The sequence below is a fragment of the Pleurodeles waltl genome, chromosome 12, assembly GCF_031143425.1.
Source record: "Pleurodeles waltl isolate 20211129_DDA chromosome 12, aPleWal1.hap1.20221129, whole genome shotgun sequence".
Lineage (NCBI taxonomy): Eukaryota > Metazoa > Chordata > Amphibia > Caudata > Salamandridae > Pleurodeles > Pleurodeles waltl.
The window spans coordinates 616,459,671-616,977,569 of record NC_090451.1 but is presented as its reverse complement, the minus strand read 5'-3'; the positions used below and the strand labels follow the sequence as shown (position 1 = coordinate 616,977,569).

The 517,899-nt window shown below is 45.6% G+C and overlaps 2 protein-coding genes and 1 long non-coding RNA gene across 4 annotated transcripts; 2 read left to right on the top strand and 1 right to left on the bottom strand.

Moving 5' to 3' along the window:
• Nucleotides 1-31,188: 31,188 nt before the first annotated feature.
• COPA (COPI coat complex subunit alpha) lies at nt 31,189-277,056 on the bottom strand. The gene is made up of 33 exons (XM_069217919.1): nt 276,829-277,056; nt 238,350-238,463; nt 238,156-238,229; nt 237,969-238,049; nt 234,678-234,754; nt 234,367-234,476; nt 229,439-229,548; nt 228,541-228,640; nt 226,532-226,667; nt 218,973-219,055; nt 217,669-217,819; nt 206,038-206,104; nt 182,430-182,505; nt 181,786-181,868; nt 170,604-170,743; nt 170,168-170,253; nt 169,917-170,055; nt 168,631-168,793; nt 167,729-167,875; nt 164,352-164,541; nt 164,144-164,239; nt 163,072-163,160; nt 159,917-160,040; nt 157,190-157,279; nt 146,351-146,460; nt 126,704-126,781; nt 125,321-125,389; nt 123,593-123,729; nt 79,957-80,143; nt 78,710-78,820; nt 77,969-78,130; nt 32,901-33,095; nt 31,189-32,322 (listed from the first exon to the last, which is right to left on the bottom strand). Exons 1-33 carry the CDS (start codon nt 276,866-276,868, stop codon nt 32,263-32,265), a joined length of 3,675 nt encoding a protein of 1,224 aa, XP_069074020.1. The 5' UTR covers nt 276,869-277,056; the 3' UTR covers nt 31,189-32,262.
• A 317-nt stretch (nt 277,057-277,373) lies between these two features.
• LOC138267611 (uncharacterized) lies at nt 277,374-283,298 on the top strand. The gene is made up of 3 exons (XR_011199834.1): nt 277,374-277,429; nt 280,477-280,561; nt 283,158-283,298. It is a non-coding gene; the product is annotated as an uncharacterized lncRNA (long non-coding RNA).
• Nucleotides 283,299-329,273: 45,975 nt separating this feature from the next.
• NCSTN (nicastrin) lies at nt 329,274-513,573 on the top strand. Of its 2 annotated transcripts, none has more exons than XM_069217917.1 (17): nt 329,274-329,480; nt 352,517-352,621; nt 361,387-361,510; nt 366,951-367,069; nt 370,867-371,012; nt 371,647-371,797; nt 384,625-384,731; nt 387,942-388,094; nt 408,647-408,751; nt 409,283-409,360; nt 420,744-420,913; nt 425,183-425,285; nt 450,083-450,178; nt 452,274-452,370; nt 461,150-461,304; nt 504,059-504,268; nt 510,183-513,573. In XM_069217917.1, the coding sequence occupies exons 1-17, from the start codon at nt 329,378-329,380 to the stop codon at nt 510,303-510,305; spliced, it is 2,145 nt and encodes a 714-aa protein (XP_069074018.1). In that variant the 5' UTR covers nt 329,274-329,377; the 3' UTR covers nt 510,306-513,573. The 2 variants fall into 2 exon arrangements, with proteins under 2 accessions (XP_069074018.1, XP_069074017.1); XM_069217916.1 differs by having other exon boundaries at nt 384,622-384,731.
• The last annotated feature ends 4,326 nt before the right edge of the window (nt 513,574-517,899 follow it).

Here is a 517,899-nt window from a genome sequence, read left to right as displayed (position 1 = left end):
GGCTCCATTGCGCATGGGCATCGACTCCCACTTAGATTGTTTTCTTTCCACCATCGGGTTTGGACGTGTTTCTCTTCACTACGGTTGTTCGAGTTGGAAAAAACCTATAATCCATCGAAAATCGTCGGTATTGTTCTCGTTCGCGCCCAATCTAGCATCAACACCTCGGTACCGATGGACACACTTCTTCGGTTGCCCTTCGGGGCTCCCATGCCCAACTTGGGCCTGGTCGGCCCGACCGCAAGTATCGTCAAGCCTCATGGACCGGACCCCGTTCAGATTCTGCCCTTGGTGCTACGCCAAGTATCCCTACACAGATCAACATCTGGTTTGTAATCTGTGTTTGTCTCCAGATCATTGAGAGGATACTTGTGAAGCCTGTAGATCCTTCCTTTCCAAAAAGACCTTACGATACCGAAGAGCGAGAAGATTGCAGATGGCGTCCAAAAGCAATGAACGCCTCGACGCGGTAGAGGAGGAGATTTTTCACACTGCCATCTCCGTTCAGGGATCCGATTCCGAAGAGTCCGATACCGACCGACCACTGACAGTGGGCCAGCATGTGAGTACGCTTGCCCCGACCCAGACCAAGACCAAACATAATGCCTCGGGGATCTATCCGAAAAGGGGGTAGTATAGGGCAATTGGCGCTCTATATCCCACAATTAGATCCGAATCTCAAGCTGCTATACAAGAGCTATACCCCCGCAACAGCCCAACACGATAACCACAGTTATCCAAAATATTAAATCATAGCAGCCTTAATTAATCTTCTAAGACACTAATATACACCATAAATTGTTGGTATTGTATGTAAAAATCCTCTTCCAAGAAGTTCCGTTAGCACTTTCAAACTTTAATATTGCATTACGTAAATTCCAATTCCATCAACAGTCTTTCATAATGTTCCACTTCACATTATAAGATCATCAAAAAACCTTTCCAGTTTTCCATTAGTTCAAGTCTTTCATTAATGATCAGTTAATCACGCCATCCATTAAGCCAAGCCAACACGTGTTTCGTCATGGGAGTGCCCATTGACTTCCTCAGGACTTCCTAAATGGTATATTACATAAAGTAAATGTTATTATTTATACATAATAGCTACAATGACTTTCCACACTCCCTTGCGTGAGTACTTCAATCGCATGCTCTTCATGTGGAAACCAGAATTCAAACAAAATAATAAAATCCAATTTCCCAAAGTGAAAGTGCCCAAACAGTATTTTCTAATAAAGTACAATTTTAAATAATTCATTTTTATAAATGTTCTGTGTCCTACTAATTCCCAGTATTTTCATGAAACCCATGTATTCATGCCAAGATTATTGTTAAGATTATATATTGTGAGCACACCCGCAGTGAAATGTACAGAAATCCATGCTTACACCATAACATCTGAAAACATACTTATTTATCTGTTTCATAAACTCATTGCTGCTTCATATTTTGCGCTGATTCCTCTGTTTTCCAGTTGATAGTACAATTTTAATGCATCTGCGAATAGTGGAGAAATTCGTTGGTGACAAAACACACACTTTAAACTATTTGAAATTCGTTAGCCATATAACCCACTCTTTCTTTCCTTACCTCAAATTATATGCTGTAACTTAACTCTGAATACATGTTACTGCCGCAAACAGATGCCATAATTCTCGTCGGCGTTAAATAACGCAAATCATGGAAATGGGCAACGGACTACCCAATCCATGAAAATAAAAATAGTGAATAGTGATTTCCAAAAATGCATTAAAGATATGGGATGGAGATTTATCAATAGAGGTTATTCACAGGATGTAGTAATGAGGTTACAACGTAAAGCTTCTAAAATATCTAGATCAAAGACACTGGGGCACCATAGCCTTACAGAGAAAGGGAACAAGAATATGGACGCCCGTAAAGTTAGAATAGTTCTGGATTATACAGATAACTCACAAAAATTACTGAGGATTATGAAGAGACATTGGGCTATATTGACACAAGATCGAGTTCTTCATAAAAAGACTTCTTCGAAGAAAAACAACTTGTAACACTCCGAGCCTAACACTAGATGGCAGGATAATGCACAGCATGTGTATCTGCAGCTACACATGCCATCGAACATATATGGAAAATGTCACTTACCCAGTGTACATCTGTTCGTGGCATGAGACGCTGCAGATTCACATGCTGTGCATTATCCTGCCATCTAGTGTTGGGCTCAGAGTGTTACAAGTTGTTTTTCTTCGAAGAAGTCTTTTCGAGTCACGAGACTGAGGGACTCCTCTCTGTTCGGCTCCATTGCGCATGGGCGTCGACTCCATCTTAGATTCTTTTTCCCGCAGAGGGTGAGGTAGGAGTTGTGTATATAGTAAAGGTGCCCATGCAATGGAGTATGTATGTACATAATGTGTCTAAAAGTGATATATATTTACAAATTCACAAATGTACAAGTTTTATCAACATATGATATACAATTTTCATCAACTTATAACTGGTACAGGCTTTCGGGGAGGCGGAAGGGCGCATGTGAATCTGCAGCGTATCATGCCACGAACAGATGTACACTGGGTAAGTGACATTTTCCATTCGATGGCATGTGTAGCTGCAGATACACATGCTGTGCATAGACTAGTAAGCAGTTATCTCCCCAAAAGCGGTGGTTTAGCCTGTAGGAGTTGAAGTTGTTTGAAATAATGTTTGTAATACTGCCTGTCCTACTGTGGCTTGTTGTGTTGTTTACACATCTACACAGTAATGTTTTGTGAATATATAAGGCGTAGACCATGTGGCTGCCTTACAGATTTCTGTCATAGGTATATTTCCTAGAAAGGCCATTGTGGCGCCTTTCTTTCTAGTGGAGTGTGCCTTTGGCGTAATAGGCAGGTCTCTCTTTGCTTTAACATAGCAAGTTTGAATACATTTCACTATCCAGCTGGCAATGCCTTGTTTGGATATTGGATTTCCTGCATGAGGTTTTTGGAAGGCTACAAACAATTGTTTTGTCTTGCGAAATTCTTTTGTCCTATCAATGTAATATATTAGTGCCCTTTTGATGTCTAATCTATGTAAGGCTCTTTCGGCTACCGAGTCTGGTTGTGGAAAAAAGACTGGGAGTTCCACTGTTTGGTTTAGGTGGAACAGTGATATAACTTTTGGTAAGAATTTGGGATTTGTTCGTAGAACCACTTTATGTTTGTGTATTTGTATAAAGGGTTCTTGTATAGTAAATGCTTGTATTTCACTTACTCTTCTAAGAGATCTGATAGCCATTAGGAAGGCTACTTTCCAGGTTAAGTATTGCATCTCACAAGAGTGCATGGGTTCAAATGGTGGACCCATGAGTCGTGTTAATACAATATTGAGGTTCCATGAGGGAACTGGTGGTGTTCTCGGGGTATGATTCTCTTTAGACCCTCCATAAATGCTTTGATGACTGGGATTCTAAACAGTGATGTTGAATGTGTAATCTGCAGATAGGCAGATATTGCTGTGAGATGTATTTTAATGGAGGAAAAAGCTAGCTTCGATTTTTTTAAGTGTAATAAGTAGCTTACAATGTTTTTTGTGGACGCATGTAGTGATTGAATTTGATTATTATGGCAGTAATAAACAAATCTTTTCCATTTATTTGCGTAACAATGTCTTGTAGTAGGTTTCCTAGCTTGTTTAATGACCTCCATACATTCTTGAGTAAGGTCTAAATGTCCAAATTCTAAGACTTCAGGAGCCAGAATGCTAGATTGAGCGATGCTGGATTTGGGTGTCTGATCTGTTGTTTGTGTTGAGTTAACAGATCTGGTCTGTTTGGTAGTTTGATAAGAGGTACTACGGACAGATCTAGTAGTGTTGTGTACCATGGTTGGCGAGAACAAGTTGGTGCTACTAGTATTAGTTTGAGTTTGTTTTGACTCAATTTGTTTACTAGATACGGAAGGAGTGGGGGAGGGGGAAAAGCGTAAGCAAATATCCCTGACCAACTCATCCATAACACATTGCCCTTGGAGTGAGGGTGTGGATACCTGGACGCAAAGTTTTGGCATTTTGCGTTTTCTTTTGTTGCGAATAGGTCCATTTGTGGTGTTCCCCAGCTTCGAAAGTAAGTTTGTAGTATCTGGGGATGAATTTCCCATTCGTAGGTTTGTTGATGATCTCGACTGAGATTGTCGGCTAACTGGTTTTGAATTCCTGGAATGTACTGTGCTATTAGGCGATTGTGAATCGCCCAATGCCAAATCTTTTGTGCTAAGACACAGCTGTGATGAGTGTGTCCCTCCCTGTTTGTTTAGGTAATACATTGTCGTCATGTTGTCTGTTTTGACAAGAATGTGTTTGTGGGCTATTAACGGTTGAAATGCTTTCAATGCTAGAAACACTGCTAGCAGTTCTAGATGATTTATATGAAGTTGGCTTTGTTGAGCGTCCCATTGTCCCTGTATGCTGTGCTGGTTGAGGTGTGCTCCCCACCCTACCATTGAAGCATCTGTTGTGATCATGGATTGAGGCACAGGGTCTTGGAATGGCCGCCCATGGTTCACATTTATAGGATTCCACCATTGAAGCGAGGATTGTGTTTGGCGGTCTATCAACACTAGATCTTGACGTTGACCCTATACTTGTGTCCATTGTGTTGCTAGGCACTGTTGTAAGGGCCGCATGTGTAGTCTTGCGTTTGGGACAATGGCTATGCATGAAGACATCATGCCTAGAAGTTTCATCACAAACCTCTCTTGATAGTGTTGGTTTGGGTGCATGTTTAGTATTACGTTTTGGAATGCTTGTACCCTTTGTGGACTTGGAGTGGCAATCCCTTTTTGTGTGTTGATTGTTGCTCCTAAGTATTGTTGTATTTGACACGGTTGTAGATGTGATTTTTGGTAGTTTATAGAGAACCCTAGCTTGTGAAGGGTTTCTAGGACGTATTTTGTGTGTTGAAGACACTGTTTCTGAGAGCTGGTTTTTATTAGCCAATCGTCTAGGTAAGGGAATACGTGTATGTGCTGTCTCCTGATATGTGTAGCTACTACCGCAAGGCATTTTGTGAATACTCTTGGTGCTGTTGTTATCCCGAACGGTAACACTTTGAACTGGTAATGTACTCCTTGGACTACAAACGTTAAGTATTTCCTGTGGGAAGGATGTATGGGTATGTGGAAGTAAGCATCCTTGAGATCTAATGTTGACATGTAGTCCTGTTGTTTGAGCAAGGGAATCACATCTTGAAGTGTCACCATGTGAAAGTGATCTGATTTGATGTAAAGATTTAGGGGGTCATTACAACGTTGGCGGTAAAAGCTGCTTACCGCCGTGCAGAAGACCGCCAATACACCGCTGCGGCCGCGGAATTCCGCCAGAGCTATGACACACCTCTCGGAATCCGCCGAAATTCAGACACCCACACAACTCCGCTACACCAAAGGTCAGTGTTAAACTGGCGAAAACAAAACCTCCACCTCCACGTCAACAGAAACACGCCCATGCTATTACGACCCACGAATCCACACAGCGGTCTTTCAACCGCGGTATTCCATTGGCGGTACAGACCGCCGCGCTCAAAATACACACACATCTCCAAAACACCGCCACATTGGACAATTCAAAATGCACACACCTGATACACATACAAACACCACTCCCACACACCCAATACAATATAAAACACACACCCACATCACCCACAAACCCCTACGACAAAAAATGAGTCACGAAGGCCAGAGAGACAGCAGTGATTAGACAATCCCACCACACAGAGGCACACAACACCATCACCCACACAACATCCACGCACAAAACACCACACACCACTACACTCATCACCACATACACCACCCCACACATCACCTACACCACCCCATGGCACGACAAAGACACCCCCACTTTTCCGAGGAGGAGCTCAGTGTCATGGTGGAGGAAATTGTATGGGTAGAGCCACAGCTATTTGGCTCACAGGTGCAGCACACATCCATAGCCAGGAAGATGGAGCTATGGCGCAGAATAGTGGACAGGGTCAACGCTGTGGGACAGCACCCAAGAAATCTGGAGGACATCAGGAAGAGGTGGAACGACCTACGGGGGAAGGTGCGTTCAACGGTCTCCAGGCACAACATCGCGGTACAGCGGACTGACGGCGGACCCCCACCTCCTTCCCCACAACTAACAACATGGGAGGAGCAAGTCTTGACCATCATGCATCCTGAGGGCCTCGGAGGAGTCGGTGGAGGAATGGACACTGGTAAGTCAAATCTTAACTATCATATCCCCCACCCTACCTGCATGCGTTCACACACCCCCACTCTCACACCCTCCCCTATCACTCCAACTCCTCACTATTGTACTAAGAACACAAACCACCCATACCAACACCAAGCCCTGCATGACACAACTAAGCATGGTCACCCCTCACCAAAGCATGCTCACTGCACATACGCAGAACAACCCCCTAACCATCATCACACAAGCCCCCACACAGGAATGCTAGCACTGGGGTACACGCTCACCCACCCATTGCACACCATGACACATACACATGCAATAATCATGCTCTTATGCCCCGAAGGATCACGAAGGACCGTCACCACACCGGAGGTTCCAGACATCTCCACTCCACCCACAGAAGTGGCCCACAGTGACGATAGCAGCTCTGCCCTACTGGAGCCTGATGACGAGCCCGGACCATCGTGAGCCTCAGGACAGTCGGTTCCCCTTGCACAGGCACAGCCCAACACTGACCTTCCAACCTCTGGTAACACCAGTACAGCACCCACCCAGCGGGCCCAAACCGCTGTACCCAGGACAGGTCAATCAGCTGTGTGTCCACCACTACAGGGAACCCAGGATAACCCACCACCCCAACAACAACAGGGACCTGGGGGCAGTGGCAGTGGGCACACGGTCCAGGGGAACTGGGAGGGCTGCTGTGCGACAGGGGGCGGACAGGCCAAGGAAACCCACTCTCCACGAGGCCCTCTCCTCCATCATGGGAGCATACCACCACTCCCAGGAGACGATGGCAACGGTACTGGACAAGTTTCAGGAGATCCAGCGCCTGCAGGAGGAACAGTATTTGGGCTTCATGGAGGAGCTCAGGACCATCAGCTCTGCCTTGGGCACCATCGTAGGGGTGGTGAAGGACATACAGCAGACCATGAGGGACACCATGGCACTCCAAGGGGCCCCTGACACTAGCATGGACGATGAACTGCCCACCACCTCCGCCAGCGCTAGTGGACAGGACGCCCCACCACAGGACCACCACACCAGCACCCCACCCCCTGCAGACGGACAACCACCACGCAAGCGGTCCCCGAGATCCAGGAACAGGACAGAGCAAGATGGCAAGACCCCTGCCAGGAAATGAGACCACCCTGATTGTCCCCCCCACCGTCCCACTTTGTTACCCTGTCCATACTTTAACTGCCCCAGCGCCACTTCCTATGCCCATATGGGCAGTGCACCTGTGAGACTAATAGACTGGACTCTGCCATGGACATTCCTCCACCATCACCCATCACCATTTTACAACCCCCCTCCATTTTTGAGCACTGAAATAAACATCCTTGAACCACAAAACAATCTGGAGTCAGTCTATGATTTGGTAAAATGTATTATCAATGACAGTGTCAAAATGCGTTTATAGTTGTTAAGGCAACATACCAAGGTCACACATCACAAGTCCTTGAAGGATGCATGCAGATGACACACGTTGGTAACCACACCTGTGAAACCGTAATGGAAAGGAACAACTCAGTTACCAAATAATCCCATTAAATTACACACAGGATAGAGTAATACGTGTGACAGTGAATGTAATGGTAAAAATGAAAATGTTCTCACCTGTGTGTCACTGGAAATATTGCTGTATGAATGACTCCCTGTTGTCGTTGTCTTCTTCCTCAGCTTCCTCTTCATCACTGTCCACAGGCTCCACAGCTGGCACAACACCGTCATCTGGACCATCCTCCTGCAGAAAACGCATCTGGCGTCGCAAAGCAAGATTGTGAAGCATCGAGCAGGCGATGATGATCTGGCACACCTTCTTTGGTGAGTAGAATAGGGAACCACCTGTCATATGGAGGCACCTGAACCTGGCCTTAAGGAGGCCGAAGGTGCGTTTGATCACCCTCCTAGTCCACCCATGGGCCTCATTGTGGCGTTCCTCTGCCCTGGTCCTGGGATTTCTCACTGGGGTCAATAACCAGGACAGGTTGGGGTAACCAGAGTCCCCTAATAGCCACACACGGTGCTTCTGGAGTTGACCCATCATATCAGGGATGTTGCTATTCCGCAGGATGTAGGCGTCATACACTGAGCCAGGGAACATAGCATTTACCTGGGAGATGTACTGGTCTGCCAAACAGACCATCTGTACATTCACCGAATGATAACTTTTCCGGTTTCTGTACACCTGTTCACTCCTGTGGGGGGGAGGGGGGGGACCAGAGCTACATGGGTCCCATCAATAGCACCTATGAAGTAGGGGATATGTCCAAGGGCATAGAATGTCACCTTTCACTGTAGCCAAATCTTCCACCTCAGGGAAAATTATGTATCTCCTTACGTGTTTCAGCAGGGCAGCCAACACTCTGGACAACACGTCGGAAAACATAGGCTGGGACATCCCTGATGCCATGGCCACTGTTGTCTGAAACGATCCACTTGCAAGGAAATGGAGCACTGACAGCACCTGCACGTCAGGGGGGATTCCAGTGGGATGGCGGATTGGTGACATCAGGTCTGGCTCCAACTGTGTACATAGTTCCAGGATTGTGGCAAGGTCAAACCTGTAGGTGACGATTAAATGTCGCTCCTCCATTGTCAACAGGTCCACCAGCGGTCGGTACACCAGAGGATTCCGCCATCTTCTCAAATGTCCCAGCTGACGGCGCCTAGGAAGGACAACAGCGACAATCGAGTCAACTTTTTTCCAGGTATGTACCCACAGTTACGCAGAAGACGACACCAAACACAAAACCCTTCCTGTATGTGTGTTGAGTGTAGGCCTAGCTATGTGTGACGCAGAAGTAAATGAAGCCATGTGGGACCCTGAAATGGCGGCTGCCTGACCTCTAAACTGGGACAATGGGATTGTGGGGTAACTGCGTTGCCGTTGCACACCGTCGCGGTAGGCGGTCGTAGACCGCGGCGCAATGCTGCATTGGTTAACATTGGACCCTATGGGTCCCAGGAGCCAATGAGGAAGTGCGCCGGCGGTGATGATACGCACCGCCGTGGACGTCACCGCCATTTTCTATCTGTTCAATCACTGGATACCTGATTTTCGACAGGAGAGGACCTACACTGCAAGTGCTGCTGTGACCCCCGGTCTGGAAGCGACGATGGCTGCTGCGTCTGGGGAAAGGGCCCCTGCCTTCACTGCTCAGGAGTTGGAGAAACTAGTAGACAGGTTCCTCCCCAGTACACGCTACTCTACGGTCCTCCAGACCAACAGGTTAGTACACAGGTAGCACGTTGTATGGGCTAGGCCTGGGTGGAGAGGGCTGGTTGTAAGAGGGAAGGGGGCAGAGTTCAGGGAACATTAATGCATGTGAATGAATGTGCCACATGGCTAGGGTAGGGAGAGGGGCCACGCACAGACGGTGCTGTTGTTAATGACTTTGCTTCTTCCCTTGTGCATGTCATGTAGGTCAGCGCCCACCAGAAGGAGGACATTTGGTGTGCCATCGCCAAGGACATCCGGACCCTGGGGGTCCACCAGAGACGGGGCATCCACTGCCGAAAAAGATGGGAGGACATTCGCCGCTGGAGCAAGAAGACAGCGGAGGCTCAGCTGGGGCTGGCCTCTCAGCGTGGGAGGGGTGCCCGTCACCCCATGACCCCCCTGATGTTCAGGATCCTGGCGGTGGCCTACCCTGAGTTGGATAGGCGCTTGAGAGCATCACAGCAGACTCAAGGGGGTGAGTATTCTCTCATTCTGCAGACTTTGCGCGCAGTGGAGGGGTCTGGGTGGGGGAGGAGGCCTGTGGGTTTACCTAGGCCAGGCAAAAATAGGTAGACTAGGCCCCTCCGTAATGCAGGCCAATTGGCACTCTACCCCACCGCAGTAGAGTGCCAAGTACAGGTATAGATGCCCCTGTGGCATCCATGTGTGCAGATGTCCACCATAGCCATGTAGGCCATATCCCAAAAATTGCATCTGCAGAGGGCAGGAGCACGGCTTAGTGCAGGGGGCTGCTGTGTCTGTATTGTCCGCCAACGGTAGCGGTATGCCATGCACTCAACCTGTCTTTCTTCTGTTTCCCCCACCCCCTTTTTGTGCTCTCCCTCTTCTTTTGTGCATCAGCATCATCAAGCGGAGGTACAGTGGCACCGGAGCACGAGGGAGCTGCATCCCACATGGCCATGAAGGGCCACACCACGGACTCAGAATGCACCAGTGGGACAGAGGGAAAGGGGAGCTTCACGTCGGCCACCGGATCACCAACCAGCGACACGGACTCGTCCGCCGATGGGAGCTCCCTTGTGATGGCGGCACCATCTGTGCGCCCCACTTCTACAGGTACAGCCGCCACCGCCCCTACCAACACCGCCCTCCCAGCAGCCCCTCAGCGTTCGCCCCGTGCCCGCTCACCCAGGAGGGTGGGCATCACCTTCGCCCCAGGCACCTCAGGCCCTGCCCCAGTCACCCCTGCTGCCCTCAGTGAGGAGGCCATTGACCGCCTCAGGTCACTCACTGTTGGGCAGTCTACCTTTGTGAATGCCATCCAGGGTGTAGAAAGGGAGTTGCAACACGGTAATGCATTCCTGGAGGGCATTCATTCTGGTCAGGCTGTCCTTCAGCGAACCCTGCAATCTCTGGCCTCAGCACTGATGGCAGCCATTGTCCCTGTGTCTAGCCTCCCCCTCCAACCTCCTCCACCCAGACCCAATCCCCTGTACCCCAGCCCATCCCAAGCACACCTACAGACCAGCATGCACACACGTCAACACACAAGGGAAGCTCAGGCAAACATAGGCACCACACAACCCACAGGCACACACAAGCATCACCCACGTGCAGACACAGCAACATCCACTGCCTCCACTGTGTCCCCCCTCCTCCTCGTCTCCCTCCTCCCTCCCAGTCTCGTCTACACTCTCACCTGCATGCACTACATCTACAGGCACCAGGAGTCGCACCAGAACACCCAGCACCACACCCCGCTCACCTGCAATCACCACCTCCACTCCCATTTACACGTCCCCTGTATCCTCTCCCAGTGTGTCTGTGACGCCCCCTCCCAAAGTACACAAACGCGGGCACACATACACCCAACATCCATCCACCTCACGACAGCCTCCAGTACCTGCACCTGCACCCAAAACACCTAAAGTGACACCTCCTACAACCACCTCCTCTTCCTCCACTCCCAGACCCCCTCCAACTACCCATCCCAGTGTTCGTCAGAAACTGTCCCTCTGTAAAGTTGACCTTTTTGCCCCCCCCCACCCCCAATTCATCAGTCCCGTCGTAGCGCCTCAGCCAAAAAGCCTCCAATACCAATGGTGCCTGTTCAAGGTGTGTGGAGTGCACCGGCCACCAGGGCAGGCAGTGTGACCCGGAGCCAAGGCACTGGCAGCCCACCCCCTGTAAAGGCTCTGAAATTGGAAAGTGGCCGACGGGACCCTGTGAAGACTCCTGGAGGGAAAACAACTCACAGGGGTTCCAGGGGGATTGCAGAGTCAGCTGTGACTCCTCCAAAGGTGGGGAAGGACCAGAGGAAGTCTGCACAGCCTGGTGTGAGCAGCACAGCAGAGAAGGGCGGCATCCTTCCCGGCGGTCGGGACGCCACCGCCAGCACCGTCGTCACTGGTGAGGAGACCACCGCCAGAGTCAGTGCCCAGGAGGGCCCAAGTATCGTCACTAGTCAGGAGACGACCGCCAGAGTCAGTGCCCAGGAGGGCCCAAGTATCGTCACTGGTCAGGAGACCACCGCCAGAGTCAGTGCCCAGGAGGGCCCAAGTATTGTCACTGGTGAGGAGACCACCGCCGGAGTCAGTGCCCAGGAGGGCCCAAGTATTGTCACTGGTCAGGAGACCACCGCCAGAGTCAGTGCCCAGGAGGGCCCAAGTATCGTCACTGGTCAGGAGATCCCTGTCAGAGTCAGTGCCCAGGAGGGCCCCGGCTGCCACAGCCCCGCTGGGCAATGAGGGACCATCATGCCACACACCAATGCACAGTCCAGAGAACGTCATGCCACACACCAATGCACAGTCAAGAGAACGTCATGCCGCACAACAATGCCCAGTCCAGAACCGCCATGGCAAAGCACCGCTGAACAGTCCAGAGACCGCCTTGGCAAAGCACCGCTGAACAGTCCAGAACCGCCATGGCAAAGCACCGCTGAACAGTCCAGAATCGCCATGGCAAAGCACCGCTGAACAGTCCATTACCGCCATGGCAAAGCACCGCTGAACAGTCCGGAACTGCCATGGCAAAGCACCGCTGAACAGTCCAGAGACCGCCATGGCAAAGCACCGCTGAACAGTCCAGAACCGCCGTGGCAAAGCACCGCTGAACAGGGCATGCACCGGGGAAGAATGAAAAGCCCGCCACATCAAGCATCATTATCCCATGTGCAGGTGGGACAGTGACGGACAGGAACTTCCACGGGGAGACTAATCCAGTCTGGGCACCAGTCCCCCTCCAGAACCAGTGGAGGCTGTTATCGACTTGAGAGACTGTGGCTTTGCACTCCCCAGGATGGTACAGTGGGCAACCCACCCACTGTTTAGACTTGAGACTGTGGCTTTGCACTCCCCAGGATGGAACAGTGGGCAAACCACCCACTTTAGAGACTTGAGAGACTGTGGCTTTGCACTCCCCAGGATTCATCAATGGGCATGGAGCCCCGTCATGGATCTGGCTTTGCACCCATCCGGCTGAGGTGCCCCCTCTTCCCTTCCCCCTGAGGTGCCTGTAGTATTTCGATCCGATGCCCCGGCAGTGTTCTCTCCGTTTGTGGACAGGTATCTTTTGTGGGCCTCGCCCATGCATTTTTGGACTAGTGGTGCACGGACATTGATATGTGCATATCGGCACTACTTCTCGTAATGTATATACTTTTGTATGATTTTATAATATATCTGTATATTTTTGAGACATGTCTATTGATGCATTACAATGTTTGAACTGATTTAGTTTTGTCTTTGCATTCTTCCGGGGGGGTTATGGGTTGTTACTGTGATGTTTGTAGATGCATTGGTGTGTGTTTTGTAATATGCGGGGGTGGGGGTGTTTCGTGTGTGTCCCCCTAACTTTTGCCTGCCCCCTCCCCTATGTCGTAGGTGCAGTACTCACCATGGTCTTCATCGGCGCCGGCGTTGCTCTTCGTAGATGAGTAGGAATACAAGGGCCGGTTGGATTTGGAGTTTCGGCTCCATGGAGTCCTCCTTCCTCGTGGGATGTGTTCAGGTGAGTGTTTTCCCATTGCAGTAACTGTTTCCGCCGTGTTTTTATCCACGGTGAATCCGCCCCGGAAAAGTTGGCGGATTGGTAGGTTGTGATACTATGGGCGGTACATTGTCTTCCGCCTGTCTGTTGGCGGTGACCGCCACGCTGCTTGTCTGTAGCGCCGTGGCGGGCGGTGTGTTAAAGTGGCTGTCTTTGTTGGCGGTTTCCGCCAGGGTCATGATTCCCTTTTTTTTGTCCGCCGGCCTGTTTGCGGTATTACCGCACCTTTAACACCGTCCGCCAGGGTTGTAATGACCCCTTTAGTGTTCTGAGATCTAAGATGGGTCTCAGTGTTTTGTCCTTTTTTGGTATTAGGCAATACAGGGAGTAAACACCTGTTCCTTTCTGATGGTTGGGTACTAGTTCTATTGCTTCTTTTTGTAACAACTCTTGGACTTCTAGTTGTAATAGATCCAAGTGCTGTTTGGACATGTTGTGTGCTTTTGGAGGCACATTTGGTGGTAATTGTAGGAATTCTATGCAATAACCATGTGGGATAATGGCTAGGACCCACAAGTCCGTAGTTATGTCTTGCCAATTTTGCTAATAATCTAGGAGTCTCCCCCCCCACTGGTGTTATGTGTTGGGTATTTGTGACGTTGGAGTCATTGTTAAGTTTGTGGGGTTTTTGGGCTTTGGAATTTCCCTCTTGTTTTAGGGAACTGTCCACCCCTATATTGTCCCTGAAAGCCTCCTCTTTGGTATTGGCCCTGGTATGTGGGTCTGGCCTGTGAGGTAGAAGGCTATGTGCTTTGGGCCCGAAACCCCCTCTAAAGTGTGGCTTCCTAAAGGTGCCTCTGCTGTGTGGGGAGTAGAGCGCGCCCATGGCTTTGGCAGTGTCAGTGTCTTTCTTTAGCTTTTCTATAGCTGAATCCACCTCCGGCCCAAACAATTGTTGTCCATTAAAAGGCATATTCAGCACAACCTGCTGGATCTCTGGCTTAAATCCGGAGGTGCGTAGCCATGCTTGTCTCCGAATGGTGACCGCCGTGTTTACTGTTCTGGCGGCTGTGTCTGCTGAGACCATAGCCGATCTTATTTGGTTGTTGGAGATACTTTGGCCCTCCTCCACAACCTGTTGGGCACGCTTCTGAAACTCTTTGGGAAGGTGTTCAATGAAATGTTACATTTCGTCCCAATGTGCCCTGTCGTATCTTGCCAATAAAGCCTGTGAATTGGCAATTCGCCATTGATTGGCTGCCTGTACTGCCACCCTTTTCCCCGCAGCATCGAACTTTCGACTTTCTTTTCCGGGCTGCTCCTACTACGACTGAGTCAGGAGTTAGCTGTTGCGTAATATACACAGGGTCCGTGGGGGGGGGGGTTTGTACTTCTCCACCCTAGGTGTGATGGCTCTGCCTTTGACTGGTTCTTGAAACACCTGTTTAGCGTGTTTTAACATGCCTGGTAACATTGGCAAACTTTGGAATTGGCTATGTGTTGATGACAGGGTATTGAATGAGAAGTCATCCTCTATAGGTTCAGAATGCAGTGCTACGTTATGAGAAGTAGCTGCCCTGGAAACCACCTGCATGTAAGCAGTACTGTCTTCTGGTGGTGATGATTTTGCCGGGTAGCAATCCGGACTATTATCAGATACTGTTGCATCATACAGATCCCATGCATCTGGGTCATCTTGGCTCATCCCTGTGTGCGTTGGTGACTGCATCATTGGGGGTGTTGCAATTGGGGCCAGTTGTGGGGAGTGCGGTGGCGATGGCTGTGGTGAAAAACGTGGTGGTGTTTTTTCTTTAGCCACCTTTGCTTTTGGCTGCGTTTCCGTTTCATGTAAAGCGAGTTTCCGCTTCATTGTAATTGGGGTAAGAGTTCTAATTTTCCCTGTGTCCTTCAGTATATGGAGCCTCCTCTGGGTATAGTCTGGCTCTCCCATCTCTAGTTCTTGTCCAAACTTGTGGCCTTGTAGTTGTGAGGAAAGGCCTTGTTCGTCTGTATAGGAGCTTTGTTTCGGCTCAGAGGCTGGATGTTTCGTTACCGAAACCTTCTCAGCAGTCTTTTTCGGCTCTGAAGCAACTTTTTTAGTTTTCAGGGTGCCGATCTCTCAGTGCCGAGTTTGGTCAGAGCCGGTATCTCGGTGCAGAGTTTGGTCGGAGCCGGTATCTCAGTGCAGAGTATACTCTGTGCCGGTATCTCGACCGGAGTCGGATGTCTTCGGCTGGTGTATGCCCTTTTTCGGTGCCGATGCTTGGTCACCGTGCTTATGGGTAAAGCCATGGCCTGTTGGCAGTGGCGTCCCCTGGGCTTTCATAATTTTTGAGTGAGTTTTGGCCGGGGCCGTTTTACTCACGGTTTGTTGCCTCGCCGGCTGCTCACTCTCAGGCTCATCCGAGTCCGAATCAGGAATGGAGAATGTCTCCTCTTCTTCGACGTTGGGGTGTCCAGCCGGCGTCGACGCCATTTGAAGCCTTCGAGCTCCCCGGTCCCGTAGCGTCTTCTTCGACCGAAATGCCCGACAGGCCTCGCAGGTATCCTCTGTGTTCGGGGGACAAACCCAAATTACAGACCAAATGCTGGTCTGTATAAGGATACTTAGCGTGGCATTCGGGGCAGAAGCGGAATGGGGTCCGTTCCATGAGCCTTGAAGACGCACGAGGTCGGGCCGACCAGGCCCCGCCGGGGAGTGGAAGCCCCAAAGGGCTGCCGGAGCTCTTCTTTTCTTCGGTGTCGATGTGCTATTACTAAACAGATACAGAGCGCAAACAATACCGTCGAATTTTCCGATTGTTAACTAACTTTTCCGAACCGAAACATGGAGCGAAGCGGAACACGTCCGAACCCAATGGTGGAAAGAAAACACTGTAAGATGGAGTCGACGCCCATGCACAATGGAGCCAAAAGGGGAGGAGTCCCTCAGTCTCGTGACTCGAAAAGACTTCTTCGAAGAAAAACAACTTGTAACACTCCGAGGCCAACACTAGATGGGAGGATAATGCACAGCATGTGTATCTGCAGCTACACATGCCATCGAACATATATATATATATATATATATATATATATATATATATATATATGGAAAATGTCACTTACCCAGTGTACATCTGTTCGTGGCATTAGTCGCTGCAGATTCACATGCTGTGCACAGTCCGCCATCTGGTGTTGGGCTCGGAGTGTTACAAGTTGTTTTTCTTCGAAGAAGTCTTTTCGAGTCACGAGACCGAGGGACTCCTTCCATTTCGACTCCATTGCGCATGGGCGTCGACTCCATCTTAGATTGTTTTGCCGGCAGAGGGTGAGGTAGGAGTTGTGTATGCTAGTAATAGTGCCCATGCAATGGAGTGAATGCGTATGTACATAATAAAAGTTTTAAATAATATATTTACAAATGTACAAATGTTTAAGATCTACTTCTAAACGGCTACAGGCTCCCGGGGAGGCGGGTGGGCGCATGTGAATCTGCAGCGACTAATGCCACAAACAGATGCACACTGGGTAAGTGACATTTTCCGTTCAATGGCATGTGTAGCTGCAGATACACATGCTGTGCATAGACTAGTAAGCAGTTATCTCCCCAAAAGCGGTGGTTCAGCCTGTAGGAGTTGAAGTAGTTTGAAATAATGTTCTTAATACAGCTTGACCTACTGTTGCTTGTTGTGCAGTTAGCACATCTACACAGTAGTGCTTGGTAAATGTATGAGGCGTAGACCATGTTGCTGCCTTACATATTTCGTTCATTGGAATATTTCCTAGAAAGGCCATGGTAGCACCTTTCTTTCTGGTTGAGTGTGCTTTTGGTGTAATAGGCAGTTCTCTTTTAGCTTTAAGATAGCAGGTTTGAATGCACTTAACTATCCATCTAGCAATGCCTTGTTTTGAAATTGGATTTCCTGTATGAGGTTTTTGAAAGGCGATAAATAGTTGTTTTGTCTTTCGAATTAGTTTTGTTCTGTCAATGTAGTACATTAGTGCTCTTTTGATGTCTAATGTATGTAGTGCTCTTTCGGCTACCGAATCTGGCTGTGGGAAGAACACTGGTAATTCTACCGTTTGATTTAAGTGGAACGGTGAGATTACTTTTGGTAAAAATTTAGGATTGGTCCGTAGAACAACTTTATTTTTGTGTATTTGAATAAATGGTTCTTGAATGGTAAATGCTTGAATTTCACTCACTCTTCTTAGAGATGTGATGGCAATTAAAAATGCAACTTTCCACGTTAAGTATTGCATTTCACAAGAGTGCATGGGCTCAAAAGGTGGACCCATGAGTCGTGTTAGGACAATGTTGAGGTTCCATGAAGGAACTGGTGGTGTTCTTGGTGGTATAATTCTCTTTAGGCCTTCCATAAACGCCTTTATGACTGGTATCCTAAACAATTAAATTGAGTGCGTAATTTGTAGGTAAGCAGAAATTGCCGTAAGATGTATTTTAATGGAAGAGAAAGCTAGGTTAGATTTTTGCAAATGTAGTAAGTATCCTACTATTTCTTTTGCAGATGCGTGTAAAGGTTGAATTTGATTATTATGGCAGTAATAAACAAATCTTTTCCACTTATTTGCATAGCAGTGTCTAGTGGTAGGTTTTCTAGCTTGTTTTATGACCTCCATACATTCCTGTGTGAGGTCTAAGTGCCCGAATTCTAGGATTTCAGGAGCCAAATTGCTAGATTCAACGATGCTGGATTTGGATGTCTGATCTGTTGTTTGTGTTGTGTTAACAGATCTGGTCTGTTGGGTAGTTTGACATGAGGTACTACTGAAAGGTCTAGTAGTGTTGTGTACCAAGGTTGCCTTGCCCATGTTGGTGCTATTAGTATGAGTTTGAGTTTGTTTTGACTCAACCTGTTTACTAGATATGGAAGGAGAGGGAGAGGGGGAAAAGCGTACGCAAATATCCCTGACCAGTTCATCTATAGAGCATTGCCTTGGGATTGATCTTGTGGGTACCTGGAGGCGAAGTTTTGGCATTTTGAGTTTTCCTTTGTTGCAAATAGATCTATTTGAGGTGTTCCCCAAATTTGAAAGTAATTGTTTAGTATTTGGGGGTGAATTTCCCATTCGTGGGTTTGTTGGTGATCTCGAGAGAGATTGTCTGCTAACTGGTTCTGAATCCCTGGAATAAATTGTGCTATTAGGCGAATGTGGTTGTGAATCGCCCAATGCCATATTTTTTGTGTTAGGAGGCACAACTGTGTCGAGTGTGTCCCTCCTTGTTTGTTTAGATAATACATTGTTGTCATGTTGTCTGTTTTGACAAGAATGTATTTTTGGGTTATTATGGGTTGAAATGCTTTCAGCGCTAGAAATACTGCTAACAGTTCTAAGTGATTTATGTGAAACTGCCTCTGATGTATGTCCCATTGTCCTTGGATGCTGTGTTGATTGAGGTGTGCTCCCCACCCTGTCATGGAAGCATCCGTCGTTATGACGTATTGTGGCACTGGGTCTTGGAAAGGCCGCCCTCGGTTTAAATTTGTACTGTTCCACCATAGAAGCGAGATGTATGTTTGGCGGTCTATCAACACCAGATCTAGAAGTTGACCCTGTGCTTGTGACCATTGTGATGCTAGGCACTGTTGTAAGGGCCACATGTGCAATCTTGCGTTTGGGACAATGGCTATGCATGAAGACATCATGCCTAGAAGTTTCATTACCATTTTGACTTGTATCTTTTGTGTTGGATACATGGCCTGTATTACCTTGTGAAATGTTTGAACCCTTTGTGGACTTGGAGTGGCAATCCCTTTTGCTGTGTTGATTGTCGCTCCTAAGTATTGCTGTGTTTGACACGGCAAAAGGTGTGACTTCGCGTAGTTGATGGAGAAACCTAGCCTGTGAAGGGTCTGTATGACATATTTTGTGTGCTGTGAACACTGTCTTAGCGTGTTGGTTTTGATTAACCAGTCGTCTAAGTACGGGAACACATGTATTTGCTGCCTTCTGATATGTGCAGCTACTACTGCCAGGCATTTTGTAAAAACTCTTGGCGCAGTTGTTATTCCGAATGGCAACACTTTGAATTGGTAATGTATTCCTTGGAATACGAACCTTAGGTATTTCCTGTGTGAAGGATGTATTGGTATATGGAAATACGCATTTTTTTTGGTCTAATGTTGTCATGTAATCTTGCTGTTTGAGCAGTGGGATTACGTCTTGTAACGTAACCATGTGAAAGTGGTCTGATTTGATGTAGGTATTTAGTGTTCTGAGATCTAGTATTGGTCTCAGAGTTTTGTCCTTTTTGGGTATTAGAAAGTGCAGTGAGTAAACTCCTGTGTTTTTTTGTAGATTTGGTACTAATTCTATTGCGTCCTTTTGTAGCAATGCTTGAACTCCTAGTCCTAGAAGATCTATATGTTGTTTGGACATATTGTGTGTTTTCGGTGGGACGTTTGGAGGGAATTGGAGAAATTCTATGCAATAACCATGCTGGATAATTGCTAAGACCCGAGTGTCTGTTGTTATTTCCTCCCAAAGTTTGTAAAATTGGCTTAGTCTTCACCCCACAGGTGTTATGTGATGGGGTTGTGTGACTTGTGAGTCACTGTTTATTTTGAGGAGTTTTGGGGCCTTGCAATTTTCCTCGATTTCTTGGGAATTGGCCCCCTCTATATTGCCCCCAAAAACCTCCCCTCTGATATTAACCCTGGTAAGTAGGCCTTGTTTGTGAGGTTGTGGTTTCTGTGGGTTGACCTCGAAACCCTCCCCTAAAAGGTGTTTTTCGAAATGTGCCTCTGCTCTGCGGGGAGTAGAGTGCGCCCATGGCTTTGGCTGTATCGGGGTCTTTTTTGAGTTTCTCAATGGCAGTGTCTACCTCCGGCCCAAACAATTGCTGTTCATTAAATGGCATATTGAGCACAGCTTGTTGGATTTCCGTCTTGAACCCTGAAGTGCGCAGTCATGCATGCCTTCGTATCGTGATTGCAGTGTTTATTGTCTTTGCAGCTGTATCTGCTGCATCCATGGAAGACCGTATCTGATTATTTGAGATACTTTGTCCCTCTTCTACCACCTGTTGCGCTCTTTTTTGGAACTCCGTGGGTAAGTGTTCGATGAAATGTTGCATTTCATCCCAATGAGCTCTGTCGTATCTTGCCAAAAGTGCTTGTGAATTGGCAATACGCCATTGATTTGCTGCTTGTGCTGCAACCCTTTTTCCCGCAGCATCAAATTTGCGGCTCTCTTTGTCTGGAGGTGGTGAGACTCCTGAGGTATGAGAGTTGGCTCTCTTACGAGCTGCCCCGACAACTACTGAGTCTGGTGTTAGTTGTGTTGTAATATAGATTGGATCTGTTGGCGGTGGCTTGTACTTTTTCTCCACCCTTGGAGTTATGGCTCTGCCTTTAACTGGATCCTGAAATATTTGTTTTGAATGTCTTAGCATTCCTGGGAGCATGGGAAGGCTTTGGTACTGGCTAAGGGTGGAGGATAGGGTGTTAAACAGAAAGTCATCCTTAATTGGTTCAGAATGTAAGGTGACGTTGTGAAATTCGGCTGCCCTTGCGACCACCTGTGTGTAGGATGTACTGTCCTCAGGTGGTGACGGTTTTGTGGGATATGAGTCTGGGCTGTTGTCAGACACTGGAGCATCGTAAAGGTCCCATGCATCGGGATCATCCTGACTCATTGTAGTATGAGCTGGTGAGTGCATCAGTGGTGGAGTTGTTGCTGGTGATGCATGTATTGATGGTGGTGGAGACGGTGGTGGGGTTGTTTTCCTTGCCACTTTTGCCTGTGGTTGCTTGTCCTTTTGTTGAAAGGCAAGTTTCCTTTTTATTTTGATTGGGGGAAGAGTGGTGATCTTCCCTGTGTCCTCATGAATATGAAGCCTTCTTTGCGTGTAGTCAGGCTCTACAGCTTGAAGCTCCTCACCAAATCTATGTAATTGGGAGGTTAATCCTTGTTCCTCTGTATAGGAACTAGTTTTCGGCTCCGAGGCTGGATGTTTCGGAACCGAAACCTTTTCGGAAGTCTTTTTAGGCTCCGAAGAAACCTTCTTTGTTTTCGGCGTGGTGTCGGTGCCGAAATTCTTCGGTGCCGCTGTCTCTGTGCCGAAGTTTCTCGGAGCCGCTGTCTCGGCTCCGAGGTTGCTGTGTGGCGGTATCTCGACCGGAGTCGGATGACTTCGACACCAGCATGCCCTTTTTCGGTGCCTTGGATCGGTCACCTAGTTTTCGGGTTAAGCCATGGCCTGTTGGCGGTGGCGTCCCCTGGGCTTTTGTGGACTTCTCGTGAGTCTTGATTTTCGACGTCTTACTCACGGTTTGGGGTGTTTCTTCGGCGTTGAGTTCTTCAGAATCCGACTCGTGGATGGAGAAAGCTTCTTCTTCCTCCTCGAAACGTTCTTGACCTGTCGGCGTGGACGCCATTTGTAGTATCCTGGCTCTTCGTTCTCTCAGCGTCTTCCTCGACCGAAACGCTCGACAGGCTTCACAAGTATCCTCCTTGTGCTCGGGGGACAAGCACAAGTTACAGACCAGATGCTGATCCGTATACGGATACTTGTTATGGCATTTTGGGCAGAAGCGGAATGGGGTCCGTTCCATCAGCCTTGAAGTCGCACGTGGCCGGGCCAACCAGGCCCCGATGGGGGATCGAAAAAACCCCGAAGGGCCACCGGAGCTCTTCAAAATTCGGTGTCGATTTGTTCTAACTAACCCGATACCGAACGCAAACAATACAGGCGATTTTTTCTGAGATTCTAACTAACTTTCCGACCCGAAACACGGAGCGAAAAGGAACACGTCCGAACCCGATGGCGGAAAAAAAACAATCTAAGATGGAGTCGACGCCCATGCGCAATGGAGTCGAAATGGGAGGAGTCCCTCGGTCTTGTGACTCGAAAAGACTTCTTTGAAGAAAAACAACTTGTAACACTCCGAGCCCAACACCAGATGGCGGACTGTGCACAGCATGTGTATCTGCAGCTACACATGCCATCTAACACACACATATGGAAAATGTCACTTACCCAGTGTACATCTGTTCGTGGCATGAGACGCTGCAGATTCACATGCTGTGCATATCCCGCCATCTAGTGTTGGGCTCGGAGTGTTACGAGTTGTTTTTCTTCGAAGAAGTCTTTTCGAGTCACGAGATCGAGGGACTCCTCCCATTACGGCTCCATTGCGCATGGGCGTCGACTCCATAGATTGTTTTCCCCGCAGAGGGTGAGGTAGGAGTTGTGTATATAGTAATAGTGCCCATGCAATGGAGTAAGTATGTATGTACATAATGTGACTAAAAATGTTATATTTACAAATTTACAAGTTTACTTTTAATCAACTTATAACGGCTACAGGCTCCCGGGGAGGTGGGAGGGCACATGTGAATCTGCAGCGTCTCATGCCACGAACAGATGTACACTGGGTAAGTGACATTTTCCGTTCGATGGCATGTGTAGCTGCAGATACACATGCTGTGCATAGACTAGTAAGCAGTTATCTCCGCCAAAAGCGGTGGTTTAGCCTGTAGGAGTTGAAGTTGTTTGAAATAATGTTCTTAGTACTGCTTGTACTACAGTGGCTTGTTGTGTTGTTAACACATCCACACAGTAATGTTTAGTGAATGTATGAGGCGTAGACCATGTGGCTGCCTTACAGATTTCTGTCATTGGTATATTTCCTAGAAAGGCCATTGTGGCGCCTTTCTTTCTAGTTGAGTGTGCCTTTGGTGTAATAGGCAGTTCTCTCTTTGCTTTAATATAACAGGTTTGAAAACATTTAACTATCCATCTGGCAATGCCTTGTTTGGATATTGGATTCCCTGAATGGGTTTTTGGTAAGCTACAAAATTGTTTTGCGAAAGTGTTTGGTTCTATCAATGTAGGACATTAGAGCTCTTTTTATGTCTAATGTATGTAACGCTCTTTCAGCTACAGAGTCTGGTTGTGGAAAAAACACTGGGAGTTCCACAGTTTGATTTAAGTGGAACGGTGATATAACTTTTGGCAAAAATGTGGGATTTGTGCGTAGAACCACTTTATGTTTGTGTATTTCTATAAAGGGTTCCTGTAAAGAAATGGCTCCCTGTTGCAGTTACCCCCCACTTTTTGCCTGATACTGATGCTGACTTGACTGAGAAGTGTGCTGGGACCCTGCTAACCAGGCCCCAGCACCAGTGTTCTTTCACCTAAAATGTACCATTGTCTCCACAATTGGCACAACCCTGGCACCCAGGTAAGTCCCTTGTAACTGGTACCCCTGGTACCAAAGGCCCTGATGCCAGGGAAGGTCTCTAAGGGCTGCAGCATGACTTATGCCACCCTAGGGACCCCTCACTCAGCACAGACACACTGCTTGCCAGCTTGTGTGTGCTGGTGGGGAGAAAATGACTAAGTCGACATGGCACTCCCCTCAGGGTGCCATGCCAACCTCACACTGCCTGTGGCATAGGTAAGTCACCCCTCTAGCAGGCCTTACAGCCCTAAGGCAGGGTGCACTATACCACAGGTGAGGGCATATGTGCATGAGCACTATGCCCCTACAGTGTCTAAGAAAAACCATAGACATTGTAAGTGCAGGGTGGCCAGAAGAGTATATGGTCTGGAAGTCTGTCAAAAACGAACTCCACAGCTCCATAATGGCTACACTGAATACTGGGAAGTTTAGTATCAAACTTCTCAGAATAATAAACCCACACTGATGCCAGTGTTGGATTTATTAAAAAATGCACACAGAGGGCATCTTAGAGATGCCCCCTGTATTTTACCCAATTGTTCAGTGCAGGACTGACTGGTCTCTGCCAGCCTGCTGCTGAGAGACGAGTTTCTGACCCCATGCGGTGAGAGCCTTTGTGCTCTCTGAGGACAGAAACAAAGCCTGCTCTGGGTGGAGGTGCTTCACACCTCCCCCCTGCAGGAACTGTAACACCTAGCAGTGAGCTTCAAAGGCTCAAGCTTCGTGTTACAATGCCCCAGGGCACTCCAGCTAGTGTAGATGCCCACCCCCTGGACACAGCCCCCACTTTTGTCGGCAAGTCCAGGAGAGATAATGAGAATAACAAGGAGGAGTCACTGGCCAGTCAGGACAGCCCCTAAGGTGTCCTGAGCTGAGGTGACTCTGACTTTTAGAAATCCTCCATCTTGTAGAAGGAGGATTCCCCCAATAGGAATAGGGATGTGCCCCCCTCCCCTCAGGGAGGAGGCACAAGGAGGGTGTAGCCACCCTCAAGGACAGTAGCCATTGGCTACTGCCCTCCCAGACCTAAACACACCCCTAAATTCAGTATTTAGGGGCTCCCCAGAACCAAGGAACTCAGATTCCTGCAACTTACGAAGAAGACGACTGCTGAGCTGAAAAACCCCTGTAGAGAAGACGGAGACACCAACTGCTTTGGCCCCAGCCCTACCGGCCTGTCTCCCTCCTTCAGAAGAAAACTGCTCCAGCGACGCTTTCCCCAGGACCAGCGACCTCTAAATCCTCAGAGGACTGCCCTGCTTCCAAAAGACCAAGAAACTCCCGAGAACAGCGGCCCTGTTCAACAAAGACTGCAACTTTGTTTCCAGAGGAGCAGATTTAAAGAGCCCTGCAATCCCCGCAAGAAGTGTGAGACTTGCAACACTGCACCCGGCGACCCCGACTCGACTGGTGGAGAAACAACGCTACAGGGAGGACTCCCCGGCGACTCCGAGACTGTGAGTAACCAAAGTTGTCCCCCCTGAGCCCCCACAGCGACGCCTGCAGAGGGAATCCCGAGGCTCCCCCTGACCGCGACTGTCTGAATCCAAAATCCCGACGCCTGGAAAAGACCCTGCACCCGCAGCCCCCAGGACCTGAAGGATCGGAACTCCAGTGCAGGAGTGACCCCCAGGATGCCCTCTCCCTTGCCCAGGTGGTTACCCCGAGGAGCCCCCCCCTTGCCTGCCTGCACTGCTGAAGAGACCCCTTGGTCTCCCATTGATTCCTATTACAAACCTGACGCTTGTTTGCACACTGCACCCGGCCGCCCCCGCGCTGCTGAGGGTGTACTTTCTGTGTGGACTTGTGTCCCCCCCGGTGCCCTACAAAACCCCACTGGTCTGCCCTCCGAAGACGCGGGTACTTACCTGCTGGCAGACTGGAACCGGGGCACCCCCTTCTCCATTGAAGCCTATGCGTTTTGGGCACCACTTTGAACTCTGCACCTGACCGGCCCTGAGCTGCTGGTGTGGTGACTTTGGGGTTGCTCTGAACCCCCAACAGTGGGCTACCTTGGACCCCAATTTGAACCCCGTAGGTGGTTTACTTACCTGCAAGAACTAACAATAACTTACCTCCCCTAGGAACTGTGAAAATTGCACTGTGTCCACTTTTGAAACAACTATATGTGTTTTATGTAAAAAGTATATATGCTATTGTGATTATTCAAAGTTCCTAAAGTACTTACCTGCAATACCTTTCATGCAAAGTATTACATGTAGAATTTGAACCTGTGGTTCTTAAAATAAACTAAGAAAATATATTTTTCTATATAAAAACCTATTGGCCTGGAATTGTCTCTGAGTGTGTGTTCCTCATTTATTGCCTGTGGGTGTAGAACAAATGCTTAACACTACTCCTTTGATAAGCCTACTGCTCGACCACACTACCACAAAATAGAGCATTAGTATTATCTCTTTTTGCCACTATCTTACCTCTAAGGGGAACCCTTGGACTCTGTGCATACTATTCCTTACTTTGAAATAGTGCATACAGAGCCAACTTCCTACAGTTCCTGTATGGTAAAGGCTTGTATTTCACTTACTCTTTTAAGAGATGTGATAGCTATTAGGAAGGCTACTTTCCAAGTTAAGTATTGCATTTCACAAGAGTGCATGGGTTCGAATGGTGGACCCATGAGTCGTGTTAATACAATATTGAGGTTCCACGAAGGGACTGGTGGTGTTCTTGGTGGAATTATCCTTTTTAGACCCTCCATAAATGCTTTTATGACTGGGATTCTAAATAGTGAAGTTGAATGTGTAATTTGCAGATAAGCTGAAATTGCTGTGAGATGTATTTTAATGGATGAAAAAGCTAAGTTAGATTTTTGTAAGTGTAGTAAGTAGCTTACAATGTCTCTAGAGGACGCGTGTAATGGTTGAATTTGATATAGAACAGTAATAAACAAATTGTTTGCTTTTATTTGCGTAGCAATGTCTTGTAGTAGGTTTTCTAGCCTGTTTGATGACCTCCATACATTCTTGTGTAAGGTCTAGGTGTCCGAATTCTAAGACTTCAGGAGCCAGATCGTTAGATTGAGCGATGCTGGATTCGGGTGTCTGATCTGCTGTTTGTGTTGAGTTAACAGATCTTGTCTGTTTGGTAGTTTGATATGAGGTACTACTGACAGGTCTAGTAGTGTTGTGTACCAAGGTTGTCGTGCCCAAGTTGGTGCTATTAGTATTAGTTTGAGTTTGTTTTGACTCAATTTGTTTACTAGATATGGAAGGAGTGGGAGAGGGGGAAAAGCGTAAGAAAATATCCTTGACCAACTCATCCATAACGCATTGCCTTTGGAGTGAGGCCGTGGGTACCTGGATGCAAAGTTTTGGCATTTTGCGTTTTCTTTTGTTGCGAATAGGTCTATTTGCGGTGTTCCCCAGTTTTGGAAGTAGGTTTGTAGTATCTGGGGATTAATCTCCCATTCGTGGATCTGTTGGTGATCTCGACTGAGATTGTCGGCTAACTGGTTTTGAATTCCTGGGATGTATTGCGCTATTAGGCGAATGTGATTGTGAATCGCCCAATGCCAAATCTTCTGTGCTAAGAGACACAGTTGTGATGAGTGTGTGCCTCCCTGTTTGTTTAAGTAATACATTGTTGTCATGTTGTCTGTTTTGACAAGAGTGTGTTTGTGGGTTATTAGCGGTTGAAATGCTTTCAACACTAGAAACACTGCTAGTAGTTCTAGCTGATTTATGTGAAGTTGTTTCTGCTGAGTGTCCCATTGTCCCTGGATGCTGTGTTGGTTGAGGTGTGCTCCCCACCCTACCATGGAAGCATCTGTTGTGATCAAGTATTGAGGCACTGGGTCCTGGAAAGGCCCCCCTTGATTTAAATTTAAATGATTCCACCATTGTAGCGAGGTGTGTGTTTGGCGGTCTATCAACACTAGATCTTGTAGTTGACCCTGTGCTTGTGTCCATTGTGTTGCTAGGCACTGTTGCAAGGGCCGCATGTGTAATCTTGCGTTTGGGACAACAGCTATGCATGAGGACATCATGCCTAGTAGTTTCATCACTAATTTTACCTGATATTTCTAGTTTGGGTGCATGCTTTGTATTACGTTTTGGAATGCTTGTACCCTTTGTGGACTTGAAGTGGCAATCCCTTTTTTGTGTTGATTGTTGCTCCTAAGTATTGTATTTGACACGGCTGTAGGTGTGATTTCTGGTAGTTTAGTGAGAAACCCAGTTTGTGAAGGGTTTCTATGACATATTTTGTGTGTTGAAAACACTGTTCTTGAGTGTTGGTTTTGATTAAACAATCGTCCAGATACGGGAATACGTGTACGTGCTGTCTTCTGATATGTGCTGCTACTACTACTGCAATGCATTTTGTAAATACCCTTGGTGCTGTTGTTATCCCGAATGGCAACACTTTGAACTGGTAATGTATTCCTTGGATTACCAACCTTAAGTATTTCCTGTGTGAAGGATGTATGGGTATATGGAAGTACGCATCCTTGAGATCTAAAGTTGACATGTAGTCTTGTTGTTTGAGCAAGGGGATTACATCTTGAAGTGTCCCCATGTGAAAGTGATCTGATTTGATGTAAAGATTTAGTGTTCTGAGATCTAAGATGGGTCTCAGAGTTTTGTCCCTTTTGGGTATTAGAAAATACAGGGAATGAACACCTGTTCCTTTTTGATGGTTGGGTACAAGTTCTATTGCGTCTTTTTGTAACAACGCTTGAACTTCTATTTGTAATAGATCTAAGCGCTGTTTGGACAAGTTGTGTGTTCTTGGAGGCACATTTGGTGGTAATTGTAGGAATTCTATGCAATAACCATTTGGATAATGGCTAGGACCCACGAGTCTGTTGTTATTTCCTCCCAATTCTGGTAATAATCTCTGAGTCTCCCCCCCACTGGTGTTGTGTTGGGGATTTGTGACAGTGAAGTCACTGTTTAGTTTGACGGGTCTTTGGGCTTTGGAACTTTCCCCTAGTTTTAGGGAACTGTCCACTTCTGTATTGTCCCCGAAAGCCTCCTCTTTGATACTGGCCCTGGTATGTGGGTCTGGTTTGTGAGGTTGAGGGTTCTGTGCTTTGGGCCTGAAACCCCCCTCTAAATTGTGTCTTCCTAAATGTGCATCTGCTCTGTGGGGAGTATAGCGCGTCCATGGCCTTGGCCGTATCAGTGTCCTTCTTCAGCTTCTCTATAGCTGTGTCCACCTCCGGCCCAAACAACTGCTGTCCATTAAAAGGCATATTAAGCACAGCCTGTTGGATCTCTGGTTTAAACCCGGAGGTGCGTAGCCATGCGTGTCTCCGAATAGTGACCGCTGTATTCACAGTTCTTGCGGCTGTGTCCACTGCATCCATTGCCGATTGTATCTGGTTGTTTGAGATACTTTGTCCCTCTTCCACCACTTGTTGTGCACGCTTTTGGAACTCCTTGGGCAGATGTTCTATGAAGTGCTGCATTTCATCCCAATGAGCTCTGTCATATCTTGACAACAAAGCTTGTGAATTGGCAATGCGCCATTGATTGGCCGCCTGTGCTGCAACTCTCTTTCCCGCTGCATCAAACTTTCGACTTTCTTTGTCGGGTGGTGGTGCATCTCCAGAGGTGTGTGAATTAGCCCTTTTTCGTGCTGCGCCCACTACTACTGAGTCAGGTGTCAGGTGTTGTGTGATGTGCACAGGGTCTGTAGGGGGAGTCTTTTACTTTTTCTCCACCCTAGGTGTGATGGCTCTGCCTTTGACGGGTTCTTGAAATACTTGTTTTGCGTGTTTCAGCATCCCTGGTAACATCGGAAGACTTGGGTACTGACTGTGTGTCGACGACAAAGTATTAAATAAAAAGTCATCCTCAATGGGTTCAGCGTGCAGTGTCACATTGTGAAAAGCCGCAGCTCTGGACACCACCTGCGTGTAGGCAGTACTGTCTTCAGGTGGTGATGGCCTTGCTGGGTAGCAGTCAGGACTATTGTCTGATACAGGCGCATCATAGAGATCCCATGCATCTGGGTCATCCTGGCTCATCCCTGTGTGCGTTGGAGATTGCATCATAGGGGGTGTCGCAATTGGTGACAGTTGTGTGGTGATGGTTGTGGCGAAGAGTGAGGTGGAGTTACTGCTTTTGCCACTTTTGCTTGTGGTTGTTTTTCTTTGTCTTTGAAAATAAGTTTTCTTTTCATCCTTATAGGAGGGAGAGTTCTTATTTTCCCTGTATCCTTTTGAATATGGAGCCTTCTTTGCGTATAATATGGCTCCCCTGCTTCTAGCTCTTGTCCAAATTTATGGCCTTGCAGTTGTGCTGAAAGGCCTTGTTCCTCGGAGTAGGAGCTTGTTTTCGGCTCCGAAGCTGGATGTTTCTGTACCAAAATGTTTTCTATAGTCTTTTTCGGCTACAAAGCCACTTTTTTCAGTTTTGGTGTTCCGATTTCTCGGTGCCGACTTATCTCGGTGCCGGTATCTCGATGTTGAGTTTGGTCGGAACCAGCGTCTCGGTGTTGAGTATGTTCTTCGATACGTGTGTGCCCTTTTTCTGTGCCGATGGACGGTCACCGATTTTACAGGTTAAGCCATGGCCTACCGGCAGTCGCGTCCCCTGGACCTTCATGATTTTTGCGTGAGTTTTGGCCGGGGCTGTTTTACTCATGGTTTTCGGCGCCTGCTCTGTTTCGGACAAGGAGAAAGTCTCTTCTTCCTCGATGTCGTGGTGTCTTGATGGCGCCAACGCCATTTGAAGCCTTCGTGCCCTCCGGTCCTGTAGCGTTTTCTTCTACCAAAATGCCCGACAGGCCTCGCAAGTATCCTCTTTGTGTTCGGGGGACAAACACAAATTACAGACCAGATGTTGATCTGTGTATGGATACTTGTTATGGCATTCGGGGCAGAAGCGGAATGGGGTCCGTTCCATGAGCCTTGAAGACGCACGCGGTCGGGCCGACCAGGCCCCGTCGGGGGGTAGAAGCCCCGAAGGGCAACCGGAGCTCTTCTTGAATTCGGTGTCGATCTGCGTTAACTAACCCGATACCGAACGCAAACAATACCGTCGAATTTTCAGAGATTTAACTAACTTTCCGAACCGAAACACAGAGCGAAGAGGAAACGTCCGAACCCGATGGCGGAAAGAAAACAATCTAAGATGGAGTCGACGTCCATGCGCAAAGGAGCCGAAATGGGAGGAGTCCCTCCATCTCGTGACTCGAAAAGACTTCTTCAAAGAAAAACAACTCGTAACACTCCGAGCCCAACACTAGATGGCGGGATATGCACAGCATGTAAGTACGATGGAGCTATTGCTCCTTCTCAGGAGACATAGTGGTGGGAACGGGCAGAATTCCGATTGGGCTGCTTGTGTATTTTCTTATTTAGGCTAATCAAGGGTTCAATCTCTCTTCAATCCACCCAAGTGCGAATATGAGTGCACCTCTAAATGACTCAAATACTTTACAGACAATGAATACAGTGTTACAGCACAAAGAAATTCAACACTTCATTGATGAAAACAATTTATAGGCTGCATAAATCGACTTTTAAATTTGTAATTGCAGTAGTAATATACATTTGTTTAAATATGTTTTATTATGGTGGGTCACTTTATGATAAAGACATAGTTTAAACAGTCTACAGTTTAAAAAAAAAAAAAACGTTTAAATGTTTTTCGGAAACATTTCTCAGAGCAACCAATTGCCATTCAGCACAGCCTACAAAGGATAAAGCAACAAAGGGTCTCCATGTTGTTAGATGAATAGAGCAGAACATGTTAGCTGTGTTCCGTACAGCCTGATATATTCACAGGGAATAACTATGGAAAAAGATAAGGGGCTCTCTAGTTCTTAAATATTATAATCTCCACTCTGAAGTACTTTAAAAACGTTCAACTTGGACAGAGATCGTTTAGCTAGGAAGAGAGTCTGCCCTTGTGTTATCTGTCGCTACATAAACGTGAGAAAGTCTTGCCATAAGAATATCTAAATCATGTTATGAGCAACTTCTTGGCGACACCATCACACCTTCCATTTTTTTGGTTCTGGGGCTGGAATTACCCTATTATTCTCTGGTTTAAAAGGTCAATTTGACATTACATGTGGTTATCACAGACTGTGCCTAAAGGGGATACCTTTGCGGATATGCTGCATACAATAACATGTCAGATTAAACTTTACTTTAGCAAAGCATATACAACAGCCTTGGCATTATCATAGAAATCCTACCAATATCAACAGAAAGCAACTGAAAGTGCACCACTGCACAATTGTTACCAGCTCCAAGACAGGGGATCAAGCATATCCATATGTTGTAATGCTCAATATGTCAACATCACATTTGACAAAATGAGAACACTAACTGAAAGCTGGATCTGTATTGTTAGGGGATGCTAGGATGAAACAAGGGTTATCCAAATCTAGAGTTCTATGTGTTGGTTCTTAAGTCATTTTTAGCTTGTTTTGGTAATGATACTTAGATTTTGTTACGCAGGTCTTGGAAAGTCCTTCATTCTAAACCTTAAAATCATTTAAAAAAAAGCACATTAACACATGGAAAATGGGCAACCCAACTGATCCTCCAAGTAATGGCAATATATGACCAACTCCTGTGTTATATTGCCATTTAAGAGAGACTCCAGAAAAGAAAGAAAGTAGTTAGTCAGAAATATTTTCACTTTCTTGTGAGATTAAAGATGATTTCTCTACAGATAAAATGACATTGGAGGAATGATTATTTTCTCTTCCCATAATACATTAACGGAACTGGAGCGGGCTGATCCTTAAGCCGATAACATCCTTGCCAATCTCTGTTGCCTAGGAAAGAAAAAAACATGAAATCATGAGTCAAAGACTAACACGTCCAATATAAATAGTATGTTTTTGAAAGACAACTACACATGCAGTGCAGTCTCAACTATTTGAGCAGACGACACTGAACACACAATCACACAATTATGTGAAACAGTGATTCCAATGCTGTAAATAAAGCTTATATCCCAATAAATGACTGAGAATCATGCCTCTGCTCTGCTAAGAGAATAAGGGGACACAGGCAATCTCTATATATTAGCAATTTCAATTCAGTTGCAAGGCAACTGGCAAAGCAAACCCACTCCTAATTACACTGTCCAGTCTATACCTTAAGTAAGCAATGCATGGAGATTATGGTCCGGTGAAACAAGCCCTATCTAAACGTACAGAGCCCCCAGCCTGCTGACAAACTATAATACTTTTATATCTCTCCAGAATAATACATTTTGTGAAAATTCACACTATATGTCAAATTAGAAAATTAAAGTTATATTCCTGATCATTAAGCAGCCAGTTTTCTCCTAATGGTACTGCTAATTTCATATGTGCAACAAACACAACGATCAGAAAAGAAATCTTACTGTTGTGACTCTGCAGACTTGCCCCTTGAACTCTGGGCTGTAGCAGGCACCACTTAGCGGGCACTTCTCCACAGGCTTACCGCGGTAGATAGGGCGATAAGAAGCAGCACATATATCAAAAGGGTTGTGCATATCGTAGTTTAGTTGATATGCATCAGTTGGATTCTTCTCACATGCGGAAAGGATCTTGCGTGTCTAGGAAGAAAACAATTCAAGTAATATTAGAAATATTTATGAGAGAAGGCACAGCACAAATGGTAAAGTAAGGGGCCAAAGGCCTACCTTTGTTATGACATGCTGAGGCACATTTACCTTAATTTTTCTGCCATGCAACCTTCAACTTTCTTAAATGCAATATATGGAGAGACCCTGCTAGATTACTGTAAAGATGCCTAAGGGCTGCAGGTTTTTGTTTGCGAGTTTGCTCAAAAGCTGTAAAATAGCATTCAGATATTTCTTTAATCATTTGTTTGCAAATGGCAATACAAAAATATAATCTACAAAGATATTAATAAGGACAGCTACTTGTATTCAATGCAACACTGTGTTGGAGTTGATAATGTATGAGAAGGCCAAAACCAGAGAAATGAAATACATGAAAGTACAAAATATATCTGTCGAAACGTAACTTCTTTGAAGAAAGCCAAAAAGAAATATCTGAGGTAGTATCTCCTGAACGCTCTGCTTGAGTAGTCAGATTACAATAGATATATATTTCTATATTCTGTAGGTTTCGGATTTCCCTATTATGGGTCCCTAATTGCTTAAAGAATTAGGTACGTGTCAAGGTCCTGACGAATCGCACTAGATCATTTATTGACTAAACAGCGAGAAACATGATGACCTACTATATAGAGTAACACAGGGGATCCTGTGTTTACCCACACTATTCCCCCATTGTGAGATTTAGTGATTACATTCATTTTTGTCATTTGGGGAGTGTAGACATTATTTTACTATATCCCCGTATGTTGTTTTTAATCATGTCAGAGGTATTAGTATCAGAATAATTAGTATTTTTTACCTCTAGGCATTTTTAACTACCCTTATACCAATCCTTACAATACTTTTGACCGGTTGTTCATTATTATCAAAAGATCTCCGGCAAAGAGCTCCCTCTGAGGGGCCCATCAGGCATTGCAGCGCCGGCCTGACAAGGAGCATAGCCCTATGATGAAGCATGTCACCGGCAGGTGAGTGAGGGCTTTTTGCTTCGAATAAATTGATTCCTATCCAATACAGAACCTTTAGTTTGAAAGAAACCCTCTTGCATTTTGGAACTGTGTGTATACTGTTTTGATGTGTTAACTACTGGGAGCCATACACACAGGACCAGGAGTTTTTTCCTCCGAATCTCCCATTTATGCCCCTCCTTGTTGTTTGAAGATTACAATAGTACCTTCAGAAACATGCACTTCCAAAAGTATTGCATTTGCAGGGGATATTTTGTAAAAAAAAAAAAATAATAATGTTTAGAACAAGGTAAGCAACTATTATATATATATATATATATATATATATATATATATATATATATATACACACACATATATATATACATATATATATATACATATACACACACGTACATTCAGGCAACATTGACTAAATAAAGGATTACAATCCAGTGCAGACAAGGGGAACCTTAAAATGACCAATTCCTCCCACCTGTTATTGCCAAAGGCCATAAGGGTTTGAACGACTCATACAAATCAGAAATAACTTCCAGAAAATGTCAGACCTTTTTTGGTACAACTTCAGTTCTGAAATATAGATAGTTGTTAAGAGTAATTTGTACTAGTCCCACAATACTTGACAAAGCAGAACATGCACAAAGGTTAAGGAAACAAAATTTGCCAGTGCTGCAACAATATCAAGATCAACCAGAAAACTGGAACGGGATTAATTCCTTCACTTCCAGTCACACTCCGAGCGCGAATAAGTGAGGCACTCATAGTAAACAACTCTACACTGAAATAAATAGTGACAAGGAATCCGAACTAAGCTACTGTTTAAAAAAGATTCTAAATCATCATTTTCAGCACAAAGATTTAGAGATTTACCCATTTACATATTCATCAATGGCCAGGGGCTTAGCTACCAGTGGTGCAGCCGGTGCAATGCATAGAGGCCCAGAGTTGGAAGGGGTCCAAATTACAACTGCCCCTTCAGGCCTGAGAGGGCACTTAAATAACCATGTTGTGTGAGTTCATAAAGTGAACTAGCATTAAAGATGGCTTTAAGTTTTGTTTTATTTGTCACGTTTGCTGTGCTTTCTAAAACAAAAGTCAAATGTCTGTCTAGTCTCCTGAGAAATTGCTCTTTTTTTAAATTAATTTTTTTAACATGAAAATAGTTTTTTTTGCCTTTTTTCACTTACTGCTAAGTGTGGGGATTTTGTAAAGAGAACTTTGTGAAAATCTTTCTGGTGTGAAAGGAAAAGCCCTAGGATGTTATTCTCTTTTAACACACAACACAATTTAAATATCTATAAAGAAACAGTACTGTAAGGAAATGCCTCCTTGGCATGGTTACCCCATGACGTTTTCCCTTTGCTGATGCTATGTTTTGATTTGAAAGTGTGCTGAGGACTGCTAACCAGGCCCCAGCACCAGTGTTCTTTCCCTAACCTGTACTTTTGTTTTCACAATTGGCACACCCTGGCATCCAGGTAAGTCCCTTGTAACTGGTACCTCTGGTACCAAGGGCCCTGATGCCAGGGAAGGTCTCTAAGGGCTGCAGCATAACTTATGCCACCCTGGGGACCCCTCACTCAGCACAGACACACTGCTTGCCAGCTTGTGTCTGCTAGTGAGGACAAAACGAGTAAGTCGACATGACACTCCCCTCAGGGTGCCATGCCAACCTCACACTGCCTATGCAGTATAGCTAAGTCACCCCTCTAGCAGGCCTTACAGCCCTAAGGCCGGGTGCACTATACCATAGGTGAGGGCACCAGTGCATGAGCACTGTGCCCCTACAGTGTCTAAGCCAAACCTTAGACATTGTAAGTGCAGGGTAGCCATAAGAGTATATGGTCTGGGAGTCTGTCAAACACGAACTCCACAGCACCATAATGGCTACACTGAAAACTGGGAAGTTTGGTATCAAACTTCTTAGCACAATAAATGCACACTGATGCCAGTGTACATTTTATTTTATTGTAACATACACCCCAGAGGGCACCTTAGAGGTGCCCCCTGAAACCTTAACCAACTACCCATGTAGGCTGACTGGATTTAGCAGCCTGCCACACTCGAGACATGTTGCTGGCCACCTGGAGAGAGTGCCTTTGTCACTCTGTGGCTAGTAAAGCCTGCACAGGGTGGAGATGCTTATCACCTCCCCCAGGCAGGAGCTGTAACACCTGGCGGTGAGCCTCAAAGGCTCACCCCCTTTGTTACCGCACCACAGGGCATTCCAGCTAGTGGAGTTGCCCACCCCCTCCGGCCACGGCCCCACTTTTGGCGGCAAGGCTGGAGGAGATAATGAGAAAAACAAGGAGGAGTCACTGACCAGTCAGGACAGCCCCTAAGGCAACCTGAGCTGAAGTGACTGACTTTTAGGAATCCTCCATCTTGCAGATGGAGGTTTGTAGGAAGTTGGCTCTGTATGTGCTATTTCAAAGTAAGGAATAGCATGCACAGAGTCCAAGGGTTCCCCTTAGAGGTAAAATAGTGGTAAAAATAGATAATACTAATGCTCTATTTTGTGGTAGTGTGGTCGAGCAGTAGGCTTATCCAAGGAGTAGTGTTAAGCATTTGTTGTACATACACATAGACAATAAATGAGGTACACACACTCAGAGACAAATCCAGCCAATAGGTTTTTATATAGAAAAATATCTTTTCTTAGTTTATTTTAGGAACCACAGGTTCAAATTCTACATGTAATATCTCATTCGAAAGGTATTGCAGGTAAGTACTTTAGGAACTTCAAACCATCAAAATTGCATGTATACTTTTCAAGTTATTCGCAAATAGCTGTTTTAAAAGTGGACACTTAGTGCAATTTTCACAGTTCCTAGGGGAGGTAAGTATTTGTTAGGTTAACCAGGTAAGTAAGACACTTACAGGGCTTAGTTCTTGGTCCAAGGTAGCCCACCGTTGGGGGTTCAGAGCAACCCCAAAGTCACCACACCAGCAGCTCAGGGCCGGTCAGGTGCAGAGTTCAAAGTGGTGCCCAAAACACATAGGCTAGAATGGAGAGAAGGGGGTGCCCCGGTTCCGGTCTGCTTGCAGGTAAGTACCCGCGTTTTCGGAGGGCAGACCAGGGGGGTTTTGTAGGGCACCGGGGGGGACACAAGTCCACACAGAGATTTCACCCTCAGCAGCGCGGGGGCGGCCGGGTGCAGTGTAGGAACAGGCGTCGGGTTCGCAATGTTAGTCTATGAGAGATCTCGGGATCTCTTCAGCGCTGCAGGCAGGCAAGGGGGGGATTCCTCGGGGAAACCTCCACTTGGGCAAGGGAGAGGGACTCCTGGGGGTCACTTCTCCAGTGAAAGTCCGGTCCTTCAGGTCCTGGGGGCTGCGGGTGCAGGGTCTCTCCCAGGCGTCGGGACTTTAGGTTCAAAGAGTCGCGGTCAGGGGAAGCCTCGGGATTCCCTCTGCAGGCGGCGCTGTGGGGGCTCAGGGGGGACAGGTTTTGGTACTCACAGTATCAGAGTAGTCCTGGGGTCCCTCCTGAGGTGTCGGTTCTCCACCAGCCGAGTCGGGGTCGCCGGGTGCAGTGTTGCAAGTCTCACGCTTCTTGCGGGGAGCTTGCAGGGTTCTTTAAAGCTGCTGGAAACAAAGTTGCAGCTTTTCTTGGAGCAGGTCCGCTGTCCTCGGGAGTTTCTTGTCTTTTCGAAGCAGGGGCAGTCCTCAGAGGATGTCGAGGTCGCTGGTCCCTTTGGAAGGCGTCGCTGGAGCAGGATCTTTGGAAGGCAGGAGACAGGCCGGTGAGTTTCTGGAGCCAAGGCAGTTGTCGTCTTCTGGTCTTCCTCTGCAGGGGTTTTCAGCTAGGCAGTCCTTCTTCTTGTAGTTGCAGGAATCTAATTTTCTAGGGTTCAGGGTAGCCCTTAAATACTAAATTTAAGGGCGTGTTTAGGTCTGGGGGGTTAGTAGCCAATGGCTACTAGCCCTGAGGGTGGGTACACCCTCGTTGTGCCTCCTCCCAAGGGGAGGGGGTCACAATCCTAACCCTATTGGGGGAATCCTCCATCTGCAAGATGGAGGATTTCTAAAAGTTAGAGTCACCTCAGCTCAGGACACCTTAGGGGCTGTCCTGACTGGCCAGTGACTCCTCCTTGTTATTCTCATTATTTTCTCCGGCCTTGCCGCCAAAAGTGGGGGCCGGGCCGGAGGGGGCGGGCAACTCCACTAGCTGGAGTGTCCTGCTGGGTTGGCACAAAGGAGGTGAGCCTTTGAGGCTCACCGCCAGGTGTGACAATTCCTGCCTGGGGGAGGTGTTAGCATCTCCACCCAGTGCAGGCTTTGTTACTGGCCTCAGAGTGACAAAGGCACTCTCCCCATGGGGCCAGCAACATGTCTCGGTTTGTGGCAGGCTGCTAAAACTAGTCAGCCTACACAGATAGTCGGTTAAGTTTCAGGGGGCACCTCTAAGGTGCCCTCTGGGGTGTATTTTACAATAAAATGCACACTGGCATCAGTGTGCATTTATTGTGCTGAGAAGTTTGATACCAAACTTCCCAGTTTTCAGTGTAGCCATTATGGTGCTGTGGAGTTCGTGTTTGACAAACTCCCAGACCATATACTCTTATGGCTACCCTGCACTTACAATGTCTAAGGTTTTGTTTAGACACTGTAGGGGTACCATGCTCATGCACTGGTACCCTCACCTATGGTATAGTGCACCCTGCCTTAGGGCTGTAAGGCCTGATAGAGGGGTGTCTTACCTATACTGCATAGGCAGTGAGAGGCTGGCATGGCACCCTGAGGGGAGTGCCATGTCGACTTACTCGGTTTGTCCTCACTAGCACACACAAGCTGGCAAGCAGTGTGTCTGTGCTGAGTGAGAGGTCTCCAGGGTGGCATAAGACATGCTGCAGCCCTTAGAGACCTTCCTTGGCATCAGGGCCCTTGGTACTAGAAGTACCAGTTACAAGGGACTTATCTGGATGCCAGGGTCTGCCAATTGTGGATACAAAAGTACAGGTTAGGGAAAGAACACTGGTGCTGGGGCCTGGTTAGCAGGCCTCAGCACACTTTCAATTGTAAACATAGCATCAGCAAAGGCAAAAAGTCAGGGGGCAACCATGCCAAGGAGGCATTTCCTTACACAACCCCCCCCCCAAACGAAAGAGGATGAGACTAACCTTTCCCAAGAGAGTCTTCATTTTCTAAGTGGAAGAACCTGGAAAGGCCATCTGCATTGGCATGGGCAGTCCCAGGTCTGTGTTCCACTATAAAGTCCATTCCCTGTAGGGAGATGGACCACCTCAACAGTTTAGGATTTTCACCTTTCATTTGCATCAGCCATTTGAGAGGTCTGTGGTCAGTTTGAACTAGGAAGTGAGTCCCAAAGAGGTATGGTCTCAGCTTCTTCAGGGACCAAACCACAGCAAAGGCCTCCCTCTCAATGGCACTCCAACGCTGCTCCCTGGGGAGTAACCTCCTGCTAATGAAAGCAACAGGCTGGTCAAGGCCATCATCATTTGTTTGGGACAAAACTGCCCCTATCCCATGTTCAGAGGCATCAGTCTGCACAATGAACTGCTTAGAATAATCTGGAGCTTTGAGAACTGGTGCTGAGCACATTGCCTGTTTCAGGGTGTCAAAGGCCTGTTGGCATTCCACAGTCCAGTTTACTTTCTTGGGCATTTTCTTGGAGGTGAGTTCAGTGAGGGCTGTCACAATGGATCCATATCCCTTCACAAACCTCCTGTAGTACCCAGTCAAGCCAAGGAATGCCCTGACTTGAGTCTGGGTTTTTGGAGCTACCCAGTCCAGAATAGTCTGGATCTTGGGTTGGAGTGGCTGAACTTGGCCTCCACCTACAAGGTGTCCCAAGTAAACCACAGTTCCCTGCCCTATCTGGCATTTGGATGCCTTGATAGAGAGGCCTGCAGATTGCAGAGCCTTCGAAACCTTCCTCAGGTGGACCAGGTGATCCTGCCAGGTGGAGCTAAAGACAGCAATATCATCAAGATAAGCTGTGCTAAAGGACTCCAAGCCAGCAAGGACTTGATTCACCAACCTTTGGAAGGTGGCAGGGGCATTCTTTAAACCAAAGGGCATAACAGTAAACTGATAATGCCCATCAGGTGTGGAGAATGCTGTCTTTTCTTTTGCTCCAGGTGCCATTTTTATTTGCCAGTACCCTGCTGTCAAGTCAAAGGTACTTAGAAATTTGGCAGCACCTAATTTATCAATGAGCTCATCAGCTCTTGGAATTGGATGAGCATCTGTCTTGGTGACAGAATTGAGCCCTCTGTAGTCCACACAAAACCTCATCTCTTTCTTTCCATCTTTGGTGTGAGGTTTGGGGACTAAGACCACTGGGCTAGCCCAGGGGCTGTCAGAGCGCTCAATTACTCCCAATTCCAGCATCTTGTGGACTTCCACCTTGATGCTTTCCTTAACATGGTCAGATTGTCTAAAGATTTTGTTCTTGACAGGCATGCTGTCTCCTGTGTCCACATCATGGGTACACAGGTGTGTCTGACCAGGGGTTAAGGAGAAGAGTTCAGGAAACTGTTGTAGGACTCTCCTACAATCAGCTTGCTGTTGGCCAGAGAGGGTGTCTGAGTAGATCACTCCATCTACTGTGCCATCTTTTGGGTCTGATGACAGAAGATCAGGGAGAGGTTCACTCTCTGCCTCCTGATCCTCATCTGTTACCATCAACAGATTGACATCAGCCCTGTCGTGGAAGAGCTTAAGGCGGTTTACATGGATCACCCTCTTGGGGCTCCTGCTTGTGCCCAGGTCCACCAGGTAGGTGACCTGACTCTTCCTTTCTAGTACTGGGTAAGGGCCACTCCATTTGTCCTGGAGTGCCCTGGGAGCCACAGGCTCCAGAACCCAGACTTTCTGCCCCGGTTGGAACTCAACCAGTGCAGCCTTTTGGTCATACCAAAACTTCTGGAGCTGTTGGCTGGCCTCAAGGTTTTTGGTTGCCTTTTCCATGTACTCTGCCATTCTAGAGCGAAGGCCAAGTACATAGTCCACTATGTCCTGTTTAGGCTCATGGAGAGGTCTCTCCCAGCCTTCTTTAACCAGGGCAAGTGGTCCCCTTACAGGATGACCAAACAGAAGTTCAAAGGGTGAGAATCCTACTCCCTTCTGTGGCACCTCTCTGTAAGCGAAAAGCAGACATGGCAAGAGGACATCCCATCTCCTTTTGAGTTTTTCTGGGAGCCCCATGATCATGCCCTTTAATGTCTTGTTGAATCTCTCAACTAAGCCATTAGTTTGTGGATGGTATGGTGTAGTGAATTTATAAGTCACCCCACACTCATTCCACATGTGCTTTAGGTATGCTGACATGAAGTTGGTACCTCTGTCAGACACCACCTCCTTAGGGAAACCCACTCTGGTAAAGATACCAATGAGGGCCTTGGCTACTGCAGGGGCAGTAGTCGACCTAAGGGGAATAGCTTCAGGATACCTGGTAGCATGATCCACTACTACCAGGATATACATATTTCCTGAGGCTGTGGGAGGTTCTAGTGGACCAACTATGTCCACACCCACTCTTTCAAAGGGAACCCCCACCACTGGAAGTGGAATGAGGGGGGCCTTTGGATGCCCACCTGTCTTACCACTGGCTTGACAGGTGGGGCAGGAGAGGCAAAACTCCTTAACCATGTTGGACATATTGGGCCAGTAGAAGTGGTTGACTAACCTCTCCCACGTCTTGGTTTGTCCCAAATGTCCAGCAAGGGGAATGTCATGGGCCAATGTTAGGATGAACTTCCTGAACAGCTGAGGCACTACCACTCTCCTAGTGGCACCAGGTTTGGGGTCTCTGGCCTCAGTGTACAGGAGTCCATCTTCCCAATAGACCCTATGCGTTCCATTTTTCTTGCCTTTGGACTCTTCAGCAGCTTGCTGCCTAAGGCCTTCAAGAGAGGGACAGGTTTCTTGTCCCTTACACAGCTCCTCCCTTGAGGGTCCCCCTGGGCCTAAGAGCTCAACCTGATAAGGCTCAAGCTCCAAAGGCTCAGTTCCCTCAGAGGGCAGAACTTCTTCCTGAGAAGAGAGGTTCCCTTTCTTTTGCTGTGTTGCAGTTGGTTTCCCAACTGACTTTCCTTTCCTCTTGGTAGGCTGGGCCATTCTTCCAGACTCCAGCTCTACTTGTTCACCCTGTGCCTTGCACTGTGCTCTTGTTTTCACACACACCAGTTCAGGGATACCCAGCATTGCTGCATGGGTTTTTAGTTCTACCTCAGCCCATGCTGAGGACTCCAGGTCATTTCCAAGCAGACAGTCCACTGGGATGTTTGAGGAGACCACCACCTGTTTCAGGCCATTGACCCCTCCCCATTCTAAAGTAACCATTGCCATGGGATGTACTTTTCTCTGATTGTCAGCATTGGTGACTGTGTAAGTTTTTCCAGTCAGGTATTGGCCACGGGAAACCAGTTTCTCTGTCACCATGGTGACACTGGCACCTGTATCCCTCAGGCCCTCTACACTTGTCCCATTAATAAAGAGCTGCTGCCTGTATTTTTGCATGTTAGGGGGCCAGGCAGCTAGTGTGGCTAAATCCACCCCACCCTCAGAGACTAGAGTAGCTTCAGTGTGGACCCTGATTTGCTCTGGGCACACTGTTGATCCCACTTGGAGACTAGCCATTCCAGTGTTACCTGGATTGGAGTTTGGAGTGGAACCTTTCTTGGGACAGGCCTTGTCTCCAGTTTGGTGTCCAGACTGACTACAGTTTCGACACCAGGCCTTTTTGGGATCAAAGTTTTTACCCTTGTACCCATTGTTTTGTGAAGAGGCTCTGGGCCCACCCTCCTGTGCAGGTTTTTGGGGGCCTGTAGAAGACTCTTTACTATTTTTAGTTTTGGTTGTCTCATCACCCTTCCCCTGGGGAGTCTTTGTGACCCCTTTCTTTTGGTCACCCCCTGTTGAAGTCTTGGACACCCTTGTCTTGACCCAATGGTCCGCCTTCTTTCCCAATTCTTGGGGAGAAATTGGTCCTAGGTCTACCAGATGCTGATGCAGTTTATCATTGAAACAATTACTTAACAGGTGTTCTTTCACAAATAAATTGTACAGCCCATCATAATTATTTACACCACTGCCTTGAATCCAACCATCTAGTGTTTTCACTGAGTAGTCTACAAAGTCAACCCAGGTCTGGCTCGAGGATTTTTGAGCCCCCCTGAATCTAATCCTATACTCCTCAGTGGAGAATCCAAAGCCCTCAATCAGGGTACCCTTCATGAGGTCATAAGATTCTGCATCTTGTCCAGAGAGTGTGAGGAGTCTATCCCTACACTTTCCTGTGAACATTTCCCAAAGGAGAGCACACCAGTGAGATCTGTTCACTTTTCTGGTTACACAAGCCCTCTCAAAAGCTGTGAACCATTTGGTGATGTCATCACCATCTTCATATTTAGTTACAATCCCTTTAGGGATTTTCAACATGTCAGGAGAATCTCTGACCCTATTTATGTTGCTGCCACCATTGATGGGTCCTAGGCCCATCTCTTGTCTTTCCCTCTCTATGGCTAGGATCTGTCTTTCCAAAGCCAATCTTTTGGCCATCCTGGCTAACTGGATGTCCTCTTCACTGGGGTTATCCTCAGTGATTTCAGAGGTGTTGGTCTCTCCTGTGAGGGAACCAGCATCTCTGACTATTATTTTTGGAGTCAGGGTTTGAGGGACCCTGTTCTCCCTAGATAGGACTGGTAGGGGGGAATTGTCCTCCAAGTCACTATCCTCTTCCTCTGAGTTGCCACCCTCAGAGGGGTTGGCCTTTTCAAACTCTGCCAAAAGCTCCTGGAGCTGTATTTTGGTAGGTTTGGGGCCCATTGTTATTTTCTTTATTTTACAGAGTGACCTTAGCTCCCTCATCTTAAGATGGAGGTAAGGTGTGGTGTCGAGTTCCACCACAGTCACATCTGTGCTAGACATTTTGCTTCTAAAAGTTGGAATACTTTTTAAGAATCTACAACTGGTTCTAGAATCTAATTCAAACTTTTACAAACTTTTAAACTCTAAAAGAAATGCTAAACAGGATCTAACACAAGGCCCTAGCAGGTCTTTTAAGAATTTAGAAAACTTTTCAAATTGCAAAAATCAATTTCTAATGACAATTTTGGAATTTGTCGTGTGATCAGGTATTGGCTGAGTAGTCCAGCAAATGCAAAGTCTTGTACCCCACCGCTGATCCACCAATGTAGGAAGTTGGCTCTGTATGTGCTATTTCAAAGTAAGGAATAGCATGCACAGAGTCCAAGGGTTCCCCTTAGAGGTAAAATAGTGGTAAAAATAGATAATACTAATGCTCTATTTTGTGGTAGTGTGGTCGAGCAGTAGGCTTATCCAAGGAGTAGTGTTAAGCATTTGTTGTACATACACATAGACAATAAATGAGGTACACACACTCAGAGACAAATCCAGCCAATAGGTTTTTATATAGAAAAATATCTTTTCTTAGTTTATTTTAGGAACCACAGGTTCAAATTCTACATGTAATATCTCATTCGAAAGGTATTGCAGGTAAGTACTTTAGGAACTTCAAACCATCAAAATTGCATGTATACTTTTCAAGTTATTCGCAAATAGCTGTTTTAAAAGTGGACACTTAGTGCAATTTTCACAGTTCCTAGGGGAGGTAAGTATGTGTTAGGTTAACCAGGTAAGTAAGACACTTACAGGGCTTAGTTCTTGGTCCAAGGTAGCCCACCTTTGGGGGTTCAGAGCAACCCCAAAGTCACCACACCAGCAGCTCAGGGCCGGTCAGGTGCAGAGTTCAAAGTGGTGCCCAAAACACATAGGCTAGAATGGAGAGAAGGGGGTGCCCCGGTTCCGGTCTGCTTGCAGGTAAGTACCCGCGTTTTCGGAGGGCAGACCAGGGGGGTTTTGTAGGGCACCGGGGGGGACACAAGTCCACACAGAGATTTCACCCTCAGCAGCGCGGGGGCGGCCGGGTGCAGTGTAGGAACAGGCGTCGGGTTCGCAATGTTAGTCTATGAGAGATCTCGGGATCTCTTCAGCGCTGCAGGCAGGCAAGGGGGGGATTCCTCGGGGAAACCTCCACTTGGGCAAGGGAGAGGGACTCCTGGGGGTCACTTCTCCAGTGAAAGTCCGGTCCTTCAGGTCCTGGGGGCTGCGGGTGCAGGGTCTCTCCCAGGCGTCGGGACTTTAGGTTCAAAGAGTCGCGGTCAGGGGAAGCCTCGGGATTCCCTCTGCAGGCGGCGCTGTGGGGGCTCAGGGGGGACAGGTTTTGGTACTCACAGTATCAGAGTAGTCCTGGGGTCCCTCCTGAGGTGTCGGTTCTCCACCAGCCGAGTCGGGGTCGCCGGGTGCAGTGTTGCAAGTCTCACGCTTCTTGCGGGGAGCTTGCAGGGTTCTTTAAAGCTGCTGGAAACAAAGTTGCAGCTTTTCTTGGAGCAGGTCCGCTGTCCTCTGGAGTTTCTTGTCTTTTCGAAGCAGGGGCAGTCCTCAGAGGATGTCGAGGTCGCTGGTCCCTTTGGAAGGCGTCGCTGGAGCAGGATCTTTGGAAGGCAGGAGACAGGCCGGTGAGTTTCTGGAGCCAAGGCAGTTGTCGTCTTCTGGTCTTCCTCTGCAGGGGTTTTCAGCTAGGCAGTCCTTCTTCTTGTAGTTGCAGGAATCTAATTTTCTAGGGTTCAGGGTAGCCCTTAAATACTAAATTTAAGGGCGTGTTTAGGTCTGGGGGGTTAGTAGCCAATGGCTACTAGCCCTGAGGGTGGGTACACCCTCGTTGTGCCTCCTCCCAAGGGGAGGGGGTCACAATCCTAACCCTATTGGGGGAATCCTCCATCTGCAAGATGGAGGATTTCTAAAAGTTAGAGTCACCTCAGCTCAGGACACCTTAGGGCTGTCCTGACTGGCCAGTGACTCCTCCTTGTTATTCTCATTATTTTCTCCGGCCTTGCCGCCAAAAGTGGGGGCCGGGCCGGAGGGGGCGGGCAACTCCACTAGCTGGAGTGTCCTGCTGGGTTGGCACAAAGGAGGTGAGCCTTTGAGGCTCACCGCCAGGTGTGACAATTCCTGCCTGGGGGAGGTGTTAGCATCTCCACCCAGTGCAGGCTTTGTTACTGGCCTCAGAGTGACAAAGGCACTCTCCCCATGGGGCCAGCAACATGTCTCGGTTTGTGGCAGGCTGCTAAAACTAGTCAGCCTACACAGATAGTCGGTTAAGTTTCAGGGGGCACCTCTAAGGTGCCCTCTGGGGTGTATTTTACAATAAAATGCACACTGGCATCAGTGTGCATTTATTGTGCTGAGAAGTTTGATACCAAACTTCCCAGTTTTCAGTGTAGCCATTATGGTGCTGTGGAGTTCGTGTTTGACAAACTCCCAGACCATATACTCTTATGGCTACCCTGCACTTACAATGTCTAAGGTTTTGTTTAGACACTGTAGGGGTACCATGCTCATGCACTGGTACCCTCACCTATGGTATAGTGCACCCTGCCTTAGGGCTGTAAGGCCTGCTAGAGGGGTGTCTTACCTATACTGCATAGGCAGTGAGAGGCTGGCATGGCACCCTGAGGGGAGTGCCATGTCGACTTACTCGGTTTGTCCTCACTAGCACACACAAGCTGGCAAGCAGTGTGTCTGTGCTGAGTGAGAGGTCTCCAGGGTGGCATAAGACATGCTGCAGCCCTTAGAGACCTTCCTTGGCATCAGGGCCCTTGGTACTAGAAGTACCAGTTACAAGGGACTTATCTGGATGCCAGGGTCTGCCAATTGTGGATACAAAAGTACAGGTTAGGGAAAGAACACTGGTGCTGGGGCCTGGTTAGCAGGCCTCATGACACTTTCAATTGTAAACATAGCATCAGCAAAGGCAAAAAGTCAGGGGGCAACCATGCCAAGGAGGCATTTCCTTACAAGGTTCCCCCCAATAGGGATAGGAATGTGACCCCCTCCCCTTGGGAGGAGGCACAAAGAGGGTGTAGCCACCCTCAGGGCTAGTAGCCATTGGCTACTGCCCTCCCGGACCTAAACACACCCCTAAATTCTGTATTTAGGGGCTCCCCTGAACCTAGGAACTCAGATTCCTGCAACCTAAGAAGAAGAGGACTGCTGAGCTGAAAAACCCTGCAGAGAAGACAGAGACACCAACTGCTTTGGCCCCAGCTCTACCGGCCTGTCTCCCCCCCCCCTTCTGAAGAAACTGCTCCAGCGACGCTTTCCCCAGGACCAGCGACCTCTGAATCCTCAGAGGACTGCCTTGCTCTAGAAGGACCAAGAAACTCCAGAGAACAGCGGCCCTGTTCACCAAAGACTGCAACTTTGTTTCCAAAGAAGCCACTTCAAGACAACTGCGTTTCCCGCCAGAAGCGTGAGACTTGCAACGACTACAAGACCGTGAGTAGCCAGAGTTGCCTCTCCTGAGCCCCCACAGCGACGCCTGCAGAGGGAATCCAGAGGCTCCCCCTGACCGCGACTGCCTGACTCCCAGATCCCGACGCCTGGAAAAGACACTGCACCCGCAGCCCCCAGGACCTGAAAGATCGGAACTCCAGTGCAGGAGTGACCCCCAGGAGGCCCTCTCCCTTGCCCAGGTGGTGGCTACCCCGAGGAGCCCCCCCCTTGCCTGCATCGCTGAAGAGACCCCTTGGTCTCCCATTGATTCCAATTGAAAACCCGACGTGTGTTGGCACACTGCACCCGGCCGCCCCGTGCTGCTGAGGGTGTACTTTCTGTGCTAACTTGTGTCCCCCCGGTGCCCTACAAAACCCCCCCTGGTCTGCCCTCCGAAGACACGGGTACTTACCTGCTGGCAGACTGGAACCGGGGCACCCCCTTCTCCATTGAAGCCTATGCGTTTTGGGCACCACTTTGAACTCTGCACCTGACCGGCCCTGAGCTGCTGGTGTGGTAACTTTGGGGTTGCTCTGAACCCCCAACGGTGGGCTACCTTGGACCCAAACTTGAACCCCGTAGGTGGTTTACTTACCTGCAAGCACTAACAATTACTTACCTCCCCTAGGAACTCTGACAATTGCACTGTCTAGTTTTAAAATAGCTATATGTAATTTATTTGAAAAGTATATATGCTATTGTGATTATTCAAAGTTCCTAAAGTACTTACCTGCAATACCTTTCATTTGAAGTATTACATGTACAATTTGAACCTGTGGTTCTTAAAATAAACTAAGAAAATATATTTTTCTACACAAAAACCTATTGGCCTGGAATTGTCTTTGAGTGTGTGTTCCTCATTTATTGCTTATGTATGTACAACAAATGCTTAACACTACTCCTTTGATAAGCCTACTGCTCGACCACACTACCACAAAATAGAGCATTAGTATTATCTCTTTTTGCCACTATCTTACCTCTTTGGGGAACCCTTGGACTCTGTGCATACTATTCCTTACTTTGAAATAGTGCATAGAGCCAACTTCCTACATTGGTGGCAGCGGTGGGATACAAGACTTTGCATTTGCTGGACTACTCAGCCAATACCTGATCACACGACAAATTCCCAAACTTCTCATTAGAAATTGATTTTTGCAATTTGAACTATTTTTCTAAATTCTTAAAAGTCCTGCTAGGGCCTTGTGTTAGTCCCTGTTTAGCATTTCTTTTAGAGTTTAAAAGTTTTGTGAAAGTTTGAATTAGATTCTAGAACTAGTTTTAGATTCTTAAAAAGTATTCCAACTTTTAGAAACATAATGCCTGGTGCAGATGAGAATGTGGTGGAACTCGACCTCACACCTTACCTCCATCTTAAGATGAGGGAGCTAAGGTCTCTCTGCAAATGAAAGAAAATCACAGTTGGCTTAAGACCCTCCAAACAACAGCTCCAGGAGCTTTTGGCAGAGTTTGAAAAAGCCAACCCCTCGGAGGATGACAACCCAGAGGATGATGATAGTGACTTGGAGGAGACTTCCTCCCCCTCCAGTCCTACATAGGGAGAACAGGGCCCCTCAAGCCCTGTCTCCAAATATACTAGTCAGAGATGCTGCTTCCCTCACAGGAGGGGCCAGCACCTCTGAAATCACTGAGGATAGCCTCAGTGAAGAGGACATCCAGTTAGCCAGGATGGCCAAAAGATTGGCTTTGGAAAAACAGATCCTAGCCATAAAAAGGGAAAGACAAGAGATGGGCCTAGGTCCCATCAATGGTGGTGGCAGCAACATAAATAGGGTCAGAGATTCTCCCGACATATTGAAAATCCCTAAAGGGATTGTAACTAAATATGAAGATGGGGATGACATCACCAAATGGTTCACAGCTTTTGAGAGGGCTTGTGTAACCAGAAAAGTAAGCAGATCTCACTGGGGTGCTCTCCTTTGGGAAATGTTCACTGGAAAGTGTAGGGATAGACTCCTCACACTCTCTGGAAAAGATAGAATCTGATGACCTCATGAAGGGAACCCTGATTGAGGGCTTTGGATTCTACACTGAGCAGTATAGAATTAGATTCAGGGGGGCTCAAAAAACCTCGAGCCAGACCTGGGTTGATTTTGTGGACTACTCAGTGAAAACACGGGATGGTTGGATTCAAGGCAGTGGTGTTAATGATTATGATGGGCTGTACAATTTATTTGTGAAAGAACACCTGTTAAGTAATTGTTCAAATGATAAACTGCATCAGCATCTGGTAGACCTAGGACCAATTTCTCCCCAAGAATTGGGAAAGTAGGCGGACCATTGGGTCAAGACTAGGGTGACCAAGACTTCCACAGGGGGTGACCAAAAGAAAGGGGTCACAAAGCCTCCCCAGGGGAAGAGTGTTGAGACATCCAAAAACAAAAATAGTAAAGAGTCTTCTTCAGGCCCCTAAAAACCTGCACAGGAGGGTGGGCCCAGAGCCTCTTCACAAAACAATTTTGGGTACAAGGGTAAAAACTTTGATCCCAAAAAGGCCTGGTGTCGTAGCTGTAATCAGCCTGGACACCAAACTGGAGACAAGGCCAGTCCCAAGAAAAGTACCACTTCACACTCCACTCCAGCTAACACTGGAATGGCTAGTCTCCAAGTGGGATCAACAGTGTGCCCAGAGCAAATCAGGTGTCACACTGAAGCTACATTAGTCTCTGAGGGTGGGGTGGATTTAGCCACACTAGCTGCCTGGCCTCCTAACATGCAGAAATACAGGCAGCAACTCTTAATTAATGGGACAAGTGTAGAAGGCCTGAGGGATACAGGTGCCAGTGTCCCCATGGTGACAGAGAAACTGTTTTCCCCTGGTCAATACCTGGCTGGACAAACTTATCCAGTCACCAATGCTGACAACCAGACTAAAGTACATCCCATCGCTATGGTAACTTTAGAGTGGGGAGGGGTCAATGGCCTGAAACAGGTGGTGGTCTCCTCAAATATCCCAGTAGACTGTTTGCTTGGAAATGACCTGGAGTCCTCAGCATGGGCTGAGGTAGAACTGAAAACCCATGCAGCCATGCTGGGTATCCCTGAACTGGTGTGTGTCAAGACAAGGGCACAGTGCAAGGCTCAGGGTGAAAAAGTAGAGCTGGAGCCTGGAAAAAGGGCCCAGCCTACCAAGAGAAAAGGAAAGTCAACTGGGAAACCAGCTGCAACACAACAAAAAGAGAACCTCTCTTCCCAGGAAGAAGTTCTGCCCTCTGAGGGAACTGAGCCTATGGAGTTAGAACCTTATCAGGTTGAACTCTTAGGCCCAGGGGGACCCTCAAGTGAGCAGTTGTGTAAGGGGCAAGAAACCTGTCCCTCTCTTGAAGGCCTTAGGCAGCAAGCTGCTGAAGAGTCCAATGGCAAGAAAACTGGAACACATAGGGTCTATTGGGAAGACGGACTCCTGTACACTGAGGCAAGGGATCCCAAACCTGGTGCCACTAGGAGAGTGGTAGTGCCTCAGGAGTTCAGAGAGTTCATACTGACCTTAGCCCATGATATTCCTCTTGCTGGGCATTTGGGACAAACCAAGACATGGGAGAGACTAGTCAACCAGGCCCTCAGGGGGTCTGACCATCTGGATCAAAACATCACTTAGCTGCCACATATCACAGCTACCTACCGTCTCTCCCGACCTGTTAGGCCTTCGTCTATCCTTTGGGCCCGACTCTGTGGTGAACATCTTTAATATCTACACTCGAGGGGTCAGGGGGGGGGTCAAGTTTCCAAAACCCTCTGCGCCCTCGTAGCCCTCTTACAAAATTATCCCCGCCACCACAAAACCATCGTGGCTGGGGACTTCAATGTCACATTCGAACCCCTTGACTGGGACGATCTCAGGTCCACCCGCGAGGAAGATCAAGCCTGGTCTATCCCCGCTCTGTCAATTCCACCCATCAAGAGGTGGACGTCGGTTGCTATTCAGGTCAAATCACTGACCATGGAGTTTGGACTCAGGGCGCTAAATGGCAGAACCAATTCAGACACCAACGGCAGTCACACGTACAACAAAACAAACCACACCAGCAGAATCGATTATTGCCTATTCGATATAAGATTATGGCTTCTAGTCATCGATATGACAATCATCGAAAGGACCGAAAGTGATCACAACCCTCTCTCTGTCCACACATTAGCCCTAGGTAACCTCCCAGCCACGTCTAACCCCGCAGCAGTAGCACCTGATGGTATTAGCCTGGCCAACAACAAAAGACACCTAAAATGGGTCAATATTGCGGCCCGGCCCGCACTCATCAATGCTGCCAACAACACCCTAAAATCCACACTAATGGACCTAGAGGCAGGTCCTGCAACTCCCCACCAGGAAATAAGCTCAATCCACACATCCTGCTTTAGGGATATCGCAGCCCACTTCTCAGCACCCCCAGCCCACATCGACAAACGACCCAAAACCAGGCACCGCTGGTTCAACAAAACGTGTCGGTCCCTAAACAAGCGCCTAGTTCAAGCCATTAAATCCAAGGACCCCATCGCCATCCGCGCAGCTAGGAAGTCCTATAAATCTGCAATATGCATAGCCAAGCGTGATCAAGATAGCAAATGGTGGACAGCACTCAGCGATGCTGTGAGTGAGAGAAATTATAGTCTGTTCTGGTCCCTGGCAGCGCGAGGCCCAGAAACCAGTGGTTTGGACATCTCAACCAATATTGCCCCAGGAGACTGGATAGTCCACTTTAGTAGTCTGTACTCCCCTGATCACGACAGCCCCACCCCTGTTTGTATGGGCCCCCTCCCACTTCACCCATTAGCACCCACCACCACAGCACCCCTGTTGTTCTCTCAAAGTGATATAACCTATTCTCTAAGCACTCTAAAACGCGGCAGGGCCCCTGGTTCAGACTGCGTCCCAGCAGACCTATTCTCAACAGACCTAGCATCCTGGTCAAGATACCTCACCATTCTAGCTAACGCAATAGCATCTGGGGCACCAATTCCCGACTCATGGAAAGCGGCCATTGTTATCCCAATCTTTAAAAAGGGCGACAGATCTCTTCCCTGTAACTATAGACCTATTAGCCTAATTGACTGTGTCCAAAAAGTCTTCTGCCACTGCCTCCTAGGGAAGATCGAAGAATGGATAATTGACCATGATATCCTTAGCCCCCTCCAAGCCGGTTTCCGGAAGAAGATTTCCACCACTGATCAAGCCCTCAGATTCCTATTATTATATTGGAAAACAGTGTTCATTGGCAAAGGCAGCCTTTATGTAGCTTTTGTGGACCTCAAATCTGCTTTTGACCTAGTACCTCGCAACCAACTGTGGGTCACTCTCTCTCGGATGGGAATACCGGAACACATCCTTGCCATTTTGATACGACTCCACGAGGACAACTATGCTCAAGTCAGGTGGGGCAACAGGGGCCAACTAACCGATAGAATCCACGTCTCCCGGGGTGTGCGGCAAGGCTGCGTACTTGCCCCGACCCTCTTCTCGTTGTACATCAACGAAATTGTCCCCTCCCTTCTCAGACTACAGGCAGACGCACCTTCACTTGGCACACAAAAAATCCCAGTCTTACTTTTTGCCGATGACACTCTTTTGATTTCTAAGACCCCCAGTGGTCTAAGGAAACTCCTTGCGTGCTTCGAGCATTTCTGTTCATCTCAGGAACTCGAAATCAACGCCTCAAAAACCAAACTAATGACCCTTAACCCCCACAGATCTTTCAAAGGGAAATTTACTCTAGAGGGCTCCTCTCTTGAGAAGGTGGGCATTTTCAGCTACCTGGGCATAACACTCACCGACAACATGTCCTGGAAGCCACACATAGGAAAACAAGCCCTTAAATTAAGACAAACAACTGGGGCTCTACTAAAAAATGTCCACCTCTCACATACAAAACCAATTCGCCCAGCATTACAGCTATACGAAGCCCAGGCAGTTTCCTCAGCGCTCTACGGGGCTGAACTTTGGGGTTATACCAAAACCCAAGACCTAACCACCGCTGAAAACAACTTCCTAAGAAACCTTGTGTCCCTTCCACAAAGCACCCCACTGTTCCCTCTTTGCAAGGATCTCGGCATCAAACGCATTGGTCACAAAGCCCGCCTGCGACCTCTGCTGTACTGGCAGCGTCTCTGGACCACTCCGGAACTTGACATCTTCACTGAAGCTCTACAGGTCATCCTAAAAGCCGACCACCTGCACAGAATCCCCTGGCTACGATCCATCAAGGATTTACTTCACTCTATCGGGCTCGATGATCTCTGGAACTCACCAGCCACGTCAGTCTTTCCCTCGAAAAGGGAACTAAAGAAACTATACTGGCAAAGGGCCAACCACGAAGACACTCGGGCTGCACTCCACACTACATTATCCTGTGACTTTGCCAACCTAAAAGATTCATGCAAGTACGAAACTTTTTGGGACCTAATCACGGCCCCAAGGGAAAGGAAACTGTACTTCCAGCTCCGTATTGGAACACTCCCATTAAGAACTTTCACCAGCAGCTGGTCACACAGTGAATCCACCGCATGCCCTGCTTGCAAAGCCCCCGTCGAGAATCTCCCTCACCTCCTTTTTGCATGCCCCGCGTATACCGCCCCCCGTAGGAAATGGCTGGCCCCGGCATGCAGACTACTGGGAGTACGCTGCTCTGTGCTAGCCCTGCGAATCCTTAGATCAGACACCAGGCCAACGCTAGTGATCGCTATCGCCAAATTCCTCGGAGCCAGTTGGCTTACCAGAGGGAAAACTCTTCTGGACAAAGACTCCTAATAAGACTGTCCTAACATCCTGCACAGCGCTTTTCATTTCATTTCATTTTATTCTATCTCACTTTTATTCCATTTTTATTTCTTTTATTACTTACTTTTTTTACTTCCTTTTTATCTACCTACAATTTTATTTTATTACGTGTATTTATTTGTATTTATTACTGCTCGCGCTTTTTTGGCTCTTGTAGCCGCAATAAAGCTTCTTTGAATTGAATTGACTAGTCAACCACTTCTACTGGCCCAACATGTCCCAGAAAGGTAAGGAGTTTTGTGTCTCCTGTACCACCTGTCAACCCAGTGGTAAGACATGTGGACATCCAAAGGCCCCCCTCATTCCACTTCCAGTGGTGGGGGTCCCCTTTGAAAGAGTGGGTGTTGACATAGTGGGTCCACTTGAACCTCCCACAGCCTCAGGGAATATGTACATACTAGTAGTAGTGGATCATGCTACTAGATACCCTGAAGCTATTCCCCTTAGGTCGACTACTGCCCCTGCAGTAGCCAAGGCCCTCATTGGTATCTTTACCAGAGTGGGTTTCCCTAAGGAGGTGGTGTCTGACAGAGGTACCAACTTCATGTCAACATACCTGAAACACATGTGGAATGAGTGTGGAGTGACTTATAAATTCACTACACCTTATCATCCACAAACTAATGGCCTTGTTGAGAGATTCAACAAGACATTAAAAGGCATGATCATGGGGCTCCCTGAAAAACTCAAAAGGAGATGGGATGTCCTCTTGCCATGTCTGCTTTTCGCTTACAGAGAGGTGCCTCAGAAGGGAGTAGGATTCTCACCCTTTGAACTTCTGTTTGGCCACTCTGTAAGGGGACCACTAGCTCGTGTGAAAGAAGACTGGGAGAGACCTCTTCATGAGCCTAAACAAGACAGTGGACTATGTACTTGGCCTACGTTCAAGGATGGCAGAGTACATGGAAAAGGCAAGTAAAAACCTTGAGGCCAGCCAACAGCTCCAGAAGTTTTGGTATGACCAAAAGGCTGCAATGGTTGAATTTCAACCAGGGCAGGAAGTCTGGGTTTTGGAGCCTGTTGCTCCCAGGGCACTTCAGGACAAATGGAGTGGCCCTTACCCAGTGCTAGAGAAGAAGAGTCAGGTCACCTACCTGGTGGACCTAGGCACTAGCAGGAGCCCCAAGAGGGTGATCCATGTGAACCGCCTTAAGCTCTTCCATGATAGGGCTGATGTGAATCTGTTGATGGTAACAGATGAGGACCAGGAAGCTGAGAGTGAACGTCTCACTGATCTCCTCTCATCAAACCCTAAAGATGGCTCAGTTGATGGAGTGATCTATTCAGACACCCTCTCTAGCCAACAGCAATCCGACTGTAGGAAGGCCCTGCAACAGTTTGCTGAGCTCTTTTCCCTAACCCCTGGTCAGACACACCTGTGTACCCATGATGTGGACACAGGAGACAGCATGCCTGTCAAAAACAAAATATTCAGACAGTCTGATCAAGTTAAGGAAAGCATTAAAGTGGAGGTCCACAAGATGCGGGAATTGGGAGTAATTGAGCACTCTGACAGCCCCTGGGCTAGCCCAGTGGTCTTAGTCCCCAAACCTCACACCAAAGATGGAAAGAGAGAGATGAGGTTTTGTGTGGACTACAGAGGACTTAATTCTATCACAAAGACAGATGCCCATCCCATTCCAAGGGCTGATGAACTGATTGATAAATTAGCTGCTGCCAAATTCTTAAGTACCTTTGACTTAACAGCAGGGTACTGGCAAATCAAAATGGCACCTGGAGCAAAAGAAAAGACAGCATTCTCCACACCTGATGGGCATTATCAGTTTACTGTTATGCCCTTTGGTTTAAAGAATGCCCCTGCCACCTTCCAAAGGTTGGTGAATCAAGTCCTTGCTGGTTTGGAGTCCTTTAGTGCAGCTTATCTTGACGATATTGCTGTCTTTAGCTCCAAATGGCAGGATCACCTGGTCCACCTGAAGAAGGTTTTGAAGGCTCTGCAATCAGCAGGCCTCTCTATCAATGCATCCAAATGCCAGATAGGGCAGGGAACTGTGGTTTACTTGGGACACCTTGTAGGTGGAGGACAAGTTCAGCCACTCCAGCCTAAGATCCAGACTATTCTGGACTGGGCAGCTCCAAAAACCCAGACTCAAGTCAGGGCATTCCTTGGCTTGACTGGGTATTACAGGAGGTTTGTGAAGGGATATGGATCCATAGTGACAGCCCTCACAGAACTCACCTCCAAGAAAATGCCCAAGAAGGTAAACTGGACTGTAGAATGCCAACAGGCCTTTGACACCCTGAAACAAGCAATGTGCACAGCACCAGTTCTAAAAGCTCCAGATTACTCCAAGCAGTTCATTGTGCAGACAGATGCCTCTGAACATGGGATAGGGGCAGTTTTGTCCCAAACAAATGATGATGGCCTTGACCAGCCTGTTGCTTTCATTAGCAGGAGGTTACTCCCCAGGAGCAGCGTTGGAGTGCCATTGAGAGGGAGGCCTTTGATGTGGTTTGGTCCCTGAAGAAGCTGAGACCATACCTCTTTGGTACTCACTTTGTAGTTCAAACTAACCACAGACCTCTCAGATGGCTGATTCAAATGAAAGGTGAAAATCCAGAACTGTTGAGGTGGTCCATCTCCCTACAGGGAACGGACTTTATAGTGGAACACAGACCTGGGACTGCCCATGCCAATGCAGATGGCCTTTCCAGGTTCTTCCACTTAGAAAATGAAGACTGTCTTGGGAAAGGTTAGTCTCATCCTCTTTCGTTTGGGGGGGGGGGGGGGGGGGGGGGGGGGGGGGGTTGTGTCAGGAAATGCCTCCTTGGCATGGTTACCCCCTCAAGTACAAAATTGGAGTCAAGCTAGGCACCACCAGCTACGGAGTCTGTCTGCCTGGAGAGCGATGCCTCAGACCTCTAAGGTCTGTATTGCCTGCCAGATTTCAATTCTCTCATTTATGACACCCCTCTATTAATGCGTGGTCCGTACTATTTAAAATAAACACCCAAACTGGGGACTGTATCATATTACATAAGCCGTGCTGGCTGACTGGGACACTCACAGACAGAAACCCCTTAAATTACAGATATTTTATGTACCAGGGGGTGAGGTGTCCAAGGCAAAGACCCTGTAATAGTGCGGCTTGACCTCTACATATTCAAGCAGCTCTCCATTTTAAAGGGTTTGTCCATGTATAATATAGGGATATACCTTACCCTTTGGCACATGTTGCCTTCCTGTTTAAAAATGTAAATAAATGAGGATGACGAGTTCTCTGAAACTGTGAATGCATCAGTATATCAAGCAGTATCGGAGGCTATGGTCCCCCTTGAAAAGCGACTCTCACAACAAATTGCGCTTTAGTGAGCGAAACTTGCAACTTCTTCCCCAGTTCCAGATAATTCCCAGCTTCCCTCAGATGACACTGTTGCGACGCAGGAGTTGATCATGAAGCTTTTGCCCGCATGAAACAATCTTTCCAGTCCCATGCCACCTTTCCACTTCTTGGGATCCCTTTGGTTTATTGCCAGAACACCATCTCCCAGCTTCCACAGAGCATTACAGTTCTGACTCCCACAACAATCCTGATGATGCTGGTCTTTCGAGGCCTTGGCTCCCTTCGTGTCTTCCTCCTCCTTCTGATTCTGTCGCTGATGAGTCCAACATGCTCAACCGGATAACTTAGTTTATCCTAGTTCTTCCAAATGGGCCCCGTCTGACAAGGTGACAAACTATGTAGTGGGTTGCAATCAGAAACTGATGGGGACGGAATCTCGTTACTGTTTAAGAGCCGAGTGCCCTAGACCCTCCATTCCTGATAAAGTTGCTTGCACTCCTGAGCTGGACTCTAGAATGACAACTTTCCTCCAAAAATTCATGAAGGACCCTAAAAAGCGTATTGATAGATCTTGGAGGGCATGCCACGACAAACTTTTGGACGTCCTTGGTCTATTAACCAAGATCCTAGATATTGCAGAGGATACCAAGACCACAGGTTCTTTAAGGTTAGGCGGAATGCGCCATCATTTCTCTGGGCAATGCCAAATGTGCGTTATCGACCGACCATCGCCGCTCTTTGTAAATAAAAAAGGACACAAAATTAACTTTAGCAACCCAGACCTGTGACTGGAGGTGAGGGTTGAAAAGTTTCAGCACTCCGTCCATCATCCTTTTGTGTTGATAAAGTTGCCCTAAGTGGGAAGGGCATGCCCAGATGTGGGACCCTTGCTCACTGTGCCACTGGATTCAAGCTAGCCTGGCTGATGAAGGGTGATACCCTGAAACTGGTCCCAGGATGCTTGTTTCCGGTCCAGGAAGGACCTGGCCTGGCAGTTCAGGTTGGACTGTTCCCATAAGGAACAGAGTCAAGACTGATTTGCATTTGGCTGGGTCCACACTGGAGAGGCATGGTGAGCAAAAGAACGATGGATTAAAGCAAGATCTGTGACTGGGGTGAGTAGTTGAAAAGATTCAGCACTCCGTTCATCATCCTTTTGTGTTGCTGAAGTTGCCTTAAGTGTGAAGGGTATGCCCAGATGTGGGTCCCTTGCTCTCTGTGCCAAAGGATTCAAGCTAGCCTGGCTGATGAAGGGTGATACCCTTAAACCAGTCCAAGGATGCTTTTTTCTGTTTTAATTGAAGCATTTGCCCTCCACATTTAGTTACCATATTTTGGTTTTCTTTAATTCTTTCTTTATTTTGGCATATGCTTGCACTATAAAGAAAACTCATCAACTTGTTCTTAGAAGGTAAGTAGGACTTTTTTTGATACAAAGACTATTCCCCGCAAAAACAGACTTGCTTGATCTGCTGTGCTGATCCAAGTGCGGCTTACTGGAGATAAGATAACCTCCGTAGACAATCAGGCTGCAGTGTAGCTTACTTCAAGTGCTCTGATTAACACTAGTGGAGCGATGCACCAGACACTCAAGCTGTGTCTCCTACGTCGCCATGTGTCTAAACTCTGCTCCTTCCTAATAAGTTAAAGAAGTAGTAATGTTTATTTGATAAAAAGCATTACAAAATAACACCAAATAAAGACTGCAATTTGCCCATGAGATATTCACTATGAGCAAATTTAACATAACAAAAATCATTAGCTTATGCTAATTAAAAACAGACAAATTAATCAATTGTATAAAACTAATGGCTTAGAAACATAACTATACTAAACCGGATTAGGAACAGAAACTTCCTATAATCACAGGGATTGAAAGACTATACACCTTAATGCCAGAGATGTTAAACTAAACCAATTTCTGGAGTGATGGTCTAGCATACTCTAGATCCTATGAAGAAACCATTAAGACACATTATACATATGAATACCAAAATGCTTCAGTGCCCGTACAAGGCCATTGCCAATCCTTTTGGTAGGATTGTAAGGTATCATATCAGGCTTTCTTAAGTATCATTAAAACCAGAAAAACAATGAGAGGATATAACCGTGCAAAAAAATTAGGGTAGAGACGTAAACATTCTTTCTACCAAAGCCAGAAACTTAAACCAGCAAATCACTGGAATTGATTTGACCAATAAGCAGAGCTTAATAGTTTGTCGGCATGATCTCACTCCTGCTTTTAAAAACAGTGGCTTTAGAAAACTATGACGTGCCTCAAGGAGATAAGGACAAACACAAAGAAAGTGCAATGAAGTGTCTTTTGTACATCCACAAAGTCTGCAGCAATTAGATGTCTTATTGTTGTATCTATTTTGGGACACCGTCCTTGGTTGGATATCTGCCAAAACGTAATTTTAAAAAGGTATCCCTCATGCATGACATATATGCAGACATATAGGGCTGAACTTCCAATTCATCACACTGTCTAATCAGTGACCAAGCATGCTTCTTGGCTTCCAAAGAATCCTTATCCGCTATAAGGGAAAGTATGTCTGTTTTCCGGATCAGTAAAGGTTTAATGGAGGCTCTAGTCATTTCTTGAATCACGGGCTGCAGTTCCTAACTCTGGATGCAGATGGACAAATACGATCTCCAGGCACTGGCATAGATCATATAGTTTATTTCCTGCCAACACAAATTCGCTAAACAGCCTGGGTCAGAGAGGGGTAAAGAGTGCATACATTTCAGAAAAGCTGCCTTCCTTGCTAAAACTTGAGTTTGGAGACCAAACTCCAGACGAACTTCAGCTCGTCCAATGTCCTTTGGGATCTTAAAAACTGCTTTGCATGCCTTGATCTGAAGTAAGTCCACTAATTTGGCGTCTTTCTCTTTAAATATAACTGATCCGTAAGCTAAGGTTTGTTTCAACTAGGCTCCCATAATTTTCAAAAGCTTCTCATACGACTGGCATCTGAGTTTGTTTTGTAATAACTGAAAAGCAAAGATGGAAGACAATGTCTTGGTTCTTAAAACATTGAAATTACCTTTACAGAATACCTTGTCATGAGTACTTATAGCTCCAAACCACTTCTATTTTCTTTCCTCTAGCATACTATGTTGGAGTTTTAGCATACGTCGCCCCTACCAACACTGTTTTAGTTTTCTTGGTATTCAGCTAAAAGCAATACACAGATGTATATTCTTCAAAAGAAGTGATTAGACACTGTAAGCCTATGGGGGTCTGACTGATAAGGATCATATCATCCACATACTGTATTTTATTTGACAATTTACAAATTTGAATGGGTGGGCATTGATCTTTTCCAAATGCTGATACAAAACTTCCACAAAGATATTGAACAAACACGGAGCAAGTACACATCCTTATTTTAGCCCATTAAAAGTTCTGATTCATCGAGTCAGACAGAGCCCATCCCCTAGTTTAACCTGGAACCAGATGTTTGTATGTAAGAGAGTAATTGCGTCCAGTAATTTTCAAAGAATGCCCATCCTAATAATTTTTTCCATAACATAGCTTGAGGAACAGAGTCAAATGTTGCTTTTAAATCAACAAAGCAGACAGAGATGTTGTTTGTTAAGGACTGTCCTCTCAGCCAGCAAAGTTAGGATCAGAAGATTAATAACTGTGGCTAGGCCTTTAAGAATCCTGATTGACTGACTGGAATAAAATGCTGGGGAAATTACCATTCATCCAGGTACTCCAATAATCCAGTAGCAAAGACCTTTGCCTCAATATCTGTTAGAGCTATTAGTCGATAATTGGTTAGATTTTCAGGTGGACAAATTGTTAATAGACTGCAGAATACTTCCTTGCCATGATTTGGGATCCACATTCATTATTAAAACCTAATTATATACTGAGGTCAAGACGTCTGACCAAAGATCTGAATTTGCTCTAAAAATAACATTTGGAAAGCCATGTGAGCCCGGGGCCCCATTTGCTCCGATCTGTGGTAGTGAGGTGGACATTTCTTCTTTCTGAAAAGGAGAAGAGATTAGTAATGCTGGTGAGTCAGATTGGCTACTTAACTTCACTTTAGATTGTGAATTTTCATAAACTCCTTTTACCCTTGATTCCTTAAATAGATATGGCGTACTGTTATTCTCAGAGGGACATTGATCTGAAGCTGCCATAACAGTAGCGCAAGGACCAAACAAGGTAGCAATAAAATCCGCCCTGTAATTTTCTGTAATATTGGCACTGCAAGCCCAGTTCTCTCCATTTTCAAGGTCATTAATTATCTCCCCCAAAAGCCTTGTAGTTGTTAGCAATACTAGGAATCTGTTCCAAAATTCCTCCAGGTAGGCCATGTTAGTCTTCCACATTTCTTGAATATAGGCTTTCCTTAGCCTCCTCAGTTCCTAATGAGTGGTGTACCTGTGTGAGTGAAGGATAGCTACCATGTTTTGTGAAGGATGTGCCTGTGTAAATGGAGGACTAACCCTATTTTTTTTTTTTTAGTGCAGAAAGACAATGTTAATCCTGTAAAAGGTCTACAGGTTGAAAGCTGCGTCTTTGTGAGTACATAGTGAGGCATATGTCTGTGTGAGTGCAGCGTGAGGGATGTAAAGGCAGCAGTTTGAGTGTGGGGTCCCTGCATTGTATGTCTTTGTGCTCGTGCACTTTATAAGGGCCAAATCGATTGGCCACGGCTTTGACTTGCAGTGCAGGTAGGGGAGAGAGAGAGAGAGAAGTTGGGGGGAAGAGAGAGACGGAAAGAACGAGAGAGGGAGAAAGGGAGAAGGTTGAGGAGTGTAGGTGTCAGCTGACAGTCTGAGAGGTCACCCTAATGACGTGGTCCGTTACTTTGCTTGCATTAGGGCCTGTCGCAAACTAGCTATGCCACTGTCAATGGCTGTAACAGAAGGTCTTAACGGGACTAGGTGTAAAGGCTCCCTCTGAGCCAATGGCCACCCAGAAGCATTACTGAAGACATACATACAATTTTGGGTATCCTGACTGACTTATTTATTTATTACACTCCCTTCCTGTAACTACGCAGCTGCAGGAATCTTGAAAAGATCAGCCTTACACATGCTCGTCTACAAAGGAAATTGAGCCACCCGACTCAAATTATCACCATTGTTAAATATTGATGCCAAAATATACACAAGGTTAATAAAATATATTGAGATGGGATCTCTGATAATATTATTATTCCTTGTTCGCAGTGTTATGTAGACCAATTTTGGCCCAAAAGCATCAGTGAGTACTTTACATTAGCACCAAATTACATTACACAAGTTCCAAAATTGGCAACATTTCTGCCTTACTATCAGATCAGTTCAGATCCCACTACAAAAATATGGACGACAAAACATATACTGAAAAGCAGCTATATGCCTGTTTTGTATATAACAGCACAATACTTGGCGGGGTTGTGCGCTATTTACTGTGGGAAAATTTAAAGGTTCAGATACACCCAACTGTATACTCAGCCACTGAAATACTTTATACAGATATCTAGGTTACAGCTAAATTAGTAAAAGGCTCAGACAAGTCATAAAAACAGAAATAGATAACTGGCTCATGTTTTTTTTAGTTAAAGATGATTTAGGTAAAACCATGGAAATGTTACAGCCTTCCCTTCTCCTACAATGAGGGTGACGGTACTACAGGTTCCACAGAATGTTGTTAATCTTAATTCCAGAGCGAACCTAAATTGCCCTTCTTCGTTCTGTTCATCTCTCAGCCGTGGGTATGTCAGAGCTTAAAACTGAGGCGCCTAGATCACAGACTATCAGTGACACTCCCGCTCATCATGATGGGGAGGTCCTCAAGGTGCTTTGCTGGACTGAGGAGGTCACACCCACTGGGCTGTGACGTCTTCAGCCTGACAAACTTGAGCTAAGGCAGCCGGAAGCCTGCACATTTAGGGCATGTCTAGTTCCTGCCTGCCTGACCTGAAAATATAGAGTTTGTCAGGCTGACCTTTGCTCAGCCTGACAGATCCTCCTTACGTAGGCCAAAGGTTGAGGAGGTAGAGAGTAGGGGGGAGAGGGGGGGGGGGGGGGGGGTTGGGATCATGACTCCTCCACCCTCAAGAATAGGATGCTGCTGGGACAAAGATAAACAAACGTGAAGAGTGGAATGCTTGTATTAATATCAGCCACCTGTAATTATTCCAGCGGCATTCTGGTTCACCACTGATTTTTAAGATTTGTCCACTCTAAATACAGAGCAGACATATATAAACCAGCCGCATTCATAGGCACAGTCCAGCGCGAACCCAGACTAGTTTCTGCCTATTTAGGCTTCACCTGTGAGGTAGAGATTTATTCCAATGGCACAGTAAGAACGTTAAAAAAAAAAAAAAGGGACAGGAATGCAGTCCTGAATTATCACTAGTGCCCAAGAACAATTCAAGTATTCCATCCATCACTTTGGTGCACATAAAAGGTTTAGAATTTGAAACAGATATTTAGAGACAAATGGTCACAAAAGCTTAACTATTTTAGCAAAAGTAATTCAAGTAATCTTTACCTAAGATTATTTAAACAATTATAGGCAATATCAAGAAGTGTAGTCGTAAGCTGAGGCACATGAAAAATCAGACTAAAGTGCAATGTTTTCACAGATAACACAAATTTGACTAAAACGGCTGATAAAAGTTCAGGATAATTGACTAAAAAGCCCCTAACTACTATCACGAGTCAGAAAATTGAAAAACACTAACTTCAAGACAGGACGATTTACTTATAGCTTTGCTGCAGACCAATCATTTGACAGCTATGTTTGTCAGGACTCATGCAGCAGATTGAAGAGGCCTTCAAAACGTAAGGAAGAAATGAAGGAGATAAAAAGGTAAAGAATGCAGTGGAACAAGGGGTCTGTCAAACTGAAGTGGAAGCCTTGTGGAAGGAAAAGTGCAAATGATAAGGTGATTCTAGAGTCTGACACAAACAACAGACCAAAGTATTTTGAGCAAATTACATTTCAAGAATGTTAAAACCCCAAACAGCCAAAGCTCATATCTAAACTCAAAATTAAGTACCAGCCAGTTATTTTCCTGGCAAGGGTATCTCAGGAAAAAATAACAATGCAATACATTTCAAAAAATTAAATGTCATGGAGGTCTTAAGAGTGGTCAACTGCCTTAATCCTGAAAACATTTCCTACTTATAATGCCCCAGTAGTCACAGGAAGCTACACAATTCTCGTTTTATTAGCGGTTACACCTTCAACTCTGTGGAATCAATAGCTATCCATGAAGTTCATAAATTGTGCCTTCAAACACGTATCCGAGTGAAAATAATGAGGAGGTTGGCATTGGGAGGTGGGTAGGTATTAGCCAAGGTATTTGGATAAGCCAAATATAAAGGCTCTATAAGTATGCTTTCGTTTTCAAACCCACAATATACTGTTTCCTTTTTATTGCAAGAGCCTGTAAAGGTTTACCACGCAAATAGAATAATTAGAAAGTGCACTATAAAATACGAATGCCACCCAACCCTAGTGGTCCTATTTTATAGGGCGACAGCCTAAGCCACGCAAAATAGTTGTAATTACAAATACAAACGTAAAAATACACTCTGAATCTAAGAGAAGCCTAAACAATGTAATGAAAATGTCACTTACCCAGTGTACATCTGTTCGTGGCATCAGTCGCAGTAGATTCGCATGTTCTGCAATAGCTCGCCATCTGGTGTTGGGCCGGAGTGTTACAAGTTGTTTTTCTTCGAAGAAGTCTTTCGAGTCACGGGACCGAGTGACTCCTCCTTTTGTCTCCATTGCGCATGGGCGTCGACTCCATCTTCGATTGTTTTTCCCCGCAGAGGGTGAGGTAGGAGTTGAATTGTAGTAATAGTGCCCATGCAATGGAGTGACTAGGTATGCACCTATTTAAGGTTGAGATGATACATATATAAATAATTGAAGGTAACTTCCAAACTGCTACAGGCTCCCGGGGAGGCGGGTGGGCACATGCGAATCTACTGCGACTGATGCCACGAACAGATGTACACTGGGTAAGTGACATTTTCAGTTCGATGGCATCTGTCGCTGTAGATACGCATGTTCTGCAATAGACTAGTAAGCAGTTATTTCCCCAAAAGCGGTGGATCAGCCTGTAGGAGTGGAAGTAGTCTGAAATAATGTCCTTAATACAGCTTGACCTACTGTGGCTTGTTGTGCGGATAACACGTCTACACAGTAGTGCTTGGTGAATGTGTGAGGCGTAGACCATGTGGCTGCCTTACATATTTCTTGCATTGGGATGTTTCCTAGAAAGGCCATGGTAGCACCTTTCTTTCTGGTTGAGTGTGCCCTTGGTGTAATGGGCAGCTGTCGTTTAGCTTTAAGGTAGCAGATTTGGATGCATTTAACTATCCATCTGGCGATACCTTGTTTTGAAATTGGGTTTCCTGCATGAGGTTTTTGAAATGCAATAAAGAGCTGTTTAGTCTTTCTGATGTTCTTTGTTCTGTCAATGTAATACATTAATGCTCTTTTGACATCTAATGTATGTAGTGCCCTTTCAGCTACAGTATCTGGCTGTGGAAAGAACACCGGAAGTTCCACTGTTTGATTTAGATGGAACGGTGAAATAACCTTTGGCAAAAATTTAGGATTGGTCCTTAGGACGACCTTATTTTTGTGTAGTTGTATAAAAGGTTCCTGTATAGTAAACGCCTGAATCTCGCTTACTCTTCTCAGGGAAGTAATGGCGATGAGAAATGCCACCTTCCAGGTTAGGAACTGTATGTCGCAGGAGTGCATGGGTTCAAAAGGTGGACCCATAAGTCTAGTTAGGACAACATTTAGGTTCCATGAAGGAACAGGTAGTGTTCTTGGTGGTATAATTCTCCTAAGGCCCTCCATGAATGCTTTAATGACTGGTATTTTATATAGGGAAGTTGAATAGGTAGTCTGCAGGTATGCAGATATTGCTGCAAGGTGAATCTTAATGGAAGAGAAAGCTAGGTTAGATTTTTGTAAGTGAAGCAAGTAACCCACTACATGTTCTGGAGTTGTGTGTAATGGTTGTATTTGATTAATATGGCAGTAGCAAACAAACCTCTTCCATTTACTTGCATAGCAGTGCCTGGTGGATGGCCTTCTTGCTTGTTTTATGACTTCCATACATTCTTGGGTAAGTTGTAAGTGCCCGAATTCTAGGATTTCAGGAGCCAGATTGCTAGATTCAGCGATGCTGGATCTGGGTGTCTGATATTTTGGTTGTGCTGTGTCAACAGATCTGGCCTGTTGGGCAATTTGATGCAGGGTACCACTGATAGGTCTAGCAGCGTTGTGTACCAGGGTTGCCTTGCCCAAGTTGGTGCTATCAATATGAGTTTGAGTTTGTTTTGACTGAGTTTGTTTACCAGGTAAGGAAGGAGAGGGAGAGGAGGAAAAGCGTAAGCAAATATCCCTGACCAGTTCATCCATAGGGCATTGCCTTGGGATTGTTTGTGTGGGTATCTGGATGCGAAGTTTTGGCATTTTGCGTTCTCCCTTGTCGCAAACAAGTCTATCTGAGGTGTTCCCCCGAGTTTGAAATAAGTGTTCAGTATTTGGGGGTGAATTTCCCATTCGTGGACCTGTTGGTGATTTCGAGAGAGATTGTCTGCGAGTTGATTTTGTATCCCTGGTATAAACTGTGCAATTAGGCGAATCTGGTTGTGAATTGCCCAATGCCAAATTTTTTGTGCTAACAGGCTTAACTGCGTGGAGTGCGTCCCTCCCTGCTTGTTTAGATAATACATTGTTGTCATGTTGTCTGTTTTGACGAGAATGTATTTGTGAACTATTATTGGTTGGAAAGCTTTTAGTGCTTGAAAAACTGCAAGAAGTTCTAGGTGATTGATATGCAGTTTTGTTTGATGTACGTTCCATTGTCCTTGTATGCTGTGTTGATCGAGGTGTGCTCCCCACCCTGTCATGGAAGCATCTGTTGTTATTACGTATTGTGGCACTGGGTCTTGGAAAGGCCGCCCCTTGTTTAAATTTATGTTGTTCCACCACAGAAGCGAGAGGTAAGTTTGGCGGTCTATTAACACCAGATCTAGAAGGTGACCCTGTGCTTGAGACCACTGTGATGCTAGGCATTGTTGTAAGGGCCTCATGTGCAGTCTTGCGTTTGGGACAATGGCTATGCATGATGACATCATGCCTAGGAGTTGTAATACCATCTTTGCTTGTATCTTTTGTGTTGGATACATGCGTTGTATGATGGTGTTGAAATTTTGAATTCTTTGTGGACTTGGAGTGGCTACTCCTTTTGATGTGTCTATTATGGCTCCCAGGTATTGTTGTACCTTGCGTGGCAGAATTTTGGATTTTGTGAAATTGACGGTGAACCCTAGTTTGAAGAGGGTTTGTATGATATGATTTGTGTGATTTGAGCACTCTATTAACGAATGGGCCTTGATTAGCCAGTCGTCTAGATATGGGAACACATGTATTTGCTGCCTTCTGATGTGTGCAGCGACTACCGCTAGACATTTGGTAAAGACCCTTGGTGCGGTTGTTAATCCGAAAGGCAGTACCTTGAATTGGTAATGTATTCCTTTGAATACAAACCTTAGGTATTTCCTGTGCGATGGGTGTATTGGTATATGGAAATAAGCATCCTTGAGGTCTAAAGTTGCCATGTAGTCGTGCAGCTTTAGCAATGGCAATACTTCTTGTAGTGTGACCATGTGGAAGTGGTCTGATTTGATGAAAGTGTTGACTACTCTGAGGTCTAAGATTGGTCTTAGTGTTTTGTCCTTCTTTGGTATCAGAAAGTACAGTGAGTAAACTCCTGTGTTTATTTGTGTGTTTGGCACTAATTCGATTGCATTCTTTTGCAATAGTGCCTGCACTTCTATCTCTAGGAGATTGGAATGGTGTGTTGTTAAATTTTGTGCTTTTGGTGGTATGTTTGGAGGGAACTGTAGAAATTCTATGCAGTAACCATGTTGGATAATTGCTAGAACCCAAGTGTCTGTAGTGATTTTCTCCCATGCTCTGTAATAATGACCGATTCGTCCCCCCACTGGTGTTGTGTGGAGGGGGTGAGTGACATGTGAGTCACTGTTTAGTAGTAGGGGTTTTGGGGCTTTGGAATCTTCCTCTATTTCTAGGGAATTGCCCTCCTCTATATTGTCCCCGAAAACCTCCTCTATACTGTCCTTGGTAACTGGACGGTGTGGCTTGTGAGGTGCTGGCTTGTGTGCTTTGACCCCGAAACCCCCCTCGAAAGGGCGTTTTACGGAATGAGCTGTAATTCCCTCTGCTCTGCGGGGAGTAGAGTGCGCCCATGGCTTTGGCAGTGTCCGTATCTTTTTTGAGTTTCTCAATCGCTGTGTCCACTTCTGGACCGAACAGTTCTTTTTCATTAAAAGGCATATTGAGAACTGCTTGTTGAATCTCTGGTTTAAATCCAGACGTTCGGAGCCATGCATGCCTTCTGATAGTTACAGATGTATTAATTGTCCGTGCAGCTGTATCTGCAGCGTCCATGGAGGAGCGGATCTGGTTGTTGGAGATGGCCTGTCCCTCCTCAACCACTTGTTTTGCCCTATTTTGGAAGTCTTTGGGCAGATGTTCAATGAGATGTTGCATCTCGTCCCAGTGGGCTCTGTCATAGCGCGCAAGTAGTGCCTGGGAGTTCGCGATGCGCCACTGGTTTGCAGCTTGTGCTGCGACTCTCTTACCAGCTGCATCAAACTTGCGGCTTTCTTTATCTGGGGGTGGTGCATCTCCAGATGTGTGAGAGTTGGCCCTTTTCCTAGCTGCTCCTACAACAACAGAGTCTGGTGGCAGCTGTGTTGTGATGAAAGCCGGGTCCGTAGGAGGCGGCTTATACTTTTTTTCCACCCTTGGTGTGATTGCCCTACTTTTGACCGGGTCCTTAAATATGTCTTTTGCGTGCCGGAGCATACCAGGGAGCATAGGCAGGCTTTGGTAGGAGCTGTGGGTGGAGGAGAGTGTGTTGAACAAGAAATCATCCTCGACCTGTTCTGAGTGGAGGCTTACGTTGTGAAATTGTGCTGCTCTAGCCACCACCTGAGAGTACGCGGTGCTGTCTTCTGGTGGAGATGGTTTTGTAGGGTATGCCTCTGGGCTGTTATCTGACACTGGGGCGTCGTATAGGTCCCATGCGTCCTGGTCTTGGTCACCCTGGCTCATGGTGGTGTGAGCTGGGGAGTGTGATGGCGTTTGTGCTGGTGAAACGTTAATCACGGGCGGAGGAGAGGGTGGTGGTGTAACTCTTTTCACCACTTTTGGTTGTGGTGCTTGTTCCGTCTGGAACTCCAACCTTCTCTTTCTCCTAATGGGGGGAAGGGTGCTTATTTTTCCTGTCCCCTGCTGAATGAAGATACGCTTTTGCGTATGGTCCGCATCAGTTGCTTGTAGCTCTTCCTCAAACCTATGCTTCTGCATTTGGGAGGTTAGCGAGTGCTCTTCTGTATAAGAGCCTGAAGCTGGGTCGTTTGCAGTTTGTTTCGGCATGGAAACTTTGTCTGCGTGTTTTTTCGGCTCCGAGGTGACTTTTTTTCTTTTCGGGGCCGAAACCTCTCGGCGTCGATCTGTTTCGGTGCCGCTGTCTCGGCGTCGAGCCGTGTCCACACCGGCATCTCGGTGTCGAGGCTTGTCTCCAGCACTTTCTCGGTCCCGAGAAGGCTGCGTGCCGGTGTCTCGACCGGAGTCGGACGATCTCGGCACTGTTTGGGCCTTTTTCGGTGCCGACGGTCGGTCACCGATTTTATGGGTTGAGCCATGGCCTGGTGGCAGTGGCGTCCCCTGGGCCTTGTAAATGTTTCTTTGTGTGGTTTTCGACGTCTTACTCACGGTTTGTGTATCGTCGAATCCTTCGGAGTCTGAGTCTTGGATCGAGAAGGTACCTTCCTCTTCCTGTTCCTCGAACTCCCGTCGGGCTGTCGGTGCGGACGCCATTTGAAGTCTTCTGGCTCGACGGTCTCGGAGTGTTTTTCGGGACCGGAACGCACGACAGGCCTCGCAGGTGTCTTCGCTGTGCTCAGGTGACAGGCACAGGTTGCAGACCAAGTGTTGGTCTGTGTAGGGGTATTTATTGTGGCATTTGGGGCAGAAACGGAAAGGGGTCCGTTCCATCGGCGTTCCTCAGCACGCGGTCGGGCCGACCAGGCCCCGACGGAGGATCGAAAAACTACCCCGAAGGGCACCGGAGCTCTTCGATGCGGTGTTGAATCTAAGTACGCCGATCCCGAACGCAACAATACCGACGAAAATCTTCCGAAATTAACTATGTTTTCTGTTCCGAAACTCGGAGCGACAGGAACACGTCCGAACCCGATGGCGGAAAAAAAACAATCGAAGATGGAGTCGACGCCCATGCGCAATGGAGACAAAAGGAGGAGTCACTCGGTCCCGTGACTCGAAAGACTTCTTCGAAGAAAAACAACTTGTAACACTCCGGCCCAACACCAGATGGCGAGCTATTGCAGAACATGCGTATCTACAGCGACAGATGCCATCGAACATATAATTATCCCCAGATTACCGATCATCGCACTGTACCATGGAAGACATAAAACACCACCTATACATCTCCCCCGTTCACACTGTATTGTATGCTCCAATCACACCTTCCCTGTATTTAAGCTGCATCTGCAGAGTTTTCACTGCAACTTTCTTCTCAAGCATGGTTTTCAGTTTCGAATTTGGTACATGAAGTTACATGCATGCAGGTTTCAAATAGCAGGAAGTGTGGTTTAGAGCTGAAACTTAGTAGAATCCAACATTACAGAAATGTTGACAGTGTGGAGTGACTTGCAAAGGTCACAAAATGACTCCTGCCAAATACTTAAATTCGAAGGTCAGAGAGACTTTTAACACAATATTGAAATTATCTAAAGACGACAAGCTCAAGGGAAACTTATTACACTCACTATCACCAATGTGGGGTGTGTGTGTGTTTAAAAAAAAACAGGATTCACTCCCCCCCCCCTAAATATCTAGCAAGGTACTGTGGTCGCTTGATGCAATAATACATAGGCCTTGGTGACATTTCTGTGCTTGTACAATAAACTAGTCCTGCCCTGGAAACTTGACTGTGATCTGTGGCACAGATGGGTACTTGAGAATTGCGAAGAGAGACACGCACCCAAACCAGACAGCGGAGCTAAAACAACCTAACAAAGGAGTTGATGCCCATGCGCAGTATCACCAAGGAGTCAATCGATCCTGTGACTCAAAAATACTTCAAGGAAAAACAACTTGCAACACTCCAAACCCAAAACTAGATGGCAGGAGCATGCAGAGTGTGTGTATCTACAACCACACATGCCATCAAACCTGTATATTCGACATCAATACCTTAAAGTTGCATAAAAGGGAAAACTAAACTCAAAATGAAGGGTGTAAACTGTTCACAACTCTACCAAAAGTTGCCTACAATTTGTTCACATAGGATAATGAAAATGTCACTTACCCAGTGTACATCTGTTCGTGGCATCAGTCGCAGTAGATTCGCATGTTTTGCAATAGCTCGCCATCTGGTGTTGGGCCGGAGTGTTACAAGTTGTTTTTCTTCGAAGAAGTCTTTCGAGTCACGGGACCGAGTGACTCCTCCTTTTGTCTCCATTGCGCATGGGCGTCGACTCCAACTTCGATTGTTTTTCCCCGCAGAGGGTGAGGTAGGAGTTGAATTGTAGTAATAGTGCCCATGCAATGGAGTGACTAAGTATGCACCTATTTAAGGTTGAGATGATACATATATAAATAATTGAAGGTAACTTCCAAACTGCTACAGGCTCCCGGGGAGGCGGGTGGGCACATGCGAATCTACTGCGACTGATGCCACGAACAGATGTACACTGGGTAAGTGACATTTTCAGTTCGATGGCATCTGTCGCTGTAGATACGCATGTTTTGCATAGACTAGTAAGCAGTTATCTCCCCAAAAGCGGTGGATCAGCCTGTAGGAGTGGAAGTAGTCTGAAATAATGTTCTTAATACGGCTTGACCTACTGTGGCTTGTTGTGCGGATAACACGTCTACACAGTAGTGCTTGGTGAATGTGTGAGGCGTAGACCATGTGGCTGCCTTACATATTTCTTGCATTGGGATGTTTCCTAGAAAGGCCATGGTAGCACCTTTCTTTCTGGTTGAGTGTGCCCTTGGTGTAATGGGCAGCTGTCGTTTAGCTTTAAGGTAGCAGATTTGGATGCATTTAACTATCCATCTGGCTATACCTTGTTTTGATATTGGGTTTCCTGCATGAGGTTTTTGAAATGCAATAAATAGTTGTTTAGTCTTTCTGATGTTTTTTGTTCTGTCAATGTAATACATCAATGCTCTTTTGACATCTAATGTATGTAGTGCCCTTTCAGCTACGGTATCTGGCTGTGGAAAGAACACTGGAAGTTCCACTGTTTGATTTAGATGGAACGGTGAAATAACCTTTGGCAAAAATTTTGGATTGGTCCTTAGGACGACCTTATTCTTGTGTAGTTGTATAAAAGGTTCCTGTATTGTAAACGCCTGAATCTCGCTTACTCTTCTTAGGGAAGTAATGGTGATGAGAAATGCCACCTTCCAGGTTAGGAACTGTATGTCGCAGGAGTGCATGGGTTCAAAAGGTGGACCCATAAGTCTAGTTAGGACAACATTTAGGTTCCATGAAGGAACAGGTGGTGTTCTTGGTGGTATAATTCTCCTAAGGCCCTCCATGAATGCTTTAATGACTGGTATCTTATATAGGGAAGTTGAATAGGTAGTCTGCAGGTATGCAGATATTGCTGCAAGGTGTATTTTAATGGAAGAGAAAGCCAGGTTAGATTTTTGTAAGTGAAGCAAGTAACCCACTACATGTTCTGGAGTTGTGTGTAATGGTTGTATTTGATTAATATGGCAGTAGCAAACAAACCTCTTCCATTTACTTGCATAGCAGTGCCTGGTGGATGGCCTTCTGGCTTGTTTTATGACTTCCATACATTCTTGGGTAAGTTGTAAGTGCCCGAATTCTAGGATTTCAGGAGCCAGATTGCTAGATTCAGCGATGCTGGATCTGGGTGTCTGATCTTTTGGTTGTGCTGTGTCAACAGATCTGGCCTGTTGGGCAATTTGATGCAGGGTACTACTGATAGGTCTAGCAGCGTTGTGTACCAGGGTTGCCTTGCCCAAGTTGGTGCTATCAATATGAGTTTGAGTTTGCTTTGACTGAGTTTGTTTACCAGGTAAGGAAGGAGAGGGAGAGGAGGAAAAGCGTAAGCAAATATCCCTGACCAGTTCATCCATAGGGCATTGCCTTGGGATTGTTCGTGTGGGTATCTGTATGCGAAGTTTTGGCATTTTGCGTTCTCCCTTGTCGCAAACAAGTCTATCTGAGGTGTTCCCCAGAGTTTGAAATAAGTGTTCAGAATTTGGGGGTGAATTTCCCATTCGTGGACCTGTTGGTGATCTCGAGAGAGATTGTCTGCGAGTTGATTTTGGATCCCTGGTATAAATTGTGCTATTAGGCGAATTTGGTTGTGAATTGCCCAACGCCAAATCTTTTGTGCTAGCAGGCTTAACTGCATGGAGTGCGTCCCCCCCTGCTTGTTTAGATAATACATTGTTGTCATGTTGTCTGTTTTGACGAGAATGTATTTGTGAACTATTATTGGTTGGAAAGCTTTTAGTGCTTGAAAAACTGCTAGAAGTTCTAGGTGATTTATATGCAGTTTTGTTTGATGTACGTTCCATTGTCCTTGTATGCTGTGTTGATCGAGGTGTGCTCCCCACCCTGTCATGGAAGCATCTGTTGTTATTACGTATTGTGGCACTGGGTCTTGGAAAGGCCGCCCTTTGTTTAAATTTATGTTGTTCCACCATAGAAGCGAGAGGTAAGTTTGGCGGTCTATTAACACCAGATCTAGAAGGTGACCCTGTGCTTGTGACCATTGTGATGCTAGGCACTGTTGTAAGGGCCTCATGTGCAGTCTTGCGTTTGGGACAATGGCTATGCATGAAGACATCATGCCTAGGAGTTGTAGTACCATCTTTGCGTGTATCCTTTGTGTTGGATACATGCGTTGTATGATGGTGTTGAAATTTCGAATTCTTTGTGGACTTGGAGTGGCTACTCCTTTTGATGTGTCTATTATGGCTCCCAGGTATTGTTGTACCTTGCGCGGCAGAATTTTGGATTTTGTGAAATTGACGGTGAACCCTAGTTTGAAGAGGGTTTGTATGATATGATTTGTGTGATTTGAGCACTGTATTAACGAATGGGCCTTGATTAGCCAGTCGTCTAGATATGGGAACACATGTATTTGCTGCCTTCTTATGTGTGCAGCGACTACCGCTAGGCATTTGGTAAAGACTCTTGGTGCAGTTGTTAATCCGAAAGGCAGTACCTTGAATTGGTAATGTATTCCTTTGAATACAAACCTTAGGTATTTCCTGTGCGATGGGTGTATTGGTATATGGAAATAAGCATCCTTGAGGTCTAAAGTTGCCATGTAGTCATGTAGTTTTAGCAATGGCAATACTTCTTGTAGTGTGACCATGTGAAAGTGGTCTGATTTGATGAAAGTGTTCACTACTCCGAGGTCTAGGATTGGTCTCAGCGTTTTGTCCTTCTTTGGTATCAGAAAGTACAGTGAGTAAACTCCTGTGTTTATTTGTGTGTTTGGCACTAATTCGATTGCATTCTTTTGCAATAGTGCCTGCACTTCTATCTCCAGGAGATTGGAATGGTGTGTTGTTAAATTTTGTGCTTTTGGTGGTATGTTTGGAGGGAATTGTAGAAATTCTATGCAATAACCATGTTGGATAATTGCTAGAACCCAAGTGTCTGTAGTGATTTCCTCCCATGCTTTGTAATAATGACTTATTCTTCCCCCCACTGGTGTTGTGTGGAGGGGGTGAGTGACATGTGAGTCACTGTTTAGTAGTAGGGGTTTTGGGGCTCTGAAATCTTCCTCTATTTCTAGGGAATTGCCCTCCTCTATATTGTCCCCGAAAACCTCCTCTATACTGTCCCTGGTAACTGGACGGTGTTGCTTGTGAGGTGCTGGCTTGTGTGCTCTGACCCCGAAACCCCCCTCGAAAGGGCGTTTTACGGAATGTGCTGTAATTCCCTCTGCTCTGCGGGGAGTAGAGTGCGCCCATGGCTTTGGCAGTGTCCGTATCTTTTTTGAGTTTCTCAATCGCTGTGTCCACTTCTGGACCGAACAGTTCTTTTTCATTAAAAGGCATATTGAGAACTGCTTGTTGAATCTCTGGTTTAAATCCAGACGTTCGGAGCCATGCATGCCTTCTGATAGTTACAGATGTATTAATTGTCCGTGCAGCTGTATCTGCAGCGTCCATGGAGGAGCGGATCTGGTTGTTGGAAATGGTCTGTCCCTCCTCAACCACTTGTTTTGCCCTATTTTGTAAGTCCTTGGGCAGATGTTCAATGAGATGTTGCATCTCGTCCCAGTGGGCTCTGTCATAGCGCGCAAGTAGTGCCTGGGAGTTCGCGATGCGCCACTGGTTTGCAGCTTGTGCTGCGACTCTTTTACCAGCTGCATCGAACTTGCGGCTTTCTTTATCTGGGGGTGGTGCATCTCCAGATGTGTGAGAGTTGGCCCTTTTCCTAGCTGCTCCTACAACGACAGAGTCTGGTGGCAGCTGTGTAGTGATGAAAACCGGGTCTGTAGGAGGCGCCTTATACTTTTTTTCCACCCTTGGTGTGATTGCCCTACTTTTGACCGGCTCCTTAAAGATTTTTCGCGTGCCGGAGCATACCAGGGAGCATAGGCAGGCTTTGGTATGAGCTGTGGGTGGAGGAGAGTGTGTTGAATAAAAAATCATCCTCGACCTGTTCTGAGTGGAGGCTTAAGTTGTGAAATTGTGCTGCTCTAGCCACCACTTGAGAATACGCGGTGCTGTCTTCTGGTGGAGATGGCTTCGTAGGGTATGCCTCCTGACTGTTATCTGACACTGGGGCGTCGTATAGGTCCCATGCGTCTTGATCTTGGTCACCCTGGCTTATGGTGGTGTGAGCTGGGGAGTGTGATGGAGTTCGTGCTGGTGAGACGTTAATCACGGGCGGAGGAGAGGGTGGTGGGGTAACTCTTTTCACCACTTTTGGTTGTGGTGTCTGTTCAGTCTGGAACTCCAACCTTCTCTTTCTCCTAATGGGGGGGAAGGGTGCTTATTTTTCCTGTCCCCTGCTGTATGAAGATACGCTTTTGCGTATGGTCCACATCAGTTGCTTGTAGCTCTTCCTCAAACCTATGCTTTTGCATTTGGGAGGTTAGCGAGTGCTCTTCTGTATAAGAGCCTAAAGCTGGGTCGCTTGCAGTTTGTTTCGGCATCGAAACCCTGTCTGCGTGTTTTTTCGGCTCCGAGGTGACTTTTTTCTTTTTCGGGGCCGAAACCTCTCGGCGTCGATCTTCTTCGGTGCCGCTGTCTCGGCGTCGAGCCGTGTCCACACCGGCATCTCGGTGTCGAGGCTTGTCTCCAGCACTTTCTCGGTCCCGAGAAGGCTGCGTGCCGGTGTCTCGACCGGAGTCGGACGACCTCGGCACTGTTTGGGCCTTTTTCGGTGCCGACGGTCGGTCACCGAATTTATGGGTGGAGCCATGGCCGGATGGCAGTGGCGTCCCCTGGGCCTTGTAAATCTTTCTCTGTGTGGTTTTCGACGTCTTACTCACGGTTTGTGTATCGTCGAATCCTTCGGAGTCCGATTCTTGGATCGAGAAGGTACCTTCCTCTTCCTGCTCCTCGAACTCTCGGTGGGCTGTCGGCGCGGACGCCATATGAAGTCTTCTGGCTCAACGGTCTCGGAGTGTCTTTCGGGACCGGAACGCACGACAGGCCTCACAGGTGTCTTCACTGTGCTCAGGTGACAGGCACAGGTTACAGACCAAGTGTTGGTCTGTATAGGGGTATTTATTGTGGCATTTGGGGCAGAAACGGAATGGGGTCCGTTCCATCGGCGTTCTTCAGCACGCGGTCGGGCCGACCAGGCCCCGACGGGGGATCGAAAAACTACCCCGAAGGGCACCGGAGCTCTTCGATGCGGTGTGGAATCTAAGTACGCCGATCCCGAACGCAACAATACCGACGAAAATCTTCCGAAATTAGCTAATTTTCCGTTCCGAAACTCGGAGCGACAGGAACACGTCCGAACCCGATGGCGGAAAAAAAACAATCGAAGATGGAGTCGACGCCCATGCGCAATGGAGACAAAAGGAGGAGTCACTCGGTCCCGTGACTCGAAAGACTTCTTCGAAGAAAAACAACTTGTAACACTCCGGCCCAACACCAGATGGCGAGCTATTGCAAAACATGCGTATCTACAGCGACAGATGCCATCGAACATGCCAGTATCAAAAAAATTTCAGACCTTTTGTGTGTGTGGCAGACACCTAATCACATCCTTTCCCTATTATAAGGACTGCATAAAGAAAGACAGTTACGATTGATGTCTCTTGCATTCTGTTCGCATTAAAATCCATGTACACTGTGGTTACCTTATGCTTAAGACGTACCTGCTGTGCCACATCTGGCTTTGGACCAAGTTCCAAGAGTCTACGTGCAAAGGTTGCCGCTGTCTTGAAGTTCTTGAGCTTGAAGAAGAGATTAAGTGCAGTACGGAGTACCAGGATCATGTGCACAGGCTGCAGATTGGAGTGCGTGAAATAAGCTGCCATCTAACGAAAGAAACAGTATAGCATTATTTTAACATGGAAAAAATAGTTGAGGAATAAAACGTTATTGTTCATCTATTACTGTGCTTAAATCCCAAAACCTACAAGCGGCCAGGAGTAATTAAAAAAAAAAAAAAAAAAAAAAAAAAAAAAAAAAAAATCGCAGTCCCACAAATATGCCTATAGATAATTAAGGAGAAATACAACCCCTTTGCCTTTGAGTGAGGTTTGTAAATTACCTCTGACTGTTAAATTTAAAAAAAGTGTAAACAAAGTCCGATGTAAAGGCCACCACCCAGAACAAGAAGTCAAGAGCACTAGCTACCCAGATAAGCCGGGACTGTTGGTAGCAGTGAGCTCTAAAAAGGCTTGTGCCAGACAATTTAGATGACTTCACGCAAACAGCAACAAGTAAATAACCTAAGCAAACCTTTCATTCAGACAATATTTGGAAGTTTCTGCACAATACGTCCTCAGTGGAGTGGTATTTAGCCGCCATGTTCTACACCATTCTAATAAGTGGAATTAAGAAAGATGACTGGAGCATGTAACTGAGGGCTTGATGTTCATGTTCTATCTTACCTCACAGATTCGCTTCTGCTGCTCAAGGGTATCTTTGGGGAGCTTTTTACGCTCAATTTCCATTGATAGTCCAACAATGTATTCTCTGCAGATTGCGATGAGCTGCTGGGCCTGAAAAAATATAACGAAGGGGTAAGTTCATGATGCTTCACATTGTTCCTGTCAGCACCTGTGTAACATTTAGATGTAAGAGGGAAATTTAGGAAATCCAGATGATATTATGACATAAAATTGACAAGAAGAATAAGGTGGGGAACAGCAGACTGGAAAGTGGTAGCAGGTAGTCACTGGCATGAATGCATTAGAAAATACTGGAGGGTACACATAGCCAAAGGAAATGCAAAATCTTTATGAGCAATGTGTATGAGAATGCATGTCATTTCACAAAACAAGGGTATTAATTTGTAACCGACAATCCGTAACATCAATGAATGAAGGATGTTTTCAGGTTAAAAGATGGTAGAGTAATGCTCACAAATACTATGAAAGTGTGCCCAAGAAACCGCCAATGTGGAGAGGGTTTACAAATACTCCAAAACCTGATGCCCCAGCCTTCACCACAAAACAGAAAGCAAGCTTGCACAAGATGCAGAACAAACACAATAAAAATAAGTTATGAGGCATCTTCTGAATATTTTTGTGGAAACAGCTGTCACAGCCGAGTTGATTTCTACTCTAAAGGAATATACTCTTGAGTGATGCGGATTGGGTTCTGGTGGTCTTCAGAGCCCCATACGAGTCAACCGATATGTTTTATATGGAGAGTACAAGGGCTGCACTCAGTGTGACACATCAAATAGCTGAAAGGAGTGTGATGCCTCTGAATGCAATTCGGCATTTGTCAGTTATTTATGCCAAAGGAAGTACACCTGGCTTTGAGGTTGCATTACAGTCTGGCATATCATATGTGGAAAATCATCAGCCAGAGACCTTATTGCTACTATCCAGGCTTGCATTTTTTTGGCATAGATAACACAAGCACATTTTATTTCTGCCAAGATTTGTCTTAAAAATTATATTCTCCTTTACACTATTACTGGAACCTGCACCCTACTTAATGGCAGTGAGGAAACGCACACCCATTTTAAAATAAGTTGAATTTGCCCATTTTGTAGTACTTGATTCACACTTACAGCTGCCACAAAGCAACAGGCATGTGAGTTAGCAGAGCATCTTACCAAATGCTAGACCAACTGTTATTGTTCCATAACAAGCTTCTAAAAATCTTCTCCCACAAGTAAAGTTACCTCCGAAATCTCCTGTTTATTATCCACCACAAGCAGTGGAACACTCAGCAGAATCTGTCGGAACTTCTCCACTGCCTCTTCAAACTTGCCAGATGTGGTGAGCTGGTAGCATTGTTGCAGGCGTTGGATGAGGTCAGCAAGTTTCAAGCCAACTGATGGAACTGCATTTTTCAGCCCTGCATCCTTCCTAGTTTTTGGAAACAGAAGCCCAGGATAAGTGAACCAGCAGAAAAAGTTACCTTTATCTACAATGTAGTTGATAAATCTTAACTATTTTAGGAATCAGATCAAACAAAAACAACTTTCCCCTTCGCTAAGTCATTATAAACGTTTACACAGTTGCACTCACTTTACAAATTGCAAAGCAGAAGCACAGAAGTATACGTAGCAAGTACAAAATAATTTATGCAATCTTCCCTACACAATCCACAGAGGCATAGCGGCATGAATTTGTTAATAGGAGGAACTCCTCTGACAAGTATCTGCTCAGAATTTGGCTGCAACAGTTGGAATTCGGCAGCTTTTACATGTTTAACTGCTGCTTATAGACATGTTGTAATGTAAGAGGAGGCAAGGACAGTGGCCAATAAGCAGTTTATATGATGAAATGTGGATTCAGCCACACAGTCCACTGCTCTCGAAGCTCGCCATCAAGTATGTACATCACAACATTTTCACAGCTGTGGGAGGGAAATCAGTAGGACATTGACAGTGGCAGAGATTATGTTAAAAAGGTAAAAAAAACTTTATTTTGGGGGCCCAAATTAAATATCCAATTAGAAAAACTTGCTGAACTGAAACACAAACCTTCAGAATATTACTGGCCTTAGAAAACAACCTAATTAATACACTCTATTCCTTCACAGCATAAACGACCTATTGCAATTTGTCTTTATCCCAAGACTACCCTATTAACACACATTCACTGAAAAAATACAAAGGTCAAAGAGTTGTTATAATTAGGTGAAAATGTCGTGGGCCCGCCATGTAGTGTTGTGGTCAAGGAATTCCATTTAGTTGTCATCAGAGCTGTTATCAATGTTACAGGCCATTCCATGTGTGTTGTGATATGTGAGGAAATAAGCAGTGCAAGGCGAAGACATGAGCTATAGTTACTTTGATTTACAGTTATTTGAGATAACTATAACCGGTTCATTTCAGGGGTTTTGTTAGTTTAAAACGGTATTGTAACAGTATTTGTATAGCGCTTACTGTAGGAAGTTGGCTCTGTATGCACTATTTCAAAGTAAGGAATAGTATGCACTGAGTCCAAGGGTTCCCCTTCGAGGTAAGATAGTGGCAAAAAGAGATAATACTAATGCTCTATTTTGTGGTAGTGTGGTCGAGCAGTAGGCTTATCAAAGGAGTAGTGTTAAGCATTTGTTGTACATACACACAGGCAATAAATGAGGAACACACACTCAGACAATTCCAGGCCAATAGGTTTTTGTATAGAAAATTATCTTTTCTTAGTTTATTTTAAGAACCACAGGTTCAAATTCTACATGTAATATCTCATTTGAAAGGTATTGCAGGTAAGTACTTTAGGAACTTTGAATAATCACAATAGCATATATACTTTTCACATAAAACACATATAGCTATTTTAAAAGTGGACAGTGCAATTTTCACAGTTCCTGGCGGAGGTAAGTTATTGTTAGTTCTTGCAGGTAAGTAAACCACCTACGGGGTTCAAATTGGGGTCCAAGGTAGCCCACCGTTGGGGGTTCAGAGTAACCCCAAAGTTACCACACCAGCAGCTCAGGGCCGGTCAGGTGCAGAGTTCAAAGTGGTGCCCAAAACACATAGGCTTCAATGGAGAAGGGGGTGCCCCGGTTCCAGTCTGCCAGCAGGTAAGTACCTGCGTCTTCGGAGGGCAGACCAGGGGGGTTTTGTAAGGCACCGGGGAGGACACAAGTCAGCACAGAAAGTACACCCTCAGCAGCACGGGGGCGGCCGGGTGCAGTGTGCAAACACGCGTCGGGTTTTCAATAGGTTTCAATGGGAGATCAAGGGGTCTCTTCAGCGATGCAGGCAGGCAAGGGGGGGGGTTCCTCGGGGTAACCACCACCTGGGCAAGGGAGAGGGGCCTCCTGGGGGTCACTCCTGCACTGGAGTTCCGGTCCTTCAGGTCCTGGGGGCTGCGGGTGCAGGGTCTTTTCCAGGCGTCTGGATTTTGGATTCAGACAGTCGCGGTCAGGGGGAGCCTCGGGGATTCCCTCTGCAGGCGTCGCTGTGGGGGCTCAGGGGGGACAACTTTGGTTACTCACAGTCTTGGAGTCGCCAGAGGGTCCTCCCTATAGCGTTGTTTCTCCACCAGTCGAGTCGGGGTCGCCGGGTGCAGTGTTGCAAGTCTCACGCTTCTGGCGGGGATTGCAGGGATCTTTAAAGCTGCTCCTCTGGAAACAAAGTTGCAGTCTTTGTTGAACAGGGCCGCTGTTCTCGGGAGTTTCTTGGTCTTTTTGAAGCAGGGCAGTCCTCTGAGGATTCAGAGGTCGCTGGTCCTGGGGAAAGCGTCGCTGGAGCAGTTTTCTTCCGAAGGAGGGAGACAGGCCGGTAGGGCTGGGGCCAAAGCAGTTGGTGTCTCAGTCTTCTCTGGGTTTTTCAGCTCAGCAGTCCTCTTCTTCTTAAGTTGCAGGACTCTGTTTTCCTAGGTTCAGGGGAGCCCCTAAATACAGAATTTAGGGGTGTGTTTAGGTCAGGGAGGCCAGTAGCCAATGGCTACTAGCCCGGAGGGTGGCTACACCCTCTTTGTGCCTCCTCCCAAGGGGAGGGGGTCACATTCCTATCCCTATTGGGGGGATCCTCCATCTGCAAGATGGGGGATTCCTAAAAGTCAGAGTCACTTCAGCTCAGGTTGCCTCAGGGGCTGTCCTGACTGGTCAGTGACTCCTCCTTGTTTTTCTCATTATCTCCTCCGGCCTTGCCGCCAAAAGTGGGGCTGTGGTCGGAGGGGGCGGGCAACTCCACTAGCTGGAATGCCCTGTGGCGCTGGAATGAAGGGGGTGAGCCTTTGAGGCTCACAGCCAGGTGTTACAGCTCCTGCAAGGGGGAGGTGATAGCATCTCCACCCAGTGCAGGCTTTGTTACTAGCCACAGAGTGACAAAGGCACTCTCCCCATGTGGCCAGCAACATGTCTCGAGTGTGGCAGGCTGCTAAAACCAGTCAGCCTACACAGGTAGTTGGTTAAGGTTTCAGGGGGCACCTCTAAGGTGCCCTCTGGGGTGTATGTTACAATAAAATGTACACTGGCATCAGTGTGCATTTATTGTGCTGAGAAGTTTGATACCAAACTTCCCAGTTTTCAGTGTAGCCATTATGGTGCTGTGGAGTTCGTGTTTGACAGACTCCCAGACCATATACTCTTATGGCTACCCTGCACTTACAATGTCTAAGGTTTGACTTAGACACTGTAGGGGCACAGTACTCATGCACTGGTGCCCTCACCTATGGTATAGTGCACCCTGCCTTAGGGCTGTAAGGCCTGCTAGAGGGGTGACTTATCTATACTGCATAGGCAGTGAGAGGCTGGCATGGCACCCTGAGGGGAGTGCCATGTCGACTTACTCGTTTTGTCCTCACCAGCACACACAAGCTGGCAAGCAGTGTGTCTGTGCTGAGTGAGGGGTCCCCAGGGTGGCATAAGATATGCTGCAGCCCTTAGAGACCTTGCCTGGCATCAGGGCCCTTGGTACCAGGGGTACCAATTACAAGGGACTTACCTGGATGCCAGGGGGTGACAATTGTGGATACAAAAGTACAGGTTAGGGAAAGAACACTGGTGCAGGAGGCTGGTTAGCAGGCCTCAGCACACTTTCAATTCAAAACATAGCATCAGCAAAGGCAAAAAGTCAGGGGGTAACCATGCCAAGGAGGCATTTCCTTACACTTACTAACCCAGACAAGGCATTGAAGCGCTTTTCGGCGAGTAGCACAGCACTCCGGAACCCAAAAAGAATTAGTGGTGGATTAGGATAGGGTAATATGAGTACAGTTTTAGTATTATTATGAGTTCATTTGAGCCACGGATATGAGAGTTTGTTAGTTAGATTGACTGGAGAAATGGAGAGGCGGAGGAGGGAAGAATCCAGAAGTGTTAATTGGGAGCTTATGGTAATAGGATCTAGGCTTGGGATGAGTAAAGGGAGGACGAAGGAAGGAAGAGTCTGTGGAAGGGGTTAGGGAGATCATAGTAGCAGGGTGAGATAAATGAGGGAGAATATAGTAGGGTTGTTTGGGAGATCATGGTAGTAAAGTGAGGTATGGGTGAGTTAGATGTGGAAGCGGAGGGAAAAGCTTAGGCAGAGTTATTTAGGAGATGAAATTAGTAGAATGGATTTGGAATGAGTCTGAGTGGGAATGGAGGATAGATTGAAAGAGACATGACATATGGTGATGGGTAGATAAGTGAGATATGAGAGCAAGGATTCATAAGTATCTAGGATAACAACTTATCTAGGAGTTATGCTATGACCTATGAACATGTTAAGTATAGAATAACATACACACATATGTGTATATATATATATATATATATATATATATATATATATATACACACACACACACATATATATATATATATATATATAAAAACACACACACACGCACACGAATACACACATATGCACATACATATACATATTTAAACCATGAGTAAAAATTGTTAAACAGGTTTGAAGAGTGTGTGTAGTTTATTGTTATGACATAGTAGCGATATATATTTTCTAAAGAATTATACATAACTAGAAATATACACATAATCAGAAAAAAATATTTATCAACATAGGCATATGCAGTCCATAGTTGTTTGAATATGGTGGTTATGAAGGAAAGAGCCAACTCTTGAGTAGTTTTCTGAAGACAAGATACTTATCTGTGGCTCTTATAGTTGGGGGTAATGAATTCCATAGTTTGGCTGCTTGAACGGAGAAGGATGTACCACCTATAGTCTTTTTCTTGTATGGTGGTGTTCAAAGGCGGGGTGCCAATCTTGAGCAGAGGTTTCTTTGTTGAATGTATTTGGTTATTTTGTTTCTGATAAAAAGCGGTCCTGTTCCATGTATAGCTTTGTGGGTGATACAAAGCAGCTTGAAAGTGCATCTTCTGGCAACGGGTAACCAGTGTAGTGCTCTCAAGGCAGGGGAGATGTGGGCTTGCGGCTTCACATGTAATAGTAGCCTGGCTGCGGAGTTCTGAATACATTGTAGTTTTTTCATAATAGAGATGATCCATGGTAGAGGCCATTGGCATAATCCAGTTTGGATAGTACAAGCGAGATAGTAGCTTGCACCTTGTGTGGAAATCCGAGGTGGGGGAAGATGCGTCGTAGAGTCTTCAAGGTGATGAAGCTTGTTCATGCTAATTTGTCCACTTGGGCATTCATAGTTAACTTGGAGTCCATGGTGAGTCCAAAGTTTTTAACTTCCTTGGATAACTGAGGAGGTGGTCAGAGATCGTCAGGCCAGGCGCACAGTGGGTCATAACTTTTCCAGTCACCACATATGAGTATTTCTGTTTCGGAGGCATATAGTTTGAGATGGCTCCAGGTCATCCAATGATCAATGGCTTGGAGGCAACTGAAGATTTCTGAGTTTTCAAGGTTTTTGGGGCATACTAATTTAATTAGTATTTGTATGTCATCTGCATAGTTGTAGCATGTGAGATGAAAATCACTGATCAGTTCTGGTAATGATATTATGTGGCTGTTGAAAAGCAAAAGTTAAGATGATTGATCCTTGGGGACCCCTGCTTTTGTGAGGTAGGGTTTGGACGAGAAGGGGGGAGAATAGATGATATAAGATCTTTTTTGAAGGTATGATGTAATCCAGTCGAGAGCAGTCCCTTCTATGCCAGGTTCGTGGAGTCTTTGAATTAGGGTGTCATGGTCAACCGTATCAAAGGGAGCCGAGAGGTCCAAGAGAAGTAGTGCAGCAACTCCATTGCGGTCGACTGTGTTTTTAAGATCATCCCAGATTGCTAGGAGTGCCGATTCAGTGCCTCTTCCTGGGTGGAATCCAGTTTGGAAGTCTGAAAGTATAGAATTGTCTTCAATGAATTGTGACATCTGGTCGAATGCTGCTCTTTTTATCAGTTTGCCCAGAAAAGGTCCCTTTGTGATTGGTCTGTAGTTGTTGGGGTCTTGCGGGTCTAGGTTTGTTTTCTTTAATAACGGTCGTATGTATGCCTTTTTTCAGGTCTACAGGAAACGTTCCTGTAGTTAAAGGAGTTGTTGATGATGATTCTTCTTACAGGTGTGGCAGCAGAAGTAGATAAAAGAATGTTCTTAAACATTTGTGGTGGACAAGGGTCAGAAGGGCAACCGGAAGGTCTGCTTGCTTTGACCAAATCCATAAATTCACCTTGGGATATTTGTTTGAAGGTCTGTAGAGGCTGGGTTGGTTTATTCTTAGAGGGTATTTTAGGAAAGGGGTTGGTGCTGATGGTTTTCTTCTGGTTTAAATAGGAGTCCAATGTGACTGCCTTGGTTGTGAAATGAGTTGCCAGTTTGTTTGTGAAATCTTGAGTAGTGGGATGACTTCCTTCCATGCATGTAGGTTCTAGAAATTCATTGAGAATTTTATAACATTCTTTGGTAGTAGATTTAGCATTTTGAATTCTGTCTGAGTAGTACCTTTTTTAGCTTTTTGATTGATGATTTGTATATTTGGTTAAGTTTGTGTAGCTAGAGTTTGTCTTGACTGTTTGTTTTGAGCCAGGTCCGCTGCAACTTTTTGATTTGTTGCTTTATTTTTTTAAGTTCTGTGTTTCTCCAAGGTGTGGGTTTTCTTTTGTCGTCTTTAGTTTTTCTGAATGGTATTAGGATATCAAAAGCTTCCTGTAGCCACTCAAAGTTTTGGAACAGAATTAATTGTATCTAGATCTGTGTTGGCTGTTAGTTGCGTTTTTAAGTCATAAAAATTCAGTTTGCTCCATGGTCGATAGGAGCATGTATGTAAGTAGTAGTGGGGTGTGCGGATTTGTGGAGTTTTATGTAGGAAAGTTATCAAATGGAGGTCTGACCATGTGATTGGCATGATGCTATGAACGGTAACTAGTTCAGGCTTAGCAAAAATGACATCTACAATGTGTCCAGCGATGTGTGTGGGATTGTGTATAATCTGATGTAGGTTCAATGCGACTAGGCTAGTGGCGATAGCTTTTGGATGGGGCATATTTGGTTTGTCAAACCAAATGTTTAGGTCTCCAAGAATGCATAGGTTAGAGTATAATGTAATAAGGTTTGAGAATGTATCTAGAAAAGCATCTGGGAATGTTGAGTTGCTAGGTGGAGGTCTGTAAAGGAGGAGAAAGTTACAGGAGGAAGTTGGAGTAGGGTGGCATCTGGCGAGGAATGCTTCACAACCTTGTATGGAAATGTTGTCTGTTTTACTGAGATGAATTGCCTGTTTGAATATAATAGCTAGTCCACCTCCTCTCTTGCCTATACGGTTTTGTGTGATGGTTTGATAGCCAGGAGGAAGGGCTTCGTGCAACACTGTGGCCCTGTCATCTCTCAACCATGATTCTGTTATAAATAGTAAGTCAGGTTGTGTGTCTGTGAGCAGGTCGTAGATGTGGTGCTTGTTTTTTGAGAGTGCCAGAGCATTTATGAGCTGGCAGTTTAGAAAAAGTACGTTAGTGGCAGTGTTGTTTTGCTTAGGAGAAGGGTAAGCAGTATAATTTGAGCTTGAAGCAGGTGTGTTGTTAGTTGTGATAGCTGTGTGAGGGTCACAATAGTCTTGTTTTTCAATATGGAGTTCCTCTTCCAACAGGTTTAAGAGGCATTTTGTTTGGTCTGTGTGTGTGTGGGTGGTGGACTTGGTGGCTGAGAGAGACATGAAGAGTGTACTGTTTTTTGTAGGGTAGCCTTATTATGTAATAGACAAAGGGATGCAGAGTTGTTAAGAGTGGCATGTTTATTTTGTTTGTGTCTGTTTAGGGTGGATGGAGTATGGGTTAGGGGTGGTGGAGGAGCATGTGGATCATGATGTAAGGCTCTAAATTGTGCAATGGAGGAGAGGCGAGTGAATGAAGGTTGCTGGTTTGGGGTGCTTGTGGTAGGTGTTTGTGAAGAGTGAGAATGTAGGGGTAAAGATTGGATGGGACTTGTATTCTTTGTGTAGTCATGAGCGTGGGAGTGGGTGTGACGATAAGTATAACGAAGGTTTGTGTTGATTTGATGTGCTGATGTGTGTGGTCTGTATTGTTTTTGTGGAATAGTGAGAGGGGATATTGATGTAGTTTTTGATGAGGGATTTGTATGTGAGTTAGTGCTGGTGAGTGGAATTAGAGTATTACAGGGGGTGTTGATGTGTTTTGGAGATTGATGTATGAGGTGTGTAAGAGGGGATGTATGTGTGTCAGGGGAGTTTGTGTTAGTTGTGATGACTGGAAGAGGTAATATATGTGGTGGAGTGGAGTGTGAGGGTTGTATGGCTGTGATTAATTGGTGAAGAGAGGGGACAGGTGTTTGTAGATGGTGTGTTGGAAGGGTGGGTTTGGGAACTGTTATGATGAAAGGTTGTCTGTGTGGACCAAACAGAGGATAATGTTGTTGGTTTGTATCAACAGGGAGTGTGTATTTGGAAGGCTGAAAGTAATGTATAGTTTGGTTTTGTGTTGTGTAGGTGATGGCAGGTTGTGTTAGTGGGAGTGGACAGAGTAGTGCTTGCTGTGAGAATGCAGGGGTGTGACTGTTGTGGTGGATATGTGTTGTCTAAGGTGTATTGTGTTGGATGATGGGACATTGCAATCTGTCGGCGGTCAGTTTGTGATGCATGAGTTGGATGTCTTTGCAGATAATGTGTTTGCATGTTGATGGATGTGTAGGGAATAAAGTCATTTCTGGCCAGTAGAGAATTGGGTAGCAATTCTGGCCCTAGGCCCTACCAGGCCCTTCCAGGCCCTACCAGGCCCAAACAGGCAACTGCCCTTGTCGTCTCCGCCCTTAGACATCCTGAGTCCTAGGCTTAAATAGCCCTACTGGATAATAGAAACATAGTCCTAACCCTAACTAATCAGATTTGTAAACCCTGATTCTAACAATCAATGGGAGGACCAGCCCTATTCACCAATCATACCCATTAACCTGCCAACCGATCACAAAGCCCTAGAAACCAGGAACCAATCAGATTCTCATCCCTATCCACCAATCACAAGCCCAGCCCTAGAAACCAGGCACCAATCAGAATCTCAGCCGTATCCACCAATCACAAGCTCAGCCCTAGAAACCAGGAACTAATCAGAATCTCAGTCCTTTCCACCAATCACAAGCCCAGCCCTAGAAACCAGGCACCAATCAGAATCTCAGCCCTATCCACCAATCACAAGCCCAACTCTAATCCCTAAACCAATAGAAAGACCAGCCCCGACCAGCCCCGAACAACCTATCACAACACCATATGCAACAACCAATAGGAACTTATATAAGGGGCAAGTTCACTGAAGTCCAGTCCCTGTGGGCAGGGAGGAGGCAGCTGCTGCTCTATTCAGAATCTCCTTGGATATAGACAGGCTGAATCCTCAATTCCAAGCTAGCAGAGTCTACTTTCCAGGTAAGGGAGAGATTGTTTAAAAAAAAAAAAAAATTTTTTTTAAAAAAAACACTACTGCTTGTCGCGCACTCTGAAAAGTGGCTTTTTTAAGGCAAAAAGAACGAGTTACTTACCTTCGGTAACGACTTTTCTGGTGGATACATTAGCTACCTGTGGATTCCTCACCTAATGAATACTCCCATGGCGCCAGCATTCGACGGAAATCTTCTTCCTAGTCTCTGCACGTCGACGAGGACGTCACTCCAGCCCACGCGACACCGTCTGACGTAATACAGGCAATAAGAGGTCCTCGACGACGTGCCGACGTCAGTACCAACATTTTTTACGTGCATGATGTAGGAAGTTGGCTCTGTATGTGCTATTTCAAAGTAAGAAATAGCATGCACAGAGTCCAAGGGTTCCCCTTAGAGGTAAGATAGTGGCAAAAAGAGATAATACTAATGCTCTATTTTGTGGTAGTGTGGTCGAGCAGTAGGCTTATCCAAGGAGTAGTGTTAAGCATTTGTTGTACATACACATAGACAATAAATGAGGTACACACACTCAGAGACAAATCCAGCCAATAGGTTTTTGTATAGAAAAATATCTTTTCTTAGTTTATTTTAAGAACCACAGGTTCAAATTCTACATGTAATATCTCATTCGAAAGGTATTGCAGGTAAGTACTTTAGGAACTTCAAATCATCAAAATTGCATGTATACTTTTCAAGTTATTCACAAATAGCTGTTTTAAAAGTGGACACTTAGTGCAATTTTCACAGTTCCTAGGGGAGGTAAGTATTTGTTAGGTTTACCAGGTAAGTAAGACACTTACAGGGTTCAGTTCTTGGTCCAAGGTATCCCACCGTTGGGGGTTCAGAGCAACCCCAAAGTCACCACACCAGCAGCTCAGGGCCGGTCAGGTGCAGAGTTCAAAGTGGTGCCCAAAACACATAGGCTAGAATGGAGAGAAGGGGGTGCCCCGGTTCCGGTCTGCTTGCAGGTAAGTACCCGCGTCTTCGGAGGGCAGACCAGGGGGGTTTTGTAGGGCACCGGGGGGGACACAAGCCCACACAGAAATTTCACCCTCAGCAGCGCGGGGGCGGCCGGGTGCAGTGTGGAAACAGGCGTCGGGTTCGCAATGTTAGTCTATGAGAGATCTCGGGATCTCTTCAGCGCTGCAGGCAGGCAAGGGGGGGGTTCCTCGGGGAAACCTCCACTTGGGCAAGGGAGAGGGACTCCTGGGGGTCACTTCTCCAGTGAAAGTCCGGTCCTTCAGGTCCTGGGGGCTGCGGGTGCAGGGTCTCTCCCAGGCGTCGGGACTTTAGGTTCAAAGAGTCGCGGTCAGGGGAAGCCTCGGGATTCCCTCTGCAGGCGGCGCTGTGGGGGCTCAGGGGGGACAGGTTTTGGTACTCACAGTATCAGAGTAGTCCTGGGGTCCCTCCTGAGGTGTTGGATCTCCACCAGCCGAGTCGGGGTCGCCGGGTGCAGTGTTGCAAGTCTCACGCTTCTTGCGGGGAGCTTGCAGGGTTCTTCCAAGGCTGCTGGAAACAAAGTTGCAGCCTTTCTTGGAGCAGGTCCGCTGTCCTCGGGAGTTTCTTGTCTTTTCGAAGCAGGGGCAGTCCTCAGAGGATGTCGAGGTCGCTGGTCCCTTTGGAAGGCGTCGCTGGAGCAGGATCTTTGGAAGGCAGGAGACAGGCCGGTGAGTTTCTGGAGCCAAGGCAGTTGTCGTCTTCTGGTCTTCCGCTGCAGGGGTTTTCAGCTAGGCAGTCCTTCTTCTTGTAGTTGCAGGAATCTAATTTTCTAGGGTTCAGGGTAGCCCTTAAATACTAAATTTAAGGGCGTGTTTAGGTCTGGGGGGTTAGTAGCCAATGGCTACTAGCCCTGAGGGTGGGTACACCCTCTTTGTGCCTCCTCCCAAGGGGAGGGGGTCACAATCCTAACCCTATTGGGGGAATCCTCCATCTGCAAGATGGAGGATTTCTAAAAGTTAGAGTCACTTCAGCTCAGGACACCTTAGGGGCTGTCCTGACTGGCCAGTGACTCCTCCTTGTTTTTCTCATTATTTTCTCCGGCCTTGCCGCCAAAAGTGGGGCCTGGCCGGAGGGGGCGGGCAACTCCACTAGCTGGAGTGTCCTGCTGGGTTGGCACAAAGGAGGTGAGCCTTTGAGGCTCACCGCCAGGTGTGACAATTCCTGCCTGGGGGAGGGATTAGCATCTCCACCCAGTGCAGGCTTTGTTACTGGCCTCAGAGTGACAAAGGCACTCTCCCCATGGGGCCAGCAACATGTCTCGGTTTGTGGCAGGCTGCTAAAACTAGTCAGCCTACACAGATAGTCGGTTAAGTTTCAGGGGGCACCTCTAAGGTGCCCTCTGGGGTGTATTTTACAATAAAATGTACACTGGCATCAGTGTGCATTTATTGTGCTGAGAAGTTTGATACCAAACTTCCCAGTTTTCAGTGTAGCCATTATGGTGCTGTGGAGCTCGTGTTTGACAAATTCCCAGACCATATACTCTTATGGCTACCCTGCACTTACAATGTCTAAGGTTTTGTTTAGACACTGTAGGGGTACCATGCTCATGCACTGGTACCCTCACCTATGGTATAGTGCACCCTGCCTTAGGGCTGTAAGGCCTGCTAGAGGGGTGTCTTACCTATACTGCATAGGCAGTGAGAGGCTGGCATGGCACCCTGAGGGGAGTACCATGTCGACTTACTCGTTTTGTCCTCACTAGCACACACAAACTGGCAAGCAGTGTGTCTGTGCTGAGTGAGGGGTCTCCAGGGTGGCATAAGACATGCTGCAGCCCTTAGAGACCTTCCTTGGCATCAGGGCCCTTGGTACTAGAAGTACCAGTTACAAGGGACTTATCTGGATGCCAGGGTCTGCCAATTGTGGATACAAAAGTACAGGTTAGGGAAAGAACACTGGTGCTGGGGCCTGGTTAGCAGGCCTCAGCACACTTTCAATTGTAAACATAGCATCAGCAAAGGCAAAAAGTCAGGGGGCAACCATGCCAAGGAGGCATTTCCTTACACAACCCCCCCCCAAACGAAAGAGGATGAGACTAACCTTTCCCAAGAGAGTCTTCATTTTCTAAGTGGAAGAACCTGGAAAGGCCATCTGCATTGGCATGGGCAGTCCCAGGTCTGTGTTCCACTATAAAGTCCATTCCCTGTAGGGAGATGGACCACCTCAACAGTTTAGGATTTTCACCTTTCATTTGCATCAGCCATTTGAGAGGTCTGTGGTCAGTTTGAACTAGGAAGTGAGTCCCAAAGAGGTATGGTCTCAGCTTCTTCAGGGACCAAACCACAGCAAAGGCCTCCCTCTCAATGGCACTCCAACGCTGCTCCCTGGGGAGTAGCCTCCTACTAATGAAAGCAACAGGCTGGTCAAGGCCATCATCATTTGTTTGGGACAAAACTGCCCCTATCCCATGTTCAGAGGCATCAGTCTGCACAATGAACTGCTTAGAATAATCTGGAGCTTTTAGAACTGGTGCTGAGCACATTGCTTGTTTCAGGGTGTCAAAGGCCTGTTGGCATTCCACAGTCCAGTTCACTTTCTTGGGCATTTTCTTGGAGGTGAGTTCAGTGAGGGCTGTCACAATGGATCCATATCCCTTCACAAACCTCCTGTAATACCCAGTCAAGCCAAGGAATGCCCTGACTTGAGTCTGGGTTTTTGGAGCTACCCAGTCCAGAATAGTCTGGATCTTAGGTTGGAGTGGCTGAACTTGGCCTCCACCTACAAGGTGTCCCAAGTAAACCACAGTTCCCTGCCCTATCTGGCATTTGGATGCCTTGATAGAGAGGCCTGCAGATTGCAGAGCCTTCAAAACCTTCTTCAGGTGGACCAGGTGATCCTGCCAGGTGGAGCTAAAGACAGCAATATCATCAAGATAAGCTGTGCTAAAGGACTCCAAGCCAGCAAGGACTTGATTCACCAACCTTTGGAAGGTGGCAGGGGCATTCTTTAAACCAAAGGGCATAACAGTAAACTGATAATGCCCATCAGGTGTGGAGAATGCTGTTTTCTCTTTTGCTCCAGGTGCCATTTTTATTTGCCAGTACCCTGCTGTCAAGTCAAAGGTACTTAAGAATTTGGCAGCACCTAATTTGTCTATGAGCTCATCAGCTCTTGGAATTGGATGAGCATCTGTCTTGGTGACAGAATTGAGCCCTCTGTAGTCCACACAAAACCTCATCTCTTTCTTTCCATCTTTGGTGTGAGGTTTGGGGACTAAGACCACTGGGCTAGCCCAGGGGCTGTCAGAGCGCTCAATTACTCCCAATTCCAGCATCTTGTGGACTTCCACCTTGATGCTTTCTTTAACATGGTCAGATTGTCTAAAGATTTTGTTCTTGACAGGCATGCTGTCTCCTGTGTCCACATCATGGGTACACAGGTGTGTCTGACCAGGGGTTAAGGAGAAGAGTTCAGGAAACTGTTGTAGGACTCTCCTACAATCAGCTTGCTGTTGGCCAGAGAGGGTGTCTGAGTAGATCACTCCATCTACTGTACCATCTTTTGGGTCTGATGACAGAAGATCAGGGAGAGGCTCACACTCTGCCTCCTGATCCTCATCTGTTACCATCAACAGATTGACATCAGCCCTGTCGTGGAAGAGCTTAAGGCGGTTTACATGGATCACCCTCTTGGGGCTCCTGCTTGTGCCCAGGTCCACCAAGTAGGTGACCTGACTCTTCCTCTCTAGTACTGGGTAAGGGCCACTCCATTTGTCCTGGAGTGCCCTGGGAGCCACAGGCTCCAGAACCCAGACTTTCTGCCCTGGTTGGAACTCAACCAGTGCAGCCTTTTGGTCATACCAAAACTTCTGGAGCTGTTGGCTGGCCTCAAGGTTTTTGGTTGCCTTTTCCATGTACTCTGCCATTCTAGAGCGAAGGCCAAGTACATAGTCCACTATGTCCTGTTTAGGCTCATGGAGAGGTCTCTCCCAGCCTTCTTTAACAAGGGCAAGTGGTCCCCTTACAGGATGACCAAACAGAAGTTCAAAGGGTGAGAATCCTACTCCCTTCTGTGGTACCTCTCTGTAAGCGAAAAGCAGGCATGGCAAGAGGACATCCCATCTCCTTTTGAGTTTTTCTGGGAGCCCCATGATCATGCCTTTTAATGTCTTGTTGAATCTCTCAACCAAGCCATTAGTTTGTGGATGGTATGGTGTAGTGAATTTATAAGTCACTCCACACTCATTCCACATGTGCTTTAGGTATGCTGACATGAAGTTGGTACCTCTGTCAGACACCACCTCCTTAGGGAAACCCACTCTGGTAAAGATACCAATGAGGGCCTTGGCTACTGCAGGGGCAGTAGTCGACCTAAGGGGAATAGCTTCAGGATACCTGGTAGCATGATCCACTACTACCAGGATATACATATTTCCTGAGGCTGTGGGAGGTTCTAGTGGACCAACTATGTCCACACCCACTCTTTCAAAGGGAACCCCCACCACTGGAAGTGGAATGAGGGGGGCCTTTGGATGCCCACCTGTCTTACCACTGGCTTGACAGGTGGGGCAGGAGAGGCAAAACTCCTTAACCATGTTGGACATATTGGGCCAGTAGAAGTGGTTGACTAACCTCTCCCACGTCTTGGTTTGTCCTAAATGTCCAGCAAGGGGAATGTCATGGGCCAATGTTAGGATGAACTCTCTGAACAGCTGAGGCACTACCACTCTCCTAGTGGCACCAGGTTTGGGGTCTCTGGCCTCAGTGTACAGGAGTCCATCTTCCCAATAGACCCTATGGGTTCCAGTTTTCTTGCCCTTGGACTCTTCAGCAGCTTGCTGCCTAAGGCCTTCAAGAGAGGGACAGGTTTCTTGTCCCTTACACAGCTCCTCCCTTGAGGGTCCCCCTGGGCCTAAGAGCTCAACCTGATAAGGTTCAAGCTCCAAAGGCTCAGTTCCCTCAGAGGGCAGAACTTCTTCCTGAGAAGAGAGGTTCCCTTTCTTTTGCTGTGTTGCAGTTGGTTTCCCAACTGACTTTCCTGTTCTCTTGGTAGGCTGGGCCATTTTTCCAGACTCCAGCTCTACTTGTTCACCCTGTGCCTTGCATTGTGCTCTTGTTTTCACACACACCAGTTCAGGGATACCCAGCATTGCTGCATGGGTTTTTAGTTCTACCTCAGCCCATGCTGAGGACTCCAGGTCATTTCCAAGCAGACAGTCCACTGGGATATTTGAGGAGACCACCGCCTGTTTCAGGCCATTGACCCCTCCCCATTCTAAAGTAACCATTGCCATGGGATGTACTTTTCTCTGATTGTCAGCGTTGGTGACTGTGTAAGTTTTTCCAGTCAGGTATTGGCCAGGGGAAACCAGTTTCTCTGTCACCATGGTGACACTGGCACCTGTATCCCTAAGGCCCTCTATTCTAGTCCCATTAATTAAGCGTTGCTGTCTGTATTTTTGCATGTTAGGCGGCCAGACAGCTAGTGTGGCTAAATCCACCCCACCCTCAGAAACTAGAATAGCTTCAGTGTGGACCCTGATTTGCTCTGGGCACACTGTTGATCCCACTTGGAGACTAGCCATACCAGTGTTACCTGGATGGGAGTTTGGAGTGGAACCTTTCTTGGGACAGGCCTTGTCTCCAGTTTGGTGTCCATGCTGTTTACAGCTATGACACCAGGCCTTTTTGGGATCAAAGTTTTTACCCTTGTACCCATTGTTTTGTGAAGAGGCTATGGGCCCACCCTCCTGTGCAGGTTTTTGGGGGCCTGTAGAAGACTCTTTACTATTTTTAGTTTTGGTTGTCTCATCACCCTTCCCCTGGGGAGTCTTTGTGACCCCTTTCTTTTGGTCACCCCCTGTTGAAGTCTTGGACACCCTTGTCTTGACCCAATGGTCCGCCTTCTTTCCCAATTCTTGGGGAGAAATTGGTCCTAGGTCTACCAGATGCTGATGCAGTTTATCATTGAAACAATTATTTAACAGGTGTTCTTTCACAAATAAATTGTACAGCCCATCATAATTACTTACACCACTGCCTTGAATCCAACCATCTAGTGTTTTCACTGAGTAGTCAACAAAGTCAACCCAGGTCTGGCTCGAGGATTTTTGAGCCCCCCTGAACCTAATCCTGTACTCCTCAGTGGAGAATCCAAAGCCCTCAATCAGGGTACCCTTCATGAGGTCATAAGATTCTGCATCTTTTCCAGAGAGTGTGAGGAGTCTATCCCTACACTTTCCAGTGAACATTTCCCAAAGGAGAGCACCCCAGTGAGATCTGTTCACTTTTCTGGTTACACAAGCCCTCTCAAAAGCTGTGAACCACTTGGTGATGTCATCACCATCTTCAAATTTTGTCACAATCCCTTTGGGGATTTTTAACATGTAAGGAGAATCTCTGACCCTATTTATATTGCTGCCACCATTGATGGGTCCTAGGCCCATCTCTTGTCTTTCCCTTTCTATGGCTAGGAGCTGTCTCTCTAAAGCCAATCTTTTGGCCATCCTGGCTAACAGGAGGTCATCTTCACTGAGAGCATCCTCAGTGATTTCAGAAATGTGGGACCCTCCTGTGAGGGACTCACTATTTCTGACTAACACAGTTGGAGACAGGACTTGAGGGGTCCTGTTCTCCCTATTTAGGACTGGAGGAGGGACATTGGCCTCCAAGTCACTAATTTCTTCCTCTGTGAGGTCATCATCAGAGGGGTTGGCTTTTTCAAACTCTGCCAACAGCTCCTGGAGCTGAATTTTGGTAGGTCTGGAGCCAATGGTTATTTTTTTGATATTACAGAGAGACCTTAGCTCCCTCATCTTAAGATGGAGGTAAGGTGTGGTGTCGAGTTCCACCACATTCATCTCTGTATCAGACATTATTTTGCTAAAAGTTGGAAGACTTTTTAAAGAATCTAACACTGTTTCTAGAATCTAATTTCAAACCTTTAACAAACTTTTAAACTCTAAAAGACAATGCTAAACAGGGACTTAACACACAAGGCCCTAGCAGGACTTTTAAGAATTTGGAAAAATTTCAAATTGCAAAAATGAATTTCTAATGACAATTTTGGAATTTGTCGTGTGATCAGGTATTGGCTGAGTAGTCCAGCAAATGCAAAGTCTTGTACCCCACTGCTGATCCACCAATGTAGGAAGTTGGCTCTGTATGTGCTATTTCAAAGTAAGAAATAGCATGCACAGAGTCCAAGGGTTCCCCTTAGAGGTAAGATAGTGGCAAAAAGAGATAATACTAATGCTCTATTTTGTGGTAGTGTGGTCGAGCAGTAGGCTTATCCAAGGAGTAGTGTTAAGCATTTGTTGTACATACACATAGACAATAAATGAGGTACACACACTCAGAGACAAATCCAGCCAATAGGTTTTTGTATAGAAAAATATCTTTTCTTAGTTTATTTTAAGAACCACAGGTTCAAATTCTACATGTAATATCTCATTCGAAAGGTATTGCAGGTAAGTACTTTAGGAACTTCAAATCATCAAAATTGCATGTATACTTTTCAAGTTATTCACAAATAGCTGTTTTAAAAGTGGACACTTAGTGCAATTTTCACAGTTCCTAGGGGAGGTAAGTATTTGTTAGGTTTACCAGGTAAGTAAGACACTTACAGGGTTCAGTTCTTGGTCCAAGGTAGCCCACCGTTGGGGGTTCAGAGCAACCCCAAAGTCACCACACCAGCAGCTCAGGGCCGGTCAGGTGCAGAGTTCAAAGTGGTGCCCAAAACACATAGGCTAGAATGGAGAGAAGGGGGTGCCCCGGTTCCGGTCTGCTTGCAGGTAAGTACCCGCGTCTTCGGAGGGCAGACCAGGGGGGTTTTGTAGGGCACCGGGGGGGACACAAGCCCACACAGAAATTTCACCCTCAGCAGCGCGGGGGCGGCCGGGTGCAGTGTGGAAACAGGCGTCGGGTTCGCAATGTTAGTCTATGAGAGATCTCGGGATCTCTTCAGCGCTGCAGGCAGGCAAGGGGGGGGTTCCTCGGGGAAACCTCCACTTGGGCAAGGGAGAGGGACTCCTGGGGGTCACTTCTCCAGTGAAAGTCCGGTCCTTCAGGTCCTGGGGGCTGCGGGTGCAGGGTCTCTCCCAGGCGTCGGGACTTTAGGTTCAAAGAGTCGCGGTCAGGGGAAGCCTCGGGATTCCCTCTGCAGGCGGCGCTGTGGGGGCTCAGGGGGGACAGGTTTTGGTACTCACAGTATCAGAGTAGTCCTGGGGTCCCTCCTGAGGTGTTGGATCTCCACCAGCCGAGTCGGGGTCGCCGGGTGCAGTGTTGCAAGTCTCACGCTTCTTGCGGGGAGCTTGCAGGGTTCTTCCAAGGCTGCTGGAAACAAAGTTGCAGCCTTTCTTGGAGCAGGTCCGCTGTCCTCGGGAGTTTCTTGTCTTTTCGAAGCAGGGGCAGTCCTCAGAGGATGTCGAGGTCGCTGGTCCCTTTGGAAGGCGTCGCTGGAGCAGGATCTTTGGAAGGCAGGAGACAGGCCGGTGAGTTTCTGGAGCCAAGGCAGTTGTCGTCTTCTGGTCTTCCGCTGCAGGGGTTTTCAGCTAGGCAGTCCTTCTTCTTGTAGTTGCAGGAATCTAATTTTCTAGGGTTCAGGGTAGCCCTTAAATACTAAATTTAAGGGCGTGTTTAGGTCTGGGGGGTTAGTAGCCAATGGCTACTAGCCCTGAGGGTGGGTACACCCTCTTTGTGCCTCCTCCCAAGGGGAGGGGGTCACAATCCTAACCCTATTGGGGGAATCCTCCATCTGCAAGATGGAGGATTTCTAAAAGTTAGAGTCACTTCAGCTCAGGACACCTTAGGGGCTGTCCTGACTGGCCAGTGACTCCTCCTTGTTTTTCTCATTATTTTCTCCGGCCTTGCCGCCAAAAGTGGGGCCTGGCCGGAGGGGGCGGGCAACTCCACTAGCTGGAGTGTCCTGCTGGGTTGGCACAAAGGAGGTGAGCCTTTGAGGCTCACCGCCAGGTGTGACAATTCCTGCCTGGGGGAGGGGTTAGCATCTCCACCCAGTGCAGGCTTTGTTACTGGCCTCAGAGTGACAAAGGCACTCTCCCCATGGGGCCAGCAACATGTCTCGGTTTGTGGCAGGCTGCTAAAACTAGTCAGCCTACACAGATAGTCGGTTAAGTTTCAGGGGGCACCTCTAAGGTGCCCTCTGGGGTGTATTTTACAATAAAATGTACACTGGCATCAGTGTGCATTTATTGTGCTGAGAAGTTTGATACCAAACTTCCCAGTTTTCAGTGTAGCCATTATGGTGCTGTGGAGCTCGTGTTTGACAAATTCCCAGACCATATACTCTTATGGCTACCCTACACTTACAATGTCTAAGGTTTTGTTTAGACACTGTAGGGGTACCATGCTCATGCACTGGTACCCTCACCTATGGTATAGTGCACCCTGCCTTAGGGCTGTAAGGCCTGCTAGAGGGGTGTCTTACCTATACTGCATAGGCAGTGAGAGGCTGGCATGGCACCCTGAGGGGAGTACCATGTCGACTTACTCGTTTTGTCCTCACTAGCACACACAAACTGGCAAGCAGTGTGTCTGTGCTGAGTGAGGGGTCTCCAGGGTGGCATAAGACATGCTGCAGCCCTTAGAGACCTTCCTTGGCATCAGGGCCCTTGGTACTAGAAGTACCAGTTACAAGGGACTTATCTGGATGCCAGGGTCTGCCAATTGTGGATACAAAAGTACAGGTTAGGGAAAGAACACTGGTGCTGGGGCCTGGTTAGCAGGCCTCAGCACACTTTCAATTGTAAACATAGCATCAGCAAAGGCAAAAAGTCAGGGGGCAACCATGCCAAGGAGGCATTTCCTTACACATGAGAACAACAACCAATGCAATGAAAGAGCAAGGTAACATCCCATAACATTGTAAAATACACAACATTGCAATGAATAGCTGTAAATTTAATATAACTTTTTTTTTTTTTTTTTTTTTTTAAACAAACAAATATACGCAAATCATGTATATACACAAAGATATATATATATATATATATATATATATACATATATATATATATATATATACACATATATACAGATAAATATACACAAATATCCATATATACAACATCTATTGCAACCTTGAAAACCAAGAGGAGCGCACTCAAGGATTACTTGGTAAGACCAGAAAGGCAACGGGGAGGCGGGTGGGACCGTGAGGAATCCACAGGTAGCTAATGTATCCACCAGAAAAGTCGTTACCGAAGGTAAGTAACTCGTTCTTCTGATGGATACAACTACCTGTGGATTCCTCACCTAATGAATAGAGTCCCAAAGCAGTACCACGCCCGGTGGCGGGTGCCTAAATGGTCAAACCAAGAAATCCTGCAGCACCGACCGTGCAAAATGGCCGTCCCTTCTAACCTCAGAATCCAAACAGTAATGTTTCGCAAAAGTGTGAAGGGACGACCAAGTTGCGGCCTTGCAGATGTCGACCACAGGAACACCTCTGGCCAAGGCCGAAGTGGCTGACTTAGCTCTGGTGGAATGAGCTCTAATGCCCTCAGGAGAATCCTTCTTTGCCAAAGAGTAACAGATTTTAATGCAAAGAACAACCCACCTGGATAGTGTTCTCTTGTGGACTGCCTTTCCTCTCCTCTTGCCCACGTATCCAATGAACAGCTGATCCACCAGCCTGAAATCCTTTGTTCTATCAATAAAGAAGCTCAACGCCCTCTTTGGGTCCAGCCGGTGCAGTCTTTCTTCCTCTTTGGAAGGATGAGGCGGAGGATAGAACGTGGACAAAGTAATTGTCTGAGCCAAATGGAAAGGTGAAACAACCTTCGGGAGGAAAGCAGCCTTGGTCCTCAACACCACCTTATCCCCATAAAAAGTTGTATAAGGGGGCTTTACCGATAAGGCCTGCAACTCACTCACTCTCCTTGCAGATGTTATAGCTACCAGGAAGACTGTTTTGATAACCAAATACCTTAAGGGGCAAGAATGCATATGTTCAAAAGGGGACCCCATAAGGAAAGTCAGGACCAGGGACAAATCCCATTGCGGAATAACAAATGGTTTTGGAGGATATTTATTTAGAAGACCTTTCAAGAATCTGATAACAATAGGGGATTTAAATAACGATGGTTGGTCTGGAAGACATATGAAGGCTGACAAAGCCGATAAATAACCCTTAATGGTAGCCACTGCACAGCCTTCCTGCGCTAGATACAGAGCAAAAGACAAAACGTCCGATAGATGAGCTTGTAAGGGATTAATCTGCCTCTCTCCACGCCACAAATTTAGACCACCTATTAGCGTAGATAGATTTAGTGGAGTGTCGCCTGCCCGCTAATATAACATCCACTACATCAGGCGGGAGAGAGAAGGAACTCAGGGTGCCCCGTTCAATCTCCAGGCATGTAGGTGCAGACTCTGAAGGTTGGGGTGTAAAACCTGCCCCTGCGACTGCGAGAGGAGGTCTGCCCTGATAGGGAGACGGAGCGGAGGGCACATTGAGAGTTGGAGAAGGTCGGAGTACCACACCCTCCTTGGCCAATCCGGAGCTATTAAGATGACTTGGGCCCGGTCTTGGCGAATCTTCCTCAATACTCGAGGAATCAAGGGTATGGGAGGAAACGCGTAAAGCAACTGGCCGCACCAGGTTATTTGAAACGCGTCCCCCAACGCTCCCTGCATCGGATACTGGAGGCTGCAGAATAACGGACAATGCGCGTTCTCCAGAGTGGCAAACCGATCTACCCGAGGAAACCCCCACCTTTGGAAGATTAAACGGACTTGATCTGGATGGAGACGCCACTCGTGGTCTGCCGAGAATTGTCGACTGAGACTGTCCGCACGTACATTCAAGACCCCGGCCAGATGATTTGCTACCAAGCAAATCTGATGGTCCTTTGCCCAGGACCATAGTCGAAGAGCTTCTCTGCAGAGAAGGTACGACCCTACTCCTCCCTGTTTGTTTATGTACCACATCGTGGTAGTATTGTCCGTCAGGACCTGTACCGACTGACCACGAAGGGAAGGGAGGAAGGCCTTGAGAGCCAGACGTACAGCCCGTAACTCTAACAGATTGATATGAAACATCTGTTCCTCTGGAGACCAAAGACCTTTGATCTCCAGATCCCCCAGATGAGCTCCCCACCCTAGAGTGGAAGCATCCGTTATGACCGTGGCCACTGGTGGCGACTGCGCGAACAGCTTTCCTTGTGAAAGATTGTTGCCCGCAATCCACCACCTCAATTCCACAGCAGCATCTCTGGAGATCTTGACAGCACCTTCTAGATCCCCTTTGTGTTGAGACCACTGCCTTCGGAGGCACCACTGAAGAGCCCTCATGTGCCAGCGAGCATGCGTGACCAACAGAATGCAGGAGGCAAACAGACCGAGCAGACGAAGGACCTTGAGGACTGGAACTACCGCTCCATTTCGAAACATTGGAACCAATTCCTGAATATCTTGAATCCGCCGAGGCGGAGGAAAGGCTCGACCCAATGTTGTATCCAGTACTGCCCCTATGAACAGGAGGCGCTGAGAGGGCTCCAGGTGAGATTTGGGCTCGTTCACCGAAAAACCCAGGTCGAACAACAACTGAGTTGTTGACTGCAGATGATGCGACACAAGCTCTGGAGACTTGGCTTTGATCAACCAGTCGTCCAAGTAAGGGAATACTGCTATCCCCTTCCTTCTGAGCTCTGCCGCAACCACCGACATCACCTTCGTGAAGACTCGAGGTGCTGAAGTAAGACCAAACGGAAGGACCGCAAACTGATAGTGCTGCGATCCCACCACAAACCGGAGATACTTCCTGTGTGACTTGAGTATCGGGATATGAAAGTAAGCATCCTGCAAGTCGACAGACACCATCCAATCTTCCTTGTTCAACGCCAAAAGCACCTGAGCTAGGGTCAGCATCTTGAACTTTTCCTGTTTGAGGAACCAATTCAAGATCCTCAGGTCCAGGATTGGTCTCAACCGACCATCCTTCTTGGGAATCAGGAAATACCTTGAGTAACAACCTCAACCCCTTTCCTGCTCTGGGACCAACTCTACTGCGCCCTTTGAAAGTAGGACTTGTACCTCCTGTTCTAGCAACAGGAGGTGTTCTGCTGAACAATAAGATGGGCAGGGCGGGAACTCCCGAAAGGGAAGGGTGTAGCCTTTTCCCAAAATACTGAGAACCCAAGTGTCCGTTGTAATAGTCTTCCACTTGCGGAGAAAATGCTGTAATCTTCCCCCTACAGGAGAGGAGTGAGTGGGAAACGGTGGAAGCCTAAGGCTGCTTTCCCTGCTGCACCCCTCCAGAGGACGAGGAAGAGGCAGAGTGCTGCTGAGAGGCTCCTCTGGTGCGGGCCCTACCTCTCCCTCTAAAAGATCTATAGGGATGGGAAGAGGCAGGTTGCTGGAATCTCCCCCGAAAGGAAGAGGAGGAAGAGCCACGCCCAAATCCACGAAACCTCCTGAAAAATCTGGAAGAGGCAGAGGAAGAAGGAGCTTGGAGTCCTAACGATTTGGCTGTGGCCCTGCTCTCCTTAAAACGTTCCAAGGCCGAATCTGCCTTGGCCCCAAACAGCTTGTCCCCATCAAAAGGGAGATCCAATAGGGTTGACTGCACATCCGCAGAAAACCCAGAATTACGGAGCCAGGCCTGTCTCCTTGCCACCACAGTCGTGCCCATTGCTCTGGCCACCGAGTCGGTCGTGTCCAGCCCAGTCTGAATAATCTGGGTCGCGGCAGCCTGGGCATCTGAAACAACATCCAAAAGACCCTGGGGAAGCTCCGTAAATGATGAGGAAATGTCATCCATAAGAGCATGAATATATCTCCCCAGGATACAAGTTGCGTTGGTGGCCTTCAACGCCAGACTGCAGGACGAAAAACATTTCTTGGACTGCGCATCCAATTTCTTCGAGTCCCTGTCCCCAGGCACCGTCGGGAAAGAACCAGGCGCTGACTTGGATGAACAGGAGGCCTGCACCACCAAGCTCTCCGGTGTCGGGTGCCTAGAAAGAAAGCCAGGGTCAGTTGGTGCAGCTCGATACCTCCTGGCTACGGCTCTATGAAACGCTGGGGAAGATACTGGTCTCTTCCACACCTCTAGCACCGGATCCAGCAAAGCGTCATTAAACGGCAAGAGAGGCTCCCCCGCAGCTGAGGCTGGATGTAGCACCTCTGTCAGAAGGTTCTGTTTTGCCTCTGTCACCGGCAAAGGCAGGTCCAGAAAACTAGCTGCCTTCCGTACCACTGCGTGAAAAGAAGCAGCCTCCTCCGTGTATTCCCCTGGAGACGAAAGATCCCACTCAGGGGAAGTGTCCAGCCCACTGGCTGTATCTAGACCATGCAGTCCATCACCCGAGTCCTCTAGTTCTCCTTCTTCCAGGACTCTTTGGTACTCCTGCTCCTCTAATAAACGGAGAGCACGTCTCCTCGAATGAAGCCTCTGTTCGATACGCGGAGTCGACAATGCCTCCGCCGAATTTGAAGATCGGCGCCGATCTTCGGAAGCCACCGACGCCGTGTCCGGCGCCACAGGTAACTTCAGCGCCGATGAAAGAGCACTCGGAGCGGATGGACCCACCGGAGTCACAGGACGAAATCCCGACGTCGACGGGATGGAAATCTCCGGGGCCAATCCCTCTGAAGCCACCGGAGCGGCCACCGGCGCCGACACCGGCGCCGAGCCCACATTCCCAAAAGGGAGAAAGGGCATAAAGGGTGCCGGCCGAAGAGGCGCAGGATCACCCAATGAAAAGGCCAAAGGGCCAGCCGGAGCACCCCCTGGAGCCATCTGTTGGAAGATGGTATACATCGCATTTAGGAATGCGGTACTATCGGCTCCAGGGGTGGGAAAAGCCAGATACTGGGGTGCCTGTATCGAAGGCGACCCCGACGCCGGCCTCGACGCCGGAGACAACACCAGAGGCTGCAACACTTCAATCACCGACGCCTGTCCAGGTGAAGTCGGTGACGCCGGAGAGGGCAACGGCGTCGATGGATGCGGCGTGACCATGGGACTGACCTCCCAAGCCCTCCGGTGCCGATCCGAAGACCTGGAACGAGTCTCCTTACTTGAATGGCGCCGTGATTCTCTACGGTGCCGGGAGTCTCGATGACGCCGATGCCTTGGCGAAGAAGACTTCTTATAATGTTTTTCTTTCTTCGACTTCGCCATAAACAACTTCGCCTCACGTTCCTTGAGGGACTTTGGATTCATGTGCTGGCATGAATCGCAGGTCGAGACGTCGTGGTCAGAGCTCAAACACCAAAGGCAGTCAGAGTGAGGATCCGTAACTGACATCTTGCCCCCACACTCACGACAAGGCTTAAAACCCGACTTTCTCTGCGACATTATTACTGCAGCGAAGGACTACGCAGCAAAAAATACACTGTAACCACGAAAGTAACAGTTGCTCCCTCGAAGATAACCGTTTCGAATGCACGGAAAAAAGGGAACTGACGTCGGCACGTCGTCGAGGACCTCTTATTGCCTGTATGACGTCAGACGGCGTCGCGTGGGCTGGAGTGACTAGGAAGAAGATTTCCGTCGAATGCTGCCGCCATGGGGGTATTCATTAGGTGAGGAATCCACAGGTAGTTGTATCCATCAGAAACAGGAGATGCAGACAGTTTCTAAACACATTTTAAATCATTGAAACAGATTAAGCAGTCTCCTAAACACAGGGGGTGGGGGGACTTTTATGCAGTCTTGTGCCACAAACTAGAAGGGAAATTCACAGTCACGGCTAAAAAAAAAAAAAAAAAAAAAAAAAAAAAAACACTATGAAAAGGTCACGCTGCCTGAAACACAGAGTCCACAGTTAAACAGGTACGGGTAGCAGTAAAAAACACTTTTAAACAAATAATAGTATTTCCCAGAAAAGTCTGGGGCTCCTTACCTAGGTATTTTAGGAATCCTTGAACACTGGGCTGTATTAGGGCACAGGGAAAATGCTGGGCTCACAAAATGGAGGTATGTTTAAACAGTCATTTTCACCTATCTATAACATCACTTCAATCTTTGTTTTTTCAGTGAATTTCTTAGGTTTTCTTTCAATTTAAAGTGACATATATTTACAATTCCTGAATATAACACCACTTTAACTTTTCCTTTTTCAGTGCATTTCTGTGTTTTTTTTTTTTTTTTTAACATAAAGTAAGATGTCCACCATCATGCACATTGTGTGGCTGGGAACAGGACAGAGCAGTCGGCCAGGCCCTGCACACAAGCCCACACTGCACATGGCCGAAGGATGTGCACGATAGGGAGTTGGCAGGCCAAACCCCTGCAGGAGTGCACGGCTGACTGTGTGACGCAACACTATACAGGGTGGCATTTTAAATAAGGCAGGCCAATTGGTTTTAACAAAGGGTAAGATGCCCGGTTGGCTTTAAAAATGGTCAGCCCATCAATAAATTTAAATCAAATCTAAAGTCAATAAGAAATCTGCAGCTAGTCCATGTCTCAACCAGATAAGGCGTTACTGAAGGTAAGCAACTTGTCCATCTGATAGAGACACCTAGCAGCAGATTCCTTATCTTAGATTTAGATACCCAAGCAATCCCAACCCGTGGCGGAGGGATGCTAATGGATCAACACAGTCTTGCAAAGAACAACCCAGTAACACAGAGGAACGACCAGGCACGAAACAGAGAGTGTGAGAGAATTAATATTAGTGACTCATACGAGAAAGGGAACTGCAATCCCACCGGGGAAAAGATAAATCATGGCTAGTAAGGAAAAGCCTCCACCGGAGACTACACAGCAACCAACTCATTTGGGAAGGGAAATCTGCAAAAAGCCCAAGAGGATGATGAAATTGAACCCTGTAAAGAGGCGCCAGAAAAGACAGACACACATGTGATAGAACACATGGAAAAGAGGCAAAGAAGAAAGCCCAACAGAACTGTGACAAACAACAATCTCAGTCAGAATGAGGGAGTACTACAGTCAGAGAAGCGAATGAAGTACTGAAAGAGTACAGACTGACTGGATGGTAGGCTCAGAAGGAGCGGAGAAACCACTCCAGGCACAAAAGGAATGACAAAATGTGAAAGACCAGAAAGGCCTTATACACACAATAGACACACAATAGGCAGGAATGATAGAAGGGAAAAAAAAAAGAGCACTGAAGAAGAACCCGGAACGACAAGGTAAAAGGAGCAGACATTCCAGTGTGAACTCAGGGCAAAAATGAATGCCAGTAAACAAACTGACAGGGGAACTGGAGGTGAAATTATTAACCGCATACCAAGGCAGCCAAAGAACTGTTCAACAGAAAACAAAGAGAATAACGGAAGGTGCCTGCTAATATTTAAGAGCGATGGTGATAGTCGAACCCCTGTAGAGGAGTAGCCGACGGCACTAAACAAAATGGACCCAGCCACCAAGCCAGAGCTCCTTGAAATTACAAAGAAACCAAAGTAATACACCCTGCAAGGAATATGTGGGGAGAACGAACATGGAACCCGAGACCTGAGAAGAGACAAAAGTCTTAAAGAGTGAGGGTCTGTGAGTAGGTCTCAAAGGACGTAAAACAATGCTGAAAGACAACCATTGCTCAGGCCAAGGAAGAAAAAGAGGAAACAAGCAAGGTGTCAACAACACCAGCAGGAAGAAAAAACACAGAACCAACCCAGAGGCAGGAGGATAGGGGTCCGGGAGGGATCCGACAGAAGCAATGTCAACTAACAACACCTAAGTAGACAAGAAACACCAGGGAATGAACCCTAGAGGCATGCCCAGTTGGTGCAAGGAACTACTTTCCTTGTTTATTTGGATAAAGGCTCTTGGCGAGTTAAAGCTTGAAGCTCACTTACACGCCTAAGTGAAGTGATAGCAACTAGAAATGCCACTTTCCACAATAAGAACTGAAGTGGTGTGCTTGTAAGGCCTCAAAAGGTGGACCCATGAGTCTTGTGAGAACAATATTAAGATTCCAAGGAGGCACTCATGGAGTCCTTGGTGGAATCACTTGCTTACATCCTTCCATGAAGGCTTTGATTACTGGGAGTCTGAAAAGGGAAAGCATCAGTCTGTTTTCAAAGTAAGCAGTTAAGGCTGTCAGCTGCAGCATTATAGAGGTGTACGTTAAATCTGCATTTTCCAAGTGGAGAAGGTATGAAAGAATACCCTGAATGGTGACTGTAGGAAGTTGGCTCTGTATGTGCTATTTCAAAGTAAGGAATAGCATGCACAGAGTCCAAGGGTTCCCCTTAGAGGTAAAATAGTGGTAAAAATAGATAATACTAATGCTCTATTTTGTGGTAGTGTGGTCGAGCAGTAGGCTTATCCAAGGAGTAGTGTTAAGCATTTGTTGTACATACACATAGACAATAAATGAGGTACACACACTCAGAGACAAATCCAGCCAATAGGTTTTGTTATAGAAAAATATCTTTTCTTAGTTTATTTTAAGAACCACAGGTTCAAATTCTACATGTAATATCTCATTCGAAAGGTATTGCAGGTAAGTACTTTAGGAGCTTTAAATCATAAAAATTGCATGTATACTTTACAAGTTATTGACAAATAGCTGTTTTAAAAGTGGACACTTAGTGCAATTTTCACAGTTCCTGTGGGAGGTAAGTTTTTGTTAGTTTTACCAGGTAAGTAAGACACTTACAGGGTTCAGTTCTTGGTCCAAGGTAGCCCACCGTTGGGGGTTCAGAGCAACCCCAAAGTCACCACACCAGCAGCTCAGGGCCGGTCAGGTGCAGAGTTCAAAGTGGTGCCCAAAACACATAGGCTAGAATGGAGAGAAGGGGGTGCCCCGGTTCCGGTCTGCTTGCAGGTAAGTACCCGCGTCTTCGGAGGGCAGACCAGGGGGGTTTTGTAGGGCACCGGGGGGGGACACAAGCCCACACAGGAATTTCACCCTCAGCAGCGCGGGGGCGGCCGGGTGCAGTGTAGAAACAAGCGTCGGGTTTGTAGTGTTAGTCTATGGGAGATCTCGGGATCTCTTCAGCGCTGCAGGCAGGCAAGGGGGGGGTTCCTCGGGGAAACCTCCACTTGGGCAAGGGAGAGGGACTCCTGGGGGTCACTTCTCCAACGAAAGTCCGGTCCTTCAGGTCCTGGGGGCTGCGGGTGCAGGGTCTCTCCCAGGCGTCGGGACTTTGGATTCAAAGAGTCGCGGTCAGGGGAAGCCTCGGGATTCCCTCTGCAGGCGGCGCTGTGGGGGCTCAGGGGGGACAGGTTTTTGTACTCACAGTATCAGAGTAGTCCTGGGGTCCCTCCTGAGGGGTTGGATCTCCACCAGCCGAGTCGGGGTCGCCGGGTGCAGTGTTGCAAGTCTCACGCTTCTTGCGGGGAGCTTGCAGGGTTCTTTCAAGGCTGCTGGAAACAAAGTTGCAGCCTTTCTTGGAGCAGGTCCGCTGTCCTCGGGAGTTTCTTGTCTTTTCGAAGCAGGGGCAGTCCTCAGAGGATGTCGAGGTCGCTGGTCCCCTTGGAAGGCGTCGCTGGAGCAGGATCTTTGGAAGGCAGGAGACAGGCCGGTGAGTTTCTGGAGCCAAGGCAGTAGTCGTCTTCTGGTCTTCCTCTGCAGGGGTTTTCAGCTAGGCAGTCCTTCTTCTTGTAGTTGCAGGAATCTAAATTTCTAGGGTTCAGGGTAGCCCTTAAATACTAAATTTAAGGGCGTGTTTAGGTCTGGGGGGTTAGTAGCCAATGGCTACTAGCCCTGAGGGTGGGTACACCCTCTTTGTGTCTCCTCCCAAGGGGAGGGGGTCACAATCCTAACCCTATTGGGGGAATCCTCCATCTGCAAGATGGAGGATTTCTAAAAGTTAGAGTCACCTCAGCTCAGGACACCTTAGGGGCTGTCCTGACTGGCCAGTGACTCCTCCTTGTTATTCTCATTATTTTCTCCGGCCTTGCCGCCAAAAGTGGGGGCCGGGCCGGAGGGGGCGGGCAACTCCACTAGCTGGAGTGTCCTGCGGTGCTGTGACAAAGGGGTGAGCCTTTGAGGCTCACCGCCAGGTGTTACAGCTCCTGCCTGGGGGAGGTGTTAGCATCTCCACCCAGTGCAGGCTTTGTTACTGGCCTCAGAGTGACAAAGGCACTCTCCCCATGGGGCCAGCAACATGTCTCTAGTGTGGCAGGCTGCTGGAACTAGTCAGCCTACACAGATAGTCGGTTAAGTTTCAGGGGGCACCTCTAAGGTGCCCTCTGGGGTGTATTTTGCAATAAAATGTACACTGGCATCAGTGTGCATTTATTGTGCTGAGAAGTTTGATACCAAACTTCCCAGTTTTCAGTGTAGCCATTATGGTGCTGTGGAGTTCGTGGTTGACCGACTCCCAGACCATATACTCTTATGGCTACCCTGCACTTACAATGTCTAAGGTTTTGTTTAGACACTGTAGGGGTACCATGCTCATGCACTGGTACCCTCACCTATGGTATAGTGCACCCTGCCTTAGGGCTGTAAGGCCTGCTAGAGGGGTGTCTTACCTATACTGCATAGGCAGTGAGAGGCTGGCATGGCACCCTGAGGGGAGTGCCATGTCGACTTACTCGTTTTGTCCTCACTAGCACACACAAGCTGGCAAGCAGTGTGTCTGTGCTGAGTGAGAGGTCCCCAGGGTGGCATAAGACATGCTGCAGCCCTTAGAGACCTTCCTTGGCATCAGGGCCCTTGGTACCAGAAGTACCAGTTACAAGGGACTTATCTGGATGCCAGGGTCTGCCAATTGTGGATACAAAAGTACAGGTTAGGGAAAGAACACTGGTGCTGGGGCCTGGTTAGCAGGCCTCAGCACACTTTCAATTGTAAACATAGCATCAGCAAAGGCAAAAAGTCAGGGGGCAACCATGCCAAGGAGGCATTTCCTTACAGTGACCTTGAATGGGTCCCATTGTTTGGATAGACAGAAGCAAAAAGTTAAGACAGAGGGAGCCCTGTAATGGCCGTGCAACATTTCTTTTCATGTTGCGATCAGTCAGAGTGTGGGCTCCTGTGGGAGCCCTCACAATGGGAGCAAGGCGGCCGATGGGAGCGGAAATAAATCCCTTTAGCCAATCAAATTGCTCTTTTTTTTTTTTTTTTACGTTGTATGATCGCAGGACACAGAGTCTGCAAACCCAACCGTCTAGATACACGAAGGTTTTGAAATTAATTTCTCAAAAACTAGTCAACGGATTAACACCAAATCACAAAAAAAGCATGCTTTCTGGACTCAGAAGTAGCTTTCAGCCAAATTTAGTGTAATTGGGTGCAGCCTTTTTTGCAGTATCGCTGTTCAATTTTTCCAATGGAAAAGTACATGGGGAAATAGCATGCTGGGTGTAGGAATTTAACTTTTAAGAAATGACATATTCATGGATGAAGACAGTCATTTTGCTACAGGCCCTACAGCTAGAGTGCTTCACTGTAGGCATAACCATGAGCACAAAGCATGACAGAAACCTATGCAATGACGGCAACAATTCCAAATGTCACTTAGTGCCAGCTTTAGGGCAGGGCGACTGGTTCCATCAAACCAGGCGCCAAACTTGTGGGGTGCCATTTACAGTGTTTTTTTAATTAGCGCCATTGCACATCTTTCCTTTCCATGTCATAGGACCCCTGTAAATGACAGACTTAGAACAGTCCTCACGGTCGTAGATGCCTCATGTATAGATTTTGTGCTATGACAGAGATCGTTTTATGGAAGTGGATGGCCAGCAAGCTAAATCATATGCAAAGCAAGCAGGGTCTCAGTGCTACTCTTGCTTTGCTCACTCTCCCTCCTTCCTGCAGAGACCCCCAAGCAAGCCGAGGAACTCAGCTCTATACTACATAGAGTTTCCATCCCCTCCCTTTCTGCATCGGATCACAGGTGAGCATAGCAGCACCAGGACCTATCGTAGCACAGCAGAGAGAACAGCACAGGCAATAATCCACATATGCAGAGCCCGCACTGGAAGATCATGACCAGTACCAAGCACAATGCTGCTTGGACAATTCCTTTTGTGGATATTCCCCAGGCAGTATTGGAGAAACAAAATGAAATGCCACAGTGTGTTTGTAGTGAGCAGCACTCAGCATGGTGCTGGCAGACTGAAAAAAATCGAGCACACCACCACACCAATGCAATGCCCATTCATGTACAGGGCAGCTCTTTGTGCATGGTGGTACTTATTGGGGGCTGCAATTTCTACATACAGCACAGAGCACAGTGGCTGCACTTGCTCCAAGTTTGACTGACATTGGCACCTGTAAAGAAATGGCTCCCTGTTGCAGTTACCCCCCCACTTTTTGACTGATACTGATGCTGACTTGACTGAGAAGTGTGCTGGGACCCGTCTAACCATGCCCCAGCACCAGTGTTCTTTCACCTAAAATGTACCATTGTCTCCACAATTGGCACAACCCTGGCACCCAGGTAAGTCCCTTGTAACTGGTACTCCTGGTACCAAGGGCCCTGATGCCAGGGAAGGTCTCTAAGGGCTGCAGCATGTCTTATGCCACCCTAGGGACCCCTCACTCAGCACAGACACACTGCTTGCCAGCTTGTGTGTACTGGTGGGGAGACAATGGCTAAGTCGACATGGCACTCCCCTCAGGGTGCCATGCCAACCTCACACTGCCTGTGGCATAGGTAAGTCACCCCTCTAGCAGGCCTTACAGCCCTAAGGCAGGGTGCACTATACCACAGGTGAGGGCATATGTGCATGAGCACTATGCCCCTACCGTGTCTAAGCAAAACCTTAGACATTGTAAGTGCAGGGTAGCCATAAGAGTATATGGGCTGGGAGTCTGTCAAAAACGAACTCCACAGCTCCATAATGGCTACACTGAATACTGGGAAGTTTGGTACCAAACTTCTCAGAATAATAAACCCACACTGATGCCAGTGTTGGATTTATTAAAAAATGCACACAGAGGGCATCTTAGAGATGCCCCCTGTATTTTACCCAATTGTTCAGTGCAGGACTGACTGGTCTGTGCCAGCCTGCTGCTGAGAGACGAGTTTCTGACCCCATGCAGTGAGAGCCTTTGTGCTCTCTGAGGACAGAAACAAAGCCTGCTCTGGGTGGAGGTGCTTCACACCTCCCCCCTGCAGGAACTAACACCTAGCAGTGAGCTTCAAAGGCTCAAGCTTCGTGTTACAATGCCCCAGGGCACTCCAGCTAGTGGAGATGCCCGCCCCCTGGGACACAGCCCCCACTTTTGGCGGCAAGTCCAGGAGAGATAATGAGAAAAACAAGGAGGAGTCACTGGCCAGTCAGGACAGCCCCTAAGGTGTCCTGAGCTGAGGTGACTGACTTTTAGAAATCCTCCATCTTGCAGATGGAGGATTCCCCCAATAGGATTAGGGATGTGCCCCCCTCCCCTTGGGAGGAGGCACAAAGAGGGTGTACCCACCTTCAGGGCTAGTAGCCATTGGCTACTAACCCCCCAGACCTAAACACGCCCTTAAATTTAGTATTTAAGGGCTCCCCTGAACCTAAGAATTTAGATTCCTGAAACTACAAGAAGAAGACTGCTGAGCTGAAAAACCCCTGCAGAGGAAGAACAGAAGACACCAACTGCTTTGGCCCCAGTCCTACCGGCCTGTCTCCTGCCTTCCAAAGAAACCTGCTCCAGCGACGCTTTCCAAAGGACCAGCGACCTCTGAATCCTCAGAGGACTGCCCTGCTTCAAGAAAGACCAGAAACTCCCGAGGACAGCGGCCCTGCTCCAAAAAGACTGCAACTTTGTTTCAAAGGAGCAGATTTAAAGACCCCTGCAACTCCCCGCAAGAAGCGTGAGACTTGCAACACTGCACCCGGCGACCCCGACTCGACTGGTGGAGAACCAACACCTCAGGGAGGACCCCCCCGGCGACTCCAAGACCGTGAGTAACCAAAGTTGTCCCCCCTGAGCCCCCACAGCGACGCCTGCAGAGGGAATCCCGAGGCTCCCCCTGACCGCGACTGCCTGAACTCTAAATTCCCGACGGCTGGAAAAGACCCTGCACCCGCAGCCCCCACCACCTGAAGGATCGGAACTCCAGTGCAGGAGTGACCCCCAGGAGGCCCTCTCCCTTGCCCAGGTGGTGGCTACCCCGAGGAGCCCCCCCCTTGCCTGCATCGCTGAAGAGACCCCTTGGTCTCTCATAGGAAACTATTGAAAACCCGACGCGTGTTTACACACTGCACCCGACCGCCCCCGCGCTGCTGAGGGTGTACTTTTTGTGCTGACTCGTGTCCCCCCCCCGGTGCCCTACAAAACCCCCCTGGTCTGCCCTCCGAAGACGCGGGTACCTACCTGCTGGCAGACTGGAACCAGGGCACCCCCTTCTCTCCATTGAAGCCTATGTGTTTTGGGCACCCCTTTGACCTTTGCACCTGACCGGCCCTGAGCTGCTGGTGTGATAACTTTGGGGTTGCTCTGAACCCCCAACGGTGGGCTACTTTGGACCCCAATCTCAAACCTGTAGGTGATTTACGTACCTGCTAAAACTAACATTACTTTACCTCCCCCAGGAACTGTGAAAATTGCACTAAGTGTCCACTTTTAAAACAGCTAAATGTGTTTTATGTGAAAAGTATATATGCTATTGGCTGGATTTGTCTCTGAGTGTGTGTTCCTCATTTATTGCCTGTGTGTATGTACAACAAATGCTTAACACTACTCCTTTGATAAGCCTACTGCTCGACCACACTACCACAAAATAGAGCATTAGTATTATCTCTTTTTGCCACTATCTTACCTCTAAGGGGAACCCTTGGACTCTGTGCATGCTATTCCTTACCTTGAAATAGCACATACAGAGCCAACTTCCTACAGCACCTTTGTTTTTTTATTCTACCCTAGCCCATCCCAACCTGTCCAGAGAGAGAGAGAGAGAGAGAGAGAGAGAGAGAGAGAGAGACAGAGAGAGAGAGAGAGACACACACATACATGAGTCTGTATGTAGAGACTACGGCCCTCATTACGAGCCTGGCGGTCACTCGAAAGCCAGAGTCTCGAAGGCAGTCAGGACTGCTGCTGCGGCATCCATCCACCACATTATGACCTTGGCGGTCAGACCGCCAGTGTACCACCCCGTCTCCACCAGGATCTGTGATCCCAACAGGTTGATGATGGGTGCAGGTTGCAATCAGCCAGGGCAGCACTGCCCTGCTGCTTATGACCTGGTTCTCTGCCAGACTTTTCATGGCGGTTTTACTGCCATGTAAAGTCTGGTGGAGAGCAGGTGCAGGGGGCTACAGGGGGGCCCCCACCACTGCCCATGCACTTGCCATGAGCAGTGCAGGGAGTCGCCCTGCCCAGCACCCCTGCAATGCTCAATGTTTGCACTATGTGTCTGTAAATCGGTTTGACAAGTACATTTGTTCAGAGGCTTAGAAAACACAAGAGTTGATGGTATTCATAAAAATGATGCTCTTGATTGTTTTTAACAGCCTTTGTTACTCTGCAGCGGTTGAATGCTCGTTTTGAGGCTTCTGCACTACGTATGCTTACGGCTGATGGCGCTGTATGTAACACAAATAGGCCTGATTTAAAGATTGTGGCCTGCGTGTATGACTATACATTTGTGTGTGAGAGCATACCTCTGGGTGAGATTGCCGACATGAGTGTTTGCATGAGATCGACTTCCACTGCAGTTTAACGTGAGCACACACATACCTATCCTTTTTGCTGGATACACAATGAGTAGAGAATTTTCCCAGACTACTATCTTTACATTTGTTCATGCAAGCAGTATGAGAATAGAGTGTATTGGATTTTCACAGCTGTGCTTGTAATTGTCTCTGTATATATGTGTGATGTAAAACGCTCCAACACCTTACATTATGGTGAGTAGCACTGTAAAATAAATGAAATAAATGTATGGAGGGGCTAGGAGATACAATGGGCACCTCTGCAGAGTGGCAGTGAAGGATTACATGGCAAAAGAGGTGGTGAGGCAGCAGCCAAAAATATTGTCGCAGCAGCCACCACCAATGTTAACGCCAGCCCTGATGTCACTTTTCCTATTGCATAAAAAATTCACCTAAAACCTGCAATTAGGAAGCATGATGTCCAAGACTCATGCTACTTCCAGAACGATCTAGGGCCTGGCCTTTGAGGGGCTGAAACAAGAAGCCACCTTTTCCCCAAAGTGCCACTCCATGTGAGAAATTGACACATTCGAGAACTGCGCCAAAAGAACATTACACTACTAAATTGCAGCCAAACAAGTACTTCAAGATGAATGGTGCAGACATGCCCTATGTAATATTAGAACAGAATGGCTGTGTACAGAAAACCTCACTGTCTAGGAAGCTTTTGGACATTACGGTGGAAATAAAGGAAGGTGGAAAAAGTTTAGTGAGTTTGGAACGCAAAGTATCCCTTTTGGAATTATTTGGATGGTTGGCGAAGGAACATTCTGCTAAAATTAATATGGGTCAGTTGTTCAGCCTGCACATGTCTGCCTTTCCTGAAAATCACTGACTGGTCTTAAACACCTTTTGTGGGATTATTGTATTAACAAGAAATCTGTTCAGCTAAAAACCAAAGCCTGTAAAACGTCCAACACTACAGGCCTGCAGAAAACATTTTAGCTTTTGGCTGGGGCGAAAACAAATAGCAAACAGCTATATTGAAACTGCAACATATTTGTCACAACTTTACAGATGATACTGGGGACCACAGTACAGGAGAGAATGTTACTGATGGTTAAATAGAGGAGATGAACCTATTAGGAAATTTGCATATTATCTTTTATCCAAGCTCTGGCATTTACTTGCTTTTAGACCAGTGTCAAAACTGACTTTCGGTATTTGGAAAGCTTTGGGGGAGTAGCGTGAGTAGTGATTAACAAAATTAGTATAATTAGTCAGGGAATAAGCCTCCCTGGCACCTGTCCGAATTTCGCCAATTCTCATTCACAAGTACTGAGATTTTCTCTCATTAAATGCAGGACACACTGACATCTTATTTCGTAATAGTAGCCATGCCTCTTTTTATGTCACAGTTCTCCAAAGTACAAGGTGCTGCCTGCAGTCCTCAACACCGACGCACAGCACATAATAAATTCCTCAATTAAAGGAAGGCGATGTTTGCATCGACTATACAAAAAGGAAATGTGGCTGACAAAGTGGTCTTCTTGAATATCTGTGCATGATAGCATAATTAATCCAACAGGTTGTTTCTTAGGTTAACTTTCCTACATTTCAGCTATATTGCTGAAAGAACATAGTATAACTCCTATTCAAACGCCTGCATAACATAATGAGCTACATAAAGGTGAGTCGATCTCATTGACAAAGTTGACCAGATAAATGCACTGGAATGAAAATGTCACTTACCCAGTGTACATCTGTTCGTTGCATCAGTCGCTGTAGATTCGCATGTTTTGCAATAGCTCGCCATCTGGTGTTGGGCCGGAGTGTTACAAGTTGTTTTTCTTCGAAGAAGTCTTTCGAGTCACGGGACCGAGTGACTCCTCCTTTTGTCTCCATTGCGCATGGGCGTCGACTCCATCTTCGATTGTTTTTCCCCGCAGAGGGTGAGGTAGGAGTTGAATTGTAGTAATAGTGCCTATGCAATGGAGTGACTAAGTATGTACCTATTTAAGGTTGAGATGATACATATACAAATAGTTGAAGGTAACTTCCAAACTGCTACAGGCTCCCGGGGAGGCGGGTGGGCACATGCGAATCTACAGCGACTGATGCCACGAACAGATGTACACTGGGTAAGTGACATTTTCAGTTCGATGGCATCTGTCGCTGTAGATACGCATGTTTTGCATAGACTAGTAAGCAGTTATCTCCCCAAAAACGGTGGCTCAGCCTGTAGGAGTGGAAGTAGTTTGAAATAATGTTCTTAATACGGCTTGACCTACTGTGGCTTGTTGTGCGGATAACACATCTACACAGTAGTGCTTGGTGAATGTGTGAGGCGTAGACCATGTGGCTGCCTTACATATTTCTTGCATTGGGATGTTTCCTAGAAAGGCCATGGTAGCACCCTTCTTTCTGGTTGAGTGTGCCCTTGGTGTAATGGGCAGCTGTCGTTTAGCTTTAAGGTAGCAGATTTGGATGCATTTAACTATCCATCTGGCTATACCTTGTTTTGATATTGGGTTTCCTGCATGAGGATTTTGAAATGCAATAAATAGTTGTTTAGTCTTTCGGATGTTCTTTGTTCTGTCAATGTAATACATTAATGCTCTTTTGACATCTAATGTATGTAGAGCCCTTTCAGCTACGGTATCTGGCTGTGGAAAGAACACTGGAAGTTCCACTGTTTGATTTAGATGGAACGGTGAAATAACCTTTGGCAAAAATTTAGGATTAGTCCTTAGGACGACCTTATTCTTGTGTAGTTGTATAAAAGGTTCTTGTATTGTAAACGCCTGAATCTCGCTTACTCTTCTTAGGGAAGTAATGGAGATGAGAAATGCAACCTTCCAGGTTAGGAACTGTATTTCGCAGGAGTGCATGGGTTCAAAAGGTGGACCCATAAGTCTAGTTAGGACAACATTTAGGTTCCATGAAGGAACAGGTGGTGTTCTTGGTGGTATAATTCTCCTAAGGCCCTCCATGAATGCTTTAATGACTGGTATCTTATATAGGGAAGTTGAATAGGTAGTCTGCAGGTATGCAGATATTGCTGCAAGGTGTATTTTAATGGAAGAGAAAGCCAGGTTAGATTTTTGTAAGTGAAGCAAGTAGCCCACTACATGTTCTGGAGTTGTGTGTAAAGGTTGTATTTGATTAATATGGCAGTAGCAAACAAACCTCTTCCATTTACTTGCATAACAGTGCCTGGTGGATGGCCTTCTGGCTTGCTTTATGACTTCCATACATTCTTGGGTAAGTTGTAAGTGCCCGAATTCTAGGATCTCAGGAGCCAGATTGCTAGATTCAGCGATGCTGGATCTGGGTGTCTGATCTTTTGGTTGTGTTGTGTCAACAGATCTGGCCTGTTGGGCAATTTGATGTAGGGTACTACTGATAGGTCTAGCAGCGTTGTGTACCAGGGTTGCCTTGCCCAAGTTGGTGCTATCAATATGAGTTTGAGTTTTTTTGACTGAGCTTGTTTACCAGGTAAGGAAGGAGAGGGAGAGGAGGAAAAGCGTAAGCAAATATCCCTGACCAGTTCATCCATAGGGCATTGCCTAGGGACTGTTTGTGTGGGTATCTGGATGCGAAGTTTTGGCATTTTGCGTTCTCCAAGTCTATTTGAGGTGTTCCCCAGAGTTTGAAATAGGTGTTCAGAATTTGGGGGTGAATTTCCCATTCGTGGACCTGTTGGTGATCTCGAGAGAGGTTGTCTGCGAGTTGATTTTGGATCCCTGGTATAAATTGTGCTATTAGGCGAATTTGGTTGTGAATTGCCCAACGCCAAATTTTTTGTGCTAGCAGGCTTAACTGCGTGGAGTGTGTCCCCCCCTTGCTTGTTTAGATAATACATTGTTGTCATGTTGTCTGTCTTGACGAGAATGTATTTGTGAACTATTATTGGTTGGAAAGCTTTTAGTGCTTGAAAAACTGCTAGTAGTTCTAGGTGATTTATATGCAGTTTTGTTTGATGTACGTTCCATTGTCCTTGTATGCTGTGTTGATCGAGGTGTGCTCCCCACCCTGTCATGGAAGCATCTGTTGTTATTACGTATTGTGGCACTGGGTCTTGGAAAGGCCGCCCCTTGTTTAAATTTATGTTGTTCCACCACAGAAGCGAGAGGTAAGTTTGGCGGTCTATTAACACCAGATCTAGAAGATGACCCTGTGCTTGAGACCACTGTGATGCTAGGCACTGTTGTAAGGGCCTCATGTGCAGTCTTGCGTTTGGGACAATGGCTATGCATGAAGACATCATGCCTAGGAGTTGTAATATCATCTTTGCTTGTATCTTTTGTGTTGGATACATGCGTTGTATGATGGTGTTGAAATTTTGAATTCTTTGTGGACTTGGAGTGGCTACTCCTTTTGTTGTGTCTATTATGGCTCCTAGGTATTGTTGTACCTTGCACGGCAGAATGTTGGATTTCGTGAAGTTGACGGTGAACCCTAGTTTGAAGAGGGTTTGTATGATCTGATTTGTGCGATTTGAGCACTCTATTAACGAATGGGCCTTGATTAGCCAGTCGTCTAGATATGGGAACACATGTATTTGCTGCCTTCTGATGTGTGCAGCGACTACCGCTAAACATTTGGTAAAGACTCTTGGTGCGGTTGTTAATCCGAAAGGCAGTACCTTGAATTGGTAATGTATTCCTTTGAATACAAACCTTAGGTATTTCCTGTGCGATGGGTGTATTGGTATATGGAAATACGCGTCCTTGAGGTCTAAAGTTGACATGTAGTCGTGTAGTTTTAGCAATGGTAATACTTCTTGTAGTGTGACCATGTGAAAGTGGTCTGATTTGATGAATGTGTTCACTATTCTGAGGTCTAGGATTGGTCTCAGCGTTTTGTCCTTCTTTGGTATCAGAAAGTACAGTGAGTAAACTCCTGTGTTTATTTGTGTGTTTGGCACTAATTCGATTGCATTCTTTTGCAATAGTGCCTGCACTTCTATCTCCAGGAGATTGGAATGATGTTTTGTCAAATTTTGTGCTTTTGGTGGTATGTTTGGAGGGAATTGTAGAAATTCTATGCAATAACCATGTTGGATAATTGCTAGAACCCAAGTGTCTGTAGTGATTTCCTCCCATGCTTTGTAATAATGACTTATTCTTCCCCCACTGGTGTTGTGTGGAGGGGGTGAGTGACATGTGAGTCACTGCTTAGTAGTAGGGGTTTTGGTGCTTTGAAATTTTCCTCTATTCCTAGGGAATTGCCCTCCTCTATATTGTCCACGAAAACCTCCTCTGTACTGTCCCTTGTAACTGGACGGTGTTGCCTGTGAGGTGCTGGCTTGTGTGCTTTGACCCCGAAACCCCCCTCTAAAGGGTGTTTTACGGAATGTGCTGTAATTCCCTCTGCTCTGCGGGGAGTAGAGTGCGCCCATGGCTTTAGCAGTGTCCGTGTCTTTTTTGAGTTTCTCAATCGCTGTGTCCACTTCTGGACCGAACAGTTCTTTTTCGTTAAAAGGCATATTGAGAACTGCTTGCTGAATCTCTGGTTTAAATCTAGACGTTCGGAGCCATGCATGCCTTCTGATAGTTACAGATGTATTAATTGTCCGTGCAGCTGTATCTGCAGCGTCCATGGAGGAGCGGATTTGGTTGTTGGAAATGGTCTGTCCCTCCTCAACCACTTGTTTTGCCCTATTTTGTAGGTCCTTGGGCAGATGGTCAATGAGATGTTGCATCTCATCCCAATGGGCTCTGTCATAGCGCGCAAGTAGTGCCTGGGAGTTAGCGATGCGCCACTGGTTTGCAGCTTGTGCTGCGACTCTTTTACCAGCTGCATCGAACTTGCGGCTTTCTTTATCTGGGGGTGGTGCATCTCCAGATGTGTGGGAGTTGGCCCTTTTCCTAGCTGCTCCTACAACGACAGAGTCTGGTGGCAGCTGTGTAGTGATGAAAGCCGGGTCTGTAGGAGGCGCCTTATACTTTTTTTCCACTCTTGGTGTGATTGCCCTACTTTTGACCGGCTCCTTAAAGATTTCTTTTGCGTGCCGGAGCATACCAGGGAGCATAGGCAGGCTTTGGTAGGAGCTGTGGGTGGAGGAGAGTGTTGAATAAAAAGTCATCCTCGACCTGTTCTGAGTGGAGGCTTACATTGTGAAATTGTGCTGCTCTAGCCACCACTTGAGAATACGCAGTGCTGTCCTCTGGTGGAGATGGCTTCGTAGGGTATGCCTCCGGACTGTTATCTGACACTGGGGCGTCGTATAAGTCCCATGCGTCTTGATCTTGGTCACCCTGGCTCATGGTGGTGTGAGCTGGGGAATGTGATGGAGTTTGTGCTGGTGAGACGTTAATCACAGGTGGAGGAGAGGGTGGTGGGGTCACTTTTTTCACCACTTTTGTTTGTGGTGTTTGTTCAGTTTGGAACTCCAATCTTTTCTTTCTTCTAATAGGGGGAAGGGTGCTTATTTTTCCTGTCCCCTGCTGTATGAAAATACGCTTTTGCGTATGGTCTACATCCGTTGAGTGTAGTTCTTCCTCAAACCTATGCTTTTGCATTTGGGAGGTTAGCGAGTGCTCTTCTGTATAAGAGCCTGAAACTGGGTCGGTTGCAGTTTGTTTCGGCACCGAAACCCTGTCTGCATCTTTTTTCGGCTCCGAGGTGACTTTTTTCTTTTTCGGGGCCGAAACCTCTCGGCGTCGATCTTCTTCGGTGCCGCTGTCTCGGCGTCGAGCCGTATCTACACCGGTATCTCGGTGTCGATGCTTGTCTCCAGCACTTTCTCGGTCCCGAGAAGGCTGCGTGCCGGTGTCTCGACCGGAGTCGGACGATCTCGGCACAGTTTGGCCCTTTTTCGGTGCCGACGGTCGGTCACCGAATTTATGGGTCGAGCCATGGCCTGATGGCAGTGGCGTCCCCTGGGCCTTGTAAATCTTCTTTTGAGTGGTTTTCGACGTCCTACTCACGGTTTGTGTATTGTCGAATCCTTCGGAGTCCAATTCTTGGATCGAAAAGGATCCCTCCTCTTCTTGTTCCTCGAACTCCCGGTGGGCTGTCGGCGCGGACGCCATCTGAAGTCTTCTGGCTCGACGGTCTCGGAGAGTTTTTCGGGACCGGAACGCACGACAGGCCTCGCAGGTGTCTTCGCTGTGCTCAGGTGACAGGCACAGGTTGCAGACCAAGTGTTGGTCTGTATAGGGGTATTTATTGTGGCATTTGGGACAGAAACGGAACGGGGTCCGTTCCATCGGCGTTCTTCTGCACGCGGTCGGGCCGACCAGGCCCCGACGGGGGATCGAAAAAATTACCCCGAAGGGCACCGGAGCTCTTCGATCTTAGACGCGGTGTTGAATCTAACTACGCCGACCCCGAACGCAACAATACCGATGAAAATCTTCTGAAATTAGCTATTTTTCCGTTCCGAAACTCGGAGCGACAGGAACACGTCCGAACCCGATGGCGGAAAAAAAACAATCGAAGATGGAGTCGACGCCCATGCGCAATGGAGACAAAAGGAGGAGTCACTCGGTCCCGTGACTCGAAAGACTTCTTCGAAGAAAAACAACTTGTAACACTCCGGCCCAACACCAGATGGCGAGCTATTGCAAAACATGCGTATCTACAGCGACAGATGCCATCGAACATACAATTTTGAGTTTTTACTTTCTTACCAGTTGCGATGTGGATATCCATACATTGAAGGTAGACCAGGCAGAGCTTGGTAGGAGGTGCGTCCTCTAGAGAAGGTTTGCAAAAAGTGCTGTTTGTAGGCAGTGAAGTCGGTCACCCCGACCTGGTCATGAAGGAGCTAAAAAAATGTATAAGAAAATAACTCACTATTGAAATAGGAAAATGCAACAGAACAATTTACACATAAATTTGCTTCACCAAAAGGTTTTTTCTCTTTTTAGTCTCCTGCCAGCATTAAACCAGACCGCTGAAGGATCTGAAAGTCACAGTATAAGAAAAATGTACTTTAATACCTGGCAAACATCTCGTGCCTGAACAATAGTAAAAGTTCTAAGAGAAACACAGACACAGCAAATTTTGCAAAGAAGTGATAAGTGATTTTTTTTTTGTGACCAGGGTCTTGCATACATTTCACTTCCCCCTGTTCACAGAGGAGGTAATGAATAGACCTAAAAATCATAATCTATTTTTCACGTGTGCTGTGGGGAGTAGTTTTGTAATGCTGGACAGACATTTTACAAGGGAAGCAGGTGCCAAACGTAGGGACAAGGCAACATTAGCTTGATGAAAAAAACCTATATTTAGTCTCAGTGGCGAATACCAGTTTATTTTTTTGTCTTGGTGGACCATGCTCCAGGCCTCCATAGACTGCCAAGCCGCACACAACAACACAAAAAGCCCTCCACCTTAATCTTAGTGGAAGATACATTTCCAGAGCAGAGAAAGAACATTTGTGGACATTGACCCTCGTTGTGAGCAGCAGATATCCTGTATTTCATCTCTGTGCTTAAACCCAGAATCATTACAAAGTCTTGACTGGAACAATGAAGCAGACACATACTCCATATACAACCAGGTAATTTCTGCAGAGGATTGGTGCTTACATCACGAGAAAACATACTCCTAATGTCGTGTCAGCCTATCTCGCAGCAAAGAGGACAACAAAGGCTTGCAGGAAAGGTTGAGGTCTCTGAAAGAGGATGTCACTGCCTCATTATGCAAAGGTGCAAGGTCTGCTCTAAATAGCCACTTCTCGAATTCCGCAGGTCAATATACATTCCAGAAGTATACCGTCTAAACATAGCAGATACCTCTGTATCGCTCCATGGATTTTCAATTACACAATACAATGCTATCTCACAATCTGGACCATGGACCTTTTCTGAGAAGAAACAGTTTCCCAAATGCTAGAAATAATCCTACATCCTGCCTAGCACACGCATCATGATCACAATTAAATTTTTCGATTTGTTACGAAGATAAATGGCCACAACATTGGCGACTGGGCATACATTTCCCTGGTTTTTGTTCAGAATTTTTTTTTTTAGCTATTGCATCTGGACAGAGAGCCTGCCAATCTCTTTATTATTCAAAACGTTATGTCATACATAATTCATTAAAAAAATTAACTCAGAAGGTGGTTAATTTCACTATAATTTTTAGCATACAAGAAAAACTAAACACATAATTCTGGATGGTTTATCACTGCAGAAACAGATGCATTTGGAATAGGTGATACTGTATGTGCTAGATATGTGCTGTCGTGCCTATCTATTCTTACTTTTCCTACAGTCCCCACCTGAGGCATCTAATCATTTGAATGTGCTTTTTTCACATATGGTTTGCACATGCTTTCACAGATTTGCATCACAATATGTACCGAAAAAGCATAATCCACTGAAGCAACAAAAAAAAAAACATCAACATACCCTCATAGCAGTCTCAAAAGAACCAGCCAGCACGTGATCAACCGGGAGTTGGGAGTTGTTACACCAGATCTAGAAAACACAAAACAAATGATGCAGTAAAGAAGATTCAGAGATCCATTGGCTGGGTCTAAGCATTCATACACATGAAGTGACGAACAACATGAAGACGAAGATACTTCAGTACACCAAATATTTGGGCAATACACAGTCTATACGCATGGCAGTTCACAAAACAGTATACAACATTGGTTTCATGCGCAAATAACATTGTGTTTTATAACAATCCAGAATCGCATTTAAAACCTCCTGCTCATGCTCACTGCCACAATGGTCTCCAGGTAGGTTTGCACTCTAAATATAACCATACACACAGATCATTTCACTCCACAGCCCAAGTCCACGGACTTTTGGTCATCTCATCAGTTCACCTCATGACCTTTCCGTCTAATGGGGGAAAACATTCTAAAAGTAGCATTGAAATAAATAATTCCTTTATAGAACAATGTACAATAGAAATTATGTGCAGGTTTCAATATACTTTACTAACACTGTACTTCAAATCTATACTGTGACTTGCTCTGGACCATTAAAGTGACCTAAAACAAAGGCTCAACAGGCTGCTGATGATGGGCAACAAACTAAACTTCGCATTAGTGATCACTGCTAGATTTAACAAGCCTTATTAAAATTAATAGGTTTCTTCTTCTGAATCTGCTAAGCCTTTTTTACCAATCCAACATGTCGGAGGCTCATGTGGGAGGAGCAAGTAAAACAACAGGGAAAGGCATACAAAAATATATTTAGGGAAAAGAGCAACAATCACCAGATAGGGATAGGAAAAAAAAAAAAAAAAAAAAAAAAAAATCGATGACAAGCAGAAGATAGGGTTTGGAATGGAAAGCAGCACACAGGCAAAAGGGAGACCGAGCAAGAAAACACATGCATCCCCCCCATCAAAGTGCTGGAAGCAAAAAGGTAAAAAGTTGTAACATAAATACAAGCCGTGGAAAGATACAAATCATCTTGTCAAAAGGACTGCAAAAAAGCTAATTTCCAAGGAATGGGCAAACAAAAAAAGTGGAAGAGAAGACATCTAATAAGCACACAAGCAAATGAAATGGGCTAGAAATCCTAACAATTATAAACAATGGGCAGAGCTAAAGCCTGCTGTTTTACTACTAAATTCGGTACGTCAGGTAAAGTTTTCTAAAGGGCAGGCATTTAAAAAAAAAAAAAAAAAACCTGGATGTGCTTGTAAGTTAGAAAAAAGTTTTTAATTATTGCATTTCCCTGGCAGATACATCCAGATCCCCCCTGAGCCGCATCAAATTTAAAAACAGAAATTACAAAAGGCTCTCAGTACATAAAATACTGCACTATTACCTGAGCTGGACTGGTTCCTTTAGTGGGTGGAACAAAAAATCCATCCTCTGCTCCACCAGCAGGACCTACAGCGATGTCCTACAAAAATATTAAACAAAGTCAATTAACTCGTAAAGGACGCTTTTGGAACCTCCTTTGTCTAGTCAAGAAAAGAAAGGAGACCGCTTATATTTCTTTGCCTCTGCGTATTGGCAATAAGGAGCACTAGATCACTTCAAGCGGCTTCTCTCAAAAGGAACAGTGAACAAATGGCTGTTGGGTGCATAGTACTGCTTTAAATATTTTCTAGATCAAATAGGTCAGAATTGTTTTCAAAATGTTTGCCAGTCTTTTATCCAGAACAGATTTCATAAAATGGCACGTAAACAAGCAAATCAATATTCTCCAGAAACACATGCAACTTTTAAATATGTTCACCCACTAGGTTATAGTACTGTGCATAAAGTTAACTATTGCAATGACTTTAAATGGGTAGGTGTGACCACGTTTTTCTGATGCCACAATACAAAATTAAACCAGAAATTAGAGTCTATATAAAGAAAAAATCTTTGTTCTGCAAGTTCACACTGAAAAGACTCTTGGGGAATTACTAAAGTAAAATATGTGTCTGATATTTATAGCAACGTTTGGGACGAGGACATAGTAAGTAAAAACACCTAAAATGGGATGGAGCCAACCAAACATTTGCTGTAAGTAATTTTTCTGCAGTGAATTATCTCAGTTTTGAAAAGGTAAAAAGGGGGTATAAATCAAAGGAGAGATGCGAGATCGGTGCAATTCCATTTTACAGATTGTTAGGGAACCAAAGCTAATTGTGTTCTGGGAAAACTAGGAGACAACAGCAAGGTGTTCCCTCCTTCATCCACCTGAAATCTAAAAATGAGCAGTATTAAAAACCAATCAAGTTTAAAGGTGGAAACTGCAGACCAAAATAGTATGAATTAGCAGCATTATTATGTCAATTTTAAAGAATATCAAACCACAATAAGGAATGCACATCGTGTGTTATTGTGTGGCGTCATGAGCCAGTGTAGATGACATTTCTATAGGAAGGAAAAATAGCTGGTTAAATGTAAGAACATTCATGGAGGTACAGTGAAAGATTAATGGGGATACATTCCTAGATGTGGTGTGGAGGGACAGGTTAAACACCTGTAATACTAGTTCTAGATATCCTTATTCAATATATGAACATGGAGTAACTCACCCTATGTGAGGGATTCTGGGAGACATTTTAGCTGAACAAATTATCTCTAAACTTAGAAAAGACAATGCTTTAGGTAAGGGCAACACTTTTCTACTGCGCTCCTTTTATTACCATAAAATATATGTTAATAGCAGCTGTATAACATCTATTATTAGTAGGAATGTGCCTCAGAAAACACAAAAGAATATATAGAATATTGTAGCTACCAAATAACTGCATTTTTGAATTCTCAAATGAAATGAAAAGTAAACTGTCTTCATAATGAAATAATCTTAGTGTTTACAGTGGTGTCAAGTTCAAATCAGCCAAGGAGATCCACTGCCCCCAAAATAGAACAAAGAGGCAGTTGGTGTCTCAGTCCATTTACCCACTGTATGTGAATAAGAACCTTGAAACATGGCCCCTATGGTAATTTAATTTTTTTCCAAAGAGGTTCTCTTGGAATGTCTTCTATTGTCTGGTCGCCCAATATCTGACATGTATATTACTTTGGACTAAAAAGTATTTCCTAAACAGCATTTCACACTGATTTGCCTGCCTCTTTTTTGTCTACCAGGAGAGGTCAGTGTTTATGAAACGAAAATTGCCTACAGAAATCAAAGAACCACCTCTTGGCCATCTACCCCCCCCCCCCCCACCACCTCCTACCAAAACAATATGTTTTTTAACTATGGGAGAAAGTTAAAATACGTTTGAGATTCTGTCAAACATTTAAATATGCACAATTGAAAACTGTTAGCTTGACTATGAATCCAAAGAAGTTGCAGGCAGTTCCAGAAGGAGCTGAATTAAATGTGGTGGCTTAAAAGCCTTAAGAATCAGGACTTCTTTGCAGATGTTCCACCACTCTCTGCCCCCCCCCCCCCCCATTTGAACTACTGGATGCTAGTTTTCACCTCTGACCGTGCACTGAAGCCTGCTAACCAGACTCCAGTGCCAGTGCTGTACCCCTAAAAATGAAATACTCCAGTGTAATCTAAGTGGCAAGGATTTTAGCACCTGTGTAAGTCTCTAATACATAGTACCCCTGGTACCTAGGGCATGGGCACTGAAAAGGGACCGTATGAGTAGCAGCATATATTATGCCACCCTAAGGGACCCACACTGAAATACATGCAGAATACTGTAGGAAGCTGGCTCTTTATATGGTATACATATCACGTGCAAAGAGTCCCTGGGGTTTCCCTACCAGTGGACAGAAGCTTGCTTTAGCAATCCCAAAGTGCTCTGTTTTTTAGGGGGGTACTGTGGTCGAGCAGTCTTATGCTTATCAAAGAGGAGTGTTAGGCATCTGCAAATACAATCAGACAAAAAAAGAGACACATGGCTCAATAAAGAGATGCACATAAATTTACAAAATAACAATTATCTTTATATGTTTTGGCACCAGAATCAATACAATCAGGTCAGTAAGTTTTGCAAGAAAAATCTTTATAATTTTGAAAAGTCGACAGTGCATAAAATGTTATCCTATGGAGAAAAAACAAATACTGAAAACCAGTATGGTACAGTGACTTATGGGACATAGCTCCTGGACTTGAGGTAACTACTGGCCATGGGTCAAGGCCATTTCAAAAGGTCACACCATGCTGCACTGTGGCGGCTCGGTGCAGAAGTGTAGTACAGCGTTGAGTGCCAAATGTTAGTCAACGGGGATCAATCCAGTTGAAAAGATGCTGCAGGTTAGGACTGGAAGACTGGTCAGGGTGGGCCACCAAGTGGGCTCAGGTCTTGTGATGCTTGGGACATAGCTACTTCAGTGGTCCTCTTCTCCTCGGTCCGGGTGCAGAGGGTACTTGGGCTGTCAGGTGTTCGGCACTGGTGCCATTCTCTGTGGAGGGGGCCCACAGAAACAAGCTGCAAGGCGGAGGAACAGTCTGGGTGAACCAGCAAGTGGGCTCAAGTCTCACGATCATGAGGGGCGCAGAGACATAAATGGTCCTCCTCTTCTCGGTCAGGGATGCCTGAGCACGGAGGGGCAGTACACCATCAGGTTGCCATCACGGGAGGTGGTTGTGATTGAGGGGGGTCCTGCACAAAGAGGCTGCAGCAGTCTGGAACGTCGCAGTGGGGAAATTCACAGTGGACTTTCTCTGGAGAGGCTAGGGACCACGCTGGCACCGCTGGCCCAGTTCAACTCGGGATAGGGAGCACGGGTGCAATACGGCATCAGGTTTAGCAGTCCGGTGTTTCATGGGTGCCTGCAAAGGTGCAGGGGAGCAGCTCTGCTACTCCACAGGAGTTTCTTGTGCTGGGGTAAAGGCTGCCAGTCTTCCTGGGCTTTTGGAAGTTTCAGCAGCTGGAGAATGATGCATCTTTCTTGTAGCTGTCAAAGCCAACAGGCAGGCTGCCATGGTTGGCACCAAGTTAGTCACTGCTCTTCAGTTCTTGTCTTTTGCGGCTCTGGAGTGTCCTTCATGTCAGCAGGATCTGATTACCTGGTGCCAGTGGCTCCCCTAAATACTGAATTTAAAGAGTTTCGGGGTGTGTAGGGTAGTAGCTATTGGGGTACTTACTCCTGGGGTCACTACACCCCCTATAAGACCACTTCTTGTGAGAAGTGTGAATAACCCTGTCCCAGAGTTCCTCATTCTGCCATTATCAAGATGGAAGACTCCCAGAAACTGTATCCACGTCACGCTGCTCACGGTTGGGGTGGGTCTGACCTAAGAGGTGGGCACACCTCTCCGACTACTAATTTTCCCTACTCTCTGGGTGCCAATGGGTCCTGGGTGTTGGCATCCTCTCCTTTGAGGGAAGTCAGATGTACATATTGAAGGCGGTTGGCTTCTTTGAAGCCCCCTGCCTTGGAATACAGATTCGCAGGCCATCCTGTTGGGAGGGGGTGTGCTACCAGCCCTACCAGAGGAGGCTTTGTTTCTGTCCGTGCAAGGCTCTCCCCACTGGGTGTCAGAAATGTGTCTGGTGGTGGCAGGCTTGTTAGAACTAGTCAGCAAGGACATGGGTAGTGATAAGTTTTTCAGAGGGCACCTCTAAGGGACCTTCTGGGTGAATGTATTAATACATCTGTCACTGGCATCAGTGAGGTTTTTTTAATACAAGATACTTGATACTAAACATTCCTATATTCAGTGAAGCCATAATGTAGCTGGGGAATTTGTACCAACCATTGTCCAGGACATGTACTTAAAATGGTTTCCCTGTTCACTCGCTATGTCGGAGAATCGAAAAAAACATCGCTGGAGCATATCTGCTCTTGCAGATTGACATCACATGTAATATAATGCACCCTGCCTTATGGTTGGAATGCCCGCTGTAGGGGTGACATATATATTGCACGCAGTGTTAGGGGACATGGCACTAAGGCTGCATACCTTATATTTAAGACACACTTACAGCAGGCCTTAAGAGCCCTAAGGCATTATGATACATGTGAGAACATATCTGCATGACCAGATATGACCCTGTGATGTCTTGTTCTATTGCTAGATCTTGCAAGTGAACGGGGAAGCAATCTTAAGGTCTGTACTGGGCACTGGTCATTGCAAACTACCCAAATAAATAGTGGGTTCACTTAAACCTATGGTGTTTGGTATCAAACACCTCAACTTAATAAACCCAATCTGTTGCCAGTGTCGGATTTATTATGATATGCACCAAGAGGGCATCTTAGAGGTGCCCCCTGAAACCTACTAGTCTTCTAGTGTGCTGGCTGACTGGTATCAACTAGCCTGCCACCAGAGGCACGTTTCTGATCCCTCTGGAGGTGAGAGCCCATGCTCTCAGAGGCAAGAAAGGAGTCTGCTCAGGAGAAAGGTGTTATTACATCCTCCAGCAGAATGGCTTGCAAATCAGCACATCTGGGCTGGAGGCTTCAAAGCCTATGCCAACCTTTGATATCCAACCCTGGCTTCCCCGAGACCTGGGAAATGCCACCCCCTGCCCTGAGGCCCATTTGGCACCAGGATTGGCAGGAGATTAGCTATGCAGTAGGCGTGCTGCACCTCAAGGCTAGTTACACCCCAAGGTAGGCTCCCATATTTGCGCAATGAAAGATGGGCTCCACCATCTTGTGTTTAGTGGAATTATGAACTCTGGAACAGGACTATGCCCACTCCCCACAAGAAGTGGTCATGTATGTCATATAGGGGGGGTAGTGAACCTAGGGTAGGTAGCCCATTTACTACTACCCTCACTCCCCTTAATGCACCTAAATTCAGTATTTAGGTCACCCCCTGAAAGCAGGAACTCAAATTCAACTCTCTAACGAAGAAGGAGGACAAAAAAAGCTGACCAGCGCAAGAACTGTGGACTAGTTGTAGACTTTGATGATAAACTCTGCCTGTTCCTGTCCAGACAATCACAAAGACCCGATTCGTCCAGCAGCTGTAAATCCTCCCAGAGCCTTGGAGGACTGCCAGCACTTCACCAACCAGCCAGCAGCTCCCTTGGAGTGGAGGAGCAACTTCCCTGCACCAGCAGACACCAACCGCAACTCGACGGTTCCCCGTTTTGCTGACCATCGGGTCTAATGAGGGAGCAACTCACCAGAAGAGGATCCAGAGTGTCCAGGAGTGCAGCCCCACTGACCTTTCCAGTCTTTGATACACTGAGCCTGCCCGGGGCCTTCGTGCACCAATACCCAGGGGTACCACTGGCCGTTGCAAGCACCAAGGCTCATTTATGTTCAGTCCAAACACCACCACAGCCAAAACTTACCTGCACATCGAGGGATGTCAACAGAGGCCGGCACCATGCCTGAAGTAGTGTTGCTGTGTTACTTTCCTCTTGTCTGCAGGTACAGACGATAACTGTGAAAGACTATCACCAAGTGGCCCACGAGCCAGCACCTTTGCACCAGGGGCCCTACAGCCCGGGCACATGTCTTCTGCCAGTGTCTCCCTTGGCCCATGGGTTTCCACAAGCCGAGCCCCCCCTTTGGGCATTGGGATTTGACCCCCAAGTCCCCCTTGCCGACCCATTATTTGATAGGACCCTCTAAAATTTGACAGCTGAACCGCGATGCACTTGAGGTTACTAACACAAACAGCACCTCTGCACCCAGACTCCCTGGACTGTGTGACCCGAACTGCTGGTGGTTTCTTGGACCCTTGGGCCTAAGCACCATAACCCTCAAAGGAGGTCTTCCACAACCGTTTGCAAGTATACTTATGCAGTCAACGTTTCTCCCATATGATAACCGCTTTTGATGCTCATGTCTCAAATCTAACAAATGTGTTTTTCTACTGATTATTTGTACAAATATAAAAACGTCTAAAGTACTTACCTGAACCAGAGGATCTGGGGTCTAAAACATATATAAAATTCTGTGTTATTTTTCTAAATTGGTCTCGGAATTAGAGTGTGTCCCATGTATTGACTGTGTGCAGCAAGTGCCTAACACTTCCCTCTGATAAGCCTATGCCAGCACAACCTCCCTACTACATAAAGAGCACCTTGGGATTGTTAAAGCAAGCCCCTGTTCACTGCTAAGGGATGCCTATAGTGTCTACAAAGTTCACCTCACGTTGGTATACTGTATAGAGAGCCAGCTTCCTACAAGCCTGTAGGAAGTTGGCTCTGTATGTGCTATTTCAAAGTAAGGAATAGCATGCACAGAGTCCAAGGGTTCCCCTTAGAGGTAAGATAGTGGCAAAAAGAGATTATACTAATGCTCTATTTTGTGGTAGTGTGGTCGAGCAGTAGGCTTATCAAAGGAGTAGTGTAAAGAAATGGCTCCCTGTTGCAGTTACCCCCCACTTTTGCCTGATACTGATGCTGACTTGACTGAGAAGAGTGCTGGGACCCTGCTAACCAGGCTCCAGCACCAGTGTTCCTTCACCTAAAATGTACCATTGTATCCACAATTGGCACACCCTGGCATTCAGATAAGTCCCTTGTAACTGGTACTTCTAGTACCAAGGGCCCTGATGCCAAGGAAGGTCTCTAAGGGCTGCAGCATGTCTTATGCCACCCTAGAGACCCCTCACTCAGCACAGACACACTGCTTACAAGCCTGTGTGTGCTAGTGAGAACAAAATGAGTAAGTCGACATGGCACTCCCCTCAGGGTGCCATGCCAGCCTCTCACTGCCTATGCAGTATAGGTAAGACACCCCTCTAGCAGGCCTTACAGCCCTAAGGCAGGGTGCACTATACCATAGGTGAGGGTACCAGTGCATGAGCATGGTACCCCTACAGTGTCTAAACAAAACCTTAGACATTGTAAGTGCAGGGTAGCCATAAGAGTATATGGTCTGGGAGTCTGTCAAACACGAACTCCACAGCACCATAATGGCTACACTGAAAACTGGGAAGTTTGGTATCAAACTTCTCAGCACAATAAATGCACACTGATGCCAGTGTACATTTTATTGTAAGATACACCCCAGAGGGCACCTTAGAGGTGCCCCCTGAAACTTAACCGACTATCTGTGTAGGCTGACTAGTTTTAGCAGCCTGCCACCAACCGAGACATGTTGCTGGCCCCATGGGGAGAGTGCCTTTGTCACTCTGAGGCCAGTAACAAAGCCTGCACTGGGTGGAGATGCTAACACCTCCCCCAGGCAGGAATTGTCACACCTGGCGGTGAGCCTCAAAGGCTCACCTCCTTTGTGCCAACCCAGCAGGACACTCCAGCTAGTGGAGTTGCCCGCCCCCTCCGGCCAGGCCCCACTTTTGGCGGCAAGGCCAGAGAAAATAATGAGAAAAACAAGGAGGAGTCACTGGCCAGTCAGGACAGCCCCTAAGGTGTCCTGAGCTGAAGTGACTAACTTTTAGAAATCCTTCATCTTGCAGATGGAGGATTCCCCCAATAGGGTTAGGATTGTGACCCCCTCCCCTTGGGAGGAGGCACAAAGAGGGTGTACCCACCCTCAGGGCTAGTAGCCATTGGCTACTAACCCCCCAGACCTAAACACGCCCTTAAATTTAGTATTTAAGGGCTACCCTGAACCCTAGAAAATTAGATTCCTGCAACTACAAGAAGAAGGACTGCCCAGCTGAAAACCCCTGCAGCGGAAGACCAGAAGACGACAACTGCCTTGGCTCCAGAAACTCACCGGCCTGTCTCCTGCCTTCCAAAGATCCTGCTCCAGCGACGCCTTCCAAAGGGACCAGCGACCTCGACATCCTCTGAGGACTGCCCCTGCTTCGAAAAGACAAGAAACTCCCGAGGACAGCGGACCTGCTCCAAGAAAAGCTGCAACTTTGTTTCCAGCAACTTTAAAGAACCCTGCAAGCTCCCCGCAAGAAGCGTGAGACTTGCAACACTGCACCCGGCGACCCCGACTCGGCTGGTGGCGATCCAACACCTCAGGAGGGACCCCAGGACTACTCTGATACTGTGAGTACCAAAACCTGTCCCCCCTGAGCCCCCACAGCGCCGCCTGCAGAGGGAATCCCGAGGCTTCCCCTGACCGCGACTCTTTGAACCTATAGTCCCGACGCCTGGGAGAGACCCTGCACCCGCAGCCCCCAGGACCTGAAGGACCGGACTTTCACTGGAGAAGTGACCCCCAGGAGTCCCTCTCCCTTGCCCAAGTGGAGGTTTCCCCGAGGAATCCCCCCCTTGCCTGCCTGCAGCGCTGAAGAGATCCCGAGATCTCTCATAGACTAACATTGCGAACCCGACGCCTGTTCCTACACTGCACCCGGCCGCCCCCGCGCTGCTGAGGGTGAAATTTCTGTGTGGACTTGTGTCCCCCCCGGTGCCCTACAAAACCCCCCTGGTCTGCCCTCCGAAGACGCGGGTACTTACCTGCAAGCAGACCGGAACCGGGGCACCCCCTTCTCTCCATTCTAGCCTATGTGTTTTGGGCACCACTTTGAACTCTGCACCTGACCGGCCCTGAGCTGCTGGGGTGGTGACTTTGGGGTTGCTCTGAACCCCCAACGGTGGGCTACCTTGGACCAAGAACTAAGCCCTGTAAGTGTCTTACTTACCTGGTTAACCTAACAAATACTTACCTCCCCTAGGAACTGTGAAAATTGCACTAAGTGTCCACTTTTAAAACAGCTATTTGTCAATAACTTGAAAAGTATACATGCAATTTTTATGATTTAAAGTTCCTAAAGTACTTACCTGCAATACCTTTCGAATGAGATATTACATGTAGAATTTGAACCTGTGGTTCTTAAAATAAACTAAGAAAAGATATTTTTCTATAACAAAACCTATTGGCTGGATTTGTCTCTGAGTGTGTGTACCTCATTTATTGTCTATGTGTATGTGCAACAAATGCTTAACACTACTCCTTGGATAAGCCTACTGCTCGACCACACTACCACAAAATAGAGCATTAGTATTATCTATTTTTACCACTATTTTACCTCTAAGGGGAACCCTTGGACTCTGTGAATGCTATTCCTTACTTTGAAATAGCACATACAGAGCCAACTTCCTACATTGGTGGATCAGCGGTGGGATACAAGACTTTGCATTTGCTGGACTACTCAGCCAATACCTGATCACACGACAAATTCCAAAATTGTCATTAGAAATAAATTTTTGCAATTTGAAAAGTTTTCTAAATTCTTAAAAGACCTGCTAGGGCCTTGTGTTAGATCCTGTTTAGCATTTCTTTTAGAGTTTAAAAGTTTGTAAAAGTTTGAATTAGATTCTAGAACCAGTTGTAGATTCTTAAAAAGTATTCCAACTTTTAGAAGCAAAATGTCTAGCACAGATGTGACTGTGGTGGAACTCGACACCACACCTTACCTCCATCTTAAGATGAGGGAGCTAAGGTCACTCTGTAAAATAAAGAAAATAACAATGGGCCCCAAACCTACCAAAATACAGCTCCAGGAGCTTTTGGCAGAGTTTGAAAAGGCCAACCCCTCTGAGGGTGGCAACTCAGAGGAAGAGGATAGTGACTTGGAGGAAAATTCCCCCCTCCCAGTCCTATCTAGGGAGAACAGGGTCCCTCAAACCCTGACTCCAAAAATAATAGTCAAAGATGCTGGTTCCCTCACAGGAGAGACCAACACCTCTGAAATCACTGAGGATAACTCCAGTGAAGATGACCCCCTGTTAGCCAGGATGGTCAAAAGATTGGCTTTGGAAAAGCAGCTCCTAGCCATAGAAAGGGAAAGAAAAGAGATGGGCCTAGGTCCCATCGATGGTGGCAGCAACTTAAATAGGGTCAGAGATTCTCCTGACATCCTAAAAATCCCCAAAGGGATTGTAACAAAATATGAAGATGGTGATGACATCACCAAATGGTTCACAGCTTTTGAGAGGGCTTGTGTAACCAGAAAAGTAAACAGATCTCACTGGGGTGCTCTCCTTTGGGAAATGTTCACTGGAAAGTGTAGGGATAGACTCCTCACACTCTCTGGAAAAGATGCAGAATCTTATGACCTCATGAAAGGTACCCTGATTTAGGGCTTTGGATTCTCCACTGAGGAGTATAGAATTAGATTCAGGGGGGCTCAAAAATCCTCGAGCCAGACCTGGGTTGATTTTGTAGACTACTCAGTAAAAACACTAGATGGTTGGTTAACTGGAAATGAAGTGTGTGACTATGTTGGGCTTTATAATTTGTTTATGAAAGAACACATTTTAAGTAACTGCTTCAATGAAAAGTTGCATCAGTATCTGGTAGACCTAGGTCCAATTTCTCCCCAAGAATTGGGAAAGAAGGCAGACCACTGGGTCAAGACTAGGGTAACCAAAACTTCCACTGGGGGTGACCAAAAGAAAGGGGTTACAAAAACTCCCCAGGAGAAAGTGGGTGACACTAGAAACAAAGAAAAAGAGTCCTCTGTAGGCCCCCAAAAACCAGAACAGGTGGGTGGGCCCCAAGACACAACCCAAAACAAAGGTGGGTACCAGGGTAAGAACTGGGATGCCACTAAGGCATGGTGCCACAACTGTAAACAGTCTGGGCACCACACCAAGGACACTTCTTGTCCCAAAAACAAACCCCAGAACAAAATTCCAGGGGTAACCAGTGTAGCCATGGGAGATGACTCCTCAGATGAGGAGGTCTTCATAGCCTTCAACTGGAAACAGGGCCCAACAGGTGAGTTGGAGATTCCAGAGGGAAGTAGACACTTCCACCACCTACTGGTGAATGGAATCCCCACCACTGCCCTGAGAGACACTTGTGCCAGTCACACTATTGTGCATGACAGGCTGGTGCTCTCAAACCAGTACATCCCAGGTGAGACTGCCAGGGTAAGAGTTAGCCTAGACCGGGTCACTAAGAGGCCTGTGGCTTTAGTACCCATAGAAGTGGGTGGCACTCTTAGCTGGAGAAGGGTAGTAGTCAGTACAGACCTCCCCCTTGATTGTCTCCTTGGAAATGACTACCCAGAGGTTAGTCAGAGCCCAAGAGAGGAACTGGTCCAGTGCCAGTCCTCTCCCAAGGATTCTGGAAGTCCTGCCTCTGCAGTAAATGCAAGCAGGCCCCAGAAGAAGAAGAAAAGAAAACAGAGTAGGAAGGGTGGACAACCTTTAGCCAAGGTTACAGCAAGCCAAGGAGATTCTGCTCCAGTAGGGGAGAACTCCAAAAATGGCCCTGATAAAGTCCAACCTGACCCACAAGAAGTCCTGGCTAGTCAGGCAACTGTTAAACCTGAGTGGGTGGCTCCTCAGCTAACAGAAGAAAGAGTGGAAGAAGGGTGTTTACTACAAGATGTGGTAACCCCCCACTCTAATACAGCAGACAGGCAACCTGAACCCAAAGAGGCCTGTAACTTAGCCCCCTCCCTATTAGGTGAAGAGCTAAAGGTGTGGTTCTGGGCACTGACAGCTGTCAGTGGCCTCTGCTGGGTGTTAGCCTTTATGGCTGCACTATCCTTAGCATGGTGGTCTGACCCCATGCCAAATAGCAAGTTAGGCCCCCTGACCCTATTGGTCATGGTGGGGTTACTCCAGCTCTGGGTAACCTCTCTGGGTAAGCTAGGGGTAACCCTGGCCAAGATAAGGTTAGCAGAGGTGGATACCTCTAAGACCAAAATAGAAAGAGTGGGTGGAGACATTGAAGAGGCAGACAAGAGGCAATTCAGACTAGGTCCTATCACTGTGGAAGTAGGTCAGTTCCCCAAAGGGAATGACCTGAACAGAAGGATGTAAGGCAGAGTAGGCCCTGCAACTAACCAGCCTATTTCTCCTACTCTTCCTCGCCTGACAGACTAGGAAGACTCTCCCAGCTTGGGCTGAGTCTCCTGGCCTGTGGGCTGGGGGGGGCTTGTGTAAAGAAATGGCTCCCTGTTGCAGTTACCCCCCACTTTTTGCCTGATACTGATGCTGACTTGACTGAGAAGAGTGCTGGGACCCTGCTAACCAGGCCCCAGCACCAGTGTTCCTTCACCTAAAATGTACTTTTGTATCCACAATTGGCAGACCCTGGCATCCAGATAAGTCCCTTGTAACTGGTACTTCTAGTACCAAGGGCCCTGATGCCAAGGAAGGTCTCTAAGGGCTGCAGCATGTCTTATGCCACCCTAGAGACCCCTCACTCAGCACAGACACACTGCTTACAAGCCTGTGTGTGCTAGTGAGAACAAAATGAGTAAGTCGACATGGCACTCCCCTCAGGGTGCCATGCCAGCCTCTCACTGCCTATGCAGTATAGGTAAGACACCCCTCTAGCAGGCCTTACAGCCCTAAGGCAGGGTGCACTATACCATAGGTGAGGGTACCAGTGCATGAGCATGGTACCCCTACAGTGTCTAAACAAAAGCTTAGACATTGTAAGTGCAGGGTAGCCATAAGAGTATATGGTCTGGGAGTCTGTCAAACACGAACTCCACAGCACCATAATGGCTACACTGAAAACTGGGAAGTTTGGTATCAAACTTCTCAGCACAATAAATGCACACTGATGCCAGTGTACATTTTATTGTAAGATACACCCCAGAGGGCACCTTAGAGGTGCCCCCTGAAACTTAACCGACTATCTGTGTAGGCTGACTAGTTTTAGCAGCCTGCCACCAACCGAGACATGTTGCTGGCCCCATGGGGAGAGTGCCTTTGTCACTCTGAGGCCAGTAACAAAGCCTGCACTGGGTGGAGATGCTAACACCTCCCCCAGGCAGGAATTGTCACACCTGGCGGTGAGCCTCAAAGGCTCACCTCCTTTGTGCCAACCCAGCAGGACACTCCAGCTAGTGGAGTTGCCCGCCCCCTCCGGCCAGGCCCCACTTTTGGCGGCAAGGCCGGAGAAAATAATGAGAAAAACAAGGAGGAGTCACTGGCCAGTCAGGACAGCCCCTAAGGTGTCCTGAGCTGAAGTGACTCTAACTTTTAGAAATCCTCCATCTTGCAGATGGAGGATTCCCCCAATAGGGTTAGGATTGTGACCCCCTCCCCTTGGGAGGAGGCACAAAGAGGGTGTACCCACCCTCAGGGCTAGTAGCCATTGGCTACTAACCCCCCAGACCTAAACACGCCCTTAAATTTAGTATTTAAGGGCTACCCTGAACCCTAGAAAATTAGATTCCTGCAACTACAAGAAGAAGGACTGCCTAGCTGAAAACCCCTGCAGAGGAAGACCAGAAGACGACAACTGCCTTGGCTCCAGAAACTCACCGGCCTGTCTCCTGCCTTCCAAAGATCCTGCTCCAGCGACGCCTTCCAAAGGGACCAGCGACCTCGACATCCTCTGAGGACTGCCCCTGCTTCGAAAAGACAAGAAACTCCCGAGGACAGCGGACCTGCTCCAAGAAAAGCTGCAACTTTGTTTCCAGCAACTTTAAAGAACCCTGCAAGCTCCCCGCAAGAAGCGTGAGACTTGCAACACTGCACCCGGCGACCCCGACTCGGCTGGTGGCGATCCAACACCTCAGGAGGGACCCCAGGACTACTCTGATACTGTGAGTACCAAAACCTGTCCCCCCTGAGCCCCCACAGCGCCGCCTGCAGAGGGAATCCCGAGGCTTCCCCTGACCGCGACTCTTTGAACCTAAAGTCCCGACGCCTGGGAGAGACCCTGCACCCGCAGCCCCCAGGACCTGAAGGACCGGACTTTCACTGGAGAAGTGACCCCCAGGAGTCCCTCTCCCTTGCCCAAGTGGAGGTTTCCCCGAGGAATCCCCCCCTTGCCTGCCTGCAGCGCTGAAGAGATCCCGAGATCTCTCATAGACTAACATTGCGAACCCGACGCCTGTTCCTACACTGCACCCGGCCGCCCCCGCGCTGCTGAGGGTGAAATTTCTGTGTGGACTTGTGTCCCCCCCGGTGCCCTACAAAACCCCCCTGGTCTGCCCTCCGAAGACGCGGGTACTTACCTGCAAGCAGACCGGAACCGGGGCACCCCCTTCTCTCCATTCTAGCCTATGTGTTTTGGGCACCACTTTGAACTCTGCACCTGACCGGCCCTGAGCTGCTGGGGTGGTGACTTTGGGGTTGCTCTGAACCCCCAACGGTGGGCTACCTTGGACCAAGAACTAAGCCCTGTAAGTGTCTTACTTACCTGGTTAACCTAACAAATACTTACCTCCCCTAGGAACTGTGAAAATTGCACTAAGTGTCCACTTTTAAAACAGCTATTTGTCAATAACTTGAAAAGTATACATGCAATTTTTATGATTTAAAGTTCCTAAAGTACTTACCTGCAATACCTTTCGAATGAGATATTACATGTAGAATTTGAACCTGTGGTTCTTAAAATAAACTAAGAAAAGATATTTTTCTATAACAAAACCTATTGGCTGGATTTGTCTCTGAGTGTGTGTACCTCATTTATTGTCTATGTGTATGTGCAACAAATGCTTAACACTACTCCTTGGATAAGCCTACTGCTCGACCACACTACCACAAAATAGAGCATTAGTATTATCTATTTTTACCACTATTTTACCTCTAAGGGGAACCCTTGGACTCTGTGAATGCTATTCCTTACTTTGAAATAGCACATACAGAGCCAACTTCCTACAAGTAGTGTTAAGCATTTGTTGTACATACACACAGGCAATAAATGAGGAACACACACTCAGAGACAATTCCAGGCCAATAGGTTTTTGTATAGAAAAATATATTTTTTTAGTTTATTTTAAGAACCACAGGTTCAAATTCTACATGCAATATCTCATTTGAAAGGTATTGCAGGTAAGTACTTTAGGAACTTTGAATAATCACAATAGCATATATACTTTTCACATAAAACACATATAGCTATTTTAAAAGTGGACACTGCAATTTTCACAGTTCCTGGGGGAGGTAAGTTATTGTTAGTTCTTGCAGGTAAGTAAACCACCTACGGAGTTCAAATTGGGGTCCAAGGTAGCCCACTGTTGGGGGTTCAGAGCAACCACAAAGTTACCACACCAGCAGCTCAGGGCCGGTCAGGGGCAGAGTTCAAAGTGGTGCCTAAAACACATAGGCTTCAATGGAGAAGGGGGTGCCCCGGTTCCAGTCTGCCAGCAGGTAAGTACCCGCGTCTTCGGAGGGCAGACCAGGGGGGTTTTGTAGGGCAGCGGGAACACAGGTCAGGTACACCCTCAGCAGCACGGGGGCAGCCGGGTGCAGTGTGCAAACACGCGTCGGGTTTTCAATGTATTTCAGTGGGAGACCAAGGGGTCTCTTCAGCGATGCAGGCAGGCAAGGGGGGGGCTTCTCGGGGTAGCCACCACCTGGGCAAGGGAGAGGGCCTCCTGGGGGTCACTCCTGCACTGGAGTTCCGATCCTTCAGGTCCTGGGGGCTGCGGGTGCAGGGTCTCTTCCAGGCGTCGGGATTTTAGAGTCAGGCAGTCGCGGTCAGGGGGAGCCTCGGGATTCCCTCTGCAGGCGTGCTGTGGGGGCTCAGGGGGGACAACTTTGGTTACTCACAGTCTTGGAGTCGCCTGGGGGTCCTCCCTGTAGCGTTGTTTCTTCACCAGTCGAGTCGGGGTCGCCGGGTGCAGTGTTGCAAGTCTCACGCTTCTGGCGGGGATTGCAGGGGTCTTTAAATCTGCTCCTCTGGAAACAAAGTTGCAGTCTTTGTTGAACAGGGCCGCTGTCCTCTGGAGTTTCTTGGTCTTTTGGAAGCAGGGCAGTCCTCTGAGGATTCAGAGGTCGCTGGTCCTGGGGAAAGCATCGCTGGAGCAGTTTTTCTTCTGAAGGCAGGAGACAGGCCGGTAGGACTGGGGCCAAAGCAGTTGGTGTCGTCGTCTTCTTCTGCAGGGTTTTTCAGCTCAGCAGTCCTCTTCTTCTTTAAGTTGCAGGAATCTAAATTCTTAGGTTCAGGGGAGCCCTTAAATACTAAATTTAAGAGCCTGTTTAGGTCTGGGGGGTTAGTAGCCAATGGCTACTAGCCCTGAGGGTGGGTACACCCTCTTTGTGCCTCCTCCCAAGGGGAGGGGGTCACATTCCTATCCCTATTGGGGGAATCCTCCATCTGCAAGATGGAGGATTTCTAAAAGTTAGAGTCACTTCAGCTCAGGACACCTTAGGGGCTGTCCTGACTGGCCAGTGACTCCTCCTTGTTATTCTCATTATTTCCTCCTGCCTTGCTGCCAAAAGTGGGGCCGTGGCCGGAGGGGGCGGGCAACTCCACTAGCTGGGGTGTCCTGCGGTGCTGGAACAAAGGGGGTGAGCCTTTGAGGCTCACTGCCAGGTGTTACAGCTCCTGCCTGGGGGAGGTGATAGCATCTCCACCCAGTGCAGGCTTTGTTACTGGCCACAGAGTGACAAAGGCACTCTCCCCATGTGGCCAGCAACATGTCTCGGGGGTGGCAGGCTGCTGGAACCAGTCAGCCTACACAGGTAGTTGGATACAGTTTCAGGGGGCACCTCTAAGGTGCCCTCTGGGGTGTATTTACAATAAAATGTACACTGGCATAAGTGTGCATTTATTGTGCTGAGAAGTTTGATACCAAACTTCCCAGTTTTCAGTGTAGCCATTATGGTGCTGTGGAGTTTGTGCTTGACAGACTCCCAGACCATATACTCTTATGGCTACCCTGCACTTACAATGTCTAAGGTTTGGCTTAGACACTGTAGGGGCACAGTGCTCATGCACTGGTGCCCTCACCTATGGAATAGTGTACCCTGCCTTAGGGCTGTAAGGCCTGCTAGAGGGGTGACTTATCTATACTGCATAGGCAGTGAGAGGCTGGCATGGCACCCTGAGGGGAGTGCCATGTCGACTTATTCATTTTGTTCTCACCAGCACACACAAGCTGGCAAGCAGTGTGTCTGTGCTGAGTGAGGGGTCCCCAGGGTGGCATAAGACATGCTGCAGCCCTTAGAGACCTTCCCTGGCATCAGGGCCCTTGGTACCAGTTACAAGGGACTTATCTGGATGCCAGGGTGTGCCAATTGTGGATACAAAAGTACAGGTTAGGGAAAGAACACTGGTGCTGGGGCCTGGTTAGCAGGCCTCAGCACACTTTCAATTCAAAACATAGCATCAGCGAAGGCAAAAAGTCAGGGGGTAACCATGCCAAGGAGGCATTTCCTTACAAAGCCCTTTTTCAGAGAACAGGAGTAACCACTGAAGATCACAGGAGAACAGAAGAAACATACCCGATAGCGTAGTTCTCAGGCACTGGTATACTTTTTAGATTCTGATTTATTAACATCCAGAAACTCGGGAACAGAATCCTTTATACAAGTAAATATACTCATATTACACTTATCACATAACACCAGCACAACCTTGGCCTCACGTTTAAAAGTGGCCTCTACACTCAATCATGACTCACATTCTCATATGTCATGGTGTAGACTCAAGCAGCACAAAGCCCTGTGCTGAAGGTTGTAAGCAGACACGTTTGGGCATGAAATGTTAAAAACTTTGATACATATACAGTGAAAAGACAAAGAGGTTGTTGAACAAATCACCCCACTGCAAACAACGAATGGGTGCAAGATATGCTTATATAAGAGTTGCAACACCACTTCTGGGAGAGACTGATGAGAAGAAAATCCTGAAGCTGCTAAGGCACCAGCTGGAATATATCTTTAGGTACGCCACATGCAGGAAGAAGTATCTATTAGATGCAACACACTAGAATTAAGGATGGCACTACACCCTTTTCATCACAACTTTAAAGTTATTATTTCAGAACTTAATAAATTAAAATGCTAAAAGACCAACAAACATCAGAGAAGAAGATGTAAGCCCTTGGAGATTACACTCATCTTGAAGCTAAGCTTAACAATCCTAAACTTATACTGCTTAACATACCTCAACCAAAACAATACTTACTTCTAGGAAGACCTTTCGGAAATGCAAAATATTTTATTTTTGCACTAACACAGACAGGCCTTAAATAGGTTCCTAATTTTGTTTTTTTGGTCCCAATAAAACATAGCACAGTTGTTCTAGTAACAGAGATGAGTTTAGAGAATATGATTCACAAAGAAAACTAAGGTTGTGCCTAGTAAAATTCACTTCAATCCAATCCCTGCAGTAGGCCCACTCTAGTAACTTACTAGTGTCTTGATTAAGAAATGTTTCTTAGCTGCGAAAGAAGAAATCTCCTCAAACATGAGCAATACCATTTATATTGAATATTTAGCCTTGATCCACTACCTGGATTTTTATTCCACAAGGACCGACAACAAGTAGGAGTAAAATGATCAGTGCCAAGCACTAACTGGAGGTCAGATTCCACTGTTGTAAAAACAAGCACAAACAGATTCCCAGCGCAAGGCAGGTGTTGACAAGATTGTGGAATGAAAGATGTGCTACACAGTTTTAAAAAAAAAATAATAAAAAAGAAGATTCTACACTTCCCATGGAAATTAGGGATGGCTATGCATACAAAGCAGACACGCCAAATGCTCTATGGCTGTTGGAGAGCTTTGAGACATGTTTGGACGAACAATAAATCTGAGCCTTGAACAACTCTATAGCAGATGCTTAAGCACCTACAGGCTTATTCTTATTTGGATATGTAACCCGTGAAGATAGGACAGACGAAGAAAAACTGGTTTGTGAATTGAGATAGCGAGTGTCACTTGTATAATGTCCTGAATAGGGTGTGGTTTCAAAATAATACATCCGCAAGCTCCTAAAAACAAAATAGTACCAGAAGGTACGGCTACACAAACAACAGTTTTAGACAGGGATGATAGGCAAAATCTTCTAGTTTTCAACATAGATGAATCCGCGTTAAGCCAGCTTATTTACTTGTGGCAAAGCCTATTACTAGAACCAAAAATAAATCCAAAATTCTGGACTGAAATGTCTAGCCTGGAAGAGGTACCTATTTCGGCATCTACTATTTGTTTCATCACAAGTCTAGGGAACTGCTAATATGGAATCCTTAGATGGAAATGAAACGACTTGTGTTTGCCATAAAGATATCCAAGTTTAACTCGCGTATCTGCTGAATAGCAGAGATGTATAGGGATTTTTAATTAAAAGCCATCCTTTTAGGATGGAGTCATCTAAAAACAAATGAGTGCTCAGCAAAGACCGCAACAATGAAAGCCTGTTCACCAAAGCCATCAAATACACCTTGCTTAGGAACGGGTTTTTTGTGACACTACAGTTTACTTTTTACGAATCATAAATTAATTCTTAGACAACAAACATTCTATACCAGCTCTGGTGGGAGATCCAGATCTTCCTCCACTTCCCAACCACCTCCTTCCTCGTGTCCTTTGCCGATGCCATCATCTCCAAATCCTTCTGTGGCATCCACAAAACCATCTGAAATTACCCAAAAAAGGCCACTTAAATATTTACAGGAAAAAAAAAAAAAGAATACCTTTGAAGCAATAATTCCTATAGGCAAAAACAAGCAGCTTCGAGATACTTAAACATCACAGTTATTTTGAGAAACTTAAAAGTCTTAGAAATAATATGAAAATTGCACAGCATGCTATTTAAGTTTAATATACACACATTGTAGGAAGTTGGCTCTGTATGTACTATTTCAAAGTAAGGAATAGCATGCACAGAGTCCAAGGGTTCCCCTTAGAGGTAAAATAGTGGTAAAAATAGACAATACTAATGCTCTATTTTGTGGTAGTGTGGTCGAGCAGTAGGCTTATCCAAGGAGTAGTGTTAAGCATTTGTTGTACATACACCTAGACAATAAATGAGGTACACACACTCAGAGACAAATCCAGCCAATAGGTTTTTGTATAGAAAAATATCTTTTCTTAGTTTATTTTAAGAACCACAGGTTCAAATTCTACATGTAATATCTCATTCGAAAGGTATTGCAGGTAAGTACTTTAGGAACTTCAAATCATCAAAATTGCATGTATACTTTTCAAGTTATTCACAAATAGCTGTTTTAAAAGTGGACACTTAGTGCAATTTTCACAGTTCCTGGGGGAGGTAAGTTTTTGTTAGTTTTACCAGGTAAGTAAGACACTTACAGGGCTTAGTTCTTGGTCCAAGGTAGCCCACCGTTGGGGGTTCAGAGCAACCCCAAAGTCACCACACCAGCAGCTCAGGGCCGGTCAGGTGCAGAGTTCAAAGTGGTGCCCAAAACACATAGGCTAGAATGGAGAGAAGGGGGTGCCCCGGTTCCGGTCTGCTTGCAGGAAAGTACCCGCGTCTTCGGAGGGCAGACCAGGGGGGTTTTGTAGGGCACCGGGGGGGACACAAGCCCACACAGAAATTTCACCCTCAGCGGCGCGGGGGCGGCCGGGTGCAGTGTAGAAACAAGCGTCGGGTTCGCAATGTTAGTCTATGAGAGATCTCGGGATCTCTTCAGCGCTGCAGGCAGGCAAGGGGGGGGTTCCTCGGGGAAACCTCCACTTGGGCAAGGGAGAGGGACTCCTGGGGGTCACTTCTCCAGTGAAAGTCCGGTCCTTCAGGTCCTGGGGGCTGCGGGTGCAGGGTCTCTCCCAGGCGTCGGGACTTAGGATTCAAAGAGTCGCGGTCAGGGGAAGCCTCGGGATTCCCTCTGCAGGCGGCGCTGTGGGGGCTCAGGGGGGACAGGTTTTTGTACTCGCAGTCTTAGAGTAGTCCTGGGGTCCCTCCTGAGGTGTTGGATCGCCACCAGCCGAGTCGGGGTCGCCGGGTGCAGTGTTGCAAGTCTCACGCGTCTTGCGGGGAGCTTGCAGGGTTCTTTCAAAGCTGCTGGAAACAAAGTTGCAGCCTTTCTTGGAGCAGGTCCGCTGTCCTCAGGAGTTTCTTGTCTTTTCGAAGCAGGGGCAGTCCTCAGAGGATGTCGAGGTCGCTGGTCCCTTTGGAAGGCGTCGCTGGAGCAGGATCTTTGGAAGGCAGGAGACAGGCCGGTGAGTTTCTAGAGCCAATGCAGTTGTCGTCTTCTGGTCTTCCGCTGCAGGGGTTTTCAGCTGGGCAGTCCTTCTTCTTGTAGTTGCAGGAATCTAATTTTCTAGGGTTCAGGGTAGCCCTTAAATACTAAATTTAAGGGCGTGTTTAGGTCTGGGGGGTTAGTAGCCAATGGCTACTAGCCCTGAGGGTGGGTACACCCTCTTTGTGCCTCCTCCCAAGGGGAGGGGGTCACAATCCTAACCCTATTGGGGGAATCCTCCATCTGCAAGATGGAGGATTTCTAAAAGAGAGTCACTTCAGCTCAGGACACCTTAGGGGCTGTCCTGACTGGCCAGTGACTCCTCCTTGTTTTTCTCATTATTTTCTCCGGCCTTGCCGCCAAAAGTGGGGCCTGGCCGGAGGGGGCGGGCAACTCCACTAGCTGGAGTGTCCTGCTGGGTTGGCACAAAGGAGGTGAGCCTTTGAGGCTCACCGCCAGGTGTGACAATTCCTGCCTGGGGGAGGTGTTAGCATCTCCACCCAGTGCAGGCTTTGTTACTGGCCTCAGAGTGACAAAGGCACTCTCCCCATGGGGCCAGCAACATGTCTCGGTTTGTGGCAGGCTGCTAAAACTAGTCAGCCTACACAGATAGTCGGTTAAGTTTCAGGGGGCACCTATAAGGTGCCCTCTGGGGTGTATTTTACAATAAAATGCACACTGGCATCAGTGTGCATTTATTGTGCTGAGAAGTTTGATACCAAACTTCCCAGTTTTCAGTGTAGCCATTATGGTGCTGTGGAGTTCGTGTTTGACAAACTCCCAGACCATATACTCTTATGGCTACCCTGCACTTACAATGTCTAAGGTTTTTGTTTAGACACTGTAGGGGTACCATGCTCATGCACTGGTACCCTCACCTATGGTATAGTGCACCCTGCCTTAGGGCTGTAAGGCCTGCTAGAGGGGTGTCTTACCTATACTGCATAGGCAGTGAGAGGCTGGCATGGCACCCTGAGGGGAGTGCCATGTCGACTTACTCGTTTTGTCCTCACTAGCACACACAAGCTGGCAAGCAGTGTGTCTGTGCTGAGTGAGAGGTCTCCAGGGTGGCATAAGACATGCTGCAGCCCTTAGAGACCTTCCTTGGCATCAGGGCCCTTGGTACTAGAAGTACCAGTTACAAGGGACTTATCTGGATGCCAGGGTCTGCCAATTGTGGATACAAAAGTACAGGTTAGGGAAAGAACACTGGTGCTGGGGCCTGGTTAGCAGGCCTCAGCACACTTTCAATTGTAAACATAGCATCAGCAAAGGCAAAAAGTCAGGGGGCAACCATGCCAAGGAGGCATTTCCTTACACAACCCCCCCCCCAAACGAAAGAGGATGAGACTAACCTTTCCCAAGAGAGTCTTCATTTTCTAAGTGGAAGAACCTGGAAAGGCCATCTGCATTGGCATGGGCAGTCCCAGGTCTGTGTTCCACTATAAAGTCCATTCCCTGTAGGGAGATGGACCACCTCAACAGTTTAGGATTTTCACCTTTCATTTGCATCAGCCATTTGAGAGGTCTGTGGTCAGTTTGAACTAGGAAGTGAGTCCCAAAGAGGTATGGTCTCAGGTTCTTCAGGGACCAAACCACAGCAAAGGCCTCCCTCTCAATGGCACTCCAACGCTGCTCCCTGGGGAGTAACCTCCTGCTAATGAAAGCAACAGGCTGGTCAAGGCCATCATCATTTGTTTGGGACAAAACTGCCCCTATCCCATGTTCAGAGGCATCAGTCTGCACAATGAACTGCTTAGAATAATCTGGAGCTTTGAGAACTGGGGCTGAGCACATTGCTTGTTTCAGGGTGTCAAAGGCCTGTTGGCATTCCACAGTCCAGTTCACCTTCTTGGGCATTTTCTTGGAGGTGAGTTCAGTGAGGGCTGTCACAATGGATCCATATCCCTTCACAAACCTCCTGTAATACCCAGTCAAGCCAAGGAATGCCCGGACTTGAGTCTGGGTTTTTGGAGCTACCCAGTCCAGAATAGTCTGGATCTTGGGTTGGAGTGGCTGAACTTGGCCTCCACCTACAAGGTGGCCCAAGTAAACCACAGTTCCCTGCCCTATCTGGCATTTGGATGCCTTGATAGAGAGGCCTGCAGATTGCAGAGCCTTCAAAACCTTCTTCAGGTGGACCAGGTGATCCTGCCAGGTGGAGCTAAAGACAGCAATATCATCAAGATAAGCTGTGCTAAAGGACTCCAAGCCAGCAAGGACTTGATTCACCAACCTTTGGAAGGTGGCAGGGGCATTCTTTAAACCAAAGGGCATAACAGTAAACTGATAATGCCCATCAGGTGTGGAGAATGCTGTTTTCTCTTTTGCTCCAGGTGCCATTTTTATTTGCCAGTACCCTGCTGTCAAGTCAAAGGTACTTAAGAATTTGGCAGCACCTAATTTATCTATGAGCTCATCAGCTCTTGGAATTGGATGAGCATCTGTCTTGGTGACAGAATTGAGCCCTCTGTAGTCCACACAAAACCTCATCTCTTTCTTTCCATCTTTGGTGTGAGGTTTGGGGACTAAGACCACTGGGCTAGCCCAGGGGCTGTCAGAGCGCTCAATTACCCCCAATTCCAGCATCTTGTGGACTTCCACCTTGATGGTTTCCTTAACATGGTCAGACTGTCTAAAGATTTTGTTTTTGACAGGCATGCTGTCTCCTGTGTCCACATCATGGGTACACAGGTGTGTCTGACCAGGGGTTAAGGAGAAGAGTTCAGGGAACTGTTGTAGGACTCTCCTACAATCAGCTTGCTGTTGGTCAGAGAGGGTGTCTTAGTAGATCACTCCATCTACTGTGCCATCTTTTGGGTCTGATGACAGAAGATCAGGGAGAGGTTCACTCTCTGCCTCCTGATCCTCATCTGTTACCATCAACAGATTCACATCAGCCCTGTCATGGAAGAGCTTAAGGCGGTTCACATGGATCACCCTCTTGGGGCTCCTGCTTGTGCCCAGGTCCACCAGGTAGGTGACCTGACTCTTCCTTTCTAGTACTGGGTAAGGGCCACTCCATTTGTCCTGGAGTGCCCTGGGAGCCACAGGCTCCAGAACCCAGACTTTCTGCCCTGGTTGGAACTCAACCAGTGCAGCCTTTTGGTCATACCAAAACTTCTGGAGTTGTTGGCTAGCCTCAAGGTTTTTGGTTGCCTTTTCCATGTACTCTGCCATTCTAGAGCGAAGGCCAAGTACATAGTCCACTATGTCTTGCTTAGGCTCATGGAGAGGTCTCTCCCAGCCTTCTTTAACAAGAGCAAGTGGTCCTCTTACAGGATGACCAAACAGAAGTTCAAAGGGTGAGAATCCTACTCCCTTCTGTGGCACCTCTCTGTAAGCGAAAAGCAGACATGGCAAGAGGACATCCCATCTCCTTTTGAGTTTTTCTGGGAGCCCCATGATCATGCCTTTTAATGTCTTGTTGAATCTCTCAACCAAGCCATTAGTTTGGGGATGGTATGGTGTAGTGAATTTATAAGTCACTCCACACTCATTCCACATGTGCTTTAGGTATGCTGACATGAAGTTGGTACCTCTGTCAGACACCACCTCCTTAGGGAAACCCACTCTGGTAAAGATACCAATGAGGGCCTTGGCTACTGCAGGGGCAGTAGTCGACCTAAGGGGAATAGCTTCAGGATACCTGGTAGCATGATCCACTACTACCAGGATATACATATTTCCTGAGGCTGTGGGAGGTTCTAGTGGACCAACTATGTCCACACCCACTCTTTCAAAGGGAACCCCCACCACTGGAAGTGGAATGAGGGGGGCCTTTGGATGCCCACCTGTCTTACCACTGGCTTGACAGGTGGGGCAGGAGAGGCAAAACTCCTTAACCATGTTGGACATATTGGGCCAGTAGAAGTGGTTGACTAACCTCTCCCACGTCTTGGTTTGTCCCAAATGTCCAGCAAGGGGAATGTCATGGGCCAATGTTAGGATGAACTTCCTGAACAGCTGAGGCACTACCACTCTCCTAGTGGCACCAGGTTTGGGGTCTCTGGCCTCAGTGTACAGGAGTCCATCTTCCCAATAGACCCTATGCGTTCCATTTTTCTTGCCTTTGGACTCTTCAGCAGCTTGCTGCCTAAGGCCTTCAAGAGAGGGACAGGTTTCTTGTCCCTTACACAGCTCCTCCCTTGAGGGTCCCCCTGGGCCCAAGAGCTCAACCTGATAAGGTTCAAGCTCCAAAGGCTCAGTTCCCTCAGAGGGCAGAACTTCTTCCTGGGAAGAGAGGTTCCCTTTCTTTTGCTGTGTTGCAGTTGGTTTCCCAACTGACTTTCCTGTTCTCTTGGTAGGCTGGGCCATTTTTCCAGACTCCAGCTCTACTTTTTCACCCTGTGCCTTGCATTGTGCTCTTGTTTTCACACAGACCAGTTCAGGGATACCCAGCATTGCTGCATGGGTTTTTAGTTCTACCTCAGCCCATGCTGAGGACTCCAGGTCATTTCCAAGCAGACAGTCCACTGGGATATTTGAGGAGACCACCACCTGTTTCAGGCCATTGACCCCTCCCCATTCTAAAGTAACCATTGCCATGGGATGTACTTTTCTCTGATTGTCAGCGTTGGTGACTGTGTAAGTTTTTCCAGTCAGGTATTGGCCAGGGGAAACCAGTTTCTCTGTCACCATGGTGACACTGGCACCTGTATCCCTCAGGCCCTCTATTCTAGTCCCATTAATTAAGAGTTGCTGTCTGTATTTTTGCATGTTAGGCGGCCAGACAGCTAGTGTGGCTAAATCCACCCCACCCTCAGAAACTAGAGTAGCTTCAGTGTGGACCCTGATTTGCTCTGGGCACACTGTTGATCCCACTTGGAGACTAGCCATACCAGTGTTACCTGGATGGGAGTTTGGAGTGGAACCTTTCTTGGGACAGGCCTTGTCTCCAGTTTGGTGTCCATGCTGTTTACAGCTATGACACCAGGCCTTTTTGGGATCAAAGTTTTTACCCTTGTACCCATTGTTTTGTGAAGAGGCTCTGGGCCCACCCTCCTGTGCAGGTTTTTGGGGGCCTGTAGAAGACTCTTTACTATTTTTAGTTTTGGTTGTCTCATCACCCTTCCCCTGGGGAGTCTTTGTGACCCCTTTCTTTTGGTCACCCCCTGTTGAAGTCTTGGACACCCTTGTCTTGACCCAATGATCCGCCTTCTTTCCCAATTCTTGGGGAGAAATTGGTCCTAGGTCTACCAGATGCTGATGCAGTTTATCATTGAAACAATTACTTAACAGGTGTTCTTTCACAAATAAATTGTACAGCCCATCATAATTACTTACACCACTGCCTTGAATCCAACCATCTAGTGTTTTCACTGAGTAGTCAACAAAGTCAACCCAGGTCTGGCTCGAGGATTTTTGAGCCCCCCTGAACCTAATCCTGTACTCCTCAGTGGAGAATCCAAAGCCCTCAATCAGGGTACCCTTCATGAGGTCATAAGATTCTGCATCTTTTCCAGAGAGTGTGAGGAGTCTATCCCTACACTTTCCAGTGAACATTTCCCAAAGGAGAGCACCCCAGTGAGATCTGTTCACTTTTCTGGTTACACAAGCCCTCTCAAAAGCTGTGAACCACTTGGTGATGTCATCACCATCTTCAAATTTTGTCACAATCCCTTTGGGGATTTTTAACATGTCAGGAGAATCTCTGACCCTATTTATATTGCTGCCACCATTGATGGGTCCTAGGCCCATCTCTTGTCTTTCCCTTTCTATGGCTAGGAGCTGTCTCTCTAAAGCCAATCTTTTGGCCATCCTGGCTAACAGGAGGTCATCTTCACTGAGAGCATCCTCAGTGATTTCAGAAATGTGGGACCCTCCTGTGAGGGACTCACTATTTCTGATTAACACAGTTGGAGACAGGACTTGAGGGGTCCTGTTCTCCCTATTTAGGACTGGAGGGGGGACATTGGCCTCCAAGTCACTAATTTCTTCCTCTGTGATGTCATCATCAGAGGGGTTGGCTTTTTCAAACTCTGCCAACAGCTCCTGGAGCTGAATTTTGGTAGGTCTGGAGCCAATGGTTATTTTTTTGATATTACAGAGAGACCTTAGCTCCCTCATCTTAAGATGGAGGTAAGGTGTGGTGTCGAGTTCCACCACATTCATCTCTGTATCAGACATTATTTTGCTAAAAGTTGGAAGACTTTTTAAAGAATCTAAAACGGTTTCTAGAATCTAATTTCAAACTTTTAACAAACTTTTAAACTCTAAAAGACAATGCTAAACAGGGACTTAACACACAAGGCCCTAGCAGGACTTTTAAGAATTTAGAAAAATTTCAAATTGCAAAAATGAATTTCTAATGACAATTTTGGAATTTGTCGTGTGATCAGGTATTGGCTGAGTAGTCCAGCAAATGCAAAGTCTTGTACCCCACCGCTGATCCACCAATGTAGGAAGTTGGCTCTGTATGTACTATTTCAAAGTAAGGAATAGCATGCACAGAGTCCAAGGGTTCCCCTTAGAGGTAAAATAGTGGTAAAAATAGATAATACTAATGCTCTATTTTGTGGTAGTGTGGTCGAGCAGTAGGCTTATCCAAGGAGTAGTGTTAAGCATTTGTTGTACATACACCTAGACAATAAATGAGGTACACACACTCAGAGACAAATCCAGCCAATAGGTTTTTGTATAGAAAAATATATTTTCTTAGTTTATTTTAAGAACCACAGGTTCAAATTCTACATGTAATATCTCATTCGAAAGGTATTGCAGGTAAGTACTTTAGGAACTTCAAATCATCAAAACTGCATGTATACTTTTCAAGTTATTCACAAATAGCTGTTTTAAAAGTGGACACTTAGTGCAATTTTCACAGTTCCTGGGGGAGGTAAGTTTTTGTTAGTTTTACCAGGTAAGTAAGACACTTACAGGGCTTAGTTCTTGGTCCAAGGTAGCCCACCGTTGGGGGTTCAGAGCAACCCCAAAGTCACCACACCAGCAGCTCAGGGCCGGTCAGGTGCAGAGTTCAAAGTGGTGCCCAAAACACATAGGCTAGAATGGAGAGAAGGGAGTGCCCCGGTTCCGGTCTGCTTGCAGGTAAGTACCCGCGTCTTCGGAGGGCAGACCAGGGGGGTTTTGTAGGGCACCGGGGGGGACACAAGCCCACACAGAAATTTCACCCTCAGCGGCGCGGGGGCGGCCGGGTGCAGTGTAGAAACAAGCGTCGGGTTCGCAATGTTAGTCTATGAGAGATCTCGGGATCTCTTCAGCGCTGCAGGCAGGCAAGGGGGGGGTTCCTCGGGGAAACCTCCACTTGGGCAAGGGAGAGGGACTCCTGGGGGTCACTTCTCCAGTGAAAGTCCGGTCCTTCAGGTCCTGGGGGCTGCGGGTGCAGGGTCTCTCCCAGGCGTCGGGACTTAGGATTCAAAGAGTCGCGGTCAGGGGAAGCCTCGGGATTCCCTCTGCAGGCGGCGCTGTGGGGGCTCAGGGGGGACAGGTTTTTGTACTCACAGTCTTAGAGTAGTCCTGGGGTCCCTCCTGAGGTGTTGGATCGCCACCAGCCGAGTCGGGGTCGCCGGGTGCAGTGTTGCAAGTCTCACGCTTCTTGCGGGGAGCTTGCAGGGTTCTTTCAAAGCTGCTGGAAACAAAGTTGCAGCCTTTCTTGGAGCAGGTCCGCTGTCCTCAGGAGTTTCTTGTCTTTTCGAAGCAGGGGCAGTCCTCAGAGGATGTCGAGGTCGCTGGTCCCTTTGGAAGGCGTCGCTGGAGCAGGATCTTTGGAAGGCAGGAGACAGGCCGGTGAGTTTCTGGAGCCAAGGCAGTTGTCGTCTTCTGGTCTTCCGCTGCAGGGGTTATCAGCTGGGCAGTCCTTCTTCTTGTAGTTGCAGGAATCTAATTTTCTAGGGTTCAGGGTAGCCCTTAAATACTAAATTTAAGGGCGTGTTTAGGTCTGGGGGGTTAGTAGCCAATGGCTACTAGCCCTGAGGGTGGGTACACCCTCTTTGTGCCTCCTCCCAAGGGGAGGGGGTCACAATCCTAACCCTATTGGGGGAATCCTCCATCTGCAAGATGGAGGATTTCTAAAAGTTAGAGTCACTTCAGCTCAGGACACCTTAGGGGCTGTCCTGACTGGCCAGTGACTCCTCCTTGTTTTTCTCATTATTTTCTCCGGCCTTGCCGCCAAAAGTGGGGCCTGGCCGGAGGGGGCGGGCAACTCCACTAGCTGGAGTGTCCTGCTGGGTTGGCACAAAGGAGGTGAGCCTTTGAGGCTCACCGCCAGGTGTGACAATTCCTGCCTGGGGGAGGTGTTAGCATCTCCACCCAGTGCAGGCTTTGTTACTGGCCTCAGAGTGACAAAGGCACTCTCCCCATGGGGCCAGCAACATGTCTCGGTTTGTGGCAGGCTGCTAAAACTAGTCAGCCTACACAGATAGTCGGTTAAGTTTCAGGGGGCACCTCTAAGGTGCCCTCTGGGGTGTATTTTACAATAAAATGCACACTGGCATCAGTGTGCATTTATTGTGCTGAGAAGTTTGATACCAAACTTCCCAGTTTTCAGTGTAGCCATTATGGTGCTGTGGAGTTCGTGTTTGACAAACTCCCAGACCATATACTCTTATGGCTACCCTGCACTTACAATGTCTAAGGTTTTTGTTTAGACACTGTAGGGGTACCATGCTCATGCACTGGTACCCTCACCTATGGTATAGTGCACCCTGCCTTAGGGCTGTAAGGCCTGCTAGAGGGGTGTCTTACCTATACTGCATAGGCAGTGAGAGGCTGGCATGGCACCCTGAGGGGAGTGCCATGTCGACTTACTCGTTTTGTCCTCACTAGCACACACAAGCTGGCAAGCAGTGTGTCTGTGCTGAGTGAGAGGTCTCCAGGGTGGCATAAGACATGCTGCAGCCCTTAGAGACCTTCCTTGGCATCAGGGCCCTTGGTACTAGAAGTACCAGTTACAAGGGACTTATCTGGATGCCAGGGTCTGCCAATTGTGGATACAAAAGTACAGGTTAGGGAAAGAACACTGGTGCTGGGGCCTGGTTAGCAGGCCTCAGCACACTTTCAATTGTAAACATAGCATCAGCAAAGGCAAAAAGTCAGGGGGCAACCATGCCAAGGAGGCATTTCCTTACACACATCCACACTGTATAGGTTAGCATGTAATTATGACTTTGGACTGTGTCAAATATTTAATGGGAATGTGGTTCTTACCTTCATCCAGCTGCAACTCTGCATCTTCGCCCCATCCTTCAGCTCCAACTGTGTCAATATCAATGTCAGCAGCCATCGCGTTTCCTTTACCTAACGGAAAATAAAGCATTTATTCCATAGTGAAGGGCACTCTAGGAACAGAGACCGAAATAACCAAAGAATGTGGTTACTTTAAGGTGGTTCACTAAGCTACTGTTTGTGGTGGTCCGCTCCTACATACTGAACGAGGGGATGGGTGCACGGACGAAATCATTAATAGGGCAATATAGACAAGGTGTATGCTTCCACTACTCCCCTTAGGTCTTAATGTTACATACAGTCTAGAGTGGTATGAACCGTAACCAATGGTAGGGTAATAGTGAGAGCCAGGCGGGTAGAAGCTGGATTACAAAGTGCCTGATGTACGTGAAGATTGGCCAGATGGATAAGTGTGTCTATCGCATATGTTAGCCTCAATGTTCTATTAAAAGTAAGATGATGTAGAATCGGGTGTGATGAGTGATGATGAGATGTCTTTGCACTTTTAAAAGTAGCACTACATGAGAAGGCCCTGCCAGGGTGGGTGCATCTCAGTCACAAAGACAGTCTGAGCTGCAGACAGGTGATTAATCAGGTGCACCATCCTGGAGAACTGAAATGCCTCGACCTTTCAGTTGACATAATTCCAAGAATCCTGGCAGAAAACCAACTGAGTGAGGAAAACATGCAGGTCATCATAGGTCACCAACTTCCCTGGTGGACTGAGCAACTGTGATGTCCCTGACCCTGTTGCCAGGATGGACATGCTGACCTCGGGCCTGGCATCCTGACTAGCTCCAGCCAACACGGTTAATTGTCACAAGTAGTCTGTTGCATGTGTTGGTTTCCTGGAGTGACAACATACAAGTGCTGTTCTCATTTCCACAATCTGGTGGGTGCCCCAGAGTCAACGAAAGAGATTGCCCCCAGGGAACTTTGCAGTAGCGACACAAGGAAGTTCAGCTGAAATCCTGTGTATGCATCGTGTGGCTAGGTCATTGAGACTCAATGAATGGTATAGGTGAAATAATTCCAATTGGAAGGTTTGTGCAGGGCTGTACATGGACCAAATTCATAGCATGGACTGGACAAACTATTTAACTCTTAGGCTCCATTTACATTTTTTCACTGGGAACACTTGGCAATCTGCAAAAACATTAGATGCACTTCATGTGAAGCACTGATGTTTTGAAGTACAGCCCAAGATGTACTACATTTAGATTCCATCTAAAGCGTATCTCACCTATAGTTAAGAGAGTGACTCACCAACGAGGGATAAAAGTGGTTGTGGTTACAGAATACTAAAACCAGTCTTCGCATAAATTTGTGGTTTCAGCATTCCCAGGATTTGTAGAATGGAGAAAAAGAGGTGAGGCTTCTGTGCACATAGAAAATATAATATGCTGCAAAAGACACATGAATCTGCACAAATGGTGAATACTCTGCAGAACACCTCTGTCATTCTTTGCATTTCACAACCTGAATGCTCTGTGCTTCACTGGTCCCTACACCTTGTCCCTGCTCCAAACAGTAACATATTAAGTCAGTATTCCCCAACATACTTGAAAGAGCGCTTCTTGTATTGGCAGGGTAGCAACCAGGGAAACCTAGCCAAGCCTGCTTGAGGAAGAGAGTACACTGGCCAGGTGGAAGCAGACATCAACTGCGGAAAGCAAGAGTTTTCCCAGGTCTTAAGAAAACCAAAAGCAGATTAAGGTGTGCACCCAGTCATCTTACTGAGCCTGGTAACTGAAGCTCTTTTTGATTATTTTTTTGAGTTTTTGCTAATAGAATCAACAGTGTTGGGTGAAATATTTCAGTTGATTCATGCACCTTTATTTTTAAAACAAGTTTGATAATAGCCATTGGAATATAATTTATCCCCTGAGCCCTCTGTCCGGCTATCCTACTCTATTGACTCATATGAGGCCCGCACAGTAGTTTAAGTGTTATTGTTTCAGAGGTACATAACTTGAAAATCAAAATTAATTAATCTTTGATTTTTGTACAATAATCTTGAAATATAACCTTTTGATGATAATACTTAAATTGCCGGAGCATTGATAAAATAAACAAAATTTGGTTGGAAAGTAGTTTGAATTTTGATTGGTGGATTTGTGGAATCTTTTTATTTTTGCAATGCTGCTTGATGTAACCTGCTGCACTGGCTCAAACCTAAATAGGCAGACCAGACTGTTTAGTCGCCATAGAGACAGTGGTTCTTACATACACATGTAACCACACAATATATAAAGGTTCTGAAACAGTGGCCCTCATTTCACAAAGTCTTTCTAAAGGGAGGTAAGACAAGGTCCAGTTTGTATTCTACCAAAACTCTTAACGGAAGTACTTGCAGATGTTAGTGCGATAAGCACTCAGATAGGAGAGACCCCGCATTCCACAGTCCTCTCCCTTTACACCATCACAGATGGTCAAACTCCAGTAGAAAATGGGAACTATGCCATTCCTTGATGCCCTCGTTCCTTATCAATAAACAGAGGCACTGTGGTTACATTTGCTAGATAAAGGAAACAAATAATAATATTAACCAGAAATTAGGTCTCCTGACTATACCAAATGCATGAGTGGACATCTGCGGGTGAAGGGAGCAGAAAATGATTGCCCAAAACCTCAAACCATCTATAAAAAGAATGAAAAGGGAAAGTTTACAGCTGAGGGAATGGGCAAATTAATTTCACAAAATTATACCTTTGCTGGCAATTGCTCCTTCAAAGAAGCCTTTAGACATGGTGAGCAGTGGCCAGTTGGTGTCCAATGGCATTACAGGGGGAGGAGGTTGTAGCAGCATTGCATCTGGGTCAATCTCTGGAATCTAAATTGGGAGAAAAATATGAGTGAGTATGATAAACAGGCTCCTGACAAATGGCAATTAAATGAAACAGAAACTGTTACTGAACAGGAGCAATTCCCCTGCTCGGGCTACAAGCTATTTTCCTTTATTTACAACAGAGAAGCACTTGCTGAAGAAAATATACCGAGGGATAACCCAATTGTGTGTACTCTGATGCCTCCCAATTAAGTCTTCTGCATTCCAGTTAAACTAAAATGCGGTCAAGACTGGTCTTGCTGCTGGGGTGTAGCGACATTAGGAGGCATTGTTTCATTCCCTCAAACTTAGCAGCTCATTTGCCATAGTGAAAAGTACTTTTTTTTTTTTTTTGAGTTGCTGAACTCATCCTTGGTGTACACCTTAGCACAGTAGCACAATCAGCCTTTTTCAGCACAAACAAATTAAAGCAATTCAGCCATTATACTGACAAGTCCCTGCAATAAGCAAATACTGTGCTTAAATCCATATTAATCTGAATTAGATAAATGCACTAATGTTTGCCGAACCAGGTGGCCAACTGGAAATAGTGAAGAATGCAGATGCTAGTCTAATCCTAAATATTAGGAATATTGAGAACGTTACATCGTGGCTTCAGAAATTACATCTAGACTTCAGGTGGGAAGAAGGTTTGTCCAGGTCCCAGTCAAACCTTCAGCCACCTCTGGTATTGCTGGTTTCCTTCAGGCAGATGAAGTAGTTTGTTTTTACGATCATTCACGCTGCTGTGAAACCCCTACCTTTTTAATTGGTCGGGGTCACACTCCGCTTTCCTTAACCCCCAAAGACATCTTCTGCCTGTGCGGAGAAAAGGAAAAGAGAAAGATATGCTCCATCCCCTACTCTAAGAAGTAAGAGGAAGTTTATCATAGGACTGCTTGTCAAAGATTCTTATTCTAGCAGGCTACAGGTAAGGGATCCCACCCAGAACCCACAGAATCTGCAGACACACAAAAACTGGCATCTTATAATTTAATATATGCTAATATTTTGGGTGCTTCATTGAAGATAATGGAGTACTCTGGGCTTTTCATGGCTGGTAAAAGCCCGGAGCTCCAACATTCCAATGTGTGTCTCACAGCAACAGCTGTGAACAGGTCTCACGGAGCCCAACGGAATTTTAATCCCCTCGGGCTCCATGAAGCCGTTGTTTTATTTATTAGAATAATCTGCCCTCTAGTGGCAGAATGTTCTGATAGCCGTCCATAACTGGGCTATACTAGCCATTAAAGGCCAGCTCCCTTGTTAAAGGCCTTCGGCACAGACCTTTAAGGCTGGAACTGGCCTTTAATGGTCGGTACAGCCCACTACGGCAGACTACAAGGCTACAGTAAATCATGTCACTTATATTGCGTAATTTGCCGCAAAGCCGAGTGATATCCGGCGGACTCAGAGACCTGTAGGTTTGCGTTAAAGTATTCAGCCAGACAGCATACCTCCCAGCAAGTTGTCTTCTCTTGCCCAATTTACGATAATTAATATACAGTTGTCTTCTTAAAACGTCTAGAGAGGACGCTGGGGGTCTAAACCCAGAATGCCATATTTGTAACATCAAGCTCAAGACAATGCTACCATTGGAAGCATGAGTGGAGTCTCAAAATTTCACTTTTTTTTTTTTCCTTATCCACAATTTGATTATATGAAACTGGAAAAAACAGCTAAGTTCAGGCAAGAACTAAAAACGACCTCAAGAATGAAAGACAAATGAAAGGCTTCACTATGGTGAAAGACTGCATATGATTCTTGAGTACTATGAGTTTGAAACTCACCCTTCTTGCAGATGTTATAACTTGTAAGACATTAAGCTTCCAAGTCAGATGTTGCTGACCTGTCTTGTGCATAGGCCAAAAAGATAGTGCTTTGATCTTTGAAATGGTTTTATGTAATTACCAGGAAAGAGAAGGTCTTCTAACTTTGGGGGAAAAAACACTTTAATACCTCCCCATATGAAATTGGTGCTCACTGAAACCACCCTGCCTGCGAACCCAGCCTGCAATTTTTCCCAGATGTATCTAAAAAGACAAGCATTTGGAATGCAATGGGTCTTGCATTTGCTCGAGTTAAAGCTATAAGCATTGTGAATTCTTAATAGGCCTTTTCTTGCCACATAAACTGAAAATGAAAAGTAAAACAGTTGACATAAGCAAGCCAATTCAAGGCACAACAGCTGCCGTGAGCGCGAAGGACAGACACAAAAAGGAAAAACAAGTTTGCTTGCAGTCAAACGTATTGGCAAACGTGCAATTATCCAAGTAACTGGGTCGGTGTCCAAGGCGGTAACAAAACCATCCAAAGGAGGGACAATCAAAGCATTTACTAATGGTAACAGTATTTTTAAAAAGGCAAGCCCATGAACAGTGATGGTGATGGGCATGCAGTGGGCGTGGTTAAAAGCCCAAAGATAGATTACAACAGGCCAAAGTGTTAGCACGCACGACCTAAAAACTGTATATAAAGGTAGGGAGGCTAAAATAGTACAGAAATAATGGTTATTTTTGAAAAATTCAGAGGCTTGTCTGATAAAACAAAGGCATAGCCTCAACCACTTGAATGCATAAAAAGATCTTGAGGTTGGTCCATGTTTTTTTTCTCTTCAGGATGGTCATGCAATTATCTGGAACGATGCAAGACTCAAACATACAAAGGGGCACAAAGAAAGCTGGACTGTAGAATCTTGCCTAACTTGGTTGAGGGTTCCTGCAAGCACAGAAATCTTGCATGCTTAAGCTGAAAGGGACCTTGATGTTGCCACTGAGGAGCCCAATCCAGAGCTATGAACAACATATTTGCTTTGAACTGCTTGAATTTTAAACACTTTGGAGAGCAGTGGCATCAAGAATGACAGGTAGCAATGTGGTCTGTAACTGTTTGGTAAGTTACTGAATAATTAAAGTGAAAGAATCTAAGACATACTAGTTAAAAATATAAAGAGATAAGTTAAAAAATAAGTATTTTCTACAAAGCATGAACTCCCTGAATTCCAAATTATTAGTGAACAGGGTAAATGTACACTTACGGTTTCCTTCTCAGGGTCAAACGTCTCCTTCAGACTCTCCGCTTCTTCGTCCAAGCCATGCGTGGCAGCAGTGAGAAAAGCTAGAGACTCTATAAAGAAACACATTCACCAGTCACTGTCAAATGACAAGTATAAGACACACAGAAACAACAGACAAACTAGGAATTTGGAGTAAGAGAGTTAAAGACTCACGAATTTCCAATTATACTTTTTATTGGTCTGAGTGAATCTATGTAAGGGGTATGCCCAAATATGGATGTCATGCTTGATGCATAAAGGGACTCAAACTGCACTTCATCCTCAAGGTCAAATAAGGGTAAGACATCTGGGCATCCTTGTGTTTATCTGCAGGATGGGCATGGTAAAGCAGTTGGAATGGACTTCCTTTTCAAAAAGAAAATTAATTTTAAAAAATGTGCATTTTGCTGGTGCCCTTCTGCACCGGCACAAGGTGGGATGCTTGTCAAAAGAAGTTGCGCAGTTATGAAGTGCTACCTCAAGCTTTGTGTGCTTTACCCTTGCTGCATTCAGACGTCTAGGCACTGTAGAAACCGAAATAAGTATGTTATCAGAAAGGTTTGCTTGTTTATGTGCAGCTTATGAAACCAAAGTCAATGAACATTTTAAAAGGATCAAAATCTAGTTGGCGTATTAATTTTAAAATAACTAGAAGTGCAATAGATTATTATGAACAAAGTTGCCAGGGCACTTAAAGAAGCTTCAGTTATCAACTGTGGTTAGTGTACTGTAGCCAAGTTCTATTTGGGTGCATGCAAGAGCTTAAAAAAAAAAAAGTCACAGTACAAATCGGCAACACTTAGGATTTTGGTTGCAGTTTTGAATGTTTTCCATCTTTAGGAATACCTAAAATACACTTTTCTGGGTTCAAAAAGAACTCACTACTTTCTCTGGTGATTCTGCACTGAGAAAGAGTAGTAACAGCAATGAAAATAGAGGACATTACAAGAATAACAATTGTAAAAAGCTAGAAACACCTCCGATCGGTATGTTGATAAACACTGTATCTGAAATCTGGGTTGCCAGGTTAGATTTAGAAGCATGCGCTACTCACTCTGTCCACAGTTTTTGAGGATCCGCACACGTTCGACTACATCTCCAAGGTACAGTGCATTCTGATAGTGTCCACTCATGTCCTTACGAATCTCAGCTAGACCAAAACAGAAGCAATGGTCAGCATTCTAAAATCACTAAAGTGAAATACATTGAAATACCCAAGCCTACAACTAATTTTCGAATTAAATGCATTTGGATGAACTCACCAATCTTCATCATCTTGCGCAGCTTTTCAAGGTTGCCTGTGATCAGATACAGGAAGGATAGCTTGTCAAAGTTCTTGGTGCGCTGATAGCACATCTCCACAATCTGGTGGTTTCCCTGCAAGAGGGCCACCTCTCCTAGCTTCTCCCAGCAGTTCTTATCATCCAGAGCCTTGGCTGCTTCCAAGGCGATCTAGAAGACAGTGGAAATGTGGATAGGAAAACTGTTAATCTTAATATTTGTTGTAAAACAAACACAAGGATGCTTCTCCATGCTGTGCTAGAAGAGTTCAACATGGCCCTGTTTTATTGAAAATTAGATTCCTTAGGTAAAGAGTGGATAAAAATTATTTTGCTCAGGTGCCATGTAGTAGAAAAATCCTGTGTAAATCTTCTCAGTTTCCCAACTATTTTTAGGTAATGTAGTGAAGGAAAACGGAGGTGGTTTTCCCTCGAACAACAATACAGAATGGATCTTTTGACCTGGTATGTTTTTACTCCTGACCCTCCCAAGTTAATCATGCAAATTAAAAACTGGAAACAATCATTTATTTACATTAGATGTAAGATTTAGGTTTCCCAATCGTTTCTTCACAACTGTGCACACAGGGGAGTGCAATGAAGATTAGATTCCCCTGAGAAATTGTAGGAAAGTGTACTTTTTAACATGCGCGCCCTCCCCCCCCACCCCCCCAAACACACACAATTTTTGACACTGGTACTGAGATTTTTTGACCGAAAGTGCTCTGGGTTCTAACTAACCAGGTCCCTAGTGCCAGTGCTCTTTCCCTAAAACAAGGTAAAATGGTCTAATTCTGTACAATTGGTACACACTTTAGCAGCCCTGTAAGACCCTGGTAAATGGTAGTCCTAGAACCCAGGGCATGAGTGCTAAAAGAGAGTCACTATGAGCTGCATCATGTGTTATGCTACCCTAAGGGACCCCCTAACAAATGGCATGCAGATTGCCTTTGTAGGCTGCATGACATGGTGCAAACCATTTGTGAAAACATGACACGGCACACTTGTGTGCCATGCAAAGAACACTGCATATAACACATCTAAGTCAGCCCTACAGCAGGCCTTTTTATGTGAAGACATATCTGATGAGCAGATATGGCCCTGTGATGTCTAGCTCTATTACTAGATATTGCAAGTGAACAGGGAAGTAATATTAAGGTATGTACTGGGCACTGGTTATTACGAGTTACCCAGCTACATAATAGCTTCACTGAAACCTATGATGTTTGGTATCAAACAGTTTGTCTTAATAAACCCATACTGATGCCAGGATTGTATTTATTGTGACATGAACCCTGAGAGCACCTTGTAGGTGTCCCCTGAAACCTACTAGTCCTCTAGTGTGCTGGCTGACTACAATGGACCAGCCTGCCATCTAAGACACGCTTCTGACCGCCTGGAGGTGAGAGCCCGCAATCTGAGGCCAGAAAAAATGTCTGCTCCAGAGGAAGGTGTTATCACACCCTCCAGCAGGATAGCTAGTAAATCTGCATATCAGGGCTGGAGGATTCAAAGCCTCTGCTGCCCTTTGATATGTGACCCTGACTTCCCCCAGACCTGGGGAATGCCACCCAAATAGGTCCTAAGGCCTATTTTGTACCAGGATAGGAGGGAAATTAGCTATGCAGTAGGTGTGTTGCACCTCAAGGCTAGGCACACCCCTAAGGTGGGCTGCCTCATGTGCTCCATGAAAGAAGGGTTCCACCATTTGGCTTTTGGTGGAATTCCGAGCTCTGGGACCGGGTTATGACTACTCCTCACAGGACGTGTTCCCCTAGGGGGTGTAGTCAGCCCAGGGGTACGTAGCCCATTGGCTACTACCCTACACTCCCTTAACACCCCTAAGTACAGTAGTTAGGTGGCCACCATGAAATCAGGAATGTAGATTTAACCGACTACAAGAAGAAGGACAAAGAAGAGCCGATCAGTACAAGAATTGCAGACAGATGTGGACTTTGGCGTCAAAACCTGCATACAAGCTCCTGTCCTGACAATTGCAAAGACCCGACTTGTCCTGCAGCTGTGCATCCTCCCAGAGCCTTGGAGGACTGCCAGCACTTCGCCAACCAGCCAGCACCTCCCTTGGAGTGGAGGAGCCACTTCCCTGCATCAGCGGGCACCAAACGCAACTGCCATGTTCCCTGTTTTACTGAGCATTGGGTTCAACAGAGAAAGCAGCTTTATTTACTATACCTTTAAGAATCGCAAACTTGAAAAGTACTTACCTGATCTTAAAGTCTAGAGTAATATAAAATCTGTGTTTTTTTTTTTTTTTTTTTTTAAACTGGTCTCAAGTGTATTCTCGAGTGTGTGTTTCATTTATGGACTGTGTTCAACAAATGCTAATACGGCTAAACGGCTTGCCCACACTCCCACCAAACAGAACTTTCGAGATTATGAATTTAAGCTCTGTAAACCAATATGGATCACGTGGACTACCTGCATGGTGTACCCCAATGTTGGTACACTACACAGAAAGCTAGCTTCCTACAGAAAAGATGTGCAGCCTGTCATGAAGAGGGCCATAACAATAGACAGCTATGCTACATATATTTATAAACTATGTCGAAGCAATCTAAAGTTGGGACAGTTCTGGTTGGATTTACTCTGAATGAGAAGGGAAGAATTTTAGGAGTAAATATGTTACCTATGTGATTACTAATTTGATCACTGAAAAAACAAAATGTGATTCTATTAAACTGAAATAATCATTTCATAGGTCAAAGTACCCAGCCCAAAGTAAGAGACAATATGTATGCATATTAACAAACAATATCCGGGGGGCGCTCTCAAAATGCCAGTGATTACAGCATTGTGTTCAATGGGTCAGTCTACATTCTTAGGGGCTGGTCCATAACAAAAACACTATTGTATGCTTTTGTTGCAGACTTGCCATCTCATCCAGACCTGTAGTATACTGCATTCCATGTTAATTCATAGAACATGGAAGACTATCTACAATACAAGAAGGGAGCAGGGGATACCCTGTTAAAGAGATGGGGCCCACATAATTAATATTTCAACTCAACATCAAATCTTTATTAGATGGTGGCTACTATGAGGCATGGTGTGATTAGACACGTCATGCAAGTTAAACATTGAGAATGTTGGCTCCCTAACACCCAGTACAAATGATTGATGCCCAAAGCCCACTAGCTAATAGCTGATGACCAAAATCTGGTTTCTCACTTCAGGTGAGTCACAAAGCCACTTTGACGAGGACCCCCAGAGCACACTTCACCCATAAAAATTGCACATAACTAGGAACCATTTGTTACTTTATAATTTAGGACTGTGGACAATGTTAGTTTAAAGCGTGAGGTAAGACAGCTGTAAAGAAAAGGACTGGCCGTGTGTACCTCAATATTGCCACACTCTAGTGCAAGACTGAATCTGGTCTTCTCGTCTTTGACAAAATGCAAGGCCACTTCCGGGTAGCCCTTCTTCTGCAGATAGGCAATGATCGACTGTCCCACTAGCTTGGCATTTCTCACCATGTGAAGAACCTGGAGAAAATAACATGAAGATATTAAAACCTAGGCTGCCCAAGTTCAGGACTCTTATCAATCTGTAACTCAATATGTCCGAGTTGTAATTTCCATTTGGTTTTCAATTATTAAGATTTTCTTTATGACATTTCTATTAGGACTGACTTTGTATAATGATGGACTTAAACTTAAAGATAATTTAGCAGCAATGAAGTCAAATGAATTAGGACTTTTATATAGGCTACAAACAAATACACATCACTTTGCACTTAAAAAGTTATTCTCCATTTAGCAACCTAGAATCCAGTATCATGATAACTTTCTAAACCATCACCTGGTGGTTATCAGGTGAGGAGCAAGGTAACAGTATTGAACAGCTGCTAATTATTTGCATCCGTTGTCATGAACTAACAGCATGAATTCATAATTTTTGTGTGTTGGGGAGGGAGGATAGGGGGAGGGCAAATCTTTTGCATCATGGTGTGGTGACTTGTATAAGAAAACCTGTTGTGAAGTCATGTATTACTACGTCTGAAAATAGTTTTTTGTGAAGAGCAGTTTGGTTTCTGTTGTGGATTCCATATTTTGGAGCTTTACTGTATTGTAAATGAGAACGGATTATACACAAAAAACACAATTTTCACGACCCAACTAAGATGTATGCTACCTCTCTTCCGCCGGTTACCAAACAAAGGAAGGTAGAACTGCTATTGCAAGTCAAGGGTTGTGGAAAAATGGGTGTACAGAAACTGGATGTGGCACTCACTGCTTACCTCATCATACTTGCGGTTAATAAGTGCCAGTTTAAATTTAAATTCAGTGGGGTCAATTGTGAGGACACGTGGCCGACACTCTCTGTCCAAACAGTACACGTTGTTGCCTTTCACTCTAGTCACATAGATGGGCAGGTCCAGTGTACGAATGATTCCATGGTCCCTAAACCAAGCCAAAACAGTCATAAAACATAACATTTGGAGGCTTTGTTTATACAGGCCGTTTTTTGAACATTGAACTCCTACAAAGACAGACTCAACACATTTGATAGCTAGGAATTGTCATTTAATGATGGTAGCACATCATCCAAAAGTAAAGTGCAATTCTATAAGCATAAGCAAAATAACATTTATGTTTCAACTGTATTCCAGCTTCCAATATGGATATTTTACGTGTGTTTAAAGCCGAGGTAATGATCCCAACAGTAGTACAGCTTATCATTTTTAATTTTTAAAACTTTTAATTTTAATACTACTTTAAAGTCCACAGAATTTCATGCAAATACAGTCTTCATCCTGAAGAGCAGCATGCCTCATACTTACACAGAGAGTTGTAAGAATTAGCTTTACGTATTGCCTCTAAAAGTTTGATGGGCCATGCCCTATCTTCTTATGTCAGTTGCTTATTAAAAGTTAAACTTATTCTCCTTTGGCTATCTGTAGACATCATTTAATTCCCTCCTTTGGGGTGCCAAATAAGCATGGTGTAACTGATGAGCAAACACACCAGAATTCACTTTAAAACAATAAAAATCAGAAAAAAACTGTACTGTAGTCAACTCGTGCAAAATCTACACACAGACCTCCACCTACTGCTCTGACAGTTCAAGTCCACCACTTCCATCTAGATTTATAAATATTCTTTTGTTGCTCCTTATGGAGCTTTTCCTACTTTTACTTTGTCAAGTCATGGCTATCCCTATTTCACACAAAACAACTACTGCTTCAATGATTAAGGATACGTATTCAACACATTTGTAAAGCAAATCGGAAATACATTACAAACAGTAACAATTTGACATGGTAATAAAAAAAAAAATAATATAAAAAAAAAAAAAAAATGATCTACCCTTCAGAAATGATTGGATAATTTTTTATGATGCCCTTGTTTCAGTTGAAAGATCCTTTATCTAACACAACAAAGGAATCAGAGACAGCTACAGACTAGGCCCACGAAAAATTTAAATTAAGTTCATTTGGGTTGTATTTTTCCAATCCAACTTCTCGTTTTGGGAGAACTGAACAACAACTGCACAACTTTGTTTTATTATAAAAACAGGACTTACCCTGTAGTTAGAGCATATTTGATATGGTTGCTGGTTGTGTAGATGAACACTCCACTTTCATCCCATGCTCCACTTTTGACCCTGATGTTCTCATGAATGTTACAGAGAGATTCCAGTTTTCTATTGCAAATCATGATAGCTGAAGACAGGGAAAGATCAGCCAAGATAATTAGAACCAATGCTTTCTAATATATTAAAAATAGGAAGCTGTAGGAAACCTCTTAAAATAACCATAATAAAAAGTAACCAACCATGCTTTGCCAGAAGTGCAACATGAGACATGTCTGATGACCAAATCACGTACTTCACCTTGGCAATCTTCACAGACGACAGAGTCCTTGAAATAAAGACCATTGCATTAAAAACACTAGGAAAGATGTCCATGTGTCAGTAGAGAGTGTCCATTTTTAAAATAGAAAACTCAAAACTCTGCTCTAATAGACCAATGAACACAAAGTGATAATTAACAAATGAGAATACCAGGTGCTAATTACCAAATGACACCACTGTGTTTCTATCTTCGTAGTCCCGAGAGGACCTTTATTAGACTAATGAATAATAAACTTGCTAAGAATGGACTAAAAGCTACATTATTATTAAATATGCAATTTAGTACTGCAAAAAACACCGATTATTAATCCGTTTGTACTCAATCATTTCCCTCTGTAGTTCTCTGCCACGCCTTACCTTTTCTGTTGTACATCAAAAAGGGTAATGGAGTCAGCATCTCGCAGAAGCAGGTTTCCTGTACCAGCATAGAAAATCTCATCACAGTTCGGCACTTGCACTTTTTTTGTGATTTCATTCTTCAAGTTCTTGATCAGGATCTATCATTTATGAAATAATATCAAATTAGGAAAGACATAATCAAAAGGGAATCATGTGCAGTAAAATAATTCCTCTCTGTAGCACTAACAAAAGAAATTATCCGACGGATGCAGAAAGTAAACATCTTAGTTTATGCCTATTATTCAATAAAAACATCAACTTTTGGGAGTTTATCTAAATTACAGTCAACTGTAGGTTGAGTGATCAATTCAAGCAATGATTGCCAATAAGTGTTCAGAGACTGTAAATATTAACATTTCTCCTGTCAGATTGATTGAAGGACAAAGGAATCTTAAAATGACAAGATCCTGGTAACCCTGCAGCTGATCAAAAGTCTTTAAAAGTAGTATGACCAAAAACAAAGAATAATTATCACTTGTACACACTCCTATTCAGACTATACATATGTAATGTTATAGTTATAAACTGTTATCATGGCACCAGTTTTGAGGCTTAAAACCATATGTCCAAACCAAGAAGGTAGATTAATTTGTTAAGTGGCAATGGTAGTGTAAGGAAATGCCTCCTTGGCATGGTTGCCCCCTGACTTTTTGCCTTTGCTGATGCTATGTTTACAATTGAAAGTGTGCTGAGGCCTGCTAACCAGGCCCCAGCACCAGTGTTCTTTCCCTAACCTGTACTTTTGTATCCACAATTGGCAGACCCTGGCATCCAGATAAGTCCCTTGTAACTGGTACTTCTAGTACCAAGGGCCCTGATGCCAAGGAAGGTCTCTAAGGGCTGCAGCATGTCTTATGCCACCCTGGAGACCTCTCACTCAGCACAGACACACTGCTTGCCAGCTTGTGTGTGCTAGTGAGGACAAAACGAGTAAGTCGACATGGCACTCCCCTCAGGGTGCCATGCCAGCCTCTCACTGCCTATGCAGTATAGGTAAGACACCCCTCTAGCAGGCCTTACAGCCCTAAGGCAGGGTGCACTATACCATAGGTGAGGGTACCAGTGCATGAGCATGGTACCCCTACAGTGTCTAAACAAAACCTTAGACATTGTAAGTGCAGGGTAGCCATAAGAGTATATGGTCTGGGAGTTTGTCAAACACGAACTCCACAGCACCATAATGGCTACACTGAAAACTGGGAAGTTTGGTATCAAACTTCTCAGCACAATAAATGCACACTGATGCCAGTGTACATTTTGTTGTAAAATACACCCCAGAGGGCACCTTAGAGGTGCCCCCTGAAACTTAACCGACTATCTGTGTAGGCTGACTAGTTTTAGCAGCCTGCCACAAACCGAGACATGTTGCTGGCCCCATGGGGAGAGTGCCTTTGTCACTCTGAGGCCAGTAACAAAGCCTGCACTGGGTGGAGATGCTAACACCTCCCCCAGGCAGGAATTGTCACACCTGGCGGTGAGCCTCAAAGGCTCACCTCCTTTGTGCCAACCCAGCAGGACACTCCAGCTAGTGGAGTTGCCCGCCCCCTCCGGCCAGGCCCCACTTTTGGCGGCAAGGCCGGAGAAAATAATGAGAAAAACAAGGAGGAGTCACTGGCCAGTCAGGACAGCCCCTAAGGTGTCCTGAGCTGAAGTGACTCTAACTTTTAGAAATCCTCCATCTTGCAGATGGAGGATTCCCCCAATAGGGTTAGGATTGTGACCCCCTCCCCTTGGGAGGAGGCACAAAGAGGGTGTACCCACCCTCAGGGCTAGTAGCCATTGGCTACTAACCCCCCAGACCTAAACACGCCCTTAAATTTAGTATTTAAGGGCTACCCTGAACCCTAGAAAATTAGATTCCTGCAACTACAAGAAGAAGGACTGCCCAGCTGAAAACCCTTGCAGCGGAAGACCAGAAGACGACAACTGCCTTGGCTCCAGAAACTCACCGGCCTGTCTCCTGCCTTCCAAAGATCCTGCTCCAGCGACGCCTTCCAAAGGGACCAGCGACCTCGACATCCTCTGAGGACTGCCCCTGCTTCGAAAAGACAAGAAACTCCCGAGGACAGCGGACCTGCTCCAAGAAAAGCTGCAACTTTGTTTCCAGCAGCTTTAAAGAACCCTGCAAGCTCCCCGCAAGAAGCGTGAGACTTGCAACACTGCACCCGGCGACCCCGACTCGGCTGGTGGCGATCCAACACCTCAGGAGGGACCCCAGGACTACTCTGATACTGTGAGTACCAAAACCTGTCCCCCCTGAGCCCCCACAGTGCCGCCTGCAGAGGGAAACCCGAGGCTTCCCCTGACCGCGACTCTTTGAACCTAAAGTCCTGACGCCCGGGAGAGACCCTGCACCCGCAGCCCCCAGGACCTGAAGGACCGGACTTTCACTGGAGAAGTGACCCCCAGGAGTCCCTCTCCCTTGCCCAAGTGGAGGTTTCCCCGAGGAATCCCCCCCTTGCCTGCCTGCAGCGCTGAAGAGATCCCGAGATCCCTCATAGACTAACATTGCGAACCCGACGCTTGTTTCTACACTGCACCCGGCCGCCCCCGCGCCGCTGAGGGTGAAATTTCTGTGTGGACTTGTGTCCCCCCCGGTGCCCTACAAAACCCCCCTGGTCTGCCCTCCGAAGACGCGGGTACTTACCTGCAAGCAGACCGGAACCGGGGCACCCCCTTCTCTCCATTCTAGCCTATGCGTTTTGGGCACCACTTTGAACTCTGCACCTGACCGGCCCTGAGCTGCTGGTGTGGTGACTTTGGGGTTGCTCTGAACCCCCAACGGTGGGCTACCTTGGACCAAGAACTAAGCCCTGTAAGTGTCTTACTTACCTGGTTAACCTAACAAATACTTACCTCCCCTAAGAACTGTGAAAATTGCACTAAGTGTCCACTTTTAAAACAGCTATTTGTCAATAACTTGAAAAGTATACATGCAATTTTTATGATTTGAAGTTCCTAAAGTACTTACCTGCAATACCTTTCGAATGAGATATTACATGTAGAATTTGAACCTGTGGTTCTTAAAATAAACTAAGAAAAGATATTTTTCTATATAAAAACCTATTGGCTGGATTTGTCTCTGAGTGTGTGTACCTCATTTATTGTCTATGTGTATGTACAACAAATGCTTAACACTACTCCTTGGATAATCCTACTGCTCGACCACACTACCACAAAATAGAGCATTGGTATTATCTATTTTTACCACTATTTTACCTCTAAGGGGAACCCTTGGACTCTGTGCATGCTATTCCTTACTTTGAAATAGCACATACAGAGCCAACTTCCTACATTGGTGGATCAGCGGTGGGGTACAAGACTTTGCATTTGCTGGACTACTCAGCCAATACCTGATCACACGACAAATTCCAAAATTGTCATTAGAAATTGATTTTTGCAATTTGAAAAGTTTTCTAAATTCTTAAAAGTCCTGCTAGGGCCTTGTGTGTTAAGTCCCTGTTTAGCATTTCTTTTAGAGTTTAAAAGTTTGTAAAAGTTTGAATTAGATTCTAGAACCAGTTGTAGATTCTTAAAAAGTATTCCAACTTTTAGAAGCAAAATGTCTAGCACAGATGTGACTGTAGTGGAACTCGACACCACACCTTACCTCCATCTTAAAATGAGGGAGCTAAGGCCACTCTGTAAAATAAAGAAAATAACAATGGGCCCCAAACCTACCAAAATACAGCTCCAGGAGCTTTTGGCAGAGTTTGAAAAGGCCAACCCCTCTGAGGGTGGCAACTCAGAGGAAGAGGATAGTGACTTGGAGGACAATTCCCCCCTACCAGTCCTATCTAAGGAGAACAGGGTCCCTCAAACCCTGACTCCTAAAATAATAGTCAGAGATGCTGGTTCCCTCACAGGAGAGACCAACACCTCTGAAATCACTGAGGATAGCCCCAGTGAAGAGGACATCCAGTTAGCCAGGATGGCCAAAAGATTGGCTTTGGAAAGACAGATCCTAGCCATAGAGAGGGAAAGACAAGAGATGGGCCTAGGACCCATCAATGGTGGCAGCAACATAAATAGGGTCAGAGATTCTCCTGACATGTTGAAAATCCCTAAAGGGATTGTAACTAAATATGAAGATGGTGATGACATCACCAAATGGTTCACAGCTTTTGAGAGGGCTTGTGTAACCAGAAAAGTGAACAGATCTCACTGGGGTGCTCTCCTTTGGGAAATGTTCACAGGAAAGTGTAGGGATAGACTCCTCACACTCTCTGGACCAGATGCAGAATCTTATGACCTCATGAAGGGTACCCTGATTGAGGGCTTTGGATTCTCCACTGAGGAGTACAGGATTAGGTTCAGGGGGGCTCAAAAATCCTCGAGCCAGACCTGGGTTGACTTTGTTGACTACTCAGTGAAAACACTAGATGGTTGGATTCATGGCAGTGGTGTAAGTAATTATGATGGGCTGTACAATTTATTTGTGAAAGAACACCTGTTAAGTAATTGTTTCAATGATAAACTGCATCAGCATCTGGTAGACCTAGGACCAATTTCTCCCCAAGAATTGGGAAAGAAGGCGGACCATTGGGTCAAGACAAGGGTGTCCAAGACTTCAACAGGGGGTGACCAAAAGAAAGGGGTCACAAAGACTCCCCAGGGGAAGAGTGATGAGACAACCAAAACTAAAAATAGTAAAGAGTCTTCTACAGGCCCCCAAAAACCTGCACAGGAGGGTGGGCCCAGAGCCTCTTCACAAAACAATGGGTACAAGGGTAAAAACTTTGATCCCAAAAAGGCCTGGTGTCATAGCTGTAAACAGCATGGACACCAAACTGGAGACAAGGCCTGTCCCAAGAAAGATTCCACTCCAAACTCCCATCCAGGTAACACTGGTATGGCTAGTCTCCAAGTGGGATCAACAGTGTGCCCAGAGCAAATCAGGGTCCACACTGAAGCTACTCTAGTTTCTGAGGGTGGGGTGGATTTAGCCACACTAGCTGTCTGGCCGCCTAACATGCAAAAATACAGACAGCAACTCTTAATTAATGGGACTAGAATAGAGGGCCTGAGGGATACAGGTGCCAGTGTCACCATGGTGACAGAGAAACTGGTTTCCCCTGGCCAATACCTGACTGGAAAAACTTACACAGTCACCAACGCTGACAATCAGAGAAAAGTACATCCCATGGCAATGGTTACTTTAGAATGGGGAGGGGTCAATGGCCTGAAACAGGTGGTGGTCTCCTCAAATATCCCAGTGGACTGTCTGCTTGGAAATGACCTGGAGTCCTCAGCATGGGCTGAGGTAGAACTAAAAACCCATGCAGCAATGCTGGGTATCCCTGAACTGGTGTGTGTGAAAACAAGAGCACAGTGCAAGGCACAGGGTGAACAAGTAGAGCTGGAGTCTGGAAGAATGGCCCAGCCTACCAAGAGAACAGGAAAGTCAGTTGGGAAACCAACTGCAACACAGCAAAAGAAAGGGAACCTCTCTTCTCAGGAAGAAGTTCTGCCCTCTGAGGGAACTGAGCCTTTGGAGCTTGAACCTTATCAGGTTGAGCTCTTAGGCCCAGGGGGACCCTCAAGGGAGGAGCTGTGTAAGGGACAAGAAACCTGTCCCTCTCTTGAAGGCCTTAGGCAGCAAGCTGCTGAAGAGTCCAAAGGCAAGAAAAATGGAACGCATAGGGTCTATTGGGAAGATGGACTCCTGTACACTGAGGCCAGAGACCCCAAACCTGGTGCCACTAGGAGAGTGGTAGTGCCTCAGCTGTTCAGGAAGTTCATCCTAACATTGGCCCATGACATTCCCCTTGCTGGACATTTGGGACAAACCAAGACGTGGGAGAGGTTAGTCAACCACTTCTACTGGCCCAATATGTCCAACATGGTTAAGGAGTTTTGCCTCTCCTGCCCCACCTGTCAAGCCAGTGGTAAGACAGGTGGGCATCCAAAGCCCCCCCTCATTCCACTTCCAGTGGTGGGGGTTCCCTTTGAAAGAGTGGGTGTGGACATAGTTGGTCCACTAGAACCTCCCACAGCCTCAGGAAATATGTATATCCTGGTAGTAGTGGATCATGCTACCAGGTATCCTGAAGCTATTCCCCTTAGGTCGACTACTGCCCCTGCAGTAGCCAAGGCCCTCATTGGTATCTTTACCAGAGTGGGTTTCCCTAAGGAGGTGGTGTCTGACAGAGGTACCAACTTCATGTCAGCATACCTAAAGCACATGTGGAATGAGTGTGGAGTGACTTATAAATTCACTACACCATACCATCCACAAACTAATGGCTTGGTTGAGAGATTCAACAAGACATTAAAAGGCATGATCATGGGGCTCCCAGAAAAGCTCAAAAGGAGATGGGATGTCCTCTTGCCATGTCTGCTTTTCGCTTACAGAGAGGTGCCACAGAAGGGAGTAGGATTCTCACCCTTTGAACTTCTGTTTGGTCATCCTGTAAGGGGACCACTTGCCCTTGTTAAAGAAGGCTGGGAGAGACCTCTCCATGAGCCTAAACAGGACATAGTGGACTATGTACTTGGCCTTCGCTCTAGAATGGCAGAGTACATGGAAAAGGCAACCAAAAACCTTGAGGCCAGCCAACAGCTCCAGAAGTTTTGGTATGACCAAAAGGCTGCACTGGTTGAGTTCCAACCAGGGCAGAAAGTCTGGGTTCTGGAGCCTGTGGCTCCCAGGGCACTCCAGGACAAATGGAGTGGCCCTTACCCAGTACTAGAAAGGAAGAGTCAGGTCACCTACCTGGTGGACCTGGGCACAAGCAGGAGCCCCAAGAGGGTGATCCATGTGAACCGCCTTAAGCTCTTCCATGACAGGGCTGATGTCAATCTGTTGATGGTAACAGATGAGGATCAGGAGGCAGAGAGTGAACCTCTCCCTGATCTTCTGTCATCAGACCCAAAGGATGGCACAGTAGATGGAGTGATCTACTCAGACACCCTCTCTGGCCAACAGCAAGCTGATTGTAGGAGAGTCCTACAACAGTTTCCTGAACTCTTCTCCTTAACCCCTGGTCAGACACACCTGTGTACCCATGATGTGGACCCAGGAGACAGCATGCCTGTCAAGAACAAAATCTTTAGACAATCTGACCATGTTAAGGAAAGCATCAAGGTGGAAGTCCACAAGATGCTGGAATTGGGAGTAATTGAGCGCTCTGACAGCCCCTGGGCTAACCCAGTGGTCTTAGTCCCCAAACCTCACACCAAAGATGGAAAGAAAGAGATGAGGTTTTGTGTGGACTACAGAGGGCTCAATTCTGTCACCAAGACAGATGCCCATCCAATTCCAAGAGCTGATGAGCTCATTGATAAATTAGGTGCTGCCAAATTTCTAAGTACCTTTGACTTGACAGCAGGGTACTGGCAAATAAAAATGGCACCTGGAGCAAAAGAAAAGACAGCATTCTCCACACCTGATGGGCATTATCAGTTTACTGTTATGCCCTTTGGTTTAAAGAATGCCCCTGCCACCTTCCAAAGGTTGGTGAATCAAGTCCTTGCTGGCTTGGAGTCCTTTAGCACAGCTTATCTTGATGATATTGCTGTCTTTAGCTCCACCTGGCAGGATCACCTGGTCCACCTGAAGAAGGTTTTGAAGGCTCTGCAATCTGCAGGCCTCTCTATCAAGGCATCCAAATGCCAGATAGGGCAGGGAACTGTGGTTTACTTGGGACACCTTGTAGGTGGAGGCCAAGTTCAGCCACTCCAACCCAAGATCCAGACTATTCTGGACTGGGTAGCTCCAAAAACCCAGACTCAAGTCAGGGCATTCCTTGGCTTGACTGGGTATTACAGGAGGTTTGTGAAGGGATATGGATCCATTGTGACAGCCCTCACTGAACTCACCTCCAAGAAAATGCCCAAGAAAGTGAACTGGACTGTGGAATGCCAACAGGCCTTTGACACCCTGAAACAGGCAATGTGCTCAGCGCCAGTTCTAAAAGCTCCAGATTATGCTAAGCAGTTCATTGTGCAGACTGATGCCTCTGAACATGGGATAGGGGCAGTTTTGTCCCAAACAAATGATGATGGCCTTGACCAGCCTGTTGCTTTCATTAGCAGGAGGTTACTCCCCAGGGAGCAGCGTTGGAGTGCCATTGAGAGGGAGGCCTTTGCTGTGGTCTGGTCCCTGAAGAAGCTGAGACCATACCTCTTTGGGACTCACTTCCTAGTTCAAACCGACCACAGACCTCTCAAATGGCTGATGCAAATGAAAGGTGAAAATCCTAAACTGTTGAGGTGGTCCATCTCCCTACAGGGAATGGACTTTATAGTGGAACACAGACCTGGGACTGCCCATGCCAATGCAGATGGCCTTTCCAGGTTCTTCCACTTAGAAAATGAAGACTCTCTTGGGAAAGGTTAGTCTCATCCTCTTTCGTTTGGGGGGGGGGGGTTGTGTAAGGAAATGCCTCCTTGGCATGGTTGCCCCCTGACTTTTTGCCTTTGCTGATGCTATGTTTACAATTGAAAGTGTGCTGAGGCCTGCTAACCAGGCCCCAGCACCAGTGTTCTTTCCCTAACCTGTACTTTTGTATCCACAATTGGCAGACCCTGGCATCCAGATAAGTCCCTTGTAACTGGTACTTCTAGTACCAAGGGCCCTGATGCCAAGGAAGGTCTCTAAGGGCTGCAGCATGTCTTATGCCACCCTGGAGACCTCTCACTCAGCACAGACACACTGCTTGCCAGCTTGTGTGTGCTAGTGAGGACAAAACGAGTAAGTCGACATGGCACTCCCCTCAGGGTGCCATGCCAGCCTCTCACTGCCTATGCAGTATAGGTAAGACACCCCTCTAGCAGGCCTTACAGCCCTAAGGCAGGGTGCACTATACCATAGGTGAGGGTACCAGTGCATGAGCATGGTACCCCTACAGTGTCTAAACAAAACCTTAGACATTGTAAGTGCAGGGTAGCCATAAGAGTATATGGTCTGGGAGTTTGTCAAACACGAACTCCACAGCACCATAATGGCTACACTGAAAACTGGGAAGTTTGGTATCAAACTTCTCAGCACAATAAATGCACACTGATGCCAGTGTACATTTTGTTGTAAAATACACCCCAGAGGGCACCTTAGAGGTGCCCCCTGAAACTTAACCGACTATCTGTGTAGGCTGACTAGTTTTAGCAGCCTGCCACAAACCGAGACATGTTGCTGGCCCCATGGGGAGAGTGCCTTTGTCACTCTGAGGCCAGTAACAAAGCCTGCACTGGGTGGAGATGCTAACACCTCCCCCAGGCAGGAATTGTCACACCTGGCGGTGAGCCTCAAAGGCTCACCTCCTTTGTGCCAACCCAGCAGGACACTCCAGCTAGTGGAGTTGCCCGCCCCCTCCGGCCAGGCCCCACTTTTGGCGGCAAGGCCGGAGAAAATAATGAGAAAAACAAGGAGGAGTCACTGGCCAGTCAGGACAGCCCCTAAGGTGTCCTGAGCTGAAGTGACTCTAACTTTTAGAAATCCTCCATCTTGCAGATGGAGGATTCCCCCAATAGGGTTAGGATTGTGACCCCCTCCCCTTGGGAGGAGGCACAAAGAGGGTGTACCCACCCTCAGGGCTAGTAGCCATTGGCTACTAACCCCCCAGACCTAAACACGCCCTTAAATTTAGTATTTAAGGGCTACCCTGAACCCTAGAAAATTAGATTCCTGCAACTACAAGAAGAAGGACTGCCCAGCTGAAAACCCCTGCAGCGGAAGACCAGAAGACGACAACTGCCTTGGCTCCAGAAACTCACCGGCCTGTCTCCTGCCTTCCAAAGATCCTGCTCCAGCGACGCCTTCCAAAGGGACCAGCGACCTCGACATCCTCTGAGGACTGCCCCTGCTTCGAAAAGACAAGAAACTCCCGAGGACAGCGGACCTGCTCCAAGAAAAGCTGCAACTTTGTTTCCAGCAGCTTTAAAGAACCCTGCAAGCTCCCCGCAAGAAGCGTGAGACTTGCAACACTGCACCCGGCGACCCCGACTCGACTGGTGGCGATCCAACACCTCAGGAGGGACCCCAGGACTACTCTGATACTGTGAGTACCAAAACCTGTCCCCCCTGAGCCCCCACAGCGCCGCCTGCAGAGGGAAACCCGAGGCTTCCCCTGACCGCGACTCTTTGAACCTAAAGTCCCGACGCCCGGGAGAGACCCTGCACCCGCAGCCCCCAGGACCTGAAGGACCGGACTTTCACTGGAGAAGTGACCCCCAGGAGTCCCTCTCCCTTGCCCAAGTGGAGGTTTCCCCGAGGAATCCCCCCCTTGCCTGCCTGCAGCGCTGAAGAGATCCCGAGATCCCTCATAGACTAACATTGCGAACCCGACGCTTGTTTCTACACTGCACCCGGCCGCCCCCGCGCCGCTGAGGGTGAAATTTCTGTGTGGACTTGTGTCCCCCCCGGTGCCCTACAAAACCCCCCTGGTCTGCCCTCCGAAGACGCGGGTACTTACCTGCAAGCAGACCGGAACCGGGGCACCCCCTTCTCTCCATTCTAGCCTATGCGTTTTGGGCACCACTTTGAACTCTGCACCTGACCGGCCCTGAGCTGCTGGTGTGGTGACTTTGGGGTTGCTCTGAACCCCCAACGGTGGGCTACCTTGGACCAAGAACTAAGCCCTGTAAGTGTCTTACTTACCTGGTTAACCTAACAAATACTTACCTCCCCTAAGAACTGTGAAAATTGCACTAAGTGTCCACTTTTAAAACAGCTATTTGTCAATAACTTGAAAAGTATACATGCAATTTTGATGATTTGAAGTTCCTAAAGTACTTACCTGCAATACCTTTCGAATGAGATATTACATGTAGAATTTGAACCTGTGGTTCTTAAAATAAACTAAGAAAAGATATTTTTCTATATAAAAACCTATTGGCTGGATTTGTCTCTGAGTGTGTGTACCTCATTTATTGTCTATGTGTATGTACAACAAATGCTTAACACTACTCCTTGGATAAGCCTACTGCTCGACCACACTACCACAAAATAGAGCATTGGTATTATCTATTTTTACCACTATTTTACCTCTAAGGGGAACCCTTGGACTCTGTGCATGCTATTCCTTACTTTGAAATAGCACATACAGAGCCAACTTCCTACAGGTAGGATGAGTGAATTTCTTTTAACAACAGCCACCAAAACCTGCACTTTAAAAAAAGAAAGACTGTGGAAGTGCCTTACCGAATGCATGCGATCCAAGACAGCAAAGCGATTGCGAGCTACCCAGACAGCAGTAAGGCCTGAGGAGCGCTTTCCTTCAGGGGCTGAAAGAAACAATCATTAAATTATCACACACAAATTTAATTTTCTTTTTATGTCACATATAGTCAGTTATCAGTGACACATACGACAAACAAGGAGATTTAGCACATCTGCTTATGCACACTTTGTACTCAACCAGTAAATCCCTTGAACCTCAGACTGTAGAAGAAACCAGCAACATGGCACTGGTGTGTGAATTCTCATAATGGGTATGTTCTTCCAAAGCACAAAAGTGAAAATATCTTGGATTCAGCATGTAAAATACAACTGCTGCAAAACAGACAACATTTTTACAATTTGGCAGATTGGTAACTCTGAAGTCCATATTTGGCTGTTTAGCCTACATAATATATTAATAGACAAATATATAATTTGATTTAAATGCAAAACTACGCATCACCTGCAACTTTGAGTGATGCAACGTCTGATTATTCAAGGCGCAGTTACCAAAGGCATTAGAGTCATGAGACAGGCTTTACATTATACAATAAACCCTCAAAATATTTGAAAAATGAATACCACAGCATAAAGGAGTAAAAGTCAACACAAGAAACAATGCCTACCATCGGGATTTTGAGAGTCTGCGTCCTTTGGAATGGTGTAGAGGTCATAAGTGCTGTTCTCTAGGTTACTGGCTCTCTACAAACAAAGAAACAAAGTAGTTGATTAATAATTACAATTAAACACATACCTTAATTAAAAGACAAGTACACTCATCAGTAGGGTCAAACGTTTCAAATGGAAACAGGGTGCTCACACAAGATCTTCACTTCCCTAGCAGTGTTCTGAGAATCATCAAAGTGGTCTCTTGACTGTTCTTCCTCAACACTTTGAAGGAATATGTAAGCAATTTACAAACAACCAGCCACCCTAAAAAACTGGTTCTAGATGAGACTAAAGTTTTTCTAGAAAAGTGAGTTGGCATGGGAGAAAAAACTGCAACAATGGAGGAAAAGTGAACGCTACCAGAAAAACCAAGCCAACATGCATCACAACCAAAATTTACACTCCTCACACTCCCTATGACTGCCACCACCATAATTTCACTATAAATGCTAAGGAAGGAGTTCAAACAGAGAAGGTGCTCAGGAATCATATGACATTAACTTTCATCTGGTCACATAACAGGCACAGCAGTTTGATTCTTATCCAGCTCATTATATCTAATGGGGTCAGTGTCACAGTACAATCCAAATGCTTTTCTAATTTTTATCCACCTAAATTCAACAAAGGGGTCACATAATTAAATTTTTACATGAAACACGGTAGCTTACCATAACAGCTCACTGTCTAGTTTACTTACTTGAAATCTTTTTGGAGGTCAGTTCTGTGAGGTGTGCAGCAATGGTACCAATACCCCTTCACAAACCTCCTCTTGTACCAAGTCAAGCCAAGGAATGCCCTGACTTGGGTCTGGGTGGCAAGAGCTTCCCTGTCCAGAAGTGTCTGGATCTTGGGCTGTAGTGGTTAAACTTGGCCACCACCTACCAGGCGAACCATGTATACAACCTTGCTCTGCCCAATTTGGCACTTGCTTGCCTTCATAGTGAGGCCTGCATTTCAAAGAACTTCAAGAACCTTGCCAAGGTGGTTCAGGTGATCCTGCAAAGTGGACAGCAATATCATCAAGAAATGCTGCACTAAAGGCTGCCAACCCTGCAAGAACCTTATTCACCGTCCTTTGGGAGGTGGCAGGGGCATTCTTTAAAGCAAATGGCATAACAGTGAACTGGTAATGTCCATCTGGGGTCATGCATGCTAATCTTTCTTGTTGTTCTAGGGGTCAGACCAATCTTCCAGTACGCTGATGTCAAAGCACAAGTACTGAGAAATATGGCTGTCCAAACCTGTCAATCATTTCATCTGCTCGAGGACTAGGTTGTGCATCTGTCTCGGTGACGACACTGGGACCTCTATTGTCCTCAGTTCTGGTTTACCTCCCTTGGAATGAAAAAACACTTGGATGGAGCAGGGACCAGAGGGCTAAATTACTCCTAAATATAACATCCAACTTACTTCAACTCTGATGCTAACCTTCACTTGGTCAGACTGTCTTGTGTATTTTGCTTTTGACAAGCAGATGGTCACCAGTGTCCACATCGTGGATACAACAGTTAGTCTGACCAGGGGTGAGGGAAAACAGTCAGCATACTGCTGTCAGACTTGCTTGCAGTTAGGTTGCTGCTGGGCACCGAGGGTGTCTCAAAAGACCACTCCATCAATGGAACCATGTTTGGGGCTGTGGGAGAGGTGGTCACGGAAAGGCTCACTCTTCTTCCTCATTCTCAACAGTGACACATCAGCCCTGTCATGGAAAAGCTTAAAGTGGTTCACATAGATAACCCTGCAAGGGTTCCAGGGAGTGTCTAGGTCAACCAGATATGTTACCTCATTCTTCTTTTCAAGGATAGGTCACTCTCTTTGTCCTGGAGTACCCTGGGGCAACAGGCTCAAGTACCCACACCTTCAGCCCTGGTTGGAACTCCACCATGCCAGCCTGTTGGTCATACCAGAGTGTCTGGAATTCTTGGCTGGCCTCAGGGTTTTTGGATGCTTTCTCAATATGCTCAGCCATCCTTTAACGTGCACCAGGCATATAGTCCACAATGCCTTGTTTGGGCTCTTTGAGAGGTCTCTCCCACCCCTCCATCACTAAGCAACACAGTGGTCCCCTTACAGGATGACCAAGCAGACATTCTAAGGGGGAAAAACCTACTCTCTTCTGTGCCCCTTCACGGTGTGTAAAAATCAAGCATAGTAACAGGATATCTCATCTCCTATTCAATTTTTCTAGAGAAGAACTGCATTCATGCCCTTCATTGTTTTGTTGAACCTCTCAACTAAACCATTTCCTTGTGGGTGATATTATAAGTCACTCCACATCCATTCCACACTGCCTTGAGGTATGCAGACGTAAGAGGTACTACCCCTGTCTGATACCACCTCCTTAGGGAAGCCCACTGTAGTAAAAATACTGAGTAGGGCTTGCAGGAGCAGAGGAAGTCCTAAGGGGAATAGCTTTGGGGTACCTGGTGTCATACTCCACTACCACCAGTATAAATCAGTTCCATTGTGCTGTTGAAGGGTTTAGGGGGCCAACAATGTCAATCCCTACCCTTTCAAGGGGAATCCAAACCACTGGAAGTGGTATTAAGGGGGGCCTTGGGTGGCCACCTGTCTTGCCACTGGCTTGGCAGGTGACAGAGGGGTTACAAAACTCCTTCACCTTCTGGGACATATCTGGCAAGTAGAAGTGAGGTACCAACCTACTCAAAGTTTTGGCCAAGATGCCCAGCTAAGGGGAAGCCATGAGCCAAAGTGAGCAGGAACTATCTATACATCTGAAGCACAATCACTCTCCTAGCGGCACCAGGTCTGGGGTCTCTAGCCTCAGAATACAGGAGTCCCTCCTCCTAAAAGGTTCTGTGGGAGCCACAGATATCTCCCTTTTCCTGGTCAGCAGCTTGCTGTCTCAGGCTCTCAAGAGTGTGATTGTCCCTGGCACAGCTCTTCCCTAGAGGGTCCCCCTGGGCCCGGGAGCTCTGCAGTGTAAGGCCCAAGTTCTTGGGGCTCAGTTCCATCAAGGGCTGACATGTCTTCTCCCAGAAGAGAGGGGACCTGAGCTTGGGGATGATCAGATGCTGGCTTACCAAGCTTCCTGCCTTTTCTCTTGGAGAGCTGGGAAATTATTTGAGTCCCCAATACCAGTCACCCTGGGCTTTGCATTGTGCTCTAGTTTTCACACAAACACCCATTCAGGCATACCTAGCATAGCTGCATGGGTCTTTCTTTCGATCCCAGCCCAGGCTGATAACTCCAGATCATTTCCTAACAGAAAGGCTAAAAGAATTGCAGAGAATACCACTACCTTCTCTAGCCAGTAACCCTTTTCCACTCTAAGGACACCATTGCCATGGGATGGACCTTCGCCTGGTTGTCAGCATTGATGACTGAACGTTTTACCAGTCAGATACTGCCCTGGGCATATCAGTTTTTCAGTCACCATGGTGACACTTTGTAGGAAGTTGGCTCTGTATGTGCTATTTCAAAGTAAGGAATAGCATGCACAGAGTCCAAGGGTTCCCCTTAGAGGTAAAATAGTGGTAAAAAAGAGATAATACTAATGCTCTATTTTGTGGTAGTGTGGTCGAGCAGTAGGCTTATCCAAGGAGTAGTGTTAAGCATTTGTGGTACATACACATAGACAATAAATGAGGTACACACACTCAGAGACAAATCCAGCCAATAGGTTTTGAATAGAAAAATATCTTTTCTTAGTTTATTTTAAGAACCACAGGTTCAAATTTAACATGTAATATCTTGTTTGAAAGGTATTGCAGGTAAGTACATTAGGAACTTTGAATCATTTCAATTGCATGTATACTTTTCAAGTTATTCACAAATAGCTATTTTAAAAGTGGACACTTAGTGCAATTTTCACAGTTCCTGGGCGAGGTAAGTTTTTGTTAGTTTTACCAGGTAAGTAAGACACTTACAGGGTTCAGTTCTTGGTCCAAGGTAGCCCACCGTTGGGGGTTCAGAGCAACCCCAAAGTTACCACACCAGCAGCTCAGGGCCGGTCAGGTGCAGAGTTCAAAGTGGTGCCCAAAACGCATAGGCTTCAATGGAGAGAAGGGGGTGCCCCGGTTCCAGTCTGCCAGCAGGTAAGTACCCGCGTCTTCGGAGGGCAGACCAGGGGGGTTTTGTAGGGCACCGGGGGGGACACAAGCCCACACAGAAATTTCACCCTAAGCGGCGCGGGGGCGGCCGGGTGCAGTGTTGGAACAAGCGTCGGGTTCGCAATGGAAGTCAATGAGAGATCAAGGGATCTCTTCAGCGCTGCAGGCAGGCAAGGGGGGGCTTCCTCGGGGAAACCTCCACTTGGGCAAGGGAGAGGGACTCCTGGGGGTCACTTCTGCAGTGAAAGTCCGGTCCTTCAGGTCCTGGGGCTGCGGGTGCAGGGTCTTTTCCAGGCGTCGGGACTTAGGTTTCAGAGAGTCGCGGTCAGGGGAAGCCTCGGGATTCCCTCTGCAGGCGGCACTGTGGGGGCTCAGGGGGGACAGGGTTTGGTACTCACAGTCGTAGAGTAGTCCGGGGGTCCTCCCTGAGGTGTTGGTTCTCCACCAGCCGAGTCGGGGTCGCCGGGTGCAGTGTTGCAAGTCTCACGCTTCTTGCGGGGAGATTGCAGGGTTCTTTAAAGCTGCTTCTTTGGATAAAGTTGCAGTCTTTTTGGAGCAGGTCCGCTGTCCTCGGGAGTTTCTTGTCGTCGTCGAAGCAGGGCAGTCCTCAGAGGATTCAGAGGTCGCTGGTCCCTTTGGAAGGCGTCGCTGGAGCAGAGTTCTTTGGAAGGCAGGAGACAGGCCGGTGAGTTTCTGGAGCCAATGCAGTTGTTGTCTTCTGGTCTTCCTCTGCAGGGGTTTTCAGCTAGGCAGTCCTTCTTCTTGTTGTTGCAGGAATCTAATTTTCTAGGGTTCAGGGTAGCCCTTAAATACTAAATTGAAGGGCGTGTTTAGGTCTGGGGGGTTAGTAGCCAATGGCTACTAGCCCTGAGGGTGGGTACACCCTCTTTGTGCCTCCTCCCAAGGGGAGGGGGGCACAATCCTAACCCTATTGGGGGAATCCTCCATCTGCAAGATGGAGGATTTCTAAAAGTTAGAGTCACCTCAGCTCAGGACACCTTAGGGGCTGTCCTGACTGGCCAGTGACTCCTCCTTGTTGCTTTCTTTGTTTCCTCCAGCCTTGCCGCCTAAAGTGGGGGCCGTGGCCGGAGGGGGCGGGCAACTCCACTAGCTGGAGTGTCCTGCTGGGTTGGCACAAAGGAGGTGAGCCTTTGAGGCTCACCGCCAGGTGTGACAATTCCTGCCTGGGGGAGGTGTTAGCATCTCCACCCAGTGCAGGCTTTGTTACTGGCCTCAGAGTGACAAAGGCACTCTCCCCATGGGGCCAGCAACATGTCTCGGTTGGTGGCAGGCTGCTAAAACTAGTCAGCCTACACAGATAGTCGGTTAAGTTTCAGGGGGCACCTCTAAGGTGCCCTCTGGGGTGTATCTTACAATAAAATGTACACTGGCATCAGTGTGTGTAAGGAAATGCCTCCTTGGCATGGTTGCCCCCTGACTTTTTGCCTTTGCTGATGCTATGTTTACAATTGAAAGTGTGCTGAGGCCTGCTAACCAGGCCCCAGCACCAGTGTTCTTTCCCTAACCTGTACTTTTGTATCCACAATTGGCAGACCCTGGCATCCAGATAAGTCCCTTGTAACTGGTACTTCTAGTACCAAGGGCCCTGATGCCAAGGAAGGTCTCTAAGGGCTGCAGCATGTCTTATGCCACCCTGGAGACCTCTCACTCAGCACAGACACACTGCTTGCCAGCTTGTGTGTGCTAGTGAGGACAAAACGAGTAAGTCGACATGGCACTCCCCTCAGGGTGCCATGCCAGCCTCTCACTGCCTATGCAGTATAGGTAAGACACCCCTCTAGCAGGCCTTACAGCCCTAAGGCAGGGTGCACTATACCATAGGTGAGGGTACCAGTGCATGAGCATGGTACCCCTACAGTGTCTAAATAAAACCTTAGACATTGTAAGTGCAGGGTAGCCATAAGAGTATATGGTCTGGGAGTCTGTCAAACACGAACTCCACAGCACCATAATGGCTACACTGAAAACTGGGAAGTTTGGTATCAAACTTCTCAGCACAATAAATGCACACTGATGCCAGTGTACATTTTATTGTAAAATACACCACAGAGGGCACCTTAGAGGTGCCCCCTGAAACTTAACCGACTATCTGTGTAGGCTGACTAGTTTAGCAGCCTGCCACAAACCGAGACATGTTGCTGGCCCCATGGGGAGAGTGCCTTTGTCACTCTGAGGCCAGTAACAAAGCCTGCACTGGGTGGAGATGCTCACACCTCTCCCAGGCCGGAATTGTCACACCTGGCGGTGAGCCTCAAAGGCTCACCTCCTTTGTGCCAACCCAGCAGGACACTCCAGCTAGTGGAGTTGCCCGCCCCCTCCGGCCAGGCCCCACTTTTGGCGGCAAGGCCGGAGAAGATAATGAGAATAACAAGGAGGAGTCACTGGCCAGTCAGGACAGCCCCTAAGGTGTCCTGAGCTGAGGTGACTCTAACTTTTAGAAATCCTCCATCTTGCAGATGGAGGATTCCCCCAATAGGGTTAGGATTGTGACCCCCTCCCCTTGGGAGGAGGCACAAAGAGGGTGTACCCACCCTCAGGGCTAGTAGCCATTGGCTACTAACCCCCCAGACCTAAACACGCCCTTAAATTTAGTATTTAAGGGCTACCCTGAACCCTAGAAAATGAGATTCCTGCAACAAGAAGAAGGACTGCCCAGCTGAAAACCCCTGCAGCGGAAGACCAGAAGACGACAACTGCCTTGGCTCCAGAAACTCACCGGCCTGTCTCCTGCCTTCCAAAGATCCTGCTCCAGCGACGCCTTCCGAAGGGACCAGCGACCTCGACATCCTCTGAGGACTGCCCCTGCTTCGAAAAGACAAGAAACTCCCGAGGACAGCGGACCTGCTCCAAGAAAAGCTGCAACTTTGTTTCCAGCAACTTTAAAGATCCCTGCAAGCTCCCCGCAAGAAGCGTGAGACTTGCAACACTGCACCCGGCGACCCCGACTCGGCTGGTGGCGATCCAACACCTCAGGAGGGACCCCAGGACTACTCTGATACTGTGAGTAACAAAACCTGTCCCCCCTGAGCCCCCACAGCGCCGCCTGCAGAGGGAATCCCGAGGCTTCCCCTGACCGCGACTCTTTGAACCTAAAGTCCCGACGCCTAGGAGAGACCCTGCACCCGCAGCCCCCAGGACCTGAAGGACCGGACTTTCACTGGAGGAGTGACCCCCAGGAGTCCCTCTCCCTCGCCCAAGTGGAGGTTTCCCCGAGGAATCCCCCCCTTGCCTGCCTGCAGCGCTGAAGAGATCCCGAGATCTCTCATAGACTAACATTGAAAACCCGACGCTTGTTTCTACACTGCACCCGGCCGCCCCCGCGCTGCTGAGGGTGAAATTTCTGTGTGGACTTGTGTCCCCCCCGGTGCCCTACAAAACCCCCCCGGTCTGCCCTCCGAAGACGCGGGTACTTACCTGCAAGCAGACCGGAACCGGGGCACCCCCTTCTCTCCATTCTAGCCTATGTGTTTTGGGCACCACTTTGAACTCTGCACCTGACCGGCCCTGAGCTGCTGGTGTGGTGACTTTGGGGTTGCTCTGAACCCCCAACGGTGGGCTACCTTGGACCAAGAACTGAACCCTGTAAGTGTCTTACTTACCTGGTAAAACTAATCAAAACTTACCTCCCCTAGGAACTGTGAAAATTGCACTAAGTGTCCACTTTTAAAACAGCTATTTGTCAATAACTTGAAAAGTATACATGCAATTTTGATGATTTGAAGTTCCTAAAGTACTTACCTGCAATACCTTTCGAATGAGATATTACATGTAGAATTTGAACCTGTGGTTCTTAAAATAAACTAAGAAAAGATATTTTTCTATATAAAAACCTATTGGCTGGATTTGTTTCTGAGTGTGTGTACCTCATTTATTGGCTATGTGTATGTACAACAAATGCTTAACACTACTCCTTGGATAAGCCTACTGCTCGACCACACTACCACAAAATAGAGCATTAGTATTATCTATTTTTACCACTATTTTACCTCTAAGGGGAACCCTTGGACTCTGTGCATGCTATTCCTTACTTTGAAATAGCACATACAGAGCCAACTTCCTACATTGGTGGATCAGCGGTGGGGTACAAGACTTTGCATTTGCTGGACTACTCAGCCAATACCTGATCACACGACAAATTCCAAAATTGTCATTAGAAATTGATTTTTGCAATTTGAAAAGTTTTCTAAATTCTTAAAAGACCTGCTAGGGCCTTGTGTTAGATCCTGTTTAGCATTTCTTTTAAAGTTTAAAAGTTTGGTAAAAGTTTGAATTAGATTCTAGAACCAGTTTTAGTTTCTTAAAAAGTATTCCAACTTTTAGAAGCATAATGTCTAGCACAGATGTGAATGTGGGGGAACTCGACACCACACCTTACCTCCATCTACAGATGAGAGAGCTAAGGTCACTCTGTAAACTAAAGAAAATAGCAATGGGCCCCAAACCTACCAAAGTACAGCTCCAGGAGCTTTTGGCAGAGTTTGAAAAGGCCAACCCCTCTGAGGATGGCAACTCAGAGGATGAAGATAGTGACTTGGAGGGAAATTCCCCCCCTCCAGTCCTACTTAGGGAGAGCAGGGCTTCTCAAGCCCTGACTCCACAAATAATAGTCAGAGATGCTGGTTCCCTCACAGGAGGGACCAACAACTCTGAAATCACTGAGGATAACTCCAGTGAAGAGGACATCCAGTTAGCCAGGATGGCCAAAAGATTGGCTTTGGAAAGACAGATCCTAGCCATAGAGAGGGAAAGACAAGAGATGGGCCTAGGACCCATCAATGGTGGCAGCAACATAAATAGGGTCAGAGATTCTCCTGACATGTTGAAAATCCCCAAAGGGATTGTAACTAAATATGAAGATGGTGATGACATCACCAAATGGTTCACAGCTTTTGAGAGGGCTTGTGTAACCAGAAAAGTGAACAGATCTCACTGGGGTGCTCTCCTTTGGGAAATGTTCACAGGAAAGTGTAGGGATAGACTCCTCACACTCTCTGGACAAGATGCAGAATCTTATGACCTCATGAAGGGTACCCTGATTGAGGGCTTTGGATTCTCCACTGAGGAGTACAGGATTAGGTTCAGGGGGGCTCAAAAATCCTCGAGCCAGACCTGGGTTGACTTTGTTGACTACTCAGTGAAAACACTAGATGGTTGGATTCAAGGCAGTGGTGTAAGTAATTATGATGGGCTGTACAATTTATTTGTGAAAGAACACCTGTTAAGTAATTGTTTCAATGATAAACTGCATCAGCATCTGGTAGACCTAGGACCAATTTCTCCCCAAGAATTGGGAAAGAAGGCGGACCATTGGGTCAAGACAAGGGTGTCCAAGACTTCAACAGGGGGTGACCAAAAGAAAGGGGTCACAAAGACTCCCCAGCAGAAGGGTGATGAGACAACCAAAACTAAAAATAGTAAAGAGTCTTCTACAGGCCCCCAAAAACCTGCACAGGAGGGTGGGCCCAGAGCCTCTTCACAAAACAATGGGTACAAGGGTAAAAACTTTGATCCCAAAAAGGCCTGGTGTCATAGCTGTAAACAGCATGGACACCAAACTGGAGACAAGGCCTGTCCCAAGAAAGGTTCCACTCCAAACTCCCATCCAGGTAACACTGGTATGGCTAGTCTCCAAGTGGGATCAACAGTGTGCCCAGAGCAAATCAGGGTCCACACTGAAGCTACTCTAGTTTCTGAGGGTGGGGTGGATTTAGCCACACTAGCTGTCTGGCCGCCTAACATGCAAAAATACAGACAGCAACTCTTAATTAATGGGACTAGAATAGAGGGCCTGAGGGATACAGGTGCCAGTGTCACCATGGTGACAGAGAAACTGGTTTCCCCTGGCCAATACCTGACTGGAAAAACTTACACAGTCACCAACGCTGACAATCAGAGAAAAGTACATCCCATGGCAATGGTTACTTTAGAATGGGGAGGGGTCAATGGCCTGAAACAGGTGGTGGTCTCCTCAAATATCCCAGTGGACTGTCTGCTTGGAAATGACCTGGAGTCCTCAGCATGGGCTGAGGTAGAACTAAAAACCCATGCAGCAATGCTGGGTATCCCTGAACTGGTGTGTGTGAAAACGAGAGCACAATGCAAGGCACAGGGTGAAAAAGTAGAGCTGGAGTCTGGAAAAATGGCCCAGCCTACCAAGAGAACAGGAAAGTCAGTTGGGAAACCAACTGCAACACAGCAAAAGAAAGGGAACCTCTCTTCTCAGGAAGAAGTTCTGCCCTCTGAGGGAACTGAGCCTTTGGAACTTGAACCTTATCAGGTTGAGCTCTTAGGCCCAGGGGGACCCTCAAGGGAAGAGCTGTGTAAGGGACAAGAAACCTGTCCCTCTCTTGAAGGCCTTAGGCAGCAAGCTGCTGAAGAGTCCAAAGGCAAGAAAAATGGAACACATAGGGTCTATTGGGAAGATGGGCTCCTGTACACTGAGGCCAGAGACCCCAAACCTGGTACCACTAGGAGAGTGGTAGTGCCTCAGCTGTTCAGAGAGTTCATCCTAACATTGGCCCATGACATTCCCCTTGCTGGACATTTGGGACAAACCAAGACGTGGGAGAGGCTAGTCAACCACTTCTACTGGCCCAATATGTCCAACATGGTTAAGGAGTTTTGCCTCTCCTGCCCCACCTGTCAAGCCAGTGGTAAGACAGGTGGGCATCCAAAGGCCCCCCTCATTCCACTTCCAGTGGTGGGGGTGCCCTTTGAAAGAGTGGGTGTGGACATAGTTGGTCCACTAGAACCTCCCACAGCCTCAGGAAATATGTATATCCTGGTAGTAGTGGATCATGCTACCAGGTACCCTGAAGCTATTCCCCTTAGGTCGACTACTGCCCCTGCAGTAGCCAAGGCCCTCATTGGTATCTTTACCAGAGTGGGTTTCCCTAAGGAGGTGGTGTCTGACAGAGGTACCAACTTCATGTCAGCATACCTAAAGCACATGTGGAATGAGTGTGGAGTGACTTATAAATTCACTACACCATACCATCCACAAACTAATGGCTTGGTTGAGAGATTCAACAAGACATTAAAAGGCATGATCATGGGGCTCCCAGAAAAGCTCAAAAGGAGATGGGATGTCCTCTTGCCATGTCTGCTTTTCGCTTACAGAGAGGTGCCACAGAAGGGAGTAGGATTCTCACCCTTTGAACTTCTGTTTGGTCATCCGGTAAGGGGACCACTTGCCCTTGTTAAAGAAGGCTGGGAGAGACCTCTCCATGAGCCTAAACAAGACATAGTGGACTATGTACTTGGCCTTCGCTCTAGAATGGCAGAGTACATGGAAAAGGCAACCAAAAACCTTGAGGCCAGCCAACAGCTCCAGAAGTTTTGGTATGACCAAAAGGCTGCACTGGTTGAGTTCCAACCAGGGCAGAAAGTCTGGGTTCTGGAGCCTGTGGCTCCCAGGGCACTCCAGGACAAATGGAGTGGCCCTTACCCAGTACTAGAGAGGAAGAGTCAGGTCACCTACTTGGTGGACCTGGGCACAAGCAGGAGCCCCAAGAGGGTGATCCATGTAAACCGCCTTAAGCTCTTCCACGACAGGGCTGATGTCAATCTGTTGATGGTAACAGATGAGGATCAGGAGGCAGAGAGTGAACCTCTCCCTGATCTTCTGTCATCAGACCCAAAAGATGGTACAGTAGATGGAGTGATCTACTCAGACACCCTCTCTGGCCAACAGCAAGCTGATTGTAGGAGAGTCCTACAACAGTTTCCTGAACTCTTCTCCTTGACCCCTGGTCAGACACACCTGTGTACCCATGATGTGGACACAGGAGACAGCATGCCTGTCAAGAACAAAATCTTTAGACAGTCTGACCATGTTAAGGAAAGCATCAAGGTGGAAGTCCACAAGATGCTGGAATTGGGAGTAATTGAGCGCTCTGACAGCCCCTGGGCTAGCCCAGTGGTCTTAGTCCCCAAACCTCACACCAAAGATGGAAAGAAAGAGATGAGGTTTTGTGTGGACTACAGAGGGCTCAATTCTGTCACCAAGACAGATGCCCATCCAATTCCAAGAGCTGATGAGCTCATTGATAAATTAGGTGCTGCCAAATTTCTAAGTACCTTTGACTTGACAGCAGGGTACTGGCAAATAAAAATGGCACCTGGAGCAAAAGAAAAGACAGCATTCTCCACACCTGATGGGCATTATCAGTTTACTGTTATGCCCTTTGGTTTAAAGAATGCCCCTGCCACCTTCCAAAGGTTGGTGAATCAAGTCCTTGCTGGCTTGGAGTCCTTTAGCACAGCTTATCTTGATGATATTGCTGTCTTTAGCTCCACCTGGCAGGACCACCTGGTCCACCTGAGGAAGGTTTTGAAGGCTCTGCAATCTGCAGGCCTCTCTATCAAGGCATCCAAATGCCAGATAGGGCAGGGAACTGTGGTTTACTTGGGACACCTTGTAGGTGGAGGCCAAGTTCAGCCACTCCAACCCAAGATCCAGACTATTCTGGACTGGGTAGCTCCAAAAACCCAGACTCAAGTCAGGGCATTCCTTGGCTTGACTGGGTACTACAGGAGGTTTGTGAAGGGATATGGATCCATTGTGACAGCCCTCACTGAGCTCACCTCCAAGAAAATGCCCAAGAAAGTGAACTGGACTGTGGACTGCCAACAGGCCTTTGACACCCTGAAACAGGCAATGTGCTCAGCACCAGTTCTCAAAGCTCCAGATTATTCTAAGCAGTTCATTGTGCAGACTGATGCCTCTGAACATGGGATAGGGGCAGTTTTGTCCCAAACAAATGATGATGGCCTTGACCAGCCTGTTGCTTTCATTAGCAGGAGGTTACTCCCCAGGGAGCAGCGTTGGAGTGCCATTGAGAGGGAGGCCTTTGCTGTGGTTTGGTCCCTGAAGAAGCTGAGACCATACCTCTTTGGGACTCACTTCCTAGTTCAAACTGACCACAGACCTCTCAAATGGCTGATGCAAATGAAAGGTGAAAATCCTAAACTGTTGAGGTGGTCCATCTCCCTACAGGGAATGGACTTTATAGTGGAACACAGACCTGGGACTGCCCATGCCAATGCAGATGGCCTTTCCAGGTTCTTCCACTTAGAAAATGAAGACTCTCTTGGGAAAGGTTAGTCTCATCCTCTTTCGTTTGGGGGGGGGTTGTGTAAGGAAATGCCTCCTTGGCATGGTTGCCCCCTGACTTTTTGCCTTTGCTGATGCTATGTTTACAATTGAAAGTGTGCTGAGGCCTGCTAACCAGGCCCCAGCACCAGTGTTCTTTCCCTAACCTGTACTTTTGTATCCACAATTGGCAGACCCTGGCATCCAGATAAGTCCCTTGTAACTGGTACTTCTAGTACCAAGGGCCCTGATGCCAAGGAAGGTCTCTAAGGGCTGCAGCATGTCTTATGCCACCCTGGAGACCTCTCACTCAGCACAGACACACTGCTTGCCAGCTTGTGTGTGCTAGTGAGGACAAAACGAGTAAGTCGACATGGCACTCCCCTCAGGGTGCCATGCCAGCCTCTCACTGCCTATGCAGTATAGGTAAGACACCCCTCTAGCAGGCCTTACAGCCCTAAGGCAGGGTGCACTATACCATAGGTGAGGGTACCAGTGCATGAGCATGGTACCCCTACAGTGTCTAAATAAAACCTTAGACATTGTAAGTGCAGGGTAGCCATAAGAGTATATGGTCTGGGAGTCTGTCAAACACGAACTCCACAGCACCATAATGGCTACACTGAAAACTGGGAAGTTTGGTATCAAACTTCTCAGCACAATAAATGCACACTGATGCCAGTGTACATTTTATTGTAAAATACACCACAGAGGGCACCTTAGAGGTGCCCCCTGAAACTTAACCGACTATCTGTGTAGGCTGACTAGTTTAGCAGCCTGCCACAAACCGAGACATGTTGCTGGCCCCATGGGGAGAGTGCCTTTGTCACTCTGAGGCCAGTAACAAAGCCTGCACTGGGTGGAGATGCTCACACCTCTCCCAGGCCGGAATTGTCACACCTGGCGGTGAGCCTCAAAGGCTCACCTCCTTTGTGCCAACCCAGCAGGACACTCCAGCTAGTGGAGTTGCCCGCCCCCTCCGGCCAGGCCCCACTTTTGGCGGCAAGGCCGGAGAAGATAATGAGAATAACAAGGAGGAGTCACTGGCCAGTCAGGACAGCCCCTAAGGTGTCCTGAGCTGAGGTGACTCTAACTTTTAGAAATCCTCCATCTTGCAGATGGAGGATTCCCCCAATAGGGTTAGGATTGTGACCCCCTCCCCTTGGGAGGAGGCACAAAGAGGGTGTACCCACCCTCAGGGCTAGTAGCCATTGGCTACTAACCCCCCAGACCTAAACACGCCCTTAAATTTAGTATTTAAGGGCTACCCTGAACCCTAGAAAATGAGATTCCTGCAACAAGAAGAAGGACTGCCCAGCTGAAAACCCCTGCAGCGGAAGACCAGAAGACGACAACTGCCTTGGCTCCAGAAACTCACCGGCCTGTCTCCTGCCTTCCAAAGATCCTGCTCCAGCGACGCCTTCCGAAGGGACCAGCGACCTCGACATCCTCTGAGGACTGCCCCTGCTTCGAAAAGACAAGAAACTCCCGAGGACAGCGGACCTGCTCCAAGAAAAGCTGCAACTTTGTTTCCAGCAACTTTAAAGATCCCTGCAAGCTCCCCGCAAGAAGCGTGAGACTTGCAACACTGCACCCGGCGACCCCGACTCGGCTGGTGGCGATCCAACACCTCAGGAGGGACCCCAGGACTACTCTGATACTGTGAGTAACAAAACCTGTCCCCCCTGAGCCCCCACAGCGCCGCCTGCAGAGGGAATCCCGAGGCTTCCCCTGACCGCGACTCTTTGAACCTAAAGTCCCGACGCCTAGGAGAGACCCTGCACCCGCAGCCCCCAGGACCTGAAGGACCGGACTTTCACTGGAGGAGTGACCCCCAGGAGTCCCTCTCCCTCGCCCAAGTGGAGGTTTCCCCGAGGAATCCCCCCCTTGCCTGCCTGCAGCGCTGAAGAGATCCCGAGATCTCTCATAGACTAACATTGAAAACCCGACGCTTGTTTCTACACTGCACCCGGCCGCCCCCGCGCTGCTGAGGGTGAAATTTCTGTGTGGACTTGTGTCCCCCCCGGTGCCCTACAAAACCCCCCCGGTCTGCCCTCCGAAGACGCGGGTACTTACCTGCAAGCAGACCGGAACCGGGGCACCCCCTTCTCTCCATTCTAGCCTATGTGTTTTGGGCACCACTTTGAACTCTGCACCTGACCGGCCCTGAGCTGCTGGTGTGGTGACTTTGGGGTTGCTCTGAACCCCCAACGGTGGGCTACCTTGGACCAAGAACTGAACCCTGTAAGTGTCTTACTTACCTGGTAAAACTAATCAAAACTTACCTCCCCTAGGAACTGTGAAAATTGCACTAAGTGTCCACTTTTAAAACAGCTATTTGTCAATAACTTGAAAAGTATACATGCAATTTTGATGATTTGAAGTTCCTAAAGTACTTACCTGCAATACCTTTCGAATGAGATATTACATGTAGAATTTGAACCTGTGGTTCTTAAAATAAACTAAGAAAAGATATTTTTCTATATAAAAACCTATTGGCTGGATTTGTTTCTGAGTGTGTGTACCTCATTTATTGGCTATGTGTATGTACAACAAATGCTTAACACTACTCCTTGGATAAGCCTACTGCTCGACCACACTACCACAAAATAGAGCATTAGTATTATCTATTTTTACCACTATTTTACCTCTAAGGGGAACCCTTGGACTCTGTGCATGCTATTCCTTACTTTGAAATAGCACATACAGAGCCAACTTCCTACAGTGTGCATTTATTGTGCTGAGAAGTTTGATACCAAACTTCCCAGTTTTCAGTGTAGCCATTATGGTGCTGTGGAGTTCGTGTTTGACAGACTCCCAGACCATATACTCTTATGGCTACCCTGCACTTACAATGTCTAAGGTTTTGTTTAGACACTGTAGGGGTACCATGCTCATGCACTGGTACCCTCACCTATGGTATAGTGCACCCTGCCTTAGGGCTGTAAGGCCTGCTAGAGGGGTGTCTTACCTATACTGCATAGGCAGTGAGAGGCTGGCATGGCACCCTGAGGGGAGTGCCATGTCGACTTACTCATTTTGTTCTCACTAGCACACACAACCTGGTAAGCAGCGTGTCTGTGCTGAGTGAGGGGTCTCTAGGGTGGCATAATACATGCTGCAGCCCTTAGAGACCTTCCCTGGCATCAGGGCCCTTGGTACCAGAGGTACCAGTTACAAGGGACTTATCTGGGTGCCAGGGTGTGCCAATTGTGGAATCAATGGTACATTTTAGGTGAAAGAACACTGGTGCTGGGGCCTGATTAGCAGGGTCCCAGCACACTTCTCAGTCAAGTCAGCATCAGTATCAGGCAAAAAGTGGGGGGTAACTGCAACAGGGAGCCATTTCTTTACACACTTGCACCTTTATCCCTCAGTGCTTCAACTCTGATCTAATTAATCTGAAGCTGTTGTCAGTACTTCTCCAGATTACAGGGCAGCTACATCCCCCCACCCTCAGAGACTAAAGTTGCTCCTGTGACCTCTCTAACATGGTCAGGGTCCCCCTAGGATCCAATTTTGAGACTTACTATTGGAGCCGGAGCTGCAGGTGCACTAGGGTGATTCTTTTTGAGACAGGTAGTCTCCAGTTTGGTGCCCATTGGCTTTTCAACTAAAGTACCAAGCCTTGCTAGGGTCTAAGTTCTTACCCTGGTTTTTGTCTCGTCCCCACCCTCCTGAACAGATTTTTGGGGGTCTTTAGAAGACTCTTTGTCTTTCGACTGGTCACCATCTTTCACTTGGGGCTTAGTAACCCCCTTCTTTTGGTCACCCCCACCATGCAGAGTCTTGACCCAGTGGTCTGCCTTCTTTCCCAATTCTTGAGGAAAAATTGGACCTCAGTTTACCAGGTAACGATACAATTTAACATTTACTTAACAGATGCTCTTTCAGAATACGATTATAAAGTCCATCAAAGTCTTGCACCTGGTTCCCTCTTAACCAGCCACCCAGTGTTTTGAATGAAGTGAACAAAATCTACAGAGGATTAACTGGAAGTTCTTCTAGTTTCCCTGAACCTGATACTCTATTCCTCAGTGGTGAGTCCAAATCCCTCAGAGTATCCTTCATGTGGTCATAAGACTCAGTATCTGCTTCAGGTAGTCTCAGGAGTCTATCTCTACACTATCCTGAGAACAGTTCCCAGATTACAGAGCCCCAATAAAGCTGGCTGAGTTTCTACATGGTACAAGCCCTCTCAAAGGAAGTGAACCATTTGGTGATTACATCAACCTCTGAATATTTAGGGATAATCCCTTTGGGGATCCTAGGGCCAAATGCTTCTTCTTTCTCCCTATTTAAATTTTTGCTGCTACAAAAGAGGGGTCCTAGGCCCATCTCAGATATTTCTTTCTCTATAGATAAGAGTCTAGCCTCTAACTCTATCCTCTTAGTTAGTTTCTGGAGTTCAGCAACGTCATTGTCTCAATCTACTGGGATACCATGAGAATGGCCTTCAGAGGTGTTACTGTCAGTGGAGTTGTGGAGGGAATCATCATATTCTGCCACCTCCTCCTCCTCCTCCTCACTCTCAGGAGGGGCTACTTTGTTTGAGATGGCTATCACTTTCCACCAGCAGCTGCTGCAGATGTGCTTTAGTGGGTTTAGATCCCATGGCAAGTTGTCATGCTTGGCACAGGGCCTTAAGTTGGGCCAATTCAAAGTTTTGGTAGGAGCCCAGGTTGAGCTCCTTGGACGTACCTGCTGCCTCTGGCATGGTATAAAGTAACTAGAACCTTTTTTTTTTTTTGAAATTTTAAAAATTCAAAACATCTTGGACTGGGAACCTTAACAGAAAGCAGTACAGTTTTTTACAACAATTTAGAAAAAAGGGGAAGGGGGAAAAAAAAATAATAATAATCCAAATTTGAATAAATGCTTCCTAACTAAAGACAATTTTGGATTCCTTAGTGGTATCACGTATTAACTGAGTGGCAGAGGAAATGTCAAGTTTTGTATCCCACCGCTGCCACCAATGTAAGAAGCTGGCTCTTTGTATGATACAACAAATATGAGATATATTGTGCAAAGAGTTGAGGGGTTCCCTTATTAGTAGGCAGTTTCTTGCTCGAACAATCCCAAGGTGCTCTATAAGGGGGTAGTGTGGTCAGGCAGCCTTAGGTTTATCAGAGACGAGTGTTTGACATCTGCAAATACACAGTCAATAAATGGGACAACTCGCAATAAGCAGATCCACACCAATTTACAAAAATAACTATCTTTATATATGTTTAAGCACCAGAATCAATGCGATCAGGTATGTATGTTTTTTGCCAAAAAAAGAAAAATCTTTACAGTTTTGAGAGATCAACAGTGCAATTTTTGGAAGATGCAATGTTATCCTATGGAAGAAAAACAAATATGGCAAACAGGTATAGTACAGCGACTTACAGGACCAATCTCCTGGATTTAAGATAAGTATTGGGCAACGGTCAGGATCACACCAACAGGTCATACCGCACGGCACTAGGGCGGTTGGGTGCAGAGGTGTAGTATGACATCAGGTGCCCAATGTTATTAAACGGGGATCGGTCCAGTTGAAAGGAGGTTGCAGGTTAGGACTAGAAGTCCAGTCGAGGAGAACCAACAGGTTGGTTCAAGTCTTGAGATGCTCAGGGACGGAGGGACACCTTTGGTACTTTTCTGGACGTGCCAGGGGTGACTGGTACAGAGGTGTCTGAGTCGTTAGGTTGTCTCTACCTGGAGCACTTGTGGTTGTGGGGACTTGTGGGCAGAGGCTACAGGCAGTGTCAGTGAGTCAACAGTGGGCAAGTCCTTCGTGGGCTTTGCCCCTGGAGTGCCCGGAGACCAAATTGGCACAGTTGGCCCACTTCAGTTTGGGCCAAGAGGCATGGGTGCAGTGGTGCTTTCAGGTGTCGGGTTTTCAGTGGTCCAGAATCTTTGCAATTCTCTTGGGGTGCCTGCAAGATGCAGGGAAGCAGCTCTGCTGCTCCATGGAGTTCCTGGGCCTTTGATGAAGGCAGGCAGGCAGGCCTCCCAGGCTTTGAGGCGTAACAGATTGCAGGACGAGTCAACTTCGGCACAAATCAGTGAGAAAAGCAGACTGTCCGGCAGGGCTTCTTCCTAAGTCTTTGCTTTTGCGGATCGCGGGTATCTTTCTTCGTAGGTCAGCAGGAATCTGATTCCCTGGTGCTAGGGGCTCCCCTATATACTGAATTTAGGGGCATTTCGGGGAGTGTAGGGTGGTACCCAATTCGCTACTTTGGGTCACTACACCTTCTATAGGACCATTTCCTGTGGGAAGTGGGCATAACCCTGTCCCAGAGTTCCTAAATCTGTCAACACCAAGATGGCAGATTTCTAAATGTGTTCATATCCAGCACCTCACTTTAGAGGTGGGACTTGCCCGAAGGTTGGACCCACGTCTCTGAATACTAAATGTCACACCTGTCTTGATGCCAAATGGTCCAGGAGGCAGTGAGGTCTGCATCTCTCCTTTGAAGCCAGATCTGCATACCAAGGGTGGTGGGGCCTTTTTAAGCCCCCTGCCTTGGAATGCAGATTTGCTGGTCATCCTGTTGGGCGTGGTGTGAACACCTTGCCCAAAGCAGGCTTTGCTTCTGGCTGCCCAAGAGCAAAAGCCCTCACCCTAGAGGGCCGGAATCTTGTTTTTGGTGCCAGGCTGGCTAAAACTAGTCAGTCCTCACTTGGGTAGTTGGTAGATTTTCACAGGGCACCTCTAAGGTGCCCTTTAGGTGTATGTATTAATACATCCATCACTGCATCAGAGGATTTACCAATATACGAGATGTTTGATATCAAACATCCCTTGTTTCAGTGAAGCCATTACGTTGCTGGGAAACTCGTATTGACCAGTGTCCAGCACATGTACTTAAAATGTCTTCCCTGCTCAATCACTATGTCTACGAATCGAAAGACATAGCTCTTGAAGCTATGCCCTCATACGTAATATAATGCACCCTGTCTTAGGGTTGTAAGTTCTGCTGTATAAGTGACTTACACATTTTGCACACAGTATGAGGGGACAGGACACACAGGCTGTGTGCTAAGCGGTGTTTTAACTTTTGGCTGCACCATGACACGCAGCCTGCAATGGCAGTCTGCATGTGCTAGGTGAGGGTCCCAGAGGGTGGTACAAACATGTTGCAGCCCTTGGGGACCCTATTTAGTACCAATGCCATAGGTATCAGGGGTTCCCATTACTCTGGACTTACAGAGGGGCCAAAGGTTTTGCCAACTGGGTAACAATTGCACAGTCTTAGGGCAGGAAATCTCGCACTGGGGATCTGGTTAGCAGCAACCCAGTGCACTTTCAGTCAAAATTGCATCAATTACCAAGCAAAAAGTGGTGGTCACATGTCAGAAATACACTATGGCACTGGAGCATTTTGCCACAATCTGTGATTGTGCGGCAGTGGTGTCTAGTCCAATGACCTGCACCCAAGGGATGACGAAACTGACGAGGCTACCAGTGGTGGCTGGTGACATTTGAAAGTGGTACGGTGTAAAAGTTGGGTATGACTTATGTAGCGAGTGAAGCGAGCAAGCCTAATGGACAAACGTGGGGTCCAGGGTGGGTCCTCCTCCCAAGAAAAAAAAAATGGAAAAAAAAAAATGGACAAATGGTGCACTTGAAAGCAAATTAATTTAGTGAGAAAGTAAGGTTTATAAAGCAGTGGGAATGCACAGCCTTGAAATATTAAACACATTAAAAATTGTTCAGTATGTTACTGCAATAATAAGTTCACAGTATTTTAATGTGAAATTGTACAGCTTGACAACTTCAGGCCTTTTAAAGTGTGTGCTAGTGTAGTGTCTTGCACTGCATGTGGCATCAACTTAAGGAGAAAATGTTCTAACCAGGCTTCAGGAAGCACACAGAGTGGCTGGCAGCCATACAGAAATATGTGCCGCCAGGTCTTTAAGTGGGATGAAAAAAGTGGGGGCTCTCTAAAAGAGACATGTAAAATACATTTCTGTGATTCTCTTTAGTGTGCCACTGACCTGTATTTTGGTTTCTCTTTGAGATGTTACTGCATCCAAAAATATATCACAACAAACGACATACACCTAAAACTTGTCGGTCCTATTGACTTTGTCAATGGTTTTTATCTAAGATAAATGAGTAACAACAATGACTTCTTATAAATAATTAACATTGGAAATATTTCAATTCTGAAATTGTGAGACTATGAATTAAATATTATTAAGGCCCGTGGAAGGAGCATGGCTATCAGTTGTGTGTGCTTTATGTTAGATATGTATGCCCTTTGTCTCAGCACATCTCATCCATTCATTACGTTTTCAATTTCCTCTTTTTCCTCTTCAGCACCCTCTTTTCACTGTCGCCTGAATACATTTCCTTGCATCTCCCTCATTATTCCATCTCAAGCATACACTGCTCTCATACACATGTGCACTTTATTTCCTTTTTCTTTTGCCTTCTCAATATTTTGACCTCTTTGCACACACTTCGTACACATTTACACTGAATTTCAATTGTAGCTGGAATACATGGCCATTGTTCTGTGTGCTCTGCAGAGGAGCCAAAACACTGACAGGCACTTTGCTTTGCCTTCAGCCTCAGCACCAGCGCTCTCAGTCAAAGCTCCTCAAGCACCTGGCACAGGTCAAAGTATGCACTATGCAAGAGTAATAAAATGCACAAAAAGAAACACAGAAACAGAGCACGATGAAATAGCTAACTCTCTTGGCGAATGCAACATTAAGTAAAACGTGAAAAAGAAGTGAAGAACGAAATCACGGACACGTAATACCTTAACGTTTTTAACATTCATTGTTCGCAATTCAATCCATTTTTTTTGGCATTAATGTTAAGGGCATGAAGACCTGGCCAGTTTTAACCCATACAGCAGATAACTGCCTTTCTTGTAAGTACAAATCCGAGTCAAGTTCAATGTGAGAAATATGTGGATAAACTTTGCAAAGGAAGTCAGAACCCTGCTTATCATTTGGAACAATTTAGCGGAGGAACAAATACAGCAGCTCCACTTCGGAGAGGGCCAGCGATCTGCAGCCAGGTCCTGGGGTGTCAAAGTGGGGGGAGGTTAAGGTAACAAGGTGTCTCAGAACAATATAAATAACCCAAGTCAGCATTATAACACTTACCAGAGGACAAGGCACTAAACTAGACGTGCTTGTATTCACTTCTACTGTGTGACGAATAGGAAATAGTAGGATCAATGCCTGTGAATGAGAGATGCCTGCCCTCAAGCAGCCATAAAGACTCCAACACCAGAAATCATGATGCTAAAAGACACACTGGCTTGTAGTGGATACCACCGTAGACAACAATGGAATGAAGGTCTTTTGAAAGCTAAACCCTGCGTCGTGCATCACAGTGCAAAAAAAGTTGATTTACTCCTTACTCCCTGGCTTCTGTCTCCTACTTCAAAGTGAGACGGGAGGCAACCTGGGACCGACAGCGCAGACTTAATTTCATGGATTTGTTTAGAGATACAATTGTATCTCTAACCAAATGGATCTATTTAATTTTTTTTTTTTTTATGTTGGTGTGCAGGAATTTCAGACGGGTGCAGCCCCTTAGTCCTAGAGGAGAAACCACCCCTAGAGGCTACCCACAAGAGTGGCCCGAATGTCTGTTTTTTCTTCCCCCTCTGCAGGTGTGGCCAAGCACCGTGAGCGCCTTTGACACTCAGGACCAGCCGACCAAAACCCTCTGCACCTGAGCTCCCCGGCCTGGATCCACAAACATAGATTGTGCCCTCTTGCTCCCAGGACCCTCTGTAACTAAGGCCTCCATTGGGAGCTCCTGGACTTGTCCAAGGTCCCCCCTGCAGCCTCTTTCTAGGTGGCCCCCTGTTCGCCAACCGTGCAGGGCGCAAGGGACCCGACCCAACCAACACATCTACACCCGGATGCCCCAGGGCAAGTAAAACTGAACTGCTGTTGTTTCTCGTGACCATGACCCCCTAGCACCATATGACCTAAAGGGGCCCCCCCAGATCCTTCTGCACGTACCCGTATGCAGTAAATATACTTTACCCATGGAATGTCATTACTGTGTAAAAGTGCACTGGTGTATTTATTTACTCCACTGTGAACAATAACACTGAACTAGTACTTTACTTTGAAGATTTTCTGGTGTTGAAACATAGTGTAAAGGTATATTTTTCAAAAACAATTCTCAAGTTTCTTCTTGAGTGTGCCTCTCATTTATTGACTCTGTGTGGTCAACAAATGCCTAGCACAACCCTCGGTTAAGCCTAAACTGCTCGCCCACAATACCATATAAGAGCATTTAGGGTTATTAATTAAACCTCTGTAAACCAATACAGGTCGACTGGACAATCTGCATGGAATACCCATACACCGGTACACTACGTAGATAGCCAGAATCCTACAAATACTCACTGTGCACAACAGGACAGCATTCTCTGCAGGATTATATGACATGTTAAACACTGGGAATTTGGAACCACTGGAAAGTAAAAGAAAAAAAACCAAATTACTAAGAACACCAACAATACAACTTTAGATTAGAGATAAAGACTTAACACATGGGGAAAGATACAGGTGATGTGTCTGTTTTTTTTTTTTGTGCAAAACCTCTGAAGACAAACCCCCCCCCCCTTCCACCCCCCCAAGCAAGAAGCATAATGCTATTGATCTGAAGATGATATGATAAATAGTAAGCTTCCATCACATGTGTGAACACATTTTCCTTACACACAAAGTCATGGCAACTTCCAAGTCAGTTCCTGAACAAGGTTATCCATAGGTATCATTGGACAACAGAGCACACAACTGAATAGGACAAAAAGCTTTTGTCCTGCATCTGAAGCTCCATATAATATATTTTAGTAACTATCACAAATAAAGTGGGTTCTAGGGGGAAACCATCAACAGACTCTCACAGCAGCAATGAGACTGCACAGATTCAGAGATCCATTACATTAGTTTTTACAAAAAATGCTATATTTTGCACACCCACATTGGTACAGCATTTAGCCATGCTCTCATGGCGTTAGGGCTGTGGATTTCACTTTTCTTTAAAAAAAATAAAAATGGACTGCCTATTAGCAACAGTAACTGAGAATTACGGCTTTAAATGTTATCATTAAAAAACAACATGATTCGACAATGATAGACTGTTGTTACATCCAATAGGTCCTTTCTAAAACTTTTATAGGCTCGGTCGTGAATCCTTCATGATGATAAAATATGCAAATCCGACAGCTCAAATAAAATCAATGCGAGGAACAAGACAGGATTGTTCTCTGTCCCCTTTAATATTCATCCTGGCCATGGAACTCCTCATTCAGAGAATCACCAATAATCGAGCTACACAAGGCATCAGTATCAAAGGCAAGACATACAAATCTCCACTTTTCCCCCCAATTATTTTTTATGTTTCTTGACAAACCCAGCGGAGTCCATCCCAGCACTTCAAAAAGAAATTGGAGCATTCTCTAGACTGTCTGGCTTTCATATTAATACCACCAAAGCTCTGCCTTAAAACTGCCTTAAACTGAATAATTCACATATACATTAACTAAATAATTCACATATACATTGCATTATCTTGAGATATGGTTGCCAAGGTGATGCAATACACTATGTAACTGTAATCGACCTCCTTTGATGGACATTCTTTTTAAAGATCTGTATCTCAACAGCAGGCTCAACCTGTTCTGGATTATGATTATCAACAGCATCAAGATGAACTTGCTTCCTTATAATATGTGCGCACACATTCCCTCTGGCTATTACTAAACAGACCCTAAAAGTGATACAATCTAGTCTCCTACTCTACAAATGGGAGGGTAAATCATGAATGCAATCCCCCTAAAAGTTCTGGTGAAAGGACATCTAGGTTTACCCGATGCTTCCTGTTATTTAGGGACCACTCGTATTCAACCAGAGATCGAATAGAAGCAACCACTGAAGACAAAGCCTGGGCTGCTAACTGAGTAAGTGCTATCTCCTTTTTCCTTACATGTGCTTGGCTTCGTTCTTATTATAGACCAAAGATGCACTCTTAAATACGATGCATAAATTATTAGGCTACTGCAAAGGCTTAGCCCATTATGGAAAGGGTTACATCCTTCCAGTGCTCCATAAACTCAACACATAACCCCGATTTATCAAAATACGACAAACATGACGTACTTTTCTTAAACCCTGAAAGGCCTGGTCCACACAGGCTATGTGATTTATTTCAACAGGAGAACCCTAAAAACGAAGTAGAAATTGAAACCTCAAATCAAATGCAGAGAAGAGAGGTTTAAACAAAAATAGGCTTCACACTGGGCAAGCACAGGGGAAAATTGAACTCAAGGTGGATGTAAGACCATAATGGAGTCTTCATTCGAATAACCTGCAACCCCAAAAGCATTTCCTGCTTATATCATGGTCTAGACACAGCCCCAGATCTAGTCCTACAAAATTATATTATTCAATGGGAGGAAGAGCTTGTGAGGGACATAGATGAGGAAGAGAGGGAGTGTACATTAAAAAGCGGCAACTTGACTAAATAAAAGGAGAGTGCCTCCAAGGTACTTACCAGGTGGTGCCAGACTCTGGGTAGACTTAAGGGGGTGTTCATGGCCACTGTTATGTGCTGGAAGGATTCTCAGTTGAGGGGTACAACTCACATTTGGTGGTTTGGCCCACAGGCCCAATCATATTAAGGTAACTTGGCTGAAGCCCATTAAACACATACAGTAGTTGCTCTCCAACTCAATGCAGTTGTGATTCTGCTGGGCCATCTGGGGAGGATAGGATGCATCCCATGCAATCCCCTGATCGGCGACTCATTGGGCAATTTCCTGGGGAGACTAAATTAATCCCACTGTTTGGAAGATGAAAGCTTCATCTCACCAGGCATATGGTGGATGAAGATATGGAACATTTATACAATGCAGAAACTAACTGGGTTATTTGCAGATTCAATGATCATATTTAAAAAGATTTGAAAGTCTTTCAAGAGCTATATAAATACTGGGATTTAGCGAATGTAACATGTTCCTGGCTTCGTAAGACAGAGCATGTTTCCTGGAATGTCTGGCTCCTCAGAACATCAAAACACTATAAAGGGGTGAGAGGAAATTCCTGTCCGACCTCCTTAAACCAATTGTATTCTCACAAAAAAGGACAAGGAATAATGTCTGGTATAAAGACCAGACTAGTTCAAACATCTATATGTGGAGAAAACGGCCCTCACCCACAATTTGTGGCATGCTTCATCATAGGGCCCTGCTAACACACTCCAACGCCATGAATCTCCCTGCATAATTACTCTCTTCATGGATGTGTTGCAGATAATTAGAATTCAGTACATAATTTGTAGCGTAATAGTACTCCTGAAGCACAAATTTTGCCTCACCCAGAGTCCTTCTATTTTCTCGAGACCCGGCCCTGGGAAATTTCTGATATTCATTACTAATGCGATTCTCCAGGCAAACTTTCTCTTCTTTTAGAAATTTGGACCAACACATGTCTTTGGAGATCAGGGAGGCTCATACAGATGCTTTCATGGCATCCCAGACCATGGTCACAGAAGTGGTACCTTTATTTTGCTCAAAAAAGTTTTCAATCTTCTAAATAAACTTTATTAAAAACCCATCTTTGGGGTTTAAGCATTGGCTGACCACCAAAAATGTCAATCACCAATGCCAAATGATCTGAAAACACTTTTAGTAGCTATATCCATTTAAACATAATTACATGGGAAGTAAAAAAGTAAACTAGTTGCGTTTTTATACCTATCAGAAAAACAACAGAATTATTTTTTGTCAGGAAAGCCTGCTATTGATGGGTCCATTAGCTTAAGCATTCTAGAATGAACCTTAAAAATGGTTGTGGTTTTAGGTTTATGTTGCTTCTTATTTCTGGTTGTAGTGTCCAAACCTGGACTTTGAAGGAAATTAAAAGCCCATTCCCACAACCCCAAGAGATAACTTTACTTCAATCGACCCTAGAGATTGAAAAGTATTCTTAAACTGGGATGGGTCTCAACAGGAGCACGCACACTTACTAGATTTAACTGGAGTCTATGTAACAAATCACCCAACATCATCGGCCCTCAGAGTCTGCCGGCTATGAATGAATTGTAACACTACATTCCTATTGATGTAAATCACAACACCTCTATGGGCTGCTCTGACAAAAGAAAACCACTTACACCTGTCCAAGCTTTAAACATACTAAACTTGTTCAATTTACCAGATGGAATTCTAGTCTCTTGCAAAAATACTACTGTCGGACTGTGCCTTTAAAGCTTCTACTGCTAGTCTTTTCCATCTAGTATTCACCCCATTATCATTAAAAGAAAATACCTTGAAACTAGCATGAATCACTTCATTCTTTGTAAAAGTGCTCATGCAAATTAAAGTGCTAAGTGAAGTACATCCTTGCAAAGCAGCAATACAAGGCAAAAAGCAATCTTTTTCCAAACTGCATTACAGATAAACAAAAGTGAACCACCTTAACCCCTTCGCTGCCAGGCCTTTTCCCCCTCTTGTGCCAGGCCTTTTGTTTGACTATTTGGGGCAGTTCGCACTTAAGCCCTCATAACTTTTTGTCCACATAAGCTAGGCAAGCCAAATTTGCGTCCTTTTTTTCCCCAACATCTTAGGGATTCTAGAGGTACCCAGACTTTGTGGGTTCCCCTGAAGAAGGCAAAGAAATTAGCCAAAATACAGTGAAAATATTGTTTAAAAAAAAAAAATACATGGGAAAAAAGGGGCTGCAGAAGAAAGCTTGTGTTTTTTTCCCTGAAAATGGCATCAACAAAGGGTTTGCGGTGCTAAAATCACCAGCTTCCCAGCTTTCAGGAACAGGCATACTTGAATCAGAAAACCCAATTTTTCAACACAATTTTGGCATTTTACTGGGACATACCCCATTTTTACGATTTTTTGTGCTTTCAGCCTCCTTCCAGTCAGTGACAGAAATGGGCGTGAAAACAATGCTGGATCCCAGAAACCTACACATTTCTGAAAAGTAGGCAAAATTCTGAATTCAGCAAGGGGTAATTTGTGTAGATCCTACAAGGGTTTCCTACAGAAAATAACTGAAAACAAAAAAAATTGAAATTGAGGAGAAAACAACAGCAATTTTTCTCTACGTTTTGCTCTTTTTCCTGCAATGGCAGATCTTTTAAAGCAATATACCGTTACGTCTGCTGGACTCTTCTGGTTGCGGAGATATATAGGACTTGTAGGTTCATCAAGAACCCTAGGTACCCAGAGCCAATAAATGAGCTGCATCCTGCAGTGGGTTTTCATTCTATACCGGATATACAGCAATTCATTTGCTGAAATATAAAGAGTGAAAAAATAGCTACCAAGAAAACCTTTGTATTTCCAAAAAGGGCACAAGATAAGGTGTTGAGGAGCAGTGGTTATTTGCACATCTCTGAATTCCGGGGTGCCCACACTAGCATGTGAATTACAGGGCATTTCTCAAATAGACGTCTTTTTTACACACTCTTATATTTGGACGGACAAAATGTAGAGAAAGGGGCAATAACACTTGTTTTGCTATTTTATGTTCCCCCAAGTCTCCCGATAAAAATTATACCTCACTTGTGTGGGTAGGCCTAGCGCCCGCAACAGGAAATGCCCCAAAACACAACGTGGACACATCACATTTTTTGACAGAAAACAGAGGTGTTTTTTGCAAAGTGCCTACCTGTAGATTTTGGTCTCTAGCTCAGCCGGCACCTAGGGAAACCTACCAAACCTGTGCATTTTTTAAAACTAGAGACCTGGAGGAATCCAAGATGGGGGTGACTTGTGGGGCTCTGACCAGGTTCGGTTACCCAGAATCCTTTGCAAACCTCAAAATTTGGCTAAAAAAAAAAACACATTTTCCTCACATTTCGGTGACAAAGTTCTGGAATCTGAGAGGAGCCACAAATTTCCTTCCACCCAGTGTTCCCCCCAAGTCTCCTGATAAAAATGATACCTCACTTGTGTGGGTAGGCCTAGTGCCCACGAAAGGAAATGGCCCAAAATACAACGTGGACACATCACAATTTTTCACAGAAAACGGAGGTGTTTTTTTTTTTTTTTTTTTTACAAAGTGCCTACCTGTGGATTTTGGCCTCTCGCTCAACCGGCTCGGGGTGGGGGGGGATGATGGGGGGAAGAAATGGCCTAAAATACATTTGCCCCCATCCCCAAACACCTTCCACCTCCTTGCCTAATGGTCGCTCCCCAGCTCTTAAAAAAAAAAAAAAAAAACACAACAAAAAATAGCCCTGGCGCCTAGAGGTTTCTGACCCCAATAGGCCGATCTGTCCCCGGACAAATGGCCTAATATAAATTTGACCCCCCAACAAAGGGAGCGACCCTTGCCTACGGGGCCGCTCCCCTTGCGTGACATTGGCGCAAAAAAAAAAAAAATCCCCGGTGCCTAGTGGTTTCTGCCCCCTTTGGGGGCAGATTGACCGAAAATCGGCTGATCTGCCCTCAAAGGCGGCCGAAATGGCCTAAATACAATTTGCCCCTCCAGCGGAGCGACCCTTGCCTAAGGGGTCGCTCACCATCTGTAAAACAGAAAAAAAAATCCCCGGTGCCTAGTGGTTTCTGCCCCCATTGGGGGCAAATCGGCCTAATTAAAATAGGCTGATCTGCCCCCCAGGGGGGCAGAAATGGCCTAAAATAAATTTGCCCCCCAGGGGAACGACCCTTGCCTAAGGGGTCGCTCCCTTTGCGTGAAATTCACGAAGAATAAAAAACCTCCTTGGTGTCTAGTGGTTTCTGTCCCCCTTGGGGGCAGATCGGCCTCAAAAATAGGCCAATCTGCCCCCAAGGGGGGCAGAAATGGCCTAAATATAATTTGCCCCCTAGAGGAGCGACCCTTGCCTAAGGGGTAGCTCCCCACCTCTAAAAGTAAAAGAAAAAAAAAAAAATGATCCCTGGTGACTAGAGGGTTCTGCCACCCCTGGGGGAGATCGGTCTAATAGGCCGATCTGCCCCTGGGGGGACAGAAAAGGCCTTAAAAAAAAAAAAAAATGCCCACCCTGGGAGCGACCCTTGCCCAAGGGCTCACTCTCCTCATGCCAGTTTAACTTTGAAAAGAAATCCCTTGTGTCTTGCTTTACAATCCTTCCTTCCCTTTGAAGCCTCTCTCGGCCTCCTCCATGTGATCGGAAGAGAAATGCTTTGCATTTCTCTTCAGAGCGCGCTGGAAGCTCAGCTTCCAGCACGAAGGAGGAGGCCTCTGTAACAATCACCGCGCAGACGTCACGGGGGGTGTGTGGGCGGGGGGCACATGGGAGTAGCACTAGTGCTCCCCCGGGTTCCCGGGTGCAGGACAAGGTGATCTCGTCCAAGGCACCCGGGAACCGGTGCCTTGCATGAGATCACCTCGTCCAAGGCACCGTAGGGGTTAAAGTGCGGTAAATATTCCTAATCTGGTTTAAGATTCACATCTGTTCTACTCTACTGAATCCCTACCACGAATCTTCTCAGCACTTAAGAACCTGTACAAAACTGCATTTTCTACACCGTCTTTCTTCCTACGGCAAACCCCTTGCCGACACCCCCCCTCCCCCATCCACCCACTCAACACAACTACCTCACTGCAATGGGAGCACCACCCCTCCTCCTGCCACAAACACCCTCCCACAAGTCCTAAGGTTATCAACACCATGGTAAGGTGTTGCAGTTTTTACGCCAGTTCGAGACACACAACTCCCCCCAGCACACCAATCCCTATCACCAACCCCAACATTTATCACTGAAGTTAACGTATCTTGACAGTTCAACAATAGTCCACTATAAAGTAGATGTCCAAAAAACTAATAAAGTTCCTCCCAAGAAATTAAGTAATCAGAATCTGATAGCCACCAAACCCTACATAGCTATTACACTGTTCCCATCAAGCTCTACAGTGATCAGGTGCAGTTAGATCACACCATCTTAAACTCTGCTTTATCTCGATTAGGAAATGTTGTGCTTCAGACACATGAGTGAAGCAAAAAGAACTGCCTTTTGTACAAAACCGTTAACTGTACCATCTGGATCAGCGAGGCCAGAGCACCTACAGTCTGAAACAGCACAGTCTTTTTTTTTTTTATTATTCATTATGTCGCTTGGTAGTTCCAAGAGTCATATCAGAATAAATTTCAAAGATGAATTTGTTCATTGCTGAAAAGGACATTTCCGTGATAGCCTTGTAAAGGATCTTCTCTTTGTTCCTATAATCCAGAAAATGTACCAAAATCACAAAGGAGGAACTTAGTTAGAAGGAATACAAGGCAACACTGTCTGGGCCCTCGTGATAGTCAGATCCTGAGATATTTCTGGAAGGACATTTTTTATTGAGGATTCAACAAGTGCAATTGGTCCTTCACTGGCCTCTTTCCCTCAGGTACTCTGATAATAGGGAGGTTTGATCTCCTGGAGTGATTTTTCAAATGTTCTTGTTTCTCCAGAGGAGTTTATTCTCACTTTGGAACCGTTCCATCTGTAATAATGCCACCTCTACTTCATCTACACAGCTACCAACTCGCTGCTCCAGCTCATCACATCTATTGGTAACCAATACCAATTGTTGCTTCATTTCATTGGCTTGCTTAGCCTGCAGATGTCTTATGGATTTACCATTTACCATGGATTTACCCTCTCCAAGTAGTTCTCAAAGTAAAAACATCACATGGCAGGGATCTTGGCAAAAGCCAGAAACACGGCGCTGCACAGCATAATTCCATACAAGTGGTTGTGGGGCAGCGGGTTCTAGCACAGAGTTCTATCCAGAACTAACATCCCAGGGCTACCCGACACGAGATGCTGCATTTGGACTACATTCCTTTAGTTTGGTTTTGTTTAAAGCTCGCTCTGAACTCTGCCGCACTACAGCCTCAGATTCAGATCTAAGGAGCCATTAAGAATAGTCTCTCCCCCGTTAGACGTCCCTAGGCATCCCATTTAAAGAAGAATTACTGTCTCATGTTAAGCTACTCAGGGCTGTATTTCCCCTGGTCGAAGCTGGACTATTAGCCACTACATTCTCCACCTCTGGTGTGCTGCAAGAGTCTTTAGTTTTTAACTGCTCACTCTCACTTCTGTTCAGGTCGTAAAACACCCCTTTCTCTCACATTGATGGCTCTGTCTCCATTGCTCCTTGCTGCTGTTGGGCACCTATGTTCTTTACATCAGCTACCTAAACTTGAGCGTGGCTGGCCTGTGCACCTGAACTGGTGACCTCTTCCAAGTCCCCTAATTTCTTATCAAAATAAATACCTATGTCTTTATCAGGGACAAGAAGGGACTGAAGTAGCTGCTGGAGAGATGTGAGATCCAATAAAGCGAAAGAGGTATCGGTTGTATTTGAGAGTAGTGAGACAGCTCCCATTTCGCATGGCCTCTTGGTAGATTCCTGTGTTACAAAGAAACTAGATGCTTCATTCGATAAAGCGCCTTGCTTTTGCTTACCACTTTTGATCTGCCTTGCTTTCACAACTTTGGGGGCCATAATTTCCCTAGAGTACCTTTGCATTAGATAGACCAGGGCCATCATATACGAAGTCGAGTTAATTCTAAATCCACACACCAGGGTAAGGCTATTTTCTCCAATATACCCCCTATGTATACAGCATCCCGTTTCTTTTTGGTGGGGGGTGGGGGGGAATGGAGAATCTTTCTAAAGACCAGCCCCCTTTGCCTCTCAAACTCAGCAATGCAACCTTCCTTTTAGGTGTGGCCTCCTGCAATTCTTCTATGGAGTCTCAAGAACTCTTCCTATACTCGCTGCTCCCTCTGCGCGGCTGACACTCGCACGTGCCCCCCCCCCCCCTTGCATCTTTCTCTGGCCATAGTATGTTGCAGGGGTGCAGCAGTGCTCAACAATTTCAGTGGTTTTCTTCTGAGACCTCACAGTAGTTGGCTCATCGTTTTCCTTGAAAACTCACAGGACCCCAAAGGCTCCAGCAGTAACCGCATATCTCTACCATCTACCATCTGAAGCAGTCAACTAGCAATTGGAGGGGCCTTTGCTGAAACCAGAATCTGAGTGATGTTGCTCGGGTGGCATAGCGTCCAAAACTCTGGCACACAACAGATCTTAGATGAACGTTGGGTATGTAACGAAGTTAAGTCATTCATGCTTCACAAACTTCCTCCAATTCCTGAAGCTGAAGATGTGTCATCTTTGCTTTCCCCAATGTGACAGACTTTCATGACTTACCCATTCTTTTCATGCATTCTCCACTGTTTTTCTCTCTTTGTGCACAAAACCATTGCAATGCACCCATTTCGGAAGGTTTCAATTGTACGGTGATGTGTTTTAAAACTTTAAGTTTTAGGCATTAACCAACTACAAAATTAGTTCTCTAGAGTGTACACTCAGACAATGATTCAGGCATCATGTAGTAAAGCAACAATCATTCTTAAAGAAAAAAGTGTGTGAGATCCTCCTCAGAACAAAAGTAAGAAAATCGATGTAAAATGAGAAATAAAAAAGCCACACTTGGGTAAATTAACAAATATTGTAGTTTAATGGGGTTGTGGCATGGTGGTGATGTGAAGATTAACTGTACCTGTAACCTCTAGGTCCTGTTATTTAACTCAGTGTGAAGCACTGGTTTTGACATTTAGATTGCTTAAACCTTAATATTTTCCAAGAAATTATAATTAAGCCAAATTTGTTTCTACGCATCTAGGCGTTCTAAAAATTGCCATATTTTCTAAATTATTTAGGACTGTAGCCACTTATAGTATTAAAATGAGGAAAAGTGTTGTGCAAGTGTGTTTTACTCTGAAAATGGAATGAACAGAAAAACTGAAAATTACCACTTTCTAAGATTTCTAAAGCAGAACAAGACAACAAAATCCTTTTTAATCCTTCAAACAGCAAACTTCACTTGGAATCCACAAGAGTGATTTTACATTAGACAAAAATAGAAATTTTGTGAAGTAATGTTCAAGGTATAATTAAACATTCTGTCACTAAGTTTCTATTTTTACGTGGATCTAGGAAAGTAATATACCTTAGATGCTTCTGGTCTCAAAGATATACAACTACCCTAGTTTGCCTATAAACGTATGATAGCTACAGCTGACAAATGCGTCTCGGTCCACTATAAGACTTTCATTGTACCATACATCACATGACATTGAAAATTAAAATTTATATCCAATACCAGACTAAAGTATTTATTTGAACTGCGCACAAGAATCCGTTTGGGACAGGTGACAAGCCTCCAAAAAAAAAAAAAAAACTGGAATGGCCATACTTTCCTATAAACGGAGATAATGATTTTATCAAAATAGATTTACTATGACACTCTTAACATGAGCTGTATAATTTCATGAAAAACAAGTCATCTGGACCTTGAACCGTTTTCTAACTGACATGGTCATTCCTTCAGGAAGGCAGATGGAGTCGTCTTGGAAGCGGGTATGTAACCTAACCAACTGCACTTACTTATAAGCAGATCCTATTATATATGTTGAAAAAATAAGTAATGAATTCGCCTTCTCAGATCTGCAGAGTCCAAGTCAAATAGAACTTCTTCAATGGGCAATATCCAGTATTGAATAAGTTCATACTTCATAGTGTCATTGCATGCATAAACATCTACAAACATACAAATTCAAATACCTACAAACAAAGCGCCTGTTTAATAAAGCTTCACCTAAAGAAAAAGTGACTGATAATGTCAATGTTCTTGGTAGAGGACTGGTATACATAGAGATCGAGAGGAATTCTGGGATGAGTGGCCGTTGTAAAAAAGGAAATGCAACAGTCAAAGTAGAACTGAGAAAGTAATGATGACAGTGCAAGATGAAACTCTGCAACACCAAAAAGAAATAACCTTTGAGGTCTTTGGCAGTTCCAGTATAATAGCTACATCTAATGCTAGAGATAGCATTTTTATAGGCCCCCTGGAGAAATTTTAAGAATGCGAAACTAAAGAAAAACCAATATGAGAATGTCAATTCACACGTTGTGACATTCTAGTGCGATCTTATTTCCATAGGATAAGACCTGCTGAAAAAACATATTTGTAGGCATTGCCCAACAACTTGCCTTCTTAACTGCATGACTGCTACGTCCTTTGAGCTGTTGAAGTCCAACTGACGTAAGAAGCGGTCTTTGACGTAGTACAGCATGTTTCCATGGACTGCATAAGCCGGGCGCTCACGTTCTAGTTTAAAAACAATCATTCCTCCATCGTGTCCTGAGAAATAAAGCAAATTAGTATTTCTGATACAAATCTCCATATTTCAGCTCAGGAATAGGGAAATATAAATCACAGCACAGACTCAGGCATCACTATAGTATTGCAGATGTTTTCAGTAACAATACTCAGTAAATTTAGAATTGTATTTAATAGATACGTTGTTGCATGCATTTTTATATAGAGTTGCCTAAAGTAAAGTGTACAGAATGTTAACACTAAATGTTAAGCTTCTGAGTGTAATTATGGAGCTTACAGCACAGTTCGTTTCTGAAGCACATCTCTTCAGTCTGTTTTTATCTTCAGTGTGATCCAGCCTCAATGACCAAGTAGGAATATGGAGAAGCACTGGAGTTAACTGGGAGCAAAGGGGATCGGGAAGTAGTGGGGACATCAAAATAAAAGAAGCCTATAGTACATGGCTTCGAACCAGCTGTGGGCAGTTTGTAGCATATGCATGCTGAATGTAACATTTATCACACAAACTGTGATTGCTGATAGTGTCACAGCAGTTTGCCTGGTGGCTAGAAGACTAAATAGCAGCAAAGGGCCACACTGTACCACTGTGCTCTTCTGTTTCACCTACAGATAGAGGATTCAGATAATTTGTTTTCCAGCACTGTCCAACAAAGTAATTTTCAACTTACCTTTAGATGATAGATTTCTAATAACTCTCTCCAATACAAGCAAAGATTCTCTCATGCCTATTAGTATTTCAATCATATTGAAGATCTGTTCACGAAGGAGCAAGGCTAATTAATGCTAACGTATCATGGGGAGTTTGCAAACGATATTCCAGTATAACAATCTTTCTATACCATGCTTTGTTCTCTTACACAAGTGCCACCAAAGCCATCTTTTACACATTGACAAGACCTAGATGTTTAATGAGAAGAAAGCTAAAATTAAATGAAAACATCTGACGTTCAGTAAGGCAGTGGATATCAGTCAGTGACTTTTATGAGTCACAACTCGAAGGACTAAGTTGAGTAAGCCACCCAGTCTACAACTTTTTTAATCAAATTTAAGAGTAGTTGTGGGTGAGTGACCTGGAAATAATGACTTGTGTAGAAAGATTCTACAGAATCTGCTGTATCGTTTTAGTATTGATTTGAAGTGGTTAAGCTGCAGCATGATGCAACTTTGGACTTACCTGCAGCAAAGAGATTTAGGTTGGTGTGGGCAGCAAGAACCCAAAACCGGTCATGATCTCTACGGAATGTCTGGACTCCAGTTCTACAAGGAACATGAGAAAAGGGTGTGATGAAATCTTTGTATATAATACCTAAATCAATTAACAAACAAACTAAAAACAGAATTCAAAGGGTGTCACACTGCTTAGAATGAACTGTAACACTCTCACTAGAGCTACTAAGGAAGCAACAATGAGTTACATTTTGATTACCTATAAAAAAGGAAAAGTACTCCTTGGGACCTCACCGCTGTAGCTTACTGAATATCTTTCACTTGCAATCAGAATAGTAGCTTTTACAAAGAGTTATTTACCTGTAATAACAGTTCTTAAATGGTGATATATTTCACGGCCTCCACACTGAGTGATTTTCTGTTGGGTGAATGGGAGCACGCAGCACAAAATGTGTGACAAATTTGTTCTTTTTTGGCTTGCGCCCCCATATTTATTTATTATAGGATTCAATTGTCAGCAGACCCAACTTGGAACTAACAGTAACATGGTGTAGGAAGTTGGCTCTGTATGCACTATTTCAAAGTAAGGAATAGTATGCACAGAGTCCAAGGGTTCCCCTTAGAGGTAAGATAGTGGCAAAAAGAGATAATACCAATGCTCTATTTTGTGGTAGTGTGGTCGAGCAGTAGGCTTATCAAAGGAGTAGTGTTAAGCATTTGTGGACACACACAAGCAATAAATGAGGAACACACACTCAGACAATTCCAGGCCAATAGGTTTTTGTATAGAAAAATATCTTTTCTTAGTTTATTTTAAGAACCACAGGTTAAAATTTTACATGTAATACTTCAAATGAAAGGTATTGCAGGTAAGTACCTTAGGAACTTTGAATAATCACAATAGCATATATACTTTTCAAATAAATCACATATAGCTATTTTAAAACTAGACAGTGCAATTTTCAACAGTTCCTGGGGGAGGTAAGTTTTTGTTAGTTTTTGTAGGTAAGTAAACCACCTACGGGGTTCAAGTTTGGGTCCAAGGTAGCCAACCGTTGGGGGTTCAGAGCAACCCCAAAGTTACCACACCAGCAGCTCAGGGCCGGTCAGGTGCAGAGGTCAAAGAGGTGCCCAAAACGCATAGGCTTTAATGGAGAAGGGGGTGCCCCAGTTCCAGTCTGCCAGCAGGTAAGTACCTGCGTCTTTGGAGGGCAGACCAGGGGGGTTTTGTAGGGCACCGGGGGGGGGACACAAGTTAGCACAGAAAGTACACCCTCAGCAGCACGGGGCGGCTGGGTGCAGTGTGCAAACACACGTCGGGTTTCCAATGTAAATCAATGGGAGACCAAGGGGTCTCTTCAGCGATGCAGGCAGGCAAGGGGGGGCTCCTCGGGGTAGCCACCACCTGGGCAAGGGAGAGGGCCTCCTGGGGGTCACTCCTGCACTGGAGTTCCGATCTTTCAGGTCCTGGGGGCTGCGGTGCAGAGACTTTTCCAGGCATCGGGATCTGGGAGTCAGGCAGTCGCAGTCAGGGGGAGCCTCGGGATTCCCTCTGCAGGCGTCGCAACTCTGGCTACTCACAGTCTCGTAGTCGTTGGGGAGTCCTCCCTGAAGTGTTGTTTCTCCACAAGTCGAGCCGGGGGCATCGGGTGCAGAGTAGCAAGTCTCACGCTTCCGGCGGGAAACGCAGTTGTCTTGAAGTTGCTTCTTTGGAAACAAAGTTGCAGTCTTGGATGAACAGGGCCGCTGTCCTCAGGAGTTTCTTGGTCCTTCTAGAGCAGGGCAGTCCTCTGAGGATTCAGAGGTCGCTGGTCCTGGGGAAAGCGTCGCTGGAGCAGTGTCTTTAGAAGTGGGGAGACAGGCCGGTAGAGCTGGGGCCAAAGCAGTTGGTGTCTCCGTCTTCTCTGCAGGGTTTTTCAGCTTAGCAGTCCTCTTGTTCTTAGGTTGCAGGAATCTGAGTTCCTAGGTTCAGGGGAGCCCCTAAATACAGAATTTAGGGGTTTGTTTAGGTCAGGGAGGGCAGTAGCCAATGGCTACTAGCCCTGAGGGTGGCTACACCCTCTTTGTGCCTCCTCCTAAGGGGAGGGGGTCACTTTCTATCCCTATTGGGGGGATCCTCCATCTGCAAGATGGAGGATTCCTAAAAGTCAGAGTCACTTCAGCTCAGGTTGCCTTAGGGGCTGTCCTGACTGGCCAGTGACGACTCCTTGTTTTTCTCATTATCTCCTCCGGCCTTGCCGCCAAAAGTGGGGCCGTGGCCAGAGGGGGCGGGCAACTCCACTAGCTGGAATGCCCTGTGGTGCTGTAACAAAGGGGGTGAGCCTTTGAGGCTCACCGCCAGGTGTTACAGCTCCTGCAAGGGGGAGGTGATAAGCATCTCCACCCAGTGCAGGCTTTGTTACTAGCCACAGAGTGACAAAGGCACTCTCCCCATGTGGCCAGCAACATGTCTCGAGTGTGGCAGGCTGCTAAAACCAGTCAGCCTACACGGGTAATTGGTTAAGGTTTCAGGGGGCACCTCTAAGGTGCCCTCTGGGGTGTATGTTACAATAAAATGTACACTGGCATCAGTGTGCATTTATTGTGCTGAGAAGTTTGATACCAAACTTCCCAGTTTTCAGTGTAGCCATTATGGTGCTGTGGAGTTCGTGTTTGACAGACTCCCAGACCGTATACTCTTATGGCTACCCTGCACTTACAATGTCTAAGGTTTTGCTTAGACACTGTAGGGGCACAGTACTCATGCACTGGTGCCCTCACCTATGGTATAGTGCACCCTGCCTTAGGGCTGTAAGGCCTGCTAGAGGGGTGACTTATCTATACTGCATAGGCAGTGTGAGGTTGGCATGGCACCCTGAGGGGAGTGCCATGTCGACTTACTCGTTTTGTCCTCACCAGCACACACAAGCTGGCAAGCAGTGTGTCTGTGCTGAGTGAGGGGTCCCTAGGGTGGCATAAGATATGCTGCAGCCCTTAGAGACCTTCCCTGGCATTAGGGCACTTGGTACCAGGGGTACCAGTTACAAGGGACTTATCTGGATGCCAGGGTGTGCCAATTGTGTAAACAAAAGTACAGGTTAGGGAAAGAACACTGGTGCTGGGGCCTGGTTAGCAGGCCTCAGCACACTTTCAAATCAAAACATAGCATCAGCAAAGGCAAAAAGTCAGGGGGGTAACCATGCCAAGGAGGCATTTCCTTACACATGGGCTGAAAAGATTGCTTGTTAAATTTTAGTACAGGTAGCTTGTCTTGCTATTGAAATTCTAGGATATGAAAGTGGTTGCCTGGACTTGGCCAGAGAGCATTCAATCAGTGAACACATTTTGACAGGAGTCATGCCACTTCAATCTTGAAAATTACTCGGTCTTCACAAGGAGCATTAAAGAGTTCATGCAAAGCATAAGTGGTGACCATATGTTTTTGGAGATGTGTGAAAACCTTGTTGCATAGAGCAGACCACAATGAACTTTGGTACCTCTGCACTGTTGGAAGCTTGACCAGGGTAATAGATGGAGGAGTGGTTTTCGTTGGCACTTCAAGGGGTTGAACAGGGGTGACACTGGCAGAGATAGGTAAAGACCAGGTGTAGGAACTGAACTTCTGCAGAAAAAGAAATTAACGTAATATGGACATTTTCACCAGGGATACACCCCTGATTAATGTCAATGGAAGAATTGTCAACCTTGCCAACAGGTTTTTAGTTTTAGCTAGCACCGATATGAAATTCAGAGAAAAGATCTGAATATTGATACTGTAAATAGTTGAAATCCTACACCAATAACCAGAGCCCCCTTGGACACCATAGCAATGATACACAATTCCCTCAGATAACTAATGTAATCGGAAATTGGACCATAATAATTAACTAGGTTGAAAAAAACATCTGCCTGCACATGCACTTTTACCCGGATTCATCTCCCTTGCCTATCCCGAATTATGTCTCTGATTTCCCAGTCAATAGAACCTCCTAAGTATATTGCAACACTGCCTGTCACGCTCCCTGCGGATGCGAAGTATGCATGTGAGAACATCTTTGGTATCATCATTTTGGGATTATCATCTTTGAGATGGGTCTCTTGTAAAATTCATCATAGCCCCATATTTCTGTTTATTTAGGACCCCATTAAATGTTACAAGAAATTATTCTATTATGGGTCATTAAAGATTGTTTAAATTGCACCCAGCACCGACCGAGGGCCTCATATTTAATATTCGAAAAAAAGTGTGTGCAATATCAAGAATCGCTGTGGGTGGTAGTGAGAGAAACCTGCCTTCAAATCTACAAATATACTTAAACTGCTCATTTTTATGTATTTTTACACTACTTCAAACCCCGTCAACCCTCACCACCCAAAGTGACCCATTCCCTCCTCTTAAGCCCTTCTCACACTCCATGCTTTGGAGCCCCCCTCCCACCACAAAGGGCGCGGTGGCCTCTTGGAGTGACCCCCCCCTTGCACCCTCCATGCAATCCCCTTCCCCCCTAAACCCAACACCCCAGCACTGCTTTCCGCACCCCCAACCCCTAGCCTAGTGACCCTATCTATGGGATGGTGCCTGGACATAGAACCTGGAGGCGACTTAGACCATCTGGCAACAGCATAGAAAAATTGATGGCCTGGTCAGTGATGGAGACTGATAGTATAAAGATGAAACAAGAGGGAGAAAATAATTTTAAAAAGAGTCATTAAGAAACGGCAAAAAGCATAAAAATAAATAAATACCTTTTTTTTTTTAAACAAACAAAAAACGCATACTATAACTTATAGTACATCTTTCAGATTAGAAGGCCTGGCTCCCTCACTCCCAAACCCAAAACCCTGTTGTTGTAAACAGTGTAAGGAGTCTTACTTGCTCAACGGGCACTAGAAAGATGTGCCATCGGCCCTTGTGGAGAACTTTCAATTTGCTTTGCTGGAAGGTGCCGACTGGGGCTCCCAAGTTCTGGAAGGCATTAATCATGTTTTTAAATTCCTTATGGCACCAAATGTTCCTAAATAAACCATTTTCCAAAGTTCTATAAATTTTATCCTAAACTGAGTTGGCCAGAATATGTTCTTTAATGCGAAAATCTCCAAAAATGACTAGGATCGTTCGTGGGTAAACCCGCCAACCCATTGTTTCCTTATGAGTCCCCTTGGAGCCCATATCTGAAAGTAGAGGATATTCAGGGCCCGGGCCCAGGCTCCCCCCCCCCCCCCAGAAACCTGGCATTAGGCAAAGAGTTCACAGCACTGACAACATTTTTTGGGAGGGTCCAAGGGCCGTTCTGCTTTTAATTTATTCACTCCTCTACTGTTGACCAGGTCCATTAACTGCAGGATTTCCAGACCGTGCATTTTCTCAGTTAACATGTGGATCGCCACATCTCTTGCTGGGACAAGCTCGCTGTGATGGGGTATCGGATGAAGGCTCCTCCAACAGATGTTGCCCTAGGTGCTCCGGTGAATGGTTTAGAAAGGTGTTAGAAGGTTCTGACCCCGAGGGACTAGATCCGCTGCTTTTCATTGCTGGGGTGTGGCTGCAGTACTTCGCTGTATGAAGGGGTTTACCCATTGTTAGGCTCTTTGGTATTAAGTCCTTTGCAAACCGCTTCATTAGTAGCCATAGATAAAAAAAAAAAAAAACAGGACTAGAGCTCACCTAGGAAGTCACCAGCAGCAAGCATAGCTACATGAGCCGCTTCCGTAACTCCCTAGGTTATACTCTGCACAAAGAAGCGCCCAATGCAAGCCAGAAGGATGCAGTATCGCCTCCACTTGGCAGGCTTTCATGTAGCCTCTAAGACTGAGCTGGCCTCAGTTGGCAGCAGCTCAGTTATTTAGTTTAATTAGCAGACCGATCTTCTGCGCATTTCCATAAAGTTACTGACAACCCTTTCTGAGCATATGGCGCTGTGCAGAATGTTCTGCCTCCCCACTTTTCTAATGTATACTATGGTCTGAAGTACTTTAATAAATATAGCAGGGCCTACTCAGAGTCAATGCAACTTAGCTCCGGGCATTGCAGAGTTTTTGTCAACATCCAGGCATTTACGTAATGGCTACAGCAGTAAATTTTCAAGTCTTACGCCACAACTCTCATACACCAGGCCCCAATAGGTTTGCAAGGCTCGCTGATAGAGAAGGTCTTAGAGGTCTAAGATGCTGTCGTTAGCCACAAATTTAGACACTTGGGCAGAGAGCCTAGGCAGAGGAACTGTACTAGGTGTCAAATGGCTAGAGGCGCCATCATTTAGAAGCTTGTCTTTGATTTTCTACACTACCTGGCGTCTGTAACAGGCCTCTGCTTTCCCTTGGAGGAGAAAGAGCTTGCTGAGAGGCGCTCTCTCACAATAGCGGGGGATGGTTACCCCAATTACTCTGTCTGTTCAATACCCGGGGTCAGGGACAGCGCTGCAGTGAATAAATCGCTCATTAGTGAGGAGATTGTTGCTGAATACCAAGAGCTGGCCCACTTGGCCCTCCCTCAGTGCAGCACAACACGAGTTGAGGGTCTGCAGAGGAGCTTTTTGTCTCAAGTTCACTAGACCGCAGTGCACAGACGTCATACTGAGTAGGCAGTTTGCAGTGATGCCCTTGTGACTACCATTAAAAATACTGCGGCAAATGCTCCGCTCCAAGGCGGTATAACGAAACCTGCAGCCTCTTTTCAACAGGTCTCCACTGACTAGTATTTGGGCATCTAATGCCGTACTACACCCGGCCGCCTCAGCGCCATCCGGTGTGACCTGTTGGTATGGTTCTGACCCTTGCCCAATAATTACCATAAGTCCAGGAGATTGGTCCTGTAAGACACTGTACTATACCTAAATGCAATATTTGTTCTTATCTCCGTAGGATAACATTTCAGCTTCCAAAAATTGCACTGTCGACTTTTCAAAACTGTAAAGATTTTTCTTGCAAAACATACTCACCTGATCATATTGACCCTGGTGCCAAAACATATATAAAGATATTTGTTATTTTTGTAAATTGGTGTTGATCTCCTTTTTGAGTTGTGTGTATCATTCATTGACTGTGTGTGCATTTGTAGATGTCCAACACTCCTCTATGATAAGCCTAAGGCTGCTCGACCACACTACTTCCTAAAAGAGCATCTTGAGATGGCTAGAGCAAGCCCCTCTCCACTGTTAAGGGAACCCTTGACTCTTTTCACGATATAGCTCATTTTGATATTTCACATAAAGAGCCAGCTTCCTACATTAGGCATTAAAATCCATATAATTCATTTACAAAGTTTAAGAAAGGCTTTGTGGAAAAGTGAGTGGGTTAGAACTTAAGATTTGACAAAGCATATAATAAATCTTTCAATTTTTAAACCTATATAGGACAACTTCAAAGCAATGCACATTTCGGTAACATGTTTGAGTACTAAACAGTCAACTGTTGAACATGTATGTGAACAAATTAAACATACTTGGACAGTGCTTATAACATGTGACTAACATATGGCAAGTAAAAATGTGTATGCATGAGTAGTAAAAAACAAAACAAAAAACAAATGCATACTACTCAAGAGGAAACAAGGTTGAACACAATACGCAAGGGTAGAAATGAACTGACCGCTTGGACATGTCCCAGACACGAATACTCTTATCTTCTGAATTACTTAGTATTAACTCTTGGCGTGGGTGAAATACTGCACACGAAACATTGTTGTAGTGCCCACGGCATGTATCCACTTCCCAGGCCTTGGATTCTGCAATTTGGATAACACAATGATTTCATAAACTGAAATAACATCATGCAAATGCTTTGATATAAACACGGTTAGCAAAAGTAAGGGCATAAGCATAATAATACATTTAGGAAATTCAGCTGGCACCTTTTCAAATCTTGGTGTCTTTGATTCCAATCTTCCAACAAACCAATGTTTTATTCACTGGAGTTCTACGCATAGGAAAGTGCTGAAAGCAGCACTACCATTGGAGCGTGGGAAAGAGCACCTGCTGTCCTATAACTTTTACACCCAAAAGCTGCACCCTATCGAAGACACATCTAAATAGAAGAGATATTGCTACATATATGGCAGATAAGCTGGACAACCCTACATGTTCAAAAGACAGTTATAAAACATTTTTTTAAGATTATTAATTCTATCTCACATTTTAAGTGGCAGAACAGTTAAGTACGAGTCCTTGAAGTTCTAGTGGTGAAATCATTTAAGTACGTTTTACCATCACATAAAAATAAATGGTAATATCTGTTTAAAGTGCATATCTATAGTCAGTCACCTATTACCACTTATTCCACTCTCAGGTGTCCCATGCACAAGACAAAATGAATTTTAAAGAAACACCTAAATAAACTTCTCTACAGCAAACAAACATATCATAGGAGTACTATGACTATTAAACTGAAGGTCTAATGTACAGTTTCAAAGGTACATAACTTGCCTCTGGCAAATACTGTGATAATACTTTTTGGTTTTCACCATATACCGATAGGCAATGTATACATCACGCCAAATTGGCCCAACACGGCTGCTTCTAGGGCCTGGTGGTCAAAAGTAATGCAAAGTCTATTCTACAGTACCTCAATGGGAAGTGTTAAGGCTCCATTTTGCTATTAACTGTTCAAGTACTCTTAAATGTGACTTTTTGTGATGCTATATATAGGAGACATTTTAACTCAAGTTCTGCAATAGATTAAAGTTTTCAGGTTCTGAACAACAAAAGAAAATCTAGCTGCACTGGCATATGCAAACAGGCGAGTTTTACTCTCAGTACATGTCCTTTGGTAATCTAGGCCTATGCGTGGAATAGTAAGTCAATTTAGTGCCAATTATGACTGTCAGAAATGGAAGGGTTTCACTAACATTTATTAAATTAGATAATGTAGGCACAAATAATATGCAAAGGGCAGTTGATATGTCCTTTGGTGGCTTTACTACTATGCGTTTTAAAAACGACAGCTAGACTTTTCTTGTCTACCAACAATTTGGATTGTCATAACAAACAAAATAACACCATCTCCGAGGAAGTTGCTAATGGACTGATACAGAGTCTGAGCACAAAAGGAAAACATTGCAAAAACACGTGGGCCAATGAAAATGCTGATGTGGATGAGTATGACCTTATAGAAGCAGATCAACATGACATGTGGCATAGGAAGCCGGCGTTATGTGGTTCAGGCCTGCTCTGCTTGGGGCTCTGCTCGTAGTAGGAATCCAAACAGCTTACTCAAAAGGGGAGCAGCTTTCTTATATTAATGGACACTCACCGCCCTTTATGCAATGTGGCACTACTATGTGTTTGCCGCTCAAATGTTGATGCAGAAACCATTACAGCACAATGGTCCAACACTCTCCTCCTCAATTCTATGACAAATATTCTTATTACTTTTGAGCAAGTTACAAGGAATGCCATGTGATGAGATATCACAACTCTTATTTTGGCATTCACTTGTTATATTTTTCATATTTAACTTTAGAAGTAATAACTGAAATAAATGCATACAACTGTACATACCACTAAAACATAATTTAATGTAAAAGTTTCAAATTAAAACGCACACATGCAATTTGAACAGACATACATATTGGCACAGTATTTCTCATATCACCAACTTACCATTCATTCTCCAGATCTTGACCTGTCTATCATCAGCCCCAGAAACTATTAGAGGCATTGTGGGATGAAAGGCAGCCCAATTTACACCACGATCATGTCCCTGAGAGTGAAAGACAAAAACATAGTGGCTTTAAAATTCTGGCTAACCCTGGAGACAAACGGGGGAAGAGCTGAATGACTTCTGATGTTACAGAAATATCATCATATTGCTTAGTGTAGATATTTCCTATTGTATACTCTTTATTGTCATTTGTTTTCCACTTCTGTACACAACGTACTCAAAAGAAAAGTCCCATTAACTTAGGTTAACCACATTAATGGTGACCTTTTCAAATTGTGTTCCACCAGTAATTAAGGAATAGAGTTGAACCCAAACATGACTCAGCTTAATCTGGAGAGGAGATAAACAGACCAAAATTACATCCAATCTATTATTGGAAGTCTAACCACTATCAGGCTCTCATCAGATAAGGGATGCAAAATATGTGATGTGTTACTTCGCTGCATATGTTCCCCTCTTGTGTGATTGCATGACAACATTACACATTACCCAAATAATAATCATAAATATAACTGCCTGTATTAGGATCCCACGGGCTTCGGGACTCAGCCCAACTTGCTAGAGGCTTGAAGAACCTGCAAAAATCCTCAACCAGGCACCTGTCAGGCTGCCTCCATCAACTTTGTGCTACTCCCACTCCCTAAGTCAGTAAAATATCTTTATACCACTATGGCAAACTAATTAGTTAACTCTGTGTCCACAGTTACCAGGGCAAACCAAAACTAAATTACTGTTCACCAATATCTTTTGAAGAAGGTTAATATTTTCAGTTGAGGAAATGCCAAGACATACATGTATGCATGGTTGGAATGTAAGATACACAAAGGTGATAAATACCTCCAAAACATGCTTCACAACAGCATCTGTAGTGCCGAATAAATCAACACCAGTAATCCCACGGACGTCAGATTCAACAGCTCCAGGTGAGAGATTCTTCTTTCTCAGGCCTTCCATGGGGAAGGTAGTGTGGAGAGGGTACAGGGAAGGAGGAAGCAGATATTAGGTCACCTGAAAAACACTGACCGTGCAGTTAAGAGGAAGAGAACTATGGCAGTAATGCATTAATCTGTGAAGAATGAAACTATGAAACATAGTGGACCGGGTGAAATGGCAAGACATGTTAAAAAAAAAAATAATAATAATAATAACTACCAACTAAGTAAAAGTGAAGCCAGGCTGGGGGAGTTCTTGCAGCCACACTGCACTGGTGTATTTATCTTTTATATAAACCCTGGATGATTGTTTCATGGTCTATTGGAAAGTTGGAGAGAAAACAAGGGATGTTTTCATCTGGCTTGCTGTAGACAACAAGATTCTAGCTATCAAATGCTTAACTTGTTGGACATTACAATTTCTCCTATGCTGTATTAGTGTAAATGGAATCAGAGGGCCCACTATGTGTAACACATTTAAAGAATCTGTTGAGATTGTGACCACAATTTCTATTTCATAATGCGTAAAGAATTAAGTGGCAAAAGTAACATCAAGGATATGCACTGAAATGTCACTACTTTAATGTATACTGGTCACATATGTAGAAGAACAACAGGTTGTAGCCATGGCCTAGAAAGCCATGCTTTCAATGAATTATTGTACAGTGCTATGTCATGACAAAGGGAAGAGAGAGGAGTCACCTAGCTATTCCTGATGATTTCTCTCCCTTTAATCCACCAAGACTTGGCAACTCCCATTGAAAGGGGGCCTCAATATCCAATGTATCAAACCTTTTGGGAGACAATGTTCTGAACAGGAGACAAAAGCAGTGCCACTTGGTTATGGGCGCCGCCTGGAAAATTTCTGCCACCACTGCACAAATCCAGAGAGAAACAAGGACACGCTCAGAAAGGTCCAGCTTACTATACGTGTAGTTTGACAGAAGCAGTAATTACATTGAAATACTAGTGAATTAATAAATATGAGCAGCATTCCAAATTCAGCTGTTAAGAGATTATCAAGAGAGAACAATGTGTTTATGACATGCACAAGAATATGAAATGTGTTAAGACAATTGTATATTAAATGTGTAGAAATACACTAAGTAAACATAACAAGTTCCTACAGTAATGTAGTGATCAAGGCGGTTAAGGGCATGCTGCAGGGAACAAATAACAGTGATTTAGTTATTCATAAAGTATGCAAGAAATACGAAGTTTACAGGCAATTAAAAAAAGGGATTGAAAACTCTGACTGGTTCTTGAAGGAATTCACTGTAGAGGGACAGTCTATAAACCTAAAACGAAAGAACACACTGTGCACACCTTCTGCCTAAATGCTGTGCTATTGTTATCTGCAAATTACATGGCAGGAATAGAATTCTGCATGCCTACATTAATTTAGCACACTTTTCTATTTAGGCACCATTTTCCCCTTATCATTGGGCAAGCTCCTGCTTCTACAAAAAATGGACAGACTAACTAAATGTTACAACAATATAGGATTACAACCTACGTTAACTCCAAAATGCCTGATTGTGCATTGTACCTAATTATTAGTCAACTCTCATGGTCAAGAGCAGGAGCTTTGATGGCAATGTAACCCAAGTGAGGTGAATAGTGTTATAACATGCCATTGCCAATTAGGTCCATGTGCTGCTTAATTGAAGCACCAATTTCATCTAAATGAATGTAGACTCGTAGCATTCACCTGCTGCTGTAAGGCTCACTTAATCACAATTCTGCAACACTAGGAAAAATGGAATAAGCTGGAGGCTTTTCACAAATGGCTAACCTTCAGAAATGACGGAAGTCTATATGGAAGGGCCTCTTGACTATGCAGAACTAAGTGAAGCCTTAAGGCATTTTAAATAAAGAATCCATGACACTTCTTTGTGTGCGTTCCTAAAACCTGATCTCATCTGGGTGGTCTGGACTATGAGTGCATGGAAAATAGACACAAACAAAGGGCTGATCTGTTAAATAAGGTTTTAGTATTTTAAACTACTCAACTACTTGGCAGTTATAAGCCAAACTAATGTCATTTAGAATCTCCAAAAGCACAAGTGGAGTCGTTAATTGTCAAGTAAGAGTCTAAGCGACTTCCAATCGAGTGCTGAATAAAGCACCATTTCCTTGTTACAAAGATAATGTAAATCTGGGAAAAGGTCAAAACATTTAAAAGGCCTACAGCTTTTGCACCCTTATACACAACAGACTAAAGTGATTCCTGTGGCTATTTTAACCATGGAAAATTGAGAGTGCAGTATCAAAGGCTATTTCATGTTATTTTTATAGGGATGTTTCTAACACTTACATCTATACAACCTCAACAAACTGGGAATAAAATATAACTTGGAAACAAACATGCATCGTTACAATTACTAAAAAGTCTGACTATCCTTTATACAAATTAGCCAAAGCCCATCAGCAAGTGCATTGATTCTGGGGTGTTATGCTTTCGGTGTGTGGACGCCACATTGAATGTAGCTCTTCCCTTATGGTATGAATATTGATTTGGGAAAAACAAAAAATTCCAGCAAAGCATTCCCAGGCATACATTACAGCTGCTAGTATTTTACATGGTTAATAAGGCACTCACAATTGCATGCTTTTAATGTTTTAATAAACCATTTACAGGAACACTTGCCATCTCTCTCTGTCTCCTTCAGACTCAGCAACAGATTCATCAATGCTTGGGGGGGAAAAGCCAATATTATGGCTGTGGAATTACGGTAAGCATTTGTAACTTAATTGTTCAAGAGACTACTAACCTTAACGGAATACTTTCCAGGAAAAAGACCAACATGGCAACAGCCGTGGTTGGAAAAATGTAATTTGACTGGTTAAGACTCTGGCTACCACGAGCAAGTACAACATGAGAAGAGGATGAGAAAATAATTTATATTTCTTTTACTCAAGGTACTTTAGACCTTCTTCGGTTGACTATAGGAAACAATGTTATCTATCCCAGATCTTTTGAAATACATCAAGCAAACCACTGAATCTGTTCAGCTAAGACAGTCAGGGGAGATGGCAAGAAAGGGAGATGAAGTGGCTGAGGACAAACACAGGTTAAAGGAAGAATGCAATGTCAAATTTCTCGTATTGAACAAGCATAGTGGAAGAAAGCAGAAAACTTCTGCTTGCACCAACTGCTGTCAAAGCTGGTCATGACTGATGTGTACTTAAAAAAAGCATGTCAGCACCATCAAAAAACTGCAATGGTAAACTTAATGGGCAAAACTAATATTTAACCTGTCTAATGATGAAGTCTCAAGTAGATTTTATCTGAAATTTCTACCACTAATAATTCGTGCACTAGAACAGAAGTGTTCATTCTTGGAATGGCAAATAACCAACTGAGTAACATTCACTGAAATAATATTCAATGTCTAATTAGATTGTAGAAATTATTATGGTGGAAAATACTCCTTTGTGCCATAAAGTCATTCTCTGGTCTCCGCACAATATCCAGAGGCAGGTACTGTTTGAACAGGTTACTAAAAGAGTGGTCCACTAATACAGGATCAGAACACCAGTAGAAAACATCAACATCGTAATATTATTTCAGCAGTTATTGGAGATAACCAAGTTTATGTCAAACTATCTAAAAGACAGATTACTTTTTATCACAGACAAATCTGTTCAAGAGCACAAGATGCTTAGAGGAAATAAATAAGCACATTTACACCTAATTAAATAATTCTATAACCAGAAAATCATGTTACATATTATCGGAGATAAATCTATTTGAAAGGTGTGGCATAGCAACAGTCTTCAAGTACCTTATTTTAAATTATATTTGCAGTCATATTCCAATTTAAAATTGCTTTAGGAGTCACACTGGAATACCAGGTTTATATGGGATCAGTACAAGTCTATCTGTGTTCATGAAAAAAGGGTAATCTAAGTTAAGTATTACATCGAAATGAGTGACTAAATTAGTCATAGTTATGACCGACTTCCATTTTCTCAGATGCAACATTGTTGGACGCCAATTACAAAGACTGATTTCAAGTGGGGAAGTAAGTGGCGTAAATACATACCAAAAGACAAAAAGTGTGAGCAACGTTTTCCTGTTAAACATTTATTTCCAGGGAGGGCACTTTACTTAAGTTATTCACACAAAATCAACTTTACTGTTGCTAGCAGTGGCCCAACTCAGGATCCATAGACATGGGAATGGGGTAGTCTAAGTCAGTGGCAACTGATCCGTACTGTTTACAGTGGCACATTTGGGGTAGTTGTTTGACCTAGCATAATTATCTTTGGTTTTCTGTTACGTTAACTACTATGGACAGTACAAACTGGACTGGGAGCCTCTCAATACCTGTACTTTATAGGCCAGAGTTAAATGCTACACTTGTGCACATCAGCTGTTTCCAAAGAGGGCTTGCGAAGAATGGCAGCTAAATTTCACCTTTTTGTTTAAATCTGTTTATCTCAAGGGTGAGCTGATTACAACATTGTGATGACAAAGGTTTTGACACTGCAGAGAGAGACTCCCTTTATCGAAACTATCAACTACTCTCGTACCTTTATCATGATGTCTGATGTCTCTGCTATTTAAGATAGAAAAACATTATATATGCTATTAGAAAAATGTACTGGAATCTTTTGGATCTGGGACGAATGTGAAACTGTCACAACATGCTGTCAAAGAAAAACAGGGACTCTGTTTCAGTAGAATGTTGTGGGCAGTCTAACAGATCCCTAAAACCCTTAGCCTTAGTTTTGCCATCAAGTCGGTCTTTTCCCTTTTATTTTTAAACCATTGCAGTTTAGAGATGGGCTATCACACTGAACACCCCCTCGACATGGGCAGCTCACCAGAAATATCCCAAACGCGCACAGTCTGGTCTAAGCTGGCAGACACCACTAGGTCCTCCGAGGGGTGAAACTGGGCACACATTACATAGTGATTGTGTCCTGTAAGCACACTGCAAATGAAAAAGAAATAATGTTAATTGTAACATGGTGAAGAGAGTGATTTAAACATTTTCAATCATCTTAGTCTGATTACATAAAAATCATATATATCCCTACAACCACTTTATGCACTCAATTGCATAATGCAACATAATGCTGTGCACTACCCACAACATATAGCTGTTCTCCACTTTTATTATTTTCTCTTTTACCAGACACAGGTCCTTGACTGCCAATTCCACACACGGATGGTCTGATCATCAGAAGCGCTCAATATCCATGGGTATTCCTAAAGAGTAAACAAAATTCTGGATTAAGAGAAAACTACAGATCATAAAAATAGAAAATATAGGAAGAATAATATAGGAAGAATAAGGCCCCAGATTTAATCAAGCAAGCAGTGCTGCAAAAAGTACTGATGTGTGCCGCGTTTGAGTAGAATCAGTATAAAGGATCATTACTGTAGGAAATCCATTCTTTCTGCATGGCCACCCCAGATATTTTCATCTTGTATTTTTCCTGGCTTTAGAAATCTGTGGAATTCACCCCTGTCAACCAGTAATAAAGTGCCTGAACTCCCACTTTTAAAATGGTTTAATTGGCATATCCTCAATAGGTGTATTTAACTTGCCTACAAGCCCTGGTATGGTTTACGTCACATATCTAGAGCTTGTAAGTTAAATGGAACTAGTGGATTGCAGCACCGATTGTCCTTTCCACTACAGTGGCAGTGCAACATGGCTTCAGGCCATAACCTGGGTAGCCTGACTCTGGCAATTTAAAACCTGCCAAGTGAACTCTCAAAATAGCCCTTTCTGACTGGTGAAAAACTTCCAATTAAATGTTAATAAGTCATCTCTAAGTAGGCCTTGCAACCCATAAGGCAGGGCACATGGCACTTAAAAGTAGGTGTGTAGAAATGTCATGATAACAAGCACTTAGAGTGACTAGGACTCAAAGGCTATCTTCTCCGCAGGAAGGCTGGTGAACCCTTAGAGGGACACTGGGAAGCATGGTTACATATTATTTCTGCTACCTCCTGTCGGAGACCTCCTAGAAAAATAAATGTACCTAATTTTAATATTTAATAGAAATCAAACTCAATGGTGAAGGCAAGATTTGTAATAAATATTAATGAAAAGTAACTTTTAGTAAGTTCTCTTATCCCTGCCTAATGCTCCTGGAGACTAATTTACATTAAACTCCCCAGCCATCTCAGCCTATACTTGGCCTAAACATTTTGTGAATTAGGTGTGAGATTCCCCCTAGAATCTACACAATAGGTCACCTTAAGTTCCAGGTCGACCAGACTAGGCAGGGATGACTCCCCTGATTTCAGCAGAAAGGTCGGAGCTATGTCCAACCTGCTGACACCAGCTGCCAAATCCTGCATGACAGGTCTGTTGAGCCACACGTCACACATGAAATGGAGGGAGAGGTTGCCAAGGCAATTCTTATGCATCCTGTGTCTAGCTGCTCAAGGGAACTGCTTCTGTCCTAGCAGACTTCTGTTGCTGGGTTTGTGTTTAGTACAATGTTTGCTTCAAACTAGATTTTAATGTTAGATTTGTAAGAACACCAGGATTATAAAGCTACTCTCCACCAGCTCTCAGAGTATATGTTTAGCATGGCAGAAGCCTTTTGCTATCTTCTATTTGCTGTGACATGCTGCATTTTAGGCCTGTTTGAAAAAAGGCAAAGTAGGTAAGGTTGGCTGTTGCATCTTAGTTATATATGTCATTACAATATCATGGTTGGCCTGCTACATCACTGTATTCCATCATGACCCGCAGGAGAGAATGAGAAGAAATGGAGCAGAAAGCTGTGCAGGCTGGTCCATATGTTGGATTTTCTAAAGATAAATACATTAAAGTTAGACCTTCCTTCATGGCTGGTTTACTTTAAGAAGCAATTGTGGCTTTGAACCCTAGGAACTTTTACCCCATTGGTTAGGGAAGGGCCAGGAGTCAACCCGACCCACTAGCTCATGCCAGGCATAAATGTCGCATTTCCAAGCACACACTTCAGAACACTTCTAGACCTGCAGGACAAGCAGAAGACTGAACCTGCTGTCTTTGACCTGAAAGGAGCACTGACGGATTGAACATGCTCCCCCTTGTACTGGAAAAAGTGTTGGACTCCAAGGGTAATACAACTCACCTTCTGTGTCACTAAAGGGGGACAACAAGCTGCAACAGTCCTTTTCCTGGAAGAACCCTTCAGACCAGTGGTAACTAGTCTTGGACTGGACTCCACTGGCGGCCTCTGCCTCTCTTCCTATGAGTCTATATGTGCCTCTCCACACCCCAACTCCCCAGAGTTTCTAGGGGGTTAGAAGTGTACTTCTGTGGAGGATTGGACTTAAAAGGAAAAAGTCATCACAGTCTGTCTCAAATCTCACTTAGGTTCCAGCCTATCTCTTCCATATAAGATCATTCGCACTGTGTTTTTTGGCTCTATTCCGACTTCGAACTTAAAAAATGCATAACTTTGGTTACCCTTATTGGACTTTTGTCATTTGTGTCATTCTGCTTATTATATTTTACTTTTTTAATTTTGTGTGTTTTTTTTTTTTATTGTTTTGTACTTTGACTCCGTGACTGTTTTGGTACTGCATAAATACTTTACACATTACCTCGACGTTAGGCCTGTCTGATCTGTGCCATTGCTACTGCATAAATACTTGACACATTACCTCGATGTTAGGCCTGTCTGATCTGTGCCATAGCTACCAGAGTGTTGTCTGTCTTTGGAGTGGGCAGATGCACACCTCACTAATAATCCATTTTCTTATATTTACCATAATCAGTGGGCTATTAAGAGGGTGGTTGGGAAGGTTTGCTACAGCTAAATATAGATTGTAGATTATTTCATGCTTACATAGATGCTACGCTGATTTGACAACCATTGTAGCACCTTACAAATTGATATAAACGCTACTGACAGAGTGCGCAAGAGAAAGTGTCTAAATTCTTCCACTGCAGATTATCAATGTTTCTGTAGAGTGAACCCTAAACGAGGGGGTTTGCAAAAATGTTTAAGAATTAAATTAAGCTAATGCTTAGAGTCCATATATTCAAACTGAATGTCCTAAATGTCTGCTGGATGTTGTGTTAGATGTTGATTAACATGGGTAATAAAACTGTCCAACTGCATTTTAGTTATTTACATCACAATCACAAGTAATGAACACATTGAGATGCATCTAGAAGTCTTATCTCCAACAAAGGTTATCATTTGGTTAACAAAGTTAGCTTTGGAGTAACACTTCCTTTGCATCATATCAGGTAGATCTTTCATTACAAGAACCTCCCTACTTTCAGCTTCGACTTATGGGTGATATTCACTTTGAAAGTATTAAGTCTCCTGTTAAGGATTTTGACCATGATGTAGGTGACCTTGTGGAAGTTTTTGAGATAGTAAAAAAACAAAAAAAAAAAAAACAAAAAAAAAAAATAAAAAAAATGTGGTCTCACTATCACAAATCAAGTACTGATACTCACATGATGGAAGAAAGTGGTGCGGATGTAATCAAGGTGTCCAAGAAGAGTGAACAGACAGCGGCGCAATTTGTAGTTCCAAACCTGTGTTCAAGAACAAAAACAAAAATAAAATCAACTGCAAACTCACAAACATTGGAGAATGGCCTTTGTCTGCTCCTCTTGCAGACATCCAAGTTGCGTCCTTTACCTTTATTTTGTAATCATCGCCTCCAGATACAAACAGCGGTTGTTGTTTGTGAAAGTCAATGCCACGGACAGGGCCTTTAAGAAAAGAAATGGGTAAATCAATGTAATAACAGGTTCTGAGGCTGCAATGATAAAACAAAAACATCTGTATACAAATAAATCTGCTTAACAAGTTTAAAACTTAAATGCACTCACCATCATGCTCATCAAACTTGTCAATAAGGGTGCACATGCGGTAATCCCATAGTTGAATAACACCATTGTGCAAGCTGGTTAAAATCCAAGGCCGTTTGGGGTGAAAGCTAAGCCCTATGAAAAATGAAGCACTGAGTTAGTATTTAAGCAGTCAAGTACGAAATAAAATGTAAGTGTGAATGCCCTGCCAGCACTTGTCAATAAATTGTTTACATTGAAACCTGATTTTAACAGATAATGAAATATCAGCAGGGGCTTATTCTAGAGGAAGAGGCATAACTATGATGTCCTCCCCCTTCACCGGGAGTGAAAGGTAACCTTGCTTTCTGAAAGCTCAGTAATCAAAGTTGTTCGGACAAAGATCATTGTGCATACAGTGCCTCTAGAATAAAGTCCATACATAAAGTGGCATACCCAGTACACCTGTTCTTAGATTTATGGAGATAGTCTGAAAAGCAAAACAATGACCAGGCTCAGAAGAGGTCCAGGCACCTGTTTTGGTGAAACTGTGCTGCCTCCAAAGCATACATTAAGTCTAATTTGTGTATAAATTGTGGATGGTGCAGCTTACAAACATGAAAATAGAGCCACTACTTTGTTTTCCAAATTATGTGCAGGATACAGTACAATTTGAGAGCAAATAGGTACATGGATGAGTGCCTACTAAATTAAAACAGGTTCATGGTATAGCCCCAGGTTTTCTGTCCTAGGGCCACCATTTCAAAATGAAGCTTGGAACCTATGATTCTGAAGACAGACCTAGATCTTGACAAAATCACCAGTACAAATTACAGAGAAGTATTTAATAGAATCATATTCAGCCGTGCTGGTCCTTCTCTCCTCCTCAAGACAGAAAATGCATTGGAACAGTGATTGCTGCTTGTGATGCAAAAGGCAGAGTGTCTTGGACAACACTTGCACATGCCTAGCATAATCAAAGTCCTCACACTGCTTTCAAACAAACAAAGGCCCACATGGTAAAAATAGTTCGTGGTCCTTGTACTGGCTATTGTATAAACACAAAATCCCATAGGCATGGCCCAACAATCTAAAGGAACCTTCCTACACAATATGAACAGCACAGGGAAACAGCCCAGGACTCTAGCACAGCATCAGAGTTTGTTGTCCCTAAAGACTGTATAGTTAAATGTCTGCATATGTATTCCTTAGCAGACATCAACCCCTATGACTGAAGACTAAAAATATGTGAGGATCAGACAATGCTACCAAATGTATTAACAGTCCTTTTTTAGTATCCGGAGAAAAAGAACAGGGCAGTGTGACACTTCTTAGCAATACGAGATAACGGAGCACCACAAAGTATACATCTCACATCTGAAATAGAAAATGTTCACTAAGTCAATCTTTCTCGTTTGTCTGAAGAACAAAGCAAGAGGAAAGTGTGTTAAATGTTTACTAATAGCCTTTTATTTGCTGCAATCAAATCATATGCATATGCAGCCTGGACATAATGTAATGTGGGATTGGATTGTTGGAAAGAGCAGCTGGGTTCTGGGAAATGAGACAGGCAGGGAGGTGAGGGAAATAATAAAATGTTACTTGGCAGAGAAAATGCTAGGAAAAGGTACAGTGAAGAAAGTTCGGAACAGGAAAGAAAAATTAATTGCAGGAATAAACGAGAGAAATAAGGATATAAATCCATATTCGTTATAAGCACTATCCAAATGATTTTATACAGAGCAAAAAAAGAGTAAACACGCATAACCACTGATTTTTGCAATTTTTGTTTTTTAAGAACACTGGGAAACATTGAAAAAGACAACCATAATTTACGAAAAATGGAAACTGAAAACAGGAAAGCCTAAATATAGTCTGTGAAAAATATATTACTTAAACAGGCTATTTTAAGGGACACAGATTACCACACTCAAACTGGAATTACCACCAACAGTATGAACGCACCTCTATTGTCTCTGGCCCCATGTCCAAAAAACGGGGTTCATGATACCTTGTTTTAAGTAATATTTTTAAGATTTATTACAGCAAACAAAGACCTGATTGTTAATCCTGGTCTTAAAGGTCATAAAGGGCCCGATTATGACTTTGGCAGATGGGATACTCCATCAAAAACATGATGGATATCCCGCCCGCCTTATTACCATCCTTATTACAAGTTCAATTATATACTATGGAACTTGTTAAACGGCGGGCGGGATATCCGTCACATTTGTGACAGAGTATCCCATCCGCCAAGGTTGTAATCAGGCCCAAAATGTTTAATTAATCCAGTGGATACACAATCTCATTTATATGCTGTGGACCATCTCACCATACTTACCACTAAGAAATGAGCAAATATTCAAAAGAAGAATAAGCTAACAGTCTTTAAAACTAAACTGTCTTCAGTAGGTCTATAAGCCTGGTTAAACCTAAAACATAACTCATACCCAAGAAAGAGAGGCACATTGCTAGGAAAGGAAGTGGTTAGCAGTCATTTTAATGTCCAGCCAAGTTACCTTTACTTTTCTGTAGAAACATCTTGTAGGAAGTTGGCTCTGTATGCACTATTTCAAAGTAAGGAATAGTATGCACAGAGTCCAAGGGTTCCCCTTAGAGGTAAGAAAGTGGCAAAAAGAGATATTACTAATGCTCTATTTTGTGGTAGTGTGGTGGAGCAGCAGGCTTATCAAAGGAGTAGTGTTAAGCATTTGTTGTACATACACACAGGCAATAAATGAGGAACACACACTCAGAGACAATTCCAAGCCAATAGGTTTTTGTATAGAAAAATATATTTTCTTAGTTTATTTTAATAACCACAGGTTCAAATTCTACATGTAATATCTCATTTGAAAGGTATTGCAAGTAAGTACTTTACGAACTTTGAATAATCACAATAGCATATACACTTTTCACATAAAACACATATAGCTATTTTAAAACTAGACACTTAGTGCAATTTTCAACAGTTCCTGGAGGAGGTAAGTTATTGTTAGTTCTTGCAGGTAAGTAAACCACCTACGGGGTTCAAATAGGGGTCCAAGGTAGCCCACCGTTGGGGGTTCAGAGCAACCCCAAAGTTACCACACCAGCAGCTCAGGGCTGGTCAGGTGCAGAGTTCAAAGTGGTGCCCAAAACACATAGGCTTCAATGGAGAAGGGGGTGCCCCGGTTCCAGTCTGCCAGCAGGTAAGTACCCGTGTCTTCGGAGGGCAGACCAGGGGGGTTTTGTAGGGCACCGGGGGGGGGGGGGGGGGAGAGACACAAGTCAGCACAGAAAGTACACCCTCAGCAGCACGGGGGCGGCCGGGTGCAGTGTGCAAACACGCGTCGGGTTGTCAATAGGTTTCAATGGGAGACCAAGGGGTCTCTTCAGCGATGCAGGCAGGCAGGGGGGGGGGGCTCCTCGGGGTAGCCACCACCTGGGCAAGGGAGAGGGCCTCCTGGGGGTCACTCCTGCACTGGAGTTCCGATCCTTCAGGTCCTGGGGGCTGCGGGTGCAGGGTCTTTTCCAGGCGTCGGGATTTTTGATTCAGACAGTCGAGGTCAGGGGAAGCCTCGGGAGTTCAGGGGGGACAACTTTGGTTACTCACAGTCTTGGAGTCGCCGGAGGGTCCTCCCTGTAGCGTTGTTTCTACACCAGTTGAGTCGGGGTCGCCGGGTGCAGTGTTGCAAGTCTCACGCTTCTGGCGGGGATTGCAGGGAGTCTTTAAATCTGCTCCTCTGGAAACAAAGTTGCAGTCTTTGTTGAACAGGGCCGCTGTTCTCGGGAGTTTCTTGGTCCTTTTAGAGCAGGGCAGTCCTCTGAGGATTCAGAGGTCGCTGGTCCTGGTGAAAGCGTCGCTGGAGCAGTTTTCTTCCGAAGGAGGGAGACAGGCCGGTAGGGCTGGGGCCAAAGCAGTTGGTGTCTCCGTCTTCTCTGCAGGGTTTTTCAGCTCAGCAGTCCTCTTCTTCTTAGGTTGCAGGAATCCGAGTTCCTAGGTTCAGGGGAGCCCCTAAATACAGAATTTAGGGGTGTGTTTAGGTCAGGGAGGGCAGTAGCCAATGGCTGCTGTCCTTGAGGGTGGCTACACCCTCTTTGTGCCTCCTCCCAAGGGGAGGGGGTCACATTCCTATCCCTATCCCTATTGGAGGGATCCTCCATCTGCAAGATGGAAGATTCCTAAAAGTCAGAGTCACTTCAGCTCAGGTTGCCTTAGGGGCTGTCCTGACTGGTCAGTGACTCCTCCTTGTTTTTCTCATTATCTCCTCCGGCCTTGCCGCCAAAAGTGGGGCCGTGGCCGGAGGGGGCGGCAACTCCACTAGCTGGAATGCCCTGTGGCGCTGGAACAAAGGGGGTGAGCCTTTGAGGCTCACCTCCAGGTGTTACAGCTCCACCCAGTGCAGGCTTTGTTACTAGCCACAGAGTGACAAAGGCACTCTCCCCATGTGGCCAGCAACATGTCTCGAGTGTGGCAGGCTGTTAAAACCAGTCAGCCTACACAGGTAGTTGGTTAAGGTTTCAGGGGGCACCTCTAAGGTGCCCTCTGGGGTGTATTTTACAATAAAATGTACACTGGCATAAGTGTGCATTTATTGTGCTGAGAAGTTTGATACCAAACTTCCCAGTTTTCAGTGTAGCCATTATGGTGCTGTGGAGTTCGTGTTTAACAGACTCCCAGACCATATACTCTTATGGCTACCCTGCACTTACAATGTCTAAGGTTTTGCTTAGACACTGTAGGGGCACAGTGCTCATGCACTGGTGCCCTCACCTACGATATAGTGCACCCTGCCTTAGGGCTGTAAGGCCTGCTAGAGGGGTGACTTTTCTATACTGCATAGGCAGTGAGAGGCTGGCATGGCACCCTGAGGGGAGTGCCATGTCGACTTACTCGTTTTGTCCTCACCAGCACACACAAGCTGGCAAGCAGTGTGTCTTTGCTGAGTGAGGGGTCCCCAGGGTGGCATAAGACATGCTGCATCCCTTAGAGACCTTCCCTGGCATCAGGGCCCTTGGTACCAGGAGTACCAGTTACAAGGGTCTTACCTGGTTGCCAGGGTGTGCCAATTGTGGGAACAAAAGTACAGGTTAGGGAAAGAACACTGGTGTTGGGGCCTGGTTAGCAGGCCTCAGCACACTTTCAATTCAAAACATAGCATCAGCAAAGGCAAAACGTCAGGGGGTAACCATGCCAAGGAGGCATTTCCTTACAACCCCCCCCCCCCCCCCAAACAAAAGAGGATGAGACTAACCTTTCCCAAGAGAGTCTTCATTTTTTAAGTGGAAGAACCTGGAAAGGCCATCTGCATTGGCATGGGCAGTCCCAGGTCTGTGTTCCACTATAAAGTCCATTCCCTGTAGGGAGATGGACCACCTCAACAGTTTTGGATTTTCACCTTTCATTTGCATCAGCCATCTGAGAGGTCTGTGGTCAGTTTGAACTACAAAGTGAGTACCAAAGAGGTATGGTCTCAGCTTCTTCAGGGACCAAACCACAGCAAAGGCCTCCCTCTCAATGGCACTCCAACGCTGCTCCCTGGGGAGTAACCTCCTGCTATTGAAAGCAACAGGCTGGTCAGGGACATCATCATTTGTTTGGGACAAAACTGCCCCTATCCCATGTTCAGAGGCATCTGTCCGCACAATGAACTGCTTGGAGTAATCTGGAGCTTTTAGAACTGTTGCTGTGGACATTGCTTGTTTCAGGGTGTCAAAGGCCTATTGGCATTCTACAGTCCAGTTTACCTTCTTGGGCATTTTCTTGGAGGTAAGTTCTGTGAGGGCTGTCACTATGGATCCATATCCCTTCACAAACCTCCGATAGTACCCAGTCAAGCCAAGGAATGCCCTGACTTGAGTCTGGGTTTTTGGAGCTGCCCAGTCTATAATAGTCTGGATCTTAGGCTGGAGTGGCTGAATTTGGCCTCCACCTACAAGGTGTCCCAAGTAAACCACAGTTCCTTGCCCTATCTGGCATTTGGATGCCTTGATAGAGAGGCCTGCTGATTGCAGAGCCTTCAAAACCTTCTTCAGGTGGACCAGGTGATCCTGCCAGTTGGAGCTAAAGACAGCAATATCATCAAGATAAGCTGCACTAAAGGACTCCAAGCCAGCAAGGACTTGATTTACCAACCTTTGGAAGGTGGCAGGGGCATTCTTTAAACCAAAGGGCATAACAGTAAACTGATAATGTCCATCAGGTGTGGAGAATGCGGTCTTTTCTTTTGCTCCAGGTGCCATTTTGATTTGCCAGTACCCTGCTGTCATGTCAAAGGTACTTAGGAATTTGGCAGCACCTAATTTATCTATCAGTTCATCAGCCCTTGGAATGGGATGGGTATCTGTCTTGGTGACAGAATTAAGTCCTCTGTAGTCCACACAAAACCTCATCTCTCTCTTTCCATCTTTGGTGTGAGGTTTGGGGACTAAGACCACTGGGCTAGCCCAGGGGCTGTCAGAGTGCTCAATTACTCCCAATTCCAGCATCTTGTGGACTTCCACCTTGATGCTTTCCTTAACTTGGTCAGACTGTCTGAATATTTTGTTTTTGACAGGCATGCCGTCTCCTGTGTCCACATCATGGGTACACAGGTGTGTCTGACCAGGGGTTAGGGAAAAGAGCTCAGCAAACTGATGCAGGACCTTCCTACAATCAGATTGCTGTTGGCCAGAGAGGGTGTCTGAATAGATCACTCCATCTACTGAACCATCTTTAGGGTTTGATGAGAGGAGATCAGGGAGAGGTTCACTCTCAGCTTCCTGGTCCTCATCTGTTACCATCAACAGATTCACATCAGCCCTATCATGGAAGAGCTTTAGGCGGTTCACATGGATCACCCTCCTGGGGCTCCTGCTAGTGCCTAGGTCCACCAGGTAGGTGACCTGACTCTTCTTCTCTAGCACTGGGTAAGGGCCACTCCATCTGTCCTGAAGTGCACTGGGAGCCACAGGCTCCAAAACCTAGACTTTCTGCCCTGGTTGGAATTCACCCATTGCAGCCTTTTGGTCATACCAAAACTTCTGGAGCTGTTGGCTGGCCTCAAGGTTTTTACTTGCCTTTTCCATGTACTCTGCCATCCTTGAACAAAGGCCAAGTACATAGTCCACTATGTCTTGTTTAGGCTCATGAAGAGGTCTCTCCCAGCCTTCTTTAACAAGAGCTAGTGGTCCCCTTACAGGGTGGCCAAACAGAAGTTCAAAGGGTGAGAACCCTACTCCCTTCTGAGGCACCTCTCGGTAAGCGAAAAGCAGACATGGCAAGAGGACATCCCATCTCCTTTTGAGTTTTTCTGGGAGCCCCATGATCATGCCCTTTAATGTCTTGTTGAATCTCTCAAAAAGGCCATTAGTTTGTGGATGATAGGGTGTAGTGAATTTATAAGTCACTCCACACTCATTCCACATGTGTTTCAGGTATGCTGACATGGAGTTGGTACCTCTGTCAGACACCACCTCCTTAGGGAAGCCCACTCTGGTAAAGATACCAATGAGGGCCTTGGCTACTGCAGGGGCAGTAGTCGACCTAAGGGGAATAGCTTCAGGATACCTAGTAGCATGATCCACTACTACTAGGATGTACATATTTCCTGAGGCTGTGGGAGGTTCAAGTGGACCCACTATGTCCACACCCACTCTTTCAAAGGGGACCCCCACCACTGGAAGTGGAATGAGGGGGGCCTTTGGATGTCCACCTGTCTTACCACTGGCTTGACAGGTGGTACAGGAGACACAAAACTCCTTAACTTTCTGGGACATGTTGGGCCAGTAGAAGTGGTTGACTAGTCTCTCCCATGTCTTGGTTTGTCCCAAATGCCCAGCAAGAGGAATATCATGGGTTAAGGTCAGAATGAACTCTCTGAATTCCTGAGGCACTACCACTCTCCTAGTGGCACCAGGTTTGGGATCTCTTGCCTCAGTGTACAGGAGTCCATCTTCCCAATAGACCCTATGTGTTCCAGTTTTCTTGCCATTGGACTCTTCAGCAGCTTGCTGCCTAAGGCCTTCAAGAGAGGGACAGGTTTCTTGCCCCCTACACAATTGCTCCCTTGAGGGTCCCCCTGGGCCTAAGAGCTCAACCTGATAAGGTTCCAACTCCATAGGCTCAGTTCCCTCAGAGGGCAGAACTTCTTCCTGAGAAGAGAGGTTCTCTTTTTGTTGTTGTGTTGCAGCTGGTTTCCCAGCTGTCTTTCCTTTTCTCTTGGTAGGCTGGGCCCTTTTTCCAGACTCCAGCTCTACTTTTTCACCTTGAGCCTTGCTCTGTGCCCTTGTCTTGACACACACCAGTTCAGGGATACCCAGCATGGGTTTTCAGTTCTACCTCAGCCCATGCTGAGGACTCCAGGTCATTTCCAAGCAAACAGTCTACTGGGATATTTGAGGAGACCACCACCTGTTTCAGGCAATTGACCCCTCCCCACTCTAAAGTTACCATAGCCATGGGATGTACTTTAGTTTGATTGTCAGCATTGGTGACTGGATAAGTTTGTCCAGCCAGGTATTGACCAGGGGAAACCAGTTTCTCTGTCACCATAGTGACACTGGCACCTGTATCCCTCAGGCCTTCTACACTTGTCCCATTAATTAAGAGCTGCTGCCTGTATTTTTGCATATTAGGGGGCCAGGCAGCCAGTGTTGCTAAATCCACCCCACCCTCAGAGACTAATGTAGCTTCAGTGTGACACCTGATTTGCTCTGGGCACACTGTTGATCCCACTTGGAGACTAGCCATTCCAGTGTTAGCTGGAGTGGAGTTGGAAGTGGTACCTTTCTTGGGACAGGCCTGGTCTCCAGTTTGGTGTCCAGGCTGATTACAGCTACGACACCAGGCCTTTTTGGGATCAAAGTTTTTACCCTTGTACCCAAAATTGGTTTGTGAAGAGGCTCTGGGCCCACCCTCCTGTGCAGGTTTTTGGGGGCCTGTAGAAGACTCTTTACTATTTTTGTTTTTGGATGTCTCAACACCTTTCCCCTGAGAAGGCTTTGTGACCCCTTTCTTTTGGTCACCCCCTGTGGAAGTCTTGGTCACCCTAGTCTTGACCCAATGGTCCACCTTCTTTCCCAATTCTTGGGGAGAAATTGGTCCTAGGTCTACCAGATGCTGATGCAGTTTATCATTGAAACAATTACTTAATAGGTGTTCTTTCACAAATAAATTGTACAGCCCATCATAATTACTTACACCACTGCCTTGAATCCAACCATCCAGTGTTTTTACTGAGTAGTCTACAAAATCAACCCAGGTCTGGCTCGAGGATTTTTGAGCCCCCCTGAATCTAATTCTATACTACTCAGTGGAGAATCCAAAACCCTTAATCAGGGTTCCCTTCATGAGGTCATATGATTCTGCATCTTTTCCAGAGAGTGTGAGGAGTCTATCCCTACACTTTACAGTGAACATTTCCCAAAGGAGAGCACCCCAGTGAGATCTGCTTACTTTTCTGGTTACACAAGCCCTCTCAAAAGCTGTGAACCATTTGGTGATGTCATCACCATCTTCATATTTGGTTACAATCCCTTTGGGGATTTTTAACATGTCAGGAGAATCTCTGACCCTAGTTATGTTGCTGCCACCATTGATGGGTCCTAGGCACATCTCTTGTCTTTCCCTTTCTATGGCTAGGATCTGTCTTGCCAAAGCCAATCTTTTGGCCATCCTGGCTAACTGGATGTCCTCTTCACTGGAGTTAACCTCAGTGATTTCAGAGGTGCTGGTCCCTCCTGTGAGGGAAGCAGCATCTCTGACTAGTATATTTGGAGTCAGGGCTTGAGTAGCCCTGTTCTCCCTAAGTAGGACTGGAGGGGGGGGGGGGGGGGGGGGATTATCCTCCAAGTCACTATCTTCATCCTCTGTGTTGCCATCCTCAGAGGGGTTGGCTTTTTCAAACTCTGCCAAAAGCTCCTGGAGCTGTTGTTTGGAGGGTCTTGAGCCAATTGTGATTTTCTTTATTTTGCAGAGTGACCTTAGCTCCCTCATCTTAAGATGGAGGTAAGGTGTGAGGTCGAGTTCCTCCACATTCATCTCTGCACTAGACATTATGTTTCTAAAAGTTGGAATACTTTTTAAGAATCTAAAACTAGTTCTAGGTTCCAATTCAAACTTTTACAAAACTTTTAAACTCTAAAGGAAATGCTAAACAGGGACTAACACAAGGCCCTAGCAGGACTTTTAAGAATTTAGAAAAATAGTTCAAATTGCAAAAATCAATTTCTAATGACAATTTTTGGAATTTGTTGTGTGATCAGGTATTGGCTGAGTAGTCCAGCAAATGCAACGTCTTGTACCCCACCGCTGATCCACCAATGTAGGAAGTTGTCTTTGTATGCACTATTTCAAAGTAAGGAATAGTATGCACAGAGTCCAAGGGTTCCCCTTAGAGGTAAGAAAGTGGCAAAAAGAGATAATACTAATGCTCTATTTTGTGGTAGTGTGGTCGAGCAGTAGGCTTATCAAAGGAGTAGTGTTAAGCATTTGTTGTACATGCAATAAATGAGGAACACACACTCAGAGACAATTCTAAGCCAATAGGTTTTTGTATAGAAAAATATATTTTCTTAGTTTATTTTAAGAACCACAGGTTCAAATTCTACATGTAATATCTCATTTGAAAGGTATTGCAGGTAATTACTTTATGAACTTTGAATAATCACAATAGCATGTATACTTTTCACATAAAACACATATAGCTATTTTAAAACTAGACAGTGCAATTTTCAACAGTTCCTGGGGGAGGTAAGTTATTGTTAGTTCTTGCAGGTAAGTAAACCACCTACGGGGTTCAAATTGGGGTCCAAGGTAGCCCACCGTTGGGGGTTCAGAGCAACCCCAAAGTAACCACACCAGCAGCTCATGGCCAGTCAGGTGCAGAGTTCAAAGTGGTGCCCAAAACACATAAGCTTCAATGGAGAAGGGGGTGCCCCGGTTCCAGTCTGCCAGCAGGTACGTACCAGCGTCTTCGGAGGGCAGACCAGGGGGGTTTTGTAGGGCACCGGGGGGGGACACAAGTCAGCACAGAAAGTACACCCTCAGCAGCATGGGGGCGGCCGGGTGCAGTGTGTAAACACACGTCGGGTTTTCAATAGGTTTCAATGGGAGACCAAGGGGTCTCTTCAGCGATGCAGGCAGGCAAGGGGGAGGTAGGGGGTGGGGGGCTCCTCGGGGTAGCCACCACCTGGGCAAGGGAGAGGGCCTCCTGGGGGTCACTCCTGCACTGGAGTTCCGATCCTTCAGGTCCTGGGGGCTGCGGGTGCAGGGTCTTTTCCAGGCGTCGGGATTTTGGATTCAGACAGTCGCGGTCAGGGGGAGCCTCGGGATTCCCTCTGCAGGCGTCGCTGTGAGGGTTCAGGGGGGACAACTTTGGTTACTCACAGTCTTGGAGTCGCCGGAGGGTCCTCCCTGTAGCGTTGTTTCTCCACCAGTCGAGTCGGGGTCGCCGGGTGCAATGTTGCAAGTCTCACGCTTCTGGCGGGGATTGCTGGGGTCTTTAAATCTGCTCCTCTGGAAACAAAGTTGCAGTCTTTGTTGAACAGGGCCACTGTTCTCAGGAGTTTCTTGGTCCTTTTAGAGTAGGGCAGTCCTCTGAGGATTTAGAGGTCGCTCGTCCTGGGGAAAGCATCGCTGGAGCAGTTTTCTTCCGAAGGGGGGAGACAGGCCGGTAGGGCTGGGGCCAAAGCAGTTGGTGTCTCCGTCTTCTCTGCAGGGTTTTTCAGCTCAGCAGTCCTCTTCTTCTTAGGTTGCAGGAATCTGAGTTCCTAGGTTCAGGGGAGCCCCTAAATACAGAATTTAGGGGTGTGTTTAGGTCAGGGAGGGCAGTAGCCAATGGCTACTGTCCTTGAGGGTGGCTACACCCTCTTTGTGCCTCCTACCAAGGGGAGGGGGTCACATTCCTATCCCTATTGGGGGGATCCTCCATCCTCAAAATGGAGGATTCCTAAAAGTCAGTCACTTCAGCTCAGGTTGCCTTAGGGGCTGTCCTGACTGGTCAGTGACTCCTCCTTGTTTTTCTCATTATCTCCTCCGGCCTTGCCGCCAAAAGTGGGGCCGTGGCCGGAGGGGGCGGCAACTCCACTATCTGGAATGCCCTGTAACGCTGGAACAAAGGGGGTGAGCCTTTGAGGCTCACCGCCAGGTGTTACAGCTCCTGCAAGGGGGGGGGGGGGGGGGGGGTGATAGCATCTCCACCCAGTGCAGGCTTTGTTACTAGCCACAGAGTGACAAAGGCACTCTCCCCATGTAGCCAGCAACATGTCTCGAGTGTGGCAGGCTGTTAAAACCAGTCAGCCTACACAGGTAGTTGGTTAAGGTTTCAGGGGGCACCTCTAAGGTGCCCTCTGGGGTGTATTTTACAATAAAATGTACACTGGCATCAGTGTGCATTTATTGTGCTGAGAAGTTTGATACCAAACTTCCCAGTTTTCAGTGTAGCCATTATGGTGCTGTGGAGTTCGTGTTTGACAGACTCCCAGACCATATACTCTTATGGCTACCCTGCACTTACAATGTCGAAGGTTTTGCTTAGACACTGTAGGGGCACAGTGCTCATGCACTGGTGCCCTCACCTATGGTATAGTGCACCCTGCCTTAGGGCTGTAATGCCTGCTAGAGGGGTGACTTATCTATACTGCATAGGCAGTGAGAGGCTGGCATGGCACCCTGAGGGGAGTGCCATATCTACTTACTCGTTTTCTCCTCACCAGCACACACAAGCTGGCAAGCAGTGTGTCTGTGCTGAGTGAGGGGTCCCCAAGGTGGCATACGACATGCTGCATCCCTTAGAGACCTTCCCTGGCATCAGGGCCCTTGGTACCAGGAGTACCAGTTACAAGGGTCTTACCTGGTTGCCAGGGTGTGCCAATTGTGGGAACAAAAGTACAGGTTAGGGAAAGAACACTGGTGTTGGGGCCTGGTTAGCAGGCCTCAGCACACTTTCAATTCAAAACATAGCATCAGCAAAGACAAAAAGTCAGGGGGTAACCATACCAAGGAGGCATTTCCTTACACATCTGGATTCCAACAGAAGGAATATTCCTTTATAGTTTCATACAGGTGTTGTGCTGTAATATGCTTGCCTTTTTTTGGCACTGGTGATATTTAAATCGAGGCTAGGTAGGATAATTTATTATCATTAACATCTTTACTGCCTCTGGTGGTTTGTACTGGGTTGCAATTGTCATCCTCAATCGGAACCTTGTGGTTTACAGTAGCTAGACTAAGGCTGGTGAACTGTAATGCCTTGCTGGATGTCATACTAGGTTTTCTGGACATTTTGGTACAGTCCCATCCAGCACACCTTCAAAGGTTAATGGGGACTTCCACCTCTCGATGTGCTCTTTTTCTGAGATTCGCTCTGTTGAATTTGCTTAGGTATGGGGGGGTGTCTTCCTCAACACAGCGCACTCACGATAAAACTTGTACAAACCTTGGGGAGCTAGAATTCTTATTAGTAGCTCAGAGCGCTACAGGGATTTTTGGGCATATGTATAAACCGGTTTTTCATTTCACAAACGGTCTGAATCGCAAAATTCCGTTCGCAAATGCAAAATAACCTGTCTTTATGTATGAAAGGCAGTCTCAGTCTAATTTTAGGGAATCGCAAAAATAGGATTCCCTAAAATTGCGACTCGAAAATTGCCAGTTGCAAAAAGGTAAAAGCAAGATCAATGTATGAATCATTTGAAAATTACAAATGGTTGCAAAATGGTGATTTTGCAAGTGCAATTTACCACCAAGTCAAATCAGGTGCAGCTTATATAAACAGCTGCAAAGTGCATCAGCATTTCCCACAACGGCTGCTCTCTGTCATGGCGAGGAGGATGAGGATCCTGGCAGTTTTGAGGAGGAGGAGACAGAAGCACATTTTACAAATGCGCATAACATTGTTTTATCCGACTGAGGAGATCTATGAGAAGTATAAATTAAATTCTTCTATATTAGATTGAACAGATGAACTCCACCCACAACTGCAGCGACACACTCACAGGATCAATGTCATTCTCACCCATGTGCAGATACTATGTTCCCTGCATCTCTTAGCCTCAGTGTAATGAGGAGTGGCAAGTAGAGCATGTAATCCAGACGCATTAAGTTCGGAGACAGATCAAAGGTTTATTTCACAAAAAATATCAGTTAAATTGGAACCCACGACCCAGGCTTCAGATAAGCTCCAGGCTCCACCGAAAGTAACTGAAAACAGAGGAACATGAGTTTCATCGAGCGCCTCAAGATTCCAGGATTCCGAATAACATCACAATCACACAGAAATAGAAGAAATACCACATACTACACTCAGGAAGCTACCAGGGATAATAACAGCAACTGGATGTGTGACCTCAAATTCACTGTCACACTTTAATGCATTGCTGGCTGCAATGCTAAATGAAAATCAATGATCACATCAGATTCCTGAACACACTACAGGAATTGGAGCTCACTAAATAAAAATTGCAGGAATTAGCCCACTTCACACACGTCATTGGCTGCATTGATGGGACACATGTTGAAATCTGTCCACCATCGGAAAATTAGTACATCTACAGAAATATTAAATGTAGCCATTCTTTGAACACACAGGTTATATGCAATGTCTTAAATATCATAACTGATATAGTGGCTAGATTCCCTGGTAATACACATAATTTCTATATTTTTAGGCATAGTGGAATCTACACATGGCTACTCAGTGGCAGGTTTAGAGAAGGATTCGTACTTGGTAAATTTTCCACTAAAGTGTGTGGCATTAAATGCAGAAGCAGTAACTGATGACAATGATTCATTATTTGCTTTTGTTATTGTAGGAGACAGTGCATATGGAGTATGCTCATTCATCCTCCCACCATCCACTCAAAGCGAACACCATTACGATGCAGAGGAACACACGAAGCGTGATAGAGAGGACCTTTGGCCTGCTCAAGAGTTGCTTCAGATGTGTACACAAAACCGCCAGGGCACTACAATACAGCCTCAAAACCAGCTTTAAACTCGTTGCTACATGTGCCACATTGCTACATCAAGAGGCATACCCCTGGACCTGTCAAGAGTCAGATGATGATGAACCACGTCCACCCCGTCAACCTGCAGATGGATCAAGAGCAGCAGAAGGCAGCAAAGACATGCTGAAATAATGCACAATTATTTTCAAAGTAATGATAAGACTGTGCATTTTATGATCTCACTGCAGGTATCCTGTTTTTTGCATTAACTTCAGATCAACTATGCTAGCGCACAAAAAAGTTTTTCCAAATGCACAATTTGCGCTTAAATCAAATGTGTCACCAAAAACATGAGAAATGTTTTGATGCCTCCAGGCTTCTGAATACAGCTGAGTTGTCACCTTCCTCTGATGGCCGACTTACAGCTACTCTACTACTCATGAAGGGATTGTATTGGTTTGTACAAGGGACTGACGTCTGAAGGAGGGTCTAGTTTCAGAAGGTGGTGGTGGTGGCATGTCTGTTGGAATAGCATTTACCTCAAATCAGTGAGTTGAGCCACTGGTGTCCTGCGTCTGGTTGACACAGGTGTAGTGGGTGGGATTGGGTATGATATTTTCACCCTATGAAAGTGGCAGAGTTTCCTCACTTTTCTTCAGAATTTCAGTTTCTGCAGCATGTGGTGCTGGTATTTGTGACATTAATGATAGTTTAGTTCAAGAAATTACTTGTATGTCTCAGTTTAAATGTAATGTTTGAAATCAAAAAAATCTGACATTGTGTTTGTACTTGTCATTTGCTATGACAATTTGTATAGGGCTACATAGTGCTGCATTATCTGCCATATTTTCACTGCTGTATTACTAACTACTACTCCCATAATGCATTGGTGGGTTGCAAAAAAATTATGGCCTGGAAATTTTTGGATTGAATTTTAACACCGATTTTCTAATTGGTAATGTTGAAACATAAAACTTTTATATGTAGCAATGTGTATATCTTACCTTTGCTGGTACTGGGGTGTGGCTGAGGTGTCATTGTCTGCCACCCAGACAATTGCTTCAGGCTGCAAAGTTGCTTCTACCATTTCCTCCAAAGGGGAGATGGTTGCTGAGTGGATGGTCCTCTGGCAGTTTACTTTGCCTCCGTAAGCCTGCTTGCTACATTCTCCTTGGCCCGGATCCCTAGGACATACCAGCACTTATGTATTTTCTCGACTGATAGCTGCAGGACACCCTACCCTCCATGCTAATCTTGGCCTGGATGTCCTTTCTTATTTTTCTTTTTCACTCTCTGGTACCTGTAGTGAACTCTTCCCAAAGAGCTTATCATGGCTTTTCACAAACTCCTCTGTGAGCACATTCAGTTCTTACTCACTGAATAATAATTTTCTTTAGAGCCCTCCAGCCTCAATGCCATTCCCATCAGTGGCCATGATGAGTTAGGTGTGCAAAAAAACACTCCAAACAGGCTGCAATGTACTGAGCTCCGACAGTATGCCTCCTCCTCTAGCTCTGAGTTCTAGCAGGGATTGATTCACTTTCTCATTGTGAGGTCATCAAGCTGCTCCATTCACAATCTTGCGACTACCTAATTGCAATTTCCTATTTTGGTAATAGCTATTTTGGTAATTGCAAATTCTGTTCTTGATACGTATGGCCCTTGGTCTTTGTAGACCAGCTTTATTCTCATCCATCATGCAGAAAATCTTTGTACATGTAGCCGTTTTTATGGTAACTTGGGATTGTTGCCCAACAATTTTCTCAATAGGTCCCTCAAGATACTCTCTTATGCTCTACAAGGTTATTTTTTCACTAAGCTCCCAAGCAAGACCTCAAGCTTTCAAGTCTACCAACACCACCAAAATCAGAGGCGCTGTTTGGGGATATTGAATCGCTGTATGTCTGATCCTCGACTTCAGTATGAATTTCATTGTTCCTGATGTGAACAAATCTGCCACCAACATCATCTTCTCTTCCTGCCTGCTGAGCACCCATTTCGTAAGTTAATTTGGTAACAGTATATCACTTTAGTTACACCGTGTCCATATTTTAGAAATATTTGAGTTAAAAAACAGTGCCACTGCCCATCTAGTCATTCATTTCTAGGTCCTTGGTGTTTTCTTTAAAACCTGGAAAAGAAGTAGAAGATTCCAGTCCCCAGAGTCTTACTTACTTATCAAAAAATTGCAAGGTTAAGGCAAAATGGTCATTAGCAAAGTAGGCTGCTAAGCACCCTAAGGGAGAATATGGTCTATTACAGGGATCTCCAACCTTTTCTGTAGTGAGAGCTGCTTATGATCAGTGAAAATCATCATGAGCTACTGAAGACTAAGCAACTTGTGCATTGTTACCAGATGCCCTCGTGCCCAGCTTAATTGACTTTAAGCCTAATGTCCATAGAGCCAGATACTATGGTTTGAACAAAATACTTTGACTAGGGACACTATGACAGGGCTGCCATGTGTGTAAGTGAGCGTATGGTCCTTGGGGATGTATGAACATGTGTGCGTATGAATGGAATATATATGTATATCAGGTGACAGAGACTGTGTCGTATGTACTTGGGGCACATACCTTTTGCAATATGTGGCAGTTACGTATATAACACAAACATTTTTATTTATATGGGAGAAATTTAAAGTGCAGAAAAACATTATGCAAAAATATTCAAAATATGCAACATTTTTCTGCACTACAAATTTTTCCCACTTAGACTAATGTCTTTATTTTTCACTTATAAATATGGTACTGTGTTGAGAAACTTAAACTGAAGAGTTAACATTTGTAACGAAATGGCTCCCTGTTGCAGTTACCCCCCCCCACTTTTTGCCTGATACTGATGCTGACTTGACTGAGAAGTGTGCTGGGACCCTGCTAACCAGGCCCCAGCACCAGTGTTGTTTCACCTAAAATGTACCCACAATTGGCACAACCCTGGCACCCAGGTAAGTCCCTTGTAACTGGTACCCCTGGTACCAAGGGCCCTGATGCCAGGGAAGGTCTCTAAGGGCTGCAGCATGTCTTATGCCACCCTAGGGACCCCTCACTCAGCACAGACACACTGCTTCCCAGCTTGTGTGTGCTGGTGGGGAGAAAATGACTAAGTCAACATGGCACTCCCCTCAGGGTGCCATGCCAACCTCACACTGCCTGTGGCATAGGTAAGTCACCCCTCTAGCAGGCCTTACAGCCCTAAGGCAGGGTGCACTATACCACAGGTGAGGGCATAGGTGCATGAGCACTATGCTCCTACAGTGTCTAAGCAAAACCTTAGACATTGTAAGTGTAGGGTAGCCATAAGAGTATATGGTCTGGGAGTCTGTCAAACACAAACTCCACAGCTCCATAATGGCTACACTGAATACTGGGAAGTTTAGTATCAAACTTCTCAGAATAATAAACCCACACTGATGCCAGTGTTGGATTTATTAAAAAATGCACACAGAGTGCATCTTAGAGATGCCCCCTGTATTTTACCCAATTGTTCAGTGCAGGACTGACTGGTCTGTGCCAGCCTGCTGCTGAGAGACGAGTTTCTGATCGCATGTGGTGAGGGCCTTTGTGCTCTCTAGGGACAGAAACAAAAGCCTGCTCTGGGTGGAGATGCTTCACACCTCCCCCCTGCAGGAACTGTAACACCTAGCAGTGAGCCTCAAAGGCTCAGGCTTCGTGTTACAAAGCCCCAGGGCATTCCAGCTAGTGGAGATGCCCGCCCCCTAGACACAGCCCCCACTTTTGGCGGCAAGTCCAGGAGAGATAATGAGAAAAACAAGGAGGAGTCACTGGCCAGTCAGGACAGCCCCTAAGGCAACCTGAGCTGAGGTGACTCAGACTTTTAGAAATCCTCCATCTTGCAGATGGAGGATTCCCCCAATAGGGATAGGAATGTGACCCCCTCCCCTTGGGAGGAGGCACAAAGAGGGTGTAGCCACCCTCAGGGCTAGTAGCCATTGGCTACTGCCCTCCCAGACCTAAACACACCCCTAAATTCAGTATTTAGGGGCTCCCCAGAACCTAGGAAACTAGATTCCTGCAACCTAAGAAGAAGAGGACTGCTGAGCTGAAAAAAAACCCTGCAGAGAAGACGGAGACACCAACTGCTTTGGCCCCAGCCCTACCGGCCTGTCTCCCCCCTTCGGAAGAAAACTGCTCCAGCGACGCTTTCGCCCAGGACCAGCGACCTCTGAATCCTCAGAGGACTGCCCTGCTCTAAAAGGACCAAGAAACTCCCGAGAACAGCGGCCCTGTTCAACAAAGACTGCAACTTTGTTTCCAGAGGAGCAGATTTAAAGACCCCTGCAATCCCCGCAAGAAGCGTGAGACTTGCAACACTGCACCCGGCGACCCCGACTCGACTGGTGAAGAAACGACGCTACAGGGAGGACCCTCCGGCGACTCCAAGACTGAGTAACCAAAGTTGTCCCCCCTGAGCCTCCACAGCGACGCCTGCAGAGGGAATCCCGAGGCTCCCCCTGACCACGACTGTCTGAATCCAAAATCCCGACGCCTGGAAAAGACCCTGCACCCGCAGCCCCCAGGACCTGAAGGATCGGAACTGCAGTGCAGGAGTGACCCCCAGGAGGCCCTCTCCCGTGCCCAGGTGGTGGCTACCCCGAGGAGCCCGCTTCCCCCCCCCCCCTTGCCTGCCTGCACCGCTGAAGAGACCCCTTGGTCTCCCATTGAAACCTATAGAAAACCTGACGCGTGTTTGCACACTGCACCCGACCGCCCCCGTGCTGCTGAGGGTGTACTTTCTGTGCTGACCTGTGTCCTCCCCCCCCCCCCCCCCCCCGGTGCCCTACAAAACCCCCCTGGTCTGCCCTCCGAAGACGCGGGTACTTACCTGCTGGCAGACTGGAACCGGGGCACCCCCTTCTCCATTGAAGCCTATGTGTTTTGGGCACCACTTTGAACTCTGCATCTGACCGGCCCTGAACTGCTGGTGTGGTGACTTTGGGGTTGCTCTGAACCCCCAACGGTGGGCTACCTTGGACCCCAATTTGAACCCCGTAGGTGGTTTACTTACCTGCAAGAACTAACAATAACTTACCTCCCCCAGGAACTGTGAAAATTGCACTGTGTCCACTTTTAAAATAGCTATATGTGTTTTATGTGAAAAGTATATATGCTAGTGTGACTATTCAAAGTTCCTAAAGTACCTACCTGCAATACCTTTCAAATGAGATATTACATGTAGAATTTGAACCCGTGGTTCTTAAAATAAACTAAGAAAAGATATTTTTCTATACAAAAACCCTATTGGCTTGGAATTGTCTCGGAGTGTGTGTTCCTCATTTATTGCCTGTGTGTATGTACAACAAATGCTTAACACTACTCCTTTGAGAAGCCTACTGCTCGACCACACTACCACAAAATAGAGCATTAGTATTATCTCTTTTTGCCACTATCTTACCTCTAAGGGGAACCCTTGGACTCTGTGCATGCCATTCCTTACTTTGAAATAGCACATACAGAGCCAACTTCCTACAACATTTTTTATATAAATTCCATAAAACTCATCATTTGCATTGTTCCATTTCCAAGTGTTACATTTACGAACACCAGGCACCTTGCTCCCAGTGGCCTGCATTCACGGCTCTATATTTATAACAGAAAAATACATTTGTTAAATGAGAGGAGTGAAAAAACATGCTTCATAAAACATTAGGATGTAATTGGCTTAATTAAAACTGGAGAAAGACACTCGGTTGGGTGAAATCGTAATGCCCGACACATGTAGATTTATTGCACGGGCAAGCAGTTTAAGTCTATTTTTCCCGAAGGACAAGCAGACATAAAATTACGGTTAATCAGGGACAGAATTGCTACTCCTTCCTGCTCACAGCCAATCACAAAATCAGAAGCTGATGTCTTGAACTTGTGAAATGTGTGATGGCCTAGGATGAGCCGCAAGACTGAGTACAGCCACTATTTTTATTGGCTGCCGCAACCCCTGAGCCCACATTGCAGCGGATTGGTGAAAGCAGCCCAAGGCTGGGCATAAGGCTGCTGTTTGCTTTTGAAAAGGGCCATTGCATCCGACTGTGATGAATGCCCTTGAACAGTACAGCACTGCGCTTATCAGGGCACTATAAGCACTGCCAGGTAGGAGGGCAGGCAAGATGGGGAATTTAGGTTGTGTTATTTCTGTCCCTCGGCTCCATGCTCTGACTTCGTTGTTTCCCTTCCATTTCCATGGGCCTTTCCCATAAGCATTTTTATTGGCCTTTCCTCTGGTGCTTCCTCCCTGGGAACTGAATCATCACCAGCCTGCCTACCGGCTGTATCTACTGCACCCGAGTCCCTTGGCCTTCTGGGGCCAAGTCACGTCTGCTGCTCATATGTGCAATTTTCGTGACCCTTTACTTCCCATGGGCCTGACATCTAAATTGATGCCTGTCGCAAATTATATTTCACCCACCCCTCCCCTTTGTGCTTCCCTAGCTGAGTGTTTTGTACATTAATCAGTATAAAATAAGCTGCTTTGTGTCAAAGATTCATTCTGCAGTACCTGTCATTTCACCAGCATCAGTGAACAAAAGGATGGCCACAGAATATAATTGAAATGTCTGAGCGTAGTTTTGCAGTTTTTCTTGCAGTTTTCAGATGTTTGCCATACATGCTGTGTATTCAGTAGATTAAGGGGCTTTGTATGCATTTTAATGCAGTGCCATACATGGCTTTGTGGAAGTTCAAGACAGAGTGGTCATCATTTTGAGAGAGCAAAAGACCGCTGTTGCCAGTATCTGCTGCATAGTAATTGTTCCTACTTATAGGATAGTCACACCATTGGTCCTCAGTGGGACCTAATCTGGGTAACTTTAGGGCTGTGCGATCATGATTTTAATAATGTTTTTAACAGTGGTGTTGTGCTCCTGATCAATAAACCACTTAATATGTAAATGTGTAGTTGTTCGGGATAAGGGGCTAGCCTTTATCAAAATGCAAACAATTTTGTCAGGTAAATGACTGGAGTCCCAGCAGAACTGAATATTTGCCCAACATCACACATTGCTGTTAAGTGGAGCGGGGTTGCAAGTTTGTTGCCCTCATTTAACAGCTGCAAATCTGGCAAACAGATTACATCTTCACTTACATGATGAGTTGTATGCCATAACCATCTGGAACGTGGAGAATTGTAAAAGGGCTTCATAATTGTTTAATGCATGGTATAAAATGGGCTTCTTAACAATGGTCATGGAGAATCTGAGGAGGGAGTCTGATGAGTCTGAAGGTGCCCTGTACCTCTTCTGGCATGACGTTGATAGATTAACAAGGCGCAGGTGTCCCCTCAAATCATGCCTAGACGTGCTTTACTTTCAGACTTTAAACACCACCCTGTGTCTTACATTCTGTCCAGACTTAGATTTGACTTCAGGCCCAACTGCTCCTAATGTGCTAAAACAGCTATACCTCGCAATGATGGTAACATTTAGAAAGGAGTACAAGGTGCAAGATGTAACCCCAAAGGAGGGAGCACTGAAGTTATTCTTCTTCTTAAAACATACCTCATGCTAAGCATGGAAATACAGGCAGGTGGTCTTGTTGGAGGCAACTAAACATAGGAACAGGAAACATTAGAGTGCTCTCAGTAGGATAGTAGCCAGAGAAGAACACGAATGCTTCTATATAGAATGCTTTACCCATATCTTTTTTTGCTCCACAGCAAACCTCTGAACCTTCTCTAGCAATGTCCTACCCTTTCCCTTTTCTTGCACTCAACCAAACCCCCACCTTACTGACAGTGTAACCTCTCTACCAAGCCTCCAGGACGCCAAACTCCGTCTCTCATTTCACCTGTCTAAACACACCTGCTATCCTTTAGCAGTCTAGCATCCATGTTGTGTCTAAATCTATAGCTAAACTCTCAGTCATTCCTCCCTCTTCTCTAGCCAGCTGCTTAACACTAGTTCCACGTGTAACTTGCAAAGCCAACAGGAGTTACCACTGTGAAACTTAAGCCTTCTCCAGCTTAGAATCCTTGACTACCAAAGGCTCACTCAGTAACTCCCCCCAAGATAACACTAGCTCCCTGTGGGACCCATCAGTAATAATGGGTTCATTTTGTAAACCACAATCCATCACAGGCTTTCTGTTCAATCTAGCCCCAATTTCTAGATCCCACTGAAAACCCCTCCCTTTTCTAACTTTGCTGTGAATGCTTTCAAGTGCCACTGGCTCTGTCGTAAATTGAATGACAAGAGTGCCATGTCTGTGTATCAGGGCATGCTTGGATCATGTGTTGAAGTGGAAAATAAAACAGACAATCACTTGCATTTACCCTCCCTATTTTAGGGCACACGCTTTGCTGAATTCGCAATCTCACTGCACTTATTCTTTAGCTGCTGTTTTCAGGCACATGCCACTGCAGTTTGAAATGCACATGACCCCGACGAAGGATGCTTTCGTATTTTTCTTCATAGGTGTTGCAATCTGTGTGTGTGTGGGGGGGCGGGGGGGGGTTGAAGGTGGCGGTGCGGTTTAACCTGCCATGTTTTCTTATAGCTGCCTCTGGTGTCTTCCACTGTACAGTGAAGTGCCACACTTCCACCAAAAAAAAAAACCAGTGTATGGTTGGTTGCTACTATGCTTACCCAGTACTCAGACCAGTAACATGCCCAGCATCCGGTAAATATCTCTCTAGCTGAGGATTGTTTATAGCATATTAAGGAGCTTAATTGTGTCAAACCATTTGTGCTTTTTTTTTTGCTTGGAGATTTCTCCTGCCAACCGCCTTTTGCATGCATTCTTGGGCTTCTGCCTAAAGCCTAGTGTACATGATTTACGAAATGCCAGTCTGGGAGATCCAATTCTTAACAAGCTATTGGTAAGCAAGCAGTATTTGGGCAAAACCACACTCTAGACCGTAAAAGGTAAAAATCTGTTGTTCTGATGGAGGTATCTTGGGTTTCTGTCTGACTTGGAAGTTTCAGGACACACACAGGAAAGCAGTTATCTCTCACTCAAGGATGACTATTGTGGCAAATGCTGGCCACTCAAGATGGAATCACTGTGTTAGATTTGCTGCAGAAGTCTAATTCTGTCACAGCACTGTGGTAACTATTAGCAGTAAAACCTCACAGATCTAACCACAAGCGTTTGGAAAGCACGGACTTCTTTTAGGTTATCCTGTTCATTCAGCGATGAATCATAAGCATATAAACACATTTTCACATACAAAATTCCTTACAGTTTGTACCATGTAACATCAAAAGCCAGCTAGGAACTAACAGTGAGAATCCTGCACACCTTGAGAGATGATGCTTTGCTTTGAGCTTAAATGAAATCTGCAGAACTGCCTCTTAAGGAGTCCTCACACTCCTTTTCGTTGATGAGTTAGAAAAGCTATCTTTCACACTGCTGGAGTAAACTGAGCTCTACTTGAGATACACTCAAACATTTAACCCCATTTCGGACGTAGGGCTGGATCACAGATTTTTTTTAAATACCAGCTTAGGTCTGAAATGCTTGTCACTGTACTTTATTTCTGTGCAATATCTTATGCAAAATGTATACTATGTAAATATATAATACTGATATTAGAGGACAGAGGACACCATGTAATTTTACAAAACTTTTTTCTCTCAAGCGACAGCTTCACTGCGTAAAGTCAATAGCGCCATAGTCAGCACTTCACATAACAGGTACTTTTTTATTTGGAAGCCCGTCTAATTGATTTATGCAGTAGGCCGGACAAGTTGGTTTTTTTTTTTGCAGGGATAGTATACTTCTATAGCCTGCTGTTTCTTGGACAATTAGATTTGTAAAATAATTCCACATCCCTGTTTAGGAGTTAAATAATTCAAGGCTTCAGTTCCTCAAATCTGTGTCCCAACCTGGCCCATAAATCTGAGCACTGCTCATTATGAGGCTCTATCTGCAGTCTGATGATAATAATCTTGAGTAAGCACAGCCTTCCCTTAACTATAGAAGATAAATGTGACCCTGTGCTTTGCTTATTTAAAAATGACTCTGAAGGTGTATGAAAGCTACAGGTATCTCGTGATCGAATGGTTGGAAACAAATGCTCTATTAAGTCAAGCTCCTAAATTCCTAGACAAGTAACGGACCTAGGAAATTAATTCTGTTAAGGGCTCCTCCCTCACACTTTGACAACATGCCCCTCCCCGCCCCCCCCCAAGAGTCTGACTGCAGAGGTAAATGTAAGGAATGTACTGAGCAGTTTCACATGTTCACTTTCCTCAAGCTTGCACTTCAGCTGTGATCCAAAAGGTAAATATATTGAGTAGGGACATCTGCATAAAACCTGTGACTGCTTACCATGTAAGGAAACTGTTGTCTACTTCAAATGTGCTCTCTCCGGCATGCTCAAAGTATCTGTAGACCAACACAAGAACCACCATCTGAATCTCAGATGCTGATTATCTAATGACTCCCCCATGACAGACCATCACTCCTGACAACTACTTTCTAAACTTATCAGAACTACAAGTAGATTATATAAAGGACAAATAACACATGAATAATAAAATTTACATTTTGTAGGTTTACTGGAGTTTGGTAGCTAAAAAGCCTGGGGGTGTGGGTTCCGGATGAAACCCGAGCAAACAGACTGCAATTATAAGAAATGGAATCATTGTCATTAGCTTTATTTCTTGACTAAAGAAAGCTCTCTGCCACAAAGGCCAAATCTTTTGCATTTTGTCAAATCTGAGATTCATTAACATAGGGGTTACCCAAATAAGCTAGCGTGTAGTTAAATGCTGTTGGTCAAAGAAGGGCAATTGTACCTTAGAAACAATCAACCTATAAGAGGATAATCAACTTAAGTTGTAACAGAATGGATCATCTTCTGTCAAAAAGTCACATGAAAGCTAAAATGTAACTTGTAAGACTTAAGTGGCATTTTAATTGTTTGCATTTCCTCTTACACATGTACCACTTCAACTTGGATCAAAATTAAAGTATTGTTAGAACTGTTTTAAATATCACCGGAGGGGTGAACCACCCTGGTTCCAAAAAAGATTTGGAAAAAAGTGGGACCATCCATAATATTGTGCCCACTCCCTGCTAGTTCACAAATCAATATCCTATTCAGAAGGCCCACTCAATCCACGCTTCATCAACTTCAAGAAGGCATTTGATGGCATTACCAGGAAATTGCTGTGGTCAAAGCTGAATAAATGGGGTCTTCAGACCAATCCGCTGAACGCAATACTAGCCCTTTATTTCAACCACTGGATGTAAGTTTAGCTGGGAGCTGATGGTACCCGGTACAAATGAACAAGACTTCTAAAAGGATGAGTGCTGCCTCCCATATTATACAGTCTGTTGTTGCCGAAACAGAACCATCAATCACAAACCAAAGAGCATAGCCGTTAAAACTAAATGGGCAGGCCCTCCGAAGCCTGCAATTTGAAGATGACTCCTATTATTCAACCAAAGGCCTTCAACATTCGTTAAATAACCTCAATAGTTATTGCTGGAACATAGACTTGAAATTATCGATGAGGAAACAAAAAAATCAGGTTCACAAGAAACCAACACCACTTGTCCAAAGCATGGGGGAAGAGGGCCTCACACTTTCTCGAGTGCAAAAACCTACAAATATTGGGGATGGAATTCCTAAACTTAGATCATCATAACCAACATATGAGATTGCTTACAACTAAAGTGGCAGGAATTCTATTTGCACTGGGAAAAAGTGGTTATTTACCTTACAGGATATTCTTTAGTACTTTTGTTTAGAGTCATGAACACAGAATAAGAATACCTGCCATCATGAATGTAAAACCTTGAAGCATACCTCAGTAAACCTGACAGATTACTCAATCGTGCACAGCCAACAATCTCTCTTCAGGCCCCCATAACTCTGTGAGGGATGCTCACCTCTGAACTGAGGCTTTTTAGGGCAATCAATGGCTCAAAATGCGACGTTATTAAAACTTTGGTTCAAGTTAAATAAAGTGACAAAGGCTCTTTCAAACAACACCTTAGTCAAAAACATACCCATTCCAAACCCACCCCCTGGGCACTCTCTGTTCAGTCAACTCTCCATAACCCACACTTTACTCCACCATGGAAGCCCAATTTTATCTGTGAAATTTTCAAATATATCCTAAAAAGGTACCATATGCGTAACTCCTTGTGGTTTAGTCTCCAATGACAGAATAGAAGCTGAACGTGAGAATTGATGGCACGGAGTTAGAGTAATGAACCCGAGACCTGTTCAGCAGGACTGAGTATACAGGGGTCGTAAAAATTAATGATCCAAAGCGGAAAATAAACTGAGAGGGAAACTATGCATCCAAACAACAATTCCAAGCCTAACTGTAGGCCCCGATCTTAAGTCTACTGATAAAGCTACTGCTGTGCCGTCATGGAATGTAAAAAACAATCGAAGACTAACTCTAATTTAAATTTTATCAGCTGTTTAAAAACACATGCTGTTTCCTCACCAAAATATTTGAAAACGTAAGGTATTTCAACTTGATATGTTCAAAGCATTCATTTACTTTTCCATTATCACAGGATAAAAGTGGTAGTGACCCAATGTAATGAGGTTATGGCTTGAAATAGTTATGTGCTTCCAAACCATTATATACTTTTTGGCTAATAATTACTGTCAGTCAATTTTTGAATGTTTTACCTTGAACTATTCCTTGCTACTCTTGGCAACCAGTGCCTGGTTTACATAGGCCAACTGGATATGATCAGTTTGGTGGCCAGGAACCATTTTTTGGTCTCACCTGCGACAGTCCATGTGCTCTTGCGTACAAGAGATATTGTATACAACAAGAGACTTGTAGCCAGCCCACTGCCTTACATTTGTTGACTTTATTGTTACTCCTATTTGCTGCCTGCTAACTGGTCAATGTCTGCTGGCTTCACTTTCTCTTCTTTCAGGGTTCTTGACACATTCAATGTGCATTCAAAGACAGAGGTGAAATGTCTGGCTCGGTCTTCAGAGGGAGCTTGGTGGTTAATTTTCTTTATCTGAACACAAAGTGAGAGGATTTATGTGACAACCTTGGTGTGCAAGAAAGGCGTTTTTCCCCAGCATACAATATTTAAATGTCTAAATGAACTGTGCAGCTATTTCAGACTATATCAGGATTAGTAAAGCACATATAAAGCAATGTTTTTGTAATTCTGAAGTGTGGTGGAAACAAATATTTTAATATGATCAAAACAAAATCAATACACTAAATGATGACATTTACATACAATTATTTGTGCACTGTATACATTATCAGTAAAACTGTATGTCTGTGCAAATATAATGGTCACTTCACTTGAAAATCCGTTGTCTTCACTTTAAGCCACTCCGCTCTACTCTGTAACATACCAAACCACTTAAGCTGTGTATCACTCCAATCCACACCACTCTAGGCCACTACTCTCTGTATCACTACATTCTATACCACTCCACACCACTGCACTCTGTGCACCACTCTAGTTTATGCCAATGCAATGTAATCTACTCTGCACCCCTGCACTCGTCTAGGCCACTCCACTCTACAACACTGTGCTCTGTGCCACTGCTTTCTAAACCAATACAGTCTACACTATGCACTCTACCCCACTGTTCTCTACGCCACTTTTCTGCATTGCAGACTACTGTACCCTATGCCACTGTATTCCAAGCCACTACACATCACTCCACTCTGTGCCACTGCTTTCTACGCCACGCCACTCTGCACCATTGCACTCAACTCTGCACCGTCAGCGACTCAACTCTATGCCACTCTACTGTAGCCCTACACTCTAGGCCTCTGCAACACTACATGCTGCGACACTGCACCCTATAGCATTGCCCCCTAACACAAGCTTCCTATGCCACAAACATTTAGCCATGCTGAACAGCAATCACATTGGTGTACAACCTTGTAGGAAGTTAGCTCTGTATGTGCTATTTCAAAGTAAGGAATAGCATGCACAGAGTCCAAGGGTTCCCCTTAGAGGTAAGATAGTGGCAAAAAGAGATAATACTAATGCTCTATTTTGTGGTAGTGTGGTCGAGCAGTAGGCTTATCAAAGGAGTAGTGTTAAGCATTTGTTGTAAATACACACAGGCAATAAATGAGGAACACACACTCAGAGACAAATCCAGCCAATAGGTTTTGTTATAGAAAAATATCTTTTCTTAGTTTATTTTAAGAACCACAGGTTCAAATTCTACATGTAATATCTCATTTGAAAGGTATTGCAAGTAAGTACTTTAGGAACTTTGAATAATTACAGTAGCATATATACTTTTTACATAAAACACAAATAGCTGTTTTAAAAGTGGACACAGTGCAATTTTCACAGTTCCTGGGGGAGGTAAAGTAAGGTTAGTTTTAGCAGGTAAGTAAATCACCTACAGGTTTGAGATTTGGGTCCAAGGTAGCCCACCGTTGGGGGTTCAGAGCAACCCCAAAGTTATCACACCAGCAGCTCAGGGCCGGTCAGGTGCAAAGGTCAAAGAGGTGCCCAAAACACATAGGCTTCAATGGAGAGAAGGGGGTGCCCCGGTTCCAGTCTGCCAGCAGGTAAGTACCTGCGTCTTCGGAGGGCAGACCAGGGGGGTTTTGTAGGGCACCGGGGGGGGGGGGGGGGGGGACACGAGTCAGCACAAAAAGTACACCCTCAGCAGCGCGGGGCGGCCGGGTGCAGTGTGTAAACACGCGTCGGGTTTCCAATAGTTTCCCATGGGAGACCAAGGGGTCTCTTCAGCGATGCAGGCAGGCAGGCAAGGGGGGGGGGCTCCTCGGGGTAGCCACCACCTGGGCAAGGTAGAGGGCCTCCTAGGGGTCACTCCTGCACTGGAGTTCTGATCCTTCAGGCGCTGGGGGCTGCGGGTGCAGGGTCTTTTCCAGCCGTTGGGAAATTAGAGTCAGGCAGTCGCGGTCAGGGGGAGCCTCGGGATTCCCTCTGCAGGCGTCGCTGTGGGGGCTCAGAGGGGACAACTTTGGTTACTCACGGTCTTGGAGTTGTCGGAGGGTCCTCCCTGAGGTGTTGGTTCTCCACCAGTCGAGTCGGGGTCGCCGGGTGCAGTGTTGCAAGTCTCACGCTTCTTGCGGGGAGTTGCAGGGGTCTTTAAATCTGCTCCTCTGTAACAAAGTTGCAGTCTTTTTGGAGCAGGGCCGCTGTCCTCGGGAGTTTCTTGTCTTTCTTGAAGCAGGGCAGTGCTCTGAGGATTCAGAGGTCGCTGGTCCTTTGGAAAGCGTCGCTGGAGCAGGTTTCTTTGGAAGGCAGGAGACAGGCCGGTAGGACTGGGGCCAAAGCAGTTGGTGTCTTCTGTTCTTCCTCTGCAGGGGTTTTTCATCTCAGCAGTCCTCTTCTTATAGTTTCAGGAATCTAAATTCTTAGGTTCAGGGGAGCCCTTAAATACTAAATTTAAGGGCGTGTTTAGGTCTGGGGGGTTAGTAGCCAATGGCTACTAGCCCCGACGGTGGGTACACCCTCTTTGTGCCTCCTCCCAAGGGGAGGGGGTCACATCCCTATTCCTATTGGGGGAATCCTCCTTCTACAAGATGGAGGATTTCTAAAAGTCAGAGTCACCTCAGCTCAGGACACCTTAGAGGCTGTCCTGACTGGCCAGTGACTCCTCCTTGTTTTTCTCATTATCTCTCCTGGACTTGCCGCCAAAAGTGGGGGCTGTGTCCAGGGGGCGGGCATCTCCACTAGCTGGAGTGCCCTGGGGCATTGTAACACGAAGCTTGAGCCTTTGAAGCTCACTGCTAGGTGTTACAGTTCCTGCAGGGGGGAGGTGTGAAGCACCTCCACCCAGAGCAGGCTTTGGTTCTGTCCTCAGAGAGCACAAAGGCTCTCACCGCATGAGGTCAGAAACTCGTCTCTCAGCAGAAGGCTGGCACAGACCAGTCAGTCCTGCACTGAACAATTGGGTAAAATACAGGGGGCATCTCTAAGATGCCCTCTGTGTGCATTTTTTAATAAATCCAACACTGGCATCAGTGTGGGTTTATTATTCTGAGAAGTTTGATACTAAACTTCCCAGTATTCAGTGTAGCCATTATGGAGCTGTGAAGTTCGTTTTTGACAGACTCCCAGCCCATATACTCTTATGGCTACCCTGAACTTACAATGTCTAAGGTTTTGCTTAGACACTGTAGGGGCATAGTGCTCATGCACATATGCCCTCACCTGTGGTATAGTGCACCCTGCCTTAGGGCTGTAAGGCCTGCTAGAGGGGTGACTTACCTATGCCACAGGCAGTGTGAGGTTGGCATGGCACCCTGAGGGGAGTGCCATGTCGACTTAGTCATTTTCTCCCCACCAGCACACACAAGCTGGCAAGCAGTGTGTCTGTGCTGAGTGAGGGGTCCCTAGGGTGACATAAGACATGCTGCAGCCCTTAGAGACCTTCCCTGGCATCAGGGCCCTTGGTACCAAGGGTACCAGTTACAAGGGACTTACCTAGGTGCCAGGGTTGTGCCAATTGTGGAAACAATGGTACATTTTAGGTGAAAGAACACTGGTGCTGGGGCCTGGTTAGCAGGGTCCCAGCACACTTCTCAGTCAAGTCAGCATCAGTATCAGGCAAAAAGTGGGGGGAAACTGCAACAGGGAGCCATTTCTTTACAAACCTCGCTTAAAAATACTGGCATGGTCAATATATGTTCCATAGGTGAGAACTACTAGCTTTGCCAATGCTTGTTTAAAGCAGTTCTAAGCCACACTGCAAAGCATCCGCGCTGGTTTTTAGTGTGGCTACAAAACACTGCAAAAGCTAATAGCTCTCACAGGTGAGAGTTATTGGCTATGAAATACTTGATGTATAAGCATTCTGAAATTTGGAACAGGTTCAGAAGTTTCTATTGGCTGTCCTTTAACAACTTAATAAAGTTGTATCTCCTACAGATTACATCATAATTTCATTAATATCAGGTAAAATAATTTTTTGTCACATGTTTTTATTGTGGCTCTACTCTCCACGTATAGGTAGAGTAATTACAACAGCTCGACTTTTCAGACCAGGCACACAGTAGTGCCATCGATGGTGTGATTAAAGGCATCAATGAGCAGCCTGTTTTGATGAGCCCAGCATATATTAGATCTTTTAAATACAATATCCCATTCCTTTCCCACCTATGTTTTATAACTCATGAGTCGAAAATGTAATAGTAGAACCTAGCTCTGATACAAAAGCAAATGAACTGTACTGCATCAGAAGGAAGGCATATTCTTATTTCATTTAGCTTATGTTGCAATGGTTGAGGATAAAATTGAGGGTCAGAAGAAGAGTAATAATCTAGAATCCGAAGAGGCTATCCTCAAGAAGGCAGAAATGTTATTTATTTACGAATGCTGTGATTTCAGATACAAGACTTCCTTTGTTGAGTTTCTGTATTCCCCGCAAATATGGCACTTTTGTTCCAAACAAATTGAAGTGCTGTGAATTCTGCATTCTCTGCTTCAGACATGAGATGTACAGGAAGGTAGTGAGGCAACATGAGATTGAGTGGCTAATGGTGGATGCAGGGGTGGAGGGGGCAACACTGGTGGAAGCATTAAAAAAAGCATAAACAGACACAGCTGGGGAGGATACATCAACAAGCTTTGGATAGGGGATTGTGGCACATGGTGTAATGAGGGAGGTTTCACTAAATATAGATGGCATCAACTATGCAAAAACTATGGCAGTAGGTGTCTCTTAAAAGGCCACAAGTAGATTCAAAATATTGCAGAAGATTTCTTATGGCCAGCCGGAAGCACGCATGAAGAAGATGAATGGTTTAATATAATCAATAGCTAAGGCAACATGCAGGGGGTGGTATTCCTGATTTGCAAATGAAGTGGGATAACGTTTAGCAAAAGGCTGATTTCACAGCCAGGGGAGGAAATGCATAACTCCCGTTTCTTGGTAAACAGTGTGCCACAGTATCTAATTACTGTGGACTATTGAGTGGTGGCTCCAATGCTTTCCTTCTTCTTAGGCAACAGGGGAACCCAATATTTCCCCAGAGAACTGGGTAATCGATGAACAGGAAAAGTGTTTCTACAGGAATTATTTACAATCTACTTTTCAATTTGTTGGTCACACGATCCAATAGTGTAATCAATCTAAAAAAGAAAAGCATGATACCAAAGCCGTACCGTTCTCATGAATTATTTTAGTTTTAAGAATTAATCATTAGACACATACATGTTCAAAATCTGGCAAGACAATACAGAAATATCAATGTAACAACACGGACGCCACCCAAATGATCACACAAACAATATTAGAATAAATCCAGACCCAAGATCGCCGAGAAGCACAAAATCCTCCTAACCATATAGGTTTATAAATTCTTAGTCCCATACAATTCTTTCTTTGTTCCAACAATGATATTAACTAATGGACAGTATAAAACAGTAAATGATGTTCAAGAGAAGGAACCCTCGATGTTTCGGTCTCTTATGGCCACAAGGCCATCATAAGGACACAGTGTTGGGATGCCCAACTCAGGACAATACCTAAATAATACAAGGCAAAGGGATAATAATTTGAACTGGGTAAATCAAATTCTCTATAGGCAAACAACCGCTTTGCACAGGTCGGAAGAATCACAATCTCCAATGCTTGCCTGGCACTTGCAGTGTCCATCTCTTCTTCCATACAGCCTTATATTTCTAGGGATATATAAAAACTTGACAATTGTCAATGGAGAGATCCAGTAAATCAAAAGCTGTAACCAAAAAGACATTCTTACAAATGGCTGCGGAAAGCATGCTCTTCTTCAAGTCATCACTGCTTGGCAGTACTTAAATTCTTAAATTACTGATCACACATGTAATATCAGACGGACCCATTATTTTTTTGTGTCAGCTTTCTTACCACTCCTTGAGACAACAAAAGAACCAATGATATGCTCTGCTTATAATTTAGTGTCCATGGTAATTTTCCATAGGAGCTCACAAATATTGGCAACCTTCGTAAAATGGGTGGATCACTCTATAGTAGCTGACAAAAAATCCAGGAAGATGCAAGGCCAGTGATTACTGTATTCTAAAAGATAAATAAAGATATTGCAAGCCTTCTGATAGTCTTTCTGACAGTCAGGGCTTGTATGTGTAAACTGTCATTGCTTATACAATTAAGAGGCAGAATGCAAATAATGAAAGAAAAGTGATGGTTACATCAGAGATGCATTCTAGATGATTACATCTGTTTCATACTTACTTATTTAACACCAAACTGAAATTTAGGATGAACTGGCTACAGTTAAAGAACCCTTTTTTCAAGCCCAAAGGGAGGATGGGAAGAAGGCAGGTTAACTAATGGCATAGTAAGGCATGGAAAGGAAGACAGTGTGGTGCATGAATTCAGTTAACAACCCAAAGGAAAAGACTGAGAATCCAAAATTAACAGTGAACTAAACACCAAACAATACAGAATCTCCAGAGAAAGTATACACAACGTTTTCATCAAATAGCTCTACTAACGCTCTGAAATACAGAAAGGGCATAGGTGACGTAGAAAATTATGATTCAGGAATTTAGAGAAGGTATAGGAGTAATAAGCAGAATGCAAATCGGTTCAACAGCTTATTGTGGAAAACGTATTCAAATATTTTCTCACCATACTTGACTGAGTATCTTAACGTTTTGCATGAAGGGAAGTGTTCCAATTTAGTAACATTCAGAGTTCCAAACATTTCTCTCAAACCAATAAAGACATGTTGCTCATTTCGCCCCCCACCGTAAATGATATGGTTTAAACTGTTTGCCACTGGGATCCGTCGACTATGGCTCTACAAACTGAGCCAAGTACAACTCTCCGCACTTGGCTCTCAGGACAGTAAAAGGCTTCTCAGGGAGCTAGTGTGGTGGCCCGAACTGAGAAGAGACACAATAATGCACCATCCTTGGCAGTGCTTATCTCAGTAAAAGTGAAAGTACAGTAATAAGATAATACTATACAATTTAATGGGTTGTGATATGTGTAGGAAAGTACCATCTTGCCTGGCATGTTACCCCCATATTTCACTGTATATATGTTGTTTTAGTCTATGTGTCACTGGGACCCTGCCAGCCAGGGCCCCAGTGCTCATAAGTATGTGCCCTGTATGTGTTCCCTGTGTGATGCCTAACTGCGTCACTGAGGCTATGCTAACCAGAACCTCAGGGGTTATGCTCTCTCTGCTTTCCAAATTTGTCACTAACAGGCTAGTGACTAAATTTACCAATTCACATTGGTACACCCATATAATTCCATAGTATTTGGTACTGAGGTACCCAAAGTATTGGGGTTCCAGGAGATCTCTATGGGCTGCAGCATTTCTTTTGCCACCCATAGGGAGCTCTGACAATTCTTACACAGGACTGTCAGTGCAGCCTGAGTGAAATAACCCCCACGTTATTTCACAGCCATTTACCACTGCACTTAAGCAACTTATAAGTCACCTATATGTCTAACCTTCACCTGGTGAAGGTTGGGTGCAAAGTTACTTAGTGTGTGGGCATCCTGGCATTAGCCAAGATGCCCCCACATCGTTCAGGGCAAATTCTCCAGACTTTGTGAGTGCGGGGACACCATTACACGCGTGCACTGTACATAGGCCACTACCTATGTACAGCGTCACAATGGTAACTCCAAACATGGCCATGTAACATGTCTAAGATCATGGAATTGTCACCCCAATGCCATTCTGGCATTGGGGTGACAATTCCATGATCCCCCGGGTCTCTAGCACAGAATCCGGGTACTGCCAAACTGCCTTTCCGGGGTCTCCACTGCAGCTGCTGCTGCTGCTGTCAACCCCTCAGACAAGTTTCTGCCCTCCTGGGGTCCAGGCAGCCCTGGCCCAGGAAGGCAGAACAAAGGACTTCCTCTGAGAGAGGGTGTAACACCCTCTCCCTTTGGAAATAGGTGTGAAGGCTGGGGAGGAGTAGCCTCCCCCAGCCTCTGGAAATGCTTTGATGGGCACAGATGGTGCCCATCTCTGCAGAAGCCAGTCTACACCGGTTCAGGGATCCCCCAGCCCTGCTCTGGTGCGAAACTGGACAAAGGAAAGGGGAGTGACAACTCCCCTGCACCTCCCAGGGGAGGTGCCCAGAGTTCCTCCAGTGTGTCCCAGACCTCTGCCATCTTGGAAACAGAGGTGTTGCTGGCACACTGGACTGCTCTGAGTGGCCAGTGCCAGCAGGTGACGTCAGAGGCTCCTTCTGATAGGCTCTTACCTCTCTTGGTAGCCAATCTTCCTTCCTAGGTAGCCAAACCTCCTTTTCTGGCTATTTAGGGTCTCTGCTTTGGGGATCTCACCAGATAACGAATGCAAGAGCTCATCAGAGTTCCTCTGCACCTCCCTCTTCACCTTCAGCCAAAGGATCGACCGCTGACTGCTCAGGACGCCTGCAAAACCGCAACAAAGTAGCAAGACGACTACTAGCAACCTTGTATCGCTTCATCCTGCCGGCTTTCTCAACTGTTTCCAGGTGGTGCATGCTCTGGGGGTAGCCTGCCTCCTCTCTGCACCAGGAGCTCTGAAGAAATCTCCCGTGGGTTGACGGAATCTTCCCCCTGCAAACGCAGGCACCAAAAGACTGCATCACTGGTCCTCTGGGTCCCCTCTGAGCAGGACGAGCGGAACTCAGCAACTCTGTCCAAGTGACTCCCACAGTCCAGTGACTCTTCAGTCCAAGTTTGGTGGAGGTAAGTCATTGCCTCCCCACGCTAGACTGCATTGCTGGGTACCGCGTGATTTGCAGCTGCTACGGCTCCTGTGCACTCTTCCAGGATTTCCTTCGTGCACAGTCAAGCCTGGGTCCCCGACACTCTAACCTGCAGTGCACAACCTTCTGAGTTGTCCTCCGGCGTTGCAAATTATGTGTGCATGTGTATACATATATATATAGTGACAACTGCTGATGAAGAAAAGTGGATGGGGAACAAAAAAAAAATAATAGACTACTTACCTGCTGGCATCTGCCTCAGTGCTCTTCTGCTCCTCTTGACCACTGGCAGTACAGTCCATAAGGTTGTGCACAGCTTCCCAGACTACTGTACGCCAATACAGATGCTGCTCTTGTGCTGGTAATCAGCATGAAAGAAACCCAGGGATTGGTCTGAGGGGGCTGGTTTGGCACTCAGTTGGGGTCAGGGAGCCTGTGCCTGGTATCCACCCAGTTGTGTAACACAGCTTGGGCTGGAGAAATCTAGGTAAGCTTGTCCTAAGGCTGCCCTAAGACAGCCAGCCATCCAAACCTACTTGTGCACTTACAGTACCCAACACTCCTCCTCCTACTTGCTGCTTTCTGTCACGATGGCCCCACGCTAGCCTGGCTCAGTGATGACAAATAAAATGATAATGACATTGTTTATCATTTTGTTTTTCATGTTTGCACTGTTGGAAAAAACAGTTGGGTGATGCTCCTCCACCTTAATGGAGGAGCCTCTGCCGCATATATACAACACTGTTATGCTGAAACTGTACTGCGTCAGGCGATCTTTATCAAGACTTTAACCATTCAACAGAAAAATACACTTTAACAATGTATTTGAAAATATGTAATTATGCTTTTTTATATCTATTTTATGCTAAATATTTGTAAGCATATGTTTCTTTGACACAAATCATTGCCACCACTACATATAACCATACATCACTCTTAATCGGCATTTTGCATAAAACGCCTTCATCAATCACATAAAAACAGTTACAATCTAGCTCTATTGAATATTACCCATTCATTCATTTTCAGTCTAAAAGATTGAAGCATGTTTACACTGGGATGGATATTACAGGTAAAAAGAAATGATAAGTCACAGAAGATTTGATTCTGCTGGTTAAAAAAAAGCGGTAAAAACAGAAATATTCTAATGACAAGGGGCTAGTTGATGCTATTGTACTTTGATACATCCCAACAGTGTCCCAAAATAATGCCATTACTAACCCAATTGTTCCAAAACACTACCACAATGCGCCAACGCTACCAACAGTTCAATACCACCCTCATATCTTTAAAGCACCCTAGTTACTATTTTGCCACCACCTCCGAACGCCCATGCCAGCAAGCACCAATAAAGGGTGACACGATCAACCCACATCGCGGCTATCAACGCCACCCACCGATGTGCGTAAACGCAAACTAACACACCCACCTTGCACTTGAGTGCTCACGAGAAAACACAGTACAGCTATAGCAAATTTTTGCAGCACAGCTATTGCTAAATATTCACTAATATGTTTCTGTCTCTTGCCACATTAAGAAGTTGCTTTGGCTCCACATAAGAAAGAGGCTTTGTTTTGCTTACAAAGCACTTAATAAGCTAGGTCCAACTTTTTTCAAACAAGGCTTCTATTGGTACATTCGAGCCAGGTCCCTTCGTTCTACTTCGGCATGGTTGGCCGTGGTTCCCAAGTTAAAGCGCTTGACACTGGGCGGCAGAAGTTTCTTCAGGGGGGGGATGCTCATAATAATGTATCTATTGCCACCAAATCTTCCCCCAACCTCCTGGCCTTTAGGAAAGCAGTGGAAACGTGTCTAGCAACAATGAGGAGTAAGTCCATTTTAACTCTGGTCTGTGGTTTTCTGATAGAAACCATCATACTATTCAGCCACTATTCGCATACTATTCTTATAAGTTGAATTAACGTAACAAACTGAACACAGGCTACACCCTCGGGAGCTTGCAAATGGCACTCGGCCCCACACACCTTTCACCCGAGCAGACTTGGTTTCAAACTTAGTAAGCATCTTGTCTTTTCTCCGATCAGCAATGGGGGGCTCCTGCACGTTCAGCTGTTACCGTGACCCAACGCTGACAAAAGACGGCACCGGACTTCTAAGACCCCTGAGCTCCGGTGTCACTCCTCTCTTCCTGCTGACTACGAACAGCGCTTCCCCAGGCCTCTGCTGCTCCACGTCAGCGCACCGGAAGTGCCGCGGTGGAAGAGCAGTCGACGCTTCTGCCTGAAACAGCGTAAACACCGAGATAGGACAAGTAGGAGAGCCGCCCGACGTGGCGGCCATATTTAAAAGTCTTTTTTTAATACTTTAAGTACTTTTTGGTCTTTAAGAATACCGAAGTAGTTCCCAAATATGGATTTTGCAATACTTTTTTGGGGAAAAGTTCTAACCTTATTAAATATGCGGTGCCCAGCGTTATGTTGTCTTCATTGTTGGTACATTGCACAGCAGTCACATTTCAATGGCACCTAAATTATAAAAAAAAACTACAATACCCAGCACTTCGCAGGCCCACCGCATGGAGCTCAACTCTATACCAGAGGCAGTGAAAGCTTCCCCTATACCTGAGTAAGCCTGGGAAAGTATATTTGACAGGTTCCGCCTGAAGGGCTATTAATCCCCTTCGGAGCAGACGGCCTGATTCTAGGTTATCCCTCAAACCCTTAGGATACTCAGATAAGTGTTCATATCTAGAGGGCAATGACTAAAAGAGAGTCCCTTGTTATTGTCAGCCATGGAGACGATAAAAATCTGCTCTCCCATTGCCAGTATAAATAAATTTAAATTATATGCTGATGGCCTGGTTGTTTATTTGAGAGCAGAGAAATCTAATATTCAAAAGCTAGTAACAATTCAAGAACATGGATCGATTGGGGGTTAAAAATTAATCCAGGGAAAACATGAATTATTTTATTTAATGCTATCTTCCCTCATCTCTCTCAGAGTTTGGTTTCCAGGTACAACCCTATCCACCCAATTAGATATTTGGGAATATATATTACATCAATCATGGTGAAGTATTTAAATTTAACTATGATGCCACATTAGTGAAATCGAGTAATCCACCCCTTAAATGGAAAGCTCTACCTCCTTCAATTATTGGCAGAATGGACCTATCAAAATGTCAATGTTTTTGTTATTTATTTTCCTATTCTCGAATGTCCCTATTACAGTCCTGAAAACATATTTCGCCCAGATTCACTCACTGCTATACAGCTTTATTTGGAACAACCACCACACTTGTTTGAATTTGTATTACTTGCAACTAGATAGAGGGCACAGTGGGTTAACCCTACCCAACCTTCGACTATATTACCAGTCGGCTTTATTAGTTATTATTTCTAATTTCAATTACACACTTTCCACTCCGACATTTGACAATTATTTATTCTATGCAATGACTGAGGAGGCAAGTATTCAATTGCCACTTTTTATTAAAATATTTAATGTTCCCCCAAAAAATAAATCAATTCAGGTGTTTTCTTTTCACAACCATTAACCCATCAAAGAATATTATATAACAGACTGCCATGAACTTCTCCTACTGAATGATAGTGCAGGTTTTGACATACATTTGTCTAATGATGAACTGCATCTCTGGAAGAGTTTCCATGTTGGTGTGACTTTCAAATACAGCAATGCCTGGAAAACCTGGGTTCAACTCATTATCTCACATAGCAACATTGGTAAAAAACGGTGGCTTAGCTTTCTTAAAAAATAAAGGCTTATTACAAAATAATCAACATCTCTAGAGGAGAAAGCTTCCATTATTTAAAAAAATGTTTTTTAAATACAAGTTTAAAGGTATGGGTGGCTTGGTGTAGACAGGTGTTGCTTAGGCAGCACATTCACTTGCTTACAAACCACTTTGAGAAAGTAGAGAATGAAACAGGACTTAGGTTATGCCTAAGGAGGGGAAGCACTAAGCCAATATAGCAATGTAAGGATGGCAATTTTAGGGGAATGGAGTTTTTGCCTAATGGCTTCTCTATTATATACTGCTATATTAGTGAGCAGGTTTTATCCCTCTGTCATGAATCGATGTTTTAGATTTCATTTAGAGGGGAAAGGAGATTGGCAGCATGTCATCACCATCTGGCCAGCTCTGTACTATTTCTGGGATCAGCGACCTGCATTTCTAGATTCATGAATAAATGAACCATTTCTGCTTTAGTCTTTTACTATTTTGTTTGGGTTAATCAGAAATGATGACCCCAGGGTTGGATGTTTTTCAGTAGCTGAATGAAAGCTTCTATTTATTGTTATGCCCATAGCTCGCTCTTTGATCTGCAATACTGGAAAAAACTGAGCCACTTGTTTTTGTTCACTGGCAAAGAAAAATGTACCAAGTTAAATTCTTCGAACTCACTTATGTGAAAAGAATGAATCAGATAGATAGAAATAACAGAATCAAGTGTAATAGATTCTCATTTCGGTATGAATTTTGCTGTGCAATGTGCTCTTTTACCTAGTACGTTATGGAAGCACTATATTTGAATTACATAATCAATATATTTTTTCTCTTATGTTTTGAATTATTATACTTTCTATCAATTTCTCTAAATGGTGGTCTGGGTTCAGTATCAAATATGACGTGCAATGTGTGATCTTAGTTAGTTCAGTATGGCAATATTATATCTGGATGATGGTATTTTTTGCTATAGTTGATATTGAGGTCCTTATTATGACTTCGATGGACGGAAACACCCGTCTGCCGAAGCCGAGCAGTCAGAAAACCGCCAGTGCGGTGATCTGTCCGCGAGGGCTATTAAGAGTTTCCCACTGGGTGCAGCGGGAAAGAGCCCACAACATTGACGCCAGCTCATAATTGAGCCGGCGGAAATGTTGCGATGCGTTGGGTGCAGCAGCACCCATAGCGCTTTTCACTGTCTGCTAAGCAGACAGTGAAAGCCAGACGGGGCTGGCCATGGGGCCCCCAGGATCCCTTCTCCGCCAGCTTTTACATGGAGGTGCAACTGCCATGTAAAAGCCATCGGACAGGGGACTCGTAATCCTCAGGGCAGTGCTGCTTGCAGTGCTGCCTTGGTGGATTGAGACCGCCTGCACTGCCAGTCCATCAGCCGGCGTAAATGTGGCTGTGCCGGCGGTCAGACCGTGGTGCTTTCGACACGGTCATAATGTGGAGGCCGGACCGCGGCACTGCGGAGGTCTGACCGCCACTGCGAGTCTGGCAGTCGCAGGACTGCCAGAGTCGTGATGAGGGGCTGAATCTTTACCTGCATATGAATTTTCTAAATGTGATTTAAGTTGTTGTCTTGAAACTTGTTGTATACTGTGGTCTTTTTATCTAGATCATTATAGAAGTACTGTAGTTAGATCATTCGATTGTCGTTACTTATGTACATGTATATATTTAATTCTTGCCTCTTCATTGATTTGTTGTAAATAGAGACTATAGGCCTGTGGAGGATTCTTTCGCTGTGAGAATAGACGACGCTCTACACAAAATGGATGGTTTGATAGTTTATTAAGTATATATTGTTGTAATCTTATATGTGCTTTTTGTATATCTTTTTTTTCAGCTCTTCTCGTATCTTTTCTTTGTCCTTCTGACTGGTCTTCTTTATTTCTCTTTTTCTTTCCTTATTTCTCAGGTATGGAGCGATTCATGGAGAAGGCCGGCGTCGGTGATATCCCCCGGAGAGGAGAGAAGAAAAAAACATAAATAAATAAAAAAAGGTAAGAGTCTTTTCTTTCAGATCTTTTATTTTCCCTCAAAATAGGCGGGGCGGGACATTTCACCGAAAAACCAATAAAATTGAGCCCAGTGATTAGTGTCAAAAATAAATTATCTATATTTATGAAAAAGAAAACAAGCTTCTTTGAATGAGGACACAATAGGGTTACCAGGGTTTATTAGCCTTAACCCTGGATCTAGGCTCGTATTCCTTTTAGCCCAACAGTTGTATGAAAGGGGAGGAAGAGAAACAAAAATAAGAAATAAAATACCCAGTGACTGAAAAAAAAAAATCAAACTAACGTGGGAAAAAGGACCTATGAAGCCCTTTCTTACCAGTAATACCCCGAGGGGTTCAGCATGCAGGCACATACCTACGAGAGCCACGTCCCTCCAGGGACGCGGCTGGCACTTTGGCGCGTTGAGTCGCACTGCGGCGATTCTTCCTCAGGAGTAGTCACAGGCGCGTCTTCCTTCTGGTCTGCGGTCTTCCTCGTTGTCTGGCGTCTTCGTTCGTCTTCATTCTGGTCCGCAGTCTTCCTCGTTGTCCGGCGTCTCCGTTCGTCTTCTTGTTGTCGGCGGTGACGCTGCATCTTGGACTTCCGATATTTTTAATCGGATATCCGTATGGTCGTCCGATGACGTGACTTCCGGGTTTAGGAAAGTGCCCCCAGGGCACTGTTTCATGACTCCCGCGGGATCTGCTTGTAGCGGAGTCGCATCGGCTCTGCTACAGGGCCTGATCTTTATGATGCCGTTAAGAATGCTGCTGCATTGCAACTGTGATGGAATATTCTTATCACCAATATAATGGTCCACCTGCCAAATTTAGATGCAGGTGGTCCAGTTTGGTCATGGCAGAGACCACTCTGTCTCTGCCATGGGCAAACTTTTTCAATGGCCTGGCGGAATTTGAATCAATGGAGAAATGGCTATATTTCCGCCCACCCAATTTAGAAGACATATATCCATTTTTGCTGCATGTAACCTCCAGGCAAATCCTGGAGGTAAGAGGCAGTAAAAATCTAAAAAAATGTCCCCCTAGCCAAGGGAGATGACTGCAATGGAGAGGGAGGGATTCTTTCTTTTGTGATTTTTTTGGGAAAATAAATAAAATATAAATTTGACGGTGGCTCTCTCATGTTGATGGAGCTGTGAGTCAAACTTAAAAAACATTGACTCGAACTGCTGTGATGGCAGTTCCTGCCAGTGCTTTAGAAAAGACAGCCACCTTGGCAGTCATTTCTAAATTTGGGTGGCGGGGACTGAGTCAGGGCAACAGAGTATTTTCAGAGTAATTTACTCCTTTGCCCTTAATTAGCCAGCTCCATTATGGCCCCGCTGAAGTATGTCATGTCTGGTACTAAATGACTAGTCTCACTCAACCTGACATTATTCCAAAGTCAGTTTTAATGTGACATGCACCCAGGTGGCTACCTTAGAGGTTGACCATCTGGTTGCCCTAGCCTTTTCTGTGCCTGAGTTGGCAGCCTACGAGCTTCTCCCACTGAGACAGGAATCTGTTTCCCCTGCCAGGAGATGTGAACACTCTCAGAAATCAGAAACAAAGGCCTGCTTGGGCAGGAGGTGTCACCTTCCTCCCTTACATGATGGCTAGTGAAGTGTCCGATCAAGGAAGTAAGCTTCAAAGCCTATACCACCTCTGATATGCAAGCAGGCTGACTCCCAAAGGAGGTTTAAGCCATCCTCATGCTCCTGGCACATTTGCAGCCTCGGACGGTGGGAAAAGTTGGTAGTAAGGAGGAGTCCACCCCCCCAGATGGCTAGGCCTTAGGGTGGGCTACCTGGTCTGTAAAGCCGAGGATGGGTTCTGCCATTTTGAAAAGTGGCAAAATAGAGGGTTCTGTTTAGAAAAGCTTAAACAGACTCCCGGATGTAGTCACCTCAGGAAAGGATTGGCCGCTGATTCCAGTAGTCCATTGGCCACTTGCACCCACACCTCTAATGCCCCCTAAATCTAGGATTTAAGGGGTACCACTGGCACCAGAACCGCAGATCTGATTCCACTTGCACCCAAGGACAAAGTAGAGACCAGAGTCTGTGACTTCAAGACCTGCTCAAAGCAAAGGCTCTATACTCTGCATCTATGGCAACCACCCTGCAACTGCATGCCTGCAACTCGTCCCAGACCAGGGACCAGTTCCAAAGGCAAGAAGAACTTATCTATGCACCAAAGGCAATTCCAGAACTCCCTTGGACTAAAGGTACTAGTCCCCTGGAGCACGCAGGTAAAAGCACGCCCCCAGAACCAAAGAATCACTGGCCATCGGGCCTGCCAAGAAATGACCCAAAAGTAAATGTTCTAGTGCACTGTGGGAAGTGTAGTCCTGACCTCCAACAAGTTTCAAGTGGCTACTGTTTTCCCCCGGACTTCGGGACGTTGAAATAACCGTACACTATGTTTGCCGCTGCCAAGGCTTGTTGGTGGCCAGCCAGGCTATTACTACTTTTGCTCAACCCTGTACCATGAGGGAACTCTGCAGCACCTTCAACCCTTCAACCACCCATTTCATTGCCTCCATTGTCCAGTCTTTGAATCTGTTTCCTCACCAACACTGACTAAATTTGTTTTTTCAGAACCTGCGGCTACTACTCTCAGCACAAAGGACAGCCAGGCCAAATCTGCACCGGGCCCCTCGAGCCAGGTAAAATTGCACTGACTGCTGAACCCTGGTCCTGGGACCTGCAACACCTTAACCCCCAATGGTTTCCCCTTGACTCGACCTGCAAGTGACTTATTGTCACTAGCTGTTTTTTCCATTGACCATATAAAGTTTGACAGTAGTACTCTGCACTGCTTTATTTTTCCTTCAAAAATCCATCACTCTGTTTACACTGATATGATTGTGTTTCTTTTGGTGTCTAAAGTTACATAAAAATTTGCTCTAGTTTTATAAATTGGTTTTGGATTTCTTTTGAGTCATGTCTTTAGCTTATCCATGTTGGTACTCTGAAATGCTCTACACGTTCCTCTAGTAAAGCCTGACTGCTCTGTGCCACGATACCAGGACTGAGCTAGGGATTTACTATTGTGAATCCAAATGACCCAGTTTGGGGTATTGTGAGAGTATTGCATACTGACACCTAACCAGTCTCACTGCATAATACTCCAGTTTCCATCATCATCCAGAATAGACTATTTTGTTCAGAGCAGAAACAACTACTGATATGATCTGAATGGCAATGACTTCAGTGAAATGAGAACGTAGAACATTAATCTATCACAAAGGGAAGATATTGACCTGTGACTACACTAGTTCTTCCAGATAATGTCAACTTTAGCCAGGGCCACAGGGGGAGATTGTTGAGTGCATATATGTGCTGTAATCGTCAGTGATGTATAACTTGATATCACAATTGGCCTGATGTTCTGCTTTCCTGCCCTTATCTCATAACCAAGCTTACAGAACCTCTCTGGAATGCACTTCTGAGTTTAAAGAAGACATTTATTGTTATTATTTCTTCACCGCAAGGTTCCTGAGAGACAAAATTAGTAGACTGGAAGCACACGTTCAAAAGTAGTTGCAGCAATGAAAGCAAAATAAGTACTTCTCAGTTGCAATGTACACAGCAAATAGATGTGATTATATTATAGCATAACTTCAAAGCAAAGCATAAAAGTCAAAATTCATCCCCGTATGGGCAAGGCTGTAGGGCCTATATTCAGCTTCATCTTTCTGGGGTCTGCAAGTTGATGACTCCGGTCAACTGCGTGAAAGAGATTTTCTACCCAAACGGGAGACAGGCAACTGACGTCTAGCTCCTGTCTGAAGTCAAAGCAGATTCAATCTACCCCTGCTGTAGCCCAGAGTCATCCTTAAAAGCAAACTCAGTGTGAGAACCGAAGAAACCTGGAGAGTGGCCAATTCTCCACCTGAAAGGTTTGCTGGAGTGTAAGTTCCATACGAAAAAACACAGACAGTTAACTGTTAGTTCCAGTGGAAGAATGTAATCAAACAAGTTGATCTTGAACTGAAGGCGCCAGTTGCGCAAAATGGATCCATGGGGTCTGTACTTTACTCAGTCAGGTTCAGGTTGGGGGTTCGGTCCCTTCCCCGACCCCACACGCACACACCCAAAGGGAGACCACACAGCACACTCATGTTCAGTGGCGAAACGTGGTAGGATCTGCAAAAGAAAAAAGTATGACTTTTCTTGCAAATAACATTTGTCATCTGAAATGTGCCCTTCCTCTTCCTTTCCTTGTTTTATAATCAGCAGGACGTTTTTGGGGCCCTTTGTTATGATTTCTGCCGGTTCTGGAGGGTCATTTGGGGCTTCAGCCCACACCTCAGCAATGAGGTTTTTATCTGCTGCACCACAGCTTCCCTTTCCTTGCACTGTCAGAAGGGCTGGGGCAGACTCCTTCTTTACCAAACCTCCATTCACTGCACTTTGTCTCCAATTTGTATGAATGAATCAGATTATTTTCTAGGTATCAGCATAATTTTAATTTCTCCTTGGTAATCTGCAGCAATCACTCCCCCTAAAACCTGATCAATTTGCCATATCTGTCCTGGTAACTTTCCTCTCCCCAACTGATCTTTTACTGTTTGTGGGACAGATTGCTGTTGTGCGTGCTGCACAGTTTTTATCAAATCTAGGGGAATGTGCATCGCTCTCATCTCTGCCCGCCTTTAAGTGGCTTTTTCTCTCAGCTGTCCACCTTTCTGGTGCACCCATTTAGCCATCCCCACTAAGTCAGAATTCTGGGTGGACACTTCAAACTCTGAATTTTTCTCTTTAACATCTGCAAAAGAATTGAACCAGTTATGTACAAGCCATGTGGAAAACCAAACGGCTAAACCATTGGAAATGAACCAAGAATCAGTGTAAAAATGACACATCTCAAGCAGCTCTTGCTTTAAAGTCTGACACACATTCTACAACGCTGTTCCTTCTCCTGTGCTAGAAAACCACTTTTCAGTCAATTAATCATTAGTCAAACAAACATGCTTTTTATCCTCAGGGGACACAAATTCAAATGGTGCACTCAGTTTCACTGGTGACTCTTTTACCTGTGGTACTCCCTGCACCCTCTCCACATCCTGAAAAGGGGCTTGTGACACCTGTTCATGTAGGGCTGCAGTGACTCTAGCCCTGTCTTGCATGTACCAGATCCAGTGTATGATACTAGCTTCCTGTGCTTATCCTAAACTGTGGGATTTAGGTGAACTCATCACCCACTGATAACAAGTCAAAAGCTTACTCCAAAGTTCCAGGGGTGCTCTTGTCTCCCCTGTTCCTGATTTACATGTAAATCAGTGTTTCCCTCTTGCACTGCACAGAAACCTAAAGTCTGAATTATTTCATTTGCTAAATTAAAAGCGCGCAGCTGCCCATGTTTTTTTCTCATGAAACTCTGGGGGTCATTCTGACCCCGGCCGGCGGCGGAAGCCGCCGGCCTGGCTGGAACCTCCAGAATACCGCTGCGCGGTCAAAAGACCGCCGTGGGTATTCTGGCTTTCCCGCTGGGCTGGCGGGCGACCGCCAGAAGGCCGCCCGCCAGCCCAGCGGGAAAGCGCCTTCGACGAGGAAGCCGGCTCCAAATGGAGCCGGCGGAGTTGAAGGCGTACGACGGGTGCAGTGGCACCCGTCGCGATTTTCAGTGTCTGCATGGCAGACACTGAAAATCTTAGTGGGGTCCTGTTAGGGGGCCCCTGCAGTGCCCATGCCATTGGCATGGGCACTGCAGGGGCCTCCAGGGGCCCCACGACACCCGTTACCGCCATCCTGTTCCTGGCGGCGAAAGCCGCTTTTTTATTTAAGGGGGTCGGAATCCCCATGGCGGCGCTGCAAGCAGCGCCGCCGTGGAGGATTCCCCAGGGCAGCGGGAAACCGGCGGGACACCGCCGGTTTCCCGTTTCTGACCGCGGCTGTACCGCCGCGGTCAGAATGCCCATGGATGCACCGCCAGCCTGTTGGCGGTGCATCCGCGGTCCCCGGCCCTGGCGGATTTTAACGCCAGGGTCGGAATGACCACCTCTGTGTCTTTTGCTCAGTGCAAACAATAAGAAACTCTAAAATCTTTTGTTTTACTTGTGCCAGTAACTGCACATTTTGCGACGGTACCTCTGCCAATTTCTAGATGATACATTCATATATGAAGGTATACCTGCTTCTCTTGTAAGCAATCACTTTCTATCTAGAAAAGCCAAAACATATTTTGATAAACTAGGAAAAAAGCACAAAGCTACTTCCTTGTATAATCCTAGTGGGAACGGTATAATAGAAAGGTATAACCGTCTATTAAGTGGTACGATTCAGTTAGCCGTAAGGAACAATGAGGATTGCATTAATATGATTGGGAAAACGGTTTGTGCATATCGTGTTACTTGCAATGTAGGCTACAGGATTACTGCCATTTGTAATTATGAGAGGTGGGCAAACTAGATCCAAGTATAATCCTGAATGGTTATTTTCTACTGGAGTTGATTTTTGGTCAAAGGAGGAGGTAATGAGCCGAATGATTGTTGCCCATAACAAAAGTAAAGAATATTATAATGCTAAACATGGTGTAAAACGTGCTAGGATTGAAGTGGCGGATTGGGTGCATGTGAGAAAACCTGGGTTGGTACGCAAGGGGGAGAGTAAATTCTTTGACCCTGAGAAAGTGGTGGAAGTTTTACAGAATGCAATGAAATTAAGGAATGGCAAAGTGTGCAATTTTAACAGGATAGCTAAAGGAAGAAAGATTGATTTAGAAAGGATGGTGAATTTGAATGGATTCTGTATGAAGTTGAGACACCAAGTACTTCTGGAGTAAATTATCAAAGAAATATTATCAGTGTATCTAGCAATTGTAAGTTCAATGTACAAGGGAATTCTACACAGAAATTTACTATAAATGAACCAGAGAATCTGGAATCTTCACGATGTACTAGTGACCAGGATGTTAGTCAAAATTCCATAAGGAGAAGGAAGGCTCCTGGTTGGTTAAAAGATTTCATAGTAGACTTTAATAACTTCATTACATTGTGAACTTGACCTTATGTGACGGAATGTTAATATTTTTATATTTCCTCAATATATACGCCATTGTTTATTATTATTATTTTTCCTTTACGTTCTGCTTATGTTTAAAGTGGAAAAAGGGGGATGTGTTATGTTGCTTAGATACACGGAATGCTTTGTTATCAAGCATCCATGGAATGTTTGTATTCAACTGGGGTAAGGATGTTGGAAGCAGTTAAAGGTTGGACATAGAACTGTTGGCTGTGTCCAGATTTGCTCTTCAGTTCAAATAAACGTATGGCTTAATAAACTTGTGTCTTCAATACTTAACATGCTTTAATCCAAGATATTTTTTTGTCTTAGCCATTGTGGCTGCAGGGCCCACCATAGGTGCCTCCAGGCCATGATCCATGCAGGTCCAGGAGAGGGAGCCCCCTTCTTCTGGCCTAGTAGCAGATTGGTTTGCCATCGTTCCAAAAGAAACAATGCCGGCCATTTGTTGATGTTGAAAGAGGTTGCAATGGCCTGAACACAATACTAAATAGGACTTTAAACAAAATCAAATACTTGTAATATTAAATTTCTGTCTTTGTTTACTTTAATTATTAGTCAGGGGTGGTTACTGCAGCTCTGGAACACACTTAAACGTGTTTTCGATTTATTTTTACTATTTTAAGTATGCACATGTAATTGCTAAAAATACTGGTTTTATGTGATTTTGTTTATTTTTGTACCCGACTGGACATTACAATACCAGTGTTGCCAGTAGAAAACTGACTAGGTGGCAAATCTAGTAGCATTACATCATCACTGCAAGGCCCATATCCTTGAAGCTCAGTACTATGACTTTGAGGAGGGACAGCAAAGGGGCACTATATCAAGGCTGCACGGTCCAGTTGACTTGCCCCTCCCTTGGGCCTCACAGTCATGGTTTAGCCCAGGCGACTAGGGTGCCTTCCCTGAACTTCTCAGCACTGGACCATGGATGTGAGCACGATGGAGGGTGGGGTCTTCTCCAGGGGTGCAGCTACAATTTGTACAGGAAGTGCAGTGTCACTGGGGCTTTTTGAATACTGATAATTGCTGTATTTTCCCACCCCAAAAACAGTCAAAGGATGCCATGTTCCTTTCTTGGACCAAGACCAACAGTATCCTTGCTATGCTACTGTCCTCTCCCCTAGGCCTCGCAATACTCCACCATGCCTGCAAGACCCAGAGGAAGGTGGAAGCCTCTCCTCCTAGGTCCTCGCAGTCATGGAGAGTTCATAGTGAGGCACCTTCGCACTTCAGGTGCCAGCACTAATGCCTAGGCAACAAATTAACAAGGACAGGCACGCCAAGCGGCTGGCTTGGTTCTAAGAACTTGTGCACAAGCCGAGTCATGAACATGCGTGGAATGTAATTGGCAAAACAAAAATTTGTTAGATTCTCTTCAAAATTCAAAAGTGTATTTCTTTAACATGTAGAAGATAGGCATGTATTAAAAGTGATATTTTTAAAACATAAACTTGGAAATGTTCATGCCCCCTGCTCTACTATAAGTGACTAAGCGCAAATCAATTGTGTGCACACCCTATATTTGGCCAAGGTTCTTATTACACATTATAGTTTATTAAATCAAACACAAGAGAGGCCATTGTACATCACACTAATGTGATATTGAAGACAATCATTAGCAAACCCAATTGATCTCGCCTGAGCAAGGTATTGGCTTTGTCACTGTTTTCTAGCCATGTTGTACAGCAGCGCTCTGCAGCATGGCTATAAGTAAAAAATGAAAATGCTACAAACGGTCATCATGTTGTTTTTTTCCATTGCTGGTGAGTGGTGCTGGAGGCAAAATGAAGGGAGGGAGAGGCAGCACAGAGGGCAGGTGGGGTGAAAAAAGAACAATGATGCAGCCAGTGGTGTCTGCGTCACAGCATTTTTCTTTGCTGTGACAGGTGAGGGGCAACATGGACAATGAAAGGAAGGGGGTAGGTGGGAGCAAGGACTCCGGCAACAGCATGGAGGATGGGCGCAAGACAACCTAAGCAATGGGATGGAGGGTGGTCGCAAGGCAAGACGAACTTTGGGAGGGAGAGTATTAACAAGGCAGCACAGAAAACAGGAAAGCGGGTGGTAGGAAGGCAACAAAGACAATGGGAGGGAGGGGGGCCAGCCGACACTAACACAGGGAAGAAGGGTGAGGGCAAGGCAACGGTAACAATGGGAGGGAGGGTGGGGGCAAGCCACAATGACAACTGGAGGGATGAAGGGTGAGGGCAAGTCAACACGGACAACAGGAGGGACGGCGGGAGCAAGCCAACACTGGCCAAAAGGAGGAGGGTGGTGGATGTGAGTAAAAAAAATTCTAGCTTACGCGTCAAGAATTTTCAATTCTATTAAGGACACGGAGGCGAGGATTATGCTATTTCCTTCTTTACTGACCCAAAACAGCAGCCAATGAAAATACAGAAAAACAATAACTACACATCCCATGATGCTCAGTCTAGTGTCAGCATGGCCCAATCACCACCCGTGCCCTTTGTCCATATATGCCATGGCCCTCTATGTCACTTCCTCTTTCTTTGTCCAAATCCAACTTCTATAACATCTGTAACGAAACTTCTTACATATATGAACAGTCAGTCATCCGAATTGAAGCGAAGCACGACTCCTGTTCAACTGGAACATAGGCGGTCATTCTGACAGCGGCGGGCGGCGGTCGCCGCCCGCCACGCGGTCACCGCCGAATGACCGCACCGCGGTCAAAAGACCGAGGCGGTCATTCTGGCTTTCCCGCTGGGCCGGCGGGCGACCGCCAGAAGGCCGCCCGCCGGCCCAGCGGGAAAGCCACCTCAACAATGAAGCCGGCTCCGAATGGAGCCGGCGGAGTTGGGAGGGTGCGACGGGTGCAGTGGCACCCGTCGCGATTTTCAGTGTCTGCTGTGCAGACACTGAAAATCCTAATGGGGCCCTGTTAGGGGGCCCCTGCAGTGCCCATGCCAGTGGCATGGGCACTGCAGGGGCCCCCAGGGGCCCCACGACACCCGTTCCCGCCATCCTGTTCCTGGCGGTAAAAACCGCCAGGAACAGGGTGGCGGGAAGGGGGTCGGAATCCCCATGGCGGCGCTGCTTGCAGCGCCGCCGTGGAGGATTCCCCGGTTTCCCTTTCAGAATAGCCCCTGAAGCACCGCCAGCCTGCTGGCGGTGCTTCCGCGGTCGTTGGCCCTGGCGGTCCATGACCGCCAGGGTCAGAATGACCCCCATAGTGTTTTAACTGAACTGAACAACAGATCCGAAGAAAGAGAACATCTCAGGGCTATCACCAATACTTCATGAAGTTTTCTGATCAGAACCTAGAGAAATATACAAAAATCAAAGGTAATATCTCGTAGTAAGTTATATTAAATACTTTAAAAACCATACAAAATCTCAGGGCGGGTAAAAATGACATTGACATACATCAAATTTCTTGAGAAAAACATTTTTAACCTTGAATAATATTATTTCAATGGGAGGGATAATCCTCGCCTCCGTGTCCTTAATAGAACTGAAAATTCTTGATGCGTAAGCTAGAATTTTTTTTATTCTATATCAGGACCAGAGGCTCAGATTATGCTAGTTTAAAGCTGATTAACAACAACAGTGGCAACATCTACCACAGGTTTATAATAGAATTTTCGAAATGTGGACTCAGAAGACCAATCCGCTGCCTTCATGATGTCTTCTAAACGAGAACCTAAAGCATACGTCTTGGAGGCTATAGCCCCTCTAACTGAATGTGCACCAAATTGTTTGGTATCTATCCCTGCTTCACCCATCAACCACTTGATCCAACGAGCCAGAGTTGCTGCTGAAACTGGTTTGAAAGGCTTTTGTAATGATATAAGCAACTGGCCATTAGAATCTTGCCTGAATTTGTTTGTAACCACCTCATATTCTTTCAAACATTGAACTACGCAGAGTTTGGTATTCTCAAGAAACATAGGGTATGAAACTGACCTGCAATTAGTCTTTGTCCTTCTGGTAATTGTAAATGTAACACCCTCCGGAGTATAAACCCTACCAGGCAAGTCCAGGGCTTTGACATCTGAGACTCTTTTGCAAGAGATCAAGCATAATAACATTGCTAACTTTGCAGAAAGCTGCTTACGAGACAGATATCTATTAGATGGCCAAGAGTCTAAAAACCTCAAGATAATGTTCACATCCCATAACACGGAATACCTGGTTTGAGGGGGATTAGATAAACAGATACCTCTAAGCAACTTGCAAACAAGAGGGTGTTCCCCAACAGGCTTGCTCTCAACATGAATATGACCCGCGGAAATAGCCGATCTAAAATTATTGATGGTTCTATATGCCAAACCAGAACCTGCTAATTCTGCCAAAAAACGCACAATAATTTCAACCCCTGACTTCACGGGATTAACACTCCGTCTATCACACCAACCACTCCATTTGCGCCATGCAGAAGCGTATCTTTTATGAGTGCCTGTTGCCCAAGCTTGCTTGATGAAATCAGCAGCTTGTTGCGAAACTCCTGGGGCATTCCATCTTGGCCTGAAACTCTCCAAACCATCAATGTAAGTTTTCCTGAAACTATCATTGGATGTTGGAGGTTCTCCGGATTCAATAGAAGATCTGGACGTGGAGGAATGAGAAGTGGGGGAGCACAAGCTAACTGTAGAGCAAGAGGAACCAAGGTTGAGCTCTCCATCAGGGAGTTACTAATATGATCTCCGCTTTCTGGCGCCTTATCTGAGAGAGAACCCTGGGGATCATTAGAAATGGAGGAAACGCAAACCCCCGAAATCTTGACCAGTCCTGAAGGAAAGCATCTGTTGCTAGCGCCAGAGGATCCGGTCGCCAACTGAAGAATTTCGGCATCTGGGTGTTCAGCCGGGAGGCAAATAGATCCACTTCGCATGGGCCCCAGAACTCGATAATCTGTAAAAAGATTACTGGGTCCAGCCTCCAGTCGCTGGAATCCATCAAATATCTGGAGTTCCAGTCCGCTATTGTGTTCTGATCGCCTGGGAGATATTCTGCCAGGACAATCAGTCGATGATTGAGGCAATAATGCCAGAATTCCTTGGCTATCTCCGCCAAGATTCTGGATTTCGTCCCCCCTAACTTGTTGACATACTTCACTGCTGAGATGTTGTCCATTCTCAAAAGTATACAACAATCCGTTTTCTGAGGGGAGAGGCTCCTGTTGGCAAAAGAACCAGCTAGAAGTTCTAGACAATTGATGTGCAGAGTCTGTTCCTAAGTCAACCAACGGGCGCTGGTTTCTATGGAGCCGCAGCGAGCTCCCCATCCCCAACGGCTGGCATCGAATTCGATCACTATTTCCGGAAGATAACCTAATATCGCTCTGCCGTTCCAGGCTTCCATGTGTTGAAGCCACCAATGAAGCTCTGCTTTCACTTCGTTGGTCAGAGGAATCATCTCCGAGTAACTCAGGCCCTGTTGTAAATGCCTGATCTTGAGTCTTTGTAATGCTCGATAATGAAGGGGGGCTGGGAAGATTGCCTGAATCGAAGAGGCTAAAAGGCCCACTATTCTGGCAATGTTCCTCAATGATATCATGTGATTGGATAGAGCAGACCTCAATTCTCTCTTGATACTCCGAATCTTCTGAGATGGGAGAATCAGTTGTGAGCGGACAGAATCTATCTTACAGGAAGTCTATCACTTGGGAGGGTTCCAATAATGACTTCTGCACATTGATAAGGAAACCCAAATCCTGCAGAATATTGATGGTCCAATCCAAATGAGCTCTGAGTGTTTGAGGGTTCTGTGGCATCAATAGTATGTCGTCCAAGTATATTATCAGGCGGACTCCCTTAGTCCTCAGCCATTCCATCACCGGTCTCAACAGTTTTGTGAAGCACCAGGGGGCTGACGAGAGACCAAAAGGAAGCGCATTAAATTCTAGGCAGTGTCCCTTCCATAGGAACTGTAGGAACCGCCTGTGAGGTGGAAAAATGGGAACTGAAAGATAAGCATCCGTCAGGTCTAGACGGACCATCCAATCCCCTTCCAATAGGATATCTCTCAGCATGTGGATTCCCTCCATCTTGAAATGCCTGTATAATATCCAGTAGTTTAAATCCTTTAGATTTAATACTAGACGATGGCCTCCGCCTTTTTTGACTACGACAAATATGGGACTGAGGAATAATTAAGCATGGGGGGTAGAGAAACTTACTGCACCCTTGTCTAACAAAGCTTGAACCTCTATATCTATAAAATTCTGATCTGCAAGGGAAAAAGACAAATGAGTTGGGTGAGAGTGTTGCATCAGACTCCCGATGAATTCCAGATGAAAACCTGAAACTGTTTGCAAAATCCAGGGATCCCCTGAAATATTTTTCCAGTTTTCCAAAAACAGTCCCACTCTGCCCCCAAGACGCACCTGAGAATAATGAATAATGTTCACCTGAGTAACTGGCTTCCTGGATGGTTCCTTGTTGTCCTCTCCAGTGACCTCTCCGATATCTGGGACGGCCTCCTCTATTGCGAGTGGGGTAGAAGGTGGTATCTGGTTGGTCATTATACCAACCTCCTCTTCCTCTTGGATAGTAGTTTTGAGGACTTTGGAAGGATCCTCGGCCGGGCATGGGTCCTCCAAAACATCCGGCCCTGGCAAAAAGGTTTCTTTTAAAAACTTTTTTAAGCAACATTTGCGCTTTATCCAGGGAAGAAAAAGTGGATCAGAATTTGGCTAATTCCTTGATAAAGGAAGAGCCGAACAGAAGGACTTCTGCAATAGAACCAGCTTCAGAACTTGGGAGATCCGTTAACTTAGGATCAATCCTCATAAGGATCGACTTTCGTCGTTCTGAAGATATAGCGCAATTCGCATTGCCTAAAAAACACAGGGACCTCTGGGCCCAACCAATCAAGACATCAGTGTCCACAGGGGTACCCGATTCCTTGGCCAAAAATGCCATATCAAGGATCTTTGTCAAGGGGCCTGTGGTGTCAAGTAATTTGTCTTGGCATAAGCGCCAGGATCTATCCAGACTTTTCTTACGGTCTTTACCGAACTTCTTCATAGAAGTGACCATCGTAGGGTCTATGTCTGGGGTGTCTGTCACTTTTTGGTCTAAGTCTGGTCTGGGACATTCAGCTCTAAGGTGAGCTCGGACCTCCTTATCAAAGTTTTTCCTGATATTGTCGTGGACATACTACGCCACCTCTGAAGAGGGCTTCCAGTTGGAGGCTCTTGGGTGAACAATATCCGCCGGGTCGAAATCAAGGACTCTAGGAGATGAAGTCTGAGTTTTAGGTTTTTTTACTGGGACCCTGAGTAAGATGATTCAGAATCATTAGAGGATTGGGAAGCTATCATATCCTTGCTAGAACTGTAGTTGTGCTCAGAAGCACGTTTCTTACGCAATTTATTAAATGCTTCTTCATGTAAACCACTTGAAGACTCTTCACATCTTGGTAAGTCTTTAGATTTTGATTTTCCTTTTGATTTTTTTCTCATTCAAAGATGGTTGTTGGTCATGAATGCAACTCTGGGATCTAGCGTAGTACATGAGCTGCCCTGAGAAGGGACCTAAAGCTCTCACCAGGGCGTCATTGACAGATTGTTGGACCCTATTGTCGAGGGCTTCAACGAGGTTAACTTCGAGATGATTACCCAGCTCCTCAGGGTAATAACCCTGCTTCAGTTTCACTCCAATGAGCCATTAAGATTAATTCCAAAAACAGATATAGTATTAATCAAGAAGGGGGAGTGCAAAGAGGCCTGCCAGGCACTAAAGACCCAATAGGACGTGGAGGGAGCAGCCTGGTGAAGGCACTCTAGGTATGAACCTGTAAATGTTTTACAGCCCAAGCTCTCGTAATATAAGCTGGGCGTCAGGGAGCCAGAAATACTCTGCAGTTATGAGGCAAAACTCGAGGTGCAGCTTTCCAGCGCGTCCGCTATCGAGCCGATCTGCCAGAAACTGAAACTGACTAGACCGCTTCAATGCGAGTGCGCGAAATGCCGAGCATAGAAATAAAGGAAGGACTACACGATTGTCGTGTAGAAGCTCCCGCTCCACAGGGGTCAAAATAAAATATATGGCAGGCGCCGAAAACAATGAAGCACCTAAGGCGTTTACACAATGAATGCAGCGCGCGAAACTGCGTCGTTAAGGAGAACGAACAAACCCAATATCACAATGCATCAAATGTTACAATAAAGCACCGAGAAAATAAAAGTCACTTATCTGCCGCGGAGCAGCAAAGAAAGAGGAAGTGACATTGAGGGTCATGGCTTATATGGACAAAGGGCACCAGTGGTAATTGGGCCATGTGACTCTAGACTGAGCATCATGGGATGTGTAGTTATTGTTTTTCTGTATTTTCATTGGCTGCTGTTTTGGGTCAGTAAAGAAGGAGATAGCATAATCTGAGCCTCCGGTCCTGAAATAGAATTAACATGGACAAAGGGAGAAGGAAGGTGCTATTCAAGCAGTAGAGAGAATGTTGTAAGGTGTAGTTGGCTGTGTGGTCCAAATGGAACAGGCAACATCAACGCCACTGGCTGCTTTTAGAACCTGGAAGTGCAGAGGGCACCAAAGGAAGCTATGCACCAAATATGTAACTAGTACGCCTGGAACAAAGCTACGAAGAGCTGTACACCAACTGAGCTCACTGATTTTAATTTTGGATAATCCTGCAAGACACGGATGATGTATGCAGAGGATGGTCTTACAGAGAAACTACACATTCACCTATAGGTTACTGGTGGTGAAACGTGGGAAGAAGACAACTGGTTCTGTGGTAGCTGTCTTGGATTAACTGGGAGCTGAGAGACTGTCTTGAGAAAAGAGCTGAAGTCGAAGTCTGTGGAGTTTGACAAACACGCATAAGACTTGTTACCCAGGGCGATCATGTAGTAAAGTTTGTAGGGTTCTATTGGCAAATTGCATTGATGCTTCTTTTGTGCTACCCTTAGAGGTGAGGGTGACCCATCTAGGGAAATGTGGGGGTTGGGCTAACTGAGCGACTTTTATTTGTTGGGGTAGTGCTTCTAGGGAGAGGGGAAAGGAGTTTTGGTATTGTAAGAGGGAGGAGATTTATTTCATCACTATGTCACTTACTTACCCATCGCTTCCAGCATTACATTTCTTTTAGTTCTGTATGTGTTATATTTCTTGGTAAAGTGACTTGATTTAAATGTTTCTACATTTGCCACAATCATTTTTGGAGGGTCAGAATACCTTGTGAATAGGGAAGAACTGCTATGCACAGACTATATGCATATGATTAGACTCTAAATTTCTGGTTTCATGTTTTAAACAAATATTTAAACCTTAATAGTGTCTTTTTGGGGGGAGATATATAACTTTCACACAAAGATTGGGGCATCAGAAATTGATTGGACCCAAGACACTTTCACTGATATGGAGTGTGGTACAGGAAGCCATGAATGTGGTTTTCGTTTGTACAAAACTACAGATGCCGAGAAGGCGGTTGTCCATGGTCAGGCTATGTGGGGGAGGTAAAGTCATGCCAAGACAGGATCTGATAAGAAGGCACATACTGGTCACAGACACAACAGGCACAATCAGCCCATGATGCAGCAGACAGCGCTGACTGACAGTCATCACAAAATCACAAGATTTATTGCAGGCAAATAGGTAGGTAGTATTTACAACCTTTAAAAAGAGCTACTTGGTACTCATTTCTTTTGACGTCTGCAGGTAGAAATGCTGAGTCAGACCCGCCACGATTCCGTCTTGCAATGTACATGTCACATGAATGCTTCTGCAGCAATAACACTGGGGCAATGAGCTACATCACAACTATAAGTCAAGTTCGCACCCTCCTTCAGGTAATACCCACGTGCAACAATTCACAAAGGGTGAGCAGGCCAGGGTTGCCTCCTCGTTCTATGCTGGCAGGGCATCACATGTTCAATTTCAATTGTCAACATGGCATGTGCCGTGAGTGATAGTCGTGCTTAGCATCCATGGAGCCATTTGACAGCAGTCAGCTTTAATAGAGCAGGCCTTGGCAGGGTGCCTGATCATGGAGTGAGAGAAGAACCCTTGTGCAAGCAACCACATACGGATAATGCAGGGATTGCGAAGGTCCAAGCTCCCCTTCCTAAAGTAAAGGCCAATCTATGGGTGCTGAAAACACTAGGACGCAGGGTCCCACAAAAGTGAGGGGGCGCAGACACAAGGGGAAACTATGGGCTTGAAAAATCCCATGTTTGAGACCAGGCTCTATGGAAAGTGGTGGTTTGAAACTGTAAGCAGGTACACATAAATAAGCAACCAGTGAACACAATAAAGAAACAGTGACTAATAACTTGGCAATCTAACTAAAAATATTTATTTAGTTAAAGTTAAAACAGTACAAAGACAATATCCCATTACACGGAAGGATCCAAATGGGCAAGCAACTACACGGGATCGGGGAAGGGAGAAGCAATGACAACGAAGGAAGCAACAAGAAAAAAAAAGTACCTCAGTCTGAGCGCAAGCAGCCAAAGGACACCAATAGGAAATCAATCAGTACTCGGTCAGTGATCCAAGGAAGAGACAAACACTTGAGGAGAAAGTGAAATCCGCATGTGCTGACCAATGAGAGGCAAGGAAATGGCAGTGACAAGGAAGCCAACTAATGGTAAACATCGGGTGAGCTGTAAGCCCCCTAAAAGCTAACAAAATGTCTTGCAAGTGGCAAGACCTAAAAAAGTGGACAGACTGAAATAAAATATTTGCCTAGGATCACACCCTTTGGTCAAGTATCAACATCTAAGGTTATTGTTTGTTTTGTTTTTAATTATTGGGACATTAGGTTACACCATGAGGTTAGGCATACAGAACTCATATAATCTCATACTGTTTTCGGCTTCAGGGCCCAAGAAAACCTCAGGCTGCACCAAAGGCTGGGATCTGGCTCAAGCCCTTAATGGCACACCCACCTCTGATAGTGCCCTGTGCATAATGTCATATCAGTTCACAATGATGCAGCTCCCTATTTTAGATGCCAGTACCACTGCCTTGTGAATAAGGTAGTATCAGGTCGTAATGCTGAAGTTTCATGATACAGACTGCAGCACTACTGCCTACTGCATAAATCCTTATGAGTTCATAGTGCTGCTGCTTGCCTAGTTTGGATTGCAGCACCACTGCTCTGGGCATAGGCCTGTATAATTTCACTGTACTACAGCTTGCAAGTTATACTGCAGCATTACTTCCCTGTTCAGGCTTTATGTTCATAGTGCTACAGCATTGCAACTCTGCAAGGCTAGATCTGCTGCCTTATGACGACTTCATGAAGCTGCGGTTTCATAGCCTGGAATGCAGCTATATTGCCCTATGAAGGTGAACATAAACATTTGTAACTCTGTAGCTTCCCAACATACACTGCACAAACCTTGGCATAGTTCCACTACTCTGTTGCTCTGGTACGCATTCTATACTAGACCTTATGCCACGAAGTTGATTTTAAGCCAGTCCTATCTATTCAACTTACATCACTAAGTATACTGATAAAAGGAGAAACTTGGTGCTGCAGGCCTAAAGCCACCCTCATATTGTAGCAAGTTAACAGCTGCGAAGCAACACTTTTTCACTTTGCTGGGATCCCAATTGCCTGCGAGGAGAATGAGTCTATTGGTAGTACTGCGCCATCAGCCAATGCATGGTAAGAGAGAGCTGATCCTCTATATTGCCTGCAGTACTGCCACTGTTCACAGAAAGATCATCCCATAAATGTGAGAAGGCCATCAAATGATAAGAATGCGCAGTTGGCTATGTTTATAAATGTAAACATGGATTTCACAGGTTTGAATCTCAGCATAGATAACTCAAGCCTTCCATCTTTCCCAGGTTTGTAAAATGAGTACCACTGAGTGCGGTGATGACATTTATTATCATGGATCCAGAGACAGTTTCTCCAGTACTACAACAAGTATGCTACATCCTCTGACCCAACTAAGCTAGTAGACCTCCTGAAGCCAGGTTTTCAGTGCTCCTTCAGCATCTTTATGGAAATTGTACAAGACAAATTCACCCAAAAAATTGTTGGTGTATTTTCAGATCTGCTGCTGTTGCACAGAGAGATTCAGCTGTAAGAGACATATAAAAAGGCACATCTCCCAAGCCTCAGTAATGCTCTCTTGACTTTACTGCAAGCACCACTCACTCAGACTTTGGCTCTGCTGCTCTGCGTCTTCTTTAGGTGCTTTGCACAGATGGCCTTTATTACTCAGTTCCCATCCCTGGGACTCACAGCATTATTCAGCACTGCAAGGCCCAGGAGAGGGGGTAAAAGGTACTCTGGATCCACATAAATGTAAGTCTATGTTAATAATTATTATACATTTTAAAGGCTGCAGGGTGGGCGGTGGTATGGTTCTTGTAGACATGGCTAAGGGCACATGCTATTAAAAGCTTATAGATTACATTTCATTTCATTTTAGAAGTTTCACCTCTAAAAATGTAATTTTGGGATGGAAAATCCCAGAGTGTAATCACTGTCAGAGAAAGTCCGAAATAATAATGCTTTATTCGTACAGCACACTGATACCATTTTCCTGTGTCTCACCTGTGCTTTATAGTCTTTGAAATAAAAAAGTAAATAAATGCAATAGCACGCTCGCTCACTCTCAGTAGTTCACTAGATCCCATTGCTTAATTATACAGTCACTTGAGAGATGCCTTCATTAAATCAGGCAAGCTATTTTCAACTGCATTGTTTGCTTTCATATCTTTCTTCCTCAAAAATAGTCTGTAGCACGCACCTTACGTTGCACTGTTTATCTGGGAAAACAAAACTGTTAAGGGCTTCCTACGAACTGCAGTACGCCGCTGTAGGAAGTTGGCTCTGTATGTGCTATTTCAAAGTAAGGAATAGCATGCACAGAGTCCAAGGGTTCCCCTTAGAGGTAAGATAGTGGCAAAAAGAGATAATACTAATGCTCTATTTTGTGGTAGTGTGGTCGAGCAGTAGGCTTATCAAAGGAGTAGTGTTAAGTATTTGTTGTACATACACACAGGCAATAAATGAGGAACACACACTCAGAGACAATTCCAAGTCAATAGGTTTTTGTATAGAAAAATATATTTTCTTAGTTTATTTTAAGAACCACAGGTTCAATTTCTACATGTAATATCTCATTTGAAAGGTATTGCAGGTAAGTACTTTAGGAACTTTGAATAATCACAATAGCATATATACTTTTCACATAAAACACATATAGCTATTTTAAAAGTGGACAATTGTTATTTTAGTTCTTGCAGGTTCTTGCAGGTAAGTAAACCACCTACGGGGTTCAAATTGGGGTCCAAGGTAGCCCACCGTTGGGGGTTCAGAGCAACCCCAAAGTTACCACACCAGCAGCTCAGGGCCGGTCAGGTGCAGAGTTCAAAGTGGTGCCCAAAACACATAGGCTTCAATGGAGAAGGGGGTGCCCCGGTTCCAGTCTGCCAGCAGGTAAGTACCCGCGACTTCGGAGGGCAGACCAGGGGGGTTTTGTAGGGCACCGGGGGGGACACAGGTCAGCACAGAAAGTACACCCTCAGCAGTATGGGGGCGGCCGGGTGCAGTGTGCAAACACACGTCGGGTTTTCAATAGGTTTCAATGGGAGACCAAGGGGTCTCTTCAGCGATGCAGGCAGGCAAGGGGGGGGCTCCTCGGGGTAGCCACCACCTGGGCAAGGGAGAGGGCCTCCTGGGGGTCACTCCTGCACTGGAGTTCCGATCCTTCAGGTCCTGGGGGCTGCGGGTGCAGGGTCTTTCCAGGCGTCGGGATTTCAGAGTCAGGCAGTCGCGGTCAGGGGGAGCCTCAGGATTCCCTCTGCAGGCGTCGCTGTGGGGGCTCAGGGGGGACAACTTTGGTTACTCACAGTCTTGGAGTCGCCGGGGGGTCCTCCCTGTAGCGTTGTTTCTTCACCAGTCGAGTCGGGGTCGCCGGGTGCAGTGTTGCAAGTCTCACGCTTCTTGCGGGGATTGCAGGGGTCTTTAAATCTGCTCTTCTGGAAACAAAGTTGCAGTCTTTGTTGAACAGGGCCGCTGTTCTCGGGAGTTTCTTGGTCTTCGGGAAGCAGGGCAGTCCTCTGAGGATTCAGAGGTCGCTGGTCCTGGGGAAAGCGTCGCTGGAGCAGTTTTCTTCTGAAGGAGGGAGACAGGCCGGTAGGGCTGGGGCCAAAGCAGTTGGTGTCTCCGTCTTCTCTGCAGGGGTTTTTCAGCTCAGCAGTCCTCTTCTTCGTAAGTTGCAGGAATCTGAGTTCCTAGGTTCAGGGGAGTCCCTAAATACAGGATTTAGGGGTGTGTTTAGGTCAGGGAGGGCAGTAGCCAATGGCTACTAGCCCTGAGGGTGGCTACACCCTCTTTGTGCCTCCTCCCAAGGGGAGGGGGTCACATTCCTATCCCTATTGGGGGAATCTTCCATCTGCAAGATGGAGGATTTCTAAAAGTCAGAGTCACCTCAGCTCAGGTTGCCTTAGGGGCTGTCCTGACTGGCCAGTGACTCCTCCTTGTTTTTCTCATTATCTCTCCTGGACTTGCCGCCAAAAGTGGGGGCTGTGTCCAGGAGGCGGGCATCTCCACTAGCTGGAATGTCCTGGGGCTTTGTAACACGAAGCCTGAGCCTTTGAGGCTCACTGCTAGATGTTACAGTTCCTGCAGGGGGGAGGTTTGAAGCATCTCCACCCAGAGCAGGCTTTTGTTTCTGTCCCCAGAGAGCACAAAGGCCCTCACCACATGGGGTCAGAAACTCGTCTCTCAGCAGAAGGCTGGCACAGACCAGTCCGTCCTGCACTGAACAATTGGGTAAAATACAGGGGGCATCTCTAAGATGCACTCTGTGTGCATTTTTTAATAAATCCAACACTGGCATCAGTGTGGGTTTATTATTCTGAGAAGTTTGATACTAAACTTCCCAGTATTCAGTGTAGCCATTATGGAGCTGTGGAGTTCGTTTTTGACAGACTCCCAGACCATATACTCTTATGGCTACCCTGCACTTACAATGTCTAAGGTTTTGCTTAGACACTGTAGGGGCATAGTGCTCATGCACATATGCCCTCACCTGTGGTATAGTGCACCCTGCCTTAGGGCTGGAAGGCCTGCTAGAGAGGTGACTTACCTATGCCACAGGCAGTGTGAGGTTGGCATGGCACCCTGAGGGGAGTGCCATGTCGACTTAGTCATTTTCTCCCCACCACCACACACAAGCTGGCAAGCAGTGTGTCTGTGCTGAGTGAGGGGTCCCTAGGGTGGCATAAGACACGCTGCAGCCCTTAGAGACCTTCCCTGGCATCAGGGCCCTTGGTACCCGGGGTACCAGTTACAAGGGACTTACCTGGATGCCAGGGGTGTGCCAATTGTGGAGAAAATGGTACATTTTAGGTGAAAGAACACTGGTGCTGGGGCCTGGTTAGCAGGGTCCCAGCACACTTCTCAGTCAAGTCAGCATCAGTATCAGGCAAAAAGTGGGGGGTAACTGCAACAGGGAGCCATTTCTTTACACAAGCCCCCCCCCAGCCCACAGGCCAGGAGATTCAGCCAAAGCTGAGAGAGTCTTCCTAGTCTGTCAGGCGAGGAAGAGTAGAGGAAATAGGCTGGTTTGTTGCAGGGCCTACTCTGCCTTACATCCTCCTGTTTAGGTCATTCCCTCTGGGGAACTGACCCACTTCCACAGTGATAGGACCTAGTCTGAACTGCCTCTTGTCTGTGCTTTTAATGTCTTCACCCATTCTCTCTATTTTGGGGTTAGAGGTATCCACCTCTGCTAATCTTATCTTAGCCAGGGTCACCCCTAGCTTACCCAAAGAGGTTACCCAGAGCTGGAGTAACCCCACCATGACCAACAGGGTCATGGGGCCTAACTTGCTATTTGGCATGGGGTCAGACCACCATGCCAAGGATAGTGCAGCCATAAAGGCTAACACCCAGCAGAGGCCACTGACAGCTGTCAGTGCTCAGAACCACACCTTTAGCTCTTCACCTACAAGGGAAGGGGCTAAGTTACAGGCTTCTTTGGGTTCAGGGTGCCTGTCTGCTGTATTAGAGTGGGGGGTTACCACATCCTGTAGTAAACACCCCTCTTCCACACTTTCTTCTGTTAGCTGAGGAGCCACACACTCGGGCTTAACAGTTGCCTGACTAGCCAGGACTTCTTGTGGGTCAGGTTGGACTGTACCAGTGCCACTTTTGGAGTTCTCCCCTACTGAAGCAGAATCTCCTTGGCTTGCTGGAACCTTGGCTAAAGGTTGCCCACCTTTCCTATTCTGTTTTCTTTTCTTTTTCCTCTGGGGCCTACTTGCAGTTACTGCAGGGACAGGACCTCCAGAATCCTTGGGAGAGGACTGGCACTGGACCAGTTCTTCTCTTGGGCTCCAACTTACCTCTGGGTAGTCATTTCCAAGGAGACAATCAAGGGGGAGGTCTGTACTGACTACCACCCTTCTCCAGCTAAAAGTCCCACCCACTTCTATGGGCACAAAAGCCACAGGCCTATCAGTGACCCTGTCTGGGCTAACTCTTACTCTGGCAGTCTCACCTGGGATGTACTGGTTTGAGAACACCAGCATGTCATGCACAATGGTGTGACTGGCACAAGTGTCTCTCAGGGCAGTGGCTGGGATTCCATTCACCAGTAGGTGGTGGAAGTGTCTACTTCCCTCTGGAATCTCCAACTCACCTGTTGGGCCCTTTTTCCAGTTGAAAGCTATGAAGATCTCCTCATCTTAGGAGTCATCCCCAATGGCTACACTGGTTACCCCTGGGATTTTGCTAGGGGGTTTGTTTTTGGGACAAGAAGTGTCCTTGGTGTGGTGCCCTGTCTGTCTACAGTTATGGCACCATGCCATAGTGGCATCCCAGTTCTTACCCTGGTACCCACCTTTGTATTGGGTTGTGTCTTGGGGCCCACCCCCCTGTTCTGGTTTTTGGGGGCCTACAGAGGACTCTTTTTCTTTATTTCTAGTGTCACCCACTTGCTCCTGGGGAGGCTTTGTAACCTCTTTCTTTTGGTCACCCCCAGTGGAAGTTTTGGTTACCCTAGTCTTGACCCAGTGGTCTGCCTTCTTTCCCAATTCTTGGGGAGAAATTGGACCTAGGTCTACCAGATACTGATGCAACTTTTCATTGAAGCAGTTACTTAAAATGTGTTATGTCATAAACAAATTATAAAGCCCAACATAGTCATGCACTTCATTTCCAGTTACCCAACCATCCAGTGTTTTCACTGAGTAGTCTACAAAATCAACCCAGGTCTGGCTCGAGGATTTTTGAGCCCCCCTGAATCTAATCCTATACTCCTCAGTGGAGAATCCAAAGCCCTCAATCAGGGTTCCCTTCATGAGGTCATAAGATTCTGCATCTTTTCCAGAGAGTGTGAGGAGTCTATCCCTACACTTTCCAGTGAACATTTCCCAAAGGAGAGCACTCCAGTGAGATCTGCTTACTTTTCTGGTTACACAAGCCCTCTCAAAAGCTGTGAACCATTTGGTGATGTCATCACCATCTTCATATTTAGTTACAATCCCTTTGGGGATTTTTAACATGTCAGGAGAATCTCTGAACCTAGTTATGTTGCTGCCACCATTGATGGGTCCTAGGCCCATCTCTTGTCTTTCCCTTTCTATGGCTAGGATCTGTCTTTCCAAAGCCAATCTTTTGGCCATCCTGGCTAACTGGATGTCCTCTTCACTGGAGTTATCCTTAGTGATTTCAGAGGTGCTGGTCCCTCCTGTGAGGGAAGCAGCATCTCTGACTAGTATATTTGGAGACAGGGCTTGAGTGGCCTTGTTCTCCCTAAGTAGGACTGGAGGGGGGAATTCTCCTCCAAGTCACTATCTTCATCCTCTGTGTTGCCATCCTCAGAGGGGTTGGCTTTTTCAAACTCTGCCAAAAGCTCCTGGAGCTGTTGTTTGGAGGGTCTTGAGCCAATTGTGATTTTCTTTATTTTGCAGAGTGACCTTAGCTCCCTCATCTTAAGATGGAGGTAAGGTGTGAGGCCGAGTTCCTCCACATTCATCTCTGCACTAGACATTATGTTTCTAAAAGTTGGAATACTTTTTAAGAATCTAAAACTAGTTCTAGGTTCTAATTCAAACTTTCACAAAACTTTTAAACTCTAAAACAAATGCTAACAGGGACTAACACAAGGCCCTAGCAGGACTTTTAAAAATTTAGAAAAATAGTTCAAATTGCAAAAATCAATTTCTAATGACAATTTTTGGAATTTGCCGTGTGATCAGGTATTGGCTGAGTAGTCCAGCAAATGCAAAGTCTTGTACCCCACCGCTGATCCACCAATGTAGGAAGTTGGCTCTGTATGTGCTATTTCAAAGTAAAGAATAGCATGCACAGAGTCCAAGGGTTCCCCTTAGAGGTAAGATAGTGGCAAAAAGAGATAATACTAATGCTCTATTTTGTGGTAGTGTGGTCGAGCAGTAGGCTTATCAAAGGAGTAGTGTTAAGCATTTGTTGTACATACACACAGGCAATAAATGAGGAACACACACTCAGAGACAATTCCAAGTCAATAGGTTTTTGTATAGAAAAATATCTTTTCTTAGTTTATTTTAAGAACCACAGGTTCAAATTCTACATGTAATATCTCATTTGAAAGGTATTGCACGTAAGTACTTTAGGAACTTTGAATAATCACAATAGCATATATACTTTTCACATAAAACACATATAGCTATTTTAAAAGTGGACACAGTGCAATTTTCACAGTTCCTGGAGGAGGTAAGTTATTGTTAGTTCTTGCAGGTAAGTAAACCACCTACGGGGTTCAAATTGGGGTCCAAGGTAGCCCACCGTTGGGGGTTCAGGCAACCCCAAAGTTACCACACCAGCAGCTCAGGGCCGGTCAGGTGCAGAGTTCAAAGTGGTGCCCAAAACACATAGGCTTCAATGGAGAAGGGGGTGCCCCGGTTCCAGTCTGCCAGCAGGTAAGTACCCGCGTCTTCGGAGGGCAGACCAGGGGGGTTTTGTAGGGCACCGAGTGGGACACAGGTCAGCACAGAAAGTACACCCTCAGCAGCACGGGGGCGGTCGGGTGCAGTGTGCAAACACGCGTCGGGTTTTCAATAGGTTTCAATGGGAGACCAAGGGGTCTCTTCAGCGATGCAGGCAGGCAAGGGGGGGGCTCCTCTGGGTAGCCACCACCTGGGCAAGGGAGAGGGCCTCCTAGGGGTCACTCCTGCACTGGAGTTCCGATCCTTCAGGTCCTGGGGGCTGCGGGTGCAGGGTCTTTCCAGGCGTCGGGATTTCAGAGTCAGGCAGTCCCGGTCAGGGGGAGCATCGGGATTCCCTCTGCAGGCGTCGCTGTAGGGGCTCAGGGGGGACAACTTTGGTTACTCACAGTCTTGGAGTCGCCGGGGGGTCCTCCCTGTAGCGTTGTTTCTTCACCAGTCGAGTCGGGGTCGCCGGGTGCAGTGTTGCAAGTCTCACGCTTCTTGCGGGGATTGCAGGGGTCTTTAAATCTGCTCCTCTGAAAACAAAGTTGCAGTCTTTGTTGAACAGGGCCGCTGTTCTCTGGAGTTTCTTGGTCTTTGGGAAGCAGGGCAGTCCTCTGAGGATTCAGAGGTCGCTGGTCCTGGGGAAAGCGTCGCTGGAGCAGTTTTCTTCTGAAGCAGGGAGACAGGCCGGTAGGGCTGGGGCCAAAGCAGTTGGCGTCTCCGTCTTCTCTGCAGGGGTTTTTCAGCTCAGCAGTCCTCTTCTTCGTAAGTTGCAGGAATCTGAGTTCCTAGGTTCAGGGGAGCCCCTAAATACAGGATTTAGGGGTGTGTTTAGGTCAGGGAGGGCAGTAGCCAATGGCTACTAGCCCTGAGGGTGGCTACACCCTCTTTGTGCCTCCTCCCAAGGGGAGGGGGTCACATTCCTATCCCTATTGGGGGAATCCTCCATCTGCAAGATGGAGGATTTCTAAAAGTCAGAGTCACCTCAGCTCAGGTTGCCTTAGGGGCTGTCCTGAGTGGCCAGTGACTCCTCCTTGTTTTTCTCATTATCTCTCCTGGACTTGCCGCCAAAAGTGGGGGCTGTGTCCAGGAGGTGGGCATCTCCACTAGCTGGAATGTCCTGGGGCTTTGTAACACAAAGCCTGAGCCTTTGAGGCTCACTGCTAGGTGTTACAGTTCCTGCAGGGGGGAGGTGTGAAGCATCTCCACCCAGAGCAGGCTTTTGTTTCTGTCCCCAGAGAGCACAAAGGCCCTCACCACAAATCAAATCATTAGCATTTATAAAGCGCGCTACTCACCCGTGCGGGTCTCAAGGCGCTAGGGACAAAGGGGGTGGTTATCGCTGCTCGAACAGCCAGGTCTTTAGGAGTCTCCGGAAAGCGGAGTGGTCCTGGGTGGTCCTGAGGCTGGTGGGGACGGAGTTCCAGGTCTTGGCCGCCAGGAAGGAGAAAGATCTCCCACCCGCCGTGGAGCGTCGGATGCGAGGGACGGCGGCGAGTGCGAGGCCAGAGGAGCGGAGGGGGCGGGTGGGGACGTAGAAGTTGAGCCGTCTGTTGAGGTATTCCGGTCCCTTGTCGTGGAGGGCTTTGTGTGCGTGGGTGAGAAGTCGGAAGGTGATCCTTTTGCTGACTGGGAGCCAATGCAGGTGTCTCAGGTGTGCGGAGATGTGGCTGTTGCGGGGTACGTCGAGGATGAGGCGGGCTGAGGCGTTTTGAAAGCGTTGCAGGCGATTTTGGAGTTTGGCGGTGGTCCCAGCGTAGAGGGTGTTGCCGTAGTCCAGGCGGCTCGTGACGAGGGCGTGGGTCACGGTTTTTCTGGTGTCGGCGGGGATCCAGCGGAAGATCTTGCGGAGCATGCGGAGGGTGAGGAAGCAGGCGGAGGACACGGCGTTGACTTGCTTGGTCATGGTGAGAAGGGGGTCCAAGGTGAAGCCGAGGTTGCGGGCGTGGTCTGCGGGGGTCGGTGTGGTGCCGAGGGCCGTGGGCCACCAGGAGTCATCCCAGGCGGACGGGGTGTTGCCGAGGATGAGGACTTCAGTTTTTTCAGAGTTCAGCTTTAGGCGGCTGAGCCTCATCCAATCTGCGACGTCCTTCATACCCTCTTGTAGGTTGGTCTTGGCGCTGGCGGGGTCCTTGGTGAGGGAGAGTATAAGTTGGGTGTCGTCGGCGTAGGAGGTGATGATGATGTCGTGCTTGCGTACGATGTTAGCGAGGGGGCTCATGTAGACATTGAAGAGTGTCGGGCTGAGTGATGAGCCTTGAGGTACGCCGCAGATGATCTCAGTGGGTTCTGAGCGAAACGGAGGGAGGTAGACTCTTTGGGAGCGGTTTACGAGGAAGGAGGCGATCCAGTCCAGGGCCTGGTCTTGGATCCCGGTGGAGCGGAGGCGGGTGATTAGGGTGCGGTGACAGACGGTGTCAAAGGCAGCCGAGAGGTCGAGAAGAATGAGGGCGACTGTTTCACCGTTGTCCATCAGGGTTCTGATGTCGTCTGTGACTGAGATGAGGGCAGTTTCAGTGCTGTGGTTGGTTCGGAATCCGGTCTGTGAGGGGTCGAGCAGGTTGTTGTCTTCCAGGAAGGTGGTCAGCTGTTTGTTGACGGTCTTCTCTATTACTTTGGCTGGGAAAGGCAGAAGGGAGATGGGGCGGAAGTTTTTCAGGTCGCTCGGGTCAGCCGTAGGTTTCTTTAGTAGGGCGTTGACTTCGGCGTGTTTCCAGCATTCGGGGAAGGTAGCAGAAGAAAAAGAAGAGTTGATGACGGTCTGGAGGTGCGGGGCGATGATGTTGTCGGCTTTGTTAAAGATGAAGTGCGGGCAGGGGTCCGAAGGGGCGCCGGAGTGGATAGAGTTCATGATGGATTTGGTTTCTTCCGTGCTGATGTGGGTCCAGTTGTTGAGGGTGATGGTCGGGGATGTGGGTTCGGTGGTGTTAGGTTGGGTCTGGTGTCCGAAGTTGTCGTGGAGGTCGCTGATCTTGCGATGGAAGAAAGTGGCGAGGGATTCGCATAGATCCTGTGAGGGCGTGACGGCGTTGGCGCTGGGGTTGGAGAACTCCTTGACGATGCTGAAGAGTTCTCTGCTGTTGTGGCTGTTTTTGTCCAGTCTGTCGGTGAAAAAATTCCTTTTGGCAGTGCGGATCAGGTGGTGGTGTTTGCGGGTAGCGTTCTTGAGGGCGGCCATGTTGTCAGCGGTGCGGTCCTTGCGCCAGGCTTTCTCAAGTGCGCAACAAGTTTTCTTTGATTCTTTGAGGGGGTCAGAGAACCAGAGGGGTTTCTTGGTGTTGTTCTGTCGCTGCGAGCGTTTGAGGGGAGCAAGGTTGTCTGCGCAGTTGGAGATCCAGTTTGTGAGGTTGAGGGCTGCGACGTTGGGGTCGGTGGTGAGGGTGGGTTGGTTGGCGGCAAGTGCGGCGAAGAGTTGCTCTTCAGGGATCTTGTTCCACTGTCGGCGAGGGATGGGTTGAGTGCGGAGGTGGCGGGTCTCGCGTCGGAATGTGAAGTGGACGCAGCTGTGGTCGGTCCAATGAAGGGCGGAGGCGTGGCTGAAGAAGACGTGTTTGCTGGCGGAGAAGATAGGGTCGAGTGTGTGTCCGGCGATGTGGGTGGCAGTGTTCACCAGTTGTTTGAGGCCGAGGTTGGCGAGGTTGTCGAGCAGGGTGGTGGTGTTGGGGTCGTTGTTTTGTTCCAGATGGAAGTTGAGGTCGCCTAGGAGGATGTAGTCCGGTGAGGCGAGGGCGTGCGGGGAGATGAAGTCGGCGATGGTGTCGCTGAAAGGGGCGCGAGGTCCGGGAGGACGGTAGATGAGGGATCCTCTGAGGGTGGTCCTCGGGTCGGTGCGAATCTGAAAATGCAGGTGTTCAGCGGCAAGAGGGGAGTCTTCAGTGGAGGTGGTGATGCTGATGGAGTCTTTGAAGACGATGGCGATGCCTCCTCCTACTTGGTTGGTGCAGTCTTTCCTGGAGATCTTGTAGCCTTCGGGGATGGCGGTGGCGATGTCTGGAGCAGAGGAGGCGTTCATCCAGGTCTCCGTGATGAAGGCGACGTCCGGTGCTGTGGAGTCTAGGAGGTCCCAGAGTTCAACGGCGTGTTTGTGAACGGAGCGAGCGTTGACTAGGATGCACTTGAGGTGGTTGATGGCGCGTGGGCTTGTGGTCGTAGTTGTTGCGTGGTGGAAGATGCGTTTGCAGGAGTTGCAGGCGAAGGGTCCATGGGTGCGTTTGGGGTGAGTTTGGAAGCAGGTGTTGGAGCGTCCTGGGTTGAGGGCATGGAGGGTGGTGGGGTCATAGCGGATCATCGGGGCTTGGGAGCGCTGGGGACCAGGGGTCATGGCGCTGGGCGCGGGCCAGGCGCGGACGGGCGCAGACGGGCTTGCCTCTGGCGCGCCAGAGGCGCACCCGCTGCGTGCGCCATATGAGGTAGGAGGGGGGGGAGGGGTCAGCTGGGGGCGAATGGGAGCTGGGGGGGGGGGCGTGCAGGAGGTCGCGGCGGGAAAGCGCGAGGGAGGGGGGGGACAGGTAGAGTGAGAAGAGCTGGGGGAGGGGGGTTTAAGGGTGGAGGGGGAGAGTGTTAGGAGGTTTAGGAGATTAGGGAGAAAGATAGGTGTAGGGTTGTGAAGATTGGGGAGGGGGGGTTGTAGAGGTGGGTGAGGGTGAGAGGTAGAGTGAGGGGATAGGAAGATAGGTAATAGAGGGGGTGGCGGGAGGGGGGGAGAGATAGAGAAATAGGTAGAGAGAAAAGGTAGATAGAGAAATCGATAGATAGGGAAAAAGATAGAGAGATAGGAAGATAGGAGGAGGTGGAGAGTGAGGGAGTTGGATAGTGGGATAGAAAGATGGAGAGATAGGTAGATAGGAGGAGTGAGGGAGGTAGAAAGTGAACGGGTTAGATAGGGGAGATAGAGGGGGGATGCGAGTGGGGGAGGGGGATGAGGCAGGAGCAGGAGGGCAGGCGCGGGGAGAAGAGGACGGAGGAGGCAGAAGAGCCGAAGGCAGAAGACAAGAAGACAAGAAGAACAGAAGAAAAGAAGAACAGAAGAGCAGAAGACCGGAAGGACTGAAGACCGGAAGAGCAGAAGACCGGAAGAGCAGAAGACCGGAAGAGCAGAAGACACACAGAAGAACACAGAAGAACAGAGAGGAGTACAGAAGAGCAGAGAAGAATACAGAAGAAGACAGAGGAAGACAGAAGAAGACAGAGGAAGACAGAAGAACAGAGAAGAATACAGAAGAACACAGAGGGAGACAGAAGAACACTGAGGAAGACAGAAAAACACAGAGGAAGACAGAAGAAGACAGAGGAAGACAGAAGAACACAGAAGAACACGGAGGGAGATACAAAAAACGAAGAAACAGGGTGCAGAATACCACAGCAGAAGATGAGGAAGAAGAGAAGAGGAGAGAAGACGGGGAGAAGAGGAGTACAGAAGAAGAATACAGACGAGGAGCGAGGAGGATGAACAGAGAAGAAGGAAAGAGGAAAAGAAGCAGGAGAGAGGGTGAGTAGCGCGGGGCAGAACGAGGGGCTGGGAGGTGGGGGGTACTTACTGTGGGGTGGGTCTCAGGAACTCAGGAACCTGGAGGAGCTGCAGCGGCAGGGGGAGCGACCTACCCTTGGGTCAAGAACCCATGGGGTCAGAAACTCGTCTCTCAGCAGAAGGCTGGCACAGACCAGTCAGTCCTGCACTGAACAATTGGGTAAAATACAGGGGGCATCTCTAAGATGCACTCTGTGTGCATTTTTTAATAAATCCAACACTGGCATCAGTGTGGGTTTATTATTCTGAGAAGTTTGATACTAAACTTCCCAGTATTCAGTGTAGCCATTATGGAGCTGTGGAGTTCGTTTTTGACAGACTCCCAGACCATATACTCTTATGGCTACCCTGCACTTACAATGTCTAAGGTTTTGCTTAGACGCTGTAGGGGCATAGTGCTCATGCACATATGCCCTCACCTGTGGTATAGTGCACCCTGCCTTAGGGCTGGAAGGCCTGCTAGAGGGGTGACTTACCTATGCCACAGGCAGTGTGAGGTTGGCATGGCACCCTGAGGGGAGTGCCATGTCGACTTAGTCATTTTCTCCCCACCACCACACACAAGCTGGCAAGCAGTGTGTCTGTGCTGAGTGAGGGGTCCCTAGGGTGGCATAAGACATGCTGCAGCCCTTAGAGACCTTCCCTGTCATCAGGGCCCTTGGTACCCGGGGTACCAGTTACAAGGGACTTACCTGGATGCCAGGGGTGTGCCAATTGTGGAGACAATGGTACATTTTAGGTGAAAGAACACTGGTGCTGGGGCCTGGTTAGCAGGGTCCCAGCACACTTCTCAGTCAAGTCAGCATCAGTATCAGGCAAAAAGTGGGGGGTAACTGCAACAGGGAGCCATTTCTTTACAGCCGCACAGAGGCCTGAAGAAACAGGGCCACTTCACTGCAATGTGAAGAAACTTCACTCGCTCCACATGCCAGCCAACACCACCTTCAAAACCAGCTGCATCACCTACGGATACATCATGAGTGCCACCCCTGCTTACTTGAATGACAATCTTACCATTTGGATTAGCTCCCCGCACACCTGCAGCCAGGACACCTTCAGACCTGCCAAAACCTCACAGTGTGAGGAATGGGCGGGGCCTTGGAGGAGGTGTGGCCTCATGCCAAGAAGCACCTAAAAGGCACTTTTGCCCCACCCACTGCCCCAAACCCCCTCCTCTGAAAAAAATCTGAGGCTGCTGCCGATGTCCTGGGGTGTTTGCACACCCATTAATGGACATCGGCAGTCAAAACCCTCCATAAACTAACTGAAAACCACTGTTTACAGTGGTTATCAGCTTGTTTTCCATGCCACCGTGTGATATTGGCTCCTCACCGCGTGACCGTGTGAGGGGAGCCAGTATCGTGTGTCACATGGTGGCACCCTGTGAGTTGGCAGCTCTGCTCCTTCAGTAGGGGGAAAAGAAGAAAACAAGGCATTCTCCATCTGTGCACTGAGGATCTGGGACGATTTACCTGTATTCCTTTGGATAGCCCCAACCTGGTTTCAATTTATGGTGCAGCTGAATACTGACCTCTGTAAAGAACACTACTGCATGATGCCATAACAGTGCACAAATCAGGTACCCGTCTTAACACATGTTGTCAGTGTGTTTGCCTTTAACCGTCTACAGGCCTTCACTGCCTGTTAGGTTTGCATCACATACATGCCACAAAATACATGATAACATTCTAACCTGGAAAACACGTTTTAACATTTGAGTAAAGATATATGTTTTGTAGAAACCTGATCCAAGCTTTCCACCTAGTGTGCCTAACACAATGGTTTTCCACTTCATACAGCTTTAAAATTGATGTACTTATTTTATTAGGGCTATTGATTATGTTTTATTGATATCTGCTTCAGGAAAGTTGCTTGATGCAAAGTCGTTTCAACAGTGCGAGGGGGTTAACTATTAATTATACTACTTTTCATATCATGGTGTATGCAAGGTAGAGGGGTCTCGCATATTGCCAGTCTGCCCAGGGCTCCACAAATTGTAGAACCATTGCTGGCTCCGGAACATATGGTTAGTGAATTTTCAGTAGTTATAGATGGTTACTGGGTTTAGCCTTTATGGATTAGCTACAGAAGATAAGGTATTGTTAAAGGCTAACATTTTAAAATTGGAAAGTAAGACATTTTCTAAAACAATTGGGAGAACATGTTCGCCGCAATGATTTATATTAAAGCAGGGGCAATTTTAGGCAGCAGGCAGCTAAAATTGAGCCATATTTAGTTTAAAAAATGTTTTTTTTTGTCTGAACAGAATCTGTTGGCATTTTGTTGGGTTGGAGGAGTATGACTTTTAAAGGAAATATTGTGGGAAAAGATGAATGTGAATCTGATTTAGAGTAGGCTGTGCTCAGAGCGAGGAGGTACGCAAACAATATTAACATTGAAATGCTGCAACTTACGGGTAATGATTTATTTTAAATATTTACTTTTCTTTTCACTGTAATGTAACCTTGTACATATGGATGCTTCAAATATCTCGAATCTCCACTCTTTCTTGTTAAAGATTGTAAGGAAATGCCTCCTTGGCATGGTTGCCCCCTGACTTTTTGCCTTTGCTGATGCTATGTTTACAATTGAAAGTGTGCTGAGGCCTGCTAACCAGGCCCCAGCACCAGTGTTCTTTCCCTAACCTATACTTTTGTATCCACAATTGGCAGACCCTGGCATCCAGATAAGTCCCTTGTAGCTGGTACTTCTAGTACCAAGGGCCCTGATGCCAAGGAAGGTCTCTAAGGGCTGCAGCATGTCTTATGCCACCCTGGAGACCTCTCACTCAGCACAGACACCCTGCTTGCCAGCTTGTGTGTGCTAGTGAGGACAAAACGAGTAAGTCGACATGGCACTCCCCTCAGGGTGCCATGCCAGCCTCTCACTGCCTATGCAGTATAGGTAAGACACCCCTCTAGCAGGCCTTACAGCCCTAAGGCAGGGTGCACTATACCATAGGTGAGGGTACCAGTGCATGAGCATGGTACCCCTACAGTGTCTAAACAAAACCTTAGACATTGTAAGTGCAGGGTAGCCATAAGAGTATATGGTCTGGGAGTCTGTCAAACACGAACTCCACAGCACCATAATGGCTACACTGAAAACTGGGAAGTTTGGTATCAAACTTCTCAGCACAATAAATGCACACTGATGCCAGTGTACATTTTATTGCAAAATACACCCCAGAGGGCACCTTAGAGGTGCCCCCTGAAACTTAACCGACTGTCTGTGTAGGCTGACTAGTTCCAGCAGCCTGCCACACCAGAGACATGTTGCTGGCCCCATGGGGAGAGTGCCTTTGTCACTCTGAGGCCAGTAACAAAGCCTGCACTGGGTGGAGATGCTAACACCTCCCCCAGGCAGGAGCTGTGACACCTGGCGGTGAGCCTCAAAGGCTCACCCCTTTGTCCCAGCCCAGCAGGGCACTCCAGCTTAGTGGAGTTGCCCGCCCCCTCCGGCCACGGCCCCCACTTTTGGCGGCAAGGCTGGAGGGAACAAAGAAAGCAACAAGGAGGAGTCACTGGCCAGTCAGGACAGCCCCTAAGGTGTCCTGAGCTGAAGTGACTCTAACTTTTAGAAATCCTCCATCTTGCAGATGGAGGATTCCCCCAATAGGGTTAGGATTGTGACCCCCTCCCCTTGGGAGGAGGCACAAAGAGGGTGTACCCACCCTCAGGGCTAGTAGCCATTGGCTACTAACCCCCCAGACCTAAACACGCCCTTAAATTTAGTATTTAAGGGCTACCCTGAACCCTAGAAAATTAGATTCCTGCAACTACAAGAAGAAGGACTGCCTAGCTGAAAACCCCTGCAGAGGAAGACCAGAAGACGACAACTGCCTTGGCTCCAGAAACTCACCGGCCTGTCTCCTGCCTTCCAAAGATCCTGCTCCAGCGACGCCTTCCAAAGGGACCAGCGACCTCGACATCCTCTGAGGACTGCCCCTGCTTCGAAAAGACAAGAAACTCCCGAGGACAGCGGACCTGCTCCAAGAAAGGCTGCAACTTTGTTTCCAGTAGCCTTGAAAGAACCCTGCAAGCTCCCCGCAAGAAGCGTGAGACTTGCAACACTGCACCCGGCGACCCCGACTCGGCTGGTGGAGATCCAACACCTCAGGAGGGACCCCAGGACTACTCTGATACTGTGAGTACAAAAACCTGTCCCCCCTGAGCACCCACAGCGCCGCCTGCAGAGGGAATCCCGAGGCTTCCCCTGACCGCGACTCCTTGAATCCAAAACCCGACGCCTGGGAGAGACCCTGCACCCGCAGCCCCCAGGACCTGAAGGACCGGACTTTCACTGGAGAAGTGACCCCCAGGAGTCCCTCTCCCTTGCCCAAGTGGAGGTTTCCCCGAGGAACCCCCCCCTTGCCTGCCTGCATGCTGAAGAGATCCCTAGATCTCCCATAGACTAACACTACAAACCCGACGCTTGTTCTAACACTGCACCCGGCTGCCCCCGCGCCGCTGAGGGTGAAATTCCTGTGTGGGCTTGTGTCCCCCCCGGTGCCCTACAAAACCCCCCTGGTCTGCCCTCCGAAGACGCGGGTACTTACCTGCTGGCAGACTGGAACCGGGGCACCCCCTTCTCCATTGAAGCCTATGTGTTTTGGGCACCACTTTGAACTCTGCACCTGACCGGCCCTGAGCTGCTGGTGTGGTGACTTTGGGGTTGCTCTGAACCCCCAACGGTGGGCTACTTTGGACCAAGAACTAAGCCCTGTAAGTGTCCTACTTACCTGGTTAACCTAACAAATACTTACCTCCCCTAGGAACTGTGAAAATTGCACTAAGTGTCCACTTTAAAAACAGCTATTTGTCAATAACTTGAAAAGTATACATGCAATTTTTATGATTTAAAGTTTCTAAAGTACTTACCTGCAATACCTTTCGAATGAGATATTACATGTAGAATTTGAACCTGTGGTTCTTAAAATAAACTAAGAAAAGATATTTTTCTATAACAAAACCTATTGGCTGGATTTGTCTCTGAGTGTGTGTACCTCATTTATTGTCTGAGTGTATGTAGAACAAATGCTTAACACTACTCCTTGGATAAGCCTACTGCTCGACCACACTACCACAAAATAGAGCATTAGTATTATCTATTTTTACCACTATTTTACCTCTAAGGGGAACCCTTGGACTCTGTGCATGCTATTCCTTACTTTGAAATAGCACATACAGAGCCAACTTCCTACATTGGTGGATCAGCGGTGGGGTACAAGACTTTGCATTTGCTGGACTACTCAGCCAATACCTGATCACACGACAAATTCCAAAATTGTCATTAGAAATTGATTTTTGCAATTTGAAAAGTTTTCTAAATTCTTAAAAGACCTGCTAGGGCCTTGTGTTAGATCCTGTTAGCATTTCTTTTAGAGTTTAAAAGTTTGTAAAAGTTTGAATTAGATTCTAGAACCAGTTGTAGATTCTTAAAAAGTATTCCAACTTTTAGAAGCAAAATGTCTAGCACAGATGTGACTGTGGTGGAACTCGACACCACACCTTACCTCCATCTTAAGATGAGGGAGCTAAGGTCACTCTGTAAAATAAAGAAAATAACAATGGGCCCCAAACCTACCAAAATACAGCTCCAGGAGCTTTTGGCAGAGTTTGAAAAGGCCAACCCCTCTGAGGGTGGCAACTCAGAGGAAGAGGATAGTGACTTGGAGGAAAATTCCCCCCTACCAGTCCTATCTAGGGAGAACAGGGTCCCTCAAACCCTGACTCCAAAAATAATAGTCAGAGATGCTGGTTCCCTCACAGGAGAGACCAACACCTCTGAAATCACTGAGGATAACCCCAGTGAAGAGGACATCCAGTTAGCCAGGATGGCCAAAAGATTGGCTTTGGAAAGACAGATCCTAGCCATAGAGAGGGAAAGACAAGAGATGGGCCTAGGACCCATCAATGGTGGCAGCAACATAAATAGGGTCAGAGATTCTCCTGACATGTTGAAAATCCCTAAAGGGATTGTAACTAAATATGAAGATGGTGATGATATCACCAAATGGTTCACAGCTTTTGAGAGGGCTTGTGTAACCAGAAAAGTGAACAGATCTCACTGGGGTGCTCTCCTTTGGGAAATGTTCACAGGAAAGTGTAGGGATAGACTCCTCACACTCTCTGGACAAGATGCAGAATCTTATGACCTCATGAAGGGTACCCTGATTGAGGGCTTTGGATTCTCCACTGAGGAGTATAGGATTAGATTCAGGGGGGCTCAAAAATCCTCGAGCCAGACCTGGGTTGACTTTGTAGACTACTCAGTAAAAACACTAGATGGTTGGATTCAAGGCAGTGGTGTAAGTAATTATGATGGGCTGTACAATTTATTTGTGAAAGAACACCTGTTAAGTAATTGTTTCAATGATAAACTGCATCAGCATCTGGTAGACCTAGGACCAATTTCTCCCCAAGAATTGGGAAAGAAGGCGGACCATTGGGTCAAGATAAGGGTGTCCAAAACTTCCACAGGGGGTGACCAAAAGAAAGGGGTCACAAAACCTCCCCAGGGGAAAGGTGGTGAGACAACTAAAAATAAAAATAGTCAAGAGTCTTCTAAAGGCCCCCAAAAACCTGCACAGGAGGGTGGGCCCAGAGCCTCTTCACAAACCAATCCTGGGTACAAGGGTAAAAACTTTGATCCCAAAAAGGCCTGGTGTCGAAACTGTAGTCAGTCTGGACACCAAACTGGAGACAAGGCCTGTCCCAAGAAAAGTTCCACTCCAAACTCCAATCCGGGTAACACTGGAATGGCTAGTCTCCAAGTGGGATCAACAGTGTGCCCAGAGCAAATCAGGGTCCACACTGAAGCTACTCTAGTCTCTGAGGGTGGGGTGGATTTAGCCACACTAGCTGCCTGGCCCCCTAACATGCAAAAATACAGGCAGCAGCTCTTTATTAATGGGACAAGTGTAGAGGGCCTGAGGGATACAGGTGCCAGTGTCACCATGGTGACAGAAAAACTGGTTTCCCCTGGCCAATACCTGACTGGAAAAACTTATACAGTCACCAATGCTGACAATCAAACTAAAGCACATCCCATGGCAATGGTAACTTTAGAATGGGGAGGGGTCAATGGCCTGAAACAGGTGGTGGTCTCCTCAAACATCCCAGTAGACTGTCTGCTTGGAAATGACCTGGAGTCCTCAGCATGGGCTGAGGTAGAGCTAAAAACCCATGCAGCCATGCTGGGTATCCCTGAACTGGTGTGTGTAAAAACAAGAGCACAATGCAAGGCACAGGGTGAAAAAGTAGAGCTGGAGTCTGGAAAAATGGCCCAGCCTACCAAGAGAAAAGGAAAGCCAGTTGGGAAACCAACTGCCACACAGTCAGAAAAAGGGAACCTCTCTTCTCAGGAAGAAGTTCTGCCCTCTGAGGGAACTGAGCCTTTGGAACTTGAACCTTATCAGGTTGAGCTCTTAGGCCCAGGGGGACCCTCAAGGGAGGAGCTGTGTAAGGGACAAGAAACCTGTCCCTCTCTTGAAGGCCTTAGGCAGCAAGCTGCTGAAGAGTCCAAGGGCAAGAAAAATGGAACACATAGGGTCTATTGGGAAGATGGACTCCTGTACACTGAGGCCAGAGACCCCAAACCTGGTGCCACTAGGAGAGTGGTAGTGCCTCAGTCGTTCAGAGAGTTTATTCTGACCTTAGCCCATGATATTCCCCTTGCTGGGCATTTGGGACAAACCAAGACGTGGGAGAGGTTAGTCAACCACTTCTACTGGCCCAATATGTCCCAGAAGGTTAAGGAGTTTTGCCTCTCCTGCCCCACCTGTCAATCCAGTGGTAAGACAGGTGGGCACCCAAAGGCCCCCCTCATTCCACTTCCAGTGGTGGGGGTCCCCTTTGAAAGAGTGGGTGTGGACATAGTTGGTCCACTGGAACCTCCCACAGCCTCAGGAAATATGTACATCCTAGTAGTAGTGGATCATGCTACTAGGTATCCTGAAGCTATTCCCCTTAGGTCGACTACTGCCCCTGCAGTAGCCAAGGCCCTCATTGGTATCTTTACCAGAGTGGGTTTCCCTAAGGAGGTGGTGTCTGACAGAGGTACCAACTTCATGTCAGCATACCTAAAACACATGTGGAATGAGTGTGGAGTGACTTACAAATTCACTACACCATACCATCCACAAACTAATGGCTTAGTTGAGAGATTCAACAAGACATTAAAAGGCATGATCATGGGGCTCCCAGAAAAGCTCAAAAGGAGATGGGATGTCCTCTTGCCATGTCTGCTTTTCGCTTACAGAGAGGTGCCACAGAAGGGAGTAGGATTCTCACCCTTTGAACTTCTGTTTGGTCATCCTGTAAGGGGACCACTTGCTCTTGTTAAAGAAGGCTGGGAGAGACCTCTTCATGAGCCTAAACAAGACATAGTGGACTATGTACTTGGCCTTCGCTCTAGAATGGCAGAGTACATGGAAAAGGCAACCAAAAACCTTGAGGCCAGCCAACAGCTCCAGAAGTTTTGGTATGACCAAAAGGCTGCACTGGTTGAGTTCCAACCAGGGCAGAAAGTCTGGGTTCTGGAGCCTGTGGCTCCCAGGGCACTCCAGGACAAATGGAGTGGCCCTTACCCAGTGCTAGAAAGGAAGAGTCAGGTCACCTACCTGGTGGACCTGGGCACAAGCAGGAGCCCCAAGAGGGTGATCCATGTGAACCGCCTTAAGCTCTTCCATGACAGGGCTGATGTAAATCTGTTGATGGTAACAGATGAGGATCAGGAGGCAGAGAGTGAACCTCTCCCTGATCTTCTGTCATCAGACCCAAAAGATGGCTCAGTAGATGGAGTGATCTACTCAGACACCCTCTCTGGCCAACAGCAAGCTGATTGTAGGAGAGTCCTACAACAGTTTCCTGAACTCTTCTCCTTAACCCCTGGTCAGACACTCCTGTGTACCCATGATGTGGACACAGGAGACAGCATGCCTGTCAAGAACAAAATCTTTAGACAATCTGACCATGTTAAGGAAAGCATCAAGGTGGAAGTCCACAAGATGCTGGAATTGGGAGTAATTGAGCGCTCTGACAGCCCCTGGGCTAGCCCAGTGGTCTTAGTCCCCAAACCTCACACCAAAGATGGAAAGAAAGAGATGAGGTTTTGTGTGGACTACAGGGGGCTCAATTCTGTCACCAAGACAGATGCTCATCCAATTCCTAGAGCTGATGAGCTCATAGATAAATTAGGTGCTGCCAAATTCTTAAGTACCTTTGACTTGACAGCAGGGTACTGGCAAATAAAAATGGCACCTGGAGCAAAAGAGAAAACAGCATTCTCCACACCTGATGGGCATTATCAGTTTACTGTTATGCCCTTTGGTTTAAAGAATGCCCCTGCCACCTTCCAAAGGTTGGTGAATCAAGTCCTTGCTGGCTTGGAGTCCTTTAGCACAGCTTATCTTGATGATATTGCTGTCTTTAGCTCCACCTGGCAGGATCACCTGGTCCACCTGAAGAAGGTTTTGAAGGCTCTGCAATCTGCAGGCCTCTCTATCAAGGCATCCAAATGCCAGATAGGGCAGGGAACTGTGGTTTACTTGGGACACCTTGTAGGTGGAGGCCAAGTTCAGCCACTCCAACCCAAGATCCAGACTATTCTGGACTGGGTAGCTCCAAAAACCCAGACTCAAGTCAGGGCATTCCTTGGCTTGACTGGGTATTACAGGAGGTTTGTGAAGGGATATGGATCCATTGTGACAGCCCTCACTGAACTCACCTCCAAGAAAATGCCCAAGAAAGTGAACTGGACTGTGGAATGCCAACAGGCCTTTGACACCCTGAAACAAGCAATGTGCTCAGCACCAGTTCTAAAAGCTCCAGATTATTCTAAGCAGTTCATTGTGCAGACAGATGCCTCTGAACATGGGATAGGGGCAGTTTTGTCCCAAACAAATGATGATGGCCTTGACCAGCCTGTTGCTTTCATTAGCAGGAGGTTACTCCCCAGGGAGCAGCGTTGGAGTGCCATTGAGAGGGAGGCCTTTGCTGTGGTTTGGTCCCTGAAGAAGCTGAGACCATACCTCTTTGGGACTCACTTCCTAGTTCAAACTGACCACAGACCTCTCAAATGGCTGATGCAAATGAAAGGTGAAAATCCTAAACTGTTGAGGTGGTCCATCTCCCTACAGGGAATGGACTTCATAGTGGAACACAGACCTGGGACTGCCCATGCCAATGCAGATGGCCTTTCCAGGTTCTTCCACTTAGAAAATGAAGACTCTCTTGGGAAAGGTTAGTCTCATCCTCTTTCGTTTGGGGGGGGGTTGTGTAAGGAAATGCCTCCTTGGCATGGTTGCCCCCTGACTTTTTGCCTTTGCTGATGCTATGTTTACAATTGAAAGTGTGCTGAGGCCTGCTAACCAGGCCCCAGCACCAGTGTTCTTTCCCTAACCTATACTTTTGTATCCACAATTGGCAGACCCTGGCATCCAGATAAGTCCCTTGTAGCTGGTACTTCTAGTACCAAGGGCCCTGATGCCAAGGAAGGTCTCTAAGGGCTGCAGCATGTCTTATGCCACCCTGGAGACCTCTCACTCAGCACAGACACCCTGCTTGCCAGCTTGTGTGTGCTAGTGAGGACAAAACGAGTAAGTCGACATGGCACTCCCCTCAGGGTGCCATGCCAGCCTCTCACTGCCTATGCAGTATAGGTAAGACACCCCTCTAGCAGGCCTTACAGCCCTAAGGCAGGGTGCACTATACCATAGGTGAGGGTACCAGTGCATGAGCATGGTACCCCTACAGTGTCTAAACAAAACCTTAGACATTGTAAGTGCAGGGTAGCCATAAGAGTATATGGTCTGGGAGTCTGTCAAACACGAACTCCACAGCACCATAATGGCTACACTGAAAACTGGGAAGTTTGGTATCAAACTTCTCAGCACAATAAATGCACACTGATGCCAGTGTACATTTTATTGCAAAATACACCCCAGAGGGCACCTTAGAGGTGCCCCCTGAAACTTAACCGACTGTCTGTGTAGGCTGACTAGTTCCAGCAGCCTGCCACACCAGAGACATGTTGCTGGCCCCATGGGGAGAGTGCCTTTGTCACTCTGAGGCCAGTAACAAAGCCTGCACTGGGTGGAGATGCTAACACCTCCCCCAGGCAGGAGCTGTGACACCTGGCGGTGAGCCTCAAAGGCTCACCCCTTTGTCCCAGCCCAGCAGGGCACTCCAGCTTAGTGGAGTTGCCCGCCCCCTCCGGCCACGGCCCCCACTTTTGGCGGCAAGGCTGGAGGGAACAAAGAAAGCAACAAGGAGGAGTCACTGGCCAGTCAGGACAGCCCCTAAGGTGTCCTGAGCTGAAGTGACTCTAACTTTTAGAAATCCTCCATCTTGCAGATGGAGGATTCCCCCAATAGGGTTAGGATTGTGACCCCCTCCCCTTGGGAGGAGGCACAAAGAGGGTGTACCCACCCTCAGGGCTAGTAGCCATTGGCTACTAACCCCCCAGACCTAAACACGCCCTTAAATTTAGTATTTAAGGGCTACCCTGAACCCTAGAAAATTAGATTCCTGCAACTACAAGAAGAAGGACTGCCTAGCTGAAACCCCCTGCAGAGGAAGACCAGAAGACGACAACTGCCTTGGCTCCAGAAACTCACCGGCCTGTCTCCTGCCTTCCAAAGATCCTGCTCCAGCGACGCCTTCCAAAGGGACCAGCGACCTCGACATCCTCTGAGGACTGCCCCTGCTTCGAAAAGACAAGAAACTCCCGAGGACAGCGGACCTGCTCCAAGAAAGGCTGCAACTTTGTTTCCAGTAGCCTTGAAAGAACCCTGCAAGCTCCCCGCAAGAAGCGTGAGACTTGCAACACTGCACCCGGCGACCCCGACTCGGCTGGTGGAGATCCAACACCTCAGGAGGGACCCCAGGACTACTCTGATACTGTGAGTACAAAAACCTGTCCCCCCTGAGCACCCACAGCGCCGCCTGCAGAGGGAATCCCGAGGCTTCCCCTGACCGCGACTCCTTGAATCCAAAACCCGACGCCTGGGAGAGACCCTGCACCCGCAGCCCCCAGGACCTGAAGGACCGGACTTTCACTGGAGAAGTGACCCCCAGGAGTCCCTCTCCCTTGCCCAAGTGGAGGTTTCCCCGAGGAACCCCCCCCTTGCCTGCCTGCAGCGCTGAAGAGATCCCTAGATCTCCCATAGACTAACACTACAAACCCGACGCTTGTTCTAACACTGCACCCGGCTGCCCCCGCGCCGCTGAGGGTGAAATTCCTGTGTGGGCTTGTGTCCCCCCCGGTGCCCTACAAAACCCCCCTGGTCTGCCCTCCGAAGACGCGGGTACTTACCTGCTGGCAGACTGGAACCGGGGCACCCCCTTCTCCATTGAAGCCTATGTGTTTTGGGCACCACTTTGAACTCTGCACCTGACCGGCCCTGAGCTGCTGGTGTGGTGACTTTGGGGTTGCTCTGAACCCCCAACGGTGGGCTAATTTGGACCAAGAACTAAGCCCTGTAAGTGTCCTACTTACCTGGTTAACCTAACAAATACTTACCTCCCCTAGGAACTGTGAAAATTGCACTGTGTCCACTTTAAAAACAGCTATTTGTCAATAACTTGAAAAGTATACATGCAATTTTTATGATTTAAAGTTTCTAAAGTACTTACCTGCAATACCTTTCGAATGAGATATTACATGTAGAATTTGAACCTGTGGTTCTTAAAATAAACTAAGAAAAGTTATTTTTCTATAACAAAACCTATTGGCTGGATTTGTCTCTGAGTGTGTGTACCTCATTTATTGTCTGAGTGTATGTACAACAAATGCTTAACACTACTCCTTGGATAAGCCTACTGCTCGACCACACTACCACAAAATAGAGCATTAGTATTATCTATTTTTACCACTATTTTACCTCTAAGGGGAACCCTTGGACTCTGTGCATGCTATTCCTTACTTTGAAATAGCACATACAGAGCCAACTTCCTACAAAGATTTTTCAAACTTCAATCTCGGTGCTGAATATGCAATCAGACAAACTGGATTTTCAAATCGATCTCATGAATGTTATTGCCACCCTTATTTCCAGCATTAATGTCAAGCCGGAAAAAACTGACTGATTTCATTTTTAAAGGTCATGGCAGGACCTCCCACGAGCCCTCTGACTGTGGCTGTGGGCCAAATATTGATAAATTAAGCTCCACTACAGAAATTCTCATGTGCATCTTAAATTAAAGTAAAATTCAGGTGCCAGGCACGTCAGCATGGTGCAGACCTCCCCAAGAGCCCACAAAAGGCTAGCCGGCAGACCCAGAAGCAAGGACAAGACTGTGCCCAAACTCATGCACCGGACACACAAATGATATTGGTGCAACCATAGGCTCGCTCAACCCTACATCCTACCATGGAGGCTGAAGGTTCAACAGAGACTATATTTCAACCCTTACATGGGCCACAGCTAGAGGATGAAGCCACACTCAAGACTGTACACAGCACATCAGAGGGTTGGGGTCCATCTGCTTGTGGATCTCAATCTGTGGAAATTCCAAACTAGCCGTGGCTGAGCATGAGGAGACCACGAGCCCACCATTAAGTGACAGACAGAAATAAACGTGCCAGGAAAGCAAGAAAAAATGGTCATTGTCAAATGCAATTAAACCAGAAAACTCTTCCCGATTTTTGAAGTCAAAGGATAGGAAGAACATTCCGGCAGCACAAACTCCTCATCAAATCCGGGAAAGGACCTCTCAGGTGGAGATAATGAATCCAAGCAAACACCTTGGGATTCACTGGACATGGCTGCTGGTGGCCTGAATACTCTGAGCAGAATATTGGAAGAGGCCATTGGGCTTACAACAGGTCCCGCACAATAAGACGAGGGGCAATCGCACTGAACAACATCTACAAAAACAAGTATCAGATAGGATAGAGTTCCAGAAAATAAATAAGTCTTTAAAACCTATTCCAAACCCAGAACACGAAGGCCCTCCCATTAGAATAAAGATAGGACATGGCAGAAGCAACGTTCACACCCCTGGGGAAACATAAACAGGCCAAGTTCCCCCAGCCTCCGGTGCTCAAGAAAAGACCGCACTGAACACACATCTAAGAATATTGGAAGGCACGACTAATGCAAGGCATCCACAAAACTCAGCCTCTGATACTTCAGTCCTCTCGTCTACCTCAACAATAATCTTGCGATTAGCAGAGGAGCCAAATCAGCAAGTCATCTTTACCACACAGTATGCTTCACAAGGTGCTCAAGACATCGTTAATAGAGGAAGTCTCTTGAGGCTGTGCAATCCCTTCACTGGGATATGTAAAATCATCCATTCTGCTTTCTATTACGTTTCTTCCACAAGTTGACACTTGTCGTTCTGACCAGACTCTTTCTACTTGGAGAACAGAGGAGATTGTAGCCCTAGTCCAAGCTGCTAGCCAGCAGTTTTAATCCTGGGGTATAGCATTTTCCAAACCTATAAAGCCACGTTATCCTTCACCTTTGTTAATTCCTGGTAGTGGCCCACGGCCCAAACTAGTCCACTCAGTGCTCCAGAGTGCATGTAGCCCGATGATAACAAATGCTCAACAATATAGGAGTCGCTATAAGTACTAGAAAAATGATGACTGTCACCAGTTAGCATCAGCTCTAAACCTGCCAAGGAATGATTGACTCCTCTGTGTGGGCCAACTATGCCTCACGGGGACTCACTAAACATTCTCTCATGGAACATTGCAGGATGAAAAAATAAAGCTCATAATGGTGTACCCCTGTCAAAATGGCCTAAATTTGAGATAATTGTTTTATAAGAAACCTGGCAAACTGAACCATTGCAGTTGGTAGGATACGTTCTTCAACACATGGAGGCCAGCAAAGCACCTCGTTTGGGGGGGGCCCTCGCGACATATGTTTCTGCAAATGTAGACATCATTTCCGAACAATTACTGCACTTGTTACCTGATCTACAAATGATTAAGTTCAGTATGAACTATAACCGGCCCGCAAAAACAATATTATTGGCAACATATAGGCACACCCAAAAATGCAAGCAAAGTCGGAGCTACTTAAGAACCAATCTCCAAGGTAACTGACTTAAAACTCCCTAATCCCACATGGGAAATAATCATGACTGGTGACTTAAATTTCAATCTAATTTTCACTCCAGGTGACAATGAATTTCTTGTTATTGAAAATGATATATGGGCAGTAGAACGCAGGCTGACTACCCTAAAAATGTTTTAAGGATCGTAAGGGTCAAGAGTTAGTCACTGCCCTGGGGTATATAGCCTTGAGAGTGCTCAGTGGTAGGACTCTGGATGATAAGCTTCCCAGGTACACTTTCACGTGCATATTCAAGATCTATACTAGACTACACCATTCTTTCACTCTCGTTATAACAACAAGTGAAGAAATATGAAATTAAATTCACCACCGCTAATGATCATCAATATCAGTACCTAAAGCTAAGTCTTTAGACTCCTTGATATGCATCTGTTCCACCAGAAATCAGCTTGCTGCATACCACTAATTTGAAGTGATTGCACTGGTCGATCAACTCACTGCCAAGATTAGCCAACATTGCGAAGGAAATGTTGGAGGACAACCAAGCTATAAATGCCTCTAAAATACAGCCTGGGCATCTTTTTCATCAAGTTGTCTATCCATACCTTATTTTACAAATACAGCCAAGAGGAAACGGGATAAGCAGGGAGACGACTTAACATCAAGGAGCGGAGCACTAAAGAAAGAGCTAGGGAGAGCAATTAGGCGTGCAAGTAAATTGCTAACCTTAATCTCTAAGTGGGATAAAATAAAAGATCTGAGGAAACAATATAAGAAGCAGCTCTGTGCAGATCAAAAAATAAGATATAGTGCTTTCTGGGCCAACTTACTCTTTAATGCCAATCACATTAATCCTAGAGCATTTTGGGAAACAGTAAACAGCACCCACATGGATGGTATAACTATAAATGACTATCCGAGGAGGTCTGGGTGATCCATCTGATTAAAACATTCTTTAACGACTCCCAGCTGGGTACCTGTATACATGATTGTCAATGTAAGGTTAGTAATACAGGATCCAAAGATGTAATCCAAAAGATTACCATTACCACTTCTTCCAGGGCTACTGAGAGTCTGAATGATGCAGTCTTTATTCCCTACATAGTAATGGATGTGGAAAAGTGATAAAGAGTAGCTGCAGGGGCGGGGCACCTGTCTCAAACGGCATTCTGCAGGCCATTTACAAACTTGACCCACATTATTGTGCCATTCATCTATTAGGGTTATACAACAAGATGTCGATAATAAGCACATTCCCCAGCAGCTGGCGGGGGTCAATAGTAAACCTGATATTCAAAAGGGGAGATAGATCAAACCCAGATAATTAGAGATTAGTAGCACTCATCGACCCTGAGGTGAAGTACTATGCCTCGCCAATTTTGGAAGAATTGGTGGAATGGTCAAGCACCAAGGAGGCAGTACTCATCGATCAGACTGGCTTTAGGAATATCTTTGGAACCATTATGAATATAGCCTTAGCAACAATTGCTGACAAATGCAAGCAATTAAAGAAAAAGCTGCATTTATGTTTTATTGACTTTAAAGTGGCCTTTGATCGGGTGGAACGACATTTATTGTGGCAGAAGTTAAGAAGATGGGATCTTCCACTGAAAAACACTACGGGTTATCGAGCAGTTATATACAAATACCTGGATATAAGTAAAATTGGCGGACGGCACAAAATTATTGAGGAAAATTGACAGTTTACGCCAAGCTCAACAACCTAGAAATCAGTACGTCGAAAACCAAAACAATGACGATCCAGCATCATCCAGGTCCCGCCCTTACCATCAAGTTTGGAGATACCTGGCTGGAGGAAGTCGACAGGTACAAGTACTTAGGGCCTGTACATGGACAAGAAGTTAACTTTACAATGACACCTAGTTGCTGGCGAAGTGCTAAATTTAAAGCGATCACTGAAGTAATTGCTTCTGAAAATGTACGCAGCTGCGTAAGTTTATATGGAGGTCGATATTAGAGAAGATTACGAATCGTAACAAAGGTATTCTGATCACAGTAATATTTTTAATATATGTGTAATTTGGCGTTTAAAAAAAATATATTTTTGGAAAACTGAATTTCTAGGTGAAACTTGTTGACCGTTAATATGAATCTCCTCCGGTGTAAGATGGCCGCCCGCATCGCAAACTGGTCGAAACGGTGTCTTTAAAGGTAGTCTGTTTCCAGGCTCTCTTTATTTCCGTATAGTCCCTCGGTTGTTGACATAGAAAAGGGACGAAAGAATTGAGCTCTCATTGAAACCAAGACGAATAGAGGCTGCTCACTAGAGAGCGACAGAAGCTGGGTTGCTTCCGGGACCGGTGATGCGGAGCCGGAAGTGCAGTAAACTATGGCTGCTAGTAATAGGAAGATGACAACAGAAACGACAGGGAGATGGAGTTGGGTGTGTCACGGCACGGCTGCATTAGCGCTTTGTCTGTTTTTGATTCCGGGTGAGTAGTATGTGTCTGATCATTATAATCGTTGCTCCGGCAGTGATGCCGTTTACCATAACCTCCTTTCGAAGAGGGGCAAATTGTATAACTGGAGTGAAATCGCCTTTGATACTGTTGTTTTTAAATATTACTGTCTCATTAGTGTGTCGTGTGTTTCCACATGAACCCGGTTACCGTCAATGTAGTGTAAGCGATGTTGTGAGTTCCCCTTTTAATGTATGTTCACAGTGTAGGGCATTTGTGTCCCAGTCTTCTTCTTTTTTAATTAGCACAGTGTCGTTGCCCTCTGTTCTCCCCACTTTTGGACCGGGAACATGACTTGTACAGCTAGTTTTGTGTAATTTAATTTCGAGTTTATGCTCCGAATCATCATCCTTTAATCGATAGTCTATTGCGATGTTCTCCCCATTTAGTGTACTGACACTCTCAGAATGTCATTCTCTAAAAGGGGCCCACAATCGCCCCTTTTTAGGTTTCGGCCACAAATCAGCGCGAGTTGTCTGCAAAAGGACTTTTTGTCAGCTTGTCCTTGACTTTGAGTCCGCCGTTGCTGACCCTTGGTTGGCTTTATTGTCACTCCCATTTGCTTACTTTTTACTCATTAATTTGTGTTGGCTTGCCTTCTTCTTGTGTCTGTCCCACCCCTGGACCATTGTCTCATTACTCGTGACCTTTCACTTATTACTTTTTAGGCACTAGTTTTTTCAGTTTTGGCTAAGCCCCCCTCGAGTGTGCATCTATTTTCCAGCTCCCTCCCCTATGTACTTCACTTGCCCTTTGTGGTCTGTAATGTGCTCTCTATCGCCCATGTGCTTTTCTCCCACCCTGTATATTTTGCAGTCACCCTCTTGTGTTAATGCCCCTGCTCTGCTTTATAACTGTGCTCTATTGCTTGTGTGCTACTTTTCTCCTCACACTCAACATTGCCCATATAGTATACTTTCCCTGATCCATGTGTTGCTGTTCTTGTTCACCCCCCCTCCATGTTGCTATCCGTGTACACCCACCCTCCTTGTCGTATTGTGTGTTTTCCCCCTCCATGTTGTTTTCCGTGTTTTTCCCCCCGCCATCATGTTGTTTTCCGTGTTTTCCCCCTCCATGTTGTTTTCCGTGTTTTTTCCCCCCTCCATGTCGCTGTCCGTGTTTCCCCCCCACCGTGTCGCTGTCCGTGTTTCCCCCCCCACCGTGTCGCTGTCCGTGTTTCCCCCCCCCACCGTGTCGCTGTCCGTGTTTCCCCCCTCCGTGTCGCTGTCCGTGTTCCCCCCCTCCGTGTCGTTATCTGTGTTCCCCCCCTCCGTGTCGTTATCTGTGTTCCCCCCCTCCGTGTCGTTATCTGTGTTCCCCCCCTCCGTGTCGTTATCTGTGTTCCCCCCCCTCCGTGTCGTTATCTGTGTTCCCCCCCTCCGTGTCGTTATCTGTGTTCCCCCCCTCCGTGTCGTTATCTGTGTTCCCCCCCTCCGTGTCGTTATCTGTGTTCCCCCCCTCCGTGTCGTTATCTGTGTTCCCCCCCTCCGTGTCGTTATCTGTGTTCCCCCCCTCCGTGTCGTTATCTGTGTTCCCCCCCTCCGTGTCGTTATCTGTGTTCCCCCCCTCCGTGTCGTTATCTGTGTTCCCCCCCTCCGTGTCGTTATCTGTGTTCCCCCCCTCCGTGTCGTTATCTGTGTTCCCCCCCTCCGTGTCGTTATCTGTGTTCCCCCCCTCCGTGTCGTTATCTGTGTTCCCCCCCTCCGTGTCGTTATCTGTGTTTCCCCCCTCCGTGTCGTTATCTGTGTTCCCCCCCTCCGTGTCGTTATCTGTGTTCCCCCCCTCCGTGTCGTTATCTGTGTTCCCCCCCTCCGTGTCGTTATCTGTGTTCCCCCCCCTCCGTGTCGTTATCTGTGTTCCCCCCCTCCGTGTCGTTATCTGTGTTCCCCCCCTCCGTGTCGTTATCTGTGTTCCCCCCCTCCGTGTCGTTATCTGTGTTTCCCCCCCTCCGTGTCGCTATCTGTGTTTCCCCCCCTCCGTGTCGCTATCTGTGTTTCCCCCCCTCCGTGTCGCTATCTGTGTTTCCCCCCCTCCGTGTCGCTATCTGTGTTTCCCCCCCTCCGTGTCGCTATCTGTGTTTCCCCCCCTCTGTGTCGCTATCTGTGTTTCCCCCCCTCCGTGTCGCTATCTGTGTTTCCCCCCCTCCGTGTCGCTATCTGTGTTTCCCCCCCTCCGTGTCGCTATCTGTGTTTCCCCCCCTCCGTGTCGCTATCTGTGTTTCCCCCCCTCCGTGTCGCTATCTGTGTTTCCCCCCCCCTCCGTGTCGCTATCTGTGTTTCCCCCCCTCCGTGTCGCTATCTGTGTTTCCCCCCCTCCGTGTCGCTATCTGTGTTTCCCCCCCTCCGTGTCGCTATCTGTGTTTCCCCCCCTCCGTGTCGCTATCTGTGTTTCCCCCCCTCCGTGTCGCTATCTGTGTTTCCCCCCCCTCCGTGTCGCTATCTGTGTTTCCCCCCTCCGTGTCGCTATCTGTGTTTCCCCCCCTCCGTGTCGCTATCTGTGTTTCCCCCCCTCCGTGTCGCTATCTGTGTTTCCCCCCCTCCGTGTCGCTATCTGTGTTTCCCCCCCCTCCGTGTCGCTATCTGTGTTTCCCCCCCCTCCGTGTCGCTGTCTGTGTTTCCCCCCCCCTCCGTGTCGCTATCTGTGTTTCCCCCCCCTCCGTGTCGCTATCTGTGTTTCCCCCCCTCCGTGTCGCTATCTGTGTTTCCCCCCCTCCGTGTCGCTATCTGTGTTTCCCCCCCTCCGTGTCGCTATCTGTGTTTCCCCCCCTCCGTGTCGCTATCTGTGTTTCCCCCCTCCGTGTCGCTATCTGTGTTTCCCCCCTCTGTGTCGCTATCTGTGTTTCCCCCCTCTGTGTCGCTATCTGTGTTTCCCCCCCTCCGTGTCGCTATCTGTTTCCCCCCCTCCGTGTCGCTATCTGTGTTTCCCCCCCTCCGTGTCGCTATCTGTGTTTCCCCCCCTCCGTGTCGCTATCTGTGTTTCCCCCCCTCCGTGTCGCTATCTGTGTTTCCCCCCCTCCGTGTCGCTATCTGTGTTTCCCCCCCTCTGTGTCGCTATCTGTGTTTCCCCCCCTCCGTGTCGCTATCTGTGTTTCCCCCCCTCCGTGTCGCTATCTGTGTTTCCCCCCCTCCGTGTCGCTATCTGTGTTTCCCCCCCTCCGTGTCGCTATCTGTGTTTCCCCCCCTCCGTGTCGCTATCTGTGTTTCCCCCCCTCCGTGTCGCTATCTGTGTTTCCCCCCCCTCCGTGTCGCTATCTGTGTTCCCCCCCTCCGTGTCGCGATCTGTGTGTTCCCCCCCTTTGTCGCAATCTGTGTGTTCCCCCCCTTTGTCGCAATCTGTGCCCCGCCCTCCGTGTCGCTCTGTGTCCTCCCCCACCCTCCATGTCGCTCTCTGTGTCCCCCCCCACCCGTCGCTCTCCGTATCCCCTTTGTGTCGCTATCTGAGTCCCCCTCCCACCCTTTGTGTCGCTATCTGAGTCCCCCTCCCACCCTGTGTCGCTATCTGAGTTCCCCCCACCTTCCATGTCACTGTCCGTGTTCACTGCTCTTTGTGTTGCTTCCACTTCCCCCTCCCTCGTTGTTGCTTTCGCCCTACCCAGTTTCTGTGTTGCTTCCGTCGTTTCCTCCTCCAATCCTGGCGTTCTATGTTGCCTCCTCCCGCCCTGTCTTCTTTATTACTTCCACCTCCTTTTCGTGTTGCTGTTACCCCACATGCTCCTTTCAGTGTTTCTTCTGCCTACCAAGTATAGAAAAAAAAATACTTTTGTGCTTTTTGTTTTTAACCAATTTAACTTGGATTGGCTGATAAGAAGAAAGAAAAAGTCACTGTTCCGTTATGTAACAATACAGATGTGTGGTGCATGCCCGTGCAGAATGACATAGCTGACCTCTTCATAGGCTTTTTTCTGTCCTCTTTAGCCATGCTGTACAGCATTGCTAAAACCTATTGGCAAAGCCATTATGTTCCAACAGCGAGAACTATTAGCATTGCTAATGCTTATTTAAATTTAGGCCTGTTCATAACTGCCAACATTCTCTAACAAAGAGAACTAGAACATTTCAGGTTTCCAAACCACCTAGTCACAGATTGACAGTATCATGTGATCTTTCTTCACAAGTGAAATGACGTGTAGTCACAAAGTATACAGTTGTTGGTCAGAGGGAAGCATTATGTCCCGTTTGACCCAAGTAAAATTCTGAAATATAAATTAGTCAGCATTGATCGCTCACCCCAACAATTTTCTGTTAATAACTCACTTTAGATGCAAGGTGTACACTTCAAAATGCTGCACTCAATGTAAAGTTTCCTAGCTTTTGCACCTAAAATTTTCCAGATCTATTAAGGATACTGTGGCGAGAATTATGCCTTCTTTTCTTAATTTTGGTACATTATCCATTTAAACAACGATATAAACACAATCATAAAACATGAGGACCACAAGTCTCATGATTTGTTTTAGAACGTTGTAACACAACATCCGAACAGAGCAATCAAGGTGTGTTGAGGCACATAAAGGGTTCCATGTAAAGCCAGTTGTCTTCGCTTTCCTGTATAAATCTAGAAAATAATATATTGTTATACATGAAGAATCAATCACATCATCAGTCAACAAGAAACTGATCTGATAATAAAACAACATAGTTGCTATTCTTTCTGTAAAGAAGTATGCAACTTGCCACCGAAAATCCTGCTTGTAACAGGTTTGTAGCCAGTACCTTCAAGTGTAAGAACTCTTTGGTGGGGTAATCCTTGTCTGTGTGCCCTTTATAGAATTGAAAACTTTAAGGTGCAGAAACTAGGAAATGTTACATTCTCTGTCAAGGCTAGATTTGAGAATTATACCCATTTAAAGTACAATAACCAATTCAGCCATGTTTGTAACAGGCTTAAGGATGAAATGCTTTAGGATATACTCTGATTACCACTATGCTCATTTCATTATATCCTGTAAGTGGATACCAGATATCATAGATTTCAAAGCCGTAGAGCCTCCTAGGCAAGAGCGATCCTTAAGCAGTGGTGTAAGTACCAGCTTCAGACATGATCCAACTTACTAATGTTGCATCTAATAATGGAGACGAGCTGCCAGAACGATGGCTGCAGCTGATTTGCTTTGATTTTCTTGTGATGGTCTTTATTCACCAGAATGTGCTTTGTGTTTCTTAAAAAATCTTGCCACACAAGGATTCGGCAGATATTGGATGTTCGGATACGAGATCGATCTACAATAATTTTTTGTTCATCTTCTTTAGGAGTGAAAATTCTACCTTAGATGTCTAGTGTTGCCTGAAGTTATCCAGTAGGAAATTAAACTGAACTGTTGTCTATTTGGCAGATCATTTTTTTCATACATAAATCCTCTTTCGAGAGCCTATGTTGCAGGATTGTAAATCTTATCCTCCTTAAAAGTTTGCAAACCAAGAAGTATTGCTCCCCCAGAACATTGTAAATCGGAACATGACCTGCTGAGATGGCTGATCTGAAATTATTTAGAGACCTGCATGCCATACCCAACTCTGCTAATTCAGAATGGAATTTGAAAATGTGAACAGTATCTGCCTGAATGGGATCAAGATCCCGTTCTGGCCACCAGCAATGTCTGCCTCCCCAGGAAGAGTTGGAACATTTGTGAGTGCTGTCTACTTAGACATATTAAATATATTGAGCAACTTTGTCCAAACATTGCCACCTGTTCTTGGAAGCCTTCATGCCACCAGACGTAGACGACCCTCGAGCATCAGTGGATAATGATCAAACAGACCATCCATAATTAGGTCTTGAACAACTGGCAACAGAACTAGTCAGTCTTACAATAGTAGAGACAGAATTGAAGACAACACTTGTGACCTCCAGGGGTTGCTACTTTTATCAACCCCATTTCCTGACCGCAAATCTGGGTGGTCTCAGAGGTAGTATGATAAACAAAGAGTGGGGGAGCCTACTGAAGAGCTTGTCACCAATTTTGAAGGAAGACAGTTGTCCCTTTCGCTCCGCCATCTGGCTTCCAGCCGAAGAATCTGGGAAGGTTTCGGGATTCACAGAGGTACAGGTGAAACAGAACCTAGCAGTCTGTTAATATTAGGAAGACTTCTCTGTTCAGAATCCAGTCTCTGTTGTCCAGTAAGGTGCCAGAATTCCAGTCTGTCACCAGTTTGTTACTGCCAAACAAATATTCTGCCCGCATTGCAAGTTTGCCATGGAGGCGATACTTTGACAAAAGTTCTTGGCTTATTCATCTGACATTATTGAGAGGCCTAGGAAAGATAGATTGGATTGAAGCTAAATGAAGTCCAACAATTCTTGCAGTTTGTTTCAGAGAAGACTGTCCTTTAATCAAGTGTTTACATATCTCCTTTGAGTGAATCACTGTATTGGGGAGAGAGACCGATGCTTCCACTGAATTGATCTGGAACCACAACACAGTAGTTGTTGCTTGAGACAACTGGGACATTGATTAGGAAACCAAGATCCTGCAAGAGGTTGAATATCATGGAGAGGCGATAAATGAGTAGATCAAGTTTGTGTGACATCAGGGGGTATATAGTCCAAGTAGATTATAATTCAAACCCTTTTTGCCCTCAAAACACCAGCTTCATCAGTTTAGTGGAGGTCCAGGGCATGGAGGAAAGGCTGAATATATGTGAAATTGTAAGTTTTAGCCTGTCTCTGAAACTGTGATGGTGGTTCAAAAATAGTTGGGGTTCGGTATGTTTCTTTCAAGTTCAGATGAACCATTGAGCAGTCTTGACGCAAAATGTCCCATCAGTGGTGAAGCCTCTCTATTTTGAAATGTCTGTACCTTATCCAGGAGTCACTCCTTCAGGTTTATGACCACCCCTTATCTGCAAGAAAAATAATTGCTGTAGAAACTATAGGAATAAAGTAATATCTTCTGGAAAGCTCTTTTGATCATGATCTGATTGACCTCATGAGAGATGACACATCCCAGGGAGCAGTAAACCTTAACGGTGGTGGCCGGTAGGTCTGCTGAGGCAAACCAGAAAACTAATGCCGAAAACCTAGCACAATTTTCAAGACCCTTGCATCCATTGTTAGTCTTCGATAAAGTTGCTCATTCAATTTTACACACGTTTTCCTGGCACACAGTTGTGAATCCAGAATGACTTCTTGGGCGTAGTCCTCCTTGTTGGATTCTCTGAAATGTCCTTTTGGGAGTCACTCTTTTATTCCTCCCTCTGGAAGGAAAGAATTTCCAAATCTCCTCTGGCCATCCCCATACATTCCTTCTACTGTATGTGCCAGACAGGGTACTTTAGTGCATGATACAGCCTGTCAGAGGTCCCTGCCCTTGACAGGCCTTACCGAAAATGTGCTGATTGAAAGCTTTTTTGATAGAGAGCTGCACCTTGTCCAACTCCGTGAACAAGCTCACAAATGTCAACAGCTTATTCACAAATGGGTCTCTGGATGGGATCCCCTCATGTGGGTCTAGGGCGTTCTACATAAAGCCTATTGCTACCATGCCTATCAAGTGGTTTCCTAAAATGCATAGTCATTTTGTATGAAGGTTGTTCCAGTTGAAAGATCTAGGATGAGCCAGATCTTCTGGAGAAAATATCTCTAAGGGGCCTGCTTTGAGTCTTCACCAGACCCTTCTCCACATCATCTGCTTTGCTTGCAATTTCCTGCCTGTTGCGAGTATTGTCGCCATTCTTTACTGGCATTGTAGTCGGACTCTGAGTAGTTTGTCACCTTCCCCTGAATAATCATCAATTGGGTTCTCTATTTCTGAGAGTTAGGTCTTTATTATTGGTTTCTATGCATCCATCTGATGCGAATGTAGGTCTGTGTACTCTGTGAGAAAATGTAATCACAATTTTGTTAAAATCCTCAGCATGAACAGATTGCTTTGAGTTCTTTGAGCCCTAGGAAGCTGGCTCTTTGTATAGAGGAGAGAAAAGAGATACACCAAGTTAAGAGTCCAAGCAAACCCCAGAGGAATTACAGAGGAACAAATGACTTTCCAAATGCTCTTTTTTGGTAGTGTGGGCGAGCAGTTAGTCAGAGGATAGTGCTATGCATGTAATGCACAAACATAGGAAGTAAGTGAGACACACACTTATTAAAGAAATCCAAAATCAATCTATTAAAAATAACACATACTTTTTTATATAAATCTAGATACCAAGATCATCCCCCATCTTCTGAACCGTGCCCCGTCTCCCTCCATGCCTGCTTTCTCAACTTCTAGACAATCCACTATATTGAGATCTCTTTCAGCATGTTCTCCAGTTCAGGAGCATTCGGAGGCGGCATTCTTCAGCCATGGCCCATTCCAGCAAGTCATTCTCCCACCATGTTGGTGGGAGTGGGTTAGCCTAGTGAATCGTGATGTGTTCTCTGGCAAGCAATAGTGCCAATTGTGCAAATCTGTATTGCACCTTGCTGCCTTCTTTGGGTGGTACCAGCAGTCCCATTAGGCAGTGTGTCATCATCAGGTCTATCGATATACCCGTCACCCTCCGCAATTCCAATATCACAGCCTCCCAGAAGGGTCTTATATGTCGGCATCTCAATATAACCTGCAAAACCGGTGGAATTCACTCTTGTACACATCGTATGAGATCGTCGAGTGTTACCCAGGCAGACTCCACTCCTCTCCGGGCTTAGTTCAATGTGCTGTCCTCTCTCGTGCCCCGCCACGCAATGTCATCTTTTAAAGGTTTTCACCCCACTTCGTAGCTCTCGCTCGAGTCTTTCAAGCTCCATAAGTCATACAAAGGCTTTTGCCTCTGATGACACCTTTGAGTGCACCCCACTCCGTCTCACTGGATCCCGTTGCATTCCAGTTAGTGGCAAAATAGCCCTGTAGGGGTAGTCGCATGTCTACTTTATATTCCGGATCCCTTAGCAACGCCTGTCTCAGGCGCCACAATGGGATAGTTTGTCTACGCGCAGCCTGCATTCCAACAGTAGGAGAGCGTGGTCCGAGACAAAGCGCACCTGGTAGCTTGCTCTGTGGACATTCTGTTGTTCGTCAAGAGGAAACGGTCTAGACAGCTGTATGCTCCCTGGGTTGGAGTGTAGTTTGAAAATTCCCTGATTGTAGGATTTAGGGCCCTCCAGATGTCTATGAACTGTAACCTAGCCATAGTTTCACGGAGGCCCGCCATCATGCGTGGCTTTGTACCCATCTTTGGAAAGGATCTGTCTAGTTGCCCATCCGATATACAATTAAAATCTCCCTCCCATGTAATAGGCATCTCCACGTAAGGTAGGAGTTCAGCCTCTAGGGCCCCATAAAAGTCCCCGTCGTCTATGTTAGGGGCATACATATTGAGGAGGCACACCTCCCTACCCTCAAGTGTACTGTGTCACAGCACATATCTCCCTACCACATCAACCACATGCTCAGGGTGCTGAAACAGAACCCCTGGAGCAATCCAAATTGATACTCTCCTCGCATAGGAGGAATATGTTGAGGAGTAAAGCTGTCCATGCCACTTCATCCTGAGCCTTTGGGCTTCACTCTCCAGCTGGTGTGTTTCTTGTAGTAATGTGCTGTGTTCTCCCACCCTCCTTAGATATGAATATGTTCTGTATCTCTTAGCAAAGAAGTTCAAGCCCCGCACATTCCATGTAAGGAATTGTGTATTTTCACCCATCGATTGTCGTGTGTGCAATAATCCTTACCCTCCCCTGAACCTGTCTGTCTCCCCCCTTCCACAGCCACTCAGCCATTGTTCACTCCCGCTGCAAATAACAAGTCCTGCGAACCAAATATAACACAATACCCTCCCTGGGTAAATACAACTAAACTAAACTTGTGTCACCCCATTGTAGTGTTCCCCCACCCACCCTGTCAAACTGTAAGTTACTCCGTAGCTATACGGAGGTGTGTCGGAATCTGCATGTCTATCTACTGATGTAATAAGACCAGGGGAACAAGAAGTGGTCCGGGACCTCGGAACCCAAAGCACAATCTGTGAGGTACATGTTTAGAAGTTGTGAGCTCCCTTCCTTTCGTTATACAGTAGAAGACACACTAAGTTAGGAATAAGGAACAACTTGAACCGGAAGACACAGACACTAGAACAGAAAGCATGAATGAATGGAAATAGAAAGACATCAATGGCAGATTATTTTGACATGGGTTTTTTGAAATGCCTGACGTTTGAGGGATTGTCTTCTTTTGTAAATGGGGTCTGCTGATTCCGTCCATCACCTTGAAGTCCTAAATGAGCATAGAAGTTTCTGAATGAGAGAAAGACCAAGGACTTGCTAAGGATCCAACACTTCTAAGGGAGACAGAAACACAATTTACCAAAGACAAACACTGCATCAGTTAAACATGGTAGAGGGGACACAAGGTTAATTTGCTAGAAATGTAACCACTTAAGGCCAATATCAAGCTGAGCTCTCTGAAACGCAAACTTGTCTGGGACACACAGTCGAGAATCCACCTCCTATATCAGTGACTCTGCTGTGGCGCACCCAGCCTGCTAGAGGATTTCTGTTTCCCCATAAACCAGTACATTTCTACATGAATCCGATTTTCTCAAGGGACTGGAGCGTACCACTCATTCTTTCTTGCTTCTCTTTCTTTGTGTGCGTGTGTGTATATGTCAGTTTGATAGGCTGAGATCAGCAACTACTTGTGCTTCATTTGAGAAGTGAAACAATACAGCTGAAGGAAAGGGTAATGTTGAGTGCGGTGAGTCATTTCTTGTATCAACTGGGATCAGTAGTCAACTGACTTTTATGTGTTTCTTGGACTTTTGGTCTTGAATTGTCTGGCCAGTACATTAGTGTATTGGAGTTCAGAGCCTTAATAGTAATGTACAGTACATGAGGGTTGTGCAATCGGTTTGAATGACCCAGTGAAGCTTCTTGAGAAAATAAATAATTTAGTACTACTTTCTGAGCACCTCTTTAGCTATGCTGCTGTCTAATCATTGATGATGGTGAGCTGAATGCTGCCTCCATCCTTGCATTGGAAAACTTGGACTATAGTTCTGGAGTCCGGTTCAGAGTAGAGTGCCTAGAGTTTTTGAAGCGGGGATGCTGTCTGTATCTCACTTGTCATTTATGTTTTTAAAGTTCATTGTGGTGTTGATGTAGAATCCAGGTGACTTATAATTTATCATCATCTAACAGTTGTTGGTGAGTCCAGTAAGAGTTACTGCGGAAGTGGCATTCTTAAACTTGTACTTGATGTTAGTCCAAATTATGTCTTCAGGGGCTCAGATATATCTGTTGCATTTGACATTAAGGTCTGAATAGTGGAAAGACAGATAATAGTTCAGACAGTTGATGACATTGCCAGAGGGGAATTTTAGATAGGAATGAATATAAGCTCTCGCGGACAACTCATGTTTGAGATCTTAAGTTTAAATGAGCAGATTGTTAGCAGGGCACATTAGTATGCATTTGATGGGAACATTGATGTTTGTGGTTTAAAGGAAGTAGCTGCACGAATGTTGAAGTATTCAATGATGATTTAATGAGGAAGTTATAGAACGTATTTAATTGGCTTTGTGTCATGTAAATTGGGACAGGCTGATGTATAGGACTACGAAATAGATTCTTGTTTCTATTACGAAGGCGCATGAATCAGGCAAGGCCAGCTTTACTATTGATTTTGACTTTTTTGAGCTTGATAGTTTCTAGCAAGACATGCAATGTGTCTTCCATTGCCTTACACGTTTTCTTATTAGAAGATTTTGCTTTAGATTGCAACATGACAATTAGTGAATAACTGCTATGCCGCTTTGTGTCCTGAGTGAATGGTTGATGTGCTGTATGCAGTATTGAAGAGGGATCTGGGCGTTGAAGATGTGCTGGAAAGTAGTGGAGAACGTGCTCTCTAATGACAAGAGCAACAACATGTGTGGCTACGGTGTATGCCATATCGTCTGATCATGAAGTTTATAGTTTGTTGTGTGTTTTTGTTAAGGATGATATTGTTTTTAGAATTAGATGAGAGTGTTAGATTTGATTGTGCAGAGATGATCTGTGCAGAATGAGATTTTGTGGATGTTTGAGATCTGGGAGACTCAGAATCCGAATAGCTTTATTGTATGATTAATAAAAAAACTTTACAATATAAAATGTTGTAGTTGTCTGAGTAGTTAGACACTGCTGGATAAAATCAATTGTACCCAAAGCGTATTAAAAGAAAATACAGTGATGACTGTCTCATTAAAACTGGTGTTAAAGTACAAAGTTTAAAATCTGATGGGGCTTAGGGAAACATGTAATACAGCAGTGGCAGATAAATACAAACAGTACCTTTAAAGTGCTTGAAGTAATCTGCCACTCATTTGTCTTTCACAATCAAGTTAAAACAATAGGCTGCTGTAAAGCCTACCAGGAGCATCAAAGCAGTTTTTAGCAGCTTAGGGCCAGATGTAGCAAAGTGTTTGCGCCTCGCAAACAGCGAAAAACGCTGTTTGCGAGGCGCAAAAGCCTCTTTGCTATGCAGAAATGCATTTTGCGAGTCGGATCCGACTCGCAAAATGCATTTCCGACTCGCAAATAGGAAGGGGTGTTCCCTTCCTATTTGCGACTTGCAATGCAATTCAATTTCATTTGCGACCGCGAAAGCGGTCGCAAATGAAATCGCATTTACCATCCCCTTGAAGTGGATGGTAACCCATTCGCAAACTGGAAGGGGTCCCCATGGGACCCCTTCCCCTTTTGTGAATGGAAATAAAAATAATTTTTCAGAGCAGGTAGTGGTCCAAGGGACCACTGCCTGCTCTGAAAAATACCAAAACAAAAGGTTTCGTTTTTTTTTTTTTTTTCAAAGTGCAGCTCGTTTTCCTTTAAGGAAAACGGGCTGCACTTAGAAAAAAAAAACTGCTTTATTAAAAATCAGTCATGGACATGGTGGTCTGCTGTCTCCAGCAGGCCACCATCCCCGTGAGTGCCCATACTCGCAATGGGGTCGCAAACTGCGACCCACCTCATTTAATATTAACGAGGTGGGTCTTTGCGACCCCATTGCGAGTTGCGGAAGGTGTCTGAGACACCTTTCTGCATAGCAAATTGCGACTTGCAATTTGCGAGTCGTAGGGACTCGCAAATTGCAAGTCGCAATTTGTTTTTTTGCTACATCTGGCCCTTAGTCTTTTCCCGCAGGCTGTAGGATGCTTGAGGATACTTAATTTGTTTGATGCAGCCCTTTTGAAGCACACTGGAAAGATATGGATGTGATCTTAGATAATCCAGTGGGGCACTGGCGTATGACATCCCCATCACCTGCAGAATACTTGATTTTTTTAAGCTTGGCCTAGTCGCATGCCTTTTGGTTTGTTTTTTCAGTGGGGTTTTAAGTGCAGCACACGTGAGCTGTAGTTTACTTAGTACAGTCTGATCGATTTGAAGGGTGTCAAATGAATGCTGTAAACCAGAGGTTCCCTTCTTGGGCAAAGTTGGGTTGAAGGGCAGCTTTCCAGGTGGTAGAGAGGGTTTTAATGATCCTATATTGATAATTTACTAAAGAAGCCATACTTGTCCAAGTTTGGGCCACACGCCCGAATTCTACAATTATAAAGCAGCTCCAAATATATTTTGGAAGCCCAAAGACCCCCTTTGTATGCATTGACCTGGTATTTGTCCAAATTGTGAACTAACTGACCCGAATAGGTTTCTTGACTGTAATAATCATTGGTAGCAGGGTTGTGGCCAGTACATGTCTTATTGGAGCAGAAGTCAGACTTTCCAGTGAGTTATTCAATCTGCACAAACAAATTATTTTTGAGTTGGCCCATATGATTGCAAGCCTCAGTTACATTTTGGGCCCTCCTTTAGATGTTAGCAGATGCCTAGATAGTTGTAAGTATTCGAGGACAAGTTCATTTACAACGAAATGGCCCCTTTCTATGAGAATGTGCAGGCCTGGAGTAGATTTATTGATGATGTTTTCTTCATTTGGAAAGGCAGTGAAGACCAACTACTAGAATTTTACAGTTGGCTCAATCTGTGTGACAGCAACCTCAGATTTACGATTAAATACGACCATCATTTGGTTGAATTCCTGGATGTGTATATCAAACACTATCAAGGGCACTTGCTTATGACTCTATACACTAAACCCACGGCTAGGAACACGCTGCTTCACTTTGATAGTTTCCATCCCCGCAACCAGAAGCAGTCTATTCCTTTTTCACAATTCCTGAGACTCAGGAGAAATTGCACCAGCATGGCAGACTTTTTGAAACATGCCGCAGATCTTACGTGCAAATTTGAACAGAGAGGTTATCCGATTAGAACCATCAAAGATTCCTTAAAAAGAGCCAAGTTTTACAACCGTGAGGCCCTGTTTTCAAAACAACGATGCAAGACCAGTGACCGGCTAGCCTGTGTGATTCACCATTCTACCCTGAATAATCAAATCAGGGATATTATTAACAAAGAATGGCACATTTTGAATTCCAATACTGAAGCGGATAAACTTGAAAAACCATTGTTCGCTTTCAGGAGGAACAAAAACCTACGGAATCATTTGGTGAAATCAGCTACCAATTTTGGATCTACTTTTGGTCAAAAGTCACTAACATGATCTAATCCAGTTACGGGCAATTACAAATGTGGCCAATGCCACGCCTGTGACTCAGCCATTGTTGCAAAAGAGTTTACATTCAATGACAAGACTATCCCATTTATGGACATGACTAATTGTAGATCTAAAAATGTAATTTACTTGATTATTTGCCCCTGTAACCTGGGATATATAGGTGAGACCTCCAGGGAATTTAGAACTAGGCTATCGGAACATAAATCTGCGATTAGGACACAAAAGATCAACGCCCCCCTAGTTGCTCATTGGTTATCTTTAAACCACAAGGAGGTAGATATCAGGTGGATTATTCTTGAGAAAGTACTGACAAGAAACGATGTGGACCCCGAAAAACAAAGGAAAAAGAAATAAGTGTTTTGGATTTTTTCTTTAAACACATATGAGAATGGCCTGAACAAAGATCTCCCTTGGATCAATGCCATCTGAGTACGTATGTACAGGATTGCCTGAGGGGTCAATATTTTTCCAGGTGCCTACCACAGGGCTGCTTTGTGCTCTCCTGTGGTGGCCCTTTATCTTACTTTGAAGTGAATTCTTCACTTTATACGATAACACTGTTTTCGGTTCCTTCTTATAAAATCTTATGTTATCGATTTGTATTATATACACGATACGTATTGTATTTTACTAACCCATTTTGTGCCTACCCTTGGGACATTGAGTACCCTGTACTTTGACGTTCCAAGATGGCACCCACTGTTTTGGGCATGCTGGTAAGTGATATCTACTCTTTGGTTTGTTTTAGAACTGGCCATTATCATTTTTTATTTTTTATTTTTGGTTATTTCCTTTTGCCACTACTATATGGCTATGACTCTACAGTTTGATTGTACCTCTTATTCTCTGTAGATTTGGGCATATTTCATGCTGTTTTGACGGTTCTAAGATGGCGCATGTTTGACCATTTCTTTAGATGGCACCTACGGGCCTGTTTCTATGTTCATCACATCACCTGTGGTGATTTGGTTTAAATAGGAGGCAGCTTCGGAAGTACGGGTTATTGCTCCTCGAGAGATCATCGTGCTGGTCATATGTCCTGGATCCTGCTGATACTGGTAGGCTAGCTTTGCTGAACCTTTGTAGATTGAATTATTTTATACCGTCTGGATTGTGTCATTTCTATCTGGCTCATTACTCCCCCTTGTTCCCTTGCAGTTAGCAAGTTGTTCCCTACAAGTTTGGTATCCTTGTGGGTTTCCCCTGTGGATTACGTTTTTTAAACCATGTGAACTTGTAGGTAAGTCTGTAGTTAGCGATTGTACATATGAGCAGATTTTTTCTTTTCTATCCTGTAGACTTTCCTGCCCTGTGCAAGCTAATGATTTCATTATGTTTGCTTTTAGAGTGAGAAAGCATAGCTATATCCATGTGTTAGTCCTTCATTTTGGACTACAAATTTGAAGTTGGAGAGTGTTTAATCCAGCCTGTAAGGGATATCTAAGTTCTTTCATATCTAAGGTATTTTATCTTATTTTAATATAAACAAACTAGTCTTTTACTATTCTTGACTAGACTCTCTCGGTGGTAATCCAACACTTTTATGCTATAGGTGATTCTATTTCTGCACTCTATATAGTATTTTGTTGGACACTAATGGTGCTTTCCTTGGATTTTTAGATTTTTTTACCTTTATTAAGCATGGGTTTTATAGATTTTGATCTTGGGCACTTTATCGGTGTTTTTTCTTAATTAAGTCACTTGAGTTGGTCTGGTTGCAAATCTGACATGATTCGAGCCTTCCCCCTATGCAAAGAATTGTAATGAATACATTTTGATGTTTCTTTGATAGGCAGATTACAAGATGTACGTATGCCAATTATACTGAATCATAAAGTCCTGATGAAGGTGTATTTATATTTTTCTTCACTCACCGAAACGCGTGTCGACTTGTTAATTGGCATGTCTTGAACATTGGCATGAAGTGTTTGAAATTGGCAAATTTGAAGCCCTGACCAGGATTGGCTACCATCAGGCCTGTAACACGAGAATTTGAATCAAGAAATTATAACCTAGAATCGGCTGTTATTATATTGAATTTTATACAATCCAAACTACAACGCATAATTGTAGCATCAAAACAGTAACTTTATTGTGCTGTTTAAATATCCTCTCATGTATGAGGCGGTTGTAAATTTGTATGTATACTATTTTGTGATTTTGTTGGTTCTGTGTTATTTTATTTTTGCGTATTTACTGGTATGTTATTTATGTTTTCATATATGTATGTTTCATTTAGGTTAGGGGGTTGTATTATATTTTTTTGGTTGATTCTATGTTGATTATATTATGTGCGAACTGAATGTTTAATTAGCTATAATAAATATCTAAATTGAAATATATTTCAATGTTGTATATTTGAATTTAAGATTTCCATTCCTATGTTTGCTATGTTAATGGAGAGTAAACTATGTTATACTCATAGATAGTTGTAAGCGCCAGCTTTTTATTTGTAGGGGCACCAGGCTTCATCTGAAATTTGATTTTTTTCCATAGGATTACCAAAGGCTCGAAGTTTGGTCTTGGAGCCATTTGCCACTATTTTCTTGGCCAAGTTATAGTTATGCAACGAATTGAGAGCTCTCTGTAGGCCTATTCTGAAGTGGCCCATGAGGACAATATTATCAACGTGTTGTAATATTGTAACCTTGGTCCTTCCAAATTGTTGGTGTTATGAGGTTCGCATGTTTCAGCGCTGCGCCCGCATCAGCAGTGAACAGGTTGAATATCAAGGGCGCAAGCACACAGCCTTCTTGAGGCCATTGTCTGTCTCAATCTTCCTAGAGACCCTAGTTGGAGTTAGCTTGACTCTGACCCAGGTAGAAGTATATAAGGCTATAATGGCTTGGTGCAGTGGACTTGGGATGTCACAGCCTCTAGGCTTTCTCCATGGGCTGTTCCTGTTTACCATGTCAAAGGCTGCTGAATAGTCCACAAAGCAGGCGGAGAGTGGGAGTTGCTTATTGCTCTGTGAATGGTGGGCTAGAAAGGTGAGGGCTACAATGTTATCTGTAAGGAAATGCCTCCTTGGCATGGTTACCCCCTGACTTTTTGCCTTTGCTGATGCTATGTTTTGAATTGAAAGTGTGCTGAGGCCTGCTAACCAGGCCCCAGCACCAGTGTTCTTTCCCTAACCTGTACTTTTGTATCCACAATTGGCACACCCTGGCATCCAGATAAGTCCCTTGTAACTGGTACCCCTGGTACCAAGGGCCCTGATGCCAGGGAAGGTCTCTAAGGGCTGCAGCATGTCTTATGCCACCCTGGAGACCCCTCACTCAGCACAGACACACTGCTTACCAGCTTGTGTGTGCTAGTGAGAACAAAATGAGTAAGTCGACATGGCATTCCCCTCAGGGTGCCATGCCAGCCTCTCACTGCCTATGCAGTATGGGTAAGACACCCCTCTAGCAGGCCTTACAGCCCTAAGGCAGGGTGCACTATACCATAGGTGAGGGCACCAGTGCATGAGCACTGTGCCCCTACAGTGTCTAAGCCAAACCTTATACATTGTAAGTGCAGGGTAGCCATAAGAGTATATGGTTTGGGAGTCTGTCAAACACGAACTCCACAGCACCATAATGGCTACACTGAAAACTGGGAAGTTTGGTATCAAACGTCTCAGCACAATAAATGCACACTGATGCCAGTGTACATTTTATTGTAAAACACACCCCAGAGGGCACCTTAGCAGTGCCCCCTGAAATTGTATCCAACTATCTGTGTAGGCTGACTGGTTCCAGCAGCCTGCCACACTAGAGACATGTTGCTGGCCCCATGGGGAGAGTGCCTTTGTCACTCTGAGGCCAGTAACAAAGCCTGCACTGGGTGGAGATGCTAACACCTCCCCCAGGCAGGAGCTGTAACACCTGGCGGTGAGCCTCAAAGGCTCACCCCTTTGTTCCAGCACCGCAGGACACTCCAGCTAGTGGAGTTGCCCGCCCCCTCCGGCCACGGCCCCCATTTTTGGCGGCAAGGCCGGAGGAAATAATGAGAACAACAAGGAGGAGTCACTGGCCAGTCAGGACAGCCCCTAAGGTGTCCTGAGCTGAAGTGACTCTAACTTTTAGAAATCCTCCATCTTGCAGATGGAGGATTCCCCCAATAGGATTAGGGATGTGCCCCCCTCCCCTTGGGAGGAGGCACAAAGAGGGTGTACTCACCCTCAGGGCTAGTAGCCATTGGCTACTAACCCCACAGACCTAAACACGCCCTTAAATTTAGTATTTAAGGGCTCCCCTGAACCTAAGAATTGAGATTCCTGCAACTTACAAGAAGAAGAGGACTGCTGAGCTGAAAACCCCTGCAGAAGAAGAAAGAAGACACCAACTGCTTTGGCCCCAGTCCTACCGGCCTGTCTCCTGCCTTCCAAAGAAACATGCTCCAGCGACGCTTTCCCAAGGACCAGCGACCCCTGAATCCTCAGAGGACTGCCCTGCTTCAAGAAAGACAAGAAACTCCCGAGGACAGCGGCACTGCTCCAAAAGAACTGCAACTTTGTTACAGAGGAGCAGATTTAAAGACCCCTGCAAATCCCCGCTAGAAGCGTGAGACTTGCAACACTGCACCCGGCGACCCAGACTCGACTGGTGGAGAAACAACAACTCAGGCAGGACCCTCTGGCGACTCCGAGACCGTGAGTAACCAAAGTTGTCCCCCCTGAGCCCCCACAGCGACGCCTGCAGAGGGAATCCCGAGGCTCCCCCTGACCGCGACTGCCTGATCCTAAAGTCCCGACGGCTGGAAAAGACCCTGCACCCGCAGCCCCCAGCACCTGAAGGAACGGAACTTCTGTGCAGGAGTGACCCCCAGCAGGCCCTCTCCCTTGCCCAGGTGGTGGCTACCCCGAGGAGCCCCCCCCTTGCCTGCCTGCACCGCTGAAGAGACCCCTTGGTCTCCCATTGAAACCTACAGAGAACGCAACGCTTGTTTGCACACTGCACCTGGCTGCCCCCGCGCTACTGAGGGTGTACTTTTTGTGTGGACTTGTGTCCCCTCCCGGTGCCCTACAAAACCCCCCTGGTCTGCCCTCCGAAGACGCGGGTACTTACCTGCTGGCAGACTGGAACCGGGGCACCCCCTTCTCTCCATTGAAGCCTATGTGTTTTGGGCACCTCTTTGACCTCTGCACCTGACCGGCCCTGAGCTGCTGGTGTGGTAACTTTGGGGTTGCTCTGAACCCCCAACGGAGGGCTACCTTGGACCCAAAACTAAGACCTGTAAGTGATTTACTTACCTGCTAAAACTAACAATACTTTACCTCCCCCAGGAACTGTGAAAATTGCACTTAGTGTCCACTTTTAAAACAGCTATTTGTGTTTTATGTGAAAAGTATAAATGCTACTGTAATTATTCAAAGTTCCTAAAGTACTTACCTGCAATACCTTTCAAATGAGATATTACATGTAGAATTTGAACCTGTGGTTCTTAAAATAAACTAAGAAAAGATATTTTTCTATAACAAAACCTATTGGCTGGATTTGTCTCTGAGTGTGTGTTCCTCATTTATTGCCTGTGTGTATGTACAACAAATGCTTAACACTACTCCTTTGATAAGCCTACTGCTCGACCACACTACCACAAAATAGAGCATTAGTATTATCTCTTTTTGCCACTATCTTACCTCTAAGGGGAACCCTTGGACTCTGTGCATACTATTCCTTACTTTGAAATAGTGCATACAGAGCCAACTTCCTACACCCTAGTTGGAGTTAGCTTGACTCTGACCCAGGTAGAAGTATATAAGGCTATAATGGCTTGGTGCAGTGCACTTGGGATGTCACAGCCTCTAGGCTTTCTCCATGGGCTGTTCCTGTCTACCATGTCAAAGGCTGCTGAATAGTCCACAAAGCAGGCGAAGAGTGGGAGTTGCTTATTGCTCTGTGAATGGTAGGCTAGAAAGGTGAGGGCTACAATGTTATCCTGTGTAGAGGAGTTAGCCCTGAAACCCCTTTCAGTAAGTGGAATAATGTCTTTTGTTTCTGTCCAACACTCCAGTTGTTTCAGGAGGGTGGATGCGTAAGCTTTGGCTTCTATATCCAAGAGGGTAATGAGCTGATAGTTGGACGGGTCCGCCCTGCCCCCCTTCTTATACATGGAGTTTAAAATGGAACTCCTCTATCTCTCTGGAACCTGTGTGGTAAGTAGACGGGGGCAGTACACCATTTGGACCAGGGGCTCCAGTCGGTCTAATCTTCTTCAGGATTTTGGAAATATCGTTTTCTAAACACAGCAGCCCTAGATGATAGGTTTGCAAGCAGTCGTTCTGGTGCTCTGTGTCCTCATCCAGTACATTTTTGACTGCATATAGATTTTACACTTGCTGGATCCATCCTAATTTGGAGATTACATTAATTCATGGCGCTGCAGAGCTGGTACACCCTTAGTGACTGCGAGAGGCTTAAATATACTGAGTGGTAGTGTGACTCCTGAGAAACTCTTTGTACTTTGAGGCCCTGAGATACCAGGTATGGAACAGCAGTGGCTCTGTTTGGCTGCAATTTTCTACACTGAGACCAACGGGAGGAGGCAGGGTGAGTGAGGGCAAGTAACAATATGGACAACTACGGAAGGAGAGAAGGCGAGTGGGGCAAAGCAGCAACACGGACAGCAAGAAAGAAAGGAGGGAGGGCAGTTGCAGCAACATGGACAACAACAGAAAGAGGAAAAGCAAGTGGGGCAAGCAACAAAATGAACAAAAGAAGGAGGGCAAGTAGGGGCAAGCAATGCTGGTGATGGAGGGCCAGTGGGGGTGAGCAAAACTGACAAGGGAGGGTGGGAGAGGAACATGGAGGGAGGAGAAGAGAGAACTGGCAGATAAAGATTCACTCTGGTAGTGTGCTTAAACACAAAAGTAGTTGAACATAAAACACATGAGCAATCGAAAGCTGCAATTAATTCTTCCGTTCTCCATGTGTGGCGGCAGGGGGCATGAAAAAGAGGGAAGCCTATAATAAACAAAGAGTGAATCAAGCCAGCTAATGGTAAGCAATGGTTGCCCTATACTCTCACTGTTACAAAATAAAAGATCTCAAGGTGACAGTATTTTCTCTGTTTAGGCAGGACGTAAAAATAGTGTTGTACTGTTGCACATTTGAAATATTTTTAAAACATGGATGCAACACATGAAGTGGCATGTTTGGCCACATGTCAAATTCTGATTTTTAAGAGTCTCCTCTATTTTATTTTAACCACACATTTTTACACAGTTAAACAATGGGAGACGGTTTCATGCAGTTAAACAAAGGGAAGATGTGGGTGAAAAAGTCTGTTTAATACTTTTGGATAATGATAGAGATAGAGTACTGTGCTAGTGCTATTTTCCATTTGCAGTGATCTGCTCATGTTTTAAAGCTACAGACAGATTTCCAGTTTTGTAGGCACAAAACCTTTTTATGTTGGAGAAGTATGTATTTTCATAGGAACAAATTTATGTTAAAATGGTTCAGTGCTCAGTGCTGTTGGTCTGAAGGGAAAAGATGCAGTGGTAGTATTGCAGTCCTTGTGGGATTTTTGATCTATTTGGAGTTTTGAGACCAATGGCATACTGCTTCGTGGCCGCTTCATATATGTAAGATAACAGAAAATTGGATAAAAGCACAAAATTTTGCTTTTATTATTGTTGTGCTTATTTCTTGTGCTGTACTGGAAAACACCATGATCCTTCCAGGTAAAGGCAAGTATGTATAAATACTATAGTATTGTAAAGGCTGTATGTAGACTAGTGTGTTTGTGAATTGGTAAAGTTTGCTCTGAATGTGACCTTTGTTATCTCTTCAACCACCATTGTGGTTGTATGTAGCTTAACAAACCTGACCGTCTGGCAAAATGCCAGTTCTAGGCTCCGTAAGTACCTTTTCAGTTTTGAGTCAATGGAACTTTGAAGTGAGCTTTGGTGGATGAGTTGTTGTTTTTCGTCAGTAGTGTGGTTTGTGACTTGAATTAAATGTGTGCATTTTCTGAACCTCAAGGGTTTGGGTTCTTCTGTAACAATGGCGACTTAAAGGGTTCCACAGCTTAAATCCCTGAACTCCTGATGAATTAATTGACTGAGTGATGGTGTGGAAAATTGCTTATCACTGTTAAGCTGTGTAGCAAAGGTGTTTGGCAAACCTCTGGACTTCTGCATTTGTAAGTGCACTTCATAGAAACATAGGATTTTGTCCTGATCTGAACTGTCAGTCTGGGGAGCAGATTGATGACTTCAGTGGCTTTACCTGACCTGAAAATTCAAGTTTAGGCTATAATGTAGTAATCTTGCTTTTCCATTACAAAGGCTCCCATTTGTTCCAATTCGGATGAGCGGTAGATTGTTTACAAGAATTGAAAGTGAGATCGTTTTTTTAAAATATTCCTCTTTTTCATATTTATTTTCACTTTTGACAGATGATGAGTTATTCTAAATTTGCCTATATATGAAGACATATTAATAAAGTCAACAGTATATTAATTATCCTTTTTCATTTTGTAGGTCCCTGTTGTGGAAATTCAGTAGAAAGGAAGATCTATATTCCCCTGAATACAACAGCCACATGTGTCCGTCTTCTAAATGCCACCCACCAGATAGGCTGTCAGTGTAAGTCTAAATGTTCAGTAACTGTTAACTTTTACATGTGGTTCTATTTGACTTAGTGCTGAACCTGTTTCAACATCTCATGCAGATTTCCTTCCCTTTTTAGGTTGCGCCCAGGCAGCGTGCATGCGCTGTCTTCGAGGCATGTGATATTCGCTCTATGGGCTTGAACATGCCCAGCACTTTTTCATTGGTTGTTTCCTCTGACTTTCGAAATTCCTTTGTTGTTATTGGTGAATACTTAAATTTTTCCCACTTTTTGGCAGTTTGGTTCCTGCCCTGGAGACTGCCCCTGCTACATGTATCCTTTCACTATTAGCCATATGTTTTAGTTCCGGCAAACACCTTTTTTACTTATTTATTTTCTTTATTTAGCTGTGGCTGCAACTTTGGCTGTCATCAGTGCAGCACGCAGTGCTTTATCTTTAAGTATGGCAGCTGTGCCTTTTCTCGCCCACCTCTATTTTCGATTTTGAAGTGACTTTTACATATTTCCACTCAGTGCTGCCCCCGTTTCACCAGCTTGTTTTGTCCTATGGACACCGGAGCACCTTCTCCTTTTACCTTCTTGTTTCCTTAGTTGTTATTCACGTTGCTCAAAGAATCGACTGGAACTGACAAATACCTAAATGTAGCACATTTTCCCACCTCCGGCTCTTGGCATTGGCTGGGAGTATCCATCTGAACTTACATCGGGTGTTTTGGTTTCATTTCTTATCCTGAGAAAAAGGAGAAGTCAGAACAGATCTTACATGCGTCTAAAAGTGGAAGAAGAAACCCAGTTTTGTGGTAACTGCTGAGACTACGGCGCAGCTTTGTTTTGTATTGAATTCCAAAACATTATCAGCAATGCATTAGTATATATATGACAACACAGGACCCTGTGCCGCCACAGACTGTGCTGCCCCTTGTGTGCACATGACTCTGGACGACCTCTGCTGCTTCTTCCTACAGCGAGAAAATCCTATCAATTCAAATCGAGAGTTTCTGTCGCTTACATAGTAAGAGAACTTTAGACAGTAATCATCTCACGAAAGACTGCATGACCCAGTGTGTAGTAATTATATAGCTCTTCAAACCCTGGTGGCACGGCACCCAGCATAATGTCTTGCATGGCTAAACAGTTAAAATGTCCTGAAGACGTATTGGCTATGCCAATGCTTGTTCAGTTTGCATGTGCAGAAGGAAAACCTCTAGCCCAGCAGTTCTTAACCTGTGGTCCGGAGACCCCTGGTGTCCACAATGCCTAATCTGTTGCTCTGTGACTGCTTAAAAAACGTGATATTATTCACAGATTTATAAGGGGTATTTAAATGAAGAAGCAAAAGGCTAAATTGAACATTTTCAAATGTTCTGTAAATGTGCAAGAACTTGAAATTGCAGGGTAAAAATGAATTTGGTATTCTCAGTTTGATTTGTAGGACAAGTGCCAGTGTAAGAATATAGTGTGGACGATCGGTGGCCTTAATTGAAGTTAGAAAATCTCCAATCTTCCCATTTAAAATTTAGCTATTTTTTTTTTACCAATATTTGTGCATTAAATACACAAATGATGGAATTTTTTTATTTGTTGCTGAGTGCTTGTTTCTTTTTTATTTTATATTGTTTTGCAGCTCAAATTATTGAAATTGCTTAGGCAAGGGTCCCCATCTTCTAGTAATGACTCAGTGGGGGTCTCCGGATTCCAGTAAGGATTCAGTGAGGGTCCTAAGAGTCCAGTCACGATTAAGTGGGGGTCCACAGATGTCCGAAGCATAATAACCAGTGCTCTAGTCTTTATCTCCTCTGCTTTCGTTATGCGATCCGGGTCCTCACCCACCAATTCATCATTTGCTTTCTTCCATCCTCTCCTTTTTCAGTCGACTGTCGTGAATGGCTTTCAGATCCTCTTTAGCCATCCTCTGTCTCTCCTCTCTGGCATGCTATCCATCTTCCTTGTTATTCTTGACTCTTCCTACTAGACTTATTGCTGTCTAATGCAAACCCTGTGTTGTCCTTAGCTGTGATACTGGAATAACCTAGGTTGCTTAAAATTTACCTTAATAAACCAAAGGTACCTACCCTCCTGGCCCTGCCTGAAGCAGTGAGATTGGAAGTGTTGACCTAGAACCATAAGTCAGTCTTTGGGTGGGGTACATCACTACTTTAAGAATGACTCGACTGCTCACAATATTACACCTCTCCCTTGTGCTACAACTATATATAAAGTGACAATACCCAAAGGGACTTAAACAACTCAGATCAGACTTTATATAGTAAGGGAAAAGCAGTGCTTTATATGAACTAGACATGGAAATGGTGATGTGGGTATTTACTTTTCACTAAGTACAAATCACCCTTGCATCTTTGCTGTTTTATTGAATGGGCATGGAAAGTAACAGACCAGGGCTGCATAACTGATCATAGGCAGAGTGGTGAACTGCTTTTGGAGGCCCCATGAATCCCGCCAACACACAGGAGTGCCAACTTGTGTTTCTCCCCGGTGGTGAGACCATTTCTAAGAGTAAGGTTTAGTGTAGGCTCTTGATGTAAACCAAGAACATACTCATCCATGTTTTCCTGATTGTTGGGGATAGAAACTTCACACCCAGTATGGTGAGGCACGTCCTGGGGAGAGTGTGGCGCTTAAAAAAAAAAAAAAAAAAAAAAAAAACTGCGATTCTTTTTAGTGGGATTGAAGTAAGACCTTCAGACAACCCCCCAAAAAATGTTGGATGTCATAGGGAAAAAGATTAAATGACTGCAGGTTAGGCATTTGGTGTTAGACTCACTTGTGAGAAGAGGGCCCCAAGGATGCTCATGCAGTTCAAGAAACTTGTTAAGTTATTGGAGGCTTTCTATATCCCATATTTGTTGTATTCGAAACAGTTCTTTAACAAGGACGAAAACCTGTTAAAGGGAACTACGCATAATTCTAGACCTTGGTCTGTGGGTGGACATACCTATCTGAATGAAGATTTCTCTGAGAGAAGCAGGGGGTTGAATTTTCCGAGCTTTGTATCACTGCCACTATACACTGGCAACACCTGGGGTGGTAGCCATTGCTAAAGTGACAGGGAGGGAATAGGCACACTGACACCTGCTGTGGACTTTGCATTGCCTGGCACCAATCTGGAGAGAGATGCTTAAGGCTATTAAGCGAGGCCATGGGTCTTGATTAGCAGCAGTACCAAATGTGATACTGTTGAGCAGCCTCTTCCGATACTTTGTGATCTCTCCATGCTAGAACAAGCATTTGCAATACAATGGGTCTCACGTTTGCTCGAGTTAGAGCTATTAGCATTGTAAATTCCTAACTGGACTTTTCTTGCCACATAAACAAAAAATAAGAGGTAAAATAGTTGGCATAAGCGAGTCGATTCAAAGCGCCGTTGCTGTGAGTGCCAAGGAGAGAGACCGAAGGAAAAAGAAGTTCGCTCACAGTTAAAGTTATCGGCAAAAGTGCAATTATGGCCAAGGTGGTAACCAAACCGCCCCAAGGAGTGACAAACGTAAAGCATTTACCAACGCAAAGGAAGGATTTTTGAAAGGCAAGCCTATGAACGAGTGACAGCGATGGGTGTGCGGTAGGCATCGTTAAAAGCACAGATACATACCAACACATCAGAAAAGCAGTGATTGCATGCTGCTATGCTCAACCTAAAAAGGAAAATCAACAAGCATATGAGAAAAACACTATCATATGGTCCTAGTGACAAATAATCTCGCCAAGATTGATGGGGCTCCCTCCTCTGTTGCGTACAAATGATAGTATCTGCTTCATTTTAGGAAAGAAAGAAGCAATAACACTTTGATTAGATTGTATGCAATAGTGGGGAGTAGATGGGGAATCCTCAGACTTAAGTTTCGGCTGGAGTGGAGGGGATGGGGTTCTCAGGTTTATAAGCAAGTTAGGAAATGCCAGATGTTGTACAGATTGAATCAGGTCATATGTTTTTAAACCTCCTTTAAAACATATTGAAACTTGAAAACCTAAAGAAGACCAGCTCACAAATCAGAGTTACATCTTTGATGTTCATTGATTTCTGTATTTTCAGTGATTTATAAAGATCGGCTAGAGCCGTGTTTCCCAAACTGTGGGCCGTAACCCACTGGTGGCTCACCAGCGTAGTTTTGGTGGGCCGCGAAAGTCTGGGCAATAAATAAAGATGCCTCTACATTCTGTTTTTTCTTTGACATTTTTTGCTTTAGAGACCAAGGTTAAATTATAGGCTATATGTCTTCCGAAAGATTGTTGCTTATGGAATTGTTGTTTACTTTTCATTTTCTGACTTTGAAAAGTGAGGGAAGTTTTTAAAGTGAATTATGTGAAAATCTTGCTGCAGTACAGAAAAGTTGTTTCTTTGTAGCCTGCAACAATATGTACATACCTGTAAATGAACTGTATTAATTCGGCAGTTAGGAAAAACAAAAATGAAGTGCATTTTTTTGTAATTTTGACGTGTGCTGGAAACATAGTTGTTAATGGGGATAAAACAAATCGGGACCCTTTACTTCACTATGCACAGTTGATAAATATTCACAGAAATCCAATTTCCATACATTATTATTTGTGCGCTATATAGTTTTATCATTAAAACAGTATGTCTGTGCAAAGTTAGTGGCAACTGCAAAAGAAAATGTACTGCCTGTAAATGACAGTGTACTACAACATGATGCTTTAGTTACATTAAAAAACGTATCCTCTCCATGTCTATTAAAGTTATGTGGGTCATGAAAGTTTATCGTTCTAAACAGTGGGTTGTGGTTCTGAAAAGCTTGGGAACCATTTTCCTAGAGGTTTTTTTTTTATTGAAAGGTAGGCAGGCTGTAGTTTTCCATGGGTATTCCTGTTAATATTTCAAGTGTCCACTGTCCTATTAATGTTCTTCATAGGCTAAAAAAAAACACAACATTACAGATTAGGAATTGAGATTGTGGGGGGGGGGTCCATTCCTTTTCCCAGAATAGAAAATAACTTATTTTCTACACTTTTGCAGAAGACTGAGTATGTACTTTTCGGAGCACGGACATTATCTGCATGGATTTTGTGAATAACCACATGCTTAAAAGTTGAAGTCTTTAGTGCCTTTCATGACTGGCTCCATTCCCTAGCCGTCTGCTCCACTCCTCAGGGTGGGCACATTGTCAGTACTTTAGCTCTCCATTTAGGTAATTGTGTTTCTTCATGTGTATCTTGGAGTGGGCTAACTTCTCCGTCACCATATAAAAGTTTTTTTTCAGTCCCTTATAACTTGGTGTGTTTACCCACAACATGTTTGGAACATACCTGAAAGGTTCCTGCATTTGTGTGCCTGGTTTGTCATGTGTCCATCTGGACGGGAGTACGCTGGAGTCCTTTAAACTCCACATATTTGTGTTGCAGATAATGATGAGTTTCTCTGTGCTGGCTGGTGTGTTTTGGATTTATGAGCCACTATGTATAAATAGCCTGTCTTACTTCATCATCAGATAAGCTTGTTAGGTGGGGAGAGGTAGTCGACCGCGCGCCCTTGAAGTTAGAGATCTCCCTTGGTGGAATGAAACATACCTCCCTCCCTTTTGTTGCATCTGGCTAACCTCCCACTGAAATGGCTGTTCTACAGAGCTGTCCTCTTTGATACAAATAATGTAGTGGTATTCTGAAATACAATAGTAGAAGAAAATCCCCAATGACTAATCCTCAAGGTATTTTAATTGTTGTTCTTCAACTAATGCTTACAGATATCTGCAACCAGAAAAAAAGAAATTTAACATAACATCTTTTTTTTAGCAAATTATTTTTTTATTTATATACAACTGACCACACCACCAGAAATGAATTCCTGAAGTTCATATTGAATTAAAAACGAGGTTCCTGTTGTGTGGCAGACGTCCTACCAAAGAGAAAATGAGACACTTCTGCTTCCAACATAGTATGCCAGCAACAATGGACATTTAAAACTGTCAACACGTTTCGTTGGACAAAATACTGATATTATTCACCTTCTTCCGGACCATCTGATGAGTGGTGATAGACTTTGATGCTCGAATCTAGTAAATATCATAGCAGTTCAAAGTGACTGAATTTACACTGTATAATAAGGAAACTTAAGGGGGTATTAAAGCAACCTTCACAATACCAGGAATTTCATATATTCTAGAGATGCTGATCTATCTTGTGAAAATTATGGATCTGAGGGAGGAATATAGCCCGGGCAGGTTACAGACAACAAAGATATCCGACCCACAGTTGGCAGCCCTTTATAAGGTTGGAAGTAGGGTCAATGGCAGCTTGGTAGACTAGTAGGTCTAGATATGTCGGTGAGACAACCATCCCTGGTCCGCACAGAACTGAAGAATAGAACCCTTAAAGAAAAGCAGGAAAGAGTTTCCACAATAAATAGGTAACCAACAGAGCAATTCCATAAGCTTACTGCTAGACCTGTAGATAGAAAGAAGACTTGCCTGACTGAGGTGTGGGTCTGTGCCTGCTATAAGGATCTGACATGATCTAAAGATAGAGAACGAAGGCCCAAATAAAACAAAGTGCATGCAAGAGAGGGGAATCTGAAAACAGGGAAATTATCCAGGAACCCCAACATCACCCCAGGCTATCTGCTTAAGATAAACAAGCGAGACACCCATTTGGAATATCTTGATACATCATCTTAACATGTTGAGAAGGGTGAGCCTGCTTCGTCCCCAACTAGCATTGTGCAGTATCTATGCATACGTCTTCTCCCTCAGCTCTGATAACTCGACTTTGAAACCTTATTCCTGTTTTCTGAACTTTTGATTCCTCATCCTAGCTGTCCTATATCTGGAGAAATTGACGGTTAGAGCCATGCTCACATTTTCATTAGATTGAACTTAAGGCCTCCAGTTCTACTATGACATGCAGTGGTAAGGCTGGTCTTGTGGGTGCCTTTCCACCAGGACACATTTTTGAGGTGTAATTTTATGTACACCGGCAAGAGAACATACTCCTTTTGTGATAAATAGCAAGAGCTGGGCCACTAGTTTGGTAACTGCCCACAGATGTCCCCAAGGAGGTTTTCCAACACCTGATATGACTAGTCAGTTATTTTGTGAATTTGCAATATCAAGGTGTTTTGACTTTGGCTCTGAGCAGCCCCTGAGAAATGGGGAATTACATAGGACTCAAGATTAAAGCTCTTACAGCTTGTTTTCTAAGCAGATATTTTACCACCTCTCAGATGATGGAATGTAGCGGGTGGAGGTGCGGAACAGAGACTGCAGGAATGTATACTAATGTGGAGCCTCTTCGTCCTGTTCAGCTAAATTGGGAATCCCAACAAAACCTTTTAATGTAATGAGAGTTAGGACTCTTGTACCTAGGAACCACAACCATTAGTGTTCACCTGTAGCCAGTTAGGCTGCTGGCCCTCAGAACTACAGAAAAAGTGCAAATCATGCAAGAGTGGGCTATTTCTTGGGTGGTGAATTTATAATGTTGCCATTATTAAAGACTCACCATTTTTAGGAGTTTATCCATTAATTTGTGAGCGTAGGTGGCTAGACCAAAGTAGATCCTTTGTGCTGGTGTCCTTGCCTAAATATTGTCATTGAAATCTTTAGTTTTAAAGAGTAGATCGAAGCACATTCAAGCAGAGCTGAGAAAAGCTAAGCCTCACCCGTAGAATAAAATAGGTCTTCTCCCTCAATATTAAACTGTTTCCTACTGCTTAATGCCAGGAACCTTAGAACAAAATGTGGGGTTGATTGTTCTGACCCAGGCAGTAATAGACCTTTCTTGTACTCTTTTGTATAACCTATAATTTACTTGATGTGGAGTCATTTTCCATAGATATGTTAAGAGCTGACTGGACATTCATGTTGTTAACACAGCTGAAGTGTTAATCTCCCGCTGAATTAAACTTTGACGTCTTGACCTGCTACCATCAGAGCCAAGTCTTGAAAGAATAATTGCTAATTCAGTTTGAACTCGAAGTATTGGGGCTCTCTAATACCAATATTCAATAATGATAACTATTTCTGACTGTGTGTGGACTCCACGAAAAAAGCTTCATAAATACCCAACAAAAGCAGAGGCTGAGAACTGATGCAAATCCTTATCAAGTTTAGAAACTAGGCACTGCAGATTTAGTATTGGCCAATGTTATCCTCTTGAACTGATCTACTGAGGGACGGGGGGGGGGGCTTGGTAACTCCCAGGTTGAATTACAATGCTTGTGGCCATCAAGGATCTCAATTGGTCTTCATTTCTAATAACTTGCATAAATTGGCATCGATTATGTTGTTGTAAATATTTTTTTAATCAGATTTGATAACTGTTGATCGATCAGTTGGTATTGATGTGAAGTTGACATTCTGAGCCTCTTTTATTCAACATCTTCATACTTAAAATACCCCAATGAGAAATGTCCATATCATGTTTATATATCATGTTTTGAGTTGTACAGTTACATCATAATTGAATGGTTAGTCCAGTAAGTGTAAGATAGATTTGTTTCCCCTACTCACTGATTTTACAGTACTTTAGTTAAGTTATGCAAATCTATATGTATATGTAGTATTTGTGCTTAAGTACAATATCTTGTAATGTGGAATGCAACGCTGCAGCCTTTTTGGGACTCTTGCTTTGCATTGAATTGCTTGTGGGTGGGGTGTGGTCAGTCTGCTGTAATGTTCATGGGACTAATTGAAATCTAAAGCCTTTTTCATAAACCTCCAGTATAAGGAATGAGCTCTCCTGTGCTCAGAATCTGGCTTCAGTATATCAATCTTTGAAAAAAGCTGACTTTCGTCTTTACCTCTCTTGACAGCTTCAATCAGTGGAGACACAGGTGTGATTCATGTAGTAGAGAAGGATGAGGACCTCAAGTGGGTGTTGGAGGATGGACCAACTCCACCCTATATGGTTCTTTTGGATGGAGAGCTCTTCACAAGGTAACACAGGAGACACAACAAAAATATTCTGACGTACTTTTGTGATACAAATTAAAAAAAATATTGTTTGCATTCTGTTACGTGTAGACTAAGGTCTGCCTTTCAATAGCCAGTTAAATAGAATCCATGGTGCCTGATTACTAGTTGAGGAAAACTCAGGGTTATTTTGCCACCAGCATGGCATAAAAACTGCTGACCTGGTAATTAGATGTAATATGTGGCTTCAGTATGTATCGCACCAAAACGTGCAAGGCTTGCTTTTTTCCAGGACTTTTACTTCTGTAGGTTTTACCTGACAAAGTATGTCAGGTGTGGGTTGGAACTGTAAAATTTTTTATAGTTATTGCACAACTTGTAATTATGAATCCTGTGAGAATTTGGTTTTGCAGTGATTTTTACAACCACCGTCCTATTCAAACCCTAACAATCCTGTGTAAAATGGACAGAAATGTCTGCATTTACCCTCTGAAGCTGCAAAGCGATTCTTGTGATTGCTAGGTGTACAAAACTGGATTCTGGTTGCACAAGCTACCCATGTTTTGTTTGGTTTTTGATGCAACTTTGACTGGAGTGCAATGGTCTCCTGCTATCCAGGTCTGTAGTGCCAGTGTTCCTTCCTCAAAACAAGACACCTGGTCAGTTGATCCCCAAGTGGCCAGGCCCTTCAGCACTTCTGTAAGTCCCAAATAAATGGTGCTTCTGGTAACTAGAGTAGGGGTACTAAAGCAGCCTCCCCAAGAGAAGCAGCACCACATGTGCCACACTGAGGGACTCGGCACCAAACATAGACAGACGGCCAGTGCAGACTCCGTGACAAGGTGCTACAAAAAGTGAAAATACAACATGGCATGCACCTTTAAGCCATGTCCACTAACACTGCTTGTAATTTTTGAAGTCACCCCTACAGCAGGCCTTACAGCCCTAAGGCAGCGTGCATTATATTTCAGGTGAGGGCATATCTGCATGAGCAAGTATGCCTCTGTTATGTCTTTGTTGATTCTTAGACATAGTAAGTGAACAGGGAAGCCATTTTAAATACATGTGTGAAACACTGGTTAATACGTGTACCCCAGCTGCATGATGACTACAATGAAAATAGGGATGTTTGGTATCAACCATTTTGTATAAATAAATCCTCACTGATTCCAGTGATTGATTTATTAATACATGCACCCAGAGGGCTCCTTAGAGGTGCCCCCTGAAAATCTACCAACTGCTGGTGGGCCGACTGACTGGTTTCCACCAGTCTGCCACCAACAGATGTTTCTGACCCGTCCCAAGGTTGAGAGCTTTTGCTCTTGGGCAGTCAAAAACAAAGCCTACTCTGGCAGGGGGTGTTAACGCACTCCTCCCATCAGGATGATCTGCATTCCAAGGCAGGGGGGTTTCATGCCCCAAACCCCCTCTCCAATTTTGGGAGGACTGGTGGCACTTCGAGAGGTAACCAGACTCTCCTGTGGAGTAGCATAGCTGCTACCCTGCAGGGATACTCACAAGGACTCTGGACCACCAAACCCCAACACCAGACACCACTGCTTCACTTGTGCCCCCCCCCCCCATCCAGCCTGAGTTGAAGTGGGCCAACAGTGCCAGTGTTGTTCTGAGGCCCTCCACAGCCAAAGCCCACCTTGGGTTTACAAACAGTGGACTTCCTGGCGCTGCCTGCAGCCTCTTTCTGCAGGGCCTCTCCAACCGCGAGTATCCCCTGCACGGAACCCAACGCCCAAAAGACACCACTGCACCCGAGACCCACAGCCTGAGTAGAAGTGGGCCAATGGTGGCCCTACATGCCAGAGGATCTCCAGGGCGGCGCCCCTCTGTGGGTTTCCACAGACTGGCTGCTCAGTCCCTGCTTGCAGCCACTCTCTGACCAGATCGATCTCCTTTGAAGTGAATGGGATACTGATGTCGTAACACACTTCTGCACCTGGACGCCCCAGAGCCCCCTGAGGTGAACTGTTGGTGAGACCTGAGGCCTTGGACCTTTCCCCATACTCTCCTCAAGTTCATAAGAACAGTCGTGTAAGCCATTGCTAAGTACCCATTTGCAGTGTCTGTTTCTTTCCCATAGGTTAATATTAGGGCACCCAAGGTTGAAAAGCACCTCTAAACCCAGATGCCTCAGTGCCTCCTGAAGTGACCCGTTAGTGCTGATTTGGACTTTGCCCCATACTTAGCCCATCTCCAGAAGATTGGGTCCTGTAAGTCGCTGCTAAATACCCACATGCAGCACATGTTTTTCACCATAGGATAACAATACAGCTCCAAAAATTGCACTATCAACTTTTGAAAACTGTAAAAATTCATAACTCAATAAGCACTCACTTGATTCCAATGATCTTGGTATGAAAATGTATATACAAGTATGTGTTATTTTTATAAATTGGTGTCGGACTTATTTATTGAGTGTGTCTCGCTTTACTGCCTTTGTATGTGCAATACATTCTTAGCACTACCCTCTGATATGCCTATCTCTTGCCCACACTACCACAAAAGGGAGTATTTGAGGTGTAATTTGTGCCTGTGTACCTCTTCTGGGGTTTTCTTGGACTCTTCACGCAGTGTACCTCGTTTTGGTCCACTATATAAAGAGCCAACGTCTTACACTGGCCAGCTCTTAAGATTTTCCACGAAGAAGGAACCAGAAAAGAGAAAGACTGACCTCCTCCAATCTGTTGCATAATGCTTGAAAGTTTATTCATATTGGAACTGAATGACTGCAAAATGCAAATGATCCTGGAATCCCTCATTTTGTCTTTGGTGAAAAAAAAAAAAAAACGGGATACTGTGCCATGCTGAGGCATATAGACCATACTTTGCCTTGAAAGTACAGCAACACTTTATAGTGAACGCCAGTTCCCAGTCCACCAGTCAAAAACGCCAAATCATATTTTATTCAGGAAAACATTTGGGCCACAGGACTCTGTGATTTATTAACTGCATATGTAGGGTAACCTAGATGAAGGTAATTCCCGTAGTCTAATTGCCATAGTAGTTGATTTCAAAACGTCTTGAGGGTACCAGAAACAAGAGTGTTGTTTGTTATGCTAAGTGCAGTTAACGAAGTAATTGTCATCACAGAAATAGGACTTGGATCATATAGAAAGACAAATTTGATCTCACCAATAATCTAAAGTTGCTTTACAGAAACTGTATAGAAACTAGCTAGTTGCTGCATTCCAGAGTAAACGTATATTGCACTATTAGAACAATAAGTAGTTCAGTGTTTTGCTGAAAAAATATGACTTTAGAATTAAAGGTCAAATGACTGACTTGTGAGGATTACTAATATGGTTATAGTTGCTAAGATTTCCAATGTTAGTAATTGATGTATAATCTCAGAAATACTAATGCTTATTTCCTGAGTATGCCACTTTGGAGAAATAGTATTTGTTCTAAGCAATCTCCAAACTGTTTGTAGCTGTTCAGATCTTTTGTACAGAGCTTGGCAAGTATATTGTAGCTTCTAGCCATTTCACAGCAGTTTTGCTATGTTGTCAAACTGGTAATCGTGCCATGGAGAAAATGTCTCTACGTTAGTTTAAGAATTTTGTGCAAAGAATAACTATTTCCCCTTGCTCCTAATTCAGAAGTATTCGATTTCATAAGGGATGCTTAGGCTCTTTGATGTTCAGAGCAGATACGGAGTTCTAAACTGTACATTTTATCCATATTCAGTTTTAGAAATGTAGCTGATGGGGCATAACTATATTTGCTAACATAATTTGTAGAAAAAAATTGATACCTAAATAGTAAAACAAGGTTTTAGGAACACTATTGCCAAAACAAAGCCTGGCATACTTTAATTAGGGTAAGTGTATTGATGACCTGTGTTAGTAACTCCCACAACTATTTGGCACAGGCCCGGAGTTCAAGCAGAAGCTGTGGTTAAAGTATATCATACAGGTAAATCCTCCACCCAATATTAAACTTCCCAAGAAAAATAGTCTCCTCACAATCTAAATTTAAAATTGAGATTATATCAGCAAGTTAAAGTCTAAATGTAGCATTACATTCCGGTATATGGCTTAAGGTATTTCCTTGCCATAAGTCAACTTGTTTGTACTTTTGTTTCTCTTTCCGTGTTTGTGGCGAAATGTAAAACTTGATGGGGTTGCTTGCACTATTGCACATCCATTTGTCTTTTAATATGTGGTTTCATAGAGCACAAACTGAGCCCAAAAAGAAAGGGAGGTAGGTAGGGAGGCTAAAGGTACATAAGGTAGGAAATTATGCATACAGTATTATAAAATATCACTGGTGTGTACAATTAATGGGTTGAACAAAATAAAAATGAAGCAGTGTGAGAATAAATACGTGTAAATTGCAGGAATTATATAAGATGTTCAGTACTTTGGCATCAAGAAAAACTGGAGATGGGTTCAAGTTGATGTGATGTTAAAATGGGACATACTGTATTTCAGCCCACTTTGAAGGCTTGATAGGGTGGGTTTATCCTGATTTACCGATGAAATAGAGTATCATCTCTAGGCCCATGAGTAGGTTTGTTTTACTTTTTTTTTTTTCTTTTAAATTCTGAAAGATTGATGGTCAAGAGATGGATCAGAGTTCTGAAGGAAGTGAAGGTGACTGGGGTTAACCAGTTTATGGTCTAGGTAGGTCAGTATTCCAGAGTGAAGTGTTTTATGGACAGTGCAACCTCACCTGAATATAATCCTGTCCTTAATAGGAAGCCATTTAAGTGCAGTCACAACTGCTGTAATATGTTCACACATTTCAGCATTTATCATCAGCCTAGCATCAGTGTGCAATTCTGCTTTAAGAGAAATCAGGTGGATCTTTGGAGACACTAATGTAGGAGTTGCTCCTATGGTCTACAACCCATAGCATTAGAGATTTACAGTTGTTTGAAGTCCTTTTCAGGGAAATACCACTGTATTAGTCTTGGGAATCAGAATTCGCTCTGCATAGTTTCATTTGGCAAATTATCACATAGTACACTCATTTTCAGTTGTGTTTTTCATAGTGAATGACAAACTACTGCCCTCATTCATAAATACTGCTATCGAGAAAAATGGCAATAAAGGGCATATCTACCTTGAAAAGATGGTTACTCAATAACGAGTGAAGTGCACATTTACCTGCACGGCTCCAGATAAGAAAACACTTCCAACGGGTGGCATAGTATCATGGTATTTTAAAGAACTTTGCACTGCCTCTGCCTGCATGGCAGCTTAACTGCAAAGAAAATGTACTATTTTTCCTGCATTAAGTGAGGCACTTTCAACAAACCATACATCATACCATCGAAAGTGAAACCAACAAAGCATTAAATCTTGTAGCATTGTGCTTATACTAGTGTGGGATACATTTTGTGTTTTTCTGTCTTGCTTTATATTTCCCCAAAGTAGAGTTGTGATTGAAATCATTGAGTTGTCTCACAGTTTCCTTTGTTTTGTTCTGTTCTTGTTTGTGCTAGGGATACCATGTTGAAGCTAAAGGGGGTCTCCAGGCTCTCTGGAATGGCTGTGGTCCGGTCTAAACCTAACCCACCTGCAGGATTCTCGAAGGACCTCCCATGTCCCAATGATGGATTTGGTAAGAAAAGTAACATCTTTGATCTCCAACTTATATAAATTGTTTGGGCTCCTTGGCATTACTGATTTTGGATTGGAGTCCCATAACAAACTAAGTAACTTTGATCATAGGTATTATTAAGGTATTCTACAGATAGACATTTAGTCCTTCAAATAAATTTAGCACTCTTTTTTTTTTTTCTATGGTCGGATACTTGTATGATCCTTCTTCACTCTGTCCCGATACATGTCAGGTGGAGCAAAATTTCTGTGTGGAATTCCATTATCCCGGATCACAATTGGCCCATTGTTCCCAGGTGCAGAAACACTGGACCAGCCAGTAATTCTGGCTGATAAAAATCTGATGAGACTTACGTACTGTCATTCTGTGTCTACACATTCATTACCCACCTGTTCTGAGGTGTCTAACTCACAATATGTGGAATAATGGTAATTCTGATCGCTGGAATCTTTGCATGACATTCTGACAGACTTGTAATTGGGCCCTTAGTGCTGTTTCCAGATATAGGTTGGCTGATTGCCTGGTCACATCTTTAATTATTTTTATTTAGTTAAAAAGGCATATTGCATGAAGTCACACTATCACGTTTTTTTTTTTTGTTTTTTTCACCGTGGGTTCACTAGTGTTTTTTTTTTTTCGTTTTTTTTTCACAATTGCTAACGGTGTTGTAGTGGGGCTCTTTGCCAAACTGGTCGAGTACACCATGAAGTCCCATATTGTTAATTTTATCTGTGAGATCATTAAATGTTTCTGTATCTTCAGGACCCGTTGGCACATCTTCATTTCTTTACCGTCACAAGTGAGCCCCCGAGTAAATGGTGATGCAAATACAGAGCCAGTGAAAGTAAAGGCTGGAGATGAGATTAAAAAATACAGTGTGCAAAAGCAGTTGGAGAAGAGACTTATGAAGTTTAACAGCATGTGCTGTTGGCGATGATGTGCCTTGCGCTCTATAGCTACCTAGCAGTTGGTTTGGTGCAGCACCCAAATATAATTGTCAGTGTATCAGCCATCATAAACAGTGCTCCTAAATATGGTGTGTGTGTGTGTGTGTGTGTGTCATTTTTTGTTTTGCCTATAACTTTGGCACATCTTCGAATCTTCACAAAACTAGTGTCCTGGTCACTTCAAGTGCTGTCTGGAAAGTTTCAGGGTGATCCGTCATGGGAAAGGAGAGAAAAGGGGTGGGGGGGTCCCAAAATGCGTTTTGCAAATGCAATTTCCCATAGGGATTTAAGACACGACTACAGCTCAAACCGCTGAACAGAATTACACCAAATTTTACATAAAGCTAGATCTTGGTCAAGAAAGATCTCATTTTGTAATTTCATGTAAATTCCTTCCATTGCTTAGGAGTTTTTGAAGGAAAAAGACATTTGTATATCAAGGGAGACAGATCCACTTGTGGAGGATCCTATAATGTTTTTTAGGTGATCCGCAGGCCCCCGCGGTGTTCATCACCACCTGCCCAGTGTAAACTCATGAATAATCTGCAGATCCAAAAAAAAGAATGGAAACAAAATAACACCCACTAACACACCAACACCACCTGCACGCAGCTTTGGGTTGGATTCATGTTGAATATATAAACATGCAGTAAAAGGATATTACTTTACATTAATTAAAAAAAAAAAAAAAAAGGAATTCACTGAAAAAAAAACAAAGGTTATGGAAAAGTTATAGTTAGGTTGACGTTTCACCCATGCACAACCATAGAAATTCAGCAGTTATAGTTACACTTACAGTTGTACTTATCTGAAGAAACTATAACTCATGGCTTTAAGTAACTTTAGGCTAAGAATTATTCTGGGCCAGAACAACACCCAAACAGTCAACTGGACGTGTGGAACAAAACCCTGCAGACACATCTGGCTATGAAGACATGTGCGATGCGGTTGCGTAGTGCCTAGGTCCCAACAGTACACGTCTCTGATTGTGACAATTGCGCAACATCCAGCACTACCTTTTCCATAGAACATAGCACACACAGTCAATACTGCATTAATAGATATGAATTTATTAAACTGGACATATTTTTTCTCAGTATCTCATTCTAGGTTTGGCAGTTTGATTTATTGCTCTGGGCTGTATTAGACCCTCATTGTGAGTTTGCATGTAGGATATGGGGGAGGGGATACATGCACTTTACACTGTGGTAAAACCTAAACCACTTTATAACCCGTTCAGACCTGCAGATCTCTTAAGGGGAAGGTAAATATTTCTCTGGAGTAACGGAAAAAGCAAGATGGGTTAACATTTTTCCAAGGGTGATTTTACCTGTCACAATTATCAGAATTGCACTGGGTGGTGGGGGCAGGGTGTTTGCCCACTTTGTGCACCTCTTGGGAACTTTGTTATTACAGACGTAGAAGCATACACTTGCACACCCACTACTGTTACACAGATTGTGCAGGCACACATATGATGCTGGCACAATCCTAAAGTGGGGTGGTCCATCATGTGCATGGGGATGTGACCCAGTGCCAATAAAGAAACACTTTACCACTGCTCCAATACTTTATTGCATTCATTGAGGCAGAGCATATAGTATAATCGGGTGGGCCACAAACTTGTGGCGCCCAGTTAATGTGGCGCTAAAGACACCTCTCAGGAGGGGTTGAACAAAGCCTCCCACACATCTCCCTGAAGGTGAGTTCAGTCTCGCTCCCTGTCACTACATAGTAAAAAGGCAGATGAGTGGCTCCAAACAGCTGGAAAACCTTTCACCAGTGCACTGCTCCTATGGCAGACACAAGCTTGCGGCTGCACTGTGGGCAGCACATTTAATGTGATGTGGCTCACTCACCCACTCTCTGCCTGGCTCACCGAGCTAAAGGTGTGTTTGTATTGAGGAGCAGATCTGGAGAGTGCACCCAGTGATACGAGCCCTGTGATCACACAGTCTAGAAGCATTGCAGTGGCATTGACACTTCTCTCACATTAAATTTTAGCCTGTATGTATCATTTTACTACTTTCTTCATTCCATTTTTTTTGTTTTGTACAATATATTTATGGAATATTTACTTTATTCAAATGTATTTTATTAAGACTTCTTTGGTTTATTTAGCTAAGTATAAGAAAACAAATGACAAATGTATTTTTTATGAACATATTTCTTCTACAAAATTATTTACCATTATTCTGTACATTTTTTGGCAGTAGTACTTCACTATATTGTTATTTATATCCTGTTAACATTGCCTGAGCAAAACATACAGCTTATGAGTACCAGTTTGAAACCTAAGTATGGTTATATACAACTGTAGGGTGACCAGTTAACCTTTCCAAAGGACCTGCTACTGCCCGGCAGCACTTGTGGCAGTGGTTTTAATAACCATTGATTATTTGAGCTGGAAACGAACCTCTGTAAATTATGGAACCGATGATAAATTATGTGACGAGTGTAGCAAATCCATAATTTCGTGGTAAGGCACCTTTCTGCAAAATTGCATATTTCCAGTGACCCTTTCTACATATTTGCAATTTGGCACTGATGCCCTCACGTGGAACCATTCTAAAGTTAATAAATTCTACGAAAATGCTCATTATGTAGACCTAGAGTTACAAATAATGAACTTTCCCTTCTTGGTAAAGTGTCTGCTGTGCTGGGATGCAAGATGGGATCGCTGTCCTTAGCGGGACAGTGCTAGAGTTGTGCTATCCTTTTCAGGAATGTTTTTTTGTGATTGATGTGTTGATAAATGCTGACCCAGTTGAAAACCCTGGACCGTAAATAATATTAAATGTTATTTTGGGGTGATAATATAATCTGTCATTGCCACTGTGTCTTCCTCAGGGGTCTATTCAGCAAACTACGGGCCTGAATATGCGCATTGCAACCAAACTATTTGGAATCCATTTGGTGATGGACTTTCTTATGAGGATTTTATGTTCCCCATTTTTCTGATCAATGATGAAAATGAGACGCAAGTTATCAAACAGGTATTTTTCAGTCATCGGAATGTGCAATATTCTTGAAAGCAAGGTCTTCGATGAATGCAGCTAGTATAATTGGGGATGTGCCACTGAGTCTACATAAATATTATTGTTTATCTACATTCAACAATCTCATCATCCCAAAATATTATTTGTTTGTATGAAGTGTAAGTGGAGTCAGTGGTTCCCCCAAATGTTGTGGAATCCTATTGTCTGTCTCCTGACCGTGAAGTATTTATAGCAAGCAGGAAGAGGATCCTTGTGTGTTCATTTAAGCCTTTCCCTCGTCCTCCTCTCCTTTGCTAAGTTATAGCAGCATATGCAGGTCTTCTGATAGGATCAAAGCTGTATACTTTGGAAAAGAAGACGTTTCTGCCACTTTCAACACCAAAGAAATTAACACATTCATTTTTCATGGTGTTTAGAGACCATTGCCTTTCTGACTACTAAAACCACATGTACTAAAGTAGAGTTTTTCTCTACAAGGGAAACATGGTTATTGTCCATGTAAAATCAAAGCAGGAATATCTACTGTGTGGCTTAACCAGCATGGCAGGGTACTCTTTGTATTTTTTCTTCCCTTCTTATTCTCGCTCAGCTCACTGCTTATCTGATTTCATAATTTTGTTTTTGTCTCCAGTGCTACCAGGAGCACAACATTCCTGTGAATGGGTCAGTTCCGCAGTACCCACTGTGTGCCTTGCAACTCTTCTCTCACATGCATGCTGTCACCAATACAGTTACTTGTATGCGACGCAGTTCTATTCAGAATACATTCAGCCTTAACCCTGGTGAGTATACATAGTGATGTAGCAAGTGATTGCTCTTTTTTTAATTTAAAAAAAAAAAAAAAAAAAAAAAGCTTGGTATACCTGATGCCAGCTGCCTTGTCAGTGGGTTCCTTTAGCTGCTTTTGTGAATGTATGAGGTTTTTCTGTGGCATCCTGGGACCATTGGAAGCATGATTTTGCTTGAAAATGGACTATCCACTGATGAAAATACTTTTGGAGTGCGACTGAAGGTGTGTGAATAATTTGCTGAACTTGTTCTGTTGTACTTAGTTTCTTAGGAAACGAAAGAAAGTTACAGAGAGTGGAACCACTGGCAAACTAGACCATGGCCTCTTAGTTAATGACAATTCATTCATGCTCATATGTAATCTGGATGCTTTTTTTGCTTGAATATTGCAGGAATTGACTCTGCCACCAACTGTCTGCATGCAGGATGCTTACTTACATGGTTGACCTAACCTAGGCGCTTGTGAAGTGTTCTGTCGCATCTTGAAAACCTGGTTGACTTAGTATGTTATCCTTGTTAGGGTGATGACCTCTCAAAAATATAAATGACTCAACTTTTATCCCTGCAGAAGTGCCATCTGAGAGAATAATATTATGTCAGATTAAAAAAATTAAAATTAGTTGTCCTTAACAAGTATACATAATTTAGGGACTGAATATATCCTTGGTGGAGGGGATTACTCCGTCTCAACTGTGACATATATCTCGCCCGCCGTATTACAAGTTCCATAATATCGTGTGGAACTTGTAATACGGCGGACTGGATATCTGTGACGTTTGGGACAGATTAATCCCCCTCACCAGGGTCGTAATAAGCCCCCAGGTGTCTTCAGTGTTTTCAGGTCTGTCTTATAAAGCGGGCAGCCAAAGGCATTGACTTATGATAGCATTTGAAATCAGAATGACAGGAATTTATGCATCCTGGTTTTGTCGGACTTGCTGAACCCACCATCATGTCCTGTGTGGTTGCACACACCCTTCCAGTTCTTTGTAACTTTTTAGAGTGAGATAGGGAAGCCCTGGGGAAAAAAAGTGACCGAATGGTAAATAATTTGGCAATATAAGACACATGAATCTTTTCTATTTTACTAAAGGAGTGTGTGCCACACTACATCACCTTCCAGTTGAAGAACGGTGAAGTCAGGGATCTAGTTGAGTAGAGGAGTATTCTTCAGCTGGTGGGGCTGGCCCCTCAAAGAGTGGCAGATTGTCCCGTCCTGTCAACTAGAGCATATATTTTGTATGTAATCCAACTCTTCAAAAAATGTATCTTATTTGAAAGCCTCTAAACTGGGATATAACTCACATTATAGAAACATGGACTTTTTATACAGTGATGCGGCCAGAGAGCTTGTCTTAGACCTCTCGCCTCCTATTAAAGTCCTGTACACTGCTCCTTAGAAGAGTTCTGGTGCAATCTTCATACAGGCGGCTAGTGGTATTGTGAGAAAGTAGCCTCTTTCTAGCCTTGTTACTCCCACTTTTGGCCTGTTTGTGAGTGTATGTCAGGGTGTTTTCACTGTCTCACTGGGATCCTGCTAGCCAGGGCCCAGTGCTCATAGTGAAAACCCTATGTTTTCAGTATGTTTGTTATGTGTCACTGGGACCCTGCTAGTCAGGACCCCAGTGCTCATAAGTTTGTGGCCTATATGTATGTGTTCCCTGTGTGGTGCCTAACTGTCTCACTGAGGCTCTGCTAACCAGAACCTCAGTGGTTATGCTCTCTCATTTCTTTCAAATTGTCACTAAAGAGGCTAGTGACCAATTTTACCAATTTACATTGGCTTACTGGAACACCCTTATAATTCCCTAGTATATGGTACTAAGGTACCCAGGGTATTGGGGTTCCAGGAGATCCCTATGGGCTGCAGCATTTCTTTTGCCACCCATAGGGAGCTCTGACAATTCTTACACAGGCCTGCCACTGCAGCCTGAGTGAAATAACGTCCACGTTATTTCACAGCCATTTTACACTGCACTTAAGTAACTTATAAGTCACCTATTTGTCTAACCTTTACCTGGTAAAGGTTAGGTGCAAAGTTACTTAGTGTGAGGGCACCCTGGCACTAGCCAAGGTGCCCCCACATTGTTCAGAGCCAATTCCCTGAACTTTGTGAGTGCGGGGACACCATTACACGCGTGCACTACATATAGGTCAATACCTATATGTAGCTTCACAATGGTAACTCCGAATATGGCCATGTAACATGTCTAAGATCGTGGAATTGCCCCCTCTATGCCATCCTGGCATTGTTGGCACAATTCGATGATCCCAGTGGTCTGTAGCACAGACCCTGGTACTGCCAAACTGCCTTTCCTGGGGTTTCACTGCAGCTGCTGCTGCTGCCAACCCCTCAGACAGGTTTCTGCCCTCCTGGGGTCAAGCCAGGCTTGTCCCAGGATGGCAGAACAAAGGACTTCCTCTGAGAGAGGGTGTTACACCCTCTCCCTTTGGAAAATGGTGTGAAGGCAGGGGAGGAGTAGCCTCCCCCAGCCTCTGGAAATGCTTTCTTGGGCACAGATGTGCCCAATTCTGCATAAGCCAGTCTACACCGGTTCAGGGACCCCTTAGCCCCTGCTCTGGCGCGAAACTGGACAAAGGAAAGGGGAGTGACCACTCCCCTGACCTGCACCTCCCCTGGGAGGTGTCCAGAGCTCCTCCAGTGTGCTCCAGACCTCTGCCATCTTGGAAACAGAGGTGCTGCTGGCACACTGGACTGCTCTGAGTGGCCAGTGCCACCAGGTGACGTCAGAGACTCCTTCTGATAGGCTCCTTCAGGTGTTAGTAGCCTATCCTCTCTCCTAGGTAGCCAAACCCTCTTTTCTGGCTATTTAGGGTCTCTGTCTCTGGGGAAACTTTAGATAACGAATGCAAGAGCTCATCAGAGTTCCTCTGCATCGCTCTCTTCACCTTCTGCCAAGGAATCGACTGCTGACCGCGCTGGAAGCCTGCAAAACTGCAACATAGTAGCAAAGACGACTACTGCAACTCTGTAACGCTGATCCTGCCGCCTTCTCGACTGTTTTCCTGGTGGTGCATGCTGTGGGGGTAGTCTGCCTCCTCTCTGCACTAGAAGCTCCGAAGAAATCTCCAGTGGGTTGACGGAATCTTCCCCCTGCTACCGCAGGCCCCAAAAAGCTGCATGACCGGTCCCTTGGGTCTCCTCTCACACGACGAGCGAGGTCCCTCGAATCCAGCAACTCTGTCCAAGTGACTCCCACAGTCCAGTGACTCTTCAGTCCAAGTTTGGTGGAGGTAAGTCGTTGCCTCCCCACGCCAGACTGCATTGTTGGAAACTGCGTCTTTTGCAAATACTCCGGCTTCCGTGCACTTCCGGCGGAAATCCTTTGTGCACAGCCAAGCCTGGGTCCACGGCACTCTAACCTGCATTGCACGACTTTCTAAGTTGGTCTCCGGCGACGTGGGACTCCTTTGTGCAACTTCGGCGAGCACCGTTTCACGCATCCTCGTAGTGCCTGTTTCTGGCACTTCTCCGTGTGCTACCTGCTGCTAAGAGGGCTCCTTGTCTTGCTCAACGTCCCCTCTATCCCATGGTCCAATTTGCGACCTCCTGGTCCACAGCAGCATCCAAAAACGCTAACCGCACGATTTGCAGCTAGCAAGGCTTGTTGGCGTTCTTTCGGCGGGAAAACACTTCTGCACGACTCTCCACGGCGAGAGAAATCCGTCCACCAAAGGGGAAGTCTCTAGCCCTTTTCGTTCCTGCAGAAACCGCAGCATCTTCTGTCCAGTAGAAGCTTCTTTGCACCCGCAGCTGGCATTTCCTGGGCATCTGCCCATCTCCGACTTGCTTGTGACTTTTGGACTTGGTCCCCTTGTTCCACAGGTACCCTAGATTGGAAATCCACAGTTGTTGCATTGTTGGTTGGTGTCTTTCCTGCATTATTCCTCTATCACGACTTCTTTGTCTTTTGGGGAACTTCAGTGCACTTTGCACTCAATTTTCAGGGCCTTGGGGAGGGCTATTTTTCTAACTCTCACTATTTTCTAATAGTCCCAGCGACCCTCTACAAGGTCACATAGGTTTGGGGTCCATTCGTGGTTCACATTCCACTTTTGGAGTATATGGTTTGTGTTGCCCCTATCCCTATGTGTCCCCATTGCATCCTATTGTAACTATACATTGTTTGCACTGTTTTCTAAGACTATACTGCATATTTTTGGTATTGTGTACATATAACTTGTGTATAATTGCTATCCTCATACTGAGGGTACTCACTGAGATACTTTGGCATATTGTCATAAAAATAAAGTACCTTTATTTTTAGTATATCTGTGTATTGTGTTTTCTTATGATATTGTGCAAGTGACACTAGTGGTACTGTAGTAGCTTCACACGTCTCCTAGTTCAGCCTAAGCTGCTCTGCTAAGCTACCATTATCTATCAGCCTAAGCTGCTAGACACCCTATACACTAATAAGGGATAACTGGGCCTGGTGCTAGGTGCAAGTACCCCTTGGTACCCACTATAAGCCAGTCCAGCCTCCTACAGGTATTTCACCCAAGTTTCCCAGGAGCTGCTTGCTCATTATCTTTTGCATCAAGGGTGTAGGAAGGGTACACTATTTAGATAGTACAGGAGACCCTTATTGTTTGAAAGGGGTTAAACTAATAACCCTCAATGCTCTCTTTTATTGTAGTGTGGACAGCTTATCAGAGGGCAGTGCTAAGCATTTGTTGAAACCACAGTGTCAATAAATGAGACACACACTTAAGAAGAAACTCAAGACCAATTTTAGAAAAATAACACTTTTTAATATTATTTTTAGACACTAAGGGCCACATGTAGCAACTTTCAGATTTGCGACCCGCAAATTGCGAGTCAGAGCGACTCGCAATTTGCGAGTCACAAATCCGAATGTTGGATGGTGTTCCTGACACCATCTGTGATTCGCAATGGGGTCGCAAATGCCCACCTCATGAATAATCATGAGGTGGGTCGCAATTTGCGACCCCCTTGCAAATGGCGGCCCTCACATGGATGGTGGCCTGCTGCGGACAGCAGACCACCATGTCTGTGACTGCTTTTCAATAAAGCAGTTTTTTTGTTGTTTTTTTCTTTTTTGTAATCCAACCCTTTTTCCGCAAAACAGGGGTTTTTGCATTGCAGTGTGCTTTTTGCACGTCCTTCGCTGTTTGTGACGTGCAAAAAGCTTGCTACATGTGGCCCTTGAATGTTCAGAATTAGGTAAATACTGTTTGCAATATTTCTCTGCACAGTGATGTAAGTAAAACTTTAAAATGTGTTTTTACGTGGTAATGCTTTCAATGGAAAAAAGAATATGTGCTGCATACGGACGTTTGCAAAGATACTTCAGGAGTACCCTTTAGGTCTTAAAATGCTAGGGAGTCAAGGTCACGAGAACCACCAGCAGTTCGGTTTTATCTGCCCTGGGGTGTCCGGGTGCAGAGGTGCTGGACAGGTTGGGTGCTTTGTGCACTCTACTATTGGCGCAGGGGTTGGGGAGCAACTAGAAACAGGCGGCAGGGGAGAACTTGGGGACAAGTCTGGGAGCTCTCAATGGGGGGCTCAGTTCATGAGGGTTCTGGGAGCAAGTGGGCACAGTCGATTGTCGTGGTCCCGGGCTGGAAAGCTCGGGTGCATAGGGTTTTGATCTGCCAGTCCTGTGCATTGAAGGCACTCATGGGTCTTAGCTAGACCTGCTGAGGGGGCAGAAAAACAAACGGGGCCACTCTCATGGTCATTCTCGTGGTTCTGTTGTCCCATGGTGGTCAGGCCGTCTTAGAGTGGTGGTGTCTGGTCCAGAAAAAAAAAAAGCCTTGGTGCTTGCAAATGCTCCGTTCCCCTGGATATTGGTGTAGTGCGACTCCTGGTAGGCTTGGTGTCTCCAGACTTGGTGGGGAGATGGGTCTGTTCTCCTAGAGCATGCTGACGTCCTCCTGAGTGACTGCTGTGATGGTAGACCCTGTGGTCAGCAGATTGGTGGACCGGGCATTGGTGTCGGTGCCTGCATGTTGCATGGAAGTGGCTTCTTCACTCCAAGGGGATGCTGACAGGTTGGGGAAGTGCTGGCAGCCCTCCAAGGTTTTTGGAAGATGCACAGCTGCAGGACGACTTTGGTCTGGGTGATTGTCAGGACAGAAGCAATTAGGCAGGTTTTGGTGCCCAAATTCTACATCGGGTACATAGTTTTCAGGCTGCTCGTCTCTTCTTTGTCCTTCTACTTTAGTCAGTTAAATCTAAGTTCCTCATGTTAGAGGGTCACCTAAATACTTAATTTAGGGGTGCTTGGGGTAATGTAGGGTAGTAGCCAATGGGCTACTTACCCCTGGGGTGACCACACCCCTATATATGACCGCTTCCTGTGGGGGAGTGGGCACAACAGTGTCCTAATTTCACCAAAAACAAAATGATGGACCCTTTCCTTTGTGAGGAAATCAGGTTGCCTCCTTAGGGGTGACACTAGCCTGGTAGTGCAAATCACCTCCTTTCACAGCTAATTTCCCTCCTGTTCTGGTGCCAAATGGGCCTCAGGGCGGGGTGGCATTCCTAAGTTCTGGAGGAAGCCAGGGTTGCGTATCAAAGGGTGGTAGAGCCTTTGAAGCCTCCAGCCCAGATATTCTGATTTACTAGCCATCCTGCTGAAGGAACTGATAATACCATCCTCCAGAGCAGACCTCTGAGAGCACTGGCATCCATCTACAGGGGGTCAGAAACCTGTCTGTGTGGTAGACTGGCCAATACCAGTCAGCCAGCACACTAATAGTCTGGTAAGTTTGAGGGGGCACCTCTAAGGTGCCCTCTGGATGCACACCATAATAAATTGAATACTGGCATCAATATGGATTTATTAAGACAAGGTGTTTGATACTACACATCATAGGTTTCAGAAGCATTATGCAGTTAAATAACTTATAATTACCAGTGCCCAGTATATACCTTAAGATAGCTTCCCTGTTAAATTGTAACATCTAGTAATCAAACTAGACTTCACAGGGGCATATCTGCTCATGCAGACATGTCCTCACATAAAATATAATGCACCCTGCCTTAGGGCTCTAAGGCCTACTGTAGAGGAGTGACTTGCATGTATTAGATGCAGTAAGTGGTGTGGACATGGCCCACAATGAGTGTGCCATGTCATGTTTTCACTCTAGGCTTGCACCATGACACACTGTCTGCTACAGCAGGCTGTGTGCAATCTGTATGGAGGTTCTTTAGGATGGCACAAATCATGCTGCAGCTCTTAGGGATCCTCTTTAGTACCCAGGCCCTAGGTACCAGGGCCACCATTTACTAGGGACTTAGAGAGTTACTAAATAGTGTGCCAAGGGTACACAATTGGACCTATTACCTTTTTTTAAGGAAAGAGTACTGGAACTGGGGACCTGGTTGGCATGAACCTAGTGCACCTTCAGTCAAAAAACCTCAGTACCAGTGGCAAACAGTGGGGGTGACCATGTGACAAGGGACACTTTCCTACAAAGGGTTGCTGGTTTCTTAGTTAAATCCCAGGTGGTTTGATGGTAGTCATTGATAAGTAATCTATTAACGGAACACAAACCCTTCAAGGATACACCTTTGAATTTTTTTTAAATTGAAACTTGAAGACTTAACAATTAGCAAGTGTTGCATCCTTCAACGTAAGTTTTCAATGTAGCACTCTAGTATAGGTTCGATGTATGTAAATGATCTGTTTGCACCAGTGTGCATCAAGCACCTATGCATATGGATCACACTGAAGTTGGAAGTAGTTGTATTAGGATCATTTGACTACCTACTAAAGCAGCTCTGCACCTTAAATTGTCATGCATTGATCATAATACAGTATCCTGGGCAGAGCAGAATGCTATACTTTGAAGCACAGTTTTTTCAAATTTCGTTATTAAAATGGTAATTGTTGGCAAATAAAACGTGCAAATATCCGTTCTGTAGATGATGGAAATATTGCATGTTCTACACTTATGCAAAACAGGTTGTTTGTTGATCATACTTTAATCATGACAAACAGCTTAAGTGTGTGTTGTGAGGTTTACATAGATCTTGCAAATTCACCCTTAACACCTTGGCCTACATTTAGTGTATGCATTTCTGCAGCTCTGCTTTCCCGAAAGAGTAAATTGACTCATGCCAGTAAATATCTGTGCCCTTATAACTTTTTAGCAACAGCAGCTTTCCACTGTTCCTTTTCTTTTTCTGGATCCTCACACAGGCAATATTACGTACTGTCATTTGTTCTTAACAGCATTTTACTGGCATGGGGTATTCTAGTCATGTTTAGCTCCTTATTTATTGTCCTATGGTGCCTGTGTTTGGGAGGGTAATCGGGTGAGTCAGCAGGTAGCTACATAGGGGATCCCAAAAATCCTTAGGCCTAGAGCTTGGGCACAGTGTTTCCACATAGAAGTCTAGCTGGTCATTACAATATATGAGGTCAGCTAGCCATTCTTTGAATTTGGTTGCTTTTCCCCTCCCCCATCGGTGTGCAATTCTATGCTTTGCTAGCAATAGTACCTGTGCCCCAAAACTTTCTATATCAAGTTTCAGTCTGCTATGTGTATCCCAACAAAGCTAGCAGGGGGGTAAGCGTGAGGGCAGGATCTACCATATCATGTAGCTCAACCTCTCCCATTCTCCGCCTGAAGTAGCTTATTTAGGGTGTTCAGTTGCTGAGGCTCTTGCGGAAAACCAGGTGTGACTGCTTTCACGTTATGCCTCATTATGACGTACATGTGTGTATCTAGCGTGATGGCACTACTCCAGCCAACAAATTGCTCTTTCATTTTAAACAGGTCATCTGCACACAGATCTCCCCAGTGGGGGCAGTCTAGTTATCTAAAAAGTATAGGCAGGCGGCTTCATGTGTTCCAGGTAACAGAGAGTGGTATGAAAGTGGTACAGAGGGAGAGTATAGTAATGGTTTACCGGTGTGCTGTGCTAGGTTGTGCCACGCAGCGGAGGTGCATGCAACCGTTGAGTGAGTCAAATTTAGAAAATGCAGTGTAGCACATAGATAGGATGTTGGTGGCAGCGGGCTCATGTACCCCCTCTGCCCTCCCTCCACAGCTAGGGTCGGCAGATAAGGGGTGGGCTTATGCCAATGAATGGCATAGTGGACTTGTGCACATAGATAATATAATTCCAAATTCGGTGCTTCAAATCCACCTTTTGAAAAGGGGAAAAGTAAGAATGTCCCATTGTGTACGAGGTTGCTTGCCTGCCCATGCCAGCCGCATCATCTTAATGCGGAGAGCGTGAAAAAAGGAGCGACCGGGAGGGTATGGAATGTTTAAAAATACGTATAGAAGGTTAGGGAGAATTAGCATCTTTGTGAGTCCGATTCGGCCTGCCAAAGATAGAGGTAGGGATATCCATGTAGTAATGCTGTTTGTGATGTTTGATAGCGCAACACCGTAATTGGCCCTCTGTGTTTCCTCCTTACCACCACCCCCAGATATTTAAAGTCGGTGAGGCATCACTGTAGAAGAAAGTCTGGAGTGAAGGACTGCACGTTAGGTGTCAGTGGATAAATATGGTGTTTCCCCCAGTGTATCCATATACTGGACAGTTCCCCAAAATAAACTCCTCCAGCACCCTATTGAGGATTGTCTGTGGATTTTTCAGGTATGAAGGTATGTTGTCCGCACAGAACGACACAATAATGTGCCTAGAGGGTTAACTACCAGCAGGCTTCCAGTGTAGTTGTCTTAGTTTGCCAGCCAAAGGCTCCATTGCCGGCGCAAACAAAAGTGGTGACAGTGGACATCCCTGTCTTGTGCCCGTGGATATATCTATCAGGTCAGAGACTGAGCCATTAATCTGCTGTCTCGTTGTAGGGTGCGAATATAAGAGGGCTATCCATGATCAAAAAGTCACAGGGGAGCTCCATACATCTCAGCACCGCCATTAAAAAAATCACACTCAAGGGAGTAGAAGGCTTTGGTGACATCTAAAAAGCTAGCCACTACATAGAGATCTGGATCTATATCTTGCATTACTGCAAATAAGGTTCTTGGATTGTATGATGTCAGCATCCCTGGAATTAATTAAGATTGATCTGGCCTCACAAGAAATTGCATGAGCAATGATAAGTGATTGGCAAGAACTTCAGCTAATATCTTAACGTTTGCAGTTGATTAAAGATCGGGTCCTATATTAATCACATTCATCTGAGGGCTTGCAGGCTTGAGGAAGGCCAGGATCATAGCTGCTCGCATGGAGGGGGCAGCAAGCCTACTTCTTTTGATTCCTGATAGGCCTGTTTTTAAAATTGGTATCAACAACTCGGCACATGTTTTATAAAGGTCAGCTGGGAGACCAACAGGTCCAGGGGCCTTTCTAGACAGCAGCTGCATAATCGCATCACCTATCCCGTCTTCCATAAAGGCCTCGGCGAGAAAGTGGCGGTGCGCATCACTGATCCAGTCCTACTTCCTCATTTAGGAATTTAGCGCTGTCTATCTGCTTCTCCCTGCGAGAGCCACAAAGTCTCTTGTAGAATTGTGTAAAGGTGTGCAGCATATCTATTGAGTCGCTACATATGTGCCCCTCCAGCGCCATCACTCCTAGTATCTCTCATTAGCCAATGGTAGTGTCTGAGTCATAGTGGCTAAAGTATGACCCGGTCTTTCCGCTTTTCCATATGCTCAAGCCGTAGGATATTTGCCACAGTAGAGACGCGCTCTCTCTGCAGCTTCCTGATATTCTGACAGAGTAGCCTTAAGTTCAGCAAGTGTAGTGGGGACAGCATGGGTGCTCTGAAGGCACTCAAGTTGTTTAAGTTCAGCCTCTTGTCTAGACATATCTGAGCGTTGAGCATGCGGTACTCTGCAGCTCTTCGCAATGCAAAATCCTCGTATTATGACTTTAAGCACTTCCCATGCAGGGCTTATTGATGAGACCGAATCTGCATTTCTGCTTAGAAAGTCTGCAATTTCCTGCCTCATTTCCTTCTAGAAGGATGTTTCGAGGAGGATTGTAAGGGTGAGCCTCTAGGCTGTCAAACCCCCAGTTCTGCTAAGCAAGTGCAGCACCAGCAGAACAAGAGAGTGTTCTGAATACGTTCTCGCAAGGTGTCACACTTCGTTAATCTATGGCCCATCCCTATGGAAATAAGCCAGTTGCCTATTCGTGACCAGCTAATATGGACTCCTGAGTAATAGGTGCCCTCTCGAGTAGTAGGGTTAACTCCCCGCCAAGCATCAATTAAATAGTTTTCCTCCATGATATCCGCAAAGTGTCTGGCTGCTGCACTATGCACTGCGTGGACACAGCACAATCTATCTCTCTCCGTATTTAATGCTAGATTGAAGCCCCAGCGTATTAAGCTAGGACCTATATCCACAGTCAACCCCCATAATATGTCAAAGAAGGCATGGTCATCGGTGTTTGGACCGTAGAAGTTGGCTATGACAAGGGCTAGGGAGCTAAGGACAGCACAGCAATTGATATTGTGTACACCACCGTGACCATTTCAAACCATGTCTGATATAACGTAACATAAAAACTTCCCCAAATCCCTCCGCCTCCAACCCTGGCGGCCCAAACCCGCCAGGCATTTACAATTGCTCCCAGGAGTGCAGAAGCGTGAGTTCTCAGAGATCTCATTGAAGGAACCGTGACATATAACACAAGTATCCATCAAAAAGGGATCCCCTTTAGTTCTCCTCAGAGCAGCAGCGTCTCATACACCCTAGTAACACGTCAACTGCAAAGCAGGGGGAATTATCAGCAGTGGTGTTTAAAATAGCAATGTCGTTGCAGTGATTGTATTGCTAGCATGGGGCAGCAAAAGGCGCAGCATCACATATAGCGGACATTAATGCACGGTTTAGGCGGCCGCACAGGCCGCGCCAGAGATCGGGCTAATTAGGCTCATCTGCAGATCGGACATCCAATACACCCATCACAGAAACTAGTCATGCCTTTGCCCGACATTGGAGCAGGTAAAAGCAAGATGAGTGTTAAAACCACTAAGCCCCAACCCCCACCCCATGCCCAATCACTGCTGCCCCAGCATGTCGTTGATCCAGCACTTGCGCTGCCCGCTACCTGTACTTAAGACTGCTTGTTGGTTTGTGACGTATCCAGGAAAGATAACTCTAGGAAGCAAGCCGCTTCTTCGTCATGTCACATCAATCAGCAGTCGGCACAGTCCGCCTCAGGCGATGTCGGGTACCGGCTTTGTTGTGTCCTCTATCTTAGGTTGTTCATCAGCTCCACAGCCTCTCAGATTTTCTCTGCCATCCAGGGATGTGATGTGTCAAATACCCACAGATGTTTGCGAACCTGTTTATATATCAGGCCGGTATTTGTTACATGTTGTATTTTCAAAATGCCAGTGAGTATGTTTTTTTTTTTCCCCAGAAACAGCAGGAGGCTCACTAATGTGCGGTTCCTCCCCCCCCACCTTTACATATATTGAACTGTCTCATCACATGATCAGAAGATGTCTTATTCTTCCTTTATGGCTACCTCTGTTGCTGGGCTATTTATTTTGAAAAAATGTTTTTTATTCTATATGACGGTTGCTGGTGTTTGAGAAAATTTTATATAAATCTAAGAATTATGAAAACAAATACCAAAAGGACATGAGCTCTAATGGACTCACATTGATTGCCTTGACTCTGAGAGGGGATATTGCCGGGTTAAAACTTTAAAATGTCTGTATATCACTAATGAATCTGTATCAGAGTGATACATTCTATTTAATGCACATATCTTTTTTATTTTGTACACCTTTTGTGTTTGGGAAAAACACTGCTTTTTTAATGCATCATGTGATTTATTTGCATGTGTGACGGAGAAACCGTTAGATTAACATCTCTTCCCCAGAAGCTGTCTGCGACCCCCTTGGTGACTATAATGTTTGGAGTACATTGAAACCTGTCAATATCTCAGGTCAGCTGGATCCGGATGAAAAGGTTGTGGTAGTCGCCACTCGTGTAAGTATCTGCCCTTGAATAAAAATGTGCTTCCATATGTGCTTTCATCAAAAGCTTCTACTACTATAGTCTTGACAAAAAAAAGATAAAATAAATCATTGCAACATTCCGTTAGGGCTTTTGTGTGTTGCATTCAATTGAAAAGAATCTGGTATCTATTTAAGGTGTAGGTCTGCACACAAACTAAAATCTGTAGTTTTGAAATCTTTCACAAACGATCTAAACATTCACCACACTCGCCTACATACACCCCTCGCATGCTGCCCCTGATCAAGGGGTTTTGCTCCGAAATTGAGGCATAATTAGAGGCTCTGTGTATACAAATACACACACTAGTCCTATAGTGACATTGCAAGCCCTCTAAGGACCACATCAGGCTTACGTATTAAAAACTCAGTGCTTTGAGAAAAGTACATTTGAATATTTTGTGGAAATAGTCCACTAGTTTAATACTAATCCTATAAGAATCTTTAAATATCACCAGTTTTGGGACTGCCATGATGCTTCCGTTCACAAATTAGATATTAAGATCCACTGGTTCAGTAGTCTCCTGTTGAATTCCATGGCTGCCACATTTTCCATGTTCCTTCACAAATAAGGTGACACAATAGCAAATCATCACCCCTACTCCACTGGTACTAATATACTAGGCAAAGTCTTTTTGCCCACTTTTTACACATATTACACTAACTGTTTATAAATACAAATTACAGCAGTATTTTGTTTTATATCACACTGCTGAGAAACCAGCAGTGGGATATTGAGGGTGTGGGCTTAGAAGTGATAGTCCACCTAGAGGGTTATTCACAAGGTGAGTGACATGATGAGCAGTTCTTTCTGCCAGCATAATTGGGCTGAGCTTTTCACTGGTGTCATCCCATTATACAGAGTGACACTTGAGTAATGAATTGGGTAGGTCGGTGTATGAACAGACTTAGCTTATATTGCAGTTGCACTTATACTTGCATGTTCCATCGTTGCTAAGCAATTGAAAGATATGAGGGCTCTGTGATTTGCTCATTGGAGGAAGATTTGGTGGAAGTCTAGTTAATTGAAACATACTTGCAAGAATCCTTCAGTTAAGCATGCATGGCTGACATTTGATCCAAGTATGTTTTAGGGGAATGGCAACAATGTCCTGTCCGGCATGGAAGTGCCACCCTCCTAGGAATGGGTGACTAAAAGCATGTGTTAACTATCTTCGGTCACACCATACAGCATATCGCACATTTTTTTTCTCTTTACTTTTTTTCTTTGCTGCTTTGTTGGTAGTCTCTTCACTAGTGAGTAGTGTGAATATGTGATACTGATTTGTATGACACTCAGGTTTTCTTATTTATCATGTATGTGATACATGCTATTCTAGGATTTCAGTGTCATAGGCCTCGGAACTGTTAAAACAGAGGTGATTGCCTCTAAGTTTCTGTGATTTAATTTGTTTTAGAAAGGCCCATCCTTGACTGTAAAGTGACACTGCATTCAGTTATAATATTCTGAGCCTTGGCTTTAAATTATTATTATAAGATGAGTGTTCTTGGTGAATATTTGAATACCATTGGTTTCTAGTTTGATAACAACGTGAAATACCCTAAGCAAGGGCTACATTTTGTTGGTTATCATCATACAAGTTTATTTTCCATTGCAAGTTAAATTCGAATGTGCGTGAGGGTTTTATCAGCTGCTAAGGAACATTGTCCTACAGATGTTACTGATTTGTTCATTAATCTGCCTAAAGTGGATGTATGATCATCATTCCCGCAGGCAAAATTAAAGATATTCCTTAGCTTAGCATGAAGCCTGCAAGTCCACACAGACAATTTGAACACTTTGCTTAAGCCCTGTAGCTCAGTTCTACTGCCCTTAGTAATCACATCGATGGGTCTAATCTCATTGAGATCATCCTCAGAATTGGGCTAAATGGATGTAAGATTTAGACGGCCAAAGCAATCGGAGATCCCTTCTGCTGTGGCTTACCCAGTTTGTTTTCGACCTTACAACTTCTCCTTTATTGAGAGTAAAGGACAAACACCTCAATATCACTGTCACTGGTTTCACATAACTGTTTTGGGATATATATGCTCTGTTGGACCTACACCCATTTCTGTTTTCAAATCTTCTCTCCCTTTGCTATATTTAGCTTTCTAGCCGGAATGTGTGGTAACTATTGAATATTTGGCTCCAAATTCCTATTTGACTGCTCAGTTATGGACTGATTGGATAAATTAGAGGAGGAGGTGGACATCTTAAAAGTGGGCCCAATATCTCTGTGCCAAAGATACTTTTTTGCAAGGTTGGAGGCACTATTAATTATTAATACTACAGGAATCATAAAAACAAAAAACGAAGTATTTTCTCCAAGATTACAATTGTTCCTCTGAGGTTCCCTTCTCACAAACAAAACAAGAAAGCAGTCACTTGAATCTGGATGTTCACCAGGATCATTGCGTTGGGTGTGGGCTCGGAGGAGCTTAACATTGCCAACAAACTCATTACAAGAGATACACAAGTGTCTTCTTCTCTGAAGAAAAGACAGCACAATTTTGCTTTTTTATTTCCTCTTTAGAGGTTCTGCATTGTATGATGGTGTCTAAACGGAATGAGAGTGTAATGCTACCCTCTGATGTAAGGGCAGCAACCAGTTAATATTATTGTATGGCTCATGTACTAAACTTTCAACCGTTACTCCATAATGCAAATGCAAAATGAATACATTCAACAGCAATATCCACCCCCACTATGTCACTATGAGTATTTCTGTACCATTCTCTAATGATCTATGTGAATGTTAACACAATGAATGGGTCTCAGCCTTTGCACTGATGTGCACTGACCTTCATGGTGGCGTCCCCAGTCATAAATTCACTTAATTTTAATCTCGAGGGACCTTCCACCAAGCTCTATGCAAAGAACCCATTCTTGTTCCACTGTACAATGTATTTAATCCCATGTTTCAGAGATGGTTCTTCTGATATGGCTTCAGTAGTTGGCAGAATTAATCTCATATATTTGTTTTCGCTCCATCCAGTCATCTCGCTGAGTGCCAAATGCAGACATTTCTGCCATGGCCCATTGACGTTTTATAACCAGTTCATTATATCTGGGAAAAACTCAGCAGACGCAAATTCACGTAAATCTAGTGGTCCTGACTAAAGCTCAGTCCATCAGTTTTGGTTTACATTGTCCTAACCCAGTTTGCCTGTTTCCTTCCAGCTGGACAGCCGTTCCTTTTTCTGGGACCTGGCTCCTGCAGCAGACAGTGCTGTATCCGGGTTTGTGACTCAGCTCGCTGCTGCTGAGGCTCTCCAAAAACTACCTGACTCTCAAATGTTGCCAAGGAACATCATGTTTGTCTTCTTCCAAGGGGTAAATAAATTTACTTAAACAGTATTATTATCACTCATATTGGTGTGAAATGTAAAGGTTGATTAGTCAATAATGTAGGAAGTTGACTCTGTATGTGCTATTTCAAAGTAAGGAATAGCATGCACAGAGTCCAAGGGTTCCCCTTAGATGTAAAATAGTGGTAAAAAGAGATAATACTAATGCTCTATTTTGTGGTAGTGTGGTCGAGCAGTAGGCTTATCCAAGGAGTAGTGTTAAGCATTTGTTGTACATACACATAGACAATAAATGAGGTACACACACTCAGAGACAAATCCAGCCAATAGGTTTTGTTATAGAAAAATATCTTTTCTTAGTTTATTTTAAGAACCACAGGTTCAAATTTAACATGTAATATCTTGTTTGAAAGGTATTGCAGGTAAGTACATTAGGAACTTTGAATCATTTCAATTGCATGTATACTTTTCAAGTTATTCACAAATAGCTACTTTAAAAGTGGACACTTAGTGCAATTTTCACAGTTCCTGGGGGAGGTAAGTTTTTGTTAGTTTTACCAGGTAAGTAAGACACTTACAGGGTTCAGTTCTTGGTCCAAGGTAGCCCACCGTTGGGGGTTCAGAGCAACCCCAAAGTCACCACACCAGCAGCTCAGGGCCGGTCAGGTGCAGAGTTCAAAGTGGTGCCCAAAACGCATAGGCTAGAATGGAGAGAAGGGGGTGCCCCGGTTCCGGTCTGCTTGCAGGTAAGTACCCGCGTCTTCGGAGGGCAGACCAGGGGGGTTTTGTAGGGCACCGGGGGGGACACAAGCCCACACAGAAATTTCACCCTCAGCAGCGCGGGGGCGGCCGGGTGCAGTGCAGAAACAAGCGTCGGGTTTGCAATGTTAGTCTATGAGAGATCAACGGATCTCTTCAGCGCTGCAGGCAGGCAAGGGGGGGCTTCCTCGGGGAAACCTCCACTTGGGAGAGGGACTCCTGGGGGTCACTTCTCCAGTGAAAGTCCGGTCCTTCAGGTCCTGGGGGCTGCGGGTGCAGGGTCTTTTCCAGGCGTCGGGACTTAGGTTTCAGAGAGTCGCGGTCAGGGGAAGCCTCGGGATTCCCTCTGCAGGCGGCGCTGTGGGGGCTCAGGGGGGACAGGTTTTGGTACTCAGTCGTAGAGTAGTCCGGGGGTCCTCCCTGAGGTGTTGGTTCTCCACCAGCCGAGTCGGGGTCGCCGGGTGCAGTGTTGCAAGTCTCACGCTTCTTGCGGGGAGTTGCAGGGTTCTTTAAAGCTGCTTCTTGAGACAAAGTTGCAGTCTTTTTGGAGCAGGTCCGCTGTCCTCGGGAGTTTCTTGTCGTCGTCGAAGCAGGGCAGTCCTCAGAGGATTCAGAGGTCGCTGGTCCCTTTGGAAGGCGTCGCTGGAGCAGAGTTCTTTGGAAGGCAGGAGACAGGCCGGTGAGTTTCTGGAGCCAAGGCAGTTGTTGTCTTCTGGTCTTCCTCTGCAGGGGTTTTCAGCTGGGCAGTCCTTCTTCTTGTTGTTGCAGGAATCTAATTTTCTAGGGTTCAGGGTAGCCCTTAAATACTAAATTTAAGGGCGTGTTTAGGTCTGGGGGGTTAGTAGCCAATGGCTACTAGCCCTGAGGGTGGGTACACCCTCTTTGTGCCTCCTCCCAAGGGGAGGGGGGCACAATCCTAACCCTATTGGGGGAATCCTCCATCTGCAAGATGGAGGATTTCTAAAAGTTAGAGTCACTTCAGCTCAGGACACCTTAGGGGCTGTCCTGACTGGCCAGTGACTCCTCCTTGTTGCTTTCTTTGTTCCCTCCAACCTTGCCGCCAAAAGTGGGGGCCGTGGCTGGAGGGGGCGGGCAACTCCACTAAGCTGGAGTGCCCTGCTGGGCTGTGACAAAGGGGTGAGCCTATGAGGCTCACCGCCAGGTGTTACAGCTCCTGCCTGGGGAAGGTGTTAGCATCTCCACCCAGTGCAGGCTTTGTTACTGGCCTCAGAGTGACAAAGGCACTCTCCCCATGGGGCCAGCAACATGTCTCTAGTGTGGCAGGCTGCTGGAACTAGTCAGCCTACACAGACAGTCGGTTAAGTTTCAGGGGGCACCTCTAAGGTGCCCTCTGGGGTGTATTTTGCAATAAAATGTACACTGGCATCAGTGTGCATTTATTGTGCTGAGAAGTTTGATACCAAACTTCCCAGTTTTCAGTGTAGCCATTATGGTGCTGTGGAGTTCGTGTTTGACAGACTCCCAGACCATATACTCTTATGGCTACCCTGCACTTACAATGTCTAAGGTTTTGTTTAGACACTGTAGGGGTACCATGCTCATGCACTGGTACCCTCACCTATGGTATAGTGCACCCTGCCTTAGGGCTGTAAGGCCTGCTAGAGGGGTGTCTTACCTATACTGCATAGGCAGTGAGAGGCTGGCATGGCACCCTGAGGGGAGTGCCATGTCGACTTACTCGTTTTGTCCTCACTAGCACACACAAGCTGGCAAGCAGTGTGTCTGTGCTGAGTGAGAGGTCTCCAGGGTGGCATAAGACATGCTGCAGCCCTTAGAGACCTTCCTTGGCATCAGGGCCCTTGGTACTAGAAGTACCAGTTACAAGGGACTTATCTGGATGCCAGGGTCTGCCAATTGTGGATACAAAAGTACAGGTTAGGGAAAGAACACTGGTGCTGGGGCCTGGTTAGCAGGCCTCAGCACACTTTCAATTGTAAACATAGCATCAGCAAAGGCAAAAAGTCAGGGGTCAACCATGCCAAGGAGGCATTTCCTTACACAACCCCCCCCCCCAAACGAAAGAGGATGAGACTAACCTTTCCTAAGAGAGTCTTCATTTTCTAAGTGGAAGAACCTGGAAAGGCCATCTGCATTGGCATGGGCAGTCCCAGGTCTGTGTTCCACTATAAAGTCCATTCCCTGTAGGGAGATGGACCACCTCAACAGTTTAGGATTTTCACCTTTCATTTGCATCAGCCATTTGAGAGGTCTGTGGTCAGTTTGAACTAGGAAGTGAGTCCCAAAGAGGTATGGTCTCAGCTTCTTCAGGTACCAAACCACAGCAAAGGCCTCCCTCTCAATGGCACTCCAACGCTGCTCCCTGGGGAGTAACCTCCTGCTAATGAAAGCAACAGGCTGGTCAAGGCCATCATCATTTGTTTGGGACAAAACTGCCCCTATCCCATGTTCAGAGGCATCTGTCTGCACAATGAACTGCTTAGAATAATCTGGAGCTTTTAGATCTGGTGCTGAGCACATTGCTTGTTTCAGGGTGTCAAAGGCCTGTTGGCATTCCACAGTGCAGTTCACTTTCTTGGGCATTTTCTTGGAGGTGAGTTCAGTGAGGGCTGTCACAATGGATCCATATCCCTTCACAAACCTCCTGTAATACCCAGTCAAGCCAAGGAATGCCCTGACTTGAGTCTGGGTTTTTGGAGCTACCCAGTCCAGAATAGTCTGGATCTTGGGTTGGAGTGGCTGAACTTGGCCTCCACCTACAAGGTGTCCCAAGTAAACCACAGTTCCCTGCCCTATCTGGCATTTGGATGCCTTGATAGAGAGGCCTGCAGATTGCAGAGTCTTCAAAACCTTCTTCAGGTGGACCAGGTGATCCTGCCAGGTGGAGCTAAAGACAGCAATATCATCAAGATAAGCTGTGCTAAAGGACTCCAAGCCAGCAAGGACTTGATTCACCAACCTTTGGAAGGTGGCAGGGGCATTCTTTAAACCAAAGGGCATAACAGTACACTGATAATGCCCATCAGGTGTGGAGAATGCTGTTTTCTCTTTTGCTCCAGGTGCCATTTTTATTTGCCAGTACCCTGCTGTCAAGTCGAAGGTACTTAAGAATTTGGCAGCACCTAATTTATCTATGAGCTCATCAGCTCTGGGAATTGGATGAGCATCTGTCTTGGTGACAGAATTGAGCCCTCTGTAATCCACACAAAACCTCATCTCTTTCTTTCCATCTTTGGTGTGAGGTTTGGGGACTAAGACCACTGGGCTAGCCCAGGGGCTGTCAGAGCGCTCAATTACTTCCAATTCCAGCATCTTGTGGACTTCCACCTTGATGCTTTCCTTAACATGGTCAGACTGTCTAAAAATTTTGTTCTTGACAGGCATGCTGTCTCCTGTGTCCACATCATGGGTACACAGGTGTGTCTGACCAGGGGTTAAGGAGAAGAGTTCAGGAAACTGTTGTAGGACTCTCCTACAATCAGCTTGCTGTTGGCCAGAGAGGGTGTCTGAGTAGATCACTCCATCTACTGAGCCATCTTTTGGGTCTGATGACAGAAGATCAGGGAGAGGTTCACTCTCTGCCTCCTGATCCTCATCTGTTACCATCAACAGATTCACATCAGCCCTGTCATGGAAGAGCTTAAGGCGGTTCACATGGATCACCCTCTTGGGGCTCCTGCTTGTGCCCAGGTCCACCAGGTAGGTGACCTGACTCTTCCTTTCTAGCACTGGGTAAGGGCCACTCCATTTGTCCTGGAGTGCCCTGGGAGCCACAGGCTCCAGAACCCAGACTTTCTGCCCTGGTTGGAACTCAACCAGTGCAGCCTTTTGGTCATACCAAAACTTCTGGAGCTGTTGGCTGGCCTCAAGGTTTTTGGTTGCCTTTTCCATGTACTCTGCCATTCTAGAGCGAAGGCCAAGTACATAGTCCACTATGTCTTGTTTAGGCTCATGGAGAGGTCTCTCCCAGCCTTCTTTAACAAGAGCAAGTGGTCCCCTTACAGGATGACCAAACAGAAGTTCAAAGGGTGAGAATCCTACTCCCTTCTGTGGCACCTCTCTGTAAGCAAAAAGCAGACATGGCAAGAGGACATCCCATCTCCTTTTGAGTTTTTCTGGGAGCCCCATGATCATGCCTTTTAATGTCTTGTTGAATCTCTCAACTAAGCCATTAGTTTGTGGATGGTATGGTGTAGTGAATTTGTAAGTCACTCCACACTCATTCCACATGTGTTTTAGGTATGCTGACATGAAGTTGGTACCTCTGTCAGACACCACCTCCTTAGGGAAACCCACTCTGGTAAAGATACCAATGAGGGCCTTGGCTACTGCAGGGGCAGTAGTCGACCTAAGGGGAATAGCTTCAGGATACCTAGTAGCATGATCCACTACTACTAGGATATACATATTTCCTGAGGCTGTGGGAGGTTCCAGTGGACCAACTATGTCCACACCCACTCTTTCAAAGGGGACCCCCACCACTGGAAGTGGAATGAGGGGGGCCTTTGGGTGCCCACCTGTCTTACCACTGGATTGACAGGTGGGGCAGGAGAGGCAAAACTCCTTAACCTTCTGGGACATATTGGGCCAGTAGAAGTGGTTAACTAACCTCTCCCACGTCTTGGTTTGTCCCAAATGCCCAGCAAGGGGAATATCATGGGCTAAGGTCAGAATAAACTCTGAACGACTGAGGCACTACCACTCTCCTAGTGGCACCAGGTTTGGGGTCTCTGGCCTCAGTGTACAGGAGTCCATCTTCCCAGTAGACCCTATGTGTTCCATTTTTCTTGCCCTTGGACTCTTCAGCAGCTTGCTGCCTAAGGCCTTCAAGAGAGGGACAGGTTTCTTGTCCCTTACACAGCTCCTCCCTTGAGGGTCCCCCTGGGCCTAAGAGCTCAACCTGATAAGGTTCAAGTTCCAAAGGCTCAGTTCCCTCAGAGGGCAGAACTTCTTCCTGAGAAGAGAGGTTCCCTTTTTCTGACTGTGTTGCAGTTGGTTTCCCAACTGACTTTCCTTTTCTCTTGGTAGGCTGGGCCATTTTTCCAGACTCCAGCTCTACTTTTTCACCCTGTGCCTTGCATTGTGCTCTTGTTTTTACACACACCAGTTCAGGGATACCCAGCATGGCTGCATGGGTTTTTAGCTCTACCTCAGCCCATGCTGAGGACTCCAGGTCATTTCCAAGCAGACAGTCTACTGGGATGTTTGAGGAGACCACCACCTGTTTCAGGCCATTGACCCCTCCCCATTCTAAAGTTACCATTGCCATGGGATGTGCTTTAGTTTGATTGTCAGCATTGGTGACTGTATAAGTTTTTCCAGTCAGGTATTGGCCAGGGGAAACCAGTTTCTCTGTCACCATGGTGACACTGGCACCTGTATCCCTCAGGCCCTCTACACTTGTCCCATTAATAAAGAGCTGCTGCCGGTATTTTTGCATGTTAGGAGGCCAGGCAGCTAGTGTGGCTAAATCCACCCCACCCTCAGAGACTACAGTAGCTTCAGTGTGGACCCTGATTTGCTCTGGGCACACTGTTGATCCCACTTGGAGACTAGCCATTCCAGTGTTACCTGGATTGGAGTTTGGAGTGGAACTTTTCTTGGGACAGGCCTTGTCTCCAGTTTGGTGTCCAGACTGACTACAGTTTCGACACCAGGCCTTTTTGGGATCAAAGTTTTTACCCTTGTACCCAGGATTGTTTTGTGAAGAGGCTCTGGGCCCACCCTCCTGTGCAGGTTTTTGGGGGCCTTTAGAAGACTCTTGACTATTTTTATTTTTGGCTGTCTCACCACCTTTCCCCTGGGGAGGTTTTGTGACCCCTTTCTTTTGGTCACCCCCTGTGGAAGTTTTGGACACCCTAGTCTTGACCCAATGGTCCGCCTTCTTTCCCAATTCTTGGGGAGAAATTGGTCCTAGGTCTACCAGATGCTGATGCAGTTTATCATTGAAACAATTACTTAACAGGTGTTCTTTCACAAATAAATTGTACAGCCCATCATAATTACTTACACCACTGCCTTGAATCCAACCATCTAGTGTTTTTACTGAGTAGTCTACAAAGTCAACCCAGGTCTGGCTCGAGGATTTTTGAGCCCCCCTGAATCTAATCCTATACTCCTCAGTGGAGAATCCAAAGCCCTCAATCAGGGTACCCTTCATGAGGTCATAAGATTCTGCATCTTGTCCAGAGAGTGTGAGGAGTCTATCCCTACACTTTCCTGTGAACATTTCCCAAAGGAGAGCACCCCAGTGAGATCTGTTCACTTTTCTGGTTACTCAAGCCCTCTCAAAAGCTGTGAACCATTTGGTGATGTCATCACCATCTTCATATTTAGTTACAATCCCTTTAGGGATTTTCAACATGTCAGGAGAATCTCTGACCCTATTTATGTTGCTGCCACCATTGATGGGTCCTAGGCCCATCTCTTGTCTTTCCCTCTCTATGGCTAGGATCTGTCTTCCAAAGGCAATCTTTTGGCCATCCTGGCTAACTGGATGTCCTCTTCACTGGAGTTATCCTCAGTGATTTCAGAGGTGTTGGTCTCTCCTGTGAGGGAACCAGCATCTCTGACTATTATTTTTGGAGTCAGGGTTTGAGAGACCCTGTTCTCCCTAGATAGGACTGGTAGGGGGGAATTTTCCTCCAAGTCACTATCCTCTTCCTCTGAGTTGCCACCCTCAGAGGGGTTGGCCTTTTCAAACTCTGCCAAAAGCTCCTGGAGCTGTATTTTGGTAGGTTTGGGGCCCATTGTTATTTTCTTTATTTTACAGAGTGACCTTAGCTCCCTCATCTTAAGATGGAGGTAAGGTGTGGTGTCGAGTTCCACCACAGTCACATCTGTGCTAGACATTTTGCTTCTAAAAGTTGGAATACTTTTTAAGAATCTACAACTGGTTCTAGAATCTAATTCAAACTTTTACAAACTTTTAAACTCTAAAAGAAATGCTAAACAGGATCTAACACAAGGCCCTAGCAGGTCTTTTAAGAATTTAGAAAACTTTTCAAATTGCAAAAATCAATTTCTAATGACAATTTTGGAATTTGTCGTGTGATCAGGTATTGGCTGAGTAGTCCAGCAAATGCAAAGTCTTGTACCCCACCGCTGATCCACCAATGTAGGAAGTTGACTCTGTATGTGCTATTTCAAAGTAAGGAATAGCATGCACAGAGTCCAAGGGTTCCCCTTAGAGGTAAAATAGTGGTAAAAAGAGATAATACTAATGCTCTATTTTGTGGTAGTGTGGTCGAGCAGTAGGCTTATTCAAGGAGTAGTGTTAAGCATTTGTTGTACATACACATAGACAATAAATGAGGTACACACACTCAGAGACAAATCCAGCCAATAGGTTTTGTTATAGAAAAATATCTTTTCTTAGTTTATTTTAAGAACCACAGGTTCAAATTTAACATGTAATATCTTGTTTGAAAGGTATTGCAGGTAAGTACATTAGGAACTTTGAATCATTTCAATTGCATGTATACTTTTCAAGTTATTCAGAAATAGCTACTTTAAAAGTGGACACTTAGTGCAATTTTCACAGTTCCTGGGGGAGTTAAGTTTTTGTTAGTTTTACCAGGTAAGTAAGACACTTACAGGGTTCAGTTCTTGGTCCAAGGTAGCCCACCGTTGGGGGTTCAGAGCAACCCCAAAGTCACCCCACCAGCAGCTCAGGGCCGGTCAGGTGCAGAGTTCAAAGTGGTGCCCAAAACGCATAGGCTAGAATGGAGAGAAGGGGGTGCCCCGGTTCCGGTCTGCTTGCAGGTAAGTACCCGCGTCTTCGGAGGGCAGACCAGGGGGGTTTTGTAGGGCACCGGGGGGGACACAAGCCCACACAGAAATTTCACCCTCAGCAGCGCGGGGGCGGCCGGGTGCAGTGCAGAAACAAGCGTCGGGTTTGCAATGTTAGTCTATGAGAGATCAAGGGATCTCTTCAGCGCTGCAGGCAGGCAAGGGGGGGCTTCCTCGGGGAAACCTCCACTTGGGCAAGGGAGAGGGACTCCTGGGGGTCACTTCTCCAGTGAAAGTCCGGTCCTTCAGGTCCTGGGGGCTGCGGGTGCAGGGTCTTTTCCAGGCGTCGGGACTTAGGTTTCAGAGAGTCGCGGTCAGGGGAAGCCTCGGGATTCCCTCTGCAGGCGGCGCTGTGGGGGTTCAGGGGGGACAGGTTTTGGTACTCAGTCGTAGAGTAGTCAGGGGGTCCTCCCTGAGGTGTTGGTTCTCCACCAGCCGAGTCGGGGTCGCCGGGTGCAGTGTTGCAAGTCTCACGCTTCTTGTGGGGAGTTGCAGTGTTCTTTAAAGCTGCTTCTTGAGACAAAGTTGCAGTCTTTTTGGAGCAGGTCCGCTGTCCTCGGGAGTTTCTTGTCGTCGTCGAAGCAGGGCAGTCCTCAGAGGATTCAGAGGTCGCTGGTCCCTTTGGAAGGCGTCGCTGGAGCAGAGTTCTTTGGAAGGCAGGAGACAGGCCGGTGAGTTTCTGGAGCCAAGGCAGTTGTTGTCTTCTGGTCTTCCTCTGCAGGGGTTTTCAGCTGGGCAGTCCTTCTTCTTGTTGTTGCAGGAATCTAATTTTCTAGGGTTCAGGGTAGCCCTTAAATACTAAATTTAAGGGCGTGTTTAGGTCTGGGGGGTTAGTAGCCAATGGCTACTAGCCCTGAGGGTGGGTACACCCTCTTTGTGCCTCCCCCCAAGGGGAGGGGGGCACAATCCTAACCCTATTGGGGGAATCCTCCATCTGCAAGATGGAGGATTTCTAAAAGTTAGTCACCTCAGCTCAGGACACCTTAGGGGCTGTCCTGACTGGCCAGTGACTCCTCCTTGTTGCTTTCTTTGTTCCCTCCAACCTTGCCGCCAAAAGTGGGGGCCGTGGCCGGAGGGGGCGGGCAACTCCACTAAGCTGGAGTGCCCTGCTGGGCTGTGACAAAGGGGTGAGCCTTTGAGGCTCACCGCCAGGTGTTACAGCTCCTGCCTGGGGGAGGTGTTAGCATCTCCACCCAGTGCAGGCTTTGTTACTGGCCTCAGAGTGACAAAGGCACTCTCCCCATGGGGCCAGCAACATGTCTCTAGTGTGGCAGGCTGCTGGAACTAGTCAGCCTACACAGACAGTCGGTTAAGTTTCAGGGGGCACCTCTAAGGTGCCCTCTGGGGTGTATTTTGCAATAAAATGTACACTGGCATCAGTGTGCATTTATTGTGCTGAGAAGTTTGATACCAAACTTCCCAGTTTTCAGTGTAGCCATTATGGTGCTGTGGAGTTCGTGTTTGACAGACTCCCAGACCATATACTCTTATGGCTACCCTGCACTTACAATGTCTAAGGTTTTGTTTAGACACTGTAGGGGTACCATGCTCATGCACTGGTACCCTCACCTATGGTATAGTGCACCCTGCCTTAGGGCTGTAAGGCCTGCTAGAGGGGTGTCTTACCTATACTGCATAGGCAGTGAGAGGCTGGCATGGCACCCTGAGGGGAGTACCATGTCGACTTACTCGTTTTGTCCTCACTAGCACACACAAGCTGGCAAGCAGTGTGTCTGTGCTGAGTGAGAGGTCTCCAGGGTGGCATAAGACATGCTGCAGCCCTTAGAGACCTTCCTTGGCATCAGGGCCCTTGGTACTAGAAGTACCAGTTACAAGGGACTTATCTGGATGCCAGGGTCTGCCAATTGTGGATACAAAAGTACAGGTTAGGGAAAGAACACTGGTGCTGGGGCCTGGTTAGCAGGCCTCAGCACACTTTCAATTGTAAACATAGCATCAGCAAAGGCAAAAAGTCAGGGGGCAACCATGCCAAGGAGGCATTTCCTTACAAATGTGCATAAAGTTTTGGTGATATTTTAAATGTTGAGCTAGCTCTGTAAAGACTACTCATGGAAACACTATACAGAGGCTAATGAAAATGGTTGGTGGATAGATTCGCCTCCTGCCCACAGCATGCACAGTTAAAAAAAAAAAAAAAAAAAAAATTGAATGTTCCTTTTTATTATATTTTTATTCACCCCTAACAACAAATCAAAAAAGCACATTTTGTTTATTTTTCTAGACTCCTCCATTAAGGTTTATTTTCATTGTTGAGATTTGTAAGTGCACACTCTACCACCAAGAAGGTCTGTTGAAGCTAGCCCAATAGAGGAACAGAGTGACTATAAGTATATAGATGTAAATTTGGAATAGAAGTGTCTTTACAGCTCTGAAGTTAAATTAAAGTTGCCCTATCTGTTCTGCAGCCAGCGAGGCTGTAGGTCCCACAGTTTTAAAGTTTGACTCATGAAACAATTGCCACATGCTTGTGTATTTTTAGAGCATTGGATAGCAAGAAGGAGCTAAACCAAAAATTGACGGTTCTTGATAAAGATGTAATGAATACATTTTGATGCAATTGATTGATTATAGTTATAAAACGAGCTAGAAAGATGTTGCAAAGTGTAATCCCTCTCACTTAAAGGTGCAGCTTGGACCAGTTGGACTCTCTGGGTGAGTAAAGGGGCAAGGCAAAAGTAGAAGATTTTGAAGTAAATAATTCAACACCTTTGCATGCTGATCTTAGTCACTATGTAGTGTGAAGGTCAGAGGAGGGTTCTTTTCAGTGTATAGGGATCGAAGTAACAAGAAACAATTGCAGAGCTTCTGTGGGGTATAAGGCCCAGTTTATTATGTATGTGAATGACCAGGTTTCTGAAGGAAAATGAAGAGTATAGCACGAGAGCCGAAAAGTGTGAGGCCAGCTAGGGGAAGCTCAGGATTCTGATTTGGTATTGGTGAGGAGTAGTTTTTGTTTTGCCATTTTAAACATCTGCAATTTGTTGTGCATCCCATGGTCTTGGTCACAGTGAGCGACAAGGAGGCACAATCCAACTACCAAATACTAATTGTCTACAACGATTATGAAGTCATCAGCTTAGACATAGAAAATAAGGCAGATGGAGCTGATTGTGGCGATAAATGTGGATGTTGCGAAGGATAAGAGAGAGAGAAAAGGCATGATAAATCTTGTTAGACCTTGGGTTTTAGATTGGATAAACACAGAGCAACCGTGCCTGAGAGAAAGGAAAAGATCCACTGAAGCTGTGCCCTTACCCGATAATCACTGACATGGTGTGGGAGGATGTTATGGCCATCTTATTGGATGTTGCAAAGAGGTTCAAGAGGATATGAACCATATTTCATTGTCACTGGTAGACAGCACCAGGTTTCCCAAGATACATGTAATAAAGGTAATAATGGATTTGTGCCTCAAAGTAAAGAAAAGCTGGATTGATTGTGGCTGAGAAAATTATTATCTTTGAATATTAATTGCAACTAGCAACTCACCAGAAGATTATAAACCATCCATAACTTGTCAACCTGACTCATCCTCAACCTCCAAAACCTTCCCATATGCTGATCCTAGGAGATTTTAAGTTGTGGTCTGATTGAACAGAACACTTCAACGTTTAACTTCTTTGGTATTCATGTCACATTCTTAGTCTTAAACAATGGGTCACTATCTTTACGTATTCAGGCATCAATAGTTCCCTCGATATTTGGTCCTTACTTTTTCCTGAAAAGAACTTGAGATTTTGAATCTTCTACTTGTGTTCTCTTGGAGAACCACCTGGCTATCTCCTACTCAGTTTCTATCAACTTTTAAGGTTTTCTCTAAGCAAACTTACCTCTATCATGTTTGGTATAGCTCTTGACAATTCCACTTTTGCTGTATCTACCCTCCAGTGTCCATATTCCTGCTGTTCAAGGCTTGGAGAGATAAAGTTTATTAGCACCTTCAAATCAATCATTTTTTGCCATGCTTGTCCAACTGCAGTTCAGTTCCTTTATGAACTACCACTTCTAGAGCCATCAGTTAAAAGGCAGAAAGAGTATGATGTGAAGATGAGTACGCAGCTTCAAAACTTAATTATTCAGACGTTTTAATTGTGCTATTTATAAGCCATGTGCTGCCTATTTTTAAGTTGGAATTCACAATGAGTCCAACACCAACAAATACATCGTTGCTCATCATTGCTATTGACTATCTTATCTCGATGTACACAATCCTTCAGTCTTCTTTGGATGACATTTCAGACTTCACCATTAACAATATTGAGCTGAACAGTTTGCTATAACTGAGCAGCTAATTCTGGGGATCCATTTCCTATTGGCTCCTTTTTCACAGTAGAGATGAAAAGTGTGCACTGTAAACTACTTTTGATGAGTCCTGGGTTGTCACTGAATATTTGGTCTGTTTTGCAACACAGGAAAGATCTGCATCTATTTCTCATATTATCGTTTCTTGTTTTAAATCCTCTTTTTGTGGCAGTTATCTCCATTCGTTCATGCAACCTATTTTGGTGTCTTTGCAGAAAGAACCTATTTTGAGCCATATTGTTCTTGTACTTGTTGTCTCAAGTTTCTTCCTTGTCAGCTATGATTCTGGAGACCTTAGTCCACAAACAGTTAATGCATGTTCATCAAGTACTTCAACTTTTTCTACTCTGCATAAGCTTGAATTTACTCTGGACTTGACACTGAAGCATTTCTGTCAGGGGCCGTAGATGACATAAAATGTGTTCTGGATGGCAGTGCGGTGGTGTTTATTTTAGGTTTTACAATATTTTTGCTCTGATCCTGGTGGACTATTTCCTTTTCCCATTTTTCAACACCTATTGGAAGGCTTGCAATCTGGGCTGCATCTTTGATATCTCTCCTATACTGATGTTCCCAAATAAAGTGAGTTGACCCCACCTGTTGTGGTCTATTCAAAACTTAACAATAAAACGTCTCTCCTCTATCCTTATCAAAACGGGATTGTGCAGCTATCAGTTGCCTCTTGTAATTTTAAATTCATTTGACTTTGGAATGCCTCATAGACTCCTGATTTGCCTGCACACTATCCAGAACCTGGCAGTCCGGTTTATTTTTTAGCTTGAACTAGCAAGTTTGTGTTTCACCTTACATAGAGAAACCACATTACCTCAACATGCATAAATGGAATAGATTCATGGTGCGGTTTGCCTGCTACAAAGTTCTCCTTTCCGGCAGGCATATGTTTTTTTGCTTCACATCTTGCTACCTACTTTCCCAGCAACACACTTAATTTGCCTCCCATGATCTCCTGACTGCACTGCCAATTTGTCACTCTACATAGTAGCCTGCTCTGTTCCTATCTGAGCCTTAAACCGTGAAATAGTCTTCCAAACTCCTTATGAGTGCAACATATTGTTCTATATTTCCAGAATGAAATAACCATTTATGTTTTCTAACTGACCCTATCTACTAGGTACTATAATTTTTTCCAGTACAGAACACGCCATTTGATAACGGTACACCTTTTGAAGGAGAAGTGACTTATGAAGTTGTGAAGGGACTGGACAGTATGTTTTGATCCTGTAAAAGTCTTCAACATTGTTAGGAGCATCACTAAGTCTGATAGTGCTGTCCTCAACCTTACGCTATCTAACACAATTAAAGTGGTCAAGTAAAATATTTCTCGCTATGTGTAATTACTAAAGTGAATTTTTATGTGGTCTGTGTTCGAAGAAGTTTGGTGCCTTGAGTGAGGTTCGAAGATTGTGCGAATACCATAATGCAGAGATCTAGCTGCACCTAAGCATGCCAGCTATCATATATAATAAATATAACTACCCTTACCACCTTTACTCTCCTTTGCGTGTGATTAATTGAATTATGGGGAACAGGACTAAGGGTTTGTGGTGATTAAGACAAGATCTAGTAACTACGCCGTCTATTACTATGTGACCATTTGGTGTCATTGAGAAATACCACAGTAGCAGGTCAACAACGTTTCCCACCTGTATGTGGTGAAGATGGAACCCAATGAATTTCACTGAGAGCTCAGTGGAGGGTATGTAGTTAACACCCCCTCGCTCCAAAGAGTGGTGGACCTGGAACCTAATGGGATTCCCAGTTACCACTCTGCATAGCTTGTGGTGTGCACCCCCTAGTTGCTGCAGCCAAATAAATTTAGAGGCACCATTTTGGAAGGTGTAGGATGCTAAGCAGGAAGTAATGGTGCAACTAAAGGAGATTGACAAACACATTATCAGTGGTTGGAAGTTCACTTCGGATGACTTTTGGATTGAATTATTGTTGCTTTGGGACTACCTGCCTCCAGTCAGCTGGGGATCTGCAGGTATCCTAATGAGTTGTCATCTGCTGACAAGCACGGAAGTTGTTGAAAAAAAATAAGTAGAATTTCACTGTAGGTAACTGAACTTCCCTTTGCAGATGTCCTCCCCACTTTTTGCCCCCCTTTGAACTACTGTATGCTGGTTTTCAACTGATAGTGCACTGAAGCCTGCTAACCAGAACTCACTGCCAGTGTTCTTTCCCCCTAAAACCAAATACTCAGTTGTGCACAATTGGCACACACTTTAGCATCCCTGCAAGTCCCTTGTAAATAGTACCCCTGTCACATAGGGCATCGGTATTAAAGATGCTCTTTAAGGGCTGCAACATGTATTATGCTACCCTAAGGGACCCCCATCCAAATTGCATGCAGGCTGCCATCGCAGGCTGCGTGACATGGTGCAAGCGTGTGAAAACACGACATGGCAAACTCACTGTGTGCCATGCCCAAGTCACTGCATATAATACATCTAAGTCACCGCTACAGCAGGCCTTATAGCCCTAAAGCAGAGTGCATTATAATACATGTGAGAGCATATCTGCATGAGCAGATATGTCCCTGTGCTGTCTAGTTATATTAGTAGATGGTACAAGTGAACAGAGAAAGCCATCTTAGGTATATGTACTCTGGGTACTGGTCATTACGAGTTTCCCCAGCTACATGGTAACAAACACCTCGTCTTAATAAACCCATACTGATGCCAGTATTGGATTTATTATAACATGCACCCAGAGTGAACCTTAGAGGTGCCCCCTGAAAACTTGCTACCCTCTAGTGTGCTGGCTGACTGGTATCAACCAGCCTCCTGCCACAAATGAGTTTCTGGCCCCCTAGAGGAGAGATCCCATGCTCTGAGGCCAGAAACAATACCTGTTGCATGGGAAGGTGTTATCACCTCCTACAGCAGGATGGCTAGTGAATCAGCATACCAAGGCCAGGTGCTTAAAAGACCCTGCTGCCCTGTATTCCCCAGACCAGGGAGATGTTACCCCTTGCCTTGAGGCCCTTTGGCACCAGGACAGGCAGGAAATAAGTGTGCATGTAAGCGTGTTGCACGACCAGGCTAGTCTCACCCCTAAGGTAGGCTGCCTGATGTGCTGCACGAAAGAAGGGTTCCACCATCTTGTTTTTGGCGGAACTAGGAAATCTGGGATAGGGCTATGCCCACTCCCCACAGGAAGTGGTCATATAGGGGGTGTAGTCGCCACATGGTGAGTAGCCCATTGTCTACTACCCTAAACGCCCCTAAATTCAGTATTTTGGCGCCCCCAATACCAGGAACTCAGATTTGACTGATAAAAGAAGATGAAGGACAAAGAAGAGTGGAAGATGCAAGAACTGTGGACTAGGTGTGGACTTGATGCTAAATTCTGCCTGTCAGCTCCTGTCCAGACAGTTGCAAAGATGTGCCCTGTCCTGCAGCTGTGCATCTGCACAGAGCCTAGGAAAACTGCCAGCACTTTGCCTCTGACAAACTCATGCGTATTTTTATATTTATTACTGCCTTTAAACAGCAGTTTGTGAACCACTGCACAGTTCCATGTACATCGAGCAACTTTCTGGCAAAAATAAAAGCTTCAAGATAACTCTAGTGATTAATGTACCTGCTGGAGAGAGATGAGAGTTAAGTCTAGTGGCAGTTTTGACTCAAAGGTAGAGCAGGTGATATGCCTACTGCAAAGAACGTTATAATGCAAAGAACAGTATTTTATATGCATAGCACAGTTGGTTACTGCTTTTGTCACAGATAATCTTTTGTTACTGTGCAGTATATAAGTTAGAATTGTAATCTAGCACTCTGAGCTGTGAACTGGCATTAAAGAGCTGCATGCAAACGGCATGGCACAAATTAGGAAGGTGTTTTTTTTTCCCCAGTCTTTCTTTTTATTTATGCTACTAAAAAAGGTTTGCTTGCGTAGAAATACATTCTGATTATTGAAGATAATGCTGCCCACTGTGTTGTGCTCTCAATCCAGAGTTTGTGTTTCCCCAGACCAAGCATTCCTAGAAAATGCCTACCAGTGTGAAGGACATGTTTAATCCTACACCTTGTAGTCCCCTGTGAAGTGCTCCAACGCCCTACACTGGTATGAGAGGTGCATAAAACAAATTAATTACATGTGACAGAGATCCTATGGAGAGATGAGAGGCCCTTATGGTTTCACTTCTTTTCCCACCACATATTTATGTTGAAAAAGCTTTCTCGGATCTTATGGGCATAAAAAATAAAAACAGAAATCGCTTGAGAAATGTAGAATCTTACCTAGGGATTCAACTTTCCTAAATAAAACCAAACATCGAAAATCTATTTCCCATTTTGCAGCTCCAACCTTCCCATTAAAATGTTTTGAGTTTTGCATATTTTTTAAATATAAAAAATTATGGGGGTCATTACGACATAGCCACTTGCCAAGCGGTAACCACCACGCGGCTGCCAATGCGGCCGCACTCCCGCAGCCCCCATTACGAAATTCCCGCTGGGCCGGCGGGGATGAGACCGCAACATAGGAGCCGGCTCCTAATGTAGCCGGCGGTGTTGCGGCCGTGTGACGGGTGCAGTTGCAGTGAAAAGCTGTCCGGGGCCCTGTTAGGGTGAAAAGCTGGCCGGGGCCCTGTTAGGGGGCCCCTGCACTGCCCATGCCAGTGGCATGGGCAGTGCAGGGGCCCTCAGGGGCCCCAGGACACCCCTTACCGCCAGCCTCTTCCTGGCAGTGCAAACCGCCAGAAACAGGCTGGCGGTGCAAACCGCCAGAAACAGGCTGGCGGTAGGGGTGTCATAATCCCCAGGGCACCAAGATCTTCATAATCCGGTAAGTACATTTTGAGTTATCAATTTTTAAGTAATTTTTAAGTCACAATAAAAAACACTTATACTGTGGCTTCAAGTGGTAGTGTTATCCTATATTGATTAATCATATACTGTGTAAGGTCACTTAGCAACTGCTTAGAGGACTGTTCTCCTGGACTTAGAGTGAGTGTGGGGGCAAGGCAGCACCAACAGGTGACCTCGGGGGCACTGGAGTGTCTCGGGGTAAAGGTGCGTTTTGTCATCGGTTGCCCTATTCATTTTAATGGGAAACAGTCGTGGGACAAAGAGGCTACAAGTGGGACCAGTCCGGGTGAACCTAAAGCGGGGCTCAGACTTGAGGGTCTTGGACATCCAGGGACACTGTCGGACTACTCAAACTCTGGCTGTGGGGTTGTGTTCAGAGCTGCTTCGAGGCGTCTGGTTGCGTTGCTGAAGACTCTCACAGCTGTATGGTTTGCTAACGACATCTTGAGGACATTCACAAAGCTTCCCTGGGAACACATTCAGCCTGTTGCTTGCCATCAACTTTGTGGTTTATGACTCACATTTCCTTGCTTTCGATTTGCTGCCTTTATTTGCTTTAGACTGTTCAGCTTGAGTTTGTACCTTCCTCTGCCCACACCTTACTTACCTTACACAAAGTGCTCATTTTTTGTAAACAGGACTGTAAATCTTGTTATTTTTTACATCACATTTGCTGTACATTCAAAGACTGAGGTCAAATGCCAGGTGCTGTCTTTCAAGGGAGCTTGGTGTTTACTTTTCTTTCTCAAATTTCAAAGTGAGAGGATTTATGTGACAGTCTTGCTGAATACTTGGGGTAGGAAAGAGTTTTTATCTATCACATGGCAACTTTTAAATGAACTGTACAAGTATTTTTGTTATTTCTGAAGTGTGTTGGAAACAAATATTTCAGTATGATCAAAACAAATCATTACACTAAGTGATGAAATTTCCACGCATTATCACCTGTCAATTGTATAATTGTATTAGTAAAACTGTACATCTGTGCCAATGTAATAGTCATTTCAATTGAAATTTGTTGTTTGTAAAGGCAGTGTGGTCCACACCATGCATACTCCACTCTATGCCACTCCGCACCACTCCACTTTACGCTACTCCACACCACTTCATGCTACGCCTCACTACTCTGTCCATCTTTACTCTATGCCAAAGCACTCCACGCCATTCTGTTTAACACCACTGCACTCTACTCTACACCACTGCACTCTAAACTACTCCAGTCTAGGCCACTCTTGTCTACTCTGCACAACTCTGCTGTACTCTATGCTTCTCTGCGCCACTGCACTCTGTGCTAATGAACTTTACTCTATTTTATGCCATTACATTCTGCGCCACTCTACTCTGCACCACTCCACGTCACTACATTCTACGCCACTCTACTCTAAAACACTGCACTCTGCCAATGCCCTCTATGCTAATGAACTTTACTCTTTAACACTCAGCTCTATGCCTCTGCACTCAACGCCAATCTACTGTACACCACTCTAATCTTCTCTGCATCCCTGCTTTCTGTGCCACTGCACTCTGCACCACTTTACTCTGCCATTACACTCTATGCCACTCTAGGCAACTGCACGATACCCCATACCACTTCTCTCTACGCCACTTCACTTTACTCTAAAATAATCTGCTCCATGCCACTCTACTCCACTCTGCGCCACTATATTTTATGCCATTACACTCTGCACCACTGTACTCTGCACCACTGTACTCTGCACCACTGTACTCTGCACCACTGTACTCTGCACCACTGTACTCTGCACCACTGTACTCTGCACCACTGTGTTCTCCACCACTGCACTCTGACACTCTTCTCTGCACCACTGTGTTCTCCACCACTGCACTCTGACACTCTTCTCTGCAACACTGTGTTCTCCACCACTGCACTCTGACACTCTTCTCTGCAACACTGTGTTCTCCACCACTGCACTCTGACACTCTACTCTGCAACACTGTGTTCTCCACCACTGCACTCTACGCCACTCTCCTCTGCACTATTACATTCTGTGCCAGTGCACTCTACGCCACTGCACTCTGTGCCCCTATATGCTGCACTCCAGGCCAGTGCACTTTGCAGCACTGCACTCTATGGCACTATACTCCACACCACTCAGTGCTTCTCCACTGCATTCTATGCCTTCAACTCTACTTTGCACTTTGCACTCTGCACCACTGCACTCTATGCTATTCAGCTCTTCTCTGCGCGACTGCCTTCTACATCATTCAACTACGCCAGTGCACTCTGTCACTTTATTCTGCACCACTCTACACCACTGCCCACTCTGCTGTCTGCCACTATGCCCTTTGCCACTCTGTTCTGTGCCACTACTCTCTGCAACGCACAGTCTAATCTACACTACTGTATTCTACGATGCTACATTGCACGCCGCTGAATTCTATGCCGCTTCACTCAGTGCCGCTGCACTTAACATCACTATACTCTGCAATACTCCACACCAGTCCACTCTATTTTGTGCCCCTCCACTGTATTCCACTCTATGCAACTCCACACTATGCCACTTCAATACACAACACTCTCTGCCACTCCGCTCTACAACACTGCGCCATTCCACTCTATGGCCTTCCACATCACTCTCCTCTAAGCCACTAACTTTTAGCCATGCTAAACAGCAGCCATACTGATGTACAACATGGCTAAAACACATTGGCAAAGCCAATAGCTCTTGCGTAGGCGAGCCCTATTGGCTTTGCCAATGCTGTTAACACTGTTAAAGGGCAATTGTTCATGATGCCATCTAGGTTGGATCCGGTGAGTGGTCGGTCAGCAGTATTTCTTGTCCCAGACAGATTGGTTGTGCATATTTATCTTGATTGTGGGCAAGTGCCACAGTGCCTGGTTGATATGTGTGATTATTGTTGTTCTTTTTAGGAAACCTTTGATTACATTGGTAGCTCACGGATGGTGTACGACATGCAAAAGGGCAAATTCCCAATTGGACTGAATAACATTCACTCCTTCTTGGAGCTCAGCCAGGTAGGTATTTGTGTGCAGTCTCTTTTGCAAGTCTAGGTAAATTCCTAACAGTTTCCCAGCAGTAGAACTTAGAAAGCTATTGCATCAAAAAAGCAAATAAATATTACATGCAGTAGCGCAAGATGCATTCATAGGCACAATGTTATGACTATTCCTAGTTTGCAATTAAATTTCATGCTGATCTGTAATACAGTTTTTCTAGACATTCTCGATTTCTTCTCTCTGGACACTAATTTTTCACCTCACATTTGCATAGATTTTATGCACTTAGTTTAATGTTTGGAAAATAGTATTCTTTGTGTTTTGCTAGATTGTTGTGATATATAATGTGTTAGGTGTTGCTTTCATGGACTTTAGGAGGGGAGGGATATCCGAAATTGGAATACAGTCACATGTCGCTGGCTGTGTACTTGTTTTTCATTGTCACAGTAAAAAGCAACCTCTTACAAAATGGCAACGATGTGTGATGAGGGTAGATTGTCCTGTAAATATAACCTATTGGAAAATTGAGTCTTTGTTTTTAATTTTCAGGTTGCTTTGGAAAATGCATCCATCCTCTGGTTGCATACAGATCCCATCTCTCTAAAGAATGATACTATTTCGGCAGAGGTAATATGATTGGTTCAATCTCAACTGTGCTGAGACCCCTGCTACCAAATTGCATGGTGTATTTTCACTTTTATGGTGGATCAACACATTGTATTTCATAAGCTAATATCTAACATTATTGTGGCGTAGACATGGCTTGAAAAAAATAACAAAAGCAGTTAACTGCCCCATTAGCACTTTGTTTTGCCTTTCTAGATAATGGTGGCCCTTTTCCTAAATCTGCGTTGTCACAATGTTGTTTCCATTTTGGAGCATGCGTATTTCCTGCTTTATCTCTTATTTTTATGTTGCGCCATATTATGGGATCTTGGTCAGGTCTTACTACTTGAATCCTTATAATGTTAAGTGTTTTTATTGTATAGAAGGATTACCACACAATTATTAATGTGTATTAAATGTGAATGATTTAAAAACTGGAGTAGTCTGTAAACACGCCATTAGAGCTTTATGCATCTTTCATGCTTATGTGGTACTGATTTTGATTGTAGATATTGAGTTGTGAGGCTTGCTTGAGGGTTGGTTTAACTGATGTGTGGGTGAGATCCTGTAGTGTGGTTAATTGCTGCCCAAGGGGAGATTTTATTCTACCATTATGTGGACGGTACATAAGGGGTGCAAAGATGTACCTATTTTTTTAAAACTTTATTGATTTGTCAGACAGTTGAGAATTTTGTCCCAATTTGTCTCTCACCCATGTGCTGCCATCCATGAATGAATGCTACGCAACAGTAGAGAGGGATAACCATACGCTTGGAGTTTCGTCTGAGTACACTGATCAACATGGTCAAAGCCTCTTTCAAAATCAACTAAGCAGCATATGAATTTGCTCACTACCAAAGTAAGGAATAGTATGCACAGAGTCCAAGGGTTCCCCTTAGAGGTAAGATAGTGGCAAAAAGAGATAATACTAATGCTCTATTTTGTGGTAGTGTGGTCGAGCAGTAGGCTTATCAAAGGAGTAGTGTTAAGCATTTGTTGTACATACACAAGCAATAAATGAGGAACACACACTCAGACAATTCCAGGCCAATAGGTTTTTGTATAGAAAAATATATTTTCTTAGTTTATTTTAAGAACCACAGGTTCAAATTCTACATGTAATACTTTAAATGAAAGGTACTGCAGGTAGGTTCTTTAGGAACTTTGAATAATCAAAATAGCATACACAGTCTTCAAATAAATCACATATAGCTATTTTAAAACTAGACCGTGCAATTTTCAACAGTTCCTGGGGGGAGTAAGAGTTAGTTAGTTTTTGCAGGTAAGTAAACCACCTATGGGGTTCAAGTTTGGGTCCAAGGTAGCCCACCGTTGGGGGTTCAGAGCAACCCCAAAGTTACCACACCAGCAGCTCAGGGCCGGTCAGGTGCAGAGTTCAAAGTGGTGCCCAAAACGCATAGGCTTCAATGGAGAAGGGGGTGCCCCAGTTCCAGTCTGCCAGCAGGTAAGTACCCGCGTCTTCGGAGGGCAGACCAGGGGGGTTTTGTAGGGCACCGGGGGGGACACAAGTTAGCACAGAAAGTACACCCTCAGCAGTACGGGGGCGGCCGGGGGAAGTGTGCAAACACACGTCGGGTTTCCAATGAAAATCAATGGGAGACCAAGGGGTCTCTTCGGTGATGCAGGCAAGGGGGGGGGGGCTCCTCGGGGTAGCCACCACCTGGGCCAGGGAGAGGGCCTCCTGGGGGTCACTCCTGCACTGGAGTTCCGATCTTTCAGGTCCTGGGGGCTGCGGGTGCAGAGTCTTTTCCAGGCGTCTGGATCTGGGAGTCAGGCAGTCGCGGTCAGGGGGAGCCTCGGGATTCCCTCTGCAGGTGTCGCTGTGGGGGCTCAGGGGGGGCAACTCTGGCTACTCACGGTCTCGTAGTCGCCGGGGAGTCCTCCCTGAAGTGTTGTTTCTCCACAAGTCGAGCCGGGGGCGTCGGGTGCAGAGTAGCAAGTCTCACGCTTCCGGCGGGAAACGCAGGTTGTTTAAAGTTGCTCCTTTGTAACAAAGTTGCAGTCTTGGGTGAACAGAGCCGCTGTCCTCTGGAGTTTCTTGGTCCTTCTAGAGCAGGGCAGGCCTCTGAGGATTCAGAGGTCGCTGGTCCCTGGGGAAAGCGTCGCTGGAGCAGTGTCTTCAGAAGGGGGGGAGACAGGCCGGTAGAGCTGGGGCCAAAGCAGTTAGTGTCTCTGTCTTCTCTGCAGGGTTTTTCAGCTTAGCAGTCCTCTTCTTCTTAGGTTGCAGGAATCTGAGTTCCTAGGTTCTGGGGAGCCCTTATATACTAAATTTAAGGGCGTGTTTAGGTCTGGGGGGTTAGTAGCCAATGGCTACTAGCCCGGAGGGTGGGTACACCCTCTTTGTGCCTCCTCCCAAGGGGAGGGGGTCACAATCCTATCCCTATTGGGGGAATCCTCCATCTGCAAGATGGAGGATTTCTAAAAGTCAGTCACCTCAGCTCAGGACACCTTAGGGGCTGTCCTGACTGGTCAGTGACTCCTCCGTGTTATTCTCATTATCTCCTCTGGCCTTGCCGCCAAAAGTGGGGCCGTGGCCGGAGGGGGCGGGCAACTCCACTAGCTGGAGTGCCCTGTGGTGCTGTAACAAAGGGGGTGAGCCTTTGAGGCTCACTGCCAGGTGTTACAGTTCCTGCAGGGGGAGGTGTGAAGCACCTCCACCCAGTACAGGCTTTGTTACTAGCCACAGAGTGACAAAGGCACTCTACCCATGTGGCCAGCAACATGTCTCGAGTGTGGCAGGCTGCTAAAACCAGTCAGCCTACACGGGTAGTTGGTTAAGGTTTCAGGGGGCACCTCTAAGGTGCCCTATGTGGTGTATGTTACAATAAAATGTACACTGGAATCAGTGTGCATTTATTGTGCTGAGAAGTTTGATACCAAACTTCCCAGTTTTCAGTGTAGCCATTATGGTGCTGTGGAGTCCGTGCATGACAGACTCCCAGACCATATACTCTTATGGCTACCCTGCACTTACAATGTCTAAGGTTTTGCTTAGACACTGTAGGGGCACATGCACTTGTGCCCTCACCTATGGTATAGTGCACCCTGCCTTAGGGCTGTAAGGCCTGCTAGAGGGGTGACTTATCTATACTGCATAGGCAGTGTGAGGTTGGCATGGCACCCTGAGGGGAGTGCCATGTCGACTTACTCGTTTTGTCCTCACCAGCACACACAAGCTGACAAGCAGTGTCTGTGCTGAGTGAGGGGTCTCCAGGGTGGCATAAGACATGCTGCAGCCCTTAGAGACCTTCCCTGGCATCAGGGCCCTTGGTACCAGGGGTACTTACCTGGGTGACAGGGTGTGCCAATTGTGAAAACAAAAGTACAGGTTAGGGAAAGAACACTGGTGCTGGGGCCTGGTTAGCAGGCCTCCGCACACTTTCAAATCAAAACTTAGCATCAGCAAAGGCAAAAAGTCAGGGGGTAACCATGCCAAGGAGGCATTTCCTTATATCCCACATCTAACACTGAAATCCAGTTTGAGCCAGACACAGATGTTATGACGAAATCAGGGTCCTTCAGCAACCAGACTGAAGATACACAAGAATTAAAACAAATTAGCCTCCATGACCTTCAGACAGGAAATAAGTAACTTTCCAAAGTTACTTGTCCTTAATGTTTATTTAAAGTCTGACTTCACCATTGCATTGGAATTTTAATAATTTCTAAAAATGGTTGTTTAATATTTGTTATAGTCTTACTCTGTTTCCTGTACTGGTCAACTAGGCCTGACACTGTGAAAATAAGTGTTTGGGTCTTGTTACTGTAAGGACATGGCAATAGTAATGTTCTACATGTATAGCAGGGTGTAAAGCCAGGAACAATATAGCGTACCTCAAAACGCGAAAAATTAAAGGTGACCATACAGAAAAGGAGATTTTCTTCAGCCATGTCAAATCTCTCACCAAAGTGTCCTGGTAAAGAGTGTTTTCTAATTGATCATCAGGGATAAAACCGTGAAGCCCCAGGAGATGCGTAGCTCTTCTGGGCAATTCATGTTTCCATACAAGGATGTAAGTATAGGACAAAAAACTTTATATTGTGCCTTCTCTTTGTATGTGAATCATAATGCCGTGCAGTGGCATCTGGTGAACTCTAAAAGTGGTTAGGCAGCCCTTCTGGCTGAAAGAGGGGGGGATTTTGTTTTCGGACAGGGGGCTTCTGCACAAGAAAAGTTTGAATAAACGGGGACATCCTCATACCAGTCCCAAAACCACTGGGATCTAAAATTTCCACTAGCTGTAAAATTTAGGTGACCAATACACATATATTCTTGCATCACACTGATATATTCTCCAGGAGTGGAAGCCTCGCACCTACCTCAAAACGTAGGGATCAAATTTTGATAGTTCACCAAAACTTTGTTAATTCAGTCCCTGTTAACATCAGAAACGCGTAAAAACTGAAGGCGTTCTGTAGGAAGTTGGCTCTGTATGTGCTATTTCAAAGTAAGGAATAGCATGCACAGAGTCCAAGGGTTCCCCTTAGAGGTAAAATAGTGGTAAAAAGAGATAATACTAATGCTCTATTTTGTGGTAGTGTGGTCGAGCAGTAGGCTTATCCAAGGAGTAGTGTTAAGCATTTGTTGTACATACACATAGACAATAAATGAGGTACACACACTCAGAGACAAATCCAGCCAATAGGTTTTGTATAGAAAAATATCTTTTCTTAGTTTATTTTAAGAACCACAGGTTCAAATTTAACATGTAATATCTTGTTTGAAAGGTATTGCAGGTAAGTACATTAGGAACTTTGAATCATTTCAATTGCATGTATACTTTTCAAGTTATTCACAAATAGCTATTTCAAAAGTGGACACAGTGCAATTTTCACAGTTCCTGGGGGAGGTAAGTTTTTGTTAGTTTTACCAGGTAAGTAAGACACTTACAGGGTTCAGTTCTTGGTCCAAGGTAGCCCACCGTTGGGGGTTCAGAGCAACCCCAAAGTTACCACACCAGCAGCTCAGGGCCGGTCAGGTGCAGAGTTCAAAGTGGTGCCCAAAACGCATAGGCTTCAATGGAGAGAAGGGGGTGCCCCGGTTCCAGTCTGCCAGCAGGTAAGTACCCGCGTCTTCGGAGGGCAGACCAGGGGGGTTTTGTAGGGCACCGGGGGACACACAAGCCCACACAGAAATTTCACCCTCAGCGGCGCGGGGGCGGCCGGGTGCAGTGTTAGAACAAGCGTCGGGTTCGCAATGGAAGTCAATGAGAGATCAAGGGATCTCTTCAGCGCTGCAGGCAGGCAAGGGGGGGCTTCCTCGGGGAAACCTCCACTTGGGCAAGGGAGAGGGACTCCTGGGGGTCACTTCTGCAGTGAAAGTCCGGTCCTTCAGGTCCTGGGGGCTGCGGGTGCAGGGTCTTTTCCAGGCGTCGGGACTTAGGTTTCAGAGAGTCGCGGTCAGGGGAAGCCTCGGGATTCCCTCTGCAGGCGGCGCTGTAGGGGCTCAGGGGGGACAGGTTTTGGTACTCACAGTCGTAGAGTAGTCCGGGGGTCCTCCCTGAGGTGTTGGTTCTCCACCAGCCGAGTCGGGGTCGCCGGGTGCAGTGTTGCAAGTCTCACGCTTCTTGCGGGGAGATTGCAGGGGTCTTTAAAGCTGCTCCTTTGGATAAAGTTGCAGTCTTTTTGGAGCAGGTCCGCTGTCCTCGGGAGTTTCTTGTCGTCGTCGAAGCAGGGCAGTCCTCAGAGGATTCAGAGGTCGCTGGTCCCTTTGGAAGGCGTCGCTGGAGCAGAGTTCTTTGGAAGGCAGGAGACAGGCCGGTGAGTTTCTGGAGCCAAGGCAGTTGTTGTCTTCCGGTCTTCCTCTGCAGGGGTTTTCAGCTAGGCAGTCCTTCTTCTTGTTGTTGCAGGAATCTAATTTCTAGGTTCAGGGAGAGCCCTTAAATACTAAATTTAAGGGCTTGTTTAGGTCTGGGGGGTTAGTAGCCAATGGCTACTAGCCCTGAGGGTGGGTACACCCTCTTTGTGCCTCCTCCCAAGGGGAGGGGGTCACATCCCTAATCCTATTGGGGGAATCCTCCATCTGCAAGATGGAGGATTTCTAAAAGTTAGTCACCTCAGCTCAGGACACCTTAGGGGCTGTCCTGACTGGCCAGTGACTCCTCCTTGTTGCTTTCTTTGTTCCCTCCAGCCTTGCCGCCAAAAGTGGGGGCCGTGGCCGGAGGGGGCGGGCAACTCCACTAAGCTGGAGTGCCCTGCTGGGCTGTGACAAAGGGGTGAGCCTTTGAGGCTCACCGCCAGGTGTTACAGCTCCTGCCTGGGGGAGGTGTTAGCATCTCCACCCAGTGCAGGCTTTGTTACTGGCCTCAGAGTGACAAAGGCACTCTCCTCATGGGGCCAGCAACATGTCTCTAGTGTGGCAGGCTGCTGGAACCAGTCAGCCTACACAGATAGTCGGTTAAGTTTCAGGGGGCACCTCTAAGGTGCCCTCTGTGGTGTATTTTACAATAAAATGTACACTGGCATCAGTGTGCATTTATTGTGCTGAGAAGTTTGATACCAAACTTCCCAGTTTTCAGTGTAGCCATTATGGTGCTGTGGAGTTCGTGTAAAACAGACTCCCAGACCATATACTCTTATGGCTACCCTGCACTTACAATGTCTAAGGTTTTGCTTAGACACTGTAGGGGCACAGTGCTCATGCACTGGTACCCTCACCTATGGTATAGTGCACCCTGCCTTAGGGCTGTAAGGCCTGCTAGAGGGGTGTCTTACCTATACTGCATAGGCAGTGAGAGGCTGGCATGGCACCCTGAGGGGAGTGCCATGTCGACTTACTCATTTTGTTCTTACTAGCACACACAAGCTGGTAAGCAGTGTGTCTGTGCTGAGTGAGGGGTCTCTTAGGGTGGCATAATACATGCTGCAGCCCTTAGAGACCTTCCCTGGCATCAGGGCCCTTGGTACCAGAGGTACCAGTTACAAGGGACTTATCTGGATGCCAGGGTGTGCCAATTGTGGAATCAAAAGTACAGGTTAGGGAAAGAACACTGGTGCTGGGGCCTGGTTAGCAGGCCTCAGCACACTTTCAATTCAAAACATAGCATCAGCAAAGGCAAAAAGTCAGGGGGTAACCATGCCAAGGAGGCATTTCCTTACACGTTCCAACTATATTCATCCCCAAATAATGTGGAAAAAGACTTCACACTTATCCAGCTTGTGTCCAAGTCTCGCCCTTGTTACCCTATACCCCTCCCACCTTGTAGGTTTTCACACATCCTTTGCAGTCCAAAACGAGGGGGAATGAACATTAAACTGCACATGTCCACGTCACAGTGGTTAGCAGTTGTAAGCATTTACCAATCTGAGACATGTAGATTACTGTTTTTTGTGTACCAATGTGAATCTGTTAATAGGCAGAAGAGTTTGGCCTCATCCATAATATTGAGATTGGGCCTGGCACGTCTACAAGGAAAGAACACTTATTTGTGATGATTTCAACCTCCATGTCAGAGTGATGTAAGAGGCATAGAGAACAGATCATTTGCAGTGACCAGGTCCTGGGTTCACAAAGTGGGTCTAAGACATATGACGGAGGCAGCACAATTATGTTTGGTATATTATCATTGCCCCTGCCTTCAACTAGTAAACTGACATATGAAATAATAAACTGTTATCAATGAAAGGTAGTAAGCGGCTGCTTGGATATATATATATATATATATATATATATATATATATATATATATATATATATATATATATATATATATATGTGTGTGTGTGTATCCTGAATAGCTCCATGCATTACTAATTTCAGGTGTGGTGGTGACATTCAGTTCACTGCAAAGAACATCTAGCGCACTGTCGCACAATACCCCGTTGCTTTCACCTACTTGAACCATACCACCAAAGGTCAACCTTACATTTTTGTATCAGTGCCAAAAAAGTACTACGGTCCGCAGTGGAATTTGATTTATACATCTTCATAATTTCATCTTTACCTCTTGCGATCTCTGTGGACAAAGTCTTCGTGTGACTTTTGTTTTGAAATTTGAGCCCTTTTAACTTCACTTTAAGTCCATTGCCATGCGTTAATATTAAAAAGCAGCATTGGGAATGACTGTGCAAAGCACCCGCTGCTTTACACGAGCCATGGGTAATGCTGCATCTGTTCCCATACTAAAGTATGCAAAAAAGTGATGGATAGAAAGCTTGAGTTAATCTCAGCCACTGAAAATTTCTCTGACCACATCCCATGCCACTTCAAGTTTAGACCAAGCTCTGTGCATATCAGTCTCGACCCTGCCCCAATTGGAGCACTCAAGCCTGAACAGCCAGACCAGGTCCTTCCTGAACAGGAACACAAGCAACCCAGAACCCTAGTTAGGGCTAGGCAGGCTATACCTGGCTGATGAGACATGGGTTCTGTGCAACTGGAACCAACTATACCTGGATGAAGGCCTGTAATAAGAGCAAAATAAGTCCTAAGTTGCTTGTGTGCTAGTTCAGGGAGGGAATGGCAGTGCGAGCTGTACTGTTCTCATTGGAGCAGGGTATAGACTGAATTGCATCTGGTTGGGCCCAAACTGAAGTATGATGGTGTGCAAAATAAGGATGGATCAGAATGCGGCCTGAGTAATTACTAGTGGCTGAGATTAATTCAATAGGTATGCCCGACGTTTGCTCTCTTTTTGTACCTATGATATGAGTGCTGTATGTTTCAAAACAAACATTAAATCCATAACAATTAAAAATGGTTTTGCTGCCACCAGACCATTTGTAAACTTAGGATAATTGTATGGGCCATTCTAGGGCCTGAGGACACTCCTAGACTGTGATCGCACTCCTCCGCCAATAATCAGCTGGTGTATTTCACACTGTTTTGATGTACCACTGATGGATACCTAATGTGTGTTCCAATCTCAAATGTAAAAGTGAATCTCTTGCTGTTCCTTGCGCCATGTGATTGATATGCTGTTTGTATAAAGCCAATAAAAATATATATTTTTTAAAAGCGATGAAAAATGCAAAGTCAATTATATCCTTGAATTAGTATGTTCTCGTTCCAAGATCAGTATTTCAAGACAATGTGTTCCTGTGTTAGTCAGATAATATTTAGCCATCCAAACACTTAGTCAATAATTTTCCCATTTGTAAGTGTTAACAATTTTATAGCTTGCTATCTAAACATGTCATAATTATGGTTATGGCAAGGTGTCAGTATCAGTGCTTTTTCACCAGATTTCCTTTACATGTCAGCACATCATAAATGTTAAATCCATCTGTTTGTTTCCTCTTCATGGTACCCTATCACAATGGATACCTCTCACATTCTATCCAGAGCAACCTAAAATGCATCCTACGCATTATGTGCTGATCCTCTGCCTATTTGTGTGAATATGTTTATACTTGTGGCTTTTTAGGCACTTACCCAATTGTTGACATCTTTCACTTTTGGCTTCACACTGGGTGTCACTGTGGCTTTCCAAGCCATAGCCATGCTTCTTTTTGCTAGAACCAAGGACAGGTTGGGAAACTGGGGGGTATGTTAATATCTCCTGGATCATGGGAACTGGCAGAGAAGTCAAAGCGGCTAACCCTATTTGTTTCCGAGAAATATCTTTAAGGATTTGTGTTACCTTGCTTCAATACTCCTGAACTAATCCCATACCATATGGGGACATTTTGATTGTGGTGAGCTCCTTCTACTTAGGACAGCGAGTATTTACACCACTGCACATTTTACTTATTCAAGGAGGAGAAAGATGTGGTTGGTGAAAAAAATGAAATCGAGTATACCGGAGACATTTATTCCTTGAAACTGCGTCCCCACCATCCTTGACTTAGATATACCTAAATATAAAGATGATCCAATCTTGATATATAATTTTAAGGCTTATGGCATTAACGTCACACAAATAAAGAACTTCTAGAATGCCATGTGAATTACTTTGAAGCTAGTTGCTTCTGACCATGACACTTTATTTAGTACTTTTAAAACAATTTCACACTGAAAATATTGTTAATGACGTCATCAACAACAGAGATAAATATAACGCTTCCAAGTGTGTAATTGCTGACAAGAGGGCTACGGTTTGTTGTCTTAACACATACTGAACACTCAGAAAATAGTTATATCCTGCAGTTTTACTTATTTTTATAAAATAACAGGGCACTCTTGTGGTCCAACCCATGCATCTGCTCCTCTAATGCCCTTGTGTTGACCCACTTTTGGAGAGAACAGTTGTTGCTATCCATGTGTTTTGTTATCATTGTTGTACTAGTAGGCTTCTATTTATGATATGAAAAAACTGGTTTCCAGAATTCAAAGGTCCCCAAAAAAGGGTAGACTTTTTGAGATTGGACAATTGGTGTTATTAAGTACTGGGTATTAAAAGGAGTGCTTATAGAAAAGGAAGGCATATAAAAAAAAAAAAAACCTGATCCCCCTGTTGCAATTCTTACTTGACCTCTTCTTTTAAATGTCAGTTTCCTTAACAAAATGTCTCCTGCACCCATGTTCACCGAAAGGCCTATGTCACCATCTTCTGCTTGCAAGTTACTTGGATTCTTTTACTACTGCCCTTCACCCCGTTGTCCCCACTACTTCTTTTAGCTTCAACCTCATGTACTGTCAGCATGGCATTAAATACCTCCTTTCTGCTTCATGTTACTTCGACGTCCACAAATCACACATAGCTGACCTTTCTTGTACCTCCCTTCTTTCACCCACCTCGCTCTGACTTTGCTTAAAACGTACTAGTCCTTCAGGCCACCCTTTCCAAGTGCATCCTTTTTACTTTTATTAATTTATTCTCCTGACCCTGTGCCTTCCTTCCACCCAGCACAACTTTTTCCAGCCATTTAAACAATTGTTATTTTTTGTGTACTTGCCTTGCTCTGTCCTTCTTCCACCTGTTGTGCTCCCACCAATTTAAATGTAATATTGCCTAATTGTTACACCCAGCTTCTGACAGCCACCTCTTACTACTGTTCATCTTCCCTGTATGACATCTGCTTTACCCGCACACACAAGCATAACGGAGAATACGGTTGGCAAACTTGACTGTAGTTTTAAGCATTACCCACTGCTGTGCCAATCTTCTTGCTTAGTATGGCTGCAGCCTGGGACCAGCGCAGGTAAGATTGCACCCTCCGCACTTCAGTCTCTGAAAAAAGTGGGAGCAAACTGTATAAAAAGAGCTTTGCTTCAACTTCCAGTGACCTAGGGGAAAAGTTGTTCTATGATATATTTGCGTCTTGACATTGATAAATGTGTGCTATATCTAACGCAGAATTTATTCATGCCTGTTTTCCTAACCTGTCAGTGATTTCCACCGCTTTCCTTTAACAGTTTATTCAGACAGTTATGCATATGAGTTACACGGTTATTGTACTTTATTTGAAAGTAAAACTATCATGGTATTTTACATATTTTCAGGTGGAGACTCTGGTGCAGACCCTGTTGAATGCCAGTCAGAATACAAATGTAACCCTTCAGGAAGTTGACCAGTCTCAGCCACTCCCACCTTCTTCCTTCCAGCGCTTTCTTAAAGCCCGAAACATCCCCGGAGTAGTGCTCACTGATCACCAGAGTGCCTTTCAGAATAGGTACTGTCTTTATGCACTCTCTGAATAGAAGCCGTTCAGAACTACAATGCAACTAAAAACCAGAATTGAATGCTATAAAGCGGTCTGTTATATATAGTTTAAATATTTTTTTATGTAATAATTTACTTGCGCCATCTGCATTTGCAAATTACAGCATTACCCAAATTGCAAATTAGATTACAATGTCGAATGCATTCCTTATATTAGCTTAGTTCACTCATTTAAAATACAGAGTACGAGGTATTATGGCTTGACAAATGTAGATATGCACTGGTTTGCTTTTTAACTGTAGAGCCCTTTTTGTTTTTAGTAGTGGCCTACTCGTATATAAATTTAGGATGATGATGAATCTGTATTGGCCTGTGATTTGCCCATCATGATCAATAAATGACAATTGTTGAGTGTGGTCTTTTCTGGTAGATCTGTCTGGCAATGACGTGCATAGTTTAAACTTTATACACAACTTTGTGGACCCAACGAGTACAGGAGTGATTACGTCTCTGTAATAAACAGCAAGAAAAAAATCTAAACAAGGCTTTTTGAGCTATTTAATGCCTTGTTTCCCATGAAACAAGGCACTCTCTCTTGGGTTTTTCCATGTGGAATATATATTTTGTCTTATAGAAATGCCTATCTTATTTTTAAAATGATCGCTATAAAAACATGCTTAATAGCATGCAGTTATAGTATATTTCATGAAAAAAAATATGTGTTTCTGAAAAGCCCTCTTTTGGATGTCATTAAAAAAATACAAAGTTGAAAAATGGAGCATTTGAAAATTTGGTAAATCAAAAGGATTTTTTACTTTAAGGAGACCAGATGCACTACTTTTCTGATTATGTAGCAGTGTTCACATTTCAGTTCATTTTGACAGAGGGATACAAGAAGGGATTTATTTGATTATACTTCAATAGTGTTTGGGTTTACCGTGAAGATGGGAGATTTTATATGAATTCAAAGATGATTCCTATTGGGGAGAACAAGGATTTTAAGTAAGCATGTTTTCCTTTTTCACTGTGGGAATGTATTGATATTAAAACAGAATATAGTAGATGGGTGTAAAGAAATGGCTCCCTGTTGCAGTTACCCCCCACTTTTTGCCTGATACTGATGCTGACTTGACTGAGAAGTGTGCTGGGACCCTGCTAACCAGGCCCCAGCACCAGTGTTCTTTCACCTAAAATGTACCATTGTCTCCACAATTGGCACAACCCTGGCACCCAGGTAAGTCCCTTGTAACTGGTACCCCTGGTACCAAGGGCCCTGATGCCAGGGAAGGTCTCTAAGGGCTGCAGCATATCTTATGCCACCCTGGGGACCCCTCACTCAGCACAGACACACTACTTGTCAACTTGTGTGTGCTAGTGAGGACAAAACGAGTAAGTCGACATGGCACTCCCCTCAGGGTGCCATGCCAACCTCACACTGCCTGTGGCATAGGTAAGTCACCCCTCTAGCAGGCTTTACAGCCCTAAGGCAGGGTGCACTATACCACAGGTGAGGGCATATGTGCATGAGCAATATGCCCCTACAGTGTCTAAGCAAAACCTTAGACATTGTAAGTGCAGGGTAGCCATAAGAGTATATGGTCTGGGAGTCTGTCAAAAACGAACTCCACAGCTCCATAATGGCTACACTGAATACTGGGAAGTTTAGTATCAAACTTCTCAGAATAATAAACCCACACTGATGCCAGTGTTGGATTTATTAAAAAATGCACACAGAGTGCATCTTAGAGATGCCCCCTGTATTTTACCCAATTGTTCAGTGGGGGACTGACTGGTCTGTGCCAGCCTGCTGCTGAGAGACGAGTTTCTGACCTCATGCGGTGAGAGCCTTTGTGCTCTCTGAGGACAGAAACAAAGCCTGCTCTGGGTGGAGGTGCTTCACACCTCCCCCCTGCAGGAACTGTAACACCTAGCAGTGAGCTTCAAAGGCTCAAGCTTCGTGTTACAATGCCCCAGGGCACTCCAGCTAGTGGAGATGCCCGCCCCCTGGACCCAGCCCCCACTTTTGGCGGCAAGTCCAGGAGAGATAATGAGAAAAACAAGGAGGCGTCACTGGCCAGTCAGGACAGCCCCTAAGGTGTCCTGAGCTGAGGTGACTCTGACTTTTAGAAATCCTCCATCTTGTAGAAGGAGGATTCCCCCAATAGGGATAGGAATGTGACCCCCTCCCCTTGGGAGGAGGCACAAAGAGGGTGTACCCACCCTCAGGGCTAGTAGCCATTGGCTACTAACCCCCCAGACCTAAACACGCCCTTAAATTTAGTATTTAAGGGCTTCCCTGAACCTAAGAATTTAGATTCCTGCAACTTACAAGAAGAAGAGGACTGCTGAGCTAAAAGACCCCTGCAGAGGAAGAAAAGAAGACACCAACTGCTTTGGCCCCAGACCTACCGGCCTGTCTCCTGCCTTCCAAAGAAACCTGCTCCAGCGACGCTTTCCCAAGGACCAGCGACCTCTGAATCCTCAGAGGACTGCCCTGCTTCAAGAAAGACCAGAAACTCCCGAGGACAGCGGCCCTGCTCCAAAAGACTGCAACTTTGTTTCGAAGGAGCAGATTTAAAGACCCCTGCAACTCCCCGCAAGAAGCGTGAGACTTGCAACACTGCACCCTGCGACCCCGACTCGACTGGTGGAGAACCAACACCTCAGGGAGGACCCTCCGGCGACTCAGAGACTGTGAGTAACCAAAGTTGTCCCCCCTGAGCCCCCACAGCGACGCCTGCAGAGGGAATCCCGAGGCTCCCCCTGACCGCGACTGCCTGAACCTAAAGTCCCGACGGCTGGAAAAGACGCTGCACCTGCAGCCCCCAGCACCTGAAGGAACGGAACTTCTGTGCAGGAGTGACCCCCAGGAGGCCCTCTCCCTTGCCCAGGTGGTGGCTACCCCGAGGAGCCCCCCCCCCCCCCCTTGCCTGCCTGCACCGCTGATGAGATCCCTTGGTCTCTCATTGAAAACCCGACGCATGTTTGCACACTTCCCCCGGCCGCCCCCGTGCTGCTGAGGGTGTACTTTCTGTGCTAACTTGTGTCCCCCCCCCGGTGCCCTACAAAACCCCCCTGGTCTGCCCTCCGAAGACGCGGGTACTTACCTGCTGGCAGACCGGAACCGGGGCACCCCCTTCTCTCCATTGAAGCCTATGTGTTTTGGGCACCTCTTTGACCTCTGCACCTGACCGGCCCTGAGCTGCTGGTGTGGTAACTTTGGGGTTGCTCTGAACCCCCAACGGTGGGCTACCTTGGACCCAAACCTGAGACTTGTAAGTAATTTACTTACCTGCTAAAACTAACAATAACTTACCTCCCCCAGGAACTGTGAAAATTGCACTGTGTCCACTTTTAAAACAGCTATTTGTGTTTTATGTGAAAAGTATATATGCTACTGTAATTATTCAAAGTTCCTAAAGTACTTACCTGCAATACCTTTCAAATGAGATATTACATGTAGAATTTGAACCTGTGGTTCTTAAAATAAACTAAGAAAAGATATTTTTCTATAACAAAACCTATTGGCTGGATTTGTCTCTGAGTGTGTGTTCCTCATTTATTTCCTGTGTGTATGTACAACAAATGCTTAACACTACTCCTTTGATAAGCCTACTGCTCGACCACACTACCACAAAATAGAGCATTAGTATTATCTCTTTTTGCCACTATCTTACCTCTAAGGGGAACCCTTGGACTCTGTGCATACTATTCCTTACTTTGAAATAGTGCATACAGAGCCAACTTCCTACAATGGGTCATTCCTCAACTTTGATGTAATGAAGTGGAAAACGGTTAAAGTTAAACTTTGCAAGCTAAATGTTCAGAGAGACCTTTTATTTGATTATTCAGTTCTGTGTTCGATTTTCTTTGACTAGGTCTTGATTGTTGATTAGAAAAAAATGAATTTTTGTTTTTCATTATATAATTTTGTGCTTTAGAAATGTTGGGCTAAAACATGCCAGTAGTAACTAGCTGGATTCTATGGCTGAGGATAGGTGCTTGTTGTAGCTGCATTGGTTGATATGCAAACTAGTAATCCTGTAAGCTCCAACAAGGCATGTAAAACTGTTTATTTACAAGATCAGATAAAATAACGTTTCTGCTAGAAGACCTTTTGTGCCATTTCGCAATATGCTGGAATAGTTAGTGGTTCTTCGGCATTAGATCTTTCTTAGATTTAAGTCCTTCAGTCATCATCTTTATTAAGCTGGGAATCCCACAGTAAGGCAGTACAATGTTAAACCTAGGCTAATGCTACATTTACCTTTGCTTTTAGATATTACCAGAGTATATATGATACTGCTGAAAATATTCGGTTGGAATATCCTGCTGGACTCAGCCCTGAAGAAGAAATGGACTATGTCACCAATATATCCAAGGTTGTAAAATCTGGTATAATACTTTAGCTGCGCTTGTTTTATGATTGTTGATGTATATCTCCAGATCAGTTTATTGCTTCCTTTGCTAGACACAGCTCTTAATGTATGATAACAAGTCCACTTGCATTTATTAATTCACTGGAGGGCATGGACATGCCAACTCCAGTTTATATAATTCATGCTTAATTGTTCCACTCCTACTCTACTTTTGCATGCAGAAGCACAATGAAGCATCTGTCCAGGTGTTGTTTGGAAAGGACTTACAAATAACTGGAATTATCACTTGGGCGATATGGTGATAAACTGTTGAACATTGTCTAAGCTGTGCTTTTATGTACCCTGTGATTAAAATGTTTTTTACAGCTACCATAGAGGTTTGCACATGCAAGACATTAAATCATATTCCTACCACTTCTGGAACTAACCATCAAAAGAAGTTTCACCACAATTAAATATTTGTTATTACTTACCATTATTCATAGACAGTAATTTTGGGACTGACCTACGCTCTTGTAATCCATATTAAACATTTATTTAGATACAAATAAATACCACTATGTTTTGTTACAACACCTTATTCGTAAATTCTAAAGTGTCCAAGATACAAACCTCCATCTTCATTAAACTGATAACCTATTGTTTAGTTTCTTATGTATTCATTCTTATAAAACACAACTGCATATTCACATAGCCATCATTTTATTGCACAATCCATTTCATCAATGCCCAATGTATCTGTTCTGTTTTCCCTTTTGATTGAAATATGCACATATTAATTTGAAATCATCTTCTCTCTGCCATTAGCCATCTGTCTATTTGTTTATTATGAACTTTCCCATACGTAGCGGGTAGATATCATAGAACACAATTATATTGAATTTTTACACATTGTTTTTTTTTTATTTCAGTTTTTGTTGAACACAAAGTCAATAGAAAAAGAAATACACATTTTCTATCTATTACATACTATGTAGTCTTACATATTCCCTTCATACATGCCAGTCCCCTTTATAAATGAGGCAGTATTAAAGTAAGGTAGAACAATAGCTTAAGGAAGCCACTAAACCTACCTTGAGCTTCAGCATTTGGGAACCTAGCCTCAAGGTATGTTAAAAGTTCCCACAGTGTGCCCAGGCTTTCAAAAGGATCTTCCATCTCCTTAACTAATGTTCAAAGTAACGGCCTGTTGCCCGGCACTCGCTCTGTTCTCATACCACAGATTGGAAACCCACACCAAATCCTAGTCTAAAAGGTGAATGGTACCAGCGTAGGAGTTTTATATACTGCAACACTTGTATTAACTTGAACTCTGACTATTTGCCTCCAAACCTCAGTTCAAAGTTCTGATATGGTAGCACAATGCCAGCTGGATTACTGAAGCCACTTTAAAATTTAGGGCAGATTAGAACACATGGTTTTAAGTAACTTTCTGTCTTTGGCACATAAAGCAAACAGCAATGAAAATAGTCTATTTTATGTGGTGTTAAATGAGGGTAAAGGCTGTTTTTCTATTATACATTTTTCTGGCAAGTCAATGTTAACTTTGGTGATGGCTGGTGAGATTCTGGACCACTCCATTAATTGCATAGTTTTGTTCAGTTTGTTATTTTAATCTGTGAGTGATTTCTCAGATAGTTAAAGTGTGCCCAAGTGGATTAACGTGTATAAACTGGAGGTTATGTTTGGAACACTTATTTCCTCACAAATGTTTTCCCTTGCTGTTTTGATGGAAAATCTCCAATCATTACATAGTTTGACATTCAATATTTAGAATACTTTGGAAATATCAGAATGCTAAAATACATTTTATTGATTTTAATTACGGGATTTCTGCTCCGCATTGAGATAGAAAGATGTGTATTCCTTGCAAATCAAAATTAAATAATCATTTTGTTTCTGATGATAAATTAATTAAAACTTGGGAAAATACATTTTAAACTTTCTCTGCAATCTCTCACAGTGGCTTAGGAATTGTTCCCAAAACAGAGGAATCTTGCTATAAAGGACACCATAGTGTACTTGCCTACAATAACATGAAATGTATAGTGACTTCTAGCATGGATCTTCCTATACCAGCCATTTTTTTTGCTTCAGTATGAATTTTCTTTATTGCATCCAGAGACTTTTTTCCTTTCTCAGATCAAAGGATTAGAGATAATGTATAACTGTAAGTATTTTGTTGAAGTGGCCTATTGAATTTTTTAATAGAGAGTTTTGGAGAGATAGCTTGTGTTGGACAGATTCATTCATGCCTATAAGCCAGTGAATAGATTTTCATTTCCTCTCAAATTTATTCATAAAATCCTATAATTAACTGCTGTATTTCATTTCATGCAAATGTGATTTTATTGGCTGTTTCAGACCCACACTATCTCTGTTGTGATCCATGCACAGTTCTGCCATTTTGACCAGTGTTTATGAAATGGATTTTCGTTAGAAAGATAATTGAAAGATCTGTCACTTTTCAATCTAGGCAACACACACAAAAAATACTGAATTAATTCCAGTTAGTGTTCATACCTTTGTAAAATGCAGACTGTATCCCTCTACTTGATAGATACTGTACTGTGTGTCCTTGACTCTGGCAGTTTGGATTTACTTGTTCTCCTTGAGCTAGCAACTGGTATTGTTACGAACATGTATATACTGGTCACCAGAACCCTCACAAAATGCATTAACATTATAGCACAAGCTTTCCTCATACTTACTGTACAGTTCACCTTGGATTACTCTGAGGAACACTTTTCAACGAGGTCTGGATCTTAGTGAGTTTCTCAAATATCTATAGTGGCTCAAACCCAATTTAATTATTTTACTCAGAACCTCTTGGAGACAACATGGAGAAATCGGGCAGGATATAGCATCAGTTCACTGATGACACACAGCTTTGTCAGAATGTCCATACTCAACGACAATACTCACTTAGCCAAGACCCTTAGTATCATCTAAGACAATCATCTAAGCCAGTTGAATTAAAAACAGAGCACTACAACTCAGTCTTGCTCTGGGCTAGGAAAATCTGGTACATACCTCCACACTTTCTGAACTACTACTTACATAGTTTTTTTGTGATACATCATGAAAGCTTCCTTATTAAAGACCCATACAACATGACTAATGGCTCGCTGTTAAACAGACGTTGTCAGTCAGGCTCAGCACTATCAGATCAATAATCTCTAGCTATTACTGCTAACTCTTATCCATTCTCCACTTCGTTAAACCCCCCTTCTCCTTTTCTACTGTTTTATTTTCTCTTTGCTCAGCCCAACTCTGTGTACAGACTTAAATCTTTATTCTAGGCCAGAGTAAAATGTTGTACTGGTGTGTTTTTTTTTTAATTTGTAAAAAAATATTTTCCCGTGGTCTTACCCTGCCCTTTTTTGATTTTCTGTAAATATGTTGTAATTATCCCAGTACTTGCATGTTTTAAAAGCACAATTTTAGTTACCTTTAAAAATAGGTTTTACATCATAAATCTCTGCAAGATTCACATATTGTGTGTATTCTGCCATCTACTGATTGGACCCAGAAAGTCCTACTTGCTTTGTTAGGGACTTGTAGATGGGTGAGTCTGGTTACACCAGATCCTTCAAGAGTACGCTATTAAATACTTCTTTGTGTGGCCAAGTCTTCAGATTATTTTTTCCACCTTATAACTTGGAGGTGGCTGCTGTGCTGCCTGCAGAAAGAGAGAGAGGGATGAAGACCCCTCAGAAACTAACAACAATAAAATTGGTGGTAGGAATAATTTTTGCTCCAATTGACACTCTGAGCTTGTATCTGGTTAGGAAGCAGGGTGCAAATACATCTACAGCCCTACAACCTGCAAGGCATTTATGACAGGTAAGTAACATTTTCTGTGTGCAGTATGTGCTTGTTGTTTTCGATCACATACTCTGTCCAGTCTGAAAACTGGTGGCCTTTACCCTAAAGTGGTGGTTTGCGAACTGCTTCTCCAAAAGATGTTTGGAGCAAAGTTTTAAGACAAGTTTGCCTAATTTGGCTTTTTTTCAGTCAGGAATACCTATGAAATTATTCTTTGCAAAATTGTGAATGGTAGGCCATGTTACTGACATTCATATGTCTGCTTAACGTATGTTGTTGAAGAAATCCATTTTTTTGTAAGTGCAGTGTGCTCTTAGCACTTCATGGAGTGTACATTTTGCTTTAGATTAACAGACTTGAATACACTTAGCTATCCATCGAGCAATGGGGGACATCAAAATACTCCTCTAAGTGAGGCTATTCAAAAGCTACAAAAGTTGTTTAGTATTTCTCAAAATGTTTGTTCTCTTGTGTTTTTTTGATATTTAAAGTTTTTGAGGTTGTGAAAAAATGATTGGCAAGTCAATGGTTTGTTTAATATGGAACGTGGAGACAACATTAGGCAAAAAACAAAGATTTGTTCCAAGTATAACATCATCTCCGTGGACAGGAATAAAAGGTTCTTCCATTTTCTTTCAAAGCTGATAGTTCACCAACTCTACAAAGAAAAGTGACTGCAGTGAGGTAAGCCATCTTCCATGAAAGGTACTGCATTGGACAAGAGTGCAGTGGCTCAATAAGGGGTGGGTCCATGAGCAGAGTCAAAACCGTATGTTAGTACCAGAGAAGGGTAGTTACCTATTCTTTGAAAGCTTTATTGCCTGGTGTTTTACGAATTGACTGGTGCTGTCTATTTTGTATGTAAGCTGCTACAGCAGATAAATATACCCTTATTGAACAGTAAGCTAACTGTCCTTAGTAACATACAGTGACTTGCATCAGTGCTTCTAGAGGCTGCTTGCCGAAGGTGGGCTAGTAACAAAAAACCCTCCTTTATTTGGCCTGTAATGTGCCTGAGTAGTTGGCTTGATGGCCTCTTTCAGAATTGTCACATACTATTCTTGACAATTTAGATAAAAGATCTCTAAAAGTTCAGGTGCCAGATCTCAAGATTGAGTGCCCTCAGATTAGGATGTTGCATCTGACCTTCATGTTTGGTGAGTAGGGCTGGGCCCAGAGGCAGTTTCTCATGTGGATGTACTGACATCTCCAGGAGAATTAAATCTAAATACTGTCTCACCTAGGTGGTTGGTGTAAGAATGAATCTCATTGACACTTGTTTCCTTTTTCTTACTACATATAGTAGAAGTGGTAATGGTGGTAAAGCGTGCAAATGTTACTGACCAATTCACCCATAGTGCTTTGCCCATGGACTGTGATGTGGGCCAAGTGTGCCCTACCATTTGAGGGAGCTGTCTGTGGTGATAGTCACCAGTAGCTGGTTGTCAATAAACTATTTGTACAGTAATAGATTCTTGTGGCTCTATCATTGCAGTTTTAGCTTAAATTTTGGCTCTGCCTACATTGGGTTCGCCAGTTGTTTGTGACCGTTGTATGCCCAGACACACTCAGAGTGTGTACATATATAATTGAGGATTTGGGATCATTGCAGTGCAAGACCCCCTTCATTTGTATCAGTTTCATGACTTTCATCACTGTTAAAGAGCACAAAGTTTGGTCAATGAGAAGCCACATTTAAAATTCATTCTCTCTCTCTCTCTCTCTCTCTCTCTCTCTCTCTCTCTCTCTCTCTCTCTCTCTCTCTCTTCTCTCTCTTCTCTCTCTTCTCTCTCTTCTCTCTCTCCTCTCTCTCCTCTCTCTCCTCTCTCTCCTCTCTCTCCTCTCTCTCCTCTCTCTCCTCTCTCTCCTCTCTCTCCTCTCTCTCCTCTCTCCTCTCTCTCTCTCCTTTTGTTGCCACTGTATTTGGAATCACTCTTAGAAAGGGTTTCATTTGTTGGTGAGCAAGGCATGGATTGTAAACTGGAGCTGAGGCATAGTTCAATGTTGAATCTCAGAAGGAAGTTCCTTGAAGTGTAGTCATTGCTGTGGGTTTTATTGGGGCCTCTGGAGACAAATATTTCCTTATGTTGGAGTCATCCTAGGATGTATAGTTGGGACCCTGCTCCATCTAAGTCCCCAGAATACTGGTGGGCCCTCTTCAAATTTAGTTTCCTTGATGCCCGCTACAGTGGATGGTTGTAGAGGGCTTTGTCACTGCATTCTCTAATGGGCTCACTACCTATCTCTTCAGTGCCAGATGGTCTTTCCACACTGGAACAAGCCACAGGCTAAGATTTCTTGTTCTTCCTTGGTAGACAAAGGCTTCAGGCTCTAGGTTGGTCTGACCAGGGGTATTTACAGTTAATGTTTTAATATAATTTAAAGGGAATGTTCTCTATAACCCTCACATCCACAAGTCAATCTTGTGTCATTTATCCCAAGGGTTTCAGTTAGATGTTTGTTTTGATGCTGTCAACGTTCACTCATTGTCTTTAGAAGTCATGGGGATTAGTGTTTGACTTCTGTTGTTGCATTTTTGGTTTTGCTGCATGACTATCCAGAGTTTAATTTTGTAAGTCTGAATCCAATGGCAGGAAAAAAACAGTCTGAGGTGGATTCTATGTACTGGTGCATTGTGAATTTCAGTGAGGGATGAATCGCCACCGGAAACCAAAACTTTACATCAAAGTAAAACAACCTGGAACATCTGCTTCCAAAACATGATGGCTGGAGTCTGCAGAGCATGTGCAGCACTTGCTGCAGACCTAATTTCATCTTAGTATTACTTAGTTGTTAAATTCTCTAACACCTTTCACCCATGTCTCTGCTCTATAAAACCACAAAATGAATCTTCTCTAGCATACCTGTCAATGTTGGCTGTCAGCAGATCACTTCCTCATATCCAATAATTGTCATCTGTTCCAACTGGCTTATTGTCCGGTGCTATACAAATCTACCATAAAGAGCTTTTTGCCTGCGAGCACCTGTTCAAATCCAAACTGTTGAAGAATTATAGATTGACTTTTGCAATTTCTGTATTTTAATACTGAGCCTAACATGTGATTAGAGATACCTTCAAGTTACATAAAATGCCCTACCAAATAGAGAGAATTTTGTTGCACTTCATTTTCCAGCCTAGTGGTTCCTCACAAATGTGTAAATTTTGTACTTAGACCTTACAATCTTACTTGGCTTGTCAGGTTCCCTCGATTATGAATTTTGAAAACTCAGTTCTGGGTTACAAGCCTCTTGCACATTTTGTATTGTACCATATTAAGGGTGACAGTACGAGTCTAGAAATATTGTATGTACTATCTTGCCTATGCTTACATTTCTTGGTAAGTGTATGCATGTATATAATATCATATATGTTTGCTGGCATGTGTGGCTGTAGATACACATGCTCTGCATACTTCTGCCATCTAGATTTGGGGCTGTTTTTGTGCAAGTCATTTTTCTTCGAAGAAGTCTCTTGAGTCACAAAGTAAAGTGACTCATCTTCTCGGTGATCATGTTCATGGGCAACAACTTCATTGTTAGATTTTTTTCTTTTGCCATCGGGTTCGGACGTGTTCTTTGGTGATCCAGTTTGAGACTGTTTTCAGGCTCCATTTGGTACATTTACAACTCTATTCCAGTCGGTATTATTCTCTAACTCCCCCATCGAAAATAAAGAAAACCTTCACTTGTCTATTCAACGCTTTCAATTGGCAGCCTTCCAGCCTTCTTTTCTGATCTCGTCCGATTCAAACTATGATGAGCTGCTATTGGAACGGAGTCCATTTCAATTCTGTCCTAGCTGCCATGCAAAGTATCCCCACGCCGACCTCCACCAGGTTTGTAACAAGTGTCTGTCTCCTGACCATGACAAAAATAACTGTGAGGCCTGTCAATTGTTTTGAAAACATTACAGGATCCCAGAACACGTTGAGAGGAGATCCAGTGTAAGTCCTCGAGGAGACCCCAGACACCTTCGGGCTCCAAGACACTGAACAGGAGGAAGAACTGCACAAGGCCTCGGCAGCAGAAAAGGATTCCCTTTCCATCCTGAACTCGGAGTTGTATTCGGAAGTACAGTTCGATATGCAGATCTAAAATTTAGTTCAGTACAATGCGCAGTAAATACTGATGCTGCTGTCCAGCCTACTAAAAGACATTTGTTTTTGACTGAAATTTCGACTCCCGGCCACCTCTGCCTTCGGGGCATGGTAGGCCCTGACCATCTGCTAAGGATGCCCTACCCTTGGGCCCTGCACTGAAAGCCAAGCTGAAACACACTTCTGTTGTTCAGAGCCTACAGTCTCGAACAAGCCGAACATCTTCCTTATCGGCATCAAGCGCCTCCACTTCCACAACTTAGGCTCTGACCACCTTGGTGCAGAAACACAGGCCACCTTCAGTACCAGAACCGATCCTAGAGACAAATGCAGAGTGGATTGACCCGAAACAGAAGAAAATACGTATTCAGCTTTCTACAGGATATATTTTGGCAAAACAGTGCAATCGCAGCTACTCCATCAAAGCGACAGCTTACTTTTGAGGATTTACCTGCACCTCCTAAAAAGAAGGACTTTGCCACTAGTATTTTACATCCACCTCTGCCTGCTTTGCCACCACCTCCTCCTCTACCTCTCTCATCACTATCGCCACCTCATCGCTCACTTAGCGGCATCGTTGATGTTACACCACAAGGCTCACCACAGTCTTACACAGGGGATCAAGGAGAAGATGATACCTTACATCAGACAGATAAAGACCCATAGGATATCTATGACATTGACCCCCCCCCCCCCAACCCCGTAATAATGACCCGGACCTCTACCCATCTAAGCCCTCACCTCTGGATGATGCTACATCATTCCAGGAATGCAAGGGCAACTGCATAAAACCAGGTCCCATTACACAAAGACCCCATAGAGGAGGGCTTTCTGCCCATTCTAAAAGGGATGAGCAGACATGCAGAGGAGGTCTTTAAAGATCCAGTACAGGCATGTATTGTTACTCCACGAATCGATAAATACAAGGATGCACTCTCAGATCCTCTGTATACTAAGGACCAACTCCTTCCAGACTCGTTGATAGTATCTAATGCCCGTAATAGGGCTAATTCAGAAACCTCAGCAGATGCCCCTCTTCCTGATAAAGAATCCAGGTTAATTGACGTTTCTGGTAAACGAGTAGCATCTCAAGCAGCTAACCACTGGAGCATAGCTAATACTCAAGGGCTTTGGCAAGATATGACAGAACCCATTGGGATGAAATGGAGGAACGCCTCCAACATCTCCCCAATAAAAAAAAAAAAAGAAAGTAAAGGCCAAATAATTGTTCAGGAGAGTACATTAATCTCCAACAACTCCATCAAATGTGCCCTTAGTGCAGCAGACACAGCAGCCAGGAGCGTAAATACATGTATTTTATTACGCTGACACGCCTTGTTGCGCTTATCTGGCTTCAAATCAGAAGTGCAACAAATTCTTTTAGATACCCGTTTTTACCAACAGCCTCTGTTTGGTCCACAAGTGAGCCAAACCCTAGGGAAAATGAAAAAAGATAACTAATACACCAAATCTATGGGGGCACTTCAAACTTCCAATACTAGCGGCTCCTTTTGGCACACCTCATACAAGCACAGCACTAAACCAACATCAACAGATGCCTCTACCTCTTCCTATAGACAGCAGTGTCAAACCTCCCCTTTAAGAGGATTTTACAGAGGATCCCACAGGGGAAAAATTTCAAAAAGGGTGTGGGAAAGGTCCCTCCATTCGAGCCACCCCCCTCTACGTCCATACATTGACTCGCTTTTTTTATTCCCCCATACCAGTTAACACCTGTCGGGGAACGTCTACATTAGTTTTTCCCAGCTTGGAAAATAGAACAACAGATTAATGGGTATTGGACATTATCCAAAATGGATATTGCCTGGAGCTCATCAAAACACCTCCAAACATACCACCACAAAAACACTAACTTTCCATAGACCATCTAGATTTGTTAAAACAAGAAGAGTACAGACTCTCTTTCAGAAAGGAGCTATAGGACCTGTCCCTCTTCAACAGCAAGATACCGGAGTCTACTCCCTATACTTCCTTATCCCCCAAAAAGACAGATCTCTTCCACCTATTCTAGACCGGAGACCTCTGAATCAAAACATCCTTTCGGAAACACTTTCATATGGTACCTCTACAGGATGTAATCCCTTTGTTAAAACAAGGAGACTTTATGTCTGCATTTGACCTAAAAAACGCTTACTTTCGCATTCCAATTCACCCAGCTCACCGCCAATATCTCAGGGTTGTTTTACAGGGAAGACATTGCCAGTTCAAGGTGCTTCCATTCGGAGCCACTACTGCACCTTACATGTTCACCAAATGTCTGTCTGTAGATTCAGCACATCTATGCAAGACTACTCATGTCTTCTCATACCTCAACGACTGGCTTATCAAAGCCAGCACATTGGCATTATGCCAGCAACACACAGGCCACTTTTCACCTTCTTTATCAACTGGGGTTCACAATCAACATACAGAAGTCACTCCTTCGACCCATCACCGGTTCAGCCATATTTGGGAGCTATCCTCCGCACACGGTAAGGGCTAGCCTATATGAATTCAGTCAGAATTGAGAACATCTCAATGTTGATAAAACCGATATGTTCCAATCAACGTATACCAGTCAGAACAGTACAACAATTCTTACAAATGATGGCATCCTGCATTGCAGTAGTACCATATTCAAGACTACATATGCGTCCACTGCTGGAATGGCTGGCGAGCCAATGGTCTCAGTCACCGGATCACCTACAAGATCTAGTGTTGGTAAACAGCCACACTTATCACTCTCAGCAGTGGTGGAACACACAAAACCTATCAAAGGGACGGCCATTTCTCATCCCTATTCACCAGATCATTCTCACAGCAAATGCATCTCTCACAGGATGGGGTGCACATTTGCAAGACCTCACAATCCAGGGGCTTTGGGACTCCAGCGCTCCAAGTAGTTGATGTGTAGTGTTGGATGTTTGAAGGCCTTTCTAGTTCACTTGACTGGCAAAATGGTATTCGTCCAGACCGACAACCGAGCAATCATGTTTTATCTACAAAATCGAGTGGGGTAGCAGGAGCGGCACACACTCTATAATTATCACACCTATCTCAGTTGATTTGGTGTTGAACAATATGTCACCTTAGTCACCTGTTACTGGAACACCTCCCGGGCATGGACAGATCTCTTGTTGACCTCAGCAGGATGCGTCAACAAGTCCGAGTAGGAACTTCACCCAGAGTCCTCCTCCTATACCTTCACAGATGGGGGTTTCCACACACAAACCTGTTCGCAACCGGAAACAATGTAAAATGCCCAGACTTCGCCTCCAGCTCCAGGCTCCCACACTTTGTCCTAGGGCAATGCTCTATGGATGAATTGGTCAGGGATATTTGCTTTTCCACCTCTCTCTCTTCTTCCATTTGTGGGTCGTAACCTCAGGAAAACTTTTCTCACCCTCCTTCTAGTGGCTCCTACTTGGGCTCAAGAACCATGGTTCACCACACCACTCGAACTCTCGATAGTGCCCCACGAGAAGCTTCCCTCAACCCGGATCTTCTCACTCAGAACCAAGGAACAATCAGTCACTCAAATCCAAAGGAACTCAACCTTGCGATTTGGCTCTTGAGGTCATAGAGTTTGGTTATCTCAACCATCCACAAGAATCTATGTCCGTTCTCAAGGAAGCATGTAAACCTACAACAAGAGCATGTTATGCGGCTAAGTGGAAAGGGTTTGTTTTCTACTACCGTAGTAAACACATTGACCCTTTCTATGCAGCTTTGCAAAATATTATTTGCTATTTAGTACACTTGCACACTTGTGGTCTAGCATATCCCGCAATACACCTACATCTAGCCGCAGGTGCATGACATACAACAGTTATCCTTATTTAAAGTACCAGTAATTAAGGCATGGAAGTTATTAAAAGAGTAATTCCAGCCAGTGTGCACTCGCACTAGCTTGGAATCTCAACATTGTACTTACCATACTTATGGGTCCACCATTTTAACCTTTACATAACTGCCCTCTACAGTTTTTTCATGGAAAGTAGCTTTTCTAGTAGCAGACACTTCCCCCAGACGTGTCAGTGAGCTCCGGGCAGTAACTTTAGAACCTTTCTTCAAAATACGCAAGGACAGGGTAGTCCTTTTTACTAAGACAGAATTCCTTCCATAGGTATTTTCAGCTTTTCACCTGAATCAGTCAGTTGAACTACTGGTTTTCTTTCTGCAACTGTCGTAGTTTGGACTCTTGCTCTGAGCAAGACTGTTGGTCTCAGGATGACAGTACTTTCGTTCGTAGGTGACTAAGTCTCTTCCTACAACTATTTGTAACTGTTGTCCAAACCTTACCGGCTTACTAGCAGTACCTCACCGAAAACACAATAGTAAAAGCTGATTTGTAGCAGTCGCTTACGCATGGACTCAAAATACAACATCTCAGGGTTGTCGTGGTTAAACGGAAATTACCCTTTTCTCACAGATTTATAATGTCTCATACAAACAAAGGCAATAACACAGATGCAGTAAAGTTATAATAGTTTTTATTCAACATAACTGCAATTTGTGATAAGTTGCATGAACTGCAATGATTAGGATAATGAATATACCAAGCAACAGTATAGTAAAGAGGAGAGTCATTGTTATAAAGACCCCCACCATTATGCAATATAAGATAAAAATATATGTATATGTAAAAGATGGAATAAGCCCTAATACCCTAAGGAGAGTAGGTCTAACCTTCTACCTAAAAAGGAAGAGCTGGGTTCGTTAAACCTAATCTGCCAAAACCTTGTCCATGAGAGGAGCCCCCAACCCTCGTTACCTTGGAATGAGGTCTCTATCTCAGACTCCGCAGGGACACGAAGACTGGATCAGTGTCAAGATGACTGCAGCATCGGTATCCGCGATGGTGGCGATGCCCTCTGGTCGGAATCCCTCTGATTATCTGTCTAAAAGTGTGTTGTATTTATACAGATCTACAAGGTCCCCTGTCATAAGTGTTATTCATAACAATAGATAACAGGCATGCTTGGGACGGCAATTAATATCAACAATCCCTCGAAAGTATAGAGAGGGAAAATCCCTAAGTATGAATGCCTACTGTATGTTTGTCTTTCGTGCTTGATCTTGACGCCTTGGCGCAGTGACACTGATAATAGAACCCATAACAAGTGGCCTAACTATAAACAAGGCCGCCATTTTAAAAGGAAATAAATAATTAAATGGACTAAGCCAGAGCAAGCTAAGTAGGTTAAAAGTCACTGGGTGACGGGGGCACGAGTTTACAAGCCTACGGCTAAGCTAACTCCTGTTAACCCAATAAAACAAACTAGGATTCACTACACCCTCCCCATTGCCGTAACAGGTATGATGAAGGTAAAGAAAACCCAATCGCTAAAAAGCTGCTACTGAACTAATAAAGCCAAAAAACTTCTGTGTTATAAAATTTGTTTCTTAAAAAACATTTCAGAGACTTTAATATCAACCATGACAAGTATAGCAAACTTATAGTATAATTGCTTTTTTTATTATAATCGGGAACTGGCAAGCTAATTCATCAAATTATGTGCTATATGCAGGATCTTGAAGAATGTAATCGAAGTCACCATTCAAGGATCTCAAAAATGAGTCAACATCGTCTGAAGTGAAATTGAGAGCTGGGCGGACAAACGGATCCACAGAGCAGAAGTGAGCCATATTCATCGGTGCATCGACACTCGCTGCAGCGTCCTCATCCATGTTAATTTGTATAACAGAAGGCTCATAGGTGGCCTCGCGGAGCAACCTCAGTCTCAAGGGGCATGACAGTGTATGAACCCTCATCGGGGACATCAGCAGTTCGTGGTCCACAGGAGATGTCGGTGCAACAGCAAGACAGACCATAGGCAGATGTTCAAAGAGACACCATATGCAGCGGAACACCGGTTGTACACACCATAGTAGAGGCCGGAATGACAATGACCAGTCAAACTCTAGTTCCACCAGCAAAGGTGTACCGAAGATCCGAACCATGCGTTCACGGCACAGCGGGGTTGACGGGAGCGGCTCCATTGCTCTGTGTCGCTGGAAAGAAACAACCACCGCGAATCAGAAAATATAGCAGTAGTAGTCCGCCAATTAAAGCCAAAATAATTGGAAAGCCACCAAACACACTGGAAAAGAGTGAATGGATGGCTGATGGGATGACTCCGAAGACAGTCTGGAAGATGGACACGAAACCAGACTCGACAGCCTTAAAGAAATGAACAATCCCAGTGGTGCTTGAAGCATTGAATATTCTCGATACCAACTCTCCAAAGTGTAAGGGGAAATCGGTATTTAAAAGGGATTGTATCTCGGCTGATGATCTCGCAACCTGGAGAGCATACGTCTCCTTTGCGGATGTCAAGGCGACCTGTTTTTGAAACAATAGCGCCTTCAGTCTACTCAAGTTGTCATAGTTCACATTAATAGTATCAATGTGGGGCCACATTTCAGATACTTGTGTATCTCGTGTGGGGGGAAACAAAACATGGCCACAACACGTAACGACCTTCGTGACTGAAATTGCATAGGCAATTCCAGGTCGCAAGCCGCAACAGCTGTCATCGCTCAGAAGAACATAACTCCCATTAGAAAGAACATGAAACACTGAACGAATCAAGGGGACGGGAGTACCCTTCAGAAAACAGGCCAAATTTGCGACCCCCGCATTGCAAAGACCGTGAAGAGACACCTGTTTGCATATCATGGAATGACGAACATTAGTCTCACATTCACTTCCACTAAGAAAGACCTCTTGTTCGCCGTTCAGACATCGATACTCAAAGGGCAACTCCCACTCTTCCTTAATAAAGCTATCTCCTAGCCATTCATATCGTCCCACTGCAAGATGTTTCAGGCAGCTTGAGAAACGAAACGTTGAAAATGGTAAAGTAATTATGCCGTGTAAGAGCCAGATAGTTGAAGGACTCTCTGCTACCGTGAAGGGCAACTTATCTAATTTTTCTACTTGAAGCAAGGTAAAACGAGCCTCTCTTTTAGCCATTGTCACTTGTTCCCCGGAAAAATTAAAAGCAGCGAATAGTTCACTCCCATTAAGGTATTTCCATGGAATGTGGCCACTTTTCAGCGTCTGTAATGCCCAACTCAGCTGCATGATGGAACGCAGCTGTGTTTGCCCATGATATAACTGAGACAAATCAGTCTGAGTGATATCAATAGCAGATGACACTATATTCGACAGGGAATAAATCCTGTTGGAAAGCGTGTTCATGCCATTGTCGACAACAGCCAATGTATTATCCAAATTCTCTTTATCAAGTTGCCGTAAACGAGCAGCAGCCTCAATTTGAGAAAGTTTCCAAATTTCATTATACATGGCATATAAAAACCGTTTCGAGCGTTGCTTTCTAGGACCTAATAGGAAATCTTGTAGGTCTATACTGTCAGAAAGAGTATTCAGGTGTTGTTTCACCGCTGTTAAGGTGTTCGTTTGTACCCATTGTTGGCACAGCTTGCCCACACTGTAAGTTGTAATTATACCAGCATGCTGACCTGACAAAAAGCGAGGGTCTGGTCTATGAATGGAAAAAACCCCTGAATAGTTCAAAAAACGCCTTTGACACTCATCAGTATCGGTGGACCATACCAACCATCCCCCGGGACTGGAAAGTGAAGAATTATAGTCACCACCCTTAACCAATGCATCTAGCCTATCTCCAGAAACATTTAAAAAGTGTTGCCAATCTTTAAATTTTGTCGGTGTAGGGATACTGGGCGTGTTGAGATCCTTTATTTTAGCTAATCCCAGACATGATGTCTGCTCAACAGTGTCATTTAAAAAAATCATTTGCACAGGAATTAAGCAAGCTCGAAACAAAGCCTCCCTACCCTGTATCTGCCAATCTTGCGTTCCCCATACACTCTTCAAATCGACAGTGTTCTTCCAATATTCATAACCCTCAATCGAAAGTCGGGAAACAAAGGGATCTGAATAAATCAGTTTGGTATCTGTTAGCAACAGTTTTCTAATGTGTGTCTTAGGTAATTTAAAATAATATGATTCAGCTTTCGTTGTATCACGCCCAGAAAAGTATGTGAATTTGTCACTATAATACTTTGGACTCCCCACCCGTGGTGTTGAACAATGTTCCCATTGCGTGTAGTTAAAAAGAGGCCTATATCTAGTTGCACGGTGCAGGTAGTGATGTCCCCAATTATTATAGCAGAACATTTCACCATAATTCATTGTAAAATCATATACATCATCACTTCCAAAAGCGGAGTAGTCCTTCATTTCAGTTAGCATGGAATCCACTGTTTGGACATCCCAATCATCAGAGACAACATTAGGTGTAATAACATCATACATAGAAATTTTGAACACGTATGGTATTTGAATTATCTCTGTAGGCCCGTATATATCGAACGGAACTTTGTCCCAAACAATCCCATCAGAAATCGGAATAGCTGTAATATTGACAGGGGACAAATCACGTCGGACCTTATGTGATGAATGATGCGGTGTTAAAATTACATCAACAGGCTCCACTGAGGAGCGATCAGCAATATAGTGACCATTAATTAGTAAAAAGAAAACAGTCACAAAACCAATCCATAAAAACAATGCAATAAATGTCAAACCGAACCAGAGATAGTTCCATGGATATATCAAATAGTTCTTTTTAAGCCATTGATAGAACTTGCTACCTCCGGAAAGTTTGTCAGTCTTAGTTGAGGATGAATTTGAAGAAAAATCATCTATGTCCACAAAATAGCCAGAGGACGTCTCCGCAAACACAGGACTCATTGAATTCCCATCCACTGTTCTAGGAGGTTCATGATTGATGACGTTACCAGTCGTGGAAGTGTTCGTGTAAAATACAGCCAAATCCTGCAGCGGTGTGTTCTCTGAAGTTGTTACAGGAACCAACAAAAGTTCATTTTCTGCCCTCCCCATGGTCGAGGAAGTGTCTGGAACAGCAGCTGACATAGTTGTATAGTCAGTAGTAGCGATGGTCATCCTAATATGTAGAGGGATGTCCTGTTGGGTAGTGAGAGGGGATCGGGAACTACCCAAGGGACCTCCTGGTCTACTGTGAAGAATCGGCCACATGGTGTAATTTGATGTCCTCAATGGAGATGAATCTGTTTGATTTGGAACCAGACAATGGCGGAAGGATGACAGTCCTGGTGCCTTGTATCCCCAAGACCGGTACAGGTGCTCTGTATGCGGGACCAAACTCTTTTCTCACAGCGATCTTCTCACGAACCAGATCCCCAACGTTAGGAATCCAGCCAGTCGAAGTTTTCGCCAAATCCCTTATTCCCAAGGTGGCATGGCTTGCAAATGATTTATCATCACGGAATTGTTGAAGCTCCTGTAAAACAGCGAGACGTTCTTTTATGTCAAATGGTGTTTCTGCTGCCACCATACCAGGGGCATCAAGATCGGGAACATACATAGTTGTCCCAAAGAGAACCTCATATGGAGACTTGCCCCTCAAGGACCGTCTTGGTAGATTATTCAGTGCTCTCTGGACCCCATATAGGTGATGTAACCAACTACGGCCTGAACCTAATACTCGAGCTGTTAAGGACTGCTTTAGATCACGATTCCGCCTCTCCACGACCGAATTTCCCTCGGGATGGTATGGTGAGGAGTAATGGAGTTCAACACCCATCGTCCTCATGGTGTCCCTGAAAGCCTTAGAGGCAAATGCAGGGCCCTGGTCCGAATTGAATACTGCAGCCGCATATGTACCGATAAAGATCAGCAAATCTTTTATAACAGTCCGGGCGTCAGCCGACCGCTGTGGCCATACCCACAGGAATCTAGAACAGGAATCTACAGCCACTAAAATGTATTTGTATGCACCATCAGGTTGCAAAGGATCACAGTGGTCCAGGTACACACAATGGAGTGGTTTGTCTGACACTAAGAGATGTCTGCTGAGGGCGTCTGATAGTCGAGCCCTTAATCTGCTGACAAATGTCACAGCAAAGGACATACTGTTTAGTCCGTCTGCATAGACCAGGCCACCAGTACCGTTGTTGTAAAATGGTGATAGTGGCCTGTATACCAGCATGTGCAGAAGCGACACCCTCATGTGCAGCTGTAATCAATTCCAATCTCTGATCTTCATTTGGGATCACACGATCACCAACATCTGGAATTGTTGCAAAAGCAACATTCTGTGCACTGATATGATATGTATAGTTCGTAGGGTATCCTTTCGGAAGGGGCTTGCCTGCAGCCGAGGCTTTAACAGCAAGCAGTATTTCATTATCCAACCTCGTCCGAGAACGAGTCACTGCAGCCACAGAAGCCGTAGCTACTGAAGCTTTGGCTGTTTCGTCAGCCAATGTATTACCGGCAACATGTATTCCTACACGTTGGTGCCCCAATGTATGAACTACATGGACACATGGCAGCTTATCCTTAAGATCAGCCACCCTTCCCCACAATATTTTGTGTTTAATGGTGTTCCCTTTAGAATCTCTAAACCCGTTCAGTATCCAATGATTGAGGTATTCATTGTATGACTGGACGCAGTAATACGAATCACAGACGATCAAAGTCTGCGTTCCTGGCTCTGAATGTTCGAGTGCCAGAAGAAGAGCCTTAAGCTCGGCCAACTGGGCTGTGCAGTCCCCTAAGGTCTGAGTGTACGTGTTATGAGGATGAAAAACTCCGTCTTCCATTACCCCGCACACGGCTGCGCAAGCTGCCGAGTATTGATGTTTAGTACCCACAGCCGGTTGTGCCGATCCGTCAGTGTAAATGATGGTATCATAACTGTCTATTGGCAATATGTGTAAGGGAGCGGGGTACTCCTGTTCATACTGGAGAAATTCTTGTGTCTGAAGTCTGGGGTCAAACACATAATCAACATCAGTGGCGGTCAGAGATGTTGCCCATTGAATCCAGCGTGGATGCAATGCCTTAGCGTTAGGAACGCTCGCTTTAGTGACAGCCTCTAAGGCCGGAACCGGGGAGACAACAACAATGCGTTTCCCCTGGGCAAGCGGTCTCTCCTTTATGACGGCAATCTGAACTGCCGTCAGAATTTTTTCAGTAGGAGCAAAACGTTTTTCTGCATTGGAGTACAAATGTGATTTGTATGCTATTGGCACCGTGTCACCCTCATTAAAAGTGACATAGGTAAATCCTAGGGCACCAGCTATTATTCTGATGACCAAATTTGTTTTATTGTCCCGTGTGTACAAGTGTCTAGCTTCTAGCATGTCTCGTTGTATGTCCCTTAGGATGTGTGTGTGTTCAATTGTCCATCGCCTGCCAGAATAATTGGGCTGAATTAAGTCATATAGTGGTTTTACGCGTTCAGCATAATCTGGAATATATGTTCTGCCAAAATTAAAGAAACCCAGTAATGACTGCAATTTCTTAAGCGTGTTCGGAGGCTGTAGCTGAGCACACTTCTCTAGGAAGTGCGGGGCCAGGCTCTTCCCCTCGTTTGATAGTTCATATCCTAGGAACAATACACTAAGAAACGCTATCTTGCTTTTCTTAAAATTAAATTTATATCCGAAGGTGGCAAATCCCAAAATTATCCGATCGACCCTTGCAAGATGAATGTCAAGGGTGTCATCAGTGAGATAGATATCATCCACATATGATAATGCCTCGGGATCAAGCTCCTGTAAGATTGATGTGACACGGGCCGAAAACAGTCCTGGGCTGTTTTTATAGCCTTGTGGTAAACGACAAAAGCGTTTCTGAGAACCATAGGAAAATGCACTTAGGTCTCTACTTTCATGCGCTAAATTCTGGCAGAAAAAACCATTAGATATATCCAATGTAGTTTTTTATTTTTTACGCACTATATTATTTATTAGTGCTGTGCTGTGTGAATTTTGTATAGCATAAGTGCGTGCATGATTATTCAAGTGCCTATAATCAACCACTATTCTATATGAATGATCAGGTTTCGCAACGGGAAATAGCGGATTATTCATTGCCGATGTACAGGGCTCAATTACTCCCTGGTACTCAAGTTGTGACAGTATCTCTGTCACTGGAGCTTTTGCTTCATGTTTAACAGGGTATTGTGGCTGCGGGTGTGGTGTAGATCGAACGGGAATAACATGGCATGGAGAGTCTTTGTCCCATCCTACATGATTGCGGTATAATGCAGGTGCCTGCGCTAAAGCCCATTCTGCAGCTAATGCTTGTTTGTCTGTCTCCGGAACAAGATCGGAGAAAGAAGGCAAAATGACATCTTCCCCATGTGGGAGCATGCGGACATGTTCAGGTGGCCAGTCTCTCTCGGCCAACAGGATATCACTAGTAAGTTCATCCCAGAATATTACACTAATAATGCGTTCCACGTCTCCCTCTATCTGAATTGTTAAATCAAAAACCCGATCGGGTGGAAGTACGCGGCCATCCGCCGTTTCAACTGCGATGTAATCGCTAGTTGCTGTCGCATCCAGATGATCTTTCAGATTCTGGCGACATATCGTGACCTCTGCCGCGCTGTCCAACAGAGTCACTGCCCACTTCTCGTTCCTCAACAGTGTTCTCAATACTACTGGCATTTTTAATGGTCAGTGCAGCCACTTTTTTCTTTTTAAATTGTGGCTTTTGTTGAGGAGTCTTTTCTTCTTTTTTAACAATAGACTGTGGCGAGTCTTTCTTTTCTTTCATGTATTCCGGACGTCGATCTTGACGGCCCCCTCTCTCGCTACGTCTATCCGGTGCGTCCTGAAAGGAACGAGAAGGACGTGAATCAGTATATCTGTCTGGAGTTCTAATGTTATCCCTATTTCTGAGATTATATCTCCTTTCGTAGTACTCCGGATGAGGAGAATCAGCTCTTTTGTTTCTCCTATCCTTGAAATCTTTTTGTTTGTCCCAGCGCTTCTTAGAGCCCTCCTGTACCTGCTTCGTACCTTCCTTATGGGTGGTACTTGGTATGTCCAATTTTTTAGGTTTGGCTCCCAGCCCATCCCGTCCTATACTAGTATAGGTATCAGATATTATTCTTGGTAGCTGCCTCTCTTGTTCCTGGTGTGGAGTTTCCCGGAGACGCTGGCGTATCGCCAGTGCTACTGCTTCCCCTTTAATATTACTCAATATTATCGAGGAGACGGCGTCAAAATTACGCATCAATTTCATCCCCAGATCTAGGGCTGGTGCAGCCCCATGCTCATTTTGTATTTGTTTCAATACTTCCGGCAAATTGGCCAGTGTAGGGGTACCATGCGTGGTAGTATAAACGGCAGCGAAGACTGTACCCCAAGTGGCACATTCATCAACCGAGGGAACCATCCCGAATGGCAAGCACATAGTGAGCAATCTATGTTTCTCCTGTGGCCCCGTATGGGGGAACACAGCTTCCAGCTGATTTGTTTTCTGAGCAATCCAGAACGGTATTTTTTCTCGATCCGAGGGCACTTTACCCATAATGGTATGCACCGTTTGTGGATTAATCCCAGTAGCCAATTGATAACCACCAGCTACTGGCGGTGCTGGACGCGCTGGTGTAGTGTTCAATGTTCGCATTACGAACTGGACTAATCGTCTATATAATGCCACTAATTCATTATATAATATCCTTAAATCTACAAGCGGCATAGTCTGAATGCCTGGATGAGGTGTATATGTGGCAAACATGGGTTACGTCGGCCCTTCATTACTTAAAGGACCTAGCCTCACCCGCCGCAGTATATGTGGTAGGGCCCCTTCAAACCAGTTTTGATGCTCCTGATATGTTAGCGATATTTCATGATACTGGTATGCTTCATACCTTACGGATACGTCCGCAATGTCATAAGTGTGAAACGTGAGCGTTCGTTGGTCAGCCTCAGGAAAGGCAACCCAACAGTAAAATGTTTCCGTTTGGTAAGCTTCTGTTGCTTCTATAATCAAAGTAACTTCCCCGCCCTCTTCTGTAAGGCCATGCTCTAATAAATGTGTGTAAGTGCTTGTCTAGCATTTGCAGGAATGGCTATGTTATTAGCCATAGTTGTTTAGAGAAACGGAACACCAAAATAGGGGAAGTTTTTCCTTTTGTGAGTTCGAGCTCGAACAACCTACAGCCTAAGCAGGTGTTACCTGTTTGGCCGAGGATTCTCCTCCCAAAGACCACGGACGTCTCCGTATAATGGTACTGAGGGTACCTGTTGTCTGTGAGACCGTGATAGTCAGGGTATCCGTAAATTAGTGCCTAAACACCATCGTTGGTGGCGCCATGTCGTAGTTTGGACTCTTGCTCTGAGCAAGACTGCTGGTCTCAGGATGACAGTACTTTCGTTCGTAGGTGACTAAGTCTCTTCCTACAACTATTTGTAACTGTTGTCCAAACCTTACCGGCTTACTAGCAGTACCTCACCGAAAACACAATAGTAAAAGGTGATTTGTAGCAGTCGCTTACGCACGGACTCAAAATACAATATCTCAGGGTTGTCGTGGTTAAACGGAAATTACCCTTTTCTCACAGATTTATAATGTCTCATACAAACAAAGGCAATAACACAGATGCAGTAAAGTTATAATAGTTTTTATTCAACATAACTGCAATTTGTGATAAGTTGCATGAACTGCAATGATTAGGATAATGAATATACCAAGCAACAGTATAGTAAAGAGGAGAGTCATTGTTATAAAGACCCCCACCATTATGCAATATAAGATAAAAATATATGTATATGTAAAAGATGGAATAAGCCCTAATACCCTAAGGAGAGTAGGTCTAACCTTCTACCTAAAAAGGAAGAGCTGGGTTCGTTAAACCTAATCTGCCAAAACCGTGTCCATGAGAGGAGCCCCCAACCCTCGTTACCTTGGAATGAGGTCTCTATCTCAGACTCCGCAGGGACACGAAGACTGGATCAGTGTCAAGATGACTGCAGCATCGGTATCAGCGATGGTGGCGATGCCCTCTGCTCGGAATCCCTCTGATTATCTGTCTAAAAGTGTGTTGTATTTATACAGATCTACAAGGTCCCCTGTCATAAGTGTTATTCATAACAATAGATAACAGGCATGCTTGGGACGGCAATTAATATCAACAATCCCTCGAAAGTATAGAGAGGGAAAATCCCTAAGTATGAAGGCCTACTGTATGTTTGTCTTTCGTGCTTGATCTTGACGCCTTGGCGCAGTGACACTGATAATAGAACCCATAACAAGTGGCCTAACTATAAACAAGGCCGCCATTTTAAAAGGAAATAAATAATTAAATGGACTAAGCCAGAGCAAGCTAAGTAGGTTAAAAGTCACTGGGTGACGGGGGCACGAGTTTACAAGCCTACGGCTAAGCTAACTCCTGTTAACCCGTTAAAACAAACTAGGATTCACTACACAACCTGATGCAGTTGCAGAAAGTGCCCTGCACACATAAGATGTTAAAAGAGCGTTAACGTATTATATTGACAGAACTAAAGAGTTTCTTAAAACCAAACAACTCTTTGTTGCTTTTTCACCCCCTCACACAGGGCAGCCTATATCTAAATCAGGCATTTCAAGATGGATAGTCAAATGCATTCAGACTTGTTATGCAAAAGCTAAAATAACTTTGTCCACACCTTGTAGAGCTCATTCTACTTGCAAGATGGGAGCATCTATGGCATTCCTAGACAATACACCAATAGCTGAAATTTGCAAAGCAGCTACATGGTCCACTCCACACACCTTAACTAAACATTACTGTGTGGATGTCTTTGCACACCAAAAAGCTAATATTAGACAAGCATTGTTATGTGCACTTTTTCAAACAACTACAGCATCCCAGGTTAGCCACCGCTTTCTTTTTGGAGGGCACTGCTATACGGTCTATGCAGAGTATGTGTATCTACAGCCACTCATGGATTGACATTTTTTTGGTGTGGCTCACACTCCATTCTCACCCGACTGCCGGTAAACACTCTAACCATGGAGTCGATGGCCATGCACATTAACACTGAGGGGAGGAGTCACTTTACCTTGTGACTCAAGAGACTTCTTCGAAGAAATACAACTTGCAAACATCCGGATCCAATACTAGATGGCAGAAGTATGCAGAGCATGTGAATCTACAGCACTACATGCCATGAACAGATGTCTACAGAGTAAATAACATAATCCTTACTGTTCTTAGCTCCACAGCCTTTCCTAGCATAACTGCATGATCTGACTGTTAGATCAATGTAGAATTTATATTATTTTTGCGATAAAGTGACCCTGTACCTCCTGTTTTTCTTCCATACTACTTTGCAGTGATTATCAAGCATAGCTCAAACAAGGGTCTGAACAGCATCAAAGTGCTGTACACTGAAGGTTCAGTTGAGTTAAGAGTATGGAAGGCTAGCACAGCTAACACTTTACAAATGAAATTGGAAACCACTAAGATTGATACAAATTTTTTAACTTTAACTTGTTTTTGTTCGTGAAGGTGCGCTGGAGTGGCATGAGATGTTGTTCAGCTTCTCATAAGTTTAAATTGATAAGCGTGTGCTTTCACAGTAGGGAATTTTTATCCTTTTGAACTTCGAACATTGTGCTGTAAGTAGTTTTTTTGTTATTGACTTACAAATTGCATTTTTGCTACGTCTAAATTTCTACTTTCAAGAAGTTGTTATTCATACATGTTTTGGTTATTCTTTTCATTAAAGGGAATTGTCATCACACTTTTTCTTTATGAATTATTAATCTCCCTCTAATTCTATACCACATTGCAGTGTAATTCCATGTAGCGTTATGTCAGTCTAGTGAGTTATATAATATAATCATTTAAATCCCAATTCGGTAGTACAATTAATATGCATAAATTCTTGAAAACAAGAGAAAAATTCTAGCTACTGTATCTATGATGATGACAAATCTTCACATTATTTGATTTCTAAAAGTGAGATTTTGGCCATCAATAAACACCATAACCGTTTTTCACAACTAATGCTAGTGCAGTTCTGTAATCTCTTATAATCCTTGCTTTGCAGGAACTAACTGATGTTGCCACGCTTGTCGCAAAAGGCCTATATCAACTTGCGGGAGGAAATAGTACATCGTCTGTTATCAAAGCGGATTCTAAACTGGTAAACTCCATGTTTCAGTTTGACACTTAACTCAATTTCTTATTTTTCTTACTTGCCATAAGCCAATATAAAACAGCAGTGAAGATGTTCATGTAATCCTGCACATATGTATATATTTGAGGCTTGCAGAGTACATACTTACAGTTGTTGGTTTCACTGAGCTGTATAGGACACACAATAAGTATCATCAGTATGCCCAGACCTGGGTCCTGGGCTCACTGTCTTGGGAACCAAGCTATACCTGGCTGAAGAGCCCTAACTAAGGTGAAACTGGTCCTGGTTGCTTGTATTACAGTTTAGGGAGGGCCTGGCCTGGCAGTTTCCCGTGAGGAGCAAGGTCAAGACTGACTTGCATACGGCTGGGTCAAAACTGAAGTGGCATGGTGGGCATGAAACAAATGATTAGGATGTGGCCTGAGCGATTGCCAGTGTCTGAGATTAATTCAGGCATTCCACCCATCACCATTTTAGTTTAGATAGTGGAGTAAAACCTGCCCTGTTTTAGTTTCAGGCGATATGATTTTAAAAGCATACAAGTCTTTACGATTTACTAGGGTACATTTTTATGTTGAGCATAGCATAGCATAGCTCGCAAGTGCTGCTTTTCGACCTGTTGTATTCTATTCTGTGGGCTTTAACCACGCCTATCTCACCCCCATCATTTTCATGTGTTCCTGGGCCTGCCTTTCAAAAATCCCTTGGTGGTGTTGGTAAATGCTCTACATTTGTCCGGCCTTGGGGCTGGTTTGTTATCGCCTTGGAGACTGACCCTGTTACATGGATTATTGCACAATAGGCCAGATAGCTTCGTGTCGACGCACTATTTTTCTTTTGCCTCGTCGCTTCATGCTTATGGCGGTATGTTGTTTGTTAGTCTTCCTTGGTATCAGAATCTTGCTGTTTCTTTGCGATGTATGCGGGGTCTTTTTGTATCTATTTTTTTTGCAGTTTTATGTAGCGCGAACCCAACACAAAGGTGTTGGAGCTCTTTATTTGTTTATTTTCCAGTTTATATAGCGCGATCGAGATACAAAGGTTTCACAGCGTTTTACATGAACACCGGTTACATTACACAAGAACACATACATTTTTGGTAGCAAGGGGATATTAAGCAATTTTTTTTGTAGCAGGGAGAGATTAAGTGATTTGCCCAGAATCAGAGGATGTTGAACTGTTTCCCAGCTCCAAGGTAGGCAGCGCTGGCCCTTACGCCACATCCTCTCCCCTGGGGTTGTTTGGTGCATGTTGCGGCCGTCTGAGTAACACATTTTTTCAAATATAGCGCTTGGTAATACCGGTTCTGCCATTTCGTAGCGCTGCAAAGCACGTGCCATTCTTAGCTAAATCGCTAGTATTAATTTGCTGTTATGTTGCTTTGTATATAGTCAATGTTTTTAAAAGTTAGGCTGGTATTACCAATGTAGAGGAATATTTCCTTTGAAATGTTAACACAGAAATATATGGCTGCCCCTTTTTCTTTGCTCCTAACTCTTTAGACACCCTCATTCTCTGGGTTAAATGCCACGACGGTGCTTCTTTGTGGCTTGTTTAGTGCTATGAAAGTTTAGGTAAACAGACTAGACAGGGTTCCTTTTCTACCGTATCACAGCCAGGCTGTAAGAATGAGGCAAAAACACTCCCAAGATGGCGGCCTTGTTGTGTCCTCTCTCCTGCAGTGACAGGCCTGGGAGGGGTTGTTGTGGCACCTGACATACATCCAAGCCGAAACACATAGGTAAAAGACATTGTCATTTACAGCGCCAATAGCTCTAACTCTCACAAATGCGAGACCTATTGTGTTACAAATGCTTGTCTAAGTAGAGGTTATTTTTGCCAAAAACATTTAGTATACTAGGAATTTTAAAAGATAGGTTGCATTAGATATGTTTTGTTCAAAGCTGTTTTCATTAAGTTAATAAAAGCTTCCTAAACAAGTTGCGTCCATTATTATATTTACCTGCTTATTCTGGGAGATTCAAACTAAAATAAATTGTGTTTTTTCTTTCTGTTCTTGATTTTTAGATTCTTTCTTTAATTTTAAGTGGGTAATTATATATGGATATTTTTCACAAACATTTCTCCTTCCTTGCTTTAGGTAGCACGAATGCTATATGGTTTCCTGATAAAGTCCAACAATTCTTGGTTCCAGTCCATCACCAACAGTGACTATACAAAGGCAGAAGGGATTTTGGGTAAGCATGAAAAAGTGTGTTTGCACATGTTGTATATTCCACTGCTTCATCTATATGCCCAAGCATATGAACAGCTATCCTTAGGGCCTTATGTAAATGCTTTCCACCTTATCCTTGGCAGCGTATGTTACTGGGCAGTATCTGTATTAGATGTTCATTTTATGTTTCCTGTTGCCTTGGATGGTGTTCTACTCCAGTTAAATTGACCTAGGTCTCGTACATATGCAAACAGTCTAGACATGCTCTAAGTACTAAGGTTGAAGCTCAGATATAGTGTGACACTAGCCCACACCCTAAAACCAATATCCGCTATGTCCTCTATATCATAAAAGAAGTAGCTCCAAACCAAAATAGCTATATATATATACACACACACACACACACACACACACACACACACTGATTCATTTGAGGCATGATGTTGTCCTGTGAGTAGGATTCACGAACGCAGATATTGAGTGCCCTCAGGATTGTTGAGTGTACTATGCAATTTGTTTGCCGCACACTAGTCAGTGAAGTTCATGTGTCTGGCAGCAGATATCCAGCCTTAGTTCTAGTTTTAATTTGTAGTGAAAACATTTGAGCTGACCAAGTACTGTGGTCCCTGCACCAAATCCAACAAACTCACGGCCCAAAAGAAGTCCAGGTATCTGGAATCACTCCGGGGCAAGGGGAGGTTTTATTGGAAAGAAGGTGCAACTTCACTATCTCAAGTGGATGTTTATAATGGGGCCTACATGCTTGTATTATTGCATCCATCTACATTTAAGGCCAGTTGTGACTCAGACTGGCCTTCAGTCAAATTCTGGTTGCCAAGGGGTACTGGGAAGTGTTATGCCATTTCCCGGCTGTCATTCCATAGAGTTCATCATGTTAGTCACCAGTCGCTAGGTACAGGCTGTCTCAGTCAAGATTTTAGGTGTCTGGGTTCAGAGGGATGGGTGCTGTTGTGGCCTGGGTGACATTCCTTGGGAGGACCCCAGGTAAAGTTACGGTGTCAATAAAACCTGCAGCTGCCACAACACACAAACAGTAAATCACAAAGGTGAGTTTCAGTGTTCCATCATAAGTTTCTCCATTTTGTCCAACCTTAGGAGCTAACCAGAACAGGGTGTATCTTTGTGGGCATGTTTTCAGACGACTTACACTTTGGAGCCAAAAGGGAATAACATATGGCCAGTGGAATGTGAATAGAGAAGTTTCATGCCATATGCAGATTGAAGCTAATAAAACAGATGAGTGAAACAACTACCAGGTATCAGAATCAATAGTCCTAGGGGCTGCTTGTAAGGAAATGCCTCCTTGGCATGGTTACCCCCTGACTTTTTGCCTTTGCTGATGCTATGTTTTGAATTGAAAGTGTGCTGAGGCCTGCTAACCAGGCCCCAGCACCAGTGTTCTTTCCCTAACCTGTACTTTTGATTCCACAATTGGCACACCCTGGCATCCAGGTAAGTCCCTTATAACTGGTACCCCTGGTACCAAGGGCCCTGATGCCAGGGAAGGTCTCTAAGGGCTGCAGCATATCTTATGCCACCCTGGGGACCCCTCACTCAGCACAGACACACTGCTTACCAGCTTGTGTGTGCTGGTGAGAACAAAACGAGTAAGTCGACATGGCACTCCCCTCAGGGTGCCATGCCAGCCTCTCACTGCCTATTCAGGTATAGATAAGTCACCCCTCTAGCAGGCCTTACAGCCCTAAGGCAGGGTGCACTATACCATAGGTGAGGGCACCAGTGCATGAGCACTGTGCCCCTACAGTGTCTAAGCAATACCTTAGACATTGTAAGTGCAGGGTAGCCATAAGAGTATATGGTCTGGGAGTCTGTTTTACACGAACTCCACAGCACCATAATGGCTACACTGAAAACTGGGAAGTTTGGTATCAAACTTCTCAGCACAATAAATGCACACTGATGCCAGTATACATTTTATTGTAAAATACACCCCAGAGGGCACCTTAGAGGTGTCCCCTGAAACCTTAACCGACTATCTGTGTAGGCTGACTAGTTCCAGCAGCCTGCCACAACCGAGACATGTTGCTGGCCCCATGGGGAGAGTGCCTTTGTCACTCTGAGGCCAGTAACAAAGCCTGCACTGGGTGGAGATGCTAACACTTCCCCCAGGCAGGAGCTGTCACACCTGGCGGTGAGCCTCAAAGGCTCACCCCTTTGTGCCAGCACCGCAGGACACTCCAGCTAGTGGAGTTGCCCGCCCCCTCCGGCCACGGCCCCCACTTTTGGCGGCAAGGCCGGAGAAAATAATGAGAAAAACAAGGAGTCGTCACTGGCCAGTCAGGACAGCCCCTAAGGTGTCCTGAGCTGAAGTGACTCTAACTTTTAGAAATCCTCCATCTTGCAGATGGAGGATTCCCCAATAGGATTGGGGATGTGACCCCCTACCCTTGGGAGGAGGCACAAAGAGGGTGTACCCACCCTCAGGGCTAGTAGCCATTGGCTACTAACCCCCCAGACCTAAACACGCCCTTAAATTTAGTATTTAAGGGCTCCCCTGAACCTAAGAATTTAGATTCCTGCAACTTACCGAAGAAGAAGACTGCTGAGCTGAAAACCCCTGCAGAAGAAGAAAGAAGACACCAACTGCTTTGGCCCCAGTCCTACCGGCCTGTCTCCTGCCTTCTAAAGAACCCTGATCCAGCGACGCTTTCTCCAGGACCAGCGACCTCTGAATCCTCAGAGGACTGCCCTACTTCCAAGAGACCAAGAAACTCCCGAGGACAGCGGCACTGCTCCAAAGGAACTGCAACTTTGTTTCAAGTAGCAGATTTAAAGACCCCTGCAACTCCCCGCCAGAAGCGTGAGACTTGCAACACTGCACCCGGCGACCCCGACTCGACTGGTGGAGAAACAACGCTTCAGGGAGGACCCTCCGGCGACTCTACGACTGTGAGTAACCAAAGTTGTCCCCCCTGAGCCCCCACAGCGACGCCTGCAGAGGGAATCCCGAGGCTCCCCCTGACCGCGACTGCCTGAACTCCATTTCCCGACGGCTGGAAAAGACTCTGCACCCGCAGCCCCCAGCACCTAAAGAAGCGGAACTCCTGTGCAGGAGTGACCCCCAGGAGGCCCTACCCCGAGGAGCCCCCCCCCTTGCCTGCCTGCGACGCTGAAGAGATCCCTTGATCTCTCATTGAAAACCATTGGAAACACGACGCGTGTTTGCACACTGCACCCGGCCGCCCCCGCGCTGCTGAGGGTGTACTTTTTGTGCTGACCTGTGTCCCCCCCCCCCGGTGCCCTACAAAACCCCCCTGGTCTGCCCTCCGAAGACGCGGGTACTTACCTGCAGGCAGACCGGAACCAGGGCACCCCTTTCTCTCCATTGCAGCCTATGCGTTTTGGGCACCTCTTTGACCTCTGCACCTGACCGGCCCTGAGCTGCTGGTGTGATAACTTTGGGGTTGCTCCGAACCCCCAACGGTGGGCTACCTTGGACCAAAAACTGAAACCTGTAAGTGACTTACTTACCTGTGAAAACTAACAAAAACTTACCTCCCCCAGGAACTGTGAAAATTGCACTGTGTCCACTTTTAAAACAGCTTATTGTGTTTTATGTAAAAAGTATACATGCTAATGTAATGATTTAAAGTTCCTGAAGTACTTACCTGCAATACCTTTCAAACGAGATATTACATGTAGAATTTGAACCTGTGGTTCTTAAAATAAACTAAGAAAAGATATTTTTCTATAACAAAACCTATTGGCTGGATTTGTCTCTGAGTGTGTGTTCCTCATTTATTGCCTGTGTGTATGTACAACAAATGCTTAACACTACTCCTTTGATAACCCTACTGCTCGACCACACTACCACAAAATAGAGCATTAGTATTATCTCTTTTTGCCACTATCTTACCTCTAAGGGGAACCCTTGGACTCTGTGCATACTATTCCTTACTTTGAAATAGTGCATACAGAGCCAACTTCCTACACTGCTTCTATGGCAGGGAAGCTAACTTAGCCTAAGTGCTAATGCAAGGATCCTTCATCTAGAGGAGCATACAGCAAATAGTCTCCCTACATACCACACGTAACTCAGCAATGCAGCCCATACTCTACTTTGACCCCCTAAACACTTGTAGGAAAGTGTCCCTTTTTAGTTTGAGCGTACAAGAGCTTTGACCTGTTGTACTTATTGTGAGTTTTTAACCACACCCATCTCACGCCCATCACTTTCATTCGTTCGTGGGCTTGCCTTTCAAAAATCACTTCATGTCATTGGTAAATGTTTTACGTTTTTCCCGCCTTGGGGCGGTTTGGTTACCGCCTTGGACACCGACCATGGATAATGGCACAATTGCCGATATACTTCAGCGTGGGTGAACTGCTTTTTTCTTTTGTCTGTGCTTTGTGGCTGCCATGGCGCTCAGAGCGCGAACTTGATCAGCAGTATCGTTTTTACATTATGTGCACTCAGATCTGCTTAGTACACGTTCTTTACCGCAGGTATATTAACCCTGTGCGCTACCTTATGATGACTCAAAGCTTCCACTAGATAAAAGTACTTTCTCCGCCCAGAAAGAACATAAATCCCCAGTTATTTTGACATTTTTACATTACAAGTAATTTGTGATTTGCCTAGTACACCTTCTTTGCAGCAGGCACATTAACCTTGTGCGCTACTTTAAGATGACTCCAAGCTTTCACTAGACAAAGTACGTTCTGTTGGCTGCCATGGCGCTCACAGAGCTCCGAGCACGAACACAATCAGCGGTATCTTTTTTTACATTATATACACTCTGATCTGCTTAGTACACGTTCTTTGCAGCAAGCATATTAACCCTGTGGTCTAACTTATGATGACTCATAACGTCCATGAGACAAAAGATTGTTCTCCAGAAAGAACATGACCCATCTACACCAACTTAAAATTAGTCCAAACTTCCACCAAAGAAACGTATGTTGTCCCTCCAAAAATAACATTAATCGCCAGTTATTTTGACATTTTTGCATTATATGCACCCTGATCTGCTTAGTACACGTTCTTTGCAGCGCACACACACACACACACACACACACATATTCTGGGACTTGTAGTTTTATTTTTTTAATGTGATACAAGCCGGAAACCAGCCTTTTGAGTAGTATTCGTAGAGTTGTCCAGCTTCCTGGTTTGATGCATGACTTGCTCATTTATTTTGTTTCAGCTTTGCATTCTGGGACTCGTAGTTTAATTTTTATAACTTGATACAGGCTGTCACTACAAAGCAGAAACCTCACTAGATAAACTACACAAGTTTATGTCTGTGAAACTTGAGCTGTGTGTGCATGTATTTATAAAACTAACCTTGAGGAGAGCTTACCGTTTATTATACTGTACAATGGTCAATATTTTATAACTAATATTTCAGTTAAAACTGACTGAGGATCATTAATATTGTGAGGTGACTCTCCTCAAGTGTGTGAAAAATCATGGGTGTTTTATTCGACTCCTCAGACTTCAGTAAAGGGACAGTGATCCAGTAAGCACGCATTATTTGAGTACAATTATTTATTCATTGCCCCATGGGCAATGTCACCTGAACCAGCTGCCAAGTAAATATGTTTTTGCACCTAGGAGTAGTTTGTGATTTAAGGGCCTTGTTTAAAAAAATATTCCAATAGGCCTACTAGCCCTTTGGTTATATGCAGGACCACTGGAATTATGTGGCAGAAAGGACCAAAATGTGCAGGAGGGTTGACCAATTAATTTGACAAAAAAAGTCCAGTTGTGCATTTACAATGCCAATAGCTCCAACACAAGTAAATACGAGACCTGTTGCATTGAAAATGCTTGTTGACATGGTCACCCCACTTTTTACTTGGTATTTGTTGCATTTTTGACTGAAAATGCGCTAGCGTTCCTGCTAACCAGATGCCCAGTACCGGTTCGCTTTCGTTTTCCCTTTTCCCTATAGCAATAGATTTGGCCCCCTATAAGCCAGTAGTAAATGGTACACCTGGTACCTAGGGCATGGGTACCAAAGTGGGTCCCCAAAGGGCTGCAGTTTGTATTGTGCCACCCTCTGGGACCCCTCACCTAGCACATGCAGATTGCATGTCCTAGTGCAGCAAAAAGTGAAAACATGACATGCCACACAGCCTAAGAGCCATGTCCCCTAACTCGGCGTGCAATATATGTAAGTCACCCCTACAGCAGGCCTTACAGCCCTAAGGCAGGGTGCATTTTATTACAAGTGAGGACATAGCTGCACAAGAAGATATGCCCCTGCTATGTCTTTGTTGATTCTTAGACATATTGAGTGAACACTGGTCACTATGAGTTTCCCAGCTACATGATGGCTTCACGGAAAATAGGGATGTTTGGTATCAAATATCTCATATTAATAAACCCTCACTCACTGATGCCAGTGATGTATTTATGAACACATGCACCTAGATGACACTTTAGCGGTGTCCCCTGAAAACCTACCTACCAGTGTGCGGATTGACTAGTTTTAGCCAGCCTGCTACCACTCGACATGCTTCTGGCCCCCCAAGGGGGAGAGCCTTTGCTCTCGGGCAGTCAGAAACAAAGCCTGCTTTGGGAGAGGTGTTTACGCACTCCACCCAACAAGCTGACCTGCTAATCTGTATTCCAAAGCAGGGGACTTCAAAGAAGCCAACTGTCCTTGGTAGGCAGGTCTGGCTTCACTCAAAGAAGAGATGCTGACCCTCCTTTCCCCTGGGCCCATTTGGCACTCGGAAAGGTGGGAAATTTAGTATGTAGATCGGGGTCTTCATCCCTCAGGTCAGTCCCACCCCTAAGGTGAGCTGCCTGATGTAGACACATCATTTAGAAATTGCCATGTTGATGTTGGCAGAGTTAGGAACTCTGGGACAGGGTTATGCCCAATTCCCACAGGAAGTGGTCATACAAGGGGTGTAGTGACCAAAAGGGTAAATAGCCCATTGGTTACTACCCTACACTCCCATAAATGCAGTTAATTTCAGAGTTTATGGGAGCCCCTGGCACCAGGAAATCAGATTCCTGCTGACCTACGAAGAAGGAAGACACTCTAGCCACAAACGCAAAGACTGAGGAAGAAGACCCTGACTTGACCACAGCCCTGCCAGCCTGTCTGCTGCTCCTGTCGATTTGCGCCAAAGTTGACTCGTCTTGCAAGCTGCTGGGCCTCTGAAAGCCTGGGAGGACTGCCTGCTTTCAACAAAGACCCAGAACTCCCATGGCAGGCACTCCAAATGATCTGAGAGGACTCCGGGCTGCAGAACCCTGACACCAGAAAGTACAGCTGCACCTGTGCCGCCTAACAGCATGGTCCCCCAGCCCTCCAGAGACAGAGCCCTCCTTGGAGTTGCCCACTGTGGACTCCCCTGATGCCGCTTGCAGCCTCTGCCTGCAGGCCCCCTCAACCGCGGGTGCTTCTTGTGGAGGAACCCTGATGCCTCAGGATACCTCTGCACCCGTTGCCCCTGGTGCTTGGAGAAGAGGACCTAAGGCACCCCATGTCCCAAAACATCTCAAAACTTGAACCCACCTGTTGGTTCTCCCCGACTGGACTCCCTGTCCAAACCAACAGCCTCTTTTAAACCAGACCAATCCCCATTGGCTAACATTGAGCATCCGATTCTATACTGGAACCTCTGCATCCGCCTGCCCTAGTGCCACCCGGTGTGACCTATTGGTGTGGCCTTGGTCCTTGTCCCATACTAACCGTATGTCCAGGTGATTGGTCCTGTAAGTCCCTGTACTATACCTGAATGCAGTACTTGTTTTCCCTCCATAGGATAAATTTGCCACTTTTGAAAAATGCACTGTCAACTTTTGAAACCTGAAAGTATTTTTCTTGCAAAACGTGCTTACCTGATCGTATTGATTCTGGTGCCTACATTTATATAAATATACTTGTTATTTTTGTAATATCTTATTGAATCGTGTGTCTCGTTTATTGACTGTGTGCATGTGTGTGTGTATTTGCAGATGTGTAGCCACCCTCTCTGTTAAGCCCAAGGCTGCTTTACCACACAAGCCCATAAAAATAGAGCACCTTGGTATTGCTAGAGCAAGCCCCTGTCCACTAGTAAGGGAACCCCTGGACTCTTTGCACTATATATTTAATATGTATTATATAGAGAGTCCATCTTCCTTCAACACAGCTATTTGGAACCAAAGGCGCAATAGACCACTCCCCCCGTTGGTTACATATAAAGCGGCATGTGCCCCTAATTAGACGTCACTTAACAACAACAATCTTCTGTCTCCCTATTGCCTTCTCAGGCCACAGCAGCCGCCCTCCAGTATGGGTAGCAAACACTTTGGGAGCCTTCAGCTAGTCTTTGTTCCCTGAACATACTTTTATTAGCTGTAGCACAGCGATACTGGTGTGATGAGGCCCCCATTAATACTCCTTATTAATAAGGGGCCACCTCTCTCAGGTAGAAAAATATACAATCATGTTTGATTTGGAGCTTGGAGAGCTTGAAGTAATTTCCGAAATAGGGAGAGGGTGGGTGCAACATAAGAGTTTTCTGTTCGTTTTTTCCCTTAAGATGTATTTACTCGTAAATCTATCACAGAAATGGGGATCAAGTGTTTTACTTATTATTAATCGGCATGCTTGATTTCCAACACACGCTCTGCCTCTTTCAGTGGCTAAAATCAGTAGCAAGTATACAGACATCTTTAATTACAGTACCTCAAATCTTCAGCTTCCTTTGAATTAAAGTGCAAATATTTAGTTTGCCTGCTTTCATTGCTCCCCTTTCCGACTACCTTATCTTACTAAGTTTGTATCTCGTTTTCTCTCACTTTCATACAGAAAATAAGGCTCCACAATATTACGTGTCTGTTAACAGCCCAACAAGACCAACTTCCCTTGTGAGGTTTGTCTTGGCAAACCTGACTGGCACGGTGGTCAACTTCACCCAGTCGGAGTGCCAGAACCCCAAGGACAGTGCTGACCCAGAGAGCAAGGTATGTTGATGACCACCTGAAAAATGATTGGTGAGTGTAAGGAAATGCCTCCTTGGCATGGTTGCCCCCTGACTTTTTGCCTTTGCTGATGCTATGTTTACAATTGAAAGTGTGCTGAGGCCTGCTAACCAGGCCCCAGCACCAGTGTTCTTTCCCTAACCTGTACTTTTGTATCCACAATTGGCAGACCCTGGCATCCAGATAAGTCCCTTGTAACTGGTACTTCTAGTACCAAGGGCCCTGATGCCAAGGAAGGTCTCTAAGGGCTGCAGCATGTCTTATGCCACCCTGGAGACCTCTCACTCAGCACAGACACCCTGCTTGCCAGCTTGTGTGTGCTAGTGAGGACAAAACGAGTAAGTCGACATGGCACTCCCCTCAGGGTGCCATGCCAGCCTCTCACTGCCTATGCAGTATAGGTAAGACACCCCTCTAGCAGGCCTTACAGCCCTAAGGCAGGGTGCACTATACCATAGGTGAGGGTACCAGTGCATGAGCATGGTACCCCTACAGTGTCTAAACAAAACCTTAGACATTGTAAGTGCAGGGTAGCCATAAGAGTATATGGTCTGGGAGTTTGTCAAACACGAACTCCACAGCACCATAATGGCTACACTGAAAACTGGGAAGTTTGGTATCAAACTTCTCAGCACAATAAATGCACACTGATGCCAGTGTACATTTTATTGTAAAATACACCCCAGAGGGCACCTTAGAGGTGCCCCCTGAAACTTAACCGACTATCTGTGTAGGCTGACTAGTTTTAGCAGCCTGCCACAAACCGAGACATGTTGCTGGCCCCATGGGGAGAGTGCCTTTGTCACTCTGAGGCCAGTAACAAAGCCTTCACTGGGTGGAGATGCTAACACCTCCCCCAGGCAGGAATTGTCACACCTGGCGGTGAGCCTCAAAGGCTCACCTCCTTTGTGCCAACCCAGCAGGACACTCCAGCTAGTGGAGTTGCCCGCCCCCTCCAGCCAGGCCCCACTTTTGGCGGCAAGGCCGGAGAAAATAATGAGAAAAACAAGGAGGAGTCACTGGCCAGTCAGGACAGCCCCTAAGGTGTCCTGAGCTGAAGTGACTCTAACTTTTAGAAATCCTCCATCTTGCAGATGGAGGATTCCCCCAATAGGGTTAGGATTGTGACCCCCTCCCCTTGGGAGGAGGCACAAAGAGGGTGTACCCACCCTCAGGGCTAGTAGCCATTGGCTACTAACCCCCCAGACCTAAACACGCCCTTAAATTTAGTATTTAAGGGCTACCCTGAACCCTAGAAAATTAGATTCCTGCAACTACAAGAAGAAGGACTGCCCAGCTGAAAACCCCTGCAGCGGAAGACCAGAAGACGACAACTGCCTTGGCTCCAGAAACTCACCGGCCTGTCTCCTGCCTTCCAAAGATCCTGCTCCAGCGACGCCTTCCAAAGGGACCAGCGACCTCGACATCCTCTGAGGACTGCCCCTGCTTCGAAAAGACAAGAAACTCCCGAGGACAGCGGACCTGCTCCAAGAAAAGCTGCAACTTTGTTTCCAGCAGCTTTAAAGAACCCTGCAAGCTCCCCGCAAGAAGCGTGAGACTTGCAACACTGCACCCGGCGACCCCGACTCGGCTGGTGGAGATCCGACACCTCAGGCGGGACCCCAGGACTACTCTGATACTGTGAGTACCAAAACCTGTCCCCCCTGAGCCCCCACAGCGCCGCCTGCAGAGGGAATCCCGAGGCTTCCCCTGACCGCGACTCTTTGAACCTAAAGTCCCGACGCCTGGGAGAGACCCTGCACCCGCAGCCCCCAGGACCTGAAGGACCGGACTTTCACTGGAGAAGTGACCCCCAGGAGTCCCTCTCCCTTGCCCAAGTGGAGGTTTCCCCGAGGAACCCCCCCCTTGCCTGCCTGCAGCGCTGAAGAGATCCCAAGATCTCTCATAGACTAACATTGCGAACCCGACGCCTGTTTCCACACTGCACCCGGCCGCCCCCGCGCTGCTGAGGGTGAAATTTCTGTGTGGGCTTGTGTCCCCCCCCGGTGCCCTACAAAACCCCCCTGGTCTGCCCTCCGAAGACGCGGGTACTTACCTGCAAGCAGACCGGAACCGGGGCACCCCCTTCTCTCCATTCTAGCCTATGTGTTTTGGGCACCACTTTGAACTCTGCACCTGACCGGCCCTGAGCTGCTGGTGTGGTGACTTTGGGGTTGCTCTGAACCCCCAACGGTGGGCTACCTTGGACCAAGAACTGAACCCTGTAAGTGTCTTACTTACCTGGTAAACCTAACAAATACTTACCTCCCCTAGGAACTGTGAAAATTGCACTAAGTGTCCACTTTTAAAACAGCTATTTGTGAATAACTTGAAAAGTATACATGCAATTTTGATGATTTGAAGTTCCTAAAGTACTTACCTGCAATACCTTTCGAATGAGATATTACATGTAGAATTTGAACCTGTGGTTCTTAAAATAAACTAAGAAAATATATTTTTCTATACAAAAACCTATTGGCTGGATTTGTCTCTGAGTGTGTGTACCTCATTTATTGTCTATGTGTATGTACAACAAATGCTTAACACTACTCCTTGGATAAGCCTACTGCTCGACCACACTACCACAAAATAGAGCATTAGTATTATCTCTTTTTGCCACTATCTTACCTCTAAGGGGAACCCTTGGACTCTGTGCATGCTATTCCTTACTTTGAAATAGCACATACAGAGCCAACTTCCTACAGTGAGGTTCAATAATATATGTTCGGAAGAGTGTTTGGACCACTGGTGGATCAGAGTGGGAGGCCTTGTAATCTGTCTGTACTTGCAGATAAGAGACACAAGACTAAAGTGTGCAGACTCAAATGAATGAGGCTGCCTGTCTTGAATTGAGGTTAGATTGGTGATAGAGATAGGAACCATATTTGTACAGTGGCAAGGGTAAATTGTTTTTCTTAAAGAAAATTGACTATGTGCCAGAAAACATAAAGGGAAATGAAGGTTTATTTAAATGGATTATACACAATATTTATAAATTCCAGAATTTTTACTTCAATTGTATTTTTTCATATGGAAAAAACATTATATAACAAAACTCACCTGCAAAGAGGCAGCCTTTTCTGAACATTTTTAGGTTGAAGCGTACCAGACAGCACAACTGTCTTGTTTGCTAAAGACATCTTGGGGACATTCGGTAAGTTGCCCTAGGAATACATTCCACCCGTTGCTTGCCATTGACTTAGAGGTTTGTAAGTCACATTTTCTGACTTTCTATTTGCTGGCTTAATTTGCTTTAGCCTGTCCAGCTTGACTTCTCCCCCCCGTTACCCAATCCTCGTTTATTGTATTCTTCTACTAACTTGCTCACTGTAAACTGGCCTTTACATTTTGCTTTTATCCTGTCACATTTGCTGGGCTTTCAAAGACAGAGGTCAGATGTCAGGCTCTCTCTTCGAGGGAGCTGGAGTTTATTTTTCTTTATCTGACTTCAAAGTGAGGGAATTTATTTGACAATCCTGATGAGTACCCATGTAAGAGGAGAGGGCGTAGGATGTTTTTTTTCTAGCACACAACAAAAAAAATTGCCTGTGCTGATGGTGTAGCTTTCAGAAATGAAGCTACAAATAGAGCACTTTTTTTATTTCTGAAGTGATGTGGAAACAAATATTTGAATATAATCAAAACACATCAATGCACTACGTGATCACATTTGCACTCACCGTTTGTGTGCAGTAAAACCGTATTTTGGTGCAAATGTAATGGTATTTTCAATTGAAAATGTGGTGTCTAGGATGCAAGTGCATTACCACACATGCATATTCCCCATTACGCCACTCCTCTCCATTCTATGCCCTTTCACTATGCCACGCCAATCCTTTCTGCAACACTCCACTCCCCTCACACCACTCCAATCTACCACACTTTACCTCACTCCACTCCGATCTACCCATCTAGTCTACCACACCACTCAAATTTACACAACTCCAATCTAACTCACTTCAACCCGGCCTAACCCAGTCCACCGCAAACCTGTCTACCCCACCCCAATTTAACCTACTTCAGTCTACCCCTCCCCAATCTTTCCCACTCCAATCTACTGCAACTATTCCACTCAAATCTACTCCACACGGATCTTCCTCACTCTACCCCAACTCTACCCCACTGCAATCTACCCCACCACCCCACTCTACGCAACTCCACTCCAATTCACCCTACTCCAAACTACCCCACTCCAATCATTCCTCTTCAGTCTTCCCCACTCCACTCTACCCTAATCGTCCCCACTACACTCCCTTCCATATTACCGTACTTCAATCTTCTCCAGTCTATCCCACTCTACTCCAATCTCGCTCTACTAAAATATATCCCACTCCACTCCACTCAACCCCACTCCAATCTACCCCACTCCATTCTACCTCACCCCATCCTAATATATCCCACTCCCTCCAGTCTACTCCACTTACATTTACACCACTCCAGTCTACCACACTCCACTCAAATCTACCCACCCAACCCCAATCTACCTCTCCCTCATCTTGCCCACCCCAATGTACACCATTCCAATATACCCCTGTCTACTCCACTGTAACCTACACAACTCTACCCCACTCCACCCCTCCTCACTGCAATCTACCCCAACCCACTTTACCCAACCTCACTCTACCCCACTCCAGTCCACCTGTACTCTACTCCAGTAATCTCTCTTCAATCTACCCCACACCATTCCAATTTACCCTACTCTAATCCACCCTAGTATGCCCCTCTACATCCCACTCCAGTCTACCCATTCCAATCTTATTCAGTCTATCTCACTCCACTCCAGTCTATCAAAACCCTCTCCAATCCATCCTACTTCATTGTACCCAGTCTACCCCACTCCATTCTAACCCAGTCCACTTAACTCCATTCTACCACATGCCACTCAACTGTGCCCCACTCCAGTCCTATCTAACCCACTCCCCCTTTCCAATCTACCCTACCCCACTCCACCCCATCCAACCCACCTACTCCAATCTATCCCAGTGTTCTCCAGTCTACTCCACTTCACCTGGTCCTAACCCATTCTACCTCACTCCAGTCAAACCCACTCCAGTCTCCCCCACCCAGTCTATTCCACACCACTCGATCCAACTCCACTCCATCTATCCCACCCCACTCCACTCCAAATTACTCCCCTTAGCTACAATCTGCCCTACCATAATCCACCCAATCTATCCCACTTCAATCCACCCTACTCTAATCTACCCCACTCCACTGTAATCTACTCCACTCCAATCTACCCCACTACATTCTACACCAATCTACCTAAATGTACCCACACTCCACCCCACTCCAATCTACCACGCTCCCCCAATATTTCCACAATCTACCCAATTCCACTCCAATCTATCCCAATCTACCCCACTCCAAGCTACTTTAATCTACCCCCACTCCATTCTGCCCTACTATAATCCACCCAATCTACCTTACTCCCATTTTTCCCATTCTACTGCACTCTACTTGACACTGCTCCACTCTACCCTCACTCCAGTCTACCCCAATCCACCCACTCCAATCAACCCCAATATATCCCACTCCACTCTAGCCGCTCCGCCCCAATATACCCTACTCCTATCTACCCCACTGCGTCCTACCCCTCTTTAATCTACTCCATCCCAGTATACCCAGCTCCACCTCAGTCTACCCTGTTGCACCCAATATATTTCAGTCCAATCTACCCCACTCTAGTATACCATGCTAATCTACCCAGCTCCCCCACTCCATTCTACGCCAATCCACTCCACCCCTCTCCAAACTACCCCAATCTACCCCCACTCCATTCCATTCTACCCTACTGTAATTCACCCCGTCCACCTCTCTCTCATCTACTGCATATACGACAGGGATTCACCAGTTCTTGGTAATACTGATGTGGGAGGGGGAAGGGTTATTGTTGTATTGTTTTTCCTGTTATTTATATGCTGCTATGTCTCTGCGCTGCATCCTGGCACTGCGCATTATTAGCACATACATACCTGTATTCCCTATCACAATACATGGACGACCATCCTAAAGGCACCCAGGGATTAGACCTAACGTGCATATCATGGAACATCTGGGGCTTAAATAATCCAAGAAAAGGGAAGCAAGTTGTATCCTACTGTAAGGAAATGCCTCCTTGGCATGGTTATCCCCTGACTTTTTGCCTTTGCTGATGCTATGTTTTGAATTGAAAGTGTGCTGAGGCCTGCTAACCAGGCCCCAGCACCAGTGTTCTTTCCCTAACCTGTACTTTTGATTCCACAATTGGCACACCCTGGCATCAGGTAAGACCCTTGTAACTGGTACCCCTGGTACCAAGGGCCCTGATGCCAGGGAAGGTCTCTAAGGGCTGCAGCATATCTTATGCCACCCTGGGGACCCCTCACTCAGCACAGACACACTGCTTACCAGCTTGTGTGTGCTGGTGAGAACAAAACGAGTAAGTCGACATGGCACTCCCCTCAGGGTGCCATGCCAACCTCACACTGCCTATGCAGTATAGATAAGTCACCCCTCTAGTAGGCCTTACAGCCCTAAGGCAGGGTGCACTATACCATAGGTGAGGGCACCAGTGCATGAGTACTGTGCCCCTACAGTGTCTAAGCCAAACCTTAGACATTGTAAGTGCAGGGTAGCCATAAGAGTATATGGTCTGGGAGTCTGTCAAACACGGACTCCACAGCACCATAATGGCTACACTGAAAACTGGGAAGTTTGGTATCAAACTTCTCAGCACAATAAATGCACACTGATGCCAGTGTACATTTTATTGTGAAATACACCCCAGAGGGCACCTTAGAGGTGCCCCCTGAAACCTTAACCGACTATCTGTGTAGGCTGACTGGTTCCAGCAGCCTGCCACAACCGAGACATGTTGCTGGCCCCATGGGGAGAGTGCATTTGTCACTCTGAGGCCAGTAACAAAGCCTGCACTGGGTGGAGATGCTAACACCTCCCCCAGGCAGGAGCTGTAACACCTGGCGGTGAGCCTCAAAGGCTCACCCCTTTGTTCCAGCACCGCAGGACACTCCAGCTAGTGGAGTTGCCCGCCCTCTCCGGCCACCGCCCCCACTTTCGGCGGCAAGGCCGGAGGAAATAATGAGAATAACAAGGAGGAGTCACTGGCCAGTCAGGACAAACCCTAAGGTGTCCTGAGCTGAAGTGACTCTAACTTTTAGAAATCCTCCATCTTGCAGATGGAGGATTCCCCAATAGGATTAGGGATGTGACCCCCTCCCTCTGGGAGGAGGCACAAAGAGGGTGTACCCACCCTCAGGGCTAGTAGTCATTGGCTACTAACCCCCCAGACCTAAACACGCCCTTAAATTTAGTATTTAAGGGCTCCCCTGAACCTAAAGATTTAGATTCCTGCAACTTACAAGAAGAAGAGGACTGCTGAGCTGAAAGACCCCTGCAGAGGAAGAAAAGAAGACACCAACTGCTTTGGCCCCAGACCTACCGGCCTGTCTCCTGCCTTCCAAAGAAACCTGCTCCAGCGACGCTTTCCCAAGGACCAGCGACCTCTGAATCCTCAGAGGACTGCCCTGCTTCAAGAAAGACTAGAAATTCCCGAGGACAGCGGGACTGCTCCAAAAGAACTGCAACTTTGTTACAGAGGAGCAGATTTAAAGACCCCTGCAAATCCCCGCAAGAAGCGTGAGACTTGCAACACTGCACCCGGCGACCCCGACTCGACTGGTGGAGAACCAACACCTCAGGGAGGACCCTCCGGCGACTCCGAGACCGTGAGTAACCAAAGTTGTCCCCCCCCTGAGCCCCCACAGCGACGCCTGCAGAGGGAATCCCGAGGCTCCCCCTGACCGCGACTGCCTGAACCTAAAGTCCCGACGGCTGGAAAAGACCCTGCACCCGCAGCCCCCAGCACCTGAAGGAACGGAACTTCTGTGCAGGAGTGACCCCCAGGAGGCCCTCTCCCTTGCCCAGGTGGTGGCTACCCCGAGGAGCCCCCCCCTTGCCTGCCTGCACCGCTGAAGAGATCCCTTGGTCTCGCATTGAAAACCATTGAAAACCCGACGCGTGGTTGCACACTGCACCCGGCCGCCCCCGTGCTGCTGAGGGTGTACTTTCTGTGCTGACTTGTGTCCCCCCCGGTGCCCTATAAAACCCCCCCTGGTCTGCCCTCCGAAGACGCGGGTACTTACCTGCTGGCACACTGGAACCGGGGCACCCCCTTCTCTCCATTGAAGCCTATGTGTTTTGGGCACCTCTTTGACCTCTGCACCTGACCGGCCCTGAGCTGCTGTTGTGGTAACTTTGGGGTTGCTCTGAACCCCCAACGGTGGGCTCCCTTGGACCCAAACCTGAGACTTGTAAGTGATTTACTTACCTGCTAAAACTAACAATAACTTACCTCCCCCAGGAACTGTGAAAATTGCACTGTGTCCACTTTTAAAACAGCTATTTGTGTTCTATGTGAAAAGTATATATGCTACTGTAATTATTCAAAGTTCCTAAAGTACTTACCTGCAATACCTTTCAAATGAGATATTACATGTAGAATGTGAACCTGTGGTTCTTAAAATAAACTAAGAAAATATATTTTTCTATAACAAAACCTATTGGCCTGGAATTGTCTCTGAGTGTGTGTTCCTCATTTATTTCCTGTGTGTATGTACAACAAATGCTCAACACTACTCCTTTGATAAGCCTACTGCTCGACCACACTACCACAAAATGGAGCATTAGTATTATCTCTTTTTGCCACTATCTTACCTCTAAGGGGAACCCTTGGACTCTGTGCATACTATTCCTTACTTTGAAATAGTGCATACAGAGCCAACTTCCTACACCTACCTAAACAGGCATGGTATAAAACTGACATTCCTCCAGGAAACCCACCTCTCTCCTTGGGATGATTGCAGAATTGCATCCACCTAGGGGACAAATCTTTTTTTTTTTTTCATACCAAGGCTCTTATTCTAGAGGGGTATGCATTCTAATCCATAAATCTCTCCCATTCTCATATCACGACCATGTTACCCACAGCGATGGTAGATATTTACTTGTTTCTGGTACCCTCGCTGGTAAAGCAGTGATGCCCATAGATGTTTATGTGCCCATCACTGATTCCCCAGAATTCTAACAAACCCTTTCCATACTGATAGGATGTTCGCAGACAGACTTGATCCTAATGGTGTGCGATTTTAAAGTAGCAGATCACTTGCCATGGACTCCACTGGCCCCACCACTATTACAAAGCCTCTCTCCTTACACATGTTCCAAAACATTGACACATACCAGCTCTCTGACGTCTGACGCAGCCGACATCCATATGCCAAGGGATTTGTTCTATTCGGCTCCACATTACACCTGGACCTGCATAGACTACTGGTTCATATCTAAGGGTGCGTTTTCCCTGGCTAACCCATATGCCCCGCACCCTCTCCGATTTCTCCCTCCCCCCGTTCGGTCTACTCTGAACATCCTGTGTCTGGAATACACGCCCCGACAGTGAAGTTTCCTGAAAAATGCACTTCACAATGGCGTATGTAAATCCGAACTCCTTCTGGATCTATCACTAAAACCGCCACACTATGGGAAGTCTTTAAGGTGTATAGCTGGGTGTATCTAAATAACTAAACATGCCAGAGTTTTGAGGAGTATTTGCAGTGATCTGTCCTGAGTTGCGGAGAAACTATGGGCCATTTGTTCCGCTGCTATGGACAGCGCATAGGCTTTTGCTCCTGCAGCAGGAATTTCTAGACCTGGCTGGCCGAGAACTGGCCTATCTGTGTAAATATGCTGCTGCCTGCCACTACGGGGAGGAAGAAAGACCAGGCCACACTCTAGCGTGCTTCTATGCCCTAACTATCAAAGCGTCTACATCACAAGTCTCCTTACTGAGAGAGGCCCAACTGCCATGGATAGCACCAGTATAGTCCAGACATTCCTTACTTGTTATTATCAGTTATATACCAGGCGGTCGTAGGGTGCCACAAAGGACGTTGAAGCGTACGTTGCCAAGATAGCAATGGTGTGGCTAACTGAGAGACTGCAGCAATTTTTGTCACCCTCCATCACCTGCAAAAGAAATTACACAGGCATTTGATGCCTTAGGTGGGGTCTAGGCCCCTGGCCTGGATTGTCTCCGAGGCAACTTTTAATAGGTATTCAAAGATATTTTAGTCTTGCACCTCTCAGAGATCTATGCTGAGGTCCCTGAGGACAACTTTCTTCCACCGTACCTACGATAAGCGGTCATCACTTCCACCCTTAAACCTGGTACCCCAGCCCATCTCTGCATCCCACAGAGGCCCTTCTCAATTATGACGACAACATTTTGGTTAAAGTTATTGAAACATACTTGTCCCCTCTCATAGAACAAATAATTTCCCCCCCACCCCCCACCTTCAGACAGGATTTGTGCCACATCGCTCCACCGCCATTAACCCTCATACAAGATTTGTTGTTGTGAACCAAATCTCCCTGACTCTCTCTGGTGCGGTTGCCCTTCTTGGTGACAAAAAGTGTTTGATTTCTTGAAATTGTAATTCCTGAGGATGACCCTTACTAAATTCCTAATACCCTGCAGCTTCTGTGACCTCAATATGCTTTTATATGCTCTTCCTACTGCTTGACTAAGAGTGAATGATCAACTCACTGCTGCCTTTCCTGTTTCCAGAGGCATTCACCCGGAGTGCCCCCTCTCCCCATTGCTTTTTAGCATTGCCCTGGACCCCGATCCAATATTTGCTAGAAAGATATATGCACAGAAGGCTGCAATTTCACAAAGGACCACTCCTAGCATCTGGATATGCTTATGACATTCTGTTATTAGTGCGTGACCTCCATCCCTCCTCACCACCTCACCTGTATCAACAGAGAAATCAAACAATGCGGGATTCTGTCAGGCTTCTCCATAACTTGGAGCAAATCTGAACTCTTCCCGCTTACGGACGCCACTGTTCCATGTCATCTGGAATACCCTCTCCACTGGTATGTTGCCCCCCCTCCCCTTTAATATCTCGGAATTATTCTGCACAGACAGATGATGAAGTGATACGCCTCAACTATGGCCCTATGGTTGACCATCTTACTACCCAGATTCATTGAAAGTTCCGGCTAGCACTATGCACTGCCCGGGATATTGCCATCATTAAGATGGTAGTGCTCCTGTGCTTCCTGTATCTGTTTCTGAATATCCCGATTGCATAAACCAACTCCTTTACTACCATGCACTGCATTTGACTCAACTCATATGGGCGGGCCGTCGCCCCAGAATCAAGTGGGAGACATTGACTGTCTATGCAAAGAGTGGTTTTGGTGTGCCAGATCTTCAGTTGTATTATTTGGTGGCACAGTGGCACTTTTCCTAATACTGGTACCACATGGACGCCAGACTCCCCTATTTGAATTCCTAGCAGACCCAGTCGGAACAGCTCCTACTATCCGCGATTCTGCCTCAGGGAATGCCGCGTGAACCCTCCGATATACACACACTGTCTACGACATGTTGCCGTGGTCCAATCTCTGTAGGTACCTGGGCACCATTCTCTTATACTCACCAAGCATCCCCCTCATAAATAATCCATGGCTACCACTGACCCAGGAAGCAATGGTATAGCACATGCTTTCGGCTCATCATTTAGGCACCATGGGAGATCTCTTCACGAACTGCAAGTTGCAGCGAACACTTATTTTAGGCTGCTGGGGCCACTACTCGCATGGACAAATTTGTCTCCCTCTGCCTCTACATCACTCTACAAGGAAAAACTGCCGACATATCCTGAGGAACCAGCTGAATTGCCCCCCCACCACCTCCACCCTCCCCCAACAGTGATGTTGACCATTGAAAGTACCAGATTCGTTTCCTGCCTTTACCAGTCTTGCTTAGCCGTAAAACCAAGACATGCACTTACATCACGAGCGGTGTGGGAACGCAATCTGGAACATTCCATATCAGATAAAACCTGGTATTACTGCTGCACACAAACAAAACTAGTGTCCCTTAACAGTAGACACAAACTACTTCATTACAAATATATACATTGGTCATATACCACCCCCAAGGCTCTAGCGTGATTCAGTCCCTTGCCCCCACATTGCCGCCCTAAATGTGCAGCTGATAATGCAGACTTTGTACATTTAACGTATTGGGGGGCTATCCTTGCCTTGATTTCTACTATGATAGAGCAAACTGTCCACCCGACCCCCTCATGGCACTTCTAGGGTACGTTAAACCTCTGATCACTGGCATCAGGCTATTTACTGCTGTGACATTGCTGTTGGCTAAGTGGCAGATGGCTCTCTTGTGGGACAGCAGCAGATCACCCACCACCGAGGACAGGCTGAAAGACATGACGTATGTGATACTACTAGTGAACTTTACGCTTCCTTGAAATTGCCTGCTTCTAGGCGTAAGGATATTTGGCCCCCTTCACACTTATCTTTTACTTTGGACTCTGATGTCTCTGGTGACGCTGTTGGCTAATATAATTGCTTATTGTCACTATTTCCGCCACATACCCAATCAACAGCTTGTCTAGCTCCTTAAGTGCTGTCCCTTCGTTCATTGTCCATGAATCTGTCGCCCTGATGCTTTTCCTGCCTCTTCCCCCCCCCCCCCCCAAACGACTGGGTTTGTGTATATACCCACATACGTTCTGTGTGTCAGATGGATGTAATATGAGCTAAGTTGTTTTCATATGATTGATGTAGCGTTATTTGCTATTAACAGGAAATAAACACATTTTCAAAAATAAAATGCCTCTCCTCTAGAGCTAGAACCTGCTGTTGAGGAACTGTCATTCATCACAATAGCGGAAGATGACTCTCACCCTCCACAACAGTTCCAGAGGGTTTGACAGTCCATGAAGCATCCTTTCCACCTGCTAATGTGCCTGGCCTTCCATTCATTGTGCGAGTTTGTCTTCTTGTATCACCTCCTCATCCAAAGCACATGAGGGATGGCACCAGATTAAATGAGGGCACGGGAGTGAAAAACTTCACATGAAAATAATAGAACATCATTCTGAACATTTAACTGAAAGATATCCTCAGAACCACCACTTCCTCCAGATCACGACCTTTTACCTTGTAGGAAAGTGTTTGCAGCATCTTTTGCTCTTGATCACATGCTCTGCACAGTTTCTTCCATCCAGTGTTTGGTGGGGGCGTAAAATGTTGTTATTCGAAGAAGAGATTTTGCGGTGACTGTGATACCTCTCCTGAAACCTGCAATGCACGATTACTTAGACTCCTCATTAGACAGTTTTTTCTGCCATTGAGTTAGGATTTATCTTCGAGAACTCCACACTACAGAAACGGTCGCAATTTAGGAATTTCGACACTGAGATACCAAGAAAGCTACTCCTGTATGTGAGATCTTTGTGGGACAGTCGGCTGCTTCAACTGAGCCTTGTATAGCCATTGCCCGCTTCTAAGCATTTTAGACGATGAAGGCCAGGGCAAAGCCGTATGATACGGACTCTTGAGGTGACAGGTTATGGATATCATCAATTAAAATTTTGTCCCAATGAATTACAATAAATGTTTTAAGTATTAAAGCTTGTGGACGCGCTTGAGTCCTATCTCAAGCCTTCGGCAGAGAGCATGTTGTAATGCATGCGTAATTCTGCGTGAACGTCATAGAATTGTCTTCACTGCTAGCTAAAGACAGCCACAATGGTATGAGATGCAGCATGTATTGGGAATTAACTTATTCTCTTGAGTTTTACAACTACTGTGGTGATGCGCGCACATTTGTGTGGCTGTTTACTGTGCACACTCTTATGTATTGCAGTGCCACAGTATTGCGGTGATAGGCACATCTTTTATTAGGGCCTTTCAAATTTAAAAGGATATCTTTAACCACTGGCTCTGAGCATTTACTATCGCGCTTAGTGCCCTGAAATTATGCACACACTCGCTACTCTGCGTGATGCGCATTCATTACCTCTCCTAATTACGGTGACGCACACACTTTGATCAGTTATTGTGCACAGCCAGCCCTCACAGTGACACGCACACCTTTCATTATTTATAATGTGTAGTGTTTTTTTGTTTTGTTTTTTGCAATTCAGGACGCACATTTTAGATTTTAATTTATACGGTGATGTGCACACCTGAATTATTAAAAAAGAAGTATTATGAATACTTTTTTCTTCGTTCTGCAACTGCACATCACTTTTGAAAACTGAGAAAGTACTGACTCCCTACTTGCAGAACTTGATAGTCATTATTCTTACATTTTTATGGTTATATGCGGTTATGTGAATTTTTGTTTCAAATAACTGGTGATCTCTCTTACAGAGAAGTTGGATACTTTGCACGTTGTTGCTGTCAAGAGTGCTCAAGATTATTCCATACCACCTCCATAAGCATTTGGCCTGCTGGTGGGGAAACATGCATGAAATGGCCTGATTGGAAATCTATTTTCTCAGCTATTTAAGCACCATTGATATTGATGGGAAAATGTCCCCTGCGCAAAAAAAACAAAAAAAACATATTCCTTTATTTGGTGGGGCCTATTGGTTTAAAGGTTCTTGAACAATTACCCCAAACTCTAGGTGGTGGTGGTGGTGAAGTCTCTGTTTTTGAAAAAGCTATTGAGTCTTATGATAAGTATTTTGCACCAAATGTTTGTATAGGCATAGGTGCAAATTCTTCCAGAGAAAACAAGAAGCGAATGAGAGCGTAGATGAGTATGTGGTTGTTATACGTACATTTTTCTGGATTGTAAATTTGACAGATTACAAGAGAAATGAATACACGATTAAGTGCATACCAAGGACCCCTCAATCCAGGAGAGATTGTGGGTTAACGCTGATGCACAGTTACGAGATATTTGAGTGATTATAAGGAAAGCGTAAATGTCTATTCACAGTGTAAAGGCTGTTAATCATGAGTTCAACAATGGAGAAATAAAGACCAAGGCCATGAAGCAGACAGAAACAATAAATATAGTCAGACAAAGAGGAAATATTTATCTAGAGATACCATTGTGACAGTGACTCACATCTTACGTACAGCAATATTAAGCAAATGTTAAGTCTAAATGTTTCCTTATGTGGTATGATTGGGCATTTTACCAAGGTTTGCAAAACAAAGAAGAGTATAAAAGTGAAATGTCTTGAAGAGGAAGGGAACTCTGAAGTGGATGCAAAAGTGAATAGAATTTTTAGCCCAGAGGATTCATTTCTGTTGAATGTAAGTAGTGGAAATGGAAAATGAAGGAAAAAGAACTATGTGTTTAATGAAGATTGGTGGGGTGGAAGTCCAAATGTATACAGACTCAGGAGGTCACCCTGTACTGTTGTCAAGGAGGATATATGGAAGGAAAAGTTTATAGATCGCATTGGAGAGAGGTTACTTCCCACTGGGAAGAGCCAAGGAAAATTATACATTGCTGGAACGGGATCTGTTTTGGGATGGCATGACCAAGGAAATCTTAACATGATGAATTCAAATAGTAGAAAACCAGTGATGATGGTGAGATGATTGGAAGTGTGATGAGAAATGTCCTAAAGTTTTTTCAGGAACAATTGGCAATCTTACCGATTTTGAACATCATATCATGCTTAAAGATAATGCCCAACCAAGAGTTCATAAAGTTAGTACTATTCCTATTTTGTTAAGGGAGGAGGTGCAGAAGGAACTAGATATACTGCTAAAAGCTGATATTATTCAAGAAGTTGAAGCATCAGAATGGATTTCGCCTATGGTAATTGCCAGACACAACAATGGTCAAATTAGATTAGGCATTGATTTGCATTACCTTAACAACAATATTATGGGAGACAAATTTCCTCTAACTCATATCTCCGAAATGCTGACCTTAATAGATGAGGCTAAATGGTTTACATCAATTGATTTATCTGCCACGCACCACCAGATATCCTTACTTGAGAATAGTAAAAGGTTTACTGCTTTCATTACCCCTGTGGGGTGTTATCAATATAAAAGAATGCCTTTTGGGCTAGTGTCGGCTGCAGCGATATTTCAGAGATTAATGCATTAATTGTTTGTCAAGATGAAAAATGTAAGATGCTTTCAAGATTATATTTTGATTTAGGGTCAAAATAAACAGGAGCACAACATGATTTTAAACAATGTTTTAGAGATCTTAAATTGGATGACCTGAACAGTGGAATATTCTAAATAAAAATGTGCAGTACATTCTGTGACATATTCGGGGTGATGTGTTAAGAAAGGAGGATATTTACACAAAACCCCTTGTCAGGCCTTCAACTCCTCTTTTATTAGCTATGTTACCTCAAAGATAGGCACTAAAAAGCCCATAGGGCGGGTGCTTTATATTTAAAATGTTGGACTTGTTCTTTAAGTTTTACATGTCCTAGTAGTGAAAAACTCACAAATTTTTTTTTTGTGCTACTGTGAGGCCTACTTCTCCCATAGGATAACATTGGATTAACTTATTACATTTAATAAGTGATAACCTTTTTTGGGAGCAGGTAAAAAGGTGAAAATGTTATATTTGTTGTCTAAGGAATGGTAATTTCAAATCCTCTTTAATGGTAAAGTCAGTTTTTAAGTCACAATTCTGAAAATGTGGTCCTAACTGTAGGAAGTTGGCTCTGTATGTGCTATTTCAAAGTAAGGAATAGCATGCACAGAGTCCAAGGGTTCCCCTTAGAGGTAAGATAGTGGCAAAAAGAGATAATACTAATGCTCTATTTTGTGGTAGTGTGGTCGAGCAGTAGGCTTATCAAAGGAGTAGTGTTAAGCATTTGTTGTACGTACACCCAGGCAATAAATGAGGAACACACACTCAGAGACAAATCCAGCCAATAGGTTTTGTTATAGAAAAATATCTTTTCTTAGTTTATTTTAGGAACCACAGGTTCAAATTCTACATGTAATATCTCATTTGAAAGGTATTGCAGGTAAGTACTTTAGGAACTTTGAATCATTACATTAGCATGTATACTTTTGACATAAAACACAATAAGCTGTTTTAAAAGTGGACACAGTGCAATTTTCACAGTTCCTGGGGGAGGTAAGTTTTTGTTATTTTTCACCGGTAAGTAAGTCACTTACAGGTTTCAGTTTTTGGTCCAAGGTAGCCCACCGTTGGGGGTTCAGAGCAACCCCAAAGTTACCACACCAGCAGCTCAGGGCCGGTCAGGTGCAGAGGTCAAAGAGGTGCTCAAAACGCATAGGCTTCAACGGAGAGAAGGGGGTGCCCCGGTTCCAGTCTGCCAGCAGGTAAGTACCCGCGTCTTCGGAGGGCAGACCAGGGGGGTTTTGTAGGGCACCAGGGGGGACACAAGTCAGCACAAAAAGTACACCCTCAGCAGCGCGGGGGCGGCCGGGTGCAGTGTGCAAACACGCGTCGGGTTTGTAATGGTTTTCAATGAGAGATCAAGGGATCTCTTCAGCGTTGCAGGCAGGCAAGGGGGGGGGGGCTCCTCGGGGTAGCCACCACCTTGGTAAGGGAGAGGACCTCCTGGGGGTCACTCCTGCACAGGAGTTCCGTTTCTTTAGGTGCTGGGGGCTGCGGGTGCAGAGTCTTTTCCAGCCGTCGGGAAAGGGAGTTCAGGCAGTCGCGGTCAGGGGGAGCCTCGGGATTCCCTCTGCAGGCGTCGCTGTGGGGGCTCAGGGGGGACAACTTTGGTTACTCACAGTCGTAGAGTCACCGGAGGGTCCTCCCTGAAGCGTTGTTTCTCCACCAGTCGAGTCGGGTCGCCGGGTGCAGTGTTGCAAGTCTAACGCTTCTTGCGGGGAGTTGCAGGGGTCTTTAAAGCTGCTCCTTGAAACAAAGTTGCAGTTCTTTTGGAGCAGTGCCGCTGTCCTCGGGAGTTTCTTGGTCTCTTGGAAGCAGGGCAGTCCTCTGAGGATTCAGAGGTCGCTGGTCCTGGAGAAAGCGTCGCTGGAGCAGGGTTCTTTAGAAGGCAGGAGACAGGCCGGTAGGACTGGGGCCAAAGCAGTTGGTGTCTTCTTTCTTCTTCTGCAGGGGTTTTCAGCTCAGCAGTCTTCTTCGGTAAGTTGCAGGAATCTAAATTCTTAGGTTCAGGGGAGCCCTTAAATACTAAATTTAAGGGCGTGTTTAGGTCTGGGGGGTTAGTAGCCAATGGCTACTAGCCCTGAGGGTGGGTACACCCTCTTTGTGCCTCCTCCCAAGGGGAGGGGGTCACATCCCTAATCCTATTGGGGAATCCTCCATCTGCAAGATGGAGGATTTCTAAAAGTTAGAGTCACTTCAGCTCAGGACACCTTAGGGGCTGTCCTGACTGGCCAGTGACTCCTCCTTGTTTTTCTCATTATTTTCTCCGGCCTTGCCGCCAAAAGTGGGGGCCGTGGCCGGAGGGGGCGGGCAACTCCACTAGCTGGAGTGTCCTGCGGTGCTGGCACAAAGGGGTGAGCCTTTGAGGCTCACCGCCAGGTGTGACGGCTCCTGCCTGGGGGAGGTGTTAGCATCTCCACCCAGTGCAGGCTTTGTTACTGGCCTCAGAGTGACAAAGGCACTCTCCCCATGGGGCCAGCAACATGTCTTGGTTGTGGCAGGCTGCTGGAACTAGTCAGCCTACACAGATAGTCGGTTAAGGTTTCAGGGGGCACCTCTAAGGTGCCCTCTGGGGTGTATTTTACAATCAAATGTACACTGGCATCAGTGTGCATTTATTGTGCTGAGAAGTTTGATACCAAACTTCCCAGTTTTCAGTGTAGCCATTATGGTGCTGTGGAGTTCGTGTAAAACAGACTCCCAGACCATATACTCTTATGGCTACCCTGCACTTACAATGTCTAAGGTACTGCTTAGACACTGTAGGGGCACAGTGCTCATGCACTGGTGCCCTCACCTATGGTATAGTGCACCCTGCCTTAGGGCTGTAAGGCCTACTAGAGGGGTGACTTATCTATACCTGCATAGGCAGTGAGAGGCTGGCATGGCACCCTGAGGGGAGTGCCATGTCGACTTACTCGTTTTGTTCTCACCAGCACACACAAGCTGGCAAGCAGTGTGTCTGTGCTGAGTGAGGGGTCTCCAGGGTGGCATAAGACATGCTGCAGCCCTTAGAGACCTTCCTTGGCATCAGGGCCCTTGGTACCAGGGGTACCACTTACAAGGGACTTATCTGGATGCCAGGGTGTGCCAATTGTGGAATCAAAAGTACAGGTTAGGGAAAGAACACTGGTGCTGGGGCCTGGTTAGCAGGCCTCAGCACACTTTCAATTCAAAACATAGCATCAGCAAAGGCAAAAAGTCAGGGGGTAACCATGCCAAGGAGGCATTTCCTTACACTAACCATTTGGTGCATGCAGCTGGTTTCCTAAGTCAAAGACTAGGTGTAGTTGGCAGTTTGGTATTCCTTCCAGACAGCAACATAATAGACAGATTGGATGTTGGCAGGATGGGCCATTCAAACAGGATTTTTTGCTGGGGTACTGATCTGAACACTGCCCCACTTGTACTTTACAGGCACTGTCTCAGCTAACTCACAATGCACTTCTCACTAGCCCATTGTGCCTGCAGAAAGCCTGTGACCAGGGAAGGAAGACAATAAATTGAAGACACTTCCACAGGGAGTGAAATCTAGAAGTTTCTTCAACTTTAAAGCTGGCACCAGAGATTAAAAAATAGGACCCTCAGACCCACTCTTAGGTTCACTTCGGGACCTGTAGAGGGACTCTGAGGACTATGGCCTGCTCTATTCTTCAGAGGAGTGCCCTTTTGCATGAAGCCTACCCTGTTCCTTCAGAGGACTGCCCTGCTGCCTGATACCGTTTTTCCTGCTTGACCCAAATTCATTCAGAGTGACTCCAAGGACTGTTTTGCTGACCTCCTGATCAGAGCCTCAGAGACAAGAAAACATCCAACCATTTTGATCCTGCACCTAAACCCAGCCCTAATGAGTCCTGTCTTTCCAAGTGGTATCCCCCAGTCCTGATCCCTTGGAAATGGTGCTAAATGTGCCCGGATAGCCCAAATTCAAAACTTGGGACATAAAATATTTTCTGCCAAAAAGTCCAGCAGCTCCTCCTAAGACACGACCGGCTGCCTTGCCCCTCTGAACTTTACCTTCTCAAACATTTTTCTTTAAAAAGTCTTCTAAGTCCAAAGGTAATGAAAGACCAGGCACAATCCACTTTGTGTACCCGAACTGCGATCGTTTGTGGTTGGCCATAACTTTTGACTTTGCTCCGTGCTCATGCGACTAGACGTCCTCGGTTGGCGCTTTCATCTTTTAGCCATAATTTTTCATTTTAAACTTAAAAAATTCATAACACTGGCCCTTCTTATTGGACTTATGTAATTTTGGTGTCAAATAATTATATATTAATTGACTATATTTTTCTAAATTAGTATGGGATTTTTCTTGTGTTCTGTTCTCGCTACATTACTGTTTAAAGTGCTGCATAAATACTTTACACATGGCCCCTACGTTAATGCTCACTGCTTTTGTGCCAAGCTGCCAGAGGGTTAAGCACATGTTCATTTCATGTTTTGTTTTGTGGATCACTCTGATATAGATTGTGGCTGTTGCTTGAGGAGGGTTTCGCCCCAACCACCCCACCCACCCTACCAACAACCCAGTTTCTCTCAAAAGTGATTGGAGGAGGCAGTTTCAGAAGAGCCCAGGGTTTCTCCCTTACCCAAAAACAAAAGACCTAGGATACCCACACCATCACCTTCGCAGTCACCATCACTTGTACAGTCTCTACATAAAGAGTCAGATGCACACCTTACTACAGACCAGCCAGAACCACATCAGAACCCAGTGCCAACAGATCATCGTTACTGTTCTTGGGATGATTATAATGTAGACCCCCTCAGATGACCCATCTGTAGAGCTATACGCAGTTGAAACCTTCCCCACTGTAAGAAATTGGGTGGTTGGTTTACTGGGATAGGAGTCCTGGTCAAGCAGCAACTACACTCCTTGTCAAGGTGAGGCAGAAGACAGCCCTAAATTAACCTGTGCTCAACCCTCTGGTATCTTGGCACATAGCAGTCAGTCTTAACTTAGAGGCTATGTGTAAAGTTTTTGTGCAATACTTCAAACTGTAATAAAGTAAAAAGCTCCACACAAAAGGATTCCACACCATGTTAGAACACTTTATTTAATAAATAAAACAAGTCCAAAACAAAAAACAATTCTAGCAGTAGAACCAGACAGATGTATTTTTAAAGATTTTAGTGAAATTAGCACCAGAAAGCACAAAGTTCAGGACCAGGTCAAAGTCACAGTTTCAGGCCAACTGCAGTGGAGTAGGGTCGCCTACAATCACCAGGTTAGGCCTGTTGTAGTTTACCATCCCTGATGTCCTAGGTTCCAGGGTGAAGTTGCAAGTCCAGTTCTCTTCTCACCCAGGCAAGAGGGTAGCTGGTAGGTCAGCACAACAGGGCAGCAATTCCTTCAGAGCAGCAGTCCAGCACTCTGGCAACTGCTGCTCTGAAGGAATTGCTACCGTGTTGTGCAGTACTTTCAGCAGCACTGCAGTACTTTATCTTGGCATAGTATCCAAAGGTCATGGATTGTACTGAAGTGGTGGTGTCTGAGGTCCAGTATTTATACCCACATGTGCCTTTGAAGTGGAGAGAGGCTTCTAAAGGCTTGCCTTTTGAAGTGCACAAGTGCCCTGACTTCCTGGCCTTGGCACCAGATTAACTACTAGAGGTATGCAGCCTGTTCAAGTGTATATGTGGCTGGACCCAGCTCCCCCCTCCCATTACTGCCAGCGATGTCCCATCCACTCATACCTATGCTTCCCATTGCATGTGGGTGTCTAGGAGGAATACACAAAGACAAACTGATGGCTACACCCAGTCATGTGACCCAGAGATAGACTACAGTCACCAAATGGCTAAGGCAAGAAAATGCCATTCTTCTAGAAGTGGCATTTTCAAAAGTGTAGTTTAAAATTCAACTTCACCATAAGTTAGAATTTTAGCTTACAGTTCCAGAGACACCAAACATGAACTGATCACCTCTTCCCATTCGGAAATTACACCTATAAAATGTATTAAGGAACTCCAATGAAATCCTATGGAAGAGCTAGACCTTGCAGTAGCAAAAAACAAATGTATGAATTGTTCACTACCAGGACATGTAAAATTTTAAAGTACATGTCCTATATTTTGAATAAATTGCACCCTGCACTATGGGCTGTTCCAGACCCTTCTTAGGGGTGACATGTGTATCAAAAAGGAACATTAGAGCTTGGCAAAGGGTTTACTTGGCAGGTCAACATGGCAGTTCGAAACAGCACAATCAGTGCTGCAGGCCCACTAGTAGTATTTAGTTTGCAGACCCTGGACACAAGTAGTGCCAATTTAACAAGAACTAAAAAGTTAATTAAATATGACAATTGGGTATAAGTCAGTCTGACATGTTTTAAGGTGAAGCGCAAGCACTTTAGCGCTGGTTAGCCATGATAAAGTGTGCAGAGTCCAAAAGTCAACAAAAACAAGTTCAGCAAAAATAAGAGGCGTGAAGGCAAACAGTTTGGGAAAGGGCAAGTCCAACACCTATCTTATAACACATCTACATATCATGCAGACATCAAGCTTGCAGACGACCACCACAAGATCAAGCTTTGTGTGGTGGAATAGGATGTGACTTCCTTGTTGATGCTCTTTCAAAAATTGAGATGTCTGGAGAGCTTTTGCCAGTGCTTTTGCCAGTGCAAAAGAGCATGTTCAAATGCTCAAGGAGCACTGCACGGTTAGAGGTGAAAAAAAACTGTACACTTCAAGGACCCCATCTATATTAGACGCCAAGTCTCATTGGATTCACTGGTGTACATGCAGCACACACATCGGCTTTTGCTTACAGTATAGGGTATACCCCTCCACCTAACAAACAAAGTGTAGGAAGTTGGCTCTGTATGTGCTATTTCAAAGTAAGGAATAGCATGCACAGAGTCCAAGGGTTCCCCTTAGAGGTAAAATAGTGGTAAAAATAGATAATACCAATGCTCTATTTTGTGGTAGTGTGGTCGAGCAGTAGGCTTATCCAAGGAGTAGTGTTAAGCATTTGTTGTACATACACATAGACAATAAATGAGGTACACACACTCAGAGACAAATCCAGCCAATAGGTTTTGTTATAGAAAAATATCTTTTCTTAGTTTATTTTAAGAACCACAGGTTCAAATTTAACATGCCAGCCTCTCACTACCTATGGTATAGTGCACCCTGCCTTAGGGCTGTAAGGCCTGCTAGAGGGGTGTCTTACCTATACTGCATAGGCAGTGAGAGGCTGGCATGGCACCCTGAGGGGAGTGCCATGTCGACTTACTCGTTTTGTCCTCACTAGCACACACAAGCTGGTAAGCAGTGTGTCTGTGCTGAGTGAGAGGTCTCCAGGGTGGCATAAGACATGCTGCAGCCCTTAGAGACCTTCCTTGGCATCAGGGCCCTTGGTACTAGAAGTACCAGTTACAAGGGACTTATCTGGATGCCAGGGTCTGCCAATTGTGGATACAAAAGTACAGGTTAGGGAAAGAACACTGGTGCTGGGGCCTGGTTAGCAGGCCTCAGCACACTTTCAATTGTAAACATAGCATCAGCAAAGGCAAAAAGTCAGGGGGCAACCATGCCAAGGAGGCATTTCCTTACACAACCCCCCCCCCAAACGAAAGAGGATGAGACTAACCTTTCCCAAGAGAGTCTTCATTTTCTAAGTGGAAGAACCTGGAAAGGCCATCTGCATTGGCATGGGCAGTCCCAGGTCTGTGTTCCACTATAAAGTCCATTCCCTGTAGGGAGATGGACCACCTCAACAGTTTAGGATTTTCACCTTTCATTTGCATCAGCCATTTGAGAGGTCTGTGGTCAGTTTGAACTAGGAAGTGAGTCCCAAAGAGGTATGGTCTCAGCTTCTTCAGGGACCAGACCACAGCAAAGGCCTCCCTCTCAATGGCACTCCAACGCTGCTCCCTGGGGAGTAACCTCCTGCTAATGAAAGCAACAGGCTGGTCAAGGCCATCATCATTTGTTTGGGACAAAACTGCCCCTATCCCATGTTCAGAGGCATCAGTCTGCACAATGAACTGCTTAGAATAATCTGGAGCTTTGAGAACTGGTGCTGAGCACATTGCCTGTTTCAGGGTGTCAAAGGCCTGTTGGCAGTCCACAGTCCAGTTTACTTTCTTGGGCATTTTCTTGGAGGTGAGTTCAGTGAGGGCTGTCACAATGGATCCATATCCCTTCACAAACCTCCTGTAATACCCAGTCAAGCCAAGGAATGCCCTGACTTGAGTCTGGGTTTTTGGAGCTACCCAGTCCAGAATAGTCTGGATCTTGGGTTGGAGTGGCTGAACTTGGCCTCCACCTACAAGGTGTCCCAAGTAAACCACAGTTCCCTGCCCTATCTGGCATTTGGATGCCTTGATAGAGAGGCCTGCAGATTGCAGAGCCTTCAAAACCTTCCTCAGGTGGACCAGGTGATCCTGCCAGGTGGAGCTAAAGACAGCAATATCATCAAGATAAGCTGTGCTAAAGGACTCCAAGCCAGCAAGGACTTGATTCACCAACCTTTGGAAGGTGGCAGGGGCATTCTTTAAACCAAAGGGCATAACAGTAAACTGATAATGCCCATCAGGTGTGGAGAATGCTGTCTTTTCTTTTGCTCCAGGTGCCATTTTTATTTGCCAGTACCCTGCTGTCAAGTCAAAGGTACTTAGAAATTTGGCAGCACCTAATTTATCAATGAGCTCATCAGCTCTTGGAATTGGATGGGCATCTGTCTTGGTGACAGAATTGAGCCCTCTGTAGTCCACACAAAACCTCATCTCTTTCTTTCCATCTTTGGTGTGAGGTTTGGGGACTAAGACCACTGGGCTAGCCCAGGGGCTGTCAGAGCGCTCAATGACTCCCAATTCCAGCATCTTGTGGACTTCCACCTTGATGCTTTCTTTAACATGGTCAGATTGTCTAAAGATTTTGTTCTTGACAGGCATGCTGTCTCCTGTGTCCACATCATGGGTACACAGGTGTGTCTGACCAGGGGTTAAGGAGAAGAGTTCAGGAAACTGTTGTAGGACTCTCCTACAACCAGCTTGCTGTTGGCCAGAGAGGGTGTCTGAGTAGATCACTCCATCTACTGTACCATCTTTTGGGTCTGATGACAGAAGATCAGGGAGAGGTTCACTCTCTGCCTCCTGATCCTCATCTGTTACCATCAACAGATTGACATCAGCCCTGTCGTGGAAGAGCTTAAGGCGGTTTACATGGATCACCCTTTTGGGGCTCCTGCTTGTGCCCAGGTCCACCAAGTAGGTGACCTGACTCTTCCTCTCTAGTACTGGGTAAGGGCCACTCCATTTGTCCTGGAGTGCCCTGGGAGCCACAGGCTCCAGAACCCAGACCTTCTGCCCTGGTTGGAACTCAACCAGTGCAGCCTTTTGGTCATACCAAAACTTCTGGAGCTGTTGGCTGGCCTCAAGGTTTTTGGTTGCCTTTTCCATGTACTCTGCCATTCTAGAGCGAAGGCCAAGTACATAGTCCACTATGTCCTGTTTAGGCTCATGGAGAGGTCTCTCCCAGCCTTCTTTAACAAGGGCAAGTGGTCCCCTTACAGGATGACCAAACAGAAGTTCAAAGGGTGAGAACCCTACTCCCTTCTGTGGTACCTCCCTGTAAGCGAAAAGCAGACATGGCAGGAGGACATCCCATCTCCTTTTGAGTTTTTCTGGGAGCCCCATGATCATGCCCTTTAATGTCTTGTTGAATCTCTCAACCAAGCCATTAGTTTGTGGATGGTATGGTGTAGTGAATTTATAAGTCACTCCACACTCATTCCACATGTGCTTTAGGTATGCTGACATGAAGTTGGTACCTCGGTCAGACACCACCTCCTTAGGGAAACCCACTCTGGTAAAGATACCAATGAGGGCCTTGGCTACTGCAGGGGCAGTAGTTGACCTAAGGGGAATAGCTTCAGGATACCTGGTAGCATGATCCACTACTACCAGGATATACATATTTCCTGAGGCTGTGGGAGGTTCCAGTGGACCAACTATGTCCACACCCACTCTTTCAAAGGGCACCCCCACCACTGGAAGTGGAATGAGGGGGGCCTTTGGATGCCCACCTGTCTTACCACTGGCTTGACAGGTGGGGCAGGAGAGGCAAAACTCCTTAACCATGCTGGACATATTGGGCCAGTAGAAGTGGTTGACTAACCTCTCCCACGTCTTGGTTTGTCCCAAATGTCCAGCAAGGGGAATGTCATGGGCCAATGTTAGGATGAACTCTCTGAACAGCTGAGGCACTACCACTCTCCTAGTGGCACCAGGTTTGGGGTCTCTGGCCTCAGTGTACAGGAGCCCATCTTCCCAATAGACCCTATGTGTTCCATTTTTCTTGCCTTTGGACTCTTCAGCAGCTTGCTGCCTAAGGCCTTCAAGAGAGGGACAGGTTTCTTGTCCCTTACACAGCTCTTCCCTTGAGGGTCCCCCTGGGCCTAAGAGCTCAACCTGATAAGGTTCAAGCTCCAAAGGCTCAGTTCCCTCAGAGGGCAGAACTTCTTCCTGAGAAGAGAGGTTCCCTTTCTTTTGCTGTGTTGCAGTTGGTTTCCCAACTGACTTTCCTGTTCTCTTGGTAGGCTGGGCCATCTTTCCAGACTCCAGCTCTACTTTTTCACCCTGTGCCTTGCATTGTGCTCTTGTTTTCACACACACCAGTTCAGGGATACCCAGCATTGCTGCATGGGTTTTTAGCTCTACCTCAGCCCATGCTGAGGACTCCAGGTCATTTCCAAGCAGACAGTCCACTGGGATATTTGAGGAGACCACCACCTGTTTCAGGCCATTGACCCCTCCCCATTCTAAAGTAACCATTGCCATGGGATGTACTTTTCTCTGATTGTCAGCGTTGGTGACTGTGTAAGTTTTTCCAGTCAGGTATTGGCCAGGGGAAACCAGTTTCTCTGTCACCATGGTGACACTGGCACCTGTATCCCTCAGGCCCTCTATTCTAGTCCCATTAATTAAGAGTTGCTGTCTGTATTTTTGCATGTTAGGCGGCCAGACAGCTAGTGTGGCTAAATCCACCCCACCCTCAGAAACTAGAGTAGCTTCAGTGTGAACCCTGATTTGCTCTGGGCACACTGTTGATCCCACTTGGAGACTAGCCATACCAGTGTTACCTGGATGGGAGTTTGGAGTGGAACCTTTCTTGGGACAGGCCTTGTCTCCAGTTTGGTGTCCATGCTGTTTACAGCTATGACACCAGGCCTTTTTGGGATCAAAGTTTTTACCCTTGTACCCATTGTTTTGTGAAGAGGCTCTGGGCCCACCCTCCTGTGCAGGTTTTTGGGGGCCTGTAGAAGACTCTTTACTATTTTTAGTTTTGGTTGTCTCATCACCCTTCTGCTGGGGAGTCTTTGTGACCCCTTTCTTTTGGTCACCCCCTGTTGAAGTCTTGGACACCCTTGTCTTGACCCAATGGTCCGCCTTCTTTCCCAATTCTTGGGGAGAAATTGGTCCTAGGTCTACCAGATGCTGATGCAGTTTATCATTGAAACAATTACTTAACAGGTGTTCTTTCACAAAATAAATTGTACAGCCCATCATAATTACTTACACCACTGCCTTGAATCCAACCATCTAGTGTTTTCACTGAGTAGTCAACAAAGTCAACCCAGGTCTGGCTCGAGGATTTTTGAGCCCCCCTGAACCTAATCCTGTACTCCTCAGTGGAGAATCCAAAGCCCTCAATCAGGGTACCCTTCATGAGGTCATAAGATTCTGCATCTTGTCCAGAGAGTGTGAGGAGTCTATCCCTACACTTTCCTGTGAACATTTCCCAAAGGAGAGCACCCCAGTGAGATCTGTTCACTTTCCTCCTTGGCATGGTTACCCCCTGACTTTTTGCCTTTGCTGATGCTATGTTTTGAAATGAAAATGTGCTGAGGCCTGCTAACCAGGCCCCAGCACCAGTGTTCTTTCCCTAACCTGTACTTTTGTTTTCACAATTGGCACACCTGGCATCCAGATAAGTCCCTTGTAACTGGTACCCCTGGTACCAAGGGCCCTGATGCCAGGGAAGGTCTATAAGGGCTGCAGCATATCTTATGCCACCCTGGGGACCCCTCACTCAGCACAGACACACTGCTTGCCAGCTTGTGTGTGCTGGTGAGGACAAAACGAGTAAGTCGACATGGCACTCTCCTCAGGGTGCCATGCCAACCTCACACTGCCTATGCAGTATAGATAAGTCACCCCTCTAGCAGGCCTTACAGCCCTAAGGCAGGGTGCACTATACCATAGGTGAGGGCACCAGTGCATGAGCACTGTGCCCCTACAGTGTCTAAGCCAAACCTTGGACATTGTAAGTGCAGGGTAGCCATAAGAGTATATGGTCTGGGAGTCTGTCAAACACGAACTCCACAGCACCATAATGGCTACACTGAAAACTGGGAAGTTTGGTATCAAACTTCTCGGCACAATAAATGCACACTGATGCCAGTGTACATTTTATTGTGAAATACACCCCAGAGGGCACCTTAGAGGTGCCCCCTGAAACCTTAACCAACTACCTGTGTAGGCTGACTGGTTTTAGCAGCCTGCCACACTCGAGACATGTTGCTGGCCACATGGGGAGAGTGCCTTTGTCACTCTGTGGCTAGTAACAAAGCCTGCACTGGGTGGAGATGCTATCACCTCCCCCAGGCAGGAGCTGTAACACCTGGCGGTGAGCCTCAAAGGCTCACCCCCTTTGTTCCAGCACCACAGGGCATTCCAGCTAGTGGAGTTGCCTGCCCCCTCCGGCCACGGCCCCGCTTTTGGCGGCAAGGCCGGACGAGATAATGAGAAAAACAAGGAGGAGTCACTGGCCAGTCAGGACAGCCCCTAAGGCAACCTGAGCTGAAGTGACTCTGACTTTTAGGAATCCTCCATCTTGCAGATGGAGGATCCCCCCAATAGGGATAGGAATGTGACCCCCTCCCCTGGGGAGGAGGCACAAAGAGGGTGTAGCCACCCTCAGGGCTAGTAGCCATTGGCTACTGCCCTCCCTGACCTAAACACACCCCTAAATCCTGTATTTAGGGGCTCCCCTGAACCTAGGAAATCAGATTCCTGCAACTTACGAAGAAGAGGACTGCTGAGCTGAAAAACCCCTGCAGAGAAGACGGAGACACCAACTGCTTTGGCCCCAGCCCTACCGGCCTGTCTCCCTCCTTCAGAAGAAAACTGCTCCAGCGACGCTTTCCCCAGGACCAGCGACCTCTGAATCCTCAGAGGACTGCCCTGCTTCCAACAGACCAAGAAACTCCTGAGAACAGCGGCCCTGTTCAACAAAGACTGCAACTTTGTTTCCAGAGGAGCAGATTTAAAGACCCCTGCAATCCCCGCAAGAAGCGTGAGACTTGCAACACTGCACCCGCGACCCCGACTCGACTGGTGGAGAAACAACGCTACAGGGAGGACCCCCCGGCGACTCCAAGACTGTGAGTAACCAGAGTTGTCCCACCTGAGCCCCCACAGCGACGCCTGCAGAGGGAATCCCGAGGTTCCCCCTGACCGCGACTGCCTGACTCCAAAATCCCGACGCCTGGAAAAGACCCTGCACCCGCAGCCCCCAGGACCTGAAGGATCGGAACTCCAGTGCAGGAGTGACCCCCAGGAGGCCCTCTCCCTTGCCCAGGTGGTGGCTACCCCGAGGAGCCCCCCCCCCTTGCCTGCCTGCATCGCTGAAGAGACCCCTTGGTCTCTCATTGAAACCTATTGAAAACCCGACGTGTTTGCACACTGCACCCGGCCGCCCCCGTGCTGCTGAGGGTGTACTTTTTGTGCTGACTTGTGTCCCCCCCGGTGCCCTACAAAACCCCCCTGGTCTGCCCTCCGAAGATGCTGGTACTTACCTGTTGGCAGACTGGAACCAGGGCACCCCCTTCTCCATTGAAGCCTATGTGTTTTGGGCACCACTTTGAACTCTGCACCTGACCGGCCCTGAGCTGCTGGTGTGGTGACTTTGGGGTTGCTCTGAACCCCCAACGGTGGGCTACCTTGGACCCCAATTTGAACCCCGTAGGTGGTTTACTTACCTGCAAGAACTAACAATAACTTACCTCCCCAGGACATGTTGAAAATTGCACTATGTCCACTTTTGAAATAGCTATATGTGTTTTATGTAAAAAGTATATATGCTATTGTGATTATTCAAAGTTCCTAAAGTACTTACCTACAATACCTTTCAAATGAGATATTACATGTAGAATTTGAACCTGTGGTTCTTAAAATAAACTAAGAAAATATATTTTTCTATACAAAAACCTATTGGCCTGGAATTGTCTCTGAGTGTGTGTTCCTCATTTATTGCCTGTGTGTATGTACAACAAATGCTTAACACTACTCCTTTGATAAGCCTACTGCTCGACCACACTACCACAAAATAGATCATTAGTATTATCTCTCTTTGCCACTATCTTACCTCTAAGGGGAACCCTTGGACTCTGTGCATACTATTCCTTACTTTGAAATAGTGCATACAGAGCCAACTTCCTACACCACCCCTACCACTACATACCTGTTGGGGCACATGCCAGGTTATACTCCCCAATGAAAGGACCCAGAATGGGACCAAAGGGTGCTTTCCATCATCACTCAAGGCTACTGCCTGAAATTTCATACCACACCCCCAAATATTACACCAGGCTGTGAAAGCATCAGCCACGACCACCACCAGCTTCTATAAGTGTAATTGTAGGCATTGCTCAAAAAGGGAGTTATCAAACCTGTTCCTCCAGACGAGCAAGACAGGGCATTTTTTCCTTGTGCTTTATTATCTCCAAGAAAGATGGGAACTTTGTGGCTGATACGCTACTTACAATTGCTCAATCGATATATCATGTCAGAGCATTTCAATATTATTTCATTATGTTGCTGTATGTCAGAGGACGCAGTGAACCTCAATCTTGAGAGTGCCTACTTTCACATCATAGTTCACCAAGACCACTACCACTGCCTCAGGTTTTTGCTAAGTGGAGTTTACTATCAACTCAGTCCTACCTTTTGGTGATACAGCAACCTTTCTCGTGTTTACCAAATGTTTGGCAGCACTAGCTGCACATCTTCAGTGCAATGGTATTCATGTCATTCAGCAGCAGAGTGCAGTGCCTCGCCTATACTTAGCAATCCGTCTCAATCTTTCACGCAGAAAGCTCACTTTTGCACCCAATTAACAAATTCTACCGTTCATGGGAGCTATACTAAATACAAACACAGGCAAAGCCTCCTCCAGCAATGAGAGGGTGATGGCATTTCAAAGGCTAGTTCCCCTTTGCCCAAGTCCGGAAAAAACTATTCAAAACATGGTTTCAAAAGTCTTCCACCGCTGATTGAAAGTCACCACTTTATCAAATACAACCATAATGTAGGAAGCTGGCTCCCTATAGAGTGTACCAAAATAAAGTGTCCTGTGCAGAGAGACTAGGTGTCCTCTATTAGTGTACAGGGCTTGCTTTATGTGTCCCAAGGTGCTCTATTTGTGGTAGTGTGGTCGGGCAACCCTAGGCTTATCAGAGGGGAGTGTTGGGCATTTGTTGTACACACCGAGTCAATAAATAAGACACACTCAAGAAGTAAATCCAACACAATTTGCAAAAATAACACAGATTTTTATATTAATTTAGACACCAAAATCATCGGAATCAGGGAAGTAATTTTTAAGTTAGCGATTTTTTTGAATGACAGAAAATACAGCTGTCAAATATGAGGCACGAGACGCGGTTATGTGATTCTATGGGAGAAACATTCACCGCATATTGTCACTTGCAAACAAGTTGCAGGACTGTTCTTTTTGACTTAAGGTAGATAGGGGCCAATGTCCTTAAAACCACTAACTGTTTGAGTTTACCTGCCCTGGTGTGTCTGGATGCAGATGTGCTTCCAGCTGTGGTAGCTTTGGGCACTTCACGCTCAAGTAAATGGGGAAAAGTACAAACAAGGAAAAGGCTGCAATTGGGGACTTGTCCGGCAGAACCCAAAGTCAGGCCTCCGCTCTTGAGGGTCTCAGCCCCGCAGAGACTCCTCTGGATTCAGTGGACTCTGGCTGGAGGACTCTGGTGCATAGATATTTTGTCCGGCAGGTCAGTGAGGTTGAGACTCTCACGGTTCTTTGTGCAACCGCAGAAGAGGAGAAAGAAACGCAGTAAGATGACTTCTGGTGGGGAGCTGGCATCTCTCGAAGTCTCTCAACGTGCAGATAAGTTTTGGCAGCAGTAGTGTTCCGGCTGAACACCACAAGCCTTAGTGCTTGCAACTGACTGGGTTACCCTGGGGCCACTACGCCCCCCTGCATGACCACTTCTTATGATGAGCGGGCATAACCCTGTCCCGGAGTTCCTAATTCCACCACAAACAAGATAGTGGAACCCTTCTGTGGTGGAGCACATAAGGCAGTCTTTCTTAGGGGGTGTGACTTGCAAGGAGGTGCAACAAGCCTACTGCATAGCTAATTTCAGGCCTGTCCTGGTGCAAAATGGCCCTCAGGGCAGGGGTGGCATTCTCTTAGGTCTGGGGGAAGCCAGGGTTGTATATAAAAGGGCAACCGAGGCTTTGTAGCATTCAACCCAGATATGCTATTTACTAGCCATCCTGCTGGAGAAGGCGAAAACACCTTCCTCCAGATCAGGCATTGTTTCTGGCTTCTGCGAGTGCAGGCTCTCATCTCCAAGGGGCAGAAACTTGCATGTGGTGGCAGGCTGGTTGATACCAGTCATCTAACACGCTAGAAGACCAGTAGGTTTCAGGGGGCACCAGTAAGGTGCCCTCTAGGTGCATGTCATAATACATCTAATACTGGCGTCCGTATGGATTTATTAAGACTAGGTGTTTGATACCAAACATCATAGGTTTCATTGAAGCCATTATGTAGTTGGTTAACTCGTAATGACCAGTGCCCAGTAAATTCCTTAAGATGGCTTCTCTGCTCACTTGCAGTATCTAGCAACCGAATAGATGTCACAGGGGCATATCTGCTCATGCAGATATGTCCTCACATACAATACAATATAATGCACCCTGCGTTATGGCCCTAAGGCTTGCTGTAGGGGTGACTTACATATAGTGACTTTGGCATGGCGCATGTTATGTTTTCACACATGGTTTGCATCATGTCACGAAGCCTGCTGTGGCAGTCTGCATGCAGTTTGTAGGTGGGTCCTCTAGGGCGGCATAATACATGCTGCAGCCATTAGGGACCATCTTCAGCACCCATGCCCTAGCATTTACTACGGACTTAAATGGGTGCTAAAGTGTGTGCCACATATACACAATTACACCATTTTACCTTGTTATAGGGAAAGAGCACTGGCACTGGGGGACCTGTTTAGCACTGGCACAAGGGACCTGGTAGGTGAGTCAGGTTGAGGTTCTCGACACTCTCCTCTGAGGGTGACATGTTTAATTTAGTGGAGACCTTTCTAGAAATTTGACCAAAAAAGAAATCTAAAACAGGCTTTCGGGGCCTAACTAACTAAAACACTTTTAAAATGTCTAATATAATTGAACTGGGGGACTTATAACAAGGCCCTACCAGTTCAGATTAAACTTTACAAAAAATTGAAAATAAAAACAAAATATTTTTGACTAAGGTCAGATTGGTGGAAACACCTATTAACAGAGTGGTATAGCAAATGTAGTCTTGTATCCCACCGTGTGCCACCAAATGAAGGAAACTGGCTCTCTAATTAGTGTACTTTAAAGCGAGGTGCACTGTGCAGAGAATCCGTGTAGGAAGTTGGCTCTGTATGTACTATTTCAAAGTAAGAAATAGCATGCAGGGAGTCCAAGGGTTCCCCTTAGAGGTAAGATAGTGGCAAAAAGAGATAATTCAAATGCTCTATTTTGTGGTAGTGTGGTCGAGCAGTAGGCTTATCAGAGGGTAGTGTCAAGCATTTGTTGTACTCACACAGGCAATAAATGAGGAACACACACTCGGAGACAATTCCAGGCCAATAGGTTTTTGTATAGAAAAATATATTTTCTTAGTTTATTTTAAGAACCACAGGTTCAAGATTTACATGTAATGCTTCAAATGAAAGGTATTGCAGGTAGGTACTTTAGGAACTTTGAATTAGCAAAATAGCATATACAGTTTTCACATAAATGACATATAGCTATTTTAAAACTAGACACAGTGCAATTTTCAACAGTTCCTGGGGGGAGTAAGAGTTAGTTAGTTTTTGCAGGTAAGTAAACCACCTACGGGGTTCAAGTTTGGGTCCAAGGTAGCCCACCGTTGGGGGTTCAGAGCAACCCCAAAGTTACCACACCAGCAGCTCAGGGCCGTTCAGGTGCAGAGGTCAAAGTGGTGCCCAAAACGCATAGGCTTCAATGGAGAAGGGGGTGCCCCGGTTCCAGTCTGTCAGCAGGTAAGTACCTGCGTCTTCGGAGGGCAGACCAGGGGGGTTTTGTAGGGCACCGGGGGGGGGGACACAAGTCCACACAGAAAGTACACTCTCAGCAGCACGGGGCGGCCGGGTGCAGTGTGCAAACAAGCGTCGGGTTCTCAATAGGAATCAATGGGCGACCAAGGGGTCTCTTCAGCGATGCAGGAAAGAGGGGGGCTCCTCGGGGTTGCCACCACCTGGGCAAGGGAGAGGGCCACCTGGGGGTCGCTCCTGCACTGGAGGTCGGATCCTTCAGGTCCTGGGGGCTGCGGGTGCAGTGTCTTTACCAGGCGTCGGGTCTTTGAAGCAGGCAGTCGCGGTCAGGGGGAGCCTCGGGATTCCTACTGCAGGCGTCGCTGTGAAGGGTCAGGGGGGGTCAACTCTGGCTACTCACGGTCTCGCAGTCGCCGGGAAGTCCTCCCTGAAGTGATTGTTCTCCACAAGTCGAGCCGGGGGCATCTGGTGCAGAGTGTCCAGTCTCACGCTTCCGGCGGGAAACGCAAGTTGTTTCAAAGTTGCTTCTTTGTTGCAAAGTCGCAGTCTTGGGTGAACAGAGCCGCTGTCCTAGGGAGTTCTTGGTCCTTCTAGATGCGGGGAAGTCCTCTGAGGCTTCAGAGGTCGCTGGTCCCTCTGGAAAGCGTCACTGGAGGAGTGTCTTTAGAAGTGGGGAGACAGGCCGGTAGAGATGGGGCCAAAGCAGTTGGTGTCTCTGTCTTCTCTGCAGGGTTTTTCAGCTTAGCAGTCCTCTTCTTCTTAGGTTGCAGGAATCTATCTTTCTGTGTTCTGGGAGCCCCTAAATACTCGATTTAGGGGTGTGTTTAGGTCTGGGGGGTTAGTAGCCAATGGCTACTAGCCCTGAGGGTGGCTACACCCTCTTTGTGCCTCCTCCCTGAGGGGAGGGGGGCACATCCCTAATCCTATTGGGGGAATCCTCCATCTGCAAGATGGAGGATTTCTAAAAGTCAGAGTCACCTCAGCTCAGGACACCTTAGGGGCTGTCCTGACTGGCCAGTGACTCCTCCTTGTTTTTCTCATTATCTACTCTGGCCTTGCCGCCAAAAGTAGGGCCGTGGCCGGAGGGGGCGGGCAACTCCACTAGCTGGAGTGCCCTGTGGTGCTTTAACAAAGGGGGTGAGCCTTTGAGGCTCACCGCCAGGTGTTACAGTTCCTGCAAGGGGGAGGTGTGAAGCACCTCCACCCAGTACAGGCTTTGTTACTAGCCACAGAGTGACAAAGGCACTCTCCCCATGTGGCCAGCAACATGTCTGGTGTGTGGCAGGCTGTAAAAAAGTCAGCCTACACGGGTAGTCGGTCAAGGTTTCAGGGGGCACCTCTAAAGTGCCCTCTGGGGTGTATGTTACAATAAAATGTACACTGGCATCAGTGTGCGTTTATTGTGCTGAGAAGTTTGATACCAAACTTCCCAGTTTTCAGTGTAGCCATTATGGTGCTGTGGAGTTCGTGCATGACAGACTCCCAGACCATATACTCTTACGGCTACCCTGCACTTACAATGTCTAAGGTTTTGCTTAGGCACTGTAGGGGCATAGTGCTCATGCACTTATGCCCTCACCTATGGTATAGTGCACCCTGCCTTAGGGCTGTAAGGCCTGCTAGAGGGGTGACTTATCTATACCTGTAGGCAGTGTGAGGTTGGCATGGCACCCTGAGGGGAGTGCCATGTCGACTTAGTCATTTTGTCCTCACCAGCACACACAAGCTGGCAAGCAGTGTGTCTGTGCTGAGTGAGGGGTCCCCAGGGTGGCATAAGATATGCTGCAGCCCTTAGAGACCTTCCCTGGCATCAGGGCCCTTGGTACCAGGGGTATCAGTTACAAGGGACTTACCTGGATGCCAGGGTGTGCCAATTGTGGAAACAAATGTGCAGGTTAGGGAAAGAACCCTGGTGCTGGGGCCTGGTTAGCAGGCCTCAGCACACTTTCAAATCAAAACTTAGCATCAGCAAAGGCAAAAAGTCAGGGGGTAACCATGCCAAGGAAGCATTTCCTTACGATCCGGGTGTCCCCTAATAGTGGAAGGGCTTGGTTTAATAATTCCAAGGTGCTCTCTTTAGGGTAGTGTGGTCGAACAGCCTTAGGATTATCAGAGGGGAGGGGTGTGCATTTGTTTTACACAGTCAATAAATGAGCCACACACTCAGTAAGATAATCTGACACCAATTTACAAAAATAGCACAGATCTGTATATTAATTTAGGCACCAAAATCTTCAGAATCAGGTAATTACTTTTTAAATTAGCGATTTTAAGAATTACAGAAAATAAAGCTGTCAGGTTTGTGCCAGGAGCCTCAAACGCACTTATGTTATCCTATGGGAGTAACATACACTGCACTGGGTCACTTGCAAATGACTTGCAGGACTGTTCTTCTGGACTTGGGGAAAGTAGGGGCCAAGATCCTTAGAACCGCCAATAGTTTGAATTTACCAGGCCTGTGGTGTTTGAGTGAAGAGGTGCGTCCAGCAGTGGTAGCCTCGGCGCTACACTCTTAAGTCAATAAGGATGAGTACCTGTAAGAAAAAGGCTGCAAGTGGAGACTTGGGAACCTGTTTGGCAGAACCTGATGAGGGGTTCGGCTCTTGAGGGTCTAATAAGACTCCGTTGGTTTCAATGGACTCAGGCTAGAGGTCTTGGGTACATAGTTGTTTTGTCCAGGGGGTCTGCGAGTTTGAGGCTCTCATGGTTCTTGGTGTGCCTGCAGAAGAGGGAAGGAAACACAGCAAGATTACTTATGGCACGGAATTAGCCTCTCTTAAAGTCCCTCGATGTATAGGTAGGTTTTGGCCCCTGTGGTGTTCCAGCTGAACACAACAAGCCTTGGTGCTTGCAACTGGCTTGAGTGCTCTGGGTATTGGTGCCAAAAAACTCTGGGCAGGCTTAGCATCTGAAGACTGGCTGGGTTAACTGGGCTGACCTACTGGTCACTTGTATCCTCTCCTGGTGAGATGCTTCCACCGTGGATGCGTTGGTCATCAAAATGGGGGACTTGGTTTAGGAAACTGGGTTTTTGTTGCAGTACTCTAAAAGTGAAAACATGACATGGCACACAGCCCGTGCTCCATGCCCACTAACACTGCATGCAGTATATGTAAGTCACCCCAGCAGCAGGCCTTCCAGCCCTAAGGCAGGGTGCATTATATTACATGTATGGACATATTTACTAGAGCAGATATGTCCCTGCTGTTTGTTTGTCGATTCTTAGACATATTAGGTGATCAGGGAAGCCATTTTAAGTACATGTGCTGGACATTGGTCACTACGAGTTCCTCGGCTACATGATGGCTTCACTGAAACTAGGGATGTTTGGTATCAAACATCTCCTTATTAATAAAACCTCACAGATTCCAGTGATGGATTTATTAAGACATGCACCCAGAGGGCACCTTAGAGGTGCCCCCTGAAACACCTACCAACAACTAGTGTGCTGGCTGACTGGTCTAAAGCAGCCTGCCACCATGGACAAGTTTCTGACCCCCAGGGGTGAGAGTCTCCGCTTTTGGGTAGTAAGGAACAAAGCCTGCTCTGGCAGGGGTGTTACATACCCTTTCCAACAGGATGACCTGTGAATTAGAATTCCAAGGCAGGGGGCTTCAAAGAGCAAATCTGGTTTCCCTGAAGAGGTTAGGAGATGCCAACACCCCACCATTCCCCCAACCAGGCCAGGCCCCATTTGGAGGCTGGACCGGAGGGAACATTTGTCAGAGAGGGGTGTCCACCTTCAGCCCATTGGCTACTACCTTACACTCCCCTAACAACCCTAATTTCAGCCCCTGGCACCAGAAAAGCAGATCCTGTCAACCTGAAAGAAGGCGGCAGACCCTGAAGAGTCGCAAAAGCAAGTACAGAAGACCAGCAGCTGACTAGGGCCCCAACCCCACCGGCCTGTCTGATGTCTTCAACAGTTGTGCCAAGGAAGACTTGTCCTGTAGCTGCCTGTGCCTCCAAAAGCTTGGTAGGACTGCCAGCCTTCAACCAAGACCCAGGAAGTTCTGTGGAGTAGCAAGAGCTGCTCCCCTGCATCCTCCAGGCACCCCAGAAGAACTGTGAAAACCTCAGACTGCCTAAACCCTACACAGGAAAGCACAACTGCACCTGTTCCCCCTCTAGCCTGAGTTGAAGTGGGCCAGCAGTGCCAGCATGGTCCCCCAAACCTCCAGGAACTAAGCCCACCTTGGCTTTGCCAACTGTGGACTTCCCGTCACTCCCTGCAGCCTCTTTGTGCAGGTCCTCCTGTACACAGAGTGGCCTGGTAACAAAAACCAATTGCCTCAGGACACCTGTGCACCAGGCCGTCCTGGCCCGAGGAGAAGAGGACTAAAGGTATCCTACGTCCATGAGCATTGTGAGACCTGAGCCCCCTTGTTGGTTCAGCCTGATTGGACCCCCAGTCCTAGCTTGCAGCATCTTTCCAATCAAACCAATCCTCATAGGATAACCCTAGGGCACATAATGCTGAAAAGCATTTCCTAACCCGGATGCCCCAGTGTTTCCCGAAGTGACCTGTTGGTGCTGCCTTGGACCTTTCCTTATACTTAGCTTAACTTCAGAACAGTCCTGTAAGTCCTTGCTAAGTTCCCGAATACAGTATTTGTTCCTCTTTAACATAGGGTAACATTAAGGCATCCAAGTCTGAAAAGCATCACTGCACCTGGATGCCCCAGTGCCTCCCAAAGTGACCTGGTGGTGCTGCCTTGGATCTTGCCCTACACTTACCTTAACTCCAGAACAGTCCTCTAAGTCGTTGCTAAATGCCCAAATGCAGCATATGTTCCTTTTCCTCTAGGATAGCATTAGGGCACCGGACACTGAAAAAACACCTGGACGCCCGGTGCCTCATGAGGTGCCTTGGATCCTGCCCAGTACTCACCTTTTGTCCAGAAGATTGGTCCTGTAGGTTGCTGTTAAGTACCTGTTTACAATATATGCCTTTCCTCCATAGGATAACATTACCGCTACCGAAATTGCACAAAGTGCTGATTTTTCAAACCTGTAAAAATCCATAACTCGAAACTTACTTACCTGAATGTGATGATCCTGGTGCCTAAAATTATTTTTATTATTAGTATTATTTTTGTAAATTGGTGATGATCTCTTTATTGAGTCCTATCATTTATTGGGTGTGTGCATGCAGCAACTCTTTAACACTCCTCTCTAACAAGCCTAAGGCGCTTTGACCACACTACCCCTAAAAGAGCACCTTGGGATTGCTAGAGCATGCCCCTGTCCACTTATAAGGGATACCTGGACACTTTCCACAATATACCTCTTTTTGATATACTTTCTAAAGAGCCAGCTTCCTACACCGGGCAGTTGCACTGAGTGCCTGCTGGTGCAAGGAAGTGGCTCCTCCACTCCAAGAGAGATGCTGGCTGGTTGGCAAAGTGCTGGCAGTCATCCAAGGCTGTGGGTGGACGCACAGTGGCAGGAGGATTTAGGCCTTTGCGATTGTCGGGACAGGAGCAGGCTGGCAAGGTTTTGTGTCAGATCGACTGCTAGTACATGGTTCTTGCTCCTTTGGCTCTCCTTTGTCCTGCTTTTTCTTGTAGTCAGGCAAATTAGAGTTCCTGGTGTCAGGAGGCCACCTAAATACTGAATTTAGGGGGTTAAGGGGTCTGAAGGGTAGTAGCCAATGGGCTACCAAACCCTGGTGTCACTTTGCGCCCTACATGACCAGTTTGTGTGGAGAGTGGGCATAACCCTGTCCCAGTTTTCCTAATTCCATCAAAAACAAGATTATGGAACCCTTCTTTTGAGGAGCACATTAGGTAGCCCACCTTAGGGGTGTGTCTAGCTAGGAGTTGCAACACACATACTGCATAGCTAATTTCCCACCTGTCGTGGTGCCATATGGGTCTCAGGGCTGGGGGTGGCACTCAGCATCCTCTTCCTGGCGAGATTCTTCCATGGTGGACCCAATAGTCAGCAAAACGGGGGACCGGGCAGGTGCACCCTGAACCTACTAGTACAAGGAAGCGACTCCTCCACTCCAAGGTAGATGCTGGCTGGTTGGCACAGTGCTGGCAGTCCTCCAAGACTGAGGGTGGATGCACAGCTGCAGGACTCGTTGGGTCTTTCCGGTTGTTGGGATAGGAGCAGCCTGGCAGGGTTTTACACTATGTCCATCGCTAGTCCAGGTTCTTGCGCCTTCAGCTCTTCTTTGTCCTTCTTGTAGTTGGGTGAATCTGAGTTCCTGGTGTCAGGAGACCACCTAAACACTGAATGTAGAGGCGCTAAGGGACTGATAGTTAGTAGCCAGTGGGCTACCAAACCCTGGGGTCTCTATGCCCCCTACATGACTATTTCCCTTGAGGAGTTGGCATAACCGTGTCCCAGAGTTCCTAATTCCTCCAAAAACAAGATGGTAGAACCCTTCTTTTGTGGGGCTCATCAGGCAGCCCACCTTAGGGGTGCGACTAGCCAGGAGGTGCAACATGCCTACTGCATAACTAACTTCCCACCTCTCCTGGTGCCAAATGGGCTCAGGGAAGGGAGTGGCACTCTGTATCCTCTTCCTGGCGAGATGCTTCCAAGATGGACCCAATGGTCAGCACAAACGGGGACTGGGCAAGTGCACCCAGTGTCTAATGGTGCAAGGAAGTGGCTCCTCCACTTTAAGGAAGATGCTGCCTCGTTGGCGAAGTGCTGCCAGTCCTACAAGGCTCTAGGCAGATGTACAGCTGGAGAACAAGTCTGGTCATTGCAATTGTTAGAGCAGGCAGGCAAGGTTTCACGCCAAGTCCACAGCTAACCCACAGTTCTTGCTTCTTTGGCTCTTCTTTGTCCTTCTTTCTTGTAGTCAGCTGTATCTGAGTTCCTGGTGTCAGGGGGGCACCTGAATAATGAATTTAAGAGTCCTAAGGGGAGTGAAGGGTAATAATTAATGGGCTACCAAACCCTGGGGCCACTACGTCCCCCTACATGACCACTTCCTATGGGAAGTGGGCATAAACCTGTCCCAGAGTTCCTAATTCCACCAAACACAACATGGTGGAACCCTTCTGTGGTGGAGCACATAAGGTCGCCTGCCGCAGTGGTGTGACTAGCAAGGTTGTGCTACACGCCTACTGAATAGCTAATTTCAGGCCTGTCCTGGGGCCAAATAGGCCTCAGGGCAGGGGGTGGTATTTCCCAGGTCTGGAGGCAGGTGATTATGCAACAGGAGTCACACAAGGGCTAGTGCATTGTGTAGAGGGTTGGGCAGAAGCACACAGGCAAGTTAGAGAAATATGAATAGCAGAGGTTGGAAGAGAAGTAGACTAGTGAGACAGCTGCAAAATCCATGCACTCTTGTTGAGTCTTTAAGACCAAAGTAAAACATTTCCCTAAAAATGAGTAGTGGAAGAACACAGATTAATTGGAAAGCTCTTATATAAGAAACAGGTGAATGAGAGTGAATAAATCCAAAAGTGGCAAGCAGTGGGCATGCTGCAAGCCCGCCTATGTTCTTGGTAAGCCCACAATGTATTTTGTAACCAGACATCTGTGCTTTCTGATATGCTCGACCTAAACGGTTAACCAACTTGAACTGGGTACACTAAAGGCCAAATGTTATGCAGATTTGTAGAACATGCGACGGTGATGGCGCTTAGAGAGGATTGCTTTTGCTGCACTCATGAGTAATTCCCCTAATCCCACCATCTCCTTAGATTGCCAACTAGAGATCATTTCATACCTTTGCCAAGCACTATTGTGTGGATTCTGACTCGGGACAAATTCCCTAGTGAGTGTGCTTTTCTTTCTATTCCTAAGCATTTCGATTCCACTTCAAAGGGCTCGTTATTATTCTTTGCTACCTCTATTCTTCTGTTTATGGATATCAAAGAGAGTTTTGTTTCGGAGAAGGAAAGGTTGCGTGCTTTTCATCAGGGATCTCTGTTCTAGATATTCTCTCTGAAGCCATGATCAGCCTACCTGCCTCTTAGGGTTTCCAGCAGCATAACGGGGAACTCTTAATGATGTCAAGATCATTCTACTAGTCAACATTAAAAAATGAACTGACTCTGTACTCAATGATAGGTTAGGTGGGTAGCTTCTGTAATTCCAAAAGTTGCAGTGTCAGATTGGGTCTGTGTATATGTCAGTATGTATGTTTAAATACAGTTTAATGAGAGGCCCAATTTCCTTTAGTTTATTTTCACTTTGTTTTTTGCAGTGGCTTTTCAGTTAAATATCCTATTTGATGTAAATTAGTGCTGCTTCTTACAGGGATGTTTTCTTTTATTTTGTGTTTTTCATAAGGGATATTTAAAATATACTTTAAAAAAAATCTGGTGATTCCATATGTTCTGATATTTTAAAAATGTTTATGGATTCGGAGATAAGATCCACAAACTAATAACCAGGATTACAAGTATCTTTTCCTTTCATGATATAAATCCACATCTCCTTCTAAAATATTTTCTTTTCTCCAGCTTTATGAATACTTATGGGTACTTGGCACATTTGATAACTCCACTACAAGGACACCATTCTGCGTGAGAACATTGACCCACATGAGTAAAGCGGTGTCACCTGCATTTGATCTAAACGAGTGGGGATCCACAGAGTACTCCACATGGACTGAAAGTCGCTGGAAGGAAATCAGAGCCAGGATATTTCTGGTAGCAAGCCGTGAGCTAGAGGTAAGGCGTTTGTGTATGGCGCTCGGTGAGTAGTAGCACCAAAAGAATAGAGGTAACATTCTTTACAATGTGTGGATCAGGAACTCCCCTGCATCATTGATGCATACGGCAAAGCCTAGTGTGGATAACAGTAATCTGAATAAGTGGTTGAGAAATCTTAAGTGCTTGATAAAGCCACACTTATCTCTTCGAATATTGGGTTTTGTTGTGGTGAGGTGGGGCTTACTATTCTAGGTAACATAGATATACTGTATTTGCAATAGAAAAAGGGAAAGAAAATATGTGAAAGCAAGTGTTAATGGTTCGGTTGCTGTGAGATGAAGCTTATGGTTGTAGATAACAAATATTTCCTAAGAATAGGATGAATGTGGAAATATATCATGACCTTGTTAAAAGACTAGAATTTACATTGAAAGAAATGTTTACCCTTAATTGGAAACTTAGTTTGACCAACATAACAAAGGTGAACAATGTGATGCAAATACTAGTATTTGGAAGGAAGCGCCTTTCAAGCTTGATATTCTTTAAAACTTATTCCAGTGTTCTAACGTACCAGGCTCTTTCATAAACACCTTTAAAATTGAAGCTTTTAAAGTAATTTAAAATTTCCTTCATTTGATATAATTTGTGGTTATCTTATGCATGAACTAAGCCACTTGACGTACAGAGTTTTGATACCTGCAGTTAAGATGTGCTTCATTAAACAACGTGGTACCATCCTTTAGCATGCTTTGCATGTTCATTCAGCAGCAGATAATTATAGTGATAGAATTATGGCTCCACTGTAAGCACTGATTGGCTAAAAAATGATTCACTTATCATATAGGTTATACAAGTGTGGTGACCATTTTGTATTCTAGCAGCAGATAACCTCTTTTAACCACATGGCTACATAAACGTACGTCTCTAGTGGGGTTCTTGGATTTGTTGTGTTTTGAAGTGTTAGGTATATGTTATGTACTTGCCAGCTGACTCGTGCAAGCTTGTGTTTTAGAGAATCTGCATCGAGTGAGTTCATATCTCTTCTGCATTGGACCTCATCCAAGTTTGCAGAAGAGCCATTTCCTATTTATAACATATAATATATAACTGCTGCATATAGAAACGCCTTAGTTCTACAAGGACGGAGGTTGTCTTATATAGACAAGAGGAAAACCTTATGCTTTTCAGTACCTGTAAGACCGTCATTCCTGCTGCTCCGGCCCCTGTCCCCATTGCCCACTGAGGACACATAATTTCCAGTGCACCACCTCTTAATACCTTCGGAAGGGGACGCTCAGCGTTGATAGAACTGTGGGGCCTGTGGTACAGGATAAACTTTTCAAACTGAATTTGTTGTGAAGGGATGTTCCTTTATCAGAACTCCACCAGACGGTATCATGGTATTGTGGGATGTAGGAGGTTCCTGGCACAGAATTCTTCTGAAACTTATCTTTTGCCAAGTGACATTTTGGAGGTTGAGCTTTTCTTACTTTGTTGTTATGGTAACATTTCATCATGGACATCTGTCTGTTTTACGGTACAAAGCATAAACCTTTTTAGCCATGGCTTCTATCAAGAGGATGCCTGTTCCAGAAGTAACACCTAGTTGTTATACATGCTACGTTTTGGTTCCCAAGAAGAACGGAGGCCTTCATCCTATTTCAGACCTGCACCCTCTCAACTTCTTCCTTGGCAAGGAAAGATTCAAAAGGCTCCCACTGGCCTAAGTCTTGTCTGTGCATGATCCTGGAGACTGGAAGTTGGTGTTCGACCTGCAAGATGCCCATTTCTATATACCCTCCTGCAGACCCATCGGTGCTACCTCCAGTTCATGGTGGGGCAGGAGCATTTACAGTTCACAGTGCTCCCCTTTGGTCTCACCAGTGTCCCTTGGGTGATTACAAACGTGATGGTGGTTGTGACAGCACACCTTCGTAGGTCATGGATCCCAGTCTACCCCTACCTCAACCACTGAATGTTGAAGGGGGTTAGCCCCAAGCAGTCGTTAGCCACCTCCAGACTATGACGAACCTCCTGTAATCTTTGGGATACACTATCAATGGGCCTTAGTCCTACCTGACTCTTCAGATGCTCCCCGTCATCTGAGCCGTTCTGGACCTGGTTCGGTTTTGTGCCTTTCCCCCCCAAAAGGAGAGTCCAGGACATTCAGGCTACAATAATAGTCGTTCATCCCTGGTCTTGGATTTCACGAGGTTGGCTCTGAAGCCGCTGGGACTGATGACCTCCTCCATCCTGCTGGTCAAGCTCGCCATGTGGCATATGCAGTCTCTGAAGTGGGATCTGAAGTCTCAGTAGGTCCACCATCAAGAGGACCTCTCTGACCATGATCAGATTTTGGAGGTGACTGCAAAAGATCTGCATTACTGCCTGCTAGACCGCAATTGTGTTAGTGGCGGTCGCCTCTCTTTTCTCCACCCAGAGCTGACATTGGTGACCAGTGCATCGCTTTTGGATAGAGGTGGCCACCTGGGAGGGGTGAAGATTAGAAGCTTGGAGATTGAGCGGTGACAGCTGAACAGCTTAAACCTTCCTCCAGAGGTGGCTGACATCATATTGACAGCCAGCCTTCTCTTCACAAAAGCTGCATACACAGGTTATTGGGACACATTTGTGACTTGGTGCGGTACACGGCAGACAGATCACCTCTAGGCAAAGTCATCTGACATTTTGCTGTTTGTTTTTATCCCTTGCCCGGAAAGGCTTTGCTCTAGGCACAGTTAAAGGGTACATTTTGTCTTTTCAGACATGTTTTCTGTTGCCATGTCAGCTCTCATTGTTTAACTCTCAACTTGATGTGCACTTTTTGAAATGTTTTTACAACATTTGCTTTCTCCTCCCTTTGTCATGCTACAGCAGGACCTTAACTCTGTCCACTTAAACAGCTATTCCTTGGGCTCTAACCCTCAGGACAGCGTTCCTCATCTCCATTCCATTAGTGCTGTGAGTGAGTGCACTTCAGGCCCTGTGTCAACCTGCCATACACCACCTTCTTCCCAGAGCAGCTGGTTTTACGGACATGGGCATCCGTCTTGCCTAAATTGACGCCTTGCACAGTGGTCAAAACATCACTTTGCCGAAGTTCTGTGCTGCACCTCGTACCTCTGAGAAGGAGGGATTCTACCGTTTGGACCCCAAGAGAGCTCTAAGCTTTTATATTGATCATACCTAAGAACACTCAGTGGATGATCAGCTCTTTGTGGGGGTGAATCTAGAGAAAAAGGCAAGGCTGTGCAGAAGAGAACCGTCTCCCTCTATATCATGCTTTGGGCTAAGATCTTCAATGCACTGGCAAAAAAGCAGCCTCTGGGAGGATTGCATGCTCATTCTACCTTGGCCAAAGCTGCTACCATTGCATTCTCATGTGTGGTCCTTGTCCTGGACATTCGCTAGATGGCTACATGGGCCTCCCTCCATACTGTCACAATGTACTTTCTGTTTTAAGTCCATTCACTGACTCGCCTCCAAATAGGTACTGCTTTGGTATCTATTCAAAAAGTGAGTTATGATCAGCTTGAATTCTCTATCAGAAGAGCAAGAGTTTGCCAGTCAGAATTGCGGGGGAGCTGATTGTGATGTTTCTGTGATTGATGCAACTGATTTTGAAGATGATCTAGGCCAGCAAGATGAACTAGTGTAGTTCTAGGGGCTGGGGGGGGGTCACATTATCACATTTCAGGCCATGGATTGTTAAGCTGTAGCATGGAGTATGCCATTAAAGAGGCCAGTGTGTAGTCCTGAAGGACATGGAGTAGGGTGTTACCACCATTATGATGCGAGAGTATTAGGTCTTGAACAGCAGCTGTGAGGTTGGTTTCTGGGGGTACAGTTTATCTTTTCTTAGAAGTGAGAAAAAGGGGACCTGTACAAGACTGTCTTTGTTTTGTTGGCAAGGTTTTCCTTCTGGGTGAGGCTGGTGTCTAGTGTGAAACCGGGCGACTTAGCATTGGGTGATAGTTGGGGCTCGAGGCCATCAAGATTTCTGTCACTGCCCCACGTTTGTACTTTGATGGTTTTTCTTGGCAAATAACAGATATTCTATCTTGGTGGGGTTGAGCCTTATGTAGATGCAGTGAATCATGTCTGGTCGATTTGCTGGAAGTGTTTGAGGCATTGGCTTACTTAGAAAGGATCTGCTTTCTTCCAAGGAGTTCTGTGCAACTTACTGCTGGAGCTTGCACAGTCTTCTCCCCCCAGAATTTTCAGTTGTGAAGTCAGATTCCACACTAATTGAGAAGATGGTATAAAAAAAGACAGGATCAGATTGCATTTTGCTGTATAAAATTCCGTGGATTATCAAGATGTCACTGCAATCTATTGCAGACGACTTGCACCCCTGGGAGTCTCCGGAGGATATAGCACGGTTCCGCAAAAAGGCATTGAAGCAATGTTCTGAAAAACAAAGTAGGCGCACAGTTGGGGGAGAAGCAACGTTCAGTGCTCACACTTTACATATCCCACACCTCCCTTCATGGTCTTCAAGGTGATCTTGGCTAGGTCCAAAATTCTTAGCATAGATTTCTTTTAACACGCTTTCACTTTTCCATCTTTCAACACTTGGTTGCATTTCCAGAAGGATCTAAGTGGGCTCACAGTGACATCAAATTCCCGTGACAATGCATCTATGCCGCAATCCTCTTTACACGTCACCATTTTTGTAAGCTTTATCTTGATGGCAGGAAAACATATATTTAGGACCACTCTTCCTAACCTGAAGGCCTGTCTTCGTATAAGATAGTTTACAATTTCCTGATGGAAATGAATGACATAAAGACCTACTGCACTTTAGCATCCTTTCTAGTTTATGCAGTTCAAACATACAAAGGACTGAGGATACCTTGGCATTTGGAGAACAGATCTGAATAAGACTGAGCCTTGGTCTCTGTTTTTTATTTGTTATGCCGCTTTTATTCTGTTTCTAACTTTCACTCTATTTCTATTGGCATTTTATCTTAATTCATGTATTGAAGTGTTCTTATTTATTTGATGTAAATGACTTATGTATTTTTTAAGGTTACATTGACTTGTGCCTAATAAAGATACCTAATGATGATGATAATGACAGGGGCATTACAACTATCTCTATTATGATTCTGGCACTCTTAGTCATCACCTCCTTCATGAGAACCAGGTAGCTGTTTCTTCTGTGTAGTGATACTATGTTGCATCAAGTAAAAACATGTAAAATACAGAATGTAGAGGATGGTGATACGTAGTCCTTGGTGGTGCTAAACTACTCCTCGTGAAGCTGGTGCCGAAGGGCTCCAAAAACATGTAAAGTGAGAGCATGGATTTTCAGAGCAGACATTTGCAGTCCTCCCTACAGGCACGGCCAAGTCCTAAACTTTTGAGAAGGACGGAGAACATGAGGCAATTACACAGGTGCCACCTGAAAGTGACTTTTTTCCTGTTCGTAGGAGCAGTGGTTCTTATGAGGATGGTTCAGAGGATGCGGGGGGGAGATGTAGTTGTTCGCTTGCACATTGAAAAGTACAGCAATCGACAAAAATGTCCACGGCACTTGCTGCACTGTTGATAGCTGTCCCTGGAAGCATTGCAGCACACTGTAACAAAGTCGCATAATCAAGAATGTTCTATACTCTATGCGTCCCACAAAAAGCCCAGAAGTTTGAATGCCTCAGGCCGGCTGTCAACTGACAGAAAGTACTAGAAGCTGAGCCTCAGAACACAAAATACATATGACACCACGACATCACGCATGTTCTGCAACATTCACCAGTGTGCACAGGGAAGGGCCAGCACAGGATACAACGGCTAGTATTCATGTTTTAGCATATCTGACTTTTTTCTTTTTTTATTTATTTACAAAATTAGTTTTTTCATCATTTGAAGTTGCTGAACACCAAAAAGTCCCTTCAATTAAATATCGTAATTTCTTTCCTCTTCGTTCAAGGTGATCACCCTAGTTGTGGGCGTCGTCATTTTGATCGTCTCTCTGCTTGCTACCTACTTCATCAACGCCAAGGCAGACATTCTCTTCACCAGTGCCCGGGATACTGGAGCTGTCGCCTACTAAGGACTTCTTGCAAACCTGAGCTTCTAAGCACCACGAATCTTGCATCATGAGCAAAAAAAGCAAAACTACAAGAGGACAAAAGAGAAAGGACAAGGACTACTTTTACTAATTTCAGCTAGATTGACACTGGAGTAACTTCCTTTTCGATTGGGGGGGTTTCCGGTGTGATGGGTGGGTGGGAAATGCACAGTGGTGTTCTGGGTGTGACGTTTAACCAACATCGGTTATTTATTTTTAGTGTTATTCCAGAATAGAAAATGGGGGAAATGAATTCATTTGTGCGATACACAAGTGATTTCGAAGAAATGTGAGTGCCGACATACGTGTGTGTGTTTATACACAGCTGGTGCAGACTCCACATCCTATAGGAAATGTATGGCCCTGCTGGGCAGGTGACCCCTCGGTCCTAAAGATACATAAGTGACCTAGGTACTCTAACTAGTGAAATCACTGATTGCAGTCTTAACACTGGCAGAAAGGGATGCTCCTTGCCCCCATCAATCAAATGAAAAAAATAGTTATCCGTTTGGGACATTTGAATTATTTAAAAAAATTGTGCTAAGGTTCCTTGTCACTACTGTCGCCACACCCTTGTCTTTAGCCTCCCGGTATCCTGATATCCTTTTGGGTATAGGAGAGAAAGAGGGGAAATGGAGGAACTAAATAAAGAAACATAAGCACCATTTCTTCTCCAAGAAATGTATTTATAGCACCAAACCGGTAAACGTCCTTCCGTGTGAGACTCATCCCAGGTTTTAAACAGACAGTTAATGTTCCATGAGAGCAGAGTTGTCAGTAGTTTTTGATACATTTTTCCTTCATAGGTAAAAGCTCCTCCCACGTTTTTTATCGGTCACCTGCTTCATTTTTGGTTCCTGATCAAAGTACGTGAATATCATGTCAGCCTTTGAGATGATTTGTAAATCCTTCAATGCTTGTTCCCTGAATGTTGCTTTTGTTCCATCAATATAGATGTAGATCAGGCAACCATATCTTGCAAAGGACATCCGAATGATAGATTTGAGCTTGAAGTTAGTCCAGCACTTGTCTATTACCAACACAAAGACAATGAGTTGGCAGAGCACAAACTTATTTGGATTAGGAACACTCCTAGCTACCTAGACGTCTCCAACTATAGCTGCAGAAGATGAAAATCTGTGCTGCATATGCCTTGAACACACAGTCTCCACTGGCAGAATTGTTTTAGAAATGACACTGTCCCTAACTGGCCTCTTGCAACTTTCATGGCAGACATTTGTAAAGGTTACCTTAAGCTTCCATTTCAGAAGTTAAAGTACCATCCTTTTTGTGCATAAATTCAAAGTATAAAAGCAAGCTGTCAACCATTTCCACGTCGGGCGTCTGACCTTGAGCAGTCCCAAGGCAGTTGTACCTGCTTCTGAGTGTGGTCTTTAGTTGCTTTTGTATACATAAGCAACATAGCCAAACAGGTTGACATATACCAAAATTCTGTACTATGATCTTTGAGCTTGGTGCTTGACAACCTCAAGCATTTCCCCCATATATTAGCATGAATCGGATGCAAAGAAATGCCCTGAATTTTTTTTAGAATATGGAAACACCCTTGTAAAGAGCATAATGTGAGACTCTGACCCACCAGTGTTTTAATTCTTTAATAGTTTATAGCATGATGTGCCCACATCACTACAGCCCACCAGTATGGGAGCAAAATGGTCTGGATGTATGAAAAGATAAAATCTGGTGGACTGAAAGCTTTGTCCTAGGATTTTCTAGTACCTCATATGATCGTAGTAAGCTCTATGTTGCTGCCACTTGTCTTCCAGCCCTTGATAGCAGAGAGAGTCCTCCGTTTTTGTTTATATGGTCTTTTAAAATGGCGTGGTTCATAAGTAAAGTGTGGAGGAGGTGGCGTATTTAGACAATCCTAAAAGTGGTCCGGGTAAAGCAAAGTACTTTAGCAAGAAACAGGGATTAGTCTCTTTTGGGGTCGGTGTATAGGAGAAGGAAAATGGAACCAATTTATAGCTTGTGGCCATTATTTAACCTAACAGAATGCAGATGTTCATTCAAATAATCTGTGGTCTCAGTCAAAGTTATTTTTTCCTAAATGCAACTTGAAATTTCTCTCTGCAGAATTTGAATATATTTTAGAAGGCTCGGCTCTCTGATTAACAAATATGCCTCACCAGAGCAGCTTTCAGAGGGTCTTGCAACTTTTCTTGAATGGTCATAAGATGCCTGCAGGAAGGCATCTCAAGATCAGACAATAAATTTAGACAGAAGCGAAAAGAGGAATACCTTCATCTGTCTTGCAAGCGAAGAAGTGGGACTTAATGCCAGCTCATTTAATTAACGCTGATCCATATAGACATTTCTGAAATAGAATGTTCTTTTTGCAGTTTGTTTTTTCCCAAAACGTAATGATGTGCTTGCAGAATCAGACCGTTGAAAGTCTGCATTCTTTTGATGTTGAGGCCAGGAAAAGCTTGCTCCTTTAACTCGTCAATTACTGCTTCTGTTCATTAGGCAGCATTACATGTGATCCCTCATAAACTTGCAGAGGCTGGGACAGAGCTCAGGGGGTGCTGAGAAAGAAGAAGAATAAGTTATTCCGTGCCACTCTGATCCTCCTTATGATCAACTACATACTCTTTTTACCTCATGAGGCAACTCCGGCACTTATTGGTGACCATAGGTAGGCCCAAGATTGTTCTAAGAGGCTCGCGTAGACCAGTATTCAGCAGTGACCCTCACACTATCCTTAGGCAACGGATATTTGTAGAGTTTTCCAAAGTTGTTCAATTCACTACAATGCATCGTGTAGTTCTGAACATTCCAGTACCCCACCTTTGTTTTTGCCTGTGTCTGACAAATCATTCTGATTGACATCCAGGCTGTGCGTGAGCAGTGAGCTAGATCTGTATAGCGCCGACGGCTACGTTTGTCCCATCCACTAGTGAAGCTCCTTAACATGCCAGATTAAATGCATTGCTATCTACCCAAGAATCTTGCCATACATAAATATCATTGTCCCGGGTGCTCAAGCATCACTACATGTCTCTGCCCCTGTTGTGGGAGAGCTCTTACCAATGTCCTTTCGCTCAGGCTAATTTCAGAAGAAGCTGACTTGAACCCTGTGTATTTTTTGGTGGGTAAAAGAGCAATGTATTGAACAAATGAAGGGGGGGGGGGCAATTAATAGTGGCTTTTTTTTTTAATGTGCAATATATTTTTGTACATATGTAAATAGCCTGGTTTTCATTAAAGAAACAATCTTACCAATTCATTCGCTCATCCTGTCGTTTTTTCACTTTACCATTTCTGTTATATGATTATTACAATTTTCTTTTACAGCAGTCAAAGCAAGAGCAAAAACTAAGGAGGGGCTCTCTGACAAATAATGATTATCATGCTCGAGCTGTCTTCTTGATGGCCGTAGCATACAGCCAAGCTCTACAGATGGATTTGTTGCTGCCGGACTTGTTCTAATCATTACTTACTCATTCCAACCCTTCCGAAAGGCATTGCAGTGGCTCACTGTTGTGCGCTCTGGTTACTGGTGCCTTAGTAGTACTCGTAGAAGCACAACGCTGTCTGTCATAGACTGTGGAATGTACTGCCAGGGTCAGTTGCCAGTGCTCCTTGCTGGTGTTGGCTCCACTGGATACCTTCATATTGAAGTGTTAGCCTCATTACGTGAGAAACCTCCGAAATCATGATTTCAATAAAGACAATGAGGATGAGCTTGGCTTTGCTTAACAGGTAGGCATGCGCCATCTTGATTGTGGTTACTGACAATATCCTTTTGAGAAAAGACTCCAGTAGTAGTTATGGGATGCTAGTTGTAAGAAAACAGGCTTTTTGCAAGCTTACCCCCACTTTTTGCCCCCATTTTGACTATAAGATACTGGTGTAATGGCTCCGAAATGCCCAGAGCCCCGCTAAACAGGATTCGGTGCATGTGTTCTGATCCTGAAATGGTGCATGTTTAATTGGCTTGCCCTCAATTGGCGCAGCCTAGCTGACTTATAAGGCCTTAGTATCTGGTACCAAGGCTTCCCAGGGAAAGTAAGTAAGAGTGTCCCAAAGGGACTGCAGGACTTCTTGTGCCACCCTGAATGGGACAAGGAAAACATGGTTCCAAATCTGCCACTGCTGACTGGAAGGGCAGATTTAAACTTTAAGGTAATGGCAAAGCCCAAACTTCCATTTTTAATGTATGTAAGGTCCCCCCCTAAGGTTGGCCTAACGAGCCTTATGGCACGCGTACAGCATGTTAAAAAGTGGAACTTGTACTTTTACTTGTTCCAGTTGTAAAAACCCAAAATTGTTGTTTTGACTGTGGAAAGGCTAATAGGCCTTTTTGCAAGTACAGAATGACTGACTGACTCCTCAGCCCTGCAGTGGTGTTTTTCTCATTAGAGCTCCGGGGCTACACCCCCCCTGCTTTATTATACCAAGAGTGAATAACAAACTTTTATTCACTCTTGGTATAAAAAGAAAAATGCCTTCTAGCAGCAGCCCAAGACAGCTCTGCTGCAGTGAATGTCTGATGTCTGGCACAGGTGCACAAATGCGGCTGCACCAGCCATCCGAGGTTATCCAGGGCTGGTGAAGTCCACAGCCCTGGCCTCAGTCCCTGGTACGCCTCAGTGCCTCCCAATCTGTGATGTGTTGAAACGTCACAGATAGAATTAACCACGGGTGCTGCAGGCTTACGCCCTGCAGTGCCCATGGCTACATGTCACTCAGCCAGTCACCCCACGCTTTCCAAACTCGTCAGAGGTGTGAGGTTTAATTTTCAAGAGTCCAAAGCTGAGAAAGTTTAATTTTAAAGCAGAAAGTAGCAGCAGCAAATGGGACCTGCACTAACAGCAAGGTAAGTAAAAATGCTTTTCAATACTGTGTACGTATGTGTGAGAGTGTTGTGTGTGTATATATGTGAGTGTGTATGTGAGAGTAAAAGTGAGAGTGGCCGTGAAGGAGTGAGTGAAACTGAGGACAATGAGTGATAAGAGTGAGTATCAGTGAGAATGAATGAGGGAGAGAGAAAGACGGAATGTAACTGAATGTTACTGTGTGTGTGACACCCTGGCAACCCTGTCCCCCGCCTTAAGGCCAGCTCATGCTATGTCCCAGGTGTCCACCCCCAAATCACTGCAGACACTAATTACCGCCAAATTATGACCATGGCGGTGAGAACTCCCATAGACAGCCAATTTACCACACCACCCCCCGGGGCATTAACACCACCGTCCATGGCGGTAGCTACCTACAGCCATGCGGAAGACAAAGTACCGCCCACCATATTTTGATTCTTCAATTCAACACGTTTTCCCCTTGTGGCACCAACGCCATCAAAAGCCTGGCGGAAACGCATCACAGAAGAGCAAAGACTCCATCAGAGTCACAGGGAAGAACAACGCCACCATGGAACCGGAACTGCAAGTATTCCCGATGCCCATCTACGTCATGCTCCACCTGGAACACCAATGCTGATAAAGACGATGGTGAGTACAGCCACCTAGCACACAAGGGAGGGAGGAAAACGAGTGACGCACAAATGCACGCCACACCTGCCACACACACTCACACACAACCAGCTGCAGACGAAAAACAATGGCACGCGATACACAGCAGAATAATGCAAGGACAACAAGAATGCAGTAATGAGAATGTATTGATAGAAACAACTACAAAATAAACCAATCGTACGAGAAACAGATATGTACAAATGTACTCAAAGGGCCACTGCCCAGTCCAATGTACTAAGGGCCCACATGGCCACAGAGCACAGTCCAAGGCCCAACTTGAATCTTGACTTCATCTGGATAGAACTCTGCAGGGTCATCAGTTTGCAAGTGGGCAGGCACCTCAGGGGGTAGGAGGTGGGAGGCACCTCAGCCGAAGTTTGGAACAATCCCACTGGTTCTGGAGGGGGCTCCATGCCCATTTCTCTGTGCTGGGGAGTGCAAGGCCACAGTCTCTGGAATGGGTGACTTTCCCACTGGTTCTGGAGGGGGCTCAATGCCCATATCTCTGTGCTGGGGAGTGCAAGGCCACAATCTCTGGAGTGGGTGACTGTCCCACTGGTTCTGGAGGGGGCTCCATGCCCATATCTCTGTGCTGCACAGTCTCTCAGGTGGGGCACATGCCCACTGCTCCTGGAGGGTGCCCTTGTACAACAGTCCCTAGAGTGTGGCCTACATGGCATCCTCTGGTGGTGATGGCTGCACTGTGTCATCTGGAGGTGAGGGCTGCACAGTGTCAGCAGGTGGAGGTGCCTCCTGGGCAGCCTCTGCTAGTGGGGAGGGCTGCACAGTGTCACCAGGTGGAGGAGCCTCCAGGGCAGACTCTGCTGGTGGGGAGGAATGCCCTTCCTCAGCTGGGGGTGACGGCCCCGGGGCCACTGGTGGTGGTGGTGGAGGTGTCACCCTGACAGCCTCCACTAGAGTCGAGGGCTTCTTCCCCTTCATAGCAGGAGGCGTGGTATCCTTACCCTTCCTGTCAGGGGTTGAGGGCTTCTGCCCCTTCATGGCAGGTTGTGCGTGTTCCTTAGCATTCCGGGCAGGAGTCGAGGGCTCCTTCCCCTTCATGGCAGGAGGTGCAGACTCCTTCCCTTTCATGGCAGGAGGTGTGGGATCCTTAACCTTCCTGACTGGTGGAGTGGGATCCCTCACTGACTTGCCTCCGCGACTAGGGTGTGCCACCACTGTCCGCGTGGACTGTTTGGCTGAGGTGCTGGGCTGGGTCATTAGGACCCTGCTCTTACGGGCAGGATGAGGGAGGGGAGGGGGAAGGAAGAGGTCAAGTCAGGCAAGGTAAAGCTTCTTAGGGACGGTGGGGTGGGAGGAGGGATGGGAGTGGAGGTTGAGGGAGTGGTTGTAGGAGGTGTATGTCTGCTGGATTTGGGTGCAGGTGCATGGGCAGTGTGCTGATGTGAGGTGGATGACTGTTGGGAGTGTGAGTGCTTGCGTTTGTGTCCTTTAGTGGGGGGAACAGACACCATGGGAGAGGACACAGGGGACGCGTGCATGGATGTTGTGGAGGTGTCTGCTAGTGAGGTGTGTGTGCTGCTTGGTGTGGTGATGCTGATGGTGGATGTTGATGCAGTGCATGCAGGTGTGAGTGTAGATGAGATTGTGAGGGAGGTGGAGTAGGTGGAGGAGGGGGAGACAGTGGAGGCAGTGGATGTGGTTGTGTCTGGAACTGTCTGGTGTTTGCGTGAGTGCTTGTGGGATGAAGTGTGGTGCCTGTTTGACTGTGCCACTCTTGGGTGTTGTCTTGTGCGCATGCTCGTCTGTATGTGTGCCTGGGATGGGTTGGAGTGGAGGAGACTGGGACTGGGAAGTGGTAGTTGGAGGGGGGATGGTAGGAACAGGGACAATGGCTGCCATCAGAGAGGAGACCAGAGCCTGAATTGATCTCTTTTGGGCCGCCAACCCACCGTGAATGCCCTCCAGGAATGCATTGCATTGATGCATCTGGAATGCCAGCCCCTGGATGGCATTCACAATGGTTGACTGCCCTACAGAGATAGATCTCAGGAGGTAATTGCCTCCTCACTCAGGGCAGCAGGGCTGACTGGGCAGGGCCTGTGGTGTCTGGGGCG

Coding starts and splice junctions, on each gene's coding strand:
- COPA (XM_069217919.1), bottom strand. CDS start 276,868: ATGCTTACTAAGTTTGAAACCAAGTCTGCTCGGGTGAAAG. Junction 228,641..229,438: donor TTGTGAAGCATGTTTTGGAG/GTATTTATCACC, acceptor TTTCACTCTCAG/GGACATGATCGTGGTGTAAA. Junction 181,869..182,429: donor AGACTCTCAAAATCCCGATG/GTAGGCATTGTT, acceptor TGTTTCTTTCAG/CCCCTGAAGGAAAGCGCTCC.
- NCSTN (XM_069217916.1), top strand. CDS start 329,378: ATGGCTGCTAGTAATAGGAAGATGACAACAGAAACGACAGGGAGATGG. Junction 384,732..387,941: donor TTGTGGTAGTCGCCACTCGT/GTAAGTATCTGC, acceptor GTTTCCTTCCAG/CTGGACAGCCGTTCCTTTTT. Junction 461,305..504,058: donor GTGCTGACCCAGAGAGCAAG/GTATGTTGATGA, acceptor TCTTTTCTCCAG/CTTTATGAATACTTATGGGT.